A 576,716-nucleotide genomic window follows, 5' to 3' on the forward strand; every position below is an offset into this window, starting at 1 on the left:
AGGATGGGCGGTCACTATAGTAACTGAGAAGCGGCAGACTGAGACAAACGCCCTGTGGAATAACTGTTCTTGTGTTTATCCCTGTCACTTGCCCTGTGTGCAAGGCACTGGACCTTCCTCGTCTCCACCTCAAGCAGTGCATTTTTGCTGCTGACAGTGCGTTGAGTCAACTTTACAAATGAGACACCAAGACGCAGAGAGACCGCACGGGTCAAGCAGCTAGCATCACCCAACAGCAGCGGCAAAAGAAACTTAATGGTGCAGTCGACGTCAGGTCCCAGTAGCTCGTTGCCCTGTTGCTCTGTGCCTTCGGGTAGACCACCTCCTCTTGCTGAGTCTCAGTGTCTTCAGGTGAAGGGCAAACAGACCCTGCCCTGTGCATGTGGATGAAATGCGGCCTCGGGTTTAGGGATAGCAGGATGTGTGAAATATGCCCATAGCTTGAGTTGTGCCCCCTTTCCCTGGATTAGTACATCAAAGTTCTACCCTCCAGTGCCTCAGAACGTGATCCTCTTCGGAAACAGGGTCATTGCACATGTAATTAGTTAAGCTGAAGTCATTAGAGGGTCCTTACTCCACTACAACTGGTGTCTTTATAAACGTAGAGCCTGAGTGTATAGCTCAGTGGTACAGTGCTTGCCTGTCATGCCCTGGATTTGATCCCAAGCACTCAAAAAGGGGGACACTTAGGTGCAGAGGCACGCCCACAGAGAGGATGCCTTGGTTTTGAAGATGAAGGCAAAGGTCTGGGTGACATTTCTGCAAGTAGAGAGTCATCAGAGACAGTGATGAGGTGGGAGATTCAGCTCAGTGTTGAAAAGCAAGCTCCAAGACTGATATCGGGGGTAAAAATACTTGTTGTAGAAACGTGAGCACCCGAGATAGAAATCCCAGCGCACACACACAAGGGTGAGCACCTGAGTGGTGATGCCTGGAATCCATCCTGGAAGGAGAGAAGGAGATGCTCAAAGATGTCCTCTGACTACAGGAGCCCTGCATCATGCACATCCTCACCTACATATCACACACACACACTCACTCATAAACACACTGATGAGCATACACACACTCACATACACACACATTCATAACATATACACACTCAACACACAAAATTACTAGCAAATAAACTTTTAAAATTATTTTAGATGAGCACATGCCTTTAATCCCAGCACTTGGAAGGCAGAGGCAAGTGAATCTGTAAGTTCAAGGGCAGCCTGATCTACAGGGTGAGTTCCAGGACAGCCAGGGCTACTCAGAGAAACCCTGTCTCAAAAACAAAAACAAAAAAACAAAACAAAACAAAAAACAATCTATAAATAAAGAAACCGTCTTTGTCTGTATGTTTGCTTTGTTTTTCTAGACAGAGTTTCTTTGTGTAGGCTTGGCTGTCCTAAAACTAGGCTGTTCTCAAACTCATAGAGATCCGCTTGCCTCTGCTTCCCTAGTGCTGGGATTAAAGACATGCCTCCTCCACCAAGACATGGCCATAGAATTTAACCCATCCCCACCATATAGAGAGAAATAAATTGAAGAGAGTGCCAAAATTCATGAAGCTAATTAGCAAGGAACTCAGCTTACTTACTTGGTAAATGGGGGCACAAATAACATCTGTCTAGAGACTGACTGGCTGCAGTTAAAAACATGAAGATGTCAGAAGGGCTTAACCTGTGTCTGGCATTGGTTGCAAACTCATTAGTGTAATCTCATGTCTGTCTGACTCCTACAACCTGGTCAAACCATCCAGGCATGTCAGCACCTCTGTGGCTTTGGAAGTGCTGTCGAGGAAAAGGAGGGTGGGAACAGGGAAGGCCCTGTAGGAAGGGCCGGCCTACATGGGCAGAGGATCTCCCTATTCTCTAGGCCCTTCAGCTCCTCCATGGTCCTGTGTGCCCGACACCACAGTTTGGCTGGGCGTCAGGGTCTTAGTTTGGAAAACTGAGGGTGCAGGACATTGGCCTTCAAAGACCTCAACTCTTTGTCCACTCTAGTGAAGCCTGGCACCTTCCTCTTCCCTGTAAACACCAAAGGAAGGAGATGGCTCAGCCTGTGAGCCTCCCCAGGGACCTTTAGCTCCCAGGTTCCCGCTTCCTTTACCCTGAGGAGGTCCTCAGCTGGTTCCCATGGGGCCCGCCCATGACCACTGCAGGAGTCCCAGAAGACTGACTTCTTCCTTCCCCTTTTCCTCCTTACCTTCCTACACGCTTCGTAAGCCATGTAAGCTACAAGCTCTAGACTGGGGGCAACCAGGAGGCCCTGGCCTCTCAATGACAGAGTCCAGCAATGGGGAGGGAAGTTGTTTGGGGCAATGCTTATGCTGAGTTTAGCAGATTCTAAGACAAAGTGCAGGAGGGGTGGCCATCGAACCAGTGGAGGCTGGTGCCTTTCTAATCAGGCCAAAGGTGGGGACCTTGCTAACACTAAGTGACCCAAGGAGGGCGACTGGATAGGAAGCCCGGAAGAAAGTGAGGCACCTTCCTCACAACCATTAAAGGGAATGAGAAACCTTGGCTGTGGGAGTTTAAATGGGGAGCTACCAGAGGTCAGGAAATGCTGGGGGTGGGTGGATAGAGGCAGGAACATTCCTGAAGGCTTAGGGCCAACTTGAGCTGGCAAGCCCAAGGCCCAGGCAAAGGGGAGTCCACTCAGGACATCAGGGAGAGGAGAAACGACCAGCAAGGGAGAGAAAGGGAAGTAGCGTTTCTTTTTTTAGTGAGACAGAGGAGCAGAGAGTCAGCCCCTGGGATGGAAGTGGCTGTCTGCACAGCTTCCTAGGCCCCCAGTTGTGGAAGAGAGACTGAGTGTGGGTTGGCAGGGTGAGGATCTAAGTCTGAAGGGGGCCCATGTGACAGTTCTGGCTGAATGGGGGACTTCCAAGTCATACCTCAGAAGGCTCAGAGGAGGCAGCAGTTAGTAAAAACAGGGGGGGAAGCTCTGACCCCAGTGTCCACAGCACAGGTCATAAAAACACTGGAAAGTTCCAAGCCAGAGCAGCTGGGTTACATCTGTCTCAGCTCTGAGTCCTCCACTGACCCCAAGCAAAGCCTCCCCTGTGGTGCTCCCTGACAGGGCTCCAGCCTAATCATCGACCCCGCAGACTGGAAGCTCCAGGACAGTGGTTTTGAACAGAATAAATTTGTTTACCACCCTATCCTGGCAGGTGCAAGGTGCCTGCCCTGACATCCCTCATCTGTGACAGGGATGGGACCATGTCACTTTACAGATGGAGAGGGGGCTCGAGCAGAGGAACCTGACATCCAGCTCATGAGTTCTCAGAAATGTGGTGTGTCTGACAAACAGACCAGCCTGGCCAGAGAAAACGGGGTTCCTGTACGGGAGTTGGGCGGCAAAGGCAGCTGGCATCTCCCAGGCCCTGTCTAAACCAGCTGGCCTTGAGGTGCTGGGAGTCTGTTTAGCGTCTCCTCCTCAAGCTTCTGGCCGCCTTCCGTAGCTCACACTGGTTTCTTTCGGTTCCCTCTGGTGGCATGGCTTCCATTAACCCCCTTTGTGCGTCTACTCATACCATGGCTTTGTCCACATGCTCAGAGGAAGTGAGTGGTAGGGTCATGTCACTGATGGGGCGTCACCAGGACCCTTGATGAGCTCCCAGGACTGCAGAGGACACTGACTGAGCAAAGGGAACTGAGATTCGTTTCAAGCAGCAGCCTAGAGCCTCACTTCCTCTTGCCTTATGATGGCACAAGAAAACTAGAGGATCCTTCGTCGTAGAAGAGTTGGAGCTCTGGTCCCTGAATGAGCACAACCCTTCCTTCCTTCTAATACATGTCTCTGGCTCAGGGCAGCTCTTGGCTAACGAGCTCCTTGGTAAGAGACGACAGGATCTGAATGGAGCAGAATCTTTTCAGGGCCCCGTTTATCATATGGCCTGCTGTGAGTCCAGTAAAACTGTCTCCCTTCTGAAGGCAGGGGATGAGATGCACAGGTTTATCCAAGCATGTGTATTGTGGATGGGACCTCTGCTGCACATAGCCCCTGCTGGCTTTTGGTGAAGTTCAAAGGCTCTGGGTGGGGCCTCATCAGTGGAAAATAGAGAATGTGGACTGGGTGGGTACACATTGCCTGGAATCAGGGCTGTTTGTGTGTTGGAAACTTCTTTTTTCTTTTTGGTTTTTCGAGACAGGGTTTCTCTATAGCTTTGGAGCCTGTCCTGGAACTAGCTCTGTAGACCAGACTGGCTTCAAACTCACAGAGATCCACCTGCCTCTGCCTCCCAAGTGCTGGTATTAAAGGCGTGGGCCACTACTGCCCAGTGTTGGGAACATTTGACAATTAAAAAAGGCTTTTCTTGGCCATTACCCCAGATACACTTCTAAACCAACAGAATATTTTTCTATTACATGCAACTGACCAGAGAGCTGGGGTACACACAGCCCAGTGGCAGAACATTTGCCTAGCATGACAGGTCCTGAGTTCAGTCCCTACCCAGCAACATGGAACTGACCTCTGATAAAAGCAATTCTTATTTTGTGGAGGACAAGGTTCAATTCTGTAGAAGTTTTTCCATCCTCAGACTCTCAGCCATCTTCTTGCTTCAGCCCAAAGATCGGGGATTCAGGTAGGTGCCCCCACAGGAAGCCAGAAGTTTCTTTTGTTTTGAGGCAGGGTCTCATGCAGCTCCAGTTCACCACAGTCAGGGAGACGGTGAACTTCTGACTCCCTGCCATGTTGGGATTACAGGTATGGACCCCCATGTCTGACTAAGGTGTTCTCCGTTTTAATGAAATAAGCCTGATGTGGTGGCACCTGCAATCAATCCTAGCATTCTTGAGGCTGGGAGAAGAGGGTTCCCAGTTCAACATCAGCTTAGGCTACATGGTCACTCCTTCTCATTAAGCTCAGAGGGGATGAGAAAGAATCGGAGCAGGAGGGAAGAGGTGTGTTGGTTGGAGAGATCAGCAGCTTAGAGTACTGGTTATCTCTGGGAGCCCACTTGGTGGAAGGAGAGAACCAATTTCTGCAAGTTGTCCTCTGACCTCCACCCTTGTGCTGTAGCTTACACGCTGGCATGCATGTACATATATACACATGCATGCACACACATACACAAATATAATACACAAATGCAATAAGAGGAATTTGAAAGAAGGAATGAAATAAAAAATAAAGAAAACCAGCTTATTCACACACACCCCTTTCCACTATTTACTTACTTTTTGAGAAAAGGTCTCTCTGTGCAGTCCAGACTGGCTTGGAACCGGACATGCTTAGGCCTTTACTGCCCAGAGCTAGGCATGTGCGTCCACGAATGGATCCACACATGGTTTAAATTTAAAGACTATGAAACAGAAGGAGGTGTGGCTCAGTGTAAGATAGTGATGTTTTCAGCAGAAACAGTAAGACTTCTATTTTATAGGCAGGCTCCAGTGACGGGAGGGAGAGATATACACAGAGAAGGAAAAACAAACCCACAGGATTCATTTCGCTCATCGAAGTCCAATCCAGACATTCCTGGAAAGGCAGCAGAGGTGGATGAAAAAGCCAAAATTTTAATTCAGCTAAATAGTACCACTGTGTCTGTCAGTAACTCCAGGCTCTAAAATATAAAGGGTAAACAGTATGTCTAGAATACACACACACACACACACACACACACACACACACACACACACACATATTGCTATCTAAAAGTGAAGAGCGGGGGCAGGTTGGTAAGCAACATGGCTCAGCAGGCAAAAGTGATTGCTGACAAGCCTGACATCCTTAGTTTAAACCCTGGGCCCCATATGGTGGAGGGGAAAATTGACTGACTCCAGTAAGTTGTCCTAGACCTGTGTATACTCAAGTGCACTCACCAATAAACACACAGAATACATTCAATAAAATTTTAATTTTACAATTCAGAACATTTCTTTATTAAAATATCTTTAGGGCTGGAGAGGTGGCTTAGTGGCTTAATGCACTTGCTGCTCTTGCAAAGGGCCCTGGTTCGGTTCCCAGCACCCACCCATGGGCTCACAACAGCCTGTTAACTCCAGTTTCAGAGATCCAACTCTCTCTTCTGGTCTCTGCAGGCAATGCATGTTCATGATGCAAGTACACGCACAGAAAATACTCATACATATAAAATGAAAATGAATAAATCATGAAAAAGAATTTAGATGTAAAATTACAGATAAATTAAATATATATAAAATAAATAGGCAATTAAAGCTCTCTCTTATATATATGTATATGTACATATATATTTAAGCTGCCTGTGATGCTCCACCTGAAATCTCAGCTACTCTAGGAATCTGAGCCAGAAGAATTGCTTGTTGCAGGAGTTGGAGACCAGCATAGGCAGCATATCTTTTTCCTTTCAAAATACTTCCAAAAGATAAGCATAATAACCTTTTAAAAATTATGAGAGGGCCCAGCAGGCAGATATTAGTGCACCTGCCCAACATGTGCAAGCTCCATCATCAGTAACAAACAGAAAAATAAAAATTAGTATAGATCATGAACAATGCAAGACAGGACTGGTTCCTCACCAAGCCGAATTTCAGCGGAAACCAGACATTAAAATCACAAACTGGGACCTGTGACATGGATCATCGATTGGATAAAAGCACAAACCAAGACAACCTGAGTTCAATCTCCAGGACTCTGGGAAGTTGTCCCTCAATTTACAGCCCCCCCCATCACCGCAACAAAACAACAAATAACACCAAATGCAACAACAAACCAGAAGCTGACTCAAGGAGTAGATCCAGAAAAACCACTTTAGACTCCCAGATAATGTGTTGTTCACCCAAAAGTTGAAGAGTGGGAGTCAGCAAGTGACAAATGTCCCTGCATGAACAGGATGTTTGAAAAGCTGAGGCCGGTTTATGAAGTCTGTGTGTGTGTGTGTGGGGGGGGGTTCAAATGGCAAACCCATGGTGAAGTTAGGAGCGAAGGAGGCGGGACTGCAGCCGCTTGGGGAGTCGGAGTCGGTAGTGTAAGCTAAGGCTGAAAGGGGACAGTGGCCCAGGGTATGCTGGAAGAGGGCTCTGGGTTCTGCAGCCTGCGGCTTGGTCGCCATAGGAAGCGGAGGACCAGGGGGCTCTCGGTCGACTCGAAACGCCCGGAATTGTGGCTCCATCGACGCCTGTGCACGGCGGATCTCCAGCTCCAGGCGGGCGCGGACTGGGTGGGGACCGGCTACGGGGTGTTGGGGACCCGTGACGCGTGACTCTGTCTCTCCAGATTCCCGAAGGTGCCGGAAGCCGATGCGGGCCGCCGAGCTGTCTGCGCCGGGTCCCTGGCCTGGCACTGCGCTCCTCGCGGTGGGCGGTGGCCGGATCCGTGTAGGGGACCGGGGGTGGTTGCGAGGGCGGGGCGGGGCCCTGCCCGAGGCGGGGGCGTCACGATGCGGAAGTGCGGGGCGGGCTTGGCGCCCCGCGGGAGGCGCAGCTCGGTGAGGGCTGGGACCGGCCGCAGTGCCGGCCCGGGGCTCCTGGCTCCCCGCGGGCGCACCGGAGACAGGTAGGTCCGGGAGCTGTGGGCTGTGCTGGGTCGCGCGCCCGGAGGGCGGTGGGAACCGTCCCGGGCTACTGAAGCCACTGCTTCGTCCCACGGCGGCCTGCGCCCCCCGGGGACACCTGCCAGGAGGGCCGGCGGGCGCGATCCCGCTTCTCCACGGTGGACGCTCATCGCTGGCAGCGCCCCGCCGACGCCACTGTCTCCAAGGCGCCCCACACCCGGCCAGCTCGGGGTGCAGGGCTCCGGCCGCCATCGTCGCACAGGCGCCGGGAAAGCCCCGAGAGGCTAGGGACGGGGGACGATTGACGAGTGCGCATCCTCCCGTGCCTCGCTAGGGTCAAGGGCCGAGGCGCACAGCCCGTCCTCCACACCTCACCTTTTAGAGTAAGAGGTTGAGGTCCCAAAGAGCTTAAAGCCAAGGACCGGAATTGGTGGCAACAGGGTTTGTGGGGGAGACGGTGTCAAATAGTGGCTCGTAGCTCCAGAAGGCCGCCGATTTTCTTAAGAATAATCGGCGTCGCAATTCTCGGTCTGGTTTCTTGACGGCCTTAGGAAGGAAGCAACTAAGAATCTGCAAGTGGAGCGAAAGTGTTAGCAGTGTGGCTGCAACGCGGGCGCGGGCGGGGAGATGCCCCGGGCTGTCATCCAACCGGTGCAGGTGTCTCCCGGACCCCAGGTGTCTCTCGATCTGGGCCCCTAAGGGCCCAGAGGCGGTACCTAGGAGCTGGGGTGGAAGTGGGCGCTTTCCTGGCCTCCTCATGGCATAGCAGAGCGCGGCGTCCCCAGCCAGAGGAGAGGCCCGGGAACTAAGTCAGACCCTGCGGTGACTTCAGGGGCTGAGCCAGAGAGCCCCGCGTTCTGCCCCGGGTGGAGCCTGCAGGAATGAGCAGGAGGGACCCGCCTAGCCTCGATACCAGTGCGGGGATGCGTGAACAGGACCAGAAAGGACGTAGGCTGGGCTGACGGAGGAGGCTGGAGAAGCTGGGGTCCCTCGGGTGACGACCTTGTGGCACAGAATCCGTCCCTACTCCTTAAGCTCCCGGTTTAGGACTAGGAAAGAGGTAGGAAACCACCGCTTTTAACTAAAGTGCTGCTTCGGGGCTTTCCCTCGCACTCTGGCCTTCTCCCCAACTTGCCCCTGGGAGGAAGCTGAGAGAGGGTTCTTCCTGCCGCACCTGCTGCCCCAGAATCTCAGCCTGTCTGGACTCTGAAGGGGCAGGGCCCCGGGAGTGTCGCTCACCTGGGAGGGCGGGGCTTAGGCTCATGTGTGATGCAGGTAACCCCTCGCAAGTTCCTTGAACTGGGCGTGAGGCTTAGAACCAGGCAATCCGAGAGACAGGAGGGGTTTGAAGTTCTGCCTCTAACCCTTCCGTTGTGGCGGCACCTTCCCACCAGCCCTCGAGAGCCCTCAGTGACCTGACTGCCCAGGTGGCCTCTCCTGGGACTCCAGGCCCCTGGGGTGAGCTGTGGGGACTCTCCACCCCAGCTGGGATTCAAAAGCTGCTTATCAGGATGCGTCAGAGCCTAATTATATGTGGGGTGCTTCCTCGGGTTTTCAGCGCTCTATACCCATTTTGACTCTTCCATGGAAGACGGTGGTTTTCCTCTACAGGGCTGATAGCCACAGATGTCAGTCTGGGTGCTGCATCCACCTTACTGCAAGCCTCCAGACCCAGGGGAAGGTAGCTATGGTTAGACACTGGAACTGAGAACTGACAGATCTAGGATCAGACTCGGATCTGAGCCTTCTCTTCGGGAGAACGGAGTTTGGGGGGGGGGGGATGGATGTTGAACTTGGCCCTGCTCAGGGAAAGGATCCTATGGACCTCGCTGCTGGCAGCAGCTTCTGTGGCTAAGTGAATACCTTGGCCCTGGTGGCCTGGCTTGCTGTGGGGATCTGTTCTCTATGTCCCTACTCCATGCCTCAGGGATTGCTACTTGCTAACACTGAGGCCAGAGTAACAGTTTTATAAACCTTTCTCTGAATTAAACATGGAGCTGGGGCAGAAAGCTGTACTGGTCCCTGGCTCCTTGATCCCTGAAGCACAGAGCAGGGGGGGGGGGTGAGTCCCTCTGGTCACCCTATTCATCCCACCCTTGGCCAGCTACAGGCTGGACTGTGGGGGGAGGGGGCCTTTAGGGAACTCGCCTATCTGGTATCTACTTTCTCACAGTCAGAACTGTTCCAGCTTCTTGAGAGCTATAAGTAAAGACACAGGTGATTGCCAGTAGGCTCGAGAGATGGAATGATCTTGAGAATATGGGGGAGGCTGCAGACACTCTCACGAATTTTCTCTATGTCCCCTCCCTCCATCAGCCCACAAGTCAGCCCCATGAGTCAGATTTCTGAGTTGTCCCATCAGGGCCACTTTCATTTCCCTTAGGTCAGGGTGGGGGCTGGTGCAGAAAGAGGAACTAAGCCGCTGTCTTCTTAAGCTTGGGGGCAGGGCTGGGAGCCTTTCCACCCTCCCAGTCCAGAGCTGGCATTACTGTTCACGGGTCACTGACATCTGAGCCATGCATTGCCCTGAAGCCTGCAGAGCGACACTCTGCTAGCCAGGATGTGGCCGCCACAACCCAAAAGATACTGAGCTGCAGGGGCAGCTGAGGTTGCAAACTCCGGCAAGCCTGCTCAGTTTTGTTCTGTGGCTTCCTCTCTGAGCAACGAGTGCTGGCACAGGGGCCTCCCTCTTTTCTGCCTCTGCCCCTTGGTCCAAGTGTTCAAGACTAAGGGCACGGACAAGAGAGGGTCCCAGGACTGAAGAGGACAAGGGGGAGCACTAGACTGTTCTAAGTGAGGGGGCAGAGGGAAGGCACCAGGCTTTCACGTGTCCTGTGGACCTAACCCTAGTGAAACAGACTGTGGCCTGCCCAGGGGCCTGCCTTCAGTGGGCAGCTGTTAGGCCTGTACTTCCTGCCACCGTGAGTGTGTGACACACAGGTCTGTGAACACTAGAGCAGTATTTCTCAACCTGTGGGGCGTGACCTCTTTGGAGATCAAATGACCCTTTCACAGGGGTCACACATCAGATATTTACATCATGATTCATAACAGTAGCAAAATTACAGTTGTGAAGCAGCAATGAGAATAATTTCACGGTTGGGGTCACCACACGTGAGGAACTGTGATAAGACTTGCAGCGTTAGGAAGGTTGAGAACCACTGCTCTAGAGGCTTCTAAGCCTGAACGAATGTGAGGAAAGGAGCAGGGACCAAAAGCTGGGTCACCGATGGTGTCAGAGTGGTGCCATCTAAGCTGGGTGCTCCGTGTCGTTTGAATGGATTAATGGGGTTTCTATAAAGAGGTCGGGGGGAGAAAGCGTCATCCCTGAGAGAAACTGAGGAGGAGGACCAGTGATCTTAGCCAAAAGGCCCAACAGCAGAGCTCGGCCAGCTGGGTGTGAACTCACCCCCAACCCATCCCCAGTCTGCTTCTGTCTAAAGCCGGCCGCTGTTAGAAGCCTGAGCTAGAATTCTAGTGTGGAGGATTTACTGGGATGGGGAAAGGCAGTTCAGGGGAAGGAGTCCCAGTGAACTGCAGAGTTTGGAAAGGCTGAGCAGGAGCAGGAGGGTTAAGGCAAGGTGGACTAGCCAACCCCAGAGAACTGTGCTTGCCACCCCTGTTAGCCCACCTGCATGCACGGGGCCAGCTTTGACTGTGCTGTGACTTCAGAGTGATGGGTGGGACAACTGGCACCTCGAAACAGGAAGGAAGGTTCGTTGAAGGAAGGGGCCCACAGCACCCTCTAGCACAGAAATCTCGCTTTCCCCTAACAGCAGTCACAGCTTGAGTGAGTCTGGGACAAGAAAGCTGAGGGTTGGAAGGCAGGTTTGACCTCAGACACCTAAACGGACTGGAGAGAGAGCCCATGACTCCTCCACCCAGGGCATGGAGCGTCTCACTGTGAATCTGCTGAGCTCAGCTTTGCTTTCTCCTGCAGAGCCCTTTACCATGAACCAGCCAGCCCCGGGGGTTCCCCCACCACCCCGACGCGTGAGGCTGAAGCCCTGGTTGGTGGCCCAAGTGAACAGTTGCCAGTACCCAGGGCTTCAGTGGGTCAACGGGGAAAGGAAGCTCTTCTACATCCCCTGGCGACATGCCACACGGCATGGTCCCAGCCAGGATGGAGACAACACCATCTTCAAGGTAAGCCTCAGATAAGGTGCTGTCTAGACAGCCTCTCCCCAGCAGAGAGGCGCACAGCCATCTCCTGGAGGCTGTCCACTCTGCCAGCTACCGTGGCACACATGCCTAGGCTTGGACACAGGATCACCTCTTCTACACTGTAGCCTAGAGCAAGGTGAGGATGGAAGATCTCTGGGAGGCCTTCCTGCAACTCCTTGTAATGCTCCTTGCTCTTGACTCACCGTTACACAGGCGTAAACATTTAGTACATGCGTGAACTAAGTGAAGCCAGCAACTCAGCTTTTAGACATCAAATCTTTTAGTTTTGGTCTGGGTTTTGAGTTTATAATGCCCAGCTGGCCAGACTCTCTGTTGTTGTCAAGGCTGGCCTTGAACTTGCCATCCTCCTGCCTCAGCACCTCCCCCCAAGTGCTGAGATTATAAGCATGTATCACCATGTCCAACAATCTCTAACCCTAATGGTGGACAGGCCTTACTGCAATAGTTATATATAATTGCAATGTCTTAAGGTCCCTGTATGGGTGTTATGATAAGCAAAATAGGAATATAGTCACATTTAAAAATGTTGAAATGTGTTCTATTTTGAGAGAGGGTCTCACGGTGTAGTCTTGGTTGATCTGGAACTCACTATGTAGTTTAAACTGGCCCTATACTGGTGGCGATGCCTCCAGTGTCTTGGAATGCCGAGCATGTACCACCATGCCGAGCTGGCTTTTCAAAGAAATCTTCATGGTGGGGAAGAAGGCCAGCCTTGCTCATGCTATGCACTTTCTGTCACTAGGGACAGCCCCACCCTATACTTTGTTTATTATATTTCTTGAAATAGTCTTACATAGCCCAGGCTGGCCTCCAACTTGATACGTGGCTGATTCCGACCTTAAACTTATGACCCTTCTGCCCTCATCTCTGAAGTGCTTGGATGACAGATGTGTGCCAAGACACCCAGTCCACACGTATGCTTTCAGCTTTTCTTATTTATTTACTTATGTATGGGGGCTGTGCAGGTACCACGGCACGTGTGCAGAGGTCAGAGGACAACTTGCAAGAGTTGGTACTAGAGCCAGGTAGTGGTGGCACACACCTTTAATCCCAGCACTCAGGAGGCAGAGCTCTGTGAGTTCAAGGCCACTCTGGTCTACAGAGTGAGTTCCAGGACAGGCTCCAAAGCTCCAGAGAAACACTGTCTTGAAACCACCCCCCCCCAAACCCAAATAAACAAACAAAGAGTCGGTTTTCTCCTCCCACAATATGAAGTCCAGGGATCAAACTCAGGTTGTCAGACACTACAAACATAGTGGCAAGTGCCTTTATGTGTAGAGCCACTTTGCTGGCCCACACATACTGATTTACAGCCTGCATCTTTCCACCCAACATCAGGGTTAGCTTTCTTTTCCAACATGCATCTGCATCACTTTTTGTGACAGTTGTGTAGCCACCAGAACGATTCGTTCGGTATAACTTACCTACTCTCAGTTTTTGGACATTTCAGGCTGTACTTCTCTGTTAGGGAAAACCATAATTCTACCCTTTGTCTTAACGGTTGGTTTAGGTCTGTAGTCCTGAGTTAAAAATTGTTAGACCAAAGAGGTGCTGATTCTAAAATCTTTGAAATCATATATTTTACCTTTTATACTTGATTCTTACCACAATTTGTGTGGATATTCCTGTATTCTGTACAATTCTATCAAAAGTAAATGTTAGTTTAAAGAGAAGAAACACTTGTAATCCTGACATCACCAGATTGCCATGCAAAATAGTAAGACCAGTTGGAGGCTGAGGGTCAGTGGTAATGAGAATGTGCTTAGCATGTGAGGCTCCATGATCCACCCTTAACACAATGATGATGACGACAATGACGACAGCTGGGCCTCTAATACCAGCACTTGGGAGATGGAGACAGGGGGATCAAGAGTTCGAAGTCATCCTCAGCTATTTAGCAAGTTTGCAATTAGCCTGGACTACATGAGGCCCTGTCTCAAAAGAATAAGAATAAAACACCAATCACTGAAGCATACCTACAGCAGGCACAGCTGTGACTCCTTGAGTCTTCCCAGGGACTGTCAAGGAGGGTCCAAAGCAGAGGGAGCTTGATCTGGCCTGCCTGGCTGCAGACCCAGCCTGGCTCCAAGTCACCAGTTCTTCCCTACCATATTTTCTTGCGTTCCTTTGAGATTGTACCTGTTGACCATCCTAGCAGCATCGAGAAGCACACAGAATCCACTGAGCTTGCTTGAACTCTGAGGGCTGGACAAGGCTTGGTCATATCCACCTAATACAAGCAATGCCTGAGCAAGGGTTAGCCTAATGGCCAAAATTCTCAGCAGTGACTCCTGCAGGACAAGAGACTTGCTGGGGCATCAGTGTCAGGTATAGTTCCCTACAATCCGCAACCCTCTTTTCCTTCCATAGGCCTGGGCTAAAGAGACAGGGAAGTACACTGAGGGGGTGGACGAGGCTGACCCAGCCAAGTGGAAGGCCAACCTGCGCTGCGCCCTTAACAAAAGCCGTGACTTCCGTCTGATCTATGACGGCCCTCGAGACATGCCACCCCAGCCCTACAAGATCTACGAGGTCTGCTCCAATGGCCCTGCCCCCACAGGTATGATGTTCGGCCCTGTGTGACCATCTGGAAAGCTGTGGCCTCTGGGTGCAAGAGAGCCTACGGACCTTCCAGCCAAGTGCTCCAGGGTGTGCTGTGGGGGCTGTGTAGGTCATAATCCCAGGGCTCTTGGCTTCTGGGGAGATCTTTCTCTACTGCTTCTCGATGCTGGGTCCTTTGACTCATCCATACTTGGGCAGCTTTGTGAATCAGGGAACCCCAGGAGATTGGGGCAACTTCTCTGGCTGTTCAGATGGGGCCTCAGCCTGGCCTGCGTCCTGTCTTGCCACTGACACCCTGTCTTGCTGTGTCTCTCAAAATGCAGAATCCCAGCCCATTGATGATTACGCTCCTGGAGAAGAGGAGGAGGAGGAAGAGGAGGAGGTGTGTGGGGCTGCGTGGTGGGAAGAGGGGCTGTACTCACCAAGCTCCCACACTAAACTGGCTGGGCTGGCCCTTCCTTTGGCGCCCTCTGTCCTCTCTAGTTCTTTGGGCCGTCCTTTGACTCAGAAGAACAGAGCCCGCCCGTCTTGTCCCTCCTAGGGCTATGTTGTTACAGCGTGTCTGTGACCTCCACCACAGTTAGTCTCGTGGGCACAACTGCCTGCAGAGCGTGCATTTGGAAGTGGGGACAACCACAGCTTTCATGACCTGCCGAGGACCACAGGTCTGGGACCAGCAGAGGGCTCTGGTCTTCGCTGGACTGAAGCTGGGGGGATTGGCGTGTTTGTCGAGCACGGTTTCCTCAGCATCCCACCAATTTAATAACCTATCCTGCCTTCCCTCCTCCTTTTCCTGTGTCTTCCCTTCAGCTCCAGAGAATGCTGCCAGGCCTGAGCATCACAGGTGGGGCTGGGAGGTGGTGTGTTTGCCTGGGGTGGGAGGGTGAGGGATGGAGGGTGAGGGATGGGGGGTGAGGGATGCGGGGTGAGGGATGGGGGTGAGGGATGGGGGATGAGGGATGGGAGTGAGGGATGGGGGTGAGGGATGAGGGTGAGGGATGGGGGGTGAGGGATGGGGGGTGAGGGATGGGGGTGAGGGATGGGGTGAGGGATGGGGGGTGAGGGATGGGGGTGAGGGATGGGGGGTGAGGGATGGAGGGTGAGGGATGGGGGGTGAGGGATGCGGGGTGCTGGTGTCTACTATAAGTGATAGGCATCCTAGGTACTTGGGAGGGTGCTGGGGGAGGCAAGTCTGGGAGTCAGGTCTGGGAGAGTTCTTGGAGGAGACACTAACAGCTGTGTTCCCCATCCTCTGCAGAACCTGTTCTACCCGGGCCCCCCATAGCACCCTACTCCTTACCCAAAGAAGGCGTCAAATGGCCACCTGCTCTCCAGCCATCTGCAGGGCTGGGTCCCCCTGCCCCAGATCCAAATCTCCTGGCCCATCCCTCTGGAAATCATGCTGGCTTCGGGCAGCTTCTCCCTGAGGACCTGGAGCCTGGGCCGCTGGCTTCCAGCCAGCCCCCTACAGAACAACTCTTGCCTGACCTGCTGATCAGCCCCCACATGCTGCCTTGTAAGAACTCTGGTGGGCTGGGTAGGTCGGCAGGGCAGAGCAGTGAATGGGGACGGCACAGGGTTGACAGGCCAGTCTTCCTGGGTCAGGGATAAACTGGGCAGGCTGGTGAGGTTGGGCTCACAGCCTGGGCAACCTGACGCTCTGCTCCACAGTGACTGACCTGGAGATCAAGTTCCAGTATCGCGGTCGTCCACCCTGTGCCCTTACCATCAGCAACCCACAAGGCTGTAGGCTCTTCTATAGCCAGCTAGAAGCTACCCAGGAGCAAGTGGAACTCTTCGGCCCTGTGAGCCTGGAGCAAGTGCGCTTCCCTAGCCCAGAGGACATCCCCAGCGCGAAGCAGCGTTTCTATACAAACCAGCTGCTGGATGTCCTGGACCGTGGGCTCATCCTCCAGCTGCAGGGCCAGGACCTGTATGCCATCCGTCTGTGCCAGTGTAAGGTGTTCTGGAGTGGGCCCTGTGCCTTAGCCCATGGCTCACACCCCAACCCCATCCAGCGGGAAGTCAAGACAAAACTCTTCAGCCTAGAGCAGTTTCTCAACGGTGAGGTCCTTTCCATGCTCCTCCTGGCTGTCCCTCACTTGGGATAGGGTCCTCACCTCTAACTAGAGGCCTTAATCTTGATGCAGAACTCATCCTGTTCCAGAAGGGTCAGACCAACATTCCACCACCTTTTGAGATCTTCTTCTGCTTTGGAGAAGAATGGCCGGACCTCAAACCCCGAGAGAAGAAGCTCATTACTGTACAGGTATGCCCCTGGCCAGCTCTGCTGCAGCTTGGTTATTAGGAGACATGGGGCTGGAACCTTGACCCAGGATAGAGACGGGGCCCTCTGGGCCATGAAGATTTGGTGGCTAGGGCTGGAGGAGGCAGTCCACTATCTGCCTCTGGATGTCTTCATGCCCAGCTAGATTGAACAGCCCTGCCACAGCTCTCCATGCCCTGTCTTTCCTTTGCTCCCCAGGTGGTACCGGTTGCAGCCCGGTTGCTATTGGAGATGTTCTCGGGGGAGCTTTCCTGGTCAGCAGACAGCATCCGTCTGCAGATCTCCAACCCGGACCTCAAAGACCACATGGTGGAGCAGTTCAAGGAGCTGCACCACATCTGGCAGTCCCAGCAACGCTTGCAGCCCATGGTCCAGGCCCCTCCTATGGCAGGCCTTGGTGCTGGGCAAGGGCCCTGGCCCATGCACCCAGTTGGCATGCAATAACAAGGCTACAGGTAACGGCTGGCCTGGGCTTCCTGGGGCAGCTGTGGAGATTGACATGGCAATGTAGTGGCCCCAGCAGGCCTGGCTTGGCTGCAGGGTTCTACCTCTGAGTCGGCCCAAAAAGGACATAGAAGAGAGGCCGCAGGTCACATTCTCCCTAAAATTCCATTTGAGCATGGTCTTGCAGTGATTTATCTAATGTTTGGCTCTGAAGAAATGTAGCCAACAGCCCTAGTTGGAGGGAGGGAACATCGCTAGCCTGGGGTCTAGATACACAGGTCCAATTACCCCAGGGTAGCCAACTTTTATATTTTCCCCAATTCCTCTAGCAAAAAGCGCCAAGGAGTGTTGGTGGGGCTCCCGTAGAGAATGGGACGGATGGCGTTCCCTAGGTTGAGCCTTTCTCATCCTCCTTCTGACGAGGATGTCACTAGATACTTGGGGCTGGCAGCTGCCCTCCTTCAGGGTTTAAGAAGCTGGGGTAGAAAGTAGAATTTAATATATTTTTGGATTAATAAATGTTAAAAAGCAGATTTGTCCATTTCCTGACTGTGTCCAGGGCTAGCAGCTCTTCTGTTCTAGCCGGTTGGCCTTGTTCTCAGTACCCGATCTCCAGTGGGGAGGGGTGGGGTGCCTGGCACAGGGGTTGGGGAGAGCCTGCCTTCTGGTCAGGGAGCCTGCTGGGCCTTCACAGACCCCTGGCTGGCTCTGCTTCAAGGAAGCAGACGTGGAATTTTAAATGTATGTTGCCTAAAAACTGCCCAAACTTTCCCAGAAGAATGAGAAAGGAGTAACTGGGATTCTAGCCACACTTCAAACCATCAAAATCTGGGATCCGTTTTTCCTTTTGAGACCAGGCTGGCCTTAAACCCCGATCCTCTATCCTTGACTGTCTCCTAATGTATGAGCCTAACAGCCTAATGTATGAGCCTAACGGCTGGGGATGTAGCTCAGTGGTAGCTTGCTTAACAAGGCACGGGCCATAGGTTTGATCCTCTGTAACACACATTCAAATGAGGAAGGTTTAGCTGGGTATGGCGCTCATACCTATAACCCTGTCACTGAGGAGGCTAAGCCAGGAAGCTGGGCAGTTCAAAGCCAGTCTGGGACAGCCTGCCAACAAGAACAGAACATGTCTTCATGCATGTGCTACTAACGTTAGGATTTACATGCAAATTGGTGGCTCATTCCTGGAGTCTGGCTCACAGGAATAATCTTCTAGTCCAATTCTTTTATTTTCTCACTGCAACCCCCATCTGGCTCCTTACTGTTATTTTGAATACTAGAAATAACATTTCATGTATAAATATCCAGCATGTATTCTCCTAAAAACATTTTGGGGGACACCAAGGATGTGATCTACCACTGAGCTAAATCCCCAGCTATTAAAGAAAAAAATTTCCTTTAAAGCTTTTTTTTTTAATTTTTTTTTTTTTTAAATCAAATACCCAGTTTATGGGGCTAGAGAGATGTCTTGTCAGTATAGTGCTTAGAGGATTCAACTTTGAATCCCCAACACCCATGTTACCAAAAAAAAAAAAGACACTAAGGTGATGGGAGATGTCATTCTTTAAATGTTTCTCATGCTGGTTAATGAATAAAGCACTGTTGGCTAATAGAAAAGGAAGATAGGAGGGGCTAGGAGATAAGGAGAAAATAGAAAGGAGTAAGGAAGAGTCGAAATGGAGAGCCTGGAGAAAGCAGAACCGCCATTCCTCTGCTCTCGGTAAGACCACGTGGAAATACATAGAAATGGGTTAATACTTAAGACAGAGCTAGCCGATAAGAAATAAGTAACTGGCCAACAGAATTATATCTAACACAGAGTCTCAGTGTGTTAATTGGGGCTGGCGAGACGGTGGGACAAGACCAGGCAGCAGGCAGAAAAACCCTACTCGTTACACTAAGGTATATGTATGTGGTCACTGGGAGGTAGAACAAGGGAATCCCCAGAGCTCACTGGCCAGCCAGTCTAGCCAATCAGTGAGGCCCAGGTTCTGTAACACCCGGTCTCAAAGAATGAGGGAGACTATGTCCACCACTGGCTTCCAAATGTGTACACACAGCCACACGAACACATATACAGCAGCCACACACAATCTAATGTTCATAGTTGTAAGGCCATCAGAGCAACTTTATTCTCAATAATGACCAAACAGCACTGTCTCCGATTACGCCTGTTGGGTGACATACTTTGCTTACTGCTGGGGTTAGATTCTGGAGTCCCCCTGCCCCCAGGCTTGATTGGAATCTGACTACTGATTAACGAGTATTCGAGTGTCCAGCACTGGCTGGTAAGATAACAGTGAGAGCCAGAGGCGGCTCGGCCAGTGAACATGTGAACATGCTTGATCCCAGGAATGTCCTCTCATCTGCCTCCCGTGCTGTGCTACACCTGCCCCTCCCCCATCACATAAACACAGACAAAATAATGTAGCGAAAAAGGCTAGGTTTGCACATGTTTGCCTCTTCACGTTTGCTAGATACTGGCACAAATGACATGAATATTTAGGAATCTCACCAATAGGGTATACTTTCAAATGTGATGTTTGTTAATGTGACAGGTGAAAACCAGTATCTCATTTTCATTTCCTATTATGAGCGCCGAGGAGCTTTTCACATGGTTGTATGGTCTATGCACATGTTTAAAAACTAAATGAACTGAGATGCTTGGGAAGTAAAAGCACCGTGTTCAAGCGTGACCCGAGCTTGGAAGGAGAGAACAGACTTCACAAAGTCAGCCTCTGACCTCCACATGTACTCAGTGGCATGGGTGTGGCCCCACATCATACACACACAATAATACAGTTTAAGAAAATAAAAAGAGAGGTTGGGGATGTAGGCTCAGCTACAGGATGTGTGCTTTCCAAGGGAAGCCTTGAGCGCCATTTCCAGCGCTACCAAGAAACAGTTAAAGAATCCAGAACCAGGTTTGGAACGCGCGCGTGCGCGCACACGCGCACACACACACACACACACACACACACTCTCTCTCTCCTCTCTCTCTCTCACTCTCCTAGCACTTTAGGAGAACACAATAAGGAGGTCAAAGCCATTCTGAGGCCAGTGAGACCCTGTCTCAGGAAAGAAATCTTCCCACTAACACTTTAGTTAACTCTTTCCTACCCTTTTGGTTTCAGGACTACATCCAAGATACTTACTTGGTTGTTAGATTTTTACCTCCAAGGCCTGCGAGTTTTTTTGTTTGTTTTGAGACCAGGTTTTACCATATAGACCTGGCTGTCTTGGAGCTGGCTCTGTAGACCAGGCTGGCCAGATCACCTCCCAAGTGTTGGGATTAAAGGACTGTGTCACCAGGGCCCAGCCCTATGAGGTTTTATTGGTGGTTTTAAGTACAGAGGGCCAAGAAATGCCCTTCCTCTGGCCTCCATGATGTGTGCATGTGAGCCCTCCCACTCACAGATGCATCACTAGTGTGTCCACTACCCTTCTAGCTACGGAGATGACTTCACAGGTGTATCGTGTGTGTGTGTGTGTGTGTGTGTGTGTGTGTGTGTGTGTGTGTGTGCGCGCGCGCACGCGGCTCATTCCTTCACAAAGAACCAGCAGTCCCTTGAAGGGCCTGACACCGAAGGCGGGCCTGCCCTTTAAAACACATAGGTGGGTTAGCCACATCTTTGTGAGGCAGGAAGGCGAGTGACTGCAAAGAAAAACACAGACTGGTAAAATTTTAAAAATTGGTTTTTATTTTTTTCTGTCTTTTTTTCTTTTTTCTTTTTTTTGGTGCTGTTGATTTATTCTTGAGATGGCTACACCACAGGACAGAACAGTGCCCTTGTAATGTAATGGCAATGCAAGACCACACTCCCTCATTAAGATCTGCTCTGGGTTTCCCACTCTAGCCTCATGTCCCAAGAAGTCAATTAATTTTCACACTTTTTAGCAAAATACAGTAGTCCTGTAAATACATTTCCTCCATACCTTCTTTTTGTTTCTTGCCCCCTCCTATGTCTGTGGATGAGTAATTCACTAAGAAGAACAAAGATTGAATGCACATCTGTGTCCTCTCCACCCGCCCCAGCTTTGGATTTTCTCCCAAGGCTGATGACAACTCATGTGAACTGGAGTGGACCCAGCAACTCAACAGGGTCAGGGCTGGGCTCCACATGAATAGCAACTTTGGCCCTGGCGAGTTCCATCATCCCTGACCGTGACATAAAGCGGACCAGGCTCCTTGTCTGGCCGTCTCTAGAGGTGGGGCAGCTGGGGTGTGCGTATGCTCCGTCTGTTCACCGTGTTTAAAGGAAGGAGACCAGAGGAGGGATGGCCTGCTTTTCAATTCCAATTGTAGCTGTGTCCCTCATTCGAACCCCCGCGTTTCCCTTGGGAGGGTGCCTGTCTCAGACAGTTCTCGCTGGCATGTGTATGTCTGTGTGCGCCCTGCATGCTGGTGTGTGTCTATCAGTGTGTGCGTCATCTGCTACCAGGTGAGTGTCACAGTTCTGGTCACATCTCAGCTTTCCTTTTTTTTTTCTTTTTAAAATTTCCTTAAATTATTTTTCCTTTTAGAAAGAAGAAGTTCACCAGGAAACTAGTTCTTGTCCCACCACGCCGGACAGGCTGCAGCCATCTTTAAAAACCGCGCTGTTTCTCCCTCACACCCCAAACGGGCTCCTCAGGATGGCTCGGGAGATGGAAGGTTCTCCCTGTCTGGCAGCAGCGAAGGCCCGGCTGCCACAATGGAGGTTTCTGATTGTGGGACACAGTCTGGGTTGTTTTCTTCCTGTCTTCTAATAAAAACAGACATTCCTGGCGAAAGAGAAGAGACAGTAGGTGGCTGGGCCAGAAGACACTGAGACACTGAAAGCCAGCCCGAGGCAGCGCAGCGCTGTTTGCTCAGGCACTCTCTGTGGACGCTGCTACAGAACCCTCCTTAACAAGCAAGCCCAACCAAAGATTTGCTTTCCCCAGCTTGCAGTTAGTTTCAAGGCAACATCAACTTCCCTAAAACACTGCCTGCAGCATGACCCCGGCACTGAGCTGCAGACACTGATGATGATGTAAAGCGTGGAGCAACCAACAGATTCGCGCCTTCCATGCTAAATAAACCACCAGGAAAGCTCGACTTTAGTCTCTTAAGTATTGGGTCTCCATGTAAGATTTAGTTATGAAAGAGGGTTTTGTTTACTAACAATGGTTTAAACTCTAGGGAAAGAGTACTGAACAGATGTATCATCTATTACAGAGGCTAACAGTGAGGACTTCAACACAGGAATGGTACCTGTTAGTGCGTTTATTACAGAAACAACCAGTAAGTACCACTGATTCAGAAGATTGCCTACTGGGTGGGACAATACATGCTTTTTACGATGTCAAAGGGTAGGCTTAGAGAATTGCCTTTCTTTACATAAGCAATAAAATGGCAAGCAAATTTTACCACTCAGTCATCCCTTTCCTTAGCTGAGTGTCTTCCTTTGCTTCAGAATCAGAAGGGACACACACAGAAAGCTGACCATGAGGAGACAGCTAGAGGGACCGCTGCTTTCCTACACCTTCCTGGCATCTCAGTCACAAACAGGAGAATAAGTTGATCACACATTATTTCTGGCATGTCTGTCTTAGAAGACTGGTGCCAGGAATTATGCTCACCATTGTCCTCAGCAAAGCAGCGGAGGTTAAGAAGTACTGACTTGATTGTTACTACACACTTTTCAGGATAGAAGCAGCTATGAGGGAAGAAATTTTTCCGGTGCCTTCTGCAACTGTTACTGACTATGGAGTGGAAAACGGTATCCGGATACACTGATAATGTGCCTGCCCCGACCCAAGACAACCAGGGTCCTGAACATGGCAGCTGCTGAGATAGTTGAACACTAAGTTCTGAAGCCTCCCCAGCAGCCCAGAAAGAACCAGAAGCAAACACAACTCACCTGGACGACAGGCACAGTGCAGGAGTGTGAGCTTGAGCTATCGAAACAACCTGGTGAAGTCTCGCAAGGCCCAGCAAACTTGCTTACATTCCTCAGCACTACAAGAGAAAGGGAGGGAGGGAGGGAGGGAGGGTGACTGAGGAGCAATCGTAAAGCTGAGACACACTGAAGAGGATTCCAACTCTGCCGGAAGTGACTCCCATCGACTCCCGCCTGAGATCTTCCCAGAGCTCAGGGTAAAAATGAACGGCCATAAATGAAGATAATTATAAGCTTGGTGCTTCTCAAGGAATGGACTTTGGAGACAGTGTTTAGGGCTGATCCCTGGCTCTTGTGTTCTTGGGCAAGACACCAATCTCTGCCATAGCCTCCTCACCTACTATCCATCTCATGTTACTCAGTGGACCAAATCCATTCACATAAATAAAACATGACAAAAGAGTAGTGACAAAACCGACTCAATGCGTGTACGTCTCTATGACATTAATTACTTGATGTTCCTGACACAAGTACGAAGAACCCAGAGCCCTCAAAGGAGGATGGCCACCAGGTGTCCACAGGGTGTGGAGCATTTTAATTCTGAGCTGACCTCACGTAGTTGCCCCCTTCCCTGTCCCCATTCAAAGACAGGTTCTGTTTACAAGGCCTTGTCTGGTAACTAGGACTATCGGCCACTGATTTTTCTAGTGAACAGGAGGCTCAGGATCTTCTCTTGGAAGGAGAAGGAGAAAGGGAAGGGAAGGGAAGGGAAGGGAAGGGAAGGGAAGGGAAGGGAAGGGAAGGGAAGGGAAGGGAAGGGAAGGGAAGGGAAGAGCTGGTCCTCGGCAAATGCTGAGACGCCCTCGTATTACAGAAGCCCAATATTTACCTGACTCTTCCATTTGCCCAAAACCCATCTAGAAACCAGCCGAGGCAAATTTCATTCTTCTGCATTCTTGCCCCCAGCTTTGGCTAACTGGCCCTGGGGCTAAGCTAAAGCAGCAGAAAGGAAGCACTCCTAACACTCCTGAAGCCTTCTCCTGACCAAGACACTCAGGCACAGGGATACATCCTACAACTCAAGCACAGGAGCCACCAGTGCTCCTTAAATACCAGAGGTGGTAACTGTTAGGAGCCAGCAACAGAAAAGGTATCAAATGCCTACATACAAATTCCCTCACTCGGGACAAAGGTACAAAATAATGATGAAAAACCTTGAGTCAGATTCCAGGAGTTGACAACAAAGTATTTCAGAAATCTTCTAGTTATTTTGCATCATAAACATGAAATGGAACAACAAAACCCTCTATCTGGCATTGTGGGGTTTGAAACCAGGGCCTTCTGCAGGCTATGCAAGCACACTATCACCGAGCTGTATCCCTAGCACTTCTGCTGATTTAATAAGCTTTACTAACAAACAACATTACACTTTTCTGCTCTATTTAAAAATAAACAACATATGCTAAGGAAGCAGCTAAGTACAGGCAAGCTCATATCATTCACGTTCCTTATGTCAGGAGAGAGGAGAAGTAGCTGCTGTGTGATGGATTATTACAACAACAACAGAGGATACACGAGCACCCAAAGGGTGCCGGAGACTCACGATTCTTTATCACCCCCAATATCATATGTGTTTTCAATTGAGATCTTTCAATTCAACCTAGATGGAGGAACACCTCTATCTCTAGCCTCTTTTTTGAGAGTTAGAAAAAGAGCATTGAAATTAAAAGTGCTGAGCATGGTGGTGCACTCCCTTAGTTCAGCACTTGTGAGGCAGAGACAGGAGGATGTCTGTGAGTTCCAGGCTACTCTGGTCTACACAGAAAAGCTTGATGCTAAATGGAATAAAGGGAATGGTGACCCCAGGGCAAGACCCTATCCAGCTAAGCTTCCAACTTGAGAAATGAATTAAAAAAAAAAAAAAAAAAAAAAAAAGGCTTAAGCAGTAAAGGAAAGCACCAATAGAAGGCTGACAAAATATATTTGAATCAGGGAGCCAGGTTCCTGCTCCAGCAAGCAACAGGACTTGGCAGCTTCCACCACGTAGTTCTGGCTTTGGGCTTAAGGATACGAGAAAGGAGTGTGGAAGCTCCCTTCTTGGCTGAAGAAAGACACTGAGGCCAGGCATGTGTCAGAGGTATCCCTGCATGGAGGCCCAAAGAGACCATTACAAGACCTGTGAAGTGAAGCCTGGATTGTGCTGGAGACGCCAAAGTACTGCAGCACCCACCGAGGAAGCCACCGACAGGGAGAGGAGTCAGCCCAAGAGAGAAGTGTGTTGCAGTCAACAAAGCTGAAAGGGTGCTTTGATATGAGACACGGAGATGCAGGGTTTGGAGTCTGCCCAGCTGTTTTTGGTCTCACTTTGGCCCAGGGTTTCTGCACTATGCTCCCTTTCCTCCCTTTCGGAATATTAATGTATATTCTGTGCCAGTGTAGTTGGAAGTATATGATCTGCTTTTTCATTTTGATTCTATAGAGGGTTACAGTTAAGAGACTGCCATGAATCTCAGAAGAAACACTGGACTTTTAAGCAGTCTTGAGACTGTGAAAGACTATGGGGGCCTGTGAAATTAGACTGAATGCATTTTTGCTTTATGGTATTAATACAGGCCCACGGGGACCCAATATGATAATAGACTAGCCCTCTTAAATTGTAAGCAAGCCCACAATTAAATGGTTTCTTTTATATGAGTTGCTGTGGTCATGATGTCTCTTCACAGCAATCCAACAGTGACTAAGGCAGTGAGGATGACTTAGGTCTCCAATCCACTTCACTTCTGTCCCCAATTCTATCAGTGACAAGCTAGGCGGCAAGAGCTCCAGCTAATTTTGAACTTAAATGACCTTGGTGGGTGAGCCCACAAGAAAGGACCAAAAAGCTCAGTGAAAAGATAAAACACCCAACCCAAGCTCCTTAAATACTAACACTACTTTCTTACCACGGTTCTTAGGGCATTGACTAGTTTCTGGTCTCTGACCGTATTTTCCAAACTCCTATTACTTTTCTAGGTTCCATTCTAGTCCTACAATTCCAAGTCTCCCAAATATGTTTGTGGCCACTATTTCTCAAGCCTCATAATCCTAGGCCATGTGCTGAGAAGTTTTATCTGGTGTCTTGGTAGGTAATAACAACCTGACCAGTCTCTAATTCCAGTGTCAACACTTCCCATGTTGAGCACCTTTGTTTACAGTATTGTGCATGGTAAGATGCATGTTAGGCAGTCACATCAAGCTGGAGAAGTAGGAAATAATGGCAGGATTTCTTTCAGTCATGACCAATTTGAGATAGTGACTGCTTAACATGTTCTTAGAAAAACTTATCTTGGTTGATAAAGCACAGCTTTTTTTCAACTTGACCAACTAAGAAAGCTGGAGAATTAACTACCAACCCCATTGGAAAAGCAGGCTGGGACTTGCTACAATGAAGCCGAACCAGTTCACCCTCCCTGCTAGGATGGCAAACAAAATGGCATGTTGAGGCAAGAGTTTGAAGACCTTAAAACCAAAAGGGAGACTGAGTCATGCACAGGTTCAAGGGCAACACACACTAGAGAATTACTAAGAGAAGGTGAGCAATCTCAACCTCTTTTTAGCTCAGTACTCTACAGCCCCCTCCACCCCCCACCCACCACTGCAACACACACATCCCAATGTGAGCCAGACTGCTCTGGGAGCTGCAGAACTTGTTTGGCAATGAAGGTCAAGACTACTTGGTTCAGTTGCCTTCTCACTGAGCAAGGATCAAAGATATGGTTATTCACGATATTGATTGACTTAGAGCCCTTGCTCCTTTTTTGAACTGGAATGATGTCTATGACCTTAATTTCAGACTTCTTCATTATTCTATTCATCATATATTAGCCCCATCAAGAGCATATGGACCTGTAGAGACATATTCCAGAATGTGTGGGTGGCTGCTGTAAAGTTGGCAAGAGACATGCCCCAGCTAGTTTTGCAAATAAGCAATGACATTCTAGCAGTTTTTTTCCCAAACAATAAGGAGTTATAAACTTCACGGATCACCTATTATGTGTGGGAGCTTCAGGATTCCATCTGACCCTTCTTGATAACCTTATAGCATATAATTAACATTATTTAAAGATGAATTAGCCGAAATTAAAAAAAAACAGCCTAATGACAAGATTCAAACAAACAGTCTCTGCAGGATTTCCCCTAGGTTTCCATTTGCTTCAAAGAAATTAGAGCCAATAGATCGCTGGTTTCTATTAATCAGCAAGATGGAGCAGAGAAAAGGAAGCAGCAAGAAGCACCTTTCTCTTGAGATTGCAATGCATGTGAAACACCACCCTACTATAAAGTCACAACGAGAGGAGGGAGATCAAATAATTCCTAAGGTCACCCTGGTCTATATATGTTTACCTGGTTCAGGGGATTCCCCACTTTGGAGAAATACATCACAAAGGCCAGTTACCATGCTAATTGTCAGCCATGAATATTAGTTAATACAAAATTAAAATATTAATTAATTCTAGGGCATGGCCTTTAGCCACTTAGTAAGCTACAAATAACAGGGCGCGCTCTCTCTCTCCAACTTTTAGCTAAGACAAAAATCTTACATTATACTACAGGGTGACCTGAAACTAACTATATAGCACAGGTTGGCCTTGAACTTACAATGACCTTCTTGCCTCAGCATCCCCCCCCCCCTTTAGACAGTCTTGTGTAGTGTAGGTTGGCCCTGACCTCCCAGTTGGGCATGATGGCACACGCTTTTAATAGCACAGGCAGAAGCAGGTGGATCTCCGAGTTTCAGGACAGCCAAGAGCTACACGGAGAAATCCTGCTCGAAAAACAAAACAAGGTTTATTTTTAAGTGTGTGTGTGTGTGTGTGTGTGTGTATCCAGAGGCCAGAAGAAGGGTCTGAATCCCTTGGGGTTAGAGTTATAGGTAAAGCTGCACAACCTGAGTGTTGGAGACTGAATTTGGGTCCTCTACAAGTCCCAAGCACTCTTAACTACTGAGCATTTTCTTTAGCGCCTGAACTTATCTTTATTTGTAGGTGTGTGTGGCTAGAGGATAACTTGCCTAGAGTTGATTCTCTCTTTCTACCATGTAGGTCCCAGGGACTGAAGTCATGTTGCTGGGCTCAGACACAAGCCATTGTTGTTTTTGAGTGAGAGCTCACTATGTAGCCCTGGCCTCAAACTCACAGATCCTCCTGTTTCTGACTTGTGAATGCTGGGATTAAAGGTTTATGTCACCATACTAGGTTCACAAATCCATGTTATAGGAGCTATGTGTAACAACAGAATTCATGTTTATAGCAATGTTATTTGCATCAGCATATAAATAAATGGGGCATGTACATTCATAATGGCTAATGTTGACTGTCAACACGACAGGCACTAGACTCATCTGAGACAAATCCCTGGGCATGTATATGAAGGAGTTTCTGAACTGGGTTAACTAAAGTGGGAAAGCCCATTCTGAATGTGGCTTAATATAAAAATGAAAAACAGCTAACTACCAGCATTCATCTCTTTCTGCAAATGAAATATACCCAGCCTCCTAAGCTCCTGCACTGTAACTTCCCTTCCAGATTCTCCAGAGCTATAATTACAGGTGGGTTATGAGCTGTCTCCAATGGACCTAGGATCTGAGCCTGCTCTAGAAGAGCAGCAATGTTCTTAAACACTGAGCCTTTGAAGTACACAAGCACCCTCATCCTGGTACTCTCCTGTCTGTCTGTCTCGCTTCCTGGTCAACATTAGACCAGCAACTTTGTTCCTTTATGTCCCTCCAACACAAGTCCTTTCTCACCCCGTCAAAAATAATATAAAGTAAAATAAAGGCATGTGACACCATGCCTGGCTTGTACAATTTTCTCATCTATCATATACACTTTTTTTTAGAGACTATTTACTAATGCACATATACAATGAATTATTTAATCATTCTCTATTAATGGATAATTATTTTATTTCCAGTTTTTTGGTTTTTTTACATTACCAACCTTACTACAACACTCATTTTTTTTTGGCTTACACATTATGACACAAATATATGAATAAAAGCCCGTGTTTAACATTTAGCCAAACTCTAAAGGCTTTACCTATCAGTTACAAAATCCCTTTGTTTTAATTTTTTATGTGTGTTGCTATTTTGCCTGCATGTATGTCTGTGTTAGGGTGTCAGGTCCCCTGGAACTGGAGTTACAGTTGAGTTGCCATGTAAGTGCTGGGAACTGAGCTAGGGTTTTAGTTATATGTGTAGATGACAAACACACACAACGATGGAATACAAATCTCAAATCTAGGCAGGTTTTTTTCTTTTTATCTTCCTGGTTTTTTGAGACAGGGTTTCTTTGTGTGGCTTTGGAGCCTGTCCTGGCACTTGCTCCATAGACCAGGCTGGCCTCGAACTCACAGAGAACATCTTGCCTCTGCCTCTTGAGTGCTAGGATTAAAGGTGTGCACCACCAACGCCCGGCTTTTTTTTTTAAATATAACCCAGCCACTGTCTTCCTTTATTCATAAAGCCCCAGCATCACTTACCTAGTGACTTGCTTGTGGAAATCTGTAAGTTGTTTATGTGTCACTGTAACAGCTCCCACAGTTGTCTCCTTTGGCAAACCTTTCAAGGAATTCTCTAGCCACCGACAGAAAGTCTGTACAGAGAAATTGGATAAGAGTTTTAAAGGAGGTAAGATTACTTACCAGCACCCTACAGATACTAACCCAACCCCTGATGGGAGATGTCATTCTGTATATGTTTCTCATACTGGTTAATAAATAAAGCACTGTTGGCCAATAGGAAAGCAAGATAGGCGGGACTAGGAAAACTAGGAGGAAAGAGGTAGTAAGGAGCCGCCAAGATGGAGAGTCTGGAGAGAGCACTACACAGCCGTCTTGGCTCCACCCCCAATGGGCGTGGTCAGTGCCACAGAAGGACTATCTCACTACAAACCCCCTTGAGTCAGGTCAAATAAGATTAACAAAATACTATTTTAGGCCTTGAAACACTCTAGGCTGATGAGTTCTGCAAAAGCAAGTCTAGCTTTTCTTTAGAGGGGCAGAGGTCAGCCATATCTTGCAAGTGAAGTCTCTTCCAGATGACTCTCGTGGTCTGTTCCTATCATTAACATATTTATTTCAAAATATTACTGGGTGCCAGAAGACTGTTGAGCAAGATCAAAAGCAAGTCAATCAGAAAGACCAAGGAGAACAGAAGTGTGAAAGCTTAGAAAAGATCAAATCAAATGATGAAGAAATGTAGGGACATTTACGGATGTTACACACAAGCAAGGTTTAATGGGAAATATTGATAACGACTGTCTCACAATGGCTTAAATTTTTTATAAATTTTATTGTATGTGTATGTATGGGTGAGTACATGTCCATGTACCACATAGTATGGTGCCCATGGAGGTCAGAAGAGGGTGTCAGAGCTCCTAGAACTAGAATTGCAGATGGTTGTGAGCTACCATGGGGGTGGTAGGAATCAAACTCAGGTCCTCTAGAAAAACAGCCAGTGTTCTTAACTGCTGAGCCATCCATCACTCTAGCCCGCAAAGTGTGGTTTAAATAGCAAGGCCAAGCCAGGTATGGAGATGCAGGCCTTTAATTCCAGCACTTGAGATGGATGCAGGAGGACTGAGATTTCTAGCCAGCCTGGGTTACATAGGAAATTCCAGACTAGTTTAAGTTATATAGTCAGATCCTGTCTTAAGAAAAATTAAAAAATAGCCAGGCGGTGTGGCACACACCTTTAATCACAGCACCTGGAAGGCAGAGGCAGGCAGATCTGTGAGTCTGATCTACAGAGTGAGTTCTAGGACAGCCAAGGCTATTACATGGAGAAACCCTGCCACACAGAAACTGAACAAATAAACAAACAACAAATAAAGCGGCACACAGACACAAATACATACATTCTCTTGTAGTGATATCTTGTTCATAAGCTAACAAATAAAGCTTAACTGAAGATCAGAGGGCAGAGTAGACATAGAGTTAACCATACAGGGCTGGAGGTCTGCACAGACATACAGACAGACAGACAGACAGGAAGTGAGGTGGCTGTGCAGAGGAAGTGATAATGCAGGAGGAGACAGGACAGGAGTTGAGTAGGTGAGGTGGCTGTGGTTTTGCTCATTTGTTCTCAGCATCTTCCCTATCATCTGACTCCGGGCTTTTATTATTAACACCTAATAGAACTTGTGCGACACACCTCTCTGTACACTCACTCACAGTCTTCCTTCTTTGCTTCTGTAACATGGACCAAACATAAACAAACCCTTGGCTGAATGAAATTCACATAACTAGGCTTGTCTCAAAGCTCTGGTAATACTCCTGTCTCTAGCTCCCAAGTGCCAAGATTAGCTGCGATTACACATTATGTAGCTGTATTTTTAAAGCAATGGAGCAGATAGACAAATAAGAAATATAGAACTCAGCAAATGAGAAATTTTTCCTTTACAAGTTTTCACAATGGTACCCATGGCCTAAATGAACCTCCTACTCTCTCTATATATATATATACATAAATTTTGCTAATAGCATGAATCGTGATATGTAATTAGGAACATTCTAAAACTACATAGTTAACTAAATCTGAGTTTCTTAAACCGTGTACTTGAAATATTCCTTTAAACAATTACTACATTGGGAGTGACCAAACAAAACACTTCCTCATCAGCACACATGCATGCACCCACCCTTTGTACTGCTGTTTCTTGGGAAAAGAGTCATGGATGTGTGATTTCTCAGTCAGGTAATACAGAAACCATACATATAATATGAATCAAGATCTTAAAGTTATCCTTCCAAGAAACTGTATTCATTTAGTTTCCTTGTAATATCCACCTCTGAACATATGCACTAAATAAATAACAATGGGAACTACAGTACCATTATGTATTTTTATTATTTATTTATTGGTTCTGGAAGACAGTTCATTTTAGGTTCTACTGTGTATTTTCCTTAATGGCTTATATATCAACATTAAAAATTAGAAACCTTATTTTTCAAAATAATTTACAAGCTATTATGTCACTATGCTCAAAGTTCTGACATGATAGCTGGAGAGATGGTTCCCAGTGCTCACATGACAGTCACAACTGTCTGTTATTCTAGTTCCAAGGGAACCGATGCCCTCTGCTGGCCCCTGCAGGAAACACACATGCCGGTGTGGTGAGAGGCCCACCCAGTCACACCTGTGCCACTAGCCATGCCCTTTTGGGTGTGGTCACAGTGGCGTAGGTGAGCCTGTGGTGTTTGGTCTGGGGTCTGGGACAGGCTTGCTCTCTCGATTCCAGTCTGGTCACAGAGAGCAGCCTGGGTGTGGATCCTTGGAGTGCGAACTTGTGTGTCATTGGTTTCTCATGTAAGTGACTGCTCCCAGAATAAAATATATAACCCATATTTTATCCTTGTCCCATGTATCTTAATCTGTATATTATTATGCAGGCATTCACACACACACATAAAATAAAAATAAGTTTTAAATTTCTTATGTAGTAGGCATATCATTTATGACTATCTGGCTAGTACTGAAATTCTTTTAAGGAAAGAGGGCCATATGACTGTAGTATGTTACCGCACTGAGCATGAGGGTTGAAATAACCTGGTTACTATTATATAGCCTTATAAAATTCTAAGGTCAGGGGTAGAGACAAATAGTGTACTACATCCTTAGCATGTTTGAGCAATGTACCTAAATTTGGTTTCAAGGATATATACAACACAGCTGGTTCAAACGTAGGGCCGGTTTCAAGGAAGCAAACCTTACCAGGTTTGGGGACTATGAAAACAGGCACCTCATGAAGGGAACTCACCGGCCTGTCGACCTGCATGATCTCCCAGAGCACTTCAGCCACGTCTGGCAGGGTGTACGGGGGTAGACAAAAGCAGCACGTATGCAGCAGCTGGCTTACAAGCTGCTGCCCAAGCTGGTTCATCACTTGTCCAATCAGTTCCTTTCGCAATTCAAAATCTTCTTCATGCTGTAAGAAAACAGGGACATGATGTGGGGTAATGCTCTTGGTCACTGAAAAGAGTTGCCATTCGTACTGGTTTAATAAAACGCTGATTGGCCAGTAGCCAGGCAGGAAGGAAAGGTGGGGCTACCAGACTAGGAGAATAGTGGGAAGAGGAAGGCAGAGAAGGAGTCGCCAGCCAGATGCAGAGGGAGGAAGATGAGAACGCCTTACTGAGAAAAGGTTCCAAGCAACGAGGGTAAACATAGAGAAGAATTATGGGTTAATTTAAGGTATACACCTCTGTGTGTTTATTTGGGACTGAATGGATGCAGGACCTCATCTACTAGGAACAAGGATTGTTTCACATTATTTTGTATAGCACATAGCACTTAACACAGATACGTGAGATCTAGAAGTTAGTAATTTGGTTAGTGGCTGATTCCCTCTGGTATAGGTCAACTAAAACAAATCAAGTGCACAAGAAAGAGTTAGATAGTAAAAAGCCACGAAGCAGAAAAGGTATGCTTATACTCACATCATTTGCTACTCCTGTGTGGATAAGGTCTCGAAGGAATCTCATGACGCTACAGTTGGCATCTCGGTGGTCTAAGGTGGTAGACGCAATGGCCCACTGTAAGATTGGGATGACTACTTGGCTCCTCAATAAGGTGACAGGGCTACGCTGAATAAATCTGGTATGTGGGAAAAGTTAGATATTAACAGGATTAGGCTACGAAAGCAGCCAAGATAAAGGATAAAAACCACGGAAACAGTAAAGGCCACTGGATACTAGGAACTATAAGGAAGGAAGGTTAAGACAGAGCACGGAAGACTTTTAGTAAGATCATAGCAGTAACTAAGCATTGACCTTTGTCAAAGCCCAGAATGCACACCAGAAATGAGTTCTAATGTCCACTCTAGACTTTATGTTTCAGTAACATATAAATGTAGAAGAATGGATTTTATAAAGGGACCACCCTGGAGGAGGATGTTGATAAAAGGGGAAGTGTGTGTGTGTGTGTGTGTGTGTGTGTGTGTGTGTGTGTGCGTGTGTGCGTGCGCAACAAAAGGAACAGGGAAGCCATACTTTTCATTATACACAGCTAGGAATGTGAAATTATTCTTTAACAACTCTTATTTACATATAGGGGGGCACCAGTGAAGTGGCTAATCTCAGTTTCAACTCAATGAGATGTAGAACTGCCCGGGAGACAGGCTGGGAGACCCGCTCCCTGTGGGCTGGGATCTTAGGCTGCTTAACAAGGAGAAAGTCAGCTGAGCGCACACATTCACTCTGGATGCCCTTTGGTGGGGATGCAATGAGAACTGCCACTTCACTGACTGCTGTAACTTCTCCACTGTGACAGACTAAAACATCACACTGCAAACAAAGAGAAACAAACTGGGCACATCTTTAATTCTAGCAGGCACATCTCAGCCAGGCTGGTCAACACAGTGAGCTTTCAGGCCTGTCAGGGACACACAGGGAAACCATCTTTAAAAGAAAAAAAACAAGGAACCATTGGTTCTAAGATAGGATTATATCAGAAGGATGTTCAGTTTCTTCAGGAAGTAGCTAGAGTGAAACATGAAATAATGAGAGCATTATGGGACAGTAACATAACTGGGGATTATCTGTGTGTGCCAGCTAGTTTTATGTCAACTTGACACAAGCTAGAGTCATCAGAAAGGGAGTCTCAATTGAGAAATTGTCTCCATAAGATCAAGCTGTAGGAAAGTCTGTAAAGCATTTTCTTAACTAGTGATTGATGTGGGAGGACCTAGCCTCTTGAGGGTGGGGGTCAATCCTTGTCTAAGAGTCCTGGGTTCTATAAGAAAGCAGACTGAGCAAACCATGGGCAGCAAGCCAGTGCTCCATGGCCTCTGCACCAGACCCTGCCTCCGGGTTGCTGTCCTGCTTGAATCCCTGCCCGCTCTGCTTTTCATGATGGACTGTTACATGGAGCCCTTTCCTCCCCACGTTGCTTTTGGTCATGGTACTTCATCACAACATTAGTAACTCTAACTCAGATATTGGGTAAGCACATTCCATTTGATAGTTCAGTTTCCACTTAGACACATTTTTAACCCACCTAAGTACATTTTTATCATGTGTATATTCATTCTCTGTTCCTACCCAATACTCCTCACTTCTGGAGACAGGCCAGCTCACAAAAAGCTACTTTTCACAATGATCTTATTTTTACAGAGATGGAAATAATAAAATGTCCAGGTGTCAAAATTAAGCAGTGACAAGAGATGAGTAATTAACATTACAAAGTTTTGTTCTTCAGAAGGACTTACCGGGTGGCTAACCTGAATAGGTCATCTACAGTGTCGGGATGATTTTGGAGACCATTCTGTTGTTCTAGGAGCTGAAAGGTGGGAATGCATAGCGCCTAGAACAAAACAGTAATTTAAAACAAATGCTTAGATATAAATGTCACAATATTCAGACTTGCCAAACATCAGAGCAAACACACAGAGTAGAAGCACATAGGAAATGACAAGATGGCGATGAGAATCAGAAAACTCTTGCCCAATTCAAAGAACAAGCTTATATGCGGAGGAGAAAAAAAAAAAAAAAATCACATGTCAGGGACTGAGGAAGCAAATGGCTGGGTGGGGAAGGGCACTTGCTATGCAAGCATGAGGAACTGAGTTTGGATCCCCAGTGCCAGCATAAAATGCCAGGTGTGCCTGTAGATGCCTGTAAACTCAGCTTTGGGGAGTTGGACAGGCAGACCCCAAGAGTTTACTAGCTAGCGGGCCTTGTGGAAAAAGCGAGCTTCTCACCTCTGCAACAGGCAGGAAGACACGTGATGCTCTGCTATGGTCTCCAAATGCATACACACCTCTGTACACTGATGTGCACACCACACATACCACACACACACAGAAGACACTTCAGAAAGGGCCAAAAGATCTCAGTTATGATACTGAATAGACTGACTCACTAACTGAACCAAATGACTGTGTCCCGTCCCTCCTTAAAGATCTATTTATTTTAGAAGATGGTGTCACAGAGCTCTTGGAACTGGAGTCACAATATACCCAGACTGGTCTCAAACTCAGAGTGATCCTCTTGTTTCAGCTTCTTGGATAATGAGGACATAGGCATGTTCCACCATATTTGAATATCTCATGGGATTTTTAAAAACTTATTTGTGTGTTTATGAAAGTGGAGGTCAGGTAGCAACCCTAGGTGTGGATCCAGCCTAACCCTTTCCTGAGATGGAGTCTCTATTGTTTTCCTGTTGCATGTGCCATCCTGGTCTGAGAGCTTCAATTCCCACAGGGACAGTGAGACTGTAGACGCTTGCACTACTGTGTCTGGTGGGAATTACAGATATAAGCTACTGTACTTGCACTCTGAGAATTCAAATTCAAGTCCCTGTTTTTGAAGAAAGCAATTTTACCCAATAAGCCATCTCTACAGCTCTTTGCCATTTGTTTTGTTTTTTCATGACAGGGTTTCTCTGTGTAACAGCTCTGGTTGTCCTGGAACTCGGATTTGTAGACCAGGCCTCAAACTCACAGAAATCCCATCTTCTGAGCAATGAAATTAAAGGTGTGCAACACCATTCCCCAGCTTAGCTCTTTATTTTTTTGAGACAAGATTAGGTTCTGTAGCTCAGATTGGTTTTCAACACTCAACTTATGCCTAAAGTCATAAAGTACCATACTTGGCACAGAATTAGAAACCTTAAAAAAAGAAAAGAAAAAAAAAAAAAAAAAAAAAAGGAATCTTTAAAAAACGGATTATTTTATGTGTATGAGTGTTTTGCTTACATGTTTTATATATACAGCATCTACATGCCTAGTATCCCCTGGACTGGCATTATAAATGATTGTAAGGTGCTATGGACAACTGCAAGCCACCATGTGAGTGCTGGGAACAAAATTAAGGTTCTCTGTAAGAACAGCAAGTGCCCTTACCTGCTTGCCAGTCCTACCATTAGTGAAGATACTTTATATATGCACTAGATGTGGTCTAGTCATCAAACCTGATAGCTGAGTTTTTTATATATGCACTAGATGTGGTCTAGTCATCAAACCTGATATCTGAGTTTGATCTTCAGGACAAGATGGAAGGAAAGAATCAGCTCCCATAAGCTATCCTCTGATTTCCTCATCTGTGGCGATATATGTACCCTATACCTCAACAAATGCAGTAAGACATTTAAAAGCTAGGCATAGTAGTGTAACCTTGTAATATCAGTACTTGGAATGTACAGGCAGGCAGATCTCTGTGAATTTGAGACCAGCCCGCTAGGCATAGTAGTGTAACCTTGTAATATCAGTACTTGGAATGTACAGGCAGGCAGATCTCTGTGAATTTGAGACCAGCCCGCTAGGCATAGTAGTGTAACCTTGTAATATCAGTACTTGGAATGTACAGGCAGGCAGATCTCTGTGAATTTGAGATCAGCCCGGTCTACACAGTGAGTTCCGGGGCACATAGTGAGACCCTGTCTAAAATAAAGAGAAAAAAGGAAAACATTCACAAAGTGTCTATCTCCCTGATATTAAAAAATCAACAAGCCATGGTTGTGACAAGAATAAAGAAAGCCCAGCAAAAGTTTTGAGGTCCATAAGGCCTGGCACAATCTAAGAAAAACATACCTGGAGCATATCTAATAACCCCTGCCGACAGCCTTCTTCCATGCCATACTCATCCACAAGGATACTGCCGAGGTACAGGAAACAGGAGTGCTGATGTACACGGTACACATTCACCATCTGCAAGAAAGAAACTGCCCAGTCAACTCATCACTCACCCTTCAGAAAGTATCCGAAGTTATCAATAGCTATCTCCAGGAAGAAAACCAGGTTGGGCTCCTCTCTCTCTTTTTTAAAGATTTATTTATTTATTTAATTTGTTTGTTATGTGTGCAGTATTCTGCCTGCATGTAAGCCCACACGCCTTAAGAGTACACCTGATTTCATTATAGATGTCTGTGAGCCACCATGTGGTTACTGGTGAATTGAACTCAGGACCTCTGGAAGAGCAGCCAAGCAATCACCAACCAGCCATCTCTGTAGCCCCCAGGGCTTTTCTCTTAAAGGCAAAGTATTACAGTTTGTTGGCAACACAAAACACACAAGGTTCAACTTCTTACTTTTCAAGTTTTCTTTTTAAAGAGTTCTGTTATGCCTTTGACTGGTTTCCTTCTGCAGACAATGTTGAAAGAACTGTCAAATACTTCAAACTACAAGCAATTTAGTACTTTAGTAACACTTTAGTAATATTTCCAAAATACAGCCTCACTACCTAGGATTAAAGGTCTGTACCACCATGCCCAGCCCACTTCTTTTTTTTTTGTTAAGGAGCACACAGTGAGAGTAGGTCTCACTGGCATAGCCAATGTTTTCATTCTAATTTGACAGTGTAGAACAAAAATACCCACCCAACCCCCACAAAGTTTAAATGTGCTATATACTAACAGTAGGAGGTTAACATCAACACAAATTAATGCTCTAAGGAAAAATGTTTCATATATGTCTAAATGTTACTACTTCAAATCACAAATCACACCATCACCATTACTTGCCAATCTTAATGATTAAAAGAATCAAATTGGGACTGGGAAGATGGCTCATGGATGAAAGAGCAAGCATTAGGACCAGAGTTCAGATCCCTAGAACCTATGTACAGTTGGGCACGTGTGGTGGCCACTTGTACTCTGAACACTTGGGAGGCAGACAGGGCACCTCTGAAGCCAGCTAGCTACCTTGCTAGAATAGTAGAATCTCCAGTTCAGGGAGAGACCCCACCTCAACAATAAAAACCGAACTCGATTGAGGACAACACCCTTCGTTAACTCTCAACAGCACTCTCCCTAGACACAAGCACTCTCCCTAGAAACCGCTTGGGGGAAATAAATCCTATTTATTTTTGACCAATAAGAGACCTGTATGAATAGCAAAATATAGTCATGATAGAAAAATAACTGTGGGCCAAGAAACAACAAAGTTTGACTTGTTTCATTTTCCTGAAAGACATTAATACAAAATATTTACCACAGATACATAGAGGCTGATCATGAGTTGCTCTCTTCATACGATTTTAGCCAGTCTATTTAGACTACTGCTATACAGGCTGTTTTTCTATAGACAGCATACCTATCTCATGCACTTATTTATCAAAATGTATTTTCCTTTCCAAATCAATCAAAAGGACTTCATTTCACCAACAAAGTTTTTGCCCTGAAGGTATTGTTCTCTACATGGTGCGTCCATCTCAAGGGAAACTCACCTGTGTGACTAGTGGCTGTAGTAGAGCTGCAGACCCTTTGCCTACACAACGAACAGCAAAGCGCAGGCATCTGCAACAACGCTCTACAATCCGATTGTCAGCTCGGTGCTTATTTAGCGTCTCAGACAAAACTGGCCATATCTGAATCAAAAGTTAAAGTGTGAGAAAGAAAGCCCATCAACTAATAGCTGAGAAAAAAAATCCTAAACTGGTAATTCCTGATTTGGTTTAAAACAATTAATTTATTATTATTATTATTATTATTATTATTATTATTATTATTATTGGTCTAACACCATAGACCAGACTGGCCTTCAGCTCACTATGTGGCCCAGGCTGGCTTCAAACCTGTGACAATCTTCCTGCATTGGCCTCCCAAACTTCTGAGATTATAGCATACATTATTACACCTGTCTGATTTGGATAAGATTTTCTTTACAGTAGTTCACATGGCCTGATTCAGCCAGTATGCGTATAGATATGCACAGTCTCGTATATTAAACAATACTAAAACCCAAGTGCTTCTTAGGAGAAACACAGTGACTCTTTAGAATAAGACCACCGAATCTAACTTAATAAAAATCAGATACACATTTTCCTGAATTTCAGACTTTCTTAGTGAAGATAAAAAAGAATTACAGAGGAAAAAATATTTAAAGGTAGCTCCAGGAAAGCAGAAAACAAACAAAAGGACTAAGGTTACACTGAAAAATTAAGGATATTTAGTATTTATGTAACCTCTAAAGTTTGCAATGCATTTCTAGAAAGCATGACTCTGGCTGTAGAAATGGTTCAATAGTAAACATACTTGTCACCAACACTTATGACCTGAAATAAAGCCCTAGGAAACATATAGGACAAGGAGAGAATCAACTCCTGCAGGTTGCTCTCTGATTGACCTCTGCGCCATGGGGAGTGTATATACATACAAATAAATGCACAATTTATAAAACAATAAGCAAGTAAACTAACAACCAAAACCCCATGCCTCTTGATCCTCATACTATCCTGAGTGAATAAAATACAAAGGAGAATTATACAGAGGGAAAGCTAATACCATTTACTTTGTCAAAAATATTAGGCTAGGACTGATTAAGCCTTCTAGCGACTGGTTAATCTTAGAATTTCTGTCTCTTTGGATTTTTAGTGCATTTACCAACCATTTTATTACCAAGTCTAAACCTAAAATTATGCCAAAAATTAATTCTCCCTATGAACATTAAAGACAGTGTCTCCTCAACCCAGTTCCTCAAAGACTTAAAGGGAAAAGAAAAAAAGCATCCATTAGTACTTACTTCCTGTATGACTTTTTGGCATGGATGAGTCTGTCCATTTTCTACAATAGGATTGGTGTGTCTGGGAAAAGAATAGCCCCAAACAGTGAAAGAAAAATTTAAATGAGAACCCAGACCTCGCTCTTTGCTCATAAAACCAGGTGGTAAGAGTCATTTACTTACATCAACATAGTTTTCTTCTAGCCCATTTCAAGCAAAAACAGACATACTTTAAGCTACCCTCCCCTCCATATATAAACATCAAACTGCTATCAAGTCACTACTAGAACAAGCAAATTCCATGCAACTCTGGTTATATGAGCTGCAGGGTAAGCTCTACTACTTTTTCTATTATCCCTCTTTATAAACCCAAATGTGTTTATTTCCAAATTAATAAAAATACATATAATCTACCCTGAGCATTAAAACACAACACGTTCGGCCAGGTATGGTGGCGCACACCTTTGACCCCAACACTTGGGAAGTAAACACAGGCACATCTTTAGGAATTTGAGGTCAGTCTAGTTTACACACCAAGTTCCAGGCAAGCCAAGGCTAGAAGAAGAAAAACCAGGGCAGTGGTGGCGAATGCCTTTAATCCCAGGATCTGGGAGGCAGAGGCAGGCAGATCTCTGAGTTCAAGGCCAGCCTGGTCTACAGAGTAAGTTCCAGGACAGCCAGGGCTACACAGAAAAACCCTATCTTGAACGACCAACCAACAAATGCCAAAAGGCTCTAAGAACAATAGTGTAACAAGAGGTTTGCAGACAGGATCTTCTTGTATAGCCTAGGCTGGCCTCAAATTGCTATGTAGTAAGGACGACCTCCAACCTTTGATCTTCCAGCCTCCATCTCCCAAGAACTGGGCTCACAGGCCTGTACTATCACTACTGGCTTATTTTGGTGTCTCATTTGTGCTTTTAACTCTAGAGAGGAATCCAGACCTTCCCTTCTTACCTAAATATTACTGCCAGGCGATCTAAGAACACAGTGGGATCTGAAGATATGCCATTGCTGGGCTCCTGAGACAACAGCTGAAGAGACAAAGACATTAACACACAGAGACCTTTAGTGAATGCAGCAATAAACATCGTTCTATAGCAACCCTTGCCTCGACTTCTGCTTATTTCTTTAAGAAGAGCTGAAAAATCACTTGAATGGTACAAATTTCTTACTTGCAAACCACTTCCCCCCTCTTGTTGCACCCTGGATTAGACTGCATATTAGTGTATTTACTATCTGACTGCTTGGGAAAATAAAATGTCATTTGATTTTTTTTTCTCCAGTTAACTATGTTTAAGATAATGTCTATAATAGAAATTGTATATTGTTACTTTATACTTTATATATGTAACATCTATATTTAGCTTTAAAAACAAAAAACAAAAAAACAATACTTAAGTGTATAAGGGTTTGGCCTGGTGTCCAAGAAGACCACAAGAGGGTGCTAAGAAGTGAAACCCATGTTTTCTACTAAAACAGCAAGTGAGCTATCTCTTCAGTCCCTACATGCCACTTTAAAAAAACATTTATTTAGTTGTGGGTGGGGAGAGGCAAGTGGCAGGTGGAGGTCTGAGAACAATCTGAGGGAATCAGTTCTCTCCTTTTACCATGTGGGTCCTAGGGAATAAATTTAGGTCCTTAAGCTTAGTGGCAAGCACCTTGACCAACCAAGCCATCTTCCCAGCTCAATTTTAAGTTTTAGACAAGGTCTTCCTATGTAGCTCAGGCTAGCTTCTGCCTCAATATTTGACTACTGGGATAATAAGCATGTGTCACCATGCCCAATTTATATTTAGCTTTATATAATATAAAATGCTAAGATGATTACTTCTTTAAAGCTTCTTTTTTTTTTTTTTTTTTTTTTTTTTTTTTAAGCAAACTGTCTCTCATTCTCTTTTCTAAAATTCCTTAAATACTACTAGTAGAATAGATCAGTACAGATGAACTTCAGGACCATTATGGCAAGTTCCGAAACTTCCATTACTACGTCTATTGTTATTGAGCTAGAAATTGAGCTAGAAATTGGAGAAGAGCTGACAGCTTTAAAGAGTTCATCAATAAAATACAGTAGACTACAGATTTTCTTCTCTTGAGACAGTCTCACTATGTATCTGAGGCTGGCCTTGAACCCATGATCCTCTTGTCTCATCTTCCCCACCCAGAGTTGAGATTACAGGTATGTGCCAATACTCCTGGCTTCTAGGATACTGTTTAACTTCTAGGACCTGGTTTTCACACTCTAACTTCTAAATAGTTGTTCCCGATATTTAGAAATTGAGAGTCTACTGTTCCTCCCCCAACACCACAGGGTTTCTCTGTGTAGCCCTAGCTGTCCTGGAATTTGCTCTGTAAACCTTGAACTCTACCTCCTGAGTGCTGGGATTAAAGGCATGAGCCACCACTGCCCTAAGAATCTACTGATTTTTAAACAGTCAGGTGACACATAAACAATGCTTTGGTCAATAAAGACTACATGTATAAAAGTCATTTTATAAGATTATAATGGATCTGAAAAGCTTTTAACACAGAGACTCCATAACTACTCAAATATCAGTGTGCAATATTTATTCCTATATTTGTGATGCTTCTGATATGATGGTTACTAATGTGTTTACTATACTATTATTACTATTACTTTGGTTTTGTTTGTCTGTTTTAAACATGTATCACTATTTAGTCCAGGCTGCTTGAAATTCACTATGTAGCCCAGCTAGTTTCAAACTCCTGATTTTACTGAATCAGCCTCTCAAGTGCAGGGGATACCATGTCTGGACTTATTATTTTAAGGTGTACACATACTGGGGAAAAAGAAATTGGTATGGTAGCAGCAGCCTTTATACACCCTGTGTTTGCTATGTGTCTTGATTTGCATCAAGAGGGCATGTCAAATGACTGACCTATAGCTTCTGGGTTTGTATAACAAACAGTCCAACGTTTGAACACCTACAAAAATGACCAACTGCTTTCCCGAGCCTGCTTCCTTGATGCATATGAACGTTGAACTGTATATTTTCTAGTATGCTGATACAATTACTAATTTTAATAAACTTCATTTAGTTCTCTTGCCACTTAAACATATGACACCTAATTTGTTTCCATCTTTATTAGGGCTCACCTTTTTTAATGCCATAACCTGAACAGAGCACAGCTCGCTAAGACATTCAGTAATCTTATCCAAAGGTAGTCTTGCTAGGACAAGAGCTGTTCCTGAAAAACAAAAATGACTCAAATGAAGAGCATAAAGGATGATCTGAGGTAATTAAATTAGTTGATCTACATTAGACAGATAACCAGAATTCTTTTAAAAAGATCAGCACTGTTCTTTAAAATTATAGTTTCTTGTGTGTGTGTTTAAGAAGAATTCAGGCTGATTTTCACACTGATACAACTCAGTGTTCATTTCTTCTTAGCAGCAAACACAAATTGTGTTTAATTTGAATGTGTGGTCTCTACCTCAAATCTATAACTATGCTATACATACTTCAAGCAGTATGAATTAATTTGATAGGCTTAAGCTTTGCTAAGAAAAGAATACATAAACACATACTAAACATTCCCCCTGAATGGAAAAGCCACCTTTGCTATCACTAAGTACATTATTACTAAAAAGCTTCAATAAGAGTTAAGATAACTCCAAGTAGTGGTTTAGAGGAAACTGTTACTAACCTTTTAGCAAACCCACAGCAGCTTCTGGAGATAACATGAAAGAATCAAGGGAGTGGGCAATTTCTAGAAGTCCATTAAAGTGCTGAGCCATATGATCCCGACAAACTGAACAAATGTTATGAATGGCTTTGGCCGCAGCAGAAGCCAGAGGCTTTTCACACAGGCCTTTCATCAAATAGCCCAATACAGGGTCTAAGAAATAAAAGCCAAATACAGATTATATATATGAAACTCAAGGAAAGTATATATTTTGTTGCAACAAAGGTTGATATATTTTTCAAAAGTAATTCATAAAATGAAGTACATAAAGCAACACACACACACACACACACACACACACACACACACACACACACACACACACACCTTCACCGGGTGTGGTAACACATGCCTTTAATTCTAGCATTTGGAAGGCAGAGGTAGGCTGATCTCTTAGTGTGAAGCCAGCCTGGTCTATGTAATGAATTGTAGATCAGCCAGGGCTATATTGTGAGACCTTGTCTCAAAAGAATCAACAAGGGCCTGGAGAGATGCCTGAGTGGTTAAGAGCACTGCCTGTGTTCTTCCAGAGGACCCAGGTTCAATTCCCAGCACCCACATGGCAGCTCACAACTATCTATAGCTCCAGTTCCTGGGGACCCAACATCCTCACACAGACACCCATGCCTCTGCCTCCCAGGTGCTGGGATTAAAGGCGTGTACCACCATACCTAGCTACTGGTTTACTTTTTGTGGCAATCATTTTAACCATTAAAAGCACATTATTTGCAAACATTCACAAACTTGGGAACACATAAAATTCTCAGAATGAATCTTAAGCATCAGGAGTTTGATTACATATTTCTCTGTAAAAAAATTTTTTGTTTTCTTTAGATCTCAGAGTCTTTATCTGCAAAATGAGGGTGTTGGGATAAATGATTCCAACTTTAAGTCCAACTTCAAGATTCATTTCAATTTATATTTTGAGTAATATTAGCTTTTACATAAAACATCTACTTAACAAAGGAAACTCCTTCCTTTCCTTTAGTCTATTAGCCATTAGAAGGACAGTCTGATTAACTCATACATGTACCAAAGACTAGCAGAGACAGAAATGTTTATGGTTTATTTAGAAAAGTAGTAAGTAGTTCAACGCTTTTCCTATCTGGAGGTCTAACAAATGTTCCACCTCAGCAACTCGCAGTGGGCTCTTTCTATGAGAAGAAAGCAGGAAAACAAGAGCAAAAGAAAGGAGGCCTCAGAGCCAGCCCAAGTCAGCAGCAGAGGCAGCATTCACCCTCACCCAGGAACTGAGGGTTTCGGTCAACGACTTCACTCATTTCTCCAACCAGCTCAATGCTTGTGTACCGCACAGCCATATGTACAGTCTCTGGGAGACGGACAACACCCTCTAGTACCTCCACAAGTGTAGGATTGTTCTCCCTGAGGACAGAAAGCAATTACTTACAGTTACTGTCTGTATGGTTAATATTCTAGCCAAGTAATAGGTAGCAGTGAAACTTGATATTGCCTGAAGCGCTTCTCAGTAAACAACTATTCAAATAAAAGTGAACATTTTTCAAACAAGAAGTCTGGTTCTTGTTTTCTTGAGGTACTAAGAATGTGCTCTACCACCGAGACACATTACCCAGCCCTTAACATCTTCAAAAACTTCAAAAAAGGACAAAAGGTAGAAATTTAAGCTATCAATGTTCCAGAAGTACACTGCTCCTTCTTTTGAACAGCATGAAAGTATCTAGATATATGCTATCAAAGAGAGGCATTTGCAGTCAGAAAGGCAGATATTAACTGATGGTGAATGTCATCTTTTAAAGAACCCAGTTCATTTATTCAGTCCCCTATCTGCAGCACCTAGAACAGTGCCTGGCACATAGTGGGCACTCAAGAAAGACTCCTTAATGCTTAAATGAATTAATGAATAGTTCTTACAGCCACTTCTATTAGCTGTTATCCTCCAAAGATTTCTCATGGATGGATACCGGAAACTTTGAAAGGGAAAGGACAAGTGGACTGGCTCACTAAGTGAAAGAACCCAACAAAACAGGCTGTGGGGCCATCAGGATGCCCTGATTTAGAACACGAGGGAATTTAAATCAACCAAATACTTTCCACAGTTCTGTGAATTCATCACCCTCATCCTCCTACTAAACTGGGTTTAAAACACAGCATGGAAGATGTTCCCAGTTAGAATTTAATCCAGAAATGAAGATGTTTAAAATGAAGATATCTAGGATTATAACATGACCATCACCTGCCAATTATTAGACTTATTACATCTTTTAAATGGACTTAAAAAACAAACAAAGACCCCCTTAATCATATGTTGATTTGAAGAGAGGATAAACAAGTAATTTCTTATTTATGACTTACACTTAACACCTACTGGGCACAATGATTTTTGGTAAACCCTCAGACCATCAGAGAAGGTTCCAAAAGACACCAAATGCTTTGAGAGCAAATGCTATAGTAGTCAATTAAGAAGGAGAACTTCTAGTAGAAAAAAAAAAAAAAAAGGCCTAATCATCTTTTTTTATTTCTTAGGTTGAAAACACATCAATGAGAAGGAAGCACTGTGCCTTCAACAGGTGCCAGCTTTCCAATCATGATCCTAAACAGAGCTAGAGTATAAGTGTCTGATCAAAATTCAACATAACTAGACAAAGTTTTTATATCAGTGTATAAACAAGACACAAGCAAACTCTGCTTAAGAACCCTGTCATAAATTTAATTTCCATGCTAAGCAATTACACCTCAAATTCAAATAATTTGAAATTTTCAATGGCAATAACAAAATTAACAACTGTGTTAACAACTGTCCTTTAGATTCTCTATTCCTTTAGGTAAAATGGCACCAATGTTCTGTCTCTGAAACCCACAGATTACCTAAGACAGAGAAAATGTAATTAAACATCTAAGGATAACTTACCTAAAGTCACAAAAACAGGAGGTCCAAATTAATGCCTATCCCATTGTTTTTAAGCAAATACCAAACAATTTAGCACACTTAACAAATTTCTTGACCACACCCACTGTCACAAAGGAGCCACTGAAGGAAAAAAAAAAAATCAGCATTCTTTTCCTAGCATCAAGAGTAAAAGAAGTTTAACTCTAAGAAGTATACTAAAATATGGCATCAGCATTGCAGGCCATCCTACACTAGACTAAAGCGGAAGGCTAGGCAGCAGCATAGGAGTTATAAGACTTTCCAATAATATAGCATACAGAAACATGGTGTAAATGTCCTTTCTCTTGATAGTTAAGAGTTCCCAGCAAAAGACTTATTAGACACTCACGGATCAACACTCTTTGCTATAGCAGCCATGATAAAGAGAACCGCTTCTGTCACCTCCCAGGGTGGGTTGCCTTCTTTCAGAGTAGAATACAACTAGAGAAGAAGAGGTGGATTATGGAGCCATTAAAAGAAAAACAGAATTCCAAACACAAACAACAAAAAAATGTTAGTTCAAAGAAATCCAGCTCTTTGTTTCTAAACCCAATCATCCTTCAGAGCCGACCAAGAACAGTACTTTCATATTTCCTACCCTCACTATCTAGAAGTAATTGTGACTTTAATGCCTAACTAAAATAAATGTATTTAGAACCAAAGAGTTTATCAAGACTATCATGTGTCCCCAGAAAAATGAGTATTATGGGGAAAATGTCAAACATTACTGAGTGTCTTTTGGTCTTGACAGCAGATCAGCAGGTAAATATTCTTAAAGCACAAATTCTCCATGTATTTTTTATTTTAATTACTGGCTGAATCAACAGTAGTGCAAGTTAAAGTTCTAAAAGGAAACTGCTCAGAAGGCTCTATCTACACAGCATTGTGTCCAAGCACAACTTTTTCTTTCTTTTTGATCTTCCAATTCAGAGTTTCATTGTGGCTGTTCTGGAACTTGCTCTGTAGAACAGGCTGACCTCAAACTCACAGATTTGTACCTGCCTCTGCCTCCCCAGTGCTGGAATTAAAGGTGTGTGCAATCATCCTGCCAAGCACATAATTTTTTAAAGAGGTAGACCTAGCAGAATACTGAGTGCTGTTCTGGTCCTTAATGTCCCAGATTATATCTGTGTGTAGAACATGACTAGCTGTTAGGCCAAGTAAAATGTCTACAGTCAAAAATAAATAACTGAAAAAACAAAAGAGAACCTTTATGACTTCACAGAACTTTTTAATGCACTATGTAGATATTTATATCATTCCCCAGTTTCAGTTAATGATCTTCCTTCCTTCCTTCCTTCCTTCCTCCCTCCCTCCCTCCCTCCCTTCCTTTTCTTTCGCTTTTGCCAAGGAACACCTTCTGGACTTGGTGCTCCACAGACACATCTTGGCGACATGGGCAGTTTATATAATTTGTAGCCTAAGTCAAAGACAAGAGCTAGTGAAAAAAGTTGAACCCTGAGTATAAGTTACCTACCCACTGAATCTGCTTCCTAAGAATCTCTAAATCTGCATAGTAGATTCAAAAAACATGCTTTGTAATGAAAAGTCCTAATTTACTGAACATACCCTGGGTAAGATTATATACAAGTTTTATATACAAAATGGGTGTCAAACCCTACTCTCCCCATTTTCTTTTTGTTAGTTTGGTATTGCTACAACACAGCATCCAAACTGTCAAATCAGAGCTCATTAACATATGATCCAGCCATACGAAAAACACCTGAAATTATTCTAACATTTAGTGATGTGGAATGATGATAATGATTGCAACCTTGTAAGGTGATCACCAGGAAACCACAGGACTATGACTCTTCTACTCTAGTATATCCACCTCTGGAAAGAAGCTGCACAAGAATCTCACTGTAACTTTGGACCAAGGAAATACATATAACTGAAGAGTTGCCAGGACTAAAGCAGGAAAACCTGCCCATTTTCCCCAGAGGGTTCCAAATCCTTGTAAGTTTCCTGGAGACTTCTATATTTATCAGCTGCACACATGGAACAGCTCTCATTAGTAAGAGTAAACCATAACTGATACCTGTCCACTACAACTGGACCCTAAATGAACATTGCTACTATATGCCAGGCAATGTGCTAGGCACCTACATTATCTACTATCTCATTTGGGTACCAAGTTTAGAGGGGAAAAAAGATAGAGCATTTACAGAAGATATAGAAGCAAGATAAACATAATCAATGTGACCAGTAAAACTGGCTCAAGAATCTCCAAATGGACTTACCTGAGCAAAACATTCCATAGAACCAATCAAGAAGATCAGGTCCTTCACCAGGTCTGACACTCGCATTCGAAACTCCCCAAAGTCATCAGTCTCTTCAGGAACTCCCTCCTGAAATTCAAAACCATGCGCCATCTGTTTAAAACACACTGGAGGTGTCAATGCCCTGAGTAAAATCCATAGAGAAGAAAATGCCATCCAGTAGTCAAATGCCAATGAACTAAAGTGGGAAACCACAAGGCGATGACACAAAACAAAAGGTTTCCTCAAGTGTTAGGTATGTTGAGTCAACAGTCTATCCTCTGCTTTACTATGAGAAAAAATTCAGTTTATATATGTGACTATGTATGTCTATTTTGTATTTTCAATTACACATCTTGTTTGTTTGTTTGTTTTTTAAAGAAATGATGAGGTGAGAAGGGATTAGAAAGAAACAGTAAAAATTGCCTATCTAGAGGTCAGCTCTTTAATACTGAACAAATCTAAGGTTTTTTTTTTCTTCTTCAAAATCTTAAACAAAACAACAAAAAACAACCATTATCATAATAACTTCACAAAGAAAATTTTAGACTTTACATCTTTCCCATCACAATGCACTTTCCAAATAAGAGTTACCAATTAATTTTGAGAGGTTAAAGACACTAAGAAAATCTTGAGCTATGAACATCTAGAAACACCCTTAGAACAATTGAACACTACTCATCAAGTTCAATCTCCTTGTTTTAGGATAAAGAAACTAAAATGGAGAAATAATGAGGAAATGATGGCTTTCCAGGTGTAAAAACATATAAAATTCTAAATTACTATAAACTTTCAAGTGTAAAAATATGTACAAGGGAAATGGCACCACAAAACAGGCCCAGGGCATAGAATCCAATGGCCAGAGCAGCTCATGTGGGATCATCCAAGCAACTGTGGTTACAACTAGAGATCTTCAGATTAGAAAAATTCATTGACGCCCATGTCAGATTTCATCATAAGCAATTAAATGTGCTCCAGGGCCTGGGCTAAAACTACAACATCCACCCAGAAGGTGAACTAGCGGAGGCAAACGTGTAGAGGCATTATGAAAGAAGGCAGTGGAAGAGATTCCCAATTGGTGTCTAGTATATTTTCTTTGAAGCAAATTATCACGTTATTATAGGTAATGTAAATAAAAAAAATGTACACACATATGGAGGGAAAAAAATTCTCAACATCCTTACACAATTTTTTCACTTTTTTATATTAGTTTTCACCTAACCATATGTGCTACACTATGAAAAACACAGCATAAACCCTATGTGGTGGTATATATCTGCAATCCCAGCAATCAGGAGGCTGACGGGAGGAATTGACATATAAAAACTGGTCCCAAGTCCCTATCAATACAGTGTTTCCAAAACACCAACGATGATGCCAGGTGTGGTGGCGCACGCCTTTGATTCCAGTGCTTAGAAGGCAGAGGCAGGTTGGGAGCCAGCTTGGTATAAATAATAAGTGCTAGGTCACCCAGTACCACACAGTGGACCCTGTCTCAAAGCAAAGCAAAACAACAAAACCACAGAAACCACCAAGGACACCGAATGTAGCTCAGCATAAGCACCTGGTTAGACTGATGAGAAGCTGGGTTGGTCCCTGGCACTACAAGAACACAAAAAAGCCCAAATGAACAGCAAGCAATTCAACATTCTGAATTTTATTGCTTATCATACTAATTAGGATTGCAGAAGTTATCATTTTTAATTGCTGCATAGAGGTTCATCAAGTTATTAAACATAGTTAATAATTTTGAACTCATGTGTGCCTACACGTGTGCATGCACGCACACACGCACGCACGCACGTACACACACAATGCTTTGTTTAAAAAAATTAGCTTTCTTCTTCTATAACATCATTTATAGAAAATTCCTACATAAACAATTACTGGCCCAGCAGGAACAACTTGCCTACATAGGTCTAATTCTAATTATACTAATAGTGACTTCTTCAATGTAAGCTAAAGTGAAAAAAACTTGAAGATTTTACATTTTTACTTATTTTTGTTTGTTTTTCAAGTTGGAACCAAAAGATGGAGAAGATTTATAGTACAGAAGGGTACTTACATGGTCTGGCTCCAACTGGCAGTGTCGAGCCAAGGCATGAAGCAGTCTCTGAATGTATGCTTTGAAGATGCTATGAATAACCTCATCATTGGTTTTGTACAAATGTTCTCCTAGTCGATACCAAAAGTTAAAGGAAATTTCTACTACCTGTTAGGTAAGAAAGTTGATGTTTATTAGTGCAGGAAAAGAACAGAGGAAAAAATAGTTTCATTACTACTTACCATAAAACAAAGAAGATACATATTTGACAAATGTATATGCAGTTAGGAAACCACCTTTTCTGTGGTACAGGTTTGTTATGTTACCTCCTAAATATCTTCCCAAATTACATCTCTTAGATCTCTGGCTTTACGTTATTTATAATTGAGAAAACTTTTCCAAAGCACATTAGATTAAAAGAAAACAAAGACATGCAATTCTCCTAGAGCAGTTTTTCTAAAATTTTGATATCAGAAGATTTTTTTCCCCAGGAGAGCTAACTGTAATTCCCTTAACATAACTGATTTTTAAACTCATTCTCCTCCCGTGTTTTGAGGCAAGGGGGTTGATTCATATAGGCAAGGCCAGCTTTAAACTCAATAAGCAGCTGAGGATGACTGAACTTCCTATCGCCTGCCTCCACCTCCCAAGTGCAGGGATTATAGGAATATATACACCATGTCCAGCCCTCATTTGGCTGTTTCCATGAACATGAAAGATGATAGAAATAGACTGGGATTTCAGTCACAGCTAACCTTTCCAGACGATGCTATTTCGGAAGCGACTACTATTGCAAAGGGCTACACTGCTCTGCATTTCACCCAATCTAGAAACCCTCAGGAGATCTGTAGACAAGTAAATAGCATCTGCTTGTGGCAGAAGACAAGGGTGAGGACACAGGCGTTAAGAGCAAGCACGAGAGGCCTGCTGTTGTTCCTGTCAACTGAAGACCCAAAGGAAAGCTGTCCAAAATGAAACGATGCCCAACCCAAAAGCGTTTCTTTAAAGGAAACATGATTTAGGTTTTTATTGTTTTAGTTATGTAAAGGGTACAGAGAGAAATAAGTGCACACGAGTGCAGGTGTGATACAGGTGGTTGTAAACCACATGTGGGTGCTAGAGACTAAACTCAGGCCACTCAAGAGCAGTATGTGCTCTTAACCACTGAGACATCTCTCCAGCCCTAAAACCTAGGAAATAAAAGTGGGTACAGTAGCGCATGCCTACTAACACCTGGGAGATGGAGACAGGATCCTTATCAGGCCAGTCTGCCAGCCAGGGATACACACCCAGTCTAAAAACAAAGAACCAAAGCAAATGAAAGGGCTGGCTGGCTGGTTGATGGGTGGTACCAACTTACCTAACATGGGCGAGGCCCTGAGACTGACCCTCAGCACCACCAAGGGAGTAAGGAGGGCAAGGGAGCGTGAAGCATCTCATAAATACAGCATCCATGTAGCCCAGGCTAACCTGGTGCTCATAACATAGCCCATGTTAGCCTCAAACTCATGATTCTTTGTCTTAGCCTCCAAGTGTTGGGATTACAGGCATTATAGGTATGCACCATCACTTCCAGCGTATAAAGGCCTTTAAAGGATTTTTTTTTTTTTTTTTAAATTAAATGAAACTCACTAGGTAGACTAGCTAGCCTCCAATACACGAGGATTCTCCTGCCTTTGCTTTCTGAGTGCTAGGATTAAAGGCACACACCACCATGCGTGGGTAAGAAGGAAACTTTTAAGCCTCTCACATCTTTCCTAATGCTATGAAGGCTTTTGGAGTTATCAGGAACTGTTATCAGGGATGCCCACAGGTTCATATGTGTGGGAGGCTGTGGTGCTACTAGGAGGGGTGAACCCTGAGGGGCTGGAGTCAGGAGGAAGGGATGAGGAGGCTGGAGTCAGGAGGAAGGGATGAGGGAGTCAGGAGGAAGGGATGAGGAGGCTGGAGTCAGGAGGAAGGGATGAGGGAGTCAGGAGGAAGGGATGAGGGAGTCAGGAGGAAGGGATGAGGGGCTGGAGTCAGGAGGAAGGGATGAGGGAGTCAGGAGGAAGGGATGAGGGGCTGGAGTCAGGAGGAAGGGATGAGGGAGTCAGGAGGAAGGGATGAGGGGCTGGAGTCAGGAGGAAGGGATGAGGGAGTCAGGAGGAAGGGATGAGGGGTCAGGAGGAGGGATGGGGGGGGGGGGGGGGGGGGGGGGGGGGGGGGGGGGAGTCAGGAGGAAGGGATGAGGGGCTGGAGTCAGGAGGAAGGGGGTCACTGGGAGACTTCTTAGAGGGAGTTTTGGGATCCTGACTCTCACTGTTACCTCTCTTGCATATGATGCCAGCTTGAGGTAAAAGCGCTCCTCTGCCCCTGGGTCCAATGGATAAAAACAAAAAACATCCCAAACTCTGTGAGCTTGGAAAAACAAACCAACAAACAGGGCTGGGCATTGGTGGCCGCAAGCCTTTGATCCCAGCACTCAGAGGGCAGAGGCAGAGGATCTCTGTGAGTTCAAGGTCAGCCTAGTATACAGCATTAGTTCCAGGACAGGCTACAAAGCAATACAGAGAAACCCTGTCTCGAAACACCAAACCAAACCAAACTAACCAACCAACCAACCAATCAACCAAACTTCTCTCTTTAAGTTGGTTATATTTGGTACTCAGAAAGTGACTAATAACTATGTGGGTTTTCATTGTTGTTTTAGCTGTAAAGTTCTAAAAAAAAAAAAAAAAAAAAAAAAAATAAGGGAACTGGAAAAGATGCATAGTGGAGAGGTAATTTTCCTTCTGAAAACCTTGACAACCAGAAAAGAAATAGGGAACCCAAACATAATTCTTAAAAATATCCCAAGCATGGACCCCGGACGGCTCACTGGGTGAAGGTACTTCGACCCCTGGAACCTATATCAGGGTGGAAGGAGGAGAGAACTGATGTACAACACGGCCTTGTTTCACATTCACACCAGACAGAGCATGTGTGCAGCACCCCAGCCCGCATACAAATAATGAAATTGAAAAAATTTCCAATCAGACACAAGTCCCACATTACATTAGTTAAACAAGACGATAATTCCTGAAGCGGAGAACAGCAGCCTTAACACGGTATAGATACTACCTCATACTGAGGGTGGCCTGCACAAATAAGAAGCAGTTCCAAAGTTCGAAGGTCTCCCAGACCTTGGCCTGGAGTACAAACAATTTTTTCCAGGAAAGTTTCACACAGTTCAGTGAAGATACGGCAGTAATTCAGAACTCTGTAGAAGTGGAATGAGAATACCAAGTCAAGAATCAGGACTTTACATAAGCAGAGTCAAGTGAACAAAGGTCTCTTCTCCTGAGCGCCACTCGGTAAACACTCACTACAGGCATGGTAGTCTCTGTGGCAATGCCTTTCTTAGGTTGCTCACATCTATACAGATAAGCATACAATGGTAAGTCAATTCATATTCTCATTATAATTATAATGATTGAGATATATATATATATATTTTTTTTTTAAATGCAAATTCCAAATCAGAGTGCTGGAGCAATGGCTCAGTTGTTAAGAGCACTTGCTTGCTAGGGAGCTTGAGCTCCACTAAATTGTATCTCTGTATGGGTGTGCATGTATGAATCATGTATGAATGCAAGTGCTCATGGAATACAGAAGAGAACATTAGATTCCCTGGAGCTGGAGTTACAGGCAGTAGTGAGGAGCCAGACTTGGATGCTAAGAACCAAAGTCAAGTCGTCTGCAGGAAAATAACCTATTCTTAACTGCTGAGCCAACTCTACAGCACCGAAACTAGATATTTTAAAGTTTATCCCTATTTCTTATAGTTTTCACACTGTTAAGTGTAAAACACAAGTACAATCAAGAACTGGCGGTACCCTTCACTCCTGAGTCCAAGTGGCTACTCTAGACGCAGGTAAACACCATTGACAGCACATTCAAAAAGTCACAGAGAATCAAAAACCAATGCATGAATTATAAAAAAGATTCAAGAAAACAACCAGATTGGAGGTAACCCTGGGATCCAATCTTCAATAATTACTCACTTGTCTAAATCTTCACGTGCCACAGCCATATGATAGGCAGTCTCCAATGTCAGGACCCCCTGAAAAAGCTGCATGGCCAATGGCAAGTTGGTCTCCACATTTTCAATAGCATAGAGAGCTGAGCACACACAGTCTGAAGCAGCTTCATGTAGATTAGATGAAGTCTTATCCTGTTGCTGAAAGACAGAAGGTATACAGAAGCAGAAATTAGAATCATTGTAGTTCCAAGGAAAACAATTATAACCTTCCTCTGAAAAATTGTTTTTTGTTTGTTTTATGAGACAGGATGTCATGTGGTCCACACTGGTCTTAATGTCAACATGCAGACTCTGCCCTCATGTTCTAGGACCACAGAAATGCACCAATGTGCCCCTCTATCTCCCTAGCTGAGATTTACTATGAACAACCCCTAAGTTGTAGATCTCGTCAAGACAATATCTTCCTTATCTTATTTCTACTTCCAGGCATGTCAAGAAGATGAGTTTCTTTATCCATCAATCAGACTTACATGAATTGTTTTCCTTTTATTTACTTTGGCTGCTGCTGCTTCTTTTTTTTTCTTTTTTTTTTTTTTTTTTTTGAGGGATGCCAACCACAATAGGGTCTCATGGTGGAACCTTGGCTGGCCTGGAACTCACTATATACACCAAGTTGGCCTCAAACTCACATAGACCCAAAGTATTGCAATGAAAAGGTGTCATACCACCTCACCAGCTTTCTTCTGCTTTTTTAAAACTGACAATCATTTTGCAGCCCAAGCTTTCTTAGAAACACAGCATTCTGTCTCTCTCAGCCTCCAGAGTACTGGGATCACAAGTGAGAGCCATCATGCTTGGCAGTTACAAGATTATCCCTATGTTTCTGTTTATACTATTTTTCTTCCATAGGGAATGCCATGTTTCTGATGACATTGGAGATTCCAGATCCATTCTCTTTTTAAGTACTACTTAAAATGAAAGGGCTCAACAAGGCCAAAAGGCCCATTACATACCAACGTTAAGCAAGATAACACAGAAATGGCAAATTTTCCCAATTTCTCACTCACAATGGTGCATGCTAGTATATAAGAACACAGTTTAAAACTACACCTACCCATGTGTCAATCAAAAATAAAAAGTTATTATTTACTGTTAAATATCATAGGGTACACTTACAATTCAAGCACTTAGGGAGGATGAGGCAAGAGGACTACTACAAAATTCAAGATCAACTTGGGATAGAGTGAGTTCCAAGCTAGTTCTGACTGTAAGACCCTGGCTTTAAAAAAAAGTGTTGGAGCTGGTAAAATGGCTCTGTAGGCAAAGGCATTTGCCAAACCTAGAGACTTCAGTTTGATCCCTGAGACCCATATAATGGAACAAACAACTCCTCTGTAAGTTGTCTTCTGACATTTGCACAAATACAGTAAATAATTATTTTAAATGTAATTTTAAAAGTTGTGGTGCCTTTAATTCTAGCACTTGGCAATGGAGGCAAAAGATCAGGGGTGTAAGTTCATCCTTGGCTACTCCATGAGTTCAAAGATAGAACATCTTGAAACAATAACAATATTCCTTAGACATTCAAAACCTCTATTCTCTTTGTACATTTTCTTTGGAAATTACTTAAGGAAGTTCAAAAAATAAACAACTAACCCAAACAGCATAGTAAAGGGAAATCTAAGCATCATAACTGGGGAACAAATCTAAGACACAACTTATACGAAAGAATAAGAACTTCACAGCGCGGCACAGCTGCAGTCCTAGCCAGCACCTAGCAGTGACAGCAAAGAAGGGGATCTTGATTTGAAGATGACCTGGGCCACACTGACAGCTATCTATCTGTAAGCCAGCCTACTACTTAGTTGAGATTGTCTCAAAACAGTAACAAAAGTACAAGGAGGGAAGCTGGAGGACTCTGATTCACTGATACATTTAAGAGTGTCTGCAAATTTAGTGAAGCCATCACTGTTAAATCTTTCTCTAATAACAATGACAACACACTTGGAATCTCTTTAATAATAAGAGCTACTTAAGTTAGGAGAGCTAACAGATACAAATCATCCCATCTTGCCTATTTTTAAAAATATTTTATTTATTTATTTTGGTTTTTCAAGACAGGGTTTCTCTGTAATAGTACTGGCTATCCTGGAACTCGCTCTGTAGAGCAGGCTGATCTCAGACATTCACCTGCCCCTGCCTCCCAAGTGCTGGGATTAAAGGTGTGTATAAGCCATCAACGCCAGCTTTTTTCCCCAGCCTTGCTTTTTAAAGTAGCAACACTAGAGACATTCTATTAGGAAAAGGAGGTGGATGGCTCAGGGGGTGGAAGTGTCAACCACACAAGCCTGAGTGAGAGCCTGAGTTCAGCTCTGGAAATTGTCTGAGAGCACTCCTATGGCAGATGGGAGTCAGGCACAGGAGAATCCCCAGGAACCTTACAGGCCAGCTGTCGCAGAAAATGCAATGCAGCAGTAAACATCGGAAGAGATGGTGCCTTAAAACCAGATGGAAGGACCTATACAGAGGGCTCCAACATCGACATGGGTGCTGTGGCATATGCACACCTTCATACAGGAAGCACACATATACTCAACATAAATAGATGAAAAAAATCCCGGTGCTTTCAAAAAGCAGGTCTGGGATAACTGTTAGAAACTCAATGGTGTCCATGTCCAGCAGACCGAAACCCTTGCCTTTATGGGTCATTTCAATCACAGCTCATGCTTTCTTCTGCACATGCTCCATTACATGGCACCTTAGTGGGCTTTTCTCCTTCCCTCAGACAGGGTGTTATTTAGCCCAGGTTTGCTTCAAGTTTGCTATTCAGCTAACGTGACCTGTGCTTTCTAATCCGTCTGCCTTTACCTCTCATGTAGTGAGATTACAGGCATGTGCCATCAAGCTCAACTCCTTCTTATGTTATTCTTAAGACGCGCACAAATTTTTCTCTCAAACAAACACTGAGATGTCCAGAAAACTGGTAATTAAATGGCAATGGCAATTACACTCTTTTACTTACCAAAACTTCAAAAAGGAGTGCTAATAACTTATTATTAGCCATGAAGTTACTGTCCAAAACTCCCAAGTTAAACCAGCTTCCCAAACAGCGGAAGACCTTCATAAGCATCTTCTCATCAGTCCCTGCTTTTTCTACACATGTCATCTAAATAGAAGATAGAGTTTAAGAAAAAGATCAATCTCTATACTTTAATCAATATTATATACTGCCTATAATGACAGTATCAACAAGCAGTCACGAATTTCTTTATAAGTGCCACTGTTCTAAGTCCTGAAAAAAAATGCTACAGTATATATCATCTTCTCTTTTTAATGGGGAAACTGAGGTACAGAGAGGTTAAAGATCCCAAAAGAGACATTAAAAATAATTAAGGTTCTTAGTTCCTACTTACAAACTCTCATCAATACAACTATTTTAAAAATAAACCAATTATTCCCCATATAAAAACCGGTACCTAAGGTTCTGGGGAGTCTGCTAAGTTCATAGTAAAGTGCTTGCTGCCTAAGCATGACTTGAGTTTAGATGCCCAGCACTTACTGTAGCCAGGTATGAGGCAGTACACATCTGTATCCCGGTGCTGGGAAAGGGGAGACAGGAGGATCCCTGGGGCTTGCTGGCTGGATCAGCTAGTCTAACTGAATCAATGAGACATCCTCTCTCAAAAAGAGGTGGTGAGATGGCTTAGTAGGTAAAGTTGCTTTTCACCTAACATGATGGCCTGAGTTCAAACCCTGGAACCTACATAGTGGAGGGAGAAAACCAAGTCCTGCATGCTATCTCTGATCTCCACATGTGTGCATGGCACTTGAGACACACACATAAAATAAATAAATGTCAGGGAGAGGGTTTCTGGAAAAACGGTTCAGCAACTAATTAAGAGCATTTGCTGCCCTTGTAGAGGACCCAAGGTCAATTCCCAGCACCTACACAGTGGCTCACAATCACCTGTAACTCCAGTCCTGCAGAATCTAACACGTCTTCTAGCCTCAAAGGGCACCCACCAGTCATGCACATGGTGCACAGAAATAAATGCAGGCAATCCATAAGACTTATTTATAAAAATAAATCTTTTTAAAAAGCTTCCTAAAGCAAGTTGTATTTTTTAGGGGGCAATCTGGAAATATAGGAAATAACTTAGTGGCAGAACACTAGCTTAGTATACATAAGGGATCTTAGATTCAATTGCCAGTACTCTGAAAAAAAGGAAGGTTTATATAAAAGACATAACACAAATCAGACTGAAACCACTCCCTTTATCTGAGCATTTCATGCTATAATTTAGCCAAAGTGAAGCATAATGCAACTTCTTCTATAAGAATGTTTCAAGCAGCTCACAGGCAGTGGGCTAAAGGCATCACAAATGCCCTGAGGTTCAGAAGCAAGGAGAGAAAAGGGTTACATCTCATAATGTATTACACACCACATCTAAAGTTTGACAGTTGGACTCCTGGGATTGTTTCCACTGTCACAGAGTAATGCCTTGGAATTCATTGCCTGTAACCAACTGATACCAGTTTTTAAAAATGATTTCAAGCTTGTGGCAAACACAGTCTAAAGACAAAATTCTGATATTTATGTTTACACTGAAGATATAAACTACATAGAAAAATCCTCCAGACCCAAAGCTTCACCTAAAATACAATCTGCACTGATGCTTTTGATGTCTGTCCGTTTTCTGTCTAACTGGCTATGTAGATCAGGCTAGCCTGATACTCACAGAAATCTGGCTGTCCCTGCCTTTGCTCTGGAGCGCTGGAATTAAGAGCGTGCACTACTACATCCTATAGATGATGGTTTCGCGTTCCTCTGGTGCTGGGGGTTAAGCCCAGGGACTTGTGCATACTTCGTAAATGGTCTAGCAAGAAATAGCATATCCATCCGCAGCCCTGGTGATTGTTTCTGTAAGTGCCTTCCAAGCAACACAAGACAATCCATCCTTCCTTCCTTTCCTTCCTTCCCTCCCTCCCTCCCTCCCTCCTTTTCTTTTTTGAGACATTATCTTCTATTTGGCCCAGGCCGGACTCAAACTCATTATCCTCTCTGCGTTAGCTTCCTAAGTGTTAGGATTACAGGTGTGTGCTGTCACACTCGGCAAAAACATTTATTTTTAAAATCAACTTCTTCCCTGTTAAGATGGCAAGCAGAAGGCAGAAAGGCTAATACAAGCATGTAAATACGCTTGCTTATATTTATGGTTGTGAGCCTTTAACGGCTGAGCCATCTCTGCAGCCCTTGCTTATACTTTTCTATTTCTTCATGGGCAACGCATTTTAGCCAAAGAAGGAGCACATAACTAATAAGTGACCAGCCATCACATTTACTGAATGCAGTCTCCACACAATGAAACAGATACTATTACTTCCAATATACAGTGAAAACAGAGACAGAAGAGTTAATTATCTTGCTTAGTATGGCACAGCAAGGACTCAAATGTCACAAGTCTTGCTTCAGCCAGGCTGGAGAGATGGCTCAGTGGTTGGGAGCATTGGCTGTTCTTTCAGAGAACCCTGATTCTATTCCCAGCACCCACATGGCAGCTCACAACTATCCATAACGTCAGGTTCAGGGGATCTGAAGCCAGCCAGAGATATACAGTGAGATCCTGTCTCAAAAACAAATACATTTCTTAAAAACTGGTTTTCATAAAATAAGCTACCTTCACACAAATTACAGTGCAAAAAAGAAAGCACACTAGATACACAAAGAGAACCAGATGTCATCACCCTAATCCAGGGGCAATTCTAACATTACCAATGAAGAATCAATCATACTTCATAATATTGGGTAAGATGCAGCATGAAATAGCTATGAGATGAATATAATATAAAACCTTGAAATTTTTTTCTCAAATCCATCAAGCCTCTTAATTTATCTCTATCAGCATGCTGAAGGAAAACAAATTATACCCTGAAGAAAAGGATCCAAGTGACTTTTCTCAATTATCCTAAGGACAAAATATAAGTAGTAGCATTATTAATACAGTAGAAAATTCATTACATTACAATGAATGCCCTAAGGCATTAGGCTTAATTTCTTTTGAGGAATCCTTTACTCAGTAGGGCTGTTTCAGAAAGACCTTCCAACTAGAAATAATTAGACTACAAAGCAATCAAAAAAAGAAAGAAAGAAAAAAAAGGAAGGAAGGAAGAAAGAAAGCAATCATAAATGCTAAAGACATTCTCTAAAACAAATCCTATTTGTGGAAAGACCAAGAGGAAGGGAACTATGACTACTAGCCTAAAACAACACATGGCCATAAAATGGATACTGTTTGTGAACTCTGTTTTAAAATAGTTTAGAACCAACTAGGAGAATGTGAATGTGGTCTAAAAAAGTGACATTACATAGGAAACTTTCTAAAGTGAAAAACCAAAGGCAGATGACTGAAACAGTAAACTACAATCACACAGATAGATATACATCCAAAGGGCATACGATAAAGGCTCAACAGCAGTCGGTGCACCGGTGACCTGCAGTCTCAACTACTCAGGAAGCTAAAGCAGGAAGCTACTTGAGTCCATGGCTCCATAAAACCACATCTCACAAACAAACCTAAAGGCTGGGGGCTGAAGAAAATGCTCAAGATTGAGGCCAAGAGCACTTGCTGTTCTTGCAAAGAACCAGAGTGCAGATACCAGAACCCACATTGAGTGGCCTATGAATTCTAGCTCCAAGGGAAACAAGTGTCATCTTGTGACTTCCACGGGCACCTCACACCTGTAATACTGCATTTGAAAGGCAGGCAGAAAAGAGAGGGGATCACAGATTACAAGTTCAGGTCATCTTCAGCTATGAAGTTATCAAACTTGATATGAAGCAAGTTTGAGGCCAACTTAGGATGCATGAGACCCTTTAAAAAAAAATGGCTTGCTTGGTGTCTTAAAGATGCATACTATAAGCCAGGTGGTGGTGGCACACTCCTTTAATCCCACAGGCAGAAGCAGGGGGATCTCTGTAAGTTTAAGGTCAGGCTGGTCCACAGAGCAACTTTCAGGAGAACCAGAGCTGTTACAGAGAAACCTTGTCTTGAAAAACAAAAACAAAAACAAAAACAATGCACGCTCTAAGACTGATGTCTTGGTCTTAGACTTGGTCTGACCCCTGGAACCCACACAGTAGGAGAAAACTAACCTGGGGAAACTGACCCCTGACCTCTACACACATCCTAGGGTACACAGGTATGTGTGCTCCCCTTCCACAATAAATACATGTAATTTTAAGAAATTGAAAACAAAACATACAAAAGAGAATTGTGATTGCAGTTCAGTGGTAGAGCACTTCTAGCACACATGAGGCCCTGAGTTCAATCCCCAACACCACAAAGTAAAACCGATACAGGATAGGATTTCCAAGTTATTTCAATATAATTGCTTTATTTTTTTTCTAATGTTCTAAATCGGTAATTTCTTTTTAAAAAATATAAACAAACAAACAAACAAACAAATAAGTGGCTACTGGGTGGTGGTGGCACACACCATTAATCCCAGCACTCAGGAGACAGAGGCAGGCGGATCTCTGAGTTCGAGGCCAGCCTGGTCTACAAAGCTACACAGAGAAGCCCTGTTTAGAAAAAAAAAAAAAAAAAAAAAAACCCAAAATAAATAAATAGATGAGTGGCCAGACAAAAACATTTAAAGATTTTTATTTTCCAAACAGGTTTTAACACCAAACTGAATATAACTCCAAGTTTTGTTTGCTGCATGGTAATGCAGAAGTTCTAAATCAAATCCTTGAAAAATAGCTACTGAGAAAATAAAGCTGGACAGCAGAGATCTATAATGGGCTGTAGCCCAGGACTACAGTTCTATGATAGACTGTTGCCTCATGTAGGAGATCTTGGGTGCAATCTCCAGCACTGATTTGAGGGGAGGGGGGAGAGAGAGAAAGACCTAAAAATAAGATAGGCTAAGTAATTAATTTATCCCAATCTAGTGCAGAAACCAGCAGACAGTTTAAGCTAAGGCCCAGACAATAAGCATTTCAGGCTTTGCAGGTCATACAGTCTCTGAAAACTACTTAGTTCCACCGAGACAGTCTAAAGTAATACACATAGATAACACCAACCTAAAGAACCCAGCTGTTTTCAATAAAGCTCATATACAACAATTTCACCCACTTCAGTCTAAACTACTAAAAATTTCAATTCTGGCATTAACTAATACATAATTATAATACTGTACAATGGCCAAGTAAAGTCTTCCTTTTTTTTTTTTTTTTTATCAAAATGTTAATTTGTCTTTATCTTTTTCCTAAAGTTTAGATGCACTTCCTTTAGTGTGGTCCTTTATCAAGAGGCACTAGCTTTTATATATCATAAGAATTGAATTCAAGTACTAAGTTAATACTTGAATAACACTAAGTCTATTTGCATTCACGAAACAGAGATAACACCCTCACAGCATTATAAAGAAGCTCAAGAAATACAGAGTTTAAAAGTATTTTGATTATGTTTTGTTAACTGCCAAAGCAGTAAGCATCACTGCCAGATCTGCAAAAAAAAAAAAAAACTGCTTCATACCATTGCAACCAGGTCACAAAAAACGACACCATAATTTCTGCCCTTTGTCAATAAATGAATGTTTCAAACTCACCAACAAAGATACTACTGTACTAGAATAGAAGGCCAAGTCTTCTATAATTTCTGTGCGCCTGTTGGCTCCAATTCGCAAGGAACGACTGTGTACTTCTTCAGGTAACACTGTAAGGATCTCCAGCAAAAAAGGCAAAGATGTTACATCATTGCTATATCTGGAAAGAAAGGAGGAAAGATGTATCACAAGTCACTGAGAGCCAGCAGGTACATGATCACAACGCCACCCATCAGAATGGCCCACAACAAAAGCAGCATTCCCAACATTAAGAGGGAAAGAGCTGGGAGGGGGGGTTCCCTCCTTTAATCCCAGCACTCAGGAAGCAGAGGCAGGTGGATCTCTGTGAGTTCAAGGCCAGCTCTGGTCCATAGAATGATTTCCAGAGCAGCCAAGGCTCCACAGAGAAACCCTGACTCTAAGTAAAATTTAAAGAAGAAAAAAAATATAATCTTGTTTTTTTTTTTTTTTCCAAGACAGGGTTTCTCTGTGTAGACTTGGCTAGAACTCACTCTGTAGACCAATAAAATCTTTGTTTTTATTAAGACAAGGTTTCCTGCATTCCATGCTGGCCTCTAACTTGTTACATGGCTAAGGAAAAAATAGGAAGATAGAGAAGGAAGGGAGGATAGACATGGAGGTAGAAAGGAAGGTAAGTTAGCTTTTTTTTTTTTTTTTTTTTTTTAAAGATTTATTTTTTGCTGTATGTGGTGGTGCACATTAGTCCCAGCAGCTGGAAGGCAGAGGCAGGCTGGTCTTTGTCAATTCAATGTTAGCCTGGTCTACAAATCCAGGACACCTAAGGTTGTTTATATAGAGAAACCCTGTCTCAAATAACAAAAACAAACAAACAAACAAACAAACAAAAAAAAAAGTGCACAGAGGTCATAGGTGTCAGATCCCCCTGGAGCTGGGATTACAAACAGTTGTAAATTGCCTGATTCCATGCTGAGAATTCAACTCAGGTCCTCGGGAAGAGCAGTATGTGGTCTTAATCATCTAGCCACCTCTCTAGCCCTCAGTTTTAGTTAAAAACAAACAAAATAAATAATTTTTGAAGAGAAATAAAAACTATGCCATTTGGGAATGCAGAAATGGCACTTGGTGCTCTTCAGAGGACTGAAATTCGGTTCCCAGCATGCATATCAGGTATCTCACAACCAGCTGTAACTCCAGCTCCAGAGGACAGGATTCATCTGTGGGCATTTGCACTCATGTACACATACTCACAAGCAGATACACATACCTATACATAAGTAAAAAATTTTAATATATATATATATATATATATATATATATATATATATATATATGCCTGGTGGTGGTGGTGGTGCATGCCTTTAATCACAGCACCTGGGAGGCAGAGGCAAGCAGATCTCTGAGTTCAAGGCCAGCCTGGTCTATCTACATTGAGAGTTCCAGGATAGTCAGGACTGTTACAGAAAGAAACCCTGTCTTGAAGGAACAAAACAAAATGTAATTTGATGTCCACAATTTAGGAAATAATCAAATGTCTAGTTACTAGAACAGATTTCTCTGTGTGGATTAATGGTAATCCAAATGATAATATGGATACAAATGTTGATACAAATGACAAATTACTTACTTTTCTACCAACGTTTGTACACATCCCTTCCAAGAAGGCATCTGTAGGGCAAGGTCTGCTATTGCTAAAGCCAGCTGAATGGGAAGAGAGATTAAATAAATGAACAGACCAGATAAACTGAAATCATCAATGCTAACCGCAGAGACTCTATTTCTTTCAAACATGACAGTGAAGACTAGCATCCCCTGCCCTCCTTTCCCATGAATGTCTGTCTACCTAACCATCTAGTTAGCCACAAACTGCTTGGATTAAAAATCATCCTTAAAAATTAAAGACAAAACACAAAGAATTAAGAAAGCAAACTTGATAGATAGAATATATATTTTTTTCACTGTTGTTTGTGAGACAGCACTTCATCTAGCTCAGACTGGCCTCAAACCCACCATGTAGCAGAGGCTGATCTTGAACTCCTGATTCTCCTCTCTCTACCTCCCAAGTGCTACAATTACATGTTTAAACCACTATACTCAAAAACATCAAGATATGTTTATAAATATTGATTCAGATTTCCTTACAATATATTAATACTTACTTCTCTCTCTCTCTCTCTCTCTCTCTCTCTCTCTCTCTCTCTCTCTCTCTCTCTCTCTCTCTCTCTCTCTTAACCCAAGACAGGTTTTCTCTGTGTAACAGCTCTTGCTGTCCTGGAACTGTCTTTGTAGACCAGGTTGGCCTTAAACTCAGAGATTCGCCTGCCTCTGCTTCCCAAGCACGGGGATCACAGGTGTGTGCCACCACTACCCGGCCAGCACTTACTTTTATTTGGCAATACCACAGGACTTCATGGACAGATAAACTATAGTTTGCCAAAAGACCAAAGCTACTGACAAAGTTAGAGCTGTAGCTCTGTCCTCCAGTAACGGACTGCCATTCTCATCTTGAAGCCTCCTCTTCAAGAGCACTTCTATGTTAGGCAAAGAACACATGTACATACTTTTCTTTCTAATGTATTTTCCTGGCTACAGGGGAAAGCCAAAACGTTCATTGTTTCATTCATAAGACTTTTTGCTGCCAATCCTTCCAAAAAAAAGATTCTTTAAATGGTCAAAAAAGTACATAGACCTCTAACTCAGAATAGTACTGATTTTTTAAATCATCTCCAATTTTAACAGCAGGGAGCACATGCTAGAGGAAATATTCACTCACCTCCCCACTTCCAATATTTAATGTTTGAAGCCTAATAAACACAAAGATTAATACAAAAGATTCAATTTTTTATTCCGCTACAGTTGTGACAATATAGCAATAAAGTTAACATTACTTTACATAGCCTATCAATGACAACCAAAATGAATTGTGATGTATCCAAATGACCTTACAAATTTCCTTAGCGATTAAAGGATTACCTGTGTTACAATGACAGGTGACAAGTCTTTCAAGTTTTGAATGTGAGTTAGCAATGAGTCCCTTAAAGAAGCATGAGAGTCTGTGGGGAGCTCATAAAATGAGGTCTGAATCTTCATTTTCATGGTCTGAGCAGCAAAATAGCATGATTCCACATCCTGTCGGATCTGTAACAACTGATCAGAAATCTCCCATGCATGCACCTGAAAGTAAATCAAAGATATCTTAATACTTTTTATAAATAATTTTTAAAGTCATAATTTCAACATATATAGTAAGGCTAAATATAATGGAAGAAAGATTTGACAAATTAACCTCAGTCTGTAGGGCCTCTTCAACAAAACTATTCACTAAGACTGATTTATTCTAGTATGACCTAATGGCCTAACCAACTGAACGAAAAGACAAAATCTTTAAGATTAGAATAACCAATTCTATACAGAGGTTATAAAGAAAAATGTCCTAGAAATTTTTATTACACTAAAACAGTATTATAAGGCTTCTAACCCTGCATTTAACTTGAATGTTTCTTTCCTTACTTGTTTTTTGTTTCACTCTGAGACTTGAATCTGAAAACTTTTTAATGTATCTATAAATAAAAAATATATTCCATATTGATCTTATTGGACATACTTTTTAAGCTTTAGTACCTCATAAAACAAGAGGAAACATATCTTGGTCCAAGTGAAATTTTCACATATTTATTTTGATATGCTTTTATATGAGAGTTTGACAATGCTACTAAATCAATTAAAAAAAACTTGGCTATAGAAATGATTAAAAAAAAAGAACCAAACAAACAAATATGATCACTAACAGCTAGTCATAATTAGAAGAGAGTTCTATTTAAAGAACTCTGGGAGAAAAAGCATGCAGCAAACACTATACAACTGACTAATGATTGACAAATTTTAATCCAATTATGCAAACTGCTCCTTCATAAGAGACCAGCAACAATATAATGAAAAGAAAAAAAAAAAAGGAATCAGTTTCAATTTTGAAGGCTTTCTATTTTTTATTTATTTATTGATTGTTTTTTTTTCTGAGGCAGGCACATATATCCAAAGTTATGCAGTGGAGGATAACCCAATCCTGTCTCTAGCTACTGACAAATTGGAATTACAGGTATGCAACACTATGCCCAGTTTAAGTAGTGCTGTAGATTGAGCCAGGGCCTTGTGCAGGCTCGGCAAGCACTCTACCAAGTGAGCATCTCCTGCACTGCAGCCTTTGTCCTGAGCACACAGCACTAAGTGAAGGGAACCTTCCTGCTGCCCAGTGCCAATGAGTGCAGCCTACAGCACCTCACCAAGACTTCAGATTATTCTGGCATGGATTGTGTTTTTACTATACATATGAAGTCTTCTGCTCTTATAGAAACATTAGAGTTTAATTAAAGAAAACAAAGACAATTATTTTCAAAGTATTTTCCCACCTTGGATAGTACTGTATCACAATGTTTAATTTTTAAAAACTGCTGCTTGAGTTGCTGAGGAGTTAAATTTTAGAAGACATTAAATTAATTTTAGCTTTGGATTAGGACACAATGTCCAATAACTTTTGAAATGTACCTAAACATCTGCCACTTTATGTATACTTGACTGTGCGAGGGCCTGGATTTGCTCCTCAACCCAGTAAATAAGTTAATAAACATTAACTGTCCCCATATGTGCCCTGACAGTAGTAGTCTTGGCATACTGTTAGTCTAAGGCTACTAAAAGTTAACACGGAGTAAAGCAACTAAAAATGAACTATTTAAATTCTACTACCCTCTATGTCTTGTCAATCCAAAACTTAGAAGAGAAGAAAACACAGATGTAACACAGAAGCACTTCGGATAAGAACCAGGCGTGTGGCCCAGTGGTGAGTGTCACAATCCCCAGCACCCTCCTGCCACCAAACAAAAGAGGGGGAAAAAAATAGAAATAGAGGGCTAGGGAGATGGCACTTTCAGTGAAGTGCAGCATGAGGACCTGAGCTCTATGCACAGAACCAAGTTCAAAGCTGGCTATGATGGCACATGGGAAAAGAGAGAAGGGTCCCTTAATAGAAGGACTCTAGTAACTAAAATTCTTAAACGCATAGTCAATGTAGACCATTATACCAAAAACAATGGATTTAGCACTGAGTGGCAACAGAGTACATTACCAAAAATGAACGGGAAATGCCAGGTGGTAGTTGTGCAAGCCTTTAATCCCAGCATTTAGGAGGCAGAAGTAGGTGGATCTGTGTGAGCTCAAGGCCAGACTTGTCTATAGAGTGAGTTACAGGACAGCCAGGGCTACACAGAGAAACCCAGCCTTGAAAAAAAAAACAAACAAAAATGAATGAGGAAAAAGAGAGCTATGATTCAATGCTATTTCTAGATTAAAGACGAAATCTATTTCCCTCTCCTTTAATAAGGTCTAGCCTTAAGTAATTTGTGTAACTGACAGGGTACAGCAGAACTGATGTGGGACTTCAAAAGTTAGGTCAAGGGCAGCTTTCGAATTTCTGCCAAATTTCTCAGCATTACTCTGAGAACCAATTGCCTCATGGAAAATCTCAACTACTTGCCTAGTGGGGAACCTCAGAAAAGCCCTGAGACCTCATGGAGAACAAGGGGGCCTGGCTAAGCTAGGCCTTTCTACTCATGTCTTAGAATGTGTCTGAAAACTTCCAAACTAGCCTAATCACTAGATGGGTATCTCAGTGAGCATGATCATAAGCCAAGGAGTCCTGCGTAAACTAGCTTTTGTTTTAGGATAATGTGTTTCACAGTAGTAGGTAATAAGAACAGACAACCAGATATTATGTGCCTCCAGATGAACTAGAGAAGACCAAAATGACAAAGAGATGAAATCTGTATCTCATTTAGCGTTGGGTTCCAGCTGCCAATTTGCCAGAGACAACAATTGTTCCTCTGTATTCTTGGATTGGTTGGCTCAAGATCTCTAGATGTCTTTTATAAAATGGCACAGCATTTGCATATAACTGCACATCTTCCAATACATTAATCTTAACTTTTTGTTTGTAAAATGAGTTTTGCTATGTTGCCCAGGCTGGCCTGGGTTTCCTAACACTCCTCCTACTTTTACTAGCCTCTTGAATGCTTCCCATATACTTTAAATTGTGGCTAAATTTAAAGATGTTCTGTGCAGGGAAACTGGGAGTATAGTCTAGTAGTACTTGCCTAGCATGCACAAGGCCCCAGTACCCAAAACAAACAAACAAAATCAAAAAACTAAAGGCAGGTGGATTCTGTAAGTTCAAGGCCAGCCTGATCTACAGAGTGAGTACCAGGACAACCAGGGCTACACAGAGAAACCCTGTCTCACTACGCCCTCCCCCCCAAAAAAAACAACTGTGCAATGCCATGTCATATTTAATCCTATGTCAGAAAACGCAACTGTACCACTCTTTCACAGATGCTTCTTCCTTATGGGGTTTTGTTGTTGTTGTTGTTGTTAGTTTTTTGCCTTTTTCCCTAGCTTTGTCAAATGCTTTGAGTATAGCCATCTGGTGCACTGTAAAACATACATAACTGTAAACAAGGAACAAGCCACATAATCTTCACTCTCAAATGTGTCTGGTGGAATTAACGAAGTATCATGACAGTGACATGATTCTTGAAAAGCTTCTACAACTTGGAGTAGGATCTTAATCACGTGACAAAGCTGTTTGTATACAGTAACTCAATTTCATTGAAGGTAAAAAATATTTTATAATTTTAAGACAAATAAAAATAATTTGTTTGTAGAAGATTCCCATTCCCAACTTCATCCATTCCAATTTCAGAAACCTTAATTAAAAAAAAAAAAAAAATCCCACTGGGTGGTGGTGGCACACACTTTTAATCCCAGCACGCTGGAGGCAGAGGCAGGTGAACCTCTGTGAGTTCAAGTCCAGCTGGTCTACAGAGCCAGTTCCAGGACAGGTTTCAAAGCTACACAGAGAAACCCTGCCCTGAAAAACCTAAATAAATAAATAAGGGGACCTCTCAGAAGGGGGTGGGGAGCAAGAAATCCGCCAGCTTGCTTGGTGGCAGCTCATGAGGGGACAAGGTCAACAATCTTCTGGATGTTCTGTCAAACTGACAGCATAGAGAATACACAGGAAGATGGAAGCGCAGTCTGTGACGTCATCTCCCAGGTTTTGATGAGACAGCCTTAGATGTAAGAAAGGAGTGAAGGGGAATTTTGCTATCTCTCTATCATCAAATATGGAATTAAACATTCCCATTAAGGCAGCAAACAAAAGCCAATGGAAAAAATGACTTTCTTTCCCACCGCTGACAGCTCTATATAGTTATTCTTTAGTTCCTCTTGTCTTTCTCCCTTTTTTCCCCCTTGGTGACTGACCAGCAAATTCTGCTAGTTTCCTTCTTTTCTAATTTTTTGTTTTTCTACTTCTGCCTGCAATCTCCGTATTTGTCTATCCTGTGAACCGGGTCGCCCTTGGCGAGCAATGCAGTCAGTGCACATGGAGATAAAAACAAGGAGCAGCATGCCTGCGAACACGGTGTTCATTCACTGGCCTATCCCTGCACTCCCACCCATCACAAAGGAAGCACTCAAGAGCCAGAGAGAGACCTGGAAGAGGCTTTGCAGGATGGATTCAGGGGAGCACTCATAAACTTCCTTTGTAAAGTCTTTGTATGTCATTGTTCCTGCCACAATGAATCCCTTTCCAAAATCAGTGTGAACCTTTCCTGCAGGCTGGGGAGTCTCATTGCTTTCCCGATGGTTCATGCACACATTGCATCTGGGCCTGCAGTAAAAAGTATTCTGGTTGGCATACTGCAAAGCCAACCTTAAGGACCTTTGGCAAAGCACTTTGTGTCCTGCTTACTCCCCCACATCCAGAGACTTGTGTTTCTCCTCAGCACTCAGTTTTTGCAACTTGAATTCCAAGGCTCCACTAAAAGGAATGAATGATCATGGCCACTGGGCCATGCTTGTCTTTAACTCTTTTACCCTTTACCAATCAATCCTTTGTTTTTCTTTTTAACGTAGTCTTTTCATTTACCAGGTGGACCATTGGTTTTGAAGTAAAAATTAAGTGTTTATTTGACACTTCGATCTCTCTGTCATTCCAAACATTCTGTGTAGCCTTGGCTAGCCTCAAACTCAAGGGATGTGCCTGTCTCTGAGTGCTGGGATTAAAGGTGTGTGCCACCACTGCCTTTTGACCTTCAGTTTCTTATAATCGCCACGTCTCACAGCCACATCTCCTATCTATAATGGGCCAAATCATTTCCCCCCATCTTTCAGCAGAGGCCCTTCAAGTATTATTTCTGCATCTCAAGTGGAATATACACTTCCTTCAACATGGATGATATCATCATCTTCAAAAGCATGTTGGAAAAATCCCATTATAGGCACTAATAGGAGATTAAAAAAAAAAAAAAAAAAAAGGCATTCACCAAGCCTTCCCGTTGTGAGCTCCTTTCACAAGGCCAGCAATATCCACTGCATTTAGGAAAGCAGGAATCTTTGTTTACTGGTTTACCATACTGGCAAAGTGGAACTTTTCATCTGGCACAGGAACTCTATTCTCACTGGGGTAAATGACACAGAATGGGAAGTTTTCTGCTGAAGCCTGACTATTGGTTAACATATTGAAAAAGGTAGACTTCCCAACATTTGGCAATCCAACAATACCCACTTTCAGTGAGGTTCCAAATCTTCCAATGGTTGGGGATGGTTTAATTCCATTTCCTATTTCCGGCCATCGTGCTGAGGGTGAACGATTGCATGGGGTCCCAGGATACAGACTGATTACACTGGCAGCTAGAGGTATTGAGGAAGGTGGGTTGGTTTGGTTTTTTGAGCCCAAGACTCTGTAGCTCAAGCTGGTCTTGAACTCATGGAAATCCATCTGTCTTAGTCTCTCAAATACTGGGGCTAGGGGCATGAACCACGGCATCCAGCTTAATTATCTGTATTTCTGATTTAACTATATCTACCTCTTTAAAAGTACAGATTTAAAAAATAAGGAAAGGGGCAGGAGAGATGTCTCGGTAGTTAAAAGCACTGACTGCTCTTCCAGAGGACCTGGGATCGATTCCTAGCACCACACTGATGCTCACAACTATGTGTACTCCAGTCTTGGGGGAATCTGATACCTTCAAGAAAAATACCAATACACAAATAAAAATAAACAAAAATGAAGAGAACTAAAACAAAAATTAAGTTGTCTTGGGCAAATTGGTAAAGAAATTTATTTTTCCAGAACCTGTAATACTGAAATTTGCTTTGTTGTTTTTTTTTTTTAATATGCTTTGGATACAGGTATGGTGGTATACATGCCTTTAATACTAGTGCTTGTGAGACTGAGGCAAGAGAAGGGACCATTCCAGATGGCCTGACAACTTAGTAAGACCTTGTATCAAAATGTAATTTAAAAAAGAGGAAGGGTAAAATGGCCTGAGATCATTCTCCAGAATCCACATCAAGACAGAGAGAACTGATCTTACAAAGCTGTTGTCTGGTTTTCCATACATGCATTATAATACACACCTGCACTTACATTCTACACACACACATACACACACAGCTGGAAAAATGGCCCATCAGTAAAGAGCATAGGCTGCTCTTCCAGAGGAGCTGGATTCGGTACTCAGCACCAACATGGCAGCTCCCAACTATCTGTGACTCCAGTTCCAGGAGATCTGATACCTTCTTCAGGCCTCTGGGTATCAGGCACACACATGATGTACATATATACATGCAAGAGAAACCTAAAATAAAAAACAAAATGCAATCTCTTGTTTAAAAAAAACAAAACATTTTTTTAAAGATGTTTTGGTAAGCAGGGCAATGTGACACATGGCTTTAATCCATGTGTCCATGTGAGGCAGTCAGGAGGATCTCTATGAGTTCCAGGACAGTTTGCCAGGACAGCCAGAGCTATACAGAGAAAATCCTATCTCTCTCTCTCTCTCTCTCTCTCTCTCTCTCTCTCTCTCTCTCTCTCTCTCTCTCTCACACACACACACACACACACACACACACACACACACACACACACACGAGACAGCCAGAACTATACAGAGAAAATCCTATCACACACACACAAAGAAAAAATAAAGTCTTGGTGTATTTAAAAAGACCTACATCACACAAGGGTTGGTGGCTCATACCTGCAATCCCAGCAGTGGATGGAGAGGCTGAGACAAAGGACTGCTGCAAGTTCAAGCCCAGACAGTGCAAGATAGCAAAGCCTTCACTTGTTAGCTTTTTAAAAACTTAAAATCAGGAGTAAATCTCTATTCAGTACAGTACTGAAAATTCTAATCAGCACAATTAAGCAAGAAAAAGAAATAAAAGCCATCCAAATTGGAAGAGTAAAATGACCTTTGTTTGATCTTTGCTTGAGATGACATGACCTTACATTAGAAAACCCTCAAAGTCCTTCATGTGCACAGACAAAGAGTAGACTTAGCTAGGGATTTAGCTCAGGTGGGAGAATATTTGCCTAGCACATGTGAAAAACTGAATGTGGTCCTCAATGCTGGATAAAATATATAATGTATGATAGTACACGTCTAGATTCTCATGAGTATGAGGCCAGCCTGAACTACACAAGACCCTGCCTCAAGAGTTCCTATCACTACCAAAAAGAGACATGGTGTAAACAGAAGGAAATCATCTAGGAAGCAAGCATGGTAGTATTTTCAGTTATCAGGGAAGCTGGAGTAGGAGGTCTGCTTAAGCCCAGGGGTTGGAGATCAGCTAGACTACATTTAAAAAAAAAAAAAAAAAAAAAAAAAATTAAATCTGTGACTGATCAAATTAGGGAAGTCTTTATATTAGAATCTACCATCATATTAAATGTCTTGAGAATGACGGCGGATTTTAAGAATGTTCTTGTTTTTACAAGACATATATCATAATGTTTAAGGAATACAACAATAAAGTCTGAAGTTTTCTCCACAAGGGACAGAGTGGAGAGAACAAACCAAAGGGTGAGAGATTCTTTTAGGGTAAAAAAAGTATTCCAAAACCAACTGTGATGATACAGGCACAACTCTATAAATACATTAAAACTGCTGCACTCACTGTAAGTGATTTTCTGTGAATGAATTTCACCAAACTTACTTTAAAAAAAAAAAACAAGAACAAAAACATTGTATTATACATTCAAGACTGCACAGTATATAAAAGTAAATTATCTTTTGGTTTTTTTTTTTTAATTAAAAGAATTTCAACTTTATCTGCAGAGAGTGGATGACTTCAGGTCACAACTCTTACACAAGTTGATACACGCACACTACAAAAGCTTCAGAAATTTTCCAGATAGTCCATTAAAAATGCCACTATGAGGGATGAGGATCCATCTCAGTGGTTAGAGAGTTGGAAACACAAAGTTCAATCTTCACCCCATCCCCCAAAAATCTTACATACAACAATCGACTAACCACAGACAAAGGGGGAAAGTTAGCAAGGCCCTGAGAACACAGTACCTCCTGAGTCTGAGATTAAATGTTTTCGTAACTATACCCAGCTTCTATGACACTTCCTAGTTTTCCCAAACATGCAGCACATGCTTTCCTAGCTATGCAAGACATTTAACTACATTAAGAATAACTATCAGCTGGGCGTTGGTGGTGCAAGCCTTTAGTCCCAGCGCACAGGAGGCAGAGGCAGGTGGATCTCTGTGAGTTTGAGGCCAGCCTGATCTACAGAGCTAGTTCCAGGACAGGCTCCAAAACAATACAGAGAAACCCTGTCTCAAGGAACAAAACAAAACAAACAAACAAAAAAGAATAACTATCAAAACAATTTTAAAATGTGTAAAGAGAGAAAGGGGAACAAAGGAAACAAATCAGTTCTTTACAGATAGAGAAAAGCGGGAAGATGAGAAATTCTTTTCAACCTGATGTGTGTGCTCATGACTGCAAGCGCAGCACTGTTATGGTGCCTATGTGGGAGTCAGACTTCAGGTGTAGATCTTCACCTTCCGTGTTGAGACAGGGTTTACCTGCTTACCACAGTGCAGCCCAGGCTAGCTGGCCCACAAGCTTTGGGAATTTTTGTCTCTGAATTTAAGGTCAGCCTGATCTATAGAGTGAGTTCCAGGACAACCAGGGCAGCAGAGAAACTGTCTCTAAAAGTAAACAAACAAAAAAAGCAGAGCACAACCAAAAGGAGAGAAGAGCTATTTTCTAATTCTAAGCACCTTTTTGCTTAATTTTAAGACACAGACAGTGCCTGCCTTTGTAGCCCAGGCTGGTCGTAGGCTTATGACCATCTGCTGGGATTTCAGGTGTGAGCCACCATGCCCATCTAGCCTTTTATCGTTGCCTTGTATACTACTTGACTGTACCTCTCCTTCCTAGTATTTGTCTTTTGGGGTAAGACTATAAGAATCACTTGTAAAATAACTAGGCAAAATGATAACCAAAAGCTACTAAACGCCAAGGGTGATGCTGCATTCCTGTCCTCCCGGTGTTAGTAGACAGGAAGTGTGGAAGAGAAACCGAGACCTTAAGAGCATCCTGAGCCACATAGGAGTTCTATGCCAACCTAGGTACTATGAGACCCTGTTTCAAAAAACCAAAAAATTACTAATTGTTAGTTTAAAAAATAAGCCTCCCTGGGCTATACAGAGATTCTGTACAACTTTGAAAGTCTGTCTCAAACTACAAAGTAAGGAAAGATCTGGGGACAGGCAATGGTGGTACAAGCCTTTAATCCCATCACTTGAGAGGCAGAGGCAGGTGGAGATCTGCGAGTTCCAGGGCAACCAAGGCTACACAGAGAAATCCTATCTGGAAAAATTAAAAGAAAGAAAAAAAAAAAAAATTGGGGGAAATATAGCTCAGTGGTAAAGTGCTTGCCTATCATGCATGAGGTCCTAGGTTCAATCCCCAGTGCTGGGGGATTGGGGATTTAGATATTGGGGATATAGCTCAGTTGTAGAGCATTTGCCTAGCATGTGTGTGAGGTCCTGAGTTCAAACTCAGCATCTGGGGCTGGAAAGGTGCCTCAGAGGTTAAGAGCACCAGCTGTTCTTCCAGAAGTCCTGAGTTCAATTCCCAGCAACCCACATAGTGGCTCAAACCCAGCATCTAACCCCTCTCCTCCAAAAAAATCCTCTACTCATAATAATCCTGCCAATACTAAATATTAAGAAGCAGTAACTTATCATTTCATTTTTTTGTTCTGCATTCTAGGACTGGGAGGAATTAGGACCTGTTGCTTTAAAACAGTAACAAGTTATTTTGTTTTGGTCACCAAGACAACCAAATTCTAACCCCATGGATGCTAGAGTACATTGCTCACCATTCCTCCTGCTAAGCTGCAGAAAGAAAGAGTAAAGGAGGATAAAGAGGACTCTTTACAAGGAGAGAATAAAGCACTTACACTTCAAGGACTTTCTAGCCACAGATGCCAGGTGCTACCCACTGAAATCCAGGCTTGGACTAAGCTCCACATTCTCAAAGGGCCATCTCAACCGAAGCCTGGGGCTCAGAGTCAGCAGGAGGAAGCTGCAGCTCCCACTAGCAGCACATTTCAAAGAGACTGCAACAAGAGAACATGTTCCATTTAAGGGCTAATTCCAATCTCCCTCTTGACACAGCAGCAGCAGCAGCCGAACAGACCTTTACATCAGTCTTTTCTTTCAAAGGATATTTCCACGACTCTGTGATGAATATGGGCATTCTATGGCCCTGCAATCCTTTCACTAGCATGCCTCAAGTCTTTCATTATACTTCACAGCATATCTGCAAAGTATGTGCCTTTCTTCTTTAACGATGCACTGTTGTTCCAGGACTCACTGGTATACCAACAGCTCTAAAACTGCCAAATCAACCAAAATCACTCAGCAGGCCTCAACAATGCAAACACATACCCAAACAGGAATGGCCAAAAGAGTCATTAGCTGCCAGGGTTTAGACTCAAATCAGGGCTGCTAATTAACCCAGCACAAAAACAAACAGATTTACTTGAAAATCCTTCAGAGAACCCAATATCTCTGACAAACAGAAATGAGTTTCTGGAAATATATTCAATGAGACGTGAAAAGTAACATAAAAGTATCTGGTTGTTGCATTTTTAAAGGAAAAACCAATCAATGGATGATAGATTTATTAAATGAGGGTTGCTAAGAAATACAGGTCAAATAATCTAAGTGATCTTAACTTCCTGTATCTATTAAGCTCATCAGAGCTGGGGCTGGAAAGAAGGCTCAACAGTTAAGAGCACTTACTCTTCAGAGAATATCGAAGTAGAAGAAAACGTGTGTCTAAAGCACAGCCCAGGTAACAGGGCTTCCTGAAAGCCAAAAATATAGAAACCTATGTACTTCATTCCTGCCACCTAAGTAAATTTATAATAATTCAAATATTTAATGAAATTTAAAATTTTTATAACATTTTTATTTATTGTGTGTGTGTGTTTAAATGCAAGTGTGCCATGACACATGAGTGAAGATCAGAGGTCAACTTGTGGGAGTCAGTTTCTCCTTCCTTTAGTTCCAGGGTCTGAACTCAGGTCATCAGGCTTGGCAGCAGGCACATCTCATTAGCAGAAGGGGTGTTTTTGTTTTGTTTTGAGACAGAAATTCCATTGTAGCCCCCAGTATCTGGAATTCACAACAGAGCCAAGGATGACTTTGAACTTTTTCAGAACTTCTTGCCTCCATATACCCAAAGATGTTACATGCACCACTACACCTGGTTTTATCCATTGCTGGAATCAGAACCCAGAGCTTCTTTGTACATGCTAGACAAGCACTCCACAACTGAGTTACACCTCCTACTCAACTGATGAAAGTTATTATGTATATTAACCATGATGATAAAATTGAGACTCAAACATTTTAAACTTATAAAAAAAAAAAAAAAAAATGTGTGGTCAGGCTATGATGGCACACACCTTCAATTCCAGAACTCAGGAGGCAGAGAAACAGGTAGATTCCTTTGAGTTCAAGGACAGTTTGAAAGGTCGAGAGAACTACAAGACTGCTCCCAACTAACAATCTCAGCTTCCGTGGAAAGGCTATCATAAATGCCCTTCCCGGAGAGTGAGATCAACAACTAACTTCTCCAAGGAGCCCTCAACTAATGCCTGTTGAAAATAGGAGCAAACACCCATACATAAACACTGAGTCGAACTAGAACCCAGAAACAGATGGAGAGGACAAGACCATGCGGTAGAAGTACATAGAGACAGCTTACCTGAACAAGGAGGAGCTAAGGGCCACTAGACTGATAGCTGGGAAGCCAGCATGGGACTGACTCAGGCCCCCCTGAATATGGGTCTCAGCCAGAAGGACTGAGCAGTCTAAGAGACCTCAGACAGTGGAGCCAGGATGTATCCCTGGTGCACAAAAGGACTTTGCAAACATATCCCCCATGGAGGGATAACTGCCTTATTCTAGAGACAGGAGAGAAGCCCTAGTCCCTACTTCACAGGACCTGTCACATCTGCATGACCCCAACTGGATGGCATTCCCCTACATATGGAATTGTGGTGGGGGGGATGGGAGGGGAGGGTGTTTAGAGTGCATGTGAGAGGGCAGAGAGGGTAAAAGGGAGGGAAGGATGGAGGGGAGGGAGGGAGGGAAGGAGAGGGAACTGGGATCGACATGTAAAATAATAAATTTAAAAAAAAATGCTTTGACTCCAAAAATTAACTTGAAGAATAAGTTACTGGGGAAAAGGATTTCTATTTTTGTTTCCACAGAAAATGAAAAGATGTGGATTCCTTCCAGACTAATGTGGTTTGATCAAGCCAGACCGCCTGAAACAGAGTACAAGCTGATCCTACATTCAAAACAGCTGGACAAAACAGCCCTACAGACTACAGCCAGGATATCTGAATCTTCTTCGAATCCCCCAAGACAGCGCCCCTTACCAGCAGGTAGTTTGGAAAGAACGACGCCCAAATTCCCAAATATTGTGTATAAATGTTTGTTTTCATTTAATTGGACTTTGTTATATAAAATTAAATAAAAAAAATTATAAAAAAAAAAAAAAAAAGAAAAGAAAAATCTGTGTAGCAGTGCCCTGGTCCAAGTGTTCTGGCATCTGTACTGAGCTGTCCTTGGGGTTCTGACCAGATATGTCCTCAGCTGAAGCCACTAAGAGCACCTCCTAAGCACATTCAATATATTCCCTTTTAAAAATGCCCTTCCCACCTCCTCTTCTCTCTCTCTCTCTCTCTCTCTCTCTGCTTCTCTGCCTCCTCCGCACGCCTCTATTTTCTCTTCTGTTGCCCACATCCCCAGAGGCCTGTTTCCCCCTCCTCCTTACCCATCCCTTTCCCCTGATTAAAAAAAAAAAAAAAAAAAAAAAAAAAAAAAAACCCTCCATGTGAGCTCTGTTGCATAGTGTCTTTCTCTCTCGAGAAGCTTTTTAATTATAATACCAAGACCAGGCAGACCAAAAATAAATGAACGAATCCAGGTAAGAATGAATAGCACCAGAAAACAGACAATCAAACCCACAGAAACACCATCACAAATTCACATACAGTCTCTAATACTCCAAAGCCATGTCTACCCTGACCAATTAATGTAATGGACTTATTTAAACTTGCATTCCATTTTAATTAAATAGCCATGCCTTGCTAATGGCTCCCATATGGAATGATGCAGGTAGATTAGGGAAATCTTAGGGTAGCTTTTCCTCTTCGTTGTTTACTTACATACTCAGTCTCTCTCAATAAGAAATGTATACTTATTCATTTATATTCATTAAGCTAATTGGCCCTCAGAAGTTGTAGTTTTTATTTTCTAAAAAGGCCTCCTTTCAAAATCAAGTTATGTTGATCGGAAGAATCACGGGATTCCAGGTGGCTCCCTTTGTGTGGCTGTGGGAAGCCATCACGTATACTGGTGAAGACTTTGCAGGGCAGCTGCTTTGGGGCCATCAGTCACTCTACATGGAAATCAAGGCAGAGGAAGCCTAAGTGGTGAAACTGGAACATAATCTATGACCTAAAGAAAAGCATTATGAAAAAGTCTGTGTATGACTATGCACGTGACAAGCACAGGTGCTAGCTACACCATGTAAGCAGAGACACTTGCTTACTATTTTGCCTCCAAAATAAAGTTCAGAAAGGAAAAGTACTAGAAAACCAGAAGCTGATAGCCATTGTCCATAACCTGACATGCCATGTAAGAAAATTTCCATTGACAAGTGACAAATCAGATCTTAAGGAATCCTTATGTGATAGTAGTTTGCACTAAATATTTAGAAAGCTCTGGTAACAAAGGCCGGCTCTGGCATGTTTAAGAGGGTCTCATGGCCAGGTTGGCTTCAAGTCAGTATGTAGCTGTCTTCTTGTCCCACCTCCCACGGGTTAGCTTTATAGGCATGCCCCACCACATTTGGTTTATGCAGAGCTATGGATCAAACCCATAGCGTCATGCATGCTAGACAAGAACTCTACCTGCTGGGCCATACCCCTAACCCTGAACTATAACTTCTAAGGTAACTTCTAGCCCACAGATTATCTATGTAAAAGAACCAACGTAAAACAACTAAGCAGCATAATTACTAGCTCTAGAAAGAGACAGTCTTTGTTCCCCAGAGCTTTCTAAATTGTCTACTAATTTTATATACACACTGTAGGTGGCCAAAGGAAATACTAAGTGTTCAGAACATGCAAGCTGCTATCACATAAGGAATCCTTAAGATCTGATTCAAAAATAACTTAGTTTCTTTTAAAACACCTAGGAGTTGTCAGTGCTATCTGCTTACCAGAGAATGTAACTATGGCTGCAGTGTTCCAAGAATTTTGGTGAAAAGTCTGTAAAGGTTCTTCAGAAAACACCAGTTTTAGCTAGACTGATAGAACACACCTGTAATCCCAGCACTTGTCCAGCAGAGGCAGGATAAGGAGTTGCAGAGGTTTCAAGGGCATCCTTGGCTATAAGAGACACTGTCTAAAAAAAAAAAAAAAAAAAAAAAAGAAGCAAAACTCCACACAACAAAAAAAATGGAAACAGGTAACACCAAAACCGTAGAAACTCTTGGGGTGGGGTGGGGGTGTTTTCAAGACAGTGTTTCACTGTGTAGCCCTGGCTGTCCTGAAACTCACTCTGTAGAACAAGGCTGGACTCAGTATCATAGAAACCTGCCAGCCACTGCCAGGACTATGAAACTATAGTCCAACATCACAAACTATCTTAATGGCTAGACCTAAAAACCAAAATCTGCCTGGGATAGGGTGAGCTCAGATGGAGAAAGCCAAAAATGAATCTTTTGGCTCAGAATTATAAACACCAAGTACAACTAAAGGCAGACACCCAGCTCTGTATAAGCAGTAGATAGCCCTAGATTTTCTCCCTGACTCTGAGCAGGTGGGACACTGATGGCCTAGCTTATAATTCCCAGGCAGAAAACTAGAGGACTCTGCTCAAAGTAAAAGTGCCGGGGGAGGGGGGGGATGGGATATGAGCAACATGAAGACAATAAGAGATGCCATAGGCAGCAGCCCATCCTGAAGCTGAGTCAGGAGAAACAGACTAGCCTAAACCACAAACTAAGATCTAGGCCAATCTGGACTATGTACCAAGATCCTGTCCCAACTACCACTCCCCTACTTCCCTATTTTCCCTACAAGCAGGTGGGGAAATTTAAGACGATTACTCACTATAATTCTAATAGGAAACAGAGACAGGAGGATCAAGAATTCAAAGACAACCTGGCTACAACAAGAAACTCTGCCCAAATCCCCCCCCCCCCAAAAAAAAGACCTAGAAACTACTCCTCAGTCAAGGAAACACCTAAAGAAAAAAAAAAAGTTCTGAGTTTGAACCCTAGAACCCACAATAAAAACAAATAAATAAAAAGTGAGGCACCAGTTTGTAATTCCAGCATGGGGGAGGTAGGGCTCTGCTAACCAACCATTCTAGTGCCAATCGGTGAGTTTTATGCCAATAAGACTTTCTCTCAAAGAAGATAGAAATCAGTTCCTGAAATGACACCCAACCCTGACCTCTAGGTCACTCACATGCACCTTCTCACACACAAACGTGCACACATAAGAGAAAGGGAGAATAAAAGAGGGTTAAGGAACCTTTCTCAATTACCAAATGAAGGGACAACCCAAGGAAATGCTATGAAATCCAGGAGTCAGTAGACCCAACAAAGAAGAAGGTAAAGGAAATTCCCTACTCCTGAACAGTAATTAGACAACAGAACCAAGAGAGGCTCTGTAAATGAAAAGTTCTCAGAAAGAAAAGAAACAAAAAACCCTTGCCAGTGTTAAAAAAAAAAAAAAACTCTATACTGCTGAATGGCTGATTAGAACTGATCATAGGAAGCTAGAAGGTTGCAGATACAGAGTCAAATTATCTTGGGCTATTTTTACCCCCCTCCCCATAGCATTCATTGCCCTCTGACCTTTAAGGTGTGTTCTTAGCAAACCACTAACTTCTATGAATCTAAAAGCTAAAAATGTCATCAGATAATACCTAAAGACTACTGTAGAGCCAATTGTGGTGGCACATGTCTTTAAATCCAGCATTGGGGAGGCAAAGGAAGGCAGATCTCTACAAATTCAGGGCCAGCTGGTATATATAACAAATTCCAGACCACTCAAAGCATGACAATGTCTCAAAAACAAAACTACAGAAACCCTACAAAACAAAACAACAACAACAAAAAAACTATAGCAGTTTGCTTCTTTCCTATAACCTGTTCATCCAATGTCCCACCAATGTATTCTGTAAATCCTTTAATTCCACTTTCCTTGTTATTTATTTCTTTGTGTGTGTGAGAGGGGGGGAGGGAGGGAGGGAGAGAGAGAGAGAGAGAGAGAGAGAGAGAGAGAGAGAGAGAGAGAGAGAGTTACACAGGAGGGGACATCCGATCCCCTGAAGCTTGAGGATAGCCAGTTGTGAGTTACCAGATAGATAGATAGATAGGTGCTGGGAAGCGAGCACTGATTCCCTAGGACAGTGAGCACTCCTACCCACTGAGTCATTATCTGCAGCCCCACTACCCTGTCCTATCACTAATACAATCTCACACAACCCCTTCCATAGTAGAACACATTGCAGGGCACCCTGAATTCATGCCTGTGGACCACGGTCACTCCTATTTGACTGAAGAATAAACTCTCACTGTCTTTGAGGTGAGGGCTATATTTGGGGTTGATAGATCTTAGGGGCAACAAGCCTTTTCCAGTCAACAAGGAAAACAGACGGCTATGAACATTTACGGCAGACATTTTATACTATGGACATTTGGGAGCAAATGACTTGATATACAGAAAACAAAACATATGCTTTAAAAAAAAGAGAAAAAATAAAATAAAATAAGGATATTGCTCACCAAGCATAAAACTTTAAAGTAAAACTTTTTAACTTTGAAAAGAAACTGAAATTACTTAAGATTTCAAAATAATAAAAACTCCACCATTGGGTTACTTGAAATTCTTGAGCCAGACAACAGTAAATAATGGACTGTGCTCGGAGAAGACTGTCTGAGTAAGTGATTTGGAGGTTACCTGAAAGGAAATAAAGAATCAAGAGGATGCTCAAGATGGGCAAATGAGAGAGCTTAGCCCATGAGGACACGTGCTGCCAAGCCTGACAACCTGGGATAGACCTCTAGCATCCACCAGTCAGAAGGAGAAAACTGACTTCCACAAGTGTGTCCACACACAGTAATTTAAACGCTGAAGTTGCCTGAATGATGACGTGTAACTGCTAATATTTTCTCACCCTTTTTCTACTATCTTTTCTGCTCCAGTAGGCTGTGTCTCCCCCCCCCCCCCCCCGCCCCAGACTAGGTCTCTCTACATAGCCCTGGCTGTCCTGAACTCATTACGTAAACCAGAGCTGACCTCGAACTCAGAGATCCTCCTGCCTCTGTCTCATGAGTGCTGGAATCAAAGGTGTGCTCCACCACACCTGGCAAAATCATATTTCTTTGTCTTCCCACTTGTAAACAAGGATTTGGGTCTCACATTTACACTCAACGATCAAAGTTAAAGTGGCAAATATTTTTAAAAATTATGTACTTGCATCCTAGGGGCTTATTTAACAGGAAAGAGCACTATCAAATATTAGTTATGAGTTAGAGAAGGGAGAGCAAACAAAAATATGCTTGTGACTATGAAATGCAAAAATAATGGGAGGGGACAAGTATGTTGGACTGGATCCGCAGCACCACACACGAAAAGAAAAATAAAGGCTAATGTTTAGTCTGTATGAGACTCCTCAGTTTTCAAAGAATTTCACGCTCATAGACTAAAACCTACACACGGTCAGTAAAATCGGCAGCTATACAAACTCATAAAAATAATACATAGCACAGCAGGATGGTGGTGGTGCCGGCCTTTAATCCTAGCACTCAAAAGGCAGAGGCAGGAGGATCTCCGAGTTAGAGGCCAGCCTGATCTACAAAGTGACTTCCCAGACAGCCAGGGCTACTCAGAGAAACCCTGCCTCGAAAAACCAAAATAAATACATAAAACAGCAAAAGTGAGGGAAAAATACAAAACGCGTGTCAAAAAAATTATATATACATGAGCTAAAAAGTTTAAACATGAGTAAACATAATAGATATAACATAAACACTCCACCACCTGTTCATATAATTATATGGGCTAATAAAAGCAGTTACGATACCCATCTTACAAATAAGAACCTGAAGGTGGAGGAAATAAGGTAAGAATCCAATATAAAACAACTCCCAAAGATTTCCTGAAACCATCAATTTTTCTTTATGTTATGTTGCACTCCAAAACAAGGGGGAAGAGAATCTAGAAGCCTGAGAAATTTCTAGAATAACATGAGTGAAAATCGGCAAGGAACACTGAGTGAGGCTGTGGGTAAGGCTACCAGCGGACTTGCCAGATGCGATGCAACCCTTTGGACATGGAAGGTGAGTCAAAAGCATCCTTTCATGGGAGGTGGGGAGGATGGGGTGCCATTAAGGGTGTTGAAGGAAGACAAAACAGAGAAGCACGGCCTAGCAAGAAAAAGGGGGGAGGGGGGCCTAGCTAGATCCATGCCACAAGCGAGATGTACAGAAATACAAATCGGATTCTACGGGATAGCGGAAGGGCCAATTCGTGGCCGATCGGTGTACAGGAGGCGTAGATGTGGCTGCTCAGCCCCACCCCACAGCAGCAGCTCCTTCGGAAAGAGGCTCTTCCGAGGCCAAGCGCCCGGCTCAGGCTCTCGGTTCAACCCTAGATCCCACCCGGCCCCAGCCCCGCGGCGCAGGGCAGCCTCTTCCCGCCGCTCACCGAACGTTGCAGCTCCCCAAGCCAAAACGAGGCGCGCTCCTTTCCGCTGGGATCCGGGTCGTGGTAAAGCGCCTGCACTGCCTGGTACACGAGCTGCAAGGTTGGCTTGGCTCCCTCCATGGTGGCGGCGGCAGCGGTGACAGCGACGACTCCGACACTTCTCCCAAGGCTTCCCTCTTGCTCCGCCTCTCACGCTTCCTCACTGCCTCGGCCACAGCCGCTCCCTGACTGGCGCCATCTCCTCCTTTCTGGCCGTTACCAGGGAAGGGGGGTTCCTCGTGGAAGTTGCCCCCTCGGAAACAGCGGATAGGTCGTTTCAGGTTCCTGGCTCCCTTTTGTCCCGTCTTCCTGCTAGAATCCAGACTCTCGAGTCCGGACGCGGGTCCTTGGCTCCTCACCTCCCGCCTTGCTCTCAGAGGCCTAGCTCCTCATGACACAAACCACGCTGCGAACCTGAGCAGAGCTCCACCACACCGGAAGCAGCCGCCCGCACACTTTCCGCACACTTCCGTCTGGTGCACTACAAACTGCCTCCTTCCCGGCACGCCTCCTCTTGCTTCCCGCCTCCTCCCGGAAGTGACCCTGCGGGACCGGGAGAACGGAAGGGATGGTATACAAGGTAGATGTCTACGTCTTTAACGTCTTACTCGAGCTTTAAGAACCGCTTGTGTCAAGTCCCTGACCAAGTCTTATCTCCTCGGCAATGAGTCCAAAGTCTTTGCTCCCGCTTCCTGCGTCTGCATCCCTCTCCAGGGAGCCCTTTCTGTCTCCTGTGGGCATTTAAGGAGCATCATCAGTTCAACTGTCTTCGAAGGGCCAACTCTCTGTAGTGTGCTGCAGAGCCAAAAGTCACGTAAGACATGGTTCCTACTGTTTCCCATTAGAAGCATCTAGCTACACTTAACCAAACCGGAAGCATGTGCCACACTGAATACATCCAGCATGAGCGCTCTCTCTCTCTCTCTCTCTCTCTCTCTCTCTCTCTCTCTCTCTCTCTCTCTCGCTCTCTCTCGCTCTCTCTCGCTCTCTCTCTCCTTAACATTCAAAAGGAATCTCCTGTTCTGTTTCAGGTTCTTATCCATCTATCTCTAGGGTCCTTAGCACATTGGGTGTGGCTTTTGTAATATACCTTTCTTCTCTATCAAAATAGAATACCCTGTCAGATTGTGTGGAGAGGGCCTGTAATCTCAGCTCTTGGAAGATGGAACCGTCACAGAACCATCAAGAGGAGTTCAAGACCTGTCTTTAAACAGATGGGACAGTGCTAGTGCACACTTTTGATCCCAGCACTTGGGAGACAAAAGCAGTCAGGCAGATCTCTGAGTTCGAGGCCAGCTTGGTCTACAGAGAGAGTTCCAGAAAAGCAGAGAAACCCTGTCTTGAGGGAAAAAGTTAAAGTAGATTAAATTTAAAATAAATAAAAAAACAAACAGACAAGCAAAAGCAAATCAATAGTCTAGCAATTCTCAGGTCACACACAAAGTAGTTTCCCAACATTGTTGTTGCACTAAAAATAACTGTTACTATCTAATCAATGTTGACAGTGTGTAAAGCATTATAGCTATAGATTAACAACCTTCTAAGACAAATCCTTGTTTATAAAAAAAAACTTTTCAAAGATTTATTTTTATGTGGATGAGGGTTGTACCTGCATTTGTGTGTATGTGCACCATGGTGCATGCCTGGTACTGGGTGAGTTACAGACAATTGTAAGCTGCCACATAGGGGCAGGGAACTGAATCTGGGTCTTCTACAAGAGTGGCAAATATGCCCCTAAAACTTTGTTCTTTTTCAAAACAGAGTTTCTCTCTGTAGTCCTGGCTGTCCTGCAACTAGCACTGAAGACCAGGTTAGCATCAAACTCTGAGATCTACCTCCCTTTGTCTCTGGATTGCTGGGATTATAGGCATGCACCACCACCACATGTGAAATCTCATTTTAAAAGAAGTGAATTTAAGGCTGTTATTGCTGGCTCAGACCTGTGATCCCAGTGTTTGGGAGGCAGAAACATGAGGCTTGCTGCAAGTTTGAAGCCACCAGGCTCTTCATAGTAAGTTTCAGGCAAGTCTGTGTTACATATTGACACTTTGTTTTTTGTTTCGTTTTGTTTTGTTTTTTGAGACAGAGTTTCTCTGTGTTGCTCTGGAGCCTGTCCTGGAACTATCTCTGTAGACCAGGCTGGTCTCGAAGTCACAGAGATCTGTCTGCCTCTGTCTCCTAAATGCTGGGATTAAAGGCGTGTGTCACCAATGCCCGGCTCTCAGAAAAAGGAAGAAATTAATTAATTAAAGGAGAGAATGAAGGTAATTTAGTTTGCCCAAGGCCACGAGGTTCTTAATGAAAATTGGAATTTGATTCAAGATCAGATTTGCTGCAAAACATTTCAAATAATAGAACTTCACATTCCTTTGTGGTGATGGCACTTCTGAATTGTTATTATCAAGAAATTTTAACTGCCAAGATGTGAAAAACAAAAAACAAACTTATAAGCCTTGATATAACTATTAGCAAAGAAAAGAAACTTAGTATTTCAGCTGCCTGACTCATTCAAGAAGAAAAGATTTGGTAAAGCCACCTTGGTCTCAACTCTCATTGAGTTTACAGTGAAATTGCAAACAAACAAACAAACACAAATACAAGTAATTCAATAGATAGTAAAAAGTTGTATGACTGTCCTTAAACAAAAGAATGGTGGTTGTAGTGACTTGAATAAGAATGGCTCCCATGGGATCCTATATGTGAATGCTTAGTCACCAAAGAGTAGAACTCTTCCATATAATTAGAAGGATTAGGAGGTGTAGCCTTGTTCAAGGAAGTGTGTCTGTCACTAGGCATGAGCTCTGAGGTTTTCATAGGCCGACACAGTTTCTGTCTTCCTCTCTCCTTCCCTGTGGAACAAGATGTAGCTCTCAGCTACTGCTCCATGAGTCTTGCCATGCTCCACTGTGATGATAATGAACTAGACCTCTGAAAGTGTAAGCAAGCCCCCAATTAAATGCTATCTTTTATAAGAGTTGCCTTGGTTGTGATGTCTTGTAACAGCAATAGAACAGCTTTAAAAAGGTCATAGGTAGGTCTTAAATATAAGAGTTAAAACTCTTGGACGAAAACAGGTGTTTCTTCATGACCATGTGTTATGCAATGGCTTCTTAGCTATGCTACCAAAACCAGTCAAAATAAAGGGAAAGTTCAGGGGCTGGACAGATGGCTCAGTGGTTAAGAACACTAGTTGCTCTTCCAGAGGACCCAGGTTCAATTCCTAGTACCCACATGAAAGCTTGCAACTGTCTGCAACTCCAGTTCCAGGAGATTCAACACCTTCACACCAATGCACATAAAATAAAGTCAAATAAATTTAAAAAGAAAAGGAAAAGTTCACTGCACTTCATGAAAACTAAAAATTTTAACACCCGACCCGGAGACATGGCTAGGCAGTTAAGAGCATGTGTTGCTCTTTCAGGGGATCTAAGTTCGTTTCTAGCACTCCTGTGGTGGTGCACAGGCACCTGTAACTCCAATTCCAAGACATTCTTCCTTTCTCCTCAAGCACCAGGTATGAACATGGTGCAGGCAAAACATGCACAAAGTAAAAATAAATAAGAGTTATTGAAACATGGGCTAGAGAGGTAGCTCAATTGGTGAAGAACACTCTAGCATGAACAAAGTTCTAGGTTTGAACATCCACACCACAGAAAACAATGTGGCGACACACATGTGTAGTCCCAGCACTGTAGAGTTAGAGACAAGAAGGTCAGAAGTTCATGGTCATTCTTGGACACTTAGTTAGTTAGAGGCCAGTCTAGAATGTATGAGATCCTGTCTTCAAAAAATGGAAAAAAGAAATGAAACACTCTAAATTGAAGGAGTCTGAGATGAACACCTAAAAATATTTTAAACTAATACCAGGCTGATAGATGCATAAGAAAATAAAGTAAAAAGTATTATTCCAGGCAAAGACAACAACTGTTAAAGTCTGTAGGAAAAAAGAGGAAAGTGTAATGTACAGTCTATAAACTGAGAAGTCCGCACCAGGTGAAAATAAAAAGACTTGATGAACCAAATGGCATTCATTTCAAAACAGAACAATACAAAACCACTACAAAGAACCCCAGGGAAATAGAAGAGAAAAAACATGCAAAGTTCAGGGACTGGACCCTGACTCCTTTGTCCCCCAAAGTCTTCAGTCTCCCATTGAGCTTTTTCTCTTTGGAAGCTTGACGACACAGAGGAAAGGAAAAACACTATTCTCTCACAAGATTCACTGTTTATTCCAGGATTTCATACAAGTTAGACAAGCACTCTAATGCTGAGCGACACACTTCTCTCAAGATTAATTTGTATAATTCATGTTACAGTCAATGTACTCACCCTTCACCTGCTTTTCTTCAGGGCATGGTAAGGGCCAAACTATAGCCCAACCCAGGCTCAGCCAATCACCTTCAGACAATCACAGTCACGTGGCTTTGCACACTGCTGGCATCTCCCTGCTACCCAGCCTGCTCTTGCTTCCTGAGAAATGGATGCTTAGATCCACTGATGACTCCCCTGTCCCCTAGCCCTCTGCCTAGTCTGCACTCAGGGTATACCTGCTCTGGTTCCATTCTGTGGATCTAGACCTTTGACCCTGTCACTCCCTTTGTTATTGTCCCCAGTCTTCTAGATTTCTCTACAGACTTTCTGATTTTCCTTTTCTCTCAGCGCCCAAACACTTCCCCTGCAGGACTCTAACTTCCATGACTGATCATTTCTATGTTTCTCTGTTATGCATTGCCACAGATGAGGGGTGGGCTTCTAAGAAATTCCATTGCTCAACTGCCTTTCTGGCTCCATTAAATTCAAAACTCCAGGGCAAGTTCTCAAGTCATTGCAACTACATGTGGGATGGCGGCCATGCCTTCATTTTGCTACAGAAGTTTCTCAGTGGGACAGATACTGGCATTTGGGGCAGAGCACTCGATCCTCATACAAGTCTGACCCAAATATTGCAGACTGTTACTAACATACCTCAGTTATGGTGACATCCAAATGCCTCTACTTGAGTCCTCTTCTATTTTTTTTTTTTTTTTATGCTGCCCTGTGAAGGTGTATGAGGTGCCAGGTGTTCCAAAGAGATGTGAGGAGCAGAGGAAGTCCTGATGAATGAGAGATTCATCCCATCCTTGGTCAGCTCCTTCTAGGGGTATGCTCAGTCCCAGCTGGCTGGTTCAATAACCTGGAATGAACTTCTGGGAATGCTTACAGGCAACTCACTCATTTCACCAGTTTCTTAATTCACAAAGAAACAAAATACAGTTGCACCATGCAATGTTATTTTTTTGGTGTCTTCTCTCCATGCAAACACCAGTAAGGTACCAGTTGTGGTTACTTGCTTTGTGCTAAAGCTTGTGACAGGCTAATTTTCAACAAGGGATTTGAACAAGCTATTAGAGAATTACACATGACTAATACATACCCAAAAAGAGGTTACGCTTCGGCAGTGTTCAATGAGATGCATTTAAAAAGTAACAAAAGAGCACTTTTCATCTGCCACATTGAAGGAGATCCATACATTGAGAAGGATGTATCTGTTGCCAGGGCTCTAGGAGAAAGGACATTGTCTTAGGTTTTTGTTGCTGTAATGAAACACCATGACCAAAAGCAACTTGGGGAGGGAAGGGTTTATTTGGTTTACATACTGCAATTTGATTACTGTCCATCACTGAAGGAAGTCAGGGCAGGAACTCAAGCAGAGAGCTTGGGGAAGTGCTTCACATTGCCTTCTCTCCATGGCTTGCTCAGCTTGCTTTTTTTTTTTTTTAACATTTTTTCATTTTTATGTACTTTGGTGGTCTTCCTGCATGTGTGTGGGTGTCAGGTGCCCTGGAACAGGAATTACAAAAAGCTGCAAGTTGCAATGTGGGTGCTGGGAGTTGAACCTGGGTCCTTTGGAAGAGCAGTCAGTGCTCTCAACCACTAAGCCATCTTTCCAGACCCCTTAGCTTGGTTTATGCAGTGCAGGACAAGCTGCCCATTCAACAAGAAGATGCCCCACAGACTTGCCCATGGGCCATTCAGATGGAGGGGGGCTTCTCGAAGTTCCCTCTTCTCAGATGACCTGGCTTCTGTTAAGTTGTATGGGGAGTGAGCATACCCCTGTATGAATGAGCAATCATGACACGACAGTGGCCATGTCAAGGATGTCAGTGCTTCAGATTCATAGGAATGGCAAGGTCTTCTCCTGGTAGATGTTGACCATCGGCTGACCATTAGCTAAAAACAGACCACCTCTCCCTGGGACTGCTCCTGATGGAGACCCCTACATAGATTAGCTAACCCATATCCTTCTTCATGCTATCCTGGTGACTGGAGCATCTTTAACCCAGCACATATCCCTCCCCATCCCAGCTTACACTACTTCTGTCTGTCTTTCCAAGTCTCCCATTATCCCCAGTCAACTTTCTAGGGCTCAGGTATGAGGGTTGTGGCAAAATTGAAACAAACAAACAAAACAAAAAACAATTAGCACAGCCTCATCTTACAGTTTTGAAGGCCCTTCTGGCAATAGATGCCTAACATTTGAAATTCTATAACCTCTAACCAATAAATCTTCCTTCTGTTTTTCCCCCCAATACTGGGAAGTGAACCTAGGGCATCAGACCTCCAGGCCTCTATGGTTAACTAGTGGCTAGTTCTACCCTCTGATCTCCAGGCAAGCTTTATTTGTCAGACACAAAATATCACACAAGAGAACTGAATGGAAATGACCCATGATAACCTGCAAAGAAGAGGAGAAAACAAAGATTCCTGAGCTGATTCCCTCAAAGGGCTTCTCTGGAGAGGGAAGAACTGGTTGATTGTGGGTATCCAGGGCAGCCTCCTGGGGAATCCTTCCTCAGGATGCAGAACATCTCCAACTTGAGTCTGAGTGGATATCACACAAGGGCTCTTTGTCTCTTTACTCTTCAGTATGAGCTCCTCCATAACTTAGGTCCTCTTTCTAGCGGTGGCGTTCCCGGGTGAATGCAGTGACTTTTGGCCACCCTCTTGGTTGTCATGTGATCACCCCTCCCCTGAGCCTCTTGGGGAAAGGTGCCAACTTATGTTGAGTTACTGCGCAAATGAGAATGTGGGCCTGTGTCTATAGTTAGGATGTCTTAATACAAATATTGTAAGAATACTGGGGTCCTACCAGGGCATTTCCAAATTAGGGGAAATGATGGGTGTGCCATGACCTAAGAGTGTCTGTTCCTTAGAGTTTGGGTAGGAAAAGTAATCAAGCTAAGAGGAGATGCTTCCCAGAGTAGACAGGATGGGGTAATTCAGCTTATATTATAGAGAAGAAAGGGTCCCTGAACCCTCAAATTTAGAGATTATGTTAGTCTTGGAATGTGAGATCCCAAAACTTCAGTGATAGATTTTTGTAAAAGTCACAGGAAGGAAGATGAAAATCATTCATATTATCCATATATCTTCATTACTCTTCTTTTACTGTGGAGGGACACCGTAACCAAGGCAACTCATAGAAGAAAGTGTTCAACTAGAGGGTTACTTACGATGTCAGAGGGTGAGTAGTCCGTATCATCACACAGACATCGCCCTGGAACAGTGGCTGAGGGCTTTACATCCTGATCCACAGGCATCAGGCAGGGAGAGGAGGGGGGAGGGAAGGGGTGCAAAAAGGGAGAGAGGGAGGGGGAGAGAGAGAGGGAGAGAGAGAGAGAGAGAGAGACTGGGCCTGGTATGGGCTTTGACACTTCAAAGCCCACCCCTTTGGCACACCTACTCCAACAAGGCCAAACATCCTAATAACTTCCCAAACAGCTCATCAGCTGGGAGCTAACCATGCAGATGTGAGCCTCTGGGGGCCATTCTCACTCAAACCACCACACCATGCACGCCTTGACCTGACAGCCGCGTAGATTTGTCTTGCTCTGGGAAGCGTGTAATTTGCTCAATTCCACGACCCAGTTATCTGGTCATGAGAGCCTTTTATTAGCAGATGCCCTAATGACTTTTAATTACCTAACCTGTGCCTGCTGATTGGCAGACAACACGAGTTTTAAAGGCAGGGGATGCAGTCAAGCAAGGGTAGTGCAGAGAGAGTAGTCCCCATTTTGGGAGGCAATCTGTCTCCTGACTGGGTAGGAGCATGGCATTTGCGCCTTTAATTTGTTTCTTTCCCTCTCAATCATCTGCCTGACTCTGTAGACAAGTTGTGAACTACTCAAGCAAAGCCACAGACCAAGCAATAAATTGTGTTCTTAATATTTGAATGTCAGGGCTAGGCATCTGTTACTTAGACACATGTGAAATTAAAAGAAAACAAGAATAAAAAGGGGAGGAAAACATTTAAAATTCAGACAGCTGCAGAGTTGAGCTCTGTTTCCGAGAGCAGAAACAATCCAAGGACAAGACCTAGCAACATCGCTTCTGATTCCCGTAAAACTAAATAGCAAAAGCAGGGGAAATGGAAAGGGAGAGGGGGATTTTTTTCTTTGTTCTCCAGCAGCTGCAAGAGTTTGGCTTTGGCCTAGACTTGAAACGACAGTAGAAGGAGGGAGGTTGCACGGGACTTTACCTTGTTCGTGGATGGAGAGGGGCACCTATTTCTCTTTTTGCCTTGTTATCATTTTCATCTTGGGTGAAGCAGGCATCTGCAGCCACCCACTCCCCCACCCCAGAACTGAGTGCCAGCATCCATCTGCCTCACCTGGATAACCCCTGCTATCTGTGGCCCGGAAAGGAGTTCTGGCTGTAGACAGTGGCTCTCTGATCCCACTGACTAGTCCAGCGGGTTCTCAGCTACAGATATTAAAATGCAGAGTAGAAAGTAGTGAAGGGGACTTTTAGCAGTTAGACAGAAAGGGGAACCTTCTGGCTGGCCCTGACATCAGTGGCCAGGGTCAAGGTGGAATGTTTCCAGGCTTGTGGCCTCTTGTCCAAAGAATTGAAAACAAGGACTCACATAGATTTGCAAAAGTATCGAGATAACTTTACGTGCAGCAAAGTGATAGTACAGATTGTAGGGCGATTTGCTGTCAAGATTGACAGCCGGCTACATAAGGGCCCAACTATTGTTTGTGTCTTCCTTTTATGGGTTTCAAGAAAAGGATGAGATTGGCTTCCAAGGAGCATAATGAAGGTAGTTCTTTGTTCTGACTGATAGGATATATAGTTATGTTTCTACTATTTGTATCTATTCTCTTCTATGTCTAATTTTAACATATGCTTTCCCAATGTGCACATGCATGAGAAGGGCAAGTAGGGGATTCCCCCCAAAAGTTCACTTTGAAGATACACCTTTGCCTTACTGAGCTTACATCCCCAAGTTAGTTCAGGCCAAATCAGCCTTTCTGCTCTTCATACCTGGACATGTGTGAATAGAAACTGTCTAACGTTGATTGTTTTTAGTGTCACAGAAACCCACACTACTGTTAGACAAGTATTCGTGTAGCCCAGTGGGGGCAGGAGTCCAACATTGCTTAGACACATTGTTCTGAGAGGGGTCTGCTTGCCGTGTACATGCAGCTAAAGGAGGATTATTAGAAGGGGGAAGTGTGCATAACCCCAAACCAAACAAGGTAGCCAGCTACTCAACCCCTACACTTGGCTGAGATGACACGTTTTACACTGTGACTGGGATGTTCTTACAGGAATCTGTATACATATTAAATTTCTTAGGACTAAAGATTTTAAAGGTGCCAATGCTGCTGTCTGTTCGTGTATGAAACAAGAATTGTAGGCTGTTCTTCAAGAGGGAAACAGAGAGAGCACCTTCTTGAGAAAAATGCAGGAGATGTAAGTGAAAGAATCTACAACAGTGTGAAGAAACTTTGTCTACTTCACTCTATTATTTATAATCTTTTTATTTTATGTTCTGCCTCCATGCATGTCTGTGTACCATGTGTGTTCTTGCCCATGAAGGCCAAAAGAGGGCATCAGATCCACTGGAACTGGCCTTACAGATGGTTGTGAGCTACTAGGTAGGTGTTGGAAATTGAACCCAGGTCGTCTGGGGTCAGAGCAATGAGTATTCTGTGTATGGCCCTGCTAATGAGCTTCCCTCTACCCACCACCTGGGTCCCTGAAAAAGTTGCAATGTTCTTCTGAGCCACCACTACAGCCCCTCATCAGTTTAATTTCTGAAACAAGGAGTCTTATCCCACAGCCTGGTCTGCCCAGGAATTCAATGTGCCACCCAGAAGGACCTAGAACTTGGTGAACTGTCTACCTCAGTCCCTAAGTACCGGGATAACAGGTGTGAGCCACCACACCAGCCAAGAAGTCTTTAACAGATGTTCAGCAAAGCCGGAGAGGCTAGCAGTAGTTAGGAGCATTTGCCGCTCCTGCAGAGAACCCAGGTTCAGTTCCCAGCACCCAGGACCCACATGGTGGCTCACAAGCTGTAACTGCAATCCCAAGGGACTAATGCCTTTCCTGAGCTCTAAGACACACATCCACAGATATAAAATAAATTTAAGAAAGAAAGAAAAAAGAAAGAAGGAAATAAAGGGAGAGAGAGAGAGAGAACTTGTTTGTGTATTCCTTTGCTCCTGGGAAGGAAACATGCCAGTCACCAATTAAGATCAAGAGTTGAAAGCCCGGTGTGGTGGTACACACTTTGATCCCAGCACTCAGGAGGCAGAGGCAGAGGCAGGGGGATCTCTGAGTTGGAGGCCAGCCTGGTCTACAAAGTGAGGGCTACACCTGTTTCTTTCACCAACCCCCTCCTAAAAAGGCTGACCTTAGGAATGTATGGGATTAGTTCTGCTAAATTTTAACTAATATTTATTATTTATTTTCAGTCTTGAAAGCAGTAAAAATAAGGAGGGCCTGGACAGATGGCTTGCTGGTTAAGAGCATCATGGGCTGTTAACCACTTATAACACCAGTCCAGGGTGTCCAGCACCCTTTTCTGGCCTCCATGGGCACTGAATGCATGTGGTGCACAGATACACACAGGAAGGCAAAATACTCATACACATAAAATGCAATTTTTAACAAAAAAAGTTTTTAAGAATTTCATATATGTATATATGTATTGATCAACTCCATCCCCATCCCACCCCTCCAACTTCTCCTCTGCTCCCCTCAGCATTTTTTTCTCCCAACTTTATGTGTTCTTATTTATTTATTTATTTATTTATTTATTTATTTATTTATTTATTTATATGGGGGGGCAAGCTGTTGAGACAGGAATTTTTTGTGTAGCCCCTGGCTGTCGTCTTGGAACTGGCTCTGTAGACCAGGCTGGACTCCAACTCAGAGATCTGCCTGCCTATGCATCCCAAATTCTGGGATTAAAGGTATATATATATATATATATACCACCACACCCTGCTCAAGTGCTCTTTAAAAACAAAAACAAAAACAAGAAACATTGAGCCTGGTGGTGGTGGCACATGCCTTTAATCCCAGTACTCGGAGGCAGAGGCAGATGTTCAAGGCCAGCCTGGTGTACAGAGCAAGTTCCAATTTTAGAGATAACAGATGACAGTTGACAAATGACAGTCCTGGTTCACATTATAAGAATTATGTTAACAGTTCTTTTTCTTTTAGGCAAATCCTCCTATAACCAATTCTTGCAGACCCCTAAAGTACCTGTTTCAAACCCTGATCTATACTAGCTATAAGAAATGTAGAGCAAAAGTGTAATGATGTGGGATCAGGGGTCAGGGTCTTGATTTATGTCACAGGGTTACCATCAACTAGCTAGGCAATCTTGGGAAAATCACTTGACCTTTGAGTTTTGTTCCTTCCTGTACAATTTGAGGATCCTGAACCAAAAAAGAACTTCTCAGAATTCCATGCATGTGACGGGAAGGGGCACCTACTTAACAGTACATTTTTCTACCCCTCCTCTCAGGGCACCGGAAGTGGTTCTGGGGTAGGGACCTGGTCTGTGCTTCAACAAGCTTCCCGCGGAATCTGATCCTGGTAATGCTCCGACATGGGAGCATTACCCAAGGGAAGGAATGGTCTTTTACGTCCGTCTGTCTGGTCTGTCTGTGGTGTGTGCCTCGGGTGGGGCTGATGAAGAGAACCGGCAGGACGCTTGGGGAGAGAAAAGAATCACTGAACAGTTAAGACAAGTGATGGCTTGGGTTGTGAGTAAACGTGTGTCTGTGCATACACCACAGCGGGTTTATGTGGGCATTGAACCCAGAGCTCTGTATGTGCTAACATCGTGCACGCTGCCAACTGAGCTACGGCCACAGCCCAATGTTGTGCTTGTTGTTTCGAAACAGCTCTTGCTATGTAGGCCAGAGTGGCGTAGAATTTTCTGTCCTGCTCTGGCTCCCTAAGTATCTAATTACAGGCATCAATCACCACGGCAGGCAGGGGCTACTGAGGCAATGTTAATGGAGAACTTTTTTTTTTTTTTTTTTCTTTTTTGAGGCAGGGTTTCACTATGTAGGCTTGGCTGTCCTGGAACTCACTATATAGAGCAAGCTGGTCTCAAACTCAGAGAACCACCTACCTCTGTCTCCCGAGTGCTGGGATTAAAGGTGTGAGCCACCATGCCCATTGGAAACTCTGTTTTAGTCTACTGTGTGGCTGGGTATGGCTGCACCCACCTGTAATCCCAGGACTCAGGAGGTAGAGGAGGAAGTTCAGGATCATCCTCGGCTACTTAACCTCAAGGCCAGACTGGGCTACTTGAAGCTCATGCCTTGGCTCTCCCTACTCAAACAAACCAACCCACAAACAACAACAACAAAACCTACTAAGGCAGTATTTCCCCTTCACGGCAGCATATACATTTGTGAGCAAGGCATTCCTAAATTTCCTAGACCGTGCCAGTCAGTTTAATGCATCATAGGTGCCAGAGACCTCCCTGACCCCTGTTCCATGGTTTCTCCCTCTCTCTGCTGGTGGTGGGAGGCAACAAAGGGTTCACAGTTAAAGGGCATCATCAGGCTTCTCAATTAATCCCATCCTAGTCAAAGCCCCTGCTGCCAATCCAGCGCGGTGGGGCTATATCGCCCTCTTGCGGCTAAGAGAGGCACTACACTTGAAGACAAGCTGGGTGAAAAGGCTCTTTCTATATGAATTGGAGGCTCTTCCTGGATCCAAGGTGGATGAGGAAAGATTTCGCCAGAGCTATTTGCCGTCTTGTTCTTCTTTCACTTTTTTTGGACACATGGTCTCCTGTATCTCAGGCTGACCTCCACCTCAGTACGTAGCCGAGGATTACCTTGAACTGATTGTCCTGCCTCCGCCTCTCCAGCGCTGTAATTAAAGGCACGTGCCAGCACACTTTGTTTAGTATTCTTCTCAGGTCTCCAGAGCCAGTCTTCCTTTGCATCTCTGACCTCTGCATTGCAACGTGAAAACCCCTGCCTCATGTGATTCCTTCCTCACGCCGCTAAGCTTTACCTCTTTCTCTGGGCGAGAGGAGCTGAAAACTAACCTATATAAATGCCTTTCCAGCATTTTACATAAGGGTGTATCTGATCATGCCTGTCAGTTAATTAGCTTTATTTGTCAGCGTGATGCTCAATCGAAAGAGCATCGATTGAGAAAATATCTCCATGCCGGGCGGTGGTAGTACACGCCTTTAATCCCAGCACTGGGGAGGCAGCAGAGGCAGGAGGATCTCTGTGAGTTCGAGACCAGCCTGGTCTAAAAGAGCTAGTTCCGGGACAGCCTCCAAAGCCACAGAGAAACCCTGTCTTGAAAAAAAAAAGTACCTCCACAGAACTGGACTATGGTCATGTCTGATAAGCACTGGGTCCCAATTATTGTGTTCCTCCACCATCGATGCAAATCCAACCAAATTAATAAATCCAAATTTAATCAACAACACCATGCCTGCCCATGCACTGCTGTGCTTGCTTCCTGCCATGATGATAATGGACTAAACCTCGGAACCTGCGAGCCAGACCCAATTAAATGTTCTCCTTTGTAAGAGATGCCATGGTCATGGTGTCTCTTCACAGCAATAAAACATTGACTAAGACACATACTCTCACACACATACACATGCATACACACACACAGAGCCCAAGCATATAACACTTTATAACCTCAGCAGTGGCCAAGCTTGTTGTTTATAATGCTTATAAGATTTGACAACATTTGTGTACTTAAATATATTAGACAAACATCCAAACTGTTTTCTATAAATAAATCCAAGCCTGTTAGTTTCTTTAAAAAGAAAATTTATTTTTTAGATTTATTTATTTTATGTGTCTGAGTGCTCTGCCTGCATGTATTATGTACACTATATGCCTCCTGGTGCCTGAGGAGACCAGAGGAGGCTTCCGATTCCCTGTAACTGGAGCTGCAGACGGTTGTTTGTTGGGATAATCTTTCTGTACACTGTGAAGACGAGTCTCTGTCCTTCCTCACCTGCCTAAGGCACCTTCTGGTTGATTTAATAAAGAGCTGAATGGCCAAAAGCTAGGCAGGAGAGGATAGGCAGGACTTCTAGGGAGAGATAGGAACTCTGGGAAAGAATCTGGGGTAGGAGATTCACTAGCCAGACTCAGAGGAAGTCACACATACAGTACAGAGGAGAGGTGACGAGCCACATGACAAAATGTGGATTACTATAAACAGGCTAACTCAAGTTTTAAGAACTAGTTGAGAACAAGCTCAAGCTTGTTCTCAGTAAAAAGTCTGTGACGTTATTCAGGAGCTGGTGGCCTAAAGCAAGACACTGAGGTATGACCCTAAGCATACGGCCTGAGACCAGTACTGAACATGGTCACTTGAAACTATAGGCCTATCAGATCTTCTTAATAAGTCCAAGCTGACCAAACTCAAAGTCTGAGCACAGGAGCTGCCCGGTGCCCTCACAAATATATATTTACCGAGGCTGTGAGCCTATCTGCTCCCCTTTGCTGTCTGAATTGGTCAACCTAAAACTAGGGGAAGGAAACCCATCCCCGGCCACCAAAAACACTTCAAGCATCCGGGAGCAAACAGATTTGGGTACCCTCTCTGCTCTGTAGAGTCTTTCTCTCAGTGGCCTTTGCAGAGTGCCCGTTTCTCCACCCGTAATGAAGTTCATTACCTGAAGCTTCCTTCTGTGTCTGAGGGTTCTCCTGACTTTTACTTCTCTCTCAGAGGAAACAAACCCAAGCAAGACCCCTAGAGCAGTGGCTCTCAACCTTCCTAACTCTGCGACCCTTTAATACAGCTCCTCAGGTTGTGGTGACCCCCAACCATAAAATCATCTCATTGCTACTTCATAATCATAACTATAATTTTGTTCTGTTGTAAATTATACTATAGATATGTGATATACAACCACTATGAAAGGGTCATCCCAGTCTCCACCCACAGGGGGAGAGCTGTGGCCCTAGATGGTAACGGTTATATTTGTGAGAATTGCTCCCTTGTAAGTATTTCGCCATACTAGCAGAAACTAAACTATGACGATGACATCCATTAATTTTCTCTGCTTTCAAATTTGGTGAGGAAGGAGACAAACAATATACACTCATGTGTGTGACTTTTGCTGAAAGTTGTAAAATCCATTTGTGTTCTTTCTTCGTTTGTTGTTTTTCTTATTCTTTTTTCTTTGTTTATTTAGACAGGATCTCCCCCATGTAGCCCGGCTGTCCTGGAACTCTCTGTGAAGCCAAGCTAGCCTCGAACTCACAGAGATCCTCTTCTATCTGCTTCTGCTTCCCGAGTGCTGTGATCAGAAGTGGGCACCACCACACCCTGCATACATCTGTGTTCTTCAATGGCATTCTTTGTCATTATGTTAGTATATCAGTGCAGAAATGTACCACAATTTACCTGTCTATTGTTTGTGGACACGGGGTATTGCAAATTTGGGACTACCGTAGGAGGTCTTCTTGTAATGTATTTGATTGTGATTCTGAGCCCTAACCCAGGGCCTCACCAATGCTTGGCGAATGCTCTACCACTGAACCACACCTCCAATGCCTATGTACACATCTGTTGGCTTTATAAGTAAAGAATGGAACTGCACTACCAGCTTCCTATGGTGTGTACTGGTTTATACTGGTTCACATTCCCATCAGCCGTGTATGAAAGCTCCCATTGTTTTATATTCTTGACAACAAAGCGGTATTAGCTTTTATTTTAGCCATCCTGTAAAGCGGGTTGCCTTGAAGTGTTTTCCTGATGATGAAGTTACCTTTCCCTGAGCTTAACGGCCATTTGGCATGAATATCTTCTCTTGTCAAGTGCTTGTTCAAGGAAAGCTTTGGGGCAAGCTACTTAAAGCCAAGTTTACCCAGAGACAACGCTAAGAGTATTGCTAAGTTTAATCACAAACAATATGATTAAATAATAATATAGCAAGGCTACTTTAAGAGAGTCCTCAGCTTGTAGGGCTTTCTGTGATCTCATGTTGGTAATGCAATGCATATTCTGAAAAGCTGGGGGTAGAGACTTTGCTTATCTTACAGAGAAGTGATCTTGGAGAGATGTTTGTTTTGATGAGGTTGGACCCAGGGCCTATGTGTGTGTAAGGCAAGTGCTTTACTACTGAGCCCACCGCACCACCCCCCTCCCCAAGCCCATGAGGAGGCTTCGGTATGCTCAAAATAAGCAACGTAGCTACAGGTCTCAACTAAGATTTGATAGCTTCTGCCTGAGCCCCCATTCTACCCACAGTTCTCGACTGCACTTAGCTTGTTGCCCATCCCCCTCTTATAAAATACAATTGATAATTTCAAAAGCCAACCAATGCAATGCTTCTGTGCTATAATGAGAGATATACTGAATAATAGTTTATAATTGGGGCTGGAGAGATGTCTCCGTGGGTAAGAACACTTGTTATTCCAGAGGACCCAGGTTCAAGTCCCAGCACCCATATAGTAGCTCACAACCATCTGTGGAACTTGAGTTCCTAGAGATCCAATGCCCTCTTCTGGTCTCTATGGACACCAGGCATGTACACAGTACACACATACATGCAGGCAAAAGACCCACATGTATATATAATAAAATAAAAAGTAAAAAAATAAGTTTAAATAATAATCTATAATTACTTATTGTGGTTACAACTCGCAATACAAAACGCAGCTTTCACCTTGAACCAGTTTATTCTTGAGCCAAATATGAGTGACCATGGCCCAGGAACCGGAACTCAGGCTACCCCAAATAACATGTTCCAATTTGAAAACAGATTCATGAAGTTTTTTATAGCTGTGAAACAAACAAAAGTCATAAATCAAGTCATTTTTCAAATACACTGGTGGAGACATTGGGTAGATGGTTTCAGCCATGAGGGACAGTCTCTGCTGTTAGACTCAAATGTTCCTGGTTGGGAGGGTTGGTGTAGTGTGATATCCACCCCAACCCCACCTGTTGCACTAGCCACGCCCATTGGGGGTGGGGACAGGTGCAGCCTTGACCAGGGGGAACTAGGTCTGGAGTCAGGGAACCCAGCAACTCTCTCTTGCTTCCTGGTCAGAGACAGAGAGCATTTGGAGGCATCCTTGGGACAGGAACCTGCTGGCGGTCATCTGTTTTTGTTGTAAGTGATTTCTCCCTGAATAAACATCCATCAGCCTATCATTTCCCAGATTCTTATTTATCCACGATAGGTTGGTGGAAGATGGTGGTCGCTAAGCTAAGTGATTCCAAAAGAGTTCATCTGCTCATCACAATCTAAGGCCAGCCAGAGAGATGGGTAATGAATGGATTCGGAGGTGACTGAAGACAGCAGGGTAGTTTGCTCCGGACCCTCGCCATTCCAATCATCGCCACTCCACACTCATCGGGGTGGCCGGACAGCCTTGTACAGTCCTGGCTCTTTCCTCTTTTAACCAGTTTTGAGTTAAGGTAGTATGTAAGGTTACCCTGTCCCCACATCTTCTCAACAGTTCGTTCCATCTATGCTCTTCCTTTCCTACTCAGTGAGGGCTGACTGTCTGTCCCAGGACTATTATGAAGTCTTTGTCCTGTGTCAGCCTGGCAATGACCACCTTGCTAGGGTAAGTGCCACACGGACAATTGTGCAATTCCCATTGCATGAATGTAGGTGACATATTTCTTCCTGAAAACCTGGACCAGTCTGCTGGCCTGTGTAGCGTCCCCATATAGCGTGAACTTCATCACCCTTTCAGATGGGCCTGGACAGAGCCTTATACTTTATTCTCAGTTCTCCCCCTCCACTGGGGCCTCTCACCTGTGGGTCACAACCCCTTTGGCAAACTTGTATCTCCAAAGATATTTACATTAGGATGCCTAAAAGTAGCAAAATTACAGTTACAAAAGTAGCAATGAAAGTCATTTAACACCCTTAGCTTAGAGGCAGGAGAGAGGGCCTCAACCCTGCTCCAAATGACTTGACAGATTTTGATGATCCCTCCTGGAAGGCATCACCCTCTCTGTGGAGTGTGTGTGTGTGTGTGGGGGGGGATAGGATGGGAAGGGGGTCAGAAGTCATAGGAGGGAGAGAGGGAACTGGAATTGATATGTAAAATAAGAAAAAGCATATGTAAAGGAAATCATTTAATGGAATCACCATAGCATGAGGAACTTCATTAAAGGTCACAGCATTAGGAAGGTCCTACTGGGCCACTGTCCTACTGGGACAAGGTCCTTTCAATCCTTTTATGTTTCTTGTTTCAATCAGAAGTCACAGAGTGACTGAACTACATTCTGGCACCTGTCATTCCAGCAAGGACTGCAAAAGAGCCCATGTTCAACCTTTAATACAGCCGTGACTTTTTCTGAAAACTTCAGTTGGCACGAATAAAGGAATTATCAGCATAATTATAATATAAAATAATGAATGCTGGGCACAATATATTAGAACATGGACTAAAATAATAAATACTCTTAAAAGCAGACTGATTATAAAGTCAAACAGCCCAAGATGTACTAACACCTCTCTACTCCAAAGGCTACTTACTGTCTCTGATACCGTTTTCTAGGTTGGCAATAAAGGAGAGAGATACCGGGTATCATTGTGTATCTCAAGCTGGCCTTGAACTCGTAAATCTCCAACCTCAGTCTCCTGAATGTTGAGGTTACAGGCATTTGCCACCACACCCAGATTCTAGGTACAATTTTGAACAAAACAAACTACAGACATGCTTTAACCTGTATGACAGCTGGATTCCAGCGAAATGAACTATGTTGTTAAATGACGTGGAAAAATGCCTCTGCGTGTATACAAAGACGCTCCGTTTTAGGTTTATGAGCAACTCCATTCCCCGAGAGTGGATTTCTGAAGACACATTCCAAAGCAGGATCGCCACAGTTATTGTAAGACCACTTAGCAACCGTCAGTGGCAGTAGTGTCATTCAGTCATTATTACAAACCCAACACTCACTGTCACAGTGCTATTTCTACTAAGAACATTGTGGAGTAAGGTCCCTGGATAAAATGTGATATTCATTCTGTGGGTCACGATGGAGATGATGAGTTAGGAGGGGGATGAGTATTTGCATGTATGAAACAGTCAAAAATCAATGTTAGAAATAGGGAATTAGCCCAAACCCAGGGTTTTGGACTAGGAAAGATTCTGGTCTGTTGCCTACTTTCCATTTCCTATGAGACCCTATGCAAGTTGCTGAATGTGCTTGAGTCCAGTGCCCACAGTTATGAGAATGGTTCTACTTTAGTGGTGACAGCAACGGTTTCTATGCCTCATCCTACCCCTGGCAAGTTTCAGGGCACAGCCTTCATACGCCATCACTCAGCTCTCAAGTTATGAGCCATCCTGCCCGATCCTGTCTGGGCACTGGTTTGCAGACATCATCAGCTCTTACGCAGATCTCTTTTGAGCTCCATTCCCTGTTGGTCAGTTTGCTCAGTAGTAGAAAAGAAATGACAAATGCTTATCTATTGCCTCCGAAAAAACCTACTCCATAAAGGCCTGGGAAAGTAACCGAGTAGTTGAGCACTTACTGGATATTCATGGGTTCAGTTCCCAGAACTAGGAAGAAAATTAGTTCTTAAGGCCTTAGCTATTGAAAACACGGTACACTATCTGATACTATGCACATCCCGGTGCAATTGCCAACATGACCAAAATCTTAGCATACTAGCAACCTCTCACCAGACAACCTAGTGCAGATCTGTTTTTGTTTGGGTTTTTTTTTTTTTTTTTTTTTTTTTTTTGACCCAGGGTTTCTCTGTGGCTTTGGAACCTGTCCTGGAACTCACTCTGTAGACCAGGCTGGCCTCGAACTCACAGAGATCGGCCTGTCTCTGCCTCCCCAGTGCTGGGATTGAAGGTGTGTGCTACCACTGCCCAGCCCAAGGTGCAGAGCTTGACAGCATGTCCTATTCTGCAACTTTCGTTAGTTGGCTGCTTGGCAAACAGATCAAGTTAGTAAGTAATAGCAAAGTGGGTTTAAAATTATAACCACAGGTTGGAGTTGTAGCTCAGTGGTAGAAAGCCTGCCTAGCAAGGGTTTCAGCCTCCTGTTCTGAAAAGAAAAGAAAATAGTTACTAGAGCTGACATTAAAAGGTGCAGGGAACAGATTTTAAACATACCATGGCCAACGTTAGTTTTTAAAGATCAGCAATATTGCTGAGCAGTGGTGGCGCACACCTTTAATCCCAGCACTCAGGAGGCTGAGGCAGGTGGATCTCTGTGTTCAAGGCCAGCCTGGTCTACAGAGTGAGTTCCAGGATAGCCAGGGCTACATAGTGAAACCCTGTCTTGGAAAAAACAAAACAAAACAAAACAAAAGGGCTTACATTACTAAATCTTGTGTGGCCAAGCAGTGCTCCTCCTAAAGCTGCCAGGAGAGAATCCGATTCTTTTCTGTGTTCCACCATCTTGAGGTTATTTGCATTTCTTGGCTCACAACTGTGCTTCCTCCCTGTCACTACAGCCTGTAATGGCAGGCTTAGTCTTCTTGACGTCTCATCACTCACTAACTCTCCTCTGCCTTCCGCTTGTGAAGCCCTCTTCGTTTCACTGGGGTCCCCTGGATAACGAACAACAGTCTAGTCTCCCTATCTCAAGATCCATCAACAGTCCAGGGCTCTATAGAATCTGATACTGCCCACAGAGCCCCTGGCACAGCACTCTGTAAGTCACCGGGGGGGGGGGGGGGGGACACAAAATAATCTCCTTTGCCCTATTCCTAGCCTTGGGCAAATGTTTCCTAACCACGAAAGGTTCATAAGATGGCTGATTGCAGGGGCCTGAGAGATGGCTCAGTCACTAACAGTACAGAGGACCCAAGTTCAGTTCCCAGCAACCAGCCTCCACAGGCACCCAATCTCTCTCCCTTTCACTACCCTCCCCCATCTGCCTCACTCTCACACACACATACACATAGAACACACACACATACAAAACCTAAGATCAAGTGGTCCTGGGCCACAGTCCCTGTAACCCCACCTGTTGGAGCAGGAATCAGCTGCCCCTGTAATCAGGGTCTGGCCCCTGCTCCTAGCAGAGCAACTCAGACTGTTTCCTTTGGCTCTGCAAGCGTTTGATTTTTCATCAGGTTCCATCCTGGAAATGGAGAACAGAGCAGAAATGCTTGGTCCATAAACTGGAACACAGAAGGGGGCTAAAAGAGGAAGGAGGTACACTCACTCGTAGGGCAGAACAAGCCAAGCCTTAGCCACTTTGTAATTCTGTGTAGACTTGACATTTGACATTGTCCCCAGACAGGGAAAGAGGTAAGACAATAGGGTAGAAATGGCTCTCCATGATACCCACTTTGTACTGGACTCAGAGGCTTCGGCACTTGCTAGGCAAGCCGTTTACCCGAGCTACATTACTTTTCGTTTTGAGACAGGCTCTCACTAAATTGCTCAGGCCTTCGGTGAACTTCATAGCTCAAACTGTCCTTAGACTTTTAATCCTCCTGCCTTAGCTAGAATTACAGGTCTACACTATCAATTCCCAACACACACACACACACACACACACACACACACACACACACAGACACGCACACACAGGGACATACACACACACACACATACACACACAGGGACACACACACACAGACATACACACACACAGGGACATACACACACACACACACAGATACACACACACAGACATACACACACACAGAGACATACACACACACACACACACAGACAGACATACACATACACACAGACATACACACACACAGGACATACACACACACACATACACACACAGGACATACACACACACACATACACACACAGGGACACACACACACAGACATACACACACACACACAGGGACATACACACACACACATACACACACAGGGACACACACACAGACATACACACACACAGGGACATACACACACACACACACACAGACAGACATACACACACACAGGGACATACACACAGACATACACACACACACACAGGGACATACACACAGACACACACCCCCCCACTTGACTTTCATGGAGTAAGGGGGGCCTACAGTTCCCCCCACAGTACCACTCCCCCATGGTCTTTGATTCAGCTCCTGCCTTGAGTTCCCTCAGTGGACTGTGACCCAGGGTATGTAATCCAAATAAGCCTTTTCCTCCCAAAGTTGCTTTTTAATATATATGGGTATATAGTATGTATATATGTGATGTGTATTTCTCACATATAATTGTTATATAGACCACATTGTTATATTTGAGTATAATTTCTGTGTATGTGTGTGTCCCATGAGTGAGTGTGTACCATGTGAGGACAGAGTGAAGGTAGAGGTCAGAAGGGGACCCCGCAGCTGGAGTTACAGGCACAGTTGTGAGCCACCTGAAGTGCATGCTGGGAATTAAACTCAGGCCCACTGGAAAATCAGCAGGGTAGGTGATCTTAATCACTGAGCTATCTGTCTGCTCCCAGTTGTTTAGGTCATGGCGTTTTATCACAGCAGTAGATACCCACCAATACCATCTCAGGTCTTCAAGCAAATCCTCCTAAACAAGTGACAGCTAGTCAGGACACACTGGGTGCTGTGTGATGGAGACCAGAGGGTCACTTTGACCAAAACCTTGGAAACTCATTCATTACCTGAGAAAATCCAGATTGGACCTCTGCTGGGTGCTACGTAAGGCATCGGGTTAGGCATGAATAAAAGAAAACCAAACCAAAACCCCCCCTAGCCCTGTCTTCAGGCGCTTCCAGCCCCGCTGACGTTGCGTGTCCAAAAGCAAAGAGAAAGACAAGTACAGCACAAAGGACAGCCGAAGAGAAGGTGCCAGGATGTGAGCACGGAGGCCGAGTCCCTGGCTGGGTGTCCTGGGAAGAAGTGGCGAAGAGGAAGCGACCCTGTAAAAGGGAAGGGGGCCAGACTAAGCTGCATGCTAGTCTCGATTAGGTGCTTCATTTTCCAAATATTGATTAATTCCTGTGCACCCAATATGGAGCCAATCGCATCTAACGCAAATAGAGCATAAGAAGAAATGATGCTATCTCATGGGAAGAGAGAAGACACATGGAGTAGAGCGAGATAAGTGGAAAAGAGAGGTGTGTGTGTCTCAGTGCTGAGCAGAGGCCACACGCTGCTCGGGTAGGAGCAGAGGGAGGTCGCAGTGAGCGTTTTTCAGAGGAGACATAATCCATAGCACATATCTGGATATGTCTGAAGTAGAAAATAAGAGGAACTAGAGAAGTATATTTCCTATTTCTTATAGTCTGTGTTGAAGAGGTTGTGCTTGTAGCCTGGCATAGTGGCACGCACCATTACTCCCAGACCTCGAAAGCAGAGGCAGGCAGATCTCTGTGCAGCCTGGTCTGCGTTGTGAGTTCCAGGACACCCTGTTTAAAAAAAAAAAAAAAGTCCGCTGGTAGATGAGAGACTGGAGGGACAACTTTGCTTGTATCCTGCCCAGCTGGGTCACCAGCAGCCCAATCCATTCCACTGAGACAGCAGCAGCCCAATCCATTCCACTGAGACAGCCGGAGGGCGTTAAAAGCTTGTTACCAACCCCCAGTCCTTTTATTCTCATACATTCGTTGGACTGGTTTCTCTCTGCCCTGCAGCCGCATATTTTAGTCCGGGATCCAGTTTCTCCTAACTTTTGACCTTGGACTCACAGTCTGGCTCTTAAACTGCTGATCGCATGGAGCTCTTTGAGGCACATCAATTACGTCCTCCAGTTACTCAGTAACTAACTCTGAGGTTCCCAGTCCGGCGACAGGGAAAGGTTTTACTGGAACTCTGCATTTGCTCCGCTTGACTAACACGCTAGCGTGGAGGGGGGCGGGGAGGACTCTCCAGGGGTGAATTCCAGTGGGAACAGCCAACGAGGCAACAGGCTGAGCTTAAGCGTTCCCCTCCCGGTCCCCCCAGTGCAGGCCAAGCTCACAGTATCCTACCCCGACCCCCACCCTTGGCCCAGCACTGCACCAAAGACCCTGCAATTTCACGTTTGCTCTCAATGCACGAATTCCTGGCCCTCTAAAGTTGGGGACAAGGGACATCAGAGAACCATTTCTGTTTTCCTGTCCCACACAGAAACTCCGAAATGGGTTGTGCCCCTCATGTACTCAGAAAGAACCACTCTGCTGGATGGGACCATGGGGAATTATTAAAAAAAAAAAAGGGAGGGGGGACCCTGGTAAGCATCTGCCTCTTTAGCTCTGGAAGGCAAAAGTGAGTGAGCCTCTCTCTTCCATGGAACTTTGCTATCTGGCTCCAAAGTTGACCTGTGTGCAGATTTCCAGGAAGGGAAAGCTTTCATAGCAGGCTTAGCTGTCAGAGGAAGTGGCCTGGGGCAAGTAACGGCCCTATGGGTGTGCCTGGCAGGTAGGATGCTACCTGCTTATCCATCCTTGCTTCCGAGTCTGTCCAAGACTTGTTTCTAACTAGGGTTTGTCTCCAGACAGAGGGCCCTAGGGATGCTAGTAATTGTGTGGCCAGGGAGGTGAGTGTCATTTGTATCATGGAATGGGGTTGATGAATGCCCAAATAACCTATTATACTCTCCCCTTTTTTTCACTATATGAAAAGCTAGGGTACTAGGCCACCAGCAACCACATCAAAACCAGTCCAGTCCCACACACCAACACAGCCAGCCTTTGTGTACTGTCTAAGGAAAGGAAGGTTCGGCAGGTTTGTCTCAGAGGAGACAGTGACAACTGGCCCTTGTAAAGCATTGTCATCTTTATCATCCACTTTATACCATTGGGACAAATCTATTTTTAGGTCCAGGTTAGGGACTTGAAGTGTCAGGCAGCCACACCTCCAGCTACTCATCAGCAAGGTTTGGCAGTCCTCATATTCATGCTAGGGACGCGTCAGAGATGCCATTTCTTTGCCTTCATCAGATTCAGCCCAGGCTCCTGGCTAAATGCAGATGTTTAGGAGAGCAGCTAACTCTTATGGGCGACTGTCTTCATCTGGCCGGTGCCTACCGCTGCTGGTGTTTATGCCAACTGTCCGGCCTGAGAAAAAGCATTGGCTAGGTACTTTGTGAGTGGGACCTATTCTCATTGTCTTTATGCTGTGTGGCGCTGTCTAAATGTGCAGCAGCATTCAGATCTGGTTTTCCTTCAACCACTGACCAAATGCTCCTACCTGAATGGATTGCTGTGAATTCACTTAGCGGGTCAAACACAGGATTCTTCCTCTCAAACCAGATATTTTTTTTTCTCCTTCTGCCTTCTCTGTTTCTGTTACTAGTTGCTTTGAAACTAAAATAAAAAATAAATAAATAAAAAATAAAACTTCTGCCAGGCAGTGGTGGTGCATGCCTTTAACCCCACCCAGTACACCAGAGGCAGAGGAGAGGCAGGCAGGTCTCTGAGTTTGAGGAGTTAGAGTGAGTTCCAGGACAGCCTCGGAAGCTACAGAGAAACCTTGAGTTTTCCTCTTAAACCTATCTAGCCTCTGTCGATCACCACATCCCTGATAGCACCGGGTTCTTTTGCTGTTTTAAAACAGACACTCCCTCTGTAGCCCAGGTTAGCCTATAACTCACTAAACAGCCCAGACTGTCCTCAAATATGTGACAGTCCCCCTGTCTCAGCCTCCTGAGTGCTGGAGTTAACAGGCCTGTGCTGTGTCTTAGGGTTTCTATTGTGATGAAACACCATAACCAAAAACGGGTCTATTTCACTCACAGTTTCATATGACAGTTGATCATCAAAAACAGTGAGGTCAGGGACCTGGAGGCAGAAGCTGGTGTGGAGGCCATGGAGGGTGGGGCTTGCTCATCATGGCTTGCTCAGCCCGCTTTCTTATAGAACCCAGGACCACCAGCCCAGGGATGGCACCACCCACAATGGCTTGGACAATCCTCCATCAACCACTAAGAAAATGTCTTATAGGCCTGACCTTATGGAGGCATTGTCTTCAGTGAGGTTTCCTCCTCTTAGATGACCCCAGCCAGCGGCAGGTTGACAGGAAACTAACAGTATATGCCACCATATCCAGTTCAGGTGATTTTCAAATGCCTCCCTAACCCAGTGGTTCTCAATGCTAGCCTGACATTAGAATGGCTACTTTTTAATTTTTTCCTATGATGGTGGGATAAAACTCAGGCCCTCATGCATGTCAGGCAAGTGCTGTATCACTAAGTCTTTGTACATTGGATTATTAGAAGAATTGTTTTGTTTTATGTTATATTCTGAGTCAGGGTCTCCTGTAGCCCAAGCTGGCCTCCAGCTCCCTGTGATACTCTTGAACTTCTGATTTCCTTTTTTCTTCTATCTCCTAAGTGCAGGTCTGCTAGCAGAACAATTAAAATACAGGTGTTGGTTGTACCTGAGCTACATTCCTCAGTCTCATGAGCACAGGGACCTCGTCCCTGATCCGGTTCACACTCGCTTGTTAAGCCATTGGCCCTGAGGTACAGTGAATGGGAGGAAGTTGTGCTCTTCTGGCTTGAACCCGGAATGTCTGTAGCAAGCTCTTCCTTCCGTCAGCCGCCAGTCCACAAACAATGACACAGATTTATTATTAATTATGAAAGCTTGGACTACAGCTCAGGCTTGTCCCACCCACTAGCTCTTATAACTTAAACCACATTTTTATTAATCTATGTTCTACCATGTGGCTTTTACCTCTCCCATTCTGTGTGTTGGACTCCTACCGCATTTTGACGGCATCTCTGGTGCACCTGGATTATTTCCTCTTCCTCTCTCTCTCTGCGAGGAAATACCACCTATCTCTCCTATTGGCCATTCAGCATTTTATTACATGGATCACAGCAACACATCTTCACACAGTGTATAAATATTCCGCAGCAGATGTCCTGGTGGCTCATGCAAAGCCAGCTGATAAGGTCTGGGGGCAGTGATTGGATCCTGAGGCTCTGAGCTAATCAGTGGGTTAATTCCTTGATGTGATACAGTGCTATCATTGGGAAGCAGGCCCAGACAGTAGAAGCAGTCAGTGAAGTCATGCCCTGGAAGGAATACCTTGCCCCCCCCAAAAAAAAAACCACACACACTCTGCTTCCAGGCCACCATGAAGTGAGTAGTCAGCCACACCGTGCCTGCTTCTGGGACAGTCTGCCTTACCACAGGCCAGAATGGAGCCAGCTGAACATGGACTCGATAGCTCTTCCTCCCCTTTAAACTGCTTCCCTCAAGGATTTGTCGCAGCCACAAAAAGTCGAAGACAGGTGCCTTTTAAAACCCACACAAAAGCACCGAGTGTCCCATGGCTGTCTTCTGGCGGTACTGACATTCCCTAGCTTGGACATCCAATACTCTAATGCCTACCTTCAGTGTCACATGGCATTCTTCCCACATACCTGAGTCTCCAGGTGTCTTTTTCTTGCTTGAGGACAGACACCAGACATTGATTTAGAACCCACCCTAATCATAGAATCTCACCTTAACTAATACATTTCAGTGGGGCTCCCTACCTTCTGAGGTCCCACATGAACAGTAATTTTAAGAAAGCTCCTTCAGACCCCAAAGCTAATACCGATCCCATGTCCCAGAACTCAGGAATGGTGCCTAAGAAGGTGAATCTCGTCGTCATTGTCCAGCTAACCAGGTTTTCCCTTAACACACCCTCCCCCTGAGTCACCCTCTTCCCCAGTTTATCTCAAGTTCCTGGGATTGGGAGATCTGCTGCTGAAAGCCTGGAGAATTCCTAGAGAACCACTGATGTCTAAAACACTGTGGATAGCTAAAGAAGCTGGGTTCTGGCATTCAGCAGAGGACGGCAGCCGCAGTCACAGCAATACAGTAGATGCACTTACCAGCAGGCAATGAAGGAGGGCAGGCAGACACACAAGTTTTTTCCATCAGCCTTCCTCTTTATATCTAAGATGCTGCAGGAGGTGCTGTCCACTCTGAGGGAAGGTCTCCCTCCGATAACCCTTCAGGAAATACTCTTACAGAACTGCCCTGCTGGGAGAGTATTTATCTTCTTTCCATCCCTCTCTTTCCTTCCATTCTGGTCGTAGATTCTTCAAAGGCATTTTATTTTATTTTATTATTGTTCATGTGATGGGGTGAGTGAGCCTGTGCCGTAGCACCTATGTGGAAATCAGAGTCAATTCTCTCCTGCCTTATTGATCCTTATCGGATCAAACTCAACTCATCAGGCTTTCTCAGTAAGCTTTTTTACCTACTGAGCCATCTCACTGGCCCTATATGTCTCTTAGTTGACTCCAGATCCAATCAATTTGACAACCAAGGTTAACCATCCCAAAAGTAAACAAGAGAAGGTTCTTCAGAGCCCAGTGAGAGTGGCCTTGTTCCACTGAGGAAACAGATGAATGAATTCGCGTGGTCACAGAACACAAAGGTAGTTATAAATCATTGCATTTACCAAGCACATCGATGAGGATATCAGTCAGGTTACAGCAGAGCAGGGAAATGTCTGATCAGGTTCCAGATGCCATCTCATGACAGTCTCAGTCGAGTCGCTAGGCTGGTAGACCTGGTGATCTACTTAAGTAATACATAAATGGCTATCAAGGAGACCAAAGATAGTCCAAGATAATCTTGATTCTGGGTCAACAACATTCCAACTTTCAACAGCCAGGAAGTTCTAATCCATCAACCGACAGAATCTCTGTCACAAGAGCGGCTTTGAGTACTGTAGTCCACAACTGGCTGCTCTTACCAAGAGTTAAACTGTCTTGGGTGGAGTCTGGGAAGGAGGCTCAGTCGGGAAAGTGCTATCTTCAAGCATGAAGATGTGAGGTTGGATCTGCAGTAGCCACATTTAAAAACTAACATGGGACCAGCAAGGTGACTTTAGTGGATGCAAGTTATCCTCTGAGCTCAACACACTTGAAGTGGAATGTGAATCCCTACTCTCTCTCTCCCCCCCCCCTTCACACACACATACACACACACACACACACACACACACACACACACACACACACACACCACCAGCAGCTTAAGTCAGTTCCTTCAGATGCTACAATTATCAGGGCCGTAAAGCCTTAGATCTTCAGAAAAATGCCAAAGCCAACATCCACAGGAAGATTGTTTGTCTTCTCAGAGGAAGAAACTGGTGCGGAGAGATTCAGGGGCTTGTCCTAGTCACACAACTACTTAGCAGATGTGGAACTCACAGCCAGGCTTCAGCTCCCACTCTGTTCTGTCCTCTAGAGCCTAGCTCTAGTCAATTTGGTATTTTGGGCATAAGAGAGAAGGGGTGTGTATCTGTCTCTAGAAAAGCTTTGCTCTTGGATTCAGTTCTCATTTTTGTCTTCTCGAAGCTTGTTGAAAGCCAAGTAAAAAAATTTCCTCTGCTGGATTTGAAATTTTAAAAAAAGAAAAAGAAAAATGAATCGGGGGGTGGGATAGCAAATCTTCTATCCAATGACATAATGAGTGCATAAGGGCTTTGAAAGAGCACAGCCCTCCAGTGCTTTCACACGTAAGGTAATTATGCCCCTGAAGAAGCCCACAGGCCTGCAGGCCTTGCTGCTGCGGGGGCGGGGCCTGGCAGAAGATTGAAGCCAGTTTTCTCTAGAAGGCTGACTCATCCCTTGATTGTCCCCAGCGTAGAGAACCACGCTTCTAGGGCTTATTTTCCACCTCCGTCAGGAACCGCTGGTGGGTGGGACCCTTCTGGAGCTGGGCTCTGCGGGAGCTGCCCATTGCAGAGAGGTTGGTTTCTGCCCGAGGACTGTCCCTGCCATCTCAGGCTGCACAGCTCTCGGCCTGTATGACTAGCCTTCTGGATCTACCTTTAAAGAAGCCCCACTGTGGGCTCCCTGCTGGTGCGGCTGAAAGGAAGTAAAGAGAAAGCCAATAGCTAAGCTACAAAGGCAGGCAGGCGTCCTAGATCTGACTACCCACTGCACAGCAGGTTTGCACGTGGGATGGACTAAGAAAAGGAGAGCCCTATTAATGTGTACAGCACACAACCAAGGGAATGGTATTCGGGTCAGTACTTTGTAAGCTGCAAGGTGACTATTTTTGTCTGACTTAAGCAACAAACAAACAAAATACGACAAATTTAAAATATCAAAACCCCACAACTTTATTGACCCGCATAGTTGATAAGCCTAAGGCTAGGGCTGATCACAGGCAGCATTGGATCTGCAGGCTCAAACGTCATCAGGACTTGGTTTAAGCCCATCTCTCAGCTCTGCCCTTTTTGTCGTGGGCTTCCTCGCTCAGGCCCTCTGGTGGCTCCTCCACTGCTAGCAATGTTAGTGCTAGGATCCCCAGCAAAAGAGGGAAGGAATCTCTTTCAATAACGCTTCCTTCTCCTACTGAATTCTAGACTTCATTCTGATTGGATCAATTTGGGTCACATACCCACCCTTATATTCTTATCGGCTAGAAGTCCAGTGCTACAATTCTGGAGCCCCAGGTTAAACCGTGTTCCTTAGTTACTTAGTCTAAAATGGCAAGTTGTGGGGGTGTTTCTAAGAGGAAAGATTGCAAAAAGTTCCAGAAGGGTCAGTGGATGCTGAGCTCAGACAGGATTGGGTTCTACCTACATGAGTATTTGAAACAATTTCAGAGGACTCAAATAACTGAGTGTTCAAATCAATCCCAAATGCATGCCATCATGTCCGACCTCTGTCATCCTTTGCTTTCTGGTGACTTGAGCAGAGAGCACAGAGAACAAGTGTCATGATAGTGTGTCACTTTTAAGGTACAAGGTGCAGATTTTGGACTGGGTATCTCTCCATAAATAGATGCACTTTTAAAAGGCTTCCTGATTGGGGGCTGAATTGTACTTTAATGGAAGAGTAAATAGCTGAGGGCCATGTCTTAGTTAGGGTTTCTGTTGCCATGGCCATGGCAACTCTTAAAAAGGGAAACATTTAATTGGGGCTGGCTTACAGTTACTTTGTGGCAGTACAAGGTGGGATGCAGGCAGACATGGTGCTGAAAGTTCTACATCTTGATCCACAGGCAGCAGAAGCAGCTGTGAGCCACACTGGATGCAGCTTGAGCACATGAGACCTCAAAGTCCACCTCCACAGTGACACACTGTGGGGATTAAAGGCATGCACCGCCACCCTCCCACACTCCCCGTCTCCCCCGGCCCCCAGAACTTTTGTCTTCTTGAGAGAACACAAAGAACTGAAACTTCCCTTACTTGCCATGTATAGACTTTTCAAAATCTTCCAGGACCTGCCATTTCTACACGTTAGATTTTTTAATTCCCATACAAGGTGTTCCTGGTCTATAAGTTTTACTACTTGATAGTCCTATTGCCACTAACAACTTACTTCTAACTACTTGGAACCATTCTTCACTGGCTGCTCATTGTTGGCATCACTCTAGCAACACAAACTATGTCTTCTGGCAAAATTCTAATACTGAATTGATGAGGATGCTGTATTATTCACAATAGCCATGAAATAGAACCAGCTGAGATGGCCATCAACAGATGAATAGGTACATAAAATGTGGTACATATGCACAATGAGATTTTTTTTTTCCGAGACAGAGTTTCTTTGTATTGCTTTGGAGCCTGTCTCGGCTCTGTAGACCAGGCTGGCTTTGAACTCACAGAGATCTGCCTACCTCTGCCTCCCGAGTGCTGGGACTAAAGGTGTGTGCCACCAACGCCTGGCGAGCAACGAGATTTTATGCTGTTACAAAGAGAAAGTAAAGCATGACATTAGGAAGAAAATGGATAGAAGTAGTTATCATTATGTTAAGTGAAATAAGCCAGGTTAAGAAAGGCAAATACTATATATTTATCTCATATGAAGAATCTACAAGTACAGTTGTATGTGTGTGTGTTTATATATGAGTATGTAGGTAGGTCATGAAACTGAAAAAGGATAATGAGAGGAATGGAGGAGATCTTCAGGGAAGGAGGTAAAAGAATATAGTGACATGAAAACAGATGGGGGGGCACCCATCTAGGAGAAGGAAAGAATCCAGTCGGAGGGAGGTAGAAATATGAGGGAGGCCCGAATGAATGACAATAAACTATACTGTGATGCACATGTATGAAGACACCATAATGGAGCCCATTGTTTCACGTGCTAACCTTTTATTTTTTATTCTAACACTTGAGGTTATAATTTCAAGTGCCTATTGGGGCTGGGGTAATTTAAGTGTCTCTAAGTAGGAGAGGTAGAATCAGTGGCTGAATAGAGAATGTAAAATCAACTGTAGATGTTCAAAATAGAAGTTTGTAAGGCAGCTTGGGACAAAGAAAGTTCACCCACCCATTCAAATAATCTAATATGCATCATGACTGTAAACCCCACTTTGACTTGTGTAGTAGCCACTTTTCTGGCGGTTGTTACCTGACAAACACAAGGTAAAGGAGCCAGGGTCTACTTGGATTATAGTTAGAGATGATATAGCCCACTACGGTAGGGAAGGCATTGCTTGTAGCAGAAGCATGAGACTAGTGGTCACATTGAATTTGCAGTCAGAAAACTGGGAGTAGACAGGAAGTAGAGCTTGGCTATAAAGCCCCAAGGCCCACCCTCCAGTGAGCTCCTTCCTTTTGTGTGATTCTCCCTCCCAAAGCCTCCCTAAGCCTCCCAAACAGCTCCACCAATGTGGGTGGGACACTCTACACCAAGTGTTCAAACACATGAGTTTATGGTGAATGGTCACATTCAAACCTTAACCGCTGGTATTTCTGACTTGCAGGACTCTTCCTGAGCAGGCCATTGACTTCTCGGCTGGTAGAGTAAAAGCCTCCTCATGGGTGCTAGGAACAGAATCAGGCTTTTCTGCAAGAGCAATAAATGCTGCTAGCCACTCTGTCATTTTTTTCAGTATCCCCCAAGACTGTGTTAAAATCACTTTATTATTCTCCTTTTGGTTTTCAGACTTAACCTCCCTTTCAAATCATTAGGCAAACATCCTCTGATAAACATCAAAGTAAACATTTACAAACAATTTTAATGTTCACTAAGAATTAATCTAAAAATGGTTGCCTAATAAAATTAGCAGGAGGATCAAAAGATAATGCAAATGGAAATTATTAAATAATTCCCCCAGCTCTTTAAAAATTGCAGACTTTGCCTCTGACATTGTGTAGTTTTTCAGAAACAATAAATATTCATCAGACCTATGTGTGTTTATGTCCATGTGGCATAAGAAAATTCCAGAAGACAATAGGCTTCTGTGTGTGTGTGTGTGTGTGTGTGTGTGCGCGTGCTGCATGAACACATGTGCACCTGTGTATAGAGAACACAGGTCAAACTCAAGTGTCTTTCTTCAGATGTCATATACCTATTGCTGTGAAGAGACACCATGACCACAGCAACTTTTTTAAAAATGTATTTACTTTTATTTTATGTGCATTGGTGTTTTGCCTGACATGTATGCCTGTGTGAGTGTGTCAGATCTTGGAGTTACAGACAGTTTTGAGCTGCCATGTAGGTGCTGGGAATTGAACCTAGATCCTCTGAGAGAGTATACAGTGCTCTTAACTGCTGAGCCATCTCTCTAGCTCCAACGATGGCAACTTTTATAAAAGACAACATCTAATTGGGGCTGGCTTACTGTTTCAGAGGTTTAGTCCAGTATCATAATGTCGAGAAGTATGATGGCCTGTAGTCAGACATGGTCCTGGAGAAGGAGCTGAGAGTTCTACATCTTGATCCACAGGCAGCAGAAGGAGACTGCTACACTAGGCCTAGCTTGAGCACATGAGACCTCAGAGCCCGCCTCCACAGTGACACACTTCTTCCAACAAGGCCACACCTCCTAATAGTGCTGCTCCCTATGGGCCAGACATTCAAACGCATGAGTCTATGGAGGTCATATCTATTCAAGCCACCACATAAGGTCTCTCACTGACCTGGAGCAGGCTAAATTAGTCCACCTGTCATGCACTCCTAGGGTGTGATTACAAGTGCACATAGCCAGGCAAGATCTGCTCCCACCTCCTAAGTGCTGGGAATCACAGGTATGCTCCACCATTCTGGGCTTTCTTCTCTTTTTAATTGAAGTGTTGTTTTCACTTTAAAAAGGTGTTGGAAGCTGGGCATTGTGGTACCAGCCGTGCATGGTACATAACTGTAATCTTTAAACAAAATATTTAGTTACACATGCCAATGCACACACGAGGAGGTAAGGGGGTAACTAAGGAAGCTGCCTGTCTCCTTCTACCATGTGAGTCTCAGGTCTAGGCAGCAGTACCTTTCTTTACCTACTGACCTTTGCTGTCTTGATGGTCCCTGTTCCTGTACCTTGATAACTGGAAAGCTACGACAGGATGATTTCAAATTTAAAGTCAACTTGGCCTACGTAGCAAAACATGACAGGACAGCCCTAGCTGGCCTGGAACTCACTATGTGGACCAGGCTGGCCTTGAACTCACAGAGATTCATCTGCCTCTGCATCCTGAGTGTACCATCATGCCAAGCTTTTATTTTTTTCTCCTTAAACAGTCTCACTTTATAGCCCTGATTATCTCTGGACTCATTATGTGGTCCAGGCTGCCCTGGAATCTTCCTACCTTAAGCCCCCATGTCCTGGAGATATAGGCATGATGTAACACATTACCTAAATTTATATTCTCTTATCATTGGCAAAGCTAGATTCGATTTATGTTTTCAATCTAAACAACTTAGCCCAGAGCTACACTGTGTGTACCTAAGTTACAGCTGGACCTCATCAATATATGTGCCCTAGCCAGCGCTTCGCACCATGGGTGTCCGTGGATGCTTGCTCTTCTGTGTTTGAACACTCCGGTAAGCATAGCTCTATTGTAGATGCAAGGATCCAGATTCTTCGCATGCTTATGACTATCAAGGGTCTTCATTCATGGTGAATGCCCACAAAAGGCACCACAGAGAACAATGTCCCATTACAAACGCCTCACCTTGAAAAGGTGGGTTGCATCTTGTCCATTACCAGGTGACAGGAGTTCCTCAGCAATTGCCATCACAAATACGTGAATTTCACAATAGAGCTAATGTAATCTGCGAAAACCAATTTATATCCAGCCTCCCTTTCAAAATAGACAAATCTCATCTGTTTCTCTATAACGAAGTCATATCTGTAAAGAATGGATCATACTTGAAATATAAAATTCAATTACACCTCAGTATTTTTATTGATTCTCCCCATGTCATTCCACTAAAGATTTGTGACAGATTTTCTTTGCCTGAAGAAATCATAAAGGCTTCCCATGAGGAAGGCGTTTTACAAGGGGTGCATTTTCCCCCATGAACCCCCCCCCCTGCTTCTCCCCAGATCTAATAAGCCCCAAGTTAAAGCAGGTCCTACAGCCTGGCTGCAAAACCTAACCATAAAAATTAAGATCCACTAACATATATCTTCCCAGACTGAAGAAAGATTGCAATTTGGGGATTTTGTTTGTTTGCTTTTAGATTTATTTAGTGTACACACATCTGTATTCTGCATGTATGTGTGTGCCCCATGTATGCACAGGGCTCTTGGATTCAGAAGAGAACATTAGATCCCCTGCAGTAGATGATTGTGCGCCACCATACAGGTGCAGGGAAACTGAACTTGGATCCTCTGCAAGAGCAACAAGCGTCCCTAACCACGGAGCAATTTCTTCAGCAAGTTCACAGTTTTAAACAACTAATATATCTTTGGTTGTTGTTGTTGTTCTGGCTGTCCTGGAACTCACTCTGTAGACCCGGCAGGCCTCGAACTCACAAAGATCTGCCTGCCTCTGCCTCCCGAGTGCTGGAATTAAAGGTGTATGCCATTACTGCCTGTGTATCTTAACCCAGGGAAGTGTGTGAGGATAGATCTTAAGAGTCTGGGACCAGAGTGAAGGAGGTATGGAGTTGAAGCAGCACAATTTATGGACATATGCTCACAGGCAGGGATTCTTGATCTAAAAGAGTGTTCCATTAGCTAATAGAAGTCTGGATCCAAAAGTGACCCAAGCCAGCAGACATTCCCTCTACTACACAGCGGAGTTGCTCAACATTAGAAGCATTAATATAACACTTTGTCATGGAGCCTGTTCAGGGCACTTTGCAGTATATAACAGTAGGAACAAGACTAGAATGAACTAAGTGACATATCTAGTTGTATGCCCCCACTGCCTCGCCTCATCTGGACTCTGCCTCATTTGGCAGTATCCTGTCCCCTACCTATTAGATACCAGTGACACTCTTCATTTATCATGTCCAAAAATGGCTTCTGATATCACCAAGTGCTGCTCCAGTAGAGAATCACTACTACAAAGGGAAACTTGTAAAGGCTGGGAGACATTGGACTAAAGCTTCTGTAAGATGCTTTCTCATCTACCCTTTCCTGTGCCCACTAAGGAGTGTCCCCAAAGCATAGAGAAATACATTGTAAGGGCTGTGCCCCTAAAGACCTCTTGTGACAACTCTCTGTAGGCCAGGAATGATGGCAGACACTGTTGCCATTGAAATGAGCTCTGTGAATGCAGGGGAGATAATGGGATTCTGGGTGGTCTGGAGCAAGTGGCAGCAGCTAGTCAGCAAAGTGTTGTTGTGGGGAGGCAAAGCAGTAATCAGAATAGCATGACCTGCAGGGTGTCTTTGGCGATGGCAAGTTGTGCTGCTACAACTAGAGTAGATGAGCAGCCCACAGAAGGGCTGGTTTGTTTGTTTTCGTGCTGCTGAGAATTGAACATAGAACCTTATGCACACTAATGTGCTCTTCCACTGAGCCATATTCCTAACCCTTAAAATATTACTTTTTTAAATAAATCTTTTTAAAAATTTATTTACTTATTTTTATTGCATATACAGTGTTCTGTCTGCATATTTGCCTACACATCAAAGGGGGCACCAGACCTCATGACAGATGGTTGTGAGCCACCATGTGCTTGCTGGGAATTGAACTCAGGACCTCTGGAAGAGCAGTCAGTGCTCTTAACCTCTGAGCCATCTCTCCAGCCCATAAAATATTATTGTTATTATTAGTGGAGAAGTCTGGCACCATAATAAAGACTCCTAGTCCTTTAACCAACTTATAGACTGCAAGAGGGTCCCAGAACTAGAGAGCCTTGCATGAAGCCCAACTCCCTGTGAAGATGGGTACCACTCACAGTCAGCCATTCATAATATAAATCTTCCTAGTTCCCTCTACAGAAACTGCAGTCCTTTGCTGAATGACTGAGAATTAGAAAGGGGGAAATAAGTGAAGAAAACTTGGAATGGGCTCTGGACTGATACTAAGTCCTAAACATCCAAACTGTGCTAGTCAGGACAGGGCTCTGTGGCTATTAGGTAAGCCGTAGAGTTCCAGACTCATACTATGCCAGTTTGCCCAGATCTGTGATAGACAATTGACACAGGCATGCTCAGCAATGGCAGAATCCCTGTGCTGGCTTCTGAACACATCAAGGAAAAGCTGTTGTAGTAAAAAAAAAAAAAAAGGCCAAGTGGAAGCTTTGGAACTGCTTCTAGTGACCAGGCCAGTAAACTACATGCAGTACCACTCTCTGGAGATGAAGGCAGTTTCAGTGTCTTGAACTTCAACACAGTGATGATTGTCAAGAAGTTCCCTCTGGACCTGCTTATTTGGTCTATGAAGATGTATGGATCTTGGTGAATGAAAGCAGTTTGATCACTGAGGTGTGGCTCAGTGATAGAGCACTTGTATGGACTGCACGAGGCCATGGGTTCTGTCCCCAGAACAAAACAAAAACAAGCAAAGGTGAAATTATGAAGTTAGTGTTCAGTACATTTTCTCCAGATCAAGAAAATGAAGACATTAGCCTGAACTTGATCCTATAAAATGAGCCAGCCAGCAAGTGTGCTATAAACTATACCAGCAGGGCTGTTAAGGGCCAGCTCCTCCCAAAGGGATGTTTCGGTCTCTCCTTCAGATCTCAACCTGCAGAGGCGAGTGCCCAAGGTGCAAGAATGAGCTATAAACACCATGTGGGCAGTTGCATGAAAAGTCGCAGCTATTATGAGCGTGCTTTTCTGCTGGTGGAGTGAAGTCATGTGTAGCAGCTTTCTATCCCTCCTAGATGCTTGCATGTGATGTTGCTCATCAGCAGCGTCTTCTGCACACCTTCTGGCTCAGCTCAGGCATCCACTGCTGTTTCTCCTCTCTAGCATTTCCCTTCACTTCCTATCAACGCCGAGTTCTCCTTTCTTCCCACCCCAGGAGCTCTTGGTTCACCAGGCGGGTGTTGGTGGTGCACGACTTTAGTCCCAGCACTCAGCACTTGGGAGGCAGAGGCAGGTGGATTTCTGTGAGTTCGAGACCAGCCTGGTCTACAAGAGCGAGGTCCAGGACAGGTTCCAAAGCCACAGAGAAACCCTGTTTTGAAACACTAAAAAAAAAGTCTTGGTTCATAATTTCATAGTATTAATTAGGACTGTTTGGCTGAAAAAAAGAGAAACTGACTTAAACAGATTGAATTGGAATTCTATTAAAATAACTAGCAAAGTGTTCTGTGGGACTCCAGTGAAAGTAGCCCACCACATCTGAGGTGTTGACCTAGTGACAAGCTCTCTTCAGCCTATTCTTTCTTGCTCATTCTCCTGCTGAAAACCATTTTGGGGGTGGGGTTCTAATCCCCATGGCAAAAATCATGGCGGCCTCCTCAAGCTACCAAAGTTATCCATTAGGAGTTTGCCAAAATCTGTGCTTGAGAGGGAAAAAATAAGAGGCCCCCTTGATGTGGTGGGCAGTGTGTTAGTCTCATAATATGAAATGGAAAATCAACTAGACTAATAGAGGGTTTGTTTGGGTGGGGTGGATTTTTTAATTGTTCAAAATGGCCACTATCCCTATGGATAAGGCTAGAGCAATTAGGGAACATGATAGATGGTCTAAATGTCTCTTGGATTTCCCATTTTTATCTGATTTCCCAGCAAGGACATGAGCTCCCCAAGGGCAGTGGTGGCTCACTCAGCTTTGTATTCTTTTGCCAAGAAACGAATATATTGAAGCATTTCTATCAGTCCTGTGGGCCTTAACTTACACATTAGGCACATATAAATATCTGAATTAATCCATGCAGACTTACATGTTTAGACACCCCACCATACTATGAACACTAAAATAAAGATGTTACACCACAACATTGTAAAGTTGGCTCTGTTTTCTGCCCTTATCTTTTTTCCTGTCCTGAAGATTGCTCAGTAGTTAAAGCTCTTCCAGAGGACATGAGTTCGTTCCTCTGCACCCATATTGGGCAGCTCACAGCCACCTGTAACTCCAACTCTAAGGGACCTGATGCCTTTCCTAGCTACTGCACAAATAAAAATAAGTCCTTAAAAAAAAAAAAAAAAGGTGGAAGCAAGTGAGATGGCTTAGCAGGTAAAGGCCCCTCTCCACCAAACCTGACAACTCGTGTTCAATCCCCGGGACCCACAAGTTGTTAAGACAGAACCCATATAGTAGAGAGAACTGACAAGTTGTTCACTGTCCACAAACCCCCAACTCCCCTGCCATGAAATATAAATAAGTAAATAAATAAAGCGGGAGCCAATTGAAGAGAGGAACTAATAATGAACTCTGGCACACACACACACACACACACACACACACACACACTACTGACATTTACTGGAAATCAAGATACAGAACAGGTAGTATGTTGCTTTTGTTCTTTGTGTTTTGTTTGAGTTTTAGGCTTTAGCTCTCCCCAGACTTATTGACCTTCTTGAGAAAGTCATAAAGGAAGGCCTGGGCCCCTGGGGAATAGCTGTCAGGCTTCAGTAAGAGTACACAGTTCTGCTTTCTTTGTAATGCTTCTTTAAACTAAATTTTCTCAGCCTCAAATATCATACCATGTCTACTTTCTTCTTTTTCTGAGCGCTGCCAATCATATTTCCATTTTGAATGTACAATTGTACCCAGTACTTATTGCAATTGTCTAATAAATTTGAAATGTGCAAAATCCAATATAATTCCTACTTAATATTCCTTTACTTTAAGCCTTCCCTGAGTTATTAATTGTTTTCACGCTCAAAATAGTTCTATCCGATTTTTTCTTTCTTTGTCAATTAAGTTATTCTTATATATATATGAAAAAAAAGGCAAGGATTTTATTTATTTATTTATTTTGAGACCAGGTCACCCTATGTAGCCCTGGATGGCCTGGAATTCACCATGTACACCATGCTGGCCTCAAACTTGAAGAGATTTGTTTGCTTCTGCCTCCTGGGATTAGGGTATGTGCCACCATGCTTGGTCCTAAAAAAAACAGATTTTTTTAAAACCCTAACATCTGCATGCATGAGGTCACAGCCATTGCAAACTCTTGTGTGCAATAGCCCTGTCTCGATTACCAAATGCGGCCTCACGACAAGTGTTCACTACCTCTCATTCTTACACACCTCTTCCTCAGTGATCTGTGAGCCTTTTTGGGAGATGGGACATAAAACAGACATTCCGTTTACAGCTGAGCATCCCGCAGTGTCTTATTTCCTGTTTGCCGACAGGGTGTGGGTTTCTGTATTAATTACTGTCTACTGCAAAAAGAGATTTCTTTGATAAGGGTTAACAGGTGCACTAAAAACTTTGGCCAGGCAGTGGTGGCCCATGCCTTTAATCGCAGCACTGGAGATGCAGAGGCAGTTGGATCTCTGTGAGTTCAAGACCAGCCTGGTCTACAAGAGCAAGTTCCAGGACAGCCTCCAAAGCCACAGAGAAACCCTGTGTGTGTGTGTGTGGGGGGGGGAGATAAAAAACGTAGGGGAATGTGTAAAACTATGTCTACTTAGTATAATAACAAAATTAGATTTTTTTTTTTTTAGATATGATCTCACTGTAGATCCCTGACTGACCTAGAACTCACTATGTAGACCAGGTTCGGCTCGAATTCATGGAGATCCACCTGTCCCTGCCTCCTAAGTGCTGGGATTAAACTTTGTCCAGCCTCTCTCCTACTCTATCTGAAAACAGAGATTTTACCCCATTTCCTTCTACAGAGCTCTTATTTCCAAACCAGTTCAGCACACACTCAGCAATCTGATATCCAGTCCTTCTACAATTTTAATTCAATCCAACACATACAGGCATTAGCTGGTGTCGTCTTATGCTGCTATACCAAGCCGTGAAAAGTGATATGCTTATTTTTTCACACAACGCATAGTTTGCTTTTGTATGTCCAAGCTTTGACACACCTCTGTGTGTCCACCTGGGTCACCTCCCCACTGTCTCTACCACTCTGGGGCTTACCTTGCCTTAGCCTCGCTTGCCATGACATCCCACTTCTGACACCAGATACTGATGCTTAATAAGGATCAGGAGAAGCAAATAGGCCGAATAGATGTTTATTCAGGGAGAAATAACTTACAACATAGACAGATGAACACCAGCAGGTTTCTGGTGTTCTCCTGGCCTTACTCTGGATGTACTCCTGGCCTTAGTTCCCCCCAGGTCACTTCCGGCCCTGTCTCCACCCCCAATGGGCGTGGTCTATGCCACAGGTTTGACAAGGTGACTATCTCACTACAATGCTTAGTCTCTGCCTCCTATATGGTAGTTAATCTACAGTTATTTTGTTCCCACGCTGGATTATGAATTCTACTGAAACAAAATACCAGGGCTGGAGAGGTGGTTCAGCTATTAACGGCACTTGGATCTCTTACAGAGGACTGAAGTTCAGTTCCCAGCACCGACATTAGGTGGCTCACAATTCTCTACTATTCTAGTTCCAGGGGAATCTGACACCCCTTTCTGGCCTCCATCAGCACCTACAGGCATAATGATGCGTATACACACACTTAGGCCCATGTACATACATACATACATACATACACACGTTTTTTAAAAACCCTTAAAAGAAGTAAAATAAAACACCACATTTAGTGAGCCCCAGGTTATAAGTAATTTACTTGCACCACCTAACAGATTCTAACTTGATCCTTCTATCAACATCTTAGGCGACAGCTCTCCCCACTTAACCTTACACAAAGTGTAACTTGGGAAGAGCAAAATTAGGCCCCTCCCCGAGGTTAGGTTTGTCTTACTTGTTGTAGCCAGTACAGTGTCCAGCATTCAATCTGTGCACGTCCCATCAGCATGCTTAAAAACATGTATGTATGTATGTAGACCAAGGTTCTGAGAAGGTTTGGATGGAGGGGCTGGACGATGATGGGATGGCAAGATTGGTGGGGGTGGTTTGAGAACTCCACTATTGAGTTACGCTGCTTTTTAAAATGAGCGTTTAAAATATATGGTTGCTGAACAGGATTGCATCTATTCTCTACTCTCCAGTTAGTACCTGTCCTTTGTCTCTCTGATTTTCTTGATCCCTGGGGATCACTTTCATTCTTTTCTGCTCCCACGGCATTTAACGGAATTGCTCAACACACAGAGTGCGTACTTGTTGATTTTAACGTACGTGTGTTCGCGTGTGTGCACAGCAACTGGGCAAGGGACGTGGGTGTGGGGTGCAGTGTGCATTCCTTTTCCTCATTCTTTTCCCCTTAAGCAGCTGCAGCCTGCAGGCTTTCCGTCTAGGCGGGGAGAAGCAGAACCACTGACCCTTTAACAAGTTGTCCCTCGCAGAACAGGTGTCTCCCCCGCCTCTCGGAGGAGAGGGATGGCTGGCTGCTTAGTGACATCAGCCGCCGACCAATGAGAAGTCAGGCTCGGGCAGCCTCGCCAATGGCCGGCCAGGGGGCGGGCCCGCTGTCCTGGGAGCCGGGCGGGCTAGGCTGGTCTGCGGCCACGGTGGAGTCTCCGGCGCTCACGCTGCCCGCCGCGACTCCAGCGGCGGCGCCGTTCCCCGGGCGCGCGGCTCCCCGACGCACGGCTCGGGCGGCTCCCGGTGCGGTGCGGCTGCCCGGGTGTTCGGGTCCCCGCGGGCCCGCGGCTCACGCCCCGGGCTGCGGGGCACGCAGGTGGGCCGGTGGCCGCTGGGAGATAGGCCCCCGGGGGCAGCGGCGGACCATGGCGCGGAGACCTGGCGCGCCCGCTGCCTACGGGGAGGAGTTCTCCTTCGTCAGCCCGCTGGTGAAATACCTGCTCTTCTTCTTCAACATGCTCTTCTGGGTGAGGCTCGGGGGTCACGGGGCGTCGGGGCTGCAGGGCATCCCCAAAACGCCAAGGGGGCTGCCTGTGGCTGGGGAGGGCCGGCCAGGGCTGACCGGTGCCCAGCAGCCTGGTGAGCGGTGCCGCCTAGTTTTCTGGGCTGGTGACACTTCGGGGGCATTTCTCCTGGGGAGGAACACCACAGTGGCGCCGTGTCGGGAGAGAACGTTAAGAGGGGCATCATCCCTGCCGCCTGGGATGAAGGTTTAGCAGAGGTGAGGATCTGTATCAGGCCAAAAGGGATGTGCTTGGGAGAAGGGCTTGCTGGACAGCCCCATGGGCACATTTCATGGTTAGGGACTTTCAGGCCTGGGTGCTGTAAGGCCTGACTACCAAAACGGGGTGGGGGTTGGGGGGGAGAGAAGAAGGGAAACCCCAAGCCTTCCCTCCCCCAGATCCTCAGGGGGTGGGCCAAGGGGCTGTATCTCTCCCTTTGCAGGCCTCAGTGCCTGCTCCTGTCAAGGCTGAAAAGGGTTAAGAATGGCCTCCGGGTCCGATGTGTAATCCTTCCTATCCCAGAGCGGCCTTAAACTTTCCCCTACCTCCTTTAAGACCAGCTTTGCCTCTAGGAGCTGAGAATCTTCAGATAATTTAAATAGGATCCTCTGTTGGGCTGGAAGGCTGGGGGTCCTTGCATAATCTTCTGTTTGAGGGTGGAAAAAGTGTCAACAGTATTGACCTGGGGCCCCAGACACCTGGATTTCCATCCACACTCTACCCATCCTTGTTGATTTGACTGATCTGGGTAAATCCATTCAAGTCCGAAGGCCTTCCCTTCCTCTCAAGAAAAATTCAATCCAGTGTGATGAGAGATGGCAGAAGCCGGCTGAGAATTCAGGGGGAGCCCATCAGAAAATGCTAGCTAAGTCCTGTTTCATGGCCAGAGAGTGCTTGGGCCCCTCTGGATTTGGAAACATAGGGAAGTCCTTCCCTACCTCCCCATACTGTCACACCAGAGCCTCAGCCAGTAAGCCTATCGTCCTTGCCTACCTCAGCCTGAGACCAGTAGTTCAGATTTGCAGAGGGAATATAGTGGCTCTAAGCTGTTACCTAGGAGAAGGAGCAAACCAGACATCTAAGGCAGCTGCTGGAAAGGTTTCACAGGGGCTGTGGTGTGAAAGTGCAGACAAAAGTATGCATGTGCTAGCCTGACAAATGAGAGAAATCCCAGAGGGTGGCGGCGACAGCTCGCTCCCAGCCACCATACGCCCAGGAAGACTGAAGTTAGGGCTTCTAGCAAATCCTCGGTTTTAGAACTTGGGTAAAAAATTTAGCAGGCATCGTGTTAGACTTGCACTTTTTTTTTTTTTTTTTTTTTTTTTGGTCTCTCGAGACAGGGTTTCTCTGTATTGTTTTGGAGCCTGTCCTGGAAATTGCTCTATAGACCAGGCTGGCCTCAAACTCACAGAGATCCTCCTGCCTCTGCCTCCCGAGTGCTGGGACTAAGGGCATGTGCCACCACCGCCCCGGCGCTGGACTTGCACATTTTACATGGGAGAAAGCTATATCACAACTATGGCCAGTGTCTTCACCAGGGCCCTGCAGCTGGTTAGCAAGCCTGGACTGGTGATTTTCTACTGAATCAACATGCTTGTGGGGGAAGTCCATGGCCCAGATGGCTGCTACTGTAGCCTGTGGGGTAACCAGTCAACCCACGTTCTCGTGGCCTAGGTTCTGCTTCCCTGGGAGGCTTGAAAACAAGAAAAGCCTTCATGGCCGTGCAGCAGGGCTGAGGGGGATGTGCTGAGGGGAACTCCCCCCGTAGGGCAAGTACCAGTGAAACCCAGTGAAACCACCTTGGCGTGGGCCCCCATTTGGGCTTTCAGCCACGGTCTTGCTCCTCTGGTGCCTCACCGTTCCCCAGTGTCAGGAGCTGGGGCATCTGTCCCTCTTGTGTTCGAGAACATTTTCTTGAACCGTTCTGCGCCACTCTATACCCGTTTGATCAAACAAATAACTTTGGGACGTCACAGTCTGGGAGAGAACCAGGCTCACAGGTCCATTTACCTCGGTCAGAATGCTTCATCCACACACGTGAATGACAAAATGGGTACGCATAACCCTGCCTACAAACTAAAATAAACTAAAACAAAACAAAACAAAAATATGCTTCATTCCAAAGCAGAGGCTAGCCATGTTGGTACCATCCCCAGGTTAGAGCAGAAGCCCCTTTCGGGCCTACTGCAGATGCAAAAAAGTCGGTGGTCCTAGAAATAGCACATGGGAGGACGAGAGGCCCAGTTTCTCTCTGGCACCTGCTAACTGTGGGATGCTAAGCCGCCGTATCTGTCTCTCTGTCCTTAATCTTTCTCCTCTAAAGGAGGAATTTGTCTATTTCTGTGAACTATTTATAGATGAATAAATCACTTTGGGAACTGTTTTCTCTCTTTAAGACCTGAGACAGGATGTAAGCATGAATCTCTCAGTGTCTTGGTCCCTGGGCCACTGGGCTCCCTGAGGGGGGGTGAAAGGGATGGGGCTTTTCAGGCGGTACTGGTTATCACCTCTCTCCCAAGCCCAGAGCCCCAGTTACAGTCCCCACCCATGCAGCTGTCAGTGAAGGGCCACTTCTCCAGCTTCCCATTTTTGTTCCTATCCACTTAAGGGACTGGTGAGCAAGCATTCAATATCCCTTATAGGCTTCCACTATCCTAATAAAATTCCACTTTTCTGCACGGAAAGCAACCATGGCTGGGACAGTTGGATCACTTTGCTGGCAGTGTGCATGTTTGGGCAGCTCCTGGGGAGCTACGTAGGGGTGGTGTTTGTATCTTTGTGCCTGAGATACTGTTAGGGAGGAGGCCAGCATCATCTAGGCTCACATTCAGGGATGGTGGCAGGGACTACCTCTACTGCTGTAGGAGCCCTGACTCTCAGGGCATCTGGAGTGTGGTTCGGAAGGCTGATGCCTCTCTTGGAATCAGAATTAGTCCCTCCTGTTTATGTTTCAAATCTCATTTCCTCTTTGGCCTGGAAGCTCTGGTTTTCTCCCCAGAATCAGGTTGCTGGGCGACTGATTGTTGGGTTTCCATGGCCTGAACTGACTGCTCCAAGATCCTAGAAGTTGTTTTTAAACTCTTTAGAAGTAACTGCCTTTCCCTATCTCCCTGTGTTGGTCACCTCTGTGCAGTTAGGACGCTGCTGTGGGAAACAGTGTATTAGCCCCAGGCACCTGTTGGAGTTATCAGTGCTGCCCTGCCCCTCCAGCCCATCCTTTATCTCCACTCGGGCAGCAGCTGGGGTGCATTTGAGTAAAGCAAATGCCAGAAGCTCAGCCTTCTGTCTCACCCTTTTTGTCTCGCCCAGGCTTCTTTAGTGGCTGTGTCTCTGGATTTACTTGGTACCTTCCCTTATTTATTTATCTTCTCCCCATAAAGACCACAGGCTCCTGAGGGCAGAGACTGCCTTGTTCGATTATGAATTGTGTGTGTGTGTGGGGGGGGAGCTAGTTTTGAGACAGGGTTTCTCTGTGTAACAGCCCTGGCTGTCCTGGAACTCACTCTGAGACTAAGCTGGCCTCGAACTCACAGAGATCCACCTGCCTCTGTCTCCTGAGTGCTGGGACTAAAGGTGTGCACCACCACCACCAGGCTGATTCTGGGTTATTAGTAAGGGCAGGAGCAGATGTGGATGGAATGTTTGTTGCCTAGAGGGCGAAGCTTCCTGGATGGAGGCTCAATGTTCTTTCTCTCCCCTCCTTCGTATACGCGTTCTATGAAACTGTATCCTAGCCTCGCCTGCCTGGCACCCCTCCCTCAAGACAGGCCAGACAAAAATGACAGCCTTTCCCTTGAGCAGAGCCACATGTGGTTGTCACCCCCAGCATCTGGATTTCTTCTCTTTGTCTGTGGCACTTTTGGACTCCATTCAGGTCTTCCCTAGGCTAATGCCAACCACTGGTGAGAAGTCTTTTTAAAAAAAAAAAAAAAATTAGAGCTAGGTGATGCATGCCTTTACTCCCAGCGCTCCAGAAGCCGATGCAGGCAGCTTTCTGTGAGTTCAAGGCCAGCCTGGTCTACAGAGTGAGTTCCATAACAGCCAGGGTTACACAGAGAAACTCTGTCTCAAATAACAAACAAACAAAAAGTAGATAAAGGCATTATTCTAACATCATAAGTTCTCAGATTTGAAAAGAAGGCAGTATAGTCTCCTGAGCTAGAACAGAGACAGGGAGAAGGTTAACATGTGGATTACTTTATGCTTCAGACCATGGTCAATAGAATTGTAGTTGTTACAATAGAATTGTAAGTGTTAACCTAATACTGCTTTGGTATCAAAATGCCATTTTTTTACTATGGGGCAGCATGGCCAGCCTAGCCAAGGCTTAGGAGATCTGTTTACTTTGGATCCTAGTTAGATGATAATGCATGTTGCTTCAAAGCCCCTTGGAATAAATGTCAGGATTGGGAAGAAGAAGCAGCACCCATTATAGCCCACTCCCTGCCTCTGTCCCTCCCCCCTTTTTTTTTCTGGAGTCCTCAGGGCACTGAGAATCATCCCAGACCACCTGTGACACTGCCTCACCAGCCAGGAGGTGACTAGACCTCAAACCTGACAGAATCCCTGTAGTGCTGGAAAGGTGCTTCCTTCTCTCCTCATACACTTCCCCAAACACCTTAGTAGTTCACCTGCTCTTTTCCCCTGCGTTCCTGAAACCCGCAGGCTAGGTAGGCTTCAGTAAATGAAGCAATCATTTCCTTGTGTTGTTTTGTTTTGTAGAGAGTTGGGCCTTAAACTCATTCTGTAGCCAAATCTCCCCTAGAGCTTCCTCTGGCCCCTCCTACCTTTACCTGCTGAGTGCTGAGGTTACCGACATGCTGGTACCACCGAGTCTAGCTTCTTTCTGATTTTCTTCTTCTTTTAAATGTTATTTTATTTTTGAGACAGGGGTTTCTCTGTGCAGTCCTGGCAGCTGTCTTGAATATATTCTCTCTCTCTCTTTCATTTGTGCACGCACTCGAATGCATGCGTGTGCATGCGTGTATGCATGCTTGTGTGTGTGGTGTGTGTGTGTGTGTGCGTGTGTTGTGTATGTGAGTACATCAGGTGTCTGTCTTCACCTTCCACCTTGTTTGAGACCGGGTCTCTTAATATTGCCTATGTTAAGGTAGCTGGCCTCAGAGCTTCTAGAATTCTCTTGTCCTTGCCACCCATCTCACAATAGGAATACTGGGATTCTAGACAATGTGCTACTAAGTCCAGCTTTTCACATGGATCTGGGGATTTGAACTCAGGTCTTTCTGCTGGAACCAGAAATGCTTTGCTCACTGAGCTATCTCTCCAACCCTTCTTTCTGATTTTTTGAGACAGGCCTCAGACTCACAGACATCTTCTTGCCTCAGCCTCCTGAGTGCTGGTATTATAGGCATGAGCCATTGTGTCTCTCTCCAGATTCTTTAAACACAAACCAGAAAGGTCAGATTACTGAATTCCTATAATCCTATCACTCAGGAAGCTGAAGAAGCAGAAGGATCCTAAATTTGAGGCCAGAATAGAGTACACGGTGGATTCAAGATTAGCTTACACTGCTACAAGGCAAGTTCCAGGCAAGCCCGGGCACATAGTAAGACCTTGTCATTAAAGAACAAACTTCAAACCACCATAAGTGGAGACAAGAACCATCACATCGTGCATTTTCTTTTTCCTGTCTCCCCTAGAAATTCTGCTGGGCTTGTACGAAATAGGTTAGAGTTTAAGCAACTTCAAAAGGGAATCTTAAAAATATAAAATTCTTCTCATAGTCTTGGTAACAGATTGTCAGGCTATGAATTAGGCTGTTCTTTCTAGGACCTTGAGTTTGGATCGGGGGGGGGGGGGTGTAGCTCAGGCTGTCCTTGAACTCACAGCAGTCATCCTACCTCAGCTTTCTGAGTTTGGGGATTCCTGGCCTGCCTCACTATGTGCAGCAACCACTGAGTTTGAACAGTTCCACTATGGAGAGCCCTGGTGGACTTCCTCATGCCTTACTTTGGAAGTGCAAAAGTAAGCCACAATCTGGGGAAGACACCAGAGGGTCAGCCATAGACTTAATGAGGAAGGAGCCCTGTGGACTCCTCCATTTCATCCAGGTAATGTCATCCAGTTCGAGGGCGGGCGGGGGGAGCCAAGAGCAGACGTCACACAGACAGTTGTCTCCTCAGAATTCCAGGGTCCATTCCTGGGAAGACTTTGGAGGACCAGCATGTGGAGGTCTTGGGAAATGAGAGGTGGGCCCTGCTTTGGTCTAGGGGGCTGTGACTTCCCTCATTCCACCCAGAAATAGGATAGAAAATCTGAGAGACGAGTAGAGACTCCTTCCTCCTTCCTCTAAGCAGAGCTAGAGTTACTGCTTTGGCTCTTGCTAAGGATTGAATCTGGGGCTTCAGCTCAGAGGCAGATTTGGATTTCCAAGCATGCAGAGCTCTTTTACCATCATCCTCAGAAGAGGAGGGGGAAGGCTAATGGAGTGGCCAGTGAAGCCCCAAAGGTCTGCAGACTGGAGCATTGACTGTGGAGCCACCCAGGGCCCCTGCTTTCTCTTGAGGGCTTTCTGGCTGCTGGGCCCTGCTTCTTCATGCCATGTGTCCCCTGCCAAGGTGTCACTTAGAGATTGCTCTGAGCGCTCCCCTAGGCCTTGCTGGTACCCAGTATGTTCCCATACTATCTCCCTCCCCTTCCTAAGCTCTGCCTACTTTGGAGATTGCCAGCTGCTCCCCAAGAGAGTTGAGGGTAGCTGCTCTTCCTGCCTCGTGATAACCCCATGGGGACATGTGGGGTTGTGGTAACTGTGATGCAGAGATAGGAGGGCAGCCAGCCCTGTGGCTGAGGTCCTAAGACTCTGAGGACCAGAATTAAGTTCCCGTTAACTCATTGAGTGAACTAGGCAAAGTTACTTGAATGCCGTGAACCTCACTCTGTAATATGGAGATACTAATGCCCTCTTGGTTGGGATGAGATGACATGTCAGTTTAGTCTGGAGCTGGCCGAATGGCAGGTAAAAGCATCTGTCTCTGAATTTGGTGACCTGAGTTCAATCCCTGGGACCCAGGGCCTGGGAGGAGTGAGCCAACTCCTAAAAGTTGTCCTCCAATTCCCATGTGTACACTGTGTGAACATGCATGTGTCAACACACACACAAACAAATACGTGAATAGATAAATAAATGAAGTTTAGTCTGGTGCTAGCTCTAGGCACTCACAGAAGTTACTACTATTGTCCTTGGAAACAGCTCCTAAGAGTTCCCTGCTGGGGTGGGCTTAGGTGGGAGGCCCGAATTCAGGTAAGGCCTCCTTCAGGGAGAGAGAGACTGCTGTGTAGATGGGAATGAGTCTAAGGGCCAGCCTCAAACTTGAAACTGTTGCTCACAGTCCCACCATTAGCCGCAGAAAGATGGGATGGCAATGATATTAATAATTTGTAAATACTTTCTATTTTATAAAAGCTTCATGCATATGTGTAACTCCTAGGAGCAGGATCATACTCATCTCCCAGCACCTCCCCAGGGTTTGGCAAGCCACCAGCAACTACTTTTGCCTGAAGTCATTGACACTGAGCTTGGGAACCTGTGTTCAGTGCCTCAGCTAGGGACCCTCAATTAGTACTGTAGGGGCTAGAACAAGACTTTGTGTTCCTTCCAGCCAATCATGGGTGTCTTTCCCTAGTTTGCAAGAGAAGCCAAAGAAATAGGGAGGATTTTCTCTGTCTCCTGTTTTCTTTGAACAGTATCAGTCTATAGCTGTTCATCCTCTATTCTGCACTAACATAAGGTAAAGAAGAGGCCCAGTAACAACACCATAATGGAATCAAGGAAACTTTACTTAGAGCACTGCCTGTGTTGTTTTATGACATGCAGAGACCCTTAACCAGGAAGCTATCTGCAACTGATACCCACTGGCAAAGGGGAGCTCAGTTTTCTCCAGTAGAGTCTCACTGAGTGTGTCAACCACACTCCAGGACAGGCCCCGTGCCCAGGAGCAGTTGGCCAACACAAAACTACTACTAACCCAATGGTATTTTTGCGTACGTTTTGTTTTCTTTTGTTTTGCTTTGGTTTGGCTTGTTGATCTTTTGCTTGTTTTGATTTTTGTTTTTGTGGGGCAGGCTGTTGTTTCTTGTTTTTCTATTTTTTTTTTTTTAGATTATTGTTTTGAAGAAGAGGAGGCAAGAAAGAGAGAACTTAGAGTTGGGTGGGTAAGGAGGGGGTGGTATATACGGGATTTTGGGGGAGGGGAAAACATGATCGAAATATGTTATATGGAAAAAATTTTAATAAAAGATGCCACCCTAGCCTGGGGTGGGGGTGGGGGTGCACACCTTTAATCCCAGCACTTGGGAGGCAGAAGCAGGTAGATCTCTGTGAGTTCCAGGCCAGCGTGGTACATAGAAAAACCCTGTCTCAAAACAAAACAAAAAAAAGACAGAAAGGAAAAAAGAAAGAAAGAAAAAGATGCCACCCTCAAAAACCTAAGTTTAAAAACTAAAAAGCTTAAGTTGGTTTTTATTTAAATAAGAGTTTTTTGCATTTATTTTACTGTGTGTGTGTGTGTGTGTGTGTGTGTGTGTGTGTAAGTGTGGGCTTTCATGTGCTGCAGCACATGTATGGAGATCAGGAGACAGCTTGTCAGTTGGCTGTCTCCTACCACGCGGGTCCCAGGACTGGAACTGAGGTCTTTAAGCTTGCTGGCAAGCCTCTTCACTCACTGATCCATTTCACCAGCCCTTATTTAAATAGACTTTTAAAGAACAGTTCCTCCATACTAACATCATAGGTCACAATGCCGTGTCCGTTACAATCAATGGCATTGCCATCGCGCTCGGGACTTGAGTCGATTCCCTCAGTCTCTCCTGCTCTCTTCCAGGCCACTACATTACATTCAGTTGCCATGTTTTCTTCCTCTTGGCTGTGACACTTGCTTTTGATGGTCTTGAGGGTTGTTGAGGGTATTGTTGTAGTAGTTTGTAGACGGTCCCTATGTTAGAACTGCCTGATATCTGGCTCGTGGTGTTCCTGGGATTGTGGGTTTTGAGGGGGGAGACCACAGTGTCGAAGTAACATTTCCCTCACTTCGTATTATCTCAGTGATTCATCTCCATCATCCCTGTTGCTGCTGACCTTGATGGAGAGGCTCTCAGGTGCTGTGGGTTGGTTTCCACGATGTGTAATTGCTTTTTTCCTCTTCTGTGCAGCGCTCTGTGGAGGAAAGACTATGCACAGTACACACATAGCAGCAAGGAATTGTGTTCCTCCTCTTAGATACTTAGGTTTATTAGCTATTCTCTACCTTTTAAGGCCTTTATTTGAGTCAGTAAAGATGCACAGATAATCTCTTTTATACTATGGATAATAATTTAATATAGTTAAATTTTTACTTTATTTTTAAATTATGTGTATGCGTGTGTTCATGTGTGTATGGCTGTGTGTACGAATGTGTGTGAGGGGAAGGGCCCCTGGAACTGGAGTTACAGGCAGTTGTGAGTCACCCAGTGTGGTTCCTGGGAACCGAGCCTGGGTCCTCTCTTCAGCCCCCACTCCTGTTTATTTTGATGCATAAGTTTTTCTAGCCCTGGCCATTGGTAGCCCATTCACTTGGCACCCAAGTTTCACCAATGTGAGAATCTTTCTTTTTTTTTTAAAGATGTATTTATTGATTATGTATGCAGTGTTCTGCCTGCATATATCCCTGCAGGACAGAAGAGGGCGCCAGATCTCATTACAGGTGGTTGTGAGCCACCATGTAGTTGCTGGGGTTAGAACTCCGGACCAAAAGCAGTCAGTGCTCTTAACCTTGAGCAAACTCTCTAGCCCCCAGTGTGAGAATTTTGATTGTGGGGTGTGTGCGTGCATGCATGCGTGCGTGCGTGCGTGCGTGCGTGCGTGCGTGCGCGCGCACCCACGTGCAGGCACTCAGGAAGACACTGAGGGTTTCCCTCCACCATTCTCTGCCCGTTCCCTTGACATAGGGTCTCTCATTGAATCTGAAACTCTCCACTTCAGCTTGGTTGACGGGTCAGCAAGTTCCCCCGATGTGTTCTCCCTAATGCTAGGGCTACAGGCATGCTTAGCCATTCCCAGCTTTTTTGTGGTGCTCAGATCTGAACTCAGATCCTCATGCTTGCGTAGCAAATCTCCTACCTATCTCCCCATCTCTTCTTCCTTAGTTTTATTGGCCTTCCTGTTCCAGGCTCATCATAATACATTTCTGCTCTGGTCCTAAACTAGCCCTTCCTCACTGGAGCCCAGGGGATAACCATTTTCATTCCAAGGTGATAACTCATCTTATACAAGAGTAAAGGCACTGGTGCATACAAATTATTTTATATCACTTGACTGACAGCTTTTCAGGAACATAAATTTGCTGTCTAAAAACTAGACTCAGCTATTTTGAAACTGGTACCTAGCTTTCTAATGTTTCTATACAGACTTCATTCTGTCCATTATCTGAAAACCCAGTCTAAGAAAAGAAGGGACTTTATCTCCTCATGATCAAAAGTCATCAGTGAGGTTCTTATTATTATTGTAGCAAAGATCAATACCCTAGAAAGATTACTAGGATGAGACAGGGAAAGTGCATTGGGTTGTCACAGCACCCATGTTCACTTGACCAAATGTCCCTTCTGCTCTTTGGACTTCCTCTGTGTTAAGGGGTGGGTGTGTGAGGCTGTTTCTGAAGTCCTATTCAGCTTTAACTTTTGATGCTGTTAACGTCTCCCTCACTAACCTTGCCATGCAGCAGCTCTCGGGAATCCGGGGTGGGAAGCGAGGGCAAGAATGGAGGTGTGAAAGATAAAGTTGTGAAATGCAGGCCTGGAGAACTCAGAGGAAGGGCATCCTTAACGATCATGTTAACTGTTCATAATGTTCAAGCCCCAATCTTGATTCTAATGTAACCTAGCTTCTATTTTACGTTCCTGGTCGGCTGCACTTTAGGGTTAAAAGTCCTCAGACTGGCTGCACTTATGATCACCGGGAACTTTCAGAACTACGATGCCTGGGTCTATTTGGTTTGCAGGGCCATCTGGGCATTGAGAGTTGAAATGTCTCCTGCTCTAAGTTATAGATGCCCTTGTTTTCTCTCCAGTGTAACACACAGATCCAAGGTCCTCACGGTATCTTATTACTAGCAGCTGGTTGCATTTGAGAAGCCTATTAGCTCCTGTCTCCCCAAACTTTATGTTTAAACAACACAAATTTACTCTCTCACATTTCGGGAGGTCCAGAGTCCAGAACGCGCTTCCCCGAGTTACGATGTGAGCCATCTTCCTACCTGTGTTCTCGAGGGGAGATGTCCTTTCCTGCTCCAGCTTCTGGGGCTGCTTACATCCTTGGTCTGTGGTCGAATCACTTCAACCTGGCCTCCAGTGTTCTACCTCCCTCTCTGAATCTGACCCTCTTCCTTGTGATCATATTGGACCCTCGGCAGGGAGTACTCTCTCAATCTCTAAATCCTAAATCACATTTGCAAAGTGTCTCTTTGGCCATGTAATTAGGACATTATTATCTTTGGGGGGCATTAGTCTGCTTACTCTAGTAGACAGAGCAACTGTTGGAATTACAGACCCATGGAGAGAATTAAGTTGCCCGATGATATATTGCCTCCCTCCCTCCCTTTTTTCTGCTTCTCCTCTCCCCTCTTTTGTTGAAATAAAGTCTCATGTAGCCCATGGTGGCTTCCAATTTACAACATAGCCAAGGCTGGCCTTGAACTCCTAACCCTCTCACTTCTCCCTCCAGAGCGCAGGGATTACAGCTGTGTACTACCACACCTGCTGACTTGATCCCTGCACAGAGTTATCCAATCTAGAGAAGTTTAGTGTTCGAGGAGACTAGGAGCAACAGAAACACATAAGAGATGCTTGTTTGTAATTAGGTGTGTAGTAAAATGATTTAGAACCTCAGCTGTGTATAGTGACAAGGGAATTGCATGTTGTACTGGCTGGCTTTGTGTGTCACCTTGACACAAGCTAGAGTCATCAGAGAGGAAGGAGCCTCAGCTGAGGTCCAGCTGGAAGGCATGGTCTCAGTCATCATTGAGGGAGGACCCAGCCCATGGTGGGTGGTGCCATTCCTGGACCGGTGTTCTTGGGTTCTACAAGGAGAGTTCTATAAGGAGAGTTCTGTAAGGAGGGTTCTATAAGGCTGAGCAAGCCAGGGGAGGCAAACCAATAAGAAGCTCCCCTCCATGGCCTCTGCATCAGCTCCTGCCTCCAAGATCCTGAAGTATAAGCCAAATAAACCCTTTCCTCCCCAACTTGCTCTTTGGTCATGGTGTTTTGTCCCAGCAATAGAAACCCTAAGACACTTGTGTATATGGAGGGCAGAGGATGGTTTTGTGGAGTAGGTTCCAGGTGTCGTCACACAGCAAATGTCTACCTGTTGAGCCATCTTGTACGCCCCGGTGTCAAAGGGCCTGGAGGTGGCTCACCTGGGGCTTCCCTACCTACCCCATTTTTCCTAAGCCAGGATGCTATGGGAAGAGGCAACTGGCATCTACAGCCACACATTCAGTTCTTTAAGCTGCTGTGTTTATTCTGGGCAGAATATGAAGGCTGACAATATATGGGGCCAAGTCAAAGCAAGGGTCAGGTCTCTCTCTCTCTCTCTCTCTCTCTCTCTCTGTGTGTGTGTGTGTGTGTGTGTGTGTGTGTGTGTGTAGACAGGCTGCAGATGCACGAAGACAAATATGGAGGCTAGCTGATAATGTTGGGCATGAGTCAGAGTCAGATGAAGTGGCAAGGAGAAGGAGCTATGGATTCCCAAAGAAGCATTCCAGAGACTTATGTTTAATCCAGGATTTGCCATTAACTACATACCTGCCAAATAGTAAAGACTTTTCAGAAGTAAGTCCTGAATGGAAAAATATCTTACAGAGGACTAGTTTGACCCTGTTACCTGTCCTGGGCCCAACTCCCCTCTTTCATTGAAGACCCCTCCCAGCTCATTCTTGTCTTGCAAGGTGTGGGGTGCAGCTGCCATACCCTCCTTACCGAGTTGGTCAAGCCCCTGCTAATGAGAACTCTCTCTGACAGAGCTTGGCCTCATCTATTGCCATGGTGACCGTGAGCTGCTGCTTAGCACCAGCCTGGAAACTGGGCTTGAAACTGAGCCCAGAGCTCCAAGCACTCTTGGAGGCCCAGGGTACAAAGACCCCTCTGGGGACCTTTAATGGGTTTGCTCTCACAGGGAGGAGCCATGACATTTGTCAGGCCTGGACTGTATTCACTGGCACCAGAGTTTCCTTTTGAGTGCCAGGAATCACACACACTCCTGCTTTGGATGATGTTGTGCACTGTGTGTGTGTGTGTGTGTGTGTGTGTTTTGAGACAGGGTTTTTCTGTGTAGCTCTTGTAGACCAAGCTGGTCTCGAACTCACAGAGATCTGCCTGCCTCTGCCTCCGGAGTACTGGGACTAAAGGCATGTGCCACTAACGCCCAGCTGTTGTTGTGCACTTTTATCCTTCACTTCCAAGGGAGTTGGAGAGCTAGAGCCTGCATCTACCTGGATGTCCTGCCTTTTGATGCAGTTGGGTTAGTATTCCGAATTGCATGATTCCTGTGTGGTTGTGTTGGTGATGGTGTGTATTTAATGTCAGAAATTGTGTTAGATACTTTCCAAACATTACTTTATTTAACTCTTACAGAAATACCTTTTTTTTTCTGGACTGACAATATGGTTCAGTGGGTAAAGGTGCTTGTTGCCAAGCCTGACAACCCAAGTTTGTCCCCAGAAGGAGAGAATCAGCTCCTGCAAGTTATCCTCTGACTTTCATGTGCATGGTATGACATGAACTCATACATACACACATAAAAAAATGTAAATAATTAAAAATTAACTTCTTATTTATGTGTATGAACACTTTGCCTGCATGTATGTAGGCGTCCTCAGAAGTCAGGCAGACCACCTGAAACTGAAATGATAGGTTTGTGAGTTGCCATGTGGGTGCTGGGAACTTAACCCAGGTCCCTTGCAAGAACAAGTGGTCTTAACCGCTGAGACATTTCTCCATCCCCGCAAACATTTTTTAAGACATAAGAAATATAAGTTTAATGGGAAATGGTGGCACACCTTTAATCGCAGCACTTGGGAGGCAGAGACAGGCAGATCTCTGAGTTTGAGGACAGTCTGGTCTACAGAGCAAGTACCAGGACAGCCAGAACTACACAGAGAAACCTGTCTGGGGGTTTGTGAGGGGAGGAAGAAAGAAATATAAGTATACATTTTTAAAGTTTTGGATGGAGAGATGACTCGGTTAGGAGTGTTTATTGTTGTAACTCAGGACCCCAGAGTTTAGATTCCAACACCCACACTAAGCATTTCACAAACACCTGTAATTCTAGCGTCAAGGAATCCAAGGATCTCCTCTGCCCTCTTCTGGCTTCACTGTGCCAGACACTAACAAAAATCAAATATTTTTTCCCTTTGAGGCGGGCTCTTGCTCTGTAGCACAGGCTGACCTCGAACTCTTGATCCCCGCATTGCAACCTTCTAAGTGAGGAGATTAACTGTCATGAGCCATCACACCTGGCTCTTTGTCCTTAATTCCAGCTTCACATGCAGAAATCAACCGAGACTCAGAAATGTGTCCTAAATAGGGTTAAATATGTGAATCTCTCAGAAGGCCATGCTTAGTGTGTGTGTGTGTGTGTGTGTGTGTGTGTGTGAAGTTTTGATGCTTGTGATTGAACCAGGCCTTGTGCTGTAGCACTGTGTTACACCCTCAAACCTGTCTGGAAGCTTGTGGGGTTTGTTTTGTTTTGTTTTGCTTGCTTGGTTGGTTTTTGGAGTTTTGGGTTTTTTGTTTTGGTTGTTTTTTTTTTTTTTTTTCAATTTTTGGTTTTGGTTTTTTGTGACAGGTTTTCTCTGTGTAACTCTGGCTGTCCTGGAACTCACTTTGTAGTTTTGAAACTCACTTTGTAGACCAGGCTGGCCTCGAACTCACTGAGATCTGCCTGCCTCTGCCTCTGAAGTGCTGAGACTAAAGGTGTGTGCCACCACTGCCTAGCTGGAAGCTTGTATTTTTAACCACTGTTCTGTTATATATTAAACTTGTACTATCTTAATTTTTCCATCTGTGAAATGGGGACACTATCTGTCTTACTAGATAATTGTGTTATAGAGAATGAAGGAGACAATACTGTGTAGTTTCTCGTGAAGGTAAAGCAACATTTGAGTTGTCACTGGGGGTTTATTGCATCTGGACCCTGGGAAAACTGCACCCCCCCCCGCCCCGCCCCAGCCTTTAAAGACGGGTTTTCATTGTGTTCAGAGCTCTCATCTTCAAAATCTCAATCTGACTCCTCGACTGTTCCCACAGGTAATTTCCATGGTCATGGTGGCTGTGGGTGTCTATGCCAGGCTGATGAAACACGCAGGTGGGTTCTAGGTCTCCCTCTGCCTCCCACAGCCTCTCTGTGTCCCTGCATGCCTCTGCTCCGGCCCTGGACTGAGGTTGGAGGAGCAGGCTCCCTGAACCCAGTCTTACTGGGTCACTGCAGACTGGCAGTTCATGTGGGCTTTCCTGAGCCCCCGCCCCCTCCTGAGATCTGCCTACTTTTGAGAGTGCAGAGAGCAGTCAAGGACTCTGCCTCCCTAGCCAGCTTAGCTCAAGTAACTCAGGCTCTAGGAATCCACTCAGCTAGTGAGCCCACTGTCATTGTCCATCACCTCTGAGTGACAGCGGCCCTTCCTCTCATGAGCCTGGAGTGAAGGCTTCCGCTAGTCCCTCCAGGTGCCTGCCAGGACTCGTCCAGCACATTTTCAGTTCCTCCCTGTGAGGAAGGTCTTGCTTTCTCATAACCAGGCCAGGAAACTCCCCTAGTACAGGAAGAACAGTTTGGGCACCCCCCTTCCTTTCCTGGAGCCCCCTCAGAGGGCACTGGGCTCCAGCTGAGGGTCAGCCTCTCTCCCAGAAGCAGCCTTGGCTTGTCTGGCCGTGGACCCTGCCATCCTGCTGATCGTCGTGGGCGTCCTCATGTTCCTGCTCACCTTCTGCGGCTGCATCGGATCCCTTCGAGAGAACATCTGCCTCCTGCAGACGGTGAGTGGTCAAGGGCTCCGCAGCAGGGCCTTGCTGTCCTCTTCCTGTGCCCCTGGACCCCTATGCCACGCTCTAGACGTTCCATTCTGTTCCGTCCCACCCTGCGCTCTAAGTGCTGGCCACTCCTCACCGCAGAGTTCTGCTCTGGTGCCCCAGCACAGGATGGCATCTCCACAGCCTTGTCCTAGAGGCAGTAGTCTTTGTTATGGTGGGGGTGGGGGTGGAGAAGAGCCGAGCTGCCCCGGGAGCAGTGACGACTGTCCCCTTGTGCCACAGTTCTCCCTCTGCCTTACTATCGTGTTCCTGCTGCAGCTGGCTGCTGGCATCCTGGGCTTCGTCTTCTCAGACAAGGTAACACTGGGAGCCTAGAGGCCTCTTCAGGACCAGGGGGAGGAAGGGGAAGTTCCTACTCCTGACTAATTAGCAACAGCACTTTTTCCCCTGGGAAGCACCAGCCCTTGAAAGGTTCCCCTTAGGGATGAAGAAATGGCCTTTAACAGCAGCCTGTTTAAAGAGACGTTCATGGCCGTAAGGTATGTTTCCCTTTGACTCCCTGTGATGCAGTCAGGGAAGAGAATTCTGTAAACATGAGAAACTTTCAAATAACTGCAATTTTAAATGGTAAATGACTAAGTAGAACATGGTGATCAAGACCACAGACAACCTGAAGAGAGTCTTACTAAAAAAACTGTTTATTGAATTAGACGTGGACGCAGAGGGAAGACAAACCCTGTTCTGAACCCTGTGTCTACATCTGGAGGTGGGCTACCATGTGGCAGCAGTCCCGACTAAGAACTAGCTTTTCCTTTAACCCCAGCACTGGGAGGCCAGAGGCAGGGGGATCTCCATGAGTTTGAGGCCAGCATTGCCTATATAGTGAGTTCCAGGCTAGCTAGGGCTACATAGTGAGAAATCGGCCTTTTAAAATAAAGGAAGAAAAATGTAGCCAGACCTAGTGGCGCACACCTTTCATCCCAGCACCCACAAGGCAGAGGCAGGTGGGATCTCTGTGAGTTTGAGGACAGCCTGAGCTACCTAACAAGACCCTGTCTCAGAAGCATAATAAAAAAATGGGGCCAGGTAGGGTGAGGAAGGAACCAGAATTCCACTCTCAAATGACAGTTACCAGAAATCAAGTACAAGACTCTGAAGTACAATCATAGGAAAAGAAGCCAGGTGTGTTGGCCTTTAATCCCAGGGCTCTGGAGGCAGGTGGATCTCTGAATCCCAGTCCAGCCTGATCTATATAGTGAATTCTAGGGTACCCAGGGCTACACCAAGAAACCCTGTTTCAACATACAAACACACAAAAGCCATAGGAAAAATAGCTGAGCAGAAAGAAACCATGGTACAAAATTATGAAATTGAGCACAGCTGAACTGATTTGAGGTCGACAAGTCCTTGTTTCCTGGCTTCGAGTCTAAGGAGATGCAATTCTCTTGTGTCCACTAGAGGTCAGTGCCTCCGCTCAGTAAGCCCCTTTCTTCTCAAACCGTTTCTTCACTGCAAAATAAACATTTTGAGGCGCTGATATGCAAAGGTAGATAAACACTGCATTGTTTTGAAAGATAGGTCTGAGAAGCAATGACATCAGGATCAATGTTTCCCTTGCCCACTGTTCCCTGAGCCCCAGAGTGTCTTCCCTTGGTAGGTCTGCGTGCAAGGCTGATTCAGAGTAAAGATGATCTGAGGGGATATAACCATGACCTGTGGTAGCTGCCCTAACTTTGAACTTAGACTGTGATCTCCCCCAGCTCCTGGGGGAAATTAGTGACTGTCTAGTCACTGATTCCTTTTAGTGACCCAGGCCTCTTCGTTATGCCTGGCTCAGGGGGAAAGAATGTGAGTTTTATCTCTCTAGCAATCAGGCTCTCCCTCTTCATCCTGTGACGAACAAGGATTGGAGGCTTTAGTGTGCTCTTAGTCACCAAAGCTCTCAGGACTTCTCATTAAACTTAAAGCCTTCGAATGATACAGCACAAAATGCATTTGTGACAGGAGGGTCGTTGGTGAGTTAATGGCCCATGGGATGGGCTAGAAACACCCAGTGTGTAAAGCAGATGGCCAGAGCGGGAGGTGGTGGCAATGAATAGGTTTGCTGGAAAGGCGGGGGCTGGTATTTAGCTAGGGCCCTTTGGCCGCACTAACTTTAAGTGGTTGTCCGTATATATCCAGAGTGGGATGAGAGCATCTGGCCTGGCTGAGCTGCTGGGGCGTGACATAAGAGTGGGAGGGCCTGTGACCACACTGTAGTAGGTGTGGCCGGCGCCCTTCTGCCTCCTGCAAATTGTGCTGTGACCCTAAAGCTCAGAGAACTCTGAAAAGGAGAGCAAAACGACTAAACAATAGTGTAGTAATTGCTTTCCTGTTGCTGTGATGAGACTCTACTGCCAAGGCAGCCTAGGGAAGGGTTTATTTGGGCTCACAGATCCAGAGGGATAGGAGTCTGTCATGGCAGGGAGACATGGCAGCAAGCAACAGGCATGATAACAAAAGCAAGATGCTGTGGGCTTACATCTTGAACCACGAGAAGGAAACGGAGAGTACACTGGGAATGGTAAAAGGCTTCTACACTTCAAAACTTACCCTCCCCCCAGAGATATACTCCCTTCAATGAGCGAAGCCACACCTCATACATCTCCCAAAACAGTGCCACCAACTAAGGACTAAGTACTGAAACATCCGAGCCTGTGGGGGACATATTCAAACCAGCACAAATGGTGATCTATGTTTGCTGTTGTTTCTGAGGGAATGAATAAATTATGAATTAATCCTGTGTCCTGATTTCCTCACCGTGTACCTGGCAGGCTCGGGGGAAAGTGAGTGAATTAATCAACAATGCAATCGTGCATTATCGAGATGACCTGGACCTGCAGAACCTCATTGACTTTGGCCAGAAGAAGGTACCAGCCAAGGGTAGTGTGCTCACCCAGTGTCCTGGGGTGTGTGTGTGTGTGTGTGTGTGTGTGTATGTATACATATATACATAAATACATATATACATATATATATAATTTTTTTTCCTTTGCTTGGCAGCACTGAAGTGAATCCAGGGGTCACACAATTTTAGCCAATGGTTTTGAGCATCTCCTTTTGTCAGACTATGCTTTACAGGGTTGTAAATCGAGAACCTTTTCTCAAGAGGTTATACCTGAATAGTATGTACGTCTGTGTGTGTGTGTGTTGCATGCAGTTGAACTATCAAGCTTGCCTTAGGCTTGGTGAGCCCCCAGGCCACCTTCCTGTGAGAAACCAGTGATTCGTACTCTCTCCGGTGTGCTCTATTACAGTTCAGCTGCTGTGGAGGGATTTCCTACAGAGACTGGTCTCAGAATATGTACTTCAACTGCTCGGAGGACAACCCTAGCCGAGAGCGTTGCTCTGTGCCTTATTCCTGTTGCTTGCCCACCCCCAATCAGGTGAGCAAACACCCTGCTTCTCTTCCTCCTGGGTAAGGAAGCTGGGACACTCCATCCCCTAGTGTAGCCAGCGGGCGGGCTGGCAGGTGAGTCCGTGTTCACCCCACTGTGCTGTCCACACTGGCCTCTCAGTCCCACAGCCCACAGGGGACTTTAGAGGCAGTTCCAAAGCAGAGCGCTGGACTCAGTGAAAAGAAAGGAGCTCTGCAGTTAGCCGGTTTTCCTTCCGGGGCTCTCCAGAGGCATTATTCTCTCACAACTTGGGGAGTTGGGAAAGTTGGCAAGTTTATCAGCTAGTGTTTCTTGGTGTGGGAGTACCATTCAGCTTCTCAACTTTTTCCTCCTCAGGCAGTGATCAACACTATGTGTGGCCAAGGTATGCAGGCTCTTGACTACTTGGAAGCTAGCAAAATCATCTACACGAACGGCTGTATTGACAAGTTGGTCAACTGGATACACAGCAACCTGTTCCTACTTGGTGGTGTGGCGCTAGGCCTGGCCATCCCCCAGGTAACTTACCCTGTCCAACTGGAAGGTCTCACACACTCTGCAGACTGTCATTTGTGGAGGCATCCAGGGATCCGTTGGCTGCTGACTGAGCTGGGGGGGAGGAGGGTGTGGGGGGAAAGGGAAAGCCAGACACTGGCTCCCTGCTGAGGGCTAATTCCTTTCTGCCCCGGCAGCTGGTGGGCATCCTGCTGTCTCAGGTCCTCGTGAACCAAATAAAAGATCAGATCAAACTACAGCTCTACAACCAGCAGCACCGGGCCGACCCGTGGTACTGAGAAGCCTTCCAGTGCCGCCTGACCATGGTGACAGGCGGGCCTCATGGACCAACAGCAGAAGGCGCCGAGAACAAGACCTTGTGGACATTTGGATTTCAGCCCCCCAGCAATGAGGGCCCAGTGGGAAGAAGCAAACTGCAGCAAACAGGCCGCAGGATGGCTCAGGACTCAGAAGGACGTGCCTCGTCTCCCTCAGCATTGTTAGAGAATTATTTTGTCCTGTTTCTAACCGTGAACCTTTGAGTTTATGTTTTAAGTTTTGTTTGAGCAGAGGTGTGTGTGGAAACAAACCAGTACAGAGAGCTGTAAGGACACTGGCCATGCACTTGACCGCGGCACAACAGACAGCTCTGTTAGGGCTGCTTCTGAGCTAGGTGGACATACTTGGAGTTTGCTGCCAGAGGGACTCGACTGTGGAGCTTAGGCACTAGCAGCCCTGCGTGGAGTCCGGTTGGCATAAGCCCAGCTCCAGAAGGGAAGTGAGTGGAACAGGCAGAGCGGAGTGAGCCTGGGGGTTGGATGGGGACAGCTCTGTATATGGGAGTAGGACTGGAAGGGATATGTTTACCAAATGCTTGCCTAGCCACCCTCCCAGGTACTCAGAGTCAGCTACATCCTGCCCCTCCTTCGTTTCCATGGAAACATGGCAGCAAGGGCTAGGGGTACAACAGCAGCCAAATTCATCCCCACCCGTTTCGCAAAAAAGTTTGGAGCCATGGTCGCTGTAGTCTGCAGTGGGCAGAACCCGGCCTAAGCCATGCCCTTGGATTCCTCTCTGTCCCGCCCGCCCTTTCCAGCAAGTGGGTTTTCTTTAACTTGGCAGAGGAGGGGCAGCTCCTCCACCCTCATCCCCCTGCACCAGAACCCAGTGTTTCTACAGTGTAAGAATCAGGAATCTGGCAGAAATGGCAATAAAAGTTTGTTGACCTGGGCTAAGCTGTCCTACATCAATTTTCCATTTAGGCAACTCGAAGAGAAGGGACCAAACTGTGGGCCCTGCCTCCTGGAAGAGACTCGAGACCCTTAAGCTGCGCAATGTCCCCTTCCACTTGTCTCGTCTGTATTAGGGTCGCATTCTCGGGTCTAAACTAGGTAGAATGATTTCAGGTACTGATCTAGAGAAATGGTGTTACTTTATCCCAAATCCCAAGTGTTTTTGGGTTTGCTTTCTCTTAAATGACAGTCGGCTGAAATTTATTTAGGATGGGTTAGGGAGTTAAGAGAGAGCGCTGTAGTACATCAGAGTGGAAGGAACCCAAAGCTCCTCCGTCTTTATCGGGAGGAGCTGAGCGCTGACGCCCAGCCAGCAATCGGGAGGATTCAGCCAGCCCTAGGCAGTGTGTGTGTGGCTTCCTTGGCGCGGAGCAGCTTTGCGAGGGCGGGGCGGGGCGGGACGGGGCGGGGCGGCTCTGCAACATGGGTGGTCCCTACACCCGTGACATGGGGACCTAGGAGAGCATCCCACGGTCGTCTCCCCATCCCCGCAGCCAGGGCCTTGGATGGGGGTTGGGGAGGGAGGGGGTCTTTGTCCTAGCCCAGGAGACTTGAAGAGAATCGCTCAGGTTCTAGGAAACAAAAGCGCGGGGGGGGGGGGGGGTAGTTACCCCACACTCGCCCTCTGCCAGCTTTCTGTGACTGCCTGCGAGGCCGCTTTTCCAGCAGGAGCCTGGGGCCTAGGGTAATGTTTAGCGCCTAGCTCGAAACAACAGAAAGAAGAAATATATAAGATTACCAGCAAGGGCCTTTTATTCCGAGGGAGAAAAGTGAAAAAAAGCACACTTTCACGGTAAGGTGTCATTCTCTAGTAGTGCATTTTGTCCCTCTTTCAACGACAAGGACCTGGAGTATGACTCTTGAGTTAGGGGTTCCTTCCTCCTTCCTTTTTCCTTCTTTTCTTTCTCCAGTTAAATTTCTACATACTTGCTAATAACTTAAGTAAATCAGGAGAGTTTAACATTAGTATATTGGAACAGCTGGTCAAATAAAAAGTAAAAATTGGGGGCTGGAGAGATGGCTCAACTGTTAAGAGCACTGGCCCCTCTTTCAGGGGACCCAGGTTCAATTCCCAGCACCCACCTGACAGCTCACAACTGTCTATAACTCCAGTTCCAGGGGATCCAACACAAGCATGTAGGCAAGCAAAACACCAACACATATAAAATAAAAATAAATCCCATTTTTAAAAAGTAAAAATTAAAAGATGAGTGAAGATCTGGTAGGGATTCTTCACAGACTGCTGAAATCAAGCCACGAGGTCAGAAGTAGCCTGCAAGACCAGAAGTTGGGCGGGGCAGTGATGGTGCACGCCTTTAATCCCAGCACTCTGTGAGTTCGAGGCCACCCTGGCCTATAAAGTAAGTTCTAGGACAGCCAGGGCTGTTACACAGAGAAACACTGTCTCAAAAAAAAAAAATTGTAATAAAAAATAAATAAACAAGACCAGAAGTTGGTGGGAACCTGGCTGGATGGCATAGTACCCTTAGGTTCACACTCTACAATGAAGCAGGGCCCTCTTTTATCTCCCATGTTTGAGGCAAGATTTCACTGACTCAACAGATTACCACCAATGCAGTGTTTTAAAAGAACACAAATATAGAAAACAGCAGTCCCAAACAAATTTGGTTGAGCTAGAATCAAAATGTGATTAGGACTCGGCATTTTGGGGGCTCTGGGACAGATTTTTTTCTCTAGCTTCCAGAGGCTGCATGGGTCCTTGTCATGTCTCCTTTCTCCTTCAGAGTGCACCATTCCAACTTCTGTCGTCGCCTCTCCTTTTTCTCTAACTCTCTCACCTTTGTGATTCTACAGGATGATGACTGTCCCCTTTGCAAATCCTTAACTTGGGGCCAGTTAAATGGCTTGGGGATAAAGGCACTTGTTACCAAACCTGGGACCCAAACAGTAGAAGGAAAGAACTTAGTTTTGTAGACAGGGTTTCTCTGTATTGCTATGGAGCCTGTCCTGGAACTAGCTCTATAGACCAGGTTGGACTCGAACTCACAGAGATCTGCCTGCCTCTGCCTCCTGAGTGCTGGGACTAAAGACGTGTGCCACCAACGCCCAGCCAAGGACTTACTTTTGTAAGATAGCCCCTGACTGCCACACATAAGCCAGAGAATGCCTCTGTGTGTATGTGTGCCACACAAAATCAGGTAACAAAATAATTTTCCAACATCAATGCTCAATACAACATGGCAATAAAAGGAACACTAATAGAAGTCATTAGACAGTAGAACACTAATAAAAGTCATTAGATAAATGGATTGCAGTATGGAAGACAAATGATTTATATTTTTTAAACTTATTTTTTTTATGTGCATTAGTATTTTGCCATGAGTGTTGGGTCCTCTGGAACTGGAATTATAGATGACTGTGAACAGACATTTGGGTGCTGGCAATTGAAGCCAGGTCCCCTGGAAGAGCAGTCAATGCTCTTAACCACGAAGCCCCTGATTTGTATCTTATATACCACAGTGCTTTCCAGAAGGTAAAGGAGTCTAAATATTTTAAAGGGAAACCAGAAAAGAAGAAAGAGGAGAGTAGGAGAGACTATATTTGTCCCAGGCCTAGGGGCCTAGATGGATAGCATTTCAGGGTATCTGCCCCATACTCTGTGATTCACCCTTCCAGTGAGTCCTGAAGTGTCGCATTTGTACTCTAAGACCTGGTCCTGACCCAGCTGTGGTGGTGCATGCCTTCAGTCCCAACATTCAAAAGGCAGAGGCAAGAAGATCTCTGTGAGTTCGAGGACAGCCTGGTGTATGGAGCAAGTTCCAGGACAGGCTCCAAAGCTACAGAGAAACCATGTCTCAAAAAAAACAAACAAATAAATAAATACCTGGTCCCCTAGCCACAAAGGACCGGATCACACTGGACACTGCACTGGTTTTCTAAATCTGCCACCACAAAATCTGCCACCACCAAAACTCACATTGCTTTAAGCACAGAAACTGTTGCTTCCTGGCCTGCCTTGGAGGCCAGAAGTCTGAAAGTGAGGTTTGCCTGGGTCATGTTCATCTGAAGCTTCTAAGGTAAGAACCTCCTTTGCCTCTGCCAGTTGCTGGTAGCTCTGGCATTTCTTGGCTCAAGGTAGCATCATAGCAACCACTCCTCTTCTCCTGACCATCCTCTTCTGCATCTGACTGTGTCCCAGTTACCTGCCCCTTACATGGACACTAGTCCTTGAAGTAAGGCTCCACTCTGCTGTGTTACGTGTTCATTACATCTGCAATGACCCCCTCCAAGAAAGGACACAGTTTAAGGTACCGTGTACAAAGAGTCCCCGCGTCAATGCCTTCTCCTGGGACATTGGCTTTGAGAATGAGATTCTAGTCCAATAGGGAAGTTGAAGCGATTCGTGGACTAAATAGCAGAGGATGTGTGTTTACCATGGGGGGGGGATGAGAACGAAGCTGAGTGAAGGTGGGTGGGGAGGAGGAGGTGGAGGGTCAGAGTAAGGAGCCTCCTGGAGTAGCTTCCTCCAAGCTGCCTCTCTGTATCTCCTGCTTTTCTGCCTTGGGTGTCCTGTGTGCTCACAGAAGACCTGTTTCCTTTGCTCAAGGAAGCTCAAGTGGCTCCTCTTGCTTATAAAGAAATTAATTTAAAAAAAGAGAGAACTAAATGAAAGGACTATGTTCATTTTCAACAGGTGCTCCAAGCCTTTTCCATGAACTTCATGCAAAGACAACCAAAGTTACTGCCTTGCAGTCCCGTAGGGAGAAGTCTGATGTGGCTGTCACTGGGCAGAAATCAAGGTGTCTACAGGCCTAGGGTCCTTTCTGGACCTCTGAACCACCTGCATTCTTGGCTGGTAGCCTCTTCCTCCATCCTCCAAGTCAGCAATGACGGGTTGGGTCCTTATATTCTTCTCTCTGGTTCTGTAGCTGAGAGAAGCTTTCTGTTTTTAAAGACTCATATGCTCATGTGTATAACTAGACCATCCTCCGGCCTCAGGAATCTCAGCCACTAATCACACCCATTGACAAATTCCCTTGTGGGGTAACATGGATAGCTGTGTGTGGTGGGTATTTGGGATGTGGGAATTTTCAGGGTTAATTATTTTGTCAAGCATAGAAGTACAATAAAACATACCATGAACATTTGTCATAAGCTAGAAGGACATGCCATGTACTGTTTCTTTTTCTTACAAAACTGCTTTCCTTCATTTAACTGCTCAGTTTGAAGTTCTTTCTGAGGAACACAGGGTCATGTCCCAGGACCTTTATTTATCAGCCTTTTCATAGTTGAAGTTTCAGAAGTGAAGGCATATTCCCAGACTGCCTGATGAGAGCCAAGGAAAATGGGGGGGGGGGAATGGGGTGAAGTCGGTATCCTATCACGAAGGTTAGTTTTGGTTATCGGCTTGGCACAATAGAGAATTGCCTGGGAAAGAAATCCCAGGGAGAAACTGTCTAGGATAGATTGGCCTAAAGGCATACCTGTGAGGGATTTTAATTGGGTTAATTTATATAGGAAAACTCACCCAATATGGATGACACCATTTCATCTGCAGAGTCCTGGACTGAATGAAAAGGAGAGCATAAGCTGGGTGCTAGAATGCATGCATTCATTCGTTGCTGTCCGCTCTGGACTGTGACCAGTTGCTTCAGGATCCCAACATTTTGCCTCCCTGCTGTGACTGATATGATTGACCTGGAATCGTGAGCCAAATAAACCCTTTCTCCCTCGAGTTGCTTTTGTCTGCATATTTTATCATAGTAAGGGAAACGGACACTTAAGACATTCACTGACAAATTGAATTTATTAAAATGAAATTACTGAAGGGAAGCAATTTGCAAAGAAATTAAAATCTAACCAAGCATGGGGGCACACACCCATAATCCCAGCAACTCTTAGCACAGAGCGTATCAGGAGTTCAGCACAGCCTGGGTACTTCAGTAAAGCCTGTCTCACACTGGAGAGGCTGAGAACTCAGCTGCTGCCCAGACCGCGGGCTGCAAGCTCTAGCAGAATCAGCTTCGTGCCTGCTGAAGGTCTGGTGGGTTCCTGCTGAGCCACTGGTCCTCAGGCCATGTTGGAAGCCCAAAGAAGCTGGGTTCTGACGCCAGGAAAGGAACATAGCAATGGTGGTGACAGCAGCTGACACATTGACTCACCAGGAAGATGCAGAGGCAATGAATGAACAAATCAACAAAGGCTTTCTCTCAGACTTCCTTCCTTCCTCCCTTCCTTCCTCCCTTCCTTCCTCCCTTCTTTTCTTCCTTCCTTTCTCCCTCCCTCCCATCTTTTCTTTCCTTTTCGTTCTTTTGGAGGCAGATTCTCACTATGGCTGGCCTGGTATTTGCTAACAGAGGCTAGGCCAGCTTCAAACTCAGTTTTCCTCCTGCCTCAGCATTCCAACGGCTAGGATCACAAGTATTTCATCCAAAAGCCTGGTCAAGAATAGTACCTCTTAGCGGGGTGTTGGTGGCACACGCCTTTAATCCCAGCACTCAGAGGGCAGATGCAGGCAGATCTCTATGAGTTCAAAGCCAGCCTGGTCTACAGAGTGAGTTCTAGGAAGGCTCCAAAGCAAATACAGAGAAACCCTGTCTCGAAAAACAAAAAACAAAAGAATAGTACCCTTTCTGTGTATACTTTTGTTCAAAGGATCCATATCTAGCTTTATGGTATGTAGAGTATGTGAGCTATAATACATATTTGAAAAATATCCATCTTCTCTAGCTGAGTATAAGCTTAAAAGGGCAGCTTATCATGTTCTCTCCCTAGCACTTGGAAAAGCACCTGGCATGTCCTGTTTGCTGAGTCAATATTCATGTTTACTGCCTCCCAGTACCGGTCCGGTCCATTCACTTAGCTAAACCCTTTATCAAGATATCCACAGCAGACTTAGCTTAGAGGAGATTAGCTATTTCTTTTTTTTTTTTTTTTTTTTTTTTTTTTTTTTGAGTCACAGTCTCATGTAGCCCAGGCTAGTCTCAAATTCACTATTTAGCTGAAGATAATTTTGTGTCTCCCAAACTGAGGTCTTCTAGAAGGACAGAAAGTGCTCTTAACCACAGAGCCATCTCTATAGCCCCAAAACACTGTTTTTAACTAAAAGGCAAAAATAACCATGAGGTTGGTAGCATAGTTCAGTGGTACACCACTTGCCTAGTATGTAGGCACCCTGAGTATGATCTTCAACACTAGAAGGAAAGAAAACAAAACAAAACGACATTTAAAAAAAAAAAAAAAAAAAAAAAAAAAAAACACCCACCTCAACTGTGTCATCATACAAGACACACTGGCGTTGCCCTTCCATGGCCACACCCATCCCTCCCTACCATCACTAACCCCTGGCAACCACTAATCTGTTCTCCATCTCTATAATTATGCTACTCCACGAGTGATACAGAAACGAAACAAGCCAGGAGGCATCCCTGTGAGACTCGCTTTTTTCTCCACCCTATATAATTCCTTCACCATCCATCCAAGCTGTTACTTGTATCGATAACACTGTCCTTTAAAATTCAGGATACTTTATATTGCGGTATTATAAAGATAGGCAGATCCCAGTTCATTTAGCCACTCATCCATTACAGGATATTTGGCTGCTTTCCAATTTGGAGCTATTACAAATGAAATTGCTATGAACATTTGTATACAAGTTCCTGCATGAAAATGAACCTTCCTTCATATCTCTTGGATAAAAGCCCAGGATAGATATATATATATATATATATATATATATATATATATATATATATCTCACTTTGTTTGTTTGTTGCTTGATTTCAGGAACAGACAAATGGTTTTCCAAATGCTATCATTTTATATCCACTAACAGTGTGAGCGGCCCAGTTTCTCTGCAGCTTTGCTAGCATTTAGTGTTAAACACCATGGGTGTATGTCTGGGAAACCCAGGGCCTCATATATGCAAAACAGACATTCTACACATTTTTATGAGTGTGGTGATGTCTCATTATGGCTTAATTTGCATTTCTCTAACGGCTACTGATGCTGAACTTTTGTTTATCTGCCATCTAAATGTTATCTCTCTCTCTTTCTCTCTCTCTCTCCTTTTCTCCCACTTCTCTCTGCTCTCCTTAGGATCTTGCTATATTGGTCAGGCTTCTTTTGAATTTGTAGGAAGTCATCTTCCTCAGCCTCCCATGCATGTAAAATGGACCACAGAGCTCACCTCCATACCCAGCTGTTATTTACTCTCTTGATGAGTTACCTGTGCATCTAGTAGGTTGTAATGAATTGTCAGATTTTGTTGTGGTTTTGTTTTGTGATAAAGTCCCATATATCACAAACTAGCTTCAAATTTGATATATGCCCAGGATAACCTTCAGCGATCTTCCTGCCTGTACTTCTTGAGTCCTGGGATTACATGTGTATGCCACCTCCGTTTTAGAATTGTGTGAGGGTGTCAGATCTTGGAGATACAGACGGTTGTGAGCTGCCATGTGGGTGCTGGGAATTGAACCTGGGTCCTCTGGAAGAACAGCCGGTGCTCTTAACCTGTGAGCCATCTGTCCAGGCCCTAAAGGTCAGGCCCTACGACCTGCAGTAGATAGCCAACACAAATGAACTCAAAGGTATTTTCGGATTTCCCCCCCCCCCCGCCCCATAATGCTTGTTTGGGGATTTTCCCCTCACTTACAGGTCTTTTATTATGGTTTCTGATTTTGAGTCTTCATGGAATTTCTGTGTGTGTTAGTGTATGTGCCTCTGTGCCAATATGTTTTTTCCTTGCCCCCCCATTTATTTGTTTATTTTGTCCTATCCAAAATTGTTTGCTTCTATTTTATCTTCTTTTACATGCTTGTTTGTTTTCTTTTTCTTTGTTTGCGTTGTTGTTTATTTTTCGAGACAGGGTTTCTCGTGTAGCTTTGGAGCCTGTCCTGGAACTCACTTTGTAGACCAGGCTGGCCTCAAACTCACAGAGATCCGCCTGCTTCTGCCTCCCAAGTGCTGGGAGTAAAGGCATGAGCCACCACCATCTGGCTGCCTGTTTGTTTTCTAGTGAGAGGGAGAGAGTTCACAAGAAAGGGTATGGATTTGGGAGGGTGGGGAAGTAGGGAGGGTCTCAGAGAAGTTTGGGGAGGGAAAACCATAATTAGAATATATTATATAAAAAAACAAATCTATTTTTAATTAAAAAACAAAAAATAACTCCCCCAGTAAAAGTCCTAAATATTTTCTCTTATATCCTTTTAAAAAGGTCTGTAATTTGTGCCTGAGAGACGGCTCAGCATTTAAAAGAGTGTTTAATTCTCTTGCAGAAGACAAGCTTTCATTCCCAGCACCCACAAAAAATATCTGAAAATCACCTGTAACTCAAGTTCCAGGAGTCCAACACCCTCTGGCCTCTGTGGCACCTGCATGCATGGGGTGCACATAAACTCAGGCAGGCACACACACATACACATGAGCATAAACAGGCCCATACATATACGTACACACATGCACACGCACATGCGCACACATACACACATATACATATTCATATGTATACACATAACACACATATTCATGCAAATAAATAAATTTTGAAAAGTTTTAAAATTGCATTTAAGTCCATGGTTCTTTTGGAATTAGTTTTTGTTTGAGCTATAAAGGCCAGGCCCAGTTTCTTTTCCTTTGTTCTATAGGTAACTAATTGCCATAGCACCATTTATTGGTAAGATTCTCCTTCCACAATTGCTTCTGCTACTTCATCAAAAAGCTAACTAGAGAGCTGGAGAGATGATGGGGGGCACTTAAGCAGCTGCTCTTCCAGAGGACCCAGGTTTGATCCCCAGAACCCACATGGCATCTCACAACTGACCTCTTCTGACCTCTCCAGGCACCATGTAAAACACCTATCTATACGCATAAAATGAAAATATATAAAGGTTAATGTTCTTTTATATATTAACCAGAGGCCAGCCAGATGTGGTGATGCACACTTTAATCCCAGCACTCTGGAGGCAGAGCCAGGAGGATCTCCGTGAGCTCAAGGCCAACCTGGCCAACATAGTGAATTCCAGGCCAACCAGGGCTGCATAGTGAGACCCTGTCTCAAAACCGAGAGTCAAACAAAAAACACTAACTGAAGGGGTGGGTGAGCTAGGTGGTCAGGTAAAACAGTATTTGCTGTCAAGAGCTTGGTGCGGGGAACCCAGCTGGTATAAGGAGTGACCCAACTCCTGAAACTTCTCCTCTGCCTTCCACATACACTCTGTGGCATTAGTGTAAGAGTTCATACCCACTAAGATTTTTATAAATAGATGTAAAACATGAAAAGCTAACTGGACGCATACTTATGTTTAGTTGAAGTATATACACAATCTCCTGCTAGTACTGTCCTGTCTGGTGTCCTTTGTTTTTAGACAGAATTTCATGCAGTCTAGGTTGCCTCAGAAATTATTATGTAACTCCTGATCTGCTTGCCCCCGCCTCCAAAGTGCTGGGCTTGTAGGCATGCAACTACCAGGCTTTGTGCACACTAAGCAAACACTCTACCAGATGAGCTACATTTCTCTTCCTGCACCATCTTGATAACTCGAGTAATCCACCTAAATACTGGGCAGTGATTCCTTTTATTTTTCAAGAGCTGTCTTGCGTGATGGCTTGAGTGTAGCTGACTCAATTGTAGCTCTCTTTTCTAGCATGTGGGAGGTCCTGGGCTCAGTCCCCAGTATTACCCACAGATGAAATCTCAGCTATCCTAAGACCTTCCAACTTCCACTCAAATTTTAGAACAAACTTATGTCTGCAGAGAAACTTCATGAGATCTTTTAAAATCAAGAACAATATTTAGAGAAAAAAGTTCTGTTTACAAGAATATTATCAGCTAACTGCTCACAATATCTTGACATTTTGTAGCAATCCAAACAGTCCTTGGTTTTCTCCCTTTGGATAAACACTGCTTTTATAAATTTTTCTTTGTCATAAATATCAGAGCCACAGTTTGTTCTCTGTAGCATCTCGTCTCCTAGTGGCATATAACTGTCTGAGGAATTATTGCTAACAACTAGGAGAAACTGTTATTAACCATGAGGTCTGTATTTCCATTCATTTTAGAATCTGAACAAATCTCATTTACTCTCCAGCCAGAGGAGCTTCCTGCAGAAGCGGGATTAACCCTGGAGCTCAGTTCACAGATGCTGTGGAATTCCTGCCATCGTTACTCTCTGGTCAGGCTAAGGACTCAACTGTTCTTGGAGCTTTCAGCTTCCTGCTGTAAGGGAGCAAGAGGTCTTAAAGACTAATTTAGAGGAAAGAAAAAGAGAAGTCTTTGCCACATGGAGTCTTCTAATCCATGAACATGGTATATCTGTCTAAGAGTTTAGTTGCCTTTGACTTATTTCTTTAACATTAATTTTTCATCATATAATTCTGTTTTGTTAGATATATAATTAATGTTTCTTTTTGTTTTGTTTTTGAGTTTGTAGCCTCAAACTCTCTATGTAACTGAGGAAGACCTTGAACTCTGAGCTTGTTTCTTTCTATCTACATGTCCTGGGATTACAGGTACCATCCTGGCCAGGACATTCAGTGTTAAGAAGGAAACTCAGGGCCCATGCATGCTAGGCAAACACTCTATCAACTGAGCTACAACCACTTCCGTCTGTTTAATTAAGTTGTTTGTTGTTGAGTTTTAAAAGTTCTTGCGTGGTGGTGGCACATGCCTTTAGTCCCAGCACTCAGGAGACAGGCAAGCTCTATGAGTTGGAGGCTAGGCTGGTCTACAGAGAGAGTTCCAGGACAGGCTCCAAAGCTACACAGAGGAACCCTGTCTCCAAAAACAAAATCAAAAACAAAAAAGTTCTTTACATGCTCTTGATATTAGTACCTTACTAGGTGCATGTTTTATAAAATTTCCTCCAATTTTATAGGTTTGTTCACTTTCTTGACAGTATCTTTTGATTTGCACAAGTTAACTTTTTGTTGTTACTTTTTTGAGACATGGTCTTGTGTAGCCCTTGCCTCCATCTCCCAAGTGCTGGAATTATAGTTATGTACCATGTAGTTAGGGTATAGTTATTCATATGGTATAAATATATGTATACATATGTGTAAACATGAATCTTTTTGTTCAGTCAGCCAGCTCCCAAATCACAACACAGAGACCTATTATTAATTATGAAAGTTTGGCTGATAGCTTAGGCTTATTTCTAACTAGCTTTCTTAAATTAACCCATATCTTTTAATCTACATCCTTTTACATGGCTTGGTTACCTTTACTTTGATACCAATGCTGGTTGCTCTGAGTCCTGGTATCTCCCCCATGATTCGTCTCAGCATTATTTCTGCCCTAAAAATCCTGTCTAGCTATTAGCCACTCTGCTTTTTTATTAAACTAACCAGAGTGACACATATCCACAGTGTACAAAAAGATTATTCTACAACACATAGAGTTATGCACATTAGGTTTGCTTGTTGCTATAGATCAAACCCAGGGCTTTATACATGAAAAGCAAGCATACTACCGATTAAGTGATACCCCCAAATCTGCAATTATAATAGCAATTGTTATTATTGTTTTGGTGTTGGGGGTTGAAACTTGGGGCCTTGTTAATGCTAACCACATGCTCTTATCAATGAGCTATTCCTCCAGGCCCCAAAGTGCTCAATTTTGATAAAGTGCAGTCTATTTGTTTCTTCTTTCATTGCCTATACTTTTGGTATCGTGAACATGAAATTTTCATTGCCAAATCAAATATCAGGCAGATTCTCTCCAATATTATTGTTAAGGAGTTTGTTCCATTTTGAGATTTTGTGTGTGTGTGTGTGTGTGTGTTCATGTGTATTATGTACGCATTAATGTTGTGTGTGTTGCTGTTACAGAAAGGAGAGTCATTCTGGCTCATTGGGCAACCAAATCTTGCTACGTCACATGACAAGAGAATGAAATGCACTGGATGGGGAGAAAGGGAGGTCACATGATAAGAAAGAGCAAGAGAGAGAGCTGTGGAAGTTGAGCTTGATTTAGAACAACTTGCCCTACCCAACCCCCCCCCAGACCTGACCCAGCTTCAAAGAGTGAACAGTCACTAAGAAACATACGGATCCACTCATGACAGTGGGGCCTCCTGACTACAGATCTCTTAACGGTCCAGCACCTCATCAGCATTGATCACCACACCTCATCATTCCATCACCATTCCATCACATCTCCTCACCAGATCACCATTCCATCACCACATCTCCTCACCAGATCACCAATCCATCACCACATCTCCTCACCATTCCATCACCACACCTCACCATTCCATCATCACACCTCACCATTCCATCACCACACCTCACCATTCCATCACCACACCTCACCATTCCATCACCACACCTCACCATTCCATCACCACATCTCCTCGTCACCATCACCTTACGTTCAGTGTGAATTTTGGCAGAGAGAAACCACATTAAAAACACACACCCTGTAAGGTAACGGTCCAGCTTCATTCTTCTGCACAGAGCTATTCAGTCTCCCCAGCACTATTTGTTGAAAAGACTGTCTTCTCTGTGAGTTCAAAGTCAGCCTAGTTTACATAGAGAGTTTCAGGCCAGACAGGGATAGACACTGACCCTGTCTCAAACCAAATAAGCAAACAAAGAAAAAAAAATGGCCATAGATGTAAGGGCTTCATTTCTAAGGTTTCTATTCTAGCCTACCAGTCTGCATGTCTGTCTTATTCTGATACTGGAATCTTTTTTTTTTTTTCCAAGGCAGGGTTTTTCTGTAGCTCTGACTGTTCTGGAAATCCATCTATAGACCAGGCTGGTCTCGAACTCACAAAGATCCCACTTGTCTTTGCCTCCTGAGTGCTGAAATTAAAGGTGTGCACCAACACTGCCTGGCACCACTTTACTTTTAAGTGTTTATTTTGAGCTGGAGAGATGGCTCAGTTAAGAGCAGTTGCCCTTCTTTCAGAGAACCTGAGTTCAATTCCCAGTACCACAAATTGACCCATAACTGGCTATAGCTTTAGTTCCCATGAATTAATATCCCTCTTCTGGTACCTGTGGGCACCAGGAATATACATGGTACACAGAAACATATGCAGGCAAAGTGCCTATACGGATAAAATTTAAAACAATAATTATAAAAATATTTATTTTTATTTATCTTTAGATGTTTAGCACTGTTTGCCTTCATGTGTGTATTTGCCATATGTATGCCTGGCATTGAGAAGTTCAGTTGAGGGTGTCAGAGAGCCTGGAACTGGGGTTCTGGATGGTTGTCAGCCACCACGTGTGCTCTTAACGTTTGAGCCATTTCTCTACAGTTCCACTCTCCATGGTGTTTTAATTAAAAGAGCTCTGATGTTGAGAAGGGTAAGTTCCCCAATTTGGCTACTCAGAGTCCCTCATAATTCCATATGGACTTGAAGATTGGCTTTTCTGTTTCTGTGAAAGATGCTGTCGGGTTTTAATTATTTCATTTTCAGTACTGGGGATTCTCCCAGAGCCTTGCACAGGCTAGATAAGCATTCTACCACTGAATGCATAACTGAACCATACAGAGGTACCCACAGAGACCCGATAGCTAGGTTCATGTCACTCCTCCCTGAGCAAAGGGCCCAAAGGCAAATCACAAAAAGTCAACCGTGATTACTTGACCTCAGAATGCCAAGATCTTTGAAAAGAATGACTCAGAAATCAAGAAGCTACACGTAGCAAATCAAGTTCTGTAACGCCTTGGAACCTCAGGCAGCTTCTCACGGCCCTGACAGCAGAATTGTGCCAGGACATGTAGACAGGCCTAAGACTCTGGAATTGGCTTCTTAGGCACCATGCTGCAGACCAGGAGTACATCAACTCATGCCGACGAGCCTCCAGCCGACTTTGACAGCCTTGGTCTGCAGGGAGAGCGGGACCAGCTTGGACTGAGCGCTATGGAAGGAATACTGGGAAATCTCTTTCTCAGTCCCTATTGGACACCCTTCTTCCCCACAGCCTCTTTCTACTTCCTTCTGTGTTGCCCTCCATGAGCACTGGGCCCCACAGCTGTGGACAGGAGAACACATTGGCGTTTCCTCTGCCTACCTTCCTGCTCCCTGCAAATTAATCCTGAAGTCTGGTGAATGGAATCATACACACTCAAGGAAAGCATAGAAATAAAAATATCTTTCAGCTTTCCCTGCAGAGAAGAACGTTTCTGTCTCAGAAAAACATCTTAACTTTTTTTTTTTTTTTTTTTTTTTTTTTGAGACAGGGAGCTGTCCTGGAACTGGCTCTTGTAGACCAGGCTGGTCTTGAACTCACAGAGATCCGTCTGCCTCTGCCTCCCGAGTGCTGGAACTAAAGGTGTGTGCCACCACCACCTGGCAAAATATTCATTGTCTTATGTGTATGAATGTTTTGCCTGCATGTGTATCTCTGAATCACCAGTGTGCTGGTGCCTGCTGAAGCTGGTAAAGGGTGTCAGATCCCCTGGAACTGGAGTAACCGGTGGTGTGAACTGCCATGTGGTCCTGGGAACTGAACCCGGGTTCTCTGGAAGAGCAGCCAGTGCTCTTAACTGCTGAGCCATCCCTCTACTTCCTGCCCCTAAACTCTTGTCAGTTCCTTCTTCTAGCTGGGCCTACAATCTCAACAGTCAGGAGCTGAGGCAAGGGAAGGGCCAAAGGTTCAAGGACAACCAGGCTACATAGCAAGACTCTATTACAAACAGACAAAACCAAAACACCCCTCTTCTACTTCCAGTGTGAAGGTACTGCATTATAGTCCGGTGGTTTGGGCTCTTTTTTCTCTTTTACAAAATGGGTCTCATGGAATCCAGGCTCACCTCTAACTCATTATATAGCCAAGGATGACTTTGAACTTCTGGTTTTCCCACCTCGACCTCCAATTCCCAAGCACTAGTACCACAGGCACGTGCCACCATGCCGAACCATGAATTTTCCTTATCCCTACCAAGAAATCCCAGGCAAGGAATGGTAGAGCCTCCTTCATAGTTTGAAAGATCACCTTTGGGCATTTTTATGGTGTGTGTGTGAGAGAGAGAGAGAGAAAGAGAGAGAGACAGAGAGAGAGACAGAGAGACAGAGAGAGAGAGAGCGGTGTACCTGAAGAGGACAGAAGAAGGCATTCCAAGCCACTGGACTTGGATTGTAAAGCAGAGACAGGTGATGGTCTCAGCTCATGTGGAGGTTGGTCCTTCCTTCCTTCCTTCTTCTCTCCCTCCTTCCCTCTCTCCCTCCCTCCCTTCCTTCCTCCCTCTTCCCCTCTCTCCCTCCCTCACTTCCATCCTTCCTTCCTTTCTCTTTCCCCTTGCTCCCTGATGGAGGATTTTTATTCATGTGTTTTACATCCCTAGAAAAGGCATCGCAGGATTTTGCCTCCTGTGTGTTTTCTCTTTGCTTTGCCATAGTCCACGATGCCCGCTGAGGCTGTCAGTACAAGGAAGCCAAACTGACAGGGTGGGAGCAGATTACTTGCCCTTTGTTTTCCTAGGTCTTTGAGCTGCACATCAACTAAAGAGCCTACCTACCACTCCACACTTATTCAACCTGCCTGTAAGGCTCACAGTGCTTTTCCTAGCTCTGTGGACATCAGCGATTTCTAACTCCACCAAGGTAACCATGTCTCATCATCACAGTTAGGAGCCCAGTGAGGACTTCGGAGTGGGGTCCAATGAGGACTTGGTGTTTGCCTCTCTTCTCAGCATTGTTGATGCTATTGACAGTGTCAGCCAGGACAGGACAACCGTGCACACCATGGAGATAGCATGGAAAGATCTGAGGTTCTTTCTTTCTTTCTTTCTTTTTTCAAGACAGGTTTTCTCTGTGTAACAGCTCTGGTTGTCCTGGAACTCACTCTGTAGACCAGGCCTCAAACACAAAGTGATCCACCTGCCTCTGCTTCCTGAGTGCTGAGATTAAAGACGTCATTACTATGACCAGGATCATGAGAACTTTGAAGGCTGGAGGCAGTTTCTCATGGAATACTCAGTATTCCATACATTAAGAAAGAACCTCTGCTGGGCAATGGTGGCGCACGCCTTTAGTCCCAGCACTCAGGAGGCAGATGCAGGCAGATCTATGAGTTCAAGACAACTCGGTCTAAGTAGAGAGCCAGTCTCAGAAAACAAAACTGCCCATAATAACAATCAGCCAGAATATAAGTGGAGGAAGTTCACAAAGTAAAATAAGTTTCAGTGTGACTTTGGCTCCAGGGTAGCTTTCTGCACAGCACAGATGGAGACAGGTTACAACAGTGATTTCATTTTTATCACAGGAAAAAGAAACCCTGAAGAAAATCGTTACGTTTTAAATTATTTTTCCTGTGGGGATGTTATGCCCTAGGGACATAGTCTATTATACTTTTTCCATAAATCACAAATGACTTCCCTCCAAATGGGTCCCTTGCCTCCAGCTTCTTGCCCTTCATGCTATCATATTAATCATATTATTAGTTATGAATGATTAATATCACTCCCCATATCACTTGCATTTTTATTACCATTAGAAGTAAGTATTAATACCTCTGTCATGGAGATTTTTTTTGTAATCAATAAGTTACCCTGTTTATCCTCAACTACATCCAGTTACTAGACCAACCATTCTCAGTTGTGGTCATGAATTCCTCACACACTTCAGTAGTGGGTTCAAATCCCACACCATCCACTTTTCACACAGACTTCTCTTTGCTAAAAATTCTCATGACATATTCAAATGTATCTAATTTTTAGCACCTGGTCAGGTGATTAATATGTATTTACTAAATGAGCTAAATGCATATACTATGTGAGCTAAATGCTATGTGGACACAAAGACTATAAGAACGTAAGGTCCCTGTCCTGGAGGAGAAAACTTGGAAGCTTTTCAGGACATTGTGGGTGTTTCTTGAGGACAAGCCTTGTCAGCACAGTGAAATGAAAACCTTCATGTTCTACAAGAGCGCCATCACTTGAATTTAGAAGATCTCTGATGATAGTTTTAATGCTCAACCTGACCCGATCTAGAATCCCCTGGGAAGAGGATCTCTAGATGAAGCTGGCTTGTTGGTGTGTCTGTGAGGACTGCCCTGATTACACTGGTTGATACAGGCAGGCCTAGGCTGGGGATGCTGGACTGTGCAAGTACAGAGAAGATGATGAGTACCAGTAAGCATGCATGCAGCCATTCCTCTCTGTTCTTGATTGCGGATGCTTTGATTTCCTGCCTGAATTTCTCCACAGTGACGGACTGAATGTGTGGGCCCAGAATAAGTCCTCAAAGTTGCTTTTGTTGAGGTATTTATCACAGTGACAGGGATAGAACTAATACATAAGACAAGCCCCCCCACACTGAATTAAATTCCTCCCATAACTCTGGGGACTGGGGTAGCAATTAAGAATGTATCTGAAGTTTAGAAGCGAATTTGTTCTCAAACAATAAGGATAACAGAAACTGTTTTTGCTGGGGACTGGGGTAGCAATTAAGAATGTATCTGAAGTTTAGAAGCGAATTTGTTCTCAAACAATAAGGATAACAGAAACTGTTTTTGCTGGGGACTGGGGTAGCAATTAAGAATGTATCTGAAGTTTAGAAGCGAATTTGTTCTCAAACAATAAGGATAACAGAAACTGTTTTTGCTAAGTGAGCTAGGCTATGGACTATTCTTACGGAAACAAGAAAGGAAGAAAGAAAGAAAGAAAGAAAGAAAGAAAGAAAGAAAGAAAGAAAGAAGCTGGGCTATTGAGTTGCCCCACCAGTCACAAGGAGAAGTTACTCAAGGTAACCAGTCTCCTAGCCTCCTTGCTGCGATTTAAAGGAGCTGTCTGAAATAATGAAGAAAGCAAGTGGAGTTGAGTGTGGAAGGGAACCACAGAAACTTCGTGGGGCAGATGAGGGGCAAATGAGCAGCGAGGACTCATCCAAGATGGCCTGACTTCCTGTGGGGAAAAGGCGCACCAGGGCCCGTAGTGGAAATCACAATCCAGACAACACATTTGAGCAATAAACGTTTGGTGTTGACTTGTTCTCATGCCAGACATCTGTTCCCACAGGTAACAGCAACTACTCTGGATGACTCTGAGGTCATTTTCCCACATAGATCTCGTGCTGGAAGAATTTGAAGAAAGCAGAAACCCCAAACACGGTTCTTCTCCACCAAGGTTCCAGGTTCCAGCAAGAAAGACTGCCGGGGCTGGGGAATCGGGCAGAGATGGAGTGAAACCCTTGCCTACTTCAGGCATCCCGCTGCTACCCTAAATCGGGAGAAAGGTCCTCTCCTGAAAAATGATCACGTCGAACAACCCTCGGCTCAACTAAAGTTTCAGTCAAACGCCCTCACAGCAGCTCCGGGACATGACTTGCACGCATCTTACCCCCGCATGGCGCCGGCTGGGATGAAGGTTCCCAAATCCCCCAACCCCAGCCCCTGAGGGCGCTTAGGCCGCCGAAGCTCGGGCTCCTCCTCCCCAGCTTTACTCCCAAGCCCTCCCCGAGCCTTGGCGGAGGTGGAGGGGGGGCGGGGGCAGGGCTTGGCTCCGCGAGGCCCGTGCATTCCAGAGAGCAGGGCCAGCTAGAGCAACAAAGGAGCCCGGTAGTCGGCAGGGAGAGCTCAGGGGGCTGCAGCGCGCTCGCTCGCGCGGAGGTGGCTGCTGGGCCGCGGGCTGGCGTGGGGGCGGAGCCGGGGACCGACTCCCTCACCCCCGAGCCAGCGCCTGGCCTCCATCGAGGGGCTGGGAGTTGGTTTTCATGGTGGGAGAGGGAATGGGGCTGGAGACCGGAGCCCCAGGGGGCTCCCAGGGCTGAAGACAACTCCGATCGCCAGGCGAGGGAGTCCGGAGTGCGTGCATCCTGGCCCGGGCCTGCGCTGCCCAACATGGGGCCCGGGTTCCAAACTTTGCAAAGTTGGGAGTCGAGGGGCCCGGACGCGCGCTGCGCCTGGCGAAAGCCGGCCCCAGACTCACGGGGCGCACTGGTCGCCTAAGTAGCCTCCGCGGCCCCCGGGGTCGCGTGCTCGGCCAGGGGACTCCGGGGAGCGCGGGGGCGCCTCGGCTTCTGCTGAGTTGGCGGGTTTGGCCATGGCCGCTGCCCGCTCCGCGCGTGGGCCCGAGCTGTCGTCCCCGAGGCTGCTGCAGTTGCTGCTGGTGGTACTGCTGGGGGGCCCGGGCCGGGGGGCCGCCCTGAGCGGGAACGCGACCGGGCCTGGGCCTCGCAGCGCCGGCGGCAGCGGGAGGAGGAACGCGCCGGTGACCAGCCCTCCGCCGCCGCCGTTGCTGAGCCACTGTGGCCGGGCCGCCCACTGCGAGCCTCTGCGCTACAACGTGTGCCTGGGCTCGGCGCTGCCCTACGGAGCCACCACCACGCTGCTGGCTGGGGACTCCGACTCACAGGAGGAAGCGCACGGCAAGCTCGTGCTCTGGTCCGGTAAGCGCGCGGGAACCGGGACTGCGACGCAGAGGGGATGGGACAGGACCGTGATGGAAAGAAAAGGCTCAGGCCTCAACTGTTGAGCGGGCGCGCCGTGCACCCCGGAGAGCCGGAGGGACGAGACTGGAACTTTGGGGGCAGGTTGCGTGTGGGAAGGGGGCCCTCGGTGATGGGGAAGGGGTGGGGGGCGAAGGACCGGGGAAGCTGGTCCGTTACAAAGAACCTGAGCAGCGATGGGGCTGGGGGAACGCGGGACGGGTGAGTAGGACGCTCTCAGCACAGTAAAGGGAAAGATGTATTCTTGAAGTGAGGTCCACAGGGATTCTGTGCAGTGTTCAGACCTTGGGGAAATCTGAGTTAGAGAGAAGAAAGAGAAGGGAGAAGGTGGAAAACATTTAAGAATTTGGAGGGAAGGAGTGAGGAAAAAATTATGAAATTTGTAAAGGAAAAGATGCCTCCTTGTAATAACTAAAAGCCAAATGAGCCATCTGGGAATCTTGACTTAGATCAGTCGAGGAAACCTGTGATTTTTTTTTTTTTTTTTTTTTTTTTTTTGCCTTGCTTTTACACGTTTCACTTTCCCTATGTGGAAAATGGAAACTCTGACCCAGTCGGGTTAAGAAGGAAGGAGACAGTTTTATTAATTGTTTGTAACTCTTTGGAAACGTGGAGCCTCAGGCCACTGAGTGCTATGGCAGAACACTGAGTCCGGGGCTTTGAGAGCCCGTGGACACCGTCCAGGGTGGCTGGAAGTCCCACAGTCCTTTACTCCGGGTAGGATTGTGGCAGAGCCTGGAAACTGCGGTCTGCACCCAAACACGTCCTTTCTAGGCTGTTCAGAACGGTTTATCTACCTACCCGTCACCCATTTGGACTGAAAGCCTGTAGGAGGAGGGGAACCAGCCTTGTCACCCCCTCCCCATGTGAAGTAAAAGCTGTCCTTGATGGAAAAAGAAGGAAAGAAAATCGGGAGCCAGGAGCAAACCAGAGGGCCTGACAGACTGGCCTGCAGTGCCCCTAGCCTCTTCCCCAGAGGCGGGCAGTGTTGTAAGTAGGTAGACTGTCATTGTCAACTCGACCACTAGAGCACTCAGCTGATGCTGAATGCTGCCTGAGGCCATAAGGTTATTGGCTTGGTACAGATGCTGGAGAATGGCCGGTACCTGGGAGGTAGAATTGTATCCTACATGGAAATGATATTCTAAAGCAGTATTTTTCGATCTGTGGGTCTCAAACCTCTTAAGGGTCTAACAACCCTTTCACAGGAGTCACCTAAGACCATCCGGACCACAGATATTTATGTTGCGAGTCATTATAGTAACAACATTGCAGTTCTGAAGTAGCAATGAAACGGTTTTTTAGTGGGAGGGGTCACCACCACAGGAGGAACTCTATTAAAGGGCAGCGCCATTAAAAAGGTTGAGAACCCTAGAATCTAAAGTCAGAATCTAAGGCAGAAAGCTATATGTAATCAAGAGCAGCTCTGGAAAAAAAAATCCATAAATTACTATAATGTAAGGTCTGTGCGATTTCACACATGCACACTTATGATAATATGTTTGCATAAATGTAGTATAGAAGATTTGAGAATGGATAGACAGAGGGAATATAATTGTAGTCTTTGAAGTTATATACATGCAGTATATGTGCAAAACACTGACAGAATGAAAATGGGAATATGAAAGAGAGACAAGAGCCAGCAGGATGGCTTAGGTAGAAGGGCTCGCTGTGCAAGCCCTGTGATCTGAGTTTGATCCCCAGGACCCAAGCTAGAAGGAGAGGACTGAGTCTTAAATTGTCTGACATCCATGTGTGTGCCATGGTACCTATGTCCTGCTCTCTCTCTCTCTCTCTCTCTCTCTCACACACACACACACACACATACAAATCACACATAAACAATATATATATTTTAAAGATTCAACAGGGCGTGGTGGCACATGCCCTTAATCCCAGCACTTGGGAGGCAGAGGCAGGTGGATCTCTGGGAGTTCGAGGCCAGCCTGGTCTACAGAGAGAGTTCCAGGATGGCCAGAGCCACATAGTGAGATCCTGTCTCAACAAAACAAAATAAAGCACCCCCCCCAAAAAAAGAACGAAAGAAAGAAAAGAAAGATTCAACAAGGTATCTCTGAGCATCACCTGAAATAAGACTAGAGTTTAGAAGGCAGCTATCTAAAAATGCAGATCTAGGGGTGGAGAGATGTTAAAGGCTAGGCTTACAAAAAAAAAAAAAAAAAAAAAAAAAAAAAAAAATGCAGATCTCTCAGCGCTTTATGATCATCAGGTTTTGTGTGTGTGTGTGTGTGTGTGTGTGTGTGTGTGTGTGTTGTGTTGTATGTGTGATAGTCTATTTCTCCACGTATAATATTAATTTTCTTGTGGAACCTATGCTTGAATTCTCCCAAGTGACATGTGAAGCTGCCCTCTGAAGTTGCCATCAGATCAAGGAGGAAGTGGGTGACCCTTTTCCAGTCCATATGTCCGAGAGCAGCTGCTGAGCCGGCAGGGATGTGCATGAGTTGGAACCATCTGCTAGTTGGTCAGGTTCCAGTCTCACTAGCTGCCTCGTCAGGGTCGTGCAGAGGCGCAAGGTCTAGTCCCAACGCTTCTGGGTCACACTGAGCTCTTGTTGCCCATTGTTCATCTACAGCTTTGGTCTCTCCTCTGTGTGTGGGCCAGAAGTGGGTGCTGTCACAGGCTGGATCAGCATAGCATGAAGGTGAGGTATATGCGAGCGTGTTTGAGCCAGAAGCTAGTGTTTGTCCTGTCTGGAATTAGAGGTCCTGATTTAGTGTCGGGCAGGTGGTTTTGTGGGTGATAAAAATAATCTGGCTTGTGTTCATAATAAACTTTTGAGCCTCTCAGTGCTGAGTATACAGCCATCCACATACTCATTCAGTTCTGCATTGCATACATCACATCCTGGGACAGGGACTGAGGTACATCAAGATGACCATTACAGAAGTGAGCTCTCTGATTTCAAGAGGAGAAAGGACAATAAGGCAGGCGTTAGCAATGCCTGTGACATCCATCGTAGGTGCTGAAGGTACGCACAAAGAGTGAAGCAAGAGAAACTGACATGTAGTCAGTGACCTGAGAAATAAGCAAGAATGCCCAGGAAGGGTTGAGACAAAGAATAAAGAGACGATAGCGTGTGCGTGTACAGCGCTTTAGAGGAAGAGGGTCTGGTACTTAGAACTGGACCAATGCACATCAGGAAAAGAACTGTATGAGATAAAACTCAGGACTAGAAAGCCGAGGCTTCTTGCCCCCTAGGAAATTAAGATGTTATCTATGAAAAGATGACAAGGATCCTCTGATAAAGAAGTTTTTTAGGCAAGGGGAAAATGTAATCATATTTGCATTGTTGAAAGATTACTTTGGGCTGAGTGGGGTGATGCATGGTAGTAATTCCAGCTTTTGGGAAGCTGAGACAGGAGGATCATTGTGAGTGCTAGGTCAGCTGAGTAGATAGATAGTGAGTACCAGGCCAATTGAAGCTCAAGACCCCATCTCCAAAAACAACAGACTGGGAGACGGAAGGATTGGCGTGATTGCTCAGAGGTTAAGAACACCCACCACCCACATCTGGTAGCTCCCTACAGCCTATAACTCCAGTTCCAGGGAACTGGCTTCAGCACGACTTCATATGTGGAGTAGATACATACACTCAGGTGCATACGTATGCATCTGAGGGGCAGAGTTTGCTCTAGAAACAGCCACCAGAGAGATCCTTCTTACTTGTTCAGGACATGGATGAAATAATGTAGGTGGATGGGAGGTGGTGGTGGTTAGAATGGGGGTAACAGGATGGAAAGTTGGGCAGATTGCAGAGTGTTGGAGGCAGACTTGATGGGTGGATGCAGGACTGACTGAGCAGGGGGGAGTGTGAGATGCCGTGGGTGGTAGTATCATTCCTTCCTCCTGGTAGTAGAGGAAGGCTGAGGAAGAAAGTTTGGGTTTGACTTTGGCTTTGTGTATTAAACTACTCAGTGGGTATCTACAGGGAGATTCCTAACAGATCCTGGAAGGGGAAGTTGCCATAGAGAACAGGCCACTCTATATGCTTCCTTTATCCAGATGGACAAACTGCAAATGGTGAAGTTTATAAGTAGGTCATTCTGATTTCTGGGTGGGGATAGAACTCAGCTCTCTCCCATGTTTTTCATCATCTCTCCAGACTTGGGCTTCTCTACTCACTTAGTGTCTCTCCCCATTACAGCTGGAAATGTGTCCTACCATGCATTCCAAGCTGACCAGACAAACAGAATGCCCAGGCCATGGTCCACCGTGGGCCAAATCTGGTTTAGTAAGTGGGACAAGGAAGAGAAGCCTGCAGGTGGTAAGGGGTTGGGTCCCTGAGGACCAGCACGTAGTCCCCTGTGCTACCTCTGTGTATACATGGGTGTGTGGTTCTGCTGCGTAGCCAGCAGGAAAAAGACTGGAAACCCGGGAGGAATTTCTCACTGGTCTTTCAGACCTCAAGTTGGGATGTTGTTGGTGATGGTGGGTAATTGGCAAGGATAGTTTTGGAAGAATTTCCTTCTGTTTCCAAAAACAGGCTGATCATCAGGGCAATTAAAAACCGTGTGTGTGTGTGTGTGTGTGTGTGTGTGTGTCTGTGTGTGTGTGTGTGTGTACACTGTGACGCATGTCCGAGTCCCAACACTTGGGAGACTAAGGCAGAAGTATGGTTGTTAAGTTTGAATTCAGTTTGGGCTATACATAGCAAATCTCTGTTTCAAAATAAGTAAATAAAGTGTGTGTGTGTGTGTGTGTGTGTGTGTGTGTGTGTGTGTGTGTGTGGTGTGAAAATACAGAAAACATAAAAACATACCCATAGGCCAAAGTTTTCATTTTTGCTTCAAGTTTTCATTCTTTTTATTGCAAACTATTCAAGGCACACAGGAAAGTACATAAAATAGGATACTGGATAAAAAATAATTATAATGTCTGAGGACTGAACCCAGGGCCTGACAGCTGCTATGAAAACACCCTACAACTGAGCTATAATCTTTACATGTTGGTTTCTCTCACTTCAGTTCTGGAGATCAAATCCAGGGTCTCATATGTGCTAGCAAGTACTCTGCTGTTGAGTTATGCCCCCAATTCCCAAGCCTTGCTAGCTAGCTATTTATTTATTTGATAGATAGTATTATTCTATAGCTCTAGCTGTCCTCAAACATGTGGTAATCCTCCTGCCTCAGCCTCCCAATGTTGAGATTACAGGTGTTAGCCACCATACCCAGATGTCTTACTTCTTTATTACATAAGATTCGTCCATGTTATTCTAGCTCTTTTTCATTACTGAATAGTTTCATCATATGAACATACTGCATTTTATTCTTTTGTTTAGGTTTGGTTTTTGGTTTGTGAAACAGGGTTTCTCTATGTAGCCCTAGCTGTCTTGGAACCACTGTATAGACCAGGCTGTCCTTGAACTCACAGAGATCCTGCTGCCTCTGCCTCCAGGGAGCTGGGATTAAAGGCTTGGCTAATGTGATTTTAATTTTGAGTTTTTTAGCCATGCAGCTGTTTAAAACCAAGGGCCCCACACATATGAAGCCATCACTTTACCTCAAAGTTACTTGATTAATCCTTATTGTTTTAATTTGCATTTCCTTTGTTGCTTGTAAGGGTAAACATCTCTGCAAATGTTCTTAGACCGTTTGTATTTCTCTCATGAAGTATCTGTGGAAATTACTGATCTGTTTTTTTTTTCAGATGGCTACCTGTCATTTTTTAATTAGCCTGCTGGGAATTCGTTACATATGCTGGATATGAATGAACCCTTCGTTAGGTGTAAATGTTAAAAATATCTTCCCAGCTTGCTTTCACATTCTTCCCATTGTGTGAATATTTGAACGTTAATGTAGTCATTTATCAAACATTCATGATTTGTGCTTTTTTGTGTCTTGTTTAGAAAAAAAATCCTTTTCTCTCCCCAAATCGTGAATTTACTCTTATGAGAAAACTTCATAGATTTCCCAGTCACTTTTAAGCATATAATTCACCTGCAGGGGTTTTTTTTTGTTGTTGTTTTGGTTTTTGTTTGTTTGTTTTTAGAGCTCTAGTTTCACATATATTGCCTCAATCAACATCATTTGTCAAAATCAATTTCTGTTGTCTACCAATCTGCTGTAAATCAAGTATGTGTGTGTGTGTTGGGATCTTTGTTCTATTTATATCACATCCTTTCTAGCATCGTCTTCACCTTTTTTGACAGCTGGTAAACCCACACACTTTCAACACAGTATTTTTAAATCTATAAAGTAAAGCACATGGGAATTAAAACAACGTGTAGGATTGTCTATCTGGAATATATATAGTAAGAACTCCAAAACTCATTTCATTTTAGAGAAAAACCAAATGAAAATAAACAAGCTGCTTTCAAAGGGAGGTGATAGATCTAGAGAGACATTCCTTAAAGGAAGATCACTGGTCACCAGGGAAATGCCACTCATCCTGGTAAGAATGCCTGCTACAAAAATATAGACAATATGAAAAGTTAAAAAAAGGCTGGGAGTTGGTGGTGCATGTCTTTAATCCCAGCACTCGGGAGGCAGAGGCAGATGGATCTCTGTGAGTTCGAGGCCACCCTGGTCTACAGCACTAGTTCCAGGACAGGCTTTAAAGCAATACAGAGAAACCATGTCTCGAAATACCAAAAAAAAAAAAGGAACTCTTCCACACTGTGTGTGTAGGTAAATTACCACAAAGGTGTGCCCTGTGCCCTTTGTAGAAATCAGTGTGGAGCTCCCTCTAAAAGATTACACATAGAACTATTCTGTGACCAGATAACCCTCTACTAGGTACATGTCTAGAGGGAGTGGAGATCAGTGAGCTGAGGGGCAGCTTTGTGTCCTCTGCTCCCTGTTGCATTATTCACACAGCTAAGGAAAGAAAACCAGAACATCCATCAGTGCCCCAGTGGTGGCGCACACCTTTACGCCAACACTCGACAGGTAGAGGCAGACGGAGCTCTGTGAGTTCAAGACCAGCCAGGGCTACATAGCGACACCCTATCTCAAAACCAAAACAAACCATGGTGCAGATACAGAGTGAACTGTTCTTCCCTCCTATGGAGAGTGAGTTCCTGTCATGTGAAAACATGTTTAGGGTCACAGAAAGACAAGTTCTGTTGGATCCCACTCCTGGGTGGAAGACAAAAGTTGGTTGGCTACAAGTTGAGAGTGGAATGGTGGTTCCCAGAGCCTGGAGACTGTGGAGGTGGAGGAGGGCTGGGGACTGCGGACCAGTGGGTGCTATGTTAGGAAACGAACTCTGCTGACCCTAGAAAGAGTGACCTGCTCTGTATTTAAACAATCAGAAGAAAGGATTTTGAAAGTTTTCATCATAAAGAAATGGCAGCGTTTTCAGGAGGCAAATATGTTTAACCAGATTTAAGCATCATCCAGTATATACATGTCTCAAAGATTATGTGATATCTGATTAATATGCGCAACTTCTGTGGGTTTTGTGTGCCAGTTAAGGGTTTACAAAATTGTTGGAGCCTGGAGCGATGGCTCAGTGGTTAAGAACACTTGCTGCTCTGGCAGAGGACCAAGGTTTGGTTTACCAGCCCCCAACAGATTGGTCGTGTCCATACTTCCAGTTCCAGGGGATCGGACTCCCTCTTCTGATGTCCAAAGAAACCAGAAATGCATGTGGCGCAAATACATTCATGCAGGCAAAACACTCATACACGTAAAATAGAGTGAATAAATATTTAAAAAGTGGGCTTTGGGTTTTTTGTTTGTTTGTTTTTGTAATTACAGAATAGGGCCTCGGAGGGTAGCTAAATAGGTGAAGGTGCTGCCAAGCCTGGAGTTCAATCTCTGGGACCCACATGGTCGAACTGATTCCTACAAGCTGTCCATTCATCTCCACATGCTTGCTGTGGCATAGTGTGCCCACACCTCTACACACACAAAGCAGCCAGACCCACACAAATAATAAACTTACAAAATTAATAAAGCAAGTAGGAGTGTATTGGGGTAGAGTGTTGGACGTGGAACTCAGTGGATATGTGAGGCCCCAGCCCAGGGTTCAATCGCCAGCACCAAAAAGTAAAAAGAAATGGAATAATTAAGTATAAAGGAACAAGCTTGTGGTGAACCACATGCTAAGAGCCTCTTCTTTATAGTAGTATATATATCTCAGCATCAAGTGAAGAGTTGGGGCTACCGAGTGTGCGTGCGTGCGTGCGTGTGTACGTGCTTATGTGTGTGGTGTGTTTCAGGCAAGGTTTCCTGTAACCTAGGTTGGCTTGGAACTCATTATCATGAAGTCTGGAATTCACTATGTAACCCAAGCTTGCTTTGAACTCTTAGCAATCCTCCTGGCTCAGCCTTTTGAGTTCTGGATTACTGGTGTGAGCTACATTTAGTTGATGCAGAGACACACACTTGTATCCACTCTTTTGTTAATTGTTGATTTTATTTTATTAATATTTTGTGGTGTGAGTGTGTGTGAGGGGGTGATGACCTGAGTTCTGTCTCCAGACCCCACATGTTGGGAAAAGACAACTGACCCCCTAAATTGTCCTCTTCTCTCCACAAGGGTACTGTGGAATGCACACATAAGTAATAAAAGTCTGGGTCAAACTGTAGAAAATGTTATTTGAAAATTCTGTCAATAGTTGGGCGTGGTAATAGAGCCCTTTAATCCCAGCATTTGGGAGGCAGAGGTAGGCAGATCTCTGTGAGTTCGAAGCCAACCTGGTATGCAGAGCGAGTTCCTACTGAACCAGGGCTACATAGTGAGACCCTGTCTCAGTAACTAAGTAGAAAGTAAATAAATGTCAAAATTCCATTAATATAAAAATGTACATATACTAATATTATTATTATAGCTCAGCACTTGAGTTATTCTCTTTGTTTCATATTTTATTAAAAGAAAACCAGGTGTGGTAGTAAACGTTTATAATTCTAGTAATTTTCATATTTTTTTTTTAAAAGAAAACCCGGTGTGGTAATAAACGTTTATAATTCTAGTAATTTTGGAGAATGAAATGGGAGGATCCTATGTTCAGGGCCAGCCTGGGAGTCATAGTGAGATTCCTAACTCTAAATAAATAAGTGAATGAGTAACATAGAATAAATAAGTAATACAGCTGATGGCTCAGGGAGTAAAAGTGCTTGCTGCCAAGCCTGTAGAATTCCAGCCCCAGAACCCACAGGGTGGACAGAGAGAACCGAAAACTGCCAGTTTTCCTCTGGCCACAGTTGAGCAGCGCTGTCTCTCTCTCTCTCTCTCACACACACACACACACACACACACAAGTGTAATAAAACTTGTAAAAAAAAAAGTTAAAAATTGATAGATAAAAGTTTTTCTGGATTCATTCCCTTCTCTGGGAAGTTTTTCCACATCCTAATAATTTATGTATTTACTTATTTTATTTTTAAGCTTAGTTGCTAAAGACAAAAAGGAAGAAAAAAAAAGAAGGAAAGCCAGACCCAGTGTTGTAATCCTAGCATTTGGAAGATGGGGGTATAAACAGCAAGTGTTCAGGGCCATCCTTGGCTGCGTAAGACTGTCTCAAAATGCCAAAAAGTAAATAAATAAAATTAAAAAAACAAGCAAAAGCAAACAGGACCTCACTATGTAGCCTTGCTTGTTGGCCTAGAACTTCCTATGTAGAGCAGGCTGGTTTTGAACTCGCAGGATCCGCCTGCCTCTGCCTCCATGTATTGCTTTTAAGGAACAGGTTGTGCATACATGTGGGTATAGAATTGAAAGAGAACAAATTAAACCCCATTTTTTCTTCCTGGTACCCATTTTCTCTCAGAGGCAATCACTAATGTTGGCTTTTTATGCCCTTTTAGAGGTGCCTGATATATTTCTGGATGTCCTTCATCTTTCCTCAGGTTTCCCCAACAGGTTCCAGTCCATTGTGTCCATTTAACAATGAATATTGGACCATATTGGACACCATTCCATTTCAGTACACTTTAGTATACGTAGTTCAGTTCTGAATCGTGTTCAGTTACATATTTTAAAATGTTTGTATTATGAATGTGTCTTGGTTGCTTTAATATTGCTGAGGATAGACACCGTGACCAAGGCAGCTTATAAAAGGAAGCACTTAATTGGAGGCTGGCTTACAGTTTCTGGGGCGAGTCTTATGATCATCATGGCGGGGAGCAAGGCAGAAGATGGGGCGCTGCGGTAGTGGCTGAGAATTTACATGCTGAAACAATCACTACAAGGCAGAGGAGAGAGAGAGAGAGCGCTAACTGGGAATGGCATGGGCTTTTGAAATCTCAAAGCCCACCTTCAGTGACATACCACATCCCACAAGACCACACCTCCTAATCTTCCCCAAACAGTTCCACCAACTGGGAACCAAGCATTCACACGTATGAGCCAATGGGGGGGGGGTGTTCTCTTCAGACTACCACGGTATATTTTGTCCGTGTTTGTGTCTATGCCTGTGTGCACACCTGCCATGGTGTGAGCTTCCACAACCCAGTTCTGGAAAAGCAGCCTGTGCTCTTAACTGCTAAGCCACCTCTCTAGCCCTGTGTTGAATTATATTGCTGTGTGTGTGTGTGTGTGTGTGTGTGTGTGTGTGTGTGTGTGTGTGTGCGCGCGCGCGCGCGCGTGCTGGGACTGGAACCCAGGACCTCATACATACCGGTCACTTGCTGTACCGCTGAGCCACATCCTAGCTCACAACACGTGTGTTTTATGTCCAGTCTCCTATGAAGGATGTGAACTCAGGCTGTTTTCCCTGTTCTTGCTGTTACAGTCAGCACTGTCAAGAATAATCATAAGAATCATCAACTTGTGTTGTAAAATTGCTATGGCATTTTGATAATGTTAAGTGGTCTCCCCGAGGATTAGCAGTATTTGTTACCTCTGACATTATACAAAAGTGCCTGTTTCCCCCACATGCTTGATGGTTTAATATTTTCAAATGTTTTCATCTTTACTAGTCTAAAGGATATAAAAAGCTATATCTCACTGTGGCTTTATTTTGCATTTATCTTGTTAAGACTGAAATAGAGGATTTATGTTCTTAAAGCCCACATATTCGGTCTCTGTGTGATTTACTCTGCCCTTTGCCCATCAATCTTCAGGATTATACGTTTCTTATTGATTTAGAAGAGCTTTGTGCATTTAAGGAGATTAGATTTTATCATACATAAATATATATATATATATACATATTTTATAAATGCATTTTCTCAGTATGCTACTTTTCTTATGATTAAAAAAAGATTGATTTTTACTTATGTGTGGGTACATCACATGTGCATGGTACCCTCTCAGGCAAGAAGAGAGAGTTGGATCTCCTGGAGTTGGAGCTATGGTTTGTTGTTAGTCTCCTGATGTGGGTGCTGGGAACCTAACTGGGGTTCTCTGGAAGAGCTCCAAGTGATCTTACCTGCTGGGCCATCTCTCTGTCCCCATAATTCTTGTTTTTTTTTTTTTTTTGTTTTTTTGTTTTTTTGTGTTTGTTTTAGTTTTTGTTTATTTGGTTTTTTCCCCCATTGAATTTAACAAGTTTTTTTAAATTCATTTATTTCATAATTTCAAGGTTTTTGGTTTTTTTTTTTTTTGCATGTGTGTCATGCTTCAAAAAGATCATTTTCTCAAATGTTTAAAAGAAAAACAAACAAACAAAACAATCCACATAGCCAGACACAATGATGATTTTAAAATCCCAGATGTGGGAGGCTTCAGCATGTGGATTATCATAAATTTGAGGCCAGGGTGACCCACCTAGTGAGTTATAGGCCAGCCAAGATTATATAAAGAAATCCTATCTTAAAAACAAACAAAAAAAAAAAAAAAAAAAAAAAAGAAATAGGGCTAATGTCTTAGTTACTCTCCTATTGCTGTGATAAGATACCATGACCCAGACAACTTATAGAAAGAAGAAAAGAATTTATTTGGGTCTGGCTTATGCAGGTAGAGCTCCTGACCATTATGATGGGGAGCCTGGCAGGCGGGCGGGCGGGCGGGGCTGGCAGGCGGGCGGGCGGGCAGCAGTAGCTGAGAGTTTACCTCTTGATCTACAAACGTGAGACACAGAGAGAAAAGGCTACCCTGGAATGCTGTGGGCTTCTGAAACCTCAAAGCCTGTCCCCAGTGACATTATCTCCTCCAATTAGGCCACACAAACGTTAGGAGCCTGTGGGGCCATTCTCATTCACACCACCACTGCTAGAGAAAGAACGAAGTGAGAAAGGGCTTCTGTACATGCGTGAGGACCTGAATTCAGATTCCCAGCATCCATGTCAAAATCTAGACATGGAGGGGAACTGCTGTAATTCCAGCACTGGGGAAAAAGAGAGCAGGGTTCCTCCTCTACCAAATCATCAACAACAACAACAAAAAGAGCTCTGGATTCAGGGAGACACCCTGTCTCAAAAATAAAGTGGAGCGTGCCTCAGTGAGTGAAGCACTGCCGAGTCTGAGAACTTGAGGTCAATCCTCATGGTGGACAGACAGACCTGAGTCCTGAAAGCTGTCCTCCGACCAACCAAAGTCCCAGCCATGTGTGTGCTCATGCACAGCCCCTCCCCCAGCAGCGTAACAAAAATGTAATAATGTTTTAGAGAAAAAGGTAAGGTTGAGAGTGATGGAGGAAGGTCCCTCACTCATGCTGATCTCTTTCTCCACACTCAAACACAGACACACAGACAGACAGACAGACAGACAGACACACCAAACAATATCCCTTCATTTCTTCTACTACTTTAATTTTTAAAATACTGTAGTTATTTTTGACCCACCTGGAATTCTCTCTCTCTCTCTCTCTCTCTCTCTCTCTCTCTTTTGATTTTTTGAGACAGGGGTTCTCTGTGTAGCATTGGAGACTAGGCTGGCCTGGAACTCACAGAGATCTGCCTGCCTCTGCCTCCCGAGTGCTGGGATTAAAGGGGCGCTCTCTGTCACTTGGCTTATTGCTAATTCTTACTGTGCATGTGTGAGTGCAAGTGCCCAGGGCGGCCATAGATACAGATTCCCCAGGAACTGGGGTCCCAGAGTTTGTGAGCTGCCTGCTGTGGGAACTAAACTCAGGTCCTCTTCAAGAGTAATACGCCCTCTTAACCACTGACCCATCTCTAGCCCTGGACTTTTATTTAAGAATTGGAGCGCACATGTGTGCGTGTGTGTGTGTGTGTGTGTGTGTGTGTGTGTGTGTGTGTGTGTGTGTAGAGGAAGGGGATTAGCCTTTAATCCCAGTACTTGGGGAGCAGAGAAAGATGAATTTCTGTGAACTCCAGCACAGTCTGATCTCCTAGTGAGTTCCAGGACATCTGGAGCTACAGAGTGAGAATGTTTTTAAAGCATTAAATAAAACACTTAAAGTATGAAATAAAGTACTTAAAATTAGAAAAACAGTGTCACAAAAGCCAGAAAAATAACACATTTTTAAAAACTGCGTGATACTTCCTAAAATACTCCAGGTGGCTCCCCCATTTCGTATTTTAAAGGTATTATTAGTAAGCACTCAATAAAAGCCTCCTCCCTGCCCCCTTGGTTTGACAAGGTCTCATAGATCCCAGAGTAGCTAGCCTTGAACTTTATGTATTTTGTCCAGGTGCTGGGGTTGCAGGTGAGCACCACTGGGCCCAGCTTCTGTGTTGCTGAGGGTCCCACTGGGACGCCACTTGTGCTAGGCGAGCACCTTACCAGCTGAGGTACATCCCCGGCCCCACGCTTCTCTTTTGCAGCTTTGTGAATTTGGACAAAAGCATAGAGTGCAAGTTATAAAATCCTGTTTTACGAAAAGCGTAGTTGTGTGACTAGTCACCATTTTCAAGATGGAGACAGTCTCATCTGCTTTTAGTTTTTTAGTTTTGTTTTTCAAGACAGGGTTTCCCTGTGTAACCCTGGCTGTCCTGGAACTCACTCCGTAGACCAGGCTGGACTCAGACTTAGAGATCTGCCTGCCTTCTGAGCGCTGGGATTAAAGGCATGTGCTACCACCGAGTGGCCTATTTTCTTTTTTTAAACAAATTTTTAGTGTGTGTGTGTGTGTGTTTAACTGTGTGCACACATGCATGTGTGTCACATGCGATGGTGGACATGTGGCATTCATATGACAACTCAAAGGAGTTGGTTCTCTCCTTACCATGCGGTCCCAGAATTCAAACTCAAGTTGTCAGGCTTCTTGGCAGGCGCCTTCAGCTACTTAACCATCTCATTGGCTCCCATCTGCATTTAAGCAGACAGTCCCAATTTACAGCGGTCCAACTTAAATAACTTTTTGTTTTAAGGATGGTACAGAAGTGACATACATTAGACATCATGCCACTGCTTTTGACTTTGGATGTTTTCTCAGGCTAGCAATCTGCAGTCTGATTTTTCTTTCCAGATGCTGGGCAGCAGCCATTAGCCACAGCCCCAACTTAGCCATTTGATCACACGGGGAAAGATTCAACATGCTACATACAGCTTACTGTGTTGTTAAACTTGGCTGCTCAGTAGTTCAAGGGCTCTAAATGCATTTTCTTTCTTAGGACATCTTTACCTCATGATGTGTTAGTGGGGACACATCCTCTTCACAAGTCAGGACACATTGCGTAGCTCCCTTCCAGTGGCTCTCTTTTTCTCTTAAGACTCAGAGTTTCCTGGACTGGGTGATGAAGGTTCCCAGGTGGGCGACGGTGACTGGCATTAGAGGAGGGACTGTTGCGTTGCCTAAGGATATTGCATCATAACTGGTGGGAACTTTCTCCTCACCTTGCAGTATTCTCAGAGCTGAAGCCTCAGAGTTGTCCTCAGACTGGCACTAAAAACCTGATAGGTGCTGTGCCAAACGCATAGGTGTACCGTTTCTCACTCTGCCCGGGGTTCTACAAGGCAAACCTGGCATCTCCACTTTACAGATAGGGAGACTGAGGATAGATGTAAAATGCTTTGTTCAAGACCACACAGCCAGGGCGCAGTAGGGCCAAGATATGGACCCAGGCAGGCCAGTCACAATGTCCATACCCCCTGCTCCTGTGCTCCGTTGCTAACGGAATGGTCGTCTGCCCCGCCATGGCTATCCTGACAGTGACCTCGGAAGAGTCTCCTAGTACAACTTTTTGCCTGGACTGTTGGTGTTCCCAAAGTAGGGGTGATTTCAGAGGGGCCTTGAGGGCAGAAAGCAGAGGAGCTGAGACCGGGGATGAGCACCTCAGCGCCGGGGCTGTATTGGGGGTTGGGGAGACGTCTGTGTGTCTGTGCTGACAGCGTCTGTCTTTCTTCCCTCTTCTATTTCTCTCCATCTGACCTGTTTCCTCCTCTGGCTGTGGAGTTCCTGGCTCCTCTGAGTACCTCCTCTTAAGCCTCCATCTCTTCTCTCTCTCTGCCTCAGTTTGGTAAGAGGAAAAGGGCTCTGGGGGCTGGGCATGGGGAAACAGCTCTAGGTTCTGGTGAACGGGTCCCCCTTCTGCATTTGAAGAGAGGCCAATAGAGAAGGGTTTAGAAAGCACCCTAAGGAGATACTCCCCACCTGAGGCTCTCAGTCAGGGACCCCTCAACAGGTATTCAGAAGTGGCAGCTGTTTTAAGAGTGGTAAGTGAATTCGAGAGTCTGCATTCATGAATACACCACAAGTTTGAACTGCACAAACTGAATGCACTCATGTCTCCAGCATCCGATCAAGAACTGGAGCATGCACGGCTGGAGAGATGGCTCAGCAGTTAGGGTCACTTGCTGCTCTTTGCAGAGGACCCTGTTCAACTCCCAGCACCCACATGGCAGCTCACAACCATTTCCGGGGCATCCAGTGCCCTTTCTGACCTCTGTAGACACCAGACATACACACAGTGTAAACACAAAGGCAAAATCCTCTCACATAAAATAGAATATGTAAATCTAACAAAATTATTTTCTAAAGAGCTAAACTATACTGGCCCTTCTCTTCCTCTTTTAGTTGACATCTTTGGAGTTGGGAATGCGTATTTTTGGTTGTCACAATGAGCTCAGGGTTCTGCTGGCATTTAGAGAGCAGGGTCTAGGGGTGCTAAGTGTCCTGCAATGCATGGGGCAGCCCTGGAGCACAAAGATTGCCCCCTCCAGATGTGCTATTGAGAAATGGTATGGCTAAGGCTTATTAGGGAGCAGCGTTTCCAGCTGTTATCAGTGGGTGGGTGAGCAGGGGTTTCGCCACAGTGTACTAACACCATCACCATTTTTCAGGACTTCGGAACGCTCCCCGCTGCTGGGCAGTGATCCAACCCCTGCTGTGTGCCGTCTATATGCCCAAGTGCGAGAATGACCGGGTGGAGCTGCCCAGCCGCACTCTCTGCCAGGCCACCCGAGGCCCCTGTGCCATTGTGGAGCGGGAGCGAGGATGGCCCGACTTCCTGCGTTGCACCCCAGACCACTTCCCCGAAGGCTGCCCAGTAAGTCCTCTGTGGGGCAGGATAGAGTGGTCTAGCCTGGCACAGAGACGCACGGAACTGAATGCTAGGGAGCTAGGGAGCCAGAGATGTCTGTTGCGGGGAGTTCTCTTGTCCCGCCAGCTCCCGCCACGTCAGCCCCAAATAAACAAAGAAACACACTGAGACGCTATATTAATTATAAAACTGTTGGCGGCCAATGCCTAGGGCTTCTTATTGGCGGCTAGCTCTGTCTTATTAGCCCATATCTATAAATCTGTGTATTTCCACATGGTCTTGGCTTACCAGAGAATGAATGCCCGGAACTGTACTCCTTTGGTGGGGCTACATACCGTCTGCTCTGGCGGGTTCCCTTTGCCTACCTTTCCCAGAATTCTCCTTATCTCCTAGCCCCGCCTACCTTCCTGCTTCCAATAGCTATCAGCCAAACAGTCTTTTATTCTGCAATCAGTAAGAGAAACATATGCACAGAACATCCCCCATCAGATGGCTCTCCTAGGAGACCCTGTGTCTGTAGTCACAGGACACATGAAATGCAAACCCAAGCTGTAACCCACTGTCTGGGTCTCTGTGGAGGCTTCTCTGTCGACCCGAGGTAATGCGTTCAGCAAGTAGTCTTTTTGAGTGTTCACTGTTACAGTTGTGGTGTTCGAGGGCTTATGAGTGACAGGAGCCCATCTTCAGGGATTTTTGTTGTTATGTAGGAGTCAGGGTAGGCATACATGAAGCACTAAAAGCAGGAAGACAGAGGGGTATGAGCTAGTGTGGGTTGGAAAAGAGACTTCTAAAGTGGTAACAGAATGATAGCGATGATACTAATTATCATTTTCTACATACAAATACAGTTATGGGCACTTTAAGCTAATCCTTAGGGTCCTATCATGAGGTAGAGGCTATTCTCTCAGAGATACAGAGTAGTCAAATGATTTGTCCAAGGCTGTAGAACCATTGAGCAGCAAATGGCCTCAGCCAGCGTAGCTGCCCTTGCTGGGTTCCCCCAAACAAGAGCCTCCTCAGCTCTGCCTTACCCTCGGCATTCATTTCCTTTCTCCTTCCCTGTGCCAGAACGAGGTGCACAACATCAAGTTCAACAGTTCAGGCCAATGCGAGGCACCGTTGGTGCGGACGGACAACCCCAAGAGCTGGTATGAGGATGTGGAGGGCTGCGGGATCCAGTGCCAGAACCCGCTCTTCACCGAGGCAGAACACCAGGACATGCACAGCTACATCGCGGCCTTCGGAGCCGTCACCGGCCTCTGCACACTCTTCACACTGGTGCGCAGTGTTCAAGGGCAAGGGCGCGGGACTTTTCATAGTCCAAGGTTCAGGGACTCTAAAAGCGCGCGGCTTGCTAGGGCGCCCGCAGAAGATTATGGGGGCGGGCCTTGGGTTCAGATCAGGGCACCTGCGGCTGAACAAACCCTCACTTACACTGCACGGCCACTTCTCCCTTTAGGCCACCTTTGTGGCTGACTGGCGGAACTCCAATCGCTACCCTGCGGTTATTCTCTTCTATGTCAATGCATGTTTCTTCGTGGGCAGCATTGGCTGGCTGGCCCAGTTCATGGATGGTGCCCGCCGGGAGATTGTTTGCCGAGCTGATGGCACCATGAGATTTGGGGAGCCGACGTAAGTAATCTTGAGGACCCAGAGGTGAGGGAGGAGGAAGACTGGAATGCACCTTTCCCATAAAGAGAAGGAGGTTGGACTTGAAGTGGCAGCCCGGCCTTAACTGTGTTCGGTGTTGAGACCGTGGCTTTAGTGCCAGCACTGGAATTGTCGGTGTCACTTCAAAGAGATGTGCCCCAGAGCCTGTGTCCTAAACTCCTGGGGACCCCCCCCCCGTGTTTTAGTAGACTAGGACCTGGGGACAGGGTGGAGCAACCTGGCGGAAGAGTACAGCGTGGCCCCCACATCTTCACAGCTCCAGCGAGACCCTGTCCTGCGTCATCATCTTTGTCATCGTGTACTATGCCTTGATGGCTGGAGTGGTCTGGTTCGTGGTCCTCACCTATGCGTGGCACACGTCCTTCAAAGCCCTGGGCACCACCTACCAGCCCCTCTCGGGCAAGACCTCCTACTTCCACTTGCTCACGTGGTCCCTCCCCTTTGTCCTCACTGTGGCAATCCTCGCTGTGGCCCAGGTAAAGTGGTAGGGGGCTGGGTGACAGGGGTAAGCTCGGAGGAAGGGCCATAACGAATGCGTCCCTCCGCACCTTCCTGCTACAGGTAGACGGAGACTCCGTGAGCGGCATCTGTTTTGTGGGCTACAAGAACTACTGGTACCGAGCTGGCTTTGTACTGGCCCCCATTGGCCTGGTGCTTATCGTGGGAGGCTACTTCCTCATCCGAGGTGAGGGACTCAGCCAGGGCCAGCCGCGCAGCATGGTGTACTCAGCACCTGCTCTGTGAAAGTAGGAATGGGAACTTACAGCTCTGCTGCCTTCCTTTAACACGAGACCTAAGACCTCGGTGCCTTATAGAAGGTGATCCCATAGGCAGAACAGTACTTCAGTGTAGAAAGAAAAATGTGCTTCTTTGTCTAAAACCATGACCAAGGTTCTTGATCTTTTTTTTTTTTTTTCTTTGTTTTGTTTTGCGAGGGTGGGGGGATTCTTTGTTTTGTTTGTTTGTTTGTTTGTTTGTTTGTTTTGGAGGGAAGCTTGTCAGTATGTGCTTGTATGATGATCACCCTGGGGCACCTAGCTGGTCCACGAGGCTCATCTTGGGCCATTGCTTATGTATGCTCACACTACCTTGAAATATACTGTCATGTTTTTGGAGCTTGGTTAACAAGTCATTTCATTCCCTAACATACACAAACAGTTTTCACAACATGTACAGATTTACCGGTCCCTAATTCCTCGTCTCAATCTGTCACCCCATGATTTGCCTCCGTTCCTTGGTTTTCTTTGTCAGCTTGGGTTTCCTCCCACTGAACCGTCAACCTTCTGTTCAGCCTTCTCCTCTGCCGTGTTGGCAGAGCGTCCAAGCCTCTGCTGTGTGTTCCGCGTCTGCGCCATCCCATACGGTAACCAGTAGCCGTGGGTGCTGAAACGAGGCCAAACTGAGATGCTTTTTGAGGGTAAAAAACACAGTGCATTGGAGGCATGGAAAAGAGAATGGGGACAAACCCAAATACAAATTGTACCACTAATATTTTTGTTGTATAGACTGTGGAAGTGGTTCTGGTTTGGATATATTTGGTTTATAAAATATGGTGAAATTATGGTTTCTTTTTTTTTTTAATGTGGCTACTAGAAAATTTGAGATTTTCTATGTCTATCACATAATGTATTTCTGTTGAGCAATGCTGTTGTTGATTGTTTCCATCAGAATAGCTTTCGTCCGGTTTCCTCTCTCTGCCCGTGGCTGTTTTCTAGGCTCTGCCGCAGTTACTACAGCCCATAGCATATTTGCCAGCAGCTGCTCTCTTATTCTCTGGTCCCCAAGCTTTAACTCAGGCTGGGCATAATTAGTCACAGGACTCCAGGGCCACGGGATCTCCTTCCTACCCCTCCCAGGAGAGTGGCCTCTCCCTGGCTAATGCCTGGGCTGTCTTTCTGTTTAGGGGTCATGACTCTGTTCTCCATCAAGAGCAACCACCCTGGACTTCTGAGTGAGAAGGCCGCCAGCAAGATCAATGAGACCATGCTGCGCCTGGGTGAGTGGTACCCAGGGGACTCTGATCGGCTCGATGCTGAATCCTCCTGGGCCTCCAGGATGCAGAAAAACAGTGGGGGAGAGTTAAGTGTTCAGGGGACAAAGGTAAGGTGTAGGTAAGAAGTGAAAGGATTCAGGTCAGTGCCAAGACTAGTTCCACAGGCCCGTTTCCCTCCCTGCCCTCCCATCCCCATGATTGCCTTTAGAACCTTCTGGATTTATTTTGGAGGCTACAGTTCTGGACCTGAGCCCAGCCTGTAGTCACCCTGGACTAGGCTGTCTCAGTCCTCAGTGGGGCTGTTGCCCGCCTCTCTGGTGCTACAGTGTCTGTTCTGAATCCCACAGGCATTTTTGGCTTCCTGGCATTTGGTTTTGTGCTCATCACCTTCAGCTGCCACTTCTATGAATTCTTCAACCAGGCTGAGTGGGAGCGTAGCTTCCGGGACTACGTGCTGTGAGTGAGGGGCCCTGGGCTTGGTTGTGGGAGTGGCAGAATTGGAGCTCCAGCTATAGGGCAGCCTCCCATTCGCTTGTGGCTTTCCAGGGCCAAGGCTCAGATATGAACAGCTTCCAAATCGCTGTTCGACTGCACATGTCTGCCTTCACCCCCTGGACAGGCTGCAACCCATCATCTCTGCCTGCTTCTGATCTGGCTGTAGGAGTTGAGCGCTCTCTCATTCTGTGTGCCTTCCGCCTTCTGTGGCTCTCTCCGAGTCACTGCGCAGGGCCATGACAGTCCAGCAAACTGGTCAAGTTTGCTAGGTTTGCTTGAGCCTTTTCTGTGTCCCAGTGAAGATGAACCAGAGCAAGGAAGTCATTGCTACCGCTAAAAGGATGTCTGCTGCTACTGGGGCCATGGTTAAATCTGCCCTTTAAAGGGTTACTCTTGGCCTGGAGTGATGGCTCTGCTGTTAGGAGTGCTTGCTACTCTCCCAAAGGACGCAAGTTCAGTTCCCAGTACCTATACCTGATAGCTTACAAATGCCTGCAACTCCAGCTCCAGGGATCTAAAACCTCCGGACTCTGCAGGCATCTGGATATAAGTGGTATACGCACACAGGACATATACGTATAGATACATAAATATAAATTAATCTAATTAATAAAATAGGGGGTAGGAACACTTGCCCTGACTCCTTCCGGCTCATTCTTAGTTTCTGCCTTCCAGTCTGGGAAGCTGTACTCACAGTGATGCTGGATTCTTGTCCCAGAGGCTTAGACACCAGTGGTTTATAAAAGCTCCCCAGATGCTTCTAAAGAATGTCACGGGGGACAGTGGCATAGTTCAGCGGTAGAGTCTAGCATGCTTGCAGCCTGGGTTCCATCCCCAACACTGACTCACACACAACACATGCAACCAGGGAGCACCATGAGAATCACGCTGGGGCTCAGCTCCTTCCTAAGTGGATTTACGTTTGGGTGCCTTCTTACTGGATTCAGACAGTGTCAGCTGTTGACCGTCCCTCACCATAGGTGCCAGGCCAATGTGACCATTGGGTTACCTACCAAGAAGCCCATTCCGGACTGTGAGATCAAGAATCGGCCCAGCCTCCTGGTGGAGAAGATCAATCTGTTTGCCATGTTTGGCACTGGCATTGCCATGAGCACCTGGGTGTGGACCAAGGCCACACTGCTCATCTGGAGGCGTACCTGGTGCAGGTGGGGTCAGCATCCATCTCATCTTGCCCTTCCTGTCCTCACTTCCTGTCCTCAGCCCCCTGTCCTCACTTAAGGCTTTGTCTAATCCAAAACACTGCCTGGGGCAGCTGCTGGCCAAAGCGTACACCCCTCAGGGCTGTGTGGCTGTCTTCTTAGTAGTCCACCGCTGCCCTCTAGTGACAGTTTCTGCCCCCTGAGGCTTGGGCCCAAGCTGAGTCTGAGAGCCAGTGCTTTGCAATCTGCTTTGTAGCTAGCAGTCAAGGCCTCAGCCCCTCTGAGTCCTTAGGACTCCAGGTCCTCACACCTAGAATCCCAGGTCTAGATCTGAAAGGAAGCAGCTGCTCCTCCCTGGTGCAGCCTCGCCCTTTCTGTTCTCAGGTTGACTGGACAGAGTGACGACGAACCCAAAAGGATCAAGAAGAGCAAGATGATTGCCAAGGCCTTCTCTAAGCGGCGTGAGCTGCTGCAGAACCCGGGCCAGGAGCTCTCCTTTAGCATGCACACCGTCTCCCACGACGGGCCTGTGGGTGAGCGAGCCTGCGTCCCTTCTCCCGCTGAGACACCTAACCTATTCCCACCCGGACACACGGCCTGCTCGGCAGACCGAGTAATGAGGCATTTCCAGTCACTCACACTCGCTCCAGTCCTTACAAATAGGGCCCTCCTGTGCCTTCTTCCAGCCTGTTCACCGTGCTGCTATTCTCTGAGGACTCTGCTCCCTGTCCCCTTTTCTCTGCCACCTCCACTGGCTTTTCTGGGCCAGAGTAAATCAGGGAACTAGCACTGAACTTATGGTCTCAAGTTATACCTTTTGGGGGGACCATAGGCTGCTCCCCTCAGATCCCGGATGGGCAGAGATCACTGGTTACAGAGTGGACTCCGCCAGCGGCAGCGGGAGGGACTGACTTGCTCAGAAAGATGTATGGTGTCACATAAAGGAAGAGTCACTTTTCCTTCTTCCCTTTCATTCCCAAAGCGGGGTTGGCTTTTGACCTCAATGAACCTTCTGCCGATGTCTCCTCTGCCTGGGCCCAGCATGTCACCAAAATGGTGGCTCGGAGAGGAGCCATACTGCCTCAGGATGTGTCTGTCACCCCTGTGGCAACTCCAGGTATGAGGACCCGAGCTCCTGCAGGAAGGGACAAGGGGCACAGAGGCTAGGAGCTCCTGGGACTGAAGTGTATGAGGCTGCTAGGCAGGCAGAAGGAAGGGAAGGTCCCCGGAGGATCTGAAGGGGTGCCAAGGCTTGGGGAGCCTAGAGTGATGGGTCCCAGAGCTCAAGATTGGGGTTCTGGGGAGGGAAGAGCAGCCAGGACTGTGTTCTTCTTCCTCCTGACAGTGCCACCAGAGGAACAAGCCAACCTGTGGCTGGTTGAGGCAGAGATCTCCCCAGAGCTAGAGAAGCGCTTGGGCCGGAAGAAGCGGAGGAAGAGGAAGGAGGTGTGCCCACTGGGGCCGGCTCCTGAGCTTCACCACCCCGCCCCTGTCCCTGCCACCAGTGCAGTCCCTCGGCTGCCTCAGCTGCCCCGGCAGAAGTGCCTGGTAGCTGCAAATGCCTGGGGGACAGGGCAGCCCTGCCGACAGGGAGCCTGGACTCTGGTCTCCAACCCCTTCTGTCCAGAGCCCAGTCCCCATCAAGACCCATTCCTCCCGAGTGCCTCAGGCCCTAGGGTCTGGGCTCAGGGCCGCCTCCAGGGCCTGGGATCCATTCATTCCCGCACTAACCTAATGGAGGCCGAGCTCCTGGATGCAGACTCAGACTTTTGAGCCTTCAGGGCAGGTCCTGGGACAGGAAAGATGAATGCACACTTTTCTGTGTCTCTTCTTCCTGAGAGCACACGGCAGAGTGGCCCAAGTGCCTGCTGGAAGAGTTCTGTGTGTCTGGCTCAAAGCACCAGACTGTGGGAACAATCTGAATATAGCCATTGATAGGTCTCCTGTCAGGGGCGGGAAGCCCTTGTCTCTGCCCCATCCACTAGAGTCTGGCTGGCAGTGGCAGTGTCCAGTAGAGCTTGTACCACGGCAGGAATGTTAGAGGCGGGGGGTGACATTACCCAGAGTGGGCTGTGGTGGCCAGTGAGGCAGCCAAGCCCGTGTCTGGCAGATGAGGGCTGGACGCCCTTTTCTTTCTGGCACTCTCAGACCAAAAGTGTTTGTTGTGTCATTTGTCCTTTGTCTAAGTGGGGACAGGACTCTCTTCTTCCTCTGCTGGGTAGTCGCGATGACCACTCTCATAAGTGCTATAACTGTTCTCAACAGGTGGCTAACCCAAACACACCCTGTTTCCCTGTACCGTCCTTCGCATGCACATCTCAGTTCCACCAAACCAGCCTTTTCCTGCTTAGCACCCTAAATCTGCAACACACACACACACACACACACACACACACACACACACACACACACACACCCTTACTACTGAGCTCAGTCTCCAGGCGAGAGACTGGTTCCGCTCCCGGACTTTGAGAGACATGTTCTTTCTTCGTATGTCTATCCAGTGGAGATGGACCGTCTGACTTAAGGGGCTACGTTGGGAAGCTTCTGTAGCTTCAGCTAGGCAAGAAAGCTTCTTCCAACTTCTGTATCTGCTGGGAGGGGGGACTCCCCACTTTTTTTACAATGTCTAGTCGTGTTCATAGTGCCCCACACTCACGAACCAGACAGCAGGATACCTTATAAGCTGGCTGGGTTCCAGGTCGGGGCATCGGTATGAGAGGAAACAAACAGTAAATAAAATGTTTTTGTATAAGGCCATGTGTGTTTTTTTGCTCCAGCCCCAGATCTAGCCTGTGCACCTGGTTCAGATCCTCCATGTGCTCCTGAGGCTTTTTTGACCAGTGGAGAGCTTGCGGCTGATGAGGTTAGGGCTGAGTCAGATGTTTGACTAATTTGGCTTATTGTGCTGGCTGCCCTCTCCAGCTACTTGACTGTAAGTGGACAAAAGATCCTCTGTGTCCACAGCTGCATCCCTAAGCACCAAACAGGAGAGTCAAGGACAGACATTCAGCAGGCCCTTGGAGAGGCCATGGGAAGTGAGTGTTGTCCTGGTGGTGTATAGATGGGCACAGCTCCTGCCAATCCAGGTTCCACCATTGCAGAGGGTGGCATGCTCTGCCTTCTAGTGGAGATATTAGGTCAGTGCGTTCTGATTCACAGGTTGCTTGCTGGGCAGTCAAAGGAATTCAAAGTCAAGGGAAGCTTATTAGCTTTGCTTCTTCAAAATATCAGCAGAGCTGGGCGTTTGTGGCACACGCCTTTAGTCCCAGCACTCGGGAGGCAGTGGATCTCTGTGAGTTAGAGGCCAGGGTGGTCTACAAAGCTACATAGAGAAACCCTGTCTCAAAAAAACCAAACACACACACACACACACACACACACACAATCTCAGCAGAAGATTGGGAACAGCATTCAAATGACCCTAGATTTTACAGCATCAGAAGGTCTGTTTCAGGAAAGGCACTGTGCTGTATTTGAAGAGTATCCCCTACTTCAGCCACAAGTGTGATAGGGACACCAGGACTTTGACCAGGACCAGATTCCAGAGAGAGGAGAAAGCATGTTGATTTTATCCTAGGTATCTTGTAGATATATTATACCACTGACACCTAACACCCAATGTTGTTGGCTAGATACTCTTTCCAAGCCCTCAAAGGATTTAGCTCATGGAATCTCACAGCCACCAAGGTTCTGTTATACCCAAGACACTGAGACACAAAGGCTTAATGGGCTGCTCTGAACCATTCAGCTACAGGTAATGTTGGCATGCAGGCAGGGCCTTCTTGTGTCATTGTAACAGGGATCCAACCAGAGGTACACTGCACATGAGAACGAGCTCAGCAACACAACATGAAGGGACTTGCACACGTCCTCACAGTCAGGAAGGTGCAGACACTGGCCCAATCTCTCTGATTATGATGTCCTGGCTCTTCCGGCCCAGTGGAAATTCATTCCCCGTTGTGTTCCCTCAGGCCACCCATCCTGTGCACTCACATGTCATGTTCATTCTTGCCATTACAGCTCTGTGTAGAAATATGACTTTGAGAGAGATCATCAACGGCATTTCAAACAATAACACTTATCAGTGTTGTTTCATATATCTGAAATAAATTGTGCTACAGCTTTCTTCATTTCGGATCCATTAACATTTAACTATTAGTATCCCTCCCTCTCTCCCTCCCTCCCTCCCTTTGAGGGATTGCTGGTGTAAAGGATGGAGTATTGCCTTCAATCTGGGCCTTCAAAAGCTGAGAAACCCCTATGGTTGCAGTGACGGACTGTGAGCACTAGAGGACAGCACTATCCCATTTTTTCCCCTGTGCACCTGCATGCAGACTTAGCTGCCAGCTGGATGCCCAGGAATGTGACAACCAAGCAAACTGGGAACCTTACAGGGTTTCTATAGGAGTGGCAGAAGTCACACTGAGCAACAGTGACAGCCATTATGTCTAAAAATCTTGAATCTGGTTCCTAAGGAAATATCTTCCGGTTCAAGAGGTGCTAATTTTGGCTCCCCGCTGCCCTGAGAACCACTTAGCCACCAGCTCTGCCTCACCCGGGTACTTGGGTCTCCCTACCACACTCTCAACCTCAGACTTCCAGTTCCTACCTCTATTGGTCCCAGCTTCCTTAAAGCAGAAGGCACTGTCCCAACCATTCCCCTGCCCACTTAAGACAAGGAGAACCACAAAGAACAATAAACTAAAAACCCATTCCAGGGCTGGGGTGCTAGCTCACTGATAATATGCTTGCCTTCCAAGCATGAGAACCCGAATTTGATGCACAGAACCCATGTAAAAATGCTGGGCAGGAGCCGGGTGTTGGTGGCGCACTCGGGAGGCAGAGGCAGGCCTGTGAGTTTGAATTCAGCCTGGTCTACAGAGTGAGTTCCAGGACAGGCTCCAAAGCTACACAGAGAAACCCTGTCTAGAAAAAACAAAACAAACAAACAAACAAACAAAAAACCAACAACAAAATGCTGGACAGGGTCAGCGAGATAGCTCAGCAGATTAGCAGCTTTCTGCCAAGCATGACATTGGCCCAAAAGGTGGTGCATGTGCACACACACACACACACACACACTCACACGCCTTTTATTATGTTTATTGTGTGTGTTCATGTGCCGTGCACAAGAGAAGAGGTCAGAGGACAGCCTGCACGAGTCAGTCCTCTCATTCACACTCTTTAAAAGGAACAGTCTGTATTTTTTGGATTTCTTTTTCATCTGTTTATTTTGAGACAAGGTCTCAGGTCTTTTTTGTTTGACAGGGTTTCTCTGTGTAGCCCTGGAACTTGCTGTCCTGGAACTTGCTCTGTAGACCAGGCTGGCCTCAAACTCACAGAGATCCACGTGCCTCTGCCTCCAGAGTGCTGGGACTAAGGTATACGCCACCAATCAATGCCCGGGGGATCTTTAGCTTTTTAAACATTTATTTTGTGTGTGTGTGTGTGTGTGTGTGTGTGTGTGTGTGTGTGTGTGTGTGTGTACACAAAAGCATGCGTGGCTGTCATGTAGAGCTCAGAAGACAATTTGTGGGACTCAGTTCTCTCCTGTGGGTTCGGGGGCTTGATAGTAAGTGTGCTTCCACCTGCTCACTCATCTTGCCAGACCCTTCCTTTTTTTTTTTTTTTTTTTTTTTTTTTGAGACAGGGCTTGTTACGTAGACAGGATGACTTCCCATTCTCTATGTATTCCTACTTTTTGTCTGCAGAAGTTTGAAATTCCACAATGATATAAATTAACAGAGGTCTATTTTCACACACTGTGCTATGCATGCAGTGGCTCCTTCACATTCTTGCTCTTACCGAGGGCTTTATATATGCCAGGCAAGTCCTTTGTACCCTAACTCCCCTCTCTATTTTCGTTGTCCTAGAATGTTTATTATTTGAGCTTTGGTAGTCTGTCATCTAATATATTTTATGTATTTGTAACATTCACTTTGTGAATTTCAAATGAGTACAGTATCTACATCATTCACACCCCACCCTCTCCCAATGTTTAATTTTCTCTCTTCTGATTTTGTACTTCCTTGTTGTGATGTTAGGGATGGGTCCCAGGCCTTGGAGCATGCGCACCACCAGTGCTCTGCCTCTGAACTGCTTTTGAAATGTGAAGAAAAGAGCATGTTTACCTAAAAAATGATAAAATGACTTCTTTTTCACAATACTACAGCTGTCCAATGCATTGTATGCATTATGCCAAAATATTCACTAAAATACTTGGGTTGCAAGGCCTCACCCTCCCTGTGATGTGGGTGGGGAATGGGAATGTGGGGGGTCGGGGGCATAGGAGGATGGGAGGGAGAGGGAACTTGGATCGATATGTAAAATAACAAAAAATAAATGTATGTATACATGCAATAATATGTATATATACACATATAAGATATATAATATAAAAAATACTTGCGATGCATATAAGCTACCATTTTCAACATCCACGTAAAAGATAGAAAACATCCTTTCTATACAGGCATACACACACCTGTAATCTCAACACACTTAGGAGGCAGAGGCAGGAGGACTTGCTGAATTTTGGGCCAGCCTAGTCTAAATGATAAGTTCCAGGCCAGTCAGGTTGCACAGGAAGATTCCACCTCAACAAACAAAAGCAAGCAAACAACAGCCACAACAAAACGTTTCTAGTTAAACTTCTCTAATGAAAAAGAAATTCTGCTAGCAGCTTTTCATTTAAAAAGTGCTTCTGTTTTCTGAATGTTTACTCCTTGAAACCAGGTATGCTAGTGATTCGGTGTTAGCAGGGCAGTCTACATAGCTTAGACAGGCTTTGAACTCTGTGTAGCCCAGGCCAGCCTTAAACTCACCACCCTTCTTCCTCAGCCTCCTGAGTATTAGGATATATGTGTGCACTGCCAGTTGTTCTATGACTTAAAAAAATATTAGCCTCTATCTTTTTTCTTGTGCTGCTGCAGATGGAACCCAGGGCCTCAGCAAATACCCGGTGAGCACTCTAACACTGAGCTGTATTCCCAGTTCCTTATCTTGCTTTTGGGGTAGAGGTTTGTTTCATGTGTCTGGTGACTTTGGCTGTCTCTCATAGTGTGGCACTAGATGTTTCACAGAATATGGTCTGTGTGTGACCCGGCTATTTCCTTGGACAATTCTTCAGCATTACTGTTTTCATTTTGTCTCTTGAACCTGTCAGATGCCTTATGGAAGATTATTACTGTCTACCAGGCTCCTGTGAGCTGAACGAGCCAGCAGAAGGAAAACGTCCTGTAGGCTTAAAAGTTCCCTGAATAGTTAAAAGACTTGTGCACTATCATCCTGCTCCTAGTCTCGTAATTCCTCCTTCATCTATGCTTGGTTTATCTCAGCAACAAAGCTCAATCAGTCACAGAAACAGCAGGCAGACAGGATGGCTCTGAAAAGGCTAATGTGATCAGATTGTTGGTTCTAAGTAATGGTAAGATCTGGATAAACAGAGGCCAAAAATCTGCCTCTTTCCAGGCTCAAACTCCTCATGTTTCATCACTGCATCCCACTGACGGAGGATTCTTCCGCTCAGTAATCAACTCTAGTGGCCAGCCAGGTAGGCAGCTGTTGGGTACCAGCTCCTCGAATGCCAGGTGGTTGTGCCGAAGCTCCCTTGTGCATCAGGGGGAAGAAAGAAATCAATTTTAGAGTTGTTAGCCTCTGTCCAACAGCTGGAGGGCGAAGTTCTCGGCCCCTTCTTCCAAACAGGAAGGAAGTGATCAAAGCCAGACATGTGAGGGAAAGCTGCATATGCTCTTGTGTCTAGCAGATTTGGGGGTTTTGTGGAAATGGCGGGGCTCAGGTGTCTTCTAACACAAATTTGGAGACCAGAAAATGAAAGCTTCCAAAGCTACCAAACGAAGAGACTTTGGAAGTAGGTGATTTCTCCCTCCTTCTTGCAAGGAGAAAGCAGCTTCTCCAGGGACCAGCTGGCCAGCGGCCCCCTTGAGTTTCAGGGCTGTTGTCGACTTCTAAATAGACACAAATTGTATGATCCTCTTTGCCTCAGTTTCTTTAAGGATAATAATAATTTTAAAAAACCACCTACCATATAATATGTCATAAAAGTCAACTATGAGGCTGGAGAGATGGCTCAGCAGTTAAGAGCACTGGCTGTCTGTCCAGAGGACCTGGGTTCAATTCCTAGCACCCACTTGAAAGCTCACAACTGTCTGTAACTCCAGTTCCAGGATACCCGATATATATGCAAGCAAAACACCAATGCACTTAAAAAAAAGTCAACTATATTTTTAATGCATTTCCCCTTTGGTAATATTCACATAAAGTTTCAAAGAATGTACATTTAAAATAGGTGTGTGTGTGTGTGTGTGTGTGTGTGTGTGTGTGTGTGTGTGTAGTGCCAGAAGAGGGTGTTAGATCCCCTGGAGCTGGAGTTACAAGTGGCTGTGAACTACCCATAAGTTCTGAACCAGCTCTCTAACCTCTAGGATATATAGTATTGTCTCCTGCTTTTTAGTCTAATTTGTTTTTTGAGACACTGTTTCTTTGTGTAGTTCTCTCCTAGAATTTGCTCTGCAGACCAGGTTGGCCTTGAATGCAGATCCTTCTGCCTCTGCCTCCCAAGTGGGGATTAAAGGCACGAACCCATATGCCTGGCTTTTAGTCTAATTTTTAGTTATAAACATTTATTTCCCTTTATCATTAATATATTACTGAAAAACAATTCTTTTTTATTTAACAGTTTCTCTGTGTAGTCCTGGCTGTCCTGGAAGTCACTCTGTAGACCACACTGACTTTAGACTCACAGAGATCTGCTTGTCTCTACCTCCCAAGTGAAAAAACAATTCTACCATCAACAGAACTTTAGTTTCATATACACTTTTTTTTTCTTATTTTTGAGACAGGGTCTTGCTAAATAGTCAAGACCAACTTTGACACATTCCCGATGCCCTGAGTGCTGGGATTATTACTATGACCTGCCCTGATAGACAAGTAATTGTAATTTTTTATTAAAAATAAAACTGGAGGCTGGTGATCTGGCTTAGTGGTTAAGAGAATTTGTTGTTTTTTTTTCAGAGGACCCAGGTTGGATTCCCAGTTCCTGCACATTATCTCGCAACAGTTTGTAATTAGTTCTTGCACCAGGTACCCACGAGGTGCAAACAAAACACTAACACATAAAATAACAAAATAGTAAATCTAAAGACATATTAGATAGAAAAGTAGTCAGCAAAATGATTCGACCATTAAAAGCGCTCCAAGTCTAGCTACTTAAATTCAGTATCTGGAGCCCGCACAAAGGTAGGAAGGCAACACACTGCACAAAGACATCTTTGATTTCTGTATGTGCCCCATGGCATAAGGCGCGCGCGCGCACACACACACACACACACACACACACACACACACACACACACACACACACACGGTAGAACTTCTCAATGGGTGGGTGACACATGTGTTCTAACTCGGGAAGCAGTGACAGATGGACCGCTGTGAATTCAAAGCCAGGCCTAATCTACTTACAGAGTTCTAGGCCAGCCAGGGGCAGACGACGGGACCTCGTTTAACTAAATAAAAACTCTACAAATGCTTTTCTTCCATTAAGTGCAAAATAGGAAGATAAAGTCAATCAGTTTTTATCATTTAGGGGAAAAAAATCACTATTTGGATTAATATTCTGCTATGTAACATGTGTATCAGTATTTCTGATTATTTCTAGAGAATTAATAAGTCAAGATTTGGCTTCATTTAAAAGCAATGTGTTAATTGTCAGCACTGAAATTTCAACCTAATGGAATTTATTATTATTATTTTTTTTTTTTTAAAGGCAGTATCTCGCTTCTTAGCTCAGGCTTGCTGACCTTGAACTACTGGTGATGCACAAGCTTCAGATGTTCAAGAGCTAGTATTACTGTGTCCTCCACCACACCCTAACGAAATGTCTTTATTTGGGGGCTGTCTTTAGCTTCTTAAAACTCAGAATATGCCAGAATGTGCCAGAAATCACCACAGCAGGCAACGGCTTGTTTCATTTCTAATAGAAACCAACTCGCTGAAGGAAGGCTTCAGAGAGTCAGCTCCAAACGAAGGGAAGCCATGCAACTCCCAGCCTGGAGCCGGCATCGCCTCACATGACGCGCCGCTTTCCCTTTAAAGGCCGCCCACGTGCTCGCACACATGCGCACACTCCGGAGGAAATTCATGCCGTCAGGGGAGCGAGTCATTCTTCCCCGACTTTTCCTGGGGTGTCTGGAATTCCCTTCCGGAAACCGCGATCCCTCTGGAGACGTTTTCCTCATCTGTTCCTTCGCGTCACCCGTTTTTTTTTTTTTTTTTTTTTTTTTTTTTCCTTAATACTTTCCCGTTAGTCGCTGTCCTGGGAGTGGGAACTCCACAGAAAACTACTTTCCGGAGGAAGGCTAGAGGGACTACATCTCCCAGGGAGCTCTGCGGCCGGTCCCCCGCGCGCGCAGTGCAGGTTGGGCGCTGAGGTCCCACAGTCTTCTAGTCGCGTGCAGCCCCGAGCTAGCGTACTACAGGTTCCGTGGTGCCTCGCGCGTGAGTCAGACAGGGGTGGGGCGAGGCTGGAGGGGCCGGGCTGGCGGCGAGCGAGCGGGCGGAGGAAGGGGGTGGGAGCGGAGGCGATGGAGGGGAGGAGTGGGGGCATGGGGGAGGGAAGGGGAAGGGAGGCGGGAGGCGGGGCCGAGTGGGAGCTGGTGCTGGAGTCGGGGCCGGCGGTTGCAGTGGAGGCGGTGATGTCGGTGCAGGTTGTGTCAGCCGCGGCAGCCGCCAAGGTGCCTGAAGTGGAGCTGAAGGACCTGAGCCCCTCCGAGGCGGAGCCGCAGTTGGGACTGAGCACGGCGGTCGTGGGCGCCATGGTACCCCCGGCGGGCGGCGGGGACCCAGAGGCTCCCGCTCCCGCAGCGGAGCGGCCCCCGGCCCCCGGCCCGGGCTCAGGGCCCACGGCGGCGCTCAGCCCAGCGGCCGGGAAGGTGCCTCAAGCGTCGGCCATGAAGCGGAGTGACCCGCATCATCAGCACCAGCGGCATCGCGACGGCGGCGAGGCCCTGGTCAGCCCCGACGGCACGGTCACCGAGGCGCCGCGCACGGTCAAGAAGGTACTGTGGTCGGGCTGCCTCTCGGAGAGGCGGGGAGGGAGGGCGGGCGGGCAGGGGAGCGAGCGGCGGCCCTTCGTGGCACGGCAGCACCCACTTCCACGCCCTCTAGATCGGGGAGCCGAGAGCCCCTTTCCCCCCCGAACCGGCTCTCAGAGCGGCCGCCACCCGGTGCTCCGCGGGGAAACGGAGCCTCCAGGTGCCACGGCCGCACTTCGCCACGAATAACATGGAGGTAGCGCTCTTCGCTACTACTTGGACGAGGCAGGGGGAGGAGAAGCACCTACTACTACATCACCCCCCCCCCCCGCCTCCTGCTCAGTCCCGCGTGTAATTTCCCGGACTCTTCGGCGGCTTAGAAAAAACCTTCCCTCCAGCGATAAGGATAGCAAGATCTTTTTTCTTGGAGAACGAAGAAGCAGTAGTTAGGGCTCGTGAGAGCACAGGCAACCCTCTGAGTGGCCTGGCTCCTGTACAGATGATGACTTCTGCCTTTCTGTGGCCAGCAGCTTTCCACAGGGCGGTACTGATCCTGTGTCCTTCCTTTCTAGCCCCTGCGTTTCCTTGCACCGTGACTGTAGAAGGGTAATGGAGAGATGCTTCACTCTTAAGAGATCTGGTCACTAGACCCTGTATGAAGAGAATGCTTATTTCATTTATTGTGAGCAAGAAAGTGTTAGGAAGAAATGCTGCTACTTTTGGGAAAGCGATCATTTGGGGTCTGTCTCAGCTGTCACCTTCTTTCATACATAGTCATGTGTAATGATAATACCCCATATTACTTATGCATTGGCTATCCTTTACCCCCCTCCCTCGTTTTTTCCTCCCCTTTCTCCATGCTAAGTGAGCACAGGAGGAAAAAAGACAAGAGATGTATGTGGATCATCTAAAGAATTATGGCTTTAATTTCCTACACACACTGTGAACACACAGATTTCTATTTCTTCTTCATTATAATGAATGTATTTTGTTCTGTGAGAACAACAATAAAGAGGGTATGGAGTCTACATTGGGTTTACTGTGTAGGGTTTAGGTGAATCTTGGATCCAGCAAAAATTTTTGTTATAATTACCTCATGACTTAGGTAGATCAGTAACTTCTTCATTCTTCCCACACGTGATGGTAAATGATGTCAGAGGCAAGACTAAAGGAATTTCAACAGTGCTTTTGGATATGCTTTGTCTGTCTTTAGCTATTTGGTGTGGTCTGTGTCAACGTTGTGTCGTGCCTCTCCCCCATCTCCCCACAATTATAGTTAAATGGAGGAATTACAATTAAAAGAGGCAACCTGGGCTAGGGCTTGAAGTACTTAGGTAAAAGTTAGGAAATCCAAAGCATATTTCTCACTAATTAAGATGCTTTGTACTTTGGCCAAATCTTTTTCTTGTGATTAGTTTTTCTAAAGTTTGTAATTCAGTTCTTTTAAGGGTAAAAATGTTTAATAAATTACTGTTAGAGTGTGAAGCTTACACTCAGGTATAGTCCTGGGTTTGAATATAGTGTCCCTTCCCTTAGTACTAACTTTTGAATAATTTGCAAATTCTATAAGTCACTTCTTCTAAAAACAAGGGTATGTATTATAATTAAGGATTAGAAACGTGGTGTTCGAATAGAACTAGGTACCTATAATACAATTTTAAATGATAGCTGTTATTAAAATTGGTTGTTTCTCTCAAGGCTCAAGTATGACCCTGTGACCTTCTCTGAAATGTATACATATTGGGAATAATTCAATAGATTCTGCATAAAGAAGTTTAAAAGTCACAGGCCAGCACCCTAGAGGCTGGCTTTCCTTCTTTCTTCTTTCTTCCTTTCTTTTTTGGTTTTTTAAGACAGGGTTTCTCTGTATTGCTTTGGAGGCTGTCCTGGAACTTGCTCCATAGACCAGGCTGGCCTTGAACTCACAGAGATCCACCTGCCTCTGCCTCCTGAGTGCTGGGACTAAAGGCGTGCACCATCGACGCCCAGGGAGTCTGGTTTTCTTAATATTAAATGTGCATCTTGGACATTTTCCTTGTTGCTGAGCCATCTTTTTCTTTTTTCTCCCCCAGTATCAAAATCCTGTTCCATGATTCTAGATTTACTCAGCAGCCTCAAGGCTATGAAGACAGGGCTGAACTTGCTTTACAATGTTAATTACACCAAAAACCCCATCTTACTTGCTGAAAGTTAGGCAGGCGAAGTCCTGAGCAAGGATGCAGCTGTCTGACATAAGTAAGGACATTGCTGACTTAGCTCCTCTCCTTTCTTTCCTCTCCCTCTCCTTTCTCTCTCACTCCGCCCTCTCCTCTTTTCTTGTTAGGCTCTCAATCTATCGCTCAAGCTGCCTGGAACTATGTCATCTACAATCTTCCTGCCTCAGCCTCCTGAGCATGAGATTACAGGTGTGTGCCACCATGCCTTGCTGGAACTTTTCTCTTTCTGTCTCCCTCTCTTTTTTCCTCCCCCCTCGCTCCTTCCCCCCTTCCTCTCTGTCTCTTTCTCTCTCTCTCAAGACAAGGTCTCAGGGTCTGTAGATGTGGTTCTATTGGTAGAGTGCTTGCCTGGGTTTGATCCACCGTACCATATAAACCAGGTATGGTAGTACATTCATGTACTCCCAATACTGGGGAGGTAGAGGCAGGAAGATCACAAGTTCGGGATCTTCCTTGGCTACATAGTGAGTTTGAGGCCAGTCAGGCTTTGAACTCATAATCCTTCTATCTCGAATTCCTGTATGCTGGGATCTGAAGTGTGTACCATTACATTTGGCTTGCTGTTTTTAAAGAGCACAATGTTTAGTTTCTTAATATTGAATTGACTACATTTTCTCCAAGTAGAAAATCACTCAGTGAGGAACGTGATGTTCTGATTTCTTGAGCCTTTCTTGCTTCTTGGATTGTCTAGTTAAGTCACTTTGTCCTTGTATCCCTTCTGCTATATTAAAAGTGTGTGGAAGGACTGGGTATACTAGGGTTAAAATAGTTGCCTTAGGCTATGTAGATGGTGATGGTTGCTTTTATTTTGTAACAATCTTATTTGTATTATTACATTTCCATTGATGGTTTTCATTTGTGTGTCAGTTATCAATTTTCTTGGTTCTGTTACTTCGGTCAGCCACACAAGGGAAGTACACAGAGTCAGACTTCCCAAGTTAAATAGTCTTAAGAATGAAGGTTCCTTGGTCACATTTTACCTTTGGCACCTGCCTTCATCCTGTAACTTGTGGTGCTCAATAGACCAGATACTGTCATTGTGGTTATGATAGATTTGTATTTAAAATTCTCTTTCATAAGCCTACTCTGTGTGAACTCAGTAAACATTTCTGAAGTAGTCATTTATAAAATGGGAAAATAAGTTCCACTGTGAGTGACTGTGACAGCAGTTAAGAGCATTTCTTCCATGTGTTCTTAGAAATGGGTGCTAGCACAGAAGAAAAAACAAGGCAGAAGAGGATTTCTGAAACGTAAAACTTCCTGACAATAAGGCTACAAGCCTTAAGAACCTCAGCTGGTGCATGCTTACGTTACTATCGGTAATGGCCGTGTTCAGACAGACTCCATATTTTTCTTGGCAAACATATCTGCATTGTACTTGCTTTGCTACTGACAGGGGAGAATGGGTTGAGCCATGCTAGCGCTTTCTTGCCCTGAATTGTTTAAGCCCTCGATTCAGTTAATTATAGATTACTGAAATTGAGTGTTTTGGATAGAGGCATGGGAATGTGAGAGCAGTGTGACTCCTTTGCCTGTTAGAAAAGTACAGCCTGGCAAAATGTTCAGTAAGGCAATCGGCAGTTGGACCCTAATAATAGTTACCATTAATTGGCCTTTTATGTGCCAGGAATTGTCGTAGGTATTTCTGTAACCCTGACAAGAACATTATGAAATATAGATGGCATTATCTCAGTTTTACTGATGAGGAAATGCAGCTCAGAGAGGCTTAGTGCCTTGCCCAAGGTTATATACATCTAAGAAGTGGCAGAGGTAGTATTTAACCCTGTCCGTCTCCGTAGCCCATCTCCTTTGTGTTGTGGCACATAGACTCTTTCTGTAAATCTGTAGATTTCTGAGTAAACTCTAAGGTGTGTCTGTCTGGCTAAGGCTTAGGTCATTCCAAGACCAGATTGAGGAGAGTGAGTCAGGCTCCGGGAAGAGGATGGGAGAAAACTGTATGAATGTAGAAGCTCAGAGATTTGTCAAGTCAGAAGATAGGAAGAACAGTTAATGCAGGGGAGCATCTGAAGATAGTGATATTAGCCCCCTATTTGGTGTTAACTTGTAACCTGATAATGTGTCCCTTCTCCCTTTTTTGATAGGGACTTACTGTTCATCCTAGGTTGGCCATCTTAGCTCCATATGCAATCCAGGTTAACCTCAAACTCCAGATCCTTCTATTCCCACCTCCTAGGATTATAAGCATGTGCCATCATGCCTGGCGTTATCCTTACGGTTCTGAATCTGCTTTCTGCTGAATTGTCAGTTTCCTCTGATATTTAAGGCCCTCCGCTTGAAATCAGACTTTGATTACAATTTTTGAGTATTAGAAAGGGAAGTACACTGTTAGGTATTTTTAAAAATTACTTTCATGTGTTTTGCCTACATGCCTGTCTGTGCACCATTTGCGTGCCTGGTGCTGAAGAAGACCACAAGAGGGCGGTAGAGTGCCTGGAACTGGCATTACAGCTGGTCTAGTGAGCCTCCTGTGGATGCTGGGGACTGGGACCGCGCCCTCTGGAAAGCAGCAGTGATGACCACTGACCATCTCCCCAGCCCCTTGTCCCTGGTTAGGCGGTCTTACTCTGTACTAACCCTTGCACTTACAGATTGATATGCACTATTTTATTCAATCTTTTTATATTAATCCTTTCAAGAGCTCTTAATATATAGTGTTATTTTTGTTTTTTTGGAAACAGAGATTAAGACATTTGTCTCAAAGTTATGCAACAATGTACTAGAGTGAACAGAATCTACCAAATTGTGTATGTTTTCAATTGCAGGGAGTTGCTCTAGGCTGAAGTTCCAGTTGTGTGTTCCTTTCCTTGAAAAAGACACCTAAGTCAAAACTTTTCAGTTAACTGAGGAAATTAACAAATACAAATAGTCTACTTTTTCTTAATGAGAAAGAAGGAAATAATCTTTATTCAGAGTCTTTGTTGAGTTAAATTTCTAAGTAATACCTTTTGTTTTCATGGTAGGGCTTTAAAAATGTAGTGTGTGTGTGTGTGTGTGTGTGTGTGTGTGTGTGTGTGTGTGTGTGTGTGTTAGGGGCATGTATGTGCAATGGGTAGAGGCCAGAGGTCAACCTTACAGACCTGGGTCTCTTCTTCCTCGTTTATGTGGATTCTAGATATCAAATTCAGGTTACTAGACTTGCACAAATGACTTTACCAGCTCATCTATATCATTGGTCTTTCAAAAAAAATTTAATTACTTTAAAAATGAAAAAAAAAATCTTTTAAATAAATGAGTGAGTACCTGTATGTTTGTATGTTTACTGTGTGCTTGCTTGGAACCCACAGAAGCCAGAAGAGGGAGTCAGATCCTGGAACAGGATGGAGTCAATGTTGTTGTCACCATGCAGGTGCTGGGGACTGAACCTGAGTCTTCTGCAAGAACAGGAAGGACTCTTAATTGTTGAGCCATCTCTCAAACCCCCTAGGTAATTTATTTTAAAGACACGCCTCCTTCATGTAGCCTGCTGGCCTTAAACCTGAGGTCATCCTGCGTTAGCCTTCACAAGCACATGGGCTGTAGAGTCATGCATGCCTGCCTCATAGATGTTCTCACTAAATATTCAGAGAGCTACAGCTGAGCCATTGCCTAGATCCCTCACCCTGTCCTATGTGCGTGTGGTTGACACAGCCAGAGGGCCTAAAATTCACTTAATTGATGGACAGTTTCAATCAGCCTAATAAGATTTTTATAAAATTTGTAGAAGCTTTTTATAGTCTTAGTGCTTATGGCTAGAAATTTGGTGAGAACAGAGCAAAGAACAAAGTTTCTTCTGTCAGTTTCTAATTCTAAACTTCCTATCTTAAATTTTTACTGCATATATGTTTTTTGTACACACATGTGCATGTGTGGAGGTTAGAGGACAGCTGGCTGGAGTTGGTTCATAATGTCGATTCCTGGGATCAAACTCAGTGTCAGAGGTGGTTAATGCCTCTAATCATTGAGCTGATCCTTCAAAAATTAGCATAAGTTAAATGCTTAAGACACGCATAATTTTTTCTCCCTCTTCCACAGCTGTGTTCTGAACAATTAGCTATTTTCTTTTCTCTTACACACTTGTATTAATAGCTGGTGATTTTTAATTTTTTTTTAAATTTATTTTTATGTGCATTGGTATTGTGACTACATGTATATTTGTGTGAAGGTGTTAGATCATGAAGTTACTGACAGTATGAGCTGCCATATGGGTGCTGGGAATTGAACCCAGATTCTTTGGAAGAACAGTCAATGCTCTTAAACCACTGAGCCATCTCTCCAGGCCTGATTTTTAAATTTTATTTTCAAGGTTCCAACAATCAAAACTGTGTCAGTTTCTGGCACTGCGTTCTCGACCTATGTAAACCAGGGTGCTAGAAAACTCATGGAGTTGATGTGTTGTAAGACTTTCCTTAAAACCTTTGTGAATATTGCGTATCTGAGGCTAAAACTGGCTTCTGTAGACTGATCACCCACTAGTGCTCCAGAGTGAACCTTTTGATCCCTTTTAAAGATGTAAGGACCAGCAAGATGGCTCAGCAGGGAAAGTTCCTGCCATCAAGCCTGATGACCTGAGCTCTATGCCTGGAACCCACATGATGAAGGAGAGGACCGTCTCCCCAAAGTTATTCTTTGACCCCCTCCCCCGACCCCCACTAAATCAGGCAATAAATGTAATTCTAAAAGTTACAGGAAAAAGAAAAATCTTAAATATTAAAAAAAAAAAAGATTTAATAATGTTCTTGGAAACTCCCTTCTTGGTCTTTGTGATGCTTATGGTGTCTATAATTTACTCAGTACATACTCCGTGCCAGACGTCTGTCTTATCTATTAATCCTCATAACAACTTTATCAGATGAGTAGCATTATCTTTATTTTACAGATGAGAAAATGTAGGCTTAAAGAGAGTAATTAACATGCCTGAGGCTTTGCCAATCTGTGATGCCTTTGGGATCAGTGAGATGAAACATTACCCATAGCAACAGTGGGAGGCTTTGTCACATTGCCAACCCCCTACTGCTCTGACCCAACTCCCATGTGATGCCTGCTTGAGCTGCTGCTAAGACTGTTCCGTGTAACCCTTCGGACATTAGCATCTACCCTGTTACCACCATGTGTCTTCCCGTCATTGTTTACTTGGGTCAACCATCTTCCATCTTAATACTCAGCTGTGTTATCACTGTCTTCATCCTTTCAGCTAACTCAATTCCCCAAGCCTTTCTACTTTATTTTTCTCAACAAATCCCATTGTAGCACCAGCCTTTAGACAACAAGATCAAGTCCCGGGTGACAGTGGCAGTGCCGTTAGTGTTGGCACGTGGGGTCCAGAACTGCAACATGCAAATCAAGCTGCAGCATCTCTTGCTTGCCACCATGGCTCGCAACGTCTTTGCCAAACCTATTTTATGATTATATTTTTTAGCTGTGTACCCTTGAAACTGGTTTTCCGCCCTCGAAGCTATTTCATATTCTTTCTGTTAATTCCTTTTCTGTTTATTTCAGTTCCAGTTGGCTTCAGGTGCTTCTGAAAAGGAGTAATGTGCTGGTTGTACCTTCTGCCTTCCTAGTTGCCTGAGCCCATGTCTGAAAGCTAGACAGACCAGTGTCAGGATGAATTTGTAATCAGCAGCCATGTGAGAAGTCAGCATTGCCTAGCAGTATTCCCATTGCAAATGCCTGTTTCATACTATATTTCTCCTCTGGCATGTGCCCCTCTATTTAAATCAGTTGTAAGCTTTCTCTTTCAATACAAAATCAGAAGACCCCACATGGAACTTCCCTGTACTTCCTCTCTACAAACCTATGTGTACCTGGGACTCACCCTTTCCTTTACACTGTAGAGGAAATGCCCTCATTCTGCCAAAGACAAGTCCCTTCACGGGCGCTCTAATCATACTGCTTTCAGGACTGCTAAAAAAGAGTTCCTCTGATTAGTTCCTCTTTCTCCAGGTATTTTGTCAATATTCAGACTTGCTTTGCCTTCTTCATTTTGGCAGCTCTATTTGTCAACCTGCCAACTTCCTTTTTATCTTTCAGAATCTGGCTTACTAAAGGATGTTTCTATGCATTCATTTTTAATCCCTACGAACCCCTTATCCCATCCTAAATTCTACCTGAAAGAAACTTTACTGCTAATGCCCATTAGATTGGGAAATGGTGTTTGGTTTTCTTCATCTCTGTCTTAGACTTTTTGGCAGCATTTGGTAGTCTTTTGTGAAACACGTTGCCCCTTAGGGCTCTCTGACACTGCTGTTTTGTTGTTTAGTTCTTTGGAGGCAGGGTCTTATGTAGCCTAGCACTTGTCACAGAGCTCAGGCTGGCCTTGAGCTTCCGATCATTCTTTCTCGTGCCCCCACCTCCCTAGGGCTGGAATTTTAGGTGTGCACCTCCAAACCCAGCTTTAGGACACTCTTTTTCTTTATCCGTTTCCACTTATTTATTTATTTTGGCTGTGCCTCTTGCTTTGTTGATATGTCCTCCTTGGCCTTGGGACCTCTGTTCTATTCCTTGGATTTTCTCCCTCAGTTCCCCACATCATTCTTGTGTCTGTTAGTATCATCTACAACCCAGTAACTTCCAAAAGTATTCCTTTAGCTAGAGACCTCTTTTGCGAATACTAGTCTTAGCTTGTACACCGGCCTGTGTGCAGTCAAGCTCAGTGGTTTTGTGTTTAAAACTGAATTTTGTTTTTTAAAATTTATATTATATGTATGAATGTTTTCCTGCATGTATGTATGTGAACCACATGCTTGCCTGGTGCCCAGGCAAAGGGCGTTGGATCTCTGGGATTGAATCCAGGACTTCTACAAGAGCAAGTGTTTTTAACTGATGGTCACCTCTTTAGCTCCCTAAAACTGAATTCTCTTAATTACTGAAATGTTTTGTTCTTAACTTTCTTCTGTCAATTAAGTGGCACCTCCTTATTTTTTTTGTTTGATGCTAGAAATTGAATCCATGGCCTTGTACACACTCCACCATTGAGCTACACCCCTGCCTCTCACAAACAAATGCTTTTAACTGTCGAAGTGAAACTTGAATATAATCTTGTAAAAATAATTCAGTTTCATAAGGCACAGAGGTTCTTCATTTATGCATCTCTTCCCCAGAGATGACCTCTGCTACCCATTTGTCTTTCTAGACTTTTCTGTGAATCTGCATGCATATTTGTATATAAATATAAGTATATAATAACATACATAAATAAAAGTATACTGTAAGTACAGTGTTTCTCAGGTTCTTTTTCTAAACTTTAATACTGCCTTGAAGTTCTTGCTGTATCGATACATATAGTCATATCTTATTTTTGTTTCTTAAAGACAGAGTCTTACTGTGTAGTCTAGGGTCACCTTAAACTGGTGACGACGGCCCTTCTTCCACAGCCTCTCTTTTTTTAATTTGTAAAGATTTATTTTTATTTTACGTGCATGGGTGTTTTGCCTCTGTGGTATGTCTGAACCGCGTGCATGCAGTGCCTGCGGAGGCCAGAAGAGGGCATCAGATCCTGGAACTGGAATTAAAGGTGGCTGTGAGCTACCATGTGGGTGCTGGAAACTCAAGTGGAGTTCTCTGCTAAAGCAGCCATACTTAACAGCTGAGCCGTCTCTCCAGCACCCCTCATTCTTTTTAATTGCCGAGTTGGTGTTTATTAAAGCATTTTTTTATTATGTACTTTTGACTTTTTTCTCTTTTTTAAAAAAATATTTTATGTTTATGAATGTTTTGCTGGGATTTACTTGTGTGCCACATGTCACATGGTGCCCTCAGAGGTCAAAAGAGGTCAGTGGATTCCCTGGAACTGGACAGTGGTTACGGACAATTGTGAGTTGCCGTGTGGCTCCTGGGACTCCTCTGCAGGAACAAGTGCTTCTAACTACTGAGCCGTCTTTCCCAGTTCCCTTTCTTCTCCCTTGGTAAATAGTCCTGGCACTTAAACGTATGTGATCTCTTGTGTTCATGTAGAAATGTTTGAAAATTTGGAGGTCAAAATTCTTTTTGAGGGGTAGAGGTTTTGAACAATCTACTGTGGTCTTGGCATGATCTTCCTGCCTCATGTACTAAGATTGTACATATATGTCACTATGCCTGAGTAGGCAGCCATATCTCAGTGTATTGTAACACGTAAAGGTTCAAAACGTAAATGCCATTGTTTTATATCTGCTAACTCTAACAAGACAACCTTTACCATTTATTTTGACCAATATTGGAATTTTTTTTTTTTAATAAAAAATGTTGGGGAGAACTCTTTTACACATTATTGACTCACAGTCTTATTTTGTAATAAGGCTGTATATTTTCAGGCATATATTGACAGTTTGAATTCCTTTTCTAATTGCTTATTTAGTATTTATGGAGTGAGGGACAACTGTATGCCAGGTCCTGAGGATGCAGCAGTGAATAAAATGGGTAAAAAAATCTCTGTACTTCCAGTGGATGGTCCTTTTCATTCTTTAAATATTTGGGATATTTATTCCTTCTTATATGCTGCAAATATTTTTCCTATTATTATTATTATTATTATTATTATTTTTTTGTATGATGTTGGGTATCGGACGTGTTGGGCAAGTACTCTGCTGCTGTTATTAGGGTGCTAAGTCCCTGATGTCCCTCTTCTGTTTCTCATTGGCTTGTAACTATAGTTTTTCATGTGGCTTAAACATTTTCAGTCCTAGTTGGCCTTCTCCACGTTGATAAACAGGTTCTATGTTTTCATGATTGTGTCTGTTACATTTTGATTTCTAGTCCATCTCTCCAGTCCATTAGTTTAATTTTTGTAGATGTTGGAGCCTTAGTGGTCATCCCTTAGTGGGAGACTGGTCTGTTAATAGTTCTTTACTAAGTTGGAAGAGTATCCTGTGCAGTCTTTTTTCAAAACAACATTTTTTAAAGGCATTACCAAGATTGAGTATGTGTGATAAAATTGTAGACAAAATTCTTATTTTTCCATGGTTAGTTGACAGTATGTGTTCCAGGGTTAAAGAGGGGCTTCTTTTCCTAGAATGTAAATAAAGACTTGTCTTTAGCAAAGCTGTATTAGCTAAAGCTTAATGAGTTCAATGTTACTTTATGCTTTGGGAGACAGAAGTAGAATAGGAAGTTTTTACTACATTAATTCACATTCTTTATAGAAACAAAGGACAGTGTGGTCACTAATCTCTGCACATGGAAGGATGAGGCAGGAGGATGGCTGTAAGTTCAAAGCCAGCCTGAGTTACACAGAAGGCTCAGTTCAGTCTGGGATAAGGGTCTTGTACCATGTCCCTGTGGTGTGTGGCTTACTTGGGCTATATGATAAGTAATTCTTGCTTCTCTAATACACTGTGAGGTTCTTTGCATAAACCCATTTATGTATTGTGTGCCAAGCACTGCTTATCCTACAGTGAGAAAATCAGCAAGTTACTGTTCTTGTCCTGGAAAAGAGGATAGGAAACTAGTTCGTTTCACAATGTAGCTGAACCCTTATTATGTTTCTTTTGTTCTAGCTATAAAAGTCCAGAAATTTATATTCTGTGTATTTGCAAGCTTCTTAGGACTTGTTCAAGCAAACCAAATTTACACAAGGCTTATTTGAAATAAACTGGTAGCTTCTTCTTTATGGTGATATTCTGAACTGATCTGAAGCTTAGGTAAGTCAGGGATACTCTGGAAAAATCTGTGTAGGATGTCTAATTATAGTAAAAAACAGTTTTTAAAGTTTGGAATAGTTAGGATGGATCCCTGCTGCTTAACTGAATTTTGCTCTTCAAACAGGCAAGTCTGTTTTGTACCAGTGAGTGTGTGCCAGAATCCCAGTTTGTTACTCACTGTTGAGTTCATATTTCTCTTTTATGAAACTTTTAGAGGGGCAAGAAAAATCATTTTAGAACTTTGAGGAAGGGTGGAAATATAGTAAGACTTGTAATAGAACATTTTACACACACAGGATGTAGAAACACAGGCTTGGGTACACAGAGAGATGAGATCCAGAGAGAAATGGATACACAGACTAACTGACAAGTCACACATGCATTTTCCATGTGTGCACATATAAGAACCCTCTGCTGACTGAATTCTTTGACAAACAGAAACCCATGTATCTCCATAGGGTCTCCTGAATGTACTAACAGAGACCTTGCTCACACACACACACACACCCGGATTCCTGCCCTTTGACACCAACCTGTAATACTTCAAACAGATTTTTATGGAACTTCACTATGTTCTCCGTGTAGTTATTTTGAGAAGGAACAAATATTCTCTCAAAGGTGCTTTAACTGAGCCAGAAAAATGAAACAAAAACAAAAGGCTGGGCCTGTAGATCATTGAATCTGACAAAGCCAGTTTCATTTGAATTCCTGTCTCTAGAACGGCTTGTTCTGGGTATCATGTTCAGTTTGATGTACTCATGCTTGCCTTTTCTCTCCCTCAGGAGCTCGCATCCTAGGTTGCCTGTCAATCAGAGTTCCCTTGGTGCTCAGTTTCCCTTGGTGCTCATTAACATACTTCCCTGGTGCAGACAGAGTCACGCAAACCCTCCTGAGATTGGAAGCTCCTTCACATTGCATGTATGTGGAGGGACTTGCACCGAGTTCTCTATGAATGTGTGGATCTGGGAATGTAGAGGGAAGGTTCAAAGTAGAAAGACCCATAATTATCATATAATTCTCTTACCATGGTATGCGTAGTGCATACATAGTAGATTTACATGAAATTCAAAGATAACCGAGGGAAGCAGGTTGTGCTGGCTCATGACTGCAATCCTAGCATTGAAAGGCAGATACAGGAGGATCAGGTCATCCTCATCTGCATAACAAATTTCAGACCAGCCTGGGCTACAAAAAACCCTATTCAAAACAACAAACAGCAGAACTGAAGGTAATTAATGTAAACTTAAAAGCATTTCAGCTGCTCTCTTCGAGGTGGCCTCTCTCTTCCTCTTCTTCTGGTCTGGTAGCCTTGCCTATGCTTTTGCCTGGCTATTGGCCAAACAGTGTTTTATTCATCAACCAGTAAGAGAAATACATGTACAGACGGACATCCCCCATCAGCAGTGGCTCATTGGGTTGTGTTGACGATGCTGGTGGTGCAGATCAGTAGTTCCAGCTGTGAGGTGGCTGGGGCAGGAGGATCAGAAAAGTGAAGGCCTACCTGTCCTATAGAGGATTGTATTGATTGATGGCTAGCTGGTAGGGACATAGCTAGATTTTGTTATCAGTATCTCTGGCAGCATTTTGTGGTAAGTATTTTAATAGTAAAAAGGGGGCTTGACATATACAGTTTTTTGTTCTGTAAATACTGAAGTTTTCTGTCACACTGAGGATGTGGGATGGTAGGGGGATTAATTGAATAGTTTTACTAATACAGCTTCTAAAACTAGGTTTTTTTTTCCTGTTGCTGTGAATATGCAGGCATATTCACAAACGTCCATTTAAAATTTTATATTTCAAATATAAAATTTGGAGAAAATTTTACTTCAGGTCATTTATTTATTTATTTATTTATTTATTTATTTATTTATTTTTCAGACAGGGTCTCCTATAGTCCAGGTTGACCTTGGACTTGCTATGTAGCTTAAGATGACTTTGAACACATCATTTTGTCTCCTAATTACAAGTGTTAGAATTACAGGTGTGCACCACCACATGGCCTACAAATTTTCCTTTAGATTAAAAAAATTTGGTAGTGAGATTACATCTAGAACCTGACACATATTAAGCATATACTAAACCATATATGCCCCCAGCCTTTGGTTAGCTTATTTTTTTTTTTTTTAACCCTCGAGGCAGGGTTTCTCTGTGTAGCTTTGGCTGTCCTGGGACTCACTGTGTAGATCAGGCTGGCCTTGAATTTAGAAATCCACCTGCCTTTGCTTCCAGAGTGCTGGGATTAAAGGTGTGTGTCACTACAGCCCAGCTTGGTTAGCATTTAAAAAAGTAAAATATTGTAAATAAAATGAAGACCCTTTTGTTCAGTTTACTTTCCTTTGTCTCTTTTCACATTCCTGTCAGAAACAAAGACTACTGTTGGCCAGTTGGTAAATCCTTTTTTTTTTTTTTTTTTTTTTTTTTTTATAACCAAGTCCATTTAAATGAAAACAAACATTTATAGACAATATTTGGGAATTTGGGTGTCGTTCTTTCCAAACTACTTCCTGCTGGTAAGGGGCTGTTGTTGTTTAACAATTGCAGTTGTATATTGTTTGTAAGTTTTATATAACTGTATTAAAGACACTTTTCTGCAGCCTACATTTTTTTTCAATCAGTTTTATGTGGTTTTTGTAGTCAGATCAAGGGAAGATGCATAAGGACATCGAAATTGGGAAAGAGAAAACAAAATTCTCCTTGTTTGCAGATGACATGATCTTATATAGAAAAACTAAGTTCCAATTGGAACTTGGTCAGCAAATTCATGAGGCTTCAGAATGTAAAATCAACATAAAGAAATTAGTAGTGAGCTATATAAAAAGGCAGCCAGGAAAGGAATCCAACTTATAGTAGCAAAAAAAGTCTAGGAATAAATTTAAGGAGGTGAAAGAAGTCTTTCCTATTAAACACTAATGAAAAAATGGAAAAAGACATCCAAAGATGAAAAAGTCACATGTTAAAAGGATTAAATAATGTAAAATATCTATGTCATCCAACGTTATCTGAAAAAAATCAAGCAAAACTGAAGTGGTCCATGGATTTGTGCAGTCTGTAAAAGGCCAAGGATGTTCACAGACATGGGGGGGGGGGAAATCCTTGTAAAATCTATATGGAACCATGAAAGACCATGAATAGCCAAAGGATTAGGTGAAAAAGAACAAAGCTGGAATTATTACAATATCAGACTTCGAATATACTACCAAGTTACGGTAACCAAAACAGTATTGTACTGGTGTAAAAAAGTCATAGGGCAGAGAAACCAGAAACAAACCTGTGTGTGTACAGCTAGTTGGTTTTTCAACAAAGGTACCATGAGTACTTATTGGAGATAGGACAGTCTCCAACAGTAAATGGCACCGGGAAAAGTGGCAAACTGGATTTCCATACCTGGAAAAATGAAATGGGACTTGTAACGCTTAAAATATGCAAAAATCATTCTAAAACCCCAAACTGTGAATCTACTGGAAGATGATATAGAGTAGAATTTCAGACCTTGGTCTGGCCAAGGATTTTGCATGAGTCCAAAAGCTAGGCCAAAAACCAAAACCAAAACAAAACAAAACCCCCCAAAATTAACAGTAGGGTCTTTGAACTAAATGTTTTCTCCATGACAATGAAAACCACCAACAAAGGAAGGGGCTATAGAATGGGACATACTCTTTGCAGGTGATTCATCCAACAGGAAGTAACATCTATGATTTATAAGGAATTCAGAGGAGAGTGAAAACAATCTAAAGAACAAGTAAGATCTGAACAGACAGTTCTCCTAGGAAGGCCCTCAAGTGGGCAAGAAGAGCCTGAAAAGAGTCTCAGTGTCACTGGTGAGAGAAACGCAAACCCGTAGGTACTGTTTCGCCTTCGCTGGGATGGCCACCATTAAAGAGCAGCGTGGTGACGATGCTGGGACAGATATGGGGACAGGAAACTCATGCAGTGTTGATGGAAATGTAAACTAGTACAGTCATCTTCGCAAACGAGGTCAGTGTGTCAGAGATATCTGCGTTCTCACGTCTGTCTATTGGAGCAGCTGTTCACAATAGTCAAGACATGGGGTCAGTCAAGGTGTCTATCACTGGGTGAACTGATAAACTGGTCTATATACATACTATTCTATGCCGTGTGCAGTGTTCACTACAAAAAATGAAATCCTGTTATTTATGGTAACATTGACAGAACTGGAGGATCTTACATTAAAAGGGAAACAAATAGGCACAAAAAGAAAAATACCGTGTGTTCTCACGTGTGACAGCCAGCATTGTTGATCTCTGTAATCTCAGCATATGGGAGGCAGAGAACAGAGGAGCTTGAGTTCTAGATCAGCTTGTGCTGTACCATGAGACCCTATCTCAGGAGAACTGAGGGCTGGGGAATCTTGCTCAGCGTAGAGTGCTTGCCTAGGGTGTGCCAGGCCCTGGGTTCAGTGCTGGAAAAAAAAGTTAATAAAGTGGAGAATGGTGCTTACAGAGGCTGGAGGGAGGGTGGCTAATGGCTGCAGAGGTCTAGTTGTCTAAGGGGAGTATCTAGCTTGATATGTCCGATCTTAAAATAAATATTTTAAATAGTTAAAAAAAAAAAAAGGTCAGGCAGTGGTGGTGAACACCTTTAATCCTGGTGCTTGGGAGACAGAAGCAGATGGATCTCTTGTGAGTTTGAGGTCAGTCTGGTGTACAGAGTGAGTTCTAGGACAGCCTTGCTATACAGAGAAAAAAAATCAGTTTATCCATTCACCTATTGAAGGAGAGTGTTTGCATTAAACAGTCTTTTTTCCTTTTTTTGTTTGTTTTTTTTTTTTTTTTTTTTTTTTTTTTTTCTCGAGGCAGTCTTTCTCTGTAGCTTTGAAGCCTGTCCTGGAATTCACTCTGTAGACCAGGCTGGCCTCAAATTACAGAGATCTCGCAGAGATCCACCTGCCTCCGCCTCCCAAGTGATGGGACTAAAGGCGTGCGCCACTGTGCCAGGCTATCAGCACAGACTGTAATACTGATGAAGGCTCATTATGATTTTCATTCTATGGGAATGCAGTCTGTGGTGTTTTCTCTTGAAGTAAATATATGTGGTTGGTGAGCCTGTGGGGGCCATTCTCATATTCTCATTTAGACCACCACAGATGAACTGGAACTTTCTTCCTTTTTTTTTTTTTTTTTTTTTTTTTTTTTTTTTGAGACAGGGTCTCCCTGTGTTGCCCTGGCTGTTCTACAACTTACTGTGTAGATCAAACTGGCCTCAAACTCACAGAACTCCATCTTTCCTGTCTCCAGAGTGCTGGGTCAAAGTTGTGTGTCACATCTGGCTTCCTTAACTTACTTTTGTCAGGGTATTTTATCATAGCAACAGGAAGTAAAAGCAAAGACAGCTGTGTGTGTGTGTGTGTGTGTGTGTGTGTGTGTTACATGCCTATGAGTGTGCAGGTACACATGCCAGTGCACATATGTGTAGAAGCCTGAGCAGGATATTGGGAATCTTCTTTTTCGTGATTGTCTTTACAGAACTAGAAGCTCACCATTCATCAAGCCCCTGAGTTCCATCTCTTGCACTCCCAATGCTAGAGTTACAGGCATGTGCAGCCAGACCAGCTTTTCACACGGTGCTAAGAATATGAATTCAGGTCCTCATGTTTGTACAGCAAGAGCTTGGAACCAGTGAGCCATCTCCCCATTCTCTGCCTTTATAATTTTAATAGGATGAAAATAAATTGTGCTGTTTTTGTCAATTAACCAAACCATCTTTATGCCATTTCTCAGAGATTTTAGGCCTAGACAGTCATAAGTGACTTGTATAATTTTATAGGAACCCACTTTTATAATTAACTATAAACCTTTGAAAGCTTTTCCATTGTTAGAAGGGTATGGCTCTAGGTGCCATGTAGGAAGTTGCTATCTTTTTAGGAAAGTAAAATTCCATTTGGACAAATGTCAGTTTTTGGGTTTTTATGATTAATAAATACATTCTGATTTTAATAGCTCACATGGTTTACTTTGAATAGAGTTCATATTTGGTCCTTGGAGACTATTCTCCATTTATCGCTGCTTTGTTAATTAGAACCTTGGGTGTATCATGGAGGATTGTTAAAATTTACTCAGCAGCTGAACTGTAGGGTTTGGCGTACATTCTTATTTTATGTCCTTGCACCCTAGTGATGCATCAGTGAGTTTATTAAGCTTTCTTATACTGCTTGGTGGTAGAAATTCACATAGTTTGATAACTAAAAACAAATAAACAAACAACAAAAACCCTCATTGTTTTCAGTACACCCATTAATGTACACAGCTGAGTCTATATTCTTTTTCTGTGGTGCTATATTTGAATGAATGTTTAATGCCTTATACATTTCATAATATTTTGGGGTATCTCAGAAATAAACTGTTGAATTTTCTCTTATGTTGGGTGGTATATTTTGACTGTAATTTTTTCACTGTTTTTTATTTGTTCTTTTATTTTGAGACAGTTTCCCTCTTTAGCCTAGGCTGAGAGTACAAGTGTGCTCTACCACACACAGTTTGAATGGTGCATTCAGATCTCTTCTGTTTGTCTAGCTGAACTGTTAGATGTTTTCAGTAGGTTTGTGGTTGTTGGTAGACTGCATCACTTTTGACTTGCACATGATAAAGATTTGGTGCTTATGGAGTTGAAGCCTAAGCTGTGAACTATTGATTTATTGCATACTTGTCTCCTCTTGGCAACCTAATCTGTGTCTCTTGGATATAATATCTAATGTAGTCACATCTGAGGACTTTTTAGGATTCATTTTTCATCCCCCAGAACTGGCTTTGAAAACTTGCTATGTAGCCAAGGATGACCTTGAATTTTAAAAAATAGTTTTTTATATTTATTCATTTATTATTATGCAGGTGTGCACACAAATGTGCATATGTGTGTGTATATACCTATTTAAGGCATACATAAATATATACATATAGATATCTGCACATGTATATGTATACATGCTATATACTATAATACATATACATTAAGATATATCTAATATATATATTATAATTCTAATACATATATCATGTAAAGTTAGGTACTTGACAGTTGTTAACATTGGTTTTATTGAGGAGCATTAGGTTACCAGTTAAGACATTTTTTTATCTTAAATATTACTTTTAGATACCATTCCTTTGCCTTAAACTACTTGGTGGATGTATCTTTCCTGGGATCCAAGGCCAGGCTTTTAAAGACTCTGTCATGCTCCTGAGAAGAACAAGAAGTGGGATTGGAAATAGCTCAGCAGTTAAGAGCACTGGATGCTCTTCCCTAGGACCCAGGTCTGATTCCCAGCACCCACATGGTGGCTGGTGACTGTCAGTAACTCCAGTTCCAGAGGATCTGATGCCCTCTTGTGGCCTCCACAAGCACCTGCACTCATATGTACATACCTACACATAGGCACACATGCACACACATAGCTAAAAGCAATGTAAGTCTTAAAACTGGATGTGGTGGCGTGGATCTGTAATCTCAGCACCTGTACAGTTGGACGGGAGGCAGAAACAGGAGACCCTGGGAGTCTGTGGGCCAGCTAGCGTGGCAGAAGCTACAGGGAGATCTAACCTTAGCAAGGAGGAAGGAGAAAACTGACTCCCTAAAGTCCTGTGACTTCCACATGTGAGATACGGCATACGCCTCACCATTCCACACATGCAAAAATAAATAAAATGTCTGGGATGTTTCATCATAATGAATTTATTGTAGTTTAGAGAAAGTTTGCTATTAGTATGTCATTTTTGCCTTCCTGAACTCATTTTTTTTTTAAAGTGTATACATGTGTTCTGCCTGCATGTCTGCCTGCAGGCCAGAAGAGGGCACCAGATCTCATTACAGATGGTTGTCAGCCACCATGTGGATGCTGGGAATTGAACTCAGGTCCTCTAGAAGAGCAGCCAGTACTTTTAACCTCAGAGCCTTCTCTCCAGACCCTCCTAAATTCTTGTTAACAATACATTAAAAAGTTGTATGAGCCAGGAGGTGATGGAGTGCATGCCTTTAATCCCAGTACTTGGGAGGCAGAGGCAGGTGGATTTCTGAGTTCCAGGCTGTCCTGGTCTATAGAGTAAGTTGCAGGACAGCCATGGCTACACAGAGAAACCCTGTCTCGGGGGAAAAAAATGTATGAAAGTTGTGTGAGAAGCCTGGAATGTATCCTAGGTTTGAGTTTTGACATCAGAAAAAAGAAACTTGTGGACATTGTGATTTCTTCTTTGGTTCACTGTGTCCTTTTTCTGGAGTAGAATTCTGACATCACATTTGGGAGCCAGACAAGCTCCATCTCCAGGAAACTTGCTATTATTTTTCCACATAGTTTTTTTTTTTTTTTTTTTTTTTTTTTTTTAGTGATTTATCTTCTTTCTCATGGTAATTTTCTGCCCACTTTGTATCAAGTATTTGTATCTTCTTTCCATTCTTAACTGCCAGGCTTTCTGGAAGAGTAGCTCTCTCTGTCTGACTTTACTTGTTTTGAGACAGAGTTTTACCATGTGGTCCCAGCTGGCCTGGAACTTGCTATGTAAACCAGGCTGGCCTTGATCTCGCAATGATACAGTTGCCTCTGCCTCCTGAGTGCTATATTAAAGGTGTGCGCTACCATTCCTCCCCTGTCCTTTTTGAAAAGATTTGTTTTTTTGTTAAATTGTATGTGTCTGTGTGATGTATGCAGGCATGTGCATTCAAGTGTAGGTACTCAAGGGGGCCAGAGACATTGATCCCCCGGGTACAGAAGATGGATGTACGGTGCCCAGTGTGGGTGCTGAGATTTGAACTCTGGCCTCTGGAAGAGCACTCATCACTGCTGAACTGTCTTTCCAGTCCTTCTTTCTAAATGTTTTCTATTCTGTGTTCTGTTTGGGCACTGCTTTGTTATTTACTAATGACTAGGTGTTGTTTGTATAGCCAGAAGTACATGTTATCATTCTTAGAAAGTAACACTGACAGTTTATGTGAGAGAAATGGGTTTTTATTTTTGTTTTTTTAAGTAATAATGTCTTTTCTTCTTAAAGCTTGGGCCACTAAATACTTGGAATTGAGCAATCACTCCTTTGATTCATTGTCCTTGATAACATGCATTATTCATCTTGTTTTCTGTACAAGAAACAATTTAAGACATAAAAATACTGACTCCCAGAGAGTTCCCTGGGATAACAGTAAAATATTGGGTAGAAGAGACTATAGGAAACAACAATCTGTACCTTTAGGCACTTTTTGTTGCTAGAACAAAATCATTTTGTAGGTCATGAACTTTTGAGTAGGCTGAGTTTTGAGTTAGCCTCAATTAAGATTTCTGGTTGTTAACTTGTACCACCCAGGCTCCAAGATTAGCAATTGGAGAAAGGCACTGTGATGGAATTAAAGTAACCATGGCAACCATTATAATGTAAATGTGCCTTTCTTGGGAGGAAGTAGAGAGCGTGGGCACTTGTTAGGGTATTCCTTTATTACATTTACAACTGGAGTGGACAAGCATTTTCATGTAATGGTGTAGCTGATCTTTGGCCACATTTACATCCTGTGTTATTCTAATCTTAAAAGTTTTACTGAGGTGGCAGCACTGTGCTTTGATGTGTGTTTGTCACAGAAGACTCTAATGAGCTTTCCTACCTGCACTCTGAGACCTTGACTTCCTTTACTGACAGTGCCCTTCTCCACTGGTATGTGGTTCTGCACCAAACCTGTAAGACACAAAGGAAATCACAGGTTTCCAGAGAAGCAGCTTCATGACCAGTGATGACCAGTGTCTGATTTATGGTGACCCTGTTAATCCCGAGGATTTGAGGAGAGAGACTACCAACCTAAATCGTCATGGCCAAATTAACTAAAGCAAGGATTTATTATTATTATTATTATATTATTATTATTATTATTCGTGTACACAGGCTGTTGCTCCGTAAAAACAGGGTTTAAGAGATCAGCATTGAACATGGGGAAGATAAGAGCTTTATAGTACAGGAGTAGGGAGTTTCCAAAAGGGGGATTTGGCAGGCAAATAGTGGGGTTACAGAAGCAGAATGTGTGCATAACAAATTGATCATAACAACATCAAACAAAGACATGTTTGCAAGGTGTCATAACAAGGTAGTCATAACAACAGGTGGTCATAATAACCTTTTGAAACAAACCAAGGTATAGTTGTTGTTTCCTGGAACAAGCAGTACAGGACGACTTGTACTTAAGGTAACATGTGAGGCATAGCCCAACCCTTGAGAAACAGAGGCTTAGTTATAAACAAGAATGAACCTAGTTTGCCTTACTATAAGATGGTTTTTATGCCCAAGATGGAGACAGGCTGGGTCATCAGAACCAGTTTGCCATGCCTACTCTTTAACCAGCACAAGAGATGTCTTTACTCTCATGTCCTATTGTTTTAGCCTTTCAGATTTAAGAAAGAAAAGTTCTTATTTCATAGTTTTAATGAAGGTGCTATTTCTGGAGCTAGACATTATGTGACTTGCAGAGAAGATAAAAGTGAAACCAGAGTAGTTGACAAACAGTTTAAGTTGCTGAGTTAAGGACTGTACTTGTTTATCCCCCACCCCACCCCAAGAGCCTACTGATTTTCACAAAGGGCTTGTCAGGGAAAAGTTTGAAGCTAATGGTAGTTAGGATGATGGTACTAGATAGATTGCTTCCCTCAGCCCTGATTTTTCTCCTGGTAAAAAATGAAGAATGAAAATGATTCTGTCGCAGAGAAATACAAGTCATTCTCATCATAAGAGATTCTCCTGTATTTCTGAGGGATTAGGGGTTAGATGAATTTCTTGATAGGCAGGCAGATGAGGAGAGAGACCAAGACTAGGTAATAAAGATGGTGAATTTCCAAGATGTTAACTTCCTCCCTACCCTCCTCACCTGAGTCAAAACCCTGGCAGCCTTTTGCTGAATCTGCCTGTGTGTGTTTGTGCGTGTGAGTGCAGATGTCTCAGGAGCCCAGATAAGAGTGTTGAATCTCTTGGAGCTGGGGTTAGAGGTGGATGTGAGCTGCCCAGCGTATGTGCTGGTAGCCAATGGGTACTCAGCAATAGCAGCAGGCGCTTTTAACTCCTGCGCCATCTCTCTAGCTGCCTTGGAGATCATTCTTGATTCTCTTATGCTTTATATGGTTTTGTCTGTCAGATCCATTAACTATCCTGATGATCCTCTCCTGACTCTATTATTATCTGTACGTAATGTCACTCAAGTAAGAAGAGGTTATATTCCAAATTATATTCCAAATGCTTAAATGCTAATTCTCAAGATACTGCTTGACCAGTAACAATTTACTTCCTAGTTCATATCACTGTACTTTTTTTTTTTTTTTTTGTATTGCTTTGGAGTCTGTCCTGGAACTCACTTTGTAGACCAGGCTGGCCTCAAACTCACAGAGATCCACCTGCCTCTGCCTCCTGAGTTCTGGAATTAAAGGCATGTGCACAACCCATGCTGATCTCTCATATTGACGTTAATGTTTAAACTCATAGTTAACTGAACTCTTATCAACATATGTTAAAATGGTTTTATTACCAGTTATACACTCTGGCTTTCCTGTTTTGAATTTAGTTGTATTTTTTGTTTATTTTTTGTGTGAGTATATGATAAATGAATGTATATTTATCTTTGAAGAATTACATTTTCAATTTTCATCCTATTTCTATTTGTACATTTGTGATATTTTTTGGTTTTATGCTATCATTTAACCTTTATAGATAGCCTTTTATCAAACATCTAAAATAACCTCAAATCTAGAGCCCTATAGAAACATCTGTATAAATCACTTCAGTCTTTGCTATGTTGTGGTCATAAGCAACACCCAAATTTTGGTGACTTACAAAACATAGTTTATTTTTTGCTAATGTCTTTCCTGTAGTTGTGTTCCAGGATTCAGGCTGAAGATATGCCTCTCTTTGAGGCATTTTTATTGTGCCAGAAGGAAATGAGGCATGATGGGATGCACCTAGTGGTGCTCTGAGAGCTGTTCAGAGTGAGCGATGCCATTCCTCCCCTTCCCTTTCCTCCCTCCCTCCCTGTCTTCTCTGCCTTCTATGTATATTTATTTTTGAGGCAGGCCTTGTTACAGAGGTTTGGCTCCCTGGAGCCTCCTTTGTAACCCAGACTGGCCTTGAACACTAAGCAGTACTCCTGCCTCAGCCTCCCACGTACAGAGATTACAAGGGTGAGTGACCATAGGCAGCCCTCTTTCATCTAACACATCACTGACTGAAGCAAGTCGGGTAGGCCATCTGACCTAAGATTTTAGATCTGTCCTCACCACCCTCCACCAGGGAGGAACAGTGACTATATTTGAATAATAATGTAATCTCTGTGTACTCATCAGACTTTACTCTCTGGATTACCCTGGAGGTCAGCCTGGTCTGCATAGGGAATTCTAGGACAGCCAGAATTACACAGCGAGACCCTGTCTCAAAAGGAAAAAAGATGGCTTGGGGAAAACATCTGCCCAGTGGCAGAGTTATCAGGGAAGTTTATGCACTTTGGATGAGAAAGCTTGAGAATTTGTCACATTGGTTTGTCCTTGGGTGTAAACTGGTGTAGTGTCCACAAAACCCAAAGCTCTGAAATTAACATAATCTTGAAACAGTGGCACTCTCTATGGCTTCAGGCTGACGCAAGTGCTGAATACCCCTGAATAGGGATGGCTAGCCTTCACCTCCATCACAAAAATGCTAGTTCTTTTGTTGTCAGTACTTTTTAAATTCGCTGAGTAGTAGTAGGATTGATCAGCTATAGTACATCCATACAGCGTGCTATGAGAAACCCAAGATAAAGGGAGAAGCTCAACAGAACAGAGCCGCCATGGGAGTGAAGGAAACGTTTTGGACAACTGGACATTCCGGTTGTTGTAGACATCATATGTAAGGACCCGGGATGCAGGCATATGGCCCCTGTCTAGACATCTTCAACTTTGGAGCTACCCCACCTGAGGCCTCAGAGGTCACAAAGTAGAGACATCAAGTATCTTTGTCATATCTTCCCCAAATACCAAACTGTAGATGTCCAGACATACTAAAATGATTATAGTTTCATGCCACTAAGCCCTATGGTGGATTGATTGTTGATAGTAATAGATAACTGAAATAGAATTTGATCATGCTGTAGTCTAAAATCTGTTGACTGTGGGAGCTAGTGGTAAGTTGAACCTGGGGGACCCTCAGAAGACTGAGTGAAGGCTTGAAACAGTGAGAAAGATGTTACTGGAGGCTAAGAAAAAAGGGATCTTTATTATATCATTGGTACATGTTTTATTGGCATTACCATGTAGTAGGTAACATGGGAGATTAAAATATAACACAATTGGAGGTCAGTGAGATGGCTCCATGCATACAAGTGCTTGCCCTACAAGATTTGTGAACAGAGTTCAGTCCCTAGAACCAACGGGAAGAGCTGAATGTGCTGGCACCCATCTGTAATCCTAGCTCTCCCCTGGTGAGAAGGGAAGCAAGAATCCCTTCAAGGTTCTCGATCGACTAGCCTACAGTGCACATCATGACAGAAACAGTAAAGAAATGTTGCCTCAATAAGATGGAAGGAAAGAATAAGATGTCCTCTGACTGTCCCCCTCTCGTAATAAATAAAAAATTAAAGAAAGAAAATGTAATAAATTTGTTGGCAGAATGTTGAAAAGTGTATCTAGCTTCTGCTAGGTGCCTATAACCTACAAAAAAAAAAAAAAAATAGAACTGGGGTAAAAATGAGCTATTGAATTATTTTAGTTTGCTTGCTTATTTATTTTGAGACAGGGTTTTATGTAGTTCATGCTTGCCTTGAACTCTTGACCCTTCTGCCTTTACCTCCCAGTGCTGGGACTGCAGGTGTATTTTCTAGTTCCAGACTGTCCCTCTTCATTCCTAGTAGTTTTAGAGGACCAATGACTTAAAGATATGACTTCAAAGTAAATATAAAATCCAAGGTGTTGTAAGTAAAACAGGAAGTCAAGTAAATCCCTGTGTTAAAACTTTCTAGAGGTTTAAGGCAACACCACATAGACCATTTCAGCTACTGAATTCTAAATGTCATCAGAGAGGATCTCTTAGACCTGCTCTTAGACAAGGGGACATTTGTGGGTCTTGAGGTTATTTTCTTAACATAGCTTCACACAGGACTTTAGTAGAGAAATAAATGTAAGATTCCTTGGAAAATATGCAGTACTTTAAAGAAACTGCACGCTGACCCTTTGTTCTGCAGTAGAGTAACCCAGAGGCTAGAGCCGAAAAGTGTATAGAGTAATTATAGGGAGTAGGACTTTGCTGTCACACGGAGGAACAGGTGACAGGGGGTCTACTTAAATTTCAGAATTGAATGGCCTAGTTCCTGTTCTTTCCCACTCGGCCTCGCATTTTGAATGAGAATGTCTATTGTGGTTACCCTGGGTCAGTCTCAGGGTCCTGTGTTTGTATGCTGAGTGTGTGGGAGCAGATTATTTGTCTCTTTAATTCAGATCAAGAGGAACTAGACTCCAGTAGCTGTACCCGAGGGACTGCATCTGAGGACTACAACCACACCTGGACCTGATTTAGATATCCAGATACTGAACAGCAAGCTGATGCCATAATGAGATGAGAATTTTGAAGGTCTTAGGAGAGGGTGAGTGTATTTTGCATGTGGGAGGGAGTTGTTGGGGCAGAGGGTGGTCTGTGGTGGTAGCCCGACTCCAAAGTGGCCACCACCAGTTTCTCCCTTTCTTGCCATTCAGAGATAGAGTGTTTCTCTCCTTGTTTTAAATGTGAGTCATTTAACTAATAGGATGGCATTTCTTGGGACTGCTGAGACTAGATCGTAAGAAGCATCCTAACTTCTGTCTACAGTACTCGGAATTCTTATTCTTGGAATAACTCACTCTCAGAACCCAGCTATCATGCTGTGAGAAACCAGAGCCAGAGGGAGAGATACTTAATGATAGCCCCAATGAGCTACTAGCAGTTAGCTAGTATCAACTGTGAATGAGTGCTGAGTAAATAGTCATGTTGCAAAGTCGGGTGGTAGCAGACAGCAAGCACTTGGAGAAGTACAGAGGCTCCAGATAACTAGTGTTAAGACATCTCCTTCAGGGCTAGAGATCTAGCTCAGTGATAAAGAGCCCTGGCTGCTCTTTGAGAGGACCTGGGTTTGATTGCCAGCATCCACATGTTGTCTCAAACTGTTTGTAACTCCTGTTCCAGGGGACCCCACATTTCTTTTGGCTTCCTAGCCCTCTAGGCACTCATGTAGTGAGTAGACATACTTGTAGAAAAGCACCTATTTTAAAATGTAAATATACATTTAAAAAAAAGTGCCTCAGCTGAGGTTTCATTCATTGTGGATGAGAGATAAACTGTCTTTGCTGTATCCTGACCCAGGGACCTACAAGTCGTGAGAGCAATAAAGTGATGGTTGTTAAACACTACTACATCTTAGGGTAATTTTGTTGTTGTTCTAAGGATTTATTTGTTTGTTTATTTATTTTATGTGTGTTGGTGTTTGCCTGCATGTGTGTCCATGTGAGGGAGCCAGATCCCCTGGAACTGGAGTTACAGACAGTGGTGGGCTGCCTTGTGGATGCTGGGAATTGAACCCTGGCCCCTCTGGAAGAGTGGAAGGGCAGCCAGTGCTCTTAACTGCTAAGCCATCATCTCTCAGTAGTTTTTTGTTTTGGTTTTGCTTGTTTGTATTTGTTTTTGGTTTTGAGACAGGTCTCACTATGTAGCCATGGCTGTCCTGGAACTTACTATGTAGACCAGACTGGCCTTGAACTTAGAGAAATGCTTGCCCCTGCCTCCCAAGTGCTGGGATTAAAGGTGTGCACCACTGCACCTGGCTCAGTAGGGTTTTTTTTGCTTGTTTGTTTGCTTTTAAATAGCAGTAAATAACTGAAATGCTGTTGGACCAAATAAAAAATAATCTAGCTCTGTGCAGTTTGTGAGAGATATATCCATGCATAAGAGAGGCATAAGGAAATAAGAGAGATTGGAAATAAAGGTGTGGAAAAAACCTATTCTAAAAAAGTTTGTTTAGGAGGCAGAGGCAGGCAGATGAGTTCAAGGCCAGCCTGGTCTACAGAGTGACTTTCAGGTCAGCCAGGGCTACAGGGAGAAACCCTGTCTCAAAAAACAAACTAACAAAGAGTTGTTAAGGCATATCAGTAGTAGAGCAAAAATTTTTGAAGGCAGAATTCATTATTAGAGTTAAAAAGAATAGGGAAGCTGGTGGTGGTGCTCACCTTTAATCCCAGTACTTGGGAGGCAGATACAGAAGGATCTCTGTGAGTTCAAAGCCAGCTTGGTCTACAGGGTGAATGCCAGGACGTCCAGGGCTACACAGAGAAACCCTGTCTTGAAAGGAAAAAAAGAAAAAGTTTAAAGAATCATTAAGTAAGTAGTATGGCCTATATGGGTAGAATATAGATAGAATTCAAAACATATAGATTAGCTGGAGGAGTTAGCTGTAATGTTAGCCGCTCAGGAGACTGAGACAGGAGGATTACTTGAGCTAGGAGTTCTAGGATAACCTAGGCACCATAGCAAGTTTTGTTTTGTTTTGTCTTTTTAAATTACTATATAGCTCTGGCTGGACTGGCACTCAGCATGTAGATCAGTCCTGCCCTATAGCAATCACCCTGCTCTGCCTCTTAAATGCCACCATGTCTGACCAAGATACCTACCTTTTGAAAAGTGAAAGGGGAGGGACATGGAGAGGGAACATGTATAACACGGGAGGAAATATGTGAGTACAGTTCTATGAGTGGTCTAGTACTCCACATAGTGAGAAATTAGGACTTTCCTGAGTAATTGATGCTCATATGGGCAAAAACTTTTGAGAAGATATACTAAAGATTTGAATAACAAGCAAGCTTCATTTGATAGGCATGGGCAGTCTTAATAGATGAGCTTAAAATATCGAACACATGCTAAATTCGTAGTAGGTCTCACCAGTGCCACTGAGTGGATATTAAGCAGACTGCTGACTATATTTTCTCAATCCAGTTAACATTAAAAATGAGCAAAAGAATAACCAAAATAACATTATTTGGGACTTTAAAGGCCCATATCTAAGAAACTGGAGGCCAAAGAGGAAATAATACCAAAAAATTGGAAGTAAGGCTGAATGATAATATAAACAGTTGTGTGGGTTACAGATAAAGCAGTGTCCAGAGGGAAGTTTACAACTTTTTGTACATTTTATCCCTAGAAGTTTCATCTGAGCTTTTAAAAATGTCCTCTATCTCTTGGTTTTTGAGTAAGACATGTGTTTTAATGCTCTTATTTGCTAATTCCAACATTAATGCCAGTTGTATATGGGTTTTAGCTGTTCAGTTTTCTTGTCTATATGGGGCATTATCTTACTTCTGATACATTTGTTTAGAATTCAGACATGAATTTTATCTTCCTGGGTACAAGGTTATTTTCCTTTGTTCGATATCACAGTTGAGTTACTAGTACAGTTTGATCTTTTCCTTGAAAACTCTCCTGTGTGGCCAGAGCAGCTCTCTGTCTACAGAAGCTGTTCCCAAATCCAATGGGGTTGCTCTACCCAGTGCCACGTGGATTGGGTTTTCATATCTGATTAGGGGAAGCGGCATTGTCCCTGTTCTGAGTGACACTTCATACTGCATCTGTTCCAATACTCGGCTGAGTATTATGGGTTCTCTGCAAAATCCCAGATGCCCCCGTGCAGCCAGTCCCCTGTTCTTTGTTGTGATCCTGCAAACTCTTTGCTGTGGTCTCCCTAGACTCTCAGCCTAGTCTCCCACACTGAGACAGGCCTGGGGGCTCCCTTCTCAAGGCGACCCGAGGCAGCAGCCTTCACAGAACTCCCTTCACTCTGCTTCCTGTCTCGTAGGCTCACTGGCCTGTATTGCTTGCTGCACAGTGCTTCTGTGTGTTTGTTTTTGGCAGGTAGGGCCTGCAACTGTCTGTAGCTCAAGCTGGCCTTGCCCTTGTGGCCCTGGCCCTGCCCCACCCAGCCTCTTGAATGCTGGAATTGTAGGTAATATGTGCCTCTGCACCTGACTGGTTTGTTTTTAAATGTCCTTAAACATGCTTCATGATAAACATATCTGTTAAATGCACATTTAACAAAGAGGAGGTGTAGATTGGCCTTTTCTACACTTAAATTTCTTCAATCATTTTAAGAGATTGTTTTAGATTTCAGATGTTTTTAAGCCTGACATGGTGGTAGCACACCTCTAATCCCAGCACTCCGGAGGCAGAGATAGGTACATGGTCTGTGTATCGACCTCCAGGCCACATAGGGCTGCATATGAGACCCTGCCTTAAAAAAATAAAACACAAGTATTTTCAGTTAATTTCTCTTGTTTTGATTTTTATTTTCAGAACAAAGAGATTTAGTCTTTTCTGAGAAATAGTTTGTAGCACAAGCCCTGGGTTTGAATTAAACATCACAACTTTGTTTCTTGTTAGTTTCCAAATAGCATCAGGTGGCTATTTTTGTTTTTCACTTTAGAAGTAGACCATCTGTCTAATTTGATTTGATCCTGTGACCTCAGGGAAGAAACCTCCTAGGAATAGAATAAAGAAACTTTTTACATCTTGAGGCTTTTAAAAACAAAGTGAAAGCACAAATATTTTTTTTTAAATTTAATATCTTTAAGCACTTACACAACAATGCAGTCATTTTTCCTTAAAAAAAAAAGAAAGCACTGTCCTTTAGTCTTGTTAATGTTTCTTCATAAATAATTGATTTCTAAGAGTTCTTAATTTAGGAAGACTGTATTCTAGTTGAATAATTTAAGGGAAGTGATGAGGCTATGGATTCTGTTAGTGGAATAATAAAGGAAAGAAAGACGCGGGGTTGATTCTAAGTAGAGTGATTGTGTGATTTCAGATGAGGGAGTTTGTTAGTCTTCTCAGTAGGGTCATCTGACCAGAGTTGAGGAAGCATCTGACGGAAAAAGTTGAGAATAATTGGAGCCATCCTGAGACAATGTGATTCTTGTCTTTGCGAGGATGGCAAACATATTGAAGAATTCTGTCTTGTGACTTTCACGCTCATTTTTTCTTTCCTTTCCCTATGTTCAGTAATCAGTTGCTGATTAATTAGGAGAGTGAGGGGCTGGAGAGAATGGCTCCACGGTTAAGAGTACTGTTCTTTCAGAAGACCTGGGTGGCTCACAAGTGCTTGTAATTCCAGTTCCAGAGGGTGCAGCTCCTTCCTCTGGCCTCTACATGTACTGCACACATGTAGTACACGCCCATAAACTAAACATGCTTCTGTGCTCCTGCACCCTCCCATACACACAACTTTTTTTTTTTTTTTAAAGGACAATGAAGTAGAGAGAAATTTCCCTCCAAAATGGAAAAATCCAAGTTATTAATTTCTGGAACTGTATTTGTTTTTTTACAAATTGGAAGAATCTTGTATAGTACCATTTATAAGATGATGTACCTAGGAAGGTCTGAAAATGTTAAATTTCTGCCAACATAAGGAAGATATCTAGTTAAAATGTCCTGCAATATAAAAATTAGAAGGTGTGACACAGAAGGGTACAGTGCCACTTGGGCCTTGGTGAGAGCGGGCTCTAGTTGTGTGAGTATGTGCATGCACATGGCTAACATTTTCTCCTTAGGGCTCTACTCTGCTTCTCCACAGTGGCTTCCCTCATGTCGTTATGGTTTATAGTTTTCCTGATGTTGCATGCATGTATTCATAGCATTAGCTGTGGTTAGGACTATATAAAAATTTTCCCTCCAATTTAGGACTTCCCTGAGTCATTCTTGTAGGAGCTCACCCAAGTTTGTTGAACTGAATTAAACTACAGGTTTTTGTTAGATGTACTGGGCAGAAATCAGAGGCTCCTAATGGAGAATCTGAGAGGCAAGGAAACTAACAGATCTCTGTGTCCTGAAATGACCAGCTTCTGCTGCCCAGATCCTGCCGTGTCAGGGTGTAGGGCTTTGGGGACTCTGAAGATCCTGTTTTGGCAAGTTTTAATGAAAAGGAGAAAAGATCATCAGAGAAAGAACTTCAGTTCTTGGACTTAGTGCCAACCCCCCTCCTGAGAGAGATACTCTTCCGGACAACGTAGAACCCATAGACAGGGAGAGTCAGACATCCTGTCAAGAGTGACAGCCAGCCACGTAAGTGAAGATACTCAAGAGTTCCAGGCTGCCGCCTAAAGCATTTTATACTATTTTATTTAATTTAAATTTTTGGAGTCTAAATGGGTGAAGGGCTGGGTGATATTACAGGGCTACCATGGGTGGCTGTCTATTATGATTGACAAATAATTTGTCTACTATACATGTCCTTTCCCATAAGGCATCTGATTTCAATCATTTGCATGTCCAATTATTCATAGACCTAAGATGGTAAAAAGAGGCTTAGCCCTAAAAGTTGACTTTGGGGATCCAGTTTTAGTCTGCAATTACCCAAAACCAGCCTAGACCGGATCAGTCTTTTTTCTTTTGTACTTGGACTTTTGAAGAGTATGACTGAATAGAATTTGTCTTAGATTGATAATTGTTAAGGGGAGGAGAAACTTATTCTATTGTTTGGAGTGGGCTGTATTCCACAGTGCATTCTGGTAAGGGTCTCAGCCTGCCAAATGCATTATTAGAAGAGGGGTGTGTCCAGAGCCCAAGCCAATGGAGTTCCAGGTTACTAAAGTATTCCTGTGCTTGCCTGCCTCCTAATAGGAAGGAAAGACACATTGTTACATATTCTTACACATCTCTTTAATATTTCACTTCCTAAAAAAACAGCTAGAATTAGATCCTCAGCCTATGTTATCGTACCCAGGTGAAGGTAACTTTATACAACTTTTAAAATTCTCTCTCTCTCTCTCTCTCTCTCTCTCTCTCTCTCTCTCTCTCTCTCTCTCTGTGTGTGTGTGTGTGTGTGTGTGTGTGTGTGTGTGTGTGTGTATGTGTGTGTGTACTATGGTGAATGGTATGTGAAGGTTAGAGGATAACTTTGTGAAGATGGAGTTTTACTTCTACCTTTAAGTGGGTTCTGGAGATCAAGTCCAGACTGACAAGCTTGTGTGGCAGATGTGGTTACATACTGAGCTATCTCACCGCCCTTTAACACAGTCATTTTAAATAATTCTGTATATGAAATAAAAGTTCCATGGTATAGAATTTTCCACTTGTGCTATTATGTCCAGGCTTTTAAGATTAAGGAAGACTAAACTTTTGTTGAAAGAACTTCTCACATCAAGCATCCCTTGAAAGGATACCTCAGGGTTCTTTTTGGGTGGGTGTATGTCAGATTTTGAGACAATGAATATCCCACTATTTATATATGGGAAAGAGAGAGAGACACGGGGGTTATCACCACTAAATACACCAGTTTTCTCCATGTGTTTAATCAATGCAGGCTGTTTAACCTAAGTAAGCAGTATAGCATCCAGACTTGTAGTGGGTGGTTGTAGCTGATCCCCACAAGTTCTGAAGTGGGAGTTAGCCCTGGTTCATGTGCTTTTAAAAAGCATTGGGTGTTCAGCATTAAAACTGTTTTTCTTTTAACATTTATTTATTAATTGGGTGTGTGGGTGCATGTGTAACACAGCTCACGTGTGGAAGTCACAGGACAGCTTGCAGGAGTGGAGTCTTTTCTTCTACAATCTACATGGCAGGTCTGGATGGAACGTAGGTCATCAGGCCAGGTGGCAAGCACCTCCAGATGTGGACCTACCTCACTAGCTCCCATTTAGCAGTTTTTGTAGATCATTGCTTATCTTAAGGAGAGTAAAATTGAGTTCAGTCATGGGGAAAGAAGAACTAAAGCATTTTAGAGATAAAAATGAAATCAATATAGTGAGTGGTGTCTGAGAAAATTGGGAATCTACCTCAAGGCCCAGCTATACCAGTCTTGGGCACATACCTAAAGGATGCTCAGTCATACCACAAGGAAACTTGCTCAACTATGTTCATAGCAGCTTTGTTCATAATAGCCAGAACCTGGAAGCAGTGTGGAATGGATAAGGAAAATGTGCTACATTTACACAATGGAGTGTAATTTACTCAGCTGTAAAAAACAATGGCCTCATGAAGTTTCCAGGCAAATGGATGGAACTAGAAAAAAATAATTCTGAGTGAGGTAACCCAGACCCAGAAAGACAAACGCGGCATGTACTCATACATTGACATTAGGAGTTAAGTATAGGTTAGCCAACCTACAGCTCACAGTCCCAGAGAGGCTGGAAAGCAAGTAGCGAGAGATGCACGAGTTACCCTGGGAAGGGGAAATGGAGGGGATCCCGTAGGTGAACTGGGGCGGGGGAGGAGGGACTCGTCCATTGATACTGCTGCTGTTCCAGTCTTACCTGTGCAGCTATTTCTAAGAGAGACTGTTTAGCAGCCAACTTCCCGACACTCCGGCTTTTACACTCTTTCTGCCCCCCTTTCAGAGATGTTCCCTGAACCGTAGATACAGGAGCTGTGGTCTAGATACATCTGTTGGGGCTGTGCTCCCCAAAATCTATTGAATGAGAAGGAGGGATGAAACACAAATAATACCAAGTTTGTTTGATAGACTCTTAAGGAATCATATTATTTTATATTTACTAAAATTGTATATACTGCATACAAGTATATGTATATAGATGCATATGTGTATATATACATGTATATAATGTATATATATATATATATATATTAATATATACATTAGAGGAAGTTGAGTCATTTAGGCTAACTGCTCCCTGCAAGAACCATAAATAACAAAACCCCAGCACCAAGCATGAGGAACCCCTTTCTGAATGACTGATCAGGGTAGTCCAAATGAGTCCCAAAACCATATAGATTATTGATGTAGCCAGGGTTGAGGGTGGGTCCTTATTGCCAAAGACACTGCACACAGAGGACACAGGATTCTTTTCAAGAAAATTGTTTTAGTCTTTATTTTATGTGCATAAATTTTTGCATGTCTGTGTACCATGAATATGCAATGCCTGTGGAGGGCAGAAGAGGTCACTGGATTCTCTGAGACTGGAATTACATACAATTGTGAGCTGGCATGTGGGTGCTGGGAATCAACCCTTGTCCTCTGTGAGAGTAATCAGTGCTTTTAAATGCCGAGATATATCTCTAGCCCCACAGCGTGTTATTTTAAAAAGATTTATTTATTTTTGTGTTATGTTTATAGATGTTTTACCTGCATGTATGTCTGGCCTACTTGTGTGCCTGGTGCCTGTGGAGGCCAGAAGAAGGTATCAGATTCCCTGGAACTGGAGTTAAGGATGGTTGTGAGCCACAGTAGGTTCTGGAAATTGAATCTGGGTCCTTGGGGCCCCTGCTAGAGTAACCAGTGCTTTTAATTGCTTTTAATCGCCTAACCATCTCCCCAAACTCCTTAACCAACCTTGTGTTAACAAGTAAAATTTTTATGTTCATTTGGTTAGTCTTATACCTTTCTAGGCCAGTTAATCTGCAGATGGGAGAAATTGTAACCAGGGTTTTCATATCATGCATTCATATATGACTCCCAGTCTTCATATGCTGCCCAAGTTTTTAAAGGTAAATGGAGCGGCCCACAGTGTGGCCATGCAGATGAGGGTTCTGTGTGGATGAAATGGCATCCTCTCGCATCTTCTGTTCACCTCTCCAAATCCAGCTTCAGCATGAGGCCTTCAATTTAGAACATCAGGGTTCTGCCCGACCAGCTTGCAGCTGCTGCGCCTGCTTCATGCCATGCCACAATCTCCTGGATTAATAATGTTGAAACAATATGTATAATTTTTCTAGTGCCATTCATAAGTGTATATTTTTTCAGTGTATTTGAATCAGGATACAAATAAATTTCAGTAATTTTATTTGTCTCTTTACACATTCCATTTATTGTAAATTGGATCATTTGCCTTGTAATTTACCTAAGTCTGAATTTTGCTAATTTCATCTCTAGTTTTTGCTTGTTAGTTTTTAAACAAAAGAAATTGGTACTTATATTTAGAAGTTTGTTCGGATTTCTTCATGAATGCTTTCTTCCATTAGGAAGTATATAATGTCTGCCCATCTTTTCTTGTAATGTCGTTAACTATTGATCTTTGCACATATACATTAAATCACTTAGGTTACAAATGCTAATATTCCATTTCTGTTGTTCTTTCTTTGTATATAAGCCAGAGTAGTTCTTTAAAGAGAACTTCCTGTACCACTGTTTGCACATGCAGTGTGGTCCAAATGGGCAAGCCAGGTGACTGTTTCCTTCTTTCTCTTTTTCAACAGTTTTCAAAATAGGGATGCTCAGCTGGCTATTATAATCCCATAAAAGAGATAGTTTAGTGTGAATTTGTTATAGTGTTGAGATTATAACTCATATGATTTATTCTAAATTAAGAGTATTAATTCACTTTTAGAAACTTAAGTCATTGCCAGCCTGATTCATCATTTGCTGTTTATGAAAAGTCTTGATCTTATGTTGTTTAGTGATAATAGAGAAGGATAATTTTAATTAACATATGACTTTTCATTGTATAGATCTAACCAGTCACTTTGAAAGAAAAGAATGGCTAATTCACCTGTTCTTTTTTGGGAAACTGAATGGTTTGTTCTAGCTGAGTTCAAATAGATGTTTAGTTGTTAGAACAATTACTTTGTGTGCACATGGTAAATGTTATTTATTTGGACACATTTGCTTTTTTCTATTTTATTCTTAATTGGCTTGACTGCATCCCTAAAAGCTGCTCTTTAGACTGGCAGCCAAAAAATCCCACATGTCTGAGACAAGTGCCAGAAAAGTGTTCATGCTCCGATTTCCCTAATCCTTAATTTTTAGAGGTCATTGAGATCACATTTGCTAGAGGGTGGAAGTGTGTTTTGAACTGTAGCATGGGAAAAAGAATTAGCACTTTAGTGACTTATGTATTATGCTTTTAACAAATGTTAACTTATCTAATTATTAAAATCTTATGAGGTAGATGGCCTATCAGTTTTATACTTAAAAATTGAGGCTAATTAGCCTGTTCCAAATTTTAAGTGGCAACAGTATGATTTGAACCCATTGCCATCTTCAAGTCTGTTCTTTTATTACCTGTGTGTTGATATGAGTCTCTGTCCACTATACTATTGATGCTGTTAAAGTGAACAGGGTACTTTCTGTTAGTGTTTCAGGAAGATGAGGCAGATAATGGGGTAAGTAGGCATATGAGGAAGATTGTACTTCACAGGACTTAGGTCAGCTTAAGTTGGAGTGTAAATCTGTGTGTGTGTGTGTGTGTGTGTGTGTGGGTGGGTGTGTGTGTGTGTGAGAGAGAGAGAGAGAGAGAGAGAGAGAGAGAGAGAGAGAGACAACTCATATGTTGTCCTTTTTGTGGCTTTCCCAGTCTGTAAATGAAGACCACTTCTGCTTCATGCTTCCAGGGGTGCATGTTGGTTGTCTATGTGAGCTTTGAAACTTATAAAAAATTTACTAATATAAAAAAATTATACATTGTGATTATGTCACATCATGTGGCTTGGTGAGTGGTATTGTTCTTTTAACCAAGAAACACTTAGTTGATCTTGGCAGTAGGCCATTGAAACTCAAAGAAATAGCATCTGTCAATCACAGTCATTTCTTGGAAGGAAGCATTGAAAAATGGCACAGCGGTTATTCTCCTTGACCTCTTTCTCTGAAAGGGAATTGGATTAGGCAAGCTGGTTTCATAATAGAGTAGAGCTTCTCTCTTGTCCCTGGGGAATTGAAGCTGAGCAGCCAGACTTGCTCTGTGAAGCCAGTACAATCTGGTTTTAAGGGATTTAACTAAATTCACTGTGATTAAGGTTTTATGAGCATGTGCATTGCAAAGCAGCAGCTTTAAAAATGCTACATATAAGTCCGTCCATGTCTGTAGATAAAGGACAGAACAGAACAGCTAGTAAGTTCAAGGATGGTCCTCAACAATCCATAGTACCTTAGAGAGAAGCCTAACTGTCAATGCTGAAAATAGGCGAAAGGGGCCATTGTACAGACTATCAACTAAGTCCTCTTGTAAGCTGACTCAAGGATTTTATTTCACTGTAGAGAAAGAGAAAACCGTGTCGGTGTAGTAGCACATGCCTGTATTCCCAATAGTGAGCAGGCAAGAAACAGGAGGGTTACAGCAGGTTTGAGGTCAGTCTAGTCTACATAGCAGCTCCAGACCAGTCAGGACTACATAGCATGATCTAGGCATGAAAACAATAAAACTAACCTAAAGGTGATCACACATGAAAACAATAAAACTAACCTAAAGGTGAGCATACAACACATAACAGTGAATATATGAATATTTAAGAGAAACCAGTCACAGACCAGATGCAATGGCACTCTCCTGTAATCTCAGCACTGTTCAAAGCCAACCTGGTTTATGTAGCAAATTCCAGGCCAGCCAAGGGTAGGTACATAGTGAGATAGACCCTGTGTAAAAAAAAGAAAGAAAGAAAAATCACAGAATTTTCATTATTACCTTAAAAATGAAGTCAGGCTTGGTGGACTTCACCAGTAAATCCACACCCCCTCCCCCAGTTACATGTTCATTGAGAATGTTCATTGGTTTGAGGGATTAATTATTGTGTTTCTACCATTTAATAAATCTCAGTATTTTGAGTAATGCACCTCAATCTAATCAGACTTCTTATGACCTTTATAACTACATTTAAAACCCTTCAATCCTGAAAAAAAAAAAAAAAATGAAGGCAGTATACTGTCAGAGAAACTCCTTGAAATGATTATTGTAATTACCAGCGTCTGGAGAGGTTCCCTGTACCCTGGTGGAACTCAATTTTGTCTTTGATTAGGCTGGTCTTGCTTAATTCCTTTTACAAACAGTGGCTGGCTTTGCTAGGACTCTTACACAATGCAAAGCCCTTATGATTATTTTTAAATGGTTGTTAATTAGTCTGGCGTCTTGGTGCAGGTCTTCACTCTCAGCTTGCAAGAGGCACGAGGCAGGATGATGGAAGTAGGTTTGGGGTCCACCTGGCTACACAGTGTAATCCTGTATCAAGAAGAAAAACAAAATAGCACTGGGGAGATGGCATTGTGGGTAGAGTGCTTGCTCTGTAAGCTCGAGGACCTGAGTTCAGAGCCCTAGGGCTCACATAAAAAGCTGGGCCATGCCTTTGTATGCCTATAACCCTTTCCGGCATTGTGGGGCAGAAACAGGCAGAGGCTCTATAACAGTGAACTTGCAGTTCAGTGAGACCTGCCTCCAGACAGCGGGGTAAATAAAGGGTGGTAGGAAGGTGCTTGGCATCCTTCTCTGGCCTCCTCATGCTCATGTAGGGGTGAGTGCACCCTCACGCCTGCGTTACACACGGAACAAACACATGCAAGCTCGCACACTCACACTCACACACACAGACACACATAAACAATAGCAACAACAACGAAACACCAGCAACCAGAAAATAGTCTGATTAAACGGAAATGGTTACTTAAGACCATTTTTAGTGGTCTGCACCATGGTGCAGCCACAGAAAGCCAAGGCAATAGGACCTCAAGTCAAGGCCGTGTTTGACAACAGGCCTTCTTTCAAAAACCAACAACAAAAAAGTAAATAAGGGTAAAAACAAAAAAAAAAAAAAAAAAAAATGAAGAAAGTTTTATCACCATACTTGGGAGAAAATCAAGGACCTAATGAGCAGAGAGGAGACGGTCGTAAGCCAGGCAATAAGGAGCCACTGTGCTCCTTAGCACCTTATGATATCACCAGTCACAGGCTTTCCCTCTCAGATTCTTTCTCATAAAGTCAGATCATGGAAAGAAAGATAAAATGATTTCCAGGTGTATGTTGGCTTACTTATCGAATGTGCTCAGTTTGAGCTCTTACCCTTGTTTGTCGAGTTAGTATATTTCAGCCTGACTGATGTGGGTGACTACACTTGTCAGAGCTCTGTATGTGTTTGCTTCCTGTCTTACCTTACTTATCTGTATTACCTGGTGCATCCTTACCACCAAGTGCCACTTTAAACAAGGGGATGGGAATGCACGAAGAAAAAGGTCTATAGAAGCATAAAGGTGGCTGCTGCTGGAGGCGCTGCTGGAGGACAACTGTTGACGTTTTCTAAGTATAATTTTTTTGTAGTGTGTGTTCCGTTGGTTGTGATGGTCCAGGAGTTGCCCGTGAATCCTTTGCACTCCATATGCTTGCTTTTGAAATGAGCTTCATTTTAAAATCTACCTGAGTTGTAGATGCTACTAAAATTAGAAGTACAGGAAAAGTGTGGAACGAACAAGCCCCCAACAGAAGCCACAGTGTGGCGCTTGGAAACCAGTGAGCTGCACTGGGTCAGGCATTGCCAGTGTGACAGCCGTGTCGGAAGCTGGGATAGGAAGTTGAGAATGCCTTGGTCATCTTCCCGTGCAGTGCTAGAAATTGCTGTGGCCCTGTGGACTGAAGGCTCACAAGGTAGGCCAGGAGTGGTGGCACACGCCTTTAGTCCCAAAACTAGGGAGGCAGAGACATGGGATCTTTGTGAGTTCAAGGCCAGTGTGGTCTACATAGTGAGTTCCAGTACAACCAGAGTTGCATAGTGAGACCCTGTCTCAGAAAACAAAAACAAAACAAACAAACCCCAAACAATAGCAGCAACAACAAAGGCTCACAAGAGGATAACTTTCCCTGTCATTACAGTGAGTTAAGTAAGCCTCCATCTTTCCTCTTTTCTTTCCCTTCTCCCCCTCTCCTTTCCCTGTCTGTCTCTAATGTATTTACTTTTTTTTTGGTCTGAGATGGGAGCTTCCTGTGTTTCCTAGGCTGGCCTCTGACTCCTGGGCTGAGGCTACTACAGGCATGGCATGCCTTTACTTCTTTATAAGAGGGGAAAAATATTTAAGGAAGATGTTCTTATGCATGAAAGTATTTGGTGTTTAATAAAGTGACTTGGAGCTAATACAGCCAGTACCTGTCAGTCATTTCCAGTACACAACTAAACAGAGACAAGTGAGAAGAAAGCCTGAGTGTTGATTTGATAGGAAAGATGCTAACCTCACTGAGAGAAAATGGTCGGGAATATCTGTCCTAGTGGCAAGAGAAGAAAAGGCGGGAACACACACGCACGCACACGTGCACACGCGCACACACACGCACGCTTTGGAGGGAACAAAGATAATTCATCAGTAGGCACACTTTTTATTTCTTAGTGAATTCTGACTTAGGAAATATGAGTTATTTTCTTTATAATGCTTTTGTGAAGAGGGGTGCCTTCTGGGTTTTTTTTTTTTTTTTTTTTTTTTTTAAACTAAATATTTCAAGGAAAGGATCAGAAGTACAGGTTAAATTTTTACTAGTGTGCCGGATTTTACTGGTTTGGTTAGGAGCTGTCTCCACCTGCTGGTCACAGATGACTGGTGTTTTTATGCAGGCTTGTGCTCTGTCCTCTTCTTGGTTTTGTTTTGTTTTTTTTTTTGTTTGTTTGTTTTTTTTTTTTTTTGGTTTTGTTTTTTCGAGACAGGGTTTCTCTGTGGCTTTGGAGCCTGTCCTGGCACTCGCTCTGTAGACCAGGCTCCTTGAACTCACAGCGATCCTCCTGCCTCTGCCTCCCGAGTGCTGGACCTCTCCTTCAGGGTATGACAGCTCCACATCGAGGCTCTCAGTGATGAAATACCATACCTCTGTGTAGCTTTTCCTAGAAGTTCTAGAAGACTGATAGAGCGTTTACTAAAATTGGCTTGTGAGACAGCAGAGCAAAGGGCTTCAAGAACTAAACTAAAAAGGTGAACTCTGAAGCGTTTCATTTGCCACGTATGTTTGTTATTTGTCATTGTGCCCTGTCAAGTAAGTCCCACTTGTGTATTAAATGACTTAAATGCTGTCAATTCTAACTGTCTACAGGCATCCTTTCCCAAAGTTCTGTCGATCCAGTTTCTTATGTCCCTTTAGAAAGGACTGTCATTAGCAAATCACACAATTGAGAGAGAGAGAGACTTGCTAGGCTGATTGGTGGCATGAACCTGTAATTCTAGCATTCTGGAGGTAGAAGCTAGCCTTCAGCTACATACTGAGTTTAAAGGTAGCCAGGGCCATATAAGACCATCTCTCAAAATTAAACAAACAAAATAAACAAAACTGACTTGGGTCAAAGTTCAGCAAAGTACCATTAAGTTATTTTTAGGCTGTTCTGGCAACATGGTTTTCATTGTAGCTATTCAACTAAGGTCATACAAAAGTAGCCATAGGTAATGTACAAATACTAAGTGTAGCTCTATTTTAAAACCTTTATTTATAGAATCTGATATTTGCCATGCACTAGATATATTGTTCTTTGTTCGTTTTCAGCTATGAAACCTACACCATCATCTTCCCTTTCTTTCCTTCTTTCCCTTTCCCACACATGCATTCACATGCATAAGTATACTTTCCTTAGTTTTTTATTTATAAAAAGAAAGGTGTTATGAAAAAAATCCAGGGGCTGGAGAGATGGCCCAGAGGTTAAGAGCACTGACTGCTCTTTGAGATGACCCAGTTTGATTCCCAGCACCCACATGACAGCTCGAAGCATTTCATAACTCTGAGGAAATTCAGCACCTTCCTCTGACCAGGGGTGCCAGGCATACAAGATGCACAGACAAACATGAAGCCAAAACAGCCATTCGTATAAAATAATGAAACAGTTAAGGATTCACTAGGCTCAGGAAGATGGCTCTGCAAGGAAAAAAGCCTGATGGAATTGAGTCTGACCCCGAGAGCCCGCAGTGGAAACGAGAACCTACACATGGAAGTCTTTTGATTTCCACACACCGATAAAAGATTAGCAGCTGTCACCAGAGTTAAGGTATGTAATTCACTTTGAGGAATACTTGTCTCCCCACTTTAATATCTCTGAAATAGGTGTCAGTTTAACTGGTAGCTCTTCCCCGCATTGTTGTGCGGACTACCTCACCAGCATTTTTGGTTTTGTTTCTCCTCCAGATCCTTCTCTACATCTACAACACACGGCGTCACATCTCTTCCTTTCACCCATTCCTTTGACCTACTCTCTTTATTACATGTTAGCTTCAGATTCAAGACACTTCAGAGCCTTTCCTTATTTCCGCCGATAAGGTCCTTGCTTTGCCCTTATCCTTCAGTGATATTATGTCACGTTTTCCAAGCACACTGATCAACATTCTTTGCCTTTGCTCTGGAATCTCTCCCTGACCGGAATGTGGACACCCTTCGTTCCTATCCATGTTGAGAGCCACTACCATTCCCTCCTATGGTATATTTTCTATTCATTATCACACCCGTGTTGTAAATACAAATTATAAGTCTGGCCAGTGAGATGACTCAGCACATTGCTACCAGAACCAGGATTCACAAGATGGAAGGAGAGTTGAACTGACTCCTGAAAGTTGCTTTATAAACTCCACACGTTTCCTGAGTGCATTTGTATATACAAACACACACACTTTAAATAAAATGCAATTAAAAAATTAATAGTCCCATACAATTGTGAGTAGGTTGAGGGTGTTTAATAAAAGTTTGCTAAACTAAGGAACTATGGAAATGTAGACTGTTACTAGTAGAGTTATGTGAAAAAGGAGATAAGTTTGAAGGAAAGTTAGCAAGGAAATATCCTAGGTAGCAGTCCAGTAGAGGGGGAACACCTGTCAATTATGGAAGTTATCAGCGAGCTATTTAAGTACTTGGCAGGCTAAGGCATGTACAATAGTAATCTGTCTGAAAAATTGGCGTTGGGACATAATTCTACTTTTGTTTTAGAGGTTGAAGAGATAAAAGAGATTTGACAGGAGGTAGAGAGAGAGAAAGAGAGAGGGTAGATAAACTTGATTTGAGCTTGATATGTGATCTGGCATTCGGAGAAAAGCCAGTACTATTCTGAGCAGCTAACAAAGAGGAATTGTGTCACAGGATAGGGAGCCAGCAAGAGCCCACTGGGAATATTACATTGAGCATAGTGTCAGCATGATAGGGACAGAAGGCCGTGGCTCTGAGAGCATTGCAGCACCAAAGGAATACTCAGATGCATCCAGGAACATAAGTTAGAAATTGAAGCACAGTGTTGACTGGTCTAGTAAGTCTTAAGGTCCAGGAGAGGATGTTCCCGGATATCTGGAATTTTAACATTAGAGCAAGAGAAACAGTAGTCTAGGCTAGGATTTTTTTTTTTTTTTTTTTTTTTTTTTTTTTTTTTGGACACAGGGTTTTACTATGCAGCTGTGGCTGTCTTGGAACTCATTATGGTAGACCAGGCTTTCCTTGAACTTGTAAAGATCCGCCTGCTGGGATTAAAGGTGTGCACCATCACACCTAGCTTAGAGAGCTTCATAAGAAGATGAGACAAAGGACAGATAAATGAGGATCCCTCCAAAAGAAATACCTCATGCCATTGTTTGGGATAATTCTGCTGTCTTTACTTCTTTAAACACTATGCGGTGTGAAATTGTAAGGCCTTGTGTTAGGATGGTGAAGTACTTTCCCTGAAGAAATGCTGAGAAACATTTTGGTCTCCCGAATAGAGTTTGCCTTGAAAGTAGGCTATAGCAGCTTCATTTAATATTTGTAAGCATTATATTAAGCACTATATACAACAAGGCACATGGTTCTTGAGATTTTAAAATAAAACCACTGACCAGGTAGGTCATTCCAGGCTTTATGCCTCTGAGTGTGTCTCAATAGTTACAGAATTTTATAAAATGTTGTAATTAGAATAGTAGTAGAAATAGGCCAAGTGTAAACTTTTTAAGGAAGAAAATGGTTCCTATTTAAATGTTTGTTGGCTTTCATGAGTTGCCATATCATGTATAATAACTAGGTGAAGATTTTGCTTGTTAATAGTGATAATGAAACCTTGATCTGATAACATATTTCCCCGGGTGTTTTTATTGCCTTGATTGCTGGCTGGGCCTCTCATATTCTCCATTCAAGATAGGACAAAGAGAACTGGAGAGATGGCTCAGTGTTTAAGAGCACTGACTGCTGTCACAGAGGGCCCAGAGTCCATCTGTAATTGTAGTTCCTGGGGATCTGACACCCTCTTCTGGCCACCAAGGGCACTGCACGCATGTGGAGTACTTAACATGCAGGCAAAAACACTCATTCACATAAAATAAAAATAAATAAGATACAGCAAAGAAAATTGTGATCATTCACAGATAAGTTCTATTTTCTGAGGCAAATGTCCTGAGTTTTACACCAAAGGAATGCACAGCATACTTTTATAAAACAAAACAAAAATGACAAAAAGAGATGTATTTCTTTTCTATTTCTGGATTCCATAGTGTCTAACTGTAAGGAGCTATGGTGCAGCTCTCACTGAATTAATTATGCACCCATCCCCCATTAGTGTGGACCCCCCCCAGTGTCAAATGTCAAGACACACAGGGTTAGCGCGTCTGAACCTGTGCCGGAAGTAGCATTGAGAGTGTTCAGGGTGTGATAGAAGAGTGGGTAGGAGAGGCTTCATTTAAGGTTCATTTGAGAAAAATCCCAGATAGGGTCAGACAGGGTCCTCCAGCAAAGCTTGCCTGTTCTTTGGAATCCTGTAGAGCAGTGGTTCTCAAACTTCCTAATGCTGCGACCCTTTAACACAGTCCTCATGTGGGTCCCTCCAACCATACATTTTTCCTTTCTAATTCATAACTGTATTTTTGCTGCTGTTACAAATCATAATGTAAATACTCATGTTTCCCCACAGTCTTAGGTGACCCCTGTGAATGCCTCAAAGGGGTCGCTACCCACAGGTTGAAAACCACTGCTGTAGAGTAGGAATGGGTGGGTATTGCTACCCCTGCCAAGCCCAGACACCTGGCTCAGTATCCATGGGGGTGGCAATTAGTGGCCGGACTACATTCCATACAATAGTTCCATTGAAGGAGATCGGAGTGACATACCACCATGCCTGCCACACTTCCCTGGCAAGTTTATTTGTCGTATAACAAGATTTATAAAGTCCAGTGTGTTCTTCTGTAACAATGGTTCTTAATCTGTGGGTCATGACCCCTTTGGGGCTCAATGACCCTTTCACAGGGGTTTCCTAAGACCACGGGAAAACACAGTTATTTAAGTTATGATTCATAACAGTAGCAAAATTACAGTTATGATATAGCAACGAAAATAATTTTATGGTTGGGGGTCATCACAGCACGAGGAACTGTATTAAAGGGTCACAGCCCTGAGAAGGTTGAGAGCCACGCGCTAGATGCACTTTCACAACAGAGAAGAGTAGACTCCTTTTCTACCATATATTTCAGGACCCTGAGTGGATGCCTGAAGCCATGGGTGGCATCAAGCCCTATGTACACAGTTTCTTCCTGTGCGTGCGTGCGTTCTTGTTTAATAGTTTTTCCACCTTAACTAAATGTGTATCGCTCACCGTGGCCACGATTACGGCAGTTTGAGGTATGACAGCAGAACTGGAATGCGTTTCTTTTTCTTCATAACTTCATTGTTAGATGTGTTCTCAGCATATGATTTGTTTGCTTGAATTGAGAACGTTCACTCTTTTGGTCTTTCATTACTAGTCTCCAAGCTTTCTCAATCTGAATGTTTGCATAGCAAGCCTAGGTCCTCACACAGACACTGAACCCTACCCCATAAATTTTGTATGTAGCCAATTATGGTCTATTTTGCGGCTCCTGGAACTTTCGTTCATGCTACACAAAGTTTCCAATGGGCTCTTGACTCCCTTTAGTGGTATGCCATACTAGTGTCAAAGCTCTACTCCCTAGCACTACAGTTCACTCCCCACATCCAAATACTTGATTCTTCTGGAAGCTACTGGAAAGCTTGTGCCCTAGTTCCACTTATTTTAACTAATAATCCCCCAACATATCAAAGTAGTGTTGCTAGCAGCTCAGGGGTGGCAGTGAAAAGCTGTAAGTCACTTCCATTGAATTAAAAAGTGAAAGTGGCAATGAAATAATTTTGTGGTTGGGGGTCACCACAGCATGAAGAAATGTATTAAAGGGTCACACCATTAGGAAGATTGAGAACCATCACCTTAAAACGTCACCACCAGCCAGGTAGCAAGTGTTAAACACTTGAGGTGATGGGGGATATTTGATATTGAAGCCATAGCATGTGTCACTGTGTTGTCCAGGATGGCCCTTAGCTCCCGGGCTTCATCTAACTATTGGCAGTTACTTTCTACCTTCCTTCATCCAGCCCCCCCCCCCATCTGCTTTATGCCTCAGGCTTGCTTATAGGCTTTTTTCACTTAGCACCCTGTTTCCAAACTTAGCCATGCCGTAGCATTTATTACTTTATTCCTTATTGCTGAACCGGTGCTGCATTGTGTGGGTATTCCATATTTTGTTTGTAGTCACCATCTGGTGCATTTTGTAAAAATTCAGCAAAGTTCTGTATGTTAAGCTTGAATCCTTACAACCACACTAAAGTCATACGTAAGTTATATAAGTGGCTTTTGTTTTGTTTTGGTATGTGTATGGGTGTTTTGTCTGCCTGACTGTGTACCACTTGGATGCCTTGTGCCCAAAGATCCCCAGACACTGAAGTTTTAGACTATAGTTGTTAGCCTGCCATCTGGATATTGGGAATTGAATCCAGATCTTCTGGGAGAGCAGCCAAGTACTCTTACCCACTGAGCCATCCCTCCAGCCCTTTAGGAGTAGTTTAAAAAATTAATCCCACAGGGTTTTCTTAGATGATCCTTCATCTACAAGTAAAGACTAGTTTTGCCTATTTTTTTTTTTTATTGCAATGATTAGAGCTTGTTGTAAGTGTTGACTAGAAACAGAGATTCTTAAGCATTAAAGTATTCAGTCTTTTGCCTAATTTGTTGTGATAAAATATTCGGAACAGGAACTACTTGGGGAGAGAAGAGTTTATGTGGGCTTACATTTCCAGGAACTCAAAGAGGAAGAGTTCCATAGGCTCACTCACTGGTATATATGCTCAGCTCTCTTATGTAGCCCAGGGCAACCTGCCTACAGCTGAGGAGGGCTATGGGAGGCTGGGCCTTCCCATGTCAGTCATCAGTCAAAACAGTCCAGTCAAGTAAAAACTAACCAGCACATCCTTTTGTTGTTAAATCTGATGTTAACTGTAGATTTTTGTTAGCCGCCCTTTATGAAGTAGAGAATTCTGTAATTAGAGGGAGGGGCTCTGGGCTTGGGTGGGCTTTTGAAACCTCGAAGCCAGTGACGCACTGATGCACTTCCTGCAACAAGTCCTCATCTCCTAATCTTTTTCAAATAGTGCCATTCCCTAACGACTAAGCATTCAGATATGTGAGCCTATGGGAGCCATTCTTATCCAAACCGTGGCATTTAGCATCCCAAGTGCTGGGATTCAGGTGTGATCCACTGCACAATGGCTTCGCAGGTGAAGGCAATTGCCGCTGAGCTTGCTGACTTGAGTTCAGTTGTCAGGGTCCACCTAGAGGAAATTGTAGAAGTGGAATCTCTCCTTTTACCTTTACAGAATAAAGCACTCTTACCCACTGAGCCATCATGCCAGCCCCATGTGTCCAAATTCTAACCTCCAGTGTAATAATGTGTGGGGGTGATTTAGATTAACTCTTGAAGGTGAAGCATTCTTGATAGGAAGAAATACCAATGTGTCCTCTCTTCCATTCGAGGATACCGGATGACAGCAACTATCAGCAAGCTGGGGAACAGAGTTGAACTGGGTCCTTCACAAACACACTTTGCTGGCACACTGATTTGCTTGATCTTCTGTTGCAGAACTGTAAGAAATCAATTCCCCCTGCTTAAACCATCCAATCTATGATGGTTTGTTGTAACAGCCTGAGCAAATTGAAGCATCTATGATGTGATGAAGGAGAAAAATATTTTGAAAGTAATAAGAAGCTATCATATTCTTCTCTTTGGCTAGTTATATTGTCTTTCCCGATCTGGCTTTCTAACCCTACATGAAAGCTGTATGCTTATTAGTTCTCTTCTGTTTGTAACATCTTTAGTCAATATTGGCTTTAAGCATTTATCCTTCTAATTTGCTTAGATAATTCATTTTTCTAAGTTCTTAAAAACATCTTTGTTACATTTATTTGGGCAGGTCATATTACAGTGTGAGGAGCTCAGAGGACAACTTGTAGGAATCAATTCTTGTTTTTACACCATGTTGGTCCTAGGGATCAAACTTTGGTCATCAGGCTTGGTGGCAAGTGCCTTTACCTGCTAAATCTTTGAGCTGTCCCTTAAGTTTTTAATATATGGAGGCAGTGTTTTATTGTGCTTCTAACACAGTATTTTTCAAAGTAACATGAAAGTTCATTTTCTTTTTTTCTTTTTCTCTTTAAGACAAGGTCTCTCAGTGTAACTTTGGAGCCTGTCCTGGTGTAAGGATTCGGGCATTATGCTGGCCTGCCTCTGTCTGGCAGAATACACTCAGGCAGTACCTCGGTCAGCCCAGGGTTCCATGACTACTAGTCTGAACGAAGGTGCAAAGGACCCCTTTAAAAGAAAGACCCCACCCACTTATGCTCTCTTTCTCTTTCCCACTGTTCGCTGGGACAGACAGATTTTTCCTGTCTCTCTCTTTTCTGCCCTTTCTGTCTCTGAGTCTTTTTACCTCTTTCCTTACCTCCCCCTCAATAAAACTTTAAATTCGAGTCGGTCTGCAGGTCTCTGTTTCCCCCATCTACCCACCGTCCATTGCCTGCCCCATTTTGGGACCTACTACCTGTGGTCCCAACCCATTATTCATAACATCTGGAACTCGCTCTTGTACACCAGGATGGTCTCAAACTCAGAGATCCACCTGCCTCTCTGCCTCCCGAGTGCACCACTACCGCCAGGCTGAAAGTTCATTTTCATGTCGGCAAAAACCCTCTCTGGAAAAACTAAGCCAGAGTGACTATTGAAGAGTCATAGTCAAGCCAGTGAGAAAATTCTTTGCAAGAATTCTGGATCTATAATTCATGTTTTTAGGTTGACTTCTTAAGAAGTAATATCCATATATGCCTGGACATGGTAAGTAGTACATTGCTTCACACTCCTGAATGAAAGGATTGTAGGTATTTACTACCATGTCCAGCCATATTTATCTTTCAAAAAAAATAATTATATATGAAGCCAGAGAGATGGCTCGACAGTGAAGAGTATGTACTGTGCTTCCAGAGGACCCAAGTTTGGTTCCCAGTACCCACAACGGGCAGTTCACAGCCGCCTATAGCCCCAGCTGCAGGGGATCTGATGTTCTCCTAGAACTGGAGTCACGGACAGTGATCCTTCCACATGGGGGCTGGAATCAAACTCAGGACCTCTGAAGAGCAGCCAGTGTGCCCTTAACCTCTGAACCATCTCTCCAGCCCCCACACACTCATTTTTTAAAAAAAATAATAAAATTTAAAAGAATTAGTATGTACAGCTGTCAATAAAAAATGGTACGAGTTGGAGGATCTTTTTGTCTCATAGTGCTTTGTGCTTTCTTTTTAAACACACCTTATAGGTCTTTTGCTTATGTATTATGGGTTTTCTGTGTGTGCAAATATGAGGGTCTTAGTGGAAGTATGTGTTTCTTGTGCTTTTTCTGTGGTTCTTTTTTCTGTTTGTTTTCTCTTATTCTGATTTGTTTGTTTTTATTTTATTATTATCATTTTAGGTGCTTGTTTGTATTTGAATGAGAGAGAGAGAAAAGGTATGGATTTGGATGGGAAGGGAAGTAGAGAGGAGCTGGGAGGAGTCTGAAGAGAGCTAATCAGAGTATACTGTACGAAAAAGCCCATTTTCAATAAAAAAAAGTGAATTATTTTTAAGAATTATGTATGACTGTGTCTGTGTATTGGTAGGTAAAGATCTAGAAAGGATGAACTAACTGCATTTCTTATTCAGAGCCAGTGCTAGGAAAGTGTAAAGGGTTAATTTCAGTTTTCATAATTTGTTTTATTTTAAATAGCATTGAATAACATTTTAGGCATATATAAGTAAAAGTGTAAGACCATGATGAAAATAAAAGTTATAAAATCCAGAATTGATAAGTTCTCTTCCAAACAGGAAGAGAACAAGAGCAGAGAAACTTCCATTTCTGCTTCTGTTAGACCCTGTGTTTACATTTTTTATGATTTTTAAATTTTGTTTTATGTGTGTGAATGTTTTGCCTGCATAAATGTACAGCATGTGCATGTCTGGTGCCCATGGAGGTCCATTGGAACTGGAGTTATTGCTGGTTCTGAGCCAACATGTGGGTGCTGGGAATTGAACCCAGGTCCTCCGATGAGCAGCCAGTGCTCCTAACCCCTGAGCCATCTCTCCAGCCCCAAGACATTCATATTTCTAAAATGTGTAAAATCCTTTGTAGACAAAGGAGTGAAGACATGAACATTCTTAATCATGCTGGGGGGGAATATAAATTGATATTTCCTGGTGAGCACACTGGCAATAGAGAATATTATTTCTTTTCTCTTAGAATTCTTGGAATTTAAAGAGGTAGGCCAGGTATGGTGGTACATACTTGTCTTGCTAGTGCATTTTGTTTTGTTTTAATTTACTTACTCTTGTGTAGCTGTGACCACAATACCAAAGAGAACAACTTAAAGGAAGGGATTAGATATTCTGGCTCAGTGTCTGAGATTCCAGCTCATGGTCCATTGGTTCTGTTTCTGGGTCAGTGGCAAAGCAGAGAATGTGTAAAGGACAAAGCTGCTCACTGAAAATGTGGAACAGGATTAGAAAAGCTACTGGGATGGACCAGGGCACCATAGGCTCAAAAGGACATACTCCCATGACCTTTCCTGCTCTCAGGCCTCGCCTGTTATTTTTACCATGTCTCAATAATGTCATGGTATTCGAAGTTTAAGGAAGAGTAGAGTAACCTGTTGATCAGGTCACGTATCTTATGGCTTGGAAGGTAAAAGCCTTCCAGCCTGACAGCCTGAGTTTGACCCATGGAATTCACAATGGAAGGAGAGAACCAAATTCTAAAAGCTGTCCTCTGACCTCCACACAAACATCCAAACATGCTTACACTCATATACAACATGCGCGCGTGCGCACACACACACACACACACACTCACACTCTCACACACACACACCCACCAACTACTACTACTATTACTACTACTACTACTACTACTACTAATAATAATAATAATAATAATTAAACAAATGGTTGGGCTACAATCAAGACGAAGATGATGATGATGAAACAGTTGCTTTCCTAAAGCTCATCAGGTGACAAATACCTACAGTACATGAGCCTGCTAGGGACATTTCATGTTCAGAGAGGGTAACATGACAGAAAAGAATCACCAGACCAGCCTGGCCTGCATAGGCTGCTTTTTTCTCACACAAAGATAAAAGAAAAGGATGCTAGGGACACAGCCTCGTTGGCTCTCCTCTGCACACCGCTTGAGAGATGGGATCGGAAGATCAGAAAGTGAAGGTCACCCTTGGCTACATAGCAAGTGTGAAGCCAGTCTGTCTCAAGAAGAGATGACTTGCCTTGTATGCAGAAAGCCCTGGGTTCCATCCCCAGCACCACATGAACAAGGGAGTGTGGTGCACGCCTGTAATCCCAGCTCTTGGGGGGTGAAGGCAGGGGATCAAAAGTTCAGGGTCACCCTGGGCTACAATAGTAAATTGGGCTTCGTGAGAGCCTGTCTTCAAAAAGAACAGCAATAAAAAGATTTAGATTTGACTAAGTACACCAGTACTCATCTATAATCAGATCTCTGGAGCCTGAGGTAAAGGGTCTTTGAGTTTGAGACCAGCCTGGGCTGTATATACCAAGTCCAATTCAGCTTTTTAGATGTGTAGTTACAGTCTACAAAAACCAAGGCTAGAGATATAACTCAGTGTCAGAGCACTGTTTAGCACAACTGAAGTCCTGAGTTGACCCTAAATACTTTTTAAAAACAAACAAACAAACAAACAAACAAACAAATAAATAAATAAAACAAAAAAGCCAGGCAGTGGTGGCACATGCCTTTAATCCCAGCATTCGCGAGGCAGAGGCAGGTGTATTTCTTGTGACTTCGAGGCCAGACTGGTCTACAGAGTGAGTTCTAGGGCAGCCAGGGCTACACAAAGAAATGCTGTCTTGAAAAACCAAAACAAACAAAAAACAAAACAAAAGATCAAAAAAGAAAAAAAAAAAACTTAGACTGAGGTTAGTATATGACAATTTGGAATTTCTTGGATAATGGAGATTTTTAAATTTTAACTTCATATATATGAGTAGTTTTCCTACACATATACTTGTGCATTTAGGCAGAAGCAGGCAGATTTCTGTGAGTTCAAAGCTGCCCTGATTTATAGCATAAGTTTCCAGACAACGAGAATTACAAAATGAGACCCTGTCTTCAAAAAGAGGAAGAAATAGGACTCAAAGGTTTTTGGGGTTTGTTTTGTTTTTATTATTATTTGTAAATTCCTGGCCTTAGCTTGGCTTGTTTCTATCCAGTTTTTCTTAAATTATCACATCTCTCTCTTGCCTCTGGACTTTTACCTTTCTCTATTTCTGTATCCCTTTCATTACGTCTTACTCTGTGGCTTGCTGTGTGGCCGGGTGGCTGCCCTTGGAGTCATTCTCCGTCACTCTGTCCTTCTATTTATTCTCTCTGTCTGCCAGCCCCATCTATGCTTTCTTCTGCCTTGCTATTGGCCAGTCAGCTCTTTATCAGACCAATCAGGTGTTTAGGCAGGCACAGCAACACAGCTTTACAGAGTTAAACAAATACAACATAAAAGAATGCAACACATCTTTGCATCATTAAAAAATGTCCCACAGCATAAAAGCGTCGCATATCTTAAAATAATATTCTATAACACTATATGACATGCTTATCATGGTAACTGACATTTTAAAACTAGTTTCGTTAAGATAGAATAAAAAGCTGGGATTTAGTGCGTCTCCTTGCTATTTGACTGTTTGTACCTACTATTTCTTTTGCTACTGACTGTACCGTTTGAGGCTTATTTCTTAGGTCTATCTGGATGTAGAATGATGATGCAACTGCATTTAAAAATGAATGCATTAATTAGAGATGAGAATTAGGGAAATGGTTTTTGTTTTTAATATTAAACTTCTCTCCATCTCCCTTACATACATTCTCTTCAGGCACTGTGCTGTGCATGTGTGTGCGCGAGCGCGTGCGTGCGGAGGTCAGAGGACAGTTTGGGAGAGTCTCTTCTTCCATCGTGTAGAACCCAGGGATCACATGTAGGTTGTCAAGTTTCAATCACTTCTTGACCTACTGAGCTATCTTGCTGATCCCTGGACTTGGGGTTTGTTTTGCTGTTGTTATTTGAGACTGGGACTATGTAGCTTTGGCTAGCCTGGAACTCCCTATGTAGACCAGGCTGGCCTCAGAGATCTGCTTTTCTATGCCTCCCAAGTATATAATTTCCTTTTTGCATGTATTGACAAATGTCATAAGTAGTAATAGTTGGGCATTACTATGATGAAGTTTTGTTTTTTTTAAATTATCTGCAGTAAAGAAAAAGATGACTTTTATAATTAAAGTCCTTAAAAATATTCCTTTTATGACAGAAGGGCTGGGTAGGTTAAAAATACACACACACACACACACACACACACACACACACACACACACACACACACACACCGTGTTTCTGGTTATGTTTTGAAGACATGTTTTTTAGTTTGGGTGTATTCGCTCTTGATCCCTGAAACTTCCTTTTTGGCACTAGATTATAAAGACTAGAATGTTGAAACAGCCGTGTTAGTTTGAGATCTGAAGGTGTTGAAATCTTTCAGAAATATAATTGAAAGCATTACTCATTTCTGTGATCTGGGACCACAGGCACTCAGCCTCAGCGACGGTTGCAGAACAGAGAAGCGCAGCTCTACAGAGAGAGAGTGCCTGGCTCCTCTTAGCTTTTTGCTAGGAAATCTTCCCTTATCACTCCTTTTATTCTCTTCTGTTGGTTTAAGGTCTTTTTACCTGAATGGGAAGAATTTGAACCAATTATGAGCAGGTATCTCTTTTTGTGCTTTCCTTTCTGTGCATTTCTGTTGCCATGTCAACAAAGTACGGCTAGCATTGAGTAAACCAGTTGCTGCCTGTGTACTCCCTCCCTAGAGGAAGGGGAATGTGGAGAACGAGAAGGGGCCAAACTGAGAAGAAACTATGTGTTTGTTTCTTGCCTTTATTCTCTCTCTATTAGCTTTATTCTCTATTCTCTATTGTTTTGGTCCTTACTCTCCTCAGCTGCTCAGAGATACAGCTGTGTGTCTTATTCCTTTGCATGTTAGAACCTTGTTACTATTTGAGCTAAAATAACTGTGTGACAAGCTGTCTTTCAGAACCAGAAAACACAAAATGAATGGTGGTAGTTATGACACAGGGCTTATAATCTGGGGGGGGGGGGTTCAAAGGGCTACATTTTGGGTAGTAGTATTAAAAGTAGTTCCTAAATAACTGAATAACTGCATTGGAGCTGCTGTGTGAAGATGACTTATACCTTAATTAGTAATTTACAATCAGAACCATCGGACACGATAGCAGAGATCTAAAACACAGGACATACTTTTAGTACATATGTTTGGTATAATATCAATAGGGTGAATCCTAAAGGTGAAATCATTAGGTCACAAACTGCCTACCTTTTTAAGTTTGCAAGACTTTCACCCAAACAGCTCTTCAAATTGACTGCACTTGCAATTTCTCCATATCTCCTGAGGGTCCCTTAGAATAGAACAGATATTTAAACACCTGGCAGCCACAGGAGAGGCAGAGGCAGGAGGATCAGATCAGACGTTTGAAGGCAGTGGGTTTGAGGCCTGCCTGAGCTGCGTGATGCTTCATCACTGTAGTGTTGTGATAGGAAAGACTGGTCCCAGTCCTTGCTCATGTCAGTACGTAGGTATGAACCCACCTATCTGTTCACGTCTTCAATGCAGCTTTAAAATCCACCCCATTTGGTGACTTGTTTTCACTTTTTTCTTTTGATTCTCCTAGTTCCTCATTCTGCATTTTTACCGTTTTACTCCTCGAATTTGCTGAAGTGTAGTGCCTGAGCTACAATCTGTTCCACTAATCGTGCGAAGACCTGGAGATTTAAATAAAAGACAAGACAGCGGGTCATTCCTGCAACAGGAAAGCCGAATGCCGTTTATTGAGGGGAAGGAGTGGGCTTATATACTGACTCACAGCACAGTGGAAAACAATCCAGGGTCAAGTGTGCAAGTTCTCGGGCTAGCTCCTCCCCAGCAGACGTGTGTTAGCAAATCAGGCAGAGAACCAGTACAACTCTGGGGCAAGATGTTCCAGCCGAGACTGCAGAATGTTCCAGCCAACAGCTCAGGCTTGCTAAGGGTGCCTCGGGGGTCCATGCAGGGCCCTTACACTAAAGCACATCCTGTCTCTCATACTTCAGTTATTATTTCTTGTGGAGGGTGAATGAGAGCTAATTTTTGAGTTCTTTCATGTTTGGAAATATCCATATTGTTTTCTTACACATTTCTGGCTATTTGGCCTAGATTGGGATTCTCTGATTGACTTTTAGAATTTTGGAAGAATACTTTATCCAGTGTTGCTTGTAGAGTTTGCCCCCTCCAGTTTCTGTTTGTGTAGTTCCTCTGCCAACTCCTAGTGAAACCTTAAACACTGCTTTTGTCTTTGGTCATTGTGCTAATTTGTGTTCAAATTTGGTGCTGCTTGGTATGAACCTTCTTATGTGTCGGCAGAGCACTGGATGAAAGTTTGCCCTCCCGTTTCTGAGATTTAGTGCAGACTAGATAATGTCTCCCTTCGTGTTTCTTCTCCTGTGTCTTTCACTTCCTTTGTGTGGCAGGTACCATTTACAGCATTTAGCCAAGTAAGTGATCCGGCGGGGCTGCTCCCAGCGGGAAGAAAATTCTGCGTATTTAATACTCTGGACTGCTTACACATTACATTTGACAGATAGTGTAGGGAAGGAGAATTTTCCTTTGCCCATCTCAGGTTCACATACTTGACCTGCAGTTTATACTGATAGAAGACATTAGTGAAGGAAACAAACAAAAAGTTATTAACAAACGGGATTATCAATATTTACATGCTATATGCATGCAAGAGATCTCAGTGTGAGTAACTCAACAGGGTAATTAGAATTCAGGCATACATCAGACCCTAACCCCAAGCGGCAATTTTATAGCGAAGTGAAAAGACGAAACAAAAGAACTTAGTGCCAGCCGGGTGATCGTAGTGAGAGGGCAGACGGGGAAGCTGCTGGCACATAAGGGCTAGACTACAAAGTTTGCTCGCGTGACCTCTTCATCCAGCTGTCTCCACGGAGGCAGTCCTGACCCCACCTTGGCAAGAGAAGTGGCGATGGGGACTTTTTTAAAAGTGTCCTGTTTTCAGACACTGGGGAGGAATATAGAATATAAAAATATGCTATAAAGGCCCAGACCCTTCACAGAATTTGCTTCAAGCCCCCATAACCAGGTGCTATGGTGGCTCACATCTGTATTCCCAGCACTTAGGAGGTTATCATAGTTAATGTTTATAATTAACTTGACAGGATCACCTAGAAGACTGGGTCTCAACCTTTCTAATGCCGTGACCCTTTCATACAGTTCTTCATTTTGTGGTGACCCCAACCATCAAATAATTTTCATTGCTATTTCATCAGTGTCGTTTTGATACTGTTATGAATTGTAATGTAAACATGTGTTTTGTGTTGGTCTCAGGCAACCCTTGTAAAAAGGTCTTTTAGCTTCCCTCAAAGGGGTCACTACCCACAGGTTGAGAATCACTGATCTAGAAGGTGTGTCTGTGAGGGATTATCTAACTTAGGTTAGCTTCTAGGCATGAGTGTAGGGATTATTAGGACTGGGTTAACCAAGGTTAACCTTAAGAGGTGGGGTGATGTATCTTAACTGTGGGTGGTGACACCGTTCCTTGGCTAGAGTCCTGGGCTGAATAAAAAGGAGAAGGTGAACTGAGCACTAGTGTTCATCACTCTCTGCCCTGAAATACAAGGTCACCAGCTGCCTCCAGTCCTGCTGCCATGACTTTCTTGCCATGAAAACACGTGCCCCGGACTGTGAGCCCAAATAAACCCCCCCTCCTTAAGTTGCTTCCATCGGGTATTTTATGTCCTCAGTGAGAGAAATGACTGATAAAGACGCAGAGGCAGGAAGATTGCTGTGATAAGGTAGTAGAAATAAAAAGAAATATAAATATAAAATCAACTTATAAATTTGAAAGTCTACTAAGGCAATAACGCCAGCCACGAGAGCTTCATGTAGGGAGCACCATACATTTGGGCATCACAAGAGATAGAGAATAGAAAGAAAGCAGGAGACAGAGAGGCATTTTTATTTCAGGCTGAGGAAATTTTGTGCACAAGTCTGGAGGCAAGGGAAACTGAGAGGCGTTCCCAGTCCTAGTTAGTACCATTATTACCCACCAGTTAGTTGCAGACTGCCAGAAATCTGAATCTTCTTAAATTCCCATTGCTCTGTTAAATTAACTAAAAGGTCATGTCTAAAGAAATGGAATGTGTAGGGCTAGAGAGGTAACACATGGTTAAAGTACTTGCCTATCATTCTTGGGGCCCCGGGTTCAATCCCAAACACCACACCCAAAAGCAACATTTGTAGTTAAGTTATTATTTTTTTAAAGGAAAAAATGAAGAGCAATACTGGCTCATGTTTTAAACCTAAGTGGCTAAAATAATAGTAATATTTAAGAATAAGAAACTAAAGATGAAGTAGTTTGAAGGTTAATGAAACAGGAATGAAAACCAGATGTGCTGGTGTGGGTTTATAATCTTGGAACCTGGGAAACTAAGGCAGGAGAGTTTAAGTTTGATGTGCCTGGGGCTGCAGAGTAAGATCCTGCCTCAAAAATAAATAAATACGAACAAAGAAGGAAAGGGTTGGTGAGCATACCAACAAGTTTTGATTAAAAGATGAAGGAATGTATAACAATTTCAGTGAAAGTAAACTTAATCACTAAGAATGAGGCTCCTGGGAGGGGAGGGATGTCTAGAATTAGGGCCGGAGTCTTCAGGACCCACCGGACATGTATTTTATCTAATGGGGATGGTGCCACTAAAACTACCAGAACAAGGACTTGCTCCTAGTCAGTTACTCAGAAAGCAGGCATTTGGAGCTCCCGCCTTCAAATGGAGATTTCAGGGTGCATAAAAATATTCAGAGGATTAAAATGTAGGGCAACATTGATAAGGAAAAGCACTTTTAATTTATTGCATCCTTCCTTCTGCGTGTCTGAGACTGCTGGAGTGTGGCTGTGTGCCCTGAGGGACCTCACAAAGGTTAGTTAATTATAATCAACTGTTGGAACACAATGTTCTGAGCAAAGTATTGTTCACTCGGTACCTAGTTTTGTTGTTCATGTGTAAGCATACAAAATTGCTATTTGACTGTCTTTAAATGACCTTCAGTTTTAAAGACTATTAATTATATGTATTTAAAATATATAGCTCTATAAATTGTCTCTTTCTCCCTACTCACCCTGGCCCCAGCAGTAATCATTGTTGACAGCTTCTTGAGCTCCATTCCAGAGAAATTTGATTTGTGTGTATATAATATTATACATTGTGTACATATTTGTTATTAGTTGTATCTTGACAGTGTATATAGACTACATACTGCAAATCATTTCATTTGCATTTTTTTCTTAATAAATGGTCTAAAATCTTGCCTCTTTTTCCTTTGGACTCTGACTTCATTTCTTTTGTATAAGAATGTTCCACATGCTGATTTACTTTTATAACTGTTTTCTGTTTTACTCAATTCACATTGGATTAAAACACCCCCCAAATTTTCTCCCCCCCCCCCTTTTTTTTTTCCTTTTTCTGAGGCAGGGTGTGGCAGTGTGTCCTGGCTGGCCTAGAACTCACTGTGTAGACTAAGCTGCCTCTAATTCGTGATGATCCTCTCACTCTCAAGGACAAGGGCTGGAATATTAGGCCTGTGCCACCGTACCCAGCAGCCCCAGCCACCCTCCCATCCTTTCCCTTCTTGGCCCTTCCCCTCATATCCCTCCTCCCCTCCCTCCCCCTACACCCTTCCTCCGTGGTTCAAGTAGTTTAAGCTAGACTTGAATTTGCTAAGGAGCAAGGGTGACCTTGGCCCTTTGCCCTCCTGCCTTCACCTTCTGAGTACACCCCCTCCCACAGAGCTGCAGACCATCAAGCCCAGGCTTTGTGTGCGCTGCACAAGCACTCTACCAACTGAGCCACATCCAGCCCAGCTTCACTTACCATCATCATTGTGGTTGTCTTGTCTTTATGGTGTCCGTGTCCGTGTGTCCGTGTGTCCGTGTGTCCGTGTGTCCGTGTGTGTGTGTGTGTGTGTGAGAGAGAGAGAGAGAGAGAGAGAGAGAGAGATCGAACCCCAACTTAATATGGAGTCTGTTCTCTACTTGTATTTATAGATATATTCTAGGGATTGATGAATATTCTCACACTTGCACGTTTCTGCCTACCAATCTTAATTTTTAATGAAAAATTTTTTGATATTGAGAGTTAAAGAGACTTGGGAGGCAGAGGCAGGCAGATCTCTAAGTTGTAAGTACAGCCAGGTCTATATAGAGAAACCTTGTCTCGAACTCCTGTCCCCCAAAAGTTGAAGAGACAGATGTGGTGGTATCATACCAGGATGTGAGGGACAGAGGCAGGGTGATCAGGATTTTATGGAAACATCAATCACAGTATTGGTGTGTTAATTGTATTTGTGAATATTTCTTTCTTGCCTGGCAGGTCCCTATTATTTTCTGCCACTAGAGGGCATAAAGGTACTGTTTGGTTTTAGTGGTCTGTTCATATTGAATTCAGACTTTCATAATGATTTCTTTTTTGGCCAGTCTTCATCCAGGGATCACTTTACATTTGGGTATATAGAGAGTTAAGCGGTTTTGACATTGAAGGCTATTTTGTGCTAAATGTATGAAGAAGAAAAGGAAGGTGATGGCTCAAAGAAATGGGAAAGGCTGCGCAGATTTTTCAACTCATTCATTACCTTCTGCTCATGACACCACAGGTACTGACCCTGAAGGGAACAGGATAGGCGTGTAGGTCAACATATCAAAACAGACAATATAGAACTAGACCCACTACTATGAATGAATTGTGCTTTGGCAAAGGAGTCAGAGTTTCTCAGTGAGGAAGGGTTATTATTCTCAGCAAATGGTACTAAACAATTAGATATATCCAATTTGAGCCAAAAAGTAGGTTATAGATTAGAGGGGGAAAGCAGAGATGAGAATTTCTTAGCTCGTGTAAAAACAAACAGAAAGCCGTGGGAGGGCTGAGCAATGGCTCAGTAGGTAAAGTAGGGAGGAGTTTGGATTAGTGGGTTCTAGGAATAGTGGGGAGGTGGGTAGAGCTCCCTGGGGCTCACAGGCCAGCTACCTGAAGTACACATGTGTGACATGCACCTGCACTTAGATGCACACTCACTCACTCACTTACACACACACACACACCACCACCACCATAAAAAAAATCTGGAAAAGGAAATATCCTGGTGCAGAGCTGAGGATACAATTTAGCATGTGTAAGGCAGATGGCCGGCACCTTTCTAAAACAAAAGAAGATTTTATAGTGGGTAAGTTAAACAAAATTTTGATAAATATAACTCCCTCAAAATAAAATTACTCCAGATGCAGTTGAAACAAAAAGATAAGCCATCGGCTATGAGGAAATAATTGTAATTCGAACCAAAGAACTGATTGTCTGTCTGTCTGTCTGTCTGTCTGTCTATCCATCCATCCATCCATCCATTTAATATATATGTCGTATATATATGTATATGTATACACACATACATCATACAAAGAAATCTGTTTTACAGAGTTGTTCACTGTGGCATGTGTCTGTAACCCCAACACTTAGGAGGCAGAGGCAGAAGGGTCAGAAATTCCATATCACTCCTGGCTACATGGTGAGGTCAGTGTTACCCTGTTCTATGTAAGACACTGGTTCCAAAACAAAACAAAACTCTTATAATTTAATAGTAACCTGCGCCATCTTTCTGTTTGTTTAGCGATAGAGGTCAAACTTTGTGCACACTGGGCCATCTCATGGGCTCTCTTTTCACTGTTTATCTGGGGGATTTTGAGACAAGTTCTCACTGTGAAGCCCCCAGGCTTGGAACATAGGGTGGTCTTCTGTGTGCTGGTGTTGTAGGAGTCACCACCATGCCTGACCATTAAACTTCTTTATCTTGTTTCCCTTTCACTTGAAAGCACCCCCCACACACACACACACATACATAATACACTTTTGTTTTGGCAATAGGGTCTTAGCAATGTAGCCCAAGCTAGTGAAGAACTCCTGGTCTCCCTGCCTTAGCCTCCCGAGTGCTGTGAGTAGAGATAGGAGTCACCAGGCCCTCCAGATTCTATACATTAATCTATTTTGATCACCACAGCCCCTTTCCCTGTGATTCCAAACAGTTCCTAAGATGGTAGAGAGATCTTGGACTTTAACATGTGATTATCAGAGTGTGTTAAACTGGGGTGAATAAGTTGACTACGTTCTCTGAGTGATGAAACCCCTCTCTGTTTTTAATTACGTGCACATTTTTTTTAAAATGTGAAAAGGCAAATAAAATTTTGTCCATGAAAGGGAAGAATGGCATCCCTAGAAATGTATGTTACAAATGCTTGTCACCATGGTTCAGTGGATAAAAGTGACACCAAGCCTGAAGATCTGAGTGTAATCCCTAGAATCCATGTGGTAGAGAGAACCAGAACCAAGTCCTGGAAGCTGTCCTCTGACCTCTACACACATGTCATGGCTGGTGTCTGTTCCCTCCTTCGACAGACACACAGACAAACAAGCAAGATTGACTGGACAGTCCTTAGGGAAATATTTCACTTTATTTTTTTTCTCAAAAATAAGAAAAAAAAAATAGAGTGTGTGTCTCATTGGGTAGCCATGGCTGGCCTGTAACTTACTTTGTAGACCAAGCTGGCCTTACTTCACAGAGCTCCACATGTCTCTGCCACCCAAGTGCTGAGATTAAAGGTGTATGCCACCACACCTGACCAAAAAGTCTCTTTTTAAAAATGTGCTAGCATTATATCATAGTAACAGATTGTAAAAGATACGAACAATTGAGGTGTCCATTGCTTAGTGACTGTTTAAATATTGGGTATGTCTATAAAATAGAGAAATGAGCAGAAGTTAAAGATATAGATTCTCTGTAGATACTGAGGGGAAAATTAAGAGGAGAGCAAATGATGAGCTACTGCCATTTGTGTAGGAAAAGAAACATCAGGCCCCTTCACACACAAATCTCTAGAAATAATACACAGGTAAGACTTCGCTCCAGCAAGTCAGCAGATGTGGTAGGAAAGAGGTAGAAATAGACTGCCTTCACAGTACACTCTCAACTTCTTGGACTGTGTGCCAGAAGCCTGTAACCTAATTTAAATCGGGGGTGGAGGACAAAGAATAAAACCCAGATGCTAAAAAATGTATTTTACAGGATTTTCAGGAGAATAAGTGAGTCGAATATATCTGTGGTGTGCTTGGCACACAATAGTGGAGGGCGGTTTTTTGATCATATTTTCTAAGGCAGATCCCTAGCCAGGGCTGGAGAGATGGGTCTGTGGTTAAGAACCCTTGCTGCTCTTACAGAGAGGGGCCTCAGCCCCCACGTCAGGCAGATCACCACCTGCAAATTCCTGTTCCAGTCATCCGCCACCTCTTACCCTCTCAGAAGTCTGTACTCACGTGCACATACCACATCACATGCAGGCACATACCTACATGCAATTAAAAGTAAGAAAAGACGTCTTTAAACAGCTACAGCACATTAACTTAAGCTGCTGCACTGTTTTGCTCCACTGAAACTATCCTGCCACGGATTGCTGGATGCTTTTCCCTGTCGCTAGGAAGAGAATGTAACTACATTGTGTCCCACATAACTTTCATCTTCAGGTTCCAGGTATTTTCTGATTATATCATGTTTGGGAATGGTAACTCAAGCTATGGGTTGGCCCTAGTTTCTCACCTGTGAAATGAAGTAAAAGGATGAACTTCGGATTTTTTTCTACATTTACTGTGTATGGGCTTTAAAAATTAGAACTGTGGTTATAAACAAAGAAAAGCTCTTATGCTTAGAATAACCCTTGGGCAAAGACCTAAATCTGAACCAAGGATGAAATTGCAGAGCTTGTATATAAATATATGAGAACACACACCAAGCAGCCCGACTCTGTGCTGAATAGGCATGACTTATTTTCATGCTGGGAAAGAGGCCAGGTTACTGATGAGCTAGGGCGGCGAAAGGTACTCCAGGTGGCTCTGTGAGGCAGAGGTGACACTCCATAAAAACAAAAAACAAAACACACACACACACCCCTCCTTTGCTCTGCTCTGTTTTGGGGAAAGGAGAGGAAAGTAGATATGACCTGTGAGTTAGAGTCTACACAAATAAGATTTGCCTTATTATCTGTTACTGGGTATCATAAGTTAGAATTATGACCTACTTTATTTCAACCCACATACTTTAACTCAGTTGTATATTTAGTTATTCACACTGTTCCTCAACCCAGTTTCTCAGAATCATTTATCCCAAATCTCTAGCGTAGCCATTTTTACCTATTGCTTCAAAATTCTGTAAAGGATGGGATTCTTGGCACCAAGGGAATTAATTCAAGGTTACAGACATTCAGCAAACTACTGAGGTTAGGGCATTTCAGATACAGAGTGCAGAGGTACCTGGATTTGGGCCTTAGGACTGCCTCAAATTAGCTGTGGTCTTGGTTTAATCACTTGACATGCCTACACTTGATTCCTTAATTGTAAGATGTGATAATGAAAACCCTTATCACATAGGTTTGTTATAAGGATTAAGTTAGGTAATACATGGCCAACTACATTGTATTTGGAATATGGAATGCACTCTATAAATAAATTCTCTTTTATTGTACTATATTTATTAAATACATGGAGCTACAAAATCCCATAACATTTCTGGAGTTAGATATAATGAGCTAGATGTAAGGAGTTAGATATACCTCATTATTTCTTCAAAACCCCAATCTAGTGTTATTTCCCCAGTGTGCCCCCAGAACCCACAGATTTCCAACACTGTTCCCTAACTCTGCCTTGTTAGTTTAATGTCCCTTGCTTCAGAACTATTAGGCTTTACATGGTAGAAACTGTATTACTTTCAGCAAATATATATTGTCTAAATATAGGAGGTACTATGCTAAGTGAATAATGTAAGTCAGGTGTTTGTTCTCATGAAGCTTAAATTATAGAAAAGAAAAGCAAAAAGTAAATGGTTTTGAGTAGTGATAAATAATTGAAGAAAATAAAGGGAATGGGTACAGAATGATGAGGCTCAGCTCCAATCAGAGAAGGTTTAACAGAAGCCATATTTGAGCCAGTACCTGCAGAATAAGCTCCTTGGGTTGAGTGTTAACTGTTTTTTAGACAGGGTCTCAGGTGGTCCAAGCTAATCTTGAGTTCCTGGTTCTCCTGCCTCCATCCCCCAAGTGCTGGGATTATAGATTCGAACCACTACACCTGGCTCCGTTTATGTGTTTGGCGTTTTGCTCACAGGTGTGTCTGAGCACCACATGCCTGTTGCCTTCAGAGGTCAGAAGAGGATGTCAGCTCTGGAGCTGGGATCCAGATGGCTGTGAGCCACCGTGGGAATGGAAGCTAGGTCCTCTGAAACACCATTGCTCTTAACCTCTGAGCCACTTCCCAGTCCCTGGGTGTAACTCTCACTTCTCAGTTCCACCTACTTGAATACTGTCTGTGGTCATTTCTTTCCAGCTGGGCTTTAGTTTGAACACGGTCTGCTTTTAGTTGTACTCAAATATAGCTCTGCCTTTCCTATTCATCCAAATCAAATGAGCTTTTGAGTGGATTTCTTTTTAAATTGTATTTATTTGTTAATTTTTACTTTTACTCTTTATATCTATGTTTTATGAACAGAGGACTTTAATCTTTAAGCATTCCTTTTTAGTGTGTGTCATTCATTTAATTACACTGCCTCAATATATAAAAATTCTGAATTATGTTTGATTGTAAGCACAAGAGGTGTGTTAGTCTCCATAATAGATGATCTGAGAAATCTAACTAAGCAGTAGTCAGAATATTAGAGATTACTTAGATTCAGAAGTAACTTTCCTGGGGGGGGGAAATTAGCCTTTTAAAATGAGGCTGAGCCTGGATAAACTTCATTGTGTTGCTTTTCTTCTTGCTGTGGCCAAATGTCTGACAAGAAGGAACTTAAGGAGCCAGGGTTTAATTTGGCTTACAGTTGAGGGATACATCAGTGCGGGGAGGAAACGCATGGCCGTGCAGTGGGACAACTCCTCTCCTCAGGAAGTAGAGGCAGACAAGAAATGGGGCCTGACCACAAAAACCCAAGGCTCGCGCCCAGGGACTGACGTCTAGCACGGCCCCATCTTCTGAAGGTTCCACAGTCTATCGAAATAGTCAGCCAGCTGGAGACCAAGCGTTCAGACACTTCAGCCCATGGGGGCCGTTGCACATACAAACCACAGCACTCACATACTCTCCTTTCCCTTATGAGTTTTGGTGGCCCATTGATGACCTTCAGAGAAGTTTTGAGAGTCCACCCATTTATCTCCCCTAAAGCAGAATGTCTTTGATGATTTTGTCCTGGTCTCCAGACCTCACAATGATAGTGTCAGCACTACTTACTTACTCTCCATGTGTGGCCCCGTGAGCTCCCCGTGTGTGGGGATCCCGGTACCTTGTCATAGTGTTGGTTGCTTTTTCCGTTACATTGGCATTTGCAGTAAAGCTACATGAGCAATGCTAAATCAGACTCCCAGCACCTTAGCATAAATGCAAGGCAATGAGAGCAGACTGGTTGTTATCACGGTCTTTGTTGGCAGTTATTTGCAATTGGAGAATTTGGTCTTTTGGTGTTAAAGAGATGGCTCGGCAGTTAAGAGCATACACAAATCTTTCAGAGGGCCCCAGTTCAGTTCTCTAGCACCCATGATGTCTCTGGCCTTAGAAGCCACTTGTATGTATGTATGTATGTACATGCACATATCACACACACACACAATTAAAAATAAGTACAAAACTTTTAAAGGCAGTGTTTTCCAATTTCACTTAGACTGCCTCTGATTCATTAAAAGTATTAATTTTATTAACTATCAACTCTGACCCACAATTCTTTGCTTTTGGGTTTTTTGTTTTGTTTTGTTTTGTATTTGAGACAGAGGCTCACTGTGTAGCCCAGGTTGGTATTTTTAACTGGTGATCTCCTGCCTCAGCCTCCCAAGTCATGTGTGATGGAAGTAGAACTAGCTTCCATTTTTCTTTTTTCTCTCCTTCCCCCCCTTCCCTCTTTATCTCTCGGAAATGGAGTATCTCTTTTACTTCCGGAAATGAACAGGACAAACCATGGACACTTGACGTTGGTAGCCATTTTCTTGAGAATGGATGGAGGACTGTTACCTTAATGAAGTCTGACAGTAAGTAGTGGGGACAGAGGGACAAACGAGGAACCCTGAAAGGATTCGTTTCCATGATAAAAGTTCAAATGTCCAGGTGAAAATTAGAGCATAAGGACTTCATTTGCCATTGTGACCTGACCATCCTCTAGTCACGTTGTTTCCAGTGTAGACCTCTTACTGGGCTCCCAACGCTCATACCTGCCTGCATATTCTGTGTCCACAGACGTGCCTCACAGACAGCAGGATGTGATGGATGACCAAGGCCCATAATTCAGCACTCAGGAGGCTGAGAAAGAAGGGTTGCTACAAGTTTGAGAGACCAGCCTGGTTTACAGGAGATTTCCAGACCAGCCTAGGCTATGGTGTGAGACCTTGCCTCAAAACACCAAAAATGTAAAAAGGCAAATGTTGTAGGACTTTACATGTCCACAGTGGAACTTTTGACTTTTCTAATGAACTTTTTCTTTACCCTGCCAAAGTTTTAGTACGTCATCACCAGCCTAATTGTTCAGGGTAAAATCAAGTCATTCTTCTCACCTCATAAATCCAATCTGTTAATGAAATCTGTCTGCTTCCCTCTGTCTTTATTGCTGCTAGCCGCTCCAGATGTCATGTCCTTCACTTGACCTATTGTGTCAGCTTTCCGATTGAGCTTCCCTTCTTCTTGTCTGTAATCTGTTTCCACACAGCAGTACATGTAAGTATAAAGTGTTCCGTCACTCCCTGTTAGATGTAGTATAAATCCAAGTTCCTGAAGTCAGGCTGGCATGGAATTGAATTCCCTGTGTAGCGGAGATGACCTTGAACTTCTGACCCTCGAACTTCCTCCCAGGTACTTGGATTACAGGCATATGTCCCCTGTGCCATCGTGTCTGGTTTCTGTGGTGCTGTGACTCAAACCCAGAGTCCCCTGTGTTCCAGGTGAGCACTCTTCCAACTGAGGTGCACTGGAAACCCTCTTAGCTTTTAAAGAAAAGATTTGTTTTGTGTGTTGTCTCCGTCTATATATAGACATGCATACTAGTGCCCTCGAAGGCCTTAAGAGGATGTGTGTTCCCTGGAACTAGGGTTACAAGTAGTTGTGAGCTGCCCTAGTGTGAGTAACCTCGGTCTCCTTCCCATCACTGAATTCCAGCCACACAAGCTGTCTTTTCTTCTGTAAACATGTACTTTCTCACTGCAGGTCTTTGCAGATAGCATTGCCTTCATTTCATAGAGTAAGTGGTCTCTAGTCTTCTGATGCTATTGTCTTTAAATGCCCCTGTGATGATTCTCTCTAAAGCGGTGTCTTCCCCTCATACTTTAGCATGTTGGTCATTTCCTTCATAGTACCCGCCACGACTTTCATTTTTCATCTGTTTTACTACATTTATACATGTATTTTTGTGTGGAGGCCGGGTGTGGGAAGGTCCACCCGGGCATAATGCGGTGAAGGTCACAAGACAACTTGCAAGAATCAGTTTTCTCTTTCTACCGTGTAGGTACTAGGGGTAGAGTTCAGGTTGTCAGACGTGGCAACAAGCACCTTTAGTCACTGAGGCATTTTCCCAGCCTTGTTTACTTATCTTTTATTAATTTCATTTGCTAGGAAAAGTAAACAAACAACTAGCTATGCTATAATGAGAATGCCTATGGGAGCATCATTAACTAAAGTCATCTAGTAGGCCATCAGCTGAGAATAAAGCTCAAAGGTTTTAAGAACAGAGTTTTGGAGATTACTAGCATATTAAAAATAAATGAAAGGGTGGCCGTGGCATGTGCCTTTAACTCCAGCACTCAGGAGGCAGTAGCAGACAGGGACTCTATGTGAGTTCTGGGACCACCTAATGAGACCCTGCCTCAAAAAAACAAAAATAAATAAATAAATGAAGCCTGTCATTGTTGCACATTCAATACTTCAGAGGAGAAGGCAGGAGGGTCAATTGGAGTCATTCTTAGCAACATAGCAAGTTTGACACCAGTCTGAACTACAGGAGACACTGCCTAAAACATGCACACGCACACGCACACACAATCAAAGAATAAATAAAGTGATGGATTTGGGCAAGAGAATGTTTGCTATGAAGAAGAAACAGACTACAGTAGAACCTTCAAGAGCTCTCCCCCCCCCCCAAGAGAAAAACTCCAAGGCAAACTGAAAAGAAGGGCATGTTGGAGGTCAGAGGAAAGGTGGATATAGGGCCAGAGAGGCTGAGGGAGGGGGTCTTCCAAGGAGGGCGTACTGTCAGTGAGGGTCCAGAGATGCAAAGCAAGCCGAGAAATACGCTTACATTTATCGACAAGGACTTCATGACCACTGTCACGTGATTGGCGGTCAGCTGAAGACCACGAGGGGCGTTGTGAAAGGCGTGGTTATGAAGACGGGCGTAGCATCAATAGCTGAAGGGGATGGCAGTGAACTTACGTTGGGGAACGGTAGAAACCCGAACATATTTGCTGCTGAGGAGGAGAAACCACTGGACACTGAAAAGTTGAATAAAAGGAGAGGAGTCCGTTGATGGAGAGTAGTCCCCGAGAAGAAGAGAGAATTTGATGGAGGCAGGAATGGGAAACTGGAGGAGATGGCACACACCTGTCACCCTAACCCTGGGGGTCAAAAGCGCTGAATCATTCTTGGCTACATAGAGAGTTCAAGGCCTGTCCTTAGAGATCCTCTCTCCAAAGAAAAACAAGAAAGGGGAGGAAGAATGATGTGCAAAAGTGTGTGGGTTTTGGTGTTAAAAAATTGGAAAACCATTTTCTATGTAATGATTTGAAGGGGAGACAGAGAGATTAGAAGTAATAAGATTAGTAAAGGGTGGATATTGGAACTGTTAAGACAGTCTTGTGCAGTTATCTAGAACCTTCTAGGCCAAGATTGAACTTCAACTCCTGATCTATCTTATCTGTCTGTCTGTCTGTCTGTCTACTTATTTATTTATTTTTGTTTCTGCCCCTGGAATTCTGGGAATACATGCCTGTGTGCTACTACCCTGGTTCAAGATGGTGCTAGGCCAGCACCCTGTCAACTGATATACAACCCGAGCACTAGGAGTTATAGTTGGCATTCCAAAGGTAACATTTTACAGCTGCTGCAGAGTCCAAAAGAAAGGCTTCGTAAGGAAATACGGAAGTCTAACAAGGTTATATTGATCTGTCTATAGGCTTGGGTTGTTTTCAGCAACTGGACACCTCAAGACTACTTGGGTAGTCTCATGGGTTTGAATAAGGTTTTTCCATAAGTCTTCACTGTGGGTAATGTTAAGACCTTCTCTTGCAGCTAGGTATAGCAATGCCGGCATTGCTTTAAGATCTGAAGGTTTGTTTTGTAGTTCTGGGGAGAAACTCCTAATACTTCATATCTGTTAGGCATGCTGTCTGTTGTTAAGCCACATCCATAGCCCATGGCAGAAGAGTTTGGCTGGAGCATCTTTATTGTAGAGAACTGTACTTAGAAACAAAATTAAAATGATTTACGAAGCTCATGGGAAGAATGTGTATCTCTTTCAGGCAAGAATGAGTTTATAACCTTTAAGTGGAAGTACATTTGTCTTGAAATCATCCAGAGCATGGAACATAACATCTGTCAGCCCCCTCTATTTTCAAATTTACCTACTATGCTAGTTTGGTTTCTGCCTTAGTGACTTTTCTGTTGCTATGAAGAGACATCATGACCAAGATAACTTATAGAAGAAAGAGTTTATTGTGGCTCATAGTTCAAGAGGGTTAGAGTCTATGACCATCTTGACAGGGGGAATTGCATCAGGCAGGCAGCAGGCATAGTGCTGGAGCATCAGCTGAGAGCTTACATCCCATCTACAAACATGAGACATACACAGAGAGAGCTAACTGGGAATAGAGAGGCTCTTGAAACCTCCAACAAGGCCACACATTCTGATCATTCCCAAACAGTTGCACTAACTGGGAACCAAATATTCAGATATTTGAGTTTGTGGGGGCCATTCACATTCAAACCAGTTTCTGTTGGTGTGGTAAAACATTGTCTAAAACCAGTCTGAGGAGGAATGGGTGTATTTGGCTTACGGTTTATAGTCTGTCATTATCAAGGAGAGCCAAGACTAGAAACTCAAGGCAGGAACCTAGAGAGAATCTGAAACAGAGACAATAGAGGAATGCTGCTTATTATTCTATTCCCTTTATCTTATTCAGCTACTTTTCCTTTTTTTTAATTAATTAATTTTTATTTACATTGAAAACAGTTTATTTTGCATACCAATCCCAGTTCCCTCTTCCCAGCCTCCCATGCCCCCACAGACCCATCACACCTCTATCCAACTTCCCAAGGATAATGAAGCCCATATGGGGGATCATCAAAGTCTGACACATCATTTGGGAAGTCCCTAGGCCCTCCCCCATGTATCTAGGCTGAGAGAGTATCCCTTCATAGGGAATGGGCTCCCAAAGCCCATTCGTGCACTAGGTTCCATTGCCAGAGGCCCCATAAAACTGCCCAGGCCCCCTAACTGACATCCACATTCAGGGGGGCCTGGAAGGTCTTATGTTGGTTCCCCAGATGTCAGTCTGGGGTCCATGAGCTCCAATTTGCTCATGTTAGCTGTTTTTATGGGTGTCTCCAGCATGGTCTTGACCCCTTTGCTCATCACTCTTCCCTCTCTGCAACTAGATTCCAGGAGTTCGGCTCAGTGTTTAGCTGTGAGTGTCTGCTTCTGCTTCCATCAGCTACTGGATGAAGGTTATAGGGTAGCAATATAAGGTAGTCATTAATCTCATTATCGTGGAAGGGCATAAAAGGTAGCCTCTCCACTATTGCTTAGATTGTTAGTTGGGGTCATCCTTGTAGGTCTCTGGACATTTCCGTAGTGCCAGATTTCTTTTTAAACCTATAATGGCTCCCTCTACTATGGTATCTCTCTTCTCTTGCTCTCCTCTATTCTTTCCCTGACTCAATCTTCCTGTTCTCTCATGTTCTCCTCTCCCCTCCTATTCTCCCCTGCTCTTTCTCCTAACTCCCCCCTCCTCCCTCTCAATTTGCTCAGGAGATCTTGTCCCTTTCCCCTTCTCAGGGACCATGTATGCCTCTCTTAGGGCCCTCCTTCTTTTCTAGCTTCTCTGGGGTTGTGGATCGTAGGCGGGTGATCATTTGCTTTATGTCTAATATCCACTTATGAATGAGTACATATCACGTTTTTCTTTCTGTGTCTGGGTTACTTCACTCAGGCTGCTTTCTTCTAGTTCCATTCATTTGCCTTTGAATTTCAAGATTCCATTTTTTGTTTCTTTTCTTTTTTTTTTTTTTTTCCTGCTGAGTAGTACTCCATTGTGTAAATGTACCACATTTTCTTTATCCATTCTTCGGTTGAGGGACATCTAGGTTGCTCCCAGGTTCTATGTTCATAACAGGAGCATTATTTGTAATAGCCAGAACCTGGAAGCAACTCAGCTACTTTTCTTTCTTTCTTTCCTTTTTACAAATTTTATTTAAATTAGAAACAGTCTTATTTTACATATCAATCCCAGTTCCCTCTCCCTCCCTCAGCTACCTTTCACCCTCAGCTCAATTCCACCTGCCCAGAGATGGCCCTGGACCCTTCTACATCAACTTAAAAAACAAAAAAAAGTCCCACAGGCATTGTCCATAGGCTGAGCTGATGGACACAATTCCTCAATTGAGTTGCCTTCTTCTCAAGACTAGTTTGCCTCTAGTTGACAGAAACTAACAGCACAATTGACCTCTTATCAGCTTGACGCACAACCTTTTCTTTCTTGTTTGTCCCCCAAAACTCATATTAATATCATAATATAAAACTTGAATAGTTCAGCAGTCTTTCAACACTCTAAAAATACAATATCTCAACTGTGGTCTCCTGTAAAATCTAAAATAAGTTACATACTTTCTAATTCTAAGAGAGAGTAGCAGAACCAGGGCAAGGTTAGAATAAAATCGAAGAAAAACCAATATTGAGCAGTGTAAACAAAATCTTCACTGTTTAGCGTCCAGAACTTGCTCAGTCGCTCAGTATCTGCTGGGCTCCAAGAGCTTGGGCAGCCCTGTCATCCACCCAGCATACGGCTTGTGTGGTAGGCTCGGGCTGGCCCCACTGCCCTGTCCTTGGCAGTATCCAGTACACAGGGTATCTACAGCAACTGAGATTGCACCTCTACCAGTGGCCTCCTGGCCTCTTTTCAACTCGGCCACACGATTCCAGACCTCATTTTCTCTCCACAACCCCTTCAGTCCTGAGGTCTTGCTGCAACTGAGGCTGCACCTTTACCAATGGGTTTCCTGGCCGTTCATAGTGCCAAGTCTTAGCTGCTGTCCATGACCTTCTCAATCTTGCAGCCCGCTTGCCACAAAAACTAGTACCTCATGGGAGACTCTTACACATCAGCGAGTTTGTCAGCTTGAGATGCAGCCTTGGGCCCCTCTGCACCATAGCTTCTATGTGCTGACCCTGAGGAAATACTTCCCAGAAGATTTGCCTAAATGATTCTGGTCTCTTAATCATAACAGACAGAGGCAGGTGGATCTCTGAGTTTGAGGCCAGCCTGGTCTACATAGCAAGTTTCAGGACAGCCAGGGCTACATAATAGAGAGACAAAAAGGGGTCAACAACTTTTGCTTCTTATAAATGATACCTTATCCTAGAATGCAAAAATAGCCCCTTTCTAATAATGGTTATGCTTGACTAATTTGCTTTGGAACTCATTGGAATGTATATTTGGTTGCCAATGAATATTTTAATCAGACCCATCTTTTTGACAAACAGGTGGCAGGCAGAGATGATGACTGTGCTTATCACAGACATCAGGACCATCTTGCAGACGTTTTCAGGTGTGAGGAGTGTGAGTATGATGTGGAAAGTGTTGACCCTGCTCATTCTTCCTCTCCGCAATTTCTCACGTTTGTCGTTTCCTTTTCTCTCATACAGTCTGGAGACCCAGCCTGTAGCTGCTGTAAGGCTGACCTTAAGTTGCTGTCGTTTCTGGCTGCTGGACTCTCCTTTGAACGTATCAGTTGCACAGTGAGCCATCTTCCCTGAGAGTATTTTTGTCACACCATTCTGCAGAGATATTGCTGCCCTACTTAGAAACTTGCTTTGCTGCAACTTACCTGTCTCCAGTTCCTGTTTGCCAGTTGTCTTTCTTTAAGTCAATTTCTTTACCTCCCCTCCCCCTAGTTCTCTTACAGGCTCCCTCCCCTCACAATTGATGCCATTGTCTCATGATGCATCGTGTGGGAGGATGGACCTCTTTCATCCCATTTCACCAAATCCCCAGAGCTGTCTATATTTACTTCTGTTCTCCTGTTACAAAGGACGAATATATTACTGGGACACCATTCTGTCTACCACACAAACTGTCTACCACACATTTACTTTTCTCTTAATAGGTGACCAATGTTGTACATCCTTAATGTAGAAAAGTAAGAAAATGCACCAGCAATTTTGGACCCATTAAGTCTTGTTAGTCTCTTAATGGGAATAGAAATATTAGACAGTTGGCAGCTCTACCGACTGCAGACTGAAGATACTAAAAGTTATGTCTGAATACTTTGACTTTTTCTCATGTCATTATTCATCAAACAATACAGTTTGACTGAAAGTATTATAGCTCAGATGGAAAGGTACCTTGGCAGTAGGGAGCCAGGGAATACCTCAAAGTCACACCACACAATAAACCTCACACAAGAGAATTATTGCCTCTGCTCAGGCAAGGAACAGAGGAGAACTGAACAGGACACAGCGCTTATATAGAGTTTCTTGGGGAGGGTGTTGGAACTTTTCAGGGTGAAGATTTCAAGGGTGGAGATTGGTGGATGTTGCACCCAGAGATTGGGCTTTTTGCTCTGTAGTTTGGGAGGCTGGGTCCAGCAGTTAGGGCAGTTAGAGTGTCCTGTGGGTGGAACCTGGCAGTTGGAGGTCCTTAGGGGAGGAGCCTGGCCACTCCTGTGGTTTGAGGGGATTACAATAACTACTTACATACTTTTATATTTTGTCATTTATTATGAACTATCTAGAGGTGAATCATACAGAAGATATGTTCTATATAAATATGAGACCATTTACTTAGGTTTCTGATTTTGATATGAGGGAGAAGAGGGTTCTGGAACCAGTCCCCACCACCTGTTAAGGGAATAATTCTACTTAATCCCTGCTGATTACAAAGGGTTTCTGAACACTTGAGGTACCCCCAAAAGTCAAGGGCAAAGCTGGGCATAATGTCATATGCCTTCATCCTAAAACTCAGGGGGCTGAATTGCCACATGCTTGAAGCCAGTCTTGGCCACATAGCCACTACAAGCCCTACCTCAAAGGAAAAAAAAAAAAAAAAAGGGCAGTGGCCCACACCTTTATTTAATCCCACCACTGGGGAGACAGAGGAAGGTGGATCTCTGAGAGTTTGAGGACCGCCTGGTCTGAAGATCGAATTCCAGAACAGCCAGGGCCACACAGAGGAAACCCTGTCTCCACCCCTAAACGAGTACTGTAAGAATCTAAGGGAAGTTAGTTATTTAATTTCTCTAGGTCTTGGCTTCCAGGGTTACAAACATGCACTACCACACCTGAACATGGTGTTTTATGCATTCTATCACAGAGCTATATTGCCACCCTAACTTAGATAATTCTGGTTCTGGAATGTTCTTATCTTCGAGTATAATATAGGTGTATTGACTTCTAAAATTTTATCGAGCTACAACCTTTCTTTTTACTTTTTATGTAAATTATGTTTCTAGAACATTTATTTAAGAGGAAAGAATACAGTGAAAACTATTTAATAATAACACACTAGTATTTTGTGTGCCACTTTTTTTTTTTTTTTTTTTTTTTTTAGACAGGGTGTCTCTGTGTAGCTTTGGAGCCTGTCCTGGCACTCGCTTTGTAGACCAGGCTGGCTTTGAACTCACAGAGATCCTCCTGACTCAGCCTCCCGAGTGCTGGGATTAAAGACATGCGCCACCACCTCCCAGCTTTTTGTTTGTTTGTTTGTATGTTTGTTTGTTTTTTCTGTGCCACTTTCAACACCCAATTCTGTAATAAACACATTCTTTCTGATACTTTAGGTTTTAAGGAGTTTTGAAGGTGAAGTTTGACTTCTCTGTGAGGCAGGTTTGACTCATGGTGCTAAGTGAACTGAACCCTGACCTAAGTAGATCTGTGTTTGCCAAGTCAGGAGAATTGTGGATTTAAGTCCACACTCCACTCCCCAGCTCTCAGACTTACAGGAAGTGAAGACAGTAGCTTGGTGCTCAAGGGCACTATAGCCTCTAAATTGCTTAATTGCCCAGCTGAGAACCCTGGTTAGGTTACTAAGTGACGAAAAGGTGCTATTAGCCCAGCTAGTTACAACTTGGTTATGCTTGTTTCTGTTTGTTTTGTCACTTATACATCTGTATCTTCCCTTTTCCTACCTTTTACTTCGAGGGCCTGTCCTCTATTTTATCATTGTCTCTGACTTAGCTACTTAGTCTCAGCAGTGAACATTCGCTGCTAGTTTACTAAACGTTAGGCACTTGAAACACAGAAATAAATAAGACCAGTGGTTTGTTCCTATTCTCTCTCTCTCTTCCTCTCTCTCCCCCCCCCCAGGCTGACTGAGTGTTAGGATTATAACATGCCACTGCAACTAGCCTAGAATTCATTCTTAACCTAGACCAGGAGCTGGAGATGTGTACTGAAGGAATTTACAGCCATGCTGTAAAATCTGAGAGGCACATATGTGCTCTGTGAGCATGTAGGAGACTACGGAGTGCCGAGGCACTTTTGGGAGCCACGGAAAAAACATGCTAAGGATTAGAACTTCATTTTGAGTACAGTGGGGGGGCAGTTTGGGGGCATTGTAAACAAGAAAGTGTTATGATCAGATTCAAAACAAGCAAGCTGTTGATAGTCATGTATAAATAAGATGAATTTAACATGCCCGGGGGCCTACACAGGATTGGAATTATCTCACTTTTCAGAGCTGCATCTGAGCACTCTGGGCATCAGCTGAGACTTTCTAAGTCAGGTTGGAATTCTAATAAGATTTTAACAAATGTATGTACACTTGTCTGTGTGGCATTGGCTCTTGGATGGATGGTTATGGCCGACCTCAGGTAGCCGCTTGTTAGGAAGAAAGGAGATACAGTAAGAGATACTGTAGATATTGTATTCTTTCCTCCATGACTCCACTCCTCAGCACACACCAGTAACTCCTATACTTCCCATCTCTTTCCAATTAAATGGAGCTTCTCTGATGCTACACCCTCAATACATGATAGATGCCCTGCCACATCCATACTGACCTTTTCTTAGATGATCCATTTTCTTACATTCATTGATTGACTGTAGTGATGGGGATTGAACCTGGGCCTTGTCCATGCTACACAAGCATTCCACTGAGCTATGTCCAGCTATGTCTTCTGTCCCATCACCCCCATTCCACCCCCCCTATGCTGGAGATTGAACCTGTAGACATCTTGAAGTCAGGGACCGTCTCTAGGCTGCTAACACAAGGTAGGCATCGGTGAATATTTGTGGTTTGATTAAATGAATGAATTCACTACACATAAGAAGAAAAGATAGATAGTTGGTAGAGTACTTGCCTAGAGGCCCAGGGTTTGATATCCAGCCACTTAAATCTGGGTTTGGCGCTACATGTATGTAATCCTAGCACTTGGGAGGTAGAGACGGGAGGATCAGAAGTAGAGGGTTGTTAGTTTGAAGCCAGTCTAGACTACATGAGACAGCCTCAAAGAAAACAACAAAACTCAAAACTGTATCTGGTATGTTGGGAAACAGCTTGTACATATTATTAGCATAATAGTGAAGTTTGTGTAACTCTGGAAGCTTCCAGCAACTGTTACTGCCTTTAAGTACTTTTTACCGTTATTTGTTCTGACACGAGGCTTCAGGCTATCTTTGAGCACCTTGTTCTCCAGCTTCTGCCTCCTGAGCACGGGGTCGCATAAGTGTCCTTACCCACTGAGCCCTCACTCCAGCACCCAAGTGTGCTTTTTAACTCATTAACTTCCCTGATCCTCTCAAAATTCCTCCTGAACAGATGAGGAAACAGGCAGAATAGGTAATTAACTCAAGGTTACACAGTAAGTGGAGAAATGCAGCCAGGCAGTCTAGTACTACTCTGCTAGATCTAGTTTGGGGGCAGTGTAGCTTCCTGGTACTGAATTTATATAAACAAATATATTAATCTCTATTTTAAAAATTTCAGGACTAGAAAGATGGCTCAACAGTTAAGAGCACTTAATTGCTCTTTCAAGGACCAAGGTTTGGTTTCCAGAACTACCCAGATAGTAGTTCACAACCACCTGTAATTCCCGTTCCAGGGTATCTGGTACCCTCTTCTGGCCTCTACAGGCGCCAGACAATGTAGTGCACATACATATATGCTAGCAAATACTCATACATGCAAAATAAAACTTTTTTAAAACCCCAATAATATAAGCATTATCATCATGTTTTTACAAATGAGGAAACAAAGGCTTTAAAAAGAATATAGTTTGCCGGAGGATGCTAGCCCGGTAAGTGCTGGAGCTGACTTCAAAGCCTGTGAGTCTTTAGCAGTCTTGGTGATGTGTCCACGTTGAATCTTCGGAGCACAGAAGGACTGAGAGGTGAGTGAGTTGACGCAGGAGAGAGGGCACTGACGTTTCAGCCTTGAAGAGGTGTGCTGGCACTCTTTTCTGACAAGAGGCTCGAGGTAAACAGCTCATAAAGGAGGAAGTCATTTTGTATCCAGATGTTCGTCCATGGTCCTATGGCCATATTGCTTTGGGCCTGTGGTGAGAGGCCGAACCTCCTGGTGGGAGCATTTTGTTCTCTCATGGCAGTCAGGAAGCAGAGAGAGAGAGAGAGAGAGGAAGGGGACCAGGTCCCAGTATCCCTTTCAGAGGCACAGTCCCCAATAGTTGGTCCCATGTCTCAAAGCTTCTACTACTTTCTGATAGCACACACTCAGGTGGCCGGAGCATAGGCAGCCAGGGAGACCTCAGGCCTGACCACTCCAACCAACCTCATAACTAAGTAGACTGATCTTTGAACTCAGGCACTTTAGCCTTGAACAACCGATGGCCATGTGACTAAAGAATCATGGCTGCTTTTTCTTACAGCCTCAGAGAAAGTAAATGAATCAGAAATACCGAATGTTGGACCTGAATGCTTTGACCTTTCACAGTCCAGTCTCCCTCAGTTTATCCTGAGAATCATCAGATTTGCCGAAGTCTAATACAGCCATGGTGATCATCTTAGAGGGTTATTGCATTCATCACTCCGTGCCTTATGACTTTAGGTTCCAAATTCTTCAAACTTCTACCACATGACTCTGGGGTAGCTGGCTTGGCCTTGGAGGTTCTGATCCCCTGTCAAGTCACCACTGATAGGAGCACAGCTGGCACACAGAGCACGCCTGTTCTTGGAGTTAAAGGAAGTTCTCCTGAGTGGTTTTGATGTCGCTGGCTTCTGGAGCTGGTGTAGTTGACATTGCCACCACCTCACCTAAATGCTGCTGTTCTGTAATCATGTGCAGTAGTATTGCTCCTGCTCTGGCTGTAGAAGGACCCTCTAGGACACAGTATAGTGAAATGTAGTTGTATCGGAATCAAGTTTCTAACTGGTGCATAAATAACTGATGTCCTACATAGTTCATTCCAGTTAATGAACTCCTAAGTTCTCAGATGTAATAGCTATTGTGTTTTCTTTGTGGAAGTGGGGGGATAAAGTTGTCCCTTGCAAATGAAGTCTATTTGAGTTGAAGCCTACACTGAGAAAATGCCATGAGCAAAGGCCTGAGGTGGGAAAGGACATGGTGTAGTAATGACATGATTAAAGAGGTACCATTAAGAAATTAGTTATGTGCTCGTTCTAAAGTCCCCGTCAGCCTGGGAGATGGCTGTTCCACAAGACTGATGAGACAGCAAGGATAAATTAGTGGCAGCACCCGGAATCTCAGCCAAGGCTATTGATTACAAACCCAGCTTGCTCATGGCTACTGCCTGTAGGATCTCACCTCAGGGAGCAGCAGGTGGCGGGGCTCACCGACCAGGCCAGGCCACTGGCATCCCCCAACAGTTCTTCATAGGAGCTACAATGCTTTCCTCTGCTCCACATCCAAAGGGGAACAAGACCACAATCATGATTATTAGCTCCCAAGAAATTGTCCTGTGCATCAGAAATCCACACTAGTGCTAGGACAGCAAGATAGCTCAGCAGGGGTGCTTGCTGCACAAGCCTGGTGGTCTGAGGTCAAAACGTTGTCCTCTGCCCCCCCCCCCCACACACACACACGTCTGCTTTGGCGGTACTCCCCTACACACATACCATGCAAACACATAATGATGATGAAGATTTTTCTTTTACGTGCATCTCACTGTGTAGACCTGGCTGGTTTGGAGCTCACTGTGTTTGTGGGTCAGACTGGCCTCAGATTCACAAAGATCTGCCTGCCTCTGCCTCTGCCTCCCGAGTGCTAGGATTATAGGCATGTATTTCTTCACCCAGCAATAGTATTTTTTACGGCGTCTCTGGTGGTCCAGGTTCCTGTGGTTGGGGCTGAACCTAGCTAGGGCCTGGTATGCTAGACAACAGCTTTACTGTTCGGCGCTTTGTGGTATGCTTCCTGTTGTTTCTTAAACTGACTTGACTTCATTCTCACTGTGTAGCTGAGGGTAACCTTGAACCAGTGATCATCTTGCCTTCCTCTCCTAACACTGGGATTACAGGAATGCACCACCAGGACTGGCATCGCTATGGTACCCTGCTCCTCCTCCGCGGTCTCTCTGTGTAGACCAAGGTGGTCTCAGACTCACAGAGCCACAGATTTGTTTTCAAAGTGCTGGGATTGCATGCCCAGCCCCTATGGTACAACTTTTTTTTTTTTAATTAATTAAATTTATTCATTTATTTTATATTCAGAAGGGAGGTTTCCCCTCCCTTCTCGCCTCCCTTCCCCTCCCCCCACATTCTCCCACCCCTTCCTCCAATCCCCTCCCCCTCTGTTTCTGTTCAGAAAGGGGCAGGCCTCCCTTGGGTATCAACAAAGCATAGCATACCAAGTGGAGGTAAGACTAAGCTTCTCCCTTTGTATTCATGCTGGCAAGGCAACTGTATTTGAGGAAAAGGTTCCCAAGAGCCAGCCAAAGTGTTAGAGACAGCCCCTGCTCCCACTGCTAGGGGCCCTGCAAGTAGAACAAGCTTCACAATTCACACATATGTAGTGGGCCTGGGTTGGTCCCATGCAGGCTCCCTGACTCTGAGCTCCTATGAGCCCAGGTTAATTGTTTCTGTGGTTAAGTGTTCCCTTGTGATGTCCCTGGCTCCTCCAATTCTTCCTCCCTCTCTTTTGCAGGATACCCTGAGCTCAGCCCAGTGTTTAGCTGTGGATCTGTATCTGTTTCCATCAGTTACTGGACGAAGCCTCTCTGATGACAATTGGGCTAGGCACCAGTCTATGAGTATAGCAGAGTATCATTAAGCATCATTACACGGATTTTTCTCCTCCCGATCCTGTTTGGTTCTGTCCTAGGCCTCTGGGCCTTTAGCCTCTGGGTCCTGGCACTCCAAACAGGGTCATGGGTGGGCACTCTCATGGGATAGATAGGTCTGAGGTTGGACCAGTCACTGGTTGGTCACTTCTACAATCTCTCCACACCACCTTTTCCATTTACCGCGTTTCCCATAAGCAGGACAGACTGTAGATCAAAGGCTGTGTGCATGGGCCAGAATCCACCATTGCTAGGAGTCTTAGCTGGGGTCATCCTTGTAGATCCCTGGGAGTCCCCTGGTACCAGTCTCTGTCTGACCCTGAAATGCCCTCTCTTTCCAGTCATCTTCAGTACTCTTCCACTGCGTCTATTTCCTAACCCAATCCTCACATTCCCACCTCCACCCACCCCACCCTACACACAAGATCGCTTCTGTTTCCCCTTTTCTGTGGGATCCATGGGTCTCCCCTTGAGTCCTCCTTGTTTCCTAGCTCCTGACAAAATCCAAAAGCCCTTTATGATAAGCATCTTAGAGAGATCAGGGACATGAGTCACATATCTAAACATAATAAAGGCAATAAACAGCAAGCTGGTATAGCCAATATCAAATTAAATGGAGGGAAACTTAAAGTAATTCCACTAAAATAAGGGACAAGACAAAGCTCTCCACTGTCTCCGTATTTATTCAATACTGTACTTGAAGTTTTAGCTAGAGCAATAAGACAACTTAAGGAGATCAAGGGGTACAGATTGGAAAGAAAGTATTGCTATTTTCAGATGATATGAGAGTATACATAAGCAACCAAAAAAATTCTTTCAGAAAATTCCTACAGTGGTTAAACACTTTAAGGATGTGACTGGAGAGCAGATTTACTCAAAAAACAAACAAACAAACGAAAAAACCCACCTCACTACCCCTCTTATATACAAACGACAAATGGACTGAGAAAAAAATCAGGGACAAACACCCTTCACAATAATCACAAATAACTTAAAATACCCTATGGTATTCTTATTGGATAACATCCTGTAGGAATAAACTAAGCAAACATGTGATTTTATATATCATATATATTTTTTCTTAAATTATGTTTATTTCCAAATTTCAGAAGTGTGTCCAGAGGAGGGTGCTTATATGGTTGCACGGGGAGGGGAGGGATACTGTTGGCATCTTTTTTCTTCCTGATACCAGACCTGTGAGGAAAAACCAGCACTGGACTGAGGCACTTTTCTGAGAACCCTGGGTCTCCTGTATGCCCACACTGGGGGTTGGGGTGGCTGGTGGGTCCTGACTAGCCTCTAGCCTGCAGTCAGTCAGCATTGTGCTGTTTCTGAAACCAAGGCCCCTTAGACCTTCCTGCACATCCCACAGGGAGCCAGCAGAGGGAGCCGTGGTCCCAGAACTGTTTTCAGCATTTCTTCCTAAGCTCTGGCTTTGCGAAGACCATCTTCCCTGGCTTCATCTGAACACCAGTGCAATAAGAATTTCACTTGAGATAGGCGGTGGTGCCAGCCCCCTGGTGGGAGCAGACAGGGAGCTTCTGTAGCTGTTTGAACCCGAAAGCCATAAGGAACTCCGGTTTCAAGGAAACGCCTGTTTACTGTACTGATCCAAATCAGCGGCTCTCAGGAAAGGGGAGCGCCTCCTTGACCTCCTCTTTATTGATCTTGGTATCAGCACTTCCAGTGACGTGTCTGAGGGGCGGGAGAAAATCAACCAGGGCCTTGTACTCAGGCGAGCAAGCCAGCCTGTTGCTGCAGGAAGCCCCACAGAGGAGGTGGGCTAGAGTTCAGGGCAGAGCCTTGCATCCGTTCTGATTTTGAGCAGCAGGCAGAAGGCTTTGAGGTCGGCTGGTGACAGATTTGCCAGGCAGCTGGCTCACAATCTAGATTTGAACAGGAAGCTTCTGTGAAAAGAGATAACAGCTTCCTTTAACTTCCGACCTTCCGAATCACTAGGCCTAGGCCGGGGTATTCTTTGGGCTCTCAGGTAACCCTGGCCTTTCCAAACCAGCTTTCCCTTTTGCTTCAGGACATACCTTCCCCACGCCTGCACTATGGAGAAGTGGGACAGTAATGAGGGCACCTCTGCTTTTCACATGCCTGAGTGGATGGTGAGTTCTCCTGTGCTTCGCCCTTGTCCTGTCTGCTGTTTCTTGATAACAAAGGAGAGCCTTTTCCTGGCAGGTGACAAGGACCATCTATCTGCAAGAAGCCACTGCGGAGATACATGCTGGGAAAATCCTGACTGGCTCCTATGCCCTGGGTCCCTCGTACTTCTTAATGAATTGCCAGGGAAGCGGAAGGCCTGTTCAGAGCCGGCAGGCGCGGCAGGGGATTGCCCTGCTGCTCGGGTGGGTGGCGCTGACTACAGTGTGGGCACGCATTGCAGAGATGGATTATTCTTCGATTGTTTTGTATTCTCTCTAAAGTTAATGCTAAGCTGTGCCTTGTGGGTGTAGAACAGAGAATATGGGAAAGGACGGCGCACAACTAGAACTTGTAGAAGTGTTGCATTCTCCAGGCTCTGAAGGAGTGTAAACATTTCTCCCTCGCCTGTCTCTTTCGTTCCTTTTGTCAGATCTTCTATGTATATCGCTACAAAGCAAGAAACTTTACTTCCTTCATATAGTTCTCGCAGATACCTTTGTTAGGTCTGGTAAGTAGTTTTCGTAAAAGAATAATTAAGTTGATATTTGTTGATAAGCACTAGCGCACATAAAACCAAAACTGTGGAACATGGTGGCCCAGGCCAGCCATCCCAGCACTTGGGGGTAGCAGCAAGAGGCTCAGGAGTTCAAGGCCAGTCCCAGTTACAAAGTGAGTTCGAGGCCAACCTGCACTCCAGCCGATCCTGTCTCAAAAACAAAGAGCAGTGACAACAAATTCTAACTTTCTGGCTTCAATTTCAACTGTTGACTTTAAAACCTTTTAAATTGCATTTTACTATTGGAGGGGGCACATGTACCCCGACACAGCAGCGGAGGTCAGAGAACAACTTGCAGAAGTCAGGTTCTCCCATTCTAGAAATCATTCAGGTTTGGCAGCAGCTGCCTTCATCTGATGAGCCATCTCTAGGCCCTTAACTGTAGATTTGAAACTCTTCAGTGTCCTAACTGGTTTCTGAAAACCTTAGTCTGACTTCTTGAACCCTGTCTGCATATTTACTTATTGTAAACTTGTTACACTTTTGTAAACTTGTTACACTTTTACAACGTATTCTAAGTTCTCCTTAGTTTATAGAGATAGGGACTAGAAGAAATAACTATTACAACAATGATTAACTAAATATATACCAGACCTAACAAAGACTCAGCAGAGATTTTTATCTGAGCATTGTTTTGCTACTGTGCCTTTTGTTTGTTTGTTTGTTTTTCCAGACGGGGTTTCTCTGTGCAGCCTGGCTGTCCTGGAACTCACTCTGTAGACCAGGCTGGCCTCAACCTCAGTGATCCACCTTCCTCTGCCTCCCCAGTGCTGGGATTAAAGGTGTGCACCACCATCGCCTAGCTACTATGCTATTTTCATAAAAGCTATTGCTGTTGTTTTTTTTTTTAAATATTTTAGAGCATTGTGCTCATTTGAAAAATATCTGATGGAAAGAAATTCTATTTGTCCATAAAATAATTACAAGTGTAGGGATTTAGATAACTGGAAATGATTCACTTAATTATCCTGGCTCCTTAATTCTTGTTTTTGGTTTTGCTTCTTCGTTTTTGAATCTCCAGCTATTTAGTGCTAACAAGAGAGAGCAGGAAATTTGGTTTTGTTACAGGAGGGACCACAGTGAGGTATGACATTTTGTTGGGAGTACTGCAGAAGAACCCTATTGAACATTTGCGCCACCTCAGATCAATACGAACATTCTCGAAGCTTACACTTTGTAAAAAAAAAAAAAAAAAAAAAAAAAAGGCCAGTTCATTGTCCTCTCAAAAAGAGCTGCTCCTGAGTCTGTATCCATTTACCCTTTTCCTGTTTATGTGGACAGGAACACGACCTTAAGGTACTTAGGACTGTTGCTTAAGGCACGTGACCTAGGGCTTCCTAGTGAGTGAAGAACATTTTAAACGTTTTAATGTATCTCAGTCTCCTGGCCCTTTATTTCAAAATCAGGAAAGTCCCTTTAATCAGTAGAAATGCAGCAAGGAGCAATAGGGAGAGGCTTGTCTCCAGGAATGCCATTGGATCCTTTGCTATCTTTCTTTGTCAAAGGCTTTCGATACGGCCCAAGTCATTAACTTCTGACCTAGTCTGAAGGTGACCCTGCTAGCTGCTTAGCCAGCAGTTAGCCACGGAGCACCTCTGGTGCATTGCCTATGGATTTCCAGATCTCACCTGCAAACCGTAGAAAGTGCCTTTTAATCCCCAATAGAAAATTCTGAAGCCAGCTCCCACATGGGGCCAAAATATCAAGAAAGTTTTGACAAATGTCCGCTTTACATTTCAGTGTACACAGTGTTCGGAGTACACAGAGTGTGAGACTCACCAGTGCAATGGCCCTTGGGAGAGGGGCCTCTCCCAAGCCTTTTCTGGAGGAACACAGAGCAGAATTGTATCCCCCCTCCCCCCCCCACATCTGTCGTTAGTAATCACCAGCAAAGTGGGACTTGTGCGCCCTGGAACTGGTAACCAGTTCCGGCTGGACTCTTTGCTTATATCTCTCGTGTCTTTACACGAATTCTGGAGATTGAACTGAAATTAAGCCCAAGCAAATAATATCCACACCCAAATCTGTAGCAGCATGTGCCTATGATTGCAGGAATATAAGCCAGGACAGAGTGTGAAGAACCCCAAGCTCAATAAATGACGAGGTAGACCTTCTAGGTGACATTCCCATCAGTCACTAGAAACTCCTGCCAAAGTTTATTTTCACGTGAAGGATTTTCTTAGCCTTATTCAGGCAGTTAAACTCTGGCCAGTTGGAGAACTCATTCTGTAAAGATTTATTAATATATTTTAATCTTCCCTGATAAATCTTTAGACCCTTCTGTCTTGTATTGGATCCATGGAAATAACAGTAACTCTTGTTAAGTTTCCCTTTTAATATTTCTTCTACCCAGTCTCTCTGTAGTGCTTTTCCATGTGAAACCTGGTTGCTTAACCTTCTTGAGCGCAGAGCGAGCTCACGGCAGTATTCTTTGGGGCAAAAGTAATTCTTTTTGCAGGTAAAGATTTGTTTAGACTGTCCATTTGTCTTGGGAAGAGAAGATGTCTCCAGGAGTGTTTGAACTTGGCAATGAAACCTAAACCTTTATGCTACTACCTCTTTTAGGGGTTGTAGATATCTGAGTATTACAGATTCTGAATTTTTACCTTAAAAGACTAGAAAGATTAATACTTTGTTTGTATACCATTATACGGTCCTCAAAACCCTCTTATATCCTAATTTTGTCAGACACGTTTTTTATGTGTGTGATGGGGTGGTGATGGTATGTATGTAGATTCAGGAGAACAAACTTGGCTATATTCCTCAGGCACTGCCCACTCTATTTGAGACAGAGCCTACTGGCCTGGAACTCACCAAGTAAGCTAGGCTGGCTGACCAGCAAGCCTCAAGGCTTGTCTTTTCTTCTCAAGTCTGGGATTTAAAACTGGGGTCACCAAACTGGCCCTCTTTACAAGAATCCTGGAGATGGAACCAAGATCAAACTCTGGCAAGAATACTTGCCTACGATGCCAGAGGCTGTTAAGTTCCCTTCCCAGCACCACTGCTTAAATGACAACAACAAAACCACTTTACTGTTTGTCAAATGAAGATAATGATGCCCACTTCTTAGATCCTTGTGCATGGCCCAGCAAGGTGGCTCAGCAAATAAAGGCCCTTGCTGTCAAGCTGACGGATCTGAGTGTAATCCTCAAAGCTACATAGAAGGAGAGATCCGGCTCCCACAGGTTATCTTCTGACCACCACCCCTACACACAAAATAAATGTAATTTTAAAAAATCTTTTGAAAGATTCTTATATAGGAGTAACACATGGGCATGATACACATCAACACACCACTTCTCTCAGAGAAATCAGTGAACTCTATGCAATATGGTCTTTTTTCCTGGAGGAAAAGATTATCCTTGCAAAACAAGCTATCATTTTGGCTTTTCTTGCACTCAAGAAGCAGTTTTTCCTCTCCTCTCTCTCTCTCTCTCTCTCTCTCTCTCTCTCTTTCCTCTTCTCTTTCATCAAACCATATCCCCACCTAGACCTGTGGCAGGTAGTCTAGTGTAGCATTCCTCAGGCTTCTTTCTGGCTGTCTCTGTTTGGCTGAATGTTTTTTTGTTTGTTTGTTTTTGTTTTTTGGCATGTAATAAGGTTGTTGTGATTGTGAGGACTCAGTGGTAAATTCTCCCTTGTGATTGCATCTTCCAGGAAACACGTTTACAAAATCTTGTATGTATGCATGTGTGTGCATGTGAATATATGGGCGTGCAAACTCATGTGCATTTGCATGCTACTGTGTGTGCACAGTGGTTAGAGGGTGATGCTGGGTGTCTTTCATTGCTGGCGGCCTTGTATTGCCTTAAGACAGGGTCTCTCACTGACACAGAAGCTTGGAAGTTCACCATTTCCATAGGCTGGCTGGCCTGTGAGCCCCAGGGTCCGACGTCTCCACACTAGGGTAATGAGTACATGCAGCCATGTCCAGCACTTTACATTGGTACTGAGCATTCCAACTCAGGTCCCATGCTTGCAAAACAAGGGTGTCTGATCCACTGAGCCATCTCCCTAGCCCCCAAATATGCTTTTTTTTTTTAATAATAAAAAAGTGAATGGATCACTCAATACTAAATAAGCATCAGTGTTGTTGAGATAAAACTAGGTACTGAATGTAAAAAAAATCTGTATAGAAAGTATGCAAACTCAGGCATGGTGTTTGTTGTCTTTGAAAGGCTGAGGCAGGATGATCCTCAAGTTCCAGGGCCAGTATGCATTGTGAGACTCTGTGTCTAAATAAATAAGCAAATAAGTATTAAGGAAAGAATCGAGAGTAAATAAATAAATAAAATGAGAAAATTGATTTCCTTGGTGACAGAGCTGGATCTAGTGTCCCCTGCCTGGCTAACCCAAGGGCAGAGTATATATAGAACGGGATTGCCTGACCACTTAGTATCATTAATGGTTTTTTTTTTTCTTTATAAATTCCCTCATTGTTTCAGTGACTCTATAGTTAATTTTCTTCTAATGAGATGAGGCTAACTAAAATCATCTGACATAGAAAAGGAGGAGGTAAAGTTGAAAGGGAACCTAATTAGCAAGTTAATTATAACAGGAAAAAGTGCATGGGTTATATAAATAAGCCATTGATGTATGCATGTATGTTGGGCCTTGTCTAGGGACTTGTTAAGGTTTAGAGGTCAAAGGAGCTGTGTAATGATGTGTAAGGAAAAATAGTAATAAAGGAAAACATCCAGAATTAGGAATGGCTGATGGGCCAATAGCAGAACTGCCTTATTAAACCCCGCTCTACGGCCGAAAGGGTTGTTGGAGCTGCTTCAGAAATAGCCACCCCCCTCAAAAGAGGGAAAAAAATATAGTGGCAAGCTGGGACCGGAGCCAACAGAATTGCTGATGAGGAAAGTTTAAAACCTTGACCACAAGGGTCCTTGGACCAAAGAGGTGGCCTAGTGCCGGTAATGTCACAGTCTGCTGGCTGGTAGCGTCACTATGCTGAGCAGCAAGAAGAAATACATTGTTAATAGCAACTCTGGGATTAAAGCCCAGGTGAGGCTAAGCGCCCGTTTGCCAGTCTTGCTGCGGCGGCGGCGGCCGTTACTGTCCAAGGCAAGCTGCTTATACTCCCCTTCCCCTCCTGTCCAGCCTTCATCCTTCCCTCTGGCGGGCTTGTGGTGAGCTACCCATTCCTGCCGGCTTCTTTTCCTCTCCTGACTTGGTGTTAGGCAGTGCTGAGGTGTGAGAGGAGCAGTGCCTGCAAGGACTCTGGTTTCTGACGAGGTAGGAAAGTCAGGTAAATCTTGGTAGATTCTGCCAAGGCGCCTTAACTGGCCGGGCATGTCGTTGCTTTACAGACTGGGGTGGGATGGGGTGGGCTGGCACTGATGAGGTCACCAGAGATGCCGCATTTAACTCATGTTTTGGTTATCAGTGAAAAGGAAACATTTATTGGAGAATCGCATGACTCACTAGATTAAATGGTTTCTCCCTAATGTTCTTCTATATCAATAACCTGGGAGGGGGCATTGAATTTACTGAGAAATTAGCAAGACCGGTTTTCTGTGACCAGCCTATTTCCTTAGAACCCAAAGAGCCGAAGTTGGTGACGGCATTACCACAACTGAAAGGCTGTAGGACACGGAGCTCAGCCTCAAGACACACTTGAAGTGACAGAGCAGCTGGGTTTCTGAGTGACTTAATGTTACTGCGCTAAGTAGGGGTAACTGAGAGGAAGCGACTGGCCTCCTCTAGTGGTAGATATGTACTCGTGTGTGTCTGTGTGCACACACATGCAGCTGTTACGTCAGCGTGTGTGGTTGGCATGGGGGGGTGTGTTGCAAATCTGAGGCGAGAGTTATATTTTAGGCTTTTTTTTTTTAATAAGGGGGGCACTGCTGAACACACTGCCTTGTTGTGGTCTTTGGAAAAACATGCATTCCTTTTCTTGATGGGCCTCTGAAAAAGAGCGAAGGCCTGTGATTACCCCTACCGGGTTGATGAACTGAGTGCCAGCATTGGCCCTGACTTCTGTGCACCTTCCCCCACCTTTCCCTTGCCAGTTTTTTTAACCCTTAAAATTACTCTATGCAGAATTCATGCTTACTGTGACTACTAACCTTCCCTCAAATACAGGCAATGAAGGTAGAATAGGCTCCCCCAGGCCCCTTGGTTCAGCATGTGACTGGGTGCATAGGATACAGCAGTTATCTATCTCTCTGTGCCTGAGAATATAAATAAGGGCGACTAGAAATCAGCCCATATGGAGCCTGTAGTTCATAGCCTTACAGAATACAGGTCGGAAAGCAAGGTGATGAATGCTGAGCTAGAAGTACGTAAAGATTCATGGACTTCCTGCTGGAGTGCATAGAAAGGGCACTTTATCCTTTTTGGAATGAATTGGTACTTCAGCAAAATAATCAAACTTGCCACTTTCCATTTTTCAGTGAGCTCCTATCCCAATGAATAGCCCTATTACAGTGAAAGCAATTTGCAGACTCTGAACCATTGTGCAGGATTTAGTTATTTTTTGTTATAGTTGTGGAAATGCTATACATTTCCTCAGAGGCAGTGAGTGCTAAGCTTTCATTTTGACATTAGCCCCTTGTCCAGTGCTCGGTGACTCAAGAGTTACCTCTAAGTGCAGGAACTGCAGCCACTGATTTCCTTCTGATTTCTGGCCGTAAAAGTTTATTCTAAAAGTTAGAATCAGTTGTCAGGTCTTTGATTCTTTTCTGTAAACTTTCCTCTATGCCACCTTGGATCCAGAAGAATCATATAAGCAACTGTATAAATGTTCGGCTAGGAAAAGCTTATTAATAAAGTAAGTGATAGGAGCTTTGATTAATAAAGCACCAGCAGCACTGCCAACTGTTGGAGAAATAAGTAAAATTAACAAGAATTAATACTAAGTAAAATTAACTATCAGATATGTTACTGGAGTTTCTTGTCCCTCCAGATCCCTCTGCCCTTCTCCTCAAATAAGCACACAGAGACATATATTAATGTATAAACTGTTGGCTGATGGCTAGGGCTTCTTATTGGCTAGCTCTGTCTTAATTATTAACCCATAACTACTTATCTACATATTTCTACATGGCCTGGTGCCGTCTCTCTCTCTCTCTGCCTACCTTTCCCAGAATTCTCCTCATCTCCTAGTCCTGCCTATCTTCCTGCCTCTATTGGCCAGTGTTTTATTCATCAACCAATAAGAGAAACATATATACAGAAGGCCATCCGCCATCATCAGATATTTTTCAAATATAACCTACAGAGTATGATTTGAGTATATAATCAGTCCAATCATCTACTCTTCCCACATCTGTAGTCATTGATAATAAACAAGCGTATGGCTTCCAAAGTATTTCGTGACACTAGACATTAAAAATTAGCTTATTTACTGTATCTAAAGAGCTAACATCTTTGAAAATCTTTAGCAAATTAAAATGGTTACCTGCTGTAGGGGAGGAGGAGTTAATGACCTTTTAAATCTGCCGTGTTTCACAGACCATTCACTGTCTCATGTAAACTTCTCCAAAACCTAGAATGGAGTACTTTACTGCTGTTGTATTTATGGGAAAATGAAGCTCACAAAATCGTCTTGACCAACATCACAAAGTTTATGAATGACACAGCTCATTCGTGAAAAACCTGTTTAAAAAATTAGCATATTGCTCCGAGAAGCTTAAAGCTCCAGGCAAGTCTGTCTCTCTTTTTATACCTTGCTGTTTTCTCATCTAGGTATGTGGGCATACAGAGAATTCCAAAGGTTTTTTTTTTTTTCCCAGCTTTGCATTTTCAGTGAAACAATAGAAAATGTTTCTGAATATGACTTACCTTCTCCCAAATTTAATTTAATCATAATACTGCTCCTCTCGTGTCACAGTTATAATGTACTAAGTATATAGTCATTACATCGAAGACTTGAATTTGATAGAAATTGGTGAAGAATGAAAAGTTATTCTTCTTTGTTTTATTGCCTTTGGAGACAAGGGTTTTCACTGTGTACCCCGGGCTAGCTTTGAACTCATTGTATTCCTTCTGCCTTGGCCTCCTGTGTGCTGAGTATACTACCATACTCAGATCTAGAGAAGTCCCTCCCACTCCACCCACCCTCTCCAGTGTTAGGGATCCATTCCAGGCCTTTGCATGGTAAGAACGCACTCTGTACTTGAGCTGTATACTCTCAACCTTTTTGAGAGGAAGGAGGGGACAAGGTCTTGGCTCAAACTCCCAGGTAGTTTGAACATGACTTTGAACTTCTGATTCTCCTGCTTCCCGGAATCACAGGGGTGTGCCACTACTGCTTTGGCATTCGCAGCTCATGTGGTGCTGGAGACTGTACCAAGGTCCTGGTGCATTCAAGGAAAGCATGCTGCCAACTGAGCTGCATTCCCAGCCCCCAAGAGTCTCTATTCCAAATATAGGTTTGTTTAAGCAAATAAACTGCACTGAAGGTGACACTGAAGGTGTTTTCTCTATTTTGGTTTGAATGAGAATGCCCCCCAAAGGCTCATCATATATTTGAATGCTTCGTCATCTGGGAGTTGGCACTATTTGAGGGTTAGGGGGTGTGACCTTGTTGGAGGAAGTACATCACTGTGGGTTGGCTTTCAGATTTCAAAATCCCATGCTAGGCCCAGTTCTTTCTTCCTCTCTGCCTATGGATCAGAATGTTGCTCTTAGCTACTACTCTACTGTCTGCCTACATGCTGCTATGCTCCTCGACATGATAATGAATGAACCCTCCAAAAATGAAAGCTAGCCTCTTATAAGAGTTGCCTTGGTCATGGTGTCTCTTCACAGCAATAGAACAGTGACTAAGCTGTATAACTAAAGTACTTTTCCTTTCTATAATGAGGGTTCTTTTTCTTAGCAGATCCAGTTTGCTGACCAGAAGCAGGAATTCAACAAGCGTCCTACCAAAATTGGACGTCGGTCTCTGTCTCGTTCCATCTCTCAGTCATCTACTGACAGCTATAGCTCAGGTGAGTTGCTAAGCTGCCATAACCCGCTGTCAAGGTTAATTGGTCTCTGCAACAGGTCTTCCGTCTATCCAAGGCCAATCAGTGTCTTCCATCTATCCAAGGCCAATCACTCTTAATTAGTGATTGAGGGTAGGGGGCCCAGCCCATTTTGAGTTGTGCATAAGAAAGTAGGCTGAGCAAACATTAACGAGCAAGCCAGAAAGCAGAGCACCCTTTTCTGCCTCTGCCTCAGCTCCTGGCTCCAGGATCCTGCCCTGTTTGAGTTCCTGCCCTGACCTCCTTTGATGATGAACAGCAATGTGGAAGAGTAAGCAAATAAACCCTTTCCCCTCTGACTTGCTTTTGGTCATGGCGTTTCGTCACAGCAATATAACCCTAAAACACCATCTTTACTTATTTTTTAAGATTATCATATGCACTTGTTTTATGCCCCTATATGTGCGTGCACAAATACAAATATGCATTCCATGAGCATAAAAGCCTTACCTGTCTCTACCACAAGTGTGTCTCTAGCACATCAAACAAACAGTATTTGGATCATAGTTGATGCTAATATTTGTTGTGAGGATGCCAGTAAACTGAGGAAAGATCATCCAGAGATAGCCTCTGCGACCCAACCTACACTTACCCTAATGTCAGTCCACAATGTCAGTCCACAATGAGAGTACTGCACAAGGAGGGGGTCTCCCAGCAGCACCAGTATGTACCTAGCAGACTCATGCTGGGGAAAGTGACCAATTTACACATCAAAAATTTTTGCTGGGCCGTGGTGGTGAGCACCTTTAATCCCAGCACTTGGAGGCAGAGGCAAGTGAATCTCTGTGAGTTCAAGGCAAGCCTGGTTTACAGATCGAGTTCCAGGACAACTAGGGCTGTTACACACCCTGTCTTGCAAAGCAAAAACAAAACAAAACAAAACAAAAAAGTTGTCAGCCTAATATATCCATTGGAGGATAACACCCTAGTTTTAGAGACAAAAGTAGAAATATGATCTGGTGGGTGCTAGAATTGTCATCTTATGTGAATGTGGCATCCCTGGCAAATGTCCATCTGGCCTCACAGAGAGCATTTAAATGACAGAGTCACCTGGCTTATCTAGTTATTTATTTCCCAACAAGCACAAGCCCTTACATTATCTCTAGTATTTAAATATTTTACTTAGAAATAAAATTCACCATTTTTATTCTCTATCTTTTTTTGATATTCTACTAACCCATTATGCTCATCTGGATACATTCTAGATCATGTTTTCAGAAATATTGCCTATGCAAGTAGTATTCATGATATTTCCTGGCCTAATCTCAAAGAAGTATTATTTTCATAAACTCAGTACTTTTTATTACTTTTTGTCAAGGCAGTCTCTCCACATGTGCTGGCTGTGCTAGAACTTCCTATGTAAATAAGGCTGGCCTCAAACTTACAGAGATCTGTACGTCTTTGCCTCTTCGTGGCACTTTAAAATACAAAAACCTAAACAAAAAAAAAATTTTTTTAAATCATAAGAGCAGATGAAAAGAATAACCTTTTCTTCAGATTTAGATCATTCTCAGTGATAGATACATTTACGAAAATGTTATCTTTATGATAAGTGAATTGGTTACAGATGAGAAAGAACGAAGTGCTGTACTTATAATTAGCATTTACAAATTTTGAGAGATTTTAAGGTTTTTTTTTTTTTCCAAATTATAAAATGTCGTTTGTGTTGGGTTGCTAACATAATGTATTTCTCAAGTCATTCATCAGTACAACCCATTGAAACACAGGTCCCTACTGTTATTTCCATTAACAAACAAATAGATTGGGCCCAAGGGGAACTGCCTGACTTTAATTAATTTAATAAGCCTAATTCAACCCGAATTCTAACTGCTTGCCTCCTAACAGCCTCACAGGAGCAGGGAGATAAAGGTAAATCAGGCGTGGGCCAATGAACATGTGTTCATATGTGCAGTGGACTCAGTTGTGGGTTAGTGATTCATCAAGTTCTGCTTTGGTTCTTGAAAATGAAACAAGACACCCCATAGTAAAATTATATTATACTTTTTTAGGTAACAATCTTTTCTGCTTAAAAATTGAAACATTTTGGATGGTATCTCATTTTTCTCATAAGAAAAATGGTCAGTGGTCATTAAGTGAAGGATGAGCCTGTGGGGGTGCCTTGAACTCCTGATCTTCCTGCCTCTGTCTCCTGAGTGCAGTCTGGTATTGCCAATTACTGTTTGCCACTAAAGACAAAAATCATCATGATTCTGGAAAAAAGATTTGAAACTTCAAAATAATGTAAATTCCTTTTTCAAATTCAGTTTCCTTGTAAATCTGGATCAGGATTGGGGAAGGTTATCGTTTTCTCTCAGGTAGGCGAAGCATGGTCTCTTAAGCCTGGAATTCTAAGCCACATCGAATACTGACTGTTGAAACAGACGGTGGGTGCCCAGAAAGCTATTTCTAGCTCTGTTGCCAAAAGTACTTTGAGCTCTCTTACCCTAGGAGAGGAACCAAAAAGTTTTGTGCAGATTAGTTCCTTGTAAGAACAAAAGTCCTTTTGGGCTTTACTAATCCCTTCACCCCCACGCCACCCCTGGTGTTCATGTTCATTCCTGTGCCCTCCTGTTAGGACTTTGCTCTAAGGCAGCTTTCCAGAGAAAGAGAGATCCTCTAGCCCCTGCTGACCCCACAGTATGCAGCATTGTGCCTGATTAACTGGGCAAGGTCGGACTTGCCTTTTACAGTCCGCCCTCCAACCCCCACCCAGATAGACCCTCTGCTAAGAAATCCCAGAAATGCCCTAATGCTCTGGATCTAAGTAGATCAGACCACCAGGCCCACAGGAGCTCTGAGTGTGTGAGCTTTCTCCCCCTAGATGGGATGGCAGTGCTAACTGCACAGACAGTTATAAATTCTCTCTCTCTATAGATGGTGTTTTATGTCCTCCATCCTCCCCCAAACTACAAGGATTCGGAAGAACCACTATTTTACAAAAATTGAGACAGAAATTGCCTAAGACCACCTAGCAAATGATTAGCAAATATAAAGACTAGAAAGATTGCCACTAAGGCTGTGGATTCAGTAGCAGTAACTGCCTGTTGACCACAATCAAGTGTGGCCCTTTTACCCTCTAGTACAGTGGTTCCCAACCTATGGGTTGTGGCCCTTTAGTGGGTTAAAGGGCTCTTTCACAGGGGTCTCCTAAGACCATTGGAAAACACAGACAGTTACATTCCAATGCATAAGCATAGTGAAAGTACAGTTATGAAGTAGCATGCTGTATCTGTATCTGACTGTATCTGGCATTAGGAAGGTTGGGAACCACTCATGCTATATACAGGGTGTGTTGCTAGTGGATTCATCTGCAGGGCATTAGATGTACCAAAAGAGGATATTTCTTAGCTGCTTTGGGAATCTGAAACACCAAGGACTCCTTACAGAGGCTAGTCAAGGAGGATGATACATTGAATTATCAGTGTCTACTTGGATCTGCAAGAATAGTTCTGCCTCGTCAGAGGCAGTCCCGAGAAACACAGCTCTGTTCGGTCAGACAAATTCCTTCTGTGTGGTTCTTAATTACTTTCCCATGAGTTCCTTGTATTTTAGGTCTTATCTGTGCAGTTATTGCACTACAAAGCAAATTACTTCAGGCATTTAAGCAGCAGGCAGAGGGGTGTTATGAGGCTAGAAACCTGTGGGTTAATGACTGGCTTGCTTAGGAACTTTAACCTGTGGCTTTCCAGGCAACTTCCCTTTCTTTGCATATTCAAGTATTACACCTCTCTGTGTTCAAAAGGATAAGTTAGCACTAGATTCCAAATGAATGCTTCCCAGGGAGAATGCCTTTTGCAGCTCACCTTGCATAGGTCATGAGTGGCACAGCTCCATGTTTCATTAAGGAGCTTCCTACAGGTGTTATTTTGTGTGGTGCTAATGACTAGTGCAGCCCAATGGTCTGGGGTTTTGAAGGAAGCTAACCTTTTCCCTGATTGATTTTTTTTTTTTTTTAAATTTGTGTTCCAGCTGCTTCATACACAGATAGCTCTGATGATGAGACTTCCCCCCGGGACAAGCAGCAAAAGAACTCAAAAGGAAGCAGTGACTTCTGTGTCAAGAACATCAAACAGGCAGAGTTTGGACGCAGGGAGATCGAAATTGCTGAACAAGGTAAAGAAATAAATGCCTTTGTAGTTGCCTGTGTCATTTTGTCATATTAACACATCCCGGGTCAGCTGACATGTCAAATTTCAGTGCAGTCTTAAACCATATTTTTTTTTGTTTATTAATCTGAGACAAGGTCTCAACTCTGAAACTTAGGCTGACCTTGAATTTGAGGCAAATCTCTGCCTCAACCTCCCAAGTGCCGGGATTTACGGGTATGAGTCGGCACGTCCACCTCCTGAAGAATGTTGTAGAGAATCTTAAGTTTTGGAGAACACTGTGGGGAGGGAGGGAGGGAGGGAGTGAACTCTGAGAGTTTAGAGGAAAGCCCTGGGTAAGAAGGATTGGCAGATGGAGAATAAAACTGGGGAACATTTGTCTCTGAAAGCCTCTCAGAGAACATTCAGGAACCTCATCTAACAGAAGCTGGTCAAGGGAATAGTCACAACTTAAATGAGTAATTTTTCTGTTTAGTCTCTTATCTCTCATTCTCTCTGTTTAATACTCCGTGTTTGTATTGGGCCTTTCCAGAGATGCCTGCCCTGATGGCCTTAAGGAAGAGAGCCCAAGGAGAAAAGCCTTTGGCTGGAGCCAAAATTGTGGGTTGTACGCACATCACTGCGCAGACTGCTGTGAGTCCTTTTCCTCCCAATGACAGTTAGTAATTGTACCAGCCACTGAATGAGTGCCATCTGCCGGCACCAGGCTGACGTGTTATTTCATTAACCCATGTGATACCACCATGTGATAGCATGTAGGCAGGCAGTCCTTTTTTCATTTAATAAAAAAAAAGAAGCTGAGGCCCAGTGTACTTTAGAAATGTGTCCAGGGTTATACAGCTTGGGAAGCCAGGCTCAGGCTTGAACACGGGTGTGCTTGGTGAGCAAGTGAAGGCTTCTGCTGCTCCACTATGCATCTTCTCCGTCACCCTTTCCAGTGTCCTCTCTCTGACTCAGCCTTCCATATGGAGCTGCCTTCAGCAGCAAATAAGAGGAAACTGATTCACCTGGTCTCAGCCTCGAGGAATTCATTACATGGTGTGGCCAAGAGTCCATCTGGAAGACGAGCTGTGGACACAAGGCTCCCTTTCATCTCTTTGTGACTCTTTTGGAGCTGTCTCCACAGCTTGCCTACTTCATCCTCGAGCTGATAGAAAGGTAGTAGATACTAGGTACCACCTCGTCACCATGAACTGATAGGAGAAGGACTGTTTCTTCTGCTCTCCTAAGAGCAAGAAAACCCTTGCTGAGGTCCAGCAGAATAGTCCAGCATGTCACCCCGAGGAGAAGATGCTGATGTAGCATGCATGTGTGAGGTGTGTGCAGGCTTCCATGTATGTGTACCATGTGTGGGGTGTGTGCAGGCTTCCATGTAGGTGTACCATGTGTGGGGTGTGTGCAGGTCTCCATGTATGTGTACCATGTGTGAGGTGTGTGCAGGCTTCCATGTATGTGTACCATGTGTGGGGTGTGTGCAGGCTTCCATGTAGGTGTACCATGTGTGATGTGTGTGCAGGCCTCCATGTATGTGTACCATGTGTGGGGTGTGTGTTCAGGTCTCCATGTATGTGTACCATGTGTGATGTGTGTGCAGGTCTCCATGTATGTGTACCATGTGTGATGTGTGTTCAGGTCTCCATGTATGTGTACCATGTGTGATGTGTGTTCAGGTCTCCATGTAGGTGTACCATGTGGGGTGTGTGCAGGTCTCCATGTATGTGTACCATGTGTGGGGTGTGTGCAGGTCACATGCCTCTGCTCCCCTAGTTCTGAAAAGGGGACTAGGATCCCCAAGATCGGCTTAGACCAATTCCTACACTCAGTACAGTTATCTTCCATCTATAAGAAAAATACTTCCAGTGCTCCTGAGCTATGCTGAGGTAGAATTCAGATACACCATAACCTATGTTATAGGTAATCTTTAAATTTTTACTATAAAATGAGAACTAAAATAGGGAGAAATAAAAAGAAAGTAAATTATAAAAATATATTTCAATATGTAAATGCAAGCATCACTGTGACAGAATAGTCGATATCTGTACTGACACATACAGATGGAAATATATGTGGGGTGTCTTCTGTGAGTGTTTTGCCTGCATGTATGTAGGTGTACTATGTGTGTGCAGTGCCTGCAGAGGCCGGAAGAGAGCACAGGGCACTCTTACAGTCTGAGGGTGCTGGGGCCAAACCCTGCTCTCCACTGCTTTCCTTTTCTTTTTATTTTTTGAGACAGTATCTCATGTAGCCTATACTGGCCTCTAGCTTGCTGTTATAGCTAAGGCTAGCTTTGAATTCCTGACCCTTCTGTCTCCCGAGTGCTGGATTGTAGGCATGTATTACCATGCCCTGCTGGCAATGTGGGATTATGTCCAGAGCCCTAGAGCAATTCCTTCAACTGATTTTAGGATTTTATGAAATAAAAGGCAACTTTTTCCAACTTCTGACCAATGACAGTCACCATTCTCTTTACAGTTTACAATTGTTAAAGTCCTAGAAAGATTATTATTTGTATTAAAACTATAGAAACTACTTTTGTCAGTATGTAAGGCAGAATTAGTTTCTAAGATCAAATAATTATAAGTAGGGTTTTCACAATGTAAACTTTCATTGGGACAATCGAACTTTATACTAGATCAGCAGTTTGTTTTTTGTTGTTGTTGTTGTTGTTTTGTTTTGTCTTTTTGTAAATGGCTGTCCTAAACTTCAGTGTTCAGATCCCTGGCCCTGTTCACTAAGGACAGTAACACTCACCACAGTCATTGAGACAAATGGAAGTGCTCCCTTAGTACTCTATAGTCTTCTTTCGAGTCATCATAAAAGTATGTAGTTGGCATTGAGTTCCAAATACATTGAGATCAGTAGGAAAATTGGTGTGTTGATAAAAGCTGGAACACCTTTTATGGGACTTCTAAGCTCTAGGTCATCTTCCTTCTCCCTCCCTTCTTCTCCTGAGACAGGGACTCACGCAGCCTAGGTGGGCCTCAAACTTGCTGTGAAGCTGAGGCTGGTCTTGAATTCATGATCCTCCTCCTGTCTCAACCTCCCAGATGCTGGAATTATGGGTAGACGCCACCATACAAAAAGTTAGCCAGTGTGCTCTCTTCGTCTCTTTGTTCTGGTGTGTGTGTGTGTGTGTGTGTGTGTGTGTGTGTGTGTGTGTGTGTTCCTTCGTAGAGGCCAGAGGTTGACAGTGGGTATCGTCTTCAATCACACCTTATTTTTAGAAAAGGGTTTCCCACTGAACCTGCAGCTTACTGATTGGCTAGACTCGCAGGCCAGCCAGCTGCAAAGATCACCTGTCTCTTTTTCCTCATCACCAGGCTTACAGAAGCGTTCCATGGCACCCAGCTTTTTACACGGGTGTTGGTGATCAGAATTCAGGTCCCCATGCTTGCACTGAACCATTATCTCCAGCTCTTTTGTTGTTTTCAGACAAAGTCTGGTGCAGCCCAGGCTAACCTTGAACTTGCTATGTAGCAGCTGAAGTTGGTATCAGTCAAACCTCTGATCTTCCTGCCTCATCTTCCTGAGTGCTGGGATCTCAGACAAGTGCTCTACCCCGGTTAGTTAGTTGCTTAGTTTTTCGGTGCCAGAGCTTTCTTCGGGCTCAACAGATATTCCTGTCACTGAGCTATACTGCCAGTCCCTCAGTCACCTTTAGAGTTGTCCCTCCCTCAGCAGACTCATACTTGGTCACCTTGCTAATGAAGGGCAGGCAGCGGCTGCTTAGGAACAGATAGCATCTGCGTTCCTCTGAGACTGCTGAGTTACATGTTCTCTGAGGAAAAGGACACCTGAATTTCTAAAATTAATGCAATAAATTAAAAAAGTAACTTCTTTTTGTAGCTACAGATTAATGAATTGAGGCAGAAGCATGCTTGAAACCCTTCCTGGGCCTCTCCCATCAGAATCCAGTGTGGTGACTTAAGATAGGAAGTGCTTCTCTTTATATCGAGTTTGTTTTCACCCCAAGCTAATCACCACCCTTTGGGCCTTCCTCTCTATTTTTCCTGGGTGAATTAGTCATTATTGGTTTACCAAGTTTATATCATTTTATTATTTCTACCCTACATATTTTCTTCTTTATCCTTATAGGAGTATTTTTCTTCCTTTTATTTTTAATCTCTGTTCATGTTAATTTTATAATATTCAATTGTGACCTCTATATAATATAGAAATATAAAGACTTGGAACTAAGCCAGGCGTTGGTGGGGCACGCACGCCTTTAATCCCAGCACTCGGGAGGCCGAGGCAGTAGGATCTTGTGAGTTCCAGACCAGCCTGGTCTAGTTCCAGGACAGGTTCCAAAGTCACAGAGAGACCCTGTCTCGAAAAAAAGGAACTAGCGATGTGTCTTAGTTAGCAAAGCGCTTGCCAAGCACACAAAGCCCTGGGTTTGGTCCCTGGACGTAGTGGAGCATACCTCTACTCCCAGCTCCAGGGAGAGTGAGGCAAGAAGGGGAAAAGTTCAGGGTCATCCTCCACTACATAGTGAGCTAGCTGTGGCCAGCCTGGGTCACTGAATTACATGAGACACTGCCCCTCCCAAAAGAAAGAGAAAGGGAGGGAGGGTCCAGTCATCTTTGCCCTTTGTGTGTGTGTGTGTGTGTGTGTGTGTGCGTGCGCGTGCACACACGTGCATGTGTACATGCAAGCCAGAGAATGTCAGGCATCATTTTCCCTAGCAGCCATCCACCTTGTATTTTGAAATAGGGTCTCTTCGCTAGCCTGGTGCCAAGTAGGCAAGGCTAGCTGGTCAACAAGCTTCAGGATCTTCTGTCTTCAGCTTTTTTGTTGTGTTTACTTTGGGTTTTTTTTGTTTGTTTGTTTGTTTGTTTAGTTTTTGTTTGACCTGAAGGTTCTGGAGATAAAACTCAGGTCCTCATGCTTGCAAGGCTAGCACTTACTAAGTTGTCTCCCAGCCTTTCTTTGTCTTTGGCTCTTCCCTTCCACTCCTTGAGCAGTTCCTTCCTTACTTCTGGTACATGATGTTCTACTCTTGTGTGTCCATAGCCTTGGAGTTAGTCAGTGGATCTTGGCACTACTCAGATATTGTTTCTGGATCCTCTTGTATTAATTTTGGAGAATGATTGTCCATTAACTCTAAGTGGATTTCTTTTGACCTGTTCTCTCTATCCTTACTTTTGGGAATTTCGATGATATGCATGCATCAAGTCATTTGATAATGTCGTGTGTGTGTGTGTGTGTGTGTGTGTGTGTGTGTGTGTTGCTTTGTTTTTCCTGCTCTCCTTTTCTCTTTGTGTTTTAGTATGTAATTTCTATTCTGTCTTTAAGTTGGCTGACTGTGTCCTTGAAAATGCCCAGTCTGGGAAGACTATTGTAGGAATTCTCAGTACTGTATATGGTTTTTCACTATGTTGTGTTTTTTTTGTTTCTGGCATTTGTACTTGACCTGCTTTTATAGTTTCCATCTGTCTCTGCTAAAATTCCCTGTTTGTCAATGTTGTGTATATTTTTATTAGCATAAACAGTTGTTATATTTATGTTTTATCGTAGTTTTTGTTTTGCTTTTTGAAACCAAGCTGCCTTGAACTCACCATAGCTAAGGATGATCTTGAACTTCTAGTTCTCCTGCCTCTTGGTCTTGAGTGCTGGTATTTTGGATATGTGCCACCACACATGATTTCTGGAGTGCTGAAGATCAAACCCAGCGCATCAGGCATGCGAGGCAAACACACGACCAACTTTTGTTTTCACATCTTGAATCTTTGAGGGATGGCTTCTTAGTTTCCAGTAGAGTTATGGATTGCTTGGAAGTTCAGCTGTTTTGTGCACTATAGGCGGCACATTTCTTCAGCAGTGGGCTGAAGATTATAGGTTACTTGGGCTGACTGTACGTTACTAAAGGGCTTTCCCCAGTGTTTTCTCCTTCATCCTCAGCTTTCAGCTGCTTGAGCGCTAGTGTGCCACAGAAGGGCTCTTCTCAGGGGCCTGCCCTAGACTGCTCCTTTGTGTTGGGCTAGCCTTCTCGGTGAGGGCAAGTCTTGAATCTTCCTATGCAGCCAGTATTAAGCAGGCCTCTGTGGGCAGGGCTTTCCTCCTGTCCCTACTGCTTTCTGTTGCGGCCGTGTTTTTCTTCTTTTAATTGATTGGTAGGTCTGGCAGAAGATATTTTCTTGTCTTTTGTGGAGAAAGAGAGACGTAATAAATCTTTAGAATTAGTAGTGATTATAATGTACATCCCACAGTGGGCTCAGGATGGTCTGTGTGACCCTTCCGGTTTTGCTTTTGTCCCCTCCCCATGTGCAGTGGGTCTTTGTGTGACTTCCTTGGCAGACATGATTGCTCAACTTCTGTTACTTAAGACTTTTGCTTCCCCTGAGAGACTAGTGTAGTGCACCCAGCCCCCTGACTAGCTTTTCTTGTGAGTACTGGGCAGGTACTCCTGGAAAGGAGCTTGCCTGTGGATATGAAATTTTGTGTCTAGTTGGAGCAACACAAAATTCCAAACTATACACTTTTCCTACATTGAACCTTTAATTAAAATGTTACTATTTTTTTAAGTCAGGGTTTCTCTGTGTAACAGCCCTGGCTGTCCTGGTACTCACTTTGTAGACCAGGGTGGCCTCGAACTCACAGAGATCCGCTTGCCTCTGCCTCGTGAGTGCTGAATTAAAGGCCACCACCCAGCATTACCTAATTTTTCTTACCTTTACATATGCAGCTACTGTTTCCTCCCATGCTTTGCCTAAAATGAAACAAACCCAGTCTACACCAGAACCCTGGGTAGAGTTTCTGGGAATCCAGAAACTTTCTGCAAACCCAGGGCTTTCTGCCAACACTATGCCAACTGAACCGCATCCCTAGCCCTAAATAGGAGCAGAACTGTATGTCTGTGCTTTGATAAAAAATACTTTTTCTCTGAACTTTTTAATGAAATCTTACTGGGAATGGTATAGACTCTTACTGGAGCTACTCCTCTGCCCGGTGTTGACCACACTGAAGACATTCTATAAAGCTTGAAAACCACTGGCCTGGGGCTTACTCTTGATGTATTGTGTATTGTCAAAGATAGGACTTAGCCAGGAGTGGTGTCACAAGCCCATCACTGCAGCTCTTGAGAGGTGGAAGTAGGGGGAACAAGAGTTGCCTGGGTACAAGCAGGTAAAGTCAATCTGGAGCCTGTTTAGTGCGGGCTTGTTTACCGCCCATTCTGTAACACAGGTGCTCATGGAAACTCTGGGTGCCCTGGGGGCACAGTGCCGATGGGCCGCCTGCAACATCTACTCTACTCTCAACGAAGTGGCTGCTGCTCTAGCGGAAAGTGGTAAGAGATGACTTTTGTTTTCTGTCTTTGGCTAAGGTAAGTTTTCAAGAAGCTCCACTGTTTCTGTATAAACCTTTAAGGAAGGCTGACAGCGAGGCAGCTGCCTTTGAAGAAACGGGCCCCATTATTGGTAAATTTGTTCTTTTGGAGGGCTTCCTTTGTCAAACGTGATCTAGTTGACCCTTGTTTTGTAGTTGCGAATAGCTACCTACGTCTGATGCTCCAGTAATCACACTTGGATTTGATTCACTAATAGGAACACTGCTCACCCAAGGTAGTATGTAATACTGGAGCCAGTTTGTGGCCCTGCAGGTTTTCCAGCAAGCGGCTCACCCTGATTTGATGGTCAGCATGTCTGCTTCTGCAGTAAAGAGGATTTGGCCTGGCAGGTTAATTGATCACAAAATCCACTAAATGCTTGAAGGACAAAAGAAAGAGAAATTTGGAGTCTGTGGCTTTGTCTTCCCTGTGGGTAGCAGCACACACAGGTTTGGGTACCAAAACTGCTTCTGAGCTCTGGGGAGACTCTAGAAACTCTGAAGAATATACTCGTCTCTCCTTTTGCTAGCGCTCTTGGCGTGCCATTATTTCTTTAATTTATTTATAAAATTGTACTGTTCGTCTATGATAGAAAAATTATATAAATATTAAATATATATCCAGTGAATTTTACATAGGCATTCATTTCTTTTTTTTTTTTTAGCAAGTGATTATTGACTCTGATAGATAATGAGAAATCTTTGCTCTCAGAATTTATGTTGTGATAGAATAGATAACATACTTACATAAAAAGTCTGGTTTAACAAAATGCCACAACTGCTTATAAACCCATTTTCAAGGCCAGTCATGGTGACATATTCCTGTCATTCCAGGTATTAGAAAGGTTGAGGGCAAAAGATCATAGTTCAGAACCTGCCTAGGAAGCTTAGTAAAATCTTGTCTCAAGATAAAAGCATTTAAAAAGAAAGTTGGGAATCATGGCTCACATCTGCAACCCCAGTCCTCAGAAGGCCAAGGCATGAGAATGGCCACAAGTTTGAGGCTGTCCTCAACTCCATGGTGAAATATTGTCTCAACTCTACCTAAATGTATAAATAATCAATGAATGATGAAGTTCAGTGATAGAGCATTTGCTTAGAATCATAGCTTTATTCCGCCCCAACACTGCAAAAGTAAATAAGTCTATGTTCAGTAACACATAAACACATAAACGCTGGCTTTAAAGTTCACATTCATTTGGTTCTCACCCCGCTAAGTTAAGCAGCTTGCATAATGGCCATTACACTTCCCTAGGCTGTGATGCGGAACAAGCACGTGGGTGGGTAAAGTATGAGAGTTTTCCAGTGGATCCGAGGGATGATGAGGCTGACAAATGACTCTGGATCAAGTACTTATTTCTGGATTCTTCTTTTTCCTGTTAGTCCTATTTTTAGCAACTCTTACAGCCTTGTTGCTTGTCCTTTTTGAGCCAAGAAGAGCAGAGTAGCCACTACAGGAGGAGGAGTGGATAAGGGACTGGAGACAGTATTAGCCAGTGATGGGAGTTAATCCAAAGAAATGAGAAAATTAGAAATTGGCGGGGAAATTGGCACTTTCTTGTTAAAATCTGGGGTCTGGCCCTTTCATAGCCTTTAATGGGTTCTCTGCTCCTTTTATTATTTTTAGGATTTCCTGTCTTTGCCTGGAAAGGAGAGTCAGAAGACGACTTTTGGTGGTGCATCGACCGATGTGTGAATGTGGAGGGCTGGCAGCCAAACATGGTGGGTCAGACCCCGTCAGTTAGTTAACGCAGCTCACAGGGCAGGGGTAGTAGTGGGAAAGACTGACTTAGGGAAGGAAGGAAAATGGACCCGTTTATGTCTGATGTACCTGGGTTTCCAGGAAAATTCAGTGAATCTGCTTAGGAAACCTCTAGATCCTGAACTTCTTAACACTGCAAAGAGTCTTGATTAGCTCTCCCAGCATTCAGGAACCTTGAGCTTGAGGCCAGCCCGGAAGCATTCACATTTGCCAGTAATGTGAAAATGCTACCCAGGGTTCACACATGATAGGCTAACAAGCAGAAGGCATGCATTCTGTCCCCTACTGCTGTTCACAGTTGCTCCAGTAACAATTGCCACAAATACCAACAAACACACGGGAAGGCACAGGCGCCTTGCTGCTCCTGAGGCACTTAGCTTTTCCGGGAATCTTCACACCGAGGTTCTAGTGTGCTTGGAGCACTTCCAAGTGCACATTTCTTCTCTTTATTTTGTAAAAGATGACCAGAAGTTTAGGGGTTTCCCTTTATACTTTATTTTTGTTTCATTGTTTAAAAGATCCAGTCTGAGAGGCTATGGATGTAGCTCACCGGGGAGCTTTTGTCTGGCATGCATAGCCCTAGGTTTAGTCCCCAGCCTGAAGAATTAAAAAGGGAAAATGAAATGTAGGACTGGGTTATGTATAATTCAGGGGTAGAGCCCTGGTTTTAGCATGCTTGAAGCCCTGGGTTTATAATACTTAAATAAACACACTCTCTCTCTTGAAACTAAAATCACAATTACATTCATAGAGAAAGAAAAAGGCATAAAAATATGATATATTTCCTTGCCTTACCAACATTTCTGCATTATTTTACTAAGAAATTAGAGAATCCACTGGGCAGTGGTGGTACATGCCTTTAATCCCAGCAGTTGGGAGGAAGAGGCAGGCAGATCCCAGTGAGTTCAAGGCCAGCCTTGTCTGCAAAGCAACTTTCGGGACAGCCAGGACTGTTACACAGAGAAACCCTGTCTTGAAAACCAACAAAACAAAACAAACAAAAAAATAAATTAGAGAATTGAGGGGTAGGAGGGGGAACTTTGGTTGGAATGTAAAATGAAATTAAAAAAAGAAATTTAGTTTAAAAAAAAAAACAATTAGAGAACCAGCGGGGGGGGGGGGGAAAGGAGGGAAAGAGAGAGAGAGAGAATATGATTCCTTGTTCCTTGCTGCTGACAGCTAAAGCCTCGTCTTCCCTGGAGCCCAGTGAAGCCTGTGGTCCAGGTCACATGGCTCCAAGTGCTGGCTTGAGGAAGGAGGAAGTGATGGTGCCTCCAGGATGAGTCAGCTCATTGCAGCAATTTTAGGTGACAAGGAGGGGTCTGACTGACACGTAAAGAAGATATGGGTGGGGCACGTGTCTCTTGGGAATAAAATTGATTTTGTAGTCTTGCACCCAGAGAGGCTTTACAGCGTGGGGTGCCAGGACAGCCGCTAGGAGAGTTAGCAAAGACAGTCACAAGGACCTAAAATAGTTTCCCCTCAGAAAACAGAACTCATATCTTTGACCAAGACCCAATACTTTAACTTGCATTCCAACCTCAGGAAGAGGAAGATTATTTGAGGTCAGGAACTTTGTGGAGGAGGACAGCAACTTCTGGCCTTTGTTTAAAGGGGAAAGTAGGCACTGGGATATAGCTCATTTGGCAGGGCATTTGCCTGGCATGTATGGAACCCTGGGTTTGATCCCCAGCACTGTGTAAGCCAGCTGTGGTGATGCACGCCTATACTCTGAACAGGAGGATCAAGAGTTCCAGGTCAGGCTGGGGAGCTGGTTCACTGGGTAAAGGATCCCACCACCCATGTAAAAGCCGGGTGTGGTAGGAAGCATTCATTAGCACAGCACTGGGGATGAGGAGAACAGGAGGCCCCTAGGGCTTGGTGGTCGGCCAGCCCAATACATAGGTAAATAATAAAGGGAAAAGTAAATGAGCATAATGGGACTTACCTACAGAGTTGCCGGATACTTGGGTTTTTGTCTGTTCTTCCTTGTGGGCAGGGATCAGAGGCAGCAAGTGAAAACCTCATGGAATCCGTGCGTACAGAACCGCAGAGAGAAACTCTCTGGTTACTTTTATGTAGGAAGATTGGAGAGGGGGAATATGTGTGCTTACATGTGCATATGTGTACTCCTCGTGTTATAGAAGCCAGAAGAGAACCTCAGCTGTCATTCCACAGGAGCCTTCACCTTGTTTTTTGAGACAGGGTCTCTCGCTGATACCTGGGACTCCACAGTTAGACTAAGCTGGGCCCATCTTTGCCTCCACACTGGGTTTTCAGGCACTACACTACCATGCCTGGCTTTTTATGTGGGTGCCGGGGATTAAACCCAGGCCCTAATGTTTGTAAGGCAAGCACTTCATTAACTAAAGCATCTCCCCAGCCTTTTGGGGTTGGGGATCGAAACTAAGGACTCTACCTTTGATCTTCTATCCTTGGCCCCTCTGTGGGCTCTTAGGGGCTCTATTTATAGGTATGTAGCTAGGCTAAGAATTCTAATGAGAGTCTTGCCGTGGCTCCTACCCTCAAGCAAGATTTGATTGAATTAGGTAAAATAGATTAATAGCAGGAGCAGAAGATGAGATGATAGACCTGGAGTTGGGTGTTTTGTGTTCCCTGGGATTCAGGGTGGTGGTTTTGATATTGTATCGCTGATATGCTAGAAGTTTAAAGAATGTGTGGAGACCTCCAGGAGAGGTGTATCAACCCAGAGAAGCCCTGATGAGCTCTTCTAACCACCCTGAAGGGCTGAGCTGCTGCAGCTTGGGCCTGATTTATAACTCAAAAGCCTTCCCCTGCTGATGGAGGCCCTAGTGGGCACAGCCTCGTATTTATCTTTCATCCCATCCTGAAAGAGTCATGAGCTGTTCAGAAGCATGCGTGTACACCTACGTGCTGCACGGCTCCCTGGTTATTTTTAATTTGGCTCGTACAGAGTGCGAGGTTGAGCTAGGCAAAGCCCTCCAGGGCTGCCCGAGACATGGGGTGGGGGAGTGCCTGGGCTTTGTGAGAAGTAAGGGATTAACAGCTTCAGTTTCCAGAGCCTTGCTCTGAGAGAGACTAATTATCTGTCCTTCTGTTTAAACTAAGCCTCAGTTGAATTTATTTAAAGTACTAAAATCAGCAGTTAGAAATGAGTTTTCTGAAGATCCAAAGAATATTCAAGAACTGGAGGTCCTGATGGCCTCCTGAGCTGATCATCCATAAGAAAATTCTCACGTTGCAATATGGTTTGGTAAAGTAGATATGTTATGAGGTGGGTCACCCGACTGAGAGAATTACAGCTGGCCTTTCTCCCTACTCTTTGCTTTGAGTGCAATGACTCTTTTATTTGGTAGATTGTTATAGTAACTCTGGCTTTAAGTCACTTTTCACAACTATATGGAAATTTTGAAATGTCTGTACATTGGTAATTAGGAACTGGGAGGCAGGACCCTGAGGAGGGACTGAAGCCCAAGCCTTCAGTAAGACAAGTAACATTCCTGATGCCTCCTCTGTTGCAGATACTGGATGACGGAGGAGATCTCACTCACTGGATTTATAAAAAGTATCCCAACATGTTTAAGAAAATCAAAGGCATAGTGGAAGAGAGTGTTACTGGAGTCCACAGGTAAGAGTTAACAGTCATCCCTAGCTTAGAATCTTATAATCACATACCTGTAGAACACATTATGCTAAAAGCTGGAGCTTTCTCCAAGGTAACGTGTCTAACTAAGCTAGGCACTTACTTTAATTAATAACACAAATTACAAACCTAAAATGGTGAACCGCTCGGATGGAGGAGCAAGTAGGGTCCTCATGTTTTCTTGTCATTGTAGAGCAGCGACTGCTTGCTCTTTTTTGACAAGTTTAATTCATTCAATAAATATTCACTGAATTCCGACAAGGAGCCAGGCACTGCTCTGTGCTAGAGACCCACAGTAGACAAAACCCATGCCCTCTCAGAAACCCACGCCTCACAGACAGCAAGGACTTTGGGTCCCATCACAAAGGATAAAATTGGAATCATTTCAGTTAGTCTTATTCACCCATAAAGGATTTAAAGTGTGAAACAAACTTTTAGGGAAATCAATCCAAAGCAAGCCACTTTAATGTTTTCTGATCCTTTTGATTACATAAAAGTGTGGCTTGGGGCTGGAGAAATGGCAGTCCTTTCAAAAGATCCAGGTTCAGTTTCCAGCACCCTAACACAGACAAAGAGAAAACACCAATGCACATAAAATTAAAAAAACAAAAAGATCTATAGCTTGCAACATGCAACATACCTTCTTAGAAAGGACTGCATTTTTAAAATATGTGTGTGTGTGTGTGTGTGCACGTGTGTGTACACACTAGCATGTCATAAATGTGAGTACCAGAAAGAAAAACTGTAAGTCAGTTTTTTCCACCAGATGGTGTCCCTAGCTTGGGTTTTGAATTCACATATATATGCAATTTATGAGTTTATATGTTATTGTTAAGAGTTTAAAACTACTGAAAAGTAAAAGTCATTGTAGTAGGATTATGCTGGATTTTAAAAATATTTAAAATTAGTTCTTTCAAAGCTATTTTTAAGATTTATTTTTGTTTTTATTTATATGTATGCATGTGTGTTTGTGTAAATGCATGCTACGTTTGTGGGTGACAGTCATACACATAAAAGTAAATAATTTTTTTAAGTCTCAGTCTTGTAATGGGCATAGTGGTACCTGCCTTTGATGCCAGTAGAGGCCAGTGGATCTCTAAGTTCAAGGCCATCCTGGTCTACATAATAAGTTTCAGGCCAGTCAGAGCTACACAGTGAGACCCCGTCACAAAACAGAAGCCTCAGTCTATAAGACAGTAAAATAAAAAAGATTTATATGCAATTGAGAGTTTTTCATTTAAGATCTTGAAATTTAGTTGGATAAAAGATTTTCTCTACATAATTTTTTTTTAATGTAAGCCTTATTGCCAAGCTGTGAACAGCCTCTAGAAGCACATTATGTTTCTCAATATCTGTTCAGTAGGATGAAATTAGTTATGTCTTATGCTCTCATGCTCAGCCCATCGGTGCATTTCAGAGATCTGACATAAACCAACAGTAGATTGTAATGTCTCATTGTTTTCTGTTCTTGACTTCTCCCATTCCCAGGCTGTACCAACTGTCCAAAGCTGGAAAGCTGTGTGTTCCAGCCATGAACGTCAATGACTCAGTCACTAAACAGAAATTTGATAACCTCTACTGCTGCCGTGAATCTATTCTTGATGGGTAATGTTTGTTATCTTTGACTTGATCTTGGGTTATTCAGTGAAGGTTCCAGCTTCTTTGGTTATTTCTGGAACTGTTTCATGTCCACTTCACACCCACGACTTTATAACCCAGAGCTCTGTTGCCATCACCATCACAAGAAAATCTCTTTCAGTTAGGAAGTGAGGCTGGGAGCTCAGTGATTCAGAGCCCTGGCTGCTCTCCCAGAGGACCTATTTGATTCCCTGTACTGACATGGCAGTTTACAAGTATCTGTAATTCCAGGCCCAGGGGATCTGGTGCCCTCCTCTGGCTTCCACAGTTACCAGGCACACATATGGCACAGAAACATATATGCAGACAAAACATTCATACACATAAAAACATAAAATTTAGAAAAAAAGAAATGGGTTTGGCTTCTGTTGGTAAGCGGAGTCCATATTTTGTGGTCCTGTTAGACTTTGTGTCATTAAAATGGCATAAAGTTGATTTTGAAAGAGGTTTCGGGTGATCCTATTTCAGGTCATGTTTCCTGTAACACAGCACACAATTTCTTGACTAGAACTAATCCCCAGAGGCATTTCCCATTTCCCTGCTTTATGAGAATTGCAGGTTTGACCATGCTCAGCTTCCGTCTCCACCCTGTGTCCTCATCCCTGCTAGGAGACCCCACGTGTAGTCGGCACTCCGTTAGTGGGACTAATTCCTGATATAGCCAGCTTTTGAAAATCCAAGGTTGGTTTTGGCTCAGGGTTTTAAAGGTGTTCGTATGTGGACAGATGTACATACTTGCCTTGGGGCAAGCAGTGAGGCAGCCTGTGGTTAGTTAGGATCATGTGATGAACCAAACTATTCCCCTTCTGAGTAGGGCATAAGAAGAGAGTAAGGAAGGCTCTGGGTCCCCTCTATCACTTCCCAAATACGTTTCCAGTTTCTAGGAAACCTCCCATAAGCTCCACCTGGTAGTTTTTAACACGTTTTTAGTAATACCAGCGGGGGGGGGGGGGGGGGGGGAACACACAGGCCTTTATCATGTGGATCTTTGGAAACATTCTAGACCTAAATCATAGCCCCCAAGTCATTTTCTAAGAGAAACCATAAAGATGGCTTAGAATATGCCAAATGCTGTGTTTCTATCACATGGATCAATAGAAAAATAAAAGATTCTGTGGTCCGGCTTCCTAACCATTTCAGGTTGAGTGATGACGCCACAGGCACTTGGTCCAGAGAGGCTTCAGTTTAAATGCTGGATCCATTATTTATTTGTTAACTATAATCCCTCGCTTGTTCTCTGCATATTTCCTCATCTGTAAAACGGTAACTTTATGACTTAGTTCATGGAGTTGTTATTGAGGATTAAAAGAGGCAAGATAAGCTATTCAGTGTTGTTATATTACCTTCCTCCTATTAAAAAAGTGGAGGTGGTATTTCACCATGTAGACCCTGCTGACCTGGAATGGGGATAAGTAGCCCCGTCTGGCCTCAATGTAACAGTTCTGTTTCAATCTTCCAATAGAATACACATGTGTGCCTATCTTTCTAGAACTATCTATGTAGTAAGTTTTAGAATTAAGTTAACTCTTAAGGTTTTGCTGGTTGGTTTGTTTGTGTTTTTGTTGTGTTTTAATTTGGTAGCATGTTCAATACACATTGTAACTATTGCTACCTACCATATTACTGTGGGGTCAGTAGTATTAGATAGACTAAACATTTTAATCAATTCTTAGCCCAGTGGTCAGCCATAGAGTGTCCACACGTAAGGGCCATTGTGACCGATACCTCAGTTCTGTCCAAACTGGTAGAAATGTATATGTTTCATTAAAATACTTCTCTACCTACACCTAGCTTTCAGACTTTTCAAGTACCAGATGTGTGAACTTGAAGTTGACCTTACCTATACCAGGGTCAGTAAAAGATTCATGAAGGCAGCTCTGCTAGTTCAGAAAAATGGATAGCATTCCTCCCAACCATAGTTAACTCCTTAGGTAACAAGGGTTCTAAAGTTGAAAAGTGACAAAGAAGGAAACAGCTGAGCAAGAGTTAGGTTAGATTCCCCAGTGGAGAAACAGGAAAACGCCAGCTACGCATCTAAGCTTGCCGAGCGGTGAGAGCACTGGTGCCCACAGACAGCGCAAAACTGCAGCTGGTCAAGGGCGGTTCTCTCCGTAGCGATGGGAGCAAGAGAGATGAGAGGAGCCGCAAACTGCCCCAGAGACGAGAGCCGTAGGAGCCAGGCATGCTGGCGCTCACCTGAAATCCAGCACTCATTGTGCCCAAAGAGAAACTAGAATTCATTCCTAGATATCCTTCCCAGAAATCATGGAGACAGCAAAGATCAGTTTCACAGAGAACCAGATACAAAGGTAGACTGTAACTGTTCCAGAATCAGCCCCAGAAAGCTCACTGTAGCCTGTGTCGTCAGCATCAGTAGAGTTCACTCTGCATTATTGTCCATTACTCTCCCTATTGAATCAATGTAGAACCAGCTGGCCTTCTGCTCCTGCTAAACGCATCATTAGGGGCGTCTTTCCAAAGCAGTAAGCCGGAATAATGTTCCTATTAAGCCAGAACTTTGTCACTTCCTAAATTAAAATTACTGTTACCTTATTTGTATCTTTTCTTTTTTTGCCCGTATCTACTCACAGTATACGTGTACATTGCTTTTGTTAACTTACTGTGTAATCTACTTCTTTTTGCACTGCTCCCAAGAAGGAGGAAGATGAAAGTGGGAGGGGCAAACCTCGTGTATATATAGAACTGGTTAGATGGACAAATAAGTGCTTTATTGCTTTCCTTCAAAAATGAAAAACTTCAAAACAAAAGCGCAAACCTCAGGTAGAAGCAAAGGAACCTTCCTTATGATTTAATGGCCGGACTTTGCTTTTGTTCCCCCAGACTTAAAAGGACAACAGATATGATGTTTGGTGGAAAGCAAGTGGTGGTCTGTGGCTATGGAGAGGTAAAGTTCAACCTTTTACTTGTTGGATGTTTAAGATATATTTTGATGAAATATTCCATAACTTTACATACAGACAGAAGTATATTCATGTGCCACTTTAGATGGGAACACATAACTCTAGAAGTCTCGAGTTAAGTGCCTTGCTTTCCCTTTTGTATTTTTCCTCCAGTTGATTTTCTGACTTGTTCCAGGACCTCTGTTTGTGATGTTCTTTTAGCTTGTTTTGATTACAAATCGTGAATGTGGGCGTTCTCGTGCATATGAATGTGCTGAGCAGGGGCCAGGGGTTTGTTTGTGAACCACACTTACTCATTTTTCTTGGTTTTCCCCAAGCACGAATCTATTCAGCAAAATTACTTTGAGGGGAGAGAAGGGGGGTACCCTTCCTTTCCCAGAAGCTTTGAGATGTGTGTTCTTGCTGACTCTCTTTATTGTGTGTGTCCTTCCCTGTTCAGGTGGGAAAGGGGTGCTGCGCTGCTTTGAAAGCCATGGGTTCCATTGTGTATGTGACTGAGATCGACCCCATCTGTGCCCTGCAAGCCTGGTGAGCATGCAATGGGATGGATACTCCTCCTTTACGTTGCTGTCTATCATGCTTACTGCCACATCTCAGACCCAGATCCGGGGAAGCTGCGAAGTGAACTCCAAGCTTCCACCTTACAAAAGTCAAGGAGTTCTGCTCCGAGAGAAGATAAAATTTAGAATTCCTGTGGAAACAGTAACAGGATGCATTGGTTTAATGAACAAATCCTTCCATTAACATCTCCCAACATGTAATCCCTGCCTCTTTGAAAGTAATAATGAAAATAATAATAAAGGGCAGGTGTGGTGCTGCATGCCTTTAATCCCAGCACTGGGGAGACAGAGGCACTAGAGCGAGTGCTTGCTGTGCAATCCTAATGACCTAAATTCAGTCTCCAACTTCACAAAGTTGTCCTCTGACCTCCCTATAGGTATACCTTGGCCTGTGCGCGCGCGCGCGCGCGCACACACACACACACACACACACACACACACACACACACACACACATACATATCCTACACATACAACAGTATTTTTTTAAGGTTCAGCCATGTAATCTTAACATTCCAGAAGCTGAGGCAAATAGATTGTAGGTTCCAGGCCAGCTTTGGTTACAGAATAAGACCTTGTCTCGCCAGCCTGGGCTACAGAGTGAAAATTCTGCCGGGAGGAGAAAGAGAAAGGAGAGCTTGGGTGAGCTTAGTGGTAAAGCGCACAGGAGAGGGGAGGGGAGGGAAACGCAATAGGCTGTCAGAGCCTCTGCTATAACACCCTGAAGAGACTTCTATGGTAACCCTCCCAAAAATGGAAATGCGGATCTAACTATGAGAAAGTAATCAGACAAGTCCAAACTAAGGGGGAAGTCTGATAACTCTTGTATGAAGAATATGTGGGAAATTGTTTGTAGTATTCTGTAATTCTTAAGGTATAAATCCAAATTTAAATTTTTTTAAATTTTTTTCCTTTCGGAAACGTGGGTCCTAGCAGGGCACACCTTTAATCCCAGCATTTGGGAGGTAGTGATAAGAGTTTCTATGAGTTCAGCACCAGGAAGGAAGAAAATGCAAATAATCATCCTTGCCTTAAAGTATTGAGAATTGAGTCACATAATTATTATATAGTATCATAAATTAAGTTATAAACCTGTAACTGAGCTCACTAAGTGGTAACTGTTACTAAAGTTATTCCCATCTTCCACAGGAGGAGAAATGCCACAGTCACTAAAAGCTACTGCAAAGCCCAAGTTTATGTAGTGTATATCTGCATTTTATAATTTCTATGCAGTGTTTTCCACTGAACCTCTGGAAGGAGGGCACTAAGATAAAATAAGGTTAGAGTAAGTTTCCCTCTGCCCTGCTACTCACCAGCCCAGCCATATGCTACCAAAGCAGAGTTCTGTAACAGTCACTGGCTTCTCCCCCAGCTTCAGACACAAGCACCATCACCTTTCTAGTACTCTGCTCAGTGTAGAAACTTGAACAAGACAGTGATGACACTACAGGTCAAACGATCTCAGAGCCGTGAACCAGTACTCACCGTGCTGAGGCCGCTTTGCCAAGCTGTGTGCCGAGGGTGAGTGGGATGAGTAGCTGTAGGGACAAGGCTCTGCTTTTGGATGGACACGGGTCACTGCTGTGCTGTGTCATGGGCACTGGAAAGAGCACGCAGTGCTGTAGGGACACAGGGGAGCAGTGTCTGGCTGAGGACACTTGGTTTTGAAGACAGTGTCACTGTATAACCCAGGCTGGCCTCAAAACCCGTGGACAGAAAAGCTTGATTAAAACGTGTGCAGTTGTTTTTGTTTGCTTTCTTCCTCTGCTTGAAAGTTTGTGCCCTATAAAAGGCGCAAGTGCATACTCTCCAAACAAAGGCTTGCATGGCATATTTAAGGAGAGTGTAGTATCTGAAGTAAGAATCACCTGGCAGTGTGTATAAGAATTTAGGTCTTGCCCAGGAAAAGGCTGAGAATATAACCAACTTGGCTACACTTGCCTCACATGAACAATGTTCTGGGTTCAATCCCCAGCACCCCAAAGGGCAGGGGCTAGGTTTTAAGCAGGTAAATTATATTTAATGTGGCAGAGGAATCGAGTACTGTAAGACCCTAAGAAAATAATGTTTTGCTTTGTTTTTAAATTTGAAAAATAAAAATCATTGATCTTGGGAGAACAGGTTCAGTAAGAATAGATTCAATGGCCAAATGGCTTTTTCTAGAAATCTTGTTTGGGGTGCTCGCAGCAGCCCTTGCTTGGCTCTCTGTTAGTAGGACGAACTAGTTCCAATGATGGAAAGGGAGCATTTATATCTCTCCTATGTAAACTAAGGGAATGATCGGGACTTTGGGCTGAAGAGTAGTCCAAGCCAGATGTGGTGGCACACACTGATAATTCCAGTGCTTGGAAGGAAGAGGCTCGAGGATCCAGGTTTTGAGGCCAGCTTGGGTTATACAGTGACACTGTCTTCAAAACCAAGCAAAATGAACACCCTGAACACATTCCAGCTATCCAAGAAGTAACATTGTATCTACCCAAAAAACTGGATGCTAGCTGTTAAAGAAAGACCCCACCCCCATTTACTGGCTTAGTTTAATTAATCCTGCTTTATTTCTACAGTATGGATGGATTCCGACTAGTGAAATTAAATGAGGTCATCCGACAAGTGGACATTGTTATTACTTGCACAGGTATGGTTGTTATATATTGGGGGCAGAGTGTTAAGATTTGGGAATGCTTTCATGCAGCAAATGGAAGGTGATTGAAAATATTCTGGATAAATCCAAAATATTAAAGCCAGAAATAGGGGTTTGGAGGCAGGAGTGGCTCTTTTGGTAAAACATTTGCTTTAATAAGCATGAGTGACTGAATTTGATTCCAAGAACCTATCTAAAAAAGGTCAGGCATGGGTGGCTGGGGAGTTGGCTCAGTGCTTAAGAACACTGCATCAGGGCAGTGATGGCACATGCCTTTCAGATGTCTGTGAGTTTGAGGATAGCCTGGTCTACAGAGCAAAGTCCAGGACAGCCAGGGCTACCCAGAGAAACTCTATCCCGAAAAACAACAACAACAAAAACAGTTATTGCTCCTGAAGAGGATCCAGGTCGGATTCCCAATACCCACATGGTGGCCCCCAACCTTCTATAACTCCAGTTCCAGGGGATCTGACACCCTGTTCTAACTGTGAGTACCAGACATATATGTGGTACACATGCATACATGCAGACAAAACATTCATACACATAAAGCAAACAATCTTTTTTTAAAAGCCAGGCATGGTGGCATACACTTACAATTTCATAAGTGGAGTCAGACAGAAGAAATGCACGTGCACACGCACATACACACACACACACACACACACTAGAGACAGTAGACAAAATAAGTCTATCTTACCTTTTTCTACCTATGCCCAAGCCTAGACATTAGGTCATCACACAGAAAAGTTCCTCTTTGTCCTTTACTTGTGCTATGTATCTGCCCATCTTTAACCTCCTGGGACATAGCTAGGAATTGAAAACTATGCACCAGTGATTATTTCCAGGACTTTAAGCATGATGAATGTGTACTGTACCACTGAGCTCTATTCTCAGACCACTATTTTTATTTCACCCTGAAAGCAAATATTCGGCTGGGCATGGTGGCACACGCCATTAATCCTAACACTCAGGATGTAGAGGCAGGAGGACCTCTGTGAGTTTGAGGCCAGCCTGGTCCACATAGTGAGTTCCAGGACAGCCAGAGCTACATAATGAGATCCTGTCTCAAAAAAAATAAACAAAGAAAGCAAATATGCTTCTGTATAGTACCTATAAATTATGACATGGAAAGAGAAAAGTTCATATTTAGAAAAAGTGGAATGCTTGTGTTAGTTGTAAAATAGACAGACTTTTTATACAGTTTATTTTTATTTTATGTGCATTGATGTTTTGCCTACGTGCATGTCTGGGTGAGGGTGTCAGGTCCCTTGAAACTGGAGTTAAAGATTGCTGTGAGCCTCTATGTGGGTGCCGGGAATTGAACCCAGGCCCTCATGGAAGAGCAACCAGTGCTCTTAACACCTGAGCCACCTCTCCAGGTAGATTTTTAATTTAGGTAGGAATGTCAAAAATGGCTAGATTGAGAAACGTATTATAATTGTCTACTAGAACCATAAATCATTGGAATACTGGTTTTCTTTTATAATTCTCTAAGAGAAAGGAAATAAAATGTGTTTATATCCTCAGCAAGAACCAGGGCAGAGGACAGGGACCATGTGGAGTTGCTCTTGCTTCATTCCTGGGTCCCATAGATCTTCTTCCTCTCCTCTCCCTTCCTCTCCTCCCCCCTTTCCTCTTCTCCTCCCTCCTTCCCCCCTCTTCCTCTCTTCTCCCTCTTCCTCTCTTCCCCATGCTAGGGATAAATGAACTTGGGGGGGGGTGTTTTGTTTTGTTTTGTTTTCAAGACAGTTCTCTGTGGCTTTGGAGCCTGTCCTGGAACTCGCTCTGTAGACCAGGCTGGCCTTGAACTCACAGAGATCCACCTGCCTCTGCCTCCCAAGTGCTGAGACTAAAGGTGTGCGCCACCACTGCCCAGCATGAACTTACTTTAATGGCTTGGCTGGGATGTGAGTCCCATGTCATCTGTTTCACCCATATGTACAGCTCAGAGGGCCCAGGGTTGATCCCCAGCACCGTAATTCAATACTTTGTGTAAGAAATTCACAGGGTTGTACAACTGTTACAGTGACTTTTATTGAGATATATAATTCATGTAATGCAGTGTTCACCTTTGAAAAGTGTACAGTATGGTGCTTTCCCATTGTATAATTCTAGAACATTTTCATTATACCCACAAGACGCCCTCTATCACAAATGATCACTCTTTAGTTTATCCTTCACACACCTGTAACCCTAAGCAACCACTGATCCTTGTGTCTGTGCATATTTGCTGGGCATTCCATGTAAAATGAAGTCATACAAAATGAAGTCTTTTGTGACTGGCTTATTCTACTTGGCATGATGCTCCCAAGTTCCATCCATATAATGGCACGTGTTAGTATTTCATTTCTTTTTGTTTCTGAATATTCCTTTGTGTGGCTATACCACAGTTTATCTTGTTCTGATAAATATAGATGGATGTTTGGGTGGGCTTCACTTTGGAGTCATCATGAATGATGCCACTACAAACATTGCATCCAAGACTTTGTGTGAACACGTTTCCAGTTCTCTTGTTTGTATAAACAGCAATAGAATCTCTGTATCCTATAGAAACTCCACTTAAAGAATTATCAAACTGCTTTTCAAAGTGCTGGCACTGTTGTCCAGTTGTATCAACAATGCTGGAGGTTCCAGTTTCTCTGCGCCCTCAACAACACTTTTATTATTGTGGGTTTGTTACTGTCGCCCCAGTGAACGTAAAGTACTGAATGATTTTGATAGCTAGTGATGCTCTCCATTCTTGGCTGTGCTTTTCGGGCGTGCATATCTCTGAAGAAACATCCTTTCTGGTCCTTTGCTCCTCTTTAAATTAGGTGGTTTATCTTTATTACTGAGTTGTAAGTGTCCCAAATACAGTTTGGATAGAAATCCCATTTTGGTGTTTGATATACACAGATTTTGTTTGTTGTCTTTAAACACTTCCTTAGTGGGGTCATTATAAAACAAGGATTTGTTTGTGTATTGATGTAGTCCAGGTTCTACTTTCTTCTGTTGCTTATGTTTAAAGTGCTGTATGGGAGTAAGTAGACTGTTGACCAACCTAATATTACAAGGGTTCACTGTTATGTTCCTGTAAGATTTCTTTAAGCAACTGAGGGTTTTAAATAGTTTTTGCTCTTTAGAATGTGATCTATGAGCCAGGCAGTGGTGACACACACCCTTAGCCCTTTCACTCAGAAGACAGAGGCAGGCGGGTAGAGTGAGTCCTAGGACATCCAGAGTTACACAGAGAAACCCTGTCCAAAAAAAAAAAAAAAATAGGATTGTGTTTTTATATAAGTATGGTGTAGTAGTCTAACTTCATTCCTTTTCATGTCTCTCTTCTGATTTTAAGGTAACAAGAATGTGGTAACCAGAGAGCACTTGGACCGCATGAAGAACAGTTGCATCGTCTGTAACATGGGGCATTCCAACACTGAGATTGATGTGGTAAGAGCATTACTGATCATTACTGGGATATTTTTAATTTTTCATTCATTCTCTCCTTCCCAAGTAACATACCGGAAGAAGAAAAAGCAGGGCCATGAGCTACCCTAAACATGACTGTCCTAGTAAAACAGTCCATATATATCTATTCAGCTACCAGCCCCGTGGCCTGTGCTTAGGGGCAAAATCAGGCTTTTTGTCTCAGTCATTTCAAATGGTTGTCTCCTTCCACAGGCCTAATCACCTGCTCAGACTTTGAAACATTTTCTTTCCATGTTGAGATTTGGGAGCTGCATAAACTCAGTGTGAGTCAGAATGGTAGTCAGTATTTTGAGGATGTTTAGTTTTTACATAAAGGTGAAGTAGGTGGGCTGGTCCATGAAACACTCAAAGGGGATATCTGGAGGGTAGGATGAGTCTGTCTTCCAAGCGCTGCAATTCCCTCTGCCTCTTTCCTGGACTAGGTCTCTGCTTAACATATTTCTTAAATTTCAGTAATTGGGTCTGTAGGTATCACCTTCATTCCAGAGCCACTGTGTATAGTGTGCATTGCTAAAACCTGGAAAGTCTGTCTCTGCATTTCTCTAATCTTATATTCCCCCAAACCTCTAATCAGTTGTCCAAGCAGTAGTTAATAGAGGTATTATTTATTTCTTTTCAGACTTACCAAAGTATCTCTCGGTATGACTTTGACTCTGGCTTTAAGTTTTATGGCATTTTATGGCACATCTGTCTTTCTCTCTGGGTAACTGGCTCAACCATAGCATGCTTTCATCTCCACTGAGGGAGGGCTGCTGTGATTGAGCTTCAGCATTACCAGGTAAGAACCAGCTGACACTGAGAGCCTTGCTGGGTAATATTTATTCTATGTGGTCTCTCTTTTCAGCCCTCTGTTCTATTCTTTTGTTATTAAAAACAGCTGGCTGGGGATTAGAGTGTCTCTCTCTCTCTCTCTCCCCCCTTTCTCTCCCCCCCCCTCTCTCTCTCACACACACACACACATACACACACACACACACCATACACGCGCGCGCGCATGTGCGTGCGCGCGCACGAGGCTCCAGGTTTAATCCCAGCACCACAGCACCAGAAAGAATTAAGGAAATAGCTAGCAAAGCCTGTTTCTAGTCTGAGGGTCTGAGTGCCATGGCTTCATTACTCTGTCTTGCCACTATATGTCACTATAGTTTGCTAACAGCTACTAGTCAGGTTGGTAGTTGGTTCTTGGGGGAGGAGTTGTCCTCTTAAAATTCACTTATGTGCCCTAAGTGAAGGAAAACCTTCACTAATAATGGTCAAAGGTAGAGGAGGGAGAAAAGACATTTTCCTTCTAAAACCACAGGAAGCTTTAAATAACCAATGCCATCATCTAACTTTTGTACTGCTTTTTCCCATCCCATCGCCTCGACTCCTCTGTGAGGGTTTATTCTTAACTTTAAACTGGGAAGCATAGGTATTAAGTACACTGAAAAGTCATATAATTGATCCAAAATTAAATTTAAGTGCAAAATTCAGGTATTTGAGCCAGTGGTGGCATATACCTTTCCTCCCCCACCCTTAAAGATTTTATTTATTTATTACATATATAGTCTCCTGGCTGTGTGTCTTCAGGCCAGAAGAGGGCACCAGACCTCATTATAGATGGTTGTGAGCCACCATGTAGTTGCTGGGAATAGAACTCAGGTCCTCTGGAAGAGCAACCAAGGCTCTTAACCTCTGAGCCATCTCCCTAGTCCAGTGGGGCACACCTTTAATCCCAGCACTTAGGAGACAGAGGCAGGGATCTCTGTGAACTTGAAGCCAGCCTGGTCTACAAAGGAAGTTCCAAGACAGCCAGAGCTATACACAGAGAAACCCTGTCTCAAAAGGCAAAAAAAAAAAAAGATTTTAAAAGATAGGCCAGACATGAGGACATGAGTAGTTTGTAAGAATAAAGGTCAAAAGACTATTTACCTTCAATCACAAATATTGTGTGATATATATATATATATATATACATATATATATATGTATGTATGTCAGCTGCAGTTGTAGTTGCTTGGAGTCAGTGAACATAACAAATTCCTCCCCTCATAGAGCTTATGTTTAAGCGAGAAGAAAAGCATGCATATATATATATGTATATGTACATATATATATATATGCATACATACATTTATGCACATTTGTGTAAAATTTGTAAGATTAAAAGTAAAACCATGGCCAGGAGAAGTAGCGCATGACAGAGGGGCTGGAGTACTAGACTGTTATTTTAAATAGTAGTGTCAAAGCCTAAAGTTGAAGGGATTAGCCATGTGGATGTTTAGGTAAGGAGCATTTTAAGCAGCAGCAGCAGCAGCTGATACACATGTCCTGGAGCAGAAGCAAACCCCAGTTTGAGGGGTGACAGCAGGCAAATGTGCTTGGTCCACAGTAAGACAAGGTGGGGAAGAGTGAAAGCTGAGGTCTGAGAGCTGATAGGCCAGACCTCTCAGGCCTGATTGCCCACCCCTAGAACCAGTCATACTCAGAGAGAGAGGCAGCAAGCTACTGTAGGGTTTCTAATCTGCTCAGTTTTAATATGATGGCTTTTACTTTAAAAGGGATTACTCTAGATAAGGTGTTGAAACTAGCCTTGGTTTTGCTGTTATTGCTAGGTAGACCCCATATTTGCCACATCAGGATCCAAGAGCCATTTCTCTCTTGTCTTTGAATTCCTCATGCTGTAAGGTAGATGCTAAATTAAATGGTCCAGACAAGATACTGTTCAGAGGGCTTTTGGAAATTAAGTTAGAACACATAAAACAAAATTTAAAGTAATAGAACACTCCAAGCTATAATCCCAGCATATCAGAAAGTTAAGACGGAATTGCTGTGAGTTCAAGGCTAACCAGGGCTGCATAGTAAGATCCTATCTCAAAGAAAACAGCAGAGTCAGCCAATAATTAGAACCAGAATGTTCATTCATTATTTAGGCAGTATATACCTAATACTTGGCCTTCTCTATACCAACTTTTAATTAGATGAAGAAAAATCATTGAATAACATCTTGCCTCTCATGGAGTTATATTCTTGTGGGGGAGATGGATAATAAATAAGTCAACAGTTACTATCTGTTACATTGAATGCAAAAAAACAAGATGAAGATGTTGAATACACTCTTTTAATTGAAATAGTCAAAGGGTATTTTTATGGATATAATATGGGGGGGGGCAAAATGAAAGAAAACGCAAGACATCTAAGTACTGTATATTCAGAGAGAATAGGCAAGCAGGGATGTAGCTCAGTGGTAGAACACTTGTCTGAAATGAATGCACAAGGGCCTCAGTTCAGTCTCACCATTGCAAAGAGGGAGGAAAAAAGAAAAATCAGAATGGCAAGTCACAGAGCCCAAGAAGCTGTGGTGAGGCCAACAGCAGGTATCGGCACCTGCAGCCAAGCCTGGAGACCTGCGCTGAATCCCCGGAGCCCACGTGATAGTAAAAAACCAGCTCCTGTACAGAATCTTCTGACCTCCACACATACCGTGCAGTCTTTATACGCAAAGATAAACAGATCAATAAATACGTAAGCGTGATAATTTTGTTTTTTAAGATGAAGCCCTGTTGACAGTAACAGGATGCGCAGAAAGGAGGTGAGGATAGAGGAGGCAGCTCAAGGAAGTAATGAATGAGGTGGGAGCTTCATGGGCTCTAAAAACTTAGATTCCCATCTAAATAGGAAAGAGGACAATTTTGAACAAATGAATAACAAAATATATCTGATGTATACTTTTGAAAACCTGGCTCTTGTATAAAAAGAAAAGCCTCTGGAGCTTGAGTAGGTGTGGGAACAGAGGAGGCTCTTCAAGATAGAGACAAGCAGTGCCTTGGGTTCAGGGGGTAAGCAGTAGAGGGGATGAGACCCCCTGTAATCAGGGGGCTTTGCTGAATCAATAGATGCAGAGTGTGAGGAAAGAAAGGAGAGTCTCTAAAAAACAATGTAGTGCTACTTTAGGAGAATAATTTGGTAAACAGTCATCCAGATAGATAATTGATCTTTTGTAACCAAAATTTAGAGAAGTCTTTATGTATCAAGTCAGTGTTGCTATGTAATATTTATCCATCTAGATTTTGTTGTCATATCGTTTTTTGTTTTTGAGGCAGGTTCTCTCTCTGTAGGAGACTCAGAGATCCATCAGATGACTGGCCAGATAGCTTTGTGATCAAAATTGAGAGTAATTCCTATGTTTGGGGGTTGATGGGGTAGGAGGAGCTTGAGGCTTGCTTGGGTTACATAGAGAGCTTCAGGCTCTCATGGGCTATGTGTTGTAGTAAGATCCTCCAAATGTCTCCCCTCTCCCCAAACTTCGAACTGTATATTTTAGGGGGAAAAATAGCTCATGAAAAAATGTTAGCCGTTTAGAAAGCAGTACATTTTTTTTTTCCTTAAAATAAGAATTCTATGAATCCCAGCGAGCCTGCTATAGGCTACTTGCTGGCCAACTCTGTTTTTCACACATTTCCTATCTCACGTGGAAGGTCTGATCAAGTGATAAACCATGATGTTCACATGCTTTCAAAACCTTTTTCCAACCAAAGCATTATTTTACCTAAGCCTTGCTGTTGATTCTGTTTTAAAGGACTGGAACCACAGCTGTGTTCCCAGGGTCGGGGCAGGGATGCCATGCATTGTTCAGAATCATGTAAGATCAGTGTGTGCAGGCATGTGCCGGCAGCTGGAGATGGTATCTGCATAAGCAACCCTTTTCCTGGTGGAGTGCTGAGTGTAAATCCGCAGCAAAGCCAGTTTGGTGCCGCCCACCCCCTTTTAGAGTGGTGGTACCAGAGATTGAACCCAAAAGCTTATGTTTATCCACCGACCTCCTCTCCCAGCCCCAGCTGGTTGGATTTTAGAGCTGTTCTTGTGCCAACAATAGGGTAGGAAACACTCTGAGGAGTGTGACTGCCAAACAGACAGTCCTCCTCCCTGGGAAGTGAGGAGATAACTTAACCAAGCTCCCCTTTAAACTGACCATCAAGGCCTTTGCTGTGTGCTGCCCCTTCTCAGCATTGACCATGTTCTTGTGTTCATAAACAGTTGTCTGTCCTTGGCTCCACCCATATTCTTGCTAAGGACTACTTGCTATGATGGTAGACTCTCGGTATCATGTCAGCTCTTTGCTCCCAGCCACCAAGATTGCTTTTCCTCTGGAAGACTGATGACATGAAACAATAAAATTCTGAACTACTTAACGTCTCATCTCAATATAAAATATTTGTGTTACCACGGAGCTGTATGTCTTGGCCATAGGTGGTTATACCCCTCTCCATGATGTTTTCAAAGGCTAAAGGATTTATTTGATATATATCCTTAACTTCTTCAGTCGTCTGCTTGCTTCAGTGATTTTTAATTCTGTTCCCATAATTTATTTATAATTTTTTAATATGTGTTGCTAGAGATCAAATCCAGTGTTTTATACATGCTGAGCAAGAATAGTACCACTAAGCTATATATCAAACTCTATTATTGTTGTTGGTATTGTTGTTGGTATCATTATTACTATTATTATCATTCTCATTATTCTCATATAGTATATCCCAACCTCAGCCTCCCTCCCTCCCTCCCTCATCCCAGCTCCCCCCCACTTCCCCTCTCCCCAACACTATTATTATTACTGCTGTTTCCTCTTCCTGTTTCTTTCCCTTTTCCTCTTCTTCCTTGTTTTCTTTTTTATGTAAGTGTTACATAGACCCACTGGAGCTGATCTACTTAGTCATGCTCTTGTTGGTTTGTATGTATTTGCTATTATAAATAATGCTAGAATGACCATTTTTCTTTGTTTTTGCTTTTGTTTATTGAGACATAGTTTTATTATAGCCCAGGCTGACGTTGGACTCTTGATTCTCCTGTCTTGCCCTCCCAAGTGCTGAAATTAAGGGCACATACCACTACACCTGTCTTAGACTAAACTTTCTTAGGCACTTAAATTCTTGACTTGAACAAGTATTTGTTTTAGGAGCCTAAAAATTAAATGCATTGATAAAAATCAGGTATCTATAACATTTGGTGTTGTTGCCGAATTACTGTGTAGAGTGACTGAATTAATTTTGAAATTTATGTCTCAAATTTTACATTTCCAGAGTGCCTAATAAAGAAATGATGGTCCTGACCATGGATAAATGCAGCTCTGATTACACTAAAATAGAATTATCTGTCCTTTTGCACTATTAGATTGCCATTTCCTCAGAGAGGGGGACCATGATTTTCTGGGCATTAATTGAGCACCCCATTGTATGTCTAGAGAGAATTTGGAGGTTTAAAATGAAAAGATAACTGTCTCTGTGCAAAAATGGTTCACTTTGTCCTTTGCCACAGCGCCTAGAATTACTATGTAACTAAAAATGTTTCTCTTTGTTTGAGGACTAGTATTTGCCAGAACTTTTCAGTTTTACCACAAGAGTTGATGGGGTAGTTTGGAATATGGGTACCCTTTCTCTTTCAGACATTGAAGAAGGAAGTAGTTGTCCTAAGTCTGCACACCTGTGACTGTCATTTGATTGCTGCTGATAATAACCTTACCATCTTTTCTTTTGTTCTCTGAATATACAATGTACAGAAGTGGAAAGAGGGTGAGCCCTTGGCGCTTTACTCTACCACTAGCATCCCTCTAAAGCTACCTCACACTTGCACTTAGGACACAGAGAGCTTCTGTAACTCTAGGATGAACCAGCCTTTTGCGAAGGTGCAACCGGAACATTGGGACATGAGGGCAGAGTCGTGCTCGCCAGCATGTGATGTTAGGACATTCAGCCTTCTCCAGCTAATCCCACTTGGCTCTGATCTTCTGCTGCTTTCTGTCTCTTCAGCACTCATGTGTTCAGTTTGCACCATATTAATCTGCACTTGTTTGCATGCCGCTTTGTATCTTCTTCTCACATAAGTATTCTATTGTGTCCCCAACTAAAATACGAGTTTTTTGAAGGCAGAAACCATGCCTTTGGTTTCTTTTGTATTTCCCATAGCACCTTTTACTGTGCTCAGCAGAGAGTGGGCGTACAGTATATGTTGTGGAATGACATCCCGAGTGATCCCTCCCTGGCTGGGCCTAAGATTAAATTCCCTGACATGGAACAGTCCTAACCACCCCAGGACAGGTATTCATCGGGCATGTTGGTTGCTTCTTTCGACTTGCTATTTGAAATGGCTCCCTTCGACACCTTTCCGTCTCCAGTGTCGGGGACTTGCCGCGGCTAATGGCGTTCTTCCTGTATGTGTTCCAGGCGAGCCTGCGGACACCTGAACTGACCTGGGAGAGAGTAAGATCCCAAGTTGACCACGTGATATGGCCTGATGGCAAGAGGATAGTACTGCTGGCAGAGGTGAGACTGTGGCTGACAAAAAGCTACCCCACTGATGGGAGAGGCTGCAGTTCCTGGCTCCCTCCTCTCCATGCCCCTGAGTCTTTCAACTCTGCCTCTTAAGCACAAGTTTAACTACTTTACCGGTGGATTTTGCTTATGACTGTGAAAGGTCTTTTCATTCAGCAATTAAGAAACTATTTTGGTTCCTTACTTTTCACCAATTACCCTGTCTCTCCATGTCACTCTGCAGGTTGAGTCAGATAATGACTATTACTGAGGAAGGAATTAGCAGATAGAATCAGTGCCACTTTGAGTGATGCTCACAGAGAGATAATGTCATCTGTGGGGTGGTTTAATCTGGCTGTGGTTTAATCAGACTGTCTTCGGTAAGCTTTGGGAAAGTCATGGCTTTGCTGATAGCGCCTCTACTTTAGTGTCTTCTGAACTGATGAACTGAGCCAGATGTACAGCAGGGTACCCAGCTTATTCTGCTAACGGGTTGCTGGATGGATAGCTTCACACTGCACTTCATCTAGCTCACGTCTCTTTTTCCTCCCTGTGCTAGGAGTTAAACTCAAGTCCTCCCACATGCACACATGCTAAGCAAGAGCGGGCGATATCCCCAGTCCTTTTTTGGGAGGGGGTGTTGTTCATGTGCGTGCTTTCTCCTGTAGAGTCAGAGGACACCTTGCAGAAGTCAGTTCTCTCCACCCTGTGGGTCTCGGGTATCAAACTCTGGTGTCAGGTTGGCAGGCAGCAGGTACCTTTACCTGCTGAGCATTTTCACTGACCCGCACACTTAGTCTTGACTTTCATCCCTTGTAACCTTTATGTCATTTTCTGACCACATTTCCTGGAGCGAACTCTCTGCCCTCTTAGCCCAGAGTTCCTCGGTGCTGGGAATGTTCCATGTTCTTCATGAAGCTGTCTCTTTTAAGGGAAGGCCCCAAATAGCAAGGGGTTTGGGTTCCCTTCAGTTTTCTTTCTTACATTAAAGAAACTGAGTATGAAAATGTACACAGTTTCATCTCCTTATGTAAGGACACATAGGCCAACTTTATATGTCCTTACTCTTTAACATTTTGCCCGCAGTCAACAGCCTTTAAATGCTTTAGGACATGTTTGGGAAGGCGTGCGGATGGTTAAGAGAAGAGCAAGTTGTTAAGTGTTTATTAATAGCTTTGACATCAGCCCCCTGTCTGGCAGTATTTCTAAACTGCCCTGGGAGGTCCCCCATAGCAATTTTGGTGATAAAAACAGACACAAAAGGTGTTTTTGGGCTATGTAGCTGAGCAAAATCAGTAGTCGGGCTTCCTAGGAAATAAAGCAAGAAAGGATAGCGTGGGGCGGGTTTTAGATCTTTTACTGTCTTCATTTGTCCACTCAGAATTCAAGGCTACCTGCCTTTGAGTAAGAAAACAAAACCAATAAGCACAAAAATCATCACAGCTTCCCAAATCCATACTTATCTCCCCCTCAGCCTGGAGAGGTTGCTTTCCTAGGATAGTCAATCTAAGGAATGCCGAACCTCAGAAGGAGGATATTTACTATAGAGAATGAGAAACTAACTTATGCAATCCTCAGTATCAGATGACTGCATTTTACTCCTTTTTATATAGTCCTGGAAATAGTTTAGGTAAAGCATTTATCAAATTTTTAGTGCTTTCATTTGAATATCAATTGATTCCAAAGAAGATATAGAAATAGCCAACAGACAAAGGGGGAAATGTTCAGGATCACTCATCATCAGGAAAATGGAAAATAAACCCACAATGATGTATTGCCTTACTCCGGTAAGAATTACCATTATCAGAGAGATAAAAGATATAACAGATTATGAAAAACAGTATGAGCTTCTCAACATCTTAACAGCAGAATGACTTTGTGTTCCAGTAATCCTATTGTTACATGTCTAAAGAAAACAAAATCATTCTGTCAAATAGCTACACTCCCATCTTCATTGCAGGCTGTTCACATCAGCCAAGAAGTGGGGCCGACTAAAGGAAATGTGGTACATACACACAAGGCATTCCGTTCTACCATAAAAACAAACTCCTGCCGTTTGTCACTGTGACAATGTCCAGTGAAATCAGCCAGACACGGAAAGACAAGTCATGCGTAATCTCAAACCTGTGTGATCTAAGGACACTGCTTACGGGGCAAGCTTAAGTGTTGGTGCATGCCTGTCATCTTAGCACTTAGGCGATGGAAGTTGGAGAGTTAGGGGTTCAAAATCAGCCTTGCTTACAAGTAAGTTTTAGGCCAGCCTGGGCCACATAGTAAGACTGTCTCCAAAAGAAAAGAAAAAGGTTAAATGTAGCATTATTTATAATAGCAAATAAATATAAATCAAGAGAATTCCTAAGTAAATCAGAATAGCTCTATTCAGGAGATTTATGAGCCTTATGTCCAAATTTTTCTCATTAGCCTTGTATCCTATTCTCATAGAAGGTGTGAGAAGAATAACTTTTGTAAACCAAGCATTTTAGCACACTTCTGCTATCTCAACATTCAGGAGGCTGAGGCAGGAGAATTGAGAGTTACAGGCCAGCCTGAGATTACATAGTGAGTCCCTGTCTCAAGAAACAAAAACAGTGGTAGCTTGGAGCTATGAGGTGGTGGGTCCGGACACGTTGATCAGTGGATGTTGAGTTTCAGGTAACTAGGGTGTAAATAGTTTGGGCATACTATCACCATACTGTAACTATAGGTAGCAATTGTGAACTTGACATTTAAAGATGCTGGAAGAGAGGATTTAAAGAAATGATAAATGTTTGAGGAAATAGATACATGTACTCTTGCTTTGAAACATTACATGGAACCCTATAAGTATGCATAATTTTCGCTTTGTTATATCTGTTAAAAACTGAATTTTAGGCTGGGTGGCAGGGGCACACGCCTTTGATTCCAGCACTTGAGAGGCAGAGGCAGGTGGATCTCTGTGAGTTTGAGGCCAGCCTGGTTAACATAGCAAGTTCTAGGACAGCCAAAGCTACACAAAGAAACCCTCTCTCCAAAAAAAAAAAAAAAAAAAAAAAAAAAAAAATACAAGAATATCAGTTCATTGCTTTGAGTTGAGTGCCTGCTATGTCTAACAATCTCAGTTAGACATAACTCAGGGAAGAAGTGGGAATTGGCAGTCATCCTTCCTCCACTCTTCAAAGGCCAGCAACTGCCCTAATGCCCTTTGCCTTGACTTTTGATCACTAGGGCCGTTTGCTGAACCTAAGCTGCTCCACAGTGCCTACCTTCGTGCTCTCAATCACTGCAACCACTCAGGTAAGCTCTGCAGTGGAACAGTAGTGGGCTGGAGGGGATCCTTAAGACAGGCCAGGTGTGGAGGCTTTGAAAAGCACATCAGCGTACACGTCTCTGCTTTTCTAGGCTCTCGCCTTGATAGAACTTTACAATGCTCCTGAGGGTCGCTATAAGCAAGATGTGTACCTGCTGCCCAAGAAAATGGGTAAGCTGTTCCTCCTTCCCCATTCTCTCCAAAGCAGTGATCCGTCAGAAGCTGAAGGAAGCTTGGAGACATTAACTTCCTGTGGGGGGGGGGGGTAGGGGAAGAAAACATCTTTACCTTATAAAACAGGAACTAGGAGTCGAGGTTATTCTATTCCGAGGTGACTTGTGTGATTCTCCACATAGGTTTTTCTAGAGAGTTCTTGCATTTTGCTGCGATTTAGAATACCTGCCTGAGAATTATTTTATTATGCCCTATTGCATTGCATGTATGTTGTATGTTGAGAGACAGGGTCTCACAATGTAGCCAAGGCTGGCATTGAACTCACTCCTGTTTTCTATCTAGGATTCCTGGCCTACCAATTAAATTTTAAAGATTTTCTCTTTTAAAGTATCATGTACGTAAAAATCTCAAAGGAGGAGGAAACTATTCTTTCCAAAAGAAAATATCTCCAGCCTTGTGATATCTGACTTATTCCAGTTCTAAGATGATAAATAGCCCCTTCTTTTAAGGGATACAGGTTCCTGTTAAGAGTTAATTATGGTCAGGGGGTGGCCAGCACTCAAGAGGCAGGAACAGGTGGATCTGTGTGAGTTCAAGGCCAGCCTGGTCCACAGAATGAGTTCCAGGACAGCTAAAGATGTTACACAGAGAAACCCTGTCTCAAGAAAAAAGAAAGAGAGAGTTAGTTATGTAGGTGATTGGTATAATAGAAACATTAAACTGTCTTAAATTTTTAAAAAGCCTGTCCCAAGCACCTAGGTGACATAAGCTCAGGGAATAAGTCAGCTTCTGGCTCTGCTCCGTCCACTTTTATAAGTTGCCGTATTTCCCCTTAGTACAGTTTGAATGGATCTAAGGTGGTAGCACAGGCCTTTAATGCCAGCTCTCAGGAGGCAGAGACAGGCAGATCTCTATGAGTTTGAGACAGCCTGGTCTACAGAGCAAGTTCCAGGACAGCCAGGACTACACAGAAACACTGTCTCAAACAAAACAAAACAAAGCTACCACAGTTTGGAAGGGTATGGAATGAATAGAGCAGTTTATCTCTTTGGATATATAATGAAGCTGAAAAAAACAGTGATACAAAGGTTGTAAAATTACTAAGGCAAATTACACAGGTCCAGGTTTTTTGTTTGTTTGTTTTTGTTTGTTTTTAGGTATTCTTCCCCAGTTCACTTGGATGTTAATTTTTCTGGAATGTATAGTATAGTATTTCTAGTATTTTCATAGTGTAATATAGACATCAAGACAAAACTAAAGGTGAAGCTTCCCATTTTCAAGGTCCATTCTGTTCCCGTTATTCCTCTCATTTCTTTTCTGAGGGAAAAGCTTCAGGGTAGATGGAGTTACTGAAAGAAATATTTGGCTGTTAAAGTCACTGGACTGGAAGCTGAGGGAGTCACTCCTTAGATTTGAGGGCGTATAAGCCAAAGTCAAGCATTTCCCAATCATCTCCAGGAACTAGACCTTGTTTTCCAACTTTTTAAGGCCTAGCTTAAGGAAATCAGCCAGATAGGAGACATGAATGCTTATCCCATGACTTCTGTGGTCTTTGCAGATGAGTATGTGGCAAGCCTACACCTGCCCACCTTTGATGCCCACCTGACAGAGCTGACAGACGAACAGGCCAAGTATCTGGGACTCAACAAGAATGGGCCCTTCAAGCCTAATTACTACAGGTGCCTAATTACTGCAGAAAGCAGAGAAGGCTGGGCAGTGAAGAGCTTTGGGCAGTCCAGCCATCCCTTGAACTCCCACACATACCTTTATATGAACTCAGAAAAATGGCGCATTTCCTCCAGGTCTCCCGCCTCAAAATACTCTGAGATCTTCTTTAAACATCGCCATCGTCTGCCCCCATGCACATGCTAGCCTTTTAAAATTACATTTTTTCCCCTTCTTTATGTTGTGAGTGTGTGTTTATGTGTGTGTGGAGGAGGGTGCATGTGCACATATTACACATGTGGAGGTCAGAGGTCAACCTATGGGAGTAAGTTTTCCTGCCGTGTGAGTCCTGGGAGACGGAAGCTTGGTGGCAGGTGCTTCTATCCAGTGAGCCTTCTTGCTGGTCCATGGCCTTTTTCACTGACGTGAAAGGAGCCACGGTTATCTATCCTCAGCATATACACTAGAAAAGCCCTGTCTCCCTGTTCACCTGTGGGCTGCCAGCTGATAGCATCAGCTCATCTTTCTTTTTCCCTCCAGGTATTAAGTTCCTGTAATGCAAGACAGAAGGCGTTTTAAGGAATAGAAGAACCAAGCCTTTTCTCCACTACTATCCAAGGAAGAACCCAACAAGCTGCTTCTCCAACCAGAGCTGCCCGCCGTGCTCATCCTATGTGTTAGGTTATTTATTTATTAAAATCTAGAATCCTGTGCCTGTAGCCTTGGCCCAGAGTGTGGTTACTACTCCTGGGGCCCTGAGAGCCACAGAAGACAGGCTGAGGAAGAAAAGAAATGGGCAATAATCGTTCCAAGTGCATCATTCACGTCGTTGCCCGTTGATGGAATCCTCAATGATGGCCATTTTTCTTTCCAGGCTCAGGAGTTAGTTCAGGGATGCCAGACTCCTTGTTACTTAGGGTTTTCTGGAATACATTTTCAGCAGCTGCCTTTCTCAAAGCTTTGGTCCTTTCCCCAGGTGAGGCCTTTTTGGAAGCCACTGACTTAACAGGGCCTGGATTCTTGGTCTTGAAAGTTCCTGTCACTGCCTTCTTTATATAAAAAGGCTAGTGAGGTTCGGAGTGTTATGTAAGGTCTTGTAAGCTACACCAAGAACTCAGCTGTGCCTGTGTCTGTGCCTACTGGGCTCTCTCTTCTTACCCAGGACTCCTTTCTGTTCCTTGAATATTATGTTCGTTTTAATGCTTCCCGGTTCCAAGAGGGGTGTGCCTCCGTGATCTTAATACCTCTGGTGTTGGCCAGGCATTTGTTTTGCTCTCTAACCCCACTAAACTCTGCTCAGGAAGTAGGGGACCAGTTCCACTGGGACCCATAGTTCTGCTTCCTTGTCATTTAACTGGGCCGTTTTCTAGGAAGTCCCCTCTAGACTGACACTGTCTCAGAAAAAGAGAGCTTCATGTGGATAGTGTTTCCTGAAACTTCTTCTGGAACTGAGCTGGCAAAGATGTTTGCTAGAGATTTGGAAGCTTGAGACTTTGGAGGGGATCCTGCTTGACATCCTGAAGAAGCAAGTCTGTTTTCCAGGACAGACGTCATGGCCTGCCTGCAAAAGACAGGTGACTCTGTCATCTGTATCCACATGATGAAAAGCAGTGTGAGGGCCGGGGGTATAGCCTAGTGGTGAAGCAGGTGCCTGGCATGTATAAGGCCCTAGGCTCAGTCACTGGGTACTAGGGAAGGGGATGGGAACTAGTTTGAGCCTCATCAGGCATTTGCGCCTTTGGCTGTTGCTCTAGGGAAAAGTGAGATCTGCAGTCCCGTATCTCATCTTTCTCTGCTGCTGCTGCTGCTGCTGTATCTTTATGCTCTGGCCCCCTCTGTTTAGGGATTCTATTTCAGGGAGTGACTTAAGTAACTCCATCATTATAAAAGAGCTAGTAATGTAAACAATGTGAAATTTCTCGTTCCACCCAAGATTTAGATTTCCTTTGGAGACGAACTGACTGGTTTCAAGGTTTCCATTGGGATCGATTGTTTTCAAAAATTAAAACCTGTGTGGCCCTTGGAGTCCTGAGTTAAATGAGTTCCTCTCATGGCCCATCCTACTTTAAAGCCTCATGTTTGTTTCCTGTGTATTTCTTATATTGTTGTGCTTCAAAGTCTCAAGACCAAGGTCATTCAAACAGAAGACACATGGATTCACGCCCTGTCTCCCCCATCTCTACTTGGCCTTTTCAGATGCCCTGGGAGCTAGCCTGGGAGTGGTGTCCTTGTTCTTGAAGATAGGGAAACAGACCTTTGCCGTATTAGATGGTATTCAGGCTCAGCCCAGAAAATGAATTCTTCACAGGGCATCATCTGTGGCTATATTCTCTTTTATGCCGAAGACCATAGAGGCTAAAGAGGCCACAAAGATACTCAGTTCTGTTTGCCTCATTCTGACTTTCGTATTAATAGCTTATCGTATCACTCTCCCACTACCATCTCTGTTTTATTGTCGTTGGGGTTTGTTGTTGTTTTAAAATAGTCTCACTCTGTAACCCTTGCTGGCCTCAAACCTACGGCGATCCTCCTGCCGTGGCCTCCTGAGGTGTGTGCTACCATGCCTAGCTAGCTCTTAATTGGGTCTCTTTAGCAAAAGATTCAGATATCTGTGCCTCATCTTATGTCCAGGGCGGATTCCATTAGGCAGGTATCTGGACTCTAATTTTTTATATACATGGGCCTCAAGTCCTAACCTGCTGGTTTTCAGCAAAGCCTTGCTCTCTACAGAGCTTCCTATGTGTGGTACTTACAGAGTACACTCTGTCAAACCATGGTGAAGAGACCCATTGGAAATAGGAAGGGAGCCACTTGGGTCTCTAAGGTGGGTTGCACTGTGTCTGGCCGCGGTGAGGTATTTGACTATGAGTTGCAGGCGGTATCTATTCCCTTCTCTCTGGAGACTGCTGTGTCATCAACCATTAAGAAAGCAACCAGAAGTAGGGATGTAAGTCAGTGGCAGGACACTTGATTAGCTACGGTGTACCCAGCCCCCGGGTCAAATCCCCAGTCCAGGGGCTTGTGGGGAATGTGGAATAAAGACAGAAGGTAGCCCAGGACTCCTGTCTAATTTTGGTCCTGTTAGAACCAAATCATTGCTCCCTCTAACTTTGGAATCAGAGAACATCTCTTCTTATTCCAACACTTCCTCTTAGATGCATCCTAGCTACCAGGAGGTAAGAAGAAGGCTGATTATCTCTAGGTATGTGGCCCTGGCTGATGGGGACACATACCTCTCATCTACAACGAAATGTGTGCTACTTCTTCACGGTCTTCTTGCTTTCTTGGTGGAAACATTGTTTCCTTTTTCTTGTTAAAATTCCTCTGGGCCACCTTCCCTCTGCCCTCCTCTCCCTCCTCATGTGCCCTTCCCATGAGAGCACGCTCCCATGCCACACACTCCTGCAAAGCTTTTCTTTGCTGCTTGGCTTTTCTCTGAACAGATCTGAAATTGCTGCTCCTGTGGTTTCCTCAGAATTAACTTTGTCATGGTTTAAAAAAAAAAATCAGAATGCATTATTGCATTAAGCTTTTTTAATAAAGGAAAATTATGGAAAGAAAATAGGTAACACCAGCAAATTATATATTGACAAGCCTAAACTATATATATACACATATATATATACATATATATATAAATAATCATCTAGTTCTTCCTGTCACCTTACTGAAAGGAACAAGACCTCTAAGGATCACCAGTTCTGAGAAGCTCTTGGAAATTTTATGTCTAAGTGATTGTATTAGATCAGCAATAATGACTATGTAATCTCAAAAAAAATAAATAAAAAATTCTTAAAACTGATCTGTGTCCTGAGAATACCACTTGCTTCTGTGAACTAGGAACTCAGAGATGAGAGGTATCTGGGCAGCAGACGTGCAAGGTTATCTGCCATACACAAAGGTGTAAACAGCTGATGCCACCACCAGCAGCCATGTTTGAGTGACCATTGCCCTGAGATTGTTTTACACTGAGACCCTGCTAATGAGTACCTTGTCCCTCCCCCACCACCCAACCTTGACACACACCTTCTCAGAACCACCACCTTCTTGAGATAAGGACTGTGAGGTCAGTTACCATTTTAAAAAAATAAATAAATAAAGCATGGATCTAGGTCACCAATACCACTGTGCTGTTACCAGCAGTTTACCCGCCAGCCGGGTCCCAGAGCCGTGTCAGCCCCAAATAACACACAGACACTGTATTGGATATAACACTGTTGGCCAGTTACTAGCGTTTCTTGTTGGCTAGCTCTGTCTTAAATATTAACCCATTTCTATCAATCTAAGTGTTTCCACGTGGTCTTATCTTACCGGAGAGAGGATCCGGACCTCTTCCTCTCGTGTCTACATCTTGACTCTCCTCTACTACATCTCCCAGAATCCTCCTTGTCTCCTAGTTCCACCTATCTTTCTTTCCTATTTGCCAACAGTGCTTTATTCATTAGCCAATAAGAGAAACATATTTACAGAATGACATCTCCCATCACTGTGCTGCCCTTATGTTGGGACCAAAAAATCTAAATGCCCGGAATCTGACTGTATCCAGCCAAAGGGGGCGGGGGACCAGGAAGAGTTTTATCTCTAAATTAGAAACTAGAGTAAGAACGGTTGCCTGTTCTTTCTCAACTATTTGTAAGCTTGTTATGGGGGGGGGGTAATTTTCTTATAATTTACTTGCTTATAAACTGTAATGCTTTATGTTCAAGTTTTATTAGCCTGATGTATAAAAAATACTGTTTAAAGTAGGCCTGGAGAAATAACTCCATGGTTAAGAGCACTGGCTGCTCTTCCAGAGGACTCAAGTTCAATTCCCAGCACCCATATGCTGGCTCACAAGCGTCTGTAACTCCAGCTCCTGATGATCCAACGCCCTCTACAGGCACTGCGTGCACATGATGCACAGACACAGGCAAAAACAAAAAGGGGGGACACTGCTTAAAGACACTGGCACATACTGGTTACTTCATAACCTCCAGTTCTGGGTCCCAGACTAGGGCCCCACAGCCTCTGTTGCATCCTGTGCCAAATGTGCTCTTTATCATCCTGTCTGTCTAGTAACCCACCAGAAATAAGGGAATTGAAGACCTCCTGCATCTTATTTTTTAAGCTGTGTTAGGGCCAGGTACTTACTATCTATTTAACGAAGTATTTTGCTTTTGTGAATTAGAGTGCTTAAATGTTTTATCTCTAATTATTCATCTTTGTACCATCAACCCTCTGTTAGAAGCCCCAGTTTGGAAATAAAGCCTTGGGACAAGAGAACTTGGTAGTATATTGTGTGTGTTCCGGGTTTTTCTTTTTCTTTTTTTCTTTTTTTTTTTTTTAGGATTTTATTTTTAATTCTGGATCTGTGTGGGTATGTGAGTGTGAGTGCTGGTGCCTGTGGAAGCCAGTGACCTACAGGCAGTTGTGAGCCACCTGGTGTGGGTGCTGGAAACAACTGAACTCGGGTCCTCTGGAAGAGCAGTGAGCCCTCTTAACCACCGAGCCATTTCTAGCCCTGCATGTACAGAGTTTAAAAGACTGGCAACATCTCAGCAAGTGGAAAGAGACATAGACCGGCCTGACAAATGGTCTCCCAGGTAAACTGCTGGGTGCCTCTGTGGCCATTGGTATTTGTGATTGTCACTCATTTGTGAACAAATAAGCCGAATGGCCTACGGTTTTAAAGTTTTTCAGATGATTGAAGTTTCTTGTGGCTTCATCCAGTTTTTCTCTGGACACGTCATGACAAGTTCTGAACATCTGACTGGGCTTGTACTGAGTAGATAGATATGTGATCTTTACTGTTTTCCAATCCACTTGGAGAAATCACCTTCTGATTCTTTGCAGTCTTCAAATTTGCAAGTCCCATCTCTGAAAGCAAAGCCAAGATGGAGGTCAGCAGTTGTTTTAGATGAAGCCAGAGGAGGCCTCCTCAATCCCACTCCCAATAGATCAGTCTTTGCCCTTTGCCTTGGGAATAAGCAGAAAAAGGAAGAAAGCCTCAAAACTAGTGTCTGTGAGGATTTTACCAATTGCCAGGGCTCACAGGAGAAACATTTCTGGGACTGTCAGTCCGAGAGCTCTGGCTGCTTAAGAGAAGAGGTACAGGAGAGGTAGATAATGAATTCTTTTTAGTAAGCCAATGGGCTGTGCTGTGGCAAGTCTGTCACACTAAAGCAGGGATAAACTAGCAGGCGTGGGTTGTGAATCTTAATGTAGATTGTACATTTTAAAGAGTTTAACAAATTATGCTCTAAAAAAAATTCCAAAATCAAATACTTTGTACCTTGAGCCAAAGATTTTCTTGGAAATTCACATGAATTTATTTGCAAAGCCAAGGTATTGCAAAAGGAGATTTTGCTCCCCAGGGGACATATTGCAATGTTTAAAGAGATTTTTGGTTGTCATAACTAAGGGAAAAGTGCACCTGGCATATTTCAGGGGCAGCCAAAAGTTCTGCTGAAAAGCTTAAAATGTATGTGACACTCTCCCATAACAAATGCTTTTTTCTGTACAAAATGCCAGTAGCACATGGATTGTGAACCCCTGTGTTGAACATACAGAAATGTGGTGTGCAAAAGCTAATGAAGAACCAGATGTGGTGCACATCTGCAATCCCAGCACTTTGAGGACAGGAAGATCAAGAGTTCAAGGTCATCCTCAGTTAAACCATGTTTGAAACCAGCCTGAGCTACATGAGACCTTAACTCCAAAAACAACAACAACAACAAAAAACAAAACAAAAACAAAAAACAACAAAAACCCCCACAAGGTTGGCCCTCCAAATTAGCTCCATCCACAGTGGAGTAGGCTTGAGAATAGAAGATTGGTGAGATATTGGGGACCAAAAAAGTATCCAGAAATTTCTAAGGAATGAAGTGCTCCCTCTTTCCCTGCCATCTTACCAACAAAGCTAAGGGAGAAAGCATTGTGAGGAGGCACACTGGCTTTAAGAGCACAGGGTGTTCTTGCAGAAGACCTGAGTTCAATTCTTAGGGTCAAGATGGTAGCTCCCAACTATTTGTAACTCCAGTGCCAGGAGATCTGTCTCCTCTCACCTCCATGGGTACCAGGAAGGCATGTGGTGCATAGATACACGCACAGGCAGAATGGGATGGAGATGTGTATGGTGTCTCATGTCTGTCATCCTGGTACTCAAGAGGATGTAGCAGGGTGACCAAGCATTAGAGGCTAAGCTTGACTACATCGTTTCAGGCTATCCTGGGCTATGCTATGAGACCATGTCCCTAAGACATAGAAAAGGAGGGATAATAGCATTGTCTAAGGAGAAGAAAAATACCACAGTTTGGGATCCCAGCAAAGTTTGTTTGACAGCAACATGCCTGAATGAAGTAAGGAGGCTCCAAAAAAAAAAAAAAGTCTAGAGAAAAAATGGTCATAAATAGGATCCTAAAGAGCAGTAGCTGTGCTAGCTAGTTTTATGTGAGCTTGACATAAACTACAGTCATTTTGGAAGATAGAACTTCAATTGAGAAAAAGTCCCAGCAGGCTGACCTGTGGGCAAGCTTTTCTTGATTGATGGTTGCTGTGGGAGGGGCTGACTCACGGACAGCACTGAGCAAGTGGTCCTAGGTTGTATAAAAAGGCAGGCTGAGGAAGCTGTGAGACACAAGCCAGTAAGCAGCATCCCTCTATGGCTTCTGCTTCAACTCCTGCCCTGGCTCCCCTCAGTAATGGACTCTAAGCTGTCAGATGGAATAAATCCTCTCCTACCCAAGTTGCTTTTGGCCGCAGTGTTTTAGCGCAGCAACTGAGGCCAGTGCTGTAGTAAACCATGAAAACGGGGTTCTTCCATAGCAGCAGCATACTCACTACACTGAGACAAGACGCAATATATAAATAATACTTTGGGAATCCCAGGCCGTTCTCTGCGCTTACGAGTTTCCTCATTAGTAAAAACCGGATTCGTGTAAATAACCTGTGAGAAACAGGTGTGGTACTTGAAAAACATGTAGTGAGGAGCTTGGTACAGCCCCCAACTCAATGACCCCTCCACCACCACCACCCCTCCACCCACCACCACCCCTCCACCACCACCACCCCTCCACCCACCACCACCCCTCCACCCACCACCACCCCCTCCACCCACCACCACCCCGCCCCCGTCTTCCCAAGGCAACAGGTTAGGAGAGCGATTTGGTCCCCTCTCCTTCCCCTCAGCCATTGTCAAGCCAGATCTGCCCGTCTAATTCAGGAGAGGGCAGAACCCACAGCCTTCAACTGCCCGGTTACCTTGAGCTCTTAGTTTTTGTTTGTTTGTTTGGTTTTGGTGTTTTGTTTTGTTTCTCTTTCCTTTTTAATTGTAGTATTTATTGTTTGTATATGTGGGAGTGGGGGAGGAACCGGCGGAGTACTTGTGGAGGTCAGAGAACAATTTTCGGCAGTCCCTTTTCTCCTTCCACCATGTGGGGCCCCGGGGATCGAACTCAAGACCTTAGGCTTAGACTAGAAGCAAGTGCCTTTACGCACTGAGGGGAAGGCAAGAGCACCACGAAAAGGGTGCCCACGTGCGGGGCCAGATGACAGGGAGCAGCCAGCCCCTCGAGGGCGTCGGGGATCTCAGTGAGTCCCCTCCCCGCGACTCCCATTCTCCCTGCCAACAGCTCTCTTCAGAAAGCTTCCCGAGAGGCTAAGTTTGTGGTGCGGTGGCTCAGGCTATCCCAAAGGGACAAGCCCTCCTCTGCGACAAAGCGGGATACGGGAGGCGTGCAGCAGCTGGGATTGGGGGTCCGGGTCGGTGGCAACGCGGTGTGACAGGGGCGGAGACTAGGGCTCGCAGGGAAAGGCCGCTAAGTGGGACAGGACAGCCTGAAAGGAGCAAGGCAGCGCGGAGCTGAGCCTCCTGGGCTCCGGGACCTCAAGGCGAGAGGTGGAGGAGAAGCCGGCCGACCGGTCCCAGGCTGCCAGCAGCAGCGCAGCGAAAGCCGGGGTGCGAGGGGGTGGAAATGTTCCTTGAAAGAGTCCCCGCCTCTGACTGGCTTATCAGCCAATAGCAACACCGGAGGCGGGGTCGCAGGGAGCAGTCACAGCCAATAGGAGCGGAGGGGCGGGGCCTGCCTCCGGGCGCGCGCTGTGCTGGGGTCGCCCCGGGCAGAGATCGCCGAGCTGCTGCTGCTGCTGCTGCTGCTGCTGCAGCTGCAGCTGCAGGGAACAGCTGAAGCGAGCTGCTTGCTAAAGCGAGCCGGCCCAGCATGGATGACCCCGCGGCGCCCGGGCCCGCCGGCTCGCCCGCCAGTGACAACGGCAACGGCAACGGCAAGGGGAAGCCGGGGGCGCCCAAGGGCCGGGAAGCGTTCCGCAGCCAGCGGCGGGAGTCGGAGGTGAGGAACCCGGGGACGCCCGCCGGCGGTTGAGGTGCCGCGGCCCGCCCGCAGCCCCGTCCCTCTCTCGCCCTGTTGCCTGCGGTTCCCCTGACCCGCGCGAAGAGCGTAGCGGATACTTTGCAGACACTTAGTAGCTGCCGCCGGGTGGAGCCGGAATTCGGACCCCTGTTTGCCGATGGGGAACCAGCGCGCTGAGGTGCTGGGACCGGCTGGCCGGAGGGGTGGGAGCCCCAGCTCGGCCGCGGGAGGCAAGGGTGGGCAGGCGAGCGGCACACCTCCCACTCCAGACTGCAGCAACTGGCTCTGGACCGGACCACACCGGCCCGGAGCACCTGCTTTCCCGTGCTACCCCCTGCACTCGGGATGATGGAGGAGGTGGCCTAGGGAGCGCCTTCCACCGACACCCCGCCCCTGTCTGGGGGGTTCAAAGAGACGCGATTCAAGCTGGGGTAGGACCAGAGCGGCATTTGGGTGCAGCTGCCCCAAGGGGGTTGACCATTTGGGTATCTCCCGCCTCTAAATTAAAAAAAAAAAAAAAATCTAACTAGGACAATGAAAGGACTGAATTATTACCCCCCCACGCCACACACACACACACACACACACACACACACACACACACACACACACACACTCAGGACAAAAGCCACCAACAACAGGGTTGCATTAGCCCTAGCTGGGCTTGAACGCCCTGCGTTCAAGCTGAGGAGAGCCTTGAACTCTTTCTGATCGTCCTGCTTCCATTTCCCACGTGCCAGGTTACAGTGTGTGCCGCCAAAGTGAGCCTAACCCTTTCATTTTACTACGCAAAAGACACAGGGCTGGGGGATGTGGCCCAGTGATGGTGTACTTGCCTTGCATGCTCAAAGTGCTGAATTTGATCCCCAGCACCCCAAAGAGCCCGAGGGAGGGATCAACTGGAGGGTAAAAGAGATAAAGCTTGCCTTCTTGAGATCAGACACATGGTAAAACAAATGGCCAAGACCACTAAGTTCAGTTTCTGTCAGGCCAGTGTTTTTTGTTTGTTTGTTTGTTTGTTTATTTATTTATTTAAGCACTACCATTTATTGTTTGTGTGGCTTTGGGCAAATTACCTAACCTATCTGAGCTGCAGTTTCTTTGTCTGTAAAATGGGATTGACACAATAAATAATTGAACTTAAAGTGTTCAGCACAGCTCATGTAATGTAATTAACTTATAACTCATCATTCTCATTAAGTGGCAGAGGGAGGGGGTCCTACAAATCAAGTCCACGGTGGTCTGTTTGAATACTACTTTGCAGTTTCCAAAGCGATTTATTTGTCTGTTTGGTTATTTGTTGTACAGAGATGGAGCCCAAGGGCTCACAAACCTAAGCATGTACTACCACTGACCTTTCACCCTCCCGCCAGCTCCTGTTTTATAAAAGGTAAAAACAGGGGGGGGATTGCCCCCAAAGTCACCACCTTGTACCTCCTTCCCAAAGAGAGACTTTGTTTGTTTGCTTCAGTGGAAGAAAACGGTTTATTTTGGCTCGTGGTTTCAGAGGTCTTTCATGGTGGGGAGGGCATGGTGGGGGAAAGCTGCTCATACCTTGGCTGCACAAAGCAGAGGAAGTGAACATTGTTCTTGATCAAATATCTTCCGGAGATAACAATGAAGTTATTAGGTGCTAATGCTATGTCAGTGAATAAGGCAGAATCTTTGTCCTTCTATAGCTCACATAGGAAGGGTGGGGAGACGGATGGTGTGCAAATAAGTGGCTGTGGAGGGCTTGTTGGATCACCCTTCTGAAATACATAATGATCCTCACCCACCACAGCTTTCTTCAGGAAAAGGCTCTCATAGTACTTCGCTTTTGCCAGTGAGTTCACTGTCCATACCCAGAGTTTTCCAGGCACTGCTGTTTACCTGCTGAATTTCTGCAGCTGCATTTTTCATGCTTGGAAGTGAATGGCTGCTGTAATTGTCTGTCTGGGCTCACTGCCTCCAGAAAGCCTTGCTGGAAAAATTAGTCCCCACCCACCCACCTTCCAGTATGTCCCCTATCATCTTTGCAGTGCCCAGCTCTGCATTTCCTTCCCTCTTAGCTTTCCAGTAGAGGGCAGTCCTTAGAGAAGATAGTTTTCTAGAGCGTCTGAAAAAAATTGCTAGGAGAGAATTACAACTGGCACAAATCAAGAGAGCCATATGCTCAGGGCCTTTCTTGTACTTAACTCATTAGTCCTTACAATAGCCATCTGAAGAAAGTATTATTATCCTCGTTTTATGGATGAGAAACCTGAGCATTTTCCAACAATAATTACTGATGCCAACCAAATGTCCTACAGGTGAATTCAGTTCTGACACTCATTTCCCAGGATTACTGCATACACAATATATTGCCCCCACTTCAGATGCCAGCCACAAGTGAGATTCCTAGATTGTATGCATTTCTTCTTGACAAACTGAAAACTCAGGTTTGCATGACTGAACTAGAATGACTGAACTCGGGATATATATATATTTAAGATTCTAATTTTTAAATAAAATCAGAAATAGAAGAGATCCCTAAGACAAAATAGGGGCTTGGCTTGAGATTCTATACCTTCTCTCAGGGTCAACATCTTTTCCATCAATGCCAAACTGCAAGTCACTGTTTCAGGGATGCTCCACACACACCTCTCTTTCTTTCTATGCAGTTGGATGTGTGCATGTGTGTGAAGGCCGGGGGTTAATCTCGGGTGTCATTCCTTGGTTTTTGAGACAGTCTTCCACTGGTGAGGAACTAGCCTAAGCTGGCCAGGATACCTGCCCTAGCACTGGGGTCACAAACATGTAGTCATGGGTTCTAAGGACTGGCAGCACTCATGCTTGCATAGCAAGCACTGTACTGACTGACCAAATTAGCTTCTTAACCCTGTCTAGGATTTTCATATGAACCAGGGTAAGGATCAGTTAATCAACTGGCCATGAAACTGAGCTCACTCTATGGTCTGCACCCCACCATCATAAGATCAATGCTTATTAGCTTCAAAGTGTGCTTAAGTTTTCTAGTAGGGCCAAGAGTTATCAGTAACATTAATTCTGGTATAGTGAATGGGCTCCTTAGAATGTTCTAAGGATTTTAGGAACACTGTGCTAGTAACCAAGGGCAAAGACCAGATGTTTACTTTATACTATGCTGAGGCACAGAGAAGCAAACTTAGCCATGATCACATATACATGATCCAGAATTTCAAAGATTCACACAGTGACTCTTGACTGAAATCCTACATTTGGAAGGCTGAGGCCGAAGGATGTCCTTTGAGTTCAAAGCCAGTCTGGATTATATAGTGAGTTCTGGGGCATCCTGGCCTATAAAATTAGACCCTGTCTCAAAGAAACAAAGAATGAAAATATCTAGGGATGTAGCACATTTAATAAGGTACCTGCTTAGCATGTACAAAGCCCTAGGTTTAATACCCAGCAACACATATGTCCTTAATCCCAGCATTGTCTAAATAAATAGAGTTCATATAAAAAATATACTAAAAAATACTCATAAAAATCTTAAGAGGTTAGAGGGTGAGGGTTTTAAAATATAAATATTTTTAAATGGATTATACATACAACATCATAGGAAATGTATTATTTGATACTACTTTCTTTACACTAACTCTGGGTAATTAGATGTTAGAACTCCCATTTATTTATTTATTTATTTATTTATTTATTTATTTATTTATTTTGGTGTGTGAGAAACCTTCAGCATGAGACAGAACTTGAGCCAGAATTGAGTTCTCCCCTTTCTTGCGGTTTTTGCCTATCTTTTTTCTTAGACATGAGCTAGATGTTCCTTTTGCCCCTGTTTCATGTACATTATATATAAGCTCAGGTCATTGCTTTCTTTTTGTTTGTTTAGTTGGTTATGGTTTTGTGAGGCAAAGTCTTATATAGTCCAGCCTGGCCTCAAACTCACCACATAGCTGAGTGATGGGACTGCAGGTGTAGCCACCACACCCTGTTTATGGGATACTGGACATCAAACTTGGTGCATTCTACCAACTAGCAACATCCCGGCTCCCTTGGGTTTTGTTGTTGTTGGGGTTTTTTTTTGGGGAGGGGGAGGTGACCATATTTCACTATGTAGCCCAGGCTGACATCAGGCATGGATCCTCCTGCTTCTGCCTCCAGAATGGAGCGTCATAGGCACATGCTACCATGCCCTGCTTTAAATGACAGCTTTCATTGTTGTTTATAGTCCTGTCCTTTAGCTAGACTTTCTGATACTGGATAGCAATCCCCAGCCCTTCCCTAAACTGGGCCTCAGATTTTGGCTTGAAAGGGAAGGTTGCCTCTCAGATGAAAGGGCCAATAGGACTTTGTAGATGACTCTCTGATCTGACCTTGGCCTCCAAGATGGGACAAAGGTGAAAATGAGTCACATTCCTTCTTTGACAACCTCTTTTCCCATTACCGGAAAACTTTCTGTATTGTAGGGCTCTGTGGACTGCCCCACTCTGGAGTTTGAATATGGAGATGCAGACGGGCACGCAGCAGAGTTGTCAGGTATGAATAGATGGGTCAGTAGTGAGTAGAAACGTGGTCGGGAAGGGACAGCTTCTCTGGTCTTAGCAAAAGCCAGTGAACAAGGGCTGTTACCATTGTACCCTTCCCCCAAGCCAATTATAAGTCTGTCTTAGGTTTCCTTCTGTGAGTTCCCCTTGAGGGTGGTAGTCTTCGTTTGTTCAGTCTGGTCTTCTTTCCTAGTCAATCCCTCGCCCTATAATCCATGTATCCGTGTGCCTGTTCTCTCTGTCACCCTTTTTTTTGTTGTTGTTGTTATCCTATTCTCTCTCTCCCTTGTCTTCTTTCATCTTCCTTCATTTCCTAACACCTGCCCTTATTAAAATTCCAGCCACAGCTGAAGGAGATTCTGGGTAATTGGCCGGCTGAGTAAGGCTAGACATATCAACTGCATCAGTCCGAGTCAAGTCTGCTGTAGATATTTGTGAGCTGGGGTTAAGTGATCCCATTCCTTTTTCAATTCCTGGCTGCTGCTCTCTCTCTGGAATTTTAGAACAGGGCAAACGTGATCTCCTCACATTAAGGGCCTCCATGTTACACGTGCTGCGAATGCTAGTTATTAATAAATGAGCTTTGGGTGGAGATGGTGTGAAAGTTAAAATATTCTGTCACATGGAAATGACACTTTGAGACAGGCTTTTTCAGATGAAAAGACAAACATTTTTGCAGAAGTTCTGGTGAATAGGCACAGGGAATAAATTTTGCAATGAGTGACAGAAATAGCTAGGTCTAATAGTGAACAAAAGGGTTAGAATCTAGACTGTGAATATGTGTAGAGCAAGAGAGATAAACAAAGAAGAGATAACTAACCTGATAGAGAGGCAGACAAAAAATATGATCTCACAAAAAAGAAAATCAGAGCGTCGATAAATATATGAAGGGACATGCATGAGCCCTCTGTAGGATCCACAGCACCACAAAGTGTGTGTGTGTGTGTGTGTGTGTGTGTGAAAGAGAGAGAGAACTGAGAAGATGTTCAAATTTATCAGTTAATGAAGAAAAAAATGTAAAAAGAGGATATCATTTCACACTCATCAGACTGCAAAACTTAAAGGCTGACAAGATGGCCCAGCAGGTAAGGCCACTTGCCACTAAGTCTCATGACCTGAGTTTGAACCTCAGATCCACATGTTGGTGGAAGAGGAGAACTGATACCCGTCGTAATCTTCCATCTTCTATATGTGCAGTATGACACTCATATACCCATACATATACACACGAAATTGATTAATTAAATGTTTAAAAAAGACCTTAAAGGACTAATGGGCATTCTTTCATTCTTTCTATACTGCTTTGTGTAGCAGTATGAAGGTGCAGAGTATAAAATTGGAAAGCAATTAGGTCATATCTAATAAAGCTGAAGATGTACACATATTATGACCCAGTAATTTTATTCTTAGTTGTATAATCTAAAGAGCTTCATCCTTGGGCACAAAAAAGCATTTATTTTAACCTTGTTATTAATTGTGAAAAGTTGAGAATGAACTAAAATTCCCATCTGCAGGGGACTAAATAAGTTAGCATATAAGCATAGTCAGTCTGGTCAGTCTGCATATAGCCATTAATATAATTGATCTGTATCAACATATTTCAGTATGAATAAATGCCCAAAATAAAGATGAGGCAAAGAAGCAATGGCAAAAAGAATTTATACATTTTATGATAATGTTAATATTCAAAGTAGAGGAGTATCACAGATACACTGTTTAAATTTAGATTCATTTTACTTGATGCGTACGAATGTTTTGCCTGCATGCATGTATGCATACTACTTGTGTGCTCTGGATGTGGGGATATGGATAGTTGTGAGCCACCTTATGGATGCTAGTAATTGAACCTGGTCTTCTGCAACAGTTACAAGTGCTCTTAACCACTGAGCCATCTCTCCGGCCCTGGTTTATTGTTTATAGATAGATACAAATGTGGTAAAAAATCTGAAAATGGGAATATGAAGAATGCATGCCAGATTCATGATAGTAGTCACTTACCAAGAAAGGAGTGAGACTGGAGAGTAGTCTGAAGCAAATATGACAAATGTTATATTTGTTTAATAAGTAGAAGATATGTGGTTATCTTAAATGTACTTTATAATTATCTGTATATGAAATTTCACTATCTAACATTTAAAGGTAAGGACAAAGTTCAGTGCTATTTACCTTCCTGAGCTTTCCTGACTTCTCTAATCTAAATAAATACATACATATATACTCACATTTCTATTAATGAATTAATGATTGACATATTTAAGATTCAAAGATGAGATCTGTTTCTGGCTATCCCCAGTTTCTGTGACACAAGATTTAAGAGTCCTGACTTCCAAGTAATTCTCAATCTTTAATAGTTGGCTGAAATATCAGTAAATTTCGATTACTTCATGATATAGGCAGAATAGGTTTTGAGATAATGTTCGATTTTAAATCATCTTCTGTAAAATGAGGTTGCAAAGTGAATATTCTGGTGCTGAAGGGGCAGGGGACATTGTTATCCTGTTTTATAGCCAGAGACTACAATCAATAAGGTTAGATTTTCCTAAACACAAAATCTTTTGGCAACCCTAGATGCTTTTTACACGATTTACCACACCATCTGCCCAGGTGGCCATGTGTAGGAGCCTAGATTTCTGTACCCTTCAAAAAAACTCAGCATAGAAAAAGCAAACTGGCCCCCAACCAGCATGTGGTCATTGTTGTGGTCATTGTTGTTTCTCAGCCCTTGTCCTGGCTTCCTGAACAGCCCAGAATCTTGCCTCTAAGATCCCAAGTTACTTTGCCCTTCTCTTCCCTAAAGGTAGGATTGTTCTAGCCTGGGTTGATTGAACGGATTGCAGCCCTAAGAAACACAAGTGATGACATTAAGCCCTCTGTACTCCAACCCTCCCCCTGGCCCTTACCAAATGCCGAAGGCTGTCTTCCTTCTCTGTTGCCAGCCATCTGGCAGGAGGACAGGTTTGATAGTTTAATCACCCAGGGACGCACATGGCTATTTTTAACTGTTCTGAAAGGGAGGGAACTGGCTCTAAATTGAATTGGATACAAGAATGTGTTGGAACCTTCAGCTCCCTCAAGTGAGCCTCTCTACTCTAGATTCTTCCTTGGGGGTTCTAAATGTGGCTGTTTTGTCTTTCTGATACAGAATTATATAGCTACACAGAGAACCTGGAATTTACCACTAACAGGCGGTGCTTTGAAGAAGATTTCAAGAATCAAGGTGATGTTACAGCCCTATTCACAGAAGCATGCTGTTTGCCTCGATGATATCTCTGTCTGGTCTAGTAAAAGAGCTAAACCAAAGCTTGACTCTTCATCTCCTTCACAACCACATACCCTCCGTTTCTACCATATGGAATGCGGCCTTCCTTAAACAGAGAAGATGAAACCCAGAGAAATAGAGAGCTGGTTCAGCAAGGCTGAACCAACACTCTACCCATGCTGTGCCTAACCTAGCCCTTAATGTTTAGCTCCTGTCTCTCACTCTGACCCCCTTCCAGTAGTCGTTTTATGTGCCCTGACTGTGATCCCTTCAGATCTGTTTCCCTACTTTCTCAGTGGCAATTTAATTTTTAATTCAACAAGTGTACGGTGCGTATCTGGTGTGTATCTGTTGTGTCCGAGATGCAGGACACAAAGGTAGAAGTAATTTGTAGCTTCTACAAACGAGGTGCAAAGTCTGATAGCTGTGGGAGGTATGCATAGCACACAAGTAGCCAAGGCCCAGAGGAAAATTCAAAGGTCACAGTAAAGTAAAAAAGTGTATGGGGCAGAGCTTTCGGTTTGGGCATTCGTGTGGAAGGGAGCTCCTGTATTGGGCCTGTAAGAATGACTAAGAGCTGGATATGGATGGAGGGGACTCCTTGAGGAAAGGTAGAGAACAGGATAGACTGTGTGGACAAAGGTGAAGATGTGGGGACAGAGTAGGTTCATATTAAGACATGGGCCCTTTTCGTATCCCTTATGTTTTCTTAGCTAAATGAGGAAGGCGTGGGCTAGTGGTAGAGCTTAGGGGAAGAGCTTGCCTAGTGTGTGAAAGGCCCAGGGTTCAATTCTCAATGCCACAAAAAGCAAAACAAAACAAACAAAAAACAACCTGTTTTAAATAAGAAAAGGTTTTGGGGCGAAGACTCTTTTTGGAACTGAGATCAGTACATTATCAGGGCCCTTTCCAGGGAGAAGAAGCAGTAGCCAACATCAGGTGTATTTGGCTTTCTGTCCCTAGTGCAAGACACTAAGGAATGGCTGGAGTTGGAAGAAGATGCCCAAAAGACTTATGTGATGGGACTTCTGGACCGACTGGAGGTGGTCAGTAGGGAACAGCGGCTTAAGGTGGCCCGGGCTGTTCTCTATCTAGCCCAAGGTAAGTATCCGTTTTTTGCTTATTTAATTGGGGTAGAAACTAAGGAGGGAAGTGGATAAAACAGACCTTATTGGGAAAGCAGAGTACCTTACATCTCAGTGACAGGTCTTGCCATGCCAGGAGTAGACTGTCCTTGCAAGGAGATCAGGAGATTAGGATTGGATACTGTTCTGGATCTCTTGGGATCTGCCTCTGTCTTACCAAACACATCAGGTTCTTCCCTTCTTTTTTCTTTTTAAAAAACAGGGTCTCGCTTTGTAGCTCTGGCTAGTCTTGAACTCACAGAAATTCATCTGCCTCTGCCTCACAAAATGCTAGGATCCAAGATGCGTGGTGCTGTGCCTGCCTCTCTTTTCTTTCTTTTCCTCTGAGAATGACTGAACCCATGTTCCTCCTGCCTCTGCCTCCTAAGTTAGGGTTACAGACATAAGCCATCATCATACCCTCTGCATGCCGGGACTTCTTACCTGGATCTTCCCCCTTCTAAGCTGGGCTGTAAGTGTATATGAAGGTTGTCGAGGGAGTCCACGTGGGGAGAGCGGATGATGTTATCACAGACACTGCTCCCATCAGCTGTGCCCTGGTGCCAGCACTGAAGTTTCTCATCGGCATTTTGAAGCTAACACAGCAGCAGGAGGGAATGCTGGGAGTAATTTGGAGATAACCAGAGCTAAATGATATTAATCGAGGAAAGCTTCCCAGAAGAAACCTGTCAGCCAGGTGTTAGAAGGGGCACTGAGATAGTCTGGCTAGAGTAATGAAAATAAGCTCTAAGATCATGCATGTGAGGGTTGCCGACAAACCAACAGATTGGGAACTAAAAAGCTGCAAAGAAGAAAAAACAATAAAGGGGAAGAAAAGACTAGGAAAGGGAAGATTGCGGTAAACACGGCGGTACTTCTGAATGTCTTAGTTCTCCACTCTAACCATCTTCCGGACGCCATTGCAAAGATCCTTTTGCTTAAGGCGGTCAGGAAGTCCTCAAAAATGACTAACAAGATTGAGAAGATAATTTTGCTTATCTCACTCTTGGCTGAGCTAACTCTGAGTTGTGCGTTTTGTAGTATTTCCAGAAGGTCCCCTGGGATTGAACTCTTCCAGCTGCCTCTCTTCCCTCTCTTACTTCCCCTATTTCTCTTCCGGTGGGTGATTCCGGAGTAGACTATTTGCATTTGAACCCTTATCTCAGGATCTACTGCTGGGGGCATTTAAGATGGACTTTTCTCCCACTGAGTCACTCATTTAAGGACATTCTCAGGGACCCTGCCCAAATTCTGTTAGTCTGTGAAATATGCAGAAACTTGTAAGACCACATGGCGGGGTAGAAAGAAGCAGGGTAGCTGCCCCCACCCGACTGACTCCTCCTGCAACTGTCTGGTCCTCTAGGCACTTTTGGGGAATGTGACTCAGAGGTGGATGTGATGCACTGGTCCAGATACAACTGCTTCCTGCTCTATCAGATGGGGACCTTCTCAGCCTTCCTGGAGCTGCTCCACATGGAAATCGAGTGAGAGCCGGCAGGGAGGGCTGCCTATAGACTGTCCTGAAGAAAGGGTGCATTCCCTCAGTACGTGTTCCCACGGGAGTTGAGTCAACGCACATCTCCACCCAAAGCTCACTGACAGCTTTTCCCTACCAGCTTTCTTTCCAGATACTATGTTCTTCCTCCCCGAGGATGGACTAAGCAGCAGCTACAATCCTGGGCTTCACAGGTTACCCTTTAATCTAAACACCTTTTCAGCTGAGCCTAACTCTGGAATCCCTCCAGGAAACTTTCCCCGTGACAAACACAACACAAGAGGAACAGACTAGTTTCTGTCAATGCGCCTAATTATTTCCCTCACGACTTATAACTATAGAGGTGGCCGGTCTGCTGCTGCTACTACAGTGAGCCCTCCCTCTGTCTCTTATACCTGCCATCCAGGAGTTTTAGCTACATTGAAGCCTGTTTATTATTTCCCGCCTTCACCATAGATGAGGATTCACTGAGGTAGCAAGGGAATCCTATGGGTTCCTGTACCTTCGATCAGTTCCATTGTGGATGTATAGCCAGGGGATGTCAGGTATTTGTGTGAAGAGTGGGAGGGAGTACAGGCAGCAAAGAGGCCTTATGGGTTCCTGTTCTTTTATTCTTCTCCATGGCAGCAACAGCCAGGCCTCTAATAGTGCCCTTCGGAAGCCAGCCGTCTCCATTGCTGACAGCACTGAGCTCAGGTGAGTGAGGGTGACCGCGGGCTTTGGATGGAGGGGTGATTAGCCTGAGTTACCCTTTCCTGAATCCCAGATGAGTGAGAAGTTACCTTTTAACTAATCTTATCTGATTGGACTCCCACTGAAGTCATGCTTCAAGTCTTTAACTACAGTCTGGGAACTGCCTGGGCATCTCTTACGATCCTTTTGTGACTTCTAGGGTGCTGCTGAGTGTCATGTACCTAATGGTGGAAAATATCCGCCTGGAGCGAGAAATAGACCCCCGCGGGTGGAGGGCAGCCCGAGAGACCTTCCGAACCGAGCTAAGTAAGAAGTGGCACTCGAGGGGGGTGGGTACAGAGCACTGGGGGTGGATGGGAGACAGAGATTCTGCCCAGCGAGGAAAGCAGTCCTGTTTTGTTCTCTTTTTCTTTTTAAAATTAGCATCTTTTCTTTTTTAAGACAGACATGTTTCATGGGGCATGAGGGCTGGGTTTTATTGCTCCCCATGTGTCTTAGTCCCCCTGGTTAGAAATGAGGATGACCATTCCTCTCCCGTTTCATCACGAATCCCATATTGGGGGGAAAAGAGCTGAATTGCCTTAAAAACGGAACTCAGTTCTAATGTAAGCTGAAGTCATCATCTGAGAGGGATAGGGTATGGAAAGCATTTAAAAAATATATTTGTTAATGTTAATAAGTAAAGAATGAAGTGGGGTCGACGAAATACCTTGATTCCTTCAGCTAGAAAGCCACATCATTACTGTCACTTCCTTAATGACCCCTAGGGTAGGGCACAGTATTTTACCACAATATCCTCAATCCTGTCCTTGAAGGGAACTGCCTCTGGGGGGCTCACTATGCCTCCTCCCGTCAGTGCGCTGGGAGTTTTCAGGGTGGGTGAGTGCCTTCCTCAGTGCGCCCAGACTCCGGGATTTTACAGCAGGGGTCAGCTCCTTCATCTCTTTCTCTGATTCTCTTTGTATCTCAGGCTTTTCCACACATAATGAAGAGCCTTTTGCCCTCCTGCTCTTTTCCATGGTTACCAAATTCTGCAGTGGCCTGGCCCCTCACTTTCCAATAAAGAAGGTTCTGCTTCTGCTCTGGAAGGTGGTTATGGTGAGTGGCTGATCTCCATTCCCATCTCACTGGCAGAGCTAGGCAGCAGAATTGGCCCCAACCCTAACCCAGCTAACTGGGAGGAGCAAAAGGCCCACCTAGGATCATCAGATATTCTGTATCATCAGGTTCCTGCTTCTCCTGGAGAATCCATTGGATGCCACTCCATGAGTTGACAATGTCAATGGCACCTTTTCCCCTAAAAGAACGGATGTTTCATGGAAAGAACCCTAGCTGACCATTGGGAATCTGACTCTTTCCATACCAATGAACCCAGGACTATTCTGTGCCTGTTTCTGTTGCTATGAAATGTTAAAGGTTAATGCATGCCTTTTCTTCTAATAGAGGATGGGTGTCCTTTCAAGTGTATGGTTAACAATTTGTTATTTACTATTTAATCTGATCCTTCATCCCATAGTCTCCCTCTGGCTCCCATCCCATAGGCCTGGAGGAACAGCATACCCTCCTAGTGGGCCTCATAGGGTGACCCACGTCTTGATTACAGAGGCCATCGTAATATCAGACTGTGCTCCTTAAAGCTGATTGTGCCAAGGACAGTGGCACACAGTTGTGAAAGTAGCACTCGACAGACAGGCATGAAGATTGAAGGTTTAAGGCCAGCTTGGGCTGCACACTAAGATCAAAGGGAGATCAAAACAAAGGGAGGATTATCTCCTAATTTTTAAAATGTGTTCCAGTGGAGTTGGGGGGGGGGCCCTCTAACATTTACTGCTGTTTCCAGCCCTGGGTCAGTAAATAATGCTGTGTCTTATTCTGGCCCTAGAGATCCTCAGACTGAAGCGGTGATAATGTTTGTTTCTTCGTGCCTTTCTGCTTCCTTGCATAAGAGGCAGTGGAGGAAACGGGAAGATGTGGTTCTTCCCTTCTGTCCATGTTTCTCTGCCCTTGTTCTCTATGACTGCCCTCCCGTCCCCTCTCGTCTCTTCCTCCTTTTTTCATAAATTTTTTTTGAAATTACAAATATAATTACACCATTTCCCCCTTTCCCTTTGCACCCTTTAACACATCCCAAGTACCCACCCCTTGCTCCTTGTTCTCTCTGAAATTCATATTGTTACATGCACACACACACACACACACTTATAAAGACATAAATGCAACATGGTCAGGGCTGGCCAGTGGGTACTGAATAACCTCCCTTTTCCTTTTTACTCTTTAGTTTACCCTTGGTGGATTTGAACATCTGCAGGCTCTCAAAATACAGAAGCGTGCAGAGATGGGCCTGCCCCCACTAGCTGAGGACAGTATCCAGGTCGTAAAGAGCATGCGTGCTGCCTCCCCACCTTCTTACACTCTTGATCTGGGGGAGTCTCAGCTGGCCCCTCCACCCTCCAAGCTGCGGGGCCGCCGTGGTTCTCGAAGGGTATGAACAATGAGCATATGGTAGTATTGGGGTATTGGCTGGTCAAAAATTAAGATTCTCAGATGGTATGGATGCGGTAGGAAAGGGCAGTAAATGGCCATCCCAGGTTGGCCCTGTAGCCAAGATGAATCCTTAGAATCTATACTTTGGCCCCCGGCCATGTATTATTGCCTGGGCCTCAGTGGCTAGAGTTGCTTAGCCTCCTAGACACTGGTCATATTAGAGCTCTGAGAGATGGCGCCCTGAAAAGAGCACCTAGCAAATCTACAAGTCTATCGTGAGTCACTCACCATTTTCTTGGCAGCAAGCAATTTTATTTTGAGCCACCATACTCCTTCTGGCCTTGGACCACAGCTTACATTTGTGAGATGGCTGGTTAGGGTTCTAGGTAGTATATATTATTGAGAAGTTCTAGATGACTGAGCCGTGGCCACATTTTCACGAACTCACCTGCCTGACCTACCAGAGTTTACCAATTAAAGGTAACAGGGTCACACAATCCAGTCTAAATTATAGGCAGAATGAATTTAAAAAAAAAAAAAAAAACTTTCTCCTTTGTTTCATAAAGTGATGCTTACTCATTGTAGAAAATTTGGAACAAATGTAAAAATGTGATGAAGAGAGAAAAAGCACCCACAAGCTTAACAACCAGAAGCAGTGACTATTAACTTTTTGGCCTATTTCTGTCCAATCTTTTTTTCTTTATGCAATGAGATTTAACATTCTAAACTCACTTTTCTCTGCCTGGCAGCAAGCTTCTGTCATCTTCTTCCTCAGTCAGCCAGCTGGTGTATGCTGACAGAAAGCAAACTAATTGAACATTCACCTAAGCAGAGCATAATTAGGAAGGAAAATGCTGGGGATTTAGGAGGCGGGATGGAGCAGCAATGCTTCTGGAAGCTAGCTAGCTATCTGCTCTGTTTCCTGGCCATGGCCATTTTTCCTGGGAGCTGCTTGTCCTGTGATTGAGCCCAGTGGGTTGTAAGATTGAGATGACTAATGGAATGTTCCCATAGTAGATGGATTTCAACCTCATGTTTCCTAAGGTCTAGAGAGAATGACTTCAGACAAGGTTGCCACAAGCTCTAGAATTTCCTCTCTCTCTCACCACCACCAGCAACTCCTCACCAAGCAAGACAGCCTGGACATCTACAATGAAAGGGATCTCTTCAAGACTGAGGAACCAGCCACAGAGGAAGAAGAGGAGTCTGCAGCTGATGGAGAACGAAGCTTGGATGGAGAGTTAGACCTGCTAGAACAGGATCCTCTGGTGCCGCCTCCACCCTCCCAGACACCTCTCTCTACTGACCGGGTAGCCTTTCCCAAGGGCCTTCCCTGGGCCCCAAAGGTCAGGTATGTTTAATGGTACCGATGACCCTGAGCATTGGGATTCCGATCACTGAAGAACCAGTTGGACTCGCATGCATAGTCACTGTTCATTAGCCCGGTGTGGTAATCAGAGCACCTGGGTTTGAAGTTCTTCTTTTGAGTTCTGTCTTCTACTGCTCTAGTCCTTCCAAATGAAGGAGCAGAAGCTCTTAAAAGTCCTCTTTCTCACGGTTGTTTTGTTTTCTTCCTCTCTCTGGTATTGGTTTCTTCACCATCATCATCTCAGACAGAAGGACATTGAACACTTCTTGGAGATGAGCAGAAATAAGTTCATTGGATTCACCCTGGGACAGTAAGTGACTAAATATTCAAAACTGAATATAGAGTATATCATAGAAGGCCATGAATCTTCCTCACTAGCCTTTGTAAAGCTTGAAGGGATTTCATTGTCAAAGGTATTGATAGGCTACCTACCCCTGAAGTGGGGATCTGTCGCCTGCAGGCCACGTGAATAGCTAAGAGACTACATGATAGAAATCTAATTTTCAGGAATGCTTCTGTGTGCCATTGTTATTTTTGTGACCTTAAGCAAGATCATGGACCTGGAACCTTATATAAGAAGGTATAGGGCCAGGAGGTGGTGGTGCACACCTTTAGTTCCAGCACTCAGGAGGCAAGAGACAGGCAGATCTCTGTAAGATCAAGGCCAGTCTGGTCTACAAAGCAAGTTGCAGGACAGCCTCCAAAGCTACAGAGAAACCCTGTCTCAAAAAAACAAAAACAAAAAACAAAAAGGTATAGGATACCAGGAGTAGATGCTTGAAGTGTGTGGTCCCTGTGATTCCTGAGTGTGTGGGTAGTTTTCTCTTCTGTTAAGCTCATGGTTTGGTGTTTTGGGCCTCTTACAGGGACACAGATACCTTGGTTGGATTACCTCGACCCATCCATGAAAGTGTGAAGACTCTAAAGCAGGTGACCAGGGTGGGCTGTCATTCCTCAAGGATAGGGAAGCATCAGTGGAGTCCAATTACCACTTTCTTGCTTACTGAGTAAAGATCTCCAGGTACAACCCCACTTCAGGCCCTTTGTCCAAACAGGAAAAGTCAGGGCATCTCTCTCTACTTACCCAATTTCTACATTCAAATCAGTGAGAAAACAATTCCTTTCTCTTGTTTCTTTTCCCCCTTCTATTCTTCTCTCTCCTTTCCCATTGTTTCCTTTTCTTTTATTTCTCTCCCCATAGGTCTACCAGCTTCTAAAGGCTAAAGATTATGTAGGAATCATCTTTATATCCAGTTACATTAAACACAAAGAATGTGGAGTCATCACTCCATACATACATGCAAATACATCAAACCTGTCTGGGTAAAGGTCTATTCTTGGCTTCCCCCTGTACTTTAAAAGTAAATGACTAGGTATTTGCTAGTGTCCAACAAATATGAGAATGTAATACACAGAAACATTGTTTACAAAGTACTGCTCAGTGCTAATTTTGCAGAAGAGAATAAGATTCTTGCTTCCAAAGGTTTTGTGTCTGTTTGAAACCCATAGAACATTTCCTTATGAACAAGGAAAGTTAAAGAAGGGACTGGAACACATGGGAATTAGGTTCTCAACCCTTGTTGATGTTTTCTTATCTTTGCCAGCACAAGTATATCTCCATTGCAGATATACAGATCAAGAATGAAGAGGAGCTGGAGAAATGCCCCATGTCTTTGGTAAGTCAAGGGTTCCGGCACACAGAGGGAGAAGAATGAACTCTGTCTGTAGTGCTGTCGAATAGCATACATTGTACTTGCACTGATTCAGCTTGTTGGGCTTTTGCTGTGTGTCATATAAGACAAAAGCTGCACGCTACATTAAAGTTGTGGAAAACAGTTAAACAACTGAACAAGACCATCACAGAATGGTAGGTCCCGTGAAGATGATCTAAATAGGAAATCATCAGGAAACTACCTGTCGACTATTCTGGGTTGAGCGAATAGATGAGCTATCTAAGAAGGTGACATTTAACCAAGATCTAAGGTATGGACAGGAGCCAGTCATAGGAACTTCTGGGAAGAAGACATTGCAAGTAGAATCAGGTTAGAACGGGCAGGCACAGAGAAGAGGAGGCAGCAAAAGAAGGCTGTTGTGACAACCCATGGGTAAGAGGTGGGGTTGTGGAGATGACAAGGGGAGATGTAGGACCTGTTAGCAGAGGTAGGGAGCTTGAAGCTGACCCACAGCACAACGGAAAACCTTCAGAGATTTTAAGCAGAGGAAAGACTGTGATCTTTAGTTTTAAAAAACACTATCTACTAAGCAAAGATTGAACCAAACAAAGGGGGAGGGGTGGTGGCATTAGCTCATCTCAAAACAGTTAAAGTAGAAGTTGAAAGTGTGACCTAGACTAGGGTCATAAAGTAGGAGAATTTGGCTTCTATTTGGAAAGTATTGCTGATGGGACTTGCAGTTCCATTGGATAGATATCAAGAGGCAAAGGGAAGAATCAAAATTAAGTGTCACCTGGAAAATAGGAGTACAGAAAATCGTGTCTGGTCCGACCAAGGTGTAGGTGTCCATTAAATACTTGGGAAAAGTTATTGGGAAGATAGATATTATAGGTCTAGAGTTCTAGGGAGAAGACTGGCTTCAAGAAATTTGAGTCATTGATTTGTTACAATGTTAAGGACTGTAGAAAAGGCGAAGAGAACCCAGGGGAGTAGGCAGAGACAGAAGGGGATGGGCCCAGGAAAGTTCCTGGGACACACCAATGGATTGAGGGTGGGATGGATCAGGAAAGAAACCACCCACACACACACACACACACTCACACACACACTCACACACACACACACACACACACACACACAGTAAGAAGAACACTCAATGAAGTGGAAGAAAATCTAGAAGTATGTTACCATAAAAACAGTCTTTAAAGACAGGAGCGATCAGCTGGGCCAAATGCTGCTGATAGATGGCATATGATAAGAACAGAAGTACCTGTTGGATCGGGCAGCATTATGGTGACTGGTGACTTGGTTAGTAAAATGGCTAAAAGCCTGTTATGAGTGCATTGAAAAGGAATGGGAAAAAAAGAGGGAGACAGGTGTTGCAGAGAAGGGGACTGGACAAAGACGCAACGATCATCTAAACATTACCACAGTTAGGACAGCATCCCAGGCTGACTCCCCATGCAGTTAGTTCTCTGTTCGTGCTACCCTCACCAACCAACAGCATGTAACCTTTCTTTAGTAACTTGGAAAGTAGCCTGGGTAAACTGTGCTTCTTGCCATAGGGAGAAGAGGTGGTACCAGAAACGCCATGTGAAATCCTCTACCAGGGCATGCTGTACAGCCTTCCACAGTACATGGTAAGGCACAGGCTGGGCCAGAGCTGCCCTCTTCTTTTACTAAGAGAAATGAGGAATTCTGAACTTTCCTTGTGGCTCCTCTGACGGTGCCATTCTCCCTAGCCTTTCTGACAGGGTCAGGGATGCTGAGTAAAGTAAGGTCTACACGTGATGCATCAGGGCCCTTCCTCCTGGCTAATTACCACTATCATGAGTTCCGCCATTGTCCTCCATGTCTTTGGTAGCCTCTGGATAGGGATGGTGACCATGCCGATAGGGTTAGAGGAAGAAAAGGAAGGGAGAATGTTGTGTTTACCTCCCCTGCTTATTCCTCTGCATTGCCCTTTCCACTTTCTTCTTTCTGTGTTCCCTCTAGAAGAAGTAGTACTGAAACAAAAACAGCCTACAAGCTTGCTTTGGCCTCCCTCCTTGGCCTCACAGACAAGCCTCAGGATAAATACTTGTTTGCATCCCTATATTCTGGCAAGGCTTAGCCCCTGAAGAAAAATCGTAAAGGCTTTGAGACACTTTTCACTGGGCTAAAGAGGTTTGAAAGAGCCTCTGTCTTGCTGAGTGAGATAGACAAAGCTGGGTTTCTCCTTTTTCTGTCTCCTAGATTGCTCTGCTTAAGATTCTACTAGCTGCAGCCCCCACCTCCAAGGCTAAGACAGACTCTATCAATATCCTCGCAGATGTCCTGCCTGAAGAGATGCCGTGAGTGCTTCCAGTGGGGCAGTTGCTGAACACTCGTGCCTTGTCTTGAAGGCCTCTCTGTCCCACCTCATTTTGTTAACACTTACAGGAATTGCCTTTAAGAGAAATCTCTTCTTTTATGCATATAGCTCCTGTCCGCTGCAGGGCCTTCTGCCGAGCTCTGTATAACTCAGAACTAGGTCTAACAGATAACCTCAGTGCTAGTGACTAGCTGCCACTGAGTGGCTAGTAGACAGTGCCAATGGGCAAGTTTGCCAGACAGAGGACATGTCAACAAAGAAATCATGGAGGCTTTTTCCTGGACAGATTCCTAAATGGGAACGCCAGAGGTTTTCCTAGCGCAGAAGTTCAAGTTTCCTAAGTTCTGACCCTCATAGCTATAGATATATAGATATAGACATATAGACATGGATATATCATATCTAGCCCAAATACTTGGGTCTTTCCCTTATACTGATGCTTCCTCTCTCCCTTGTAGCATAACTGTTCTCCAGAGCATGAAGCTGGGCATTGACGTGAACAGGCACAAGGAGATCATTGTAAAAAGTATCTCTGCCCTGCTCCTTCTGCTTCTCAAACACTTCAAACTCAACCATATCTACCAGGTGAGCAGGTAGGAGATCTGTGTCACAAGCTTCAAGTATTCCCCATGCCCTAGAGAAGCAACACAAGAATCCTCATACTGCTGAGCATTATTCGGCCTTTCCTTTGCCCCCTATTAGAAAGTCTAGCTATTTGTTGCATGAGTACATGGAGTGGGATGTGGAAGCCATGCAAAGAAGAGGCAAAAATCTATGCTCTTTGTAAGTTAGCTCAAGGTCTTTGTAAGTTAGTTAGGGATTCTTGAGAATACTCCTAGTCAGTCAGAATCAATGTCACTGGGTGTATCGGTCATGTACGTGAAGCACTTTTCTGACATTTGAGATATAATTCTAAATGAGGCACAGATCAGGCTCTTACAGGCCTTGTCCAGTTGTAGAGCGGTGTGACATAGGTAGGTAACTGGATACTGTAGAAATACCAATTCCAGAGAAGAGGTGACTTTTAACCTGAATCCTGGGGGGGGGGAATGTTATCCAGGAAATGGGAGTTATCAGAGAGGAGTAAGAGCCAACTGAAGCTAATATGTGAAAACCCCGAGGAGAAAGAGCAGTGTATTTTTGGAAAGTGATTAAATGTTGCTAGATGGAGACGTTCTGGTAATACAGGAAGCCACAGTGGTTGGCAGGTATCATACATCTGATAGCACACAATTATGGAGAGCTCTCACCCTTAGGGGGCCTCGTTTTATTCCTGTTTGTGGAGTTTTGTTTTGTTTTTGAGGAGGAGGAGGAGGAGCTGGGGTTATTTTGTCTGTTTTCTTGCTCGTTTTTAGTTTTGTTGTTGTTTTGAGACAGGGTCCCACTATGCAGCCCTGGCTGTCCTGGAACTCACTATGTGCACCAGGCTGGGCTTCAGCTCAGAGATCCACCTGCCTCTGTCTCCCGGGTGCTCCAGCCTATCCCCATTTTGTAGGTGAGAGGACCATAGAGTCAGAAGTCAAGATCTTGCTTTGCTTTCTAGCAGAGGCATTGTTTGCCTTGGGCCTGTGGACATTACCAAGATACAAGGACAAGTAAATAGATGCTTCTTCTTTGGGGAAAGCCTGGGGATTGGAAGCCTTCTCATTTCTGCCCTGAGGCTTTACTCCATTTTCCACCTAAGCACTCAAAATAAAGGCTGATATAAGAGTGAGTCATCAGTGTACAGGGAAGGGCCCTGCAGGTCTGTGGCCATGTGTTTGCTGCCAGTGTTTGCTGGCAGCATCAGGACTGGAAGCAGCAGAGTGGTTAGGAGACACTACTCCCTCTTCCCACTAGAATGTGTGTTTCTCAGGGTTTCTCTTGGTGGGCAGTAGATAGATCTATAGCCAGCCTGACGGATGTCCTGATGGGCCTTGCTACAATACATGTCAGTGTGGGCGAGTCCTGAAAGAGCCTGGGCATGGCTCAAAGTTTAAAAAACTTCCCATCTTTTGTTAGTAAGTGTGTCCTGGCTCCTTTGTCTGGGGCTTCAAAAAAATACCTTTGGCTGTCTTCCAGGGAGAAAAAAAATGAGTAGAAGAGAGAAGTGGTTAAGGCACAAGCTGACTCCTCATCTCTAACCACATACTCGGGATCAGAAAGCAGCTTTGCCTTTCTGACATGACTACTACTTGCTGATGACACAGAGCTGGGGGGAGGGGTCTATAACCCATAGTTCTCTGCCTTTTCGGTCCCAGCATTCTAAGTTCCTAATCTGGGGGCAATTGTTTTCTTGGTGCTTCTCGGGGCATAATAAACAAAATCCAGGGTGGCTACTCATTCACTGAATCACTGATATTCTTAGTATTAGCGATAACATCATATTCTGTACAGTCTCCTGAAACATACATTCCAGTGGTTACTGCGTGCTGTCTCCAGCCTGACACCAGCAGTTGCTAAGAGTTAGTTCCACCTGTCCCTTCTATATCAATCCTAGTTGAAACATTATGAGCCAGAGGTTTGGTATGGAAGCCAGCTCCCTCAGGGAGACTCTTTCCCATCGCGCATAGGAGCAAAACTCACAGCATTTCTTGCTATTTGTTTGACGTATGTTTTCCATCCTAGTGTGTTTAATATGTGGTTTTGATCAAAAGCTTGTAGCATCCACTGCAGATCATCCTGCATGTAAGGTAGGCTGGCTGAAGATGAGTGTCCGCAATTCAGAGACTGACAGACTGATAACACAGTAGACAGCAGATATTCTTAGGAATAGATGTTATATTTGCATTTCCCTGTCTCTTTTCCATGCATGTTTTATATCTTCCCCCAAATAAGCAAACTTTTCTGCTTTGATCTTTTAATTCAGTTTGAATATGTGTCACAACATTTAGTATTTGCCAACTGTATCCCCTTGATCCTGAAGTTCTTCAATCAAAATATCCTGTCCTATATCACTGCCAAAAACAGGTACGGACTCTGCACAGACTTCAGGGGCTGCCTGGGATGCTTAAGGAAGTTCCTCCATGTCTCCACCTTCCATTTCTTCTGGTGTCACTAGTCCCTCCTTCCTTAGAGCTCTCCCTGTTAGATTCCGTTTTCTTGAAGTATTGACTGATGGGAATGTGTGAATTTTCCTCTTTGTGTACATTTTATATATTAAAATTTTCAAACGTGAAAAATATTTTGAAATGAAACTACAAGATGAAATCTCTGTGATGAAAAAGAACCTAGGAGACGTTTGTGTTGTGCAACAGCCCTTTTGTCTGAACAGCTCTGCTCTCAAAAGAAAGCATAAGCTGCAGTGGCTGGAACAGTTACACTGCTTTGTAAATAGAAAGCATTGTACAAAATTCATAATAATGAGCATGCCGAATCCTAACCACCAGACCACCAGGGAAGGTTCAAAATCTGTAGTCAAAGGTAAACAATAGACATCTACTTGGGTAGGACAATTTATAGTTTAAGATATACTTTTAAACTTGTTGCTTTTTAAATTTTTATGTTCGTGCATGAATATGGGTGCACACATGCCAAGGCATGGGTGTGGAGGTCAGAGACAACTTGCAGGAATGGATTCTCTTCTTCACCCCAGCGTCCCGGTTGTCAGTGTTGCCATTAGGAGCTGAGCTATATCTTGGCAGCCCAAAGTATGATAATTTTACATGCATATTTCCACTTAACCTTGGCAATACTAAGAGATAGTACAGGTTTTGTTCTCATCTTGCCAATTAGGAGACAAAATCGGAGAGGTGGACTGGTTTTCTCAAAGAACAGGATTATGAACCTTCAAAGATAGATCAGTCAATAAAGGGTCAACAAGCATGAGGACTTGAGTTTTGATCCCTATAAACCATATAAAAAGTTGGGTGTGGCAGTATATATCTATAATCCCAGCACTTGAAAGATGGAGACAGATAGATCCGTGAAGCTCACTGGCCAGTCAGCACAGACAAATCGCTGAGCTTCATGTTTAATGAGAGACCATGTCTCAAAAAAAGTAAGTAGAGAGTAACTGAGGAAGATATCTGATACCAACCTCTGACCTCCACATGCATGCATACACACGTGCATGTTCATCTGTACACACACATGCGCACACCTACATACTATATACCACACATACAAGATTAGCATGTTAAATAAGAATACAGTAGATAAGTGGATGGATGAGCCAAGAATATTTATCCTAACAGGGCAACCCACAGAATCCAGAAGTTAATTAGAATGATGGGCAATGTTATACATAAATTCACTCCCCTCTCCTGGGCTGATCTTCCTCTCCTACCTTGGTTAATCGAAGTTTTCTTGACCTGGGTTTCTTGAACAGTGGTAATATTTCTATCATAAATGAGTGATTTGCTTTCAGAAATTTGGACTTTTAAAATGTACAGGCAGGTCCAAGAATGCTCATGCTAAATTTATAGCCCTGGCTTTACTGACATCATTTACCCATCTCTAATTGCACTAGTACAGATAGATTAGTGATAAAATTTCACTGACTATTAGAAACAGAAGGAGCATTATAAATTAGCTAGTCCAGATTCTGCATTTACTAGTAAAGGGTAGAGGAAAGAAAAAAACAGCCACTTACTATGTCCCTATTATTATGTGGTACCTTATTTCCTTTCCTGACCTAAGCCTATTCCCTGAGCTTACTACAGAGCTTGTGGCTTCCCTGTAATTCCCACTGTTTGGAGAACAAGCATTATTATATATCATCCTTGAACTACCATTTGATTTGCCATACTATAAGAAGTCACCCTGTGCCTCAAGCTTCATCTAGGGTAGCGTTGACAGCTACCCCCAGAGTTCCTGGCTTTCAGAATGATCAGTTGAGAAACACAGATCTTGTCCTCTTCAAATCCTCAGGTTATTATTTAGTAAGATGTGCTTGTGTGGCATCTCTGGGAATAATATTAATTTACATACATACTTAAATGCAGAGGTAGATGCACTTACATTTACATATTCCCTGAAGAACCTAAGACAGCTAAGGAGGAAAGGGTTAGCTCTTTTTGCAGATTAGGAACAGCTTAAAAGAACTCCATGGTTCCGCTGTGAGATGACACTAGAATTGGAGTTGCCCCGTACCAGTGCCCTCAATTTCAGCTGAGGTCATTAAGCAATTTGAGAGACACATGGAGTCCACTGGGGAGGAACAGTTCCTGCCCTTTTCAAAGGCAGCCATTTCCTGCTGTTGCCATTTACCTAAAGCTTGTCCTTATTTCTGCATCTTGCAGCATTTCAGTGCTGGACTACCCATGCTGTACCATCCAGGATTTGCCAGAGCTTACCGCCGAGAGTCTGGTAAGCAGGTGGGGATTTGTGGCCTTTGAAATTGGCTGATGGCAGAAGCTGGCATTTGCTTTTTCATGTCTTTTCCAGTCCTGTGATGCCATGGTTTAGGAGTATCAGATCAATGAAGGCATACTGGCAAGGGCACAGAGGAGGCAGAGGTTCAAAGCCACTGAAGGGTTTAAAAAAGCTGAGCCCAGCATCTTATACAGAAGAGGAAAATGTCACTGAAAATAGCTGGAGAGGGGAGGGAACTTAGAAAGAAAATGAGAATGAAACACAGTATCTATGCTAAATAGCAGGAGAATCTCTTCTGATGGATCACACACACACACACACACACACACACACACACACAAATCCATCTTTATATTGTGTTAGAGGCAATTTGCTTCTCCTTTTCATGTTAGTTTTTTGTTTGTTTTCTGAGACAAGGTTTCTCTGTATTGCTTTGGAGCCTGTCCTGGAACTCCCTCTATACACCAGGCTGGCTTCAAACTCACAAAGATCTGCCTGCCTCTGCCTCCCAAGTTCTGGGATTAAAGGTGTGTGCCACCAACGCCCGGCCTCATTTTAGTTATTAAGCCGGGGAGTATTTTAGAAAATCCCTTGCCTCTTTAAGGCAAAATTCAGTATAGCTACTGAAGGACAGCCTAGGGAGAGATTCATCCTGAAGCAGGTCCAGGCAAATCAGAGAAGTTCCTCTGAATTATTCTGAATTCCCTGAAACTGCCTGACCAAAAGCATGTTTAAGATAAGCCACGTACTTTCCTGTATACCTTCATCCTATTGCATTGTAATAACTTATCTGTAACTTTTTCAACTTGACTATAAATTCTTTGATGGGAGAGAGAGTACCATCTTCTCTTTCTGTATCCCTATACCCTAACACTGTGTCTGGTACATTGAAGACCTCAATAATGCTAAATTATGTTGCCCATGGGTGCTACAGCCCTTTGTCCCCCAACAAAGTGCTGATTCAGGAAAGCACACTATGTAAGAATAGGAAAAATGTCTCCTTGGTGCAGGTCTTATGAACCTATAGGAGGCTTTTTTGACCCTACTCCCTTATATTTCAAAGATGAAACATTGAGTGCTCAGTGGGTGAACTGACTTATCACAGTCTATTTCTCATAGGTGACAGACCCCAAATCAGATATGAGTCAAAAGAGCCACGTCCTGAAGCATCAGAGCTAGCACGTTCTTTGCCGCTGGAACAGAGTCCCTGTCTTATTTAAATATAGTCTCAGCAGCCAAGGAAGCTAGAAGATTTTTGACTCCTAAAGAGATGCAATAATTTAACCTTTGTTATTAACATGGTAATAGTGAATCTGTAAAATAACCCTATGAAGTTAATATTACAATTTTGTTTTTGTTTAGTTAGAGACAGGGTCTCTTTATGTAGCCCCTGAATGTCCTGGAACTTGCTGTGTAGGTCAGCTTGGCCTTGAACCCAGAGAGAAATGCTTGCCTCTGCTCCTTGGTGCTGGGATTAAAGGGATATGCCACCAGAGCTACACAGAGCTATGTAGCCAGAGCTATACAGAGAAACCCTGTCACACACACACCAAAAAAAAAAAAAAATCTACTATTAACAGGGTATTTAAAAATAGAAATTCAGCTTTTGTGGTCTGAATCTATTACTTTTTAAGTTTTAAAAAAGTGTTATTACATTTTGTTTGTTGATATGCTGAGTGCATGATACTGCAGAACAGGTGGAGAGGTCAGAGGACAGCTTTCAGCAGTCGATGCTCTTCTTCTACAGCAGGGTCCCAGAAACTGAACAAATCATCAGGTTTGGCAGCCAGGGCCTTAACCCACTGAGCCATCCTGCCTGCCCCCTACGCTTTTCCTTGATAACAATTCATATCACTTCTGATTGACTTTTGGGGATAAGAGCCTATAATTGTTTATATGGTTATACCTTCTCTTAAGACTGTATTATTATCAGCCAGGCAGGGTTGGTACACACTTTTTATCCCAGCATTCAGGAGGTAGAAGCAAGCAGATCTCTGTGATTTCCAGGCCAACCTGGTCTACAGAGCAAGTTACAGGATAGCCAGGGCTATGTAGAGAAACACTGCCTCAAAAAAACAAATAAGTAAATCACACACACACACACACACAGAGAGAGAGAGAGAGAGAGAGAGAGAGACAGAGAGCGAAAGAGAGAGAGAGAGAGAGAGAGAAAGAGAAAGAGAGAGAGAGAACATGTATTGAATTAATTAAAAGTCACAGGGGATATTTTAGTCTTTCTGGTGAAACAATAGTGGCATCTGGTGGTTTTGTTTAGTAACCACAGACTGTTTTCTTAAAATATAAGTGCTTCTCTAGCCCAGTGTGATTTTGGTACCTAGAAGATTTATTCCACATAGGTTCTCAGTGTAATGAATTATTTACCTAAATGGATAACTTCTGTAGCAGAAAATAGCTAGTAAGATTTGTTACTTTTCAGGCTCACCAAATTTCCAAGTGCAAGAAATATACTTACTGTCTTTGGAATATGTTATTTATTTTCAATAACTTCAAGCTTTTTTCTTGATTACAAAATTAGTAATATACTTGTGGTAGAAAAATATGGGGATAAAGTAAAAATGTCTCCTATCACCTACATGTAAACATTGCTTATATTATACTGCAATTAGAATATACATAATTTATACAGAAATATTAGTAGCAAACTTTATATTTGTATATAAATCTGTTATATACATGTGTATGTATGTGTTTTGCTTAACATAGGTAAATTTACCTATTCACAGCAGGATTTTATTAAACTTCTTTTTCAGTGTTATTGACTATAAACCTAAGTATATGCTAAACAGATACAATACACTACCATTGAGCTCACCCCCATTAAACATTCTTCAGTAGATAATTAGTAACAACTATCCATTATATTCTATTGTTTAATTTTTTCTTGTATTTTGAGATAGAGTCTCTTTGAGATAGAGCCCAGCCTGTCCCCAGACTCACTATATAACTTGGGCTGGTCTTGAACTTAGAATTCTCTTGCCTCAATCTCCCAAATACTGGGATTACAAGAATGTGCTGCTAAGTCCAGTTTTCTGGCACTTAACTTATTTATTAATTACTCTTGTTTTATTCTCCTTTGTTCTTTGAAACAGAGTTTTGTGTTGTAGCCTAGGCTGGCCTCAAATTTACTATTTAGCCATGATTGCCTTCAATTTGGGGAAATCTTCCTGAATTAGCCTCCCAAAATATGGGATATACCACCATGCCTGACCCTTATGGCCTGATATTTTAATTTTTTAATATATTTTTATTTTACTTATGTACATGTGGAGGTCACAAAACAACTTTTGGAAGTCAGTTCTGTCCTTCCCTCGTATGGGTCAAGAGGACTGAATTCAGGTTATCAAACTTAATGACAAGCATATTTATCCAATGAACTATCTGGCCAGCCCCATTGGTGTATAGAGATTCTCTTCTACCAGGTATTAGAGCATACATCTGTAATCCTAATACTCTAGAGTCTGAGGCAAGAAGATTACTAATCCAAGGCCAACCTGAGCTATATAATGAGACTATGTCTCAAAAAAAAAAAAAAAAAAAAAAAGAATTAAGGGTTAGAGATAAAACTGAGTTGGTAGGGTGCTTGCCTGGCATTGCAGGAAGCCCAGAGTTTGATCCCCAACACTGGTGGCACGTGCCTGTCATCCCAGCACTCAGAAAGTAGAAGCAGGAGAATCAGATGTTCAAGACCATCTTTGGCTACATAGTGAGCTCAAGACCATCCTGGGATATATGATCCCTTGTCTCTAAATAAATGAAGACTGTCTTCTAGTATTAGACATTTATCTTAGTATATAACTCAAAAAATCATTTACTTCATCTGTAATCATATCCTTAAGACTGAGTACTAAAAGTTAAAAGTAGAGTTTTTGGCTAAGATTTTCTTCATTTATGTGTTTCTGTTTTCTGGATTTGAATAGAATTCAATTCTGCTTCATGTGTAACTCCAGCTAGTTGGTAAAATTAAAACGTTAATGGTTCTTGGTTCTTTCTTTCTCTTTTTTTTTTTTTTTTTTTTTTTTTTTTTTTTTTAAACAGGATTTGTAATGGGAGGGAATTTTTGGTTTTTGAGACAGGGTTTCTGTGTGTAACTTTGGAACCTGTCCTAGAACTAGCTCTTGTAGACCAGGCTGGTCTCGAACTCACAGAGGTCCGCCTGCTTCTGCCTCACAAGTGCTGGGATTAAAGGCATGTGCCACCAACACCAGTTTACATTTGTAATTTATAAGCAAACATACATGTATTTGGATGTGTACATAAAATTATTTTATATTGGATATGTTTGATGAAAATATGTAGAAACTACTACTACTTTAAATATAGTGAAATGAGGGCAAGTTGCAGTCCTCTATTTTGTATAGGCCTATTAATTCCAAAGAGAAATCCTACACGTTATGTCTCATCCTCTTTACCTTTGCTTAATTTGTTACTGAAACAAGGTGGGTCTTACTTGTGTAGACAAGGCTCACCTAGGACTTGCTAGGTAGCCCAAGTTGCCATCAAACTCAAGATCTCCTTTCTCCCCCTCCCAAATTCTGGGATTGTAGGTGTATGCCACCATGTCTGGCTATCCTCTCCTCTTATTCACAGAAAATGTGGGAAATTCTGTGTAAACCCATCATCACTGCTGCAAAACTAACCAAACGAGCCCTGAAGCATAGCACTCAAAGGAGGGATGTGTATTACTTGTCTCATTGCTAAGACAAAAAACTGAAGAAAACAGCTTACGGAAGGGTGGGTTTATTTGGGCTCACAGTCCCTGGGCATGTCTTTCAGGGTTAGGAAGTCCCAGCAGCAGGGACTTGAGGTAGCTGTCACATAGCATTTTAGGAAGCAGAGAATGGTGAGTACCGGTGCTCCTTAGTCTCTCCTTTTTGTGTAGTCCAAGACTCTAGCCCAGTGGTCCCCAGCCTTCCTAATGCTGAGACCTCCATAGGTTGAGTAGTGAAGGGGTAGCCAAAGCCTACTGAAGGACTTTGGAAAGTCAGCAGTGAGTCACAATTTGCATGACTAGCCATTTGCAAAGAAATGTTTGGAATTTTCTTTTAGATCTAGGGAGTGGAATTTTGTAAGTTAATGTTTAAAAGATGGATCATTAGAAAACTGTTCAACTTTGGGCTTGATTTTTGTTGAAAAAGATATAAAATATGTTTATTTTACTTAAATTTATATAACAAGTCCTCCCATTAACCCTTATCAAAGTTTTTACAACTTCTTAATCCAGGTACTTCAGATGTTCCAGAATATTTCTCTTAGTTTGGGTTTTCTTTTCAGAATGTAATCATTGCACTCAGATATCAAGGTGTGTGGCATTCCTTTCAGATGCTGTTTAGCCAGTTATAACCGTTTAAAAGAAAGGCTTGGGGGGGGCATCGAGATGTTCAGAAAGTAAGGGCATTTGCTATCAAGCCTGACAACTTGAGTTCAAATCCCAGAACCCACATAAGAGAAGATAAGAACTATTTCCTCAGGTTGTGCTCTGACATGCACACTTGCACATGCGGACACACACACACACACACACACACACACACACACACACCTACACTCCTATTAAATAAATAAATAAATGTAAAAAAATGTCAAAGTTTTTTTTTTTTCTTATCAGTCATGGTGGTACACATCCATAATCCCAGCATTCAGTAGGCAGAGGCAGGAGAATTGCTACATGCTTGAGGCCAACATGGACAAAATAAGTAAAATTCTGTTCTGATTTTCATCATCACTATTTCAAAGCAACAGTACCTTTAGTGTGGCTTCCTTAGCATGTATATATAACGTGGACATAACATTTATGTCCATTTCCCATGAAATATTTATACAGAGGAAGGCCCATAAATAAAACCTTTGTACGCATTTTATAATTTTTCCTTTTGGCCACAAGTTCTATAATGGGTTCTTCAGATGTAACTGAGTCGAATGTAGTTTGCTAACACACCCTAGATGGGTGGTCTTGAAAGCTTCTTTATCTACTGGCTCCACTTAAGAACCATTTCTCCTCTATATCTAGGCCCTTTATCTAGCAGCAACTGGTTGGAAACCTGCATGGTAAGGGAATTATCCTTTAGTCATATGGAAAAAGAAAATCTAAAATGTGGCTTCATTTTCAGTTGTGTGAGCCATAATAAAGAAAAGGATGAAGAATCGTTCACCAAAACATAATTTTTAATTTGCAGTCATTAAGAATTCAGACCTAGTTGAAGGGAAAAAACTGTTTCAGTAAGTGTGGGATGGGGGAAAAGCACAAAGCAAAAGGGTAGAAATAGGGTGACAGACCTGTTCTGCCTTGTGGACCTAGATCTTGAGCAGGTTTCCTATAGGCTGGAGAAACTCATCAGTAGAAGTGTCATTGATGAGTACTAGACTTGCCTAGGGCTATAAATCTCTACATTCATGCAGAACATTAAATTAGTGATAATGTTGGCTTCTTAGTATAATCTGAAAGTGAGGATCATTACTGATGCACTTCAGTAAGCTGTGGCAGGGTTTCAAATGTATTAGATTTCATATCTAGCAGCCCTCTTTAAAGGCTCTGTTTGATTATCAAATCAGCCAGATGTTCTGCTTTGAAGCAGAGAAACTCAGGGCTGGAGAGATGGCTCAGCAATTAAAAGCCCTGGCTGCTCTTCCAGAGGATAGTTCAATTCCCAGCACCCACATGGTGGCTCACAGGTTTTAGTTGTTTTGTTTATTTTTGTTTTTTTGTTTGTCTGAAATTCAGACACACAGCTCTGCACATGCTATGCAAGTACCCTATTACTGAGGCACATGGCCAGCCCAGCTATAGGTTGCCCACAGAAATGAGATTTGGTGTGTAAAGGGCAGGAAGTAAAGAGGCACCATTTCATACTGGAATATTCGCCTAAACTGACCAACAGGGACATGCAGTCTTCTAGGAGAATGAGAGCCTTGTCAGTATTGAGACACTGATGGATGTCCCTATTTCAGGAAGCTGGAGACAATAGCCAATTCTGCTGGAGGAACCTCTTTTCCTGCATCAACCTCCTGAGGCTGCTCAATAAACTGACCAAATGGAAGCATTCCAGGACCATGGTAAGCGGGACTTTAGGTCACAGAAGTATCCATTCAACTGAATTTTTAAGTCATTATTATTTGTAGATTGTCTACTTGGAAAGATAGATAGCTGGTGAATGCTACATAAGTTCCCGCACTTCTAAATTCTGGGCACTTATTCCAAGATGATTACTCACCAGTCCATTTCTTTTCAGGAAACTAAATATAGACACACTCTTAAGACAGCTCTAACAAGGGAAGCCAGTCACATTTGGATTATAGTTACACATCCAAAAATGATGCAAAGCTAACATTCATTGCAATGTTGCTCATAAAAAGAGTCTAGAAACAGTTTGGTCTTCTTTAACAAGGACCACCTGCTTAAATAAATTATGGTGTGTCCTTATAGTAGAATATGATAAAACCATTTAAAAGAATGAGGCATTTCTCTGCTGGTATGGAATAATTTTCAAGATATATTATTAAATTAAAAGAGGCCTTTAATTCTGGCACTCAGGAGGAAGAGGCAAGGAGGATTTCTGTAATTTCAAGGCAAGCCTGACCTATATAAAGAGATCCTGTGGGATATGGGGTTAGAGAGATGGCTCGGTAGTCAATGTACTGTTCTTGCAAAGGACCCTGTGGTTTCTATGTCAAGCAGTTCACCTCTGCTCGTAACTCCAGCTCCTAACCCTGTCCCCAAGGATACACGAACTCCAATACACATACACACACAATTTTTAAAAAAGTAATAGAACAGTGTACTATTGGCTATTACCTCTGTTCAGATACAAAATAATACATACGAGACATAGCTATAGTCAAACTTACCTCCAGGGCTACTGAGATGGCTCTGCTGGCAAAGAGTGCTCGCTACGCATGCCTGGAGACTTGAGTTTGAGTCTGGGGATCCACAGTAGAAGGACAGAACTGGAAATTGCCCACTGACCTCTATGTGAGTGCTATGAAGTGTTTGCATACATGTGTAAAAACGCATGGGCATGGGATAAAATTTAACTAAATATTTTTAAATCTTAAAAAAATAACAAAAGGCTGGGTGGTGGTGGCACACACCTTTAATCCCAGCACTCAAGACGCAGACACAGATGGATCTTTGAATTCAAGGCCAGCCTGGTCTACAGAGCAAGTTCCAGCACAACCAGGCCTGCACAGAGAAACCCTGTCTTGAAAAACCAAGACAAGAAACTAATAACAGTGAAAATGGCATTTTTGGTAGATAACTTTTATTTTGAATTTATAAATAGTATAAACTTTAAAATTTTTAAATTAGATTTCTTCATTTTATGTGTTTTTTCCTTCATGTATGTATGTGTACCACTTTGTGCCTGGTTCCCACAGAGGTCAGACAAAGGAGAGCATTGGATCCCCTGGAGCTGGAGTTACAGATGGTTGGGAACTACCATGAGGGTGCTGGGGATTGAACTCAGGTCCTCTAGAAGAGTAACAAGTATCCTTAAGTGCTGAGACACCTCTCCTGAATATTATAAACTTCAAATGAGTTAAGCCACCATGTCTGGCTTAATTCGTGTGTGTGTGTGTGTGTGTGTGTGTGTGTGTGTGTGTGTGTGTGTGTATTTTACACAGTGTTTCACTACCCCAGGCTAACCTCAAACTCCTTTTAGTTCTTTTGTATTCTTGAAGACTAACTCTTAAGTAGTTTGGACCTTAGATACTCAGGGTCTCATAGGATAACCAGGGTTGTCCATATTGTCTGAGTTGGAAATTCTAAAACCTTCACATGATGATGAACTTTTTGTCACCCTGTCTCTGTATCACTGGACAGATGCTGGTGGTGTTTAAATCAGCTCCAATCTTAAAGCGAGCCCTCAAAGTCAAACAGGCCATGCTACAACTTTATGTCTTGAAGCTACTAAAGATACAGACCAAGTACCTTGGGCGCCAATGGAGGAAAAGCAATATGAAGACTATGTCAGCCATTTACCAGAAAGTGCGCCACCGCATGAATGATGACTGGGCTTATGGGAATGGTGAGTATTCTTTGTAAACTTGGGCCCACTAATTTGGCTGGGCTGGCTGGCCACTGTCTCTGCTCCTGCAGCACTGTGGTTATAAATGCATACTGTGGCACCTGGCTTTTCTGTAGGTGCTAGGGATCCAAACTCAGGTCCTCATGCCATCTCCCCAGCCCCAAAATATGATACTAATTTTGTGATATGGTAAAATGTTTGCCTACTTATAGCAGTTTGTTTGTTTGAGACAAGGTTCACTATGTAGCCTTGACATATGCCACCATGCCCAGTTGAGGTGGTCCAGACATGATTCCTTGTGTTCTACTCCAATCTCCCTTCCTTGAGGGGTGATTCTATTCAAATGGGAAATTTTTATGCCCTAGGGAAAGCTCAATAAAAGGCTTTACTTGCTCTTTTGAATAACATGATTACTAGAAAGAAACAAAGCCCAGGAGACAGAGGCAAGCAGATCTCTGAGTTTGAGGCCAGCCTGGTTTACAGAGTGAGTTCCAGGACAGACTCCAAAGCTACACAGAGAAACTGTCTCAAAAACAAAAAATAAGGAATTACAATAAAAAGGTCTCCCATCTCCTTCCTCAACAGTAACTACTGTTACCAGTTTCTACATTTCAAATACAATTTCTGTGTATATTAGTTTATATATGATCATGCGTATACTTTTTAAACCTGTAAACATGCTATATGTTTGCTTCATACATTGCTCTTAACATTCTGAGCAGTTTCATTGTTAGGATGCCACAGAGCGTGCTCTGTGGAAGAGAGTAACATCAGGACATATCTTCTCCCCCCTCTCTTCCTATGTCAGACATCGATGCCAGGCCATGGGACTTCCAAGCTGAAGAATGTACCCTGAGGGCCAACATTGAGGCTTTTAACAGCCGCCGGTATGATAAACCGCAGGACTCCGAATTTTCACCTGTGGATAACTGCTTGCAGAGTGTGCTGGGGCAGAGGTTGGATCTGCCTGAAGATTTCTATTATTCCTATGAGCTCTGGTTGGAGAGAGAGGTGTTTTCACAGCCCATCTGTTGGGAGGAGCTGCTCCAGAGTCACTAAGCTCTTGTCACAAAGCATCTGACAGATGGAGGTCGGCTCCAATCAATGTGCTCTGCCCGTCCTGCCCCTTTGCTATCCAGCTCCAGAGTGTGTGTCAACGGGAGTTCCAACCCAGCATCTAACATAGTTCATGGCTATTCTGGGTGCCATTAGGCCTGAAGGCAGTGCAAAGCTAGGGGCCTGAGTCAAAGCACATGGGCCAGCTCGCTCTGGGCTCAGCTAGGAACCTAGCTGGCCTTGAAATCTCTTGATGGATCAGTACTTGATGGAGCCTGGTTTAATCTTGCCTAGAACCAGGCTAGCCTTTGTTACCACAATAGTGAAAAGAAAGTTGTTATGGCACTTGAGCCATGACATTCATCTCAAGCAATGAGATAGGCACAGGCCACAAAATGAGGGAATTTTCTTGCTCACTCTAAATGCCTGAGACTTAACATTTAGACTGTATCTCACATCTAAGGTTTTGACACTTACCTCTATAAAATAACCATTCACTATATGATCTGAGAGCACTGCCCCTTTATAAAGGATGATTGTTTCTAAACATTGCATGTTATAGAAAAATGTATAGGTCTGTAAGAGATCTGTGTTCAGTGTAAAAAGTATTTCCTGTGTATTCGGTATAGTGTGTTGAATACTTTACCATTTGGGGAGAACCACCTGTAATGTGAAATAATGTGGCCTTCTCTAAAACTATCTTAATGTTTTTCATAAATTATTTGTTCTAAAATGACTGCAGAAAATTACTCTCTAATAGAACCCAAAATCTTCATTTGAGGAGAGGAGTAATGTTGTTTGAGACAGGATCTGATTGTGTAGCCCTAACTGGGCTGGAACTTCCTATGTAGACAGGCTGGCCTTGAACTTGTAATGATCCTCCTGCCTCCACCTCCTGAAGACTGGGATTGTAAGCATGAGCCACCACCGCTAGCCAATTCACTTTTAAATGACCAGTTGATCATAGGAGGTTTTATTTACTGATGTGTTCATTTGTGCTGATTTTTTTAAATTAAAAGTGATAGCATCACAGTTTATATTTTTTCTTCCATGTTCATTACTTTTTACTTTTTTTTTCTGCTAGACGTTTCAATATGTTTTGTACTTAGAAGTATAACACATTTCATGGAAGATGTCTCTACTTCCCCCTTTACAACAAAATCACTTCCAAAACTACGGGTTTTTTTTTTTTTTAATCTTTGCATGTTTTTATTTTAAAGGTCTCCCCACTGCCCAGACACTACTGAGTCTTTTTATGATGGCATAGGGACACTTTATTCCTAGAGATCTGGTCCAAACTGGCTCTTTTACCCTCCCCCTGTCAAGCACAGTCTCACTTATAGAGACCCAGCATATGCAAAGGAACAATCAGTACCTCTATTTTTTTGAGTAGCAGGATTCTATGGAAAAATGACCAAAAAAAATGCAAGTATGTAATAGATGAAATACATGCCTTCAAATAATTTGTAAACTTTATCAAACCATGACAGTATTCCCCATTTTAAGCAGTTTACTGAGCACTGCATCAGGCAATTTTATTAATCTAGAGTCATGCTGCCATGTTTTAATGATATTTGAGTAAAAAGATAATTTTCCAGGAAAGAGAATAATCAGTCTATTTTAAAGTTGTATCATACTCAGTCATGTAAGGAAAAAATAAGTAGCCTTTTAAAAACACACACAAATGCTTTCAGAGGCACAGACATAAGCTAAGCTTTAATATATCACATTCTATTATTTATAGCCCTTGAGAAGACTAATTCTCAATGCAGGTGGAGAAACTACTTTGAAAGGATGAATAATTAGTTTCAAATCATATCATTTCCCCCCGTAACTTGCTGTGGCTAGCTTTCTGCTCTCAATAGCTAGCCCCATGTGCTAAGATAACTGGGTTGGAGCTCCCAATTTAGAGCTCGTGTATAGCTTCAGGTTAACCAAATTTAATGATGATTATAATTTCTACATAGTAGCATGCTATTTGGATGACTTATAAAATAGGGACTTTATTTGTGAACATTTCAGTGAAGTTTGTGTTGATAATATTGTTCACCTCACCAAACACTTTAATAAAAAGAAAACCTGGAATTGGAAATCTGGCCTTTAATTCTTTAACACAAGGTAATCTTAAAGTCAAGTTAGATAGAAAAGGATATAGAATAAATATAGAACTATAAATCTCAATGATGTAACAAATGTTCATTTCATCATCATGGGTCTGAGGTCAGCCACTTGGCTCACCTTAGATTACTGGATTGACTTTTCTCTAGAATTATTCCTATTCGGGCATAAGACTGGATGTATGTCCTTTCCTAGGACATACTGCTTCATAGTGAAAGACAAAAGCAAGAAACAAACCATACCATAGAGGTACATTTCACAGCTGCTGCTTGGATACGGCAGAAGGCAAATTGTCCATGTCATTGGCCAAAATCAGTTCATAAGGACAAGCCTAACAAGTGGGCATGGGCCAGAGCAGCATTCTCTACCTGAAGGGTGACAGGTATGGGGTGGTGTGATGCTTTTGTGGTCATGCTGACAAATATCTGTTCCTATCCTATACAAGTACACACAGCTCCTCCCCAAGGAAGGCTTCAAAATCTTATCCAGGTTCTCATCAAGTCTAGGTGTACTCTCTTTTTCTTTTTTATAGAAACAGGGTGTCAGGCTGACCTTGACCTAGATGTACTGTCTGCGGATCCTGAGACTTGAAAACTGAATTATAAGTGATCATTTCAAATGTGAACACATACCAGAATGTCTTTGGGGATTTTTTTATTTTTAGTTATTTTTATTTTGGTTTTTGTTTCCTGCCTCTAACTCCTGAGTGCTGGGATTAAAGGCGTGCACTACTACCACCTGGCACCAGGACACTTTTCTACATCTTAAACATGCACAGTTTTTGTCAGTGGTATCTCAATAAAGCTGCGTTTGTTTATTGCTTTTGAGATGGCGTCTGGTGTGGCTCAGGCTGGCCTTGCACTTTTTCCGTGATGAAGATGAACTTCACTTTGACATCCACCTATCTATGGTGATTCTGTAATCCCAGTGTCTGGGACCAGGCCGACGGGAAAACCTGAGCGTAACAAAATGGCGCCCAACGTGGGGCTACTAAGAACTTGCACTTAAAACTCGACAAAAGCTTAAAAAGGGGGCTTTAAAAACAAAAGAACAGAGACAAGCAAGGCTTCTCGGTAGCAACATTTTTCTTGGTTGGGCTCTGTTTTTCTAGAGACAAACAGAGACTTGTGAGGCTCCTTTAAGTGAGGTTTCCTGACTCATCATAAGCGGCTTTTAAGAAGTGCTGCTAACAATTCAATGGTGTGTTTGACCAGCTAGAGAGAGTAGCTGGGTGTGGCAGCACATGCCTTTAATTCCAGCACTCGGGAGGCAGAGGCAAACAGATCTCTGTGATTTCAAAGCAAACCTGGTATACAGAGTTAATTCCAGAACAGGCAAACTTACACAGAGAAACCCTGTCTCAATAAATAAAAAATAAGTTACATAAGTTACATATAGGACTTTAGACTCAACAAAGGTAGGATAGATGATGGAATATTTTTTTTAAATCTTGCTAAATGTTAATGGACTAAATATTGTTAACTGTGGTTCTTATTTGATAACTGTTTTGTTATATATTTTACTATGTTAAGATTAAAACCCTTCTTTTATTTTAGACAGAAAAGAGATGATGGGGTGATGTCATTCAGTAAATATGTTTCTCTTATTGGTTAATGAATAAAGCACTGTTGGCCAATAGGAAAGCAAGATAGGCGGGACTAGGAGACAAGGAGTCAGAGAGAGGTAGGAGGAGTTTCAAGAAGTAGGACCAACAGGGTAGAATTCTGGGCCCTCTCTCCGGTAAGATAAGACCACGTGGAAAAACTTAGATTAATAGAAATGGGTTAATATTTAAGACACAGCTAGCCAATAAGAAACACTAGTAACAGGCCAACAGCATTATATCTAATACAGTGTCTCTGTGCGTTATTTGGGGCTGGCACAGCTCTGGGACAAGGCCAGCGGGAAAACCTGATTGTAACACCAGTGAACAAATGTAGTGTCCTGTTCTTTTGGATAGGAAAGATCTCTAGGCTGCTCTGTAAAACAGTTTTCTGCCTTTCAATGGTCTGTAGGATTAGAAACAGATTTCTCTGCTCTTAGAATCTGAGGCAGGAAGATGGTAGTTTGGGGGGTCAGCCTGGGCTATATAGTGAGGCCCTTGTCTCAAAACAGCAAAGAGGTACAAGCTTCAGTCTCTTCAGCTGGCTTCTCCACCTCAAGTGTTGCCAAAATGTTGCTTTGTAACCAGCTGAGTCTGGCTGGAGCTGATAGGAAGGGGACGTGGGCCACTATGGGAATAGACTTCTTTATGGGAGTAGATTTCTGTGTTCTATAAAGAACTACCAGATAACAAATAACCAGAGGATCAAGATTGCTGTTCCAAGTATCAAATTCTGCTTGGACACGGAGCCAAGTCAGTTGTCCTTATGAGCCACTTGGTGGTGTTCCCATGGCAGACGAGTACTTGTTAGAAGCAGTTGCAACAGAACTCACATCTCTGCTAGGCAAGAATGTTCTGTTCTTGGAGTGTGTGGGCCAGATATAGAGAAAGCCATGCCAACCTGGTGGCTGGGTCTGTCATCTGGCTGGAGAACTGCCACTTCCATGTGGAGGAGGAAGGAAGGGGAAAAGATGCTTCTGGGAACGAGCTTGCAGCTAAGTCAGACAAAACAGATGCTTCCCAAGCTTCCCTGTCCAAAGGAAGGGATATCTATGTCAATGATGCTTTGGAGACTGCTGAGCCCACAGCTACATTGTGGATTGTGAATCTTCTGCAGAAGGATGGTATTTTTTTTTTTAAATGAAGGAGCTAAACTACTTTGCCAAGGCTTTAGAAAGTTCAAAGTTGTCCTAGCTATCTTGGGCAGAGCTAAAGTTGCAAACAAGATCCACCTGATTAAAAAATGCTGGGAAAAGCCATTGTCAGTGGAACGGTAAAGCGTGGGAATTAAGATTCATTGGACTTGGTATAAGTTAAGTGAGGTTTATTCAGGGAGAATTCACTTATACATGAAACAGATGACCACTATGGGTTCCCGCTCCACGGATGCCACCCAGATGCTCTCTGCAACCGGACAAGGAAGCAAGAGAGCAAGCTAGGGTCCAGGACCCCAGACCTAGCCTGCTCTGTCACATCCGCACCTGTGACACGCCCAAACGGGCACGGTCAGTGCAACAGGTGCCAGGCAGGGTGGATATCTCACTACAGAACAGCTTTTACTTCCCTTAAAGTAAACAACACGGAGATTTGCACCTCTCTGTATGATGATAATGGGCTCAATATTATCAAAGATCTCATGTCCAAAGCTGAGGGGGGGGAGAATGGGGCAAAGATTACCTTGCCTGTTGACTTCATCACTGCTGACGAGTTTGATAAGAATGCCAAGACCGGCCGGCCAAGCTACTGCGGTGTCTGGCATAACTGTTGACTGGATGGGCTTGGACTCAGCTACTGGCAGCAGCAAGAAATACCCTGAGGCTGGCTCCAGCACAGCAGATTATTTGGGGTGGATCTCGTGGATGCGGCAGTGACGGTCACTGCTAGGGTTGCATCACTGCCATCGTGGTGACACTGCCATTGCCACACACTATGCCAAATGGGAGAGAGGATGAGATCAGCTGTGTGAGTACTGGAATTGTGCCAGCCTAAAGCTCCTGGCAGGTAGAGTCCTTCCTGGGCTGCATGCTCTCAGCAATGTTTCCTATTTTCCTGCCTTTGGGTTTCTGTGCACAGCTGCTAAGTCAATTTAGTGTTTTCTCCGTCTCCATCTGGTGTTAGTTAGCACAAGGTTCAGCTAGTGGCCAAGAGATGCAGCACCAGGAACCCTGAAACAGTTGCCCATCTCAGTCCTTTACTGTACTGGGACTTATCTCTCTTCTTCAAGGTCCCATTTAAATTCCTCAGTGACTAAACCATTGCACATTCTAGAGTACATCTATTTATATTCTGCTTGTAAAAGAAAGTAAGCTGTAATCATTTAGCTCTCATTTTCATGTAGGCTACTGTCTATTACTCTGAATGGAAATAAGATGAAACTCCAGTTGTAAGTTCAGAGATATTGCCGAGCTATTAAACAATAAAGATGTCCACTGGGGGTAAGGAAACACAGGGGTTAGTCCTTTCCTAACATCCTTTACTACATCTGAAAGGGGATTAGAGAATGTTTCTTCTGCATTCTTGATGGCTGAACCTCTTCCTTAGTGTATGTGTTGGGTAGGGACTGTTGAGTACTAAAGTCATTTCATAGTTTGAGCAGTCATTATCGAAAGCATTTTAAAAGTCTAATCCCAGTGAGCTTGTTTGCCTGTAGTGAGAACCACAGCTTTTCTACATCTCTCGAGATTTGGTTTCTGTCCTCCGAGTGTAGCCTCTGTATCATGTCACCCTATCAGTCTCTTTTCTTTGAGTCCTGTGTCCAGTGGAAATTTGCTGGGGCCTTTTGAATACCACTCTGATTGGTCTTCACTCTAGAGCAACATGTTAAAACAGCCTTTGGATTCAAAGCATTTTCATAGTTTCTCTCATAAGCTGAATAAACAGTTGCAATATTCAACCTTTGTTAAATCTTGAAATTTCTGAATGACCTCTTCCCTATCCTTGCTTGAGAATAGACCAGTTTGGTTTTTTTGTTTGTTTGTTTGTTTTTTGTTTTTTGAGCCATTCCTTGCTTGTAATATTTTAACCAGCCAACTCCTGCTACCAACATCTCTGTTTTCACCCAGGTCAGGCATGACAACATAAACCTGTAATCCCAGCACTCTGGAGGCAGAGGCAGGAGGATCACTGGGAGTTCAAGGCTATTCGGGGCTACATAATGAATTCCAAGCCAGCTGGGACTACATATCAAGATCCTCTAAAAAGCTAAAATAAGTAAAAACAAATAAACAAAAAACCCTCCAGCCACCTCATTTAAGGACATTCTCAACCAGCTGTGGTAGCACACACCTTTAATCTCTGAGTTTGAGGCCAGCCTGGTCTACATAGCAAGTTCTAGGACAGCCAGGGCTACACATAGAAACCCCTTCAAAAGAGAGGAGCAATATTTATTACGAGCACTTTTCCCGCCAGCCTGGTCCCACAGCAGCATCAGCCCCCAAATAACACACAGAGACCCTGTATTAGATATAAAGCTGTTGGCTTGTTACTAGCATTTCTTATTGCCTAGCTCGGTCTTAAATATTAACCCATTTCTATTAATCTAAGTGTTTACACGTGGTCTTATCTTACCGGAGAGAGGATCCGGACCTCTTCCTCTCGTGTCTACATCTTGAATCTCCTCTACTACATCTCCCAGAATCGTCCTTGTCTCCTAGTCCCGCCTATCTTGCTTTCCTATTGGCCAGCATGGCTTTATTCATTAACCAATAAGAGAAATATATTTACAGAATGACATCTCCCATCAAACATTCTCTAGCAGAACCTGGTAGCACTGATTTGTAATCTCAACAAGGCCAACCCAGGCAATTTAGTGAGGCTCTAAATAAATACTAAAAAAGGGTTAGGGCTTTTGGGGATATAACTCAATGGGGTGTTTGCCTATTATATTTATAGCTGTAGGTTCAATCTGCACTATTTACACCCCCAAAATGGGTACAATTTTTCATCTTCAAGCTATTACAGGCACTAATTTGCCACTGGAACATAGGTTGTCAGTCTTCTCATTAGGACATTAGCCTGTAGACCAATTGTGTGGATACTTTGTTAGAGTAATCTCATACTATTGGTACCAATTTTGGTGTACTTGATATCTGACAATAAAACCACACATTTTCGTGACTTGTAACAACAAACCTTTTGGTCAGGTAAGGTCGCATAGTCCTGTGGAACTCCCAGTAGTCTGAGGTAGAAGGACCATGGCTTTAAGCACTGGCAACTGGGATTCTAATCTCTTCCTTTGTTTCCTGGTGCATGTGATAGTCACTCTGCCCTATGCTCCTGCCATAACGCACTGACCTCATGAGCACTTAAAGCAACAGGTGTAGATCCTACCGTACTGTGAGCCAAGACGGCGCTTTCCTCTTGTTTTGTGGGATTGTTTGTTTGCTTGTTTGACAGGTCTCACAATATGTCCCTGGCTCGCCTGGGACTCTCTATGTAGACCAGGCTAGCCTTGAACCCACAAGGGTCTGCCTGCCTGTCCCCCCCCCCCCCCAAGTGTTGGGTTTGAAAGTGTGTGCTACCATGACAGGCTACCTCAGGTACTTTGTTGCAGTGACAGAGGATTAGCACAGTCTATGTTTGTAGTTATCTTCCACTGGTGAACTTTCAGTAGCTTCTGGTATTCTGTTAGAAATCCTTATCTGGAAAGTTTACATAAGCTGAGACCTGAGCACTATATACCTTCAAGAACATAGTTCGAGTGAATTAACTTCCCAAAGGTTGTCAACTGTACTCTCCTTAAAACACCAAGCCTGTTACTGCAACCAAGTTGTTATATGGCAGTATGTCACACTTAATGTGTATTCCTGTTCCCAATTCATCTGTTGCAACCCTGGTCTCCAAAGTAAGAGTATTAGCAGGTAGAGCCTTTGGGACATAGGTCATGAGGGCAAAGCCTAAGTGTGATCCTAAGTGTGATCCGCTCATCACTCTTCTGTAAGTCCTTGGAAATGCAATGCACTCTGTTCTCTGCTTGTTCTTATCATCCATTTACCTTGGAGTTGTTGTTTATATTTAGTTGGGGGTTATTATTTATATTTAGTTGGGGGTCTTACTCTGTAACCCTGGCTGACCCAGAACTCCTAATCCTCCTGCCTCAGGTTACCAAGTGCTAGAATTACAGACATGAGTCACCATGACTGGCCATTTTACAGACAGCTCTATAATAATATTATTGAGCTAGGTCGTTTTTAATGTCAACTTGACACAGGCTAGAGTCATTCTGGAAGAGGAAATTTGTTTTGTTTGTTTGTTTGTTTTTTGAGACATGATTTCTCTGTGTAACTCTGGCTGGCTGTCCTGAAACCAGCTCTGTAGACCAGGCTGGTCTCTGCCTCCCAAGTGCCAGGATTAAAGGCATGCACCACCATTGCCCGGCTTGGAAGAGAGAACTTTTGATTGACTGGCCTGTGGGCATCTTCTTGATCAAGACTGCTGTGGGCGGGCCCATCCCACTGAGGACAGTGTGGTCCTGGACGCCATAAGAAAGCAGGCTGAGTAAAGCATGGGGAAGGCGCCGTGGCCGAGGCGTCAGTTCCTGCCCTGGCTTCCCTTCAGTGATGGATTTATAAGCTGTAAGGTGAAGTAAATCCTTTCTTCCTCAAGTTGCATTCAGTCATGGTGTTTTATCACCATGACAGATATGGTTATTTGATAATTAAATAGTACTTCCCTGATTGCACCTTCAGGTGTTTTTCAGCCAAAAAAAAAAAAAAAAAAAAAAAAAAAGGTATAAGTGGAAAAACGATGCCGTGTGTGTGTGTGTGTGTGTGTGTGTGTGTGTGTGTGTGTGCGTGTGTGTTTTCACGAGTGCATGCATGTGTGTTGGGAGGGGGGGTCCCCATAGCAGTAATAGGCCAACGCAGTCTGAATTATAATTTCCTGCCAGCAGGTGTGGATATTCAGATTCCCAAGTCCTGTAAATGTAATGAGAGTGTGTCTGAGTGAGCTCTGGGGGAAGTGTGTGCATTTTGGGCTTTAGTAATCGGCCAGATTTAAACTTAAAAACAAGACTTTTAAGTGTTTACTGTGTATGAAATGCCACAGTCTTTCTAAGCCACGGCAGAGTACAAAAAGTCACCCCACCTCTGCCCAAACGCCTTTGAGGACAGTGACTTCATCGCTAACTAAGACAGTACCATCTGTCCCCTTGCCTTCAAATGGGAATGTGACTTTGTACGTTTGGTAACAGATTTGTAACAGAACTGGCAGGACTAAGATTTTTCATGTGCAAGTATTTCTGAGCCCCACCATGTTTCACCCAGACAGGCAGCGTGGCATAGTGGTACAGACATCTGGGGACTAGTCCTGACTCTGGATATGTGACACATAACACATCTATGCCCCAGCAGAATGGGGAAAACACTGACTGCTGTGCTTGGGATTTTGAATGTCCTCCCCCCCAAAGCCTGTGACACTTCTGGGAGGTGACAGAGTCTTTAAGAGGTGGGCTGGGGCAGAGGGGAAGGAAGTCACATCACTGGGGACACGCCCTTGAAGGGGACATGGGATGCTGGTCTCTTCCTCGCTCCCCTCCTCAGTCACAAGGAGATGAGTGGCTTGCTACAGGCCCAAGCCTGTGCAAGGCCAAGCCCGAAACTGTGAGTCAGACATCTTCCTTCAGCTGCTAACTGAAGCTTCCACTACTGCCTGTAAGGGTTGTAAGGGTTAAATGTGTGAGGGTCAGAATAAGGCTTGTTAAACATTACTGATTATTTGTGACTTATTTTTCATTCTCTCCCTCTCAAAGAACACCCCCCAAGAAGACTAAAAAGCACCTCAGTTCTCTACACCAGGGGTCAGCAAATTCCAGCGCATGGCCAACTCTGGCCAACCACCAAAACGCCAGTTTTATATAATGCACGAACTAAGAAAGATTTTTTACGTCTTTTTTTGTCTCATCGTGCTTTGTTTTTCAGACAGGATCTCATGTAGGTTCATCTGTGCTCAGACTCCAGGATGACCTTGAACTTTTTGGGTGGAGGGACACGGTTGTGCACACATGAGCATGTGGAGGTCAAAGGTTATCAGACTTTTTACATGCTTGTTGCAGATCTAAATTGCATGAGCAGCAAGCATTTTACAGACTCAGCCAGTTCCTAGGCCTGACCTGGGTCCCCCTGCCTCCACCATCTAAAGTAATGAGGTTAGAGACATGTCACTATGATCAATTTATGCGGTGCCTGGTACTCGGAACCCACAGCCTAACATGCACTAGGCAAGTATTCTACCCACTGAGCCATACTGCCAATCTGGTTTCACATTTTTTAACTGGTTGAGGAGAGAAATCCAAAGAAGGAAAGTATTTTCAGACAGGAAACGTCTATGAAACTCAAACTTCACATTCCACAGCAGCTTGCCTGGAGTGCGGCCGTGCCCATTCACATATATGTCTCGTGGATCATCGTTTGTGCTGTGTCAGCAGAGCTGAGTGTTTACAAGACATTGAAGGCTCTTGGACTCAAAAGCATCAACCCTGTCCCTGTCCGCCATTGGCTGATGCCAGCTCTTGACAAGTCCTCTCTGAAGTGCCTCCCGGTTCCCTGAGGTGTTGTTGCTGGCACCCTGCTAACTGACCTGAGGGAACTTCCTCCAGAAAACACTTTGTCCTTTGTCACCTTCCTCTTCAGTATGAGGACTATGAAGGACGGGGTTCTATGTGACAGGAGCACTTGGAGATAAAGAGAAAAAAGGAAGGAAGAAAAGGCAGGAAGGAACAGAGTAGGAAGGACAAAGGAGGGATTTTCAAGTATAACTTCTAAGAAAGACAGTGATAGAACACTCACACATTTAGCTATTCTAAGAATGCATGCTTCAATTCTGGTCATGTTTTTTTTTTTTTTTTTTTTTAAACAACAGCACAGTTAGTCTTACTATTTATAAAGAAGACATAAGGATGTGTATTCATAAATAGATAAAGTGAACCATAGCTTTTCTAAAGTGAGATTCAATAGCTACCCAAATTTAACATCTTCCCATTTACACTGTAGGATTTGTTCAGCTCTTGTGGGGGGAAAAAGTTCTAAGTTTTTTTTTTTTTTGGAGATAGGGCCTCACTGTGAAACCTGGACTAAATTCAAACTCTCCAGCCCTCCAGCTTTACTTACCCTCCCACACTGAAATCCTGTACCAAAGCTCTTCCAGTCACCATGACCATTTTATGTCCCACTGGAAGGCCATACCTTCTTGTACTTTATATTATCTTTTTAAAAGATTTGCTTATTTTTATTTTATAAGTGTTTGCCTGTGTGTCTGTACTCTTGGAGACCAGAGAGGACGTTTGCCCTGGAACTGGAGTTACAGATGCTTGTGAGCTGCTGTGTAGGTGCCTGGAATCAAATCCAGGTCTTCTGCCACAGTAGCCGGAGCTCTTAACAGCTGAGCCATCTCTCTAGTTCCAATACCTCTTACATCTTTTAAAGTAGGCCTTACTGGAAAGGCCTTAAATCCCAGGGCATTTTCACTTTTATGCTACCCTATTATCCTCACAGAAAACCAGGAAGAAAATTCGGAGAGTTCCAAATCCCACAACCATTAAGAAATATGACAAAGACTTAACCTTACATCTCTGGCCTCAAGTCCAAAGCACCTTCCTGATGGTGGTTAACAGCTCAGGTTAAAGAGGGTGCCAGTTTGTTTTGTCAACTTGACACAAATCTATATACATCACGAAGAGGGAATCTCAAGGAATTGTTTCCTTCAGATTGGCTGCAGTCATGTCTGGGGGTATTGTCTTGATGTGATTGATGTGGGAGGGCTCTGCCCACGGTGGGTGGTGCCACCCTTGGGTAGGTGGTTCTGAGTAATATAGACCTTACACCAGTAAGCAACGTTCCTCCACTCCTGCCCGTTTCTGCATGAGCGCCTGCTCTGACTTCTCTCAATGATGAGTCCACCATTGGTCAGAATGTAGAAGTCAAATAGACCCTGTCCTCCCACAAGATGCTAGCTTTGGTCATGGTGCTTATCACAGTAATAGAAAGCAAACCAGGGTGAGGGTTATCCCGTCTTGCTGCTGCTGCTGGTCGGGCATGGTGTTGGATGCCGGCCGGCCTCGAAGACTCGCGGTGCTCAGGAGGAAGGTGACGGTAATGCTAACGCTGGCATACACGCTCAAGTGGGATGATGGTCTCAAAGGATCCCGGACATCAGCCTCCACTTGGAGGGATTCTGTGAGAGACAAGTTGCAGAACTTGAAACTAATTTACCCTATACAGGTAATGAACATTTTCCTGATCCAAGCAAGCATTATTGCTTTCAGCTAACGGTAAGCCCAGATGAGGGTTACTACCAGGGTGGAAAATTTCAGTTTGAAACTGAAGCTCCTGATGCCTACCTACTACATGGTGCCTCCCAAGGTGACATGCTTGACTAAAATCTGGCACCCCGGTGTCTCAGAAACAAGGGAAATATGTCTAAGTTTACTAAGAGAGCATTCAATTGATGGCACTGGCTGGGCTCCCACTAGGCCATTGAAGGATGTTTGGGGATTAAACTCAATTGAATTTTAATGATCCACTGAATATTGAAGCTGTTGAGCATCATTTACGAGACAAGGAGGGTTTCCAGGACAAAGTGGGTGAATACATCAAACGCTATGCCAGATGAAAGAGGAGAGATTGCAGGTCTGAGGACTGTCACAGTTGTCTCTGATGTGAAACAGCTCGAGGCAGCCCTCCTCCCCATCCTCATACTGTCAGCCCCTTGGGATTGTCCCAGTCTATCGACCACGTTGTCCTGAAGAAGACCATCCTCCTGACTACACAATGTGTCTGGACCTTGAGAGCATTGTCTGCTTCCCGTAACATGTTTACTGAAACTCTACTGTCTAGACTGTGGGATTCCTCTGAAGTTGTAATGAACTCACCATTGAGGATAGCGTTTGCTTACTTCCCCACCCCCCCCAACAAAACTGGTGTCCTATACAAGTGATGTAATGGCATGTTCGGTGTGACTGGCAGATTGACGATAAGAAACCCACTATAAACTGTGGAAAAAGAAAGGAGAAAGGCTACATTCTCTGACCCATTGCTATCCTGATGCCATCTGCCATTATGACCTCACAAAAGAACAAACTGAAAGGACTCCTGATCTTCAGTCTCCAAAACTGTGGGCTAAATAAATGTGTTATTCCTGACCTCGGGTGTCTTACTGTGCAATGGAAAATGGCTGCTGTGTCTTCCAGTAACTCGGGTTCAGGGGTCAGTGAGCATGGAGAAGTCAGTGGATTTGGCAGGATGCAGGGATAAGACTTCCCACTGAATCATGAAGCGTGCTCCTTGTCTGTCTGACTGTCATCACTGCTGTGACATGTGATCATGAGCCTAAGTCGCTGCTCACTGTGGAGAAATAAGTAAATACCATACCTAACTACATACAGGTAGCTGCAGCCTTCCACAGGGCTTCTGATCCACAGGGCACTCAAGGCAGAGGGAACACAGAACAGAAGCCAAGAGGTGGAATACTGCCACAAACCCCAGGGAGGGATGAGGGGGACAAAAACAAAGTCTGTTGTGCTATTGGGAAGAGAGCTAGAAGAGGGACTAAGGGTTATGAAAAGCCACAGATGCCAACCCAAAGCACCCCTAGTTCTTTGTAGGAAATAGCCACGGACAGTTTTTGAAAATGAGTGACCCGGGGTTAACTCTGTGCTTTAAAACATGGAGGAGTGTCAAAGTCAAAGGGGCAGCAGGGTTCCAGGACTGCAGCAGCCCAGGTACAGACAGTCCAAGCCAGAGCAGAGGGCATCGACCTGGAGAGAGAGGAGGGACGTCAGGCCGAAGAAGGTTTGGCAGGCAGGGTGTTAACGCAGAACTATCTCACTACAGGGTGTGATGCAAGGTACATTTGGAGCTTACTGGGCGTGTAGAGTGATATATGGTGACCTGAGAGTCGGGTGGGGTGGGGTGGGGGACAATGACAAGGTGTATAGTTGAGTATTCTTTAGTGGTTTCTTTCCTTGCTTTCTATATTTCCATTTTGCACTGAGCTATTCGGATAATGCAGTAAGCCCCGAATCTGTGTAAGTGTTGCCTCCCTCTCCATCTGTCTGGGTCACTGTTTCTGTGAAGAGACACAGTCACTAACTTATGGGAGGCAGTACTTAATCGGGGGCTGGCTTACAGTTTCAGAGGGCAAGGCCCTGGGCTCCAGCCCTTAGCAGGGCAAAACAATGCAACTGACTGCAAAACACCTATCCCTTTAACATTTCTGTTAGATTTGTTCATTTTATTGTATGCATGTTTTACCTGCATGTATGTCTGTGCACTGTGTGTGTGCTTGTGACCATGGAGGTCAGAAGAGGACATCAGATTCCCTGGAATTGAGTTCCAGATGGTTGTGAGCCACGATGTGGTCCTCTGCAAGAGCAACAAGCACCCTTAACTTCTCCAAGCCCCAAAGGAGGGTTTTTCTTAAAGATTTATCTTTTATTTTATTTATTTGTTTGTTGGTTGGTTTTTTGACACAGGGTTTCTCTGTATTGCTTTGGAGCTTGTCCTGGAACTCACTCTGTAGACCAGGCTGGCCTCAAACTCATAAAGATCTGCCTGCCTCTGCCTCCCAAGTGCTGGGATTAAAGGTGTGTGCTATCACCGCATGGCCTTAAAGATTTCTGTTCATTCTTTTATGTGAATGTCTTAAGGTTTCCATTGCTGTGAAGAGACACCATGACCATGGCAACTCCTATAAAGGAAAACATTTAAGTGGGTGGCTTACATTTTGAGTCCTTATCATCATGGTGGACATGGAGAAGTGCAGGCGGACACGGTGCTGGAGAAGTTGTCAAGTGTCCTTCATCCTAACTTGCAGGCAACAGGAAGTGGCCTGCCTCACTGGGCGTGGCTTGAACATAGATGAGCCCTCAAAGCCTGCCTCCACAGTGACACTCTTCCTCCACAACTCCATCTACTCCAATAAGGCCATGCCCCCATTAATGTCACTTCCTTTGGGCTTATGGGGCCGATACAGTCAAACTACCACCGTGTATGAGGTTTTTTGTCTGCTTGCTTGCTTTTTGTTTTGTCTGTATGTATATTTGTGCACTATGTGGCTGTCTGGTGCCTGTGGGGCTCAGAAGGCAGCACTGGATCCTCTGGTTGTGTGAACTACCGTGTAGGTGCTGGGAACCAAACCGAGGTCCTCCGCAGGAGCAAGTGCCCTTAAACCGCCAAGTCCACGTTTAATTGTGACCAATTTCATTCCACACTCTTTGCACTTTGCTCTGTTCCCCCTCCCTCCTCCAACATTTACATTCAAGAACCTTGCCCCAAATTGGGTGCTAATTCCCAGGGCAAGCCAGGAGTCAGGTACTTGGCAAATATACAACCACTCAGTGAATGGAATGGAATGGTGAGAGTTATAAAAAAGCAAGAATTGTGCCCCAAACATATTCTGGGAGAAGAGGAAGGACTCACAAGGTTTAGAAGAGAACAGAATCTTCTTTAGCCCAGAATATAAATAAGAACCCTGCCCACCTTCCTCTCCTCCGGGCTGTACCAGACTATTTTTTACAGACATTTCTTCTGTTATTCTCACTTGAATCCTCCTTATTCTTGTTTTTCCAAGAGAGGCCAAGGAGTTTCCGACAGTTTCAAGAGAGAAGTTCGGCCAACCCTCCCGCCAGCCTTTCCTACCCAAAGACAAAGCTGCCTATCTTGGTGGCCCGGCCCAATCACACCTCCCGGGACAAAACTATCCTACTCAGCGTCTAGTTGGACTTCATAGCCATTGTCAACAACTAGCAAAATAAGGTGAAAAGCGCCTGCCCCAGCCAGCGGGGCAAATCAGAACACACTCACACACACTCACACACACACACACACACACACACACACTCACACGCACACGCACGCACGCACGCACTCGCCCGCGGGCCAGCCAGGCTCCGCCCCATTGCTGCACGCTCCGCCCCCGTGTCCTAGCAACAGGTAAACAGTGCAAGGTTAGGCGGCGGCGGTGAGCGGGACGCAGGCGCTCCGCAGCGGGCTCCCGGGGTGCGGCGCGTCCCAGCGCCTGGAGTGGGCAGAGCCGGGCCTTTCGTACCAGCAGCTCGGTGGCTGACTGCTTGCTGAGCTCGCCCAGCTCCCCCGAAAGCATCTGCGCCTCCGCTCACCGCGAGGGCGTCTAACTGCGGCCACGGCCGGGGCAGGCGGCAACGCGACGGTGAGAGCGCAGCGGGGCCCCGGAGCGGGCGCGGGGACCTCGACGCCGGGAGTGGGGGCTGGGGTGCGGGGTCTGAATCTCGAGACTGGGGACTGGTGTTACAGTCGCCTGCTCTGATGAGAAAGACTTCCCCTCCCCACCCCATCCTCAGCCATTTACCTGTGGACAGACACTGACCTTGTTTGGTCCCTTCCTCTTTGCATAGTCTCTCCAACCTCCAAGTCTATTGGGCCGTTTGTTCTGCTTACAAACTCTCTAAGCCCTCAGCCTGCTCTCTCAGTATTTCTGCCTGTGCTGGCGTGATTCTGGACGCTCCTGGAACCCTTTCCCAGCATGGTTGTTTCATCAATGCATTTGTGATAAAGGGCAGGTGTCTTGTTCCGTCATTGGACTGAGCCTCCTGTGGACAGTCCTCTCCTCTGTGTGTGTAGGTACAGAGACAAGAACACAGAGAAAGTTGGAAATACTTGTTGAGTGAATGAAAAAGTCATCTTGAAATTGAGAACAACAGAAATACTTGTTTTCTGTGCTCTATACCAGCATTGCATCTATATTCATTCCTTTTCAGGTGGCTGTGACCAAACACCCGAAGAAACAATTTAACAGTTAAACTTACTCAGTTTACACTCACAAGTTTCAGTCCCTAGTAGTGACGAGGGCATGGCAGAGTTCCCGGCAATGGTCTGACCGTAGCTGCCCGCATGGCGGCAGGTCAGAAAGCAGAGAGAGCACGATCTCAAAGATGCAATCATAATGTGAAACGTTTGCTTTCCAAGAGAGAATGAAAATCAAGCCAGAGGCTGGGAGAAAATAATCTGACATCAGTATATGACAAAGGCCTACCTCCACACTAAAGAATGCTCTTACTGCATTCTCTCTTTGGAAAGCAAAGGTTTCACATTATGATTGCAAGCTTAGCAACTTGTTCTTCATGATGTTGTATCTTTTTCTGTTGCTGTAATTGAATACCGTGACAAAACTGAGAAAGGCTTTATTTTTTTGTTTACGGTTGCAAAGAAGATGGTCCTAGTGATGGGGAAGGCTTGGCTTCAGGAGTGTGAAGTCAGCTGGCCACCAGGAAAAGGGAGCAGCAAGTAGGCTCCAGCTGTAAAACCTCAAAGTCCACCCCACCCCACCCCACCCACCCCATCCCAAACAGCCCCACCAGCTGGAAACCAAGTGTCCAAACACACAGACCTACGGGGACATTTCAGAGCCAATACAGCACCTGGTTTGTGCTTCCAATAGGAATCTTTGCCAACTGAAGTTCATAACGGTCTCTAGAGGTTTTGTGACTTGAGATTTTATATTGAGGTCTGTGATGAGTTTTGAGGGTTTTTTGTTTGTTTGGTAAGGTTCAAGAATTAGTTGGTGTTCTTTGCTTTTGTGTTTTGCTGATGGACCTTCATTATTCCGGCACCATATACTATAGAGAGGGTAACCCTTATAGTGATGCTTTCCCTGAAAATGAGTTCCTCATATCCACGTGCATTTATTTCTGGACTCTATTCTGTTCCCCTGGTCTGTTTGTCTATCTTGACACCGCTAACACACTGTAGTCTGATAATGTAGCTTTATAAGGTAATATTAACCCTCCAACTTTGTCCTTCTTCAAAGTCCTTTGCATTTCTGTATGGATTTTGGAAATGTCTACGACACATGGGAATTTCGAATTAATACTTAAAGCCCTTATCTTACATCCTTCACAAGTCCGTCTAATTTTGGAATCAATTTTCCAAATTTTTAAATTACATTTAATTATTGATTTGTGTGTGCATATGCACACAGGGCATGGCACACACAGGGAGGTCAGAGGGTACCTTGCAAGAGTGAGTTCTCTCTACTTACTTACCATGTAAGACCTGGAGATTTAACTCAGCTTGTCTGGCTTAATGACAACTGTCCTTAGTTACTAAGCCAGCTCGCCCACCCCAATTTGCCAATTTCTAAAAATGTCAAGTTCAACTGAGCATAGTGGTACACAACTCTGATCCTAGCACTCAGGAAGCAGAGGTAGATGGATCTCTGAGTTAGAGGCCAGCCTGGTTTACATGGTGAGATCCTGCCTTAAAAACAAACAAACAAAAAAGTTAAAGATTCAGGCTGGAGAAATGGCTCAGGGGTTAAGAGCAGTGACTGCTCTTCCAGAGGTCCTGAGTTCAATTCCCAGCAACCACATGGTGGCGCACGGCCATCTGTAATGAGATTTGGTGCCCTCTTCTGGCCTGCAGGCAGACATGCAGTCAGAACTCTGTATACATAAAAAAGTTAAAAATTCATAACTTTGATATGAATTTTAGTTCTCAACCTATCTTAGTTAAGGTTTCTGTTGCTGTGAAGAGTCACCACAGCCCCACAACCCCCATAAAGGAAAACACTTAATTGGGTGGCTTACACTTTCAGAGGTTCAGTCCACTATCATCATGGCAGGGCACAGCAGCACACAGGCAGACATGGTGCTGGAGAAGGAGCTGAGTCTACGTCTTGATCCACAGTAACAGGAAGTGAGCTGTCAACCACACTGAGTGCAGCTTGAGCAATGGAGACCCCCTGAAGTGACACACTTCCTCCTACAAGGCCACTCCTACTCTCTCAAAGCCACACCTCTTAAAAATGACACTCCCTATGGGGGCCATTTTCTTTCAAACCACCAGACAGCCCATTTAAAGGTTAAGACCTGTGTACGTGCATACGTGTGCACACACATTTTGTTGCAGTTTTTTGAGGTAAGCCAAGTGCCATTGACATTCAAGAAAGTGTAAAATTATAGAAGAGCTGGGAGGTGGTGCACACCTTTAATCCCAGCACTAGGGAGGCTGAGGCAGGAGGATCTCTGAAGTCAAGGCCAGCCTGGTCTACAGAGTGAGTTCCAGGACAGCCAGGGCTACACAGAAACCATGTCTCAAAAAGACCAAAATAAATAGACAAATAAATGAGCCAACATTCAAAATCTTTTGTTTGCTTGTTTGTTTTCGAGACAGTTTCATTTTGAAGATGAATGATACTTGTCCACCTTGAAGCACAGCCCTCTGGTGATAAACATGATGGCAGGAATCATTTGCTAAAAAGTGCTTGCTTCAGTCTGTTGTCTTGTATCCACATCTCACTTAAATCTCATGACTGCTTGAGTAAAAAGTACTTGCATAACAAGTACCAAAATACATATGTGTCTCCTGTCTGTGTATCTTGTTTTAAATTTAATTTTTAGTATGCAACCCTCCAGAGATATTCAAGAATAGTTTGGTAAAATAAATCCCCATAGATCTGTGGTTTCTCTTCTTTGTAGGGTGCAGAGAGTACTGGCGAATCCCTAGTCTTTTATTTCATCTCTGCAGCTTCAATGTGCATCTCCGAGACATGTGCACACCAAATGCCATTATCAGACCTAACAGACAGGGTTCCCCGTTTTCCTCAAAAATGTCCTTTCAAAGCTTATGCAAATAAGAATGCAAGAAAGTGCCAAACAAAAAAGGGCATGGGTCACATTGGGTTTGGTTTCTTTAAATACAAACAGCTTAGTAAGCATCTGTCACATTAGATTGTGTTTGATTCTCCTGCTCCAGGCAAGCATTTTTTAAAAAATGATATGGAATATTTGTACATATTTGTGGGATGCAATACAATAATGTGATATATATAGACATAAAATCAGACTAATTAGCATTTCATTTCCTCCAACATTAATCAACTCTGTGTTGGGAACTTTCTGGCTCTTCTAGTTATTTTGAACCACAAACATGTTTGTTGTGGTAGTCTGGATTTTTTTTTTTTCCTTTTAGTCTTCCATTTCCCCTTAAAGTCAATAAGGAAATGTGGGAAATTACTTCAAGGCAGGGCTTGATGGCACACGCCTTTGATCCCAGCACTTGGGAGGCAAAGAGTCAGGTAGATCTCTGTGAGTTCAAGGCCAGCCTGGTCTAGATGGTCAGACCCTGTCTCCAAGAGGAAGGGGGGGGGTGAGAGGAAGGAAGGAAAAGAGAAAGGAAGGAAGGAAGGGAGGAAGGAAGGAAAGAAAGTAAAAAAGAAAGAAAAAAGGAAGGATGGAAGGAAGAAGAAAATCACATCAAAGTGATAGAAACTAATTTTCTCCCCTTGGTTGCTCTTGTCTTTAAAAGTCAGGTAAAGGGAAGAAAGGGAAAGTCCGGGTGAAGACCTTCGGGAAGAAGCAGAAGCCTAAGAAGCCGGAAGCTGACATCCTTAGCCCTGCGGCCATGCTGAACCTCTACTACATTGCCCACAATGTTGCCGACTGCCTGTATCTTCGAGGCTTCCCTTGGCCAGGCGCTCCCAAAGGGAAAAGGGGGAAGAACAAGATTTAAGTGAAAAGAACAGAAGGTGGGAGAAAGCACTCAGGATAACTCAAAGACGGCAGGCAATATAGACTTACTAAAGACAAGGCAACCAGAAGCACAGAGCCGGTAAACTCCTCTGTGGTAAATGACAGAGCAATGCACCTTTATGTCACAGCTAAGCCAGGCACTAGATGGCTTCACTTTGGTTTTTCAGAGGTAATCAGGAAAACCAAACCCAAGCGGTGCTTAAAGGTAACAACAACATTGGTAGTGATTTTTATGGTATTATAATCATAGTTCTGGACCTGAATTAAACCTTGTTCTCAGAAGGCAGCTCCAGTTTGCAATGAGTCATTTTCTTTTGCAAGAAGATGTTTAGAGAGGGCAGGGCAGAAAGCACAGGTCTACCTTGTGAACAACGTCCTCTTGGGCTTTTTCTGCTGTGCTTTGGTTTTGATTTTTTTTTTTTTTTTTTTTTTTTTGCTTTTGTTTTCAATGCTGGGGATGAGCCTGGGGCCTCTACTCAGGAAGAGCTCTGCCATTAAGTTACCCTTAATCCTTCCCTTTTTCGATGAAGTGGAAAATAAATAATTTGTTTTTATTATTTTCTGCTTAGCAGTCTTTAATTTGAATTAACTACAAACTCCAGGGGAGACTAAAATTGTTAGAAGTGTTCTAATCTTCCCAGGTATGCAAGCCCATGACTGACACAATCTGGGGCCAAGAAAATGGCTCTGGATATAGTGCTTGCCATGAGTTTGATCCCCAGCATCCCCCATGCAACCCGGCACTGTGGTGCATGCTTGTAGCCCTGGCACTGCGGACATCCCGTGCCTGTGACAGGAGGATCCTGGGGTTTTTCTGGTCACTCAGGGTCAGTGAGCTCTGGGTTCAGTGAGAGACCCTGGAGGAAGCAATTAAGGAAGATACCAATGTCAGTCGGTGGCCTCTGTACACATGCACCTGCACACTCGGACATGGGTACAGGAAGGAGAACACACCAGAATAAGTTTTACGTCCCATGTGGCAGAGGCCTGAGGAACGATCTTTAAAGAAGGAGGACTTTTTTCCACTCACGGTGTCAGAGGCTGGCTCCTTTATTTTGGGAATGAGACAGGGCAGACTAACACACTGAGAACATGCGGCAGAAGAGGCTGACCATCTTACAGTTGCCAGGGAGGGCAAACCAAGGCAGAGAGGGGCCAGGGACCAAACACTTTTCTTCCTTCATGTCTTCCCTGAAGCAGGGCTCTCACTGTGTAGTTTAGCCAGCCCAGAACTCACAGTGTAGACCAGACTAGCCTAGAACTCAGAGATCTGTCTACCTTTGTCTCCTGGATGCGCATCATTATACCAGACTAAGACACACTTTTCAAAAACAAGCCTCCAGTAACCTACTTACTCCAAGCAGGCCCTGCCTCCTACAGTTTCCGCCAACTTCACAGTTCAGCCACGCCTCCATTAGTGTGGATTAATTTACTGATAAGATTATAGCCCTAGTGATCCAGTCATCTGTGATTAGTACTGCACCACAGCTAGACCTCCACTACATGAATCATTGTGGAACATTCCAGGCTTAACCCTGGCATCCTGCCCTTAGTCCCCAAAGACTCAAGATGTTAAAGGACATTTGAGAATCCCCCAAATTCTCACAAGTTTCCAGGACTGCCCAAAAATCTAAGTCCAAGTCTCTGAGACTCGAGTCCCTAGCTGTGAGTCCCTGAAAATATGAAAAACAAGTTACAGATTTCAAAGGCCTTGACACCCCAACCATGGCACTTGGAAAGAGGCAGTTGCAGGTGTAGGTGGTGTCCCTGATTCATCACTCCGTACTTGCTGTCTTAGGTTTCCATTGCTGTGAAGAGACACCGTGACCACAGCAACTCTTAGAAAGGAAAACATTTGATTGGGTGGCTCACTTACATTTCAGAGGTTCAGTCCATTCTCATCATGGTTGGGAGCATGGTGGCATGCCGGCAGACGTGGTGCTGGAGTAGTGGCTGAGACAGGTAACAGGACAGCAGTTAACAGGAAGTCAACTTGAGACACTGGGCAATATCCTGAGCATGGCAAACCTCAACACTGGCCCCCACAATGACACACTTCCTCCAACAAGGCCATACCCACAAAGTCACCCCTCCCAATAGCGCCGCTCCCTATGAGGTTATGGGGGTCAATTACATTCAAACGATCACACTTGCCCCCTGCCCTGCCTTCCTGTGCTTTACAGGTCCTGTGCTCAAAGCCAGCTCACTCCAGGCAAGCACCATGGTAGAACAGACACATTCCACTTTGAGTTATGTTGCCTTGAGGGTGACAGAGGTTTATGAAGTTTGCCAAAGGAGGATGCAGCCCGGGACAGATGTCAGAGTCCCTGCGCTGGAGAACTTGAGTGCACCTGACCCTTGTGAGTTGGTAGTGGATGCAACCCATCTACCTGAGCACAAGCAACACAAGCCCAAGACCGGCTGCCAAGGGGGTACTTCTGTGGAGAAGCAGACTGTCCTTTGAAACCAGGACTATCTTTCAGGTGCTGGGGATTGCTGTATTCACTCTAGTGACTCATTCACCTGTCATTCAAACCTGTCAAAGAACAGACTGCTGGATGCTCATCCGGGGGGAAGCATGTACCGAAGGATGTGTCTTGCACGGGCTCCCAGGTCAATGCTGCCTAACCAACTTGGCGCTAAAATGCTCATTGAGTCTATGAACTTGTGGGATGCTTAATGACCTTGGGTGCCTCCCTTGGATGCAGGAGTTTGTATTAGAGCAGCGTGTGTTCTGGAACACTGGGGAGACTCCCACCCATTGTTAGGTACAGCATGGACAACGGTGTTTAGGGAGCTGGGGAAACGTGAAGGTCAGCAGACATTCAGAGACCGATAAATCCACCTGGAGGTAAGAAGGGATGGGAACAATGACTACAGGAGACTGTCTGTTTGGAAGGGGGAAAGATGTGGCAATCGCATGTGCATGGGGACGCTTTACGATCGAAGTTCCCCACTCAAAACTGATGGCCTATAGTGAACAAGACAGGCAATGGCAAATGCCAAATTAGGAGGAACTAACATCCTCAGATGTCACCAAAAGATTGTAAGCGGTTCAGCTACTGCAACACACTTTGACGTGGGCTGGTTAGGGAGGCACCTCTACCAACGCCGGCAACCTGAGTTCCAGAGACCCAAAGATTAGGAGAGATCAGCATTCCCTCTCAATTGTGTCCCCTCCCACACTGGCATGTGCATACCCACACATACACTGTTAATAAATGCTTTAAAAGAAAACAGATTGACAGTCTCTGGACATTGTGAGTAGAGTTATTGTGTGGGCAATGGTTTTACTGCCTATACGTGCTCCACAAGCAACTACTCCAGGCATGCATTCTTTTCATAATAAAAAGACCCAGAAGACAAGTATTTGTTAAAGGAATGACTCGTGGATGAGCAGTACGGGAGCAGAGGAGGGAACCAGGTCCATATATGCTGTGTCCCGCAAAAGCTCTGTGCTCTAGCTTTCCTTCCTGAGCCACCAAGCAAGGTGTCCCAGAGCCATGGGGACACCACAGGAAGCATGGCTCTCTCCTTACCTGTCACAATTCTTCTAGCAAATCCACCCGCAGTGACTGTCCTGACCTGTGTTTAGACCATCCAAGCAACTTAGAACTCGGCACTTTCACTAGAGTTTGTAAAGAGAAAGTGTGCTTCTGATTTCTTGGCTAAAAAAGAAAGTGATGATGGAGGTTTTGCTTTCTGCCCTCTGCCTCTCAAGGAGTCCTCAGGAAAGCCCTCATCAGATGCCACGGCTTGGATCTTCGCTTCTAAGCCTGTAAGAAATAAGTTTCTGTTATTTATAATTGCCCAGATTCTGGTATTCTGTGGTAGCAATGCCGCGAACTAATCTACCAAATAACCTAAGACCATTTTTAGATATGTAACTAAGGGGATTGAAATCAGGGAGTCAGAAATGTGCCCATGCTCACAGAACCACTATCCACACAGTCAGAAGGGAAGAAATCACCCCTATCTATTCTTAATGAATAATCAAAAGGTGGTAGAATATTTGCTCTTAAAAAATGAATGAAATTCTGAGAGTATAGCATGGATGAGCCTTAAACATGTATGGACTGTAAACTTTTTCTTCCCCTAAGCTGGTTTTGGTCAGGGTTTTATCACAGGGACAGAAAGCAAGCTAGGACAAACTAGGTCATTGTCAACTACACAATGAGTTGGAGGGCCTGCTTGCGCTACAAGAGACCTTCTCTCAAAGCAGCATAAAGTTGTGCTAACTTTATCCTAACAGCCATAAGATAAATCACTAAGGAAGAAAAGTTAGTAACTTGTATCATCTCATGCTCATACAGCAATCTGTTTAGAGACAGGCTCTCACTACATAGGCCCAGCTGTCCTGGGACTGACTACATCAACCACGCTGGCTGTAGAATCAGAAGATCTACTTGTCTCTGCCTCCTAAGTGCTGGGGGTTCAAGGTATGCGCCATCACACCTGGAAAAAATCCAAACTATCAGTTGACTCTCATATGCATTAGGTACTGGCTCAGTGTTAGGAAAATCAGTGTACTCAAACTCCTGTTATCTTTTTTCCCTTCAGCGCCAGAAACAACCCAGGGCTCTGGCAAGCATCTAGCGATATTCCCAGCCTTGACTCTGATCTTTGCAGCCACTTTCCATTTCCAGGCTTTCACAAGTACTCAGGTCCTCTGGAAGAGCAATACAAGCTCCTAACTGCTGAGCCATCTCTCCAGCCCCAATTTTACTTAGACATATTATGTTTTTCACTTAACATTATGAATATATATGAATATGTGTGTATATACACATACATTATATATATATATATATAGAGAGAGAGAGAGAGAGAGAGAGAGAGAGAGAGAGAGAGAGAGAGAACACATTGACATGGACTGAGGGGTAACTTTCAGATGCTGAACTGAATATGTTCATGCTATTATCAATGTTTTCACGTTTATTCTTGTCTGCAGTAGGGCCCTGCATGGACCCCCGAGGCACCCTTAGCAAGCCTGAGCTGATGGCTGGAACATTCTGCAGTCTCGGCTGGAACATCTTGCCCCAGAGTTGTACTGGTTCTCTGCCTGATTTGCTAACACACGTCTGCTGGGGAGGAGCTAACCCGAGAACTTGCACACTTGACCCTGGATTGTTTTCCACTGTGCTGTGAGTCAGTATATAAGCCCGCTCCTTCCCCTCAATAAACGGCATTCGGCATTCTGGTTGTGAATGGCCCGCTGTCTTGTCTCTTGTTTAAATCTCTAGACCTTCACCGGATTAGTGAAACAAATTGTACCGCGGACGCTACAGTCTCCTTCACAGGGTCTTAGTGGCTGCAAATACCGCTCAGTTGATATTGTAATTTGCCCAGTTATTTTGTGTTTCCAATTTTAATGGATTCTTTCTGCTGTTTTGGTTTTATTGTTATTATTATTATTAAGTTATTAAGCATCAGATCTCATCATGTAGCCCGATCTGGCCTCAATCTCTCCATCCTATGCCCCAGCTTCCTAAGGGCTGAAATTGTAGGTATGTGTCATTATTCCGGGTTCATTGTTACTTTAATTTTTGAGAATAAATTCTCATACTTAGGATTGTTGAATCAACATAAAATCCTTCTATGGGGCTAGGAATGGATTTATAGGACTGCTGGCAATGTCTCAAGTGTCATCCTTTTAGCCTGGCGGGTGTGTGACGGGGTAAGGCAGGGCAGCAGTCCGATGAGCAGCAGAGGCAGGGTCTCCTGGTACCCTTCTGTTGTTTGACTTTGCCCAGATGTGGGACCGCATTCAGTGCTTAGGATTCAGGTACCTTTATAAAGAGTACACTCTGTGTCTTGAAGGTCAAGCTCGGGTAGAAGCACATAGTACCTGTATCACATCCACAGTCCTCAAGAACGATAGATGTGTGACCTCGGGAAGGTTGCCTAACTATCTGTAGCAAGGCGGACTCAGGAAAACAGACCCCTACTTGAGAGGTATTATGAGGATTAAATGAGATGAGGCACGTGATGTGTTCAGCCTATTGCCTGTCCTGTGATCAACACACCAGGTGTGCACATTCCATCAGTAGGATTCACTAAAATATGTGTAGGTGACGGGCTGCTAGTCACACTGTGGGTTTAGCTTTTTTTTTTTTTTTTTTCTCCCTATCTCCAATTTTGTTCCCACACACAAACCTCGTGAGTTTAGCTGATTTTAAATCGTCAGCTGAAACTTAATTCTGAACACGAAAATGGAAAGCTTGAAGAACTAACAGTTTTGACCGTAGAGAATTCTGCAAACGCACAAGCTACGCCCTTGAACCCAAAGGCTGCGAAAGAGAGAAGGGATGAGCCGAACATGACCCGGAAAGTGGGTGCCATCCGGTCCGCTGGAGGAGGAAGACTGTGGGAATTCAGGGCTAGGTCCCGCTAGTCATGAAACCCAGTCTCAGCACCTGCATAACAGGCAGGCGAGGGAGCGCTGGCCTGCAATTCCAGCATGAGGCAGCCGGACGACTGCTTTGAATTCTAGGGCATCCAGAGCTACCCAGTGAAGCCATGCTTAAAACAAAACTCCACCCAATTGAATAAAACAAAATCTTAAAAAAAAACAAGAAAAATAACTCAGCCCTTACTGAATCTAAAGTCACAATTAATACAGCAACTGACTCTTTTTATTAAAAAAAAAGTTAGCAAATAAATAAAACATCTTTTGGGGGTTTTGTTTTGATTTCTTTTCATACAGGATCTCGTATAGACCAGGCTGGCCTCAAAATGACGGTGAAGTCCTGCCCTGCCTGCCCACACTCTGTTTATGGTAGGGGTCAAGCCCGGGCCTTCTGTGTGCTAGGCAAACATTCTACCTCCTGGACCACACCCCCGGCTTCATAAGATGTGTTTCATTCAAGACAAAATTCAACAACAAATAGAATGAAACCCTAGCCTACTAGCCTCTAGATCCCACTATCTTGGTTCGTAGGTTCTCCGAGCCAATCTGAGGCTGTCTCTGTGGGCCTGGAAGATAAGTACCAACATTCACTTTGTGTAATACCATTCCTGTTCTCATGGTAACGGACGCCCATCAGCACCAAAATATATAAATGGCACCCCAGCAGTGTGAGGATGTTACCCCGACAACTGGAGTTTAGAGTTTACATTTTTGAAGGCTCGTGGGAAGGCTTAATTTCACTTTCTTCCAGAAAGCCTGTGGGGAGTGAATACTCAGGGAGAACTATAGATGCTTATTTAGCCTTTGTGGAATTCAAAGTGTGCACCCATAACCCCAGTGCTGTGCAGGGTAGGAACAGGGAACCCCAGGATTGCTGGCCGATTGCCTATCCAGTTCAGTGAGGTACAGATGGAGATAGATCAGAACACTGTGTCTGTCCTGCACATACTGCATGTCCACACCATCAGCAGCAGCAGCAGCAGCAGCAGCAGCAGCAACAACAACAACAACAACACACACACACACACACACACACACACACACACACACCCCTAAAAGCCATTCTTTAAAAACCAGCCGAATGGGCCTTTACTGTTACTGCATCAGCAAGCATGACTCCACTGCAGGGTGACTGTCCGGGCAGCACAGCCCACATAGCCAGCCTTCTTCATTCTTGTTTGTTTCAACAGCCAGAGGGACTCTTGACTGTCACCTGAAATGTCTTCATTGGTCACTGAGTGAGGAGCTTCCCAGCCTGCTCCAGGGTGCTCTCAGAGGCAGGCATGGGTAGCCAGAGACAGAGGCCCCCATAGACAAGCTCTACACCGCTTCTTTTCCTTACCAAGAAGTCCCTCGTCCAAGGCCGCAGAGCAGCAAGGGATGTTTGGAGTGACACAGGCCTGGGAGAGGGATGTTGTGTAGACTGTCGCATAAAATCCAAAAGGACAAACTCCTAGTGGAAAATAGGAGGTCACCAGAACTAGGGAAGAGAAAGTTTGTTAAAAAAGTGTCAGTTAAACAAGAGGAATTTCTGAGATTCCATAGCAAGATGTCATTAATCACATTTCATGTAATAGAGCAAACTTCATAAGGCTCACAAAAATTATATGACAATATGTTATTTATCTTAATCTCATAAGTTTCATTTTACACACATAGGAAATCGTATGATAGCCAATTTTAAATATTAAACGTGTGTGTGTGTGTGTGTGTGTTGCATTTGGGTCTTAAGTTATGATGTTTGTTCAATTTTGAGTTTATTTTCAGTGTATGTGTTGGGGGTGTACGTGTACATAACACGCATGCAGGTGCTGGTGGACACCAGAAAGGGACTGGGGTTACAGGCTGTTGTGAGCCTTCCAACATGGGTGCTCCTACCTGAGCTCTGGAAGATCGAATGTGATTTTAACCACTGACCCAAATTGAGGGTTTTTTGTTTTGTTTTTTTCATGCAAAGATGGTTCAGCTTCATTCTTTGTTGTTGTTTGTTTTAGTTTGTGTTGATTTCTTACTTTACTGGTATGGGTGTTTTACCTGCCCATCTCTATGTACCCTGCACGTGTGCCTGGTGAAGGCAGAAGGGGGCATCAGATCCCGTGGGAAGTGCAAGACAGATGATTGTGAATCTTGGGAATCGAACCTGGGTCCTCTGGGAGAGTAGGCGGTGCTCTTAAACACGACTTCATTTATTTTGCATGTGGTATCTGTTTCCCCAGTGTCATTTGTTGAAGACTCCTCTTTCTCCGTTGGTGCCTCGGAGGCATCATCGCACACACGAGGCCTTGTTTCTGGTTCTCAGTTCCACCCCACTGGGCCTGTCTTTCTGTCGGTGCTGATTTAGAGGTGCGCACCACCACCCTCCAGCCTGGCCTTTTCTCGCTCTTCCCATTCGTGCAGCTCCGCCCTCAGTGTGACCTCTCCAGAGCCGCCTCCTCCGAGTCCTGTCCCGCTGGGATCGGGATTTCAGCCTAGGAGTTTGGGGGCAATGTAAGCACAAACCCCACAAAGAGGTTACCCTTGCGGTCCCAGGAGGCAGGAATGGCTTCGCCGCGGGACCGGTAGCTGTGGTACTATCAAGGGAGGGTTCTGCAGGTGAAAATGGTCACTTAAAGGATGCTCTCCAAGAATGCTGGCAAGAGCCCAACAGCCCCAACACGGGCTGCCCCTCCAGACCCAGTCATTTGTGGGATGGAGATGCTCTTATAAAAAGTGGTTACCCCAATGTCCCCTGGAAGCTCCTGCTGTTACCCCAATGTCCCCTGGAAGCTCCTGCTGTTACCCCAATGTCCCCTGGAAGCTCGTGCTGTTACCCCAATGTCCCCTGGAAGCTCGTGCTGTTACCCCAGTGTCCCCTGGAAGCTCGTGCTGTTACCCCAATGTCCCCTGGAAGCTCCTGCTGTTACCCCAATGTCCCCTGGAAGCTCCTGCTGTTACCCCAATGTCCCCTGGAAGCTCCTGCTGTTACCCCAATGTCCCTTGGAAGCTCGTGCTGTTACCCCAATGTCCCCTGGAAGCTCCTGCTGTTACCCCAATGTCCCCTGGAAGCTCCTGCTGTTACCCCAATGTCCCCTGGAAGCTCCTGCTGTTACCCCAATGTCCCCTGGAAGCTCGTGCTGTTACCCCAATGTCCCCTGGAAGCTCCTGCTGTTACCCCAATGTCCCCTGGAAGCTTCTGCTGTTACCCCAGTGTCCCCTGGAAGCTTCTGCTGTTACCCCAATGTCCCCTGGAAGCTCCTGCTGTTACCCCAGTGTCCCCTGGAAGCTCGTGCTGTTACCCCAATGTCCCCTGGAAGCTCCTGCTGTTACCCCAATGTCCCCTGGAAGCTCGTGCTGTTACCCCAATGTCCCCTGGAAGCTCCTGCTGTTACCCCAATGTCCCTTGGAAGCTCGTGCTGTTACCCCAATGTCCCCTGGAAGCTCCTGCTGTTACCCCAATGTCCCCTGGAAGCTCCTGCTGTTACCCCAATGTCCCCTGGAAGCTCCTGCTGTTACCCCAATGTCCCTTGGAAGCTCGTGCTGTTACCCCAATGTCCCCTGGAAGCTCCTGCTGTTACCCCAATGTCCCCTGGAAGCTCCTGCTGTTACCCCAATGTCCCCTGGAAGCTCCTGCTGTTACCCCAATGTCCCCTGGAAGCTCCTGCTGTTACCCCAATGTCCCCTGGAAGCTCGTGCTGTTACCCCCAATGTCCCCTGGAAGCTCGTGCTGTTACCCCAATGTCCCCTGGAAGCTCCTGCTGTTACCCCAATGTCCCCTGGAAGCTCCTGCTGTTACCCCAATGTCCCCTGGAAGCGCGTGCTGTTACCCCAATGTCCCCTGGAAGCGCGTGCTGTTACCCCAATGTCCCCTGGAAGCTTCTGCTGTTACCCCAGTGTCCCCTGGAAGCTTCTGCTGTTACCCCAATGTCCCCTGGAAGCTCCTGCTGTTACCCCAATGTCCCCTGGAAGCTCCTGCCCACTCTTCAGGGCTGGGCCCCTTCTCTGGGTAACTACCACCCTCACAGGCCGAATGAGGCCTCCTTTGAGCTCCCACACTCTGCCCCTTCTGTGATGTTCTTTGTTTCCCCTGCCGTTTCACAGGAAAAGCCATCTCCCGATTGCCTATCCTCTTGGAATTAGAAAGTTTCAAACCTTTGGTGACCGGGAAACAGTGGCCAGCATGCCACCGAACCTGGGTGGTGGCAACTGCCTGCCAACCACAGCTGCTTGTGTTTTACAGCCTGCCACACACTTTTGGCAAACTGACCTAGTCATAAAAAATAATAAGGCACGTTTAGAAGGTACAGAAAAATAAAAGTGAAAAAAAAAAACCATTTTAAAAGCCCCCTATAATCTTGCCACCCAGGGGCAGTCCCTGTTAGCATTTTGATATGTTTCCTTCCTGGCTTTAAGTACATTTTTCTATAGTTGACATCACCCTATACATAATTTCATGCTAATCTCTTCACTTACAACAGTATTTTCCCATATCGTTAAATTTTGTTGAGGATTGTATTTTTCTTACAATAAGAGGGCTTTAAGGGTGCTCAGCTTGCTTGCTTGCTTGCTGAGCGAGCCTCTCCTGTCCCTGATTAGTCTTGAACTTGCTGCAGCTGGCGATGGCCTTGGATTCCTGCCTCCACCCACTCATGACAGCAGCAGCCTCAGCTCCACACCAGCATTTTCAGTATTGTTTGTGTTTGTGTTTGGGACAGGGTTTCTCTGTGTGGCTCTGGAGCCTGTCCTGGCACTCACTCTGTAGATCAGGCTGGCCTCGAACTCACAGAGAGCTGAAGGCTTCTGCCCTCCGAGTGCTCTGTGTGCACCACCACACAGCAGCTCACAAATACCCAGTTCTAGCCAGGTGGTGGTGGCACACGCCTTTAATCACAGCACTCAGGAGGCAGCACTCAGTAGGCAGAGGCAGGTGGATCGCTGTGAGTTCGAGACCAGCCTGGTCTACAAGAGCTAGTTCCAGGACAGCTTCTAAAGCCACTGAGAAACCCTGCCTCAAAAAACAATAAAACAAACAAACAAAAAAATCCTCTCCTCACTTCTGAACGAACCAGGCACCAGCGATGTGGTCACACACACTCACACGCTCACTCACACGCACTCACACGCGCTCACACGCGCTCACACACTCTCACACACTCACACTCCACACACCCACACACACTCTCACACTCACATGCACTCACACACTCACACGCTCACTCACATGCTCTCACACGCTCACACGCACACTCACACACTCACACGCACTCTCACACGCTCACACACGCTCACACACGCTCACACACACACACACCCATAAAGTAAAAACTCTTTTAGAAAAATATTGAGAGTTATACAGGCATGGTGCACATGGTGATATACACTTAGAAACCATCATGGGAAGCATGAGACTCACTCTCAAAACTATAAAGAAATAGGATTGTGCTGGCTGTGCTGGCACACGTCTTTAGTCACAGCTCTATGGAGGCAGGAGGATCTCTGTGAGCTAAAGATCAGCCTGGTGCACAGAGCGAGTGCCAGGACAGCAGAGCTACACAATGAGAGACCCTGTCTGAAAACAAAAAAAAAAAGCAGGTGGCGCTAAGGGTAAAGACCCTAGACCCCACATTCAAAGCACGCTGGAAATATAAAACTGACCCCCACAGTTACCCTCAGACCCTACACAGACACCATAGCACCTGTGAGCCTCAACACACACGCGCACACACACACACACATACACATGCTAACAACACTCACATACAGTCACACACTAATACATACACACACACACACACACTAACACACTCATGCACACACTAACACACACTAACACATATACACACTTACACACACTAACACACTCATGCACACACTAACACACACTCACACACACTAACACACTCACACATACACACAAACACACACTCACATATACACACATTAACACACATGCACTAACATACACTCTAACACACTCACATAATCACACACTAGCACATACATACACACATGCTAACATACACTAACACCCTCATACACACACTAACACATACACACACTCACACACACTAACACATATACACACTTACACACACACTAACTCACTCACACACACACTAACACACTCACACATACACACACTAACACACTCACATATACACACACTAACACACATGCACTAACATACACTCTAACACACTCACATAATCACACACTAACACACACATACACACATGCTAACATACACTAACACACACAGTCATACACTAACACACTCACATACACACACATTAACACACACTCACATACACACACTAACACACACTCACATACAGTCACACACATGAATACATACTTAAGTAAACAGTGGGACCTGGGGTTCAGGAAAAGCTAGCGCATAGTTCAGTCCAAGCACCAAGCCGAAATAAACCCTTTCCTCCCTGAGTTGCTTTTGGTCACTGTGTTTTAACATAGCAACACAAAGCCAAGCTACGGGATCTGTTAGGATGGCTCAGCAGTTCAGAGCACCCACAGGCTGCTCACAACCATCTGTGATGCCAGCCCCAGGGGAATCACGCCCTTTCCTTGCCTCCACGGACACCAGGCAGGCGTGTGGTACATAAGACACTGATGCAGGCAAAGCTCCTATACAATAAATCCACTTTAAACTGAAAAATAAAAATGAAACACTATATATGAAACTCTCACATCTGGCAGACAGTATGCATATAATCAGTGATAACTCATTATAACTTTACTTATTCCTCTGATATTAGATATTTAAATGGAAACAGTAAGGCAGGTAAGGTCACAGATGCCTGTAACCCTAGCTCTCTGCAGACTGGGACAGGAAGATCTTAGGTTAGAGTCTAGCCTTAACTACATGACGAGACCTCATCTCAAAAAATGAAAACCAAAATAAATAAATGTCAAAACTTCTCTAACCGCTGAGCATGTAACAGACCTTGGAAGGCAGTTACAGCAGTTGGAAGGTAGAGGCAGGAGGATCAGAAGTTTAAAACCTTCCTCAGCTACATAGTGAGTTCAAGGCCAGCCTGAGCTTTATGAGACCCTGCCTCAAAAAAATAACATTTTTTAAAGGGTGTTGTTTATTCTTTTGAGTTTTTGTTTACTTTTATTTAGTTCATGTTTGTTGGGGGTGATCAAGGGGGTAGATGCACATTGGATGCAGTACCCAAAGGGGCCAGAAGAGGGCACCAATATCAAGGAGGTGGAGTTACAGCAGCCTGTGAGCCATTTAATACGGGTGCAGTGAGCTAAACTTAGGTCCTCGTGTCGTGGGGAGCCGTATGTACTCTTGACTGCTGAGCCATCTCTCTAGCCCCCTTTAAAATAATTTAAATATACATTAGGAATGTAGTTGCTGTGTGTATGCTGGGGCACACCTTTAATCCCAGCACTCAGAGAGGCAGAGGTAGGTGCATCTCTGTGAGTTCACCAAGTGCCAACCTGGTCTACAGAGTAAGTTCCAGACTAATAAGGCTATGTAGAGAGGTCTTGTCTTAAAACAAAAGGAAAGAAAGAAAAGGGGAGAAAAAAAAACTAAACAGTGTTTGTTTGTTTAGACAGGGTCTCACTGTATAGTCTTAGCTACCCTGGAACTCACTATGTAAACCAGGCTGTCCTCAAAACTCATAGAGACCTGCTTGTCTCTGCCTCCCCAAGTGCTGGGATACAAGGTGTATGTCATCAAGGCCAGCAGCCGAACAGTTACTGTTGGTGGTGGTGGTGGTGGTGGTGGTGGTTTTACAGTGTCTCACAAATGCAGACTGACCAAAGATGACCCTGAACTTCCGGTCATCCTGTGTCACCTTTCTGAGTGCTGGGATAGCATGTGGCTGCCACATGCTTTTTGGTGAGAGAATGAAGAGAGGACAGGGCCACAGACCCACATCTGGTGAACCTGAGATCGGGTGGGCTCTGCTATGGCTACCACCACAACCCTAAACCTCCCAGCAAGGTCTCCTAGCAGGCAGTCTCAAATTCTAAACATCCCAGGGCAGGAAGCTACAGGTGTCACAGTCTTTGACACACAGATCAACCATTCATAAGCACTCAGACGCCAAGGGAAAGCTTTGCCCATTTCTCTTGATTCTGGGCCACATGTCACACCAATGTCAAAATACACAAATACACGCTCAAGACTTCACTCACTCGGGCCTTCCTCCCACAGATCTGCAATTGAATTGTTACAGGATGACTACTTAACGTTTAAACTTAATAGTAAATAACACCCATGACCCAAGTCATCTCCCTACTATAATACATCCACACATAGAGATGGTTTCCATGGTACCAAGTACCCAGTACCCACACTTGTGTACCCATGACTTCAGGCACAACTGCATGGGTGTTCTGGGGCAAAAATGGAGAAAGTTATGGATGGTGACATCACAGAGCAGGCTCAAGGCCACCCAGAACTGAAAGCCATAGTCCCCTCAACAGGTCCCATACTGTTTCTTTGCCCTTCCAGGCACCTGACAGTCGGGAACCTCAAGCTGACTTCCCACTCCCTCAGATCTCCCTGGCGAGATCCAAAAGGACAGTGTCCTGGCCACCACCGGTTCATATCTCTGATCCCAGGAGGGCTGAGAAAGTGCCAACAGCTCTTGATTAAGGCACACAGGTGGCTTCCTGCCTTGCTGAGGCCCTTTATGCAGTGTGTACGATTCAGCCCTGAGCTCTGGGCCTGGAAACAGTCAGGTTTGGCATTAGGCTGATCCATAATGAGGACTAAATGGGATGCCAAAGCCATACACTAAAAAAATATCAGCGTTTATAAGCACCCAGGTAGCCCGGCCCCTGCTTTCTGGTGGGCCTTGCCCCTGGCATACAGGCTAACAGGAAAAGGCACACAGATGCTGGAGCAGCTGAGCAAAGACTTCAGGAGTTGTGAGGGTAGGAAAACCCTGCTCAATGGAAACATTCAATAAGGAGTCAGGCTAGGGTTCTGCTTAAACCTAAAAGCTCAATAGGGTCCAGGGCCGTCTTTCCCTATCACCCCTTAGACTGACACCCTGACCTTATGGTGTGGCTAGTCGTGACCTCCCGAAGATGCCCAAGGACTCTGTAGTCAGAGCAGCTAGCTGAGAGCTCATCGGGTATGAACAGTTCTGCATCCCCAGGACCTAGCGGGGTGCCTGATATGGACGGACAAAGATGCTTCTTCTAAACACTATTCCACGTCCTCACTCTCGTAGGAAATGCACATGATTCTATGGCACATTCAAGGGAACTGGAGGGAACATGGGGCCATCTATGTGGAGCTTGATGGAAAAAGTAACTATGCTTTCTTTCTATTAAAGAATTATAAAACTAAAAATTGAGAACACATTAAATACCAAAGCTGTACAAAATTTTCCAAATAAAACATTTTCAAAATTTTAATGAGAAACCTGAGCTTGCCTCTACAAGCATAACTTTTAAAAAATTTATAATGTATTTTATTTAACCCAAAATATCCTCAGTATTATGATTTCAACATGTCATCTGCATAAAAGTCATTAATGGGATATTTTACATTCTTGGTTTCTAACTGTTTTAGCCAGGGCTATTTAGAGGAACAGAACCAAAGGAGTATGAGTGTGTGTATGTGTGTGTGTGTGTGTGTGTAATATATATATATATATATGGTACATCTATTCTGGTATGTATATATTCTTATTGATGTGTGTGTGTGTGTGTGTGTGTATTGGTTGATTATATATTTAATAATTAGTAACCACAGAGGATCCAACTTGAGAGCTGAGAACTGAGAACAGGGTAGCTATTCAGTGCTTGAAGCTGAACACCTAAACAGTAGGGGGTGACAAACTGTAGTTACTCAGTCCACAAAGTGGAGTGCCTCAGTAGTCCCAGAAGTGCACCAGAAGCCCAGAAGGTTGCTAGAGAGCCACTGGACCCTAGTCCATGATGAAAGCTTAGGGAAGCAGCTTCTGCTTGAGCAAAAGAGGCAGCAACAGCAGTAACAGCGGCAGCGGCAGCAGCGGCGGGGCTGATCAACTCAGTGGCGAGAGAAAGGGGCGAGCGATCAGGGTGAGACGCAGCTTTTTATCTAATGGCACCCAGTGTGGGCTGGGGCTTCCCACGCCGACAGTTCTTCAAGGTGAGACTCCCTACACAGGAGAGTCTAATCTGTGCCGAGTTGATGTGACGGTGCGTGTTATGTGGACGGCACACTTCCGTTTGGACCAGCCACTGCTCAAGTGCACTTCCGTTTGGACCAGCCACTGCTCAAGTGCTCAGCACTGTATAGCCATTATGGTAAACAGAGCATGAGCGAAACTTTTTAAGTCCTTTTTAAAAAATTATGTGGGTATGCATGTCAGTTTGTGCACTTGTATGTGGTGCCTGCAGAGGGATCCCTGGAGATGGGTGGGGTCCATTGGGAGCCACCTCGTGTGCATGTTAGGAATCAAACCTGTGCTTAATTGCTGAGCCTGCTCTCCAACCCTAAACATTCTTAAAAGCATTCCTTTTATATGCTTGAAATGGAAGGATTTTGACTGGTCATCTATTCAGGTTCATGGTTGTTGCTCATCAGTGTGAAATATTGCCCTAGTGGATTTTTTAAAATATTAAAACACTGTCAAAAGTCTCACCAACATGGCTGCCTAAACATGACCGCAACAAGGACAACACTAACAGACATGGTAACGTGGAAGAGGAAAGTTCACGAGGCCTTGACTCTAGACAAAGAACTTCAGGTAACTAAGGAAGGTTGGGAACAGGGTAAACAGTCTTCCCAGGGAAGAATACATCCACAGGTTATCCAATAACAAAAGGTCAGCCCTGAAACCATATATACAGGCAATATTCTACAGACTGAGCAGGCTGTGTTTATGGATTAGGAACACACACACACACACACACACACACACACACACACACACACGTGCGCGCACGTATACATACACTACAATAATTCAAGAGGACATGAATCTTAAAGAGAGCAAGGGGGACTACATTGGAGCAAAAGAAGGCTTAGAGGGAGGAAAGGGAAGGGGGAAATGATGGAATTATAATCTCAAAAATAAAATACATATATTTTAAAAAACTGTCCAAAATGGAATAAAGATTAAAAAAAAAATTTAAAGCCTGTATGTACCACAAAGGTTAAGGTATGCTTGGTTAGTCCCTATCTAAACATATTTCTGTAAAATTCATAAACTAAAATAATAAAGGCCATAGAAGGAACACAGATTTTAAATACAAAAAGAAAAAAGAAAAAAAGAATTTTGTCACCTTTTAAAATTATACTGCTGTTGAAGCCAGGCATGGGGTTTACATACCTTTAATCTCAGCATCAGGAAGACAGAGGCAGGCAAACCTCTGTTGAGGCCAGCCTGGTCTACAGAGCTAATTCTAGGACAGCCAGGGCTACACAGAGAAACCCTGTCTTGAAAAACCCCAAATTATAAATAAATACATGAAATTATACTGAAGTTGAAACAATTGCATTAAGATTCCTGGAGCTCTCCTTTAGACTCAGCACTTGGGAGGCAAAGGTGGATGGATCTCTGTAAGTTCAAGGTCAGCCTGGTCTACACAGTAAGTTTTAGGACAGCCCGGGCTACATAGTAAGACTTTGTCTCAAAACCCTGCCCTCCCCCCCAAAAAAAAAAAAGATTTCTTGTGACAAGGTCTTGTGACAAGGTAAAGCATTCGAAACCCATTCCACATTTTCATCCCTACTCCCCGGGGACGATGCAGACCTTCTATTTGCAACCGAGGCACAAGCTATGGGGAAGATCTCCAGGCAACTGGCCTAGGTGCCCTGCCAAGGGTAGGTGAGTGAGCAGGGCCCCTGCGGGGCAGAGGCAGCACTGGGGAGTATAGACTGATGCTGCTGGCACTGTCCACTGCCTTGCCTGGGTGCAGCGCTCCCTAGAGAGGCACCACAGCAGCCCTGAGCCCCTTCACCTCTGCAGCATCCACACCCAGTTTGCATCGGCTTCTGGGGCAGATAGTCGGGTGTGGCTTGTTTTACGGCAGGCGCGCCTCCAAGACCAGGAGCCCATTCGCGTCCTTCTCAATCCAACCCTTCTGCATCCCCATGCTGGCTGACGGGGTCACTCTCTGAGGAGCCCCAATGCTGATTACAATGCTTGAAGTGGCTGCTTGCCCACCTCAGAGGCTGCCAGGGCTACCAAGTGACTGATCACTGCTACAGGTGTGACCACGGGCCACACAGCACCCATCCCCCACTCCACTCCCTCCAGGCAAACATGCCACCGCTGGGTTACAACCCCAGGGTCTCACTACGTAGCCCTGGCTGACCTGGACCTCTCTGCATAGATCAGGCTGGCCCTGAACTCACAGAGATCTGCTTGCTTTTGCCTCCTAACACACACACACACACACACACACACACACACACACACACACACCTCCACCACCACCACCACATAAAGCTTTATCGTGATAATATTCACATACCATAAGCATCACCAACGTAAGGCATACAGTTACAGCTTTGAGTATATTCACCCAGTTGTCCGGAGACTTCAGTTTCTTGTCTGTCACATGGAGATAATGGCATATAACCTCACATAATTGTTGTGAGAGAGAAATGAGATAATAAATGTAATGTGTTTGGCTCATTTCCCAGAGCATGGCAAACTCTCAATAAATTACCGTCATTATTCCGTTAATGAGGGCGACAGGGATGGCAGATGGAGAGGAAACAGTCAGATGTTCTTGCGTTGAGGGACCCTGAGCAGGGGCTCCTGCCTGGGGCGCTGCTGCATGTCTTATGGATGTGGGGTGCCATAGCTCTGTGCCTCTCATACCACAGGGCAAGCTCAGGGTGCCCATCAGGTGTCACACAAGCACCCCTGTCACACAGGGCCCCCACAGCTGTTCAACAGCTGCACAGGCTACCACACAGCTTTAAGTCAAGAAGTGCAGAAAAATGCAAGTTTTTACTGAGAGTTAGTGGGAACAGAAATTCAAGTCAGCAACAAGAGAAGTCACTTCTTCACATTCGATCTGGCCTCAAAAAGATTTACTCTCAAGATTTTTAAAACAAAAATAATATTTGTTGTTTCTGATTCAGTATAACCCTCCCCCCAGAAGTAGTGGATATTAAAACTTTATATAGAAGAAGAAAATTCTTTTTCTTTTGTTTTTTCAAGACAGGGTTTCCCTGTGTAGCCCTGGTTGTCCTGCTGTCTTGGAACTCACTATGTAGACCAGGCTAGCCTTGAACTCAGAGATCCTAGGTCCCCTGCCTCAGCCTGCCTCCCAAGTGCTGGGGTTAAAGGTGTGTGCACCGCCACAGGTAGTTTAGATAGAAGAAATTTTGAAGTTGCTTCTTTTTTTTTTTTTTTTTTTTTTTTTTTTGAGACAGGGTCTCACTATGTGTCCCTGGCTGGTCTAAAACTCAACTTGATTGAGGATAAGACTGCCCTCAAACTCACAGAGAGCTACAAGTTGCCACTTCTGCCCATGATGGCTAAGAATGTGAATGCTCTTACCACAGACATCCCAACTGTCTGAGGTGATGGAGATGCTCACTGATGAGCTGATCGTTTCACAGTGTAATATGATTAATATTATAAAGGCTGGGCCAGCAAGATGGCTCAGCAGGTGGAAGTATTTGCTATGATAGTCTGACTACCCAAATTTAATCCCCAGAACACACATAGAAGAAGGAGAGAACAAACTCCCAAATGTTGTCTTCTGACAGCCACACATGCACACAGTTAGAGAAAGTACAAGAGCATGCACGCATGTGTGCAAGCTGTGCATGTTTACACATGCTCACACAAGAGCAAGCACGCAAACAGGTTTGCGCACACACACTCATGCACAAATAATAAGTACAAACTTCAAAATGGGCTGGAGAGATGGCTCAGCAGTACATGTAACTGCTCTTACAGGGGACTCAGACTCAGTCCCCAGCACTCCATCTCTGTAACTCCAGCTTGGGGGGGCAGTGCCCTCTGCTGGCCCCCCAGGGACTCGCACTCATGTGCACAAACCTACACATTCTCATAACAACAGTAAAAAAGAACAAGTATGGTGGTCTACACCTGTACTTCCAGCACTTGGGAGACCGAGGCAGGAAGATGCTCAGAGGCTGAAGTCAGTATGATCTGACTGCTAAGTTCCAGGCCAATCTGGTGAAATACTGTCTCAAAAAAAACAAACAAAAACAAAAAACAAACAAACAAAAAAACAAAAACAAAAGCAAAGCCAAATATTGCTAAGTGTGATGTGTCCTGTCACTGTGTATGATGTCCTGTCACTGACTGTGGTGTCTCTGTGGTGTCTCTGTCCCTGAGTGTGGTGTCTCTGTCACTGACTGTGGTGTCTCTGTCCCTGAGTGTGGTGTCTCTGTGGTGTCTCTGTCACTGACTGTGACGTCTCTGTCACTGACTGTGGTGTCTCTGTCCCTGAGTGTGGTGTCTCTGTCCCTGAGTGTGGTGTCTCTGTCACTGACTGTGGTGTCTCTGTGGTGTCTCTGTCACTGACTGTGACGTCTCTGTCCCTGAGTGTGATGTCTCTGTCCCTGAGTGTGGTGTCTCTGTGGTGTCTCTATCACTGACTGTGGTGTCTCTGTCACCAAGTGTGGTGTCTCTGTCACTGACTGTGGTGTCTCTGTCCCTGACTGTGGTGTCTCTGTCCCTGAGTGTGGTGTCTCTGTCCCTGAGTGTGGTGTCTCTGTCACTGACTGTGGTGTCTCTGTCACTAAGTGCAATGTGCTTTCCTGTGATTCTGTCACTCTAGTGTCCGAGGCAGTTCAAATTTTTGCTGTTTGATTTTGTTTTGTTTCATTTGTTGTTTGCTTTGAGACAGTGTTTCAGGTAGGCCTCCAAACCACTGGATAGCTAAGGATGACTTGATCCTCCTGCTTCTACCTCTAAAGTGACACAGCTGGACTGCGTCACCATCACCATCACGCACTGTCCTGTCAGTGTGACTGAGTATCTAGTCAGCACTCACCGAGCTGCATCCCTAGTCCTCTGTTCTGTGTTGCAAGGTAGAGTCTCACTATCCGGCCCAAGCTGACCTCAAACCCACGGGCTCACACAACCTTCCTGCCTTAACCTCTCTGCACGCTTTTGTTCATTGTTGGGTGGCAGATGCGGTGCTGGAGAAGTTGAGAGTTCTACAGGCAGCAGGAAGAGGGGTGGGGAGGAAAAGGGAGGGCCAGAGAGAGAGAGAGAGAGAGAGAGAGAGAGAGAGAGAGAGAGAGAGAGAGCCATTGGGCCCGGCTTGGGCTTCTGAAACCACAGAGCCCACCCCCAGTGACACCTTTCTCCAACAAGGCCACACCTCCTAATCCCTCTCAAGTAGCCCCATCCCCTAATGAATGCTTTCAAATATGTGCGCCTGTGGAAGCCATTCCTGTTCAAACCACCACAGATACTTCCTTTATCCACTTATCAGCTTCTGTAGACTGATTACACAGCTTGGCTACCGTTTATAGTATTGCCCCGAACGTGAGCATGCAGGCGTTTTGCAGGATCACTTCATTTCAGATAAAAGCCCAAAAGTGTTATAGCTAGATCATATGGGAAATCTGTTTGTAGGTTGTTGTTTTAAGAAGAATTTCTTCACCCCTCCCTTCCGATGTGGCTGAGCTGACGGGAGCAGCCGGGAGACTCTGCAAGATCCGAAGCTTGGAGCATCTGAGTGGTGAATTCTTCAAGTCTCCGATTTAAAAAAAATAAAAAGGGCCTCCACTAAAAGTGCATTGCAAAGAAATGGGAAAGAAACAGAATGGCAGAATGGAAGAGTGGAAGAGGCAGAGCCTGAGGGATTGTGGGAGAGAAAGTGCTGGACCAGCCTGTAGTGAATGGGAGGGGGAACCGGAAGAAACTTTAGATTGTCCAGAAGTAACTGAAGCATTTCTTAATTCTCAAAAAGCTGGTAAGGAAAAACATGGTGCGGGCTGGAGAGATGGCTCAGAGGTTAAGAGCACTGGTTGCTCTTCTAGAGGTTCTGAGTTCAATTCCCAGCTACGACAAGGTGGCTCAGGACCATCTGTAATGAGATCTGGTGCCCTCTTCTGGCCTGTAAGCATGCATGCAGGCAGAACACTGTATAAATAGTAAATAAATATATAAAAAAGAAAGAAAGAAAGAGATGGTGCAAAAAGGAAATCTTTATCTGACAGTGAATCTGATGATAAAAATCGAAGAAGAGAGAGAGAGACTGCTGACAAACCAAGGTGTTTTGCCAGAGGTCTTGATCCTGAACAGATGTTTCTCGTGACTCAGATGAGGCAGACTTGGTTCTGGTAAAGGAGGCAAGCGTGAGTGTCCTCAGAATGCCATTGCCTTCTATGAGGAGAGGCTGACTTGGCTTGATTGTTTGTTTTTTCGGAGATGGGGTTTCTCTGCATTGGTTTGGAAACTCGCTCTGTAGACCAGGCTGGCCTAGAACTCACAGAGATCCTCCTGCCACTGCCTCCTGAGTACTGGGATTAAAGGTGTGTGCTACCAACGCCCAGCCTTGACTTGACATTCTTCTAGAAAATGAGACACAATAATTGTTTGCATATGGTTTTGAATAACTAGTGTAGAAAAATAGCATTCTAATGACAATCGAATTTGATATGGTGTTTTTCAAAGTATTGATAGTAATTGGATACTTTTGGTTTTTGTTCTGTATCAAAAGGCACTGATTCCTTTGGGCAAATAAAAGCTTTCTATAGTTGCTTCCTTTCACAACAGAATATTTGATACCATGCTATAGTTCCTTGGCTTTGAAAAACAGCTTTTCTTAAACACTGGGGAGATCTTATAGTCAGTAGTCAACCAAAACTTATTTTTAACTGAGACACAGACGGACCATTCTGGGTTTTTTCTTTGTATTTGCGTATATGCATAAGACACACAACTTTTTCATTTTGTCTTCTTTTTTTAATACTGAGAAACCGTAGATGAAATAAAACATGTATGCCAGGCACTGGTGGCCCACGCCTTTAATCCTAGCACTCTGGAGGCAGAGGCAGATGGATCTCTGAGTTCAAGGCCAGCCTGGTCTACAGAGGGAGTTCCAAGACAGTCTCCAAAGCAATACAGAAAAACACTGCCTCCAAAATACCTAAAAACGAAAGAAAGAAAGAAAACATGTTGACGAGGTTCCATCATTGTGAACATTTTCCTGAAACCAAAACCTTTCAGATTATAAGTAGGCAATTCTACAATTTATTGGATAGTTGAACAGCAAGCACATACAGTCATTTATACAAACTTCCTATTTAGAAAATGGAATAAGACAAAGTTTTAGTATAATTTAATAACAAAACTTAAGCTGGGTATGGTTGTACATGCCTTTAATCCCAGCACCTGAAGGCAGATGGATTTCTGATTTAGACTAGGTCAGCCTGGACTACACAGAGAATCCCTAGTTCTAAAAACCAAACAAAAAAGCCGGGTAGTGGTGCACGCCTTTAGTCTCAGCACTCGGGAGGCAGAGGCAGGGGGATCTCTGTGAGTTTCAGACCAGCCTGGTCTACAAGAGTTCCAGGACAGACTTCAAAGCCACAGAGAAACCCTGTCTTGGGAAACCAAAAAATAAAACAAAACGCAAAAAAATCAAAACAAACAAAAAGACTTAAGTGGGCTTGTGAAGGTTCCTCTAGTGAACCAAAGCTGAAACCTACTAGAAGATTATGAGTCATGGAATATCTGTTTGCTGTGGAAATGGAATAGAATTCGAGATGATGTTGGCAACTTCAGACCCACTGGCATAAGTGAACAAAATTTATATAAATTAGTATAAATTAATGACTTGCATGCTATTTTTTTTTAACCCTGACTCATTCTTTACTGGTAGGATCAATCTTTTCAGTATTTGGGTTCTGCTTCAATGAGTCAGAAAAGTAACTTTTTAGTATCACAATGTCATCCAATAAAATACATTTACTTCATTGTAAATAATGGTGAACAGTAGTCAATAAATAGCTTTTTATCCCTTTTTTTTAAAAAAAGAAGGATTGCTCCTTAAAAAATTGCATGTCTGTGTGGCTCTGTGTGAACAGCACATGCACATGTGTATAGGCCTACAGAGGCCAAAAAAGAGGACAGCAGAGTTACAGAGTTGTGAGCTGCCCAATATGGGTGCTGGGAACTGAACTTGGGTCCTCTGCAAGGGCAGTCAATACTCTTAACTGTGGAGCCCTCTCTCCAGACCCTACTTGTAGTTTTTGAAGAATCCCCATGTTGTTCTCAGTAGTGGCTGGACTAACTTGTGTTTCTACCAGCCCTGTATACGGGCTTCTTCTCATGGTGCCCTTAATGGAGACCTCTTTTCTTACCTCTACAATCCCCAGAGCTCAAGCTGTGCCAACAGTAGCTTGGGGGTGAGTCAAAGTCAGAAGAAAGCCAAGGGTCACCTTGGAGTCACCTCGTGCAGCTAGGAGTTTAGATAAGGGTCAAGAGCCAGAGGCAGTGGGCCTGGGAGGCTGGGGATGTAAGCTGATGTGGGAAGTAGAGGATGCCCTGGCCTCTGTCTCCTCGCAGGAGGCAAGATTTGGGCAGGAATTCTGTATCTGTCAGCAGCTCGGTTCAGGCCAGCAAAAGTGCTGCTTCCTGCAAACTCTCTTGTAAGGAGTAAGGTATTATTTAACCGCAATACTCTCTCTTCTGGATTCCAGGACACAAAGATTCAAACACTTAAAGTAACACAGAGAATGGGGACGGCTAACGGGGGAATTGCACCCACAAAATTGGGGAAAAGAGAGTTTTGGTCTGCCCCGTTGAACATCACGTTCAGACAGAACTTGTACTCAGTTCCCTCCGATGATGCCCTCCCATGATGCCCTGGCCTGGATCACCTGTTGTAGTCATGTTCCCAGGACCCTGGGTCTAAGGGGGGGTGCTTTGCCTAATATTGCCTCCTCACTCGAACACTTCAACATGGCCTCCCCAAGACAGACCAGGGTTCACACCTGGCACAAATAACACGCAACAAGCTGAAGTGCTGGGACAAGTTATGTAACTTCTGTGAGGCTTTAGCTGCTGAAAACTGGGGACAGTCCTTACCCTCCAAGGCTATATTTTGGTATCTGTTGTATAGAGAGATACATAACTAAAATATACCATATTGGGCCAGGGTGAGACTCAGTTGGTACAGTGTCAGGTTAATATGCATGATGCCATGGGTGTGATGCCCAGAACTTCATCTAATAGCACATGCTTATAATCCCAGAGCTAAGGAGATAGAAGGAAGAGGACCAAGGCCCAGGGCTAGAGAGATTGTTCAGCAGTTAAGAGTATATACCATTCATAAAAACAAACCCAGAAACCATATATATATATATATATATATATATATATATATATATATATGCGCGCAAAAGATCTGTAAGGCTAAAAAAAAAAAAAAAAACAATCCTAGGCAAGCATAGTGAGACAAAAAAGTCTCTACAGAGATCGTTTGTGCTGGCCATCTATGGCTGGGCATGGGGCCTACCCGTAAGTGTAGTCTGTATGCCCAGTGAGACTCTGTTGGAGAAAACGGACTTTTCCTTTACAGTTATCAATTGGAGATAGCTTCTGGATTAGGGATGGAGGGTTGTGTCCACTTCCCTCTCAGCAAGGCCCCTCCCATCCAGAGGACTGGCCAGTGCTCTTGCAGAGGTCCGGTTCCCAACACCTATGGCAGGATCTCTCTATGCAACCCTAGCTAGCCCTGAACTCGCTCTGTAGACCAGGCTGGCCTCGAACTCACAGAGATTCACCTGCCTCTGCCTCCTGAGATGAAAGGTGGTACAAGAGCATGGTGAATACTTGTTGTGGAATGTGATTTTAACTAGGCAAAGATGTGTTTGGCTTGTTTATGCTGCGGAAGATTCCTAACTGTGTGAAGGTGTTACATTTGTTTATGCTGCATTTGTTTAAGGATGTAAGGATGTATGTTTAATTATGTAAAGATATGCTGCATTTGTTTTACCTTGCCTGCCTAAGGCACCTGATTGGTCTACTAAAAAGAAGAATGGCCAATAGCTAGGCGGGAGAAAGGATAGGCAGGGCTGGTGGGCAGAAAGAATAAATAGGCTAGGAGGAACAAGGACTTGAGGAGGAGGGAGACGCCCAGGGCCAGAATCCAGGCATCCAAAGTGAAAGTAAGATCTACAGAAAGAAAAGCAAATAGCCCTAAGGCAAAAGGCAGATAAAGAGAAACAGGTTAAGTTGAAAGAGCTAGCCAGAAATATGCCTAAGCTAAGCCGAGCATTCACAAATAAACTATCTGTGTCATGATTTGGAGGCTGGTCAGTGGCCTAAAGGAAAAAGTCTGGTACAAATACTTATGAACATAGATTCTCCTCTCACTGGTGTGCTGTGGGGGGGCAAGCCACAAGAATGATGGGTCCCTTGGGGGGTGTATTAGTCAGGGTTCTCTAGACACAGAACTTATGGAATGAATCTACTTATCTACATATCTATCTACCTATCTTTCTCTCTGCCTCTGTCTCTCACACACATATACACACGGAATTTATTGGAATGCTTTATGATTTACATACAGGCTGCAGTGCAGCTAATACAACAATGGCTAGCCGTGAACATTAAGTCCGAGAATCCAGTAGCTGCTCAGCCCACAAGGCTAGATGTCTCAGCTGGTCTTCTGCATGTGCTGGATTCCTGAAGAAGGAGTCTCCAATGCCAGTGAAAGCGAGGGCAAGCAGGCCTAACGAAAAAGAACCCTCCCTATTTCCATTGAGCAGACGGTGTGGCCCAGATCAAAGGTGTGCCTTCCTGCCTCAAGATCACAGGCGTGCCTCCATTTCTGGACTACTGTTCATTCCAGATATAGTCAAGTTGGCAGCCAAGCATCACCATCACAGGGTGTAAATTCAAACCCTTGCTTGGCCCTCACCACAGCTCCAGCCTGTCCTGTCACTGATGTTGCTTCTCAATGAATTGATCCTGTGGAGAAACCTTGGCTTGAGAAGAAGAGGCGGCTGCAGGCTTAGGAGACCTGGTCCCTCAGAGATCTGCCTTCAAATGCCCAGTGTCCCTGTGGGGAGACGCAATCTGCCATATCCAAGGCTTTCTAAGCCAGCCAGATCAGCCAGGAAGCGAAAGCCGACTGCACAGGGTCAGATTTCAAATTATCAGAAGGAGGTCATTTCTGTTCCTGAGATACCCTCTCTCTTGGTGACTTTTCTGTTGCTATGAAGAGACACTGTGACCAAGGCAACTTATAAAGGAAAGAGTTTATTGGAGCTCACAGTTTCAGAGGGTGAGTCTTTGACCATCATGTGTGGAGCATGGCATCAGGCAGGCAGGCAGGCACAGCACTGGAGCAGCAGCTAAGAGCTTACATCAGACCTAGAAGCAGGAGGGGGGGGGGGGGAGAGAGAGAGAGAGAGAGAGAGAGAGAGAGCGCTCACTGGAAATGGCGTGGGCTTTTGAAACTTCAAAGCACACCCCCAGTAACACACCTCCCCCAACAAAACCACACCTCCTAATCCTTCCCAAACAGTTCCATCAACTGGAGGCCAAGTATTCGAATACTCTCCCCCCCCCTCCTGCTTCTAGGTCTGATGTAAGCTCTTAGCTGCTGCTCCAGTGCTGTGCCTGCCTGTCTGCCTGATGCCATGCTCCACACATGGTGGGAGCCTATGAGGCCGCTCCCACCACACTTCCCTAGCATTCATACTTCGGTTTCATTGTTTACACGGTTCCCTACCTGCCCAAGGTAATGTTTATTTAGGTTTCTCATTTACTTTCATGTGCTTTTACGTAACACATTCCAACAGTATTGCAATCTAATGTTCGCACACGAGCAAATCAGAAAACTCGGCAATGTTTAGGGTTCCCTCCCCCTCTGAGTGCAAGAGCCAGTAAAGTGAGTATCAGTTATGAAAGACAGGATCCCTACAGATACAACAGATACTGAAAAATGATGTGAACCATTTTATGTTTATGTCTCTCACAATACATAGATGAAATGGGCAGTTTCTTAAGACGCAAGAACATTAAAACTTAAGGGATGGATACATAGAAAGTCCATTTTATGTAGTAAAGAAACCGCAATCTTGCCCGGCATTGGTGGCACACGCCTTTGATCCCAGCACTCGGGAGGCAGAGTCAGGCGGATCTCTGTGAGTTCGAAGCCACCCTGGTCTACAAAGCTAGTTCCAGTGCAGGCTCCAAAGCAATACAGAGAAACCCTGTTTTGAAAAACAAACAAACAAACAAACAAACAAAAAAACAAAAAAGAAACTGAAATCTTAGTTATAATTCTCTCTTTAAAGGAAATTCCAAATCAAGTGGCTTTATTGCTGGGTTTTATCAAAGATTTCAGAAATAAATCTAGGGAACTGGGGAGATGTGCTAGCATGAAAAACTGAGCTCAGATCAGGAAACCCACACAGCAGGCATCTGTAATCCCAGCACTGGAGACAGGAGAGTCCTGGTGTGTGCAACTAAACAAAGACACACTGTTTGAAACAAGCTGAAAGATAAAGACTGTCTTCTGACCTCTATGCATGCTCTGGGGCATGTGCGGATATAGCCCCCCACCCCCACACACAGAGAGAGAATACCAAGTGTAAATAAACTCTTGGGAGAAAACAGAAGAGAGAACACTTCAGAACTTATTTTATGAGGCCAGCATTACCTGATACCAAAGCCAAAGAACTTAGGAAAACAAACGAAACTTAAACATCAAAATTCCCAGGGCTGGGGAGATGGGCTCTGCAGTTCAAAGCTCTTACTGTTCTTCCAGAAGACCTGAGTTTGGTTCCCAGCACCTAAGTCAGGTGGTTCACAACCACCTTTAACTCCAGTTCCAGGAGATCTTATGATTTCTCTGGCTTCTGTGGATATCTACACACACACACACACACACACACACACACACACACACACACACTCCCTCTCTCTCTCTTAAAAATAAAATCTTTTCTAAAATTAATGATAGATATTCTTAATGTTCATAGACACAAAAGTTCTTAAGCACTATGTGACAAGAATCTGTCAGTATCTAATGAACTTTTCCCTAAAAGTGTAAGGTCAGTGTAGCATTCAAAAACTACTCTGGTAAGGCAGAAGATCACAGCTTCAAAGACAGCCTGGGTTGTAGCCCAGGCTGACCTTGACGTCAATACAGTAATTTTGCCTCAGTTTCCCAAGTCCTGGGATTACAGGCATGCACCACTACACTCAGTTTATGACTGTATTTGTTAAGATGAAAATTCAAGATAACTAACCAGGCATGATGGCATGAAGGCACATACTTGTAATCCTATCACTCGGAGGTAGAGGCAGAAGGCAAGGTTACCCTTGCCTGCATAGTAAGTTCACAGCCTGGAAGATTCGAGACTCTGTCAAGAAAGAAACTAAAGATGGGGGGAAAAAAGTGAGAGAAAGATGGAGATAAATTGGACTATACAGAATTTGAAACTGGAACCATCCCAGGCAAGTCCAGGTGGCAGTGGTGGCTGGGAAATTCCCAGCGGAGCTGTCATAAACTAATCTCTTGAATTCCTCCTTGATACTCTGATAAAAATGGCATCCTCTGCTTTGTTCACCCGATCGAAAACAGATGTGAATTAGCATCAACATCTGAACAATTCTATGAAATGTTATCTTTTTCCAGTAGAAATGTAGCATCCTTATTATCATGGGGGCAGTGGGGAGGGGGGGGTGTGAAGCTCCTCCAGTGGTGGATTCAGTGTCTCTGTGGAAATGATGCTGTCTGCAGAATGAGTGTTAGTGAAGAACTGATTTCAGATCCAGTTCAGCTACTGTGGGCCTCACGTGGTGCTGTTTTACTCTTTTGCAGCAGAGGCTGTTATCCCTACTTGCGATCTGATAAGGCCTTCTCCGGTTACCAAGGAGCCAGCATAAACAGGCCGGCACCCTCCTCCAGCTTTAAACATTTAGACAATCTGTTGTTGAGTAATGGTTTCCTTTAAAGCAAAATATACCCTCCTGGAGGGAGGAAGGGCGATTTTAGCTCAGGAAGTAAACACAGTTTAAAAGTTTTTAGGATGCTCCTAAAATTTACAAGATTCACAGGCGGGGCTACCCAAAGTTGTGTAAGCACTTAACAATTGTTGAGAAGAACCTACTGTGGAACTGCCTACAGGTACAGGTTGTGAGCCGTTTTGGAGATGCAGCTGTTTTTGAGTCATCTATGCTGCTGCTGTAAGTAACCTCTCACCTATTCTCCTGTAAGTAACGCCATGAACTCATTGGTTCACTAGGCTAGACTATGACGAAATCGTTTCTTTGGTCTGCTGTTGGTACCCAGTCTGGAGTGAATAGACAATTGTTCTTGTGTCCCCAGAGAGTCACACAAGTGTTCTAAGTTTTATTCTCAAATGTAACTTGGCAATATTTAGTGTCTTCCTTGTGGGACCATTACTTTCTTGGGCACACTTTAATGACTATAGCTGTAGGTGGAAGTCAGAGTCTGGACTGGGAAATGTTTCACAGTGGCTGGGCCCACAGTAGGTGCTATTATTTCCCAGATAACACATGAAAACAAGTACAGCTATCCTTCAGTATCCACAGGGGTATTGTTCTAGGATCTCCCATGGACTCCAAATTCTACAGATGCTCTCAAGTCCTTTATACAAAATGGTTTGAACTAGTTGTAAGACCTCTCATACCCTCCCATATGCTTTGAGTTTTCTCTAGATTATGTATTGTGGTGGTTTGAATGAGTTGTCCCCAACAGTCCCTGCGTTTGAGGAAGTATGCCGCTGGCGGTAGGCTCTGAGAGTTCAAAGACCCTGGCTATTCCGACTTTGTCCCCTACTTCCAGTTTGTGGTTTAAGATGTGAACCCTCAGTCCGCAGCTTTCAGATCCAGTCAGCATGCTTGCTGCACGCTTCCCTCCAAACCATGATGAAGTCTTGTTTTTTGTTTCTTTGAGACAGGGTTTCTTTTTGTAACAGCCTTGGCTGCCCTAAAACTTGCTTTGTAGACCAGGCTGGCCTTGAACTTCAAGAGATTTGCCTGCCTCTGTCTCCCGAGAGCTGGGATTAAAGGCATGTACCACCATTGCCCATCTAAGATCTATTTATTTTTATCTTATTTTGCCTTCGTATATGCAACTAATACAATACCTAATACAAGGTAAATGCTGCAAGAAGTTGTTAGACTATATATTTTGGGCAATAGTGGCCCAAAAAAAGTGCTTATGTTCAATACAAATGCAAATTTTGCTTTTCTGAATATTTTCCTCCACAGTTGATTGAACCCAAAGAGGAGGAAGCCACAGATACTGAGGTGGATGGGACACCTTTCTGCTCTTTAGCAAACAGCCTGTGCATGCTGCTGTCCGTTGATGAAACTCCTCATGGCAGCGGTGAGTTTATTGATGAGGTAAGAGGGAAAGGATCCTGACTAGCCAGGACTCTTTGGGTTAGGCACCTAGTCTTGGAACTACTAGTTAGGGGGTGAAGTTTATCCTACCTGAACCAGGACACCAAGAGTTGGGATCACTGGGCCCTTCAGAGGAAGGCAAAGAGAATGTGCGTCCCTTCTTAATTTGTTTTTTATATTCTTATTGTATGTGCATAGAGTCAGGACAACCTGGAATGGGGTTTCTCTCCTTTTGTCTTGTGGGTTCTGAGGATGGAACTCAGGCTTGGTGGCAAATGCTGGGCCCTCTCACAGGCCCTCTATAAGGTGATAATGGAGCTAGCATTTGATGTGACATCAAAGAGTCAGCTTGGTGTTATGTTCCTACCGAGGGGGCACACGCCACCGAGCACGAAGTCTTGCTCCACACCCTGAGTTTTCAACAGACATCAAATCAAGTCTGTAGATCTGATTCCCAAGTAGAGCGTCATGGAGATGCGATTAGCAATATCTAAATTTGTGAGGAGCTCTTTAATACCATTTGTTAGTTTCCTCAGCAGCAAAAAAGAATTGTAAGGAAATACAAGGTAGAGGAGGCTGTATGTAAAGAGAAACGGAAGGTTTGAAAGGAAGCATGCAAGCGCTCACCTGTCCATTTGCCAGAGTCTTCTGTGGTCAGAGGACAATTTGCAGGAGTTTGGCTTTCTCCCTCCACTTTAGGATTTGAACTTAAGTCATGAGACTTGGCAGCAGGTGTTTTTATCCGCTGTGTCATCTCATTGTTCTTTGATGTTTGTTACTAAGACATTTTTGTTAGCTGGGTGGTGGTGGCGGCACACACCTTTAATCCCAGCACTCAGGAGGCAGAGACAGGTGGATCTCTGTGGGTTTGAGGCCGACTCCTCTCTCTCTCTGTGTGTGTGTGTGTGTGTGTGTGTTCTCATCTAGTTTTCTGCCCTGTCCTGTGTGTGCTGACATAGTGCCCGCCAAAGGGATCAACTACGGTTCTAACGTCTCACTGTGAGTTCCTGGTTGACATAGAACTCTCTCTGTGTAGATCAGGCTGCCTGTCTCTTCCTTCTGAATGCTGGACTCAAAGGCATGTGTCACCATACCTTAAATGGGGCATGCCTTTAATTCCAGCATTTGAGAAGCAAAGATAGGTGGATCCCTGTGAGTTCGAGGCCAGCCTGATCTACATAGTGAGTTCCAGGACAGCCAAGACTATAGAGAAATCATGTCTTTAAAAAAAAAAAAAAAAAAAAAAAATTGTGCTACCACACCTGGCTTTAATGAGAAGCCAACGATTTTTTTATTTTATGTTGATGGGTGTTTTACCTGCATGTGTATGTGTAGCACTTGTGTGTCTGATGCCCTTGGAGGCCAGAAGGTGCTGGATTCCCTAGACCTGGAGTTACAAATGGTTGTGAGCCACCATGAGGGTGTTGGGAATCCTGAGACCGCTGGAATAGCAGCTCGTGTTCTTAGCTGCTAAACTTCTTTCCAGACCTGTTCTAATTTTAATTTATTATTTATTTGTTTTGAGGTAGGGCCTTACTTTGTAGCCCTGACTAGACTGGAATATACTATGTAGACCAGAGGTTGGACTTGAAATTCATAGAGATCTGCCTGCCTCTGTCTCTCAAGTATTGGGATTAAAGATGTGTAAAACAACATGTATTAGACAGGGTTCTCTAGAGTCACGAATTTATGGAATGAATCTCTCTCTATATATATGTATGTGTGTATAAATGATTTATTTTTATTGGTATGACTTACAGGCTGCAGTCAGATATTGATGTTTAGTAAGGATCAGGAGAAACAAATAGGCTGAACAGATGTTTATTCAGGGAGAAATAACTTACAACATAGACAGATGAACACCAACAGGTTCCTGGTCCCAAGGAAGCCTCCGGAAGTGCTCCTGTCCCAGTGCTGCAAGCGAGAGCTCTCCAAGCCCCCTCCTCAGCCTTAGTTCCCCCAGGTAACGTCTGCCCCGGTCTCCACACCCCAATGGGCGTGGTCTGTGCCACAGGTGCTGACAAAGTGAATATCTCACTACAGTCCAGATAATCCACCAATGGCTAGCTGTGAACAGAAAGTCTACGAATCTAGTAGTTAGTCAGTTCCACGAGGCCGGGTGTCTCTTCTGTATGTGCTGGAACCCTGAAGTAGGCATCAATGGCTGTGAAGGAATGGATGGGCTGGCAAGGCAAGCACAGTCTGGCAAAGAACAGAACCTCCCTTCTTCCATGTCTTCACAGGAGCGTGTCTTCCCACCTCAAAGGTCTGGACCAGAAGTGAATTCACTCCAAACCAAGAAGCCAGGCAGTGGTGGCACACACCTTTAATCCCAGCACACAAAGGCCTCAGCAGAAACCAAACCTGATAAAGCTTTGTTTTTGACTTCCAACCTCTTGAATGTAGAGAAATAATTTTCTGTTATGTAAGCCACCCATGGAGAGTAGCTCTAATTTTAGTGGACCAACTCAGGGCCTTCACTCAATTTAAAGGGAATTTTAGACTGTGCTTGGGATGTATTGTACGAGAGAAGAATCTATTTCCAATAAAAAATAAAGGAAGTTTTAGAAAAAGTTCCTTATTGGTGTGTGTGTGTGTGTGTGTGTGTGTATGTGTGTGGGAGTGTGTATGTGTGTGTGTGAATGAGTGTTTTTGAGTGTGAGTATGGTGGGGGTGGTGTTTATGTGCCATGGCATGCATGTGAAGGTCAGAAGATAACATTGGGAATTTTGTTTTGTTCATTTAGTCAAGATTTACTTATTTATTTCATGTTCATTGGTGTTTTGCCTATGTGTATGTCTGTGTTAGGATGTCAGATCCCCGGGAACTATAGTTATAGGCAGCTGTGAGCTGCCATGTGGGTGCTGGGAATTGAACCAGGGTCCTCTGGAAGAGCAGCCAGTGTTCTTAACTGCTGAGCCATCTCTCCAGCCCCCAGCATTGGGGTTGTTATGATTCAGATTTTGAGGCAGGGTCTCTCTCTGCAGCCTTGGCTGGTCTGGAGCTCACTATGTTGAGCAGGCTGGTTTTGAACTCACAGAGAGCTACCTGCTTCTGCCTCCTGAGTGCTGGACTGAAGCCTTCTGCCACTGCATGGGCTTGAATGGAGCCATTTCTCCTTTCACTTTTACAAGGGTTCTGGGGATTGCGGATGGTGGTGGGGCTAGGTCATCCGACTTGCACAGTAAGTACCCTTGCCCCATGACCTTTTTCAAAGGCCCCTTCCACCACAGTTTAAAAGCCAGACTGGCAAACACAAACACCCGCAAGGTGACCACTGAAAAACTACAGCCCCAGAGAAGCAGAACCAGGCCTTAAGTCCCATCTATTCAGTGGGCTAAGGGGGTGGGGATATTCGAGAGTTAGAGGTCACTCTAAACTACAAAGTGAAAGTAAAATAAACAAGTATTTTGTTGTTGTGCACCTTTAATCCCAGCACTCTGGGAGGCAGAGGCAGGTAGATCTCTTTGAATTTGAGGCCAACCTGGTCTAGCGTATATAGTGAGTTCCAGGACAGCCAGAACTAAAGGAGAGACCCTGTTTCAAAGTAAAGTACTAAAAAATAAAAACTACTTACTGAAAGGTTGCAAATGTAGCTCACCTTAGAGCTAGCGTGAGTGATGCCCTGGGTTCAGTGCCCAGTACCACCCAAACCAAAGCTGTACTGGCTACACAGGTGTTTGAGGGCTGTGTGGAAAGTGGTTCTAATCTCAGCTGGGCTCCCAGCATGGGTGATCCAGGTAGTTTGCACTCTTTCCTTCCTGGATGCTTTTCCTATGCAAAGCCTGCTCTGACCTTCACTGTGACTCCTGAGAAATCTGGGCTACTGCCCTGTCTCTCCACCCCTCTCCCCCCCACCCAGGCCAATAAGGATCAATCAACACTCCCGTACCTTCCCTTCCTCTTCCCCTCAGCTTTTCTCCTCCTACTCTCCCCAACTTTTCTTTCTGCTGGCTCTTTCCCAGAAGCCTACAGATTTAAGTATGGCGTGGTCTACTATGACCATAAGCTTTCTCCATCACAACGCCATTATTAATTTACTCTACCATTCCTAAAGAAACCACCTTCTGCCTTCATCCTCATGGTGAGTCCTGGAATGCTAGCCAGGGACAGCAAGAGAAGGCAGACAGACACACAGACAACCAACACAGTTATGCTGTCAGGTCAGGTAGGTTCTGGACAGCTCTGGGGAAGGGAGGAGCTAGTCTCTGTAGGAGGTCTCTGTAGGGGGCAGTCTCCTGCTGTAAACATGCGGCACAAGGAAGCTCTTTGCATACCTGATGAGTAGTGCATGAGCACATATACTCGCACTCCTGAGGAAATCTTTGCTTCTCTTCTTGAGCCTGCCTTATATGGGCTTTACCAGTTTCCCATAGGTCTGCTGGTCTTGGAGTCCTCAACAGACCATGCCCATGTCATATCCACTCAGGGCTTCCTGTGCTCCCTACAGCCTGCTGTAGTTGTCTCCGCTGTCCTCCATTCCCAGATTCCTTGAAGTCTGGCTTTTGCTTCCACATTTCAGGAACAGTTCTGGCCTAGGGCCTTCTAGAGTGTCTCTAAGTTCCAGGATGCATGACAGCTGACATCTCCCGAGCAGTCCAATATGTGGCCCAGTGATGACTATCACTGGGATTAGGTGCTGATTTTGTTTCAGTAACTTTCAGGATTTTTTTTAGGGTTCAAATATTCAAATGACAAACTGAAAAACCCTCTCCCAACTGTTGCCCTCTGAATAGCAGTTTTCTATCTCGTTTTAAAAAGTGATTTATTTTTGTTTTATGTGCACTGATGCTTTGTGTGCATATGGAGGTGTTGGGGATGGAAGTTTTGAGATGGGGTCTCAGGAGGCAGAGGCAGATGGATCTCTGAGTTTGAGGCCAGCATGGTCTACATAGTGAGTTCCAGGACAGCCAGGGCCAGATAGTAAGATCTCATCTCAAAACCTCCATCCCCAACCCAAATCATCATCATCACACTTTTCTCAGTGGCTGAACTCATGTTTGATCCTCAATGAAGCTGTGCTGTTAATGTCTTAGCCCATGCTCAACCATGACAAAAGTTGCCTATTACACTAAGTTAAGCATTCGTTCTCAAAGAGGCCATTAAGATCATCTACCTTAAAAGAAATGACTGTGTTTGTGTGAAGGTGTTAATAGCACATAGCACTTGGAGGTCAGTAGACAACTTCTGGGAGTAGGCTCTCTCCTTCCATAGTAAGAACAGAAAAGAATGCCAAACTTAGTCGTGACTGAGGTCAGATCTAATCAGCAGGGTAAGGTATCTGGGTGGAGGCTTCCAGAATTGATAACACAATCAATAAACTCAGGAAGACAGCAAAAGCAACCAGAACTGAATGTGTAGGGCAGGTCTGAGAATCTGTTGACATAGGATTTGCACACAAGGGACTCAGTGTGTTCACTGTGGTGACAGAAAAAAATATCTGATATTTTAGTCAAAAATATCTGGCCAAGAGGCAGCATTGGCCTGTCAAGGCATGAATCCCTATTTTCTTGCAAAGGTCAGCCAGGTTGGCTTGAGGGCAGTAATTTCAATTTGTTTGGGATGCTGAGTGTGATTAAATTTTAAGGCTGCACATAATTAACATAAGGATGATGAGAGCCAGGCTGTGGTGGTGCCCACCTTTAATCCCTGGAGAGGCAGAGGCAGGTGGATCTCGTGAGTTTGAGGCCAGTCTAGTCTCAAAGCTAGGCTCCAAAGCAATACAGAGAAGCTGTCTTGAAAAACCCAAAATAAATAAAGAAATTTAAAAAAATTTTAAAAAATAAATAAATAAACTTTTAAAAATAAGTAAATAAATAAAGGATGATGGGAAAGTCAAACCCATATATAACTTTCTTCCCATCATATAAGGCTTGGTAATAAATATTGTGTAATTTGTATTTTAATAATTGTAAAATTAGAAAGTTTATAGCAGAAAAATCTGTTTCACAGAAAAAAGTTTCACAAAAGCCTAAGTTATTATCTTGTTCTTTTACGGAATGTATGTTGGGCTCTTGTGCTTTGTGACTGGGAGTTAGTTGTCAGCTAACAGCCCTGGTGATGGTTAAGAGTGCAGCTCTGAGGTCAGGCTCAGGACTAGTTCTCTCTCTTACCATGTGATTTTGGGCAAATAACCTCTACATGTTGTAGTTTCTCCGTCTGTCAAATGGAAATACAGCAGTACTTACCTAATGGGCTGCATCCGAGAATGAAGTGGAGAATGATGTATGGGATGGGCATGTTGCTCAGTTGTTAAAGAGTGCTTGCTTGCCTTAGATGCATGAAGTTCTGGGTTCGACCCCACATTAGCCATGCCTGGCAGCACAGGCCTGTAATCCCAGCACTTGGTTGGGACAGAAGACTTAGGGGTTGAAGGTCATCTTGGGCTACATAGTAATAGAGGCTAGCTTGGGCTACTTGAGACTCAGTATAAAGAGAGAAGGCAGATAATGTAGGTGGGAAGTCCTGGGTGTAATGAGGGGAGGGCAAAGCACCCAGTCTTGGGGGAAAAGGGATGGAAGAAATATTGAGACTAAATGAGTAACTAGTTATTTTGATGCATTTTTCTAGCAGACGGAGAAGACAGAAGTGGAAAAAAGTTTGGAGCAAAAGGAGTATTTCTAAAAAAGTTGTAAAATGTCAGAATTCCTAGATGTATATACGTGACCCAAGGCTTCCCAGTTCTTCTATAGCCTGAGAAGAGATGAGGAGATGAGGTCAGAGATGGCACCACCGGTGAGGTCATCCAAGTCCTCAAAGACACCTTCTAGAATTTCAGACATTAGCTTGGAAGTAATGGGATCTAATTAAACATCCCAAGCTGGGAATTGACATGATTTGCTTTAAAGGAAAAAAAAAAAAAAAGGTTGCCCAGGTTGGAGTGTGCAGAATGAACTGAGTATCACAGTGGCAGGAAGACCATGGGTGTCCAAGTGTATCTCCATAAGAAAGCAGCCTGAACCTAAGTAACAAGTGACAGGCAACAACAGCTTGAAAAGTTTCACTGGGTGGCCAGGCATGGGGACACACGTCTTTAATTCCATAATTCCAGCACGTGGATGGCAAGGACAGGCAAAATCTCTGAGCTACGGTTACCCTAATCTTTATATGGAGTTTCAGGCCCTCCAGGGCTACATAGTTGAGACCCTGTCTCGAGGGGGAAAAAAATCACTGTGTATGCAAAGTTGAGGCAAAGAGGAAGGAGTAGGTATTATTCCTACAGCAATGGGTGGTATCGTAGACAACGTATTAAAAAAAAAAAAAAAAACAAGGAAAAAAGGCATTACAATATATATATATTTTTAATATAGGGTTTCTCTGTGTAACCCTTGCTGCCCTGGACTCGCTCTATAAACCAGGCTGGCCTTGAACTCAGACATCCACCTGCTTCTGCTTCCCAAGTGCTGGGACTAAAGGCACGCGCCACCACCGCCCAGCTTTGGATTCCATTTTTTTGAAGAAATATGTTAGTAAAAATTAATGCTTCCTCATTTGTTAATCTGACGTCCTTTGGGGCATTTTATAATTATCCGGGGTGCATAAAATTTTCCAGGAAGTGTTAACAATGCAGGTTCTCAGGGTAGCTCGCTCCAATTCTAGGTTTCAGTCGGAGCTCGGAATCAGTAATTCTGTCGGTGACTTACTGATGACAAAACCAACCCAAACTACTATTCATGTCTGCAACCAATTCTTGTCTACTCCTCATTTGTTAGGCATGCAACTAGGAGTCCCTATTGCTTCATGGAAGCTCCAAGAAAGCAAGGGCAAGGGCTTAATTTTTTTTTTTTTTAATTTTAATTAAATAGGGCTTTGGCTTGCTAACAGGTGCACTTCGGAGCACCCACAAGGGCACCCAGTACCGAAGGGGCTCCTTAGAAATGTCCAGCTAACAACGAGAGAGTAAAACTACCAGACGGCTTTGTACTGAACTTTCTCCTCAACGGGCTGGTTAGGGGCTTCGAGAAGCAAATCTCACTGCAGAGTGGGGTCGGGGCTGCGAGCCCGGCCGCGCAGAGGAAAATGTGGGGGAGCCCGTCTGCCGCGGAGGTGCCAGCTCCCCGCGCCGGGGACCGAGCCCCGCGTTTGGTCCCTTTCGGATTAGCAACCATTTTGGGCCGCATGAGCCACCTGGCCGCCGCGTCCACCACGCTTTTGCTCAATCAAGCAGCTGCCCTCCTCCTGCTCCCGGCCCCAGCTAGCGCCGCACGGCGGCACGAGAGGCCGGCGAGGCGGCCGGGGGGCTGCGGCTGCGGCGGCGCCGCCGAAAGCCCCCTCCCCGGGGCCGCCCGAGCCGCGCCGCGCCGCGCCGCGCCGCGCCGGCTTCGCCATCATGGCGGCCTCCGGGCGGGGAAGCTGAGCCGTGCGTCGCGTGCGTGCCTCCTCCCTCCCCTCCCCCTCCTCGGCGGCGGCGGCGGCGGCAGAGGGCGGCAGCGCTCGCCATTGCCGCTGGTGGCAGGAGGCTGCGAGGAGCCGGCGCGGTCGCAGTCTCCACGGCGCAGGCCCACGGTAGCGCAGCCGCTCTGAGGTGAGTGCCCTACCGCGCAATCTCCAGCTATTTCAGCCCCGGCGCAGCCGCAACACGCCGCCCGCCCGCCGGCCGGCCGGCCCGCCCCGCAGCCGGCACCCTGCCGCCCCCGGCTCGGGGCCTGGGCCCCCGCCGGATTCGGCCTGCCTGGGGCGGGGGGGCCCGGGCCCGGCCCAGCCAAACCGCCACCCCGAGGATGCGCAGGCCGCACTAGGCCCCGGGCGTCCTGGCGGGCTCGAGAGGGGAGGCGGCTGCCCTCCTGAGAGCCCCGGGGTTCCGGCCTCCTCTGCCGCCTCGGGTTCTCCGGGCCGCGGCCTTCTCCGCGCCGTGGAACCCCGGGCCTGGCCTTCCCCCACGGGCTCGGGAGCGGGCGGCCCGGGAGAGCGCGCCGGGCCCGGGAGCGGGAGGTGGGTGGGCTGCGCGGGACCGGAGCGGAGCGGCGGCTCGGCGCTCGCCCCCTGGGCTCTTCCCGGGTCTCGGCCGCCGGCGGCTGGCGCGGCCGGGCGGGGCGCGGGAGTGGCTGTCTCTGGCGGGAGAGGAGGCTGGTGGCTCGGTCGGGCGACCTCCGAAGCTTTCCTCCCGCCGGGGTGGCGTGGGCTGGTTACCCAGGTGGACTGGGGGCGCTGAATATGGCGCGCTGCCCACCTTCTTGCAAGTTGTGATGAGGCGCCTGGGCGGCAGTTCGAGGAGGAGGGCGCAAAGTCCTTTTGTACACAAAATAAGGAGCGACATTGTGTTTTCCTCTACATGCCCACCGAGGGGCCTGGGCTCTGACCGGGCCTGGCGTGGTGGTCCCCGGGGCACGGGAGGGGGGAGGTGGCGCACCCCTTAACCAGAACGGAACCTCTGCCTCGGTTCAAACGGGGCCCGGGGTGGTCGTCTGCTTGATACTCTCCCACCTCCCAGGCACTCGTGGACTCAAGGGCTTGCCATTGCATGTTTTGTAGTGATGTCCACTGCGTTTGTCACCTGTTGTGTCATTGCTGCTGGTCCCAAACTTGGAACGGTGCACCTAACTGCCCAGCAGAACTTGAAATTGTTAAAATAATCTTAATGTTGTTAGGGCTTCAAAGGCTATCTGCTCTGACCAGTTGGAGGAGCTGTTAACAGTTCATCCCATCTTCCCAGCCATTAAAATATCGTGTACGAATTGTTTATGTTAGAGTTGATACCGGTTGGGCCGAGTTCTTTCAGTAGGCACAGCAAAGTTCACGTTTTGCTGCACGTTTAAATGGTGTTTTTGGGGTGGAACTTAGTGGGAGTGAACCTGTCAGTTGGGACAAGAGCTCTGTAGGAGAATGGGTACAGCTTTTGTCTTTCTGGGGTGGGAGTGGTCCTTTCCCAGTCTTAAGCCCTTCCTTTTAAATTCTTTTTCCTTTGGCCTTGAACAGCAACTTATTGGATTGTTCCTCACTCAAGGAAAGAGAAGAGCACAACTTTGGAGATACTCTTTTATAGGTGTGTTGGTTTTGTTTTGTTTTCCAGTTGTGTTCTGACCCCTAACATTATTTGAAAGTTCTTGACAAGTCACCCTAAGGTTGTAAAAATATGGTTATGAGCACAAAAGGAAGTATATAGTTATGTGAATTTACTTTTAATTTGGGTGCTGAATTGTGTACAGATTTGGGGGAATCTTCCTTTCTTCATCTTTATTTTTTGGGCTGCACTGGGGAATCTAACCCAGGCCATTGGACATGCAAAAAAAAAAAAATTTTTTTTTTTTTTGCTGCTGACCTACACTGTGGGCAGTCTCTCTTTTTCCTGATAGAAGTTAGGCTGTTGCTTTCCATTGAATATCTGACCCAAACAAAAATAAAACAATAATCAGAGTAAGGGTCTTTTTTTTTTTTTTTCCTCAAGACATGGTTTCTTTGTAGCTTTGGAGCCTGTCCTGGAATTGGATCTGTAGACCAGGCTGGCCCAGAACTCACAGAAGTTCACCTTCCTCTCCCTCCTGAGCAGTGGTTTTAAAGGCGTGTGCCACCACTGCCTGGCCAGATCAAGAGTCTTTTAGCACACCTTATTTAAAGCCTCTTGATTTCATTATAATCTCAAACTTAACGTACAGAAGGGAAAATGGCTTATTGCTTGGTAGTGAGTGGTTCATGTTAGCATTTGGCCAAAACTAGCTCTCAAACTAGGTGTTTTCACAAAGATACTGTTGGGGGAACTACAGGGTTATAGAAGGGATTTCAGGTTTCCCTTGACATTTTCATTCATATATATATATTTATATTTTAGTGGAACCCAAGGTGGTGGCTTTTTATTTTGTTTTATTAAGGCATGATTGCACACCTGTTGCTGATTTAGTTAGGAAGGTGATTTAAATACATGAATTGTCATGGCAGGCATACTGTAGGTTTAACCAAACCCTTGGGTTATCTATACAAAGCATTTTATGTGAAACAACGACAAGCAGGTGACTTTTAAGGGAATATTAAGGTTCTTGTAGTTTGGAATTAAGATTTTCTTTTTCTGTTTTTTTTTTTTTTTTTTTTACTACGTAGTCTTGAATGTCATGGGCCATCTCAGCAGCACAGACTCCCCCTCAGCCTCCAACTCTGATCAGGCTGTCTTCAAAGGATCTGTCTGCCTCTGCCTCCCGAATGCCCAGATCAAAGGCGTGCACCACTATGCCCAGCTGACATTTTTATATCTTTTTTTTTTTGGAATAAGACATTCAGTAAATGTTTGTTGGAATAATAGTGATAAGGAACAGCAATTATTGAAGTTGGGTTTTGTTTCAGGACAGAAAAAAGAATCATAAAAAGGCATGTTGACTTATTTTTGTTTGCTTGTTTTTGTTTGGGTTGGGAGATATAAACTCAGTCTTTAGAAGGACACTGTCCAGGAAGGTAACCTGTCAACGTCTAGTCTATCAGATTCTTGGACAAGTGCAATGCACCATGCTGAAACATACTTGCTCAAGTGTTTCCAACTCAAGAGTTGGAGGCTGAGGGGAAGTCTGTGCTGCTGAGATGGTCCATCTCTCCATCTTCAGAAAATGAGATCTTTTACTCAATGTACTCTGGGACTATGTGTGATGCTCAAAAAACCGCACATAAGCACACTCACAGACACAAACTCTAGTCTTCGGTCTTGTGAAAGGCATTAAGGAAATGTTCTGTTATAGAATGTTAGTTGTTTGTACTTCATGTTTTTATTAGGATGTAAGAATGTTTTTTTTCAGCCCAAGCTTACCAAATACAATTTTCCATCATTCCTTAGTAAAATAGCAGTTTAAAAGGCATAGGTTTATACAGTTATACGTTTATTTTAGAAATACATTGTTTGGGGCCTGGTGGTATAGGGTTAGTGGTGGAGCGCAGGCTTAACTTGAGCAGGGTATTGCGTTTCACCTCTAGAGCATCAGAAAAAGCTATTTAGACCAAGTCCTAAACTTTTTTATATGTATATGTATGGTCTGTGTATTGTCTGTGCTGCTTGTATGCCTGGTGCTGGGGAACACCAGAAGAGCACATCACACCCCCTGGAGCTGAAATTGTAGGCAGTTGTGAGCTGGAATGGGAATACTGGGAGCCAAACTTGGGTCCTCTGGAATAGCAGTCACCTCTTCAAAGCCCTGTTTTTATTTTTAGTTATGTGTCTGTGTGTTTAATGTATCTGTGTTTATGTATGGGAATATACATGGGCATACAGTGCCTGTGGAGTCCAAAAGAGGGCATCATCCCTGGAGCTGGAGTTACAGGTGGTAGTGACCTACCCAGCAAGAATGCTATGGTCCCTGGCTGCTGAGCCATCTATAGCCTGTTTTTGTTTTAAAGAATTTGTGTATCCTGGCTGGCCTAGAACTTGTTGTGTAGTAGTTAAGGTTGACATTGAATTTTTAATCCTGCCACCACCTCCCAAATGCTGGAATTAAAGGTGTTTACTTTCTTGCATAGTAGGCAAGCACTTTTTGAGCTACATCCTAGCTCTTGGTTAATACTTAACCTATCGTTGGTGAACAGGCTGGAGGAGAAATAGTAAAAGGAATTGAAACAGACCAATCACAGGCCTTTTGAGACCACAACGACACTAAGCTGTTGGAAACTTTTAATCTTGGAGCAACACAGGAATGTTTGAAGTTACTTTAATATGATGTGGTGAAGACTTGGAAAATGGCTTTTGACAGCTCAAGGTCTTGGATTATAACCCTCTTATACAGTTCAGAATTAGGTTCATGTGTGTCAGCCTCCCCTCAATTTACTTTGGTTATTGAGACATCAGAAGCTTCGTTATGCCTAAACTGTCCTAATGTGTTCACATTTCACTTTTGAATTGAAGAAAACCCAAAGACGTAACTTTTTGAAGACTCAAATACATTAAAGACAACAAGTTCTTTTGTGATTGGCCTTTAAGAAAGTCTGTATTGTCGGCTCATCATAGTCAGAAGATCACCCTGACTGGGGGCTTTCCCGAAGCCTAGGTTACATAGTCTGCTTTGCCTAGCTCAGAATAGTGTGCTTAAAACTCCACTTGTTGCCACAGTGGCATATACATTTCTTGATAGCGAAGCCATACCTAGTAAGGGTATTTGTGTGCGTGCATGTTAGAATGGTTACTGTGACGGTGGTGGTGTAATATTTTTCAAAGAAGCTTCAGGAGCTATTTGTATGGGTCATTTGTTTGGTGATTGCAGCTACTTGTGGGAATTGTATTGCTTAGTAATAGGTGAAGTGTATAATTCAGGCTTGGGCCTAAATTATTTTTTAAATCCAGTCTAGCTGATTTCCCTGGTTTCATATGTGCAAAATTTGGCTGATAATCTAAGTAGATATTTTTCTCGAGATCCTTTGAAGTGCCTTTTGGATAAACTACCCTGGACCCTTTCCAGAATGTTTTTGAAGAGTGAGCTTTGTATGCATATATGTTAAGACCATTTTTTAAAGTGTCTGCATTTTACTGTTGGCAGTTGTAAGCCTTTTGGAACTTAAGAGAGTGCTGCTGCTGCTGCTCCTGAATGTTAATGTCAGGCTGTCAGCAAACCTACAAAGAACAAGAGGAAGTGAAGAAATGTCTCTGTGAAACATTGCTCACAGCGGTTAAACAGTGGACTAGAAGTGGGGAGCAGGAAACGCAGAGCTGAATTCTAGTTGTATGTTTAAAAGAGTGAGGCATGCCCTCCATCAAGAATTAAGCTTCTTAAGTGTGTCCTCACTTAAGAGTTTGGCCATTGTCAGACATTAAAGATAGTCTGTATTTTAGGCCCGTTTGAGGTGTCACAAACCTTGGGCCTTATCCAGGAGGGGAAAGGTGAGCTCAACTCTTCCACAACTTGTAGAGACAAAAGTAGGGTAAAGAAATGATGTGGGAATGAATAGTGAGGAGTTCATTTTGGGGAGGGACCATGACACAGGGGAAACAGAAATTAGGGAAGCCTCTGTATTTATTGAGTAGAGTCTGAGAAGGACTGGTAGCCTAGAGGGAGGCTAACAGCAGTTTGACATGAGAAATAGCAAGTGGATTTTACCCTTAAAGATGTTTGGGAGGTTGGCAATCTGCACTCATAAGTAAACTAGGGATTTCTGAAGGCATCCTGGGGCCATAATGAGGTTTCAGCAGAGCAGGTGTTCCAGTTTTAGCTTTGTTCTAGTGGTGCCCAGTCCAGGCCCTTGTACTTGCCAGTCAAACACTGAGTGCACTCAGCAGCATCCCTAGCACTCACTCTGTTTTTATTTTTGTTTTTCTTGATTGGCATGAATTTTGGATTAGTGCTGTTTTCAGCTTTTGAATTGTAGTAAAACCAGTGCTGGGGATTATGTGATTTGTTGTGTGACCACGGAGTATAAGGAGTTAAGGACTGTTAGTGGTGATTAGTCTAGTTCACTAACCGTGAGTATGATGCCCTTAAGATAGGGAATATGTAGGAAGGACAGAGCTGCTCTCACAAATTGGCCTTGGCCTATGATGCATACGTATCATGATACCTTTATGCCCCTTGCTCCATTCAATAAATTATTACAGTTTGTAGGATGTAAAAAGTCTTTGTGTATATGTGTATTGTTTGCTCTGCATCTCATAAAATGCAAATTTATCTTGAGCTTTGAAGATTTATGATACTAGTATACTAAATATATTCTAATGTTTTTAAGTTCTGGAGTTCAGGGATGTATTGTAACTCTAACTCTGAATCTTGAAAAGATATACAAAGTTTTGTGTGTCTATTCAGTATTTCTGAAAAGGGCCCAGTCTCATTTTTATGAGATCTTTGGGGGCTCTTGACACAGAGTCAAGGGCCTTTTCAGTAATGTTAATGATGGAATCCAGCGATGGTTGTGTTGGCTAGTTGGCTGAAGGAAGTTCCAGGGAGGGATTTTGAGTGGGCATCTTCAGTGAGGCGCTTTGCTCTGAGGAATTTCTTGGATGGAGTGGGAACACTTGATGGAGGGCAGGTGCAAAACCAGAGTGAAGCCAGGGCAGTTGTAAAAATTTGCCAGGTCGTTGTGGGTTTTTAATTCTTCAGGACTCACACTGGTGTCTGACTGACTGTTCATGCACAGTAGATACAATAGGCTCTGGGGGGGGGTCAGTACTGTTATTTTAAAGGAGAAATATGTTTTTAAAGAAAACAAATTAGCAGCCAGGCGTTGGCGGCACACACCTTTAGTCCCAGCACTGGGAGGCAGGGCCAGGCTGATCTCTGTGAGTTCAAGACCAGCCTGGTCTACAGAGATAGTTCCAGGACAGGCTCCAAAGCAATACAGAAAAATCCTATCTTGAAAAACCAAACCAAAACCAACCAACAAGCAAAAACAAAACAAAGCAAAACAAATTAGCTCATAGATTATGTTAAGAAAAAAATTAAATTTTAGGCCCCCCCCTTTTATTTTTCTTTCTTTCTATCTATCTATCTATCTATCTATCTATCTATCATCTATCTATCTATCTATCTATTTATTTTTGGTTCTTCCAGACAGGGTTTCTCTGTAGCCTTGACTGTCCTGGAGCTCATACTGTTGACCAGGCTGGTCTCAAACTCAGAAATCCACCTACCTCTGCCTCCTGAGCACTGGGATTAAAGGCATGCACCACTACTGCCTGGCCTGGTTGACATTGTTTATAGGCTGTCCTGCAGAAATATTAGTAAATACAGGAATGATGGATAGATAAATTTTGGGTAATCTTTCTGGTCTTTTCTTTTTTTCTTTTTGAGACAGGGTTTCTCTGTGTAGCTTTGGAGCCTTTCTTGGCACTTGCTCTGTAGACCAGGCTGGCCTGGAACTCAGAGATCTGACTGCCTCTGCCTCTTGAGCTCTGAGATTAAAGGCGTGTACCACCACTGCTGAGCAAATTTTGGGTAATCTTAAACAGAAAATTTATGTTACACAGTTTGTGTTGTTTACTTTAAAAATTTGACACATATTTAAACTCAACTGTAGTTGTATTAACTTAAATGTAAACAGTGTACACTATTCCAATTATTGTCGTTAGTTCAGCATTGAAAACTTTTTTTTTTTTTTTTTTAAAAGAGACAGGGTTTCTCTGTCTTGGAGGCTGTCCTGGAACTAGCTCTTGTAGACCAGGCTGGTCTTGAATTCAGAGATCTGCCTGCCTCTGCCTCTGCCTCCTGAGTGCTGGGACTAAAAGTGTGCATCATCATAGCCTGGCAAAAACATTTCTTTATGTTGTAAATACTCAAAGTTCTCTTTCCTACCTATTACAGTTGTACTATGCTCTAGAACATGAGAACGTACTCCTAGTTGTATTTTTGTGCCTGTTGGCCAACCTTTGTGTCTCCTTTTTGCTACTACCTTACCTCTGGTGCACTCTACCTCTTCACATGTGGTATTTATTTTTCTGTGTCTGATTTATCTCACTTGTTATAACATATATAACATATATAACTTGTTATGCATGTTACCCTAAAGTGGATTATTGTATACACTATTTATGAGGATCCAAATCCAAATAGAAGAATAGTATTTTGCCAGTTCTCTCTATTTTGCTTTTGTTCTGTTTTTAACTAGTTACAAAATAGAAGTTTTAGTGATCAATGTTCCATATAAAGAAGCTCACATATTAAAGGGTCCATCAGCGTTTGCTGTGTGGTTGCACTGAACCAGCATCTTGGCCGACAGTGGGCATCAGCTACAAATGTAAGGAAGAAATGGTCCTAGCCTGTCACTAATTGTGTGGCTGTTGAAATTTTGCCTTTCTTTAACTTTTTGACTTTATAGAATTTCTTCTGAATAAAAGTTACTTCTAACGTGAATTCTGAGTCTGTTATATTAATAACTATATTTACTGGATGTAAACATACATGTAATATGTGTCCACTCTAGAAAAGTAAAAAAACAACAAAAAACCATAACCCTATTATGTAGAGGACATTTTTAATATATTTGATTTTAATTTTTTAAATTACTATATTTATTTGTGTGTGGGGGGAGAGACAGAGAGGAGAGAGGATTTAACTAAAGTCCTCAGACTTGATAAAGCCTTTAACCTACTGTGCAATCCTGTCAGCTTAACAGATATGATTTTAGGTAATTTCCTAAGCATACATGTACACACAGTACACAGATCATGGTACTTGTAGAGAATAAATACAGTGTATACTGACAGACCCTCTTTAGTGTATTAGATGTCACCAATTCATTTTTCCTTTTTGAGACAGGATCTATGTAGTCCTAGATGTATTGAAACTTGTTTTGTTTTTTGAGCTGGGCTGGCCTTGAACTTGGAGATCCTTGAGCCTCTACCTCCAGAGCGCTGGGATTAAAGGCACCACGATAGCCTGCTCTTGTGTGTGTGCGTGTGAGTGTGTGAGTGTGTGAGTGTGTGAGTGTGTGAGTGTGTGAGTGTGTGAGTGTGTGAGTGTGTGTGTGTGTGTGTGTGTGTGTGTGTGTGTGTGTGTGTGTGTAACAGCTCTGGCTGTCCTGGATCTCAATTTGTAGACCAGGCTGGCCTTGAACTCAAAAGCTCCATCTGCCTCTAACTCCCTCTGGGATTACAGGTGTGTATCACCACAGCCTGGCTGAAATATTCTTAATGGAACAGTATCAAGTTCTTTAGTGGAATAAAGCTTAACTTTTTTTTCCTCCCCAAATGTGTATTTATTCTGTTCACTGCTGTTTGTCTGCTCTGGTGGCTGAGGTAAGGGTGACTTGGAGTAAGGGTGAGGGTTTTCCCAGGGGGGTTCAGTGCAACCACTTCTCTGATAACCTCAGTTTCCCTTCTGTATTATCTTATGTTGTCTACTGCCATCTTACATGTTAATCACACTAGCATACAAAACACCACAAGCTGTTTAACAACATACCTAAAAAGAGCTGCAGTAAAAATACACCCTAAAAGGTGCAAAGTACCTAAGCATGGATGGCGTTTGTGGGCTAATTAATCACTGAGTGGTAAGTGTTGTGACTTTTTGGAGACTGTTGAATAAATGGTGTGCACTTAAACAAGGCTAAAGTTATGAAAAGAATTTCTTTAATAACTTAGTTTACTGCAGTTTTTCAAACGTTTTGACTCTCAGAATACTTAGTATTAAAACAAATGCATTAAACTGGGTATAGTGTGCATGCTTGTATCCCCAGCACTCAGGAGGCAGAGGCAGGAGGATTGTCGCAAGTTTGAAGCAAACTCTGTAGTGAGTTCAAGGCTAGTAAGGAATACCTAGTAATACACTTTCTGCAATCCAAAAAAGTTTACCCTGCCCCAATACAGTATTTTATATCTTTTCTGTTCTCAAGACAGGGTTTCTCTGTGTAGGCCTAGATGTTCTGGATGGAACTCAATTGTAGACCATGGTGGCCTCAAACTCATAGAAATCTGCCTTCCTCTGCCTGGGATTAAAGATGTGAGCCACCACTTCCTGGCCAATATGTCTTTATTCAATTCACCTATTTTCAAATTTAAAAATGTTTAAAACCCTTATAAGCTAGGCATGGTGGCACAATCTGTGGTAGCTGTAGTAGGATTGGAAGTTCAAGGTTAACCTGAGCTACACAAGGAGTCCGAGACCTATGCAGGCTATAAGCAAGTCTGTCTAAATAAATTCACTCAAGCATATTTTAGTCTAGACCTACACAGGGTTATGCTAACATCTACTATCTTTTACCTCTACCTTTTAGTTCACTTAAAGTCCAGGGACTGTTATCTTTTAATGACAGTGTAGCCTTTGGATCCTTCTGAGGAACCTGATAGAGGCACTGAGGAGATCTACTTCCTCAGAAACCTGCATAGTAGCCTATTTACCCTCTCTCTCTCTCTCTCTCTCTGTGTGTGTGTGTGTGTCTGTGTCTGTGTGTCTGTGTCTGTTGGTAAGCAAAAAGTACACCGAACATTTACTCAATTACTAAAAACCATTTTGTGTTAGGATTATAAGACATAATTGTAGAATTACATACATGGACGCACATGGTTAAGAAAAGGCTGGAGAACGAAGGGGTTTGGGTAAAACTCCTGGGGAAATGATAAAACCGAGGGTAGAAGGAACAGTAGAAGTCAGGTTCAAGGAAACGTCTGCTTCAAAACGAGTTTTGCCTTCATCCTCTGTTGGGAATATGGTTAGGTCTGTGAAGTTAGAGATGATCCAGAGCTGGCCTTGGAGGCAAGGTAGAGATTTTGAGGCTGGCTTGGGTGACCTGACAATGAGAGTGTGTGGTGGTGACACCTTGTATATATTAGCATTTGGGAGGCAGAGGCTGACAGATCTCTGTGAGTTCATGGCCAGTCTGGTCCACAAAGCAAGTTCCAGGACAGAACTCTTGTCCTGAAAAACAAAACAAAAAGTAGTTTTTCAGTTCTCTGAGCATATTCAGTGACAGGGAAGCCTAAATACTACCTCAGAAGTTCAGCTAGTCTTTGAGACCTTAAGGTAGCTAGAAATTTAATATCAGGTTTGGGATGGTAAAAACCTGACAGGTAAGCTCAGTGATCCAGGGCCCACATAAGAAAGCTGGATGCTGGGGTGTACATCTGTAATCCTGGCAGTTCTACCAAGCCTGTTTCTGCCCACATGCTCATACAAAAATACTTTTTAAAAGATGTGTTTGTGTATGTGTATGAGTGCTCTATTGCAATGTATGGCTGCATGGCAGAAGAGGGCATTATCACTGTGTGGTTGCTGGGAATTGAACTCAGATTTCTAGAAGAGGACTCAGTGCTCTTAACTGCTGAGCCATTTCTCCAGCCCCCATATACAAAAACATTTTTAAAGACAATTTTAACTGAAAATGCACCTTGCAACTTTTTCGGGGCATCTTCTGTTCTCTAGGGTTTCCAAAAACAAGTCTAGTTTCCACTTTGTTACAATATTGTCTCTATTCTAGTGCAGATATCCTTATATCCTTTAGTCTTCCAGGGAAGAAAAACAAGTGTGTTAGAAAAACAAAGTTGGGGAGGAAGGGCTGAATTACTTTCATAGGACTGTTATATCAAATTAACAAAAGCTTAGTGCTTTGGGAAAAAAGAAATGTGTCTCTCAGCTCCAGAGAGATGATGAGTGAGTGGGTAAAGTGATCATGGTGCCAACTTAGGAGCAAAAAGCAGGTAGAAGCTGGGCGGGAGGCAGAGGCCTTGGGTAAACTGGCTAGTGAGACTGGCTGGAATTGACTAGCTCTGGGTTCAGCAGAAGACACCTGACATAACTTTCGACTGTCACATGCATGTACCCATTGGTGTCTGGACCTACACATACAATTACATATGTGCATACCACACACATACATTTTTGAGCATTGTAAAAAGCTTTTGTTTAATGTGGGTTATATTTTTTATATTAAATACTAAATTTTTTTAAAAAATTTCTTTGGTTAAAGTGTAAGGAGATACCTCAATCAGGTTACACACACATACACACGCAAGTTGGGTGAGTATTTAAAAGCCTTTTAAGGTATTTGTGGATATTATTCTTAGATATTAAACCCACAGTCTGTAACATTAGCTTCTTGAACATGGGGTATAAAATGGAATATGAATCATAACTGCTTTTTAAAATCTATTTGATTGTCATCATATACTTTGGAAGGATATTTGCTCAGACAGTCTGACTGTTGTCCAGCCTGCTTATGTGATCCTCCTGATCTCTGGGTTCCTGGAACTGGACCTGCTCTAAGCCTAGCCAGAATGGGTCCTTTAACTCAAGAATGGTCTGTGGTGTCTAATATGGGTAATTTGGAAAATAGTTCACTGAGTTATGTAGATCTTGTAAGTACTGACACAACATTTATTAACATCTATTATTTAACCAGAAAAGACTTTTAAGCGACAAGTTACCAGGCTTACTGGAGCACATAAAATTCTTTCCAAAATTCTAACTATCACTTGAAATGTCAGATTTTATCATTGACAGTAACAGGTTCACTTTTAGTTTTTGAGAAAACTAAATGCAGCACTTCAAGTTAAATAGTTTGTTGGCCATTTTATCAAAGAAAAGTGATACTTATTTGGAGAAAAAAGTGGCTAGTTTAGTTTGCAACTCAAACCATGTCCCACCATGCTTTGATGACCTGTGACTGCTGACACAAGGACAGAAATACTTGGTGCACACTTTGCATTTGTTGAGCAGAATAAGAATAGTTAAGACGCATGAAGGGTGAGTGTTTGATGGAACCACTAGTATTTGGAACCAAGTATAATGGTTCACACCTGTTGTGTGTGTTATCCCAGGCTAAGGCAGGAGGATTATCATGAGCTCAAGAGCTATATATTGGGTTCCTGGCCATCAGGGGCTGTCTCAAAAACCCAAATAAAGATAGCATGTTGACATTTACCCTTACTTAATCCCAGCACTCAGGCAATGGCAGGAGATTATCTGTGAGTTCAAGGTCAGCCTTTTCTACATATGGAGTTCTAGACTCACCAGTGAGTGAAACCCTATTCCCCCCAAATTAAACACTAAGTTAATTTTACTCTTTCATCAAGTGCATGCTTAAATACAGTAAAGCTCGCTCTCTTTACTGTGAGCAAATGAAAATGAAGATTATAAGGTGCTATTGTATTACATTGTTCTGTTAGTACTTTTATCCCACCATCGCTTCTATAGCCTAAATGTTAATTGAAACAGTGGCAGTGGGGAGGATTTGTTAGCATGAAAGTAGTTTTCTTTTTTTAAAGATTTATTTACTTATTATGTATGCAGTGTTCTGCATATGGATGCTTTGTCATCTATCTGCACATTAGAAAAGGTCATCTGATTCCATGAGACCACAGTTACAGATGTTTATGGGGCTGGGAATTGAACTCAAGACTTCTGAAATAGCAGCCAGTGCTCTTAACCTCTGAGCCATCTCTCCAGTTCCCTGAGTAAGAATTTTATATTGTAAAATTTCAGTGCCAGCAAGAAGACTTAGTGGGTGAAAGTATTTGCTTTGCAAGCCTGATAGCCTTGATTGATCCTTAGGTTCCATGTGGATGACAAGACCCAACTCCCCAAAGTTGTCCTCTGACCTCCGTGTATGTTATGGCACATGTCTAAACTTAGAGCACATCACACATATACACAGCAATAGAAAATAAATGTGTGTGTGTGTGTGTGTGTGTGTGTGTGTGTGTGTGTGTGAGAGAGAGAGAGAGAGAGAGAGAAGAAAGCAGCAAGTTCTGGGTGTGGTGGCTCACCTGTAATCTCAGCATTTGGGAGGTGGAGGCAGGAGGACCAGGGATTTAAGATCATCCTTGACTTAAGTCCAAGCCTATCCTGAGCTACACGAGGCTCTGACTTACCCAAGGGAGGAAAATCAATTAAAAAGTGTATATTATAACTTCATGAAACTGGTGCATTTTTATGTGCTTTTGTAAATTTGCTTAATCCTTATTCATAAAGTTAAGTGAAATTATAGCAGGAAACCTGGAAATATCTTTGAATATTTCTGAGTTTTCCCTCTCAGAACTTGAGGTTTAGAGAAAAACCTGTTTAATGTTTTCTTGGCTTCTAAAGAATATATACGATAATAATGTAAAACCACCTGGCAACCAGGAAAAGCAATACTGATTCTACTTAAACTATGAAAGTAAAGTGAGTAACGGTGAGAAATCCCTAATGTCATTTGTATGAGGAACACTTTATTAGAATAGTGAATAAAAGTCCCATGTCCTTATAAACCACAGATCGGTGTAGTCTTAAATAGACTTACCTTTGTGGTAAAGAGACTATTCCTTTATTTTCTTTTTCTTTTTCTTTTTTCAATTCCATTTTATATTCCAACCAGAGTTCTCCCTCCCATCCCCTTCACCCCCCAGCCCACCCCCAGTTCACTCCTCCTCATGGGTAAGGGCTCCTATGAGGAGTCAACCATAGTCTGGCACAATAAGTTGGGGCAAGGCCAGGCCCTCTCCCATGCATTAAAGCTGAGATGGCATCCCACCATGGGGAGTGTGCTCCAACAAGCTCACTCATGTACTAGGTGGGTATCGTGGTCCTACTGCCAGGGGCCCTCTGATAGTCCAAGCTTCACAACTGTCTCCCACATACTGAGGGCCTAGTTCAGTCCCCTGGACTACTCCTTTTTCTCAGTGTGCTTTTTTTTGGTGAAGGGTGGAGTGATAAGATGACACCCTGCCCACTTGTAGTATGAAAGCCTTTGTCTACCTGCCTGCATTTTGACAATCTTGGCCTACTTAAATAATACATAGTTCTGTTTTGTTTCCAGGTGGTTGTTATCATGGTCTTTAATTCTATAGGAATGAGCATTAAAATTGAAGGTGGAAATAGTGGTAAATCTAAAACATCTTGGTTTACCCCTTACCTTTTAGGACTACTTATTTGTAAGTGTCTAAAAGTATGTCAGAAGATGGTGTTGGATGTCCTCTATTCATAAGCTATTCTTTTGAGGCAGCGTCTCTCAACTGAACCTGGGCATGAATTTTTTTTGGTAGACTGGAAACTAGCAAGCCCCAGCAATCCTTTCTGCTGGGGTCTGAAGTTATTGGCATGTGTCGGATGCCTAGCCTAGGCCAGTGCTTTTAACTGCTGAGTTTTCTTTTAGCCTTAGTCCGCCCCCACTTTTATTACTTTTATTCCTGTTAGTGAGGGGGAAGCATGTGTCTGATAGTGTCTGTTGAAGGTCAGAGGACAACTTTGTGGCTTCTGGGGTTTGATTCTGCATGGCTTGCTGGACAACTGCCTTTGCCCACTGTGCCATCTTGCCTGCCATCTGCTTCCTACTTTACCTCTGTCTCAAGACAAAGGAGAGTCATAAAGGACACTGAGTGATGATTTGCTTGCTTGCATTCACTCCCTCCCCCCCCAAATATGTAGCCTTGACTAGCATGGAATTCACTATGTAGCCCTTGCTGTTCTCAAACTCTTGGTGATCCTCCTACTTCATCCTGCAAGTGCAATGCTAACAGGCAAAAGCCACAATGCCCAGCTGAAAATCCTAAGGGTGTGAGTGTGAGTGTGTGATTTTTCATTTTGTTTTGTTTTGTTTGAGAGTGTTGTGACCTTAAACACTGACTGAGCAACATCCCCAGTCCAAAAGATAAAGATTTCAAATCTACCTAAAGTAACAGTATGTTTTGTGGTCCGTGTCTCCCCCCCCCCCACGTGTGTGTGTGTGTGTTTGTGTGTTTGTTTCATTTTGTACCTTTTAATAGGAAAGGGATCTGGCTTTTTGGATTACATAAGATTGGAAAATAGTCACATAAGGCTGTAATCTAATTTTGGTGTGAAGGGAAGAAAACGAAGGAATATTCCATATGAGACATGGTTAGGAAGTTTATTGTACTAACTACTGACAGTGTGTTACTATAGAAACATCTTATAATAACATCTAGGAAGTTAGGTTATATTTCACAGTTTATTTTACAAATTCTGTGAGGGGCTGGGAGGTGACTCAGTGGGTAAAGCTATTTGCCACACCAGTCTGACCTGAGTTCAATCCCCAGAACCCACATAAAAGCCAGATGTGGTGATGCTTATCTGTCATGCCAGCACTTATCTGGTGAGGTGATAGTTAGAGATAAGAGAATCCCCTGGAAGCTTGGTGGCCAATCAGCCTGGAGCTTGCAGCGGTGTGACGCAAACAACTCCCTAAGTCGCCTTCTGTGCTATCATGTGCATGTCTACACTTTTCATCACATATACACTAACAATAAATCAAACATTTTAAAAATTTACAAGATTTTTCTAGTAATCGTATTTACCATACAATACTTACCTTTTAAATATTAAGAACTATTTGATTTTATATTTATTTATTTATAAAGTAGACCTGCTCTTACAATGGACCTTGGCTGTCGAAGAACTCCCTAAGTACACCAGGCTGGTCTCAAACTCACAGAAATCTGCCTCCCTCTGCCTCATGGGTGCTGAGCTTAAAGATGTAGCCCATATGCCCTATTGTTAGGATTTTTTTTTTTTTTTTTAATGAGAAACCAGGAAAAGGAAACATTACAGATAATCTCTGTTCTGCTTAAACCAGAGTGCTATCTATGTATTGCTTATAGTTCTTTCTTGGCAACTGAGGTCGCAGTGGCAAGCAGGCTACTGCCCTATATTGGGATTTCCTTGTCCTGCCTGTGCAGTCATTTCTCTTGTGCGCCTCTCAGTTAGATTTTTACCAGCCCACTATGCCTCTCAAGAAGGGAGGAGGGAGAGTGATGCAGGCCCGGGATGGCTCTCTCCCGCGTGGCTGTAGTGAGAAAGCTGCCAGCAGCCGTGCCTCCGTAGTGGAGAAACTGGACTCACTCTCTCCATCAGCTCACACATTCATCTATTCATCACTAAAGAATTGTGATGCACCACACTGTGGGCATGTTATTTATGGATAAAGGTACCTTATCCGTGCTGACAGAGCCTGTACCCTGCCTCACACAGGCATGATGTTCACTGTACTCACTGTTTCTGCACTATCCCTCTCTTGTAGAGGTTGTGGTTTGTTTCTTAAGAGTGATGTCTTGGCTGGCAGAATTGTACTTAACATTTATTCAGGGAGCTAGCTGCCTTGTTTTGAGGCAGTGAGCTTGGTTCTAAGAGAGTAGGAAAGTTGGGCTAGCAGCTGTTGGTGGGTTGATAGCCAGCTGCATGCTCTGCCCATTGTGGCCAGGACCAAGAGATTACACTTGATGCCTCTTTCTTCTCCTGAAGCAAGTTGTATCAAAGATCACATAAAGAAAAAGTCAGTGAGAAAACATTTTTATTCTAATTTTCATCTTCTGTTGTGTAGGGCACTACCCTTTTAAAATGCTTTTATCTGAATGGCTACAAACTTATACTTATCAGGAAATTTTGATATTGTTTAAAATCAACGTTGTGTAAACAGTATATAGGCAGTTGGGCTTTCCTTAGAAATCTAAGGTAACATTTTAGAAATTTATACCCTTTTAGATTTATATATCTCTCTTACAAGTTAAACCAATTCCACAATGGAGATGTTAATTTTAATTTTAGGTGGAATTGTTTTAGTTTTATAATCAACCACTTTCTAAATGTCATTGAAGTCTACTGTTTTATTTTTCCTATCTAGAAATCTAATGTGAGTTCTTTATACTACTGTGCTTTTTTGTCATTATTTTATGGCACACTAAATTTGTTTAATTCAAGATAGTGAATTACAAAGTAAACTTGGAAACGCAATAGTAGACCTGCTGGCTCTTGAGCTCACAGAGATCTGCCAGCCTCTGATTCCTTAGGTGCTGGGATTTAAAGGAGTGGTCTACCATACCTTGAAGAAATTTTACCTTTTTAATTTTTTTTTTTTAATGTGAATTCTCTATCTGCACACACACCTGAATGCCAGTAGAGGGCATCCGATCCCATTATAGATTGTGAGTCACCATGTGGGTGCAGGGTATAGAACTCAGGACCCGTGAAAGAGCAGCCAGTGCTCTTAACCACTGAGCCATCTCTCCAGCTCCTGAAATCTTAGCTTTTGATCAACCAGGAAAGTTCAAATTTACATTTCTGATACTGTTAGGAGTTCTTGGAAAACGTTTTTGTTAAATGTCATTTGGAAAGGTTTGTGTAAGGAGTAGGGTTTTCCCTCTTGCCGTTGCTGGTCTTGTCCCGCTGCCGCCGCGCCAGCCCCAATTAACACACCGAGACTCTGTATTTGATATAATGCTGTTGGCCAGTTACTTGTTTCTTATCGGCTAGCTCTGTCTTAATTATTTCCACGTGGTCTTCTTACCCGGAGCCGGCTGCCACGTACTGCTATCTCCAGACTCTCCATGTTGACTCCTCCTTACTCCTTCCTCTTTCCTCCTTGTCTCCTAGTCCTATTTTGCTTTCCTATTGGCCAACAGAGCTTTATTCTAACCAGCATGAGAAACATTTACAGAATGACATCTCCCATCATCTCCTCTTTTCTGTCTAAATAAAAACAAGGGTTTTAACCTTATCATAGCAAAATATATAACACAACAGTTATCCAATAAGAATCACAGTTAACAATATTTAGTCCATTAACATTTAGCAAGACTAAAAGAAACTATTCTATCATCTGTCCTATATTTGTGAATCTAAAGTCCTATATGTAACTTATCTTTAAACCTAACTAAGGAAAACTATAACAACTATTTGTCTTCAACTCCATCAAAGACCACAAAAGGTTAATATATAAACTCTAGTGTGATTCACAACGAACCTTCTCATGTTTCTTTCTTTTTCTAAAGTGATGTAGTGTAAGAGCAATGGTTCCCTGTGATGTTGCTGGCATTGGAAGCACCATGGTGGTGTACACCCGAAATACCAGGACTTGGAAGGTGCAAATAAGAGGACCCTGAGCTTGAGGTCAACCCTAGTATAATAGCAAGATTCTATTCCCCAAAACAAAGAAGATAGCTTAAGAAAGAACTTAACTGATACTGTTTTAGATCTACAGAAGGCAATTTCATATTGTTTAGTTAATAAAATATGAAACTGTCTTATACACCTCAAAGAATATGGACATTGCCAAGATACAGATCATTTCTGGCATTTCCTGTTTGTCCCATAGCATTTAGTTTGCCTCATTTGTCCTTTTTTTTTTTTTTTTTGTAGTAGTAGTTGTAGTTGTAGTTGTAGTAGTAGTAGTATTTGAGATGGGGTCTTATGCTACCCAGGTTGGTCTTGTTTCCTTGTGTATCTGAGGATAACTTTGAATTTATGATCATATTGCTTCTACCTACTCAGCACTGGGGTTACAAGTGTACCCTACCATGTCAGGTCTGTGCAGTTTTAGGGAATGTCACTAGCTGAGCCACATCTCCAGCTCAGACTGTCCTAACATTCATAAAGAAGAATGTTTAGGTCAGTCAGGGTTTTGGACACCAGGAATTCCAGCATCCCAGAATGGAGACAGGAGGGCTATATAGCAAAACCTTATTTAAAAGGGGGAATTTGACAAAAGGCATAAATAGATCCAACAGATGATTGTAAACTATCATTGTGATGCTGCTGCCTTTGAAAAAGTCAACCATGGTGTTTCGGTAACGGATTTGCCAAGAAATTAATGGTTCTGGATAATAAATGTTGGCAATACTTTGAAAAATATAAGTGCCTGTCTCTCTCCTCTCCTTAAAAATGTCTTAAGTTTTTATGTACAAAGACTCACGATTTCTTTCACTGGGTATATAGTCTTAAATAATCTGTACAAGAAAGGTCACTCAGTCCAATATAATGTTGACTGTGTATGTCTTTCTGGCACTGTTGTGTATGTTCAGCCCTTGTCTACATCAGACGGTGTCAATGGGACCGTCCTCCTGGTGACCCCAGGACAGCTTCTGGTGACCCTCTTCTTGCCTTCAGATGGCAAATGAGGGAAAAGAGCAACTCTTAATTATAGTCTTCAAAAAAGCACAAATAAAAGGACACCAATTGACATTCTGCTCAATGTTTCCCTTTACAAGTTGGCATCTCAGCCTTTCTGAAGTTCATCCCAAGCCAAACAAAACCTTCGGGGTTTGGGACCACAGGTGTGCCTGGCTCAGTGGTAGATCACTTACTTAGCATGTACAGGGCTCCTGTTTCCATTCCAGCCCACTGTGACTGCTTTCAGGGTCGACCATCAGGGAATCTTGGCAGCCCTGCCCTCACACATGTGAGCCCTGGCTACTTCTCAGCAGTGCTGCTGCTCCTGGTCCAAACCACGTTCATCCTGTTCCACTCTGCAGCCTCCTTAGCCTGCTCCTCTTATGCATCACCACAGCGATCATTTAGAAACACAAACTGGAAACTTAGGTTTTGCTGACTAGTTTTATGTCAGCTTAACAAAACTAAACTTATTGGAGAGGAGGACTCATCGGTTAAGGCAATGCCTCCATAAGATTGGGCTGTAGGCAAGCCTGTAGGGCATTCTCTTAATTAGTGATCAATGGGGGGAGGGCCCAGCCATTGTGGGTGGTTCCATTCCTGGGCTGGAGGTCCTGGGTTCTGTAAGAAAGTAGGTTGAGGCCCAGAGAGATGGCTCAGTGGTTAAGAACACTGACTGCTCTTCCAGAGGACCCACATGGCAGCTCACACCTGTAATTCCAGTGCCAGGAGGTCTGACACCCATGGCAAAACACCAGTATACATAAAACAAAAGTAAAGAAAATTAGGAAGGAAGGAAGGAAGGAAGGAAGGAAGGCAGGCAGGAAGGAAGGAAGAAAGCAAGCAGGTTGAGCAAGCCATGGGAAGCAAGCCAGTGAGTAGCACCCTGTCATGTCTCTGCATCAGCTCTTGCCTCCAGGTTCCTGCCTTGTGTTCCTGTCCTGACTCTTCCTTCAGTGATGAACAGAAATATGGAAATGTACGCTGAACAAACCCTTTCCTCCCCAACTTGCTTTTTGGTCATGGTGTTTCATTGCAACAGTAGATCATAACCCTCCTGATCACAATCTCCCAATACTCCCCTTCTTGCTCTAAGTGGAATCTAAGGATCTTACCTAGCCCACAAGGCCATGCAATCTTGAACTTGGTGCTGCTTCTCTGGTCTCATCTGCTACTCCTGCCCACATATAGGGTCTTTCTTGTTGCCGTGCTATCCACACCAGGAACACACCAGACAACCAGAGTTTGGATGCCCAGAACCCATGTAAATCCTGGGTGCTGCTTGTAATTCATGCCTCAGAAAGTGGAGACAAGGGATGCTCAGTGCAAGCTGGCTGGTGAAACTAGCCATATCAGCAAGCTCTGGGTTTGATTGAGAGACCCTGCCTCAATGACTGAGGTAGGAGAGCAATCAGAAGATGAGTTAAGACATTGGTTTCCGGCCTCCACAGGCGTGAATACACCCACCCATACCTGCTTCCCCACCGCATGCACACATGTGTTCAAATACTCGAATACATCACGTGCTCTGGAGTGTGAAAATGGATGTGGGGGCATTCTTTGAGTAGCACTTTCCCATCTCCCCAATCTTATTTCATTACTTTGTTCCTTAGTACTTACTGTGCCTAAAATTATGTGCAAGTTTATTACTACCTCCTGCCCTTTAGGGTGTGAAAGTCAGGGGTGGGGTGGATTTGTTCACGCTAGTCTTAGGAATGAATGTATGAAGCTTTGGTAAGTTACTTCTGTTCTTTGTCTTTTACTGAACTTGGATGTGCCTCTTGTCTTTGACTTTGCAGCGCTACCCTAGTCTCCTGGTTCTCATTTGTCTTTGACGTCTCTTTACATTGTTCCCCCTACCCCTCTATGACATCTTGATTGTCCCCCAAGTTTTCTTTTGCTTCTTACTTACTTCCTTATTTGGTTTGGTTAAATTTTTATTTAATTTATTTGAAGACAGGGTCAGTATGTAGCCATGGCTGGCCTGGAACTTAATACACAGACTACACAGACTAGGGTGGTCTCAAATCCAGAGATCCACCTGTCTGTTCCTTCTAGGTACTGGAATTAAAGGCACGTTAACCCACACCTGGCTTTTAGGTCTTTCTCCCCCACCCCACCCCATCATGTTGTCTATTTGTTGGATTTGGAAGCAGGTATCACTCTCTAGTCCAGGCTGGCCTGGCGCCCGTGGCAATCCCCTTGCCTTAGCATCCCGAATGTTGTAAGGGTGTGAGTCTGTGATTGGGGTTGCTTCTTGTCTTGTCTTGCTGTATGTTTTATTATCAGTCAGTTTTCTGCCTTATGTACCAGCCTCTTGTTGATGATTTCGCTACTTTACAGACTTCCCCCAAATCCCAAATCTGAGCATCCGTGGGATGCTCCTACTGAGCTACTGTCTTCCCCCTCAGATCCCCTTTCTTGTCTGTAGGCTGGCTAACGAACACTCACACGAGCAGAAGAATGGGAACCCTTTTTTTTTTTTCAACACTTACATACCTCAGGTCTTTTTGTTCTGTTTATTCTTTCATTTTTAGGGAGGGTTTCCCTATGTGGCCCTGACTGGCCTGAGCTGGCAGTGTAGATTAGGTTGGCCTCCAAGTCACAGAGATCCATCTGCCTCTCCTGTGCTAGGGTTCAAGGCATGGGCCACCATATCCAGGTTTATCTTCATTGTCTTATTTCATGCCTCTAGTAGGCTCCTCAGGAGTCAGTCATTGCTGTAGTCACCTGACTAGGTCGCCTCTAGCCTCAGTCCTCCCCAGAGTTTCTCTGTGAAGCCCTGGCTGTCCTGGAACCAGGCTGGCCTCAAACTCACAGAGATCTGCCTGCCTCTGCTAGGATTAAAAGTGTGTGCCACCACGGTTTGTTTTGTTTTTTTACCACCATGTGGTGCAGTACCCTCAAAGGCCAGAAGATGGCGTCAGATTTGGACTGGAGTCCTCTACAAGAACAATTAGTGATCTTAATCCCTGAATCATCTCTCCAGTTTGTTCCTTCCTTTTTGGAAACAAGGTCTCATCTCATTATGTAGTGTCAGTTGGCGTGGAACTTGCTGTGTACACCACACTAGCCTTAGTCTTAGAGAGACTCTTCCTCCTGAATGTTGGGTGTACAGGTTTGTGTCAGTATGTCCATGAAGAATATGAAATCTTTTGTCTGCCCTGTCACTCACAAAAGACTGCTTTGTGAATGTTATGAGTTACCTTTTTTCCTTTGGACAAGAGGCCTCAGCAGTGGTGGGCACCAGCCCTCAAGTAGCTGTGTCCTTGTGAGACAGTGATGGTGGTTGGAGTGGGCTAAGGATGGGAGGAACAGGTTTGTTGGAGCATCAAGATGGGTGACTGCAGGGGAAGTTTGGATAGTCACTCCAATATGTATAATTTTTAATGCAGATTCATTAAATTCTCAGTAAACTCAATATTTGTGATTGTGGAGAATATTGGTCAAGGAACCCAAACAAAATAACAGTAAGTAGCTACTATACGCTAGAACAGTGTTGGTCAATGGAGCAGAGGGAGCACTTGGTTGGGAGGAAGGAGGTGTGAGTTTGATTTTGCTGCCAACTAGAAATATGATTCTGGGTATTTCAGCTCAGCCTTTCCAAAGCTTAATCTGTAGAGTGAGAAAAATAGTTCAGATTTGTCTCTGCTTAAAGGATGGCAGCCTGCTGTTTACCTTGATAAGCCAGAAAGCCATGGAAAGTGCACACTGACTAAGCATGAGACTTCTATTTTCCTTTGTTTCCCTTCCCAGCCCTACCATCTATCTACAGTCTCACCCCCCCCAGCTCCCCTTCCCTCCCCCCATGCCTCCCTCCACTTTTGTTTCATAGCAGGAGCTTGAGGCAATCAGCCACATTCTGTCCTCACAAGAAGCAGAGAATGGCGAGTCTGGAGACAACCATTCGGGACCGGTTCACTATTTCTGTTTTAGTTTTTCTATGACTGCTGACATATGGCCAAGTAAAATTTATGTTTAAAATGTCTCTTCATCTATCAACTTTAGACAATATCTGTGACATTGGATATGAAAATAATAATTTTGAAGTAACATTTTAAAGAAAAATGTAACTTTCTGTATCTTTTTGCTTTTATTTGATATTTTCATTATCTTGAAACATGTTTATTGTCTTTTTTTTTTTTTTAACATTTACTCATTTGGTGTGTTCCTATATCCTCTCTGAGGATAGTAATACCTCGCCCTCTGAGACACTGTTGTGTTGTGTGGCCCAGGCTGGTCTTGAGCTCTTGGGCTCAAACAATCCTGCCTTAACATTCTGAGTAGCTGAGAAAATGGGTACCTGACTATACTTATCAAGACTAATAAATGGGTGATGTTTTAATTCTGCCCTCGGACCACCATCTGTGCTTATCTTTATGTTTGTTTTTGTATTGAGACATTTCTGTCCTGGAACTCACTTAGACCAGGCTGGCCTCAAGCTCACAGAGATCTCCCTGTTTGTATTGCTGTTTTTCTGCATGAACTTTCTATGCTTGCTCTAACAGCATGCTCAGCACCTCATCACTGTGTATGCACAGTTTTAAGTCATTCAAAAGCCTAGGAAATTATTGGGTATGTTCTTAAAAATTTTAGGTTAGCTGGGCGGTGGTGGCACACATCTTTGATCCCAGCACTTGGAAAGCACCAGCAGGCAGATCTCTGAGCTTGAGGCCAGCCTCATCTACAGAGTGAGTTCCAGGACAGCCAGAGCTGTTATTCAGAGAAACCCTGTTTCAGAGAGGGGGGGAAAATTAGCTTAGTAAATCAATCACTCATTTATTAAACAAATACTGACTCCAAGGGATGTATGTATGTATGTATGTATGTATGTATGTATGTATATATGTATATTATGTATATTATATTGCTATGTAATAATAGTGATATTTAGAATGGTAAGAAGTTAGAACTACCTGAGGGATTAGAAAGTGCTGGATAGTATTATGTCAATTTAACACAATCTAGAGTCATCTGAAAGGAGGGAATCTCAACTAAGAGAAAATGCTTCCATAAGATCCCTCTGTAGGGCATTTCTTAATTAGTGATTGATGGGGGAGGGCCCATCCCATTGTGGTGTGTCATCCCTGGGCTGGTGGTCCTGGGTTCTATAAGAAAGCAGGCTGAGCAAGCCAGTAAGTAGTGCTCTGCATCAGTTCCGGCCTCCAGGTTCCTGCCCTGTTGGGGTTCCTGCCCTGACTTCCCTCAGTGATGGACTGTTATCTGGAAGTGTAAGCTGAATTAACCTTTCCTCCCCAAGTTGCTTTGGTCATGGTGTTTTTCATTGCAGCAATAGCAACCCTGACTAGGACAAGATGATACTAGGATTATGGAGTATTGCTGTGATAGGTCTGACCATGCTGTTTTGAGGAGGATTGTGGAAGGATTTTGGAACTTTGTGCAAGAAAAGCCATTGAGTGTTCAGTCCTTGGGGGGCTTTTCTGTAGGAACATTGAAAGATAAGAATATTGAGGCAATGCAGACAAGAGGCCTGGCTTGTGATGTTTCAGAGGGAAGTTGAAAGACTTTTATCAGAGCCACTTGTTAGTTTTAATGAAGATCCTGTGGTTGTGGTTATCTGGGGCTGAAGAATCAGCTGTGATTAACAAGATACTGGAACAAAATGAAACCATTGCTCTGCTGGGATTATCGATGCTGGTCAGCTGGGGCTGAGAAATTAGCAGTGATTAACAGAGACATTCTGGCAAGTGTTTCCTGAGAGTCAAACGCAGAAGCTGTGTTCCAGAGGTGGCCAAGGCTGGGTCTTACCGGCAGCTGAACTTGGTAGTGTAAGAGTCACTCAGGTGATACCGTTTTGAAAGCATGAGGGGTCATGGAGCTGAGGTTTGGTACAGGGAAAGGCCATTGGTGAGGTGCAGCCTGTGGCACTTGAAGGCCCAGCATTGAAGGGGTCCTGCAGAGAAGCTGAGGCCTGTCACCATGAGGAGAGCCTAGGAGAGGCTGCTGGTGGAAGTGCAGCCCAGAGCCGCAGAAGACCCGAGGGTTTTGGAGACGCTAGAATAAGATGGCCAGCAGGAATAGCAGCAGGCGTGGAGTGGAGCTTGCAGAGCTTAGAAGACAAGCGTGTGCTACAGAGGGCAGAGCCAGAGAAGTGACCCAGGCACTTTGGAGGGGCCCAGAGAATCTTGAGTGGATCTCAGCACTGGACGTTGAGTTGTTTACCCTTCTGGAGTTTGGTTTGCTTCAACCTGGTGGTGACCGCGCCCTGGTCCTTCCTCCTGAAATAAAGTACTTAGTTCACTTTTGATTTCACAGGGGTTCACAGTTTTGAGACTTTAGATTTTAAGGAGACTGAACTTTAAATGTGTTTAAATTTGTAAAGACTGGAATTTTTAAAGATTATATACTTTATACATATAAAGATGTATATACATATACATACATAAATACATTTTCTTTTCTTTTCTTTTGGTTTTTTTGGAGATAGGATTTCTCTGTAGCTTTGGAGCCTGTCCTGACACTTGCTCTGTAGACCAGGCTGTCCTGGAACTCACAGATATCCCCCCTGCCTCTGTCTCCCGAGTGCTGGGACTAAAGGCGCGTGCCACCACCTCCCAACAGTCATTTTTAATGTGAGGTCTTGGGGTGAATGAGAAGAGAAAGGGCTGTGGCTTTACCGTGGTGGGTTTGCATGTCAAGTTGTCAAGAGGTCAGTTGCGCTGGATAGTTTTACGTCAGCTTGACACAAGCTAGAATCATAGGAGGGGACCTCGGTTGAGAGAAAAATGCCTCCATAAGACCCAGCTGTAGGGCATTTTCTTAGCTATTTATGGGGGAGGGCCTAGCCCATGGTGGGTGGTGCCATCCCTGGGCTGGTGGTCCTGGGTTCTATAAGAAAGCAGGCTGAGCAAACTATGATGAGCACAGTAAGCAGCACCTTCCATGGCCTCTGCGACAGTTCCTGCCCTGTTGGAGTTCCTGCCCTGACCTCCCTCAGTGATGGACTGTTATCTGGAAGTGTAAGCAGAAACAAGCCCTTTCCTCCCCAAGTTGCTTTGGTCATGGTGTTTCATCACAGCAATAGTAACCCTAACTAGGACAGAAAGTAACTTCTGTACATTCCTTTATAAAAATTAAAGTTTAGAGTTTTGGTTTTTTATCTTTTGCTTTTTAACTTTTATGTACATAGGTGTTTTGGCTGTATGCATGTCTGTGAACTATGCAAACCTCATGCAAGGGAGCCAAAAGAGGGCATCAGATTACCAGGAACTGGGTTAGATGGTGGTGAGCCAGCATGTGGGTCCTGGGAACCAAACCCAGGACCTCTATAAGAGCAGCAAGTGTGCTGCTCCTACTCTCCAGCCCCTACTGTGCATTCTTTACAGTAGATATGCTCAACTTTTTTCTGGTTGTTTTTGTTGAAGATGTTTTGTGTGGCTCAGGCTGGCCTCAGAGTTGCTGTGTAGCATCAGTGACCTTGACCGGCATTCATCTCTCAAATGCTTGACTTCACTAAAAGTTTTAGAATGACACAAAATGTTTTAATAGTGTGAGGAATTGCTTTTTACTTTGTATCAAATGCTAAAAGCACTTACAAGATATGTACAAAGGAGTTTGATTCCCAGCATCCAGCATCCAGTTCAGTAGCCCAACCTCCTGTAACTCCAGGGGATCTAATTCTTCTGGCCTCCCAGGAACCATGTACACACACATAGCATACATTCACATAGAAACAGACAAATACTCTATACAGAAAGCAAGGAAAATGTAAAAAAGACAGTTTATAATATATGCGGGCTTTTGCTCAAAACAACATGGAAGAAACTAGGAGAGGCTGGAGAGGTATTTGTGTGTGTGTGTGTGTGTGTGTGTGTGTGCGCGTGCGCACGTACTCCCAAAGGTGTCTTCCTCTGTTGCTCTCCACCTGATTTTCTGAGGCAAAGCCACTTACTGAACCTGGAGCTCATCCATTTGGCTAGGCTGGCTTCAGGGATTCATTCCTCTAAGACCCTGCTCTCTTCCTGGGTGCTGGGTTACAGTTGCAGGTGCCAGCACACCCAGCTTGTCTGTGGGCCCTGAGGTTCTGAACTCTGGTCTTCAGTTCCTATAGCAGACACTGCACTAATTGGCCAACTCTCCTCATTTTATGCAGGGGGAAAAATCTTTGGCTCAGTTATCTCAAATTTAAAGTCATGCCATTATCATGAGCCTATACCTATAATCATATCCATTATGGCTGCCCCTCTCCCCAGATGCTGAGTCAGCAAGGTCTGGAGCTCAAGGCTAGCCTGGTGAGTTCAAAATTAGTTTGTCTTATGTTATGAGACTGCTTAAAACAATAAAAACCTCAGGTGGTTCTTAAAGCTCACACTTTTAATCCCAGCACTCAGGAGTCAGAAGCAGGTGCATCTCTGTGTGTACTACGGCAGCCTGGTAGCCTGGTCTACAGAGTTAAGTTCCAGGACAGCCAAGAAGACTACATTGTGAGACCTTGTCTAATAAGAAAAAAAGAGAAGAGAAAGGAAAGAAACTAGGAAATGGCTTTCACTGAATGTGGGTTGTATGGTTGCAGATCCAGCAGAGTTGAGACCCGTCACAGAAGCAGCCAGGCCACAGAGCTATTGCATAGTGTGCAGAGCTTGAATAAAGTGCTCTTTGTGTTGGGCTCAGACCGAGGGGCAGGACTTGTGGCCACTTACGTTATTTCTGCTTGATGGAAATTGAGGCAGCCTCTAATCCTGCTATCACATGACAGCTACTTATTTGATTTTTGGTAATTTGGGAGCAGCTGCAGACAAACAATTATTCTACGGAAAGGGCCAAGCAGCTGTATCCAGACCCATTTGTCAAGTGCTTGGTTGATCACCCAAACCTCCCTTACACTGCCTTCCTGAAACAGGTACAGCGTCAGCAACTCACCTGCTTCTTAAGCATCTGTGTTTGAAAGTACATTTTCCTTCCCTCCTTCCCCTCCCTCCCTCTTCTCCCCCACTCCCCTCTCTTTGGAGACAGGGTTTTACTGTGTATCCCTGGTCAGCCTAGAACTCAGTGTGTACGCAGACCAGTCTGGAAGAGCTGAACAACTGCATTTGGACCCAGACACCGAGTGGTCGGTCACACCAAACTTCCTCCACCACCTTTGGCAACTTGCCTGCTGTTTAAGCACCTACATGTTTAAAAGTGCATTCTCTTCCTCTCCTGCTTCTGTCTTTTGACACAGGTTCTTACTATGTAGCTCCAGCTGGCTGGAACTCATAGAGATCTACCTGCCTTTGCCTCCCAAGTGCTGGGATTAAAGGCCTATGTTACCATACTTGGCAAGACTACATTTCCCTAATTCTTTTTATCACGGTCATCAACGTTTATTAGGTCCCTATTTCATTGAAGGTACTGTGCCAGATACTGGCTGTAAACTGTAATGTGGTATTGAGTATGGAAGCTTACTTTCCTCTCTGGCAGGTAGGTTAGTATTAGCTTTATTTCTTTGCACAGCAAGTTGCTAAAGAATCTGGTGTGAAAGACGCTGGAAGGCTATGTTTCTTTGGTCCCAGGATACCGCCCTCTGCCACCGTCATGTCTGCTGTCTGGTGTTCATTGATACCTCTGTATCATGTCATGTACTTTCCCAAGCTGTTGCCTCTGCCTACAGCACTCTTTCATTCTGGAGCCCAAAGACTGTCTCCTTAGAGATGCTACCTGTATCCTGGCAACTCTGTCCTCACAGTGTTACTTAGCTCTTGGCAATTCTTGCTAGCATGGAATTTGTTCCTTTTTTTTTTTTTTTTTTTTTTTTTTTAAATGACAATGCCTACTTTCTGGTTGATTCAGCCTTTTAATATACATTTTAATAAAAGTTGTTCTAGGGACTGAAGAAATAGTTTAGCAATTGGAGAGCACGTGCTGCTCTTCCAGAGGACTGGACTTGAGTTCCCAGTGCCCACAACAGATAGCTCACAATAGCCTGTAGCTGTGGTTTCGGGAGTTCTGACTTCTGTGGACACCAGCACACACATGTATGTATGTACAGATGCACATACACATCATACTTTTTAAAAATTATATCTTTTTGTTGCTTTTTTAATTTTATTTTGTTTTTCCAAAATAGGGTCCTCTGTGTAGGTTTGGAGCCTGTCCTGCAACTCGCTCTGTAGACCGGGCTGGCCTTGAACTCACAGAGATCCTCCTGCCTCTGTCTCCCAAGTGCATGAGCCACCACTGCCCGGCCTCATACACATAATTTAAAAGCTATTATAACTTAGGAGTTTAAGCGTTTGCTTGAATAAAGTGTCACTAGGGTCTTCTATAGTGAAAGACAGCATTGCTTTTGGATTTGTATCCACAGAGTGGCAAGAGGCATTGGCAATCTTCAAATCTCTAAAATCTTCAAATCCCTAAATAACTCAGGTTGGCCCGAGTTATTGTATGAATTTCTGTATCACAAATTTCTTTCTCAGTGATGTTCAATGACCAATAATTAGAAGCAAGTCTTTTTCAAAATAAAAATACATTGTAGAACTGTGCCATTCAGTATGGAAACTAAAAAACACATTAACATGAAGAGTAATTAAAATTAAATTGGATTGAAAACTTTTCTATATGGTCAGTTGCCAGAGATGTATAGTGGCTGTTACCTTTTGTGTATACAAATGTTTGCCTGTATGTTTGTAACTGGAGTTACAGATGATTGTGAGTCACTGTGAGGCCTTAGGAATCTAACCTGAGACCTTTGCAAGAGCAGTTAAGTGCTCTCAACCAATGAACCTTTTCTCCAGCCCTGACATTTTAAAAAGCATGTTCTAGTTGAAAATTTTAAGCACTTGAAATTCCCTGCGCATTTTTTTGCATGTTTTCCCCTTTGGCTGTGGCGCCCTCTAGTGCTTCAACTTTGTAAAAGCAATACCATCCTGCAGTGTTCTGATTCTCATTTGGTTGCAGCCAAAGAACCCTAAAACATGTTGAAAATCTCTTTCCTTTCTCTTCTCTCTCTTGGGAAATGTCTGCACCTTTTACCCATCTTCCAAAGGACAAGAGATTTAAACAAAACAAAACAAAAATGAGACTTGCTTTTGATACAAGTTGTTGTGTGGTCAGAACTCTTGAAGTGCTCTGTGAACATTATTTCTTCTAAAATCTCTAAAAGAAAAGTGTAGTGTAGCTTTAGGCAGTTTTATGACTGCCTTTATGTGTGAACTGAGTTACTCACTGCATACAAAATCCATGTCGGGTATTTACAAAGGGCAATTCACTTGGTCCTCACAACGATTCCATCTGCTCACTTATATATGGTGAAGCTACAGCATAGAAACCAAATGAAACTTGTCTAAGGTGTCAGTAAGTGGCAGAGCCACTATTGTGGCTTCAGAGTGTGTTGGTACAGTGAGGACTTGCATTGAAGTGGGTGTGGTGGAGAGAGGAGGCTGTCTAAACAACAATAGAACTCTACATAAGTTACTGCTGGCCATGCAGGACATTGTGGCCACTATCCACTACTGATTTTTAGTGGCTACTATAGATGTGCATGTAGTACCCCCTCATTTTGTGTCCGATGATTTTAGTTACCCTGGCCTGCAGGAGTAAGGGATCCACAGCTTGTAACTTGCGGAGTGAGTACTGTGCCATCCAACCCTTCTGTCTCACCAGGTGTCCTAGTGTCCTTTGTCCAGCTTGGCCGTATCATGTAGGCTGTCTTCCCATCGGTTGCTTTCTAGCCACCTTAGATACCAAATCAGTTGTAGGGCCACCACAGTTTTCTCTCAAGTAACTGTCATTTACTTAATAAAGCCTAAAACTGTTAGTGTGATATGGGCAGATGGGTCAAAGAAGCTTCCAGAGTTTCCTACAGGCGGGAGGGTAAAGTTTATCATAAGTCTATGTTACACAGAATAGGTGGATTATATAGGCTTGGCACTGTCCACAGTTTCAGGGATCCTCCAGGGCCTTGGAATGTGACACCCACAGATATGTGCAGGCTGTTACAGTCCACCAAGAATTAGAATTACAGATGGCTGTGAGCCGCTGTGTGGGTGAAGGGGATTGAACCTGGGTCCTCGCAAAAGTGGCAAGTGCTCTTAAACCACGGCGCCAGCTCTGGCCCTTTACCACCTTTTCTTGATTTGTTAGTCTTGAGCACTAGGAACTTCTTCCTCTGAAGTGTGGAGATTACTCCACTCCTCCCTTCCTAGCTGCGCCCTTTTCAATAATTATATTGTAACGTTGATTCTCCTTCATCTGCGGCCTTCATCTTGAAAAACAGACTATTAATGCTCCCATTTTTTTACCCCTCTTTGTGTCAGATTTATTTCACTTCTGCACCATCGTGACTTTTATATTCTGTTTGATGTCATTAGTTTTTTTTTTTTAATTAAAAATTATGTTTTGTGTGTGCACACCTATCTGTGTCATGATGCAAGTGTGGAGGTCAGAGGGCAACATGAAGGAGATGGTTCTCTCCTTCCACCTTGAATTCAGGTTGTCAGCCATGAAGGAGAGTGCCTTTACCTGCTAAGGCGTCTCACCAGCTAAATTTTGTTTGCATTTTCTTCTGTAATTGAAGTCTGGAAATAGAACGCAAATATAAGACACTTAATCTTGCTTCTAGTTTCACTCTGACTGTGTGTGTGTGTGTAAATTTTTCTGCTGTGGTACAAGCTTGATCTACTACTTTGTTTCCCATAAAGCAGACCTTGAGGTTGACATTAGAGTTCATTGACTGTTGAGTATGGTTTCTAGACTGGTGATAAATTCTAGGATCTAGTGTGTCCAGGGATGTAACTGGAGCCTCTTTTCCAATGTGCACAGCCTTGCATAGAGATTTTTAGACTGACTTGCTGATTTTTTTCTTTTGAAATGATAATGCTATTGATTAGACTAATGCTCCCTTTTATACTTTGTTATGCTTTGATTAGATTTCCTGGCCTGATCTGATCGTCTTTCTCCCTTGATTTTTAAATACTCTTCAGTTAATCTCATCCATTATGTGTGGATTAGACTGAATTTAACCCCTTGATTGACTTCTCCAAATTCCAGTAGCTCCCTAGGTACCGACCTTATAGAGACCATGCCGCCAGGGTGTTGTGTATGAACAGACCAGCTGTGTTCCGTCACTGTGCTTTGGTTCTATGTTAGCTGGTGTGCAAGGGGACACTGAGTAATAGAGGGTTCCCTCCCTCCCTCCTTCCCTCCTGAGATTTTGTTGCTGCTTCATAAACTATAATTTTATGTAATGTAAATATCTGATGGTCTTAGGTGACCCCTGTGAAAATGTTATTTGACCCTGGGGTTGTGACCCACAGGTTGAGAAACTGACTTAAACTTACTATGTAGCATAGGCTGGATCTTTATGCCTGAGCCTGCCCAGTGCAAGGGTTACAGGTATATACATAATGAATATGGGTACCCAAAGACGCCAGAAGCATGAAATACCCCTGAAGCTGGATTTATAGGTGCTCACACCAAACTCTGTCCTGCTGGAGCAGTAACGCTTAACCCCCAAACCATCTCTCCACACCCCAGGAATGATTCTAATAGTTTTGAATAGTTTGCTTAATACCACTATCTGTAGTGGGATGGACAGATGCACCATTTTTCTTTTCTGGTTCAGAAGGTTCTAGCTTGCTCACTCCCCCTCCTCCGGCCTCCTCCCTCCCTTCCTCCCTCCCCATTTTGTGCACTGTATGTTGACTTTCTTACTTTATGTCTAAGACAGTGTTAACTGCTCAAATTCATATAAGATGTGGTGTCTTAACACAGACTTCTCAGATATAGTCAAGAAAGCCTTAGGAACAGACGTCTAGATGTGAAGAAATGAGGCTCAGTGCATGGTGCATGTGAGACTGTTTGGGAAATGAGCTAAGAAAGAGACTCAAAAGCTCGAGGTTTGGCATTGCCATAATTAACACTAAATGCTTATATGCTGGGCACTGTGTTCTAGACTTCACTGGGATTAAATGAATACACTTAATCTTCACATCATCCTTTGGAGGATATATACGATGTATTTTTTTCCTCTCATCTTAAAAATAGTGACAGGATTGTGGCTTAGTGGTCATCAAGCAACTTGTCCAGGGCTCTGGGTGCCTTGGTAAGAGTCTGCTCTCTTTTCAATTGCACGTTACTTCGTATCTTCTCCCGCTAGCAATTCCCATTGTTTTTACTAGCCAGGGAATCTGACTTCTTGAACACAAAAGCTGAAGCGCTTTACTAAAATTGATGTGGAGAAAGAGGATTGGAGAGATGGCTCAATGGCTAAGAGCACTTGCTGCTCTTGCAGAGGGCCTGGGTTCAATTCCCAACACCCACCCTCTTCAGGCTTCAATGGGCACCAGGCAGACATGTGGCACACACATGCATGCAAGCAAAATACTCATATATACATGACATAAAATAAATCTTTTTTGGGATTTTTGTTTTGTTTGAGGCAGGGGCTCACTGTGTAGTCTTGGAGCCCACTATTAGGTCAGGCTGTCTTCACAGAGATCTGTCTGCCTCTGCCAGCAGAGTACTGAGATTAAGGCCAGAACAAATAAATCTTAAAAATAAAATTGACCTTCTTTCTTTATTTCTCTATTAAATAAATATGGAGGCGGAGATCTCATGATCTCAAGCGGCATGTGTGTTATTCATAACTTTACTTATTTATGGTTTTGTGAAAGCAGTGTTTACAAGTACTCCATTCTGGTTCGGAGAAGCCAGAAATACCCCTGCCTTTCTTTGCTTTTTTAGAGTGTCCAGAATACAAGAGGCCAGAGAAGCTGGTGGACGAGGGGGAGGGTAGAAAGAGAAGAGGCAGGCACCAGGCAGAAGTGACAAGCCCGTGGGGCAGACAGCGCTATTGATTTATGCCACAAGCTGCATTCTGGAGCAAAGAATTGAAATCTATTATGCCAAGCACATAGCTTTCAAATCCCTTTGAAAAGCAGTTTAGATGCCGTCTAATCTCAAATCATTTAAAAACAGTTTTGAAGTACCCAGAATTCTAAAATGCTCTAAGCAATTTGTCTCAGACTAGAATAGTGAAATTAAGGAAAAGAAATACCACTTTATTGGTATCTTTGTCTTATAGGCGGTGTTTGTATGACTTGATGTGCTTAATTTTACTTTTGATAAGTCCTAACAAGGGGGTAGGATATACCCTTGTACACTGTATAAAACCCATGTCAGAGATAGTGTAGGAAAGAAATCAGCCATGAACTCTACTTTTTTCTTTGAAAATATGTCACAGCAAATTAGTGTAAACACATGACATAATTTCAGGCTTTTAGAATCTTCAAATACTCTTTATTCACAGTTCCCACATGTTAATACTTTGTTTTCTTCATTTCCTGTGTTAAGTATTTTACTAGGTACTCTGGATATGGTGGCATATGTATTTGGTCTCAACAGAGGCAGACAGATCTCAGACCAGCCTACTTCACATAGTAAATTCCAGGCCAGCCAAGGCTACACAGTGAGACCCTGCCTCAAAAAACAAACGAGGGGCCGGGATGAGAAACTAAGCAGAGGAACAGAAGTTTTTAAAAGTTCTCAGAGAGGAAAAATGAAACTTCCACAGTATGAAAGAATTTTATATGAATAATCATATTCTTTCCATATAAGTCCTATTTATTTCTGCATATGTATGATTGCCCTTTTGTTAAGTTCTAGAATGCTGTGTTGTATATTACTATAACAGTCAAATTTTACATTATATTTGCATCAGTTTATATGAGAAGGGCTGATGTTACAATATAAGTTAAACCTTCAACTATGGATCATAACTTCAAGTACATGTCAAATCTCTATAGTTTACGTTAATTTGTTCAGTCCAGCGAAAATTTATCTTCAGTTTCTACATTTTTTTTTCTGTCAAGAATCCTTTTTGGTTGTTGTGATGGTAGTTTTTTGTTTATTTGTTTGTTTGCTTGGTTGATTTTTCAAGGCAGGGTTTCTTTGTGTAGCTGTCCTAGAACTCGCTCTGTAGACCAGGCTGGCCTTGACCTCACAGAGATCCGCCCGCCTCCGCCTCCAAGTGCAGGGATTAAAGGCGAGCGCCACATACCCAGCTAAGAATAATTTTTTTAAACTGATAAGTAGGAGTTGAAAACCAAAACAGATATTAAGCAGTTAGGTCACAAGGTGACTTACACAGTGCATGGCCACGGCATCCACGCGATGCCGTGAGAGACCACACTTTGCCTGCTTTCCACAGGGCAGCTCAAAGGCCGGGAGCCAGTTTGTGCTAGATCCCATGTTTGGCGACCACCACTCTCCCTTCTTCAGGCCAGCCCTCTTCCTTCTGCACTGCCATAGCCGCCAGAAATGGCAAGACTTTATTTTTAATAGTATCAAATGATGTGCAAATCTTTATAAAGATAAGAACTTATTCTTTATGCAAAAGTTAGGCTGAGTGAGGGATGATTGTATTTAATTTTCACGTGGTAAAGTAATATAACAATAAATTTTAGATGTACAATTCAGAACTGTTAAGCCCATTCTTATTATTGTGTACCCAATCTGCAGAATTCATGCATCTCATGAGACAACTCTTCACCTGCTCGCACTCATTCCCTGCCAGCTTCCTTTCTGTAGACTAGTCTAATTGCTTCATAAAGATGGGCTACAGGGCCAGGGAGATGCTCACCGGGTGAAAGCTCTTGCCATGTAGACCGACTTCTAAATTCAGTCCCCAGAACCCAGAGTAGTAGGACAGTCCTCACCTCTACAGCCGGCCCTAGCACCCTTCCCCCAACATAATAAGTGCAAATAAAATAAAAGCCAATGGGCTCATACAGTATTTGTCTTTGTGACTAGCTTGTTTTACTGAGCAAAGAATCTTCAAGTTTCACATAGAATAGTGTGTGTCCAAATTTCAAAAAACCAAAACCAAAACAACCTAGTTTCAAATAGAACAGTTCAAGTGTACAGCAAAATTCAGTAGATGGCACAGAGCTTTCCCACATGTCTCCTGTCCTTAATACTTTGCCTTCCTCCCTGTCCACATCCTGTAGGATAGCTGTACATTGATCCTTATCATAAGTATGTGTTCACATGTCATTATCACCCAGATTCTATATTACCTTATGGTCTTTTTATGAATTTGAACCAATGGATAGTGACAATTTAGTGAAAATTCACTATGCTCTGCCTGTCTATCCCTCCCACCCCTCCCTCCCCCCAGTCCCCGAAAGGAGTCCCCTACTCCTTTCACTGTCTACACAATTTTGCTTTTCTATAAGGTCCTGTAGTTGTAATCATACAATGTATAACCTTCTAGACTGGTTTTCGCATAGTAATATCCAGGTAATTTTTTTCATGTCTTGGGAACTCATCACCATCCCCTGCTGTATAGCTCTGGCTCATCTGGAATTTAATATGTAGACCAGGCTGTCCTCAGACCTGTGATGTTTTTGTCTAAGTGTAAGATAATAGGTATGTGCTACTATGCCTAGCGCAATGGTCCATTTCTTTCTAGCGCGGAACACTATTTCATTGTTCAGATGAACAAAACTTTTGTGTCCAGTCACTCACTGAAGAACATGAGGTCGGATCCAAGCTCTGGCAGTTGCAAGCAAACCTGCTGTAAACATTTGTGACATTTGTGTGTGGATTGTGGTGAAGATGTAGGTTGTCAGCCTTTGGCTGAATACCGTGGAGTTAATTATGGGATCATATGGTTGGAGTGTGTTTTTTTTTTAGTTTTGGGAGAAACTGCTAGATTGTCTTTGAAAGTGAGCAATGAGTTTGTGGTGTGTGTGTGTGTGTGTGTGTGTGTGTGTGTGTGAGAGAGAGAGAGAGAGAGAGAGAGAGAGAGAGAGAGAGAGAGAGAGAGAGATTTTATTGCTCATGTACACAGAGAATTTGTACTACTAGAGCAGAGGCTGTGGACATCTCATATTTCCAAGTTTAATCTTAGAGTAAGGAGCAATTGGTGAATTCTACTCTCTATCACAGGCTGTTTCTCTCAGGATGCTTTTGGACAGTGACTGCTTACTTAATCAAATGATAGAGATCCTCAGGGAATTCAAGGGCAAGGCCTTTGGATTTAAAAGATTCTCGAGACTTTATTACCAGTCACAAAATGGACCTTTGCCACACCATGTGAGTCCCTTGGGGTCACCCCTATTTGGGAGGAAGTCAGGCCTTTCTTGGCTAGTTTGTAAATCTGTTTCATGGCAACTTCAGCCAGGTGGGGACACTAAGGCTGTAGGGCAGAGCAGACTGGGACAGGCCCTTCCCGGGAGCATGCATGCAACCCATGATAGCAGAGGTCAGGCAGCAAAGAGAATGAGGGAGCATTTTGTGCAGTTTTATCCATGTAATAGCTATGTAGTTGTATGTTACTGTGGTTTATGGTGCAGTTTCATAGTGAGATGATGTTAACACTTTTTCATATGCTTATTTACTGTACTATACTTTCCTGGTGAGGTGGTGTTTTGTCCTTTTTAGCAATTGGTTAGTTGTATTCTTATTGTTGAGTTTTAGTTGTTTTTAAAATTTTGAATAACAGTCCTTTATCTGTGAATAAATTGTTTTCCCTGTTCTGGACTTATTTTCTTGCCTGTGTATTTCTATTGTGTGACCTTCCACGGGGAGATGTAAACAAATTCCTATTCACTCCAGGTAGGGCACCAGCAGCAAACCAGAGACATGAGTCCACCCAAGGCTAGCTTGGTGAGCCAGTGAGTTGGGCTTACTCACTGACAGGAGTATGGATGGGGATTGGCATCACAGAACAGGCAACTGAAAAGTCACTGCGTCTCTGCAAAGCCCACTCTAGTGTGGATGATGATGCTTGAAGGCTGTATCCTTGGGACTCCGGCTCAGCTTGCAAGTGGTTCCTCGGCAATGACTACTCACTCATACACCCTCAGAGAGGGAGCTTGTGGGTCCTCAGCTTCCTGAGTTTCCACATTCTGATTAGTCTAGGAGGGAAAGTTTGATCCAGAGGAAATAGCTACGTAATATGTTCAAAGAACAAAAGGTTAATTGTTTGTTTTTTAATGTGTGTGGGTTTTGTCTGCCTGTATGTTGTGTAGTATCCTCAGAGGCTGTCCTCGAACTCGCAGAGATCTGCCTGCCTCTGCCTCCCAAGTGAGGGGATTAAAGGCGTATACCACTATGCCTGCTGTATTGTGCCTTTCTACCCATGAGCCTGCAGTAGCCCTTTATGTATTCAGCCCTTTGGTTCCCTCATCATGAGTGTTGTGTAATTTTCCTCATACAGATTTTTTTTTTAAAGGATAGACGTTCAAGAGATTTATTGTACAACATGGTAACTAGTTTATGACTAAAATTAAATGCTTTCATTTCCAAAATGACACCTATGAGGTAATGCATATTTTAATTAGCTAGATGTTACCCTTCCATAATGTGTATGTATTTTTCAAACACATGATAAATATGTAGTTTTATGTCTATTTGAAATAAATTTGAAAAGAATTTGCAATATCTCCTGTTTATTGCCGGGGATATTTTCCCTGATCCGCAGCAGACACCTAACTCCTGCACATATTTTGTTAGATTTTATACCTTGATATTTCACTTTTAGAAGGCATTAATAGAAATGAAATTGTGTTTAATTCCAAGTTCTACTTGTTCGTTGTTGATATGTAAGAACACATTGATTTCTATATCCACCCTGCATCTCACAACCTACTTGCTGTTCAGACCAGGAGTCTTTGGTTGACGACCTCACGTAGATTCTCATGCCATGCAGAGACAGCTGCTCATTCTTCCCAGCGATCCCTCCCTTCTCTCTTCCCCTCCCTTCCCCTTTTCTTCTCCTTTCCTTATTTCTTGATCTTTTTCTTTCTTAGCATAAGCTGTGAGTTCCAATGTAGTGTTGGAAAGACGTAGTAAGAGGGGACATCCTTGTCTCAAGCTTCTAGATTTTCATCTTTAGTATAATGGGTGTAGACATTTTTATAGACGTTCTTTATTAAGTCCAAGAAATCCCCTTTATTCCTAATTTGTGTTTTTTTTTTTTTTTTCCTTTTTAAGGTGGAATGATATGTGGTTATGTGGTTCATACGTGCCAAGTTTTGTTTCTCATTCACCCACTGACGGACGCTTGGGTAGCTTCCACCTTTTGGCTGTTGTGAATAATGCTGCTATGAACATGGGTGTGCACATAGCTCTTTGAGACCCCGCTTTCAGCTTTTCTGGGTAAGTACCAGAAGTTGTGTTGCCAGATTATATAATGTTTTATTTAAAACCATTTTAGGAACCAATATGTAGAATTTCATATATAAGGATGTTTATAACAGCAGAAATCTGGAAGCAGCCTTGCTTCATCAGCAAAGCTGTACAATAAAGTATTCTGTAGCTAGTTTAAAAGGATATGGCAGGTTTGTGTGTTGTAATTTATCAAAATGTCTAAGTATATTAGAACGAGAGAGTGTCATTGTAAACCTGCTTTATTTTAAATCTGTATGTGTTTGCTTCACTTTTTCTCGTGAATACTGAGCTTATTTATGGAGAAAGAGGAGAGATGTGTGGTAGGAGAGCCAGCTTTTCTACCTTAAAGCACTGCTTGTTTCAGACTTACAAAGAGCAGAGTTTCGTAATCATACAACCAAGTAGAATTATTATATGGAGAGGCTATTCTCATTTGTCTTTGAAACACAAAGATAATCCTAACTATTTCACTATTAAGTATTTTATATCACAATAACAAATGCTACTACTCAGTGGGCTATTAAATATCTTTTATTGTTATACATATATCAAGGATTTTAATGTTTTGTGACCTTGACGCGGGCATGTATGTTTCTGTATAATAGTGAATTTCTGTCAAAATGATTTCACATAAAAATATTCTACTATTTTATATGAATTTCCCATACCTTGGTGTGGTCAAGTAAGAAATAAAACCAGAGGTTGTCAAAACAGTTTCTCTGCTCTTAAAAAAAAAAAAAAAAAAACCTTAGTTTCGCCATTTGTTACTCTGTACACTGAATCGCCTTCCCCCTCTTCCCCTCTTCCCCCTCTTTTCTAGCAGTAGATCTTCATGGAGGAACACGGAGTGACCCAAACCGAGCACATGGCTACCATAGAAGCCCATGCCGTGGCCCAACAAGTACAGCAGGTCCATGTAGCCACGTACACTGAGCATAGTATGCTAAGTGCCGACGAAGACTCCCCTTCCTCCCCCGAGGACACTTCCTACGATGACTCGGACATACTCAACTCCACAGCAGCTGATGAGGTAACCGCCCATCTGGCTGCTGCAGGTAATGTTTGTACTGGGAGCTTTCCTCTTTGCTTAACTTGTGGTTTCATGCCTGCCTGAAGCCTGGGGTTCAAGCACTCTCACATTTGTTCTCATCGTTTTTTTTTTTCAGTGCTGGGGATCAAACCCAGGGCCTCGCATATACTAGGCAAGTACTCTACCACTGAGCTGCATCCCAAGCCCTCATCACAGATTTTTAAGCGTGCACCTCAACTTTAGCCTGTTCCGTGAGAGTTGAGTTCTGGGGTCACTTAACTACTAGTGTGACGGTGTTGGTTGTCTTTTCTCATCCATTCTGACAGTCTTTCTGGTTTTTATCCAGAGTATTTATTATATTCACATTAAATAAGGAAGGGCTGACATATTTAGATTTTAATATTTTCAAGGTTAAGGAATGGAATGTCTAGTGTTGGCTTTTCTTTGCCGGTGTGCTGGGGATGAACCCCAGGCTTTAACAGCTAGACAAGAGCCCTACCCCGAGCCATACATCTCAGTCCTGGACTCTTAATGAGAAAGTTTCTCCAGCTGTCCAGACTTGCACTGTAAGTTTCCAGTTTGTGTGGAAATTTATTACTATTGTGATTTTAGATTTCCACAAGTAATAGGATGATCTTACAGTTCATTTGGGAATTCTTCTTTCTGAGGGACTGTGGGACTGTTGCCATCTGTTGCTAGTGATAGGTCTTGTTTGTGCTGGCTCCTTGCTTCACGTGCTAGTTAGTTATATGTGAATGACTGTTGTGTGATGCATTTGGAAATTATTTTAAAAAGTAATTTGGGGTCTAATAGTATGCTGGCTAAGGTTTGTTTGATTCTTTTAGGTAGTACCAAGAACACCAGTGATCCTCGTTTCAATCCAATTTATAGGTTTGAAGTTTTTCAGGGTAACAAATGACTTTAAGCTGGCTGTGTTTTGCATCATTCTGTGTACAATGTGCATTTAGCACCATGGTGAGGATATACATGCTTGGGTGGATCTAGTGTTTTACTTATGAAATGCAGGGCAGGAAACCAATTATTAGGAATGATCAAAGTACTTTGCTTTAAAAATATGTGCTGTATTTAATTAAGGTGAAGAAGAAAAGTATAACAATGTCATACTCTAACTTATTATCCACTGTGCTGTTTCTGGAACTGTGAACTTAAAAGGTAAGGGAGGGACTGGGTGTGTGTATAGCTCAGTGGTAGAGCACTTGCTTAACTAGCATGTGCAAGGCACTGGGTTTAAATGCTTGTAACATACAGTTTGTGAAATTTTTATACTTCCCAGAAGAGGGCATCCTAACACAGTGCATCCAGGCCAGCTTCTTTCCTATGAAGGAAGATGCTTTTGAGACAGGACTTTGTCACAGTGTGAGGGTGATGCAATGGCAGCTGAGACTGACTGGTTCAGGGGCTGAGCAGTTGCCCAGCATGTGTGAGGCCCTGGGTTCAGTTCCCAGCACGACCAAAGAAAACACTACAAGTAGCTAGGTATAGTGGCTTGTACATGGAGCCCTTAAGCAACCTAGACAACACAATGAGACCTTGTCTCAAAACAAACAAAATAGAAAAGGACTAAAGGCATTTGTTTATCTGTCTGGTGTGAAAACAGAGGCCCTTCAAGTTTCTAATGAGTTCCCACTAAGGAACTGTAATCATATGCACTACAAGATATAGATTCTTTGAATAAGCGCTTCCTTCTGAAGACCCTGTCAGGCTGCTGGTGGCAGGCTATTGGTGCAGGGAAGTGCCAGGGGGAGGGCATTTCAGGCTGAGGAAATTCCAAGGACAAAAACTGCAGATGAAAACAGGAAGGAGGCCATTGAGGCTGGGCTTTGTGAGCAGGAGGAAAAAAGTAACACAGAGGGCTGACATGAGTAGCCGCACAGGGCTTAGGGACACTGCGGGATGAAGTTTTGCAGAAGCAGTTGGGTAGAGGCACACACCTGTAACCACAGTAAGCAAAGGGGAATTTACAGAGGCGGCAGGGCCCTTAACAGCCCGGGGTTATGATTGATCCCAGCGTATCACATTTGTTGCTTGCTAGAGAATTCCTTCTGAGGACAAGTCTGTAACATCACCGAATCTAAGAGGCAATTCACCCTTTGTGCCATGTTGCCTGTCAAAAAAACGTTTCTCATTCTCTTCAGCCCAGAGTAGCTCTTGATCATGTTGATTTTCAAGGGAAAAACGAATAAGGAAGGGCCTAGGGAGATGGCTCAGTCAGCAAAGTGCTTGCCGTGCCAGCATGAGGACCTGAGTTTGATTCCCCAGGACCCAGGTGAGAGAGAAGCTGGACCTGGCGGCTTTCACTTGCAACCCCAACCCTGGGGAACAGAGACAGGCACAGCCCTGCTGCCCTAGTGCAGTTGCTACTCTTCAGCCAGCGTGCAGACAGCACCTGAGGGGCGCACATGTCAGCCCTTTTCCACATTAGTCTCCAGCATCAATTTCAGAAGATGTCTTATTTTGTTAGGTTTATGAGTGTTTTGCTGCACATATATGTGTGTGTGCACCACACATGTGCCTGGTGCCCACGGAAGTTAGTAGAAGGTGTTAGATCCCCTGCTACTGGAGTCAGAGAGGTTATTATGAGCTGCCATGTGGGTGTGGAGACGATGGCGGATCCTCTGGAAGAGCAACAAGTGCTCTTAAGTGCCGAGCCTCCTCCCCCACCCCAGGGCAGGCACATCAGTATAAACAAAATTGAATTGTTTTCTCTGAGACAGTGGATTAAAGGAGACAGATTCTCATGCTCTGTAGAGACAGTTGCTTCCTTGAGAATAAGGTTTGATTAGTGTCTGACAAGTATAAAACCTTGAATCCTGAAAAGGAAGGTGGCATTGGGATATAGAAAAGAATCAAGAGCGACCTGGCAAACACACATGTCCTTGCTACCCAGCTTTGTCACGTCAGGCTTCTAAAAGACTGCCTGTGTGTGTTCCGCATGCCACAGTACATGTGTGGAGAACTGTTGGAATCAGTCTGTCTACCATGTGGGCCTCAGAGACAGAATTCTGTTTGTTGAGTTTGCAGTAATCACCTTTACCCGCTGAGCCATCTTATTGGGTCCCCAGATAGCTTTGTTGTTGTTTGGTTTTGTTTTTTCCAGACAGGGTTGGTTTCCTTTTTCATTTTCTCTTTTTTTTCAAGACAGGGTTTCTCTGTGTAGCCCTTGCTGCTCTGGAACTTACTCTGTAGATCAGGCAGGCCTTGGATTCACAGAGCTCATTACCACCATCAGTATATTCCAATGTTGTACTTCATTCTGACGTTATTCTGTTTTATTAGAAAAATACTCCTTGGGCTGGGGAGATGGCTCAGGTGTTAAGAGCACTGGATGCTCTTCCAGGGTTGTGAGTTCAATTCACAGCAACCACATGGTGGCTCATCACCTGTAATGAGATCTGGTGCCCTCCTCTAGTGTGCAGGCATACACGCAGACAGAACAATGTATACATAATAAATAAATCTTAGGAAGGAAGGAAGGAAAGAGAAAGAGAGAGAGAGGAGAGAGAGAGAGAGAGAAACTCCTCATGAACTACCAAAACTTTGTAGAGTTTGTTTTTGAAATGATGTTCTTGGAATATTTTTATTTTATTTTCAGTTACATATATGAGTGCATTACCTGCAGAGTCCAGGCGGGCTTTTGTTCACAGGTATCAGTCTAAACTGATACAGCCTGTCCCATAGCTAAAATGTATTTCTCCTGTCTTATGACAGGGTCATTGCAGTTGAGTTATGTGAGCCTGTCTGTTGAGGAGCTGTCCCATAGTCTTAATAACTTGAGCTTTATAGTAGTATGTGATAGGATCAGTACCTCTGTTTAGTATCTTCTAAATTGTTTTGACTGCTCTTGGTCCTTGTATTTACATTTAAATAATAGGATTAGCTTACCAAGTTCTACAAACAGTCATATTGGAATTTATATTTGAATTTGTAAATTGATCAAATCAGACTCCCTCAAGCTTGCTGGCTAGCCAGTTCAGCTATATCTGGGAATCCAAGTTCAGTGAGAGATGCTTTCAGGAGAGGGAGAAAATACCCACACTGCACATGCTCACACACACCTCAAAAATAAGCAAAAAGTTTCAAATAGACATTGGTGAATCTATCGAATGACAAGCCTGCTGAAGTAGCTAAGGGTAGTATATGTTTGGCTTTGATTTTTTTTTTTTTTTGGGGGGGGGGAGACAGGGTTTCTGTATGAAGCCCTGGTTGCCCTGGAACTCCAAGCTCTTCCTGCCTCTGCCTCCCAAGTGCTGGGGTTAAAAGTGAACCACCACCCCTGGCTTTAAGGGCTTTATATTGACATTTGCAGTTTACTTTGAAATTCACCAAAAATATATATGGATTGACAAATAGAGAGTAGCTCTTTATGGTAAATTGTTAAAATTCTTTCAGCTTTGCATGTAAAGTTTTTCATGATAAAATAGCTGCACAGTGAAAAAACCAACCTGATATTTTAAAATAATCAAAGGATTTCCAGGGATATCTCTTCTGAAAAAGTGTTCAGGGTCACAGAAAACACAGTGAGATGCCCAAGAGGGTGTCTATTACCTCAGTTACAAAAGATAACTAGTATTGGCAAGACCTTAGAGCAGTTGGGTCCTTTGTACATTGGATGGTAATATAAAATAAAGCTACTATAGAAGAATGTGGGGTCTCCTCCAAGAAGTTAGAAGATAGAAGTAGGCCTTCTGGATCATATGGCATTTCTGAGCAAACAAATGAATTGGATCCCAAATTGATCCGCACACATAGTAGCCAGTATGTGACAGCAAACTAGATGTCTTTGTGTGGATGAAAGGCCAGAGGAAATGAACACATAGACTCATACCTTTAGCCTTCAAAAAGAGAAATCTTGCCATATGTGACAACATAGATCAACCTTAAAGGCGTTATACTAGCAGAAATAGGCCGGTCACGGAAGGACAAATACTGTATAATTCCATGTATGTGAAGGATTGAAATAGCCAAATTCATAGTAAATTAGCCATCCATACAGTAGAATGGTTGCTGGGCTGAGGGAAAGGAGGTGTGAGAAGTTGCTTTTCAACAGATTATTTCAGGGCGGCTTAGCAGTTAGAGCCACAAGTGCTAGAGCCAGAATGTTTGCCTGGTGTGCACCAGAGAGGAGGAGGAGTGGGGAGAAAAGGCATGCTTGGCAGGAGGATCAGGAGTTCAAGGTCATCCTGAGTTACTTAATGACTCTAAGATTAACCTGTCCAGCTATCTCAAAAACTGAAAGGAAGGGGTGGGTGTGATTTCAGTTATACAAGATAAAGTCTAGAAATCTATACTTTGTGGGTGTAGTTAATAATGCTGTTTTGCACACAAAATTTTATTCAGAGACAGGTGTTCGATTAAAATATTCCCACAGTTTTATAATAAAATGGGGGAAGCAGTACAATTAAGATTTTTTTTCCCTTATAGCTAACTGTGTTCAATGCTGCCTATAGGTCCAGCATTTAGGGAGGTGAGGCAGGAGGATCACTTTGAGTTCTAGACTAGTCTGGCTTATGTAGTAAGACTCTGGAGAAAGGGAGGGAGGGAGGGGAAAACTCCCCTACCACTTGTCTCTGATAGGAAGTGAGAGGTCATCTGGCTTTTGCTTGCTCCAGGGGTTGTTTAGAGGGTGTCATTTCTTCAAGACCATGCTAGCACCGAGCAGCCTGCAGTTCATTTCATTCACCATTTAGAATATACATGCAAATATAAATGTGTGCAATTTGTGTTTCATCTAAGCCTTTTATAGGGCTAACAAGAAAGGATAAAGTGAAATTCTGTCTTTAATATGTTGAAACCCCTAGGTATGAAGACTATAATAGTAGTTACTTAGAATTCCCCTTTATTTATCTATCCCCCACCCCAAGACCTTTACATTAGTTTCAGGGCAAATAGTCCAGCCTTTGTTAACATTTTCTTGTTGGATCCTTTCATCATCTGGATGCATCACCTTACGGCTGCTGTCTTCATTCCTTTGCAGTTTCCAGCTTAGTTGCTAGGTGGGAGTGTGCCTGTTCACTGAAGGCCTCCCAGTTCTTTAACTTGGGGAGTCTTGGAGAAGTGGGGGGGGGCTCAGCACGAGAAGTGCAGTGTGAAGCCCTTTGTTTCAGTGTGAACGGGCCTTTCTCTCAATGCTGCAGTATTTCCTGGTCCCTCTGAGAACATTGTCCTAGCAGCATGGGCATGCTGGCAAAATAAAGCAACAGCATTTGTACAGAATTCAAGATGGTGTGTGGTGGGAAGGTATAAGAGACAAACTCATATGGTTCATGAGAAACAATATTGAAGAACATCGATAATGTCAGAAACATTCTGTTTTCACTGATCGTGTGCTATTTTCTGTCTTGTACCCTTGCAGGCTGCTGGCTAATCTCAGCACATACTTATTATTTCAGGTCCTGTGGGGATGGCTGCTGCTGCTGCTGTGGCAACGGGAAAGAAACGGAAACGTCCTCATGTATTTGAGTCTAATCCATCTATTCGGAAGAGACAGCAGACACGTTTGCTTCGGTGAGGGGCTGCCTTACCCCATCTTGCTATTCTTCACACGCCTCCTGTGTGGATGTCAGGGCTGGAACATTTTTTTTTTTTAAAACAAGGTTTCTCAAGACACTGGGTTGGAGAATTTGATGGCAGGTTTAAGACTTAGACTCATTGCCATAAAATTAATTGATGAAAATCTGGGAAATATGATGTAATCGGTGGATAACATTGACCAGTTATGGTGGCATACGCCTTTAATCCCAGTATTTGGGAGGTAGAAGCAGGTGGATCTCTGTGAGTTCGAGGCCAGTTTAGTCTACATAGTGAGTTCCAGGTCAGCCAGAGCTACATAATGTGAGACCCTGTCTCGGAGGGAAGGAGGTTGATTTTTCAAGACAGGGTTTCTCTAGTAGCTGTCCTGGAACTCGCTCTGTAGACCAGACTGCCCTTGAACTCAGAGATCCCCGCCTCTGCCTCCTGAGTGCTGGGATTAAAGGCGTGTACCAGTACATCCAGTCAAGGTCATTATTTTTTTAAATAGCAGCCGGGGTAGCAGGAAAGGAATGATGAGAGCAATAAAGGAAAGCCCAGCTCCATCAGCAGGCTGGCAAGCTGGATGGTGGTTCATGTTTCCAGTCCCAGCACCCGGGAGGCTGAGGTTGGAGGATTGTCACAGGTTCAAGGCATGGTTACCACACACCTATAATCCCTGCACTAAAGAGACTGGGGTAGGCAGGTCATGGTTTTTGAGCTAGCCTAGGCCACATACCAAGATCCTGTCTTAAGGGAGAGTAGAGAGAGAATTGGAGGCAACCATTCATTCAAGAAATACTGCCTGATTTTCTGTTTGGTATTGTGAAATGTAGGCCCTTGAGTCACAGGATAACCCCTGTGATAACCCCCGTGACTCAGAGGAAAAGTGTAATGTTCTGTTTATCTGTTGCTTCTACCCTGGATTCTCACTGTATCAGTTTGCTTTCTATGATTGCAATTACCTCAGATGGTCCACCATAGTCTACATAGTCTACCATAGAACGGAAAGTTCTAAACTAAATAGTAAGTTTAGTTATTGTTATCATTTGCATATTGTTTTGGTTTTGTCTTTCAAGGCAGGGTTTCTCTGTGTAGCAGCTCTGCTTGGCTGTCCTGGAACTCACTGAGATCTACCTGCCTCTGTCTCTCGAATTCCGGGATTAAAGATACGTGACACCATGCCTGGCCAATTTGAATATTTTTGAGATTTTAATTTAATTATTTTATGTGTGTGTTTGCCTGCATGTATGTGTATACCATGAAAGTGCCTGGAGCCTGCAGAAGTCCGAGGAGGGGGTTGTGTGCCTGCACGGGTTTATGTGCGCTTTAGGAGGCCGAGGCGTTGAGTTCTTGAAGCTGGAGTTACAGTGTGTACTAGGAATCAAACCCAGGTCCTCTGAAAGAGCAGTAAATACTCGTAACCACTGAGCCATCTGTTTAGCCTCTGTTATAATTGTTTTTATTAGTTATTGTTCATCATTTACTGTACTTGGCTTGTAAATTAAACTTTATCATTGGTGTGCACGTTCAGGATAAGAACACAATATGCAAAGGGTTTGATTCTATGTCAACTTCATAGGTATCCACTGATACCTGGTTTGGAGCAGGCCCCCACAGATAAGCGGGCTACTGCAGAAACTCCTTGCCTCCTCATTGTGGGTTTGTGTGTTAGTTTCTTTTCTGTAGCTGTGATAAAGGACTCTGACCAGAAGCAATATAGGGGAAGGAGTGTAAGTGATTACTCTAGGTCACAGTTCATCAGTGAGGGGAGTCAGAGCAGGAACTTGAAGTAGGAACCAGGAATGCTGCTAGCTGGCTCCCTTTCGGGCTTATAGGCTTTGTTTTGTATTGTTAGTGTTTGTTTCATTTTTATTATTCTTTGCTATGTGGGAATCACCGTGTAAACCCGGTGGCCTTGAATTCATTAAGATCTGCCATCCTCGGTTTCCCAAGGGCTGGAATTAAAGGTGTGCACCACCACACCACTTGTATGCTTATTCTTTAAGTGGCTTTCTAACACAGCCCAGGACCTCCTTGTCCAGGAGTAGTGCTGTCCACAGGGGGCTGGGCCCTCATTAATAGACATGCCTATAGGCCAGTGTGACCTGGACAAATTCCTTAATGAGACTACCTTCTCACAAGGCTTGTCAATATGACAGTTAAAGCTAATTAGGACAGTTTGTCTATGTCACGATAAAATAGAAAGCTATAGCTAGGCATTGTGGGTGGTACCTACCTGCAAACCTAGTCCCTGGAAGATGGAGATAGATTATCAGGAGTTTAAGACTAGCCTGGCCCCAAAATATAAATAAATGAATAAATAAATCTTAAGCCACAATACTTTTCCTCCTTTACATTTATTTATTTTGTATGTGGTGGCATGTACCATGGTACTTGTATAGAGGCTAGAGAATAACTTGCTGATGGTTCTTTCCTTCTGCCATTTAGGATTGCATTCAGGTTCTCAGGCTAGCACCTTTAACACTGTATTTACTTTGGATAAAATGTATCAGTGTGAAATGAATAATGACTATATCAATAAAATATTAGTCATTTGGGCAACCTTTATTAATTATAGAGATAACAAAATGCATCTAAATGATATTTCAGCAGTCATACTTAAAATTGTAAATAGCAATAATTGGTGTTGTGACTCTAGTACTTGGAAGGCAGAAGCAGGCAGATCTGAGTTTGAGGCCAGCCTGGTCTTCATATTGAGTTCTAGGACAACTAGAACTAAAGTTGAAACTTACTATATTAAAAATTGTCATGTCTGTGTCCTAGGCATAAGCCACAGTACATTCCATAAGACACTGACCTTTCCTTTCTCAAATTTCAGAACATATTTAATCAGAATTGTCTCAAATCGATGGAAGTTTGGTCTGTAACTCACTCCATCACAGTATTTTCTATCATCCTGTAACCTTTTATTTTCATTCTGTTCAGGAAACTACGAGCCACATTAGATGAATATACTACTCGAGTGGGACAGCAAGCTATTGTTCTCTGTATCTCACCCTCCAAACCCAACCCTGTGTTTAAGGTGTTTGGAGCAGCACCTTTGGAGAACGTGGTAAGTCAGATCTGAGTTGTGTTCCCTTGCTTTGTGTAGATTTTCACCTTTTATTCCTCTTTCTAGTTCAGTGCTAAACACTGCTTTCTTCCATCCGTGTCAGGGTGGAAGGTGGCAAGTGGTTTTTAAACAGATTGAAACCAAAAAGACCAGCCGCATGGCAATAGTGAGAGAGATGCCTATTGGTGGTGTTCATATGTCCGTCAAGAACAGAGCAGACGGTGGAGCTTTTCTGAACCCAGCTGGATTCCCAGCCAAAGCTGTGTCATGCCTTGTGCACATAGAATACTGATTTTTTAAGATGATCATTACTATTTCTAGTTCCTGCATCAAGGTATTGTACCCACCAGGGACAGTGAAAAAAAAAAAAAAAAAGCAATACTTTATTTGTTATGAAGCCAGTACAGGGCTGAGGATGTAACACAGTTGGTAGAGCCCTTGCCTGGTATTTGTGAAGTCTTGGGTTCCATCTGGTACATGACTGTAATCTCAGCATTTAGGAGGAGTGGAGGCAAGAGGATCGGGTATTCAAGGTCATACTTGGCTACATATTGAGTTCAAGGCCGTCCTTAACACCATTTTTTTTTTTAATGTGAAATTTTGTATTCCTATCTAAAATGAAACAATAGATGATTCCAGGATAGTACTTTTCTAAGGCAAACTGGAAACATTATTAATCATATATTTTAGTATATCTTTAAAAAAAAAATCTTTTGCTCTTTTTAAAAAAAAGTTGTTTTAGCTGGGCATGGCGACACATGCCTTTATTCCCAGCAGGGGAGGCAGATGGATCTCTATGGGTTTAAGGCCAGCTTTTTTGTTATTGGGGTGTGTGTGTGTGTGTGTGTGTGTGTGCACGCGTGTGTCTGTGTGTGTTGTCCACGTATGCCTCATGTGTATGTGTGCTCTTGGAGTCCAGACAAGGGCATGAGGTTCCCTGGCACTGGAGTTACAGGTGGTTGTAAGCTACCATGTGGGTGCTGGAGATTGAACACAGGTAGTCTGGGAGAATAGCTAGCCTAGCATTCTTACCCACTGGGCCATCTTTCCACGCCCCTAATTAAAAGAAAGAAAGAAAGAAAGTTTTCACTAGAGTTTTCCCTCACTGTCCTGTGTGTACAATGAGGGTAGCATTGCCTTCCTCCCAGAACAGTTGTTAAATCTGACTGTCTGCTGATACTAAGGGAAGTGATCTGACAAGCGCCGAATTGAGGCGGTAGTGGAGGCTAAATTGCTGTTTACTGTGCTCTAGGGGCAGTTCTCTGAGGCTTTGTTCAAACCATAGACTTTCTAGAGCTCTATAGGAGTGGCTAAGATATTTTCTTTTTCTTTTTTTTTTTTTGGGTAGTTCACTAAATGTATTGAGCTGTATTGCTGCATGTGGTGTTTTATTTACTCTAATTTCTTTTTTTTTCTTTTTTTTAATTTTATTTAATTTTATATAACAGTCCAATTAAATGAAAACAAACATTTATACACAATATTTGGGAATTTGGGCGTTGTTCTTTCCAAACTACTTCCTGCTGGTAAGGGGCGCTGTCTTGGGGGATTCGAAGAAGATTCAGATATCCTGGCTGTAGTCTGTAGGGCTGTTTTGTCCAGCTGTTTTGAATGTAGGATCAGCTTGTACTCTGTTTCAGGCGGTCTGGCATGATCAAGCCACATTAGTCTGGAAGGAATCCACATCTTTTCATTTTCTGTGGAAACAAAAATAGAAATCCATTTCCCCAGTAACTTGTCCTTCAACTTAAATTTTGGAGTCAAAGCATTTTTTTTTTTTTTTTAGTTTAATATATTATTTTACATGTCGATCCCAGTTCCCTCTCCCTCCTTCCCTCCCTTTTTACCCTCTCTGTCCTCTCACATGCACTCTAAACACCCTCCCCTCCCATCCCCCCACCCCAATTCCATATGTAGGGGAGTGCCATCCAGTTGGGATCATGTAGAGGCTAAGATATTTCCTTGAGGAACATAGTGAAAACTTGCCGAGCACTCCAGGGCTTCTGAAGGTGGAGCTCTCAGTGAGAACCGGGGACCTGCAGCATTCAGCTGTGCCACAGAATACAGCTGGCCACTCCACAGCCAACAGAGGGCTGAGGTAGCTCTGGAGTTAGCACCCACTTCCTAGAAGCCACCCTTCTCCCTTTATTTCCTCTCCCTTCCTGAGAGGTAAGCAGACTGTGTCATTCATTTGTTTATATAGGGTTAGAAAACGGTTTCACTTATATAAAATGTAGACAAATGTTTTAAAAGTAGTAACTGGAGCTGGGGTGATTTCTCCTTTGGTAAAGCACATTACCATGCAAACCAGAGGGCTTAAGTTTGAATCCTCAGAACTCAATCTCTGTGTGGCAGCCCGCAGTACTCGTAGAGAGAGATAGGAGACTGAGACAGGAGAGTCCTCTGAAGGTCCGGGGCAGTGAAGATTAACACCTGAGGCTCTCCTGACTTCTGTACATATGGAACCACACTCTCATATACACAGTATAAAATGGGCTGCTGATCTGTCTCAGCAGATGAAGGCTCTTAAGGATGACAAGCCTGTGACTTGAGTGCAGGCAGTACCTGGAATCCACATGCGGGAGGGAAAAAATCCATTCTCCACATTTGACCGCTGACCTTCACACTCAGTGCCTTAGCACATGTGTATAGAGAGCAGGAGAAAATAAATACAAAATCTTGTAAAACAAACAAACCTAGGAGTCCATGGTTGGTGGAGGAGCTTAGTATGGGGGCTGGAAAGAGCCAGGCAGGATAAAGCCAGCCTAACTTCCCTAGCCATAGCTGCACAGCTGGAACATAGCTCCTAGCCAGTCACAGGGTCACAAGTGTGAGGGCTGTGCCATGCTTGGGTAGCTCTCGGTTATAAGCTCCAGATGACAATCTATTTTTAGTCTCAATGGCATCTGGGTACATTTTTTAAGAGATGTTATGGAACTTTCCAAAGACTCCTCACATCCAGAAAGCTTCAGAAATACAGAAGAATTGAGGTATATTAGTCCAAGACTGTTTTTTACAACTTGACTGAAGGCTAGTTTCTAATTTTCAGCAGTAAATCTGAGTCTAAAAATCTAATGATTTGTATAAATGCCTAAACCTAATCTTCTATCCCTGGTATTCATGAGAATATTTGATAATGTGTGTCTCTATGTGTCTGAAGACTTCAAGTATTTCATGATGTGTGTTGGAAAAAAAAGACCGTGCTTAGCTGTGTCATGTATTCATTGTGCACAATGCATTCTGGGAACAATAATGTAAGTGACACGTGATTATTTGAGACCAGGAATTTAAAGCAGAAGATAATTAAGACAGGAACTTGAGAAGGTTTTTCAGAGAGTATGTGGAAATTGAGTTGGACTTTAAAAAAATAGACAATATTTGAATAAAAAGCAGAATAAAAGGCCCAGAAGTAGAAAAGAAAGTTTTTCTAGAAGCAAAAACTAGTGAGGAGACTGGCCAGCAGGGTTAGATGCCCCGAGATTTTAGAGACTGGAATATGAGGTTTGTGGGTTGGAGGTGGGGAATTTGCATCTCAGAACTGAGAGATCAAACAGAATTGAAACACCGGCTTAATGTTCTGGGAAATCTACCATACTAAGCCAGTTTAGATGGAGTACTGTGTTTACCTGGAATTATTCTCTTGCAAATCTCTATAAAATATACTATCCCAGCATAATTAAGTTTAGCAAAAATGCCAGAATTGGACTTTTCCTGATCCATAAAAATGACTGAAATTAGCCGGACAGTGGTGGTACATGCCTTTAATTCCAGCATTTGGGAGGCAGAGGTTAGGCGGATCTTTGTGAATTCGAGGACAACCTGGTCTACAGAGCTAGTTCCAGAACAGCCAGGGCTACACAGAGAAACCCTGTCTCGAAAAACCAACAACAACAATAACAAAAATAAAGGTTGAAATTATTTGTTTGTATTTTTCCATCTTTGAATGCCAGCTATTACTAACACAATCTAGTGCTCTTATATCATTTTATTCCTCCTATGGGCTTGCATACATGAATTTAGCTCGATACACTTAAGTTAAGAACCCAGACTTGGAAGAGTCAGACTTTATTCCATCCTCCAATCCCCTTTGTGAATTAAAAGAATTTAAAAAAAAAAAAAAAAAAAAAAAGCCTCCACAATGCCTTGATAGTACCAGTGCTTATGATACAATAAATATACTGGTGATAATATTTGAGACTTTTTTTGTATTAGTGTAAAACTGAATTAATCAAGTTATAGTGAGTCTAGTGTTTGGGACATTTTTCTTTTTATTTTCTTTTTTGTGTTTTTGTTTTTCAAGGCAGAGTTTGTCTATATTGCTTTGGAGTCTGTCCTGGCACTCACTCTGTAGACCAGGCTGGCCTCGAACTCACAGAGATCTGCCTGCCTCTGCCTCCTGAGTGCTGGGACTAAAGGTGTGTGCCTTGGGCCAGTTTTCTTTCGTCCCCTTGACCCTCCTATCTGGAGGGTTCTATAGCTTTAGAACTTGGTCTGGTGGTTGTTCAGGTGTGTGGGGGTAGAGCCTGGGGTCCTTCTGTGAGCCTCACAGTGAGATGTCAGAAGGAAGTTCACTGAATGAACAAAAACACTGTTGGCACTTCTTGACAAAATTCATTCTGGTCCCCCTCCCTGTCGTGTGTCCCCCATCCTACCCCACCCCAGCCCACCCCACGAGACTGCCTTCAGGCCATGTAGTTACATTTCCACAGTCCCATGGCTTTACTATCCCTGGAGACAGCCTCACTCCCCTTGTGCACTCTTCTAAGTCAACAACCCATCCCTGATGCTGTGGGTCCAGCGTGTGCCTCCTCATCCCCTTGCTCTCGACAGGAGGCCGCGCACATGCACTCTGCACTGCCGCCGCTGGCCGCCATAGGGCCTGCTGCCTTAGAGACACCTGCCACTGCACTGGTGGATCGTAAGGCCGGGAACCACACTGATTCAGAACTGTGCTGATGCTTGGAGAGGCACCGTGGCTTTGAAACTCACCTGTCTCTGGGGATTATCTGAAGGGAGCGGGGGCTGACCAGTGGGGCTGCCTGGCTTCAGGCCTTCCTGGTAATGGTACTTTTGGCACTCAGATATATTATCCATGTCTTGCTTTGTCTGATTCTTTTCAGTTCAGACTCTTAAGCGCTTGGATATCCTGTCCATGTGGTGCCTGGCTTTCTCCAAAAAAAACAAAACAAACAAACAAACAAAAACATTAGAGTTTACATACCTAAGTCCTTAGATCTGGAAGATGATTTTGACAGTTAACTGTCCCATTAGATGTGACCTGGGACACAACTGGCCCAAGAAATGCAGAGTAATAGGTATTATTTACATTATATCTGGACAGGTGACAGATCTCTATGAATTGAGAAAAGATGACTCTTAACTGAGAAACAGTATTTCTATAGAACTTTCCCACTGGCTCCTTCCTATTGTTGTTAGCTAAAATTTCATCATCTTTTCATTGGATTCTGTTCAATGGTGTCTTTGGGGCCAGCGGGTATTTTCACCTTCTTTTCCTTGCAGGAGTGTTTTGTTCTTGGGGACACCGGCCCCACCCACTTTCTTGTTGCCTGGCATCAGCCTCCCTGGCTGTTGAGCATCTTGTTTATTTCTGCCCTTAATTCCCTGCAGGTGCGAAAGTACAAGAGCATGATCCTGGAAGATCTGGAGTCTGCTCTGGCAGAACACGCCCCTGCGCCACAGGAGGTTAATTCAGAACTGCCACCTCTCACTATCGACGGGATTCCAGTCTCTGTGGACAAAATGACCCAGGTACAGGGCGGGAACTGAGGAGGAGATGCACAGACAAGAGATACAGGTGTGGGCGGGCCTCTCCTCACTTTCTTAGCATTGTCTTAAGAGGTGTGACCGGAGCAGAGACATAGACTCTGCCTTGGAGAAGACAGAGTCCCGGGAGGATGCTGACTGAGCACATACATGTGCCTGCCTCTGTGCTGACCACCTTCTCTGGGGTCTTTGTGCTAAGGAAGGAAACTTCTCCTTGGGTTGGTTTGCCTGGAGACTCTCAGACATTTCAGGCATTACAGTCAAGGGAGAGGAGTTTAGCGGGCTGGGTTGTTCCTCCACTCTACCAACAAGTTTTTAAGACGGGGTTTCTCTGTGTAACCCTGGCTGAACTGGAATTCACTATGTGAACCAGGTTGACCTCAAACTCAGCAACTGTCTCAGCCTCCGGAGTACTGGGGCTAATGGTGTGGGCCACCACGCCTGCCTACATTACTAACTTTTGGTTTTGGTCTGTTTTTCCATGTAGATTTTTTTTTTTTTTTTTTTTAAGAGACAGGGTTTCTCTGTAGCTTCCGTGCCGATCCTGGAACTCTCTCTCTGTAGACCAGACTGGCCTCCAACTCACCAGCATCAATGTAGAATTTTAGAACAATAACTTTTTATTTTTTATTGCTGTTAAGTTTAGGTGCCTGGCACCCAAAATTGTATGCCATCTAAACAACAATACCTGTTTAGCAAATAACCCAAGAATATTGGAACAAAACTGAATTCAGTAAAGAAATGGTCAGCTGGTTTCCTGAATAGGTCTGAACATGCAACTTGATGAGAAATCACATTGCATTTTATAAATATAAAGCTAGAGTGGAATGTGGTATCACATGGGCTGTGATCTTAGAACCTAAAAATAAATGCACAATTCAAGGCTAGCCTGGGTTACATAATGAGACCTTCTCTTAAAAAAAAAAATAGTATTAAACGTAAACTGTGACCTTTTGATTATTGGAGTGCAGACCTTTTTGTGGACATAGAGGGTGTTTCAGTAATGGTTCAGAAAGAAAGGCATATTCTTGTCCTTTCATAGTTAGTGTAGTTCCATGTTGCAAGGATACCTTTAAGAATCTGCATGCGTGTCCACTGCCGTACATTCCCTCCCTTCCCGTCTTACTTCACGTGATGTTTGAAAACAAAACATGTAAACAAAGGCTTTTTAATGCCTCAGATTTTAAAGGAGCCCAGTGAGGTGGTAAAAGGTGCTTGCTACCAAGCCTGATGACCTGGATCCACATGGTAGAAGAGAGAACTGACCCCCAAAGTTGTCCTCTGATCTTGTCATGTGCTCTGTGGCAGTGCCCCCACAATAAATAAATTAAAAAATTACAAGGCGAGGAGGAATAAGTAGGGTGATAAAAGACACCGTACTGATATTTTCTTCCTCTACTTTTTATTGTTTTGCTTTCCTCATATACTCTCGATTTTAAATGACCCTAAAGCCTGAATAGACAAGGGGCATGGGAAAGAAAGCACTTGTACATACTGCCCCTGAGACTGTAAACTGGCACACACTCTCAGCAGGTCAGTGGTGCAGGGTTTAAAGTGTGCACGTCCAGGGTTGGAGAGATGGCTCAGCATCTAATATGTTGGGTGACTCAGCACTGCCTATAATCACAGCTCCAGGGGACCCGACAGCCTCTGTAGGTACTTGCCCTCACATGTATTTACCCACACACAGGTGTGTGTACATGACTAATAAATACTATTGAAAAGGTGTGTGGTTTGCTCTCTAGTAAAGCTGGAGTGATTGTTTACTGTGTGTGACAGTGACAGCATTGTTTACAGCAGGAACATTTGAGACTATATACATTACATTGTAATGGGAATGCCACCTACTTAGATGGGAGGAGGCATACTGTGGCCCAAAGATGACAAGGTTGTTTACTCTTCAGTGACTCTATTTGGAGTAGAATACATGGAGCCGCTTGCAAAATTCCATTGCTTATGTACTTAATTTTAGGAGGTTAGGGCTTTTCTTTTTGTTTGTTTTCATATTTTTTTTTCCTCAGAACATAAAGTTAGAGTTGGTTGACCCCATTTTCTAAAATGTGTACACAAAAGGTGCCCAGGTGTTTACACTACAGTTTGTGAGAATGTACATGAGAATATTAATTGATTACTTACATATGATGACATCATGGATGGTTTTTATTTTCTTTGTAGCTAAGCATGGATTATTTTGTAGAGGTTTTCTCCTTATGGGTTGTTTTTATCATCATAAAAATCAAATTATTGCCCCGTGGTGGTGGTGCGCACCTTTAGTCAAAGCACTTGGGAGGCAGAGGCAGGCAGATTTCTGTGAGTTTGAGACCATCTTGGTCTACAAGAGCTAGTTCCAGGACAGCTTCCAAAGCCACAGAGAAACCCTGTCTGGGGGTGGGCGATTCAAATTATTTTCAGTTTTTATAAGCTTGAATATTTTTAGGGTGCAAGTTTGATAATGTTTCTACTCTATTTTAACCAAAGACCACTTTTTTTCTTTATGTTGAGATAAAAATGTCAAGAACTCTTATCACCTACCACCTTGGATTTCTATAGAGCTACCAAGTGTTGGAAGGCACACTATTAAATTATTCACCACTGGGCACCTTGTTTGTTCTGGGGGTGGGGAACTACTTCATAGACAAGAAAGCAGAATTTAGATATGACTGTAGCCATAAAAAAATCAAGTATGATGAGTATTAATTCTAGATTTCAGACTCTGGGTAATTTTATCACTTCCTTAAAGTGGTCAAGTCCTGGGAAACTGAGCTGTCCTACAGATAGACTCTGGGTTAACCAGACATCTCTGTTACCCATCCTAACTGTACTTGATGATGTAGAGGTAACTGGTGTTCATACGATGGGACCAACTTAGACATGTAAGTCTGTGTGCAGGAGACTCATATCTGATACTGGAATAATGTTAGCTTTATTGATTCCCTGTAAATTAAATAGTTAAACCTATTTTTATGAGAATGCTAAGATCTAATTTCTAGTCCAAGCACTAGTATATATTAACTCTAGGCCTCACTTTTATGGGCCTTCCTGCCTCATAAAGTTCAAGGAAGAAAGTTCAAGGAAGTAAAAATTAGGTATTGTAGAGGAAAGTGTTTTGAAAAGTAATCTCACAATGTAATTATTACTGTTAGCTTTTGTAAACTTGCATTTCTCTTTTATACTTAATTTTAAGAGACTCAGGCTTTACTGTTTTTATTCTCAACGGCTTTGTTTTGAGAGAGGGTCTTACTGTGTAAGCCTGGCTTGCCTGGAATTTGCTATGTCAATCAGACTGGCCTTAAACTGACAGAAATCCACCAACCTCTGCCTTCTCTGTGCTGGAATTAAAGGTGTAGGCCACCACACCGAGGTATAGTTGGCTTTGTTTTTAATTATGAGTGAGAGAGAGAGAGTGTGTGTGTGCAGATACCAGAAGACAACATCTGCGACTCCATAGTCCTCTGCAACAGCAATAAGCATTCTTAACTGTTAAGCCATCTCTGTAGCTCCCCAGTCTTTTCATTTTGAGCACTGAAATTTGCCTGTGTATGTGGGTAGATGGATTACTGAGGGGAGTAGTTGAACTTCATCCAGAGCTGACTGCCCTGTATTTAGAAAGCAGCACTGTGGCCAAGCTTTGCCATTGTTGTCCTTTGGGTTTGTCTTGCTTCTTTTGCTTTATTTTGAATGTTTAATTCATGGAGAGTATGGTGGCACACATCTGTAACCTCAGGACTTGGGAGGTGAAGGCCGGAGGACCAGAAGTTCTAGTTCAGTATGAGATCTTGTCATGAAAGAACAACACACAATAAAAAAAGAAGCTTAATTTTCTTTTCAAACTACTCTTACGTAAAAGTTTGAGAAAGTTTAAATTGAGGCATGGTCTCACTATGTAACTCTGGTTGTCTTAGAACTCATGTAGATCAGGCTGGCCTCAAACTCACAGACCTGCCTCAGCATCCCAGGTGCTAGAGTTAAAGGTGTGTGCCACCATACCCAGAACATTTTGAATTTTTTTTTGTTCAAGCAATTCAGCCTCGACCTCCTGGACTATGGGTGTGTATTACTGCGCATGCCTTGTTTTTCAGAAACTTGGAGTGTCACGTTAGTAAATTATTGTAGGTATGACAGACCAGAATCTAGAGAGCCGCCTTCATCTGTGCTCAGACTCCACTGTGTGGGCATTGCCCTGCATCTTGTCAGATACCTGCTGTGATCAGCAGACTGGAGTGAGGCCTGAGATCCAGCTTCAGCTGCTAGTTCTCGGCTGCACTCAGCCTCAGAATCGTTCCTGAGAGTTTTTAGCACTTACAACTCTGTGTGTGTCTGTGTTCGTCCAGTGGTGGTGGGGGTATTGCATCCTTCAATCCCAGCACTTGGGAGTTGTGAGGCGGGGGAAGTGGATCTCTGTGAGTCTGGGCACAGTTGGTTCTACAGAGTGAGTTCTGAGCTAACTAGAGCTCTGTGGTGGGTTAGGAGAGAGGAGAGGGATACAGTCAGCCAGTTAGTTCTCTATGCCATAGACCAGTGAGAAAGGACTCTCATATTCTGGAATGGTTGTACATTTTTGAAAGAGTTGTATTTTAAAAGATGCAGGGAAAGACTGTATTATGGAAGCAATTATAGGAAACTCATCTCTGAAAAGCCTGCCCAACATCATTGGTTCATTCGACTCCTCTTTCCCTTGGCTCTTCTCACTGCCACCCTGAACTTGCTGTCTTCTATTCTCACCGGGGCTGTCTTTGTTGCATTAATAGTCCCTGGGAGTGATGATGCAACTGGGCAGTAATTCAGGGAAACCTTCCCAAAGTCCACACGACAGTTGCTTCCTTAGGAATTAGTCAGGGTTTGATTCATTCTCCTTAGAAAGCATTCAGTCTATTGTCAGTCTGGGCTTTTTGAAGGTTTTACTTTGAAGAAGTGTGGGTCTGGCCTTTCCTACACACAGAGTACTAGACATTAGGCTAAGTGAAATAAAGGGAAATGAACATACAAACTCACAAAAATGAGATATTCTCCAATAGATAAAGACAGAGATAAAAAGCAGAGTAAAGGTTACCAGGGACTGGGGGAATCCAAATGGAGATAAAGTTTTATCAGAGTTTCTGTTTGGGATGATAATGAAGAAAAATATTCTGAAAATAGTGTTAATGATCATACATAGTGAGTGTACTAAATGTCACCAAATTGTGCATGTTAAGGTTATTTAAAGGAGAAATAGAGGGGCTGGATCAAAATGTATTTAAGTTTGGTGATCTTCAAGGTTGGCATCACACTAAATCCCTGGGGATTTAGAACTTAAGTGAATGGTTCACACTGCAGACCAGTTAGTCTGAATCTTTGCGGATGGAACTCAAGCAGCTGTAGTTGTAAACCCTCTGATTGTGAATTATCCACTGTTACAAACAGTAGTTCCAAAGTACCTCTTTATTCAAAGCTGGCTTCCTTTTTTTTGTGGGAGGGAGTGAGTGAGGGCGGGCAGGCTGGCAGCATCTTCCTGTGTGGCCTCCACCTGGCTGGGGAGTGTGTAAAGGGTGTGTCACGCAAGTATAAGGACTAAGTTCAAATAGCCAGAATGTGCATGTGTATGTTTGTGTGACTCAGCTTTTTAAAAAATCAGGTAGGCAAATTGGAATTAGGAAATAACAAAAATATATGGTGTAGGCCAATAAGCTAGCTCAGCGGGTAAAGGCACTTGCCTCTAAACCTAACACAACCAAAATTTAATGCCCAGGACCCACACGGTAGAAGATGAAAACCAACTCTTAAAAGTTGTCCTCTGACCTCAGTACCCATGCTATGGCATGAAGGGCAAACAAACAAAACATCCTAATAACTTTTTAAACATGTGATGTATTCTTAAATAGAACATAGTATATTTTAAGCAGAGGAAACATAAGGTATATTCAAGAATGTTAAGGAAAACTATACTTTTAGGATACAATAAGACCAAGGGAATATTTGCAGTTTATATGGTAAGAATTATTATGTGGAGCAGATTAGTGCTTCCTTCAGATTAATAAAAAAATTAGAAAAGTAAGCAAAGCATTATAAATAGCTCACTGAAAGAAGTACAGGAAAGTTTGGCTGAAGAATGGCTCAATGGTTAAGAAGCTAGACAAACAGACAGACAGTTAAAATTTGTTATGAAGTTGTCCTCAGTGCCCATAGAGGACTCACTGCAGATACCAATTCCACAGATGCTCACATCCTTACAGAAAATTGTACATGGTGTGTGTCTGTATGAGATCAATCTGAATCCTTCTATATATTTTAAATCATCTCTTCATTATCTACACCACCACCTAATAGAATGCAAATGCCATGTAAGTAATTGTTAGACTGTATTTTCTAGGAAATAATGACAGAAAAGGTCAGTTAGTGCATATTCAGTACAGGTGATTTGTTTCGTTTTTTTTGTTTGTTTGTTTTTGTTTTTCCAGGGTTTCTCTGTGTAGCTTTGGACCCTGTCCTGGCACTCGCTCTGTAGGCTAGGCTGGCCTCGAACTCACAGAGATCTGCCTGCCTGTCTCCCAAATACTGGGAAAGAGTGTGTGCCACCCCCCCCCCACTTCTGATTTTTGTTTGTTTTAAACTACCCTGCTTCACAATTGATTGACTCTTTAGATACATTACTCACAGGTATGGAAGACTGACTGTACTTTCTAACCACTTCAGTAAAGATGGAGTTGGGGAACATACTAACTTGACGGCTCCTTTCTTACAATTGAGCCTAAATACCAATGAGGAGCCTCAAAAATCCATGGAGTAGAGTATACAGGGAACGAGGGATGAACGGCACACTTGCTGAACAACAAACAGATAAGTAACTGAATTTACAAATGGCAGATTTCTGGCATAGTAAGAGCTATTCTTTCATTTTAGCTGGTTTAGGCTTTTGTTATATATTTAGATTCAAGATGCCTTGAATATACTAGTGAAGTGTTCCACCATTTAGGGACATGTCTCCAGCCCTTCAGTTAGGCTGTTTAGCATTTCATAAAATCTTATTTTAAAACTATGCATGATACATGTGTTTGGCTTTTTTGTGACTGGCTATCATTCACCTTCCAAGGCCAGAGATTACAGACGTTTCTCTCCATGTCCAGGTTAGCTTCCACATAATCTATTTTGTGTGTGTGTGTGTTTGCGTGTTTGCCTTCATGCATGTATCTGCACCACATGCATACAGTTCCTGCAGATACCAGAAGAGGGCACCGGATCCCCTGAAACCACACTTAGCAGACTGTGTGAGCTACCGTGTGAGTTCTAGGAATCAAACTTGGGTCCTCTGGAAGCGTGGTCAGTGTTCCCTTTCTCTAGCTCCTCTAATCTTTACTTTTTTTTTTTTTTTTTAAATGTCTTTTCAAAATCTTTGAATTTTTTTAAAGATTTATTTATTAGTTATGCAAGCAGTGTTCTGTCTGCAGACCAGAAGAGGGCACCTGTTCTCATTACAGATGGTTGTGAGCCACCATGTGGTTGCTGGGAATTGATCTCAGGGCCCTTGGAAGAACAGCTAGTGCTCTTAACCTCTGAGCCATCTCTCCAGCCCCATCTTTACCTTTTTTTGGGACAGGGTTTCTCTGTATTGTTTTGGAGCCTCTCCTGGAACTCGCTCTGTAGACCAGGCTGGCCACAAACTCACAGAGATCCACCTGCCTCTGCCTCCTGAGTGCTAGGATTAAAGGCATGCGCCACCAACACCTGGCTAATCTTTACTTTTAATTGCTACTGACATGAATTTGATATCATTCTCTTTTTGGCTGCATCCTGGGAAGAGTAGTATTTTCTACTTACTGACCATTCTAGGGCCCTACAGGCTCACAAGGAGACCTGGGTCAGATGAGAGCAACCAAGGGAGTGTATTCTAGTCCATTAAAGCAGAGCCTGAGAAGTAAGGCCTTGCCTTTGCTGCCTATCGTGTTGATTGTCTCCCAGTAGATTACAAACGGTCCTCCTTAACAAGCACATTGAGAAGCTTTGCTTTCCCAGACTCTCCAGGACCAGTAATTAATCCACCTGGTAATGAAGACAGAGTTAAATTCTGGAAAGGAATTATTTAACTCTTTCTATGTTAGACAGCTGATAACTGATGTCCCTTTATAGTCCCTTCAGGTCAGGCATGGTGATCTACACCTGTAGTCGCAGCACTGTATAGGCTGAGGCAGGAGAATCTCGACTTCAAAGCTAATCTAAGATATATATATATATATTTATACGAATCTTTTCACTATTATTGTTATTACTATTATTACTGTTACTGGGGCTTTTTTTGGGGGGGGAGAGGAGAGTTTCTCTAAGTCTTTTAAAGACTTAACATTTACTTAAGACAGTTTAAAAGTAGTTTTAGCTGTGTGATGGTGACGCATGACTTTAATCCCAGTATTTGGGGGCCAGAGGTAGGCGATATCTGAGTTCAAGGCCTGCCTGAGCTACACAGAAACCCTGCCTTAAACCAAAAACCAAACAAAAATTTAACACACACACACACAATCCTCTCCATTTTGTGGGGGAAGGGGTTAGTAATAGGAGTAAAAGGGGAACTTTCCAGTTTATAGTGTCAGTTTATTTCATTCATGCCTTTTAGATAGTTCTTTTGTATGTGAAGAAATATAAAATGTATATAAGCCCTTTTCTGCTCTATGTATGTGAAGCCAGAAAAAGATACTCAAGAAAGAAACCAGAATAATGGGAAAAATGACTTTGAGATGTACTTTCTTAAAATAACAGGAGGAATGAAATGACCTCATGAGCCAGCTGCTGGCATGGGTTTGCAAATGGATACATTTCTATTAGCCTGCTGCTTGATGCCTCAGAGACAAATATACCTGAAGTGTATTATATCAGAGCCTGGAGCAGGAGACTGTCTGAGTAGGGAGCACTTAGGAGAGGTGAAGTGGCATTGTCTGCACAGGAATTAGCCAGGCCTCTCTTGTTACATAAGCATAGATGATTTGGGTTTGAGGTTCCCTACTATAGAACAGGATTCCATATTTATTATAAGAAGTGTGGGAACAGTAGTAGATACATTCTTCCATCCATATCACAGTATTGGCATCATCACTCCGAGTCTGACCCCAGGCTCACATTGCTCCTCTCCTTCCTCTCCTTCTGGTGTTATGGTACAAAGACAGCACAGATGTGTCCTTGGCGAGTGAGTGTGGGTGCCGCTCTCTGTGCAGGACCTAAGATTTTAACTTGATGGACAGCTCTTGCCCCAATCCTCACCCTTGCTGAAGAATACTCAGAGCACAGACCTCCCTAAGCATGCATACTAGTTACTATGCCAGGAAATAAGTATGCCACTGACTGTAGTTTCAATCTGCTTTGGTCTCAGTTAACTTTGCAAAAAGCAGGCTGAGTGAAGTTCATAATGTATATACAGCTGTCAATGCATCTGCCTCTGGGACTTGTGGGCACTGGCCCAGCTTCCGAGGAACTTGGTAGAAGAATTCTTGGATTATTTTCACCTTACTAACTGGAAAGCAAGTTATTTTCATACATTTTATAAGCATCCACCTCTTTGTGGATGTAATCCACCTTTCAGTGTTTGTAGTATTTTTCATTTGACTCTCTGGAGTTCCTGTTCCAGAGTCATCTCATCTGCAGATACTGATGGTCTGGCCTGCTGCTTACTGTTTATTCTTCTGTTATCTACTTGACTAACGCCTCCAGAACAGTGCTGATAGCACTTTGACGTGGACTGTTAACTCATAGAAGTTATAGAAGATATAAAAGAAACAAGCCCTAGTGCCAATGGTGTCTCAGGAGGCAGAGATCAAGTTTGCAGATAGACATTGTTGATCTTTTAAGAAAAAGTCTACCAAATGCAACTTTTATGTTCTCCTTAGCCAATAAATGGATCCTCCACAGTCATCTATGGGGCAGATGTAACCTTTAGGAAGCAATGGGCTGTCAGCAGTCACATTTGGAATCTTCTGGCAACCTCAGGAAGGCTCTGTTTCCTGGTATTAGGGTCAGATGGGTGTGCTCGCATACCTGCCCCAGGTGTTGGTTCCGAGTTCCTTGTGATGATGACTCGCCCTTCTCTTCCAGGCTCAGCTTCGGGCGTTTATCCCAGAGATGCTCAAGTATTCCACGGGTCGGGGAAAACCAGGCTGGGGGAAAGAAAGCTGTAAACCTATCTGGTGGCCAGAAGACATCCCTTGGGCCAATGTCCGCAGTGACGTCCGCACAGAAGAGCAGAAGCAGAGAGTAAGCTCCTCCGAGTCGCCCTTTGCCCTGCCTCAACGCCTGTCACTTCTTTTGCTGCAAACTCTCAGAATATTTTATAATAGTCAAGCCTGTCCCTCCAGAGAAGTTGGATGTTCTCCTTGTACAGCCATTTATATTTTGTTCCCTCATAGCTGCCTTTCGCAAAAGCTTTATGGTATTTAGGTATTAGAGAAAGAACCCAGAAAAACTTAGAGCAAGAATATTTAGTTACTTGAAAGTTTAGAAATGACCTTATTTCTGATTATCTATGGAGAGTTGCTGTTGAGCTGGGTATTATGACACACGTCTGTAACCCTAGCACTGGGGAGGCTGGAGCATGAGAATCTCTAGTTTGAGGCCAGCCTGGACAACATTTTGAGTTATAGGCCAAGCCTACCTGAAAACAGTAAACAAGAATAATCATTGCTGAGGGGCTAGAGAGATAGTTGCGTGGTTAAGAGTGCTTGCTGATCTTGCCAAAACCTGAATTCATTTCCTAGCAGTCATGTGAGGTGGCTCACAACCACATGTAACTCTAGTTCAGGAGCAGTGATTAATCCAGCTGGTAATGAAGACAGTGAAATTTTGGAAAGGAATTATTTAACTTTTATGCTAAACAGCTGATGACTCATTTCCCTTTATAGATTCAACACTCTTCTGACTTCTGACCTCCATGGGCACCTTCACACATTGGACACAGTCATACACACACTAAGAGAGAGAGAGAGAGAGAGAGAGAGAGAGAGAGAGAGAGAGAGAGAGAGAGAGAGAGAATTTTTGAAAGAATCACCATTAAGATTAGTACAGAATTAGAGGGGAAGTCTTCCGTGTGTGTGTGTGTGTGTGTGTGTGTGTGTTACACAGCACTTGAAGAAAGACTGAACTAGATAACATTCCCTACTTTTTCTCTACATTTGGTTTTTTATTTTGTCTGGAAGTTTATTAAGAAACAATAAATAATTATTGATCAGAGTGATAATCTCTTATGAGAATTTGAGTTTGGAATAGGACATAAAACCCCAAAGCTAAGTCAGACCTTGGTTAGATAGGAGAGCAGTTTATTTGTTCTAGAATAGTTCTGTGGGAAATCCTGAGATGAACTCCATGAAGATTCAATGAATACACAGCTGATTAGTCCATGGTTGCCTAAATACTAAAGTTCTTTGTGACTTAATGTGCTTTCCTGGTCTTTTGGTGACAGGTTTCATGGACCCAGGCATTACGGACCATAGTTAAAAATTGTTACAAGCAACATGGGCGGGAAGATCTTTTATATGCTTTTGAAGATCAGCAAACACAAACACAGGCTACCACCACACACAGTATAGCCCACCTTGTACCATCACAGACCGTAGTACAGACCTTCAGCAACCCTGATGGCACTGTGTCGCTCATCCAGGTAAGCCTGGGCTCGGGAGGTGGGTCGGTGGCCCCTGTCTCACCTCTAACTGGAGAAGCTTTCTATGCAGACACTCGTCTCTAGTCATCGTACAGTTGAGCTAGCTCTTCTACCCAGAATTAACTTCTAAACAGGATTCTGTTTATGTTTTTATTTCATTTTCTTGTGATGCTTGGAATGCAACCAAGGGCCTCACCCACACTAGGGAAGAACTCTATCACATGACCACATCTTATCTCCAGCCTTGGAACAGTATTTTACATTGTTTGCACTTTGCTTAATTCCGAGCTATAAGTAGCTTCTGGGACATTTCCAAACAGGGCATTTGAAAATGGTTTCTTGGGTTAGGGTGGAACTAGAGAGGTTTGGGAGGAAGGGAAGAGGAGGGAGAGGAGGGAGAAAGGGAAGGTGAAAGAGAAATAAGGGTATTTGAGAACACACACCAGGGAAATAACCTTTTCTGAGGTGAAACACCATTTATTGACAGATGAGGACTCTCTAAAGTTCATGTTGGGGTTAGAGTAGAAAATTGGTTGACTGTCACCAAGAGCTAGAATAGATTGCAATCACTCCTCTTCTATTGATTTGGTTGAAATAAAATTGTGAAACTTATGCTGGTCCCTGAGAGATGGTTTTAGTAATTCTCTTCATGTCACAAGACGGTATGCTGAATTTGTGGTTCAATGAGTCTTAGCTTACATGTAAGGGCCAGGCGGTGGGGCCCATCCACCGCCACTAACTTCTGTGCTTCTTAGGTTGGTACAGGGGCAACAGTAGCTACATTGGCTGATGCTTCAGAGCTGCCGACCACCGTCACTGTTGCTCAAGTGAATTATTCTGCGGTGGCTGACGGAGAGGTAAGAAAGGTTTCTGTATGCCCCTATTGAAACAGTGTGAATAAGTAAGGAGAAGGGCCCACAAGATGAAGGAGCAGCCTGTGTTATTTGAACCCTTGTGATATCTGTCAGACCGTGACAATTCTGAGATTTTATACTGTGTATGTTAATTGTAATAATTAAAGTTTGCAACCAACCTGTTAGAAACTTAGAATTTCACAATTATAATATAGTATTTTATGTTTTGTATACACAATAAAAGGGGTTTCCTTTCAATACTTTTATGAGAAAGGCCATTTCAGATTACACATAGGCAATCATCTAAGTAAGTAGTTGCAAAGAAAAAAATAGCTAACCTTAAGCAGTTTAAAGTTATTTAAGGACACTGTAGAAATTTCATGAACATTTAGAATTGCACATTAATTGTACTATGTATGTAGATTTTAAAACTAGGTAATTTATTCAGACATGCAATTGGCTTAAAAAAATGATTTGGTGTATAACAAGACCACTCATGTTGATTCCATTAAACATCAGAAAAATAAAATGATATCCGATGACAATAGTAATTCTGCTGAACAAAGAAAAAACCACCCAAACACAAAGCTTTGAATTCAAAATGTGACACCATTACATGTGATATTTGAAATTGTATGACATTTCGGTAGGAATATCAATTCAGATGAAATATGGGCAGGCTCAATAACAAGTAGGAAAATAAAGGCGTATACCCTCCACCCACACATTCAGTAAATGCTTTTGGAGCTCTGTGCCAGGCTCTATGGTGTAGCTACAGGACAATAAAGGCTACAGCAAAGCATTCCATGAGCAGCAGCAGGGAAGAGAGAGATGGGACCCTGGGGTGTGCCATGGACGTGTTTCTGAGTGATCTCCAGGGGGATAATACACCTGAGTTCAGCCTGGAGGGAAGCAAACAAAGCTAAGGATGCAGGGATAGGAGTATGTCCTCGCCAAGGCAGCAAGCATTCCATGCCCTGAGTTTTGGAAATGTGAAATGGCTACAGTGGCTCGCTCTCGCTAGACCTAAGAGGAGCCGCCATTTGAAGGGCCTCAGCACAGTGAGTTTCTCCCATGAGGCAGTAGGACATCTTCTGAAAGCTCTGCCTCTTGGGCTTAGAGCTCTGTCTTTGGAACGTGGTAGCACATAGGCACATGCAGTTACACACAGGAAGGAGTGACAGGTGCTCAGGCAAACATGGCCAGGGAAAGTATAGTGCCAAGTCTGCCTTCTGCCTCGCATCCAAACCCAGCAGCTTTCTCTGCTTCTTTCCCCTGGCCACCTTCCTTCTCTGTCTTTCTTGACAAGATCTTGCTACTTAGCCCAAGGTGACCTGGTACTTGGGAGCCTCCTGAATGCTGGGATTTAGGCAAGTGTAGCCATACTTGACTCAAAGTATTTTCAGGATTTTCTGTGTGCTTCCAGAACTTCCTGATACAGACACAATCAAATTCAAATGTAAATTCTAACAATCCCCTTTCTGCACAAAAAACTAGCATAATGAAACTCTCCCCGTACGTTATCAGTCTTGTTGTGTGCATTCATTTGGCTGAAAACATGGTGATGGTATGTTTTGACTTTTGACTAGTCCTTGTCCTTTCTGCCTTAGGTGGAACAAAATTGGGCCACGTTACAGGGAGGTGAAATGACCATCCAGACGACGCAAGCGTCAGAGGCCACCCAGGCAGTGGCCTCGCTGGCAGAAGCTGCGGTGGCAGCTTCTCAGGAGATGCAACAGGGAGCTACTGTCACCATGGCCCTCAACAGGTGGCGGCAGGGGTGGGGATAAGTGGGGCTGACAGTTAGGGCTATCTTCGCGCTCACAAGACACTGGAGGCTGAGTGCTTTTGCTTCCTGCAGTCCTGGGAGTGGAGCTCCCAGGCCCTTGGGCATGTTAAGCAAACATTCTAATACTGAGTTACTGTACTTTGCTTTCTAATCAGCCCTCACCAAGGAAAATTGAACCCTTGCTCTTTAGGGATATTTAGGAAGAGCGCTGCAAGAACAGGGGCCTTTTCCAAAACAGAATTGCATGTTCCCTTCTGGCCGTTTCCTACCGATTATTGACAGGAAATATCACCCCTGTATTATTCTTCATTCTTGACACTATTTTCAGCAGACCCAGGCATTTTCATTAATCATTAAGAACAGGGACCTTAAAGTCACTCTGCCCTGTTACTTGATAGCTGGCTGACCTTGAACAGCTTATTTAAACTCTCAGTGTCCAGGGTTCATTTTTCTGTGGACTGAGAGTGATGCGTACACCTGCCTTGAGGAAGGGTTAAGACAACTCAAGTCACTGTGGGTGAGACCCTAGGCTCAGTGCCTTGGCGTGTGGCAAGGGTGCTGCTAATCTTCCTGAGCTGAGCGGCCCTGAGAGTCCCTGGCCTCCATGACAAGCCAGCACCCTTACCAGGCGAGGCTGTGAGTGGAGAAGAGTGTGGCAGCTCACAGTCTCAGCTCTCAAAGAAGTCCGGAGACTGACTTCAGCAGGCCACTGTTAAGCTGTGGAGTTCTGACTATGGACATAGTAGAAATCCAGAGAGGAATTGCCTTCCCTGGAATACAAAAATCAGCTGATGAGTGGATTGGAGGGGCCTGCTTTAGTTAAATGGAAAGATGGGTGTGTTTAGGTGGGTAGAGAGAGCTTTGATGCATCAGTGTGCAGTACGAGGCTGTACAATGTGTTGTCCAGAAGAGGATTCTATGGTCACGTAGGTTTGAATCCCAGCCATTTGCCCCAGAGAAACTTAGCCCCAATCTTATTTTCCTCTTTGTTGTTGTAGAATAATATTCACCAACTGACTCAAAGATCCAGTGAGACCACGTGTATAAAGCTCTTAGACGCATGGAGTTCATGTTAACACTTAAGGAATTAAATCTGTCTTCCTTTCTTCTTTCCTTCTTCCTCCCCTCCATCTACCCCCTCCCTCTTCTGGCCCCCCTCTGCCCCTTCTCTTTCTCGGGGGGGGGGGGGGTGTCTTACTGTGTAGTCCGGGCTGACTTGAACACATAGTGATTCTCCTGTCTTAGCCTCCTGAGTACTGAGATTATAGACGGGAGCCACCATGCTCATCGTATTTAAATGACACTTCAAGGAGCTAAGGGCTTGGGTCATTGGAGAGTGTGGCATGTGTGAGGCTGTACTTTAAGACTTGTCTAGTCAGAACTGTGATAGTGAGGCATGATTATAAAAGCACTCAGGATGAGGCAACCCAGAATCCAGGTGTGCTTTGTTAAAGACTTGGAAACCAGTCACCTGAAGGAAGCCACAGCTGAGATGTGGTTGCTCAGACTCCTAAGACTGATGCACAGGCACGGACTCACCCTTGGCCACTCACACTCACCTAATGAATTTCTGCATGACCTGGAGCTGAAACTTCCCAGCCAGTAATTCACATACTGTTCAGAATCATGGAAGTTGTAACTGTTTTTTACACTCTGGCCCTCCACTCCTTGGTTTCAGGTACTCAGATAAATTTCCCGAAGGGTTTTGTCAGAGGGAGAGCCTCCTGCCTTCAGTCTGGTGTCCCCTTACTGTTACTTTGGGTCTATCAAGCCATCACTAAAGACCAGCAAAACCAGAGCCTTGCAGTCAGCACCTTGACTTCCAGTGACCTGTGATGTCCTGGGAACCCTGCACATAGTGGAAAGTCTGAGGCACAATCTAGCTCCCTTTGCTGTGAGGAGCAGCTTATTTCTAAAGGCACTGAGCATAATGGTACCCTGAGGGCTTGTTAGCAAAACTCAGGTGCTGCTGCAGTGGCTACCCTGTTTACTCCAGAAAGGAGAGGGGTTCTCTGTGGCTTGAAGGAGGAGCAAGAAGATGTTGAAATCTGTTTGCAATCAGATAGTCCAGTGCTCAATGAGTCCTAGGGGTGATGTGTTGCAGCTTCTGGCAGAAGCCAAGCCTGGCAGCAAAGCAAGCTATATACCCTATGGGTGAATGGCTTTGTCAGGAGGGCTGGGTCTGAGACAACCCCTTACTGAGTGAGTCTCTATGCATGAGGCGCAAAGGAATCCTTTATCCCTACAAAATCACTTTTGAAAGTCCTCTTGATGAAAAATCTACAGAGAATGCTGGTCTTTGTTCCTATGGTAACAAAGTGATTTCATAATCTGCCGCCAGTGTCTGTTTCAGGTGCAGATGGACCAAGCATGATTCTCTAATAAGCACCTGCACCTCTGCCCTCTGCCGCACTGTAAACAGCAGATGTGAGTGAGGATGAGGGGAAAGGCAGGTGGGGGCTGAGAAGGAAGAGCCTCCTCCGTCCCCCAGAGGGGAGGGGAGGGTCAGGACAGCTGCAGGACAGACCTGTTTTTCAACCATGCTGTTTAAAGAGTTTTTACAGCAAGTCAGAACAGGACCCAGGGCTGCACAGCCTTAGCCCACCCTAGCTTCATAACAACCCAAAGGGCTGTGGGAAAATTACTAGTATTAAATACTGAAAGCAGTGTTTATTTTAGTGTTTCAAATAAAGGATAAACCAGTACTTTAAGGAATGGGGTGGGAAGGGAATCATGGTGAACAAATAAAGAACTGAGCATCACACACACACACACACACACACCAAACAAAAAGTAGCTTTTCAATTCATACAAGCAGCATTGAAAGGGAATAATGCCATCATACCCGATGAGTTTGACCTTAGCTTCATTGATTAGGCTCTTCTGTACTTATAGTCCCTCTTAGCTGAAACCTCAAGTTCCAGTGCAGCCCTGCATAGAGATCCATGGCAGGGATTTGTAGGCTTCTATTTACCCAGTGTGGTATTTGTGTGTCTGCTGAGCACGGTGTCCACTTAGTATTCTGAGGAAGCCGGTGCTTGGTCATTTCTTTCCTGGGGACTTAGAATGTGCCCTTCTTTAACTGTGGAGACTGCATTAAAAAGAAACAAAACAGCAGCCAGGTGGTGGTGCTCACGCCTTTAATCCCAGCACTCAGGAGGCAGAGGCAGGCAGATCTTTGAGTTTGATGCCAGCCTGGTCTACAGAGTGAGTTCCAGGACAGCCAGAGCTACACAGAGAAACCCTGTCTTGAAAAACCAAGCATGAATGAGGGAGAGAGAGAGAATGGTATTTTATCAATAAGTGCATGCCCTTATTCCAGCACTTCAAAGACAGAAGCAGGAGATTAGCTAGAAGTTCCAGGTCAGCCAGGGCTACTTAGCAAAACCCTGCCTCAAACAAAAAAGAAAACAAGGGACGGAAGGGAGAGAGGGAGGGACAAAGAAGGAAGGAAGGAAAAGAAAGTAAACCATATTTTGAAATAAAGTTCATTCTTTTTTATTTTTAACTAATACACAAATATACATTTTTAGGGAATATTGTCACATTTCAGTACATTCTTTTACTCTTTCTTCAAGCTGAAAAATAGTAAATACAATGTTGAGACAGGCAGTGGTGGCGCACGCCTTTAATCCCAGCACTTGGGAGATAGAGGTAGGTGGATCTCTGAGTTCGAGGCCAGCCTGGTCTACAGTTCCAGACAGCCTCCAAATCTATGCAGAGAAAGCCTGCCTCAAAAAAACATAATAAATAAATAAATAAATAAATAAAAACTTAAAGTTCCAAGGAGATATGTATGAATGTGATAATATATGCTCAGTATGTGTGAGGGCCTAGGTTCAATTCTCAATATTGAGGGGAAATCGTTAACTTAGGGGCTGGAGAGATGGCTCAGTGAAGAGCACTTGTTTCTCTTGCAGAGGACACAGGTTCTGTTCCCAGCACCCACATGGCAGCTCACAACCATATGTAATTCCAGTGCCAGGGGATATGAAGAAGATCTCTTCTGACTTCTAATGGAACCAGCATGCATGTGGAATACATATATACGTGCAAGCAAAATATTTAACACATACAAAATCTAAAAATAAATTTTAATTAAAAATGTAAATAGGAATGTAAATGTAAATTTACAGAGATACCACTTGTAAATTTTATTAATCCATTTTCAAACCAGTACTACAAAAGAATGGTGTATTGGTCAGAGGTCCACCTTGTTTTCTGAGGCAGGGTCTCTAATTGGCCTGGAGTTCACCCATGAGGCTAGGCTGTCTGGCCACCAGGCCCCAGGGATCCACTGTCTCTAGTTCCTCAGTGCTGAGTTACAAAAGCAAACCACCATACTCTGTGGCCAGGGGGTGGGGATCAAACTGAGGTCTGTGGGAACCCCTCCACATACACTTTATTACGCTATCTCCAATACCCCCCTATTGGCCCACCATGCCCCCCCCCCCTTCACACACATACAGGATTTCTCTATATAGCCCTGGCTGTTCTAGAACTTGCTCTGTTGAACAGGCAGGCTGACCCTCAAACTCAGAGATTCCCCTCTCTGCTTCAGGAACCACCACTGCCTGACTCCCAGTCTTTTATCTGTAGATGCCCAATTTTAATCTACAGGAAAGGGCACAGTCCTTATCTACTATAGGTAATGACAATCTGATTTACATTATCCATCCCATCTTACTGGACCAATGTCAATCTATATATTAAAGCAACATTGTTTTGTTTTGTTTTTTTGTTCTTGTTTTTCTCAGTTTTTCAAGACAGATTTTCTCTGTGTAGCTTTGGGAATCTGTCCTGGAACTCACTCTGTAGACCAGGCTGGTCTCAACTCACGGAGATCCACATGCCTCTGCCTCTTGAGTGATTAAAGGCGTGAGCCACCAACACCCAGCTCCTCATTAGTTTTGTGACGAGGTGTCCTAGAAGTGCCAGGGCTGGCCTTGAACTTACTCTGTAGTCTACAATTTGGATACTTCTGCTCAGCCTGCTGAGTAACTGGGATTATAGGCCCCAGATACAACTTCCCATCCATCCCAGAACAAGATCTTGCAAGTTAACCCTGGCTACCTTTGAACTTGTTTTCTCCACGTCTCAGCCTTCCAAATGATGAAATTAAAGGCAGGGTCCACTTGCAGCTGTCTGGCTGTAACGTTTCCACCAATGTCTGTGTTGTACAAGCCATTTATTCTCTCTGTGGAGTCATAATTTTTCTATATGAAGCACAGGCCTTACCCAAGGATCTTTCAAGAATAACCCTCTGGTTTCTCCTCTTCTGAATGGCACCTGCTCAGCTGTCACTTTGGAGGAGTAGGCTAGTGTGCCTTGACTTTGGTCTCCAGCTCTGCAAAAATAATAAAACTTCAGTATGATTCTGCTTATTTGTTTAATATGTATTAGATGGTATTTCTGAGGGTTTAAATTTTGCAAGGTTCCTATATGTATTTTATATCAGAAAAAAAAAATCTTAAAAATAAGGCAGATTAGTACAAAGGGGAGACTCTTCATTTAATAAGACTTCTGTCTATCTCTCTTCCCTGGGGAATTACTGTGCTTTACCTGTTGAGCTTCTTCTATGAAAGAACTGTTTTTAATAGGCTCTGCACTGCTGTGCCCTGGTCAGTGACCTGTCTACACCAGCCAGTCCCTACTCCCTCACCAGTTCCCACTAGAGCCTGGGATTGCAAGAAAACAGCTTTATTAGTGCAAAGCCTGCAGCTTCAGAGCCCAGCTGTATCCGTTAGCTTATCTGAGGATGGAGCCAGGCCTTCGCCCATCTCTGTTGAACTAAATGTCACTACCTTCTCTACTGCATGCTTACCCAGGCATTTTTAAATGTTATCTATTTTTTATGTATATGCATATATGAATTGCCACAGTACACATGTGGAGATCAGAGGATAGTTTGTAGAAGCTGGTTCTCAGCTTTCACCATGTGGGTTCTGGGAATCAAATGTGGGTGACAAATGCTTTTACCTATTGGACCATATTGCTGGCCAGTGTTCATTTATTTAAAAAAAAAAAAAATGTTTAGTATGTGTGTGGTGTAAATACACATTTCTTTGGTGTCGCAGATGCTTGGTTATTTGCACCTGTATGTACGTAGAGGCTAGAGAACAGTGTTGGATGTCCTGCTCTATCACTTTGTCTGAGACAGGGTTTGTCACAGAATTTAGAGCTAAGCTGGCAGCCAGCAAGTCCCATTTGATCCTACTGTCTACCCCAATAGCACTGGGTTGGAGGACACAGCCATATGGGTACTGAGTCTAAATGCAGGACCTTGGGCTTGCAAAGCAAGCTTCCTCATCCACTCAGATCCTGCTTGCTCAATTTTCCTCCCTCAGGGACTGAAAATTATCAGCTAATAATCTCCATCTTCATAGAAGAGATTCAGAAATTTCTGTGGGCTTGTTTTGATTTTTCAAGACAGGGTTTCTGTGTAGCTTTTGAGCCTATCCTAAAGCTCTTTAGACCAGGCTGGCCTTGAATTCAGAGATCCACCTTCCTCTGCATTCCGAGTGCTGGGATTAAAGGCAGACGCCATCACCACCCAGCCTGTTTTTAAAATCACTGAAATTCAGATGATAAATTTTAGTCTTAACATCTTTAGAAATTTTCTTCCTTACTGGCACATTTTGAAAACTCTTATAATGTATGACATTACAGAGTCAAGAAAAATGGATGCTTATTTATATAGTAGAAGCAGATAGCAAGGAAAGGAGGGGGAAAAAGGGACCCAAACTACTAGACCCTGTTCTCCCCTCAAGCAGATGTCTCTGGGCAGTGTTGGCTCTGTAGGAAAGGGAATTGTTGGTTTCCTTAACTTTAAAGGCAAGAACTTTGCCCTTATGGTAATGATTTTAAATGCTAAGTCTCCATTTTTAGTGCTGTCTGCACATAAGAGGTGGATTTTTCATGTTCGTAGTCAGCTGTGGCTTCAGATTCCCAGGGTGTGTGTATATGTAAACTATGCTTCAAATGGACTATTTGACATTGATCACATAGGAAGTCCAGGTTGCTGACTCCTCAGATTATCATCCATCATTGACTTAAAAGGATAGTTTCTGATGGTCTGTCTTATGTTACCATGCAGTGAAAAAGAAAACCTTATATAATCGACAGCCAAAATGGTTTTGTGTGAGTGTGCATGGGAGTTTCCACTTTGGTTTGCAGGCTCTCGGTCTGTCGATAAGGAAAGACTGACAATGACACTTTTGTCCTCAAACACTCTTGACCTTGTTTCAAAGAAAATTTCATATTAGCCTTAGAAATATATTTCTCTAGCTGTCTATTGTCATTGAAAATTACTCTTGGCTCTTAACCATTTAGCCCTGGTGTCTGACACCCGAGAGCTCAGAGAACCTAGGAAGGACAATCTTGTACCTTCACTCACCTTGCTTACCCACGCTCTGTCCTGTCCCTGTCCCCACAGTGAAGCTGCCGCCCATGCTGTCGCCACCCTGGCTGAAGCCACCTTACAAGGCGGGGGACAGATAGTCTTGTCTGGAGAAACCGCAGCAGCCGTCGGAGCACTCACTGGAGTCCAAGATGCTAATGGTAAGAGATCATGAATATTTTATTGAATTTATCCCCATTTCCACTTAAACCTTCCTGATATACCCTTTAGGAAGAGGTTGAGCTTGGTTTGAGTTTTTCATAGGTTGGCAATTGATGCCTAGGAAAATCTAGGGGCCTCTGACTCCTCTCTCTAATAGGATCCTTGAGGATCCCTGAAGGAAAATGTGTATGTAATGGCTACCTAATTGGACTCCCTTTTAAAACTTAGCTGTTTTGCTAAGTGAGACTTGCTGAGACATACTTTAGAATTCGCTGTGGGGCATTTTCTTTCTTTACTGTCTGCAGGGTAGGGTAGACCGTTGCTCTGTACTGCAGCAGAAATTCGCATGGGTGGGTGGAATGCCCTCACTCCATCCAGAAAAGTACCACCATGTCACATGTCCCAGGGTAACAGCAGGCTGTGAGGAAGGCACTTCTCTGGTTGGTCCTGTGGCTTCTGCTTTTTATGTGTGTGGCCTTACCAAGGACATCTGGATTTAGCCCGTAACATGCCACCCCCTGCCCTTCTTTCCCAGCTCTTTGACCTCCTGGATATTGGTGACTATCCCGAATAAACAGAAGGGATAAAGTTAATAGAAATATGGTGGCAAAAGCTTAAAGCTCCAGTCCAGCTCTTTGGACCCACTTCTGCAGGTTCTGGCAGTCAGTGGCCAAGACCTGGGCTTCCCAGGGAAGCACCTCAGAAGTCTGGGTCAAAGAGGAGGACCGGCCTTATCTGTGAGACTGTGTGTGATTATCTCCTTAATTAAGCAGAACAAATCAAGTGTCTGTGGTATGGGAGAAGTTGTTATTTACAAGTCCTAAGAAGGACTTTTAATAGATAACAACTTTTTATTCAGGCAAAAATCTCCTTAGTGGTATTAAATGCCTGAAAGAGAAGTTTCAGCTGGGTATAGTGGCACTAGATACATGGCTGGTCAGGGCCACAGTGTTGTGTCTGTCCTCCTTTGCAGCAGGAGGAAGTATTCTGTTCTCCTGGGAGAGAGGAATGTAGGGAGTGTAGAGCTATTATCACCTCTGAGAACCATTTTCCAAATTACATGCAACCACAGGCTGTTTTCTCTCAGACGTGGGGGCGGGGGGTGGGGGGGGGGCTTTCTTACACTAACCTGAATGGAGATAGCCGGAATATTGCCGGATAAGGGACATCTTAGAGCTGTGTGTTCAGGACACAGTGGGCCATGGGCCATGCAGGAGATTAAGGAAAAGCTCCCTGTGTGGCTAAGCCCCTCCCTCTGGTTCTTCACCCTTTCTCTCCATCTGCTCAGAGGGGAAGGTAGCTGTCTCGCCACATGGCATCTCCTGAAGTACAAGTGTCATCACTCATATGCAGCTGCTGTGGGTTTCAAGGGAGCTTTTGTTACCCGTTCTAATAGACTCAAGATGTCTGGGTCCTGGCCCCTCCCCAGCCTCACCTTTTCAGGATGACAAACTTAGAGAGAAGTCCAAGTATGCACTGGGTGCTTGATGGGCCATATAATAAAGCTGAATCAAATTCCCTACTATTCAGTGCTGGAAGTCGCTTCTTTTCTAGTAGTTTTCATGTTGTTGGCTGTATTCTTAATAAGAGAGCATTTAATCTATACCTTAAGAGCCCGTAGTTCCAGCCAAGCCATGCTTACAGGCCTACTTCTCAGAAGGTGAGAATGAAGAGTCACTCATGCCCACTAAATAGTTAGACACCATCCTGGGTAATATGGTAAGGATAGTCTCAAAAACAAGGTTCTAAAACATTAAATATATATAAAATACACACACACACACACATATGAGCTTGGGGCCAGCATGGTCCTCAGATTGAGTACCAGGTCAGTCAGGGCTACACAGAGAAACTCTGTCTCCAAGATGAAGTAATTAAACTGAAAAGCTATTAGTCTCCCAAGCAAGCCGGTGCTTGCCAAACTCATTACTTTTGACTTGTACTTGTCCCTTTCTCACTCTAGGTTCTCTTTGTCAAACCAAACTAGTGCCTTGTACCTCATCTCAGTGATTTAACACAATAGCCAATCATTTTCATCTGCTCTTAGGAATCCAAACAATGGGCATACTGTGGGAGCTGATCCAGATTGTTCTGACTTTTCTTGTGTGCTGACTCTTTCACCTGGAGTGCTGTGCCGTTTACTCGGGATTAGATTTGGGTGTTCCCCTTTATCCAGCTAATGGGAGCTGGCAGACCAGCAAGGGCTCTCTTCATTCTTCCTGAGTGCGCCCTTGTAGCCCTTCTCACTTGTGTACTGATAAACTCAAGGCATGTGCCAGTAAGCCAACAAGATTCCTTTTGTTTCTGAATCAAAAAGTTTATTACCAGGAAGACTAATGATAGCAGAATAAAGTCTTACCTGTCAGAATAGAGCTGACTTGGAAATGGACACTTCTTGGGGGAAATGCATCACAAACTCTAAAAGTCTAAAGAACAGTCCAAATAAAAGATGATTCTTCTTAGAGCCATTCAGATGTGGTTTCAGGCCCAAAGAGGAGCTTGTGGGCTAGACTTAGCAGGAATGGAAGATGACTGGCCATAGAATTTGGAATTAAGTAAGCACTGTGGGGTAGCCTAAGGTACTGAGAATATAAATTGGTGTCCATAAGACAGTGTTGAAGATCGTGATCCATGCAATAGTAGAGGTAAAGTTCTGGCTCACCAAGGCAGCCCTGATAAATATTCTCTATTCATATGCCTTGAAGACATACCCTTTTTTTCTGGACACCAACTGCATCCCAATATGACAGGAAGTTCGAGTCCTAACATTGCTTGATTCTATTTATGTTCTAAGAGGCTATGCTTATTAGCCTGTTCATTGCCCTTTACCCTACCATCCTCTTCTCTGCTAGGCCCCGGATCCCCTGTGCTCCCAGGACTCATGACCTCCAGGACCAGCGGATACAGGCCCTCCTTGGGGGGAGGTGTTTATAGACCTTTTCTTCTCCTTCCTGTTTTACAGCAAAAATAATGAAAGAATTCCATTGGCTCCTGGCCACCTCAGCATCCCCTGCTTTTATATCAGAAATATTATCACAGATTCATATGGGTATCTTCCCTTCCTAATAACAAGACGAGGCCATGCAAAGCAGACGACTGGAGTTGCTAGGTGCCCGTGCTTCTTCCTAGAGTTGTTGAGCATCTCAACATTTTCTAAATTAGCTGACCTCACTCTTCCTAGTGTTCCAGAAGAAAAAACAAAGGGCAACGATAGGTTTAATTGGTTGTGGCCTTTGGTATGGTTTTGGTTTTGGTTTTGGTTGTTTGTGTTTGTTTTGGGGGGTGCTTTGGTCTTTTTGGTTTTGCCTTGATTATAAAATTGATAATTCCAGCCAATAGAATGTTGATGTTTGAAATTTGTTTTTTAAATCTGACCTTTTATTTCTGTTTCCAAAAACAAAAAAAAAAAAAAAAAAAAAAAACATTGTTTTCAAGCTAATTAGGATTGTATTGTCAGTATTATTCTGTAACTCATTTTAAAGTGTCTTAACCACTTTCATATCATTAAATCATTTTTCAAAAGGTCATTTTATTCTTGGTAATATTTCACCATATGGTCCATAATCAGTGAGCCCTCCTATTTATTGATAATTTAGCTTATTAATAGTTTTAACAATAAAGTGGTTGGTTGGTTGGTTGGTTGATTGATGTGGAATTGCCCATACTAGCTCTTCTGCCATACTGGGGTTCACCACCTGCTTCTTTGCCGTGCACTGAATGTTAGCATAATTATAATTTTCCCTGTTTTTGAACAGGTAATAAGATCTGTCTTATTTAATTTGCATTTTAAATTAGTAATAAATGTTCTTTTTCATCATTTTTTGCTTATGAGAGGAGCCTCAAACTCAAAAGGTGGCCCTCCCGTGTCATCCCTTAACTGCTGGGTTATAGGCATGAGTAACCCACTACACCCAGCTCATGTTTTTAATTCACATTTGTGCATTTGTGTGTTTTATGGACTGAAAGGAGAGAAAAGAAAAACTGATCATTTTTTTTCTTACCAAGCACAAAGTTCTGGGAAAGGAGCAGGGTTCTGGGGTGACATTCTCATGGAGAAAATGGAAAGCAGATTCCAGTTAAAGTGATACAAGAAGGCTCTAAGGCCTACCTGTAAGCAAGTGAGCCCAGCTGAACACAAGGAACAGGTGCATGTTTTAATTTCCTGTCAAAACCTCCATGGTGTGTACTGTGAGAGCATTAGAACATCTTGAAGTAAGTCTGTAAACCATTTCTTTCTGGGATCCATAGCTGTAATCAGATGTTAATTGGGTACTTTAGGAGTATGCACACACACAGATTGAGATTAAGAGCCTCTGCTACAGAAGGTGGTGGCAGGGGCTAGGGACACAGTTCAGCCGTAGAGCATGTGCTTTGCTTGTGCCACGCTCTGGTTCCTCGGTGACTGGGAGAAGTGGTATTGAGGGTCAGCAGGTTGAGGGTGGTGAATGGACCTGTGACCTAAGTGCTGACACGGCATCGCTAAGGTGATGCTAGGCACTGTTAACCTCCTTAAGCCAATGGTTGGTCTTTGTTCGTATGGTGGTAAGCACTGAACAAATGGTGTCTGTCTAGGGCTTAGCGTAGTGCAGGGTACATGGATACATTGTCAGTGGCACAGTACCTCCACAGTGCAGAGCTCACAGTACAGTTAGTGTAGATCATGCTTTTCCCTCTTTCAGACAGACCCAGATGCCTAACCTGTGCCGCCAAAAGAGTTAGTCTCCAGAGTGTGCACCACACGGGGGATGGTCAGAAGCCTCTCTGCACCTTTGATTGAGGGCAATACAGTACAAGGCAAGGTGGCAATTCTTTGGATTCTGTCACTGTCCTAGTAAGGCCGTTGTTCTCCATGATGCAGTTTACAATAGTTAGGGTACCCTTATTCCTCAAGTAGCACTGTCCCTCTCAGTGACTACATTGATGTCACCATTCTTCATGAAAGACGACTTTTTTCCAACTTTTTGTTGGTATCACCATTATCCACTATTGTTACCACATCCTTGCTTCTCTGGCTCTTTAAGAAATCAAACACAAGTCCTTATTCTGATAAACCATTCTGATAATCTCACTTACCACCTGTGCTGCTCATCAGTGTATAGTGCCATCTCATAAAAGAGCCAGTGGTGACGTGTGTGTTAATGTAAGTGTGTCAGTCGTTGTTCATCATGAAGTTGCTGGTATGCTATTCCTTTGTGCACTAATTACTTTTTGACTTGGTGTTGAGATTTAAATTTGAAAATATGAATGGAATGCATTTGGGACTGGTGAGATGGCTCCGTGAGTAAAAGCACTTCCTAGGCAATCCTGATGACCTGATCTATCCTCTGGCCCCATGGAGGAGTTAATGGGCACCCTTCTGTTGTCCTCTGGCTTCCATGTGTGCACATAAACACAAATTAGTAATAAATACGAACTTTAACTTTAGCCTGACATGGTGGCACACACCTTTAATCACAGCACTCAGAAAGCAGAGGCAGAAGGTCTGTGAGGAGGAGGGCAGCCTGTTGGTCTACATAGCAAATTCCAACAGTTAGGACCAAGTGGAGAGACCCCGTCCTCAGGTAAAAAGTGTAGTTGTATTTTATATGATACCATTTTCACCTGTAACAAATGTGACAAATGCAGTGTCACTAGGGCTTGAAGCAGCCCCTGAGCAGCTGTTTTCTTGTGTATGTTTTGCGTCCCAGTATTTGCATGCTGCAGGCATAACTTCAAGGCCCCCCACTGTAGTTGCTGTGGGCTTCCTAGAAGGTAAATGGCCCTCTTCCGCACCGACTCCCTCGTGGGGTCTAGAAAGAAAATGAAGACACTGGGATGGATGGTCAGTCAGACCAAGGGGAGATTCATTTCTGATGCAGCCACTTCCACTGTGGAATCACAGGGCATCCATACATACAACAGAGATCTCTTTATGAGAGATAAGATGTAAGCACTGGCCAGCACATGAACAGGCCTGAAGATGAGCTCTCGGCTGGCTGCTGCTCTGGGAAACCCACTGTGGGGCGCTGGCAGGCCTCACAGCGCGGACATAGCCACTGTGTTTGGCTTGGCTGACGCCGAGGACTGAACACAGCCATCGAGGAGCTTCACATTTCCTTTCTCACTGCGGAGGTGACCAGGTACTGGCTAGCAAGGGGCTGGGGCATGGCTTACCAGTCTTACTGTGCAGAGGCAGCCAAATCTCAGATTTGCTTTGGCCATAAGCTGCTAAGTAGAAACAGAACTCCAGCTTATCCCCTTCACTGCCTCTTGCCATCCTGGGATGTGAAGAAGGTAGAAAACAAACAAAAGCCTGATCTCGGTTACTCATCTTATTAAACTGCCATTGTCAGGAATCATAGTCTTAGAAGTAAGAGTCACAGTAAGCCTTAGCAGAGGCAAGTACGTACATAATAGGAAAACTAACATCTCAAACTGCGCTGACCCGGTCAGGAGCACTGGCACATGCCTGTGTTCCCAGCTGCGGCAGAGTCTGAGGTGGAAGGGTCACGTGACCCCCGGCTTTTTGGGCCACCTTGAACAGTGTAGCAAATGTCTCTTGATTTCTTTGTGTAGTCCTGGCTGTCCTGGAACTCACTCTGTAGACCAGGCTGGCCTTGATCTCACAAAAACCTGCCTGCCTCTGCCTGCTGAGAGCTAGGATTAAAGGTGTGAGGCACCATATAGCCTGGCACGTGACTTTAAAAACTGCTATCCAGTGTGGTTGCTATTAATCTGTGTGTGGCCGTTTAATGAAAGGACGTGATAACAAAAAATGAAGGCATTTATTCAGTTATAATAATCACATTCGAAATGGCAAACAGTCACTTGTGGCCTGAAATACTGAGTTTTTAATCATAGTTTATTTACAATTAAAAGAAGAGAAGAATAATCATAGTTTATTTACAATTAAAAGAAGAGCATGTACCTAGTGACCACTAGAGTAGACTGTGCCTCTATAGCAAATCACCACTGGGGAAGTTTTCCCTTGGATCACATTGTTGTGCTAGCCATGGCAAAAATACCATGAGCTCCTAGCAGGTGTTGTCCTCTCCACACAGGGGGCTTTGTCTCCCTGTGACCCTCTCAGCACTTAGACACCATGGCTTTGCCCTTTTTTTTTTTTTTTTTTTTTTTTTTTAAGGAAAAGTAAAAGCCACCCGTGTGGCTGCAGTAATGCACAGCCTGTAAACAGCAGAGAGTCCCCAGTCGGAGAACCTGAGACGGGACGCGGTGGCAGGCCCTCTTATTCATGGCACAGCAGCCACCTGCGTGTTTCTGCTTAGAGTGCTCCAGTTAGTGCGGGTCCTTCCTTGTAGTTACAGGTCCTCAGAGTGGGCGCCCTAATGAATTTGTAGGGGTGCCCAAAACCAAGTCTGAGTCTGAAAGTAGCCGTTACTGCTGGATGAATTCCAGATCGCACCACAAACACAGATGCTGCTGAGGAAGAGGGAGTGTGGAGCTGCCCTATAACACAAAAGAGCCCTACAATTCTTTATCCCATAGGTGCTCCTCACCCGGCATGCCATAGGCGTCACTCAGCCTGCCTTTTGATGACCCAAGAGAAGAGAGGGGCTGTCCGGTGGAGAGTCTTCACTCCAGAGGCTTCCCTCCCCCCTTCTAAATGACTCTGAAGTCTAACGTGCCTTTCAGAATAGCTGTCTATACAAGGTAGTCTCCTAACTCCAGTCTCTCCCATCCAGGGAGGTATAAGAGTGGCACTAATTAAGGGGCAGCAGAAACTACTTTGTCATATTCTTTTTTAGTGCCTGTGACATCCTATGCTGACCAGTTCCCACTGTGGCAGTGGCTACCATTAGCATTAGGGAAAAGAAGAATTTTAAAGGGGAAGGGAGGCAAGAGTCTACTTTAGGAAGCCTCTGAAGGAACTGTAGTATATCTTTCAGGCATACTGAGTTTGTGTTTTTCAGAGGTACCAGGCCTTCCTGTCACTGGGATAGCCTTTAGGTCCTTACTCTGTCCCCTGCAAAGGTAGTATTCTGTACACAGCTTCAAGGAGTATCAGTGCCTTTCACAAGGTCCCCTGCCTGTAATTCCAGCACTGAGAAGTCTGAGGGAGGGGCCTCACAAGTTTGAGGCCAGTGTAAACCACAATAGTAAGTTGCCTGGGATATGCAGCGAGACCCTACTAGAGAGAGTTAGGGAATGGGTAATGGGTCAAGAAAAGAGGGAGAGAAGAAAACTGGCAGAGAAACTTGGGCTCATCTTTGTCTTAAAGATGGTAGACTGCAAGGGTGTGTTCAGGGCCCTTATGGTGAAACGTTAGACCACTATATGCCTTTGTGTCTATTCTAAGTGTTCATCTGATCTGTGCCGTGACCTGCAAATGTAGTGTTTAGCTGTTTTCTGTTTAAAAACTAGATGCTTGCCAGTCGGTTCCTCAGTGCCACAAAAAGAATTAGCACATGCCAGCAAGCCAGCTTGGCAAACTCAAGTCTTGGTGCCGATCATTAAAGTCAACGCTCTACCAAGAGATTTTTTTTTTCACTTTTTAATACTGAATCAAGAGAAATAATTGAGCAAATTTAATTGGAGTCATTTCTGTTCATTTCATGATTGGAAAGTAGTTGTTTGGTTTTTCTTGCAGGTTTAGTAAGGTATGTTCAAAGAACATTAACTAGTGTTCACAAAGGGACCCACGTTGTCGTAACAGGACATGCTTTTGGAGAATAAAGTTTTCAAAGCTCGAGTAAAAGACCTTCCTCTTCTAGCTTATGCTTCTGTTAGAACTTCGAAGGAATGTCAGCACACTGTTATTAACTCTAATAACCTGCACATCCCAGCCTGGATGCTTTGGGGCCTTCTGACTCTCAGGTTACCTCTGTGAATGCAGGATTCCCTTCCCTGCATCCAGCTATGCCATTTACTTAATAAAGAGCAAATGTGCAGGGCCCAGCAGCAGCAGCAGCAGCCTGGCAGGAGAAGTAATCTGAACAGGATAAACATGCTTCCTTTTTGTGTGATACCCTCTCTGTCTCCTGCCAGGAGGAGGGTATCAAATGAAGGGGAGGTTGTGGTTGGAGTCAGTACTGTGAATGTCTAAGTGGCACCTGCTTCATTCAATAGGTCTGTTTCCCTGGGCCTCCCACTGCACATCTGCTCCTGACAAAGCCCCTTTCTCCTCCTCTTGGTCAGGCTGAGAGCAAAGGCCCAGCAAGGAGACCTGCTGGTTCTGCTTTGGCAGCACAATTGCCTGTGACATTATAATTACACCAAATCTTCATTATCAGAAGGACCCCAATTTAGAGATTTTCAAAGCCTAAATGGGGTTTTCAAAGTGAAATTGATTTAAAAAAAAAAAAAAAAAAAAATCTTTGCTGCTTTGGATCTGAGAATCATTGAAGAGGTCTAAGTGTGGGAACTGAGATGTTGGCTCTGAACAGGGCAACAAAGGCCGTGCTATCAGATCGGCTCAACAGAGAGCTGACTAGAGGCTCTTGGGACTCTGCCGGCCCTGGCTTCTCCATGATGCTCAGCACAACTGTGAGGTACACCTTATACTGGGTTGCTTGTAATGATGGTGTAGTTTCTCCTGAAGAGGCCTAAGGGACTAGAGAATGTTAATGTAAATTGGTAAGGTAGGGAAGAAAAGGAAAGAAGGAATTGTGATCTAAAACAAGGAAATGTCCCAGAAATATATTTCTGGCTAATAAAAGCATCCACTTTCAGATTGAGTTACATCTAAACAAAGGCAGCCCTTCCAGTGTGCTTATGTCTGTGTGACTTTGTGTGACTAATGTACATCTATGATGTGGAATTGGCAGCTATTTAAGTTAACTAAGTGAAATAAAATTTAAAATAGGGTTCCTTAGTCGCCCCTCCCCCCATAGCCACCTTGTTAGGCATCACACAGACTGAACGCGCCCTGTCATGGGGAATTCTCTGAGACATTAGTCTGAACTGGAAGTGTGTTGGCCACTGTGGGAATCCTTGGAGTACCTAGTGCCGTCTTGATGACAGAAGAGAAAGGAATGTCTGAGTGCCTGCAGTAGCTCCTTCTAGCCGTGCTGCCTAGACTATTCATTCTCAAGTTCTAAAGACATTCTGCCTCCAAGAATCTCACCACCGTCCTCACAAAAGGAGGGGGATACCGAATCATTCTACATGAGGAGGGCATTTGATTTTAGCAATGCCTGCTTTGTGTTGTGTGAGACAGGGTCTCACTCTGCTGCACTGCTGCCTGCCCGGAACTCGCAGAGATCCACCTGCCTCTGCCTCCCAGTGCTGAGACTCAGGTTGTGTGTCACCACACCCAGCAGGAATGAATGTCTGTTTCCAACTCTTCCTCTCCCTGGCCTTCTCTTCCCTCGCCTCTCAAGTCCAGCTATATGGACTAGACAGTTCTTCTTTCAATAAGCAGCCTCTAACAAGAGGACGGGTGAAACTCAGGGTGTGTAACTTGTTCATTTTATAGACCGCAAAAGTCAAAAGGTAGGTTGTTGGCTCCTTCCTTCCCTTCCCAGTAGCCTTTAAGACCAAAGTGTGAGTGGCTTTTAATAATTTCCTCCTTCCTTCTGCTTCCAATAGCCACTAAGTTACCTCAACTTAGTATCTTCTTTTTTAGTAACGTAACTCTATTAAATCGAATGTTACTTAAGCACAAATCAACAGATAGACCAAAGTGGCCTGTGGATTTTATAAGTGTAATCAACTCCTAGTTGTCACATACAGATTATCTCTCATGTAGATTACTTGTGACACATTTTTAATCCTTGGGCAGTTTTGAGCTAAGCAGGCCAGTGTAAGCCTAGACCATCCCCACCACTGTCTGCCCAGCTGCTAGGTGCTTAAGAAATACAAATTAGTTTTCATATTAGCTTAAGGGAGACATAATTAGGAAAGTAGATCTGCTACAAGAAAACCATGTTGTAAATGCTACTTTAGGAAGGAGATGAGCAGGCTCAACTAAGAGCTGGCTGTGATTAAGATATACTTTTGTAAACACATATACCATTCATACTCAGTGAGCTGCTGTGTTCAGATGAGCTGGGTTTAAGTGTTTCACAGAACACTGCACTGGGGTGTATGGGAAGTTTCAGAGCTGTGGCAGTTCTGGTGGCCCATCTTGCCCAGTGCCTTTTAACAGTTCTATGTTCTTGTCAGGCCTCTTTATGGCAGACTATGGAGGTTGCAAGTGGATCCTGGCAAGAAGGCTACAGGTGGGTTCATCTTTGGGGAGAGAAGGAAGCAGCTGAGGTTGCAGAATCTGCAACACTGCCCCTCCCGTGGATGGCCTTATTCCCTACAACACAGCCTCCCATCGCCCAGTCGTCTAGTAGCTTTAGTAACTGTTGACAATTGCTATCTTTAGTGTTGTTCTCTTTTCATTGACTGGCTGGAGTTCTTTTTATAAAGACAAGTTGGCTATGCAAATACAGTTCAGATAGAGAGAGAATGACTGTTGGGTCAAGATGAAGTTTACTGGTCTTGGCAAGTACATGGACTCTAAGATGGCACCAGTGCTGCCATTGAAGAAGAAGAAACCTTTAGATGTCAAAGTAGGGGAGATGCTGTGGTGCATTGTATGGGGTTTCACCCCTAAAGGCATCTCTGGAGCCTTTCAAAGAGGTCCCACAACAGGGGCAGCAATCAGAGAGGAGGTGCTGCTGGGACCACTTGCTGCTGGCAGCTTATGCTTCTCAGCTCCTGCCTTTCTTACAAAGAAGCCAAACCTGAATGGCAACCCATAGCACCATGAAGAGGGGACAGTGCTCAAGGAGCACTCGGGACCATTAAGATGAGACTTTACTGGGGTAGATGTCTTTCTGTGCGGCTCTGGAACCGTCCTGTCATCCTCCCTTCGCCCCTCACTTTGGGTAACCCTGTGTGAGCCAACCACTCCTCATTTCTGCATTAAAACTCGGCTTGGTGACTGTCTTCTGGGAGCCATACGCAGGCCACCGGTGTGTGGTTGGTAGCCCCACCCTTATTCCCGGCTTCTGTGTGCAGTTTGATCACATCTTCTGAGCCATGTGCATTGTCTGCACACTGTAATCAAAGGCTTGCCCCGTCTTCACTTTCAGGGAGGCTTTCAGCAAGCCTAGAGTTCAGTTCAGCCCACACTGGGGGTTCGGTCTACAGGATAATGAACCACAGGGCTTCTGGTACCAAAGCACAAAGCCTAATTTCGTAGTGTTCCTGAGCAGCTCCATGGTGTTCAAGAGGGGATCCTGGGTTTGTTTCCAGGACATCTTTTGAGATGCATTTACTAAAAATTAAAAAATAAATTCAATTTTAACATTTGATTTATGAGGAAGGGGCAAAGAGTTTCTTGTTAGTCTTCAAACGGCAAAGGACAGAGTGACACTGTCCCAGCTGGTCCACACTACTGCGAGCATCCTTCCTAGAAGCGTTTTTGCTGTCTTGACTGGCCAGAAGGGAGGAAGCTTAGAGTGCTGAGAAGGACCCGTCGCTGAGGGCTGCTCTTGGCTGCATGAGACTGCTGAGTGCTGCCAGGTCTAACACATTGGATCCATAAAGCCCCCGATGCCTCATACTTAGGCCGCACACAAAGGGAAGGAAGGCTAAAAGGCCCTTGACCCCCTGACATGCTAGCATAGGGCTCCCTGGGCCTCTCTTCAGTTTGAGGTTGACATTCTTTCCATAGCCTTCCTTCCTTTCTTGTCCTGTCTTTGTTTAGACCTCTGCCTCTGTCTCCCATCCACCTGCTGGCCTAGCTTTCCTGCCAGGTCACCAGGCTTGGTTTGATTCAGGTGACAGTGCCTTTCTTTAACATCAGCCACTGCTGTATTTTCCAAGAAATATTTCCTTCCCCTTGCTGGCCTTCAAGGTGACAAGTTTTGTAGACCAGGCTGGCCTCAAACTCAGGTCCACCTGGCTCTGCCTCCAGAGTGCTAGGATTAAAGGCGTGCATCACCACTGCCTGGCAAGAACTTGACAAGTTTTGTAATATGAGAGTGGTTGGTTTAATTCCTTGCCCCCCCCCATATATATTTAATCTTGTATGTGTGAGTGTTCTGCCTACATGTATACAAACACATGTATGGATGGTGCCTGCAGAGTCAGAAGGCATGAGATCCCCTGGAACTAGAGTTGAGGATGGTTGTGAGCCAACATGTGCTGAGAACGAGTCATCCCTCCAGCCCTTTTTTGTTCATTCTTATCCTTTCTGGTCATAGATTTGATTCTCCACGTAGGCCAGTGTTCTTCTGTTATATTAGCCTTCATGTCAACAAACTACAGAAGGAAGCCAGGCTCGGTGGTGCACGCCTTTAGTCCCAGCACTCCAGAGGCAGAGGCAGGCGGATCTCTGGGTGTTCAAAGCCAGCCTGGTCTACAGAGCGAGTTCAGAACAACCAGGACTGTTACAAAGAGAAACCCTGTCTCCAAAAAACAAAAAAATACCAAAGGCATTCCAACATAATTTCCTTTTAGAATCATTATTAAAATAATTCTAAAGTGTGGCTCATGCCTGTACTTGAGCTCTCAGGCTCGGGAGGCTGAAGCAGGAGGATAACTGAGTGTAAGGCCAGCCTGCGTGCCATGTGGTAATTTGTAGGCCATCCAAGTCTACAGTATGAAACCTGTCTCCAAGAGAGAGAAAATTCTTCCCACCAACTGCTGTTTATTTTGTGTAGCTTTTTTCCTTCTCGTGACCGTCAGTACTTTCCCAACTAAAGATATTTCCACAGCCAACTCACAAGGCCTTTGGCCTGGAGATTGAATTACACCAAACAACAATTCCCTAAGGTTTCCCAGCTTGGAGGGCAAATGAAAGGCCCATTCTTCCAAAAGCCGCCTGTCCTGCCCTATCTTGTCGTGGGGTGGGGGAAGGGCAAGCTGTGGTGCTGGGTAACCAGCCAGTCCTGATGCCCTGGGACCCGTTTGATTTGTGTCTGTCCTGTTTACTGCTGAGGAGTTGAGACATGTTGATAATATCATCATACTATACTGATCACTTGTGTATATAACACTTATTTCAGTGCTGGGGATTGAACCCATAGCCTTGCTTATGTTAGGCAAGCATTTGACTGAGCTGCATCTCTCGCTCCAGCCCTGGTCCTATTTCTAACTTTGTTAGTATGGGTTAGTGGTTTGCCCAGTATTGCACCTCTGCTATGATCCAGATGGGAAGCTACTCGATGTTTCTCTCTGCGATTTCATGGCTTTTTATCTCAAATCTGTGTCTTTGGAGGCCTTTGGCAAGTGATGTGCCTACTGTAGAAGCAAATCCCTGTTGCAAGGTGTGTGCTGTTCCAGCCTGGGTGCTGCTCTGGGCTTCTCATTCAAAGTCCTGGAGCCACCAAGTGCTGTAGACCTAACTGTGCACCAGATTCAGTTCCAAGGGTTCCTATGTCAGCATTCTGGTTCAGCATTCCTGTGAGATTAGTAATACCCTTTTACATGTGAGGAAACTAAGCCCACAGACATTCAATGACAATTCTTTGTGACTAAGAACCTTTAAAGAAAGCAAGATAACTTTTAGAGTAAAATGACTGTCACATGCAAAGCTCTACATTGCCACAAAGCATCTGAGCACAACACCTTGAGGGTGCCGTGGAGAAAGCTGCTTGCTCTAGAGTAGAGCAAGGGGCTTCAGAGCTCTTCAGTCTGCAGAGGGTAAGGCTGGCAGGAATAGAGTCCAGTTTCTGTAAGTCAAGAAGATCACTATCAGGAGTGTCATAAGGCATCCACAACCGAACAGCTACTGTGCCAAGGCTGCTCTGTGACAGTCCCGTCAACAACTAAAGTAAGCAGTTCTAAAGAGAAACAGGAACTACTCAGAAACAGGGCGGGTCCATGCAAGCAAGTGAATGGTGGAGTTCGCAACATCACTGGAGGTAGAGCGCATAGTGGGTCGTGTGTCTGCTCTAACCCCTGGATTGTCAAAAGAGTGTGACTCCAATCTGCAGGAGTAATCTAGCCAAGGGGATGCGCTTGAACAAGTGCATGTAGTACTGAGGGTGTGTTGATAGAACAAATGGTTGTGATGGAAGAGTAATGTAGGGAATTTGGGGGGAAGTTTTTGTGTAGTATACTTGCTCAAGATTTGGCAAACCAGGCATAGTTACATATATCCTCAGCACTTGGGAGGCTGCGGCAGCAGGATCGAGAGTTTGAGACCAGCAAGGTTTACTTAAAGTGCTGAGGAGACACAGAAGCATCTGGACGTGAGCATGCAGTGCTTTGCCAGAGATCACTGAGGCTGGGTTTGCAGCACGCCAACTAGAATACTTTCTCACTGCAGGCCCAGATGAAGTTCATGCATGGACCATCAGAAAAGCCATGAAGGCTCCTCAGGCTGCAGGAAAGATTCACACAGATTTTGGAAAGGGATTCATTATGGCGGAAGTAATGAAAGACGAAGACCTTAAAGAGGAGAGTTCTGGAAATGCAGCTCTGGCTGCTGGGAAGTACGGACAAGGCAGAGCTTACGTTGTTGAAAATGGAGATATTATCTTCTTCAAATTTAAGTCGCCTCAGCACCTGAAAAAGAAATAAAAGTTCAGCTCTTAACTTTAGCATATCTATGGCTATGGTTTCGGTTTGACTTTGGGGTAGTTGTTTTGTTTTTAGCTAAAGTTTCTGAAAACTGAAGGTACAAAGTTGGAGTGGGACTCCTGTATAAAGTGTCGCTTACATTAAAATAGTGTGAGTTGAGTTCTGTTTTACTTTTGAAATGAGAGTTTGGGTTGGAGAGTTGACTTGGCAGTCAGGAGCGCTCACTGTCCCAGCAAAGAGCTCATGTGTGTGTTGGTGTGCATCAGTAAGTTCAGCTCCAAGGGACCTAACACCCTCTTCTGGCTTTTAAGGGTTCCTATGCACATGCCATTCATTTACCCAGACACATACATACACACATAAAATGGATAAAAATATTTCTTCAGAGAAAGGGAGAGGAGCTAGCAGGAGTTGATGATGATGTATTGAATATGAAGTCACCGGGTGGTGAGGGGACTTCAGAAACGTGGCCCTGAGCAACGGGAAGGAGGTACGGAGGGGAGGGGAGACTGGGCCCTGCTTCACCGTGTATGCTTGGCAGCAACAGACAGCGATAGCCAACAGATGGAAGGGCTAGGCTCTCATTTAAGAGGAAATGTGGTCCTGGGCTAACAATTCCTCTAGGGAGTTTGGAATGGTTAAGACCTGAATGTCTAAGTTCCCTTTCACCTCTCTCTCTCTAATATTTATTTATTTACTATGTATACAGAGTTATGTCTGCACACTGGGAGAGGGCACCAAATCTTATTATAGATGGCTGTGAGCCACCATGTGGGCACTGGGAATTGAACTCGGAACCTCTGGAAGAGCAGCCAGTGCTCTTAACATCTGAGCCATCTCTCCAGCCCTTACTTCTGTCCTCATTTGGACTTTGCTGCCATGATTTACCATGCAGTCTGGAGAGGCAGTGGTGAGCCCCAAAGGGATGGATGGTCCTCTGTGTTCCCGGCCTTGCTGGCAGGGGTGCTGGTTATCAAGGGTATTCTGGTGCATGGAAAGGCTCCCAGGTCCAAAGTCCAGACATCTAGCTTAATAAACTAGTCATGGGGGTAGGGCCTATGACAGACAGTGTGTTTCTCTGTTGCTTGTTTTGTTGAGTTTTTTTTTTGAGCAGGGTCTTAAGGCTGTTGACAAGGCTGTCCTCGGAGAGGCTGTATGCTAGGACTAAAGTCATGCATTACCTTACCTGGCTTTGGGGTGTGGGGCTGGTTATGACTTTAAGACAGGGTCTTACTCATCATGTAACCTGGGCTGGCCTCTAACTAAAGAACCTCCTGCCTCTGCCTCCCAAGTGCTCATTTCATGGGCACCTACCACCACAGCCAGTAGCTGCTGGGTATTGCTGTTATTATACTTACTTACATGGGAATGCGCATTTGTGCCAGGCCACACAGGTGGAGATTAGAAAACAATTTACTGAAGTCAGTTCTCGCCTTCCATCGTGTGAGTCCTGGGGATTGAACTCTTGTTGTTAGGTTTGGTGTTAAGCACTTTTACCTGCTGAAGCATATTGCTTGCCCTTGTATTTGTTTTATGCTAAACTTATTCTTGGAGGGGAGTATAGGGGGGTTCATTTTGTGATTCTGACCTAGAACTGGTTATGTAGACCGACTGACCTCAAATACAGAGATCCACCTGACTCTGCCTGCCAGAGTGCTGGGCTGGGAAAAACAATTAACAGCTGGGTGTCACAGCTGTTATCAGCACCTGGAAGGCTGAGCAAGGCAGGAAGGTGCTATGAGTTTGAGGCCAGCCCAGGCTACACAGTGATACTGTCTCAAAACAACCGATGATAAGCTTCAAGAATTCAAACAAACAAAAACCAGTTTGTATTTGCTAAACTCTAGTATGTGTGTTTGACATTTTGGAATACTAAAATCTCCAAAACATTGTGAGTTTGTGATTTCCTGATGGTCCTGTGCAGCCACACACACCAAGGAGTCTGGTTGCTAAGACTGTACAGGGTCTCCCTGAAAAGGAAAAGGAACTTCAGGCCCTTAAAATAGAACATGAAGAGCTTCCTGTTGCTTAATCAATTGAAATGACCCAGAACCCAAGCTCGGATTAGCATGTGCCTCTAGATTAGGGCTAATCGGGTGCAGGCTGAGCAGATGCACGGACACTCCCAGCCTGATTACTGTACCTCAGCATTTAATCATCTCTTTTCCAAGGGCAGTGGCCGATTTAGTGTGTGCCGGGTTTCAAAGCTTTTGGCCCCTCCCCCCGTGCCATGGACATAAAGGCTGTGAGGTCAGAGACGCTGAGGATTTAATCTAATCCCATGTCCAGTGCTTGCGTTGGTGTTTGTGTGAGAGATCTTAAAATCTGCACATGATGATGGCGATATATTTATTTAAGGTGGATGTGGACTGACAGCGCTTGTAGAAAAAGATTGGAGTTGGGTTTTCCGGGCCTTTGAGGCTATGAGACAACCCTGTATATGGAATCTTTCTCTTTGAGACACCTTTAAGATACGTTAGTGCCTATCACAGTTGCTCACCTTGAAACAGCTTTGTGTAGAAGTCATTTCATAACTCAAATATAGTTGCAAAATTGACTCCTTCCCTGAGTTGTGTGAAATAAACAAAATGCAGTCTGTAAACAATTATTTTATTTGGATAGGTCTTGGGTGTGGTATTATTCATGTGTTTTTGTTTTAGGAGAAGATGTCTCACTGTTTATTCTGGGTTGGCTGTGGACTTGAGGCAGCCCTCCTGCCTGCTGAGATTACGCTTGAGCCACCACTTACTCTTAGCTGTGATTTTACATTTGTGTTTTCATTTGTAAGCATGGAACACGTGTTTAGCACCTGCACACTGTTAGGGCTCCGGTGATAGGCTCGGTCCGTACTTAAGGAATTTGCAGTCCAATTGAAGACAAGATATGCAGACAGTGATGATACCTAAGATTGTTCTGCTGTAGAAGGCTGGGCACAGTGCCGTGGGGCTACCAGGGAAGAGGACCCAAACCATTGGCAGGCAGACCCTGGGAGATCCAGAGAGCAAGCCAAGCACAGCTGTTGCAGAAGTCTTGGTGTGCACAGCGTGGAGATGCTTGCAGCGAGGGAGACGTTCAAGTACATCGCAGCCCTTGTGGCCCAAAGCATAGTGGGTGCATGCCTGTCTCCCTAGCACTTGGCAGCAGGAGCAAAGGCTCAAAGCCAGCCTATGATCCCTATTAAGACCCCGCCTCAAAACAAGAAGATAGACTAGAGCAAATCATGAGCACCTAGAACACGATGCCATTAACGCATCTAGACTGTGCTGTGGACTTCGGGAACAAACCATCACGGTGCCGAAGTGTGAGGCTCGAGGGCTAAGCAACATCGTATACGTAAGGAAGGGCAAATGCAAAGAATTGATTGAGCGCCTAAAAGCCATTTGGAGTGGTTTAGAAGAAACCAGGGCACCCTTACCCCTAAGCAACAGCCCCTGACCCTTCCTCTGCCGACTTCCCCATCACATAGACAAGATCTCTCACTGACCCTGCCTTTGTTGTATTAACACACCCGTAGAAGTGGGGTTTCAAAAATGACTGTTATCAAAGCAAAACTCAAGTCCTGCTTCATGTTGTACCATCAAATGCTAACCCTAAATTGACAAAACTGACTCCTAAAAATTGCTTACACAGTTGATAATAATACTATGAAATCAGATTTTCTTTTGCCCCATTTCCTTTGATTTGGGTCCTCCCCACCAGCACCTGGGAGGCACACACACGTGGGCACATTCATGCCACCAAGGGTATGTGGTGGTCAGAAGACAACTTTTGGGAGTGAGTGTTGTCCACCACATGGGTCCCAGGAATTGAACTCAAGTCATCAGGCTTGGTGACAAGGACTCCCCCCCACTGGGCCTTCTATCTGGCCCTGCACCCTCCACCCCTGCCCTTCCTTTTGGACAAGGTCATACTATTTGCCCTGGCTGGCCTGGAACTCCCTGTGTAGATCAGGTTTGCCTCCAACTCAGAGGTCTACTTCCCCAATGATGCTTAAAATCTCTTTGTAAAATTCATTTTTACTCTCAGGTGGGACTCTTCTGGTGTCCCTCAGGCCAGCCCAAGTATGGTACCACATAAAGTCACACACAGCTGGAGAGCAAGAGAGGACCCAAATTTATGACCATTTTTGTGGCAGCCTTAAAGTTAAGCTGCTAGATAGATAACCAGTTTTGATACTTGAATGTGGACTGTGCACATAAGCAAAATATGTAACTACGGTGTTTCAACCACTGTCTTAAAACAATGTGGCCGCAGCTCACGCCTTTAGTCCCAGAGTCCCAGCACTTGGGAGGCAGAGATAGGTGGATGTCTGTGAATTCAAGGCCAGCCTGGTCCACAGAGCGAGTTCCAAGACAGTCAGGGCTATACAGAGGAACCCTGTCTCAAAAAAAAAAAAAAAAAAACAAACGAAACAAAAACCATTTTAAATTTCAAACTGCCCTCTGTCCCCAAAATTAAGTAACTTAAAAAGTGAAATACCACAATTTAGGGAAAATTTGGCATCAGTATTTGTGTTATAACTTCATAAAAATTGTTTACTGTCAAAACAAATGTATTGTAAATGTTACTACATTTCAACTGTCAAAACAAATGTATTGTAAATGTTACTACATTTCAACTTTGTCCTTTTGTATAGCTTTTGTTTTCTCTTCAAGCTAATACTTGAATGGTTGAGGAGAGCATCTACCATTTTTAAGCCTGAGGGGTTCTCTCTTAACTTGTTCTGTAGTTCGCCTACCCGGTGACCGTGATCCCTTGGTGCGACAGGCCTGAGACTCTAGACCTGCTGCCTTCAACTCTGAACCAGTTGCCCCGGCTCTGCTCCTTGCTTCCTTCCTCCCTTCCCTTCCCAGGGTCTCCAGAGCCCATTGACTGCCATCTGAGGTTTCTGTGCTAATGGCCTGCCCCTTCTTCCAAGCCTCCTGAGAAAGTGTGCGTGAGCAGCCGAGTTTTGAGCCATATCTGAACTTATATGCTGTGTAGTTCATATGGGTCATCGTAGCTGGTTGTAGAATTCTAAGCTGCAAGGGATTCTGGAGTGCTTGAACTGGTGCCTGAAGGTGTGGCTCCATCTTCTTAGCTTCTGTGGTTGCGGTGGAGTCCGTATTATTCTGGTGCCCAGTTTTTTGCGTACGCTCCCCCTTCCCTACTTTTTTCTTTCTAGAATCTTTAGGGCTTTTCACCATTTCCCTTGTGTTATCAGAAGATGCATATGGGTGTCTGAATCTCTTGTTATTCATTGTGCCTGGTGCACCAAGCTGTCTTTCCCACGACAAACTCATTTTCTCAGTCATAGAAGTTTGCTTCTGTGTCTAGATTCCCTTCTTCCTAATCTTTTCTAGTATCTGGAAAATTTCATGGTTATCTTACAACCTTTGGAATGAATTTTATTTATTGCACTTTTTATTTTTAAAATACTCTCCTATTTTTCTTTTCTAGTTGGTTATAGAATTTTAGAGGAATTGTCCAGGGTTCTGTTGTTGCTGCTGTTATTTCTATGTGGCAAGCAAGGCCGCACTATGTAGTCCAGATTGATTTCGAACTCACAGTTCTCCTGTCTTGGCCTCCTGGGTGCCAGGATTATAGACAAACCTCATCACATCTTTTGGGATTTGAGGTTTGATTGGCTGACTGGCTGGTTAGTTTGGGTGGCTATTGTTTGTGGTGTTAGGAATCTAACTTCCAGCCTCATACATGCTAGATAAGATTTCTTCTACTGAGCTATCCTCCCGGCTCCCTGTTTTGTATTTCTAAAATGGAGTTCCCTGTGTTATGGCCTAGACTAGCCTGAAGCTCCGGGGCTCGAGTGATGCTCCTGTCTCAGACCCTCACCACAGGTTTGTTTGGGGGTGTCTTTTGTTTTATGTTTTATTTTGCTTTGTTTTGTTTTTAGTAGCATCCCATTTAAGACACTGATCCCTGAGGGTACTAGGCTCTCACAGCATTTGTTTGTTTTCTTCCTACGCTGTCTGTAACCCTGTGCCCCTTAAGAGGGACATATCAGAGCGCTGCTGTGCAGGTTGTCCAGGGACAGAGCTAGGCAGCTTATGGATGTTAGGGCTAGTTAGTATTAGAACAGCCACTCTACGTACCGTATCTCACTAGAGGTATTTTCTTCTGTCACAGTGGTCTAGGTGTTAGGGTTTGGAACATTGATCTACTAATGCACTCAGTTAAATACTAATTTCACAGTAATTCCATCTTCCTAGAGGATGCTGAAGGAGTTTGGGCAGGGGCTACAGCTTCCACTTCCTTTGCTTGTAGCTTCCCAAACATAACCCTTCCCTGTCCGTTGTAATTCTACTTCCAATGGGAAGACACGCTGAACAAAATGCACAGACAGTTATTTGCCTGTCAGCTGGAAGTGGGTCACCCTTCTCTGAGGCTCCATGCTATTTTCTTTATACTGTAGCTCCACTCTGAGGAGGAGGAGTGGCGCTGAGAGATAGACGGGGTGTGTGCATATTTGTTTTGTTTTGCTTTTTAGTTCACCCTAAAATATGGTTTTTAAATCATACCAGTCTGTGTAATGCTAAGATTAGTAGACAAATGGGCTAGTTTACTTTGGTTTTGTTTCTTTTATATGCTTGACTCTGGAGCACAGGCTATATATGAACCACAGTGGCCAGACATCAGGGTAGAAGTCGGAAATTTGTCTTTTGTTGTTTCTTCTCAGGCTGATAGAAGCTCTAGCATGGGCAGTTAGAGGGTAAAAGAAACAAGCAGCTAGAATCAGAGTTGCTAGAATGGGGTGGCTGGCAGGGTCGGAGGAGTCATGCTCAACGGGCTGTGCTTGCTAAAGATGAAAGCAGGCAGGTCTGTGTGGAAACTTCCACATGTGCCCACTTCTCTTTCCTGAGAGTCTGTCTTAAAGAACTGAAATGAGCCGAGAAAAGAGATGCTGCCGGGTGCCATGGCGCACACCTATAATCTAAGCACATGGGAGGGCTGAGGCAATAGGAACAAGAGTCTAAGGCCAACCTTGGCTACACAGCAAAGATGAAAGGAAAAGAAGTTGAAGCCTAACTATGCCCGAAAAGCAGGTAAGGCGCTAACCTGGGGCTGGCAGTCTGTGACACCCAGAGCAGCCAGCAGCCCCAGCCAGCACCTGGGTCCTGAGCACGGGCCCCACCAATGGTCTTGCTTTGTCTCTGCAGGCCTGGTCCAGATCCCTGTGAGCATGTACCAGACTGTGGTGACCAGCCTCGCCCAAGGCAACGGGCCAGTGCAGGTGGCCATGGCCCCAGTGACCACCAGGATAGCGGACAGCGCAGTCACCATGGACGGCCAGGCTGTGGAGGTGGTGACGTTGGAACAGTGACACGCAGCCCTATCCTGGCATCGTTTTCTAGTCTACTTCAGATTTTTTACCTGTTTGCAGAGGTGCAATCAAATGGGGTTGAGTCTCGGCGTGGGAAGAAGAGTTTTGGTAACCTTTTTTTAAAAGGAAGAAAGGCAGCAGATTTTGGAATCACCTTTTTCTAAAGCACCACTTCTGGGATTTGGTGGAACAAGAAACGACACCGATTTCACTGTCCCCAAAACAAGCCAAATTGTGGCCGGACTTCTTTGTGCGGAAAATGTGTGTATACTTATGTGTGCGTATGTGTGAGTGTGAATATATGTATATGTGTACATATGGACATACACATTTACATATGTGTATAAAGTATATATGTACATACATATATATATATATATATGTATGAAACCCGCATGGATTATCTGTAGGAAACCAAGGTGAACTGTGGGAAAAATAACCCGCCCAGTTCAGTGGGTGGTAGGTACATGGCTAGACAGTCACCTGGTTTTGTTCATACCAGGGTCATGCATTGAGCTACTGACAAACTCAGGCAGAGGTGAGCACGTCCTCCACCAAAGCTGCCTCCCAATGGCCGCCTAGAACTCTGCTAGATTCACCCGAGGGAAGGAAGATCCAGGACGCAGAGCGGTCCAGAAAGCACTATGGAGCCCTCTCACCTCGTGCTTTGCCAGCAGAGACTTCAGGCTGCCCCGGTGCTGACCTTGCCCCAGGCATGTAAATGCCCTCAAGCTCCTGGCAGGGGCAAGAAATCTTTCCCCTGGTTCCCATCTCCTCCCTTCCTGGGAACCCTCGGTCTTGTGACTATTGAAGAGTTGCTTTGGTTTCGAGGGCAGTCCAGAACCAGGCCTTTCGTGAACTGAAGGTAACAGGCGTGTTAAGGGCCTGAGGGAGTGCTTTAGGGAGCAGGCGGGTGTACGTGCAGGGGTGTGTGTGTGTGTGTGTGTGTGTGTGTGTGTGTGTTGGGGAGAGTATGGGAGAGCAGGAAGGGAAAGAGGGAGAAAACTTCATAACCAGGGTGCGACCATGGGAGCCATGCTCTCGAGCGTCCGGCTGTATCTTCACAGAGGAGATTGCCACATAAAGGACCTCTGCCTGTGGACTGGCCACCACAGATGTGTCTAGAGAGAAGGGCCACATTCCTGGAGTGACCCTGCTCCAGAAGGACTCTACAAGGACCGTTTTCCCAGGCACATCCTGGCAGCCCAGGCCTGGAACAGCTTTTCCTGCTCACAGTGTAGAGTGGACAGATCGTTCTCTGTCACTGTGAACTGTGCTTTTTCCAGCCACAAGCCCTGAGTCTCCAGTGGCTAGTTCATCTGACTTCGTGACAAGCCAAATCTCCGCTCCTTGCATACAGGGACAGCTCCTCGCCCTCCTCCCGGGCCCTCCCACAAGTGTGATAGTGTATTTAATGTGGTGTTTTGGTTTTTTGTTTTTTAATGAGACATTAAAAGATTCTTCATGTCTTGCTCAGCCTTTGAGAAAAGTTTCCGATTCTTATATTTGCTTGTTTTATATAAAATATCCAATGTTTTTTGTATGTTCTTTTCTGTACGTAATGGGGGAGGTGTGGGAAATTTACATATAAACAAACAGTCCTGGTTCTACGATTTGTTATTTTTTTAATTATTTTTTACCATATATTGTGAAGCTGTCCAGGGGCTTTAAAGGTCCGTGTTCCTTTGTGGTAAAGTAACCTCCTAATAGTTTGAAAAATTGCCAAGAAGAGAAAAGGAAGACCCCAGTAGCAGAGCATGGATTCTGTGTTGTTCTTCGTTCTGTCTAAACTGCCTCATTCAATAAATAGTTTAAATGTGGCAACAAGAAGTGCCCCTCTCTGTGCAGCCCTGTCCTCTTGGTCTACAGGACTGGTGGGGGTGGGTGGCTCATTCAAAAGCATGCACTAGAGGTCAGAGGGATTTACACTGGACAGCCCAGGGCCGGCAGGAGGCTCCCGGAGAGGGCCGGAGGAACGGCACCAGGCCCAGCTCAGTCTTTTCTAGATCGCGGTGTTCTGGAACAGTCGCTTCACAGAGCCTCATGATGTTTGAAGGCCCCACTCTGGCACTTGATTCAGGTGTTTATTTGACACCACATTAAAAGCCTAGGAGGGGTGTGGTGCTGCCTCTGCATCTTGGAAGGGTCTCCCTAGTGAGTGCGTTTGGAACAGGCAATGTCCTCAAGCAAAAGGGCCAAGCCTGAGTTGCTCTTCCGTCCTCGTGTCTTGGTTTCTCACACTCACACACCTCACTGTTTGAAAGTGCAGCTGCACCTCCCCAGCTGCCACACCCTAGCTCCAGCCCTTTCTCTGACCATCTTTGTTGGTAGATGTTTCAGTTTCCTGCTGGTAGGATTAGGGTGTCATGATGAGGAGGGTGCCTTCCCCTTTGTGTTTAACCTTGGCTCAGTAATGCTAAGTGTTCGCTCCTTGTTGGCACACATGGTACACTGCCCTCCAGGGAGGGGGGGCCAGAGGAAGGAGTGAGTGCAGCTGCCCAGAGCACAGGTCATCTGGAGACACACACCCCGTCCGCCATTCCAAGATGCCTGCTGCTAGCCCCTGCTGTTTGCAAGCCAGACCTAGGCAGTGCCTTCCACTGTTGACAACTGTCTTCCGCAGGGCTGATGACAAGCGTCTCTTCCACTTCTGCCTAAGCCTCTGGCCAGGGGCCAGCTAGGTGCAGTTAGTAAGAGAAGCAGAAGTAGACCGTGATCCAGTGGGTAGCCTCCTCAAAGTTAAGTGCTAGCACAATGCCACCTCAAAAGGCAGGTGGAGCCGGGCGGTGGTGACCACGCCTTTAGCCCAGCATTCGGAAGGCAGAGGCAGGCAGATCTCTGAGTTCCAGACCAGCCTGGTCTACTAGAGCTAGTTCCAGGACAGTCTCCAAAACCATAGAGAAACCCTGTCTGGAAAGGGGAAAAAAAAAAAAAAAAAAAAAAAAAAAGGCAGATGGGCCTTAGTACCTTCAAAGTTCCCAGAGAATCTGGGGAATCGAGTTTTGATAAGAAATCTGATTTTTGTTAGCAAGATAAAATTCAGTATGTGCTCTGCAGGCACAATACAATCTGTTTTGTCAACTAGATCTGACCTGAGGGTCTGTCGAGTTAAATTCACAAATATTGGCACGGTCCTGTGAGAAGGTTGGCAGGTAAAACGTGTTTGCTGCCAAGCCTGCTGACCTGAGTTTGGTCCCTGAAGCTCACATGGGAGAGGACCGATTCGCTGGGGTTGCCCTCTGACCTCCACAGGTGGTGTGGCACTTGTGAATACACATGCAGACACATACACAAAGCCCTTGGTTTGGTCCTCACAGCAATAAGTGAAGACAGCATGCCCATTAGCAGATTGCTACAGCCCCGTGGTGAGGCCTGGTGACGTGCTAAGTGAAATGGAGCGCAGTGTGTTGTCTCCCAGAATCTACCATGTTAAGCGCATCGCACAGCACAGGAAAACTGGAGCTCACAGAAGCCCAGAGACCTGCCAGTCCAGGAATGCTTGGTGGTCTTGATTCTGAAATCATCTGTGCTCCAGTGACCAAGCTAAGGAGATCACTGGAAGAGCAGCTCAGGCCGCAGGGCACAGCCCGTGGTGGGTGAGCGCCACACCCACCAGGGAGAAAACCAACTTGATTGTGGGGCAGGGTCAACATCCCCATTACCGCCACCCCACCCTGCAGTCCGGCAGCCTGGGGGTCATGCAGGTCACTGGCCCAGGCCTCAGCTGCTTTCCACTGAAACCACTATCCACCTGGCAGCTCTTAAAGTAACAGGGAACTGGGCGGTGGTGGCACACACCTTTAGTCCCAGCACTCAGGAGGCAGAGGCAAGTGGATCTCTGTGAGTTCGAGGCCAGCCTGGTCCACAAAGTGACTTTCAGGATAGCCAGGGCTACATAGAGAAACCCTGCCTTGAAGAGGGGACCACAAAAGGAAGAGGGGCCAGAGACAGCAAGGAGGAAGGTGGACTAGAGGAGCCAGGACACTGGGCTTCGGCCTCTGTGGCCCTTAAGGAGACAGGTCAGGTCAGGCCTGGGCCCTAACCCTGTCCGCAGGCACTCCTAACTCTTAACATGAATACTGGCTTGCCCACAATAGAGGATTCCCATAGCAATAGGTAGTCTTGAGTCCTTATGCTACTAACCGACTGAATGTGTATAAAGTGCCGTCCTCCTGAGCTACAGAGAGGTCAACCACCTAACCAAGCTCACTCAGCTAAGAAGAGGCAGAAGCCAGGGCAGCCTAGCCTAGAATCTATGCCCAGAAATGCTACTTCATATGCTTAAGAACACTGGTTATGTTTTTAAGTGGCTTAGCTATTATTTGAGGGGAGAGCTAGGTACACTCCCCAAAATGTAATGCACTGGCAGGTGAAATTATTACTGAGGCTGAGGGTGTGGCTTGTAGATTACCTGTCTAGCATTTGCAAGGCTCCCTCCCCAGCTCAGCTGACAAGAGGGCAGACTGTCAGCAAAACTTAAATGGCCCATGCACATAATCCCACTGTCAGAAGTAGAAGCCAGTATGGATACATACTTCCATCTCGAGATTTTATTAATTAATTCATTCACTGATCCCACTTAAATTTCCTCTGAATTTATGTGCCCCTTAAGATGCTAATAGTGGGGCTGGAGGAATAGCTCCAACATTAAAGGCCAGGCTCATACCATAAATAAACTAATAGTGATGGTCAGGGGGAAAAAAGAAACTAACAGTGAGCTAGGTGGTGGTGACAAGCGTCTTTAATCCCAGCACTCAGGAGCCAGAAGCAGGCAGGTCTTTATGAGTTCAAAGCCAGCCTGGTCTATACAGTGAGTTCCAGGGTAGCTAAGACTATGTAGAGAGAGACCCTGTCTCAAAAAACAAACACAAAAAAAAAGAAAGAAAGAAAGAAAGAAAGAAAGAAAGAAAGAAAGATACTACAGGAGACCATGTCTCAAAAAAGGAAGATGCTAGCAGCTAAGTTAATGAGTACTAAACAGCTCCGCACTGCTGTCAAACACCTCACCCTCTTAGCTCTATCCTCTCCAGCCTGCGAGGAGACCCATCTTACAGCTATGGTGACTGAGACTCAGCGTCTTCCCCTAAGTGTTTAACTCACAAACGGAGGGCTGGGTACACACAGGTGTGACTGTCCCCAACTGCCTTACTGGAGATGCTGGCACACAGAACAAACTCACACTAGGATTCTACATAAACATGCCTGGTTTTGGTTTTTTATTTTTGAATCAGGGTCTCGCTGTATATAGCTTTAGCTGGCCTAGAACTTGCTTTGTAGACCAGGGGTGTCTTGAGCTCACCCTCTCCCATGGACAGTCAGCTTGCTCTGCAATTGCACCCTGGTCCTTATCCAGAGCTTGCTGTAGGAGCTGTAGCTGGGCCTTTTCATCTTGAGTGCAGGCATTACCAGGGGCTGAATTCATCACAGTATTTACCAGTGCTTTCTTAATACCAGGACACAGGAAACCCCAAACATCCACTTTCCTTAAATACTTTCCCACAGAAACTCGGTGTCAGCACTGTTAAGTCATTTGGTGGGAAATGTTGATTTCATTCATAGTCCTGCAAGGGCTGAAGGGCCTTGGTGCCACCTAGCAGATTTTGTTGTCTTTAAAAGCTCCAAGAACAACTTGAGCAAGGAAACTCAAGAGGTGTCAAGAAGGTCGAGCCAAATCTGGAAGTCATTGGATTGTGAAGTCAGTTGGGTCTAAGCCCCAGGCTTGCCCTTGAGCAGAAGGCAGCTTTAGCTTTGAAGACAGCTTTAGCTAGCACCAGGCCCTTCTACCTGTGAAGAGAAAGGCCTGAGAGACGCTCAGCAGTTAGAACTGCTACCTGCTCTTGCAGAGGTTGTTACCAGCTTACAATTGCCTGTAACTCCAGCTCGAGGATGGGCACACATACACATACGGATAATGAATAAATGCCTATCCAGAGGATGGGCACACATACACATACGGATAATGAATAAATGCCTATCCAGAGGCAGAGAGAAGCCCAGGACCACGTGGCAGCCAGCGGGCATCACTTCCAAATGTTCTTCAACTTGAATCCAGCTGGCTCATCTTGGCATTACGATCCATGAATAGTCTTTGAAGGGGCCTGGTGGACATGGGGCCTGGCTTCAGTTTCCTACCCCATCCGCACAGCATTCCTCGTGCCCCTGCCTTCCAGCTGAGGCTGACCGGAAGGATGATCTGTCTGTGAAGGATTGAACCCTGCAGGTGGCCAGGGCTCCCATCATCCCACCTGCTGTGGTGGGAGGCTTCCACGGAGATGCAGCTGCGAGAAGCCTGCCTCTGTGCATGCGTGCGCTAGAGTATTGGAGAGTGTGGTCTAGTGACCAGCTGGGGTTACATGCCCCCTGTGACCCACTCAGTGCTGACCAGGGGTTTACACAAAGTCCAAACGCAGGAGAGACAACTGTGAGGCTGGGCTATGACACAATGGCAGCACCAGGAAGCGTGGAGCCCGACACGCCAGCCAGCGCCTCTGACGTCTGTACCAGCCTGAATCGGCCCCTCAGGCCTTTATGACAGCCGTGTGCCACATAATGTCCCATGCCTACCATGCGCTATAACCTCAGCGCTTTCTAAGACCATTCACCCATCACAGTCTCACTTCTGAACAGTTTTATTTTTCCAATAAAAGAAGTATACAGTGAAGTTGAAGGAGGAAAGCAGGAGAAGGCAGAGACCAGAGGAGACCACACATGTGCCCACTCACACCACCCTTAGTGGAATAAAGGGTTCCATTAGACCTGGAATAAAGGCTAAATGTCGTCACTGATTCAAACAAGACAGGAAGTCCTTAGCCAGGCGGTTGTGGCGCACACCTTTAATCGCGACAGGCAGGTGGATTTCTGTGAGTTCCGGGCCATCCTGATCTACACTCTGGAGACAAAGGCAGTTGGATTTCTGGGAGTTTGAGGCCAGCCTTGTCTACATAGCAAGTTCCAACCCAGCCAGAACTACAAAGTCTCAAAAACAAAAACAACAACAAAAAACAATCAAAGTAGCCAGGCATGGTGGCACTAGTCCGTGGTTAGTGAAGTCAGAAGGATTCGAACTTCAAGGCCAGCCTCAGCTACATAATAAAGCCAGCCAGCCTAAGCTACATGAGACTTTGTCTTGAAAAGCAAAGACTGAAAGAAATCCAAGTATTTTTTTGTTGTTATTTTGAAGCAGGGTCTTAAGTAATCCTAGCTAACCTGGAACTCACTGTGTAGACCAGGCTAGCCTCCACTTAAAGAGTTTGATCCACCTGCCATTGCCTCCAGAGTGCTGGGATTAAAGGTGTGCACCACCACACCCAGCCCAAGTTATTTAATACTCGGAATCTTCCACATTTCATAGCTAAGGAATAGCTTTATTTCCTTAGGATTTGAAACCCTTGAGTATTACTTTAAAGCACTCCTTTGCAAAGATTTTCTGAGGAGGGCTCAACTCCCAAGGGTTGGAAGTGTCTGTTCTAGGCTATGACTGTGGGAGGGAAATGCTGAAGGGGACAAAGATGGCCCTTCTGAAATGGCTGCAACAAGGAATGATGCGTGGTTCCTTCTGCTGCGTTGATGCTCGGAGATACAGTGAGGACAAAGACTTTGCCACATCAGAACCCAACTTGGAGAGAGACACCGTGGGCAGCAAAACCCACCCTGCTACCAGAGAGCCCTCTCGGATGCCTCCAAGACCGTCAAGGGAGTCGCAGCTGCTCTTTTCCTTGGTCTTGAGTGAGCGCTTAAGATTTCTCCCGCCCCTTTCCTGGGTCTCCCCTCCGGCCACCACCCTCCATCCCCAATCCTGGAGGTTCTGGGCCAGGAAGAGAAGTGCAGGAGACAGATACCCCTTGCAGCCGACATTTCAGAGGGGCAATCAGCGTGATTGGACTCTACTTCGAAAAGGAAGTTTCAAGCAGACAGACTTGGTAGTGAGGCATGTTTACAATTGTGGAATTCACTCCAAATGTCCTCAAGGAGCCAAAAAATAGTTAAACATAGTAAAGCAGAGTTTCCGCAAGATAAAAACCCTGCATTCAAATTCACCAGATGCCTTTTTGGTCCATAAACAAAAGGTATCTCAGGGTTATAGGTTAGTCTGCAACAAGTCTGGTCGCCCCCCCTCCTGTGGACGAGGGGGCGGTACCTCCACTTACAGCCTCCTTCCCTGACAACCGCCTCCAAGTCTGCCCCATGACCCACCCTGATCCCACACCACTTTCCCAGAAGAACTAGGAAGGCAGACGGATGGACCCGCAGGACAGGAGGTCACTGGGGCTGAGGGAGCACACGCAGGTGACGTCCAGAACTATACACTGTTAGAGATGGGCATGAGCTCTCAGTGGGAAGAGGAAGCCGTCATGGCTATCTCCACCTCCACTTGCTATCTGCCTTTCCAGCCACTTTTATTCCAGGAAACTCTGGCAGAGCCAGTGCAACGGGATGCCTTTATTCCAGGAAGATCTGGACCATACCATTGCCTGTAACAGCGCTTCCAGAACCCAGAGCCATTCCAGGACGAACCCACTTTCATGGAGAGAGGACCAGCTCCCGGGATCTGCAGTGTGACAAAAGACATGTGCATTTTGAAAGTGCAGTGCTTTGTGTGAGAATCTCTCCTCCCTACAGACCCTTGCACACACTTAGGAAACATGGCAAGCTAGCTGAATAATGCCTGGGGCATTGGAACACTTGACCCCACTGGATGAGAAACTAAACAGTTTGCCATCAACTGTCTCCACTGATACGGCTCCCGAAACCAGCAACTCACTACAACGTACAAGCCCCTGGCAAGGCCATCTTTGTGAACAGAGAAGATCAACGATCCTTTAAAGCCACCAAATCTCCAGCCATCAGTAAAGATGGCCTGGGGGAAGAAACAAGTCCTGGTAGCCTTTGCCCTCCTGGTCTTGAGGCCTCAACTTCCCATCTCTCCTATGTAAGTTTTTCCTGGCAATGGCTGTCTTGTCTTTCGTAACAGAATACATCCCATTTCCAGGACAACACTCCTCACAAAACCCAAAAGCTCAGATGCCTTTTCTTTCCTGTGCTGGGGCTTGAACCCATGACCTCACCCGTACGAGGCAAATTCTATCACAGAGCCATACTTCCGAGGCCAGAAGCTATTTTTAAACATCTCTTTAAATGCACAACAATAACGTAAGTAACCCACAAAAGTCCCCTAGGTACCCAAGCCGCCACCCGGTCTGGTCCAAACCAAAGGCACACACTGAAGAAGGTGCTGGAATCTGACCAGGGCACAGGTCACTCATCTCCTCCAGTACTGTTCCATGAGTGCCAAAGTCACTGTCGCCTTGAGACTGTCCTCCCTCCGTTCATCCGTCTCAAGGTCCCTGCCCTTGTGCAATTGATTTTCCTCTGCCCTGACTGGGGACCATCCTTGCTCTCAGATGTCACCAGCTGGGTGACACCTAACATCCAGCCATTTCTCACCATCAGCTGACACTGTTAAAATAAACAAGGCCTCACTCTGTAGCCCAGGCTGCCTCAGCCTGCCAAGTCCTCGATTATAAGAATGCCACCGTGCCTGGCTTCTACTGAGAGTTAGATTGTTGCATTATAGCATGCTGAGCCGCCCCTTGGCCTGCGTCTTGCCAGTGGCTCCTCCCCCAGAAACGACAGACAGGTCTCCAGACACTTGTTCATCCCCACAAGGGGTAAAACTCACCTCCAGACACGTAACCACATGCCAGCCTGACATATGTCCCATGCTCTTAGTACCAGATGACTGGAGGGGGCAAGAGGGCACCTAGACCGAGCCCTCTCCCTAAAGCAGCACCCCATGGATGCCCTGGCCCAGGGCCACCAGGGCCACCAGATGCTCCTGCAGCCCTCTCCTGTCCTGTCTCTTCTAAGGCCCAGTTTGGCAGCAGTCTGTACTCAAGAGCCATGGAACCAGCCCAGGCTCAAGGCACTGAGCCTGCCCTTGGTTCTTTTGCCCTGTCCTGGTATCCCCTCACCTGGTACCTCCCCAGCCCAGCTAAATGTAGTGGAAGGCTCCATTAAAGCACACACACACACACACACACACACACACACACACACACCGCAGTGCTCACACTCAGCTGCAGGCCAGGCCTCTCCTTGGAGGTTTGGAAGGCCCGGGAACACTTACCTGTGCTCTGAACGGTGCCAGCCCCAGGTCCCTACTCGGGACACTACCTTTTGCCTTCCATCCTTAGCCCTCATGCTAGAACCACCTGCCAGCCCTGGCTCTGAGATGCAACCTCCTTTTGGAAGGTCAGGGCCGGGAAGGCCTTCCTGTGGCCTCTTGGAGGCCAAGGGAGACCTCCCCATTAGGGACCCCTTGCTCTGTGGGAACCGGGACTCAGGCAATGAATGACCAGGTCCTGAGGGCCCCTGAAATCATACACTATGGGGAGCTAAGACGGACTCCCAAGTTTTTGGGATCCCAAGGCCTCCTTCATACATAGCCAGGCCAGACAAAGCACAAAAGTGATAGGAAACTCCCATCAGTAAAGAGCTGGCCTGGCATGCACAGATCCGTGGTTGGGTGTGATGACTCATTCTTCTGATCCCAGCACTGGGAGGCAGGAGGATCATAAGCTCAAGGTTATCCTTGGCTTCAGTGAGTTCTACACCTGGCTGGACTACATGAGACCAACCGAAAATAATTGGGGGGGGGCCCTGGGGAGGGAGGGCTCTTAGGAAGATGCCTACAATGGAAGCATGGGAACAGGAGTTTGGATTCACAACACACATGTTTAAGTGGGGGGAGGGGAGCTTAGCTTGGCTCTGTAACCCTAGCATCTTGGATGGAGGTAAGCAGAGCCTCAGAACTTGCTGCTCAGCCAGTCTAGCCAGCGATCACCAGGCTCCATGACATCCTGTCTCAAAAGAAAGGCCATCATGATGGCTCCTGGGGTAAAGGCACTTACCATCAGGCCTAACAACCTGAGTTTGATCCCCAGAACCTACTGGTAAGTGACAACTAACTCTGGCAAGTTGTGCTGACTTGACCTCCACAAGTGGACCATGGCCCCCTCCCCCAAATAAATACAATAAAAACATAGAAAAAGAGCCAAGCAGCGGTGACAGCATACACCTTTAATCCCAGAACTCAGGTGTCAGAGGCAGGCAGATCTATCTCTGCAAATCTGAGGCCAGCCTGGTCTACAGAGTTCCAAAAACCCTATCTGTGGGGGGGAGGGGAAGATTTTTTTTTTTTTTTTTTTTTTTTTTTAAGCCTTAAACTACCTGGCCTTTGGGGTGAGGTGCACTTAACAGCCCGGCCCGGAGCCACAGCCCTGAAGCACAGGAACCTCAGTAAAAAGAGCCAGGTCTAAGGCACTCACTCACTTTCCTACTAAACAGTAGCGGGAAGGACATCAGAGCCCAAAGCAGGCAGGTCACGCTAGGTCATAGCCCAGGGGATGGGGAAAGTGGCTGGTGGGATTAGAGACAGTGGCATGGGACAGGATGGAAGCCCAGAGGGGAGGTAGTGATTGCCCCTGGGTATATCCCCTATGGGTATCTCCCCATCACCCCGGTTCTGCAGCATCCTCAACAACCATAGCTTTCAGGATCGGGCCACCAACAAGGCCACCACGGAGCCCCGTTCTGGTAGAACTGAAAGCCCCCCCCTTCCTTGTTCCCCTTGGCCCGGGGCACATCTGCATCTCACCTTCTCTGCTTACCTATGCCCTGCCCAGCACACAGCAAATATTCCTTTCAGCAGTCCTGGGTTTTCCCAGACAGGCTTTCTCTGGGGAGCCCTGGCTGTCCTGGCACTCGCTCTGTAGACCAGGCTGGCCTCACACTCACGGAGACCCACCCGCCTCAGCCTCCCAAGTGCTGGGATTAAAGGCAGGGCCACCATGCCCAGCTACGTGCCAAAGCCCCTACTGCAGGATGGTTTCCTCCCTGCCACCTCGGGCTGTCGATTGCATGCTAATTGCAGTTGTTGGCCTGCTCACCTGCACTCTTATCATTAGAAGTACTGGCGCGGAGATTATGTGCCATCAACCACCTTCAATCAAGTCAGAGGTGGTTTCTTACTCTACTAAACCACGTGAGGCTCATCTCCTAGTTTGGTTGCTCACAAGTCTACAGAGCCCACGTACCTTCGGAGGATTGTCTGAGGCTCCCCCAGTCCAGCCCCGCTTGCCACCCCTGTCTGTCCCTCTGTGGATCTATCCTCACTTCCCCTTTTTGACTGTGTTGTCTTGCTATGTAGCCTAGGATGGCTTGGGACTGGCTATGTAGGCGGTGAACCCATGGCAATCAGCCTTCACTACTTCAGGGAGCTGGGATCACTGCTCCGTGTGATCCTTTCATTTTCTACTGGACCACAGAAACACACACATCTTCTCCACTGCTGTTTGTGGCTCCCATGATCTTCAGGCTCAACAAATATGACCTACGAAACAGTTGTCTGGCCGGGCAGTGGCGCATGCCTTTAATCCCAGCACTCAGGAGGCAGAGGCAGGCAATCTCTGTGAGTTCAAGGCCACCCTTGAACTACAGACTGAGTTCCAGGACAGTCAAGGATACATAGTGTGACACTGTCACAAAAGAACAAAATATTTAGTGAACCTCAGTTTAACAAACACCTTACAAATAAATGGAGTCCCTCCTAAAGGAGAAAAGAGAAATGTGGTATAAATGCGATAGAATAATGGTGAGATTCTTCTAAAGTTATCAAAGTGGCCTGCCTTCAGTACCACCTCGGATGGATGGGGCCTGCGTGTTAACCAAACAGCCCAGCTTCTTCCCCCATATACCACATGTGGGAGAAGAGAAAGGCACCCTGTCTTCTGGGATGCTCCCTGCTCCTTGGCCTATCTCTTCCTAGGAAGTTGTAGTTGAGCTACATTAGCCCACAGGCAGTGAAGAGGCTGTGCACCTACCCATCAGCCCCAGAGGCTGGGACCACTAATGACCTGAGAGCAGAGGAGGGAAGAAAGGGAATTCAACTTCAAATAACAAGTTGAGGTGTGAGGTATCCTCAGAAAAAGGGCAAGGGCCTAGCCGAGGGTCACATACACAAACATGCATTTGTGCAGTCACACATACACTTGTAGCTCCCAAGTCACAAACCTTGGCCATCTTAAAGGACAGGAGATCAACCCTGGTGCCCAGACTTCACCAACAGTCTGCCCTCTGAGAATTGTCAGTCACCACAGCTCCAAAGTAGAGCTGTAGGAACCTCCAGCCTAGACTGATGGCACTGTCTAGTGACCCCCTCTGTGACCTCAGGTAAACGCAGAGAGCGGGAAGGACTAGCTCCAGAACCGAGTCCCGTCTCACAGCCCACGTGATCTCCGCACTCTTCCCTGTCAAGCCTTCACCCCCTCTGCCCCTCTGGGGCCCTGGCAAGATTCCCAGATGTTTGTGAGTGCACAGCTTGTCATCTCTACCCCCATCCCCACAGCCGAGAGCCTAGATACCCACACCACACTCTGTGCGTGAACCAGAAGACATTTCCTTGTGGCCTCAGCCTTTGGGGGCTGAGGGTGGGGACATACGTCACCTAGAAGAAGAACCAGATACGATAGGGGCCCTTGAACACCTCCCCACCTTCCCCAAGAGTGCCAGCCTGGAGCAAGGCTGGGTCCCAAGTCCTCTTCACAGTTCCAGAGGGCTAGGAGGTCGGCTGGCTTCTCAGCTGACTTGAAGACTTGTGACCTCAGGGGGGCGCAGGGAAACAGTAAGTGTCACTTCCAGCTGCGCCCACCCTCTGCCACTGCCTGGTGTGGTGGGGACCGAGTGCCCCTCCTTCCTGGCGATGAGCAGGTTCCAGCACAGTTCAGACCCTCCTTCTGCAGCTCAGCACTTACACCATAGTTGGCAAGTCTAGAACCACCGGGTCCCATTACCTCACCGGTGTGAGTTCTACCATTGCCAAAAATGGTGGCAGGCCTCCAGCAGCCAGCGCAGTGAGCCTGTGCCGAAGAAGAAGCAATTAGGGCGGTTTGAGGAGGGCGCTCTGTCCCCACAGTGGAGACCAAAAGTCCAGGGCCTTCTGCCCAGCTGCTCCAGCATGGAAGCCCCCTCCAGCCGCCACCTTCCCCTCTGAGACTCCCAGTCCCTTTGTAGGTACTAGGGAGGGATGGAGCCACAGTCGCTGCTCTCAAAGGGACTCTAGTAGATGGCTGCTCCCCAGGGACCTGACTGCACAGGGGGCCTGCTTGGTAACCAAGGAAGAGAGCTGCAGGGAACCTGCTTTGTCATTTACCAAGGGCCCCAGGTGACAACCTGTTTAATCCCTTCCTATCACTCCCCAGAGCCTAAAGTTCCCCAGCTGCCCCACCCCACAGGGAGGGAGGTAAAAGTTAATTCACACATCCTTGTCAAGCCACAGGCAAAACCACTGCTCGACCTGTGGCCTCCTCCCTGAGGCTGGGCAGGAGGAACACCTAGGCTAAGGCCTTCTCTGGAGAGCATGGGCAACCATCACTGCCGGGCTAGCCACGCCAAACACAGCTGCATAGCCTGTCCACACAGCATTCTCTGGAGTGCAGAGTCTCCGGTCAGGTCACCCTCCCAAAGAAGCCACATGCTCCTGCAGGAACTTACTTCTTTGCCCCCAAATCATGTGGATTCATCTGCAAACAGGAATGCAGCCTAGGGGTGCTGCTGGCTCACAGGGCCAGTGACAGTAATCCCACAGCCCCTGCTGTCCCCCCCTGCTCTGCAAGGTGGATCAAGGATTCAAAGATGACACCTTGGAAGGACAGCTGCAAACAGGCCCGGGACTGAGGCTGGGCACTGCCAGTGGCCTAGGCTCTGAGGGCTGATAGGTTGTCTCCACTGCCCAGAAAGAAATGTGGACTATAGCTGGGCCGGGGTTGTGGGCCAACCCTGTGATCCCGATCCTGTGTTCAAGGGCTGGCAAGGGAGGTCCTTGAAACCTTGACTTAGGGTGGCTGAAACCTCTGTGGACACATGCAGGACTTGGGGCTTTGGGGCCTTACTTCCCAAAGGCAGACCGTTTTTTATCACATTCGGAAAATGCTTCTTCGCCAAGCCACCCACCGGTGGGGACTTGGCTGAGTGGGCCACTCCCTCCAGGCCAGTGTGGGTGAGGAGGGTCCTGTCCAGTCCCTACCCCCAGTGCTCAATCCTAGCTAGGCTGTGAGCAGTAACCCCGCCTGCCTGCGATCAATGGAGGCGGATCACATTTCCTAAGGCCTGAGGACTGCAGGGACCCGGATAATGGCCTGGATGGGAGTGGATAAAATGGAGGATGGGAGAGGGATAAAGTCTGGAAAATCCACTGCACAGGGACTCTGGGGAGCTACTAGCCCAGCCTGCCCAGAAGGCAGTAACTCAGGCACCTAGGGGCCACTGTGCCTGAAAAACACAAGGAGTACAGGATAGACTGGACCCCAGGAGGGTCAACCCTCACCAACTGCCCTGGTGCCCACTAAGAGGGTAAATCCTTTGGCAATGTCACAGACAGCCAGGGAGAAACCGACCCTGCTTAACGGGGTGAGCCCTCTCCTACCTGCCCTCAACAGCATGGAAGCCAGGAAGCCAGTTCCCTGGGGAGTCCAGCCAGCCTGGTGGCCTCCACCCAGTTCACCCAGGCCTAGAACTGGCTGGAGGGGAATCATAGAACTATGGGCCAGAAGTAAGGGGCCCTGAGCCTGGCAGGAACTATGGAACTAGCCGAACCTGCACCTGCTAGAGAGGGTTCAGCAAAACATCCCCTAAGCCAGTGTGAGAGCCAGGACCACGCAGGATCTGAGGACTGTTTTGGTTGGGGGGGGGGGTAGGGAGCCAGCTAGGAGTGGCCCGAGTGGTGGACAGGAAGGAGCAGAGGGACTTAAGTAGGGACTGAGACAGCCGTAGCCAAATACCACCACCACCACCACCACCACCACCACCACCACCACCACCCAGCTCAGACAGGGCCCTTTTCCACAGTGCATGGGACACAGTAGCACCACCCCAAAGGTTTATGGGAGCTCCTCTCTGCTTGGTGGTAGTAGGGACAAATGTCCTGACTATCCTACATGATCCCCAGGGCACCCAAGCAGGCAGCCCTGGAAGCTTGACCGTTCCCGATGAGCAGCCAACTGGATTGGTTGATTTCTAACTTCCAGACCCAACCACACATTCCCCTGGCCCAGCCCCAGCCCTCTTTAGCTTGGCAACCTAAAATGACTCAGTAATTGGATTGAGTGACTAGCTCCTGCATGAGATTCCCCAGGGAGGAGCAGCCACATTAGAGGGTGGCTCATCCACTTCAGGTATGATGGCTACTACATGATGGTCAGTGGAGCCAGGTCAGCCAGCGGACCTGGGCTTCACCCAAGAGCCTGGCTGGTGGACTCTTCCCAGCCTTATGGATCAGGTCCACATCTCCCTCATCCTGGAGGCCAGGGTCAGAGCCAAGATCCACCCAGCCTGGGGTGTGTAAGTAATCCCCACAGAGCAAGGCCACTAGGGAAAACACCCTGTGGTGACTGAAGAGCTTTATTAACCCTACTCCACTACTCAGCCGACCTCTAGCCTGGCTTTCTTCTCCATCTGTAAGATGACTCTACTATAAGCTGCACACCCCATGTGGCTGTGGGAGATCAGAGACTACCTATGCAATGTTACTTCACACATGCAATGGGCAGCTTACGTCGAATCTAAGGATGCAGGAAACTCCCACTAGTGTGGATGTGAAAGGCCACAAGCTGACCTTGTCCCAGAACCTTCCCAGCATGCCAATGCCAAACCACACTAGTTTCCCGCCTTTCATCATGACCAGAGGTGAGGGATAGTGGCCCTCATACAAAAAAAAAAAAAAAAAAAAAAAAAAAAGACACCCTCATTGCCTGGAATTGCTTCCTTGGAATCCTGTAGCAGAAGGCCAGGCCCCATTCTGCCAGAAGAGGTTTCACCCCAAGGGTGTGCTAGGAGCCAAGCAGGGCATCACAGAAGCAGGCTCTACAGATGGTGACCCCACCCCCAACCCCAAGCAACTCCATCTGTTGGCCCAGCTCAGATTGCCCAGCTCTGACTCCATTCTGGCCCCAGGCAGTGTAAGGCGATCTGGCCGCCCACCGGGATAGGGTTGCGCACCCTCACCCAACATTAAGCCAGATGGGCCAGGGAACTGGGGAGAAGCATAGACCTAGAGATGCACGGGAGGCGAGCGTGGCCGCAGCAGCCTACTTTTCCCATATTGGCACTACACATGATTGCTCAGAGCGGAGAGATACAAGCAAAAATGTGCTAGTGCCAAAATCGGCCAAGCAGATGGTCCCGGAACACGCCCTCTGGGGACAGAGTGGACGAGGGGATCCTTGTACCCCTGCGCCCCTGGAGACACCGTCGTCGCCGCTCCAGGCACTCGCGGTTCTGTCTCTGCTCTGTTTATGGCCCTTCGGTAATTCACTGACCGAGACTGTTCACAGTGAATTCTACCAGTGCCATACACAGAACAGGAGTCACTCTCCAGCCCGCAGGCCCTGCAGAGGCCAGCTGCCCTGCCCTGCCCTGGAGGCGACGGAGCCCAGTAGGACCCCTGGAGGTCCTGCAACCCCACCCCCACACCACGGCTGCCACCCATAGCGCAACAGCCCTCCTTACCCATTCTTTGCCAACTTGACCTTGCTTATTAGCCCAAAGCGACCCATGGAGAGAAAGACTGCTCTCTTGGATTTGCAGAGGCTCACTCACAACCCTCTACCATCGCCCGATCCATCTTTTTGCCAAGGTCAGCAAGCAGGTCCGCTTAGGACTGTCATACCAGACCTCACCCAGGGCTGAACAGGCAGGGACAAGAACATCCAAGATGCTTCTCATGGCCTCTGAGCGCAGAGACCAACAGCTCCAGCTTGTCCTGTGACACAAGAAGCCCAGAAGGCAGGACTGTAAATGTCCCAGATAGGAACCTTTGCTGCTTGACCGGGGCCCAGATCAAGACAGGAGGGAGCTAGGGTGAACCGTCTCTGGCCAGAGCCTGTGGAAGCAGCAGCCTCTGGAAGGCTCTGAGAGCCAAGGGAGGGCAGGGGCGGTTGCATCAGTGGTTGCCACGGGAGAAGGCATGATGGAGGCCAGGTGCCTTGGGGATGGAGTATAGGAGGAGAATAAGTCTCTCTGGAGCTGGTGCCCAGGGCATTGAGTGCAGGAGACTCTGCAGAGAGCAGCCAACACAGACTCAGCCTGCCCTGGGCCAGCCTGGAGCCCAGGGGGAAAGTTAGAGGAGAGAGGAAGTACACTGGAAGGGAGGGTCACATAGTAAGAGTTCTCCAGCTCAGAAACGTTGTAAACTTTCACCCAGGCTAACCCCGCGTCCCCAGTCCCAGACTTGATAACATACTTGTGGGGCTTGGACACAAAACTCACTGTTAGCAGACTTCAAGCTTCCAGCCCATCTACCCAGAGGCCATTTCAGCTTGATACAGTGGGGTCTGAAGGTTACCCTCTGGCCTCAGTTTCTCCCACTCTGATTCTCTGAACTTGGGGATTGGAGGGGGCATGGGTGAAGAGGGGAACAGCTGTAGTTTCAGTGTGGTTCTGTGGTTTGGGGTATGGCTGGGGTCAGAATCACCAAGGAACCCTTTGCAATGCAGATCCATGGCCCACTTGGTAATCTACATTTTAATATGGACGTGGGGGGGGTTGGCACATGCCTTTAATCCCAGCAGAGGCAGGCGGATCTTTTGTTAGTTTGAGGCCAGCTTGGGTTACAAAGCTACAGAGAAACCCAGTCTCAAAAAACCAAAAAATAAAAACAATGAACATGGTCATGGAGAATATAGAGCAGGGAAGGAGAAGCCATTAGAGCTCTGTTTCCTAAACAGAACTCTAAATTCTCTTCCCCCTGTTTCTGTGGAACGGAGGAGTGACCCTGATGGGAGGGACTTAGGGGGAAACTGAGAGACTCTCCTCCCCACAACTGAGGCTGGAGTTAAGGATTCTGCTGTCCTCTGCCCAGGAAAAAAAATAAAACACCATAAGAAAGAGAGTAGCCCCTTAGCATCAAGCGCCTGGGCAGGCCCACCCTTCTGACGGCCATTTCCTATTCTGTAACTGAAGGGGGGGGGTGGAGAAGGGCAGAACCCGCTTACAGGGACAAATACCCCTTCAGCATCCAGTTCTAAGCAGCTGGGTGCTCACCGCCTTGCCCCTCCTAATTCAAATGCGGCAGGAGATAATGCCGCAGTGCCACACCCATGTCCACAGCCAGAGTGTACCCAACCAGCAAACAACCAGGCTGTAATCCTCAGACCTTGGTTGGAGCAGTACCTGGCCTGGGCCAGAGGAACTAGGACCTTCTAGGTCTCCCTAGAAGAGAGCCCATGTGTGGAGCTCAGCAAAATTATGGCTGGGCCTCCCGAAACGGGAAGACCATCACACTTTGGCCAGGTACTCAGAGCGGTCTCATTTGCTATTCTTGTAGGTCAGAGCCCTGACCTTGAGATTAAAAACTAAGAAATCCACTTTTGATCGTGGAAAGAGGTCACCTGCGAGCCTGGTAGGTGGGAACAATAAAAAGAGCAGGAGAGCTGGCTGGCGTGAGGGGAACCTTAGGGCAGTGTGTCAGTCCTAAGTGAGTGTGCCCTACACCAGCTGCAAAAGCAAGGTCTCCCTCCCCTAGACCTACTCCCCTAAGGCTAGTTTGGGCCCCACCCTCCTATTAGGATGCTAAAGGCAATCTGCAGAAGAATCCTCCTTCGCTTTGTGGGGGGCCGGGAGTGGGGGTGGGGAATCTTTCCCTGGGTGCTTGCCCAACAGCGGTGTGAGCCTCTTCCCTCTACCCAGAGGTGGGGTCTTAGGAATCTTTTGCTACCATTCAGCCCTGTAACTGTTCCGATCAACACCTACACAACCAGTCTAGAGCCCCTGCTTCGAGTCTTCCCACCAGCAACCGGCCCAGCGCCGGTCATCTGTTTCTCCATCGAATGCCGGAGGGGCTGGGGCAGTCAGCCCCTCCACAAGCTCAGGGCGTGGCCCAACCTCCTGGCTGGCCAGTGAGATCGAAGGCGCCCCTCAAGCTGCTTTCGATGCAGTCCAAACCACGAGGGCATGCACCAAGAGAGTGTTGTGTGTGTAGCTGTGCATTGCACAAGCGCGTTCCGGAGCCACTGGACCCCGTTAGTACCCCTAGTGGAAAATAAGAATAAACGAAATTCTCACAAGTGAGACTATTACAGTAAAATTGTTCTTCTTTGTGTAATGTCCCTCACTAATCCCCATCGTTGCTTGAAAAAGGGTGGCTAGAATCCCTGAAGACAAAAAAAAAAAAAAAAAAAAAAAAAAGAGGCTGGAAGGTGGGCTCTATTCACGACTAGCCCACCAGGACCCGTTTCTTGGAAGGCTTGATTGACCTCAGAACAGAGACCTGGAAATGTGATACCCAAATAGTTTGTGTGGCAGGCGGAGGATGGGAGGATGGTGCGGGCCAGGCGGAGTTAAGTGCCCCGGTCTCAGGGCACCTGGTCCACGGTGTGGAAACTGGACCCTTTAAAGGTTAGCGAAGCCAACGGGAAGCGGCAAAGGCCTGGCCCTAGCTAACTGACAGAGAAGGGACCGATTAGGGCAGCACTGCCCCTCCCATCCGTGCCCCTAATCTCCTGGCCAGAATTACTTCCCTAGCATTAGCAGGTATTTCCACGTAGTGTAGGGACTCCAGGGACGAAGGAAAGTGAAGTGAAGGGCTCGCCTGTAGGGCTTCACAGGATTGAACGACCCGTGACGCCCAGGCCGCATCCTCACTGCCCACAACCATAGGGTACACCGTCCGGCAAAAAACGTCTAAGACGCGTTCCGGGAGAACGACCCTGGGGACCTGGGGACCATAGCTAGCCGAATGGGTTGTGACTCAGGACTGATCTCCGCGTGCTCCAAGGCCGGAGGCTACGGAAGGAAGGCGAGCTGGAGGTCTGGGAGCAGCTTTCCCCAGGGGACTGGGCGGGGCAGGCCCCGGGCCACGGAAGCCGTAACCAACCTGAGCAAAACCCTGCGAAGGGGCTGGAGAAACCAGCTCTGCGCTGGAACGCTCCCCGAGCCCGCGTCGCGGCCAGCCTCCCGGCCTTGCACTTCCTCCCAGGCCCACCAGGGCGGCGAAAGGCCCGCGACCCCAGCCGAATTCCTCCGGCAGGCGACGGTAGGGCTGGCGGCCCAACGCACCGAGCCAAACCCAATCTGCGCTCAAACTGCCCTCGCCCCCGGCCCCGGCCCCGCCCGGGGAAACGCACTGGATGCGGGGCACAGGCTACTGAGGGCCCCGGCACCCCGTGGGCACCCCCGCCACAAGGGGGGAAGTCAGGCAATCGCAGTGCAGCGTCATCCCCGAAGGCCACAGCCACGACGTGGCCATTACCTGCCCCTCCAGCCGCCCACAAAACTGGCTTGTGGCCCCGCTGGCCCTCGGGCGCCCGCTCCACCTTCTCGGTGGCCCCGCACTGGCTCCGCCCGGCCCCGCCCCGCACTCACCTGCGCCGGCTCCGGGCTGGACGCGCCGCCGCCGCCGCCTCCCAGCTCCGCTCCGAGTCCACCCCCGAGGAGCTAGGCAAGAAGGGCCCTCGTTTGGAGCGGGCCCAGTGGACGGAACTTGAGGCGCGCCCGGGCTGAGCCGAGGGCGGCGCCCCGAATCCCCGCCGCCCCGGCGGGAGGAGGCGGCGCCGGAGCGCGGAGCCCAGCGGGGGAACAAAGAGGAGCCGGGATGGGGCCGCGCGCTTCCTGGGTGTCGGGTGACAGGTTTGCAGGGGAAGGCCCCGGCCGAGCCACCTGAGGAGGAGCCTCTTCCACGAAGCCGGCGGGGTAGGGCTGGAGGGGCACCGGGGCCCCAGAGCCAGACGAACGGGGTGCACCAGGTGCGGCGATCGCTTTCAAGGAAGGAAGCTGGCGGGCTCCGGCGCCGAGACCCGGGGGCTCGACGGAGTGCAGAGATAATGACTCGGGGAGGGTTTTACCGCCCCAGCGCCCCGCCCGCCCCTCGCGCCGCGCCATTGGCTCAGGTGCCGTGAGGAGGGGGAGGGACAGTAGGCGGACCGAAGATGATTCACCTTGAATGTGGCTCCGGTTGGTGCGCGTCGCAGGGCACGCCCGACCGGGACTGCGGAGATGGCCGGAGCCCCGCCTGTTCGCCCAACCCAGCTGGGTTTGGCCCCCAAGTGGTCCCGCCGCCCACCTTCGGTCCCAGCATCCTACCTTTGGGCTGGGGTGCCCCGGGCCGAGGTGCGCCCCGATGCCCTGCCATCCCACCCCCCTGTAAGCCGGTTGCTAGCCAAGGTGTGTGTGCCACAGCAAACTTGGAAATCCGACTCTGGGCTGGGGGAGGGGAGGTGCTTCTGGAGGCCCGGGAGCACTGCGGAGCCACACTGGACGGCTCTCCGCAGTCTCCTCGGAGAAGTGTGCACACGTCTGCTCGCCCTCGGTGGGAGCATCCAGGCCCGAGGGCACAGAGTTTGAGTGAGCACCAGAGGCTCTCCTCCACTCGTCCTCAGCCACCTTTGCCTAGCTCTGAGGGCCTCACAGGTGTCTGGCCACCGCCGCCGCGGGGAACAAAGACCGCCTGTCCCGGAAGGGGGAGGGGACGGGGAGCCGCCCCCCAGACCCGCTCCCAGCTCCCGTCGCCTCCACTGCCGCAGTGGCTCCCCCGGGAGGGGGCGGGGCCTTCTGGGGCGAGGGCCGGGATTAGATCCCTCCGAACCTCCGTAGCTCCCATGCCAGCCCGGAGCCTTCGGGGAGGGGCAGGGTTAAGGTGCACCCCAGCTGTCCCCACGGAAGCGACCTCTTCCTTCTTCCCCAGCATCCTGAGCAGCAGAGTGCGCCCTCATCTCCTCCCCTGCTTTGGGCGCCCTCGCAGTGCCTGCCGCGCCCGGCTGCCCCAGACGGCAACCACAGTTCAGAACCAGATTAAAATAAAACGTTAATCCGCCTTCCTCCCTTTTAGCTCCTAGTTCTCCCAACGGATCCGGGCAGGTCTGACCGCCTAGAAGCCTCTAAAACCGGGGATGGGGGTGGGGTGGAGCTTGGCTGATGTTCCCACCGAACTAAAGAGCCCTTGCACTTAGGTTGAAAACCGTTAGCACTCCGTCTTGAGCTCCAGCGAAAGAAGTGGATTAGAGGAACCAGGCCTCTAGATTCCTCCCTCCCCTGCTGTCCTCCAGGGTCCGGGAGTGACGCTGCAGATACGAACCCTTCTATATACTCAGCTCCTGGGCAAGACCTGCTTCGGCCATGGGTGGTGCAGACAGATGGCTCCGGAGACAACACCCACCCCAAGGCAGGAAAGCCAGGGCCGGATTGTCCCTCTCCCAGCACAGCTGGGGGTGCCCCGAACGGAGGAGCAAGGCTCGACCCAACAAACCACGGGGGGGGGGTGATGACTCCACATTAACCCCTCCCTGTCCCGCTTCGTCCCCTGGCATGCCCGAGGCACTGAACCTCTCTGCCGGCCAGCATCTCCACTCGCGCCCTACCTGGTCCCTAGGCCTGTCCCGCCGGCTGCGAGTGGCCCCCTCGTCCCGCCGCGCCCCTTTATAGCGTGCGCCCCGCCCCCCGCGCCCCGCCCGGGCCCATTCACCTGCTGTCGAGAACCAGACACCGCAGAGCGGAAAGCTAGCCGCTCCGCCGTGGGGTCCCGCCGGCGGGGCTCGAAGGGCGGGGGCGCGGGTGAGATGGATCCGATTTCTACCTTTCTTAAATGCTCTGTTGAAAATGGAGCCCGACCCGGCCCTAGAGCTAGCGTCACTTGCTGCCCCCGCAGCTCCCTTCGCACCCTGAGACCCCCCAGCCTCGCTGTAGGAGGGGCCGTGAAATTGCACCCTCAAGGTCCTCATACATATTTTAGGGAGCAGGCTTGGCCAGTAACTGGAGCTGGACCGGAGTGATGAGGGGGCGGTCCCCAGGGACCCGATACCCCAGATCGCTTACAGCTCCCGGCTCAGGCTGGAGAAGGGCTCGGACGAACTCGGGTCCTCACTTCGCTGGCCCGCTGTGTGTACCCACGGCTGCATTACAAGTACCCCACCCTTCCCCCTCCCACGTCTGCGTACCTGCTGCGACAGTCCGCACCTAGAGAGGCCCTTCCCTTCCAGAGGCAACGACCCACTCGGTCCGGCCCGCTGTCGTGCTGTCAGAGATACGTAGTTTTGTTTCCTGACCGTGGATCGAAGTTTAGGAAGGGCTTTCCGCCCTACCTGGTCCCTAGGTTGTGATGCCCTGGATGGTCCGCACGCTGTGAGCCAGAGCACTGCAGATATAGCGCTCCTGGTATCTCAGCATATCCTGAGGCTTGATCCTTTCCCAACCGCTGCCCCGCGCAATTTACCTAATTCCAACCCCTCACTCTTCTGTGATGGCCCCAAATGTACCGAAAGTGTTGAGTGAAGAAATACTCAATACGCCGGGCCGTGGTGGCGCACGCCTTTAGCCCCAGCACTCGGAAGGCAGAGGCAGGCGGATCTCTTTGAGTTCCAGACCAGCCTGGTCCACGAGAGCTAATATTCCAGGACAGTCTCCAAAACCACAGAGAAACCCTGTCTCGAAAAGAAAAAAAAAAAAAAGGAAAAATGAAGAAAAATATTCAATCCTCCACTCCCATCCCTTTCCACTCACTCCCTGCATCAGGTCGGGGTGGGGGAGGGGAGGGCAGCACCTGAGTCAAGCCACTGAAGGTAGTTCTGCCACCCACCTCCTGGCCTGCTAATTTCAATTCGGTCCTTTGCTCAAGCCGTGAGGTTTTGTTTCATGTCTTTCTGGACTGTTCAAGCGTCTGTGTGCTGCTTAACATGTATACGCGTGGTTTCCAGATCTTCACCTTCATGAGCTTTGGTTTCCCCGTTTGCAAAAAATAGCTGGCATGACCCCCTACCTCTTGGAAGACCCCGAACCTGGTTCTGCCATGATATCCCAGACCCTAAGGGCCCTTAGAGACCTTCCTCATAATTCCACAGCCATTCACGGGAATGTGGCCTTACTGTCTTGGGCCCAACCCCATCCTCAGCTCTCCGGATGGGCCTTTGAGGTAAAAATCTAGATGCACGTGGGTGGACTCTCAAAGGGCTGTTCAAAACCCGACCAACTAGCTGACCCCAAGGGTTGTGTTTGTGCCTCTGAGCATTTCTCTCCAAGAGGCTTCGGAATCCTGTACTAGTCTCTGCTGGAGCTCAGGAGACCGCTCCAGCTGCGGGAGGCGGAGATGCAGTGCCAGACGGGAAAGAAAGAAACACGCCCACAAGTGGGAGGAGACCCTCATAGGAATCCACACCGCTCCCAAAACAGCTAGGAGCCGGGCTGGAGACGCACACCTGTAATCTCAGCCTCAGGGAGGCTGCAGCAAGAAGAGCCCGGATCAAGGCCAGCCTGGAATGCATATCAAGTTCCTGTCTCCCGATAAATTAACTAATTAAATCATTCATTTAAATCAGCTAAATAGGATGTATATATACGGCCGTATCTTGGAAATTATCCGGGCATTCAGTGAAAAACGCGAAGGCATATCGGTTCCTGTTTGTGAAAAAAAAATATAAACGGGAGGAGTTTTAATATCACCTTTTTATGTACTAAAGAAAATAGAAGAGTTTTAAGTGTGTGTGTGTGTGTATGTGTTTTCTAGGTTATTCCAAGCGAATTGTGTTGCCTATATGTTTTATTGACCTTCTAATTTAAAAGCGCACTCAAAAGTTGGGTTTTTTAAAAACCCAACCTGCTTTGCGGTCTTGAAGGAGCGGCACCGAGAGGCCAGTTGCAGACCACCGGGCTGTGGCTGCTGTAGCTCTCTGCTCTGAACGGTTACGGATCCGGAACCCTCGCCTTGAACAAGGGCTGGGGGGAAGGGAGAGAAACCAGGGGACCTCGTGGCTCGGGTCTCTCTTTCCTCTAGCTGCCTGGCTGAACTCCATCCCGGCTTACAGAGTCTGCAGAGTCTCTAACCCGAGTCAGCACAGACCAAGGCCAGCGCCCAGAGGACCGCGTTTAGCCGATTGGTTGCCTTGTCTGTAAAAATAGGTGGGAAATCATTTTCCGTACTTTTTTCCGGAATGGGGAGGATGCGCGTAACAAGATACTTGGCCTTACAGAGTGCTCTCGCAGCTTAGCTGCGGTTGGGGCTCCCCACCCTCACCCGGGAAGGATTCCCAACCCCTACGACCCTTCAGCATCTACTGCACCTAGAGGAAAGAGCACACATCAAGCGCAGAGTTCCTGGGTCCCAGGCTCAGAACCTTGAGGGTCTAGTCAGTTTATGTTTGCAGTTCTTAGGGGATTGGCCTCCCACAGCCTTCAATAGATTATCCAAAGGTCAGTGACCCAAATACTGTCTGGCCCTGTGCCAGGTTTCGCTCCCGATGTCCAAAGCAGAGTTTAATTGTGCTAAATAATTTGCCTCAAACCATGCAAAGACTTCTCTCTCTCTTTCTGTCTCTCTCTCTCTCTCTCTATATATATATATATATATATATATGTGTGTGTATATGTATGTGTGTGTGTATATACACACACACACACACACACACACACACATCCCTCCTTTTCTTTCTTTTTTTTCCAAACAAGGTTTCTCTGTGTAGTCCTGGCTGTCCTGGAACTCACTCTGCAGACCAGGCTGGCCTTGAACTCAGCACTCAGAGATCCTTCTGCCTCTGCTGGGATTAAAGGACTGTGCCATCTCCACCTGCTTAAATACATTTTGGGGTTTTGTTGTTGTTTGTTTGTTTGTTTGTTTTCTTTTTCCTTTTTCATTTTGGAACCTTTGGAAGTGTTAGCTCTTAAACGTCCCAAATTAAAACAATAATCTACATTATGATTCGCTTCACAAATATTTAGGCACCAGTGGCGTCACACACCTGTAATCACAACCGTTGGGAAGCAGAGGCAGGAGGATCACCACTAGTGCCAGGAACTCTTGAGACCCTATTCTCACCCCACAAAAAAGGGGGTGTGCCCCACAGTTCCCTGACCTTTCTGAGACTCAGTTTCTCAGTCTGTGAATTGGGAGCTTGCCCAAATCAGAGAACTGTTGTGAACACAGAATTAGGAAATGTTTTTGCAAGCACTTGTTTTTCTGTTTGTTTTGGGCAAGGTGCTCTCTCAGTGGACCGTTTTGCTGCCCTCGATTTGTTTTGTTTTAGCAGCGGTCACATTCGAGGAAGTGAGGTTATCTGAGAGTGCAGAAGCGCTCCTTGGCCCAGCAGCGCAGTCAGTCCCTCATTTCCTCTCTTTATTTGAGTCCTGGTGACTTGCGCTCTCCTGCTATCCAGCCAACTCTTGCTGTCAGCGAGGTGTCTTAGTGCTAGTTCTGGCCCTGTGACTCGATGGCCTGCATGCAGCCCTTCAGACTCCCTCCTCCGCGCGCGCAGGCGGCCTCCTCCGTGCAGGCGAATGTGAAGAGTCCTCTTCATTCCTGTTGCAGCTAGCCCCAAGTGTGTCTTACAATCTCGTTGTTGTTGCTCTCTGTTTCTGCAGATGGAAGATTCCCAAGCCCAGCTAGGCCCACAATTAAGGCAGAGGGCACACCAGTGCCCAGTTCTTGGAATACCAGCCCAGGGCTCTTTTCTCTGGGCCAGGGCGCAGGGTCCATAGAGAACCGGAGAGTAGGAGATTAAAGGATGCCAAAGGACCCTGGGAAAGCCTGCCGGCCTTCTTTGAGAGAGCTACCCCAGGAACTGGATTTTCCTGGGGATACTCTGAAGAGTGAGCCACATAGAAAGATTATCATAGCGTCCTCATTAGCCCCGAGACTTTGCAGGGCCTTCCGGGGGAGATGGCGTCGGAAATCAAGGGAGAGTAGAGGGAGAAGGGAATCAGTCTTTGTGTGTTGGAGCAAGTGCTGATCAAGAGTATTCAGAATTTAGGCCTCTGGCTGTAGGTCCAAAATCTAACTCTAATGCACAAGCTGACTTAGTGGAGCCCATTCTATAAGGAGAGATACCCTGCTCAGCCTAGACACGGGGTGGGGGGTGGGGGGTGGGGAGACGCCTTGGTCCAGCCTCAAGGAGATGATAGGACAGACTTAGTAGACTTCCTAGGGGAGGCCTTACCTTCTCCGAGGAGCAGATGGGGGGGGGGGAGTGGAGGGCGGGAGGAGAGGAGAGGAGGGAGGGGGAACTGAGATTGGAATGTAAAAACTGTGATCACTGTTCTGTCCAACAACCTCTACCAAGAAAGGGAACCCCTCAGTGGCACGTGCTACAATCGCTGCAGCTGAAACACTGGCCAGCCCCGGAGACGCACTGAGACAGACAGGTGCCGCTTTCTCCACAGCAGCAGGCTCCGCTCTGAGGGAGGCAGCCTTCAGTCCGCAGCAAGGACGCCAAACTGCTGGGAGCTCAACGTGGATCAGAGAGCCTGGTTTCAACTTCCAGGGCGGGCGAGTGTGGGGAGATACCCTACTCAACCCTTTAGCCCAAACCCTTAGGGATAAAAACCCCAGGCTTAGGGAAGGGCCACACCCATCTGCTGAGCCTGGCTCCAGAAAGGTGATCCCTGAGTTTGTGTTTGAATGACTTGATGGGGATGACACAATGAAGTCATCAGAAGAGCCTGGGATTCCACAGCACAATGAGAGGAGACCCAGGAGTGTCCCTGATCTGTTTCTCTGTGGTGGCTTCTGCGCTGTGTGACCACAGCTTCAGCTAGCAGGACCTCAGCCTGGGCCTTGTCATTTCAAGGGTCTGCTAAGGGGACTTCCCAGGCTTGTCTTCTTCCCATTCTCCGTTGTCCCAGGCTGTGTCCAGGGACAGGTTCTACATCTGCAAACCGGGAGTCTGGAAGAAAGCCTCAGAACTACATCTGTTTTTCCAGTGTTGGTTTTCCTTCATCCCTCCAGCTTCCTTTTCCAAGATGCATGGAAGAAGCTGCTGGAGCAGACAGACTGGTCCATGAGGCTGTGCTGTGTTAGGTACCTGAAGGCTGATAGTGCAGGGCCTGACCGTGACAGGGCCCTTGGATGCCTCTGCTCACATGTGCAGATTTGTTTCTAGCATTTTGCCTATTTTTCAAATGGGGAAACTGAGGCTCAGAGGAGCGAATCAAACTGCTCAAAGTCATGTACAGAACGAGTCTCCCACCGTGTGCCACACGACGGGGAAAAATAGATGTCTAGTAATTAGCACAGTCCCTCAGGAGCCGAATGGACCAGTTCTAGAATTCTATCACACACTGTGTGGCCTTGAAGCTCATGTTGTCCCTAAGACAGACAAGAGGACACATCCCGAGGACACTCTACCAAGCACTTCAGACAAATGGAAACTCTGGGGACTTCTGAGGGGTGGGGAGCTACTGAATTTCGATCAAGGGACTAAAGGAAGCGGTGAGTGCCAGCAATCCTTGGATCTTAATCACCTGTGGACCTTTGGGGACAGAGGGAGACAGGGCTGGAAGCTCAGCTCCTCCATCTCTCCCACAGAGCGGCAGAAGCTGCCTTTCCTTGAGCCCCATATCGTGGGCTCACTTCCCTTCTCTGTGTTGGAGCTGGGAAACCGGATCTCACTTCATCATGTCTCCCTCCGCCCGTCCACACCCAAGTCTCAGCCCTAGGCTGCCTGCCAGCTGATGGGGTCTCTTTAAGGAATTGATCTCTCCAAGTCCCTAAAGTGTTTCTTCAGCAGTCATCTCCCACCCAGCCTCTGCCCCATGAATGATTTAGCACCTTGGAGGGGTTGGACAGCTTCCTCTGCAGTGGACGCCTGTGGCTATGACACCACCAGCCCCCCCCCCACCATGGTGATGGATGCTGTCTTCTGCTCTAATGGGGAGAGAAGTGCAGAGGGCCGTCTGGGAGGAGATTGGCCATGAAAGTGAGTATCCATCTGGCTCCATAGACCTTTGGTTTGGGGGGTCTGACTGATGGGTCAGTTGGCTAATTACCCTCAGAAGTACCTAGAGAAAAGTCTGAATCCAGCTCTCTGTCCCCAGCCCAGAGGGATCCATGCTCATTTCAGAGCAAGGCTTGTCTTTCACTTCCTAACATGCTATAGAGAAAAGAGGTATACCAAGTGTTGTGATCCTTTATTCTGGGCACACACAGACATATGAACACACACACATGCACACACATGCACACACACATATGCACACACCCACAGACATATGAACACATACACATGCTCACACATACATGAACACACATGCACACACATGCACACACACATGCTCACATGCACCAATTCAGTGGCTCTCAATCTTCCAAACACTGCGACCCTTTAACACAGTTCCCCTTGTTGTGGTGACCCCCAAATCATAAAATCATTTTGTTGCTACTTCATAACTGTAATTTTGCTGCTGATATGGATCATAACATAAAATATCTGATATGTGACCCCTAGGTTGAGAAGCACTAACCTAGATGGATGTGCATGAACACGTATCCACTGTTTGCAAGAACCTTCTCAGACAGTTCATCACTATGCACCACCTAAATCTTTCCTGCTGTCCAAGAGGCTCATTTTTCTCAGACCCCATCTGGAACCAACAGAGAACAGCTGGTCATTACTGGCCATATGCTAACCCTCCAAGCACACATGTCAAATGACAGCAGCCCTGGTCCCTCCCTGCTCTGAATATCCTCTAAACTTGAGTAACTTCACTTCTCCCAATTCCACCAACCCTTTGAGGAAACATCATTTTTGCTAAGCAACATCCAGCCCAGCTTCTGCAGAGGTTGGCCCATGGGGAGGGGAATGGCTCTCTGGTCAGCTTCTTCTACCTTGGAGTAGGTGTTAGGAAACTTCAGAGCAGCTTCCCACTGCCCTCTCTCCAGTGCTAGCCCCTTGGCTAGGGACTTTTCTCTGATTGTTCCAGGTGAGTAAAATGTGGCTCCGTCAGGGTGACGTCCATGTCTTCGGAGGATGTGGGACAGAGTGGGAAAGGTTTGGGCTTTGTTGAGATGACTTTGATGAGACACAATCTACACCCAATAAACCGAATCAAGAAGAACATGGGTCAGTCAGTAAGGCACTTACTGTGCAAGCCTGAGTTCAGATCCCAGCACCCACATAAAAAGCAGCTCAACTGGCTGAGGCCACAGGACCCTGCCTGTCAGCATCATGGGCCCCTGCCACCTGGGAGGGGGATGGAAAGGCAGGGAGGGTGGTGCTACTCCATTAATGCCCAACCTCATAAAAGCCAATGGGGCACATTTCATTCATTACTTCTTTGTTAACTTAAGGCTTCCTTCCTCAAGAAGAGCTTGAAGAACCTACAGAGGAACCATCCTACAGAGGAAGACCACGGGGGGAAAAAGCCACTCAGCTGAGTAGTCATGGTACATGCCTTTAATCCCAGCACTCAGGAGACAAAGGCAGGTGGATCTCTGTGAGTTCAAGGACAGCCTGGTCTGCAGAGTGAGTTCCAGGACAGCCAGAGCTACATAGAGAAACCCTGTCTTAAAAAAAAAAAAAAAAAGAGCCATTCACAAAAAAAGACCAGCACCCACCCCATGCCTCCCCCTGCCCCAAGAAAAGTACAAAACCACTCTAAACCACACCTAATGGAGAGATGCCCACTAAACATTTTCTGAGCTGAGTCCAGGGGTCCCAGTGAGCCCTTACAAGGTACATAGTGACACTAGCTTTCCCAGTCACTCTCCAAGGGCCAGCTCTATTTTCCTCCACCCAAATGCCCAAGGCATATGAGGGGACTGGGCATTAGCCACTGAGCTGATGTCCAGTGAGATCCTCTCGAAGTCAGAGGCAGCCACAGGCTCCCCAGAGCTGCCCAGTGCTAGTGGGATTCGGATGGTTTAGCGCCTGAGTGTCATGGTCCCTACTCAGCCCTGCCATGACACTGCAGTCCTATAGTCTGCCAATTATAGCCATTTTCCACAGACAACCGAAGGACCATTGCTCAGGGGGTGTTCCTAAGAGTCCCCAACAGAGCCGATGCCTCAGAGGTGCTAGGCCAGATGCTGGTGAGAGCCACCAGAGGTGGCTGCACATCGAAACTGTCTGTGCACAGGATAGAGTTGCTTGTATCAAGTGACCAAGCCTTTTAATCCACTTTGTAATCAAACAGGGCATCCCTGGGCCGCTGTGAGCCTGAGATGAGAGGGTGGCTCAACCCAGTGCACAGTCAGGGAAACTGAGGTGAGGAGAAGATTGGAAGTAATCCATTTAGGCCAGCAGACAGGAGAGAACTGGTCTCCAGGGCCAGCTTGTACCTCTGTCTACACAGGGGGAGTGGGGAGGCACGTGGGTATGACTTAGCTTGGCAGCCCAGGACAGGGCTGTCACGGGCATTGCTGTTGGCGCTGATGAGTTTATAGGAGCCCCCAAGACTATGGGGTCCTTTTCTTGTAGGCAAACTCATAACACAGCTTTGTCAGCATCTGAGCATGGCCATGAACTTGAGTTTCTGCAAAACCTGGGGCCATCCCAGACTGGTTGAGGAAGGAACAAGCCACTGGTTGCGTTAGGCTGTCTTCTTTGTGTGTGTGTGTGAGTGTGTGTGTGTGAGTGTGTGTGTGTATGTGTGTATGTGTGAGTGTGTGAATGTGTGAGTGTGTATGTGAGTGCATGTGTATGTGTGTGTGTGCGTGTATGTGAGTGTGTGTGTGTGAGAGAGAGTGAGAAAGTGTGTGTGTATGTGTGTGTGTGTGTGTGTGTGTGTGTGTGCGCGCGCGCGCGCGCGCGCGCTGCCATCAACTTACTCCTAGACTGAGGGGCAGTCTCTGAGCCTCCCAGAGCCCCTCAGCACGCCTCTGCTGCAAAGGTAAGGAGGAATCATGTCATTACTCATCCCCTTGCGCTGGAACTGGATTGGCTCACTGTGTGTGATGAGCTCTGAATTTGTCCTTCTTGGCTGCCTGGAGACAACAACAGAAACCAAAGTGGATGATCTGGTGTACTTCGGTTTCACACAGGACTAAGCTCAGGCCCTAGGGGCCAGGCACAACACTAGATGCTCCAAACTGGAATTCCACACAGATAAGGTATTCTTTGGGATAACTACACCCCAAATATCACATAGGACAAATTAAAAAGTATTCATAGTTCATTCAAATTAAAATGTGACTTTTAGTCATTAGATTTATATTTATTTATTTATTTACTTTAGTTTTTTTTTTTTTTTTTAAAGACACGATCTTGCCTGGTGGTGATGACACACTCCTTTGGTCCCAGTACTCAGAAGCAGAGGCAGGTGAGTCTCTGTGGGTTCCAGGACAGCGTGGTCTACAGAGTAAGTTCCAAGAGAGCCAAGGCTACACAAGAAACCCTGTCTTGAACCCCTTCAGAGAGAGAGAGAGAGAGAGAGAGAGAGAGAGAGAGAGAGAGAGAGAGAGAGAGCCTCCTCAACCTCAGTACCTGGGCTCCTAAACCAAACCAGCCCTTCCCTCTCTTGGCAATGTGATCACGTGATGCTAAGGGGCCAGCCTTCTGGGTTCAGGGATTGGACATTCGGCCTTATTCCCTTCCAAGAAAGGGACTCCCCCCACCCCCGTCCACCCCTCCCACCCCTCCCCCCCCACCCACCCCACCCGCAGCCCTTCTCACCTCAGCCATTCAGAAGACTAGGCTTCCCCTGGGAGCAGGCTGGGCCATCCACAGAGGGCAGGGTTCATGCCTTAAGAGGTAATTGCTGTCCCTTCTGTGCCCACTCCTGCTGAGGGATGGCTCAGGTCAGAGCAGCAGGCCCTACCAGACCTTTCCCCTCAACCCTGGGGCCCCAGCTGGGCCCTACAAGGACCTCCCATTTCCTTCATGCCCCAGGAAACAGATAAAGCCCTCTGTGGTACCAGAGGGCAGGCCAGGAAAGTGGGCCCCTGCCGGCCTCCTGGCTAGTCTCACCTTAAGCAAGTTCTTATCCACCCCCTTCCTCTCTGCTTCCTTACCTGCAGGGCGGGGCCGGTGTCCCCCCCTTCATAGGACATTAGGCTTACAGCTGACAATGTGTGGAAAGATTTTTAGCACCTCTCACCGAAACAAGCCTTAGCCTGCAACTCAGAGATCTGCCTGCTTCTGCTCTGGAATGCCAGGCTTTCCTTTTGTTTTTTTGAGATGGGGTCTCTATGGAGCCCTAGCTGGCCTGGAACTCACAGAGACCCACCTGGCCCTGCCTCCCACATGCTAAGATTCAAGGCCTGTACCACCGAACCAAGCAGCCATGCTGTTTTATCTTTTTTTTTTTTTTAATTTACTTTGTCTAAAAATATTTAGTATCCAGCCAGGTGGTAGTGCATGCCTTTAATCCCAGTAGAAACAGGTGGACTGAATTCAAGGCCAGCCTAGTCTACAGAGTGAGTTCCAGAACAGCCAAGGCTACACAAAGAAACCCTGTCTTGGAAAACAAAATTATTTATTCCTTTATTTATTCATGGTTGGGGCACACAAATGGGACATAGCAATCGTACAGAAGTCAGAGGACCACTTGCAGGTGTTAGTTCTCTCGCTCCATCTCACGGGCCTGGCCCAGGAGATGGAGCCTGGCTCCATCTCTGTTGAGCTTATATGGCTCTCTTTGTTTGAGACCATTTACTCTAGCCTGCACTGGCCCTTCATGGGAGCCTCGAGCTCCAGACTCCACTACCTCCTCCTTCCAAGTGCTGGGGTTATAGGTGTGTGTCAGCATGCCCTGCTTGAGAATTTACCATGCAGTTTTGTTGGATGTGAAGAAAGCTGTCTGGTGACTGAAGGCAGAGGCAGACTGGACCAGGGAGCAGAAGGCAGGAGGCAGTGGGAATCCTGGGAATCAATAGCATAGCCCGAGGACGGTGGCTGTGGGCTGCGGACAGAGGGCACATACAGACTTCCTGGGAGGAAGGCTTCCAGAACACACTGTGATGCTGGCTGTA

At 44.5% G+C, this 576,716-nt stretch overlaps 7 protein-coding genes, 1 long non-coding RNA gene and 2 pseudogenes across 19 annotated transcripts; 9 read left to right on the top strand and 1 right to left on the bottom strand.

The window, feature by feature from the left end:
- Positions 1-7,370: 7,370 nt before the first annotated feature.
- Positions 7,371-17,470, top strand: Irf5 (interferon regulatory factor 5). The gene is made up of 9 exons (XM_051175818.1): positions 7,371-7,467; positions 11,406-11,611; positions 14,021-14,210; positions 14,536-14,594; positions 15,023-15,056; positions 15,471-15,728; positions 15,884-16,276; positions 16,363-16,481; positions 16,698-17,470. Exons 2-9 carry the CDS (start codon positions 11,417-11,419, stop codon positions 16,941-16,943), a joined length of 1,494 nt encoding a protein of 497 aa, XP_051031775.1. The 5' UTR covers positions 7,371-7,467; positions 11,406-11,416; the 3' UTR covers positions 16,944-17,470.
- A 3,157-nt stretch (positions 17,471-20,627) lies between these two features.
- Positions 20,628-86,467, bottom strand: Tnpo3 (transportin 3). Of its 2 annotated transcripts, XM_051175816.1 has the most exons (24): positions 85,968-86,467; positions 77,118-77,276; positions 66,771-66,971; positions 65,425-65,498; positions 63,822-63,978; positions 58,231-58,374; positions 55,231-55,406; positions 54,308-54,446; positions 51,227-51,373; positions 49,144-49,251; positions 47,250-47,341; positions 45,239-45,378; positions 43,957-44,148; positions 43,406-43,497; positions 41,245-41,321; positions 40,309-40,369; positions 39,014-39,154; positions 37,381-37,497; positions 35,059-35,153; positions 33,290-33,446; positions 32,611-32,778; positions 29,333-29,445; positions 22,835-22,932; positions 20,628-21,713 (listed from the first exon to the last, which is right to left on the bottom strand). In XM_051175816.1, exons 3-23 carry the CDS (start codon positions 66,891-66,893, stop codon positions 22,872-22,874), a joined length of 2,574 nt encoding a protein of 857 aa, XP_051031773.1. In that variant the 5' UTR covers positions 66,894-66,971; positions 77,118-77,276; positions 85,968-86,467; the 3' UTR covers positions 20,628-21,713; positions 22,835-22,871. The 2 variants fall into 2 exon arrangements, with proteins under 2 accessions (XP_051031773.1, XP_051031772.1); XM_051175815.1 differs by lacking the exon at positions 77,118-77,276.
- Positions 86,468-128,755: 42,288 nt separating this feature from the next.
- On the top strand, positions 128,756-150,345 carry Tspan33 (tetraspanin 33). 2 transcript variants are annotated; one of them, XM_051175819.1, is made up of 8 exons: positions 128,756-129,157; positions 144,488-144,545; positions 145,083-145,210; positions 145,487-145,561; positions 148,018-148,113; positions 148,501-148,629; positions 148,978-149,139; positions 149,313-150,345. In XM_051175819.1, exons 1-8 carry the CDS (start codon positions 128,771-128,773, stop codon positions 149,412-149,414), a joined length of 1,137 nt encoding a protein of 378 aa, XP_051031776.1. In that variant the 5' UTR covers positions 128,756-128,770; the 3' UTR covers positions 149,415-150,345. The 2 variants fall into 2 exon arrangements, with proteins under 2 accessions (XP_051031776.1, XP_051031777.1); XM_051175820.1 differs by having other exon boundaries at positions 145,086-145,210.
- Positions 150,346-169,365: 19,020 nt separating this feature from the next.
- On the top strand, positions 169,366-194,145 carry Smo (smoothened, frizzled class receptor). Its single transcript, XM_051175821.1, has 12 exons — positions 169,366-169,711; positions 185,870-186,075; positions 187,138-187,347; positions 187,529-187,701; positions 187,997-188,216; positions 188,302-188,425; positions 189,644-189,736; positions 190,081-190,189; positions 191,209-191,394; positions 191,773-191,921; positions 192,371-192,505; positions 192,734-194,145. The coding sequence occupies exons 1-12, from the start codon at positions 169,366-169,368 to the stop codon at positions 193,159-193,161; spliced, it is 2,379 nt and encodes a 792-aa protein (XP_051031778.1). The 3' UTR covers positions 193,162-194,145.
- A 7,890-nt stretch (positions 194,146-202,035) lies between these two features.
- Positions 202,036-336,775, top strand: Ahcyl2 (adenosylhomocysteinase like 2). Of its 5 annotated transcripts, none has more exons than XM_051175822.1 (17): positions 202,036-202,469; positions 295,451-295,562; positions 299,568-299,711; positions 300,237-300,337; positions 306,890-306,992; positions 308,658-308,752; positions 312,296-312,402; positions 313,906-314,022; positions 316,897-316,960; positions 317,416-317,504; positions 320,098-320,168; positions 323,512-323,606; positions 330,845-330,943; positions 334,136-334,204; positions 334,310-334,388; positions 335,950-336,070; positions 336,597-336,775. In XM_051175822.1, the coding sequence occupies exons 1-17, from the start codon at positions 202,107-202,109 to the stop codon at positions 336,601-336,603; spliced, it is 1,836 nt and encodes a 611-aa protein (XP_051031779.1). In that variant the 5' UTR covers positions 202,036-202,106; the 3' UTR covers positions 336,604-336,775. The 5 variants fall into 5 exon arrangements, with proteins under 5 accessions (XP_051031779.1, XP_051031780.1, XP_051031782.1 ...); XM_051175823.1 differs by having other exon boundaries at positions 295,454-295,562; XM_051175825.1 differs by lacking the exon at positions 202,036-202,469 and adding an exon at positions 285,886-286,024 and having other exon boundaries at positions 295,454-295,562.
- Positions 336,776-345,219: 8,444 nt separating this feature from the next.
- Strip2 (striatin interacting protein 2) lies at positions 345,220-379,892 on the top strand. The gene is made up of 21 exons (XM_051175827.1): positions 345,220-345,382; positions 349,825-349,894; positions 353,045-353,119; positions 354,125-354,262; positions 355,649-355,769; positions 356,408-356,476; positions 356,673-356,779; positions 357,444-357,571; positions 358,752-358,955; positions 360,073-360,308; positions 360,571-360,636; positions 361,193-361,256; positions 361,931-362,002; positions 363,565-363,639; positions 364,235-364,332; positions 364,811-364,937; positions 367,201-367,301; positions 369,575-369,641; positions 376,614-376,718; positions 378,484-378,688; positions 379,497-379,892. The coding sequence occupies exons 1-21, from the start codon at positions 345,254-345,256 to the stop codon at positions 379,745-379,747; spliced, it is 2,508 nt and encodes an 835-aa protein (XP_051031784.1). The 5' UTR covers positions 345,220-345,253; the 3' UTR covers positions 379,748-379,892.
- Positions 379,893-382,206: 2,314 nt separating this feature from the next.
- LOC127215454 (phosphoglycerate kinase 1-like) lies at positions 382,207-384,742 on the top strand (annotated as a pseudogene).
- Positions 384,743-392,554: 7,812 nt separating this feature from the next.
- LOC127215471 (NEDD8-conjugating enzyme UBE2F-like) lies at positions 392,555-393,071 on the top strand (annotated as a pseudogene).
- A 3,389-nt stretch (positions 393,072-396,460) lies between these two features.
- LOC127215397 (uncharacterized) lies at positions 396,461-401,251 on the top strand. The gene is made up of 2 exons (XR_007833944.1): positions 396,461-396,626; positions 400,742-401,251. It is a non-coding gene; the product is annotated as an uncharacterized LOC127215397 (long non-coding RNA).
- A 39,846-nt stretch (positions 401,252-441,097) lies between these two features.
- Nrf1 (nuclear respiratory factor 1) lies at positions 441,098-543,612 on the top strand. Of its 6 annotated transcripts, XR_007833945.1 has the most exons (14): positions 441,098-441,199; positions 480,813-480,977; positions 481,810-482,044; positions 482,156-482,191; positions 488,430-488,544; positions 491,497-491,623; positions 497,252-497,392; positions 507,458-507,616; positions 508,818-509,015; positions 509,771-509,872; positions 511,480-511,637; positions 519,094-519,218; positions 541,839-542,867; positions 543,070-543,612. XR_007833945.1 is itself a non-coding variant. In XM_051175836.1 (13 exons), exons 3-13 carry the CDS (start codon positions 481,822-481,824, stop codon positions 542,000-542,002), a joined length of 1,548 nt encoding a protein of 515 aa, XP_051031793.1. In that variant the 5' UTR covers positions 441,098-441,199; positions 480,813-480,977; positions 481,810-481,821; the 3' UTR covers positions 542,003-543,612. The 6 variants fall into 6 exon arrangements, 5 of the variants coding, with proteins under 5 accessions (XP_051031793.1, XP_051031791.1, XP_051031795.1 ...); XM_051175836.1 differs by having other exon boundaries at positions 541,839-543,612; XM_051175834.1 differs by lacking the exons at positions 541,839-542,867; positions 543,070-543,612 and adding an exon at positions 534,428-534,696.
- The last annotated feature ends 33,104 nt before the right edge of the window (positions 543,613-576,716 follow it).

Source organism: Phodopus roborovskii, unplaced genomic scaffold (genome assembly GCF_943737965.1).
Source record: "Phodopus roborovskii unplaced genomic scaffold, PHOROB, whole genome shotgun sequence".
NCBI classification, from domain to species: domain Eukaryota; kingdom Metazoa; phylum Chordata; class Mammalia; order Rodentia; family Cricetidae; genus Phodopus; species Phodopus roborovskii.

Excerpts from the sequence above, each read along its gene's own strand:
- Irf5 (XM_051175818.1), top strand. The coding sequence starts at position 11,417 with ATGAACCAGCCAGCCCCGGGGGTTCCCCCACCACCCCGACGCGTGAGG. Across the intron at positions 14,211-14,535 it reads CAATGGCCCTGCCCCCACAG|AATCCCAGCCCATTGATGAT; the intron begins GTATGATGTTCG and ends CTCAAAATGCAG. Across the intron at positions 15,057-15,470 it reads GCCAGGCCTGAGCATCACAG|AACCTGTTCTACCCGGGCCC; the intron begins GTGGGGCTGGGA and ends CATCCTCTGCAG.
- Tnpo3 (XM_051175815.1), bottom strand. The coding sequence starts at position 86,087 with ATGGAGGGAGCCAAGCCAACCTTGCAGCTCGTGTACCAGGCAGTGCAG. Across the intron at positions 45,379-47,249 it reads ATAGCAAAGAGTGTTGATCC|GGAGAACAATCCTACACTTG; the intron begins GTGAGTGTCTAA and ends TTCTGTCCTCAG. Across the intron at positions 32,779-33,289 it reads ACACAGGAGTAGCAAATGAT|CATGAAGAAGATTTTGAATT; the intron begins GTGAGTATAAGC and ends GTTTTCTTACAG.
- Tspan33 (XM_051175819.1), top strand. The coding sequence starts at position 128,771 with ATGGCCGGCCAGGGGGCGGGCCCGCTGTCCTGGGAGCCGGGCGGGCTA. Across the intron at positions 148,114-148,500 it reads TTGACTTTGGCCAGAAGAAG|TTCAGCTGCTGTGGAGGGAT; the intron begins GTACCAGCCAAG and ends GCTCTATTACAG. Across the intron at positions 149,140-149,312 it reads TAGGCCTGGCCATCCCCCAG|CTGGTGGGCATCCTGCTGTC; the intron begins GTAACTTACCCT and ends CTGCCCCGGCAG.
- Smo (XM_051175821.1), top strand. The coding sequence starts at position 169,366 with ATGGCCGCTGCCCGCTCCGCGCGTGGGCCCGAGCTGTCGTCCCCGAGG. Across the intron at positions 188,217-188,301 it reads CAATCCTCGCTGTGGCCCAG|GTAGACGGAGACTCCGTGAG; the intron begins GTAAAGTGGTAG and ends TTCCTGCTACAG. Across the intron at positions 189,737-190,080 it reads TGAGACCATGCTGCGCCTGG|GCATTTTTGGCTTCCTGGCA; the intron begins GTGAGTGGTACC and ends TGAATCCCACAG.
- Ahcyl2 (XM_051175822.1), top strand. The coding sequence starts at position 202,107 with ATGTCGGTGCAGGTTGTGTCAGCCGCGGCAGCCGCCAAGGTGCCTGAA. Across the intron at positions 317,505-320,097 it reads ATCTGTGCCCTGCAAGCCTG|TATGGATGGATTCCGACTAG; the intron begins GTGAGCATGCAA and ends TTATTTCTACAG. Across the intron at positions 323,607-330,844 it reads CCAACACTGAGATTGATGTG|GCGAGCCTGCGGACACCTGA; the intron begins GTAAGAGCATTA and ends TATGTGTTCCAG.
- Strip2 (XM_051175827.1), top strand. The coding sequence starts at position 345,254 with ATGGATGACCCCGCGGCGCCCGGGCCCGCCGGCTCGCCCGCCAGTGAC. Across the intron at positions 349,895-353,044 it reads GCACGCAGCAGAGTTGTCAG|AATTATATAGCTACACAGAG; the intron begins GTATGAATAGAT and ends TTTCTGATACAG. Across the intron at positions 362,003-363,564 it reads AGAAATGCCCCATGTCTTTG|GGAGAAGAGGTGGTACCAGA; the intron begins GTAAGTCAAGGG and ends TTCTTGCCATAG.
- Nrf1 (XM_051175834.1), top strand. The coding sequence starts at position 481,822 with ATGGAGGAACACGGAGTGACCCAAACCGAGCACATGGCTACCATAGAA. Across the intron at positions 488,545-491,496 it reads CAGCAGACACGTTTGCTTCG|GAAACTACGAGCCACATTAG; the intron begins GTGAGGGGCTGC and ends CATTCTGTTCAG. Across the intron at positions 497,393-507,457 it reads CTGTGGACAAAATGACCCAG|GCTCAGCTTCGGGCGTTTAT; the intron begins GTACAGGGCGGG and ends CTTCTCTTCCAG.